Source organism: Arvicanthis niloticus, chromosome 4 (genome assembly GCF_011762505.2).
Source record: "Arvicanthis niloticus isolate mArvNil1 chromosome 4, mArvNil1.pat.X, whole genome shotgun sequence".
NCBI classification, from domain to species: Eukaryota; Metazoa; Chordata; class Mammalia; order Rodentia; family Muridae; genus Arvicanthis; species Arvicanthis niloticus.
The window spans coordinates 19552800-20129515 of record NC_047661.1 but is presented as its reverse complement, the minus strand read 5'-3'; the positions used below and the strand labels follow the sequence as shown (position 1 = coordinate 20129515).

The following is a 576716-nucleotide window of genomic DNA, read 5'->3' as shown; positions in this document are numbered from 1 at the left end:
ATGCTCGAATGAGTGTGAAGAGAAGAGACAAGAGAGAAGGAGAGGAGAGGGGAGGGAGACAGGGAGAAGAAAACAGAGAAGGAAGAGGAAGGAAGCCCAATTGAGTGATTTTAGACAGCTTTAGAATTCAAGTTGATTTGCAGAAATAAGAATCAATCTGCAAGGTGCTGGGACCCACTGTTACCTGACCCATTGTGTTGTGAGGTGTCACAAACAGGGAAGATTCTGAAATCCGGAGGAGTCTGAGGTGCAGCTCAGGGCAGAGCAGCAACCTGACAAGAGATCCAGTGCTCTATCCCCAGGGCTACAGTAAATGAAAATAAATAAACCAAAAACTGACAAAGGGCCAACCAGGATTGATGGCTATGTCTCAACCAAGAATAGAAAGGCAGAATGATAGAAAACATCTCTCCAGAGACCCAAGAAGCCACTGTGATCTGCCACAAGCCGACCCCTCTACAGGATCACAAGATTCAGCCTCTGGGGTGTTTCCTTCAGTAAAGCCCTCTTCAGTATTTCCCCCAGCAAAGCTACAGCTTAAGGCTTGTCTCAAGGGTCACTCTGGGCCTGGTTGGTCTAAGTGCTGATTTTTCTGCTCCGGCCAGACTTTCTCGGTCAGTACACTGAAAGAATCACTGTACCTGGGGTATCCTTTGCACAAACAAACTTACAGACACTTCTCTCAAGATAGAAGAGGATTCTAAGTTTGAGTAAATCTCTCAGCTTTTTGTCCACATGAGTAGAAAGTCCATTCTCTTCCCTACTTAGTTTCCTCTCCAAAGTCTCCCCAGAGACGACCGTGTAGCACAGCATGTAAATTCACTGATACTGCACAGCGGCTGTCTCCTATTTATTCCCAACAGGTGAATGAAGACTGAGAAGGGGCGACGTGAGGCTGGGAGCGTGGCTCCTTGATTTAACTAAGACTTGTAATGCTGTTTGATGCAATTTTCCGTATTTAATTAATTTAACATTCCAGATTTTTAATTTGCATTTAATTTAACATTTCGGGTTTTTAATTTGCCAGATACTGTTTATCAAATATTTATTCCAGCGACTTTCGCTGTGTATACAGTGCGCACCCCCCTTTAATTAGTGTGTGGTAAATTAATTTCTCTATCCTTGCTCCTTCATCAGATATTGGGTTAAGGAAGTTGAAGTGTTTCAACATACCGCAGAAACCCACTCATTAAACCAAGATGGCACATTTCCCATGCATGTGCTGCAAGCTGCCTTCCTGCTTAACCTAATGAAAAGATCTGGTTCAAACCAGATGTCTTGGGCTGGGGATGTAGCTCAGTTGGTAGAGTATTTGCCTAGCATGCACAAGGCCCTGGACCCAATCCCCAGCGCTCCATAAACGGGGTATGCTGCTACATGTCTATAATCACAGAATTTGGGAGAAAGAGGCAGGAAAATCAGAAATTCAGTCATCTTCAGCCACACAATGAGTTCAAGGCCAGTCCGGACTACTTGGGAACCTGTCTCAAAATGAACACAAAACCACAGGTATCTTTTGTTACTTGTGTCTGACCACTTGGTTTGACAATGTGAGGGGTAACCTTTTAAATTCAATTCAATATTAGACGAAGACTTGCTCAGGTCCTCTAGATCTGGAGTTACAGGCAGCTGTGAGTCACAGGACGTAGACATCAGAGATGCTCAGGGCCTCTGCAAGAACACAAGAGCTCTTAAGCAGCAATCCATCATCGCTCCAGCCCCCAGTATCTGTGAAGATTCACAAACATCCTTTTTCTGCTCAGTTATTCACACCATGTGACCAACTTAAACTGGCTGACATGTCTTCCTCACTGTCAGCTTGATTAAATTTGCAGCCACCTAGGAGACACATCTCAGAATATGTCTGTGAAGGTGTCTTTGGATACTTTCCACTGAACAGGGACATCCCACTCTCCGTGTGGGTGGCACCATTTGAGGATGGGGTTCTGAGCTGAGTAAAAAGGAGAGACTAAGCAGCAGGCTTCATCTCTCGTTGCTTCCTCACTGTGAATGGATGCCTCATGACCAGCTGCCTCATGCTCCTACACCGTGTCTTTCCCATTCTTGAGACTGAAGCCTTAACTGAGGACCAGAAGAAACTCTGCCTTCTTTCCAGTGTTCTGTCAGATATTCTGTTAACCTATCTATCATCTATCTATCAATCATCTATCATCTGTTAATCTATCAGCATCTATCAATCTATCATCATTCATCAACCTATCATCATAAGGAAAAGGAATTAAAAATTACACACACTAGCCAGGCATGATGGTACACACCTTTGATCCCAACACTCGGGAGGCAAAGGCAGTCAGATCTCTGTGAATGCAAGGCCACCCTGATCTACCTAGTGAGCTCCACGTGAACCAGGGCTAGAGTGGTATCCTGCATTAAAAACAGAACAAAAGTTGCACACAAGTGCACATTTGAAGTACTTGTAGCTGATGAGGGAGGCTCACTCCTGCCAGCAGGGAATTCCCTCCCTTTCCAAAGATGCTATCCATGCTCATCTCCCTCTCACATTTTTTTAAACATGTATGAGTGTGTGTGAGGCCTGCATGTTTGTATGTGCACTACATGCATGCCTTCTGACCATCAAGGTCAGGAAGAGGGTATTGGAACCCCTTGGAACTGAAATTAAGTTACAAAGAGTTGTGAACCACCATGTGGGTGCTGAGGGCTAAGCCCCAGTCTTCTGTAAGAGCAACAAGCACTCTTAACTACTGGGCCATCTCTGAAGCCCCAACCCATTACTCTTGATAGAACTAGAGTTCCACTATGTACTGCACCCCTGCCTCCCGCAGGGCCCTGCTGAACTCTGTGTGTGTGTGTGTGTGTGTGTGTGTGTGTGTGTGTGTGTGTGTGCGCGTGCGTGTGTGTGTTTAAACAGTGTTTTTCTGTGTAGCCCTGGCTGTACTGGAACTCACTTTGTAGACCAGACTGGCCTTGAACTCACAGAGATTCACATGCTTCTGCCTCCAGAATGCTGGGATTGAATGTGTGTGCCATCACCACCTGGCTGCTGGACCTTCTTTAAGTACATCTTCCACACTGAAGCTAACATACTCTAATAATGACGACAAGTGTCAAGGCAGAGCTGGCATGTTTATAAGTCCTCATTGCTCCCAGGTAAACCCCACCCCCCAGAAGCTGTGTTTTTATAACCCGGGAGCTGACTGTTAGTGAACAATACACATGCTAAGAACCGTTTGTTTTTTTATCATAGAATCTACTCAGTTTAAGTCTGTTAACATTTTTTAAGTATAAGCTTAACAGGTGGCCCCTTGTTCTGAAATTTTTTTGTTGAACTTATCCAGCCAAAGACAGCAGTAGAGACTAGAAATAATATTGTTAGTTTTCTGACACTGTAACAAAGCACCTGAGATGATCTAATTATAAAGAGAAAAGGTTTGATTGGTTTGTGGTTTGGGAGATTCCAATCTGACTGAGTGGCCCCATGACTTTGCGACATAGGCAAGACCATGAGCTACAATGGGGACGCATGGTGGAGAAACTCTTTATAGCAGTGGGTCTCAACCTGTGAATCACGACCTCTCTCAGGGGTTGCCTGAGACATTGGATAACATAGATATTTGCACTACAATCCGTAACAGTAGCAACATTACAGTTATGAAGTGGCAACAAATAATAATGTTATGGTTGGGATCACCACAACAAGAGGAACTGTATTAAATAAAGGGGGGCAGCATTAAGAAGGTTGAGACATTGCCTTACAGCATCAGCAAGGAGCCAAGGGAAAAAGAAGAAAATGGCTCCCATAGGGGAAACACTCCTAATGGTGTAAACACTTCCTCCAAAGACCTTAACTTTTAAGGGTTCCATGACCTGCCAGCAACACGTCCTTTGTGACCAAGACTTTAGCAAATGAAATGTTGGGACACTCATCTAAACCATAGCTTATTGTCTTTGCAAGTGGCTGATAAAGGCTCAAATTTCAGGACAATAATTTTCTTATTGTGTGGTCTTTTCATCTTTTTATTGGAGACTGACACTGGAGTCCCCCACACACGGAACGGAGCAGATTTCATCCACAAAGCTACACCCCAGCCCCCAACTCTCCCCTTTTTTTTTTTTTTTTTTTTTGGTTTTTCGAGACAGGGTTTCTCTGTGTAGCCTCGGCTGTCCTGGAACTCACTCTGTAGACCAGGCTGGCCTCGAACACAGAAATCTGCCTGCCTCTGCCTCCTAAGTGCTGGGATTAAAGGTGTGCGCCACCACTGCCTGGCTCCAAGAAAAAAAAAAAAAAAAAAACCTTTTTATTCAGAGACAAAGTCTCACCGATTTGCCCAGGGTAGCCTAGAACTCACCCTGTAGCTGAAGCAGACCTTGGATTTGTGATCTTCCTGGCTCAACTTCCTGAGTAGCTGAGAGGACAGCTAGCTGTGTCTTGGGAATCCCTCAAAGGGATTGTCTCTCTGCCAGAGCACCAGCAGTTAAGCCTAGAGGAAGGGCACAAGTGCCCAGCACTTCCGGGAGTATATTTTTTGTGCTGTCTTGAAAACTCAGGATACCCTCCACCCTCGAGCAGCCAGTCCACTGTATCAGCCTGACTTACAGCCTGGCTTACATCCACTGAAGTTCTCAGAGGAACGAAGCTAACACAATGGTCTGGAGAGAGGCCCCCTGGTTAAGGGCAGAGTGCTGTTTTCCCAGAGGACCTGAGTTCAGTTCCCAGCAGCTATGTCAGGCAGCTCACAATCACCTGTAACTCCAGCTTCAGGGGCTCCAAGGCTTCTGGCCTCTAAGGACACCTGTACTCAGGAGCATAACTCACGCACAGCCTGGTGCTCACCTGTACAATTAGAAACAATAAAAATAAACTTTTAAAAATTAAAAGTGTTAATATGTACTGCATTAAAGCTGTTAACAAGAAATAAAAATTCATTTCAAAGTTGGAAAGAGGGTAGCCTTATTAGATTGGCTCACACTATTCAGGATGGATAGTCCAACAACAGAGTCTGGATGCAAGAGAATCTGGTCACCTGGTAGTCACTCTGTAAGACCAGGTACCATGGTAGTACCAGTGTGCTCAGGAAGGTATGAAGGATGCTCTGGGGGCCACAGGTATTCAGTCCATGTTGCAAACCTGAAGAAGCTGGGTTTGACAGTGCCAACAACAGACTAGATACCATCACCAGGAGCTGGTGAAGGCGGGCAGGGAAGGAACCTGCATCTCCCTCTTTGTGTCTGGGCTACAGCCGGACGATGCTGCCAATTCTCACACAGGGTCTTCCCCTATTAGTATTCATCCTTTGAGAGAGAGAGAGAGAGAGAGAGAGAGAGAGAGAGAGAGCTTTTAGTTGATCCCAGATCCAATCAACTTGACAACCGAGATTAACCAAGATAACATGCCTGAGCTAAGGAGGGGCCAAAGGCAGAAGTGGCCAACCTGGAAATTCTGCTCCATACAGATTCCCATCCCAAGCCCTGCCTGTTCACATGACCAAACACTGACACCAATCACCCCATTCTGCCAGGAGGTAGTGGAAGGGGTCAGACAGCATGGCCCATGTTGACAGCCAGCAGAAGTATGTCATTGGCTCCCATCCCACCCCACTGCTAAGGATCAAATCCAGGGACTCATCATAAACACTTTGCCACTAAGCTACATCCCAGAATGTTTTCTTAAGACAAGATCTTATTGTATTACTCAGGCTGCCTCAATCTTATGAGTTGCTGGGACTACAGGGGGCAACACCAAGCCCGGCCAGTTTGTCATTTGTTAAGGATGGGATCAGTGAAGGAGGAGTGATGGATGGAATCTCCCAGGCTTCTGTGTGTCAGGGAGGCAGGGAGATACAACACAGGGTCCAGCTCTGTGACCCCTGAACATGGATGGCTCAGTTGGCAGAGTGCACACTTAGCATGAATGAAACCCTGGGCTCAATCCCTGCACTGCATATAGACTTGTAATCCCAGGGGAACAGAAGAAGGAGGAGCAGAAGTTCAAGGTCATCCTTGAGCACATAGTAAGTTCTAGGTTAGCCTGACCTATATGAAACCCTGTGTCAAAAGAAAGAATGCTGCTTCCGAAAAGAATGAGTTCAAATCCCAGGTCTGTCATTCTATAAAATGGTCAGGAGAAGTAAATGAGACACAAGTCTTGTCTCCAGAGGCCTAAGTAGAGTAAGACAAGGCTCACCGTGGACAGCTCCAACTGCAAGGCTGTGCAATAGATAGTCACAAATGGTGTTCTCGGGAGTGTCTCTAAAGCTGTTGGCATCAAGATGTCCATAAGCCTTTGCTGGGGTCTAAGAGTAAAACCAGTCTAAAGGGGTGGACTTTGTGCTGCAGGCAAGGTGAGCCTCTTCAAGAGTCACTAAACCTAAGATGATTATGGGGATGCTGCCCAATGGTGAGGCACTGGCCTAGTGAGAGCTACAACCATGGGCAGACCCTGGACATCTGTAGAAAAACAAAAATGGTGGCACCCACCTCAAATCCCAGCACTCAGGAGACAGAGGCAGGTGAATATCTGTGAGATTGAGGCCAGCCAGAACTACACAGTGAGACCCCCGCCAAGAAACCAAAAAAAAGAAAGAAAGAAAAGAAAAGAAACCAAGGATGAAAAAGGCCCCAAGCTCTCAGCTACCTGTGGCTCACATCCTGCAGTAGCCAAGCCATCTTGCGATCTTGCCATCTTTCGAAGAATACCTAGCTCAACAAAAGGGTTCCTGCTAATAGTGCATAGAGCTAGTCCTGACTGGACTGGGACTGGGACTCAATGGGCGATCACTTGCCTAGCACATGCAAGGTCATGAGTTCAAATCCAGCACTGCAAAAATAAACCTATCCTGGGCCCTAAAAAGGAAGTTCTCTACTACAAACACATATGAAGCAGCTACCATTAGTCATTCCCGATGCCCAGAGTCTACTGATCTCCACTCCTTCTATTCTCTATACAGGAAACTGTCAGCTCCATGCTGAATCTCTGACTGAGAAAACACCTACTGTGTGCCAGGCATGAACTTGGCTAGCACAGTGAGAAGTTCAACCCTGTCAATGAGGCAGTCCTACAACATGTTAAAATCTAGTGGGGATTATAAAGCTAGCACTTTAAACAAACCTTATTATCACCTTGCACAACCCTCCAAGGCCAAGACTAGACCTCCCTGCTCTGTCCAGCCACAGGAGGTGCAGAGAAAACACTCCCTTTAGAAGAGTTCTTAGTGTGAGAGAAAGTGCCACTCACAGCGGGACTCTGCCTGTCCTGTTGCCTAGGGAGTGTGCTACCTTTCACTTCACAAACTTCATAATAACTCCACAAAATGGGAGAAGACAGGAACACACACATAAGGCTGGTTGTGTTGATACACACCTGTCATCTCAGCCCTGGGGAGGTCAGGGTGGGGAACTGGGAGTTAACGGCCAGCTTTGACTGAGCTACAGTGACATACTGTTTCAAAAACAAAAACAAAAGGAAGCTGGGGACACATCTCAGTTGATGGGGTGTTTGTGGAGTATGCACACAGCCCTGTGTTCAGTCCCCAGCACTATGTAAACAAGATGTGATCCCAGGTGTAAACAGGAGAGTCACGAACTCAAGGGCATCCTTGACTACGTGGAGAGTTTAAGAACAGTCTAGGATATAGAAGACTCTACAGGAAAAAAAAAGGAAGCCCCTACACACACACACACCAGCACTGTTGCACACACCTTTAATCCCTGCATTCAGTAAGCAAATGTAATTAAATCTCCGTGAGTTCGTTGTCAGCCTGGTCTACACATCCAGTTCTCAGTCAGCCAAGGCTACAGAATGAGACTCTGTCTCAAATGACTACCAAGGACTAGTGAGGTAACTTAGGACCACCAAGCCTAAGACCTGTTTGATCCCTATGACCCTTAAAGTGAACAGAGAGAACTAACACCCACAATGCACTACACATAAACACACAAAAATAACTTATCAACTAACTAACTGGTTTTTTTAAAGTGCTATTTTTTAAAGGTCAACTTCTACAGTTGCCCTAACATCCACACGTGTTATGTCACCTGATGTACATGTAAACACATACACACACACACAAAGTCATTCGTATACACATGCACACAAATAAAAAATCGTAAATAAACATCTAAAGACATACTCCTTGAACACACAGTTACAGTGCAGAACTCCAGGCAGGCTGTACCTTCCCCCCCCCCCCCCCCCCCACCATGAGCAAGCCTGAAGAGACCTTGGTTACCACAACAAGGTCAAGTGACGGGATCTAGGTGGAGTTACCCACCCTGGCTGCCCGGAACACAGAAGCAGAACTGCCCCTGGGCTTGCCTTGAGACATCTCCGGTGTGACCTGGAATGGACTATGGACTATCCCACCCATCTGGAACCAGGAGGGGTTGTGGGTTGGGTCTTCCCCTTTAAATTGAGAGCTGAACATTAAAGCTTGGGGCCTTGATCAGAGAACTTTGTCTTGGCCTCATCTCTTCTCGCCCTCCTTCCCCTTTCATTCCCAGCCCCCCTTTCAGGTGAATCCAGTTGACTTGTGGCCGCGGGCGGCTACAGCAGGCCTTAGGTGAAACGAGGCACCTACTCTTACAAGCATTTTTGACTCATTATCAGGTCACCAAGCCAAGGCTCGGCGACTCTGAGTCCCAACATAACTGTAGTGACTGTAGCACACTTGAGAAGGTACTCTAACAGCCCACAGCTGGGAGGCCACTGGGATTGAGGCTTAGAATTTCATCTTTAAGCTGAGATGCTAAACATAGCAATGAATGTGGATGCCCTGTTATACCCAGAATTCCCGCTCTGTCTCCGAGTCTTTAGGGAACGCCATATGCCAGGAGTTCCTGGCAGCAGGAAACCGAAATACTAACAGAATAAATTACTTTACATTAGACACGTGCTGTTGACCTGCTCGAGGTATCTAGAATATTAACACAGTCCCTGAACGGGAGCCTTTGCCACCGACTGACTTTCAGCCGCTCAGGACCAACAGCTTCACCACCTCAGGAGAAAAACAGCTCTTTGAGGAGCTTTCTCTAGGACACCTGGGTGAGAGACACTAACCTGGGGACAGTGCCAGAACCCAAAATGCCTGAGACCTGTAGGGCCAGTCCCAGCACGACCCAGACAGTGGAAGAATGTGAGGAAGGCAGAGGAGGGTCGCCTGGGGGAGAGGAAAAGCTCACTTCCTCTCCTCCAGGGCCACCTCCAGCTAAGAAAGGCTGCCAAGACCATGTCAACCTGTCATGCACATCAATGGTGAGAACAACCCAGATTTGTGACTAAAATACAACCTGTAAGAAGGTGCCTCTTCACTGAGAGGGGCTGGGGTTTACTGCCTGCTACTTAGACATATTTTCCTGGAAAAAAAAAAAAATATGATCCTTGCCAGGTATGACACACCTGTAATCCCTGTTCCTGGGGAGAAAGGATTGTGGGTTCAAGGCCAACCAGGACTACATAGAGGAAAATGCTAAAAGAAAGAAAGAAAGAAAGAAAGAAAGAAAGAGAGAGAGAGAGAGAGAGAGAGGGAGGGAGGGAGGGAGGGAGGGAAAGGAAAAAGAAAGAAAAAGAGAGAGGGGGAGGGAGGAAGAAAGAAAGCACTTCAACATTTTTTGTTTTTAAAGTAACACAGTTTGTCGCAGTGACTCACACCTACAATCCTAGCAAACCAGTGGCTGAGGCAGGAAGACCATCTTCTTTCAATGCCAAGCCTGTTGTTATATGGTGAACACAAGGACAGCCTGGGCTATTTAGTGAGATCCTGATGAGTAGAATTCTGAAAACTGTCCTCTAGCCTGGATAAGTACACTGTCACAGAGAGAGAGAGAGAGAGAGAGAGAGAGAGAGAGAGAGAGAGAGAGAGAGAGAGAGAGAGAGAGAGACAGAGACAAAGACAAAAAGAACCAGAGAATAAGGGAGGGGAAAGGGAAGGAGAGAGGAGGGAGGGAGGAGGGAGGGAGAGAAGCAATAGGTTTAGTCCAAAGCAAACTTCCCGGCGAGGGGGAGGGGGAATAGTCTATTCACCTCCACCATCCCCTGAAGGGAGCCACTCATTGCTCCTGCCCACAGTATACTGCATTTATAGATTTAGAGTTTCTTATGTATTCTAGACTTTATGCCCAAATTATTACACGAAGAATAACGTATTAAGCTGTTCTCACCTTTTCTTCACATGGCAAATGTATCATAATCCCTCCCATAGTGGTACAAAGAGTCCTTTGCCTTGCAGCAGCTCTGGTTGGCCTGGAAGTCATTACATAGACCTAGCTGGCCTGGAACCTGAAGTTCTGCCGGCCTCTGAGGTCCTCTTCTGGCCTCCATGGGGACTGCAGTACACGGAACACACACATGGCCTCTGTTTTCTGTTTGTTCTTATTTACAGCTGCATAGTAATCCACTGTAGATGGTATCACTTTGTAGTAAAGCAATTAGCCTTCGCTGTTTCCTGGTGATGAGATCTGAACTGCTAACCTGTATTCTATTCTATACTTTTTAGCGGTATAACTTTCTTTCTCTTAATTTCCTATGTAGATTTTATGATTATTTGTTTGGGGGGGGTACTTTGTTTTTATCTCTGTTTTGTTGTGTTGATACCTGAGAGCTAAGGGAGCTAGAATCACCAAGTTGGTGAACTTGTGTGCTGAAGTGTCTGGTTACTCTCTGGGTCATATTCCATCTCAGATGTAGTATAACATTGTGCACCAGGGGCATCCAGAAAGTATCTGAGAAAAATCAGAGGAGCTAGAGAAGTGGCTCAGAGGTTACCGAGCTCTGCTCTGACTGAGGACCTGGGTTCACTTCCCAGCGGGGGGTGGGAGGGTGAAGGCGGAGGTAGCTCAGTTCAGAAAATCCAATGTCTCCTGTTCTCCATGGGCACTGCACACACACACACACAGAGAGAGAGAGAGAGAGAGACAGAGACAGAGACAGAGACAAAGAGACACACACAGAGACAGAGTGAGACAATGACACACATACATACACACACAAATGACCATAAACTCTACACACACAAAAAAAAAAAAAAAAAATCACGGAGAAAAATTAACCCAGTTAAAGCAGAGCAGAAGAGCGGGTGAGAGGTCAGGGTGGAAGCACTGCGGCAGTCCTAGCACACAGGAGGCAGGCCTAGGGGCTAGAAAGATGGCTCAGAGCTTAAGGAGCCCTGCTCACCCTTCCAGAAGGTCTGAGTTTGAGCCCTAGCACCCAAAAGATAACTCTCAATTGTCTGTAACTCCAGTTCCATGGGGATTTGAGGTCCTCTTCTGGCCTCCACCGGGACTGCAGTACACAGTGCAGACATAATGATGCAAAACACCTAGTCACATAAAAATAAAGAATTTTTTTTAAGTTCAAGGCCAGCCTGGCCTACATGAAACCCTGTCTCAAGAACAAAAAACAACAGCAATATACATACACACACATGCACACAAACGTATATACACAGACACACATACATACACACATACATGCTCATGTTTGCTCACTCTCTCTCCCCACCTCCCACTCCCCTCTCTTCTTCTCTTGAAGGGACCCGTTATTGCAGGTTGCTCCCCTCTGTACCCCAGATTAGGCACAGACAACACCCAAACACCAATTTCCAAGCACAAACCAAATATAAAGAGATCTTTTATTAAGCAAGGCAAAGAGACAAGGTGACTGAATCTGAATAGGGCAGAAACAGCAACAAATAGCTTTGCAAGTGTTAATTTTAAGACCAAAAAGAGGGAGGTCTTTGTTAGAATAAGCTAGGGTGTATAGGTAAGTTCTGATGGGCTATTTTAACTAAGTTAGTAAAAATAATGATTTTTGATTCCTGGACCTTGGTGATTGATCGCTTTCAGAAATAAGTCAGTAGCCAAACAAGGGAATGGACCTTGGTAGTGAACTTTAGGAATGTGATCTCGTGGTTTGGCAGAGAGAAGGGTAAAGGGTAAAAGGCAAAATCTATCAGTGCCATGCTCAGGCCTGCTAAAGCCCCTTCTTCCTTCCCTCCCTCCATGTCTCACTCTCGGGAGCTCTTTTTCATTTTAAATTGAGAGTTTGTGAGGTTTTTGCGCCAGAGTCCAACCCAGAATGGCCTTAAATTTACACTTTCCAACCTCAGCTGGACAAGTGTTAGAAATATAAGTGGTACTGAGAACACGGGTGGTGCTGGGAGCTGCTGGTGGAGATCCACACTTGTAGACTCTGCTTTTCTGAGAATCTGTTCTCAGAAATACTACATTCCAGCCACGCACCAACAACAGCAAACTGAATGGTAAGTGTGGTGGTTTGAATATAAACGTACCCCATAGCGCCCATATTTCAGTACTTGAACTCCAGGTAGTAGTGCTATGGGTGGGAGGTTTAGAAGGTGCAGCCTTGCTGGAGGAAGTATGTTGGGATGGAGTCTGAGAGTCTGAAACATTGTGCCACTTCCAGCTTTTCTCTGCTTCATGCTTGCAGTTGAGCAGGTAGGCTCTCAGCTTCTGCTCTGGCCACCAAGCCTGCCACTGGCTGCCGAGCCTCCCCACCATGGTGCAGTCTTATCCCTCTGGAACTGTAAGCCCAAAGTCCATCTCCCACAAGTTGCTTTTGGTCAGAGTGTTTTATCACAACAACACAAAAGTAGCTAAGACAAGTATTCTCAAACAGCATGGTCTCTGGACCCATTCATACATTTAAGGTCATTTAGTACACTTCAGGGGTGTATTGTGTGTGGGTTGTGTTTATTAACATTTCTATTTTGGGTGCCAGAGAGATGGCAGTTTAGAGCATTTGCTGCTCTTGCATAGAACCTGGGTTCAGTACCCAGCATCCAAAGGCAGCTCACAACCATCTGCAACTCCAGTTCCAGGGGATCTGACACGTCTTCTGACCTCAGCATGCACTCACTAGGCATGCTAATGTTACATATATATATATATATATATATATATATATATATATATATAATGTTACGTAGATATATGCAAGCAAAATATCTATACATGTAAAATAAAAATCTAAATGTGTTTGTATTTTAGAAATTTACACTGGGGTAGGGTGCAGCCTAAGGGCAGAACACTGGCTCTAACGATGCCCTAGGTTTCGTCTCCAGCGTCGGAAAAAATAAGAGAAGAGAAAGTGAATGGGTCAGGGAGGTGAGGAAGGGAGAGAGGGAGGGATGGAGGAAAAGGGGGAAAGAAAAAAAGCAAGAAATTTGAAGTGGAGCCACGCATGGTGGCTTTGTGGCTGTAATCTTAGTACCTGGACACTAGGCAAGAGGACTCACTCTACAAATCACTTCTCACTAAAGGGGAGGAAAGGGAGAAAAGAAGGGAAGGAGTCGGGAAGGAAAAGAGGGGGGAAGAGGGAGGAGGGAAGGGAGGAATGATTGCCTTACAAAGGCAGTCTTTGCAGGCTCCTCCCACGCCATCATGTGACTGCAGGCTCCTCCCATGCCATCATGTGACTGCAGGCTCCTCCCACACCATCATGTGGAGTCTTCGCAGGCTCCTCCCACGCCATCATGTGGAGTACTTACGAGTTGAAAGTCAATGCTGTTATTTGCTAAATAACCCTCAAACAACATGTATCAATTTGTAACAAGAAATAGGGAAAAAATGTTTACAACCTTAAAGACATAGTCCTGGGGATATGACTCAATGGTAGAGGACATGAATACCAGTCACAAGGTCCTAGATTTCGATCCTTTCAAAAGGATCTGCCATTTAAAACAAAAGTTATGACATTGAAATAAATTGAAAATCTCCCCCACCGGGCAGTGGTGGCACACGCCTTTGATCCCAGCACTTGGGAGGCAGAGGCAGGTGAATTTCTGAGTTCGAGGCCAGCCTGGTCTACAGAGTAAGGTCCACGACAACCAAGGCTATACAGAGAAACCCTGTCCCGAAAAAACAAAAACAAAACAAAACAAAAAACAAAGAAAGAAAAGAAAAGAAAAGAAAAGAAAATCCTTCCCAAAATAAAGTAAATAAACAAATAAACAACTGTAAAACTTTCATTTTCTTTCTGAGCTAAACTAATCTCCTTTAGCTGGTCTCCTGAGGGAGGGGGGAGATAACATTGGGCCTCTGCCTCACCTTCTCCTCTCAAGGGGTCTCGGTCAGGTTAACTCCCCAACCACCTAAAGGCTAACCTTACCCAACCACCTGGTGTCACACTGGAGGAACCTGAGCAGCTGCAGTGACTGGCCCAAGGTCACGTAGCATGTGGGTCACAGAACTGGCACAAAGTCACGTCTCTTGGCCTGCACTCCAATTACCCTTTTCACTCCCCGTTTATCCCCACCCCTACCCCCAACAGTCACAGAAGGGCTGTGGGACTGAGCCTGGTTCACACAATAGCAAATCAACAAATCATTTCAGACCAAAGAAGTCTAACAACAACAAAAAAAAGTCAACTCTGTGGAAAACAAAATCATGCCAACTTCTTCCTCATCGCTGTGTAGAAAGAACCTGCAATTACGAGTTATTCCCTCTGCAAGGGCGGGTGCTCGCAGTCTGGGAGGAGAGGACGGAACTGGGACCTTAAAAAGGCATATTAGTAAATAGCTAAGCTGGGAGATAGCCCTGAGTGCTGGCCAGAAACGAGAACTCCTGATGTAGATGGAGCATTCCATTGAGAGTCTCCAGCAATGCTTAGTCAAAATGAAGGCAGACAGTGGAGTCATATCTCTCTCTCTCTCTCTAGTGGTGGTTAAAATAGGGCTTCATGTAACCCAGGCTGGCTTCCCTCTAGTGCTGGGATAAGAGACCTGTGGCACCATAGTTAATGCAGTGTGAGGAAATGAACCAAGGACACTCTGGCAACTGAGTCACACCCCCAGCCTCACTTTGTGCCGTTCCCACACTATGTAGCGTGCTGAATTGCAACACACCAACTCCGAGTTGGGTTTGTGCATGTGCCTTGATGATCTTAACCAACAACAACCGTCTTTTTTTTTTTTTTTTTTTTTTTTTTGTACACTTACCTCTGAGTACACCTAATGCCTCAGTGAGATGAGACAGAAAGAAAAACCAATATTTTACGTTAATGAGGAAAGGCAGGGGGAAGGGGGTGGGGGGCTCAAAGTGCCCCTTGCTGTTCCTGGATCTGAAGAGAGGGGGAGAGCCAGAGTTTCAGTATAAATGATAGCTCCTACACCCTCAGATAAATACATTCTCAAAATTTCTCATCTTTCAGAATTAGATAATCAGATTGGCTTCACATTTTTGCTATTACAAAGACCTTAGAAACACATCTTTGGGTTTTTTGTTTGTTTTGGGGGGGGGGGGCTGTTTTGGTTTTTTTGTCTTTTCAAAACAGGGATTCTCTGTGTAGCCCTGGCTGTCCTGGAACTCACTCTGTAGACCAGGCTGGCCTCGAACTCGGAAATCTGCCTGCCTCTGCCTCCCAAGTGCTGGGATCAAAGGCGTGAGCCACCACTGCTTGGCAGAAACACATCTTTGAACAATAAATCTGCATTTGTAATTGTGACGAATTGTCCTAAAGGTCAACTTGACAGAATAGTCTAGAGTTCCCTGAGAGAGGGGTTCTGGGCATGCTTGTGGAGATTGTTGACTTCATTGTGGAAGAGACCTGGGGCTGTGTGACTGGAATACTATTCTAAGCAGCATGGATTCATTCCTCACTCTGGATGCTTCAAGTTCTTGCTGTCTGGACTGCCATGGTGGAGTGTAATCTGGGGAAATGTGTATTAAATCAACCAGTTCTCCTTTAACTTGCTTTCATTGGAAGGTTTGTCACAGCAACTGGAAGAAAAAATCAAGATACAGATGTTCAATAGCATTGTTCTGTAATAGGCTAACTTTTTTTTTCTTGAGATAGAGTTTTCTCTGTGTAGCCTTGGCTGTCTTAGAACTCATTCCTTAGACCAGGCTGACCTCAAACTCACAGAGATCCACCTGCCTCTGCCTTGAGTACTGGGATTAAAGGCATGAGCCATCATTTCCCAGACAGGCTTGCTAATTTTTTTGACACTCGGGTATGTTTTTATTGTATGTGCCCAGATACCTACATGCATGGAGGTCAGAAGCCAACATGGTTCACCGCCTCTATCATGGCAGTCCCAGGATCCAATGTAGGTCTTCAGTCTTGCTACCAAGCACATTTTGCCCAGTGAGCCATCTCACTGGTCCAGGACTTTTATAGTTCTAATTAATCACCCAAATAACTATATAATGTAAGTAAAAATGACAAGATAGATTACAGAAACATCAAAATATGAACTAGAACCATTACTACCACTATCCCTCTTCTAGAAGAAGTTACAAAGGAAAGAGTGTAGCCAGGCAACCACTCCCCTCGGCTCCTGTACGCGGTGTCTTCAATGACATCACTTTTTCATTCCTTGTACAGTTAACTTGTCTCATTTCTGTCCTGATGAATTCAGCTGAAGTTCTATCTATCATAAAGTTGTGGTTTTGTTTTTAAGTTTTTGGGCTTAGGGGCTTTGGGGCTGGAGAGATGGCTCTGTGGTTAAGAGCACTGGCTGCGCTTCCAGAGGATTGGATTTGATTCCCAACAACAAGGCAGCTCACGAACATCTGTAACTCCAGCTCCAACAGGTGCCACACTCTCTTCTTTCTACTAGCCTCCTTTAACACTGCACTAAAAATACATTTTAAAGGTAAATAAATAAAAACATGCTTCAAATGAAGCACTATTGTGTTCCTTTTTTTCTTTCTTTCTTTCTTTTTTTTTTTCGAGACAGGGTTTCTCTGTGTAGTCCTGGCTGTCCTGGAACTCACTCTGTAGACCAGGCTGGCCTGGAACTCAGAAATCTGCCTGCCTCTGTCTCCCAAGTGCTGGGATTAAAGGCGTGTACCACCACTGCCCCGGCTATTGTGTTCCGATGATATTGTTCATTGTTGGTTTCTATTTGTTGTGATTGTTTTTTTTTCCCCCAGGTTTTTTGAGACAGAGTCTCATTCTTTAGCTCAGGGTAACCTGGAACTCAGTACATAGCCCATGGTGGCCTTTACCTCAAGATCCTCTTGTCTCAGTTTCCCAAGTCACTGGGAAGATGGGTCTCTATTAAGGTAACCTTAAATACCCTGAGCTGTATACTTGTCTTATGTACAAGTGTGTCCTACTGCCAAACCCAGCCCTCTCAATGTGCCCAAGAGCACTGTGGGCTTTAAGCACAATAGCCCTGAAGCAGAAGCTTACTAAAGGCATCCGCATGTAGTAGTCACAAGGAAAGCAAACTTTAGCATAAATCCAAGTACCTGCCACCCTAAAATTTACCACCTATTTCTGCCTACACACACACACACACACACACACACACACACACACACTGCTAAAAGTTAAAGCTAGCATCCACAGCATGCTATACAAGCTTTGGTCCCTGAGCCGAACCCTAACCCACCCTCCAACTATTTAAAAATGAAAAGAATTGGTAGTGTGTGTCTAGCATGTAAAAGACTCTAGGCTCAACCCCTGGTGCTCTGTAAAACTGGCTGTAGTAATCCATACCAGCAATCCTAATGATGGAGTGGCTAGGGCAAAGAGACCTCAAGTTCAAGACCAGCCTGAAATACATAAGACTCTGTTGTGATGGCTACTAATGTCAAGTTGGCAAAACCTGAAGTCACCTGGAAGAGAGGCCTTGGGACATGCATTGTGGAGGTTACTTTGATTAGGAGAACCAAATGTCACCATGGGTGGCATGGATCCCTCAGTGGGGTAGGGACTTAGGAGGAGGAGAAAGGGAAGCAGCAGCTTGTACTGGATGCTCCCTTCCTCTGAAGGAAGCATGTGGAAGTCAGGTGATCAGCCACCCCTCACTCCTGCTCCTGTGGGCATCTCTCTCTGAGTTGCTTCCATAGGGTCTTGTATCACAGCAGCCGATAATAACTAAGACATCTGTCTCAAAACAAATAAATTTTAAAGAAAGAGTGCTTAGGAGTAACAAGAAGCCACAATGTCATTGTCTTGTTCTTCACAACTTTGCAGCTCCCCTGTTTCCCAACAGTGCTTGTATGTGACAGAGAAACTGACCGCGCAGTGTGAGCTGAGGAGCCTGTTCAAAAGGAAGGATAAAAGTATTGGGGTGCCCTAACTTTAAAGTGAGAGGACACAGGCAAAAGGAAGCCGCTCCCTGGGAACTTGGGGCCGCTGAAGCTTCAGTGCTCGAAAAACAGGCAGATAGTCCCTTCTTCTGGCCATTTTTCTTAAAGTGTGTAAGACTTTAAATAAACAGTCATATTATGTTCAAAATACCTCTCAGATAAAAAGGACTGTCAGCCAAGCATTTGCAGAAGATAATGGCAGGAGAAAAGGCAAGCTTGCAGAGTCGAGACATCTGGAATAGAAAATCATGTAACCAACGTTCAAATCTGCTTCTGAAAAAGACGGACTTCTTAAACTGTAGAAAAAGAAACTGACAAGTCTGTTTGTTTGTTTGTTTGTTTGTTTCCTTATGCGTTAGAGGGGAGCTTGGTCCATGACAAAGAAAACTGAGACCTATGAACTGTCCAAGATCAAAATAGGGCAAGCCTCTAGGTCTGGTCTGTCACTCAAGCTGTGCCCAAAATTGCAACAAACAGAACTGTTTCTGAATTTGGCCTAGGGACACTCTCCAGAGCCTTAAAGAAAACACTAGAGGCTTAAAAAACAAACAACAACAAAAGAAGACAGACAGTATGGGGAGGATGGGAGACTTTCCTGCAATTCCAGTACTCAGGAAACAAAGACAGGCAGATCTCTAAGCTAGGATGGTCTACAAACTGAGTTGCAGGACAGCTAGGACCATATAGTTCAAACTCCCAGAAGCACAAAAGTTTAAAAATATCAAATAACAGAAGGAAGCAGAATGTCTCTGAACACAAAACACTTATAATCTCTCTGAGATGTGGATACAACCCAGTTGGTTGAGTGCTTGCCTAAGGGTACAAAGCCTTGGGTTCAATCTCTGGCATGGTGGTACATGTCTGTCATTTTAGTATGTTGAGAGGTGGAGGCAAGAAAATCAGAAACCCAAAGTCATACTTCACTGCATAGTGAGTTCAAGGCCAGCCTCCCTTACAGAAGAGCCTGTCTCAAAAACAGTCAGAAACAGTGGCCACACATTTAGTCCCAGCACAGACAGACTGAGGCAGACATTTCTGGGAGTTTGAGCCTCCCCCCCCCCCCCAAACCATGTCTACATACTGAGTTCCAGAGGTAATATAGGGAGATGCTGTTTCAAACAAATAAAACAAGAAAACACTCAAAGTAAATATAGTCACCTGGTCTACCATGTGAGGAAAGCTGTAAAGGACATTAGGAAAATGACTTGTAAAAGTGGATGCCAGTGCTAGATTGATGTTAAATGTCCTAAGTTTGACAGGTACTGCAGTCATGGAGGGAGGGGGAACCTCCTTGTTCATAGAGAAATTTAAGTATCTAGAGCAGAGTCAAACTTGGTACAACAAAAATAATTCTTTTTATTATTTTCATTAAATTAAATTTATTAATCAATTATTTTGAGACAAAGACTCACACTGTTTAGCTCTGGCCAGCCAAAGATTCTTTATACAGACCAGATTGGCCTTGAACTCAGGCAGATTTCCTGCCTTTGTCTCCCAAATGTTGAGACTAAAGACATGTACCACCACACACAGCTCGTGTGTGTGTGTGTGTCTGTGTGTGTGTGTGTGTGTGTGTGTGTCTGTGTGTGTGTGTGTGTCTGTGTGTGTGTGTGTGTCTGTGTGTGTGTGTGTGTGTGTACAGGTACCTACTGAGGTGAGACATGTCAGATCCCCTGGAGCTGGAATGTTAGGTGGCTGTGAACCACCCAACAAGGATGCTGGGAATTGAACTCTGCCTGGTCCTCTGAAGGAGAAGCGAGTGCCCTTAACCATAGGGCCATCTCTCCAGCCCCGAGACACTGTATTTAAGAAAAACAGCATTGCTTATAATGTAGCTTCTGGAAAGCTAAGGGTAGAGGATTACAAGTTCAAAACCTGCCTGAACTACTTGATAAGCCGACAACTGAGGCACAACCTTGCCCTTGCTTTGTTTTTGGATACAGGGTTGCACTGAAGAGGACTAACCTGGAACTCATGGCAATCCTCCTGCCTCGGCCTCCTAAGTACTGAGATGACAAACTGGTACCATACTGTTAAGAGTAAAAAACACAGAATCTGCAAAATCTCTGGCACACATGGAGACCTGACATACACTCTGCTCAAACAGGGTTGGTTGATCACTAGGTCCAGGGCCCGCCCTAGGAAAGCATGCTCACTTGGCGCAATGCTGAGTTAGGCAGAATATCTAGCTTTTCATCTTGGGGGATTTGGGGATTTTGTTTGTTTTGGTTTTGTCATTGGTCTGGGTCTTCATTGTTGTATTTGTCTTCCAAGACAGGGTTTCTCTGTGCATCCCTGGCTGTCCCGGAACACTGTGAAGACCAGAGATCCACCTGTCTCTGCCTCCTGAGTGCTGGGATTAAAGGCTTAAGCCACTATAGCCCAGCACAGAATATTTAGTTCTTTAATGATATTAAACTTGTACCTTCCCAGAATCCCTGCCTCTAATGCAGCCGCTCACAGGCATATAGGGTTGTAAGTCTGATTGTGACTTTTCCTTTTTTTTTCTATCTTTTAAGAAGGCATCCTAGGGATTAGAAACATGGCTCAGAGGTTAAGAGCACTGGTTGCTCTTTTAGAGGACCTGGCTTCAATTCCTACCACCCACTTGGCAGTTCACAACTGTCTGTAACTCTAGTTCCAGAGAATGTGATGCCCTCTTACAGACATGCAGGCAAAATACCACTTCATATAAAATATAAATAAACTATTTTTTTAAGAATGTAAGGAAGGTAGGAAGGAAGCATCTTAGATCTTAGACACTTTGGGCTCACTCACCACCCCCCCTTTGGCGGCGGAGCTGCTTACCGGTCACGTGCCTGCCCTCCTGGTCAGTTTCAATAGCCTCCCTCCCCTTGTTTTCTAAGCTCTCTTCCATTTCCTTCCTCTGGGCAGTCCCTGGGGTTTACAACCGGCCCATCCGGGTTCTTTTTTTAAACACTAATTGTCCTTGATCTTCCATTTGGGTCCATTCTTAAATTCTTTTATTAATGAGATTGAAAACCACTAAAGGGGGCAGGTTTCCCAAGGATGTCACACCTGGCCTTTGCCTGGCCTGAAGGATAGAAATCTCTACCACACCAAGCACAGCCCCAAGGTAGTCAGCAGGGTCTTGCTTCCAATCATGGTCACCTTGAAACCAGAGGGCCAGGTGATTGAAACCACCCTTTCGGAAGGGGTGGAGCAGACGGACCAAAGCTCCCTGCCTTTCATCTTCCCTTCTAAAGCAGCTGAGGGTGCCGGCTTTGAGTAGCCACAATAAAGATTAAATTGCATGCCACGCCTTTATAGCACTCAGTGGGCTGAGGCAGGAGCATCATGAGTCCTAGGACAGCCTTAGCTACATAACAGGTTTGAGACCAGCTACAATCACAAGAAACCCTGTCTCAACCTCAGTGTCCCGTATGCAACCAAAAAAAAAAAAAAAAAAAAAAAAAAAAAAAAAAAACAAAAAACAAAAAACAAAAAAAAACAGTGCAGTATACAAACTTCTAAGACACACATAAAATGAACTTTATTGCTTATTGAAACTGGGTCTTGTTATGCAGCCCAGGCTGGCCTGGCACAAATAAAATGTAAGATGGAAATTGTGGGTCTGGGGATATGGCTCCGTGGTTAAGAGCCCTTGGCTGTTCTTGCAGAGTACCTGGGTCCTGGTCCAAGCACACACATAGAGGCTCACAACCATTTGTAACTCTAGTTCCAGAGGTCCTGATGCCCTCTTCTGGCTTCTGTTGGCACCAGGCATGCACAAGGTGCACAGACATACAAGCAGGCAAAATATTTATACACGTAAAATAAAGTAAGAAATATCAATGACTGGGGCGTGGTGGTGCCTTTGATCCTGGGATTTAGAAGTCAGAATAGGAGACCTGCAGGGTCTACATACTGAGTTCAAGGTCAGCCAAGGTTAGATGGTGAGACCTTGTTTACTTTAATGGAAATTCTCCAAGGGGGTCTCATCTCAGCTGGAGAGGAGTTCTCCCCCAAGCTCAGTCATGTGGGCGGGGAGCCCAGTGAGAGAGAAGGGAAGAGGAAAGGAGCTACAAAGGGAGTGGCTGTGGGGGGCAGAGGTAAATCCCCAGCAAAGTTTAGTCAGAGGCCAAACTAGCCACTGAGAGTTATCTGAGAATGCAGACCCCTCACCAGGCACTAAAAGCTGGGCGTGGTGGTGTGCCCCGGCAGTCACAGCTCCGGGAAACGGAGGCAAGAAGATCCGGAATTCAGAGTCAGCCTCAGCCCACGTAGTCAGTTTGCGGTCTGTCCCGGTTCCTTGAGCCCCTGTTTCAAAAGAAAAGAGAAAACCCTCAGGCCTGGTGAAGTATCTGGAGTAGGGAAGAAAAGAGCGCGGCAGAACAACTAGCCTCCAGAAGGAGGCGGTGTGGCTAAACAGACGCAGCCTCGGCAAGCCAGATCACAGAAAGGGCCGCGATGCGGCTCCAAGGAAGGGTTCTCCCAAGTCCCTGTGTTCAGTTCAAACCACTGCAAACAAACAAAGTACACAACGGCTTCGGCTTATTTTGTTAGAGGAAACTGTGGTGCTCAGGCAGAAACACCAAAGGTAGTTCCTGCATTTTTGCGCATCCTGGAAAAGGTGGAAAAATAAATTGGGCCCACATACTGGGCACAGCAACCATTCGGAGATCCAGGCACAGAAAATCCCAGGCCTGTAAACACAACTTACTGAGACCCTGTCTTACAACAGCAAGAAACTTACATAATGGTTAGGGAGGCAACTCACTGGGAGTGTTTGCTTAGCATGCTGGAGGCCTTGGGTTCACCCCCAGAACCACAGTTTGTGGCATGGGCTCACCTGGCACTTGGCACACGCTGTCAGTCCAGGACTGGGCTTTTTCAGTCTCCCTTAACCACTTTACCCTCCCAGTCTTGTTCAGTACTGTGTCCAGTAAATATTTATTTGTTGAATGAATTAATGAATGAATGAGTGAAAACAATGTTGGATATGGAAGTTGGAGCAAGGGGATTATCGTGAGTCCGAGGGAGGATGGGCTGCAATAGTGAGCTCAAGTCCAGTAAAGCCCTTAATACAGTAGAGACGATGGGCCACGTTTAATTCCAGTATTGGGTATTAAATAACTGAGGCCACCCTGGTCTACAGATTGAGTTCCAAGACAGGCTGGGATACACAGAGAAACCCTGTCTTGAAAACAACAAACCAGTGGATGGAACTAAGGAAGTATTCTATGAATGATCTTAAACCTGATTATCCTGCCTCTCCCTCCTCCGTGCTGGGATGACAGGGTGCTCTCCTGGCATAAACGGTCATTATTGTCAATAATAGTTCTTGTGGTCAGTTATCTACCTAAATGATCTTAGTTCAATGTATCATTCCCTAGCCAGGTACTGTGGCTCAAACCTGTAATCCCCCACACTGGAGGCAGATTGTTTTGAGTTTGGGACCAGCCAGGTGAGTTCTAGAATAGCCTGAGCTACAGAGAGAACTGTGACTAAATAAATAAATAAACAAAATGTATCCATAGCCTTAAGTAACATCTTTAGCTAGAAGGCTGGCAAAGCATGCCCATGGTTAAGCATGCCTGCCCAGGAGACGGATGACCAGAATTCCATCACCAGAAACCAGGTGGTGGTGGCAAGGAGTCCAGCAAGTTTGTTCTCAGATCTCAAGTGTCCTGGCACACACATGGCCACACACACACACAGAAGTAATTTTAAAGGATTAAAATTTTGAATATATATGTATATGCACTAAAATGTCTAAGAGACAGGCATGGTGGTACACACTTTGAACCCTGGCACTTAGGCGGCAGAAGCAGGCAGATCTCTGAGTTTGAAGTCAGCCTGGTTTACAAAGTGAGTTTTGGACAGGCAGGTCTTGAAAAAAATCTTCCCCTCCACTTAAAAAAATTCACCTTTAGCCCAGTGGCGATGTGCAGCCTCTGATCCCAGCACTTGGGAGGCAGAGGCAGGCAGATTTCTGAGTTGCAGCCCAGCCTGGTCTATAGAACGACTTCTAGGACAGCTATGACTGACTACACAGAGAAACTCTGAGTTAAAACAACCGAAAAACAAAAATCTAAGTCTGTCTGTATTAAAGTGTCCTTCACGAAGACCTTTTCCTCCAAAATTCAGCCCTCTGACTTTCTGGGTGGCGAAACCCTGGTGTGAGGCGGATAATTAGCATAATGAAGCTAGATAAATAACAATGACAATACTTGCCCTTAGCTGTGTCCCCGGACTATGCTAAACAACTTCCTGGGTAACAGCCCAGAGGCAGGTGTCATTTGATTGCCTCCTTCTGGGAAAATAACTTACTCAAGGTCAGACTTCCTTGCTGAAGTCCCGGCTAGGATGAGGTCCGAACCCAGGTTTTCGTTGGTGGAGACAGGCCTGGAGATGAGGCAAACCTTTGCAGGAGAGTTCTGAGCTCACGACCTTGTGAGAGGCAGAGAATCTGAACTGGACCCGGGCAGGAACGTGACACCTCCCCAGGCACCAGGTGACCTTATAGCTGCACACAAGGAAATTACCCGGCTGCCTTTGGCAAGCAGATGATTTATAGAGGAAGACAAAACATGTACGTTTAAACTCAAAATCATGATGATGACACTGGCCTGGAAGCAGAGGCAGAGGGATTGCCATGGACTCCAGGCTAGCTCAAAAGGGGGGAAAAAGCCTTCTCTATGCCAATGTCCCCCCCCCAAAAAAAAAGCATAAAATGAGAGATAGTCTAGTTGTACCTCCTGCCATCCCAATTACTCAAGAAGCTGAGGCAGTTACGTGGTGAGTTTAAGGCCTACCTGGGCTATATGGGTTCAAAGTTACCCCCCCCCCAAACTTACTGAGACCCTCTTTCAGAAGATAAAAAGAGCTGGAGATATAGGTGGAGGAGCAATTGCCTAGCAAATGAGAGGTTCCAGGATCTGTGCCCCCCCCTTCACATATGTATACATACATACATACATACCAACCACAAAAACAAAACAACAACAACAACAACAAAAGAACCGGCAGAAGCTGGCAACTGAAGGTCACCCCTCAGAAACAAACAGATAAGCAAATTGAGGAACCTGCCAGAGGGCCCACCCTACACCCTGAGGCAGCCCCAGGCCACAGCCCTCTTTCCCGGGGTAAATGAATACTAATTGGAGGTGATCACGACTTTTATTGCTTCTCTGATGGAAATCTGCATTCTCTTTCACACTGATTTCCCCCCCCCCCCCCAGGAACTAGAAAACTCTAGTTAAAAGTATTTCCATTGGATTGCCTTAGAATGGTTCTGCTCTCCCCAGCAGGTCCAGGGGCCAGCCCCAGAATGATTTGCACCCAGTCATCCAGCCTGCCCGAGGCTGACACCTCACCTGACACCTCACCTGCAGGCAGGCACCAGGAAAGCTCTTTGTTTGTTTGTTTGTTTGTTTTGAAACAATGTAGTCCAGGCTGGCCTCAAAATCACAGTGATTGGGGGTGGGTAGGGGGGCAAGAGGGTCATTTCAAGGTCATCTTGGACTACAAGTTTAAGGAGCACTTGCATTCAAAAGAGAAAAAAAAATGTAGGTAATAGGAATAACTAATTTCTCCTAAGTGCACCCTCTAAAGATAACAGTTATCTTTGTGGTTCTGTGGCTCCAGGGACTTGGGACTAACTTCACACCCCTGGATAAAGGCTTCCTTATGACTTGTGACTACGTTTTGCATAGATAACTTTCATGCTCACATAAACAAGTAGATGGTATATGTACTCTACACTTTCTCCTGAGATACGGTTCACCATTTGCTTGGCTTTGGGTTGTTGCCTTGAAGAAATAAAGCAGGCTGGGTATGGTGGCACGGGCCTTTAAACCCAGCATTCCAGAGGCTGAGGCAGAGAGCTGCATCTCTGGAAGGTGGAGGTCAGCGTGGTAACACAGTGAAATCCTGGCACACACGAAAAGTTATATTTACTATATTGCTAAAAGAGTAGAGGCCCTAGCAGGAACAGACATTCCACCTGCCATTGCTGTTTCTGGATAAGACTGCATCCCAGGATGGCCTGGATCCTCCTTCCTTTACCTCCCGCCAAGATTATTAGGCATGGCCCACCACACCTGGCTCACTCGTTTTAATATCCTGGAGTATTCTATTGCATACAAACCGTATTTTTTACGGTTGTGGAGGTGGGTTGTGGGCCACAGCCCATGTGTGAGAAGACAACTTGTAGGAATTAGTTCTCTCCCTCCACCATGTGGATTCCCAGGACTGACCTCACGTCTGCAAGCAACTTTACTGCAGAGATATCTCTGCCACAGACTGATTTTTTTGGGGGGGTGGGGAGGGGAAGGGGGAAGGACCTTGATATATAGTTCTCCACTGGCTTAGAAGTCCCCTTGTGTCAGGAATAGTGACACATAACTTTAATCCCAGCATTCCAGTGGCAGAGGCAGGCCTGGCCTACATTGTGAGTTCCGGGATAGCCACAGAGCTACACAGTGAGATTCTCTCCAAAAAAAAAAAAAAAATTTTTTTTATTTAAAAAGAAATCTTTCTGTAAATCAGGCTGTCCTCCAACTTCCAGAGATCTGCTTGCCTCCGCCTCCTGAGTGCATGCTGGAACTAAAGGCATGCACATCACACCTAGCCTTAGACTTAGCTTCTTAATCAAATGCACAGACATCGTTGGTTGCTTCCCTTGAGTTGTTATTTACCTATATATAGATAGGATTGTTCATTTATTGCTATTGCGAAAGGCTCTGCTCTGGTGCAGTTACAGTGACTCACAATTATAATCACAGTACCGAGGAGTCTGAGGGAAAGGAATTGCTTCAGGTATGAAGTTACCCTGGGCTATACAAAATTCCATCTCAAACCTCCCTCTTTTACACTGAAAGGAAGTATGGGGTGATTGCAGGAAACTTTTCTGATTGAAAGACAGCCCAAAGCTAGTGACTCACACACTTCAGTCAAATGTGCAAAGTCCCCCAGGTAATCGACGCTGGCCACTTCTTAGGAACCGTTGGGTCAGGGAAAGAATCAGTCATCGTGCTGGAGCAGTAGTTCAGTGGTTAGAACACTTACTGCTTTTCCAGGGGACCTGGGATTGCTTCTCAGCACCAACATGAGGGTTCAGAGCTGACTGTAACTGGGGGGGGGTGGGGGGGGAGGCAGATGTCCTCTTCTGGCTTCTGCCTACAGCAGGTGCTCCGACGGTGCAGACATATGTGCAGGTATGTATATAATGGTGTGGATTGAATCCCAGCAACCCTCCACTCAGAGGCAGCAGGAAGCCCTGCCTAACAAAAGACTGGTACAGGAAGATGCAGAGCTGATGTAATTGAGGGCAGAAGAACAAGAGTTGGGTGTGGTGTCTCAAGCCTGAAATCCCAGAAATCAAGAAGCTGAGGCAGGAGGATTGTCTCCAGCTTGAGGTCAGCCTGGGGTTAAAAATGACAACTTGTAGAGAATGAGAGAATAAGAGAAAATAATGGGGGCTTAATCTGATCACAGTGCTTTACATAAATGCCTAAAAATGTCGCAGGGAAACCCGTATTTTACATATAACTAACATCAATTAGTTATTTATGTTAAAATTTTTTAAAATTAAATTTAAAAAGATTAAACAAGAAAAATTTAAAAAGAAATTTAAAACAGAAAAAAATAAAATTATATAGAAGGAAATCCATTAAAATTCTAAATGATTTGGTGAGTCGATGAAGGTCTGGGTTGATTTTCAATTATATTCTCTATTTTTAGCTGGATTCTCGAGTTATTGGAATTATTCCATGAAAATATTTAGCAGTACAACCCTGCAAGACTCAGTTTTGCTGTCCAGTCTTTAGGACACTCCACAGAGTCAAATATTTGTTAGTAAGCTGAAGCATACACCAAGTGTCAGATTTGAAAAACGTAAGTTTTCCGGGTTATCAGTGAAAAGTGATAGCTGAGAGTCCCTTAGAAATCACAGGAACTTTTAGCCATTGGCAACCCCAAAATCCATCTTGCTGGGGAGATTGTGGGGTGGAACACAGCAGACAAGTTGAGTGTTCCTTAATATTCTATGAGAATGTGGCTAGCAGGAGTGATTGATGGGGGATACACAATTAATTTCACTTGACAAGCATGAAGGAGAAGTTTCCCCGAGCCTGTGTAACTCGAGCTGAGGCAACCCTGCTTCGACAGGGTGTGTGTTTAGACTGGATCTCACCTTGGTGACTTAGCCATTAGCAGGAATTCGATGTTTGCCTTCAGGATTCTTATCAGTACTTAGACTGTGTTTGCGTGTGATTTTCCCCCGATTGCTCAACAGACTTGGCCATCTATGATTTAGAAATAAGTGAAAACGTTGGCAGATCACATAAAGCTAATCTCAGCTCGATAATCTTCAAACTCCACAGTTTTCCCCTTTCTTTCAGGATGCATTAGCCGTTGTCTCTGGAAGGAGCCTATAAACAAACAGGATATCCCCCTCAGGTGCAATAAAACCAGGTGTTTTTGTTTCCTCTAAGGAGGCCTACCACCATCCCTAAACATTTTGACCAAATGTCTTCTCCATTCCCACAGAGACGCTTCTGTTCTTGGAGTAGGCTACCTGTGACAGCGCTTCTAGAGAAAGTTCCAGAGAGCTCTTCTTTTTTTGGAGGGGGGGGTTGGGGAGGGGGGTAGTGTTTGAGACAGAGTCTTGTCATTTAGCTTTACCTGGTCTCCGACTCACAGAGATCTTCCTGCCTCGGCGCCCCATGTACTGGGCCTAAAAGCTTACCAACCACCATGTTTGATAAGATGCCCTTTGAGAGTTTATAATAAAGGTTGAGGCTATGTGTAGACTGCCTAGCATGCATGAATCCCTGGGTTTCATCCCCAGCAGGAAGCAGGCTTGGTGTCAGACATCTATAATCTCAGCATAAAGGAGATAGAGTCAGGAAGGTCAGAAGTTCAAAGTTATTCTTACAGAGTTTGAAATCTGCCTGAAATACAACCGGTCTCAAAAACAAAGACAAACAAAATACCCATAAATGACGTTTAGGTTGAAATTTTAATCTTGTTTATTGGGTGCACATATGACATGGCGCCTGTATGGGGTCTGTCCTTTCTTTCTACCTTTACCCTTAGGTGGATACACTTGCACCTCCTGTGCTAAGCGGACCCATTTCACCAGGTCCATAAAAAACTTAGGGAGGGCCGGGCGGTGGTGGCGCACGCCTTTAATCCCAGCACTTGGGAGGCAGAGGCAGGCGGATTTCTGAGTTCGAGGCCAGCCTGGTCTACATAGTGAGTTCCAGGACAGCCAGGACTACACAGAGAAACCCTGTCTCGAAAAACCAAAAAAAAAAAAAAAAAAAAAACAAAAACCTTAGGGAGGCTAGAACTGGTCAGCACTAGACAAGGCCTAGGAGCTCTCACTCTGGTTGCTTGTTTTCCTATCCACGTGACTTCAGATAAACTACCCCATATACATATACATATGTATAATGGACCAACTCGAAAGTAATTTATACAGAATCATGATGGGCTAGTAGAACTCCTTCACGAAGGAGCAGAAGTTAAGCAGAGACCTAGTCTGGAGACATTGATCCATATAGACCTTTGCTTGGAAAGCTAAGAGCTAGCATAGCTCTAACACGTTTGAAGTTCTCAGAATCAAAGGTGTGGATGCACCATTGGAGGAGATGCGTTTATCCTCCTGGATGACTGGAACTGCCACTCGGAAGTACTGGGGGGTGGGGTGGGGGTGTCATGTAAACCAGGCCAGAAGCAGCTCTGAGCATCAAAGGGAAGTTTCCAGATGCCTCTAGGCAGCCTCCAGAAGCCTCCAGAGCCCAGTCAGTGTGGCTGTGGTGTCACCAGGTGCCTGGGGCAGCAGCAAGCCTGGTACTGCCTTTGCTTGTCTCTGCCCTCCAGCCCCTGAGCAGCACACCCTGTGTCAGGTCTGTGTGCACCGGGTCAGGCATGGGAGTGGAATGAGAGCAGCTCTTACTGCTCCCCCAGGAGGAGCCCCGGAGATAGCCCACTTCTCTTTGATCTCAGCTGCCAAATCTCCTCTCTAAACACCTTCCCTCAGTGGGTGGCTTCTCCTTCCTCAGCCTTCAAGGACCTACCTGCTAGCCACTTCCACCACTCTGGGTGCCCCAGAGTTGGAAATGGGAAATGCCTGGACCTGCTTATCTGCATGTTTTCTTCATTCTACACATGTGCACATATGCACACACACCACACACATTCCCGAAAACACACATGCAAGCACATCCACACTTCCATCTGCGCACACACGGAGTCCCCTTCCCTCCCTAGCAATGACTAATTTAGTCCCTTAAGAAACATTCCACCATCTCTGATAGAGTGGAGTAAGAGTAACCTTGGCGGACATCGACCTCCTGAGCTCCTCTGTGAAGGACTGCAGTACTACCCTTGTCCACTGAGCGTTTAGTGAATAAATATGCAAAGTGCTCCACAAAGCACCAGGAAGGCGGCCAGCCACAGTACATGATGGGTTAGTTGTTAGCAACAAATGATTACAAGCTAAGGGTTAGGGACAGCTCAGCCCAAGTGGTGACCCTAGCTGACACACCACTTCCCACACAGCTTGGCATGGGCTGCAGCCAATTTTGTGAGTGGGATATTTCCACCATGGTCCCACTGTCACCCCAAAGCATCACTGTGGCCCTGCCACCCTTTGCTTTGCTCCAAAACAGTTTGAACTCTGAGTTAGTGTTAATTGCAAAGTAGGGGTTCTCAAACCAGGGCCTGCAGGCTTGCGATGCACGTCCGATGCCAGTGTTCTGTGGGATGAATAAAGACTATTTCCTCTTCACACACAAGCCTTGTCCTCAGCAACCTTGAAGTTGGACAGCACCAGTTCTCTCCTCTGCAGACTGTCTAGCATTCTTCTTTTGTAACAGTACGGAGGAGGCTGAAGCAGGAGGATTACCATGAGTTTAAGACTAGCCTAGGCTACAAAGTGAATACCAGCCAGAGCTACATAGCAAGAGGCTGCCAGAAAGAAAGAGGGAAAGGGCGGGGGAGGGGGTGGGGGGGTGCAAGGGGGTGGGAGGCAGGGGGACATGCAGGGGGAGGAAGTAGGGAAGAAAGAAAGAAAATTCAGTTTTGGTGACTCATACCTATAATATAAACACTTTGAAGGCTGAGGCAGAAGAATTGCCATGAGTTCTAGGCCAACATGGGCTGCAGAGAAGACATTACCTGCCCCTTCCTCACCACCCCCACCTGCTATACACACATTAGAAATAAAACACAAGAGCCAGGTGTGAAGGCACACACTTTTAATGCCAACTGTCAAGAGAAAGAGGTGGGTAGATCTCTTTCAGTTTGAGTCCACCCTGGTCTACTGCACAATGAAGTTCTGCCTCACAATTAATTATTAATTAACTAATGTTAAAAATTAAATAAAATGCAAAAAGTGACTTCTTTTTGAGGAGCCCACACCCAAACTGCATGTGTGGTGGGGGAGGGGATATCCTTTCTAATCACCTTTTTTTTCTCTTAATCTTCATGCTTAAAGTCCATATGAAAAAATATAATAAAACCCCACTTCTGCTTTTAAGAAACAAAAACAAAGAAAAAGCGCTTACATAAGACTATTTTATTTTAATTTTATGTGTATGGATTTTTTTTTTGCCTGCGTGTAAGTCTGTACGCCATGTGCATGACGTGCCTGAGGGAGGCAAAAGGGATGACAGATACCCTGGTACTGGACTTACAGAAGGTTTTAAGCTGCCATGCAGGTTCTGGGAATCAAACTTGCATCCTCTGAAGAGCAAACAGTGTTCATAACCAATTAGTCATCTCTCCACTTCTTTTTCACATAAAGACTCAGTGGAAAGTACAGGGATTTCCCAAGCACCTCTGCTCCTTGTCTTCCCAGCTGTTATAACTGAGGAATGTGTCTTTCCTTTTCTTCTTCTGTCTGTGATGGCCCATCTCAACACACTGATACCACCTGACAAGAGCTTTCACTGAGGGCCTCTCCTGAACTTGTTCTCTGGGATTGGACATATGTGCAATGGCATGTGCCCAAAGTGATAGCATCACCCAGGGTGGCGATACATACGGTACGGGATAGCCCATGTTCTACCGTCTATCCTTGTCTCCTCTAGCATGCCTTGGCATCTGCTCAATGTCTTTACTTGCTAAGAATGTCGTATGCTTGCAGCCATCTACATGTAACCCTTTCAAGTGGAACTCTATTGGTAGAAAATACATGCTTCTTTTGTCCCATGAGTATGTGTGGGAGGAGGTACTTGTTGGCTTTCTGACATATGCCCTCATCTCTGCCAGCCTTAGCTGTTGTCAATGCTATACATCTGGGCTTTCAAATACATGTATACAACGTTTTATCATTTTGATGTGCAACTCTGGCTGATCACAGCACCTCTTACCATTAATCCCAGCACTTGAGCCATAGAGGGTAGAGAATTAGAAGTTCAAAGCCTGCCAGGGCTATAGAAAGAGAAGTGTTAGAGATATGATGGCTCTATTGGCAAAATGGTTGCCTAGCATGAAGGAAGCCCTGGCCTTAATCCTCAGCGTCCAATAACACCCAAGTGTGTTGAACACATGTGTGACTGCCAAGAATGGAGGAAGAGAATCAGGAGTACACATCCACCCTAAACCAAATTATCAAGGCCTCTCTGGGCCATATAAGACCATGTCTCAAGAAATAAAAAAAAAAAAAAAAAAAAAAAAAACTTTCTATAATTTCCTGAAGGTCTCTGTTGGTGACTATATCATTTTACATACTTCCCTGGGACCCATGTGTCTAGCAAGTGATGGGATCGTAGGTGTATAGCACCATACCTACCCCATCTTTGTAGTTCAGAGGATGGAACTCAGGGCTTTGTGCATGTTAGATGAGCACTTATTAACCGAGGATATCCCTGAGAAGCTGCTGGTCAGCCACAGGAACCAGACAAGTCTTGCTGTTGCATGCAAAATGAAAGTGATATGTAAGGGCTTTCAAGTTGCCTCTGACCCTGTGCATCACTCTGTCTCTTCCATCAGAGGAAGGGCAAGGGGTGAATTTCTCTCAATGAAAACCCTGAGTACACATGGATGCTACAAGTCATGAGCCATGCCGTGGATCTGGCATTGCAGGGACTTTGGATAACAAATTTTAGAGTAGGAATTCAGTGCAAACGTGACTAGTGCATGAATTAAGCAAGGTTGACATCCCCACCAAGCACCACCATGGACCACAAACAACCCAGACTGATAACGGCAAGATTTAGATGAGAAAGTGTATGGAGATTTAAATGAGAAAGTATGTGTGTATATACACACAATTACATATAGGGCAGAACACGGAAAATTTCAGACCCAACACACTTTGCGAACGCAAAGAGAAACAAAAATAGAATTCCCATCAAATAGCCAGATGGCTGCATTTTCTATTTTTAAACAGACCATGAGTTCCGCGGGAGAATGTCATAAGTAGAACCACGAAGCATGACTGAACCTTTAGCATTTCTGATCTTAAAACAGTATGACACACAGTGGTGAGGGAACTACACAATGAAAAGGAAGAGGCGACTGCTTTAGTCTGACAAGCCATCCTTCGGTAACGCACCATGATTCAAAATATGAATCAGGCTTTCTTGATACCTGAAGCTTGAGTTATTTACCAAGACTGTAATATTTCCAAGAAATACCTAAATTAGCAGGCGAAGTTACCTTCCCCCTTCTCACGTTTCCACACTCCTTTTCAAATGTCCTAATATAGCCATGGCGTGTCCCACCGAACGTGACAGAGTAAACACATCTGTGGGTCACTGATGAGCCGAACTTTGCAAAACATCTGAGAAAATGTGTTTGGAAAAGGACTGCCCAGTTTAGAAGAATTTTAGAGTAACTCACGAATCGGCTAACTCAGTCAAAAGATTACTCACTTAAGAATGATATAATTACTTTCAGTTTGCTTAAAGCCAGGAAAAGTTGACACAGTGATTAAAGGGAAAATGAGAGAAAAAAAATAGAGTTACATTCTACGGACTAAATTCAGGCTGTTCCAAGGAGCAGGCCCGAGGCTTATTTGAGGAAAGATTATCTTGACAAATTAGATAAACATTTTCTGCATGACAGCATGCTGATGGAGAGTCGCTCAAGGAGCACACCTGGCGGTGGTTGGCTTCGTGTTTGACCAAGGTGTTCAGTTTGCCCGAGTTCTCCCAGGGGCTTTGTTTACCATTCTACAGGTAGGGGCAGAGCCAGGGGAGGCCTTGGTAACCGTTGTTGGGTTGTTGGGTTGTTGGGCACTGCAGATGTCTTACCCCACCCCAGCCCTACCCCCACATCCCCTTTTGGTCCAAAACAACTCTTGACTAGACTGAGCAATGAAAGCCAACAGCAGACTCAACAAACAGGCCTGCAGTCTAGTGTTCGCAAGGCAAATAAATGCGCCCACACCCCTTTCCCTTGCCCCCTTCCAGTCAGTAGAGATGGAAAGAGCAGCCCACTCAGGGAACTGCTATGGCCCCAATTCTTCCAACACACTGTGTCATCTGGGAGCCGGGAAAGGAACGAGTCTCATGAGTCTATTCTGGGCCGTGCTGCCTAGACCCCAGTGTCTGTGGACATGGGGAGTGTGGTCTCCCCTTTTAGTTTTTTTCAAGTTCTCTGGGCATTACAGATGTCTGCTATTCACGGCATCTGTGAAAAGCAATCACTTCCTGGAGAGACAGGAGGAATGGCTTCCTACCGCTGGGATTTCAGCTTGTTTTGTTCTGGTTGAGACAAGATCTTGCTGTGTAGTCCAGACTGGCCTAGAACTTGCAATCTTTCTGTCTCAGCCTGGCTGATGCTGAGATGACAAGCATTTCCTGGACTCACTCCGATTCCCTCTCCTTCCCTCTTTCCTTTTTCTTTCTTTTTAATTTTTTTTTATTTTAGTTTTTATGTTTTGAGACAGAGTCTCATAGCCTAAAGTGACTTCAAACTCACTTTCTTAGCCCAGGATGGCTTTGAACTTCTGATCCTCCTGATCCCAGCTGCCCATAGCTCAGATTACACACATGTACCATCAAACCTAGTTGTCTGTGTTGTAGGAGACTGAATCCAGAGTGCCATACATGCCGGGCATGGGTGTTCTAACTGAGCTACGTTCCCAGCCTTTCCTTTGTTTTTAAGGACTAATAATGTGTCCATTATAGAAGCTTTTAAAAAGTGCTGAAATAATTAACTTTAGGTCACAGTGGAGTCACACCTTTAACCTCGGCACTTGGGAGGCAGAGACAGGCAGATGTATGAATTCTAGGCCAACCTGGTCTACATAGCAAGTTCTAGGCCATCCAGAGCTACACAGTAAGAGACTGTCTGAAGGAGAGAGAGAGACTGAGACTATAGACTGTATCCTTTTTAGTGGAAACAAGGATCGTGTGTATGGAGTATGTGTGAGGTATGTGTGTATACTCGCGTGTGCACATTTGTGGTGTATTTATGCATGGGGAGCCATAGATGTGTTTTGAGGCAAGATCTCACTACATAGCTCTGGTTGGCCTGGAACTCACTCTATAGATAAAATTGGCCTAAAACTCAAAGAAAGCTTCCTGCCTCTGCCTGTGTGGTGCTGGCATTAAAGGCGTGAGCCACATTGTCAGGTTCTGCTCACGTTTTATAGACACGCAGGAAGGCTCATGCCCTAATGCCCTATGCTGAGTTTGGTTGGGACAAAGAGCAGGCCTGACTTCAGGGACTACTGATTATCTGTCTGTTACTTTGATTCACATAGGCAGAGGACGCTGAGAGCAGGAGAGTTGAGGGGCGGGAACAGAGGGATGAGAGGCAGGGAAAGAGAAAGGTCTAGAGCAGTGTTTCTCAACCTGTGGGTCGAGACCCATTGGGGGGGGTCAAATCTCTTTCACCTTCAGAGGAGTCCCATATCAGATATTTACATTGTGATTCATAACAGTAGCAAAGTTACAGTTATGAAGTAGCAATGAAATAACTCTCTGTGTTGCTGGAAAAGACCTTAACTTTCTTATCCTCCTGCCTCTCTGTCCTGAGTGCTAAGTTCACAAGCTCTTCACACTAACTAGTCATGGCCTGGCTCTCGAGAGTCACTGTTATCAGGTAATCTGAGGCAGCAGGAGGTTCAGGATTCTCCTACCTTTGCCTCCCAGATATCAGACTCATAGGTGTTTGCCATCACCACTGCCAACTGCAGCATTCCCATGAGACAATTTTTCTGTAGCTAAAATCCCAGGGTATGCTGGCTAGTCGTGGCTCCATCTTCTTTCTTAATATCCTTTTGTCCTCCTGTGAAACCTCCGACTTTTCTCCACCCTCGGGTCTCAGCTATACTCTCTGCTGGTGAGTCAGCTTTCTCCTCCCGTTTAGAGCTAGAGCTGTCCAGTGTGGTTGCTACTAGTTTGATGTTATTATGCCAAGATGGTTCAGTGGGTAAAAGTGCTTGCCGCCAAGCATGACAACCCGAGTTCAACATACGGAAAGAGCCAATTCTGCAAGTTTTTCTCTACAAACAAGCTGTGGCTCATTTTCATGGACATGTGCACATATACACACATATACACACATATGCACAATGAGAAAGACAGAGACAGAGAGACAGAGAGGGGTGCATATTTGCCTGCATGTCTGTCTGTGCACCACATGAATGTACTGCCTGAAGAGGCCACAGGAGAGCTTTGAATCCTCTGGAACTGAAGTTACAAATGGTTCTGACTGGTCACATGGGTACTGGATCAATACCCAGGTCCTCTGGAAGAGAATGAAATACTACCTTTTTTTTCCCCCACTGAACCATCTTTCCAGCCTCACCCCCATCTTTCCAAAAAGATTCACAGCTGGACCTGACATTGCATGCCCACAATCCAAACACTCAGCAAGCATAGGGATCAAAAATCCCCAGGTCACTGCTCTGTGTGTGTGGAAATGAATCTGAGGCCAAGATGGCAGCCAAGCAGGAGCTGTTTGGATGAAGGAGAAGAGAAGAGAGGCGTCCTCCATCTTAGCATCTGATCTGGCAAATAAATGAGATATATGGGAGGGCGTGGGAAAAGTGATGAAAGAAAGTCTTCCAGTCTGACCTCTAAAGTTAAAAAAGGGAAAACCTGTAATCTAACATGTACATAGGGGCATTAACCATGGTCCAGTATAAGGTCAGTACAAGAAAGTGATCAGGAAATACTCATCACTTGAACTCCTGATAAGCAATGAAGAAGTTATGCAGAGCGGCTTGTGAGGCTCTGGGACATGGCAGTGGGTGGAGTTGGTCTGACTGCTGTGGAGGTAGAAAAGCTGGGTTATGTGTAACGACCCATCCCTCCTTAGGACAAAGGCTCTGTAATCTGAGTAAAAGGAATCAGTCCCTGACAGACCTGCTTATCATCAGAGCCACTTGGACACTTGCTTATCTCCATCTGAAGTTCCCATAAATTGCCAGGAATAAAGAACCAGGTGCTCTTGAGAGAGGGAGGGTCATGTGCTCTTGAGGGAACTAGAAATAAGAACCAGGTCAAACAGGGCCAGACAGAAGTATGGTCCCAGAGGAGTTTTCAAAAAAAGGACTGATTCACTGGGCAGTGGTGGCACATGCCTTTAATCCCAGCACTTGGGAGGCAGAGACAGGCAGATTTCTGAGTTCGAGGCCAGCCTGGTCTACAGAGTGAGTTCCAGGACAGCCAGGGCTACACAGAGAAACCCTGTCTCCAAAACAAAACAAAAACAACAACAACAAAAAAAGGGACTGATTCAACAGAAAACCTTGTGACTTTGCTGAGTTACAAGGTGGGATGGGATCTTTAAGAAGCAGGAGAAGCTCTGACAGATTGGAATGATCTGGACTATGACATGAATGACTTGGTAAGGTGTTGAAGGACTTGAGATGAGGAGAAGAGGAACAGACTTGTGTCTTAGTCACCCAAATGCAGAGAGATTGTGTTGATCTGGAGTTCCTGGGGAAATGCTGATAGAGAACCAACATCTGTGCCTGTGAGTCTTCAGAAGGTCTGACAACCGAACCAGCAGTTCACCAAAGGAGTAAAGGGAATAAAAGACAGAGAGGTAGAGGCACTTCCCTCGACATCTCCTGTGGAAGAAGAAGGTGACCCGGGGTAGGAGCCACCAACCTGCTTCTTGGACAGAGTAGCCAAGGTCACCTCCAAAAGAGAGCCATACATGATGACCAGAAGCCTCATGTTGAGCTGCAGATTTATTGGTATCCCACTAATGTTCAAAATGGCTGGACTTCAGTGGTATCTGTACTCGGGCTCTCTTCCTTGGGTGAATAGACATCTTCCTAGAAAGAGGCTGTGCATGGGATTTGCACCAGGCCCACAGCATGTCTGTGTTGGGTGACTTCCACTCTGGAAGGCACCAACACACAACAACCCCTCACCTCAGACACTTCTGGAGAGCAACACTGTTCCAGGGAAGAGGAATTTCCCTCACCTGCTCAGACCACTCTGCACAATATGGTCGCCCAAGCTTCCCTCTGGTCAGCAGAAGACGTGCTCCTCAGACTCAACACCTGGCTGCCTGAATCTCGTCTGTATCTCCTACTCAAGGACCTCATACATACTGCTTTTCTGGTTCTCTCTGTCACATGGAGTGACTGTCACTGGGAAACATGCCATAAGCTTTAGAAAGATTTGCCACTTCTGAAATATGTAGGAGGCTGAGACAGGAGGATCACTTCATGTTCAAAGTCAGCCTAGGCTACAGTGCAAACCTGAGCTACATGAGACACTATCGAAAAATAAATAAAAGATTGGAGAGATGGCTCAGTGTTTAAGATTACATACTGGTCTTCTAGAGGATCCAAGATCATTTCCCAGCAACCATGTGGCAGGTCACAACTTTCTGTAACTCCAGTCCATGTTACTGGGTCCCACAGGTGGTGCACATACATATGTACATACATATAATATACATAAAATTATATATACATGTGTATATAAATATATATATATATAAAGAATAAAAGAATATATAAATGTATACTTTGTCTTTTCTACTGCCGTGATAAAGCACCATGACCAAGGCAACTTATAGAAGAAAGAATTTATTGGGGCTTGCAGTTATGAGGGTGAGTTCATGACCATCATGGCGGTGAGCATGGTAGCAGGGAGCTGGAGCAATGACTGAGATCTTATCCACAAGCACGAAAGCAGAGAGACAGAGGGAGAGAGAGAGAGAGAGAGAGAGAGAGAGAGAGAGAGAGAGAGAGAGAAAGAGAAAGCTGAGAATGGAAGAATGGTGGTGTTGTCTTTTGACACCTTAAAGCTCACCCCCAGTGACACCCCTCCTCCAACAAGGCCATACTCATACTCCCCAGCCCTTACCATACAGTTCTACCAACTGTGGAATAAGCCTATGAAGACCATTCTCACTCAAACCACCACAGACTTTTCTCTATTACTCCTAAAAACCTTTGGTGAGATATGTTGACTCATGCCTGTAACCCTCCTCAGGACACAAGAAGCTAAGGCAGGAGTATTGCCTTGAGTTGGAGATCATGCTGAGCTACAGCACAAGACCTTGTTTCAAAGACCATAAGGGCAGGGAAATGTCTCTGCAGTTAAGAGCACTTGTTGCCCTTGCAGAGGACCCAGGTTCAGTTCCTGGCACACACATGGTGACTTACAACCACCAACTGGTTCCATGGGATCTCATGTCCTCCTCTTTCACAGGCACCAGAAATACATAGGAAATTGTCTCCATGTATATACTTTGGTTGATATGTTGGGCCCAAAGGTGACTGGGGTCGTGAGTCCACAGGGTCTTTTCACCCAGGAAAAAAGGGGGTCGAGACAGAAACCACAGAGCCCACAAACACAGCACAACCTACGGACTCTTGCCAAAGAAGCAGGAAAAGGCAACTAACTCAGTAAGACAGGATATTCAGATAACAGCTGCCTCACTCATGCCAAGCAGTACAGGGAAGCTGGCACCACATCAAGAGTGAAGGACAAGGCCACTCTTCTACAGTGGAGGAGACAGGCCAGAGAGGGGAGGATGTCAGATAAAGACCTGATGTTTTCTCCCCTGCTAGCCAGTAACAAGACCCTTCCTCGGGGTCAGCAGATACAGCCGGAAGTCCTAGACTTAGACTGTCTGACAGAAATAAAGCCTTCCTCCTTCCTTCAATTGGGTAAGTCCAGGGAAGGCCTAGGAGACTCAGGATCTTTCCCAGGACCCAGTAGTAAAAGGGCACCTGCTGTAGTGTCTTTGGACGCTGTGAGAGAAGGCAGAGACTCTGTCTAAATCCTGATTTAGATACGGAGTCTCAGAGCAGCCTAAAGGTAACCCGTCACTCTCCATCCCAAGTGAGAGCTTAACATGGATGAACATAGCTGAGCCTGGCAGCTCCTGTGGAGACAGAGGCAGGAGGATTGCTGGGAGTTTAGGGGTTCATATGTCTTCCAGGCCAGCAAGAGAAGAACAGCAAGACCATGTCTCAAAAATGTATATAAATAAACACATAAGCACATTTTAAAAATTGGCAAAGCGTTCAATTCATCTTAGGGTGTGAGCATTATTTTGCTACCAAAAAAGAAAATGAAAAAAGAAAAGAAAACCAGAAACCAGGAATCCTCATGAAAATTCTTACCAAAACAATTATCAAATGATCCAACAAATTGTATTAACACACAGAACTCAATAATATGTATCATACAAAAGACATACAAATACATGAGTAACTGCATCTTTAAGCATGCAAGGCAGATTCAGTATTTGAAAGTTTATTACATAATCTACTACATTAACGGGTTAAACAAAGAAAAAATCAAATAAACTATGAAAAATACAATAGCCATGCATGATTTTTAAAACATCTATAAGCAAGATCCTGTTGCCCAGTTTGGCGGTACATGCCCTTAATCCCAGTTCTCATGAGGTACAGGCATGCAGATCCCTGTGAGTCTGAGAATAGCCTGGTCTACATGGCAATTTCTAGACCATTCAGAGCAACATAGTGACACTTTGTCTCAATAAATAAATTAATTAAATTTAAACTTCCAAGAAGTTCGAGGCCAGCCTGGTCTACAGAGTGAGTTCCAGGACAGCCAGGACTACACAGAGAAACCCTGCCTCAAAAAACAAAACAAAACAACAACAAAAAACTTCCAAGAAATTGATACTGGGATATGGGTGGCTCAAGCTACCAAACCTGATGACTTGATTTTAATCCCTGGGCCCACATGGTGGAAGGTAAAGACTGACTCCCTCAGTTGGGAAGCACTCCAGAGCCAGAGGTAGGTGGATCTCTGTGAGTTTGAGACCAGCCTGGTCTACAGAAGGAGTCCCAGGACAGCCAGGGCTACACAGAGAAGCCTTGTCTCGAAAAACCACAAAAAGAAGAAAAGAAGAGAAGAAGAAGAAGAGGAGGAGGAGGAGGAGGAGGAAGAAGAAGAGGAGGAGGAGGAGAAAGGAAAGGAAAGGAAAGGAAAGGAAAGGAAAGGAAAGGAAAGGAAAGGAAAGGAAAGGAAAGTTAAGTTCACAGGCATAATGTTAACCTCAGCACTCAGAATATCAGTGCTGCTCCTGCCAAGGAATGAGGTTCAGTTCCCAGCACCCAGAGGTGACTCACAACCATCCATATTTCCAGCTCCAGGGAACCCAGCACCCACTTCTGACCTGCATACACACATGTAGGCACATATTCATATATCTAAAATAAATAGAAAAAATATTTTAAAAGAAGTTAGATTTCTCTGTCTTTCAAGTGTCATTTGTTACAGCTTATTTATGTAGATGGGTGTTTTGTCTGCACTGATGTTCGCACACCAGAAGAGGGCATCAGATCCTATTTTAGACAGTTGTGAGTTGACATGTGAATGCCAGGAATTGAACTTAGGACCTCTGAAAGAGCAGCCAATGCCCTTAACCACTGCGCAATCTCTCCAGTTCATATATATATATATATATATATATATATATATATATATATATATATATATATATGTTTTGTTTTTGAGGCAAGGTTTCTTTGTGTAGCCCTGGCTGACCTAAAACTTGTTCTGTAGACCAGGCTAGCCTCAAACTCACAGAAATTCACCTGCCTCTGCCTCCTGAGATTAAAGGTGTATACCACCACCACCTGGCCTATATATTTTTTTTAAGGTGAATAATCTTATTTTTTAAGATGGGGTCTCACTGTGTAGCTCTGGCTGGCTGGGAACTCGAAAGCGTGGACTGCCTCTGACCCCCAACACATACAGCACTACACTACCCTATTTTTTTATGTTTTCATACAGTATATTCCGGTTATACTCTGTCCCCTCCCCCAGTTCCTCCCAGATTCACCCCCACCCAACAGTGACCCAACTTCATAGTCTTTCTCTCTCTTAGAAAGAAAAAACAAAAACAAAGCAGAAACATACAGACAGACAGAAGTAAAACAAAACAAACCTTCCCCACAGCTGACGTAACTTTATATTCTCTCTCTCTTAAAAAGAAAAAAAAAAAAAAAAAAAAAAAGACATTGGGGCAATGGCGATGCCTTTAATCCCAGCACTCAGGGCGCAGAGGCAGGAGGATCTCGATGAGTCTGAGGCCAGCCTGGTCTACAGAGTGAGTTCCAGGACAGCCATGGCTACACAGAGAAACCCTGTTTCATAAAAGAAGAGAGGAGGAGAAGAGGAAGAAGATGAAAAAGAAGAGGAGGAAGAAGAGGAGAAAACACATATACACACCAAGAAAAATAAAAACAAACAAAAAAATGAAACAAACAACCAACCAAAAGCAAATAGGGCACATTGAGTCTGTTCCGTGTTGACCAACTACCCCTGAGCGTGGGGCCTACCCGGGGTGTAACGAATACACCCAGCGTCACTTTATTGAAGAAAACCGATTTTCCCTCTCTCAGCAGCAATTAGCTGCAGATAGCTTCTTGGCTCTGGGTGGGACTTTGTCTCATTTCCCCTTTTTTGAGCTGAGAGTGTCTGGCTTGAACCTGAGCAGGTCTTGTGCAAGCTGCCCTGGTCTCTGCCCTAGTCCTGCGTGAGCGTGTGTGCATCCGGACCGTTGTGTCTGGAAGACTTCGTTTCCTCGGCGTCTTCCAGGTCCTCTGGTCCTCACAGTCTTCGCACCTCCTTCTCTGCATAGGCCTCTGAGCCTTGAGGGGTGGGGTTTAATAAAGACTTAGCATTTAGGGCTGAGTGTTCCAAGTTTCCCACACTGTTGAGATGAGGGTCTCTGTTAGTTACCTTAGTTACCGTACACTGCAAAGTAAAGCTTCTCTAAGGAGATCTCTCAACTTTTATTGGACTATGGCACACAAGAGGTTGCTCATCAGCTGTTCCCCCTAGGCGCCCTCTGCACCCGCGACGTAGAGTTAGAGCCTGTGCCTCCATTGCCCACGAGCTTTCACAGTCTCTGGCTTCTCTGGCTTCATCTGAATAAGGAACAAGGAAGTGCCACCTGTGTGCTGAGATGGATGCCAACAGAGCAGCTTGTCACTAGGCTAAAGTAAGCAAGCCTTCGTGTTGCCACGCCCCTGTGCGTCACAGCCCTGTGACCGTCTGCCCCTAACTCCCCTCCCCCAATTATCCTCACCCCATATCTCCCTTGCAGCTCTGCACCCTATGCCCAGAGCCCCTGCTTTACAGTGGTTTTTATGTTGGTAATTGTTTCTATTTGAGGATCATATAGCTAAAAGGCCCTTTACAAATATATACGTATACAAATATGTATGGAGTTTGTGTGTGTGTGTATACACACACACATACAGATTATTATCGTATTGAGTGTGTGCATGTACATAGCATGATGTTGGTGGGAGGGGTCAGAGGACAATTCTGTAGGGTGGGTCCCCTCCTTCCATCTTTATGTGTGTTCCAGGGATCCAACTCAGTTCACCAGGCTTGGGCAGCAAAGTTCTTTACTCAGTAGAGCAGCAGTTATGAACCTGTGGGCCTCGACTCCCACAGGAGTCACATATCAGATATATACATTACGATGAATAACAATAGCAAAATTACAGTTGTGGAGTAGCAACAGAAGTAATTTTATGGCTGGGGGGCGGGCAGAGAGCTCTTAAGTAGCTGTCAAATGCCTTTCAGGTGCTCTGTGTACCCATGGGACGCTGCAGTGTGTTCCCTCTGCTGTTTGCTGTCTCAGCCATGACCCCTTGGAGGATTAGGTGCAAATGTCACTCTCTCTTCCCTGTCATAGATTATGCAAGTAGAAACTGGATTGTGTAAAGTGCACGTTGGCTCTTTCTGTCAGTACCAACTCAGCAACGGTGTTTAAGAGCGTTGTTTCTCTTCCTCACAGAGGGAAAGAATAAACAAGCAGACACCTAGCTTGCTTTCTTGGCAGGCAGAGATGACAAATCTCTGAGAGTCTGCAGGGAGAGTCCCATAGCCTGGAATTGAAATGCAACTTACCACTCATTGTCCCAACTGGGAGGGGGGGTTAGAAGACCCTTCCAAGGTCCTCCTGGAGGGCAGCTTTGGTGATAAGATCCAAGACTCAAACTAGCACCCAAGGAATGATTTAAGTAGGGATTAATTTAAGACTGGTAAGCCTAATGGAGATACCATTCTCTGAGGCAGCCTGACAGAGCATGTTTGACTTTTTTTGGGGGGTAGGGGTGGGGTGGGGTGGGATGGGGGGAGGGTTCAAGACAGGGTTTCTATGAGCAACCCTGGCTATCCTGGAATTTTGTAGACCAGACTGGCTTCGAACTCAGAGATCTGCTTGGCTCTGCCTCCCGAGCTCTAAGATTAAAGTTCTGCACCACCATATCCAGCTGCATGTCTGATTTGTTTGTTTGTTTGTTTGTTTGTTTGTTTACCAATTGCACCTGTAATTTAAGGTCCCAATTGTCTAGCTTCGTGATGTGGAGCACAGCACTTCAGAGTGTCCTCTCTGGAGATATTCAAACCTACCAGATGCAATGATTCAGCATCTGATGATAAAATTTGGCTTCAGGGCTGGGCTGGGTGCATCCACTAGAGTACTAGCCCAGCAGGCACCAAGCCCCTGGTTTAACCCCAGCCCTGCTTAAACCAGCTGTGGCAACACTCCTCTGTTATCCCAGAACTCCAGAGATAGAGGCAGAAGGATCAAGAGTTCAAGGTCTACAAGAGTAACCGCCTCAAAGAAACCGTCAAAGAATAAACTAGAAGAAAAGTTTCTAGTTTTTCAAATGTTGTGTTTTATTGTTTTAATAAATTATATTCTTAAATATTTTCTTATTTATGGCTACATGTCTGCATATGGGTTTGTGCATATAAACATAGCATTGCCCTGGAGTTGAAACAGTTCCACGTGAGTGCTGGGGGCTAAACTTGGGTCTTCTGCAAGAGCAGGGTGGGCTCTCAACTTCTGAGCCATCCCTCTAGTTCAAATGTACCCCCCCACACATCATACACACACATACACAACGCACACATATATACAGCACACATATATACAACACACACATACACACAACACACACATATACACAACATATACATACATACAACAAACACATACACAATGCACACATATACACAGCACACACACATATATATACACATACACACATATATACAACACACACCGTACACACACATACACAACACATACATACACACACATATACACAACACACACATGAACACATATGCACAACACATACACTCACACACATACACACACATTCACACTTGTAGGGTAATGCATGTACCTATGAGATACAATGTATTCATCACACATGTGTACACTGTCTAATGGTAAAAGCAGACCAGCTAGCATTTCTATCTAAACACTCACTGTTGGCTCCTTTTGGGGATCTCAGGCTCCTCCTGTTGCTTGCTTGTTTGTTTGTTTAGATGTGTGAGTGCTCTATTTGCGTGTACACCTGCGTGCTAGAAGAAGCCATCACTCCATTACAGAGGGTTGTGAGCCCCGGTGTGCTTGCTGGGAATTGAACGAAAGCCAGTGCCCTTAACCTCTGAGCACTCTCCCCAGCCTCGCTCTTCGTGTTCTTGAGATAAAATAGATAAAAAGTGGTTGAAACTACAATCACTGTACCTTATTTTGAATAAGTCATGGTGGGCATGATGGTGTACACTTACAATCCCAGCACTCAGGAGGCCGGCCAGAGGCAGGAAGACAACAGCAAAATTTAAGACCAGCAAAATTCAAAATTCTTTCTGAAAATGACAAGACGACGGGCTATCAAGATGGATCAGTGAGTCAAGGCGCCTGCCAGCAACCCTGTCAGCGGGAGTTCAAATCCCAAGACCCAGATGGTAAAAAGAGAGCCAACTCTTATATATTGTCTATAAGTTTTCACAATCCCTGCACCCCACATACACACATATAACACAAAACACACACACACTCACACATACGCATGTATACACAACACACACATATACACAACATAGACACATATATACACAACACACAAACATACATAACACACAAATACAACGTACACTCACACACACATACACACATATACACAACACATACAGGCAGGCACACAAAAAAAAACATATAAAAAATATTTTTTGAGACAGGATCTCTCTCTGCAGCCCTGACTGGCCTGGAACTCACTTTGTAGGCTGTGCTGATCTCAGATTTACATAGATCCATTTATCGATGTTTACCTCCCACGTGCTGCGTGTGATAGTGACTGCCACCACATCCAACTTTAAAAACTTTTAAACAAAACCAAAACAAATGAGAAACTCAGCCAGATGGGATGTGTTATGCCTATAATACCAACCAGTGGGAAACTGAAGCAGGAGGATTGCCATGAGTTCCTAACCAGCCTGGATTATAGAGTAAGACCTTATCTCAACCAATAGCAACAACAACAATTCATTTTACCTTTATTTTACAAAGAGTGAGAGGTGCATTAATTTTTGTGGGTTTTTTTTTCTAGGTGTTAGGGTGTGGGGGTGCACCATGTGTGCACACATGGGTGCTGGGGACTAAAATCAGGGTTGTCACTGCCAACCAGTTTCTGGACTGCTCTGAGCGGAGCTTTCTTCCCAGCGTTTTGAATTTTATTATTTTATTTCAATTTAGTTTAATTTTAATCTTGGAATGGGTCTCCTCCTGTAGCTGAGGCTGACTTCAAACTTGCTTTGTAGCTGAAGTTAACCTTTAACCCCTGATCTTTGAGCGACAGAGTCCAAAGCCATACCAAGCAATGTAGTTATACGCTGCATTAAAACAAGTTCTGGGCAGGCTGCTCGCTCAGTGGTAGAGTGTTTGCCTGGTATACGTGAGGAGCTGGGTTCAACCCCTGTACAAACAAAATGATCATGTTTTAAAATCTCCTTCAACCCAAACAGCAAATTAATTTGCCTGAGATTTTTTTGTTTTGTTTGTTTTTTGAGACAGGGTTTCTTTGTGTAGCCCTGGCTGTCCTGGAACTCACTCTGTAGACCAGGCTGCCCTGGAACTCAGAAATCTGCCTGCCTCTGCCTCCCAAGTGCTGGGATTAAAGGCGTGCACCGCCGCCACCACCACCCGGCTTGCCTGAGATTTTTAAAGAAATTAGATTCTGTTCCTTGGGTCAAAGTCTATAGATACATGGTATTTCCTGCACATGCCTAAAGGGGAATAATATGAAGGACATATGAAGAACTGCAAAAACTAAGCAAGTATGCACATTACAATAAATATAAAGAGATAAATAAATAACCTCTAATCGCCTAACAAATATATGGGTCGAGGAACTGAACAGAGGACTCTCAGCAGAAGAGATGCAGCATCTAGCACCTTTAGCCAGAAGGGAAATACAAATTAAAGCTGATTACATCTCACCCAATCAGAATGACTGTCATCAGGAAAACAAGTGTTGTCTCTGGAGATGACTCAGCAGGCGCCATAGCCGAGCCTGAAGACCTGAGGGGCATCCCCAGGACACTCCCGGGTGAAGGAAAGAAATGACTCTAATGGTTGTCATCTGAGCTCTACACAGATGCCACAGTACACCTCCCCCAACCCCGTCCCCCACCCCACTCAATGTCTTTTGTCTTTTCGAGACAGGGTTTCTCTGTGTAGCCCTGGCTGTCCTGGAACTCAAGTGCTGGGATCAAAGGCGTGCGCCACCACTGCCCGGCAACACTCAATGTAATTTAAGGAAGAAAGGAGAAGGGAAGAGCCAACAAATGCTGAAAGATATGGAGCTTTTGCCACACATCCACAAAGGAATTTTATTTAGCCATTTAAAAGGTTAAATGATGACATTTGCAGGAAAATGGATGGTAGCGAGGATTATTATGTTAAGTGAAATGAGCCAGACTCAGAAAGGCAAACGCAGTTCTCTGCCATATATGTGACAGAAATATCCGTCATATGTGAGTGAACACGTGTGTGCGTAAATGTCCTTGCATGTATGTAAGCATGTGTGTGTGCATGTGTGTGTGCACTCTGCACTCCTGTGTGTGTGCATCTGCATGTGTGTGTCTGCATGTGTATGTATGTGTGTGCACATGTGTGTGCATCTGCATATGTATGTATATGTGTATTCACACATATGTGAGTGTGTGTGTATTTTCATGTGCATGTGCTTGTGTGTATATGTCTGTGTGTGTTCACGTGTGTGTGTGTGTGTGTGTGTGTGTAAAATGAAGCTAGAATTTATTGTGTGGTTGAGAATGCCCTTGAACTCCTGATCCTTTTGGCCTCCACCTTCTGGGTTCTAGGCTTATAGACAGGTGCCAGCACTGTCTTGTTGATTTGTTTTCCTCAATTTAGTTTGTTGATAATTAGTCTGCTGTTATAGCTTTTATTGCTACTTTTTGGTTGTGTGCTAGGAGTTAAATCCAGGGCCTTGGGTGTGCTAGGTAATTGTCCTACCCAGATCAGTTTACAACATTGTTAAATTCACACACACACACACACAGAGAGAGAGAGAGAATATGACAGGGTCTATCTCTATACCCTAGGCAGGCCTGGAATTCACTATGACTTTGAAATCATGGCAGTCCTCCTGCTTCAGTCTCCTACTTTTGGGAACATCATGGCCACCAAACTCAGATTTCATATCTTTCTATAAAATATTTCATTCTCTTTGAAACCCTGAATTAAAGATTTAGTGTCACAGTGATTCACTTCTGTAATACCTGCTCTTAGTAGCAGTGGCAGAATTATTCAGAGTTCAAGGTCGCCTTCAGCTACACAGCAGGGAATACCAGAGATCCTATCTCAAAAAAAGGAGATGTTTCTTTGACCTCAAGACTCAAGACCACATATGAAATACTGTTTCTGTGCTTACATAGTGAACACAGAGCAGTTTAGTGAGTGAGATTTCCAGTCGTCAGGCACAGCAATGATAACTCACCTTTATAGCAATCAGAAGAGAACAAGTGTCATAGCCTGATCTAGCCCACCCCGACACCAAAGTCTCTCTCTCTGTAGCCCAGGCTGTTCTAGAGTTTACTGGTCATCCTGGATTGCCCTTGAACTTGCAGCAGCTCTGCCTCAATACTGAGAAAATGGGACTGAATCGCAGCATCTAGTTACATGTCATCTCAGATTTGAACACATGGCACATGCATGCTATATGCACGATAAGCAAGTACCAGTGGAGCCACATCTCCAGCCTTTAAATGTCAGGTTTTCACTGCCTACCCTTAGGTGGTATCAGCTAAGGTAACCAACCCTAAGCTACATAGTAAGTTGGAAGCATGGCAATGATACCATAGTAAAAATATGTTTTAGACACGTAAAAATAGCTTGGTCAGGAACCTGGCGGCACCTATGGCGGCACCTGATAACCAGAACCCAGTGACATCACTCACTCAAGAGCACCAGACACAGGTCTAGAACCCCATGACATCCACTTGACAGTATATAACCAGAGACCAAGAGCAATGCATTGCTCTTCACATCTAGAGGACTGTTGAAGACACTGGAGAGGCACCACCTTGACCTTCCTTTCAGCTGGAGAGTCTTCTCTGGGATTGGAACCCTCAAGCCAAAGACTACTGTAAAAGGCTGGACCTGACCTTTGTTTAAGATGGGTCACATGGGTGAGCAGCCTTGGGGAGATAGGCTTAGGACATAGTTAGGAAGTTAGACTGTGAACCTTGTGCCATGAGCCTCAGCATAATAACACATAATGTGGCGGAGGGAGGGGGAGGGGAAGAGCAGACAGTGTTTCTCTGTATAGCCCTGGCTGTCCTAGAACTTGCTCTGTAGACCAGGGTAGCCTCAAAGTCATAGAGATCCACCAGCCTCTTCCAAGCTCTGGGATTAAACCCATGTGCCACCATTGCCAAGCTAAAATAAAAGTTTTGTTATGACAAGGACAGGTGCATACCTTCTTGCTTAGGACAATAGACTATGTGAGACATTGTTTCAAAAAGAGAAGAAAAGAAAGCCAGGCAGTAGTGGCCCATGCCTTTAATTCCAGCACTTGGGAGGCAAGAGGCATGTGGATTTCTGAGTTCGAGACCAGCCTGGTCTAAAGCGTGAGTTCCAGGACAGCCAGGGCTATACAGAGAAACCCTGTCTCAGGAAGAAAGAAAGAAAGAAAGAAAGAAAGAAAGAAAGAAAGAAAGAAAGAAAGAAAGGAAGGAAGGAAGGAAGGAAGGAAGGAAGGAAGGAAGGGAGGGAAGCAACATAATGTCTGTAATAGCAAGGTAACACAATAACAAAAGTATACTTTCATTTATCCCACAGAATTGCAATTCAGAGGTCACATAGCCACCTCCCTTTTTCCTTATCTACGGCTCCTTTTCTGTCAGTTCATTGATCTGTAATCAGCTGGAGACTGTAGATATGTATAGAATAAGATAGAAGGAAGAAGGGATCATACTCACGTAAGTTTTGTTACAATACATTACTTTTTTCTGTGAGTTGTAGGCTTATTGTATCCACTTTGTAAATTACTCTTTATACATATGGTATATTTGACAGTTCCAGGCCTTGTCTGTAGTCTCTGTGCTCCGTGGATAAAAGGGAGTCCCTTGTATGATCATCAGGTGGATGAGTCATTTAGCTTCAGATGTCACACACCTGTTCAAAGTGACACATGTGTTTGCTGGCAAAGAGATGATGGAAAGCCAGGTGAAAGGATTTGAAAATCAGTGAGTATTTTTGTTTCGTTTTTCTCTATGCTGTTTCCTATAAGAATGTTTATGAGTTCTTGTATGTATTCATCAAATTTATTTAGCATTTCAGTTTGATAGGCATTGTGCAATGATTCCCTAAGTAGGTACAAGATGAACTTTGACCTTTCAGGGCTCATAGCATAACTAGGAAGAGAAAGGAGGACAATTTGGCATGCATACATGCATGTGTGCATGTGTGTGAGTGAGCACATGTGTGCGTGTGTGTAGTGAGAATGGATGCCAGAGCACAAGTATAAAGGAGTCAGAGGACTTTTCTAGAGTTGTCTTGTCCCACCTTGTTTTGAAGCAGGGTCTGTTTTTCTTGTTGCTTCTGCAGACTCCAGGCTAGCTGGCCCTTTGGCCAACTTCCACTGTTGGATGAAGGTTTTTATGTAGGTTCATGGGTCAAATTCATGTCAGGCTCTGTAGCAACTGTCCTTAACCACTGAGCCACCTCCCCTGCCCTTGCAATTTGAAATCTCCTGCTTATTGTAATATTCAACAATTTTTACTGACGTTCCTCTCCTATGCAAGCATATGCCAGATGCTCCTATGCTCTCTAACACTGAAGTCCAGCCTCCCTTCCCAAATACATGCCTTGCTCATGCAGGGCCCCAATCCAGACTCAAGGAACCCTTCCCAGAAACCCCTGGGGCTCTGCCCCTCCTTTCTCACTTTCCCCCTCTCTCCATACTTCCCCTTCCCTCTCCTGAGAAAGTTGCAACCAGCTTGTTTGGTTCTTTGGGTTCTCTTTAGATAAGGTCTTTTGTAGCCCAGGCTATCCTGCAACTGCCTAGGTAGCTAAGGGTGACCTTGAATTCCTGAGCCTCTTGCCTCCACTTCCCTGGGGCTGTGATTACAGGCCAGAGCCGCCATAACTAGATAAAAGCAGGTTTTTGCTGTTGTGATTTTTTGGTTTGTTTGCTTGTTTCATTTTGTTTTATTTTTAGAGCTTGTTCCATTTCTCAGGTTGTCCTTGAACCCCGGATTCTTTTTCCTCAGCTCTCAAGTGCTGGATTACAAACATCAGGTTCTTTGGCATCATGGGAAATGGCAGTAGCTAATTCACTGCACAGTCCATGGGATGAAGGCAGAAGGAATCCTGGAGAAAGGCAGAAGTGCAGGAGTCTGAATTGTGAAAGAACACTGCTCAGGCACTGGAAACTTTGGGTTTGGAGTCCAGGAACAAATCCATTGGTCTGAGCATCAAATAGAACCCAGGCTTTGGGACCTAACTCCTGGACTTCTATGTGGTGCTGAAGGCCAGTATTCACCACAGAAGACAAGAAATAGTAAGAGAGCCAAACACAGCATCAGCGCTGACTCCAGCAGAACAATGAGGTCCATCCTTGCGGGAACAGGGATGGGGGGTGGGGAGGTGGGTGGTAAATGGAGACAGAGGCCACGATGCCTGGGATTCAGCCTCTGAAGACCAGCATCAGAGTGCAGATCTAACTTTATTGTTTATTACATGGGCTTCTATGTAGCATTTTAGCCAATTAGGGTATGTTTATATATTCGAGGGTAAATCTGAGTGAAATAGGTGCAGAATCTGACTCACCTGCCCAAGAGCCTGTCCAGGAGCCTGTGGGAGGGGTGGGGGGTCCAATCCCATGTTGACATTTCTCTGAAGACAGAGGAAGCAGCCAGCAGCCACCCCTCTAGGCTTGGATCCTTTGTGTTGTCTCATGAATGTGCTATGGGCATGTTTAAAAAGGGACTAGAATTTCGGTTTTCCATGAAACTGTATATACTGTGTGTGAGTGTGAGCAAGCCTGTGTGAAGGCGAGAAGACAACCCTGAGACTATGGCCTTCTCCTTCTGCTTTGCTGGTTCTGTTATGTTCAGTACTCCTGGCTAGCTGTCGCCCTGTCCTCCAGTTTCCAGGCGCTTCAAACTCAGTCTAGTAACGCTAAGATTACAGATTTGCCACCACGGGCCACCACTACCACCTCAGCACCTCACCTGGCTACTTAAATGTGTGTCAGACTTGTGTGAGTCCCCTGCTGAGCCAGCTCACTGGCTGGAGAATTGGTTTTGTCCTGTAGTCATGAACTCACTCAGTTTGCTTGGGGAAGGCTTCAAGGATGAGGGGACCTTGAGCTGAGTCTAAAAATGGGCAAATAAAAGGCTAAAGGCCAGAGAAGGATACACACAGTTAGGGGTGGACTGTCAAGGTGGGAAGCCCAAGGCCATTTAACCTCTTTCGGATTTCAGGGACATTCCAAGAAAGTGAGGCCTTAGGCATGTGAAGGCCCTCAGTAAACCACACTCTTTTTTTTTTTGCTTCACACTATTGAAAGGAATATTGTCAAAATGAAGTCATGGACTGTGTACACCCTGAAAACAAAATGCATGTTAGAGTGCTCCTTTTTATATAAAAATGAATTATGGCATTGATAAGTGTAATTATATGAATAACAAACCCATATATAGTGTTAAGACTGAATTACTGGCATATCTACTTGTTTCAAATCTCTGAAGAGCTGATATTACAAATTATGTTCTCTTAGTGTGCTAAAAAAAAAAAAGAAAAAGAAAAAAAAAAGAAAGAAAAAAAGAACAAGGAGAGCTTCTCCGAGAAAAGCTACCCTGAAATATCATTCTACCTCACCACGATTCTGTTTTTCTTTTGCATAAGCCTGTGTCTTTCAAATAAATCCGCAAGCAAATAGCTCCATTCTGTCGATGAGAAATTATAAAAGACCATGTAATCATCTGACAATGGGACTGAAAACAAGCCCAGAGGAAACTCATGGCCCTTCGAGAGAAGTCACAATGTGCGGGTCTATTTGCTCCCACTTGCAGAGTCTACTCCTGACATTTCTTGTCTCCTAATTGGACTTTATGAATGAGATCTGAAGGGTGCTAGCTGCTGAATGTAAGAAAAGGATCTGTGGAGGCAACAGAGGTCTGCATACACTGGAAACCAGCCTTTGTGTGGTGACTTTGAAGAAGAAGCAGACCCCAGAAACTCTGAACCCCGAATCTGTAAAACACGAGCTCAGTCTTTAATAGAGGCTTTGGGTAAGACATGGTGACATGTGGTAAGGAAACCTATGGGCAGATTTTAGAGCTGTTCTGCCTCCAGCCTTCCCAGAATCCATCAGTTCCAAAAATATGTGCCAGAAAAGAAGGGCATTCTCTCACCTTCACCTTCAGCTCGCTGCCCCATCCTACTACGAAGCATCTGTGTAAAGCAAGATGACTGCTATGTCCTGGACCGTCTTCTCTTGGTTTTCTACTATACAGGCCTGGCTGGCTTGGAAGTTGCCATGTAAACCATGATGACCTCCCTCCTGCCTTGTTTGTTTGTTTGTTTGTTTGTTTGAGACAGGGTCTCCTTATGATATCTTGGCTGGCCTGGAACTTACTATGTGCCCTAGGCTGGCCTCAAACCTGTATTCTTCATCCCTCAGCCTCGTAAGTGTTTGTACAATCATGTTCCTGCTCTTTGCTCTGCTTCTTTTGTTTGGGTTATACAAAGGCGGTGGATGTGACCAAGGGTAGCCTTGAACTCCTGACCCTCCTGTCTATACTTCCCAAGTGCTAGGCTTAGAGGCCTGTGCCAACGCACCAAGTAGCAGTTGCCGCAGTGCATTCTCCTTGTTCTCCTTCTTCCTTGAGACAGGGTTTGACCTATGTGGCCCAGGCTGGCCTTGAACTCATAGCAATCCACCTGCCTCTGCCATGCAAGTGCTAGGATAGTACCATGCACCCTCATTCCTAGCATCTCTCTTGTCTTTTCTTTTCTATTCAGATGCTCTTCAATTTAGGCAGCAAGAAAATGGAGATGCCTTGAGTGTGTGCAAGGCCAATGCTCAACTACTGACCTTTATTCCCAGCAACTAATTGGACCTTTTAAAAAATATTTTATTATTTTTTAAAATTATATATATCAAAGAGTGTGCCCGTGTGTGGATACATGTGCATAAGTACAGGTGTCTGAGGAGGCCGTAAGAGATGATCAGATCTCTTGAGGCTGAAAGTCACAACAGGCAGTTGTGAACTGCCAGGTGGATGCTGGAACTGAACTCAAGTCCTCTGGAAGAGCATCAAGTCATCTCTCTGAGGCCCCTTACTTAAAAATGTAATCTAGTAGAAAGCTAATCATGAGATACTGAGAAGAGTAATATTGTATTTTGGGTTAAGATATTACACGTAGGCATTAAACACTATCACCTTAAATGAGATATGGTGGTCACTCCTGTCTTTCCAGAACTTAAGAGGTTGAAATAGGAGGATCATGCATTTAAAGCCAACCTGGGCTACAGAATGAGGCCCTATCTCAAAACAAAACAAAACAAACAAACAAGAAAAAAAAATTGTGACACCATAACAAAGAAAGGAAGAAAGGAAAGGAAAACCGAGGTGGGGGAAGAAGGGAATTGAAGATAAGAGAGGAGAGGATAAAAGGTTTTATATCTGCATCAATCTCTCTGCTATTAGGGTTCCTCCCCCAGCTATGGTCTGATGAGTCGATAAGTCCACAGGACCCTACCGTTTATAAAAGGGTCATTCATTCCAGGCTGAGCAAGAAGGTCCTGAGCCACAGTGAGTTATCTGTCCTGTGTGCATACCCTCAAAGTACAGATGGATCCTCAGGGCAGGAATTAGAGCTGAAGGGAGAAGTTCTTCTTACTGGAATACAGTACGTTGATTCACTGAGAGGCTCCAGGGTGGGTCTGTCTCACCGCCTTTTCCAAGAATGCCAAATCTGGCCCCTTGTCCGTCCAGTCATGGTAGATATAACTACTCCCTCAATGTGCCTCTGACTCTCTCCAGATGAGGACTGAATTCTAAGTGAGCTTCCTGATGGCTTGAGAACATTCGAAGCAATTTGGATCTGATGCACTGAGGTCCATCCGGGTGTCCCCTCCCCAGGAGATCCAGGATAGACAGAGCCTTTCACTGGTGAATTCTGGCTGTTGGCTGAGGTCTGCCTGAGGAGAGATGGAAGCAGGAGCCATGCTGGGCGAGCCCAACATCTCCTAACCCTTATTATAGAGGACGTGTGGGCTGATGCCTTGAAGGATGCTGGGCTTGCTGAGTAAACAGGATGGGGTGAGAAAGAATGACGCTTTTATATTCGTGTCTATTATGGATCCACAGAGACTCTTCAGCTGAGATGAAAGGCAGAGGCTGAGTTAAGGCAAGTTGTTTCCAGAACTCATTGTACAGGTCCCTGGTGTCTACTTCCGAATATCCTGGGGGGTGGAGGGGAGCCAGACACAATCTGTGATCACTAAGCAGACCTCATTGCCGACTTTGACTCTATGGCTCTGTTCCATCTCCATCTTCTGAGAATACTTTCCTTACAACTTTCACGCATTTGCTAATATCACTAAAAGTAACTGAGTGCATCTATGACCAGGCACCCGGGGGATGCCTGGGGAACAGCAGTGAACTAGGCTGAGGTGAAAACATACACATGCAAACTAGACCCATACCCTGCAACAGAAGCTGAGCCTGGAGTCGGTCACCCCAGAACAGAGGGGAGGGATTTCTGGAGAAGTGATCCCAGGAACACAAAAGCTTATTGATCAGATCTGAACACTGAATCAGGAGCTGACAGTAGCATGCTCTGTCACTGAGCTGCATGGCCAGCCCTCGTTTTGGTTTTTCATTTTGAGACAGTTTACTGTTAACTGGCCTGAACTCATTCTGTACCTGAGGCTAGGCTTGAACCTGCGATCCTCATACCCCAACCTCCCAAGTACCTAGAATTACAGGCCTGGGCCTTGAGACTCAGCTTCCTTAAGTGATAAGAGGTGATATAGCCACCGGTAAAGCGCTTGCCTAGCCTGTGTGAGGCCCCAGTTGCCAACCTCAGTAACACAAAATTAATGTGTCTTGGAGTGAGAACAGCCTCCACAGACCTCCTCATGTATTTGAATGATTGGGCCACAGTTGGTGGAACTGTTTGGAAAGGATTAGGAAGTACAGCCATGTTTGAGGGGACGTGTCACTCTGGGCAGGCTTTGAGGTTCCAAAAGAATCCTCTCATTCCCAGAATGCTCTCTGCCTCCTGCTTGTAGTTCAAAATGTAGTCTCTCAGCTGCTGCTCCAGCCACCTGCTACCTGCTACCTCCGCTCTGCTTACATGGACTCTAACCCTCTGGAATCATAAGCCCCAAACTTTCTTCTACAAGTTCCCTTGCCCACAGTATCTTATCACAGCTCTGGAACTCATACAATCATCTATTGTGTCAACATCCGCAAAGCCGAAAACTTTATCATTAAAATCTAATCTTAGAGGGTGGGACTGTAGCTCACTGATTGCTCTCCCTGCATAAGGCCCTGAGTTCAATTCCTAGAACCATACACAAGTGCTACAGATGTCATTTAATATTTCCTGTCTTGGTTTATGGTTTTCTGAGACAGAGTGTACCTATGTATCCCTGCCTGGCTTAGAACTCACTATGTAGGCCTCCTACCTCCAGATTGCCTTCTTGCTACCTGCTACCCCCAAAGAACTGTAATTATAGCCATCACCTCTTCAGGCTTAAATTTAACATTATAACTACACATGTTGCAAGCATTGGGTGCTTGGGAAATGTGTCTATAAAGCATTGTATCTTGTTACAACATAGAAAAAAAGACACATGCATAGATCTATGACTAAGTCCTAGCCACAGAAATACAGCCAGTTTTGAAGAAATGAACAGATTTTTTTCATTTATCAATTTTACTTCACACAACATAAAAGAAGTGAGAACCTTGTCAGTTTAAAAAAAAAAATAAAGGGAAAGAAAGAAACCTACTTTTATTGCACGCCATTATTTCTTTTCAGTCTCCTAGCTAAAAACCCACCCATACCTGCTTTTGTTTCCAGACCCTTATTATAGTGTCCATAAAATCATTAGAAATACACTGTTTCCGACAGAGGAGTTGATTCCTCATCTGTCCAAATTGTTAGTTTTCTGATTGACTTCCAAAACCAAAACTTTACTCTCTTGGAGGGAAAATAATCTATTTTCACGGTGAATTCTGATCTGTCAGTCACTCTGATAGACGCTCAGCTCCAACCGTATTATTTTTTGTTTCAACAAACATATTTTAAAATCATTTTTAAAAGCAAAGGCAGCTCAATGTCTTGATTAGTTCCAAAAGTAGTTCTCTCTCTCTCTCTCTCTCTCTCTCTCTCTCTCTCTCTCTCTCTCTCTCTCTCTCTCGGAATTCAGAGTTTTATAGTCGCTGTTGTTCTGCTTAGCTTTGTTTGAGACAGTGTCTCATAGCCCAGGATGGCCTCCACTCATCTATGATGAAGACGGACAAGTTCCTTGTCTTGTCCCTCCAACCTGGCGGCTGTTGCTGCTCCAGATTCTTCTTCATTGTCCTCCTCTTCCCCGTCCCCTTCCTTTTCCCTCGTCCTCCCTCTCCTTTTTTCGTTTTGTCTGTTTGTTTGAGACAGCATCTATCTGAGTAAGACACAATACCTCTGAACTTACAGCAATCCTCCTGTCTCAGTCTCTCAAGCACTTACCATGAATCACCGTGCCCGCCTCAGTTCTCTCGATAACTGGTGACTGCCAAGTTTTCTGACGTAAGACTCTGACGTAAGACGTTCTGACGTAAGACGTTCTCTTCAAGTAGCAAACAACCTTGTGATGGGTCCAGACATGCGAACTGCACCCACACATGATCTCTCGGCAGGAGAGGCTGCAATGCAAAGTCTGTAGCTTGTATATTTTTAGTTTTAAATTGCACAGCAAGTAACTTTAGCTCCCGGACATAAAAATGATTAAAAGAGAAGAAAATAAGTTCAGGAAGTCCTTGCTGCTCATGGTTTTAATCAATGATTCATCTGTGTGGGCCACGGGGACTGTCACAATGGATCTCTATGTGAAGACACCAACTGCAGTTCACTGTCACTTCCTCTGGGGAACTAGAACATTCGATGTCTCCAGCTCAAAGTGCTGATGGAGGTTAGAGAGTTGGGGGATTGTTTTGTTTTGGGTTTTTTTTTTTTTTTTTTTTTTTTTTTTTTAGCAATTATTCTTCAAAGAATACCTTCGTGAAAATTTTGTTTTAGTTGTTGCAGAAACAAGAAGTTGTGGTGCATGCTGAGAGTTTTCCAGAAGCCGGTTATCCAAAAGAGTTCAGCCTACATATTCAGTAAGCAGGTATTCGGAAAGACTAGGTTCTCTGTTTCCACCACATGGGGCCCGGGGATCAAATTCAGGTCATCAGGTTTGCCAGCAAGCACCCTTACACACCGAGCCATCTCACTGGCCCTGGCTAAGCTAATACTCAGAAGGAAGACACCTCACAAAAACATTATACAAGTTGGTGGGATAAAATGAAGGCTCACGCTGTTACCCCCTCCTTCCCTCCGTCTTCTTCTCTGTTTTTTCCCTCGCCTTCCCCACACTTTCCGTTTAAATCTTACTATCTTTAGCCTGGACAAGGCTTGAACCCTGTGTTTTTACAATGCTGTATTAAGAACCAGTCCGCCAGAGCTGCAGCACACCAGTTACTCACCAGCCAGAACCTTCAGGGAAAAAGTGCTTCAGGCGGGAGAATACAGCAGGTCTCGGTGGCTTTAGACTCAGTAGCTTCAACAAGCAGCCGAGAACAAGGACTGTTGTTTAAAAAGTATGGAAGGCTTGCACATGAGCCGTAGATAAATCATAGTGAAGAAACTGCTCCTTTCAGTAGACCAGGCTGACCTTCAACTCCTGACCAGTGCTTTAACCTCCAGAGTGTTGAAAATTGGTTTGTCTAATTTTTTTTATTCTTTAATAATTTTTTTATTTTCTAATTTTTATATTCTTCAGTTTACATTAAGATCAGTAAACTTTTACATTGAAAAGATCTATCTATCTATCTATCTATCTATCTATCTATCTATCTATCTATCTAATGAGGTAGGGTCTCCTGTAGCTCAGGCTAGCCTCGATTGATTGATTGATTGAGGTAGGGTCTCATGTAGCTCAGGCTAGCTTTAATTTGTTGTGTATTCGAAGGTGACCTTGACCCTGGCTTCCAGCTCCTGAATGCTGAGGTTACAGGTAGGGGCCACTTGACCTTGAACTCCTGGGTTCCAGTTACTTTTATTATCAACTGTATGCCGGGCCATAGCCAGTACTCTGGTGGTTTTTTTATTCACACATGTAAGTAATGTATTTTGATTATACTTGCCTAGCCTGTCCTGTTTCCCTTCCTACCCTCACTGGCTCTCTTCCTCTTCCCAGTTAGTCCCCCTTCATTTTTTTGGAGAGTGGAGGGTTTCATTGGTGTTCACACAGGAGCTTGAGTGAGAGGTTATTCACAGGACAATGGGAACATTACCTGTGGTGACAGCGATAAAGCACAATGTCTCAGCCTTCCAATCAGACACTAAGTGCCTATACTTCCCCAGGGAGGGATTTCTCTTCGATGGAGACTTTTGTTTTTTTCAATCTGGTTACTTGATCTTTTCTCAAATGTTCCACCTTAGAATTCACAGCTGAGCCATACTAGTGACTGTTTGTACAAGTCCCTCTGCTAGTCACAGGTTAAAAACTGTGTGCCTAGTAACACTCCAGTGTGGTGTCTTTCAGAAGGGCAGCATGGACATAGCACCTCCAGATCAATTTACAGATACAATTTATCCTGAGGTACATGAATAGAACTTATCTGAAATTGGCCATGATGGTGTACCCTTCTATCCCAGCACTTGGAAGGAGGAGGTTGGAAGATCAGGAGTTCAAGGCCAGCTTGGGTTACATGAGACACTGTCCAAGTGTCATACAGTAAATAGATAGATAGATAGATAGATAGATAGATAGATAGATAGGAGCCGTCTTGGCTGAGTTTTTCATTTCTCCTTCCAGGGACAATCTCCCCTCCCCCTCCTGGAGCTCCCTGGCCTCTGCAGTCCTTTGTCCTCAGCCTTGTGCTCAGTTTGCTGTCACCTTACACTACCTTCTAAGTCCAGTCCGGCTCTCCATGAGGACTTAATGTGCCACCCACATAAGAGGCTCCATGAGGGCCGATGTGGAGCCATGGTGCCCCTGTTTTAGAATGCATGATAACCCCAGACTGGAGCTAACTAAGCAAATACTGTTTTTTCTCACTCTTTGTAAAACATCTTTATGTCAGGGGCTCACTGTGTGTACCCCAAGGCTTTCCAATCACAGTCCTCAGCCCCCCAAATGTTGAGATTAGAGTTATGAAATATCATGGCTGCTTTAAGGGTTAATTGTGCTAACAATGATACACTGTTCTGGGCCACAACTGTGACCCACTGATACTGTAACTCCTAGGAACCCCGGGTCTTCTCATCCAGATACAGAGAGAAAGTGGGGCTCTGAGGTCACTGCACTCATACTCTGTGGAGTTCAGATATTTGTTTGTGCATGTATGTGTAACTAACTATTTGTGGTTTTGGAAATAGGGTCTCCAGTAGCTCTGTAGCCAAGGATAACTCCTAAGCCTCCTGCCTCTACCTCCCAAATATTGAGCTATCTGGTTTAATAAGAGTCTTAAAAGTCATTTTTGAAAAATGTCTATAACATAGTTGTATGAGCTGATTTTGTGTATCAATCAACTTGATGCAAGCTGGAGTTATCACAGAGAAAGGAGCCTCTCTTGAGGAAATGCTTCCATGAGATCCAGCTGTAACGGCATTTTCTCAATTAGTGATCAAGGGTGGGCATTTTCTCAATCAGTGATCAAGGGTGGGAGGGTCCATTGTGGGTGGTGCCATCCCTGGGCTGGTGGAGCAAGCCATGGAAAGCTATCCAGTAAGCAGCACCCCTCCATGGCCTCTGCATCCGCTCCTGCCTCCAGGTTCCTACCCTGCATGAGTTCCAGTCCTGACTTCCTTTGGTGATGAGCAGCAATGTGGAAGCGTAAGCTGAATAAACCCTTTCCTCCCCAACTTGATTCTTGATCATGATTGATGTTTTGTGCAGGAATAGAAACCCTGACTAAGGCAATAGTGCTTAAAACGAACAAACAAAACCAACAAAAGCAGAGCCAGGGGTCAATGTGACTCTGAGGCCAAAGGTGCTTTCTGCCAAGCCTGACAGCTGAGTTCAACTCCCAAGACCCACGTGGTGGAGGAACTGAGTCCTTGAAATTTGTTCTTTCCCTTCCATACATGCTCTGTAGCTTGTGTGTGTGTGTGTGTGTGTGTGTGTGCACGCTCATGCATGTCCAAATAAATTATTATAGTCAAATTTGCTTAAAGGGAAAAAACTGAGAAGCAGAATTTGGGCTGGACATGAAGCTCGGGTTGGTAAAGTTCTTGCTGATCATGCACGAACCTTTGGTTCAGTCCCCAGCACCTCATATAACCGGGTGAGCCCTCATCAGCCTTTCTGAGCTGGGATCCCAGGTGTGGTTTGCCTCAAAACACTACTTTTTGTTTGCTTGGTTAGGTGTGGTTTCCTTCTTTTTATTATGTAAGTTTTTCCTTTATGTTTATTTTATGCATGTGGTGTTTCACCTGCATGTCTGTGTATTAAATGCATTCAGTGCCCTCAGAGGCCTGAAGAGGGTGTCAGATTTCCTGAGGCTGGAATTACTGAGAATTGTGAGCCACCAAGTTGGGGGGGGGGGAGGGGGAGGGGGGCTGGGAACCGAACCCAGCTCCTCTACAAGAAGATCAAGTGCTAGTCAACTGCTGAAACATCTTTCCAGCCTGTGGAAAATAGGCTCTTGAGATAGGATCTTATAAAGCCCAAGCTAGCCTAATACAGCCCAGGCTAGCCTGCGTCAAGGGCTGTGATTATAGGTATGCATTCTCACAGCTGTGTCTAATTTTGCCTTTTTAAATTTCCTTCTGACATGCATGTTTAAGCTAATCTTGTATCTTCAAGGGGATTCTTGGTTCTCTTCTCCTGCCTGTTAAGCTTGGTAGACACCCTCCCCATCCCTGCAAAAGACTGGTTTGTTCTTTGGAGAAAGTGGGTGACCTGAGGTGATCAGGCATATCTAAGGACAATGCTGTGCTGGATCTAAGAGAAAACTCAGTGCTGCGCAGAGACAGTCCTCCAAACACCCACAAACCCAGACCACCTGGACGGATAGGTCTTCCCATACACTGTCCTTCAGCCTAGAGCTAAAATCAGACACGCATTTTCCAACAACCCAAGAGGAAAAGTTCTTTAAAAACCAACAAAAAACAAAAACACTAAGAGAAAGGTTACACAGAGGGTGTCACCCAGAGTCCGCCCTACCCTCTTACAGTAACTAAGACAAATACATTGATCGATGCAGATGGGATGAAGCACAGCTGTTTAACAACAACAACAAAATCAATACTATCGATAAACTATTACAGTTATAGGGCTGGTGATATGGCTTGGCTGGTAGACTCCCTGGTGTGTAGAAGGCTCTCTGGTTTTGAAACCTAACACAGAATTGCTCTGTGGATGGTGGCAAATCTCAGTATTCAGGAGGTAGAGGCAGAATCAAGGATTAAAGGCCAACCTTGGCTACATGGAAAGGTAGGGTCCTGCCCAGATTACATGAGACTCTGTGTCAGAACAGAAAGAAAGAAAAATATATATATTTTTAAAAACACTCCAAAGCTATGAATGGCTATTTATTCATTTGTCCAAAAAATACTTATCAAACAGGTATCTTGAGGCTGAGCATTTTCTATAAGGATGCATGAGGGATTCAGAGACACTCCTGCCATAGAAAAATATACAGCCCAGAGGAAGTGTACTGAGCACAGAGGCTCAGAAAGTGTATTCCCTGTAAGGAAGAGTAAGAAGATTTGGGACTACAGATTAAAATGAGCCACAAAAGACAACTAACAGCATAAACATATTTGAATTTTTTTATATTTAGAATTTGATGTATATGTATTGCAATATTTACATAAACAAAACACAGTTGTAAATATTAGGAATCTAGAGATAATGTTACAGTTCTTCCCTGAAGGGAAGAATGGGGAATGACGCACACAATCCAGCAGTCATCAAGCTGTGGTGAGGCTTCTCAGAAGCAAGGCTGCAGGAGTGTCACACTGACCAAGTGACCTGGTGTCCTTCAAGAAGCAACATCTATCGCAAGTAAAGATGTGTGGACAGAGTGTGTGACACACTACAGCTTCCACGAGATACGAAAGGTCCGGAAGATGAGTGGGTTTGGGGTGCGTGAGGTGAAATTGACAGAGAACCAATAAAAAGTTAAAGGAGGAGGAGGAGGAAGAAGAACATTAGCCTGGGTGCAGAGCTGCATGCCTTTAATCCTAGCGTTCTCAGAAGCAGAGGCAGGAGAATCTACAGAGTGAGTCCTAGGACAGCCAGGGCTGCACAGAGAAACCCTGTGTGTGTGTGTGTGTGTGGGGGGGGAAGCTGGGGTAGAGATTGGAGGAGGAGACTGACATTAAGATATAAGACTGGGCTTTTCTTCTTCCTCCTCCTCTTCTTCCTTCTTCCTCCTTCCTCCTTCCTCCTTCCTCCTCCTCCTCCTCCTCCTCCTCCTTCTTCTTCTTCCTCCTCCTCCTCCTCCTCTTCTTCTTCCTCCTCCTCCTCCTTTTTCCTTCTTCCTTCTTTCTTCTTCTTCTTCTTCTTCTTCTTCTTCTTCTTCTTCTTCTTCTTCTTCTTCTTCTTCTTCTTCTTCTTCTTCTTCTTCCTTCTCCTCCTTCTTCTTCTCCTCCTCCTCCTCCTTCTTCTTTTTGCCTTTTGTGACAAGATATTCTGTGAGTTTTCCTGAGAAGCTGTGAACAAATGTCTATTTCACACCAGATAGCCTACTCACCTGAGGTAAGACTCTGCTCTATTGACACAATTCACAGTATTGCTGGAGGGGATGGACAGTAGGAGGTGGGGTGTAATGGCATTTTTAGGGGGGTTCCATGCCCCCTTTGCTCCCAAATAACTGCAGGGAGAGTCTTTGCCTGCTCTAGCCTGTTTTAGCTCTTGAGTAAATGACACAGATCTTATATTTATTAATAACCTGTGAGCACTATGCTGGGCAGGTTCTGAGGGATTCTAACCCTCTAAGGCTGGCTATTTCCCAGACACAGAGTCTTTTATCTTCCATCTGTCCTCATGGTGACTCTTTCTGGTCCCGCCACATGGACTTTCCACACCTCTTCCTCCCTCTCCAACTTCTGTCTCCCTCTCTGATCTCTTTGGGACTCTCTCATTGGGCTCAGATGTCCTGCCTCCTCTTTCCTCTCCTGCCCAGCCATAGGCTAATTGGCTCTTTATTCATCAATCAGAGACAAAGGAAAACAGTTTTATATAACATTGAGTCAGGAGATGCTTGACCATGCCAATGGCTGGACTGCAAACAGACATCTGCGCATCTGAATATACAGTGCACTTGACCAACCCTCAACAGCTGGGTCCTAATGAGGTGAAGTGGGTGTGTTTTGGGGAGCTATTTTTTGTCCATGGTCTCCTCCTATCCTTCTTTGTTAGTGGTTCTCAACTTTCCTAATCCTGGGACCCTGTTTTAAACAGTGCTTCATGTCGTGGTGACCCCAACCATAAAATTGTCTTGTTGCTACTTCATAACTATAATTTTGCCACTATTATGAATATTAATGCAAATATCTGTTATGTAGGATATCTGATATATAGAATATCTGATATGTAGGATATCTGATATATAGAATATCTGATATGTAGGATATCTGATTTGTAGGATATCTGATATGTAGGATATCTGATATATAGAATATCTGATATGTAGGATATCTGATATATAGAATATCTGATATGTAGGATATCTGATATATAGAATATCTGATATGTAGGATATCTGATTTGTAGGATATCTGATATGTAGGATATCTGATATGCGACCTTCAAAGGGGTCTCAATCCACAGATCCAGGGCTTTGAGTTGGCCACCCCAGCATCTACCCCATCTATGACCGCTGGAGCACATGAAGGACCAGTCCTGAAGATCCAAAGCTGAAGGATCTCCATGACAGGGGCAACAACAGCATATTTGAGAGCAGTCTCAGTGAGGATCCAGTATTAATGCTATAACAGAAGCCAGAGGCCTCAAACCTGACCAAGGACTCATTGCAATGAATATTTGCAAGTAAGGAGGTGTGGACAGAAAGGTACACTGTGGGACACTGTGACACACTACAGCTTCCACAACTAGATTTTTTTTTTCTTTTCTGGGGGAGGTTGCAAAGGTGGAGAGCAGGTACCTGGGGACAGGGAGATGAGTGGAATTGGGGTGCATGATGTAAAATTCACAAAGAATCAATAAAAAGTAAAAAAAAAAAAAAAAAAAAAAAAAAAAAAAAAAGAAAAAAGAAAAAAGAAAAAGCTTTCAGTGTTGGAGTTAGCTCAGCTGTTAAGAGCACTTGCTCTTTGCAGAGGACCTGGGTTCAATTCCAAGCACTCACACAGTTGCCTACAGCCATCGACAGACAGTTCCAGAGGATCAGGGGATCTGAAGCCCACTTCTGACTTCTGTGGTAGCAGACATTCACATTTTCACATGGCACACACACACACATACATGTAGGCATAACATTTATACACATTAAAGAGATAAATAAGCCGGGCAGTGGTGGTGCACGCCTTTAATCCCAGCACTTGGAAGGCAGAGGCAGGTGGATTTCTGAGTTAGAGGCCAGCCTGGTCTACAGAGTGAGTTCCAGGACAGAGGACAGAAGGCTATACAGAGAAACCCTGTCTCGAAAAAAACAAAAACAACAAAACAAAACAAAAAAAATATAAATAAAAATAATTTTCAAAAATAGTTACCCCGTTCCCTTCCAGTCCTATGGAAGAAGCCATCTTGGGGGTTGGACTGGGGGGTTAGGTGAGTTCCATGATTAGGAAAGCTTCAAAAATATCTATGACAAGTATTTTCATAAATTAAAACCACACACTTAAAACACAGGAGTATTTTCAAAATGCCCCCTACAATCTAACAAAATGCTAGGCAAAAAAGAATGAGGCTATGTAACTCAGAAGCTGGGTGGTGTAGTGCATGACCCTCATGCTCTGAAATGAGAATATAGTGCCATACCGAACCCACTAGAACAGCAATGGATTATTGGAGATCAATGGGGATTTGGAGCTGGTGATTTCAAAAGAACTTCTCTTATGCTTATGATGCTAGATTTATTTATTTTTTTCAGCTAAAATACTTGTCTGAGTTAATTCTGTAATTAGATGAAAGGACTTGTTTCCTACAGTAAGAAGGTGGCCTGGGACAGATGACTAATCCCAAGTCCATAAGCTGGAGCTGTCCCGCTTGAGTTTTATGTGTGTGGTGAGCATGCATGAGAACCGGACACATTCTCAGGCACAGTGATGCAGGTTCACTGTTTTGAGGAGAGGTAAGAATGGAGGCAGGGGCTCTAGAGTCCTGCCCACTCCATGCCCAAGCTCCTCCAACATGGCCTCATCTGTCTTCTTTCTTTCTTTCTTTCTTTCTTTCTTTCTTTTTTTCTTTCTTTCTTTCTTTCTTTTTTTTTTTTTTTTTTTGACAATGTCTCTCTATTATGTAGCTCTGGCTCTCCTGGAATTTACTATGTAGGAAGACCTCAAACTCACACAGATCCATCTGCCTCTGTCTCTCAAGTGCTGGGGTCAGGGGCATACATCACCATGTCAGGCTTGTCTTTGCTTTTTAATATCTATTTATTTACTTGTTTGTTATTGTGTATATGTGTAAGTTTGGGCACACACATGTCATTACAGTCATGTGAGGATCAGAGGACAACTCTCCAGGGTTGATTCTTTCCCTTTGTTGCACACTTCAGGGATCAAACTCAGATTATTAGGTGTATGCAGCAAGCCTCTCTCTGCCCTGCACTGAGCCATCTTTGCAGCCCTTGTTTTATTTTTGAGACAGGGCCCCAAGTAGCCCAGGTTGCCCATAAACTCACTGTGTAGTGGAGGATGACCTTGAACGGTCTCTACTTCTCCGGTGCTAGAATTCTGAGAGTTTGCCACAGCAAACAATGAAGTGTCGGGATCAAATCCAGGGCTTCATAAACTCTACCCACAAAGCCACATCCTCATCATATCAAGAAATCAAATGCAGGTGCATGCCTCTAATCTCAGCACTCCGGAGACAGAGGGAGACGGATCTCAGTGAGTCTGAGCCCAGCATGGCCTACATACAGAAGGAGTTCCAGGACAGCCAGGACTTCACTGAAAAACCCTGTCTCGAAAAACCAAACCAACCAAACAAATAAATGAAAAAAGTCCCACTTTGCTGTAAAACTAAAGTCTATGGCGGCTGTATTTGTTAAGCACCTTTAAACGAAGAACAGCGGCAAACACAAACTCTCAGCAGATAGATGATGGGAGACTGACCTTGCCTGTGAACAGTGCTAGGAACTTCTTCAAGCTGTAGTCACGATGTGGCTGGAGTCTCTGAGTGGTGTCCTTGGTTGTTAGGGTTTATTTTTTATTTTTATTTTTTGGTTTTGTTTTATTAAATTGTTTTAGCTAAGACTCGTTCTCTCCCTGTTGCCCAGGATGACTTCGTGTATCCTTCCCACCTCCGACTCCACAGCAGCTGAGACTACTCTCCCACCCACATACCTGACCTCTTTGCATTTTACATAATATATAACACAAGCTTAGGAATGGAGAAAAAAAGATTAAACTCTCAAAGTTGATGCAGGGCAGCCAGAAGTATAGCTCAGCTGGTAGTGTTTGCCTTGTATGCTCAAAGCCCTAGGTGGGTGGGATCCTTAGCACTGGAATAGGTGGGGTGTGGAGCTAGTAAGCTGGCTCAAGAAGCACAGAGACATTTGCTGCCTCAGTCTGAGGACTGAGTTCAATCCCCAGGAACCATGGTAGAAGAGACCATCCTAAATATGTATTTCTGACTGCCACAACACATGTGCACAAAAGTCATATGCCTACACACACAGATAGAAAGTAATAGTAAACACATTTTTTAAAAGGCCTAAAAGTAATGGTACATGTGGGTGACCTCAGTACCAGGAAAGTAGAGGCAGGAGGATCAGAAATTCAACATTATTCTTGGCTATTTGCACCCATTCTGGACTACAAGAAATACTGTCCAAAAAAAAAAAAAAAAAAGGAGCTGATTCAGTCATAACAGTGGGTAACTGTGTGGCGCTATGCTCAGAGCTACTCAAACATCACATCTATGTCGTCTGCAGATCTCCAAGGCAGGTCTTAGCGTCCTCAACTCGCAGAACACAAGACAGTCTTGTTGGGCCTGAGAAACTTGCTCAGGCTTTTGAGACACTTCCAACACCTGACTCCAAGGTCTCGCCCTGGGTTTGCCTGCTGCTCAACCCTGACAGCCTAAGAGAAGCAAACTGAACCCCATCAGCTACAACAGAAGCAGCTTCATCGTGAGGGAAATCCTTCAAACCTTTGGTGATTCTTGTCGTCGAATAAGACACCAAGTCCTAGAAGCCTGGGAAAGTAGCCTCCTCATAAGAGGAGGAGGAAAGGGAGGAGGAGGAGGAGGAGGAGGAAATTTCACCCTACTTATAAATACATTTTAGACTTGGGTTTCTGTTATTGTCATCTCTCCTTACCCATATGCCACCAACAGTGTACAACATACATCCACACTCACGTGGATGTGAGACTCCTCTAGCAGGCTGTGCGAAGCTTCGCCCGAGGAAGCTACTGGTCACAGGCACCTGGCTCAGACTCCCACTGCTCTGGAAAGAGAATTCTCTGCACCATGCAGGTCTGGGCATCATGAAGCATGTATGTAGTGACTATAGATACGACCAAGGGAGAGATTTCATGGCTGGCCATCATTCCTGTGTAAAGTTTTTTTGTTATTATTGTTGTGTGTTATGTGAGTGATCTATGTGGCACAGGCACTCTGCGGTGCACATGTAGAGGTCAGTTCTCTGCTCCCACCTGTAGGTTCAGTTCCAGGAACTGAACTCAGATCACCAGGCTTGTTTAGTAAGTGCCTTTACCCATTTAGCATTCTCAGCAGTTTTTTTTAAAAAGGTTTTTTAATTTATTTTTTTAATTTATTATATGTAAATACACTGTAACTGTCTTCAGAAACCCCATAAAAGGGCATCAGATCTCATTACAGAGGGTTGTGAGACACCGTGTGGTTGCTGCCATTTGAACTCATGACCTCCGGAAGAGCCAGTGCTCTTAACGGCCAAGCAATTAAGTCTCATTAGTCCATCTCAGCGGTTTTTTGTTTTTTTCTTGGGCAGGTTCTTGATCATCCTAACCGCCTAAGGGCTGAGAGGACAGGATATATCACCACACCCAGCTTTCCTATAAAGATTCTGTGTGTGTGAGAAACACTTGTGCATGCATGTCTGTGTGAGAGTGTGTAAATGGGTGTGTACACCTGTGGGAATGAGATGGGGGTCCTGCTCTGCTGCTTTTTGCCTTATTCCCTCAGACAGGGTCTCTCACTGAACCAGGAATGAGACTGGCAGCAGCAAGCCTCAGTCATCATCGGGTCTCCAACCTTCTCCACTCCTCTAGCACTAGGGAGACTGCTCCCAACATGTGTACTGGGACCCAAACTTAGGTCCTCATGTTTGCATAGCACTCTTACCTACTAAGTCATCTTTCCTCCAAAGTGTTTTTTTTTTTTTTAAAGGACATGACAGCTGGGCAGTGGTGGCACACACCTTTAATCCCAGCACTTGGGAGGAAGAGGCAGGTGGATTTCTGAGTTTGAGGCCAGCCTGGTCTATAGAGTGAGTTCCAGGACAGCCAAGGCTACACAGAGAAACCCTGTCTCGGAAAAAAAACAAAAACAAAAAAAAAAAGGGCATGACAATGCAAGCTTGGTTTTCCCAGCACTCGAGGTAAAAGCAGAAGGATTAGGGGTTCAAGGCCATTCTGGGTTATAACAGAGTCAGACTCAAAACAAAACAGCCCAAAAGCAAGCAAACAAACAAAACACAAAACAAGAACAAAAACAATGAAACAGGAACTGGAGAGATGGCTCAGCCATTAAGAACACTGACTGCTTTTCATGAGGTCCTGAGTTCAATTCCCAGCAACCACATAGTGACTCACAACCATCTGTAATGGGATCCGATGCCCTCTACTGGTGTGTCTGAAGATAGCTACAGCGTACTCATATACACAAAATAAATTAATAATTCAAAAAAAAAAAAGAGTACTTACTTCTGTATAACACACAATTAGAAAAAGCGAAAGGAAAGAGAGGACCAGCACAGCCATCATCCAGAGTTTGAAAAACACAGTCTTTGGCAAGATTGGTTGCTTGGGGCAAACTTTCTGGATCACTCAAACCTTATCTTTGAAAAAAGGAGTTGATTTTTATTACTTTATATTATGTGCATGGGAGGGGAGGAACTGAGGCAGCTGCATGTGAATACGCTTGCCCTCAGAGGCCTGAGGGATTAGATCCTCTTGGAGCTGGATTACAAGATTGGATAGCAGGAGAAATTGATTTAAAAGAGAGCCAGCATGGGCGAGCAGACCTGAACTCCCAGTGGTGAAGACACAGAGGCTAGGAATCACCACAAATTTGAGGCCGGCCTGGTCTGTGTAGTGAGTTCCAGCCCAGTCAGGGCTGCACAGCGAGGCCCTTTCTCAAAAGAAAATGTAAAATAACACTAAAATAAGATAAAACAGAAAAAGCCTGCCAGTGTTGGAGAGCAGGGACAGATCACATAGCCCACCACAGGAGGGTCAGCAGGCCTCCTCCGGCCAACCCGGGAGCCTAGAACCCAAGAGGCTTATGGTCAATCCTATTCTTTCTCATATGAAGTTGTTGGTAGCTTTCTGTATTTTTTTTTTTTTTCCCTCTTTAAAGTTGGAAAGATTGTTCCTGAACCAACTGCCAACGGGGAAAATTTGGTTCTGAGGACTCATTAGGGATTTTCTGTAGAAATGGCCCAAGATCATTTGTCGGGAATACACTTGTAGACATCTGTGGGGGCACGGCTGCTGAGTCCTGCAGGTCCTTAATAAAAGACCATTTCTCTTCAGCTAAATCTCGGTTAGAAACACGATTAGACAAGTCTTGGTCAGCTTCTGCTCCAGTCTTTTCTGCAATTTGGACACTTGAGGATTTCATGCAAAATGCACGGTGTACTGAGTCTGGCTTCATGTGACCCTGGGTTTTCTCTTTGATGTAATCACTTAAGTGCATCCATCCTGGTAGAAAAACAGCCGAGTTTGGGCAAACAGTGCTCGCACAGACCCCGGATTCCTTTCAGGCCTGGGGACCCTTCATCTAGCCCAGTTCCCATTCTTGTGCCTCTCCCCGCGGCTTTCCCCAGTGCCATTTTATTAAAGCCCCAGTTCATCCACATCCAGCCGCACGACTTCTTACAGGCTTCAGAATAAATCACCACATCGCTCCGATCTTGGCTTCTCTGCCCTCGGCTTTCAATTAAATTTAGAATTGACTTTAAAGGTTCAACCTCAATGTGCATGGTTGAAAATGACCTTGTTTCCCCTTTCCCACCGCCTGCGACTTCCTGCGAGGGGTTCTTACACTCCAGCTCCCGGTTCAAAAACTAGAAACAGGAATTTGCTTCATGCTCCCGTGGCAAACTGTAAGTCTCAAGCTGTTTAAAGACTTTAAAGTCCTATCCAAAAGGTAAAGTACACTCTGCAGAGAGAAATCTGGAGGCCAGAATCTGTGTCTGCCTGCATTCAGGAAGAGACACTGAAGGAGAGGAAGAAGACAGACAATCCCATCTCTCAGCTGAGCACTTTTAATTAGTTTTGTTTCTGGATTTTCCGCTCATAACATATATTGGCCATTTTAGGTAATGGAGTGAAGTCTTTAAAGATTGGCAATGAGAGGCCACCAAGGGAGACTGAGAATAAAACTAATTTTTGCCTTTTGTTTTATCTCTTGGCTTCCGACTCTTAGCAAGAACTATGGGGTAGGAAGCAGACATATTGGACTTTTTAGAATCCCCTGCTCCGCCCCCCACCCCGGAAAGGGTGGCTGGTTTGGAAACCACGTCTCTCTCCGTGCATGAACCATTAATATTTTAAGACACAGGATGCTCTCTAACCGAGGGCAATTAGGTCCCTCCGGTTTGGAAAAGGAGAAGAAAAGAATGATTTGCTTGTCCAAAGAATCAAAGAAGATTCTGTAGGGAAGTGTCCGTGAACTGCAGGTGGTTTCTTCATTCCATATCAACCAGTGATTGGGTATTTATCACTCAAGTCTCACTTGTCTCCCCTTGAAAATGGGTGTAGAGACCACCTTACGGCGGTGGGAACGAAGCAACAGAGCACACACAAGACAAGACTATCTAAAACTTTGTTTTTATTTTTGGTTTTTAGAGATCCATTTATTTTCACATATATGAGTGTTTGCCTGCACGTTATATATGTGCACCAATGCCCCTGGAAACTGGAGTTACAGACAGTTGTGAGCAACCATGTGGGTCTTACGAAAGGACAGCAAGGGCTCTCAGTGGCTGATGGTTGAGCCATCTCTGCAGTCCATAACTAGGGTTTTGTTTGTTTGTATGTGACCACCCGTGGAAGTAAAAGGACAACTTGTGAAAGTTGGTTCCATGACTCGTGTGTAAGTCACCAGGCTTGGCAACAAGCATCTTTACGGTAGTAAATAGCCCTTTAGACCAGAGATTGGAGCTTTACGTAAATATACACGTTTTCCAAATGTTCCAGAGCTAGAACATAAGAAACAACTGCCCTGAATTTTCTATTGTTTGTTTGGTTTGGTTTGTCCCTCAGTTCTTTTTTTGATTTTTGGCAAATGGGGTCTTGTGTAGTACAGGCTAACCTCAATTTCATTAAATAAGCAAAAGTAACCTTGAACTCCTGGTCCTCCTGCCTCCACCTCCAGATTACGGGTGTGTATGCCTTAGGGTTCCTATTGCTGTGATGAAGCACCCTGACCAAAAACATCCTGGGGAGGAGAAGGGGGTATTTCACTCAGTTCAGCATCAAAAGCAGTGAGGACAGGAACTAAGCAGGGCAGGAACCTGGAGGCAGGAGCTGACGCAGAGGCCATGGAGGGATGCTGCTCCTCATGGCTCACTCAGCCAGGTTTCTAATAAAAAGAACCCAGGACCACCAACTCTGGGATAGCATCATCCCCAATGGGCTGGGCCCTCCCCCATCAATCACTAATTAAGATAATGCCCCACAGCAGAAATTTATGGGGGCATTTTCCAGTTAAAGTTCCTGACTTTTAGATAACTCTAGCTTGTGTCAAGTTGCCATAAAACTAGCTAGCACTACATCTATCTAGTCTGTTGGATTTTAAGCATAAAATCTGAAAAGTTTCAAAGTTCTCAAACCTCAAGTCAAAATGTTTTTCTATTACTTTCCCTTTAGAAAGATTTACTAGGGCTAAGGAAACAGAGACAGGAGGATGACTGCAAGCTCAGGGAAAGTATGTGCTTCGTAGTAAGTTGCAGTAGGTCAGCTAAGCCTACACAGAATGACCCTGTCCCCAAAAAGCACAAGAGAGAAAGATTTAGTAAGTAAATAGTAGTCCCAGTTAATCTCCCCTCCTTCATGCTGAGTGTGTGTGTGTGTGTGCATCTGTTTGACCTGATGAGTTTCATTTAGGTGGAATACATGATCATGGGTGAGAGATTATTTATAGGAACAGAGGCACCTTACCTGTAGTTACACAGTGAAGAAAGTATCTGTCTCCCTCAGTAGCTGTTAGTTACCTATGGATGTTGATGGCCCAGTATTGTGCAGGTCTTCTGCAGATATTCATGGCTGCTGTAAATTCATGAGTGTGATGGCCATGCTGTACCTGAAAGACATCACAACACTCCATCTCTTCCGGCTTGTGCCATCTTTCTGTTCTTCCTTCCAGGATGCTCTCTGAGCCATGGAGGAAGTAAGATAGATGTCCTATTTATGGTTGAGCTTTGAGCCTTCAAGAATCACACTTAGCACTTTGCAGTCACATCTTGTGAAAAGAAGCTTCTCTGACCACAGCTTACAACAGAGACAATTTACAATTGAGAGAGACTTCGTTGTTCAGAAGGCAAGTTTGTTATGGGGGTAACCAACCACTTTCTAATTGGAATCGATGCTACTCCTGAGAGACCAACCCTACTCCATCTTGGGACCAGCCTCCATCTTAAAAGAAAAGGAAAAAAAAAAAAAAAACCTGCAGCAGAACTCAAGCTGCACCCACAGACCAGAAAGGACCTCAGGGCTTCTCCTTGGCCAGAGTTACTCCTTAGCTACTTCCAAGGAACAGTTAATCAAAGATTAGTCTGATTGTTTCAGATGTACTTTCAGACTGTTTGTGATTGTATACAGTCTTGCTTCAGAGCACCCACTTGTCAGCTTATAGTCATTTTATTAGATGCTTGCCAGACTGGACACCGCCTCCCTCACCCACCCCATCACTTGCTCCTATTTTCCTATAAAAATATGTCCTGCTGAGGGTTTGGGGTTGAAGGAAAGCCCAAGCTCGAGTTTGTAATAATGAGACCCCAATGCTGTTACATTGGAGACAGCTCCTTGGTGGTCTTTTGGGTTCACAAACGATTCCTGGGACAACACTCCATGGGAAAGAACTCACATCTGGTACTACAACTGGTTGAAAGCTAATGACTAGAAGATACTAGACTTGCCGAGCAGTGGTGGCACAAGCCTTTAATCCCAGCACTTGGGAGGCAGAGGCAGGTGGATTTCTGAGTTCGAGGCCAGCCTGGTCTACAAAGTAAGTTCCAGGACAGCTATACAGAGAAACCCTGTCTTGAAAAGAAGAACAAGAGGAAGAAGAAGATACTAGACTCTATTGGGGCTAAATGAACATGGCGCTCTAGAGGGGCACCTTGCTTGGCAGTTAAGTACTATAGCATTTTGGTGGTGGGCTTTTGGGGTTTTGTTTGTTTGTTGTTTGAGACAGGGATTCATATGGTCCAGGTTGCCCTAGTCCTCAGTCTGAAACCAAGCTGGCTTTGAACTACTGATCGATCCTCCTGCCTCTGTCTTCCGAGGCTGGCTTTTAGTCACTAATCCTCCAGTCTTCACTTCTCCAGTGCTAGAATTTCAGGCATGTGCCACCATGCTCGACAAGTGTGATAACGTCTCCCTCTGTCTTGCACATAACATTCTACTGTGAATTTCCTTCTTCTCCATTTAAATGCTTCCAGGTAGAACCTTCCTTTTCAGCTCTAAGAGATCAATATTGGCAGGGCTGTTTCTGACGGCTTTGATTTTCTTTTCCTTTCTCTCCAGAACACTTAGGCTTCTCTTGGGAAGAAAACCACACACGTATGGAAGACTGTGAACTCAAGATAGGAAAGGAGGTTGCACCGCGCTGACCCTCTTCTGAAAGGCTACCGCCACCCCCTCGGTTAACTGATTCCCCTTTCCTAATTCTATATTTTACAGCCGTCCAAAAAAGGCAACTCTTAAGTGGATGTATGTGCCCTGCTCTCGGCCTCCCCATCACAAGAAAAATGACAGTCAAACATTAAAGTCAAACCCAGGAACTCAGGAGCAGAAGCTGTTGCTAGGTAGATCCACCACACTTGCTTCTGTTTTGTCTGATGGGGTCTGATTGGGCTTTGGAATTTTGAGAAGGAGCTTCACTTTGTAGCTCAGGTCAAATTAATTGCCCAGCTCTCCTGTCACGGATGCATAGGTGTGTGCCAGCATCAAGAAGCTGGATGGGTAGATCCCAGGCTCCTTCGCATTTTGAGGGTATTGAGGAGATGCCAACTTCCCTAAAATTGTTCTTCCAAGACTGTCACCCTCAGCCCAGTTGGCGCTGCCTCCCCTGTTCCTGAAGGCATGACAGCATTGATACAGTGTACTTGGCCCAGACTTGCTGACTGAACTAAGTCTGTCCATAGAACAAAAGGTCTTGCTTCTTAGGGACAGTTCTTTTTACACTTTTCTCCTTCCTTATTTTCCTTTCTCTGCTTCTTTAATTTCCAGAAATAATTGTTCTTTCCCGAGTGGACGACAGGAAGGCACTACACTGCTCTTTCACTGTTGTGACCCAAACGCTCCTTCTTGCCCTCCAAGACAGTCTGTAAGTTTCAGAATGAAAAAGACTGAAGGGTATAAGTGTCCTCTGGGGTTTGGGGAGCCAATGGGAAGAGGAAGGATACACTCTGTTCTCTTGGGACCTTCTCGTGGAAAATAAATGTGCAAATTACAATGTGTGTCATGATGCTGTCAAGCTTTGGCAGAGTGTCCTGTGGGCAGTCCTTGTCAGTGTGGCTTACAGTTCTAGGGCACTGATAGGTATTTGGCCTTGAAAATATTTTAAATCTATTTTTTTTTTCTAGGAGGTAACTCATGGAATCAGGCAGGGTGAGGCAGGCTGTCGCTCCAGAGTGGGTTGGGATGATGAAACAGGATGATCACATGGTCAAGGCTAGCCTGGGCAAGATAATGAGATCCTGTCTGAAAGAGAAAAAAAAAAAAAAAAAAAAAGACAACTGACAATGTAAATGTAGTCCCTCTGCGGAGTCCTTGCCTGCCCTCATACAGTCCTGGACTCTGCTCTGGCTGCCTTCCTCTTCATCTGTGAATGCTGGTGTTAGACTATCAATAAAGGCCAAGTAATGGAAAACCGGTCAAAAGAGTAGAATCTGATGCTAGGCATGGTGGCACAGGCTTTTGATCCCCAAACTAAGGAAGCAGAGGCAGGAGGGTCTCTGAGTTTGAGGCCAGCCTGGTTTTACATAGTAAGACCCTGTCTCAAAACAAAATAAAAACACAATGGTACGAGGAAAATGGGGGGGTGGGGGTGGGAGGGTGGGGTTGAATCTCTAGCCAAGGTGGCGATCTACAGCTGTACAGTGTCAATCACCTGGTCAAGGACACCCCGAGGAGGCTGGGTCTACCTTAAACCTGGCTGGAGAGACCATTTTCCTGTATTGAGATGCTGTATCTTTCTTTCCCAGAATTCCTGAGCCTGGTGCAGTGCACCTGAGCCAAGCTGAGCAACACAAGGTTTTTCTGAGTACAGCGCCCCCTTCCCTTTATCCTCAGTCTCTCGGTTGCTGGCCTGAACTAAGAATGTTTTCTCTGATATTTTGAGCTTCCCAACTCCTTCCCAGCCTTCCTGCCACGTGGCTGTTTGCCCCTTATGCAGCCCGTAATCCAAAAGGCACAGTGGTTTCCCTTTTTCTCCCTGTCTCCTCCCCGGGCAGATGCTGAGATCTAGAGCTCTCCTAGAGTTTTCCTTTGAAATTCTAATAAAATTATCATGGAGCTTCCATTTGAATATTATTTTATTAAGAACGCCAAAGGGGGCCTTGATCTTCCCAGAGTCCCTGGTGCTGGTACTTCTCTCCTGGGAGCGCCCCGTGATTCTGTGCTCTGGGAAGCCTGCTCTCAGCAGTGCAGGAAGTACTAAAGTCCAGATTTTTCTCCTGAAATACTGCTGTGGAGTCTCGAGAATGACATCACAAAAAAATAAGGCTCCGTGGTTATGTCCCCTCAAACGTCCCCCTGAAGACCACAGCCTACCTTCAAATCCTCCCATGAGGAGCACGCACAGGTGAGGAATCACAATCACGGAAGCCCCATAGGCTGTGCCGTAAGGGGAAGCTGGGCTCAGTCAGAAACTTCAGATCTCTGTGTCTTCCCCATCAGGACTGCATCAAGACCTCGGGGCGCTTGAATTTCCTGTTTGCGCTGCTGGGAACTCAGGTGGTCACTTGGCTTCCTCCTGTTCAAGGACATTCTCGCTAAGGACAGAGTCACTATCTGGTCTGAAGCAGCTAGACCTCTTGCCTTCTGTGGACTCTTCAGCCCCTTGTTTATTTTTGAGGCCACTTCTCACGGGGTAGTCCAGTCTGGATGTGAACTCCCCCGTCATCCCCCAACCCCACCCCGCTACACCCTCCAGGGGTACCTATCTCATCCAGGTCAAACCGAATTTTTTGTTAACACTTTTCTTCCATTTATTTATTTATTTATTTATGGTTTTTTTTTTTGAGACAGGGTTTCTCTGTGTAGTCCTGGCTGTCCTGGAACTCACTCTGTAGACCAGGCTGGCCTCGAACTCAGAAATCTGCCTGCCTCTGCCTCCCAAGTGCTGGGATTAAAGACGTGCGCCACCACTGCCCGGCTCTTCCCCTTATTTTTACTGTTATTATTTTTATTTTTGAGGCAAGGGCTCACTATGCAGCCTTGGCTGTCCTCAAACGCACAGTTCTGGCCCACCTCTTCTTCTCAAGAGCTGGGATTGAAGGTGTGTACCACCACAACCCACTCCTGACAACAGTATAGGAAATGGCCAGTCGTCCACTAGAAGGTAACATCCATAAAGAAGGAATATCAAGGATTTTCTCCAGCTAGGGCCATTGAACGTTTGCTGAATGATGAGACTGTGGTATTAGGTATGAAATGATGGTATTCCTATTTATTTATTTAGCACACGAGCACTCATACCACAGTATGCTTGTGACAGTCAGAAAACAATTTATGGGACTTGGTTCTCTCCACGTGTAGTTTCCAGAGTTTCAGGTTAGGTTGTCAGGCTTAGAGTTAGTGCCTTGGTGGAGCCATAGTTATTTTAAGATTTGGTATTAGGATGTAGGCTCCTCCAGTCAACCTTTTCACTTCTGATTTTTTTTTCTTTTTTTTTATGTTTTAAAAAGATTTTATGCCAGGCAGTGGTGGCGCACACCTTTAATCCCAGCACTTGGGAGGCAGAGGCAGGTGGATTTCTGAGTTTGAGGCCAGCCTGGTCTACAGAGTGAGTTCCAGGACAGCCAGGGCTACACAGAGAAACCCTGTCTCGAAAAAACAAAACAAACAAACAAACAAAAAAGATTTTAGTTTTGATTTGATGTCTATAAGCATTTTTTCCTGCATGTGTGCATGTATGTGCACCACATGCATGCCTGGTGCCTGAGGAGGTGGGACTAAGGTATCAGATTCCCTGGAACTGGAGTTACAGATGGTTGTGAACCTCCATGTGGGTTCTGGCAACTGGACCTGGGTCCTCTGCAAGGGCAGCAACTGCTCTTAACTGCTGAGCCATCTCTCCAGCTCATACTCAGTGCTTTCAATAGCTATTGCCAGCCTTATGCTGGGACCCATAGAATGATTAAAATTAAATGACACATTTAAAGAAAAATAGAACATATTTACCCTTCTCTACAATTGGTAAATTTCACTTAGAAAGAATAATGTCCCTGTCAGGCATGGTGGCCCAGATTTATAATCCCCATACTGAGGCAGGAGGATGGCAGCCAATTCCAGGCAGGCTAGAAGAACTCAAAACAAACAAACAAACAAACAAATAAAACCCAAAAAACCAGCTCCGACCTTGTCTTCCCCTCTACTCCGCAGCTGCCATGGCCCCAGGTTATACTCAAGAGGCTCCACCCAGAAGGCCCTCCAGGTCTCTGGTTTTCCCAGGCCTGGAGTGTCTCCCTTTTGCCTGAGGGTGTTGTAAAACACCCTTTATCATTTTTATCTTCACAATCAACCCTGAAAGAACAGCTGTTCCACCCTTCAGCCTTAACCTTCCCCTCCCAAACCTAGTGACCTCTGGGACATCCTGTAAAGTTGGGGAGAATTTTTGAAATGATTTGTGCCCCAAGGAGAGCTCGGGGTATCTTGACCATACCATTCTTTTGTTTGTTTTTTAGTTTTCATTTCATTGCATTGGTGTTTTTTCCTATCTGTCTGTCTGTCTGTCTGTCTGTCTGTCTGTATGTGTGAGGGTGTCAGAGCATCTGGAACTGGAGTTATAGACAGTTGTGACTATCATGTGGTGCTGGAAATTGAACCCAGGTCCTCTGGAAGAGCAGCCATCTCTCCTGCCCCGACCATACCATTCTTGACATTCGTTTTCAACGTCCCAAGCAGATGAGCCAAACACATACCATGGAGCCAGCAGAATTTTTAGCCATCCCTAGGACCAAAGAGAATCCAAGAGAAGCCCCCAACATAACTCAAATTGTTGAACAGCTCAAAACAACCTTAACTGACAGTTTCCTGGGGTACTTCATGACTGGAGACATATCTCAGTAGAAACTGGGGCTCTCAGGAGCTTCAAATATGAATTGGGTAGGAAGAAAGTTCATTGCTCTGAAAAAAAAATCAAAATTAAGAGCTAAGGACCAGGACTATAGCCCAGTTGATAGAGTGCTCATTTCCAACTCACAAAGCCCTAGGTTCCAATCTTGGCACCGAGTAAAGTGGCATGGGATTCGATTTGTAGTTCAGCACTTGGGAAGTAGAGGCAGGAAGGTGAGAAGTTCAAAGCCATCCTTAGCTGCCTGGGACTCGTGAGACTATATCTGAAAAAAAGAGAGGGGAGAGGGAGGTAGGGAAAGAGAGAAGAAGGAAGGAAGGAAGGAAGGAAGGAAGGAAGGAAGGAAGGAAAGAAGGAAGGAAGGAAGAAAGGAAGGAAGGAAGAGGATACAGAAATCTTGTTTTGTCTAACTTCAGGCATTGCACAATCCTGGACAGCAATGTGGACGCTCTAACTCTGTCCCCAGATCTCTATAGTCACGTCTAAGATTCTTTTTAGTGAGAGGAGACCCTTAACCACAAGTGAGCAGACATGCTGGACTGTAATAAGGTAAAATTCATCTTTCAGGATCTCACAAGAGCCTTATATTTTTATTGCCCAAGCCACTATGGCAGGGAATTTTTCTTGAATTGGGAATGTTAATGCTTATAAACAGAAACTTGCTTACCAGCAAGAAGCCTTCCCTAAATCAACAACAACAAAATGTGGTGTGAGAACCCAGCTGTCTCTGCTTCCTGTTCCTCCATGGTGTGAACAGGTGAGAAGCCCCAGCCACAAACCTCCAAGCTGAATGTGACCTCACTCCCCCACCATCTTGTGCTCAGGGTCGACTTTTCCACATTGTCAGCTACTCCAAGAATCCCCTGCTAGGAAAGGCCCAGAAAGGTGACAGGAGCTGAGATCCCAAAAGCTACTGCCCTGCCTGGAGCAACCTGAAGCAATGCAAGTGTAAATGCCAAAGGGTGAGCTGCGGGCTGTTGCTGCTTGCCCTGTACTCCCCGTGTTCCTTGGATTCAAGTGCAGCTTTGTAAGAGTCCTTAGGAAGAGTGCTCTTTGTGTAGCAGCTCAGAGAGGCCACAGCGGAGCAGGGAGCAGGCTGTGGAGGAGGGACCAAAACTGAGCTCTAGTAAGGAAGTGAAGGAGGCTGCTGCTTCTCCAGCTCCCATCAGTGAGCCTCTGCTTGTTCTGGGTGAGTTTGCTTGTTCTCAGTGAGTTTGGCTTGTTCTGGGCCTGCCATCCTTCCAAAGCAAGCTCATCACAGAGGCTTCATTCCAAGGGCCAGAACTAGTTCCTGAGCTTTGGCTTGAGACCCAAGTTACCTGTTCAAACAACTGAATGCCTCCCTGGTGAGCATGGGGAATTGATTAAAAACAACAAATATACAAAAACAGCTAAGTGGAAGAGACCACCGACGGCTCTCCCACCCCATCCCTACTTCTACTCTATAGTCTTCGGGTACCTTTTACCTGCTCAGCTGCCCCAACAGGAGGCAGCATCTCTGGCTTGGCCTTGGAGAGAAAGGCATAAAGATACGCAGCTTCTCCTCCCCTGGGATCAGCTTGGCTTTTGGTTCTGTTTTTTGTTTTTGTTTTTTTGAGGCAGGAACTCATATATCTCAGGCTAGCCTCAAATTCACTGTGTAGCTGAGGTTAGCCTTAAACCGATCTCTAGCCCACTTCCTAACTGACAAGATAAGAGGCCTGCACCAGCACACCCAATTACAAAAACCGTAAGGAACGAACAAACAGTCTTTCTCAGGATCTAGCCTCATAAGAGTAGTCCTCATTCCTAATCAAGAAAACTTCTCTTTGCAACATACGTAGACCATTACAGAAAACCACAACCAATCAAATTGCAGAATCGTAAAACCCCCTAGTTACACGGTTACATCTATTAATAACCACTACCCCCACCCCTCACCCCCACTTCCACCCCAGCTCACCACACACAGAGAGATTGTAAAAGCCAAAGAATTGGTGTGGTGTGGTGTGGTGTGGTATGGTGTGGTGTGGTGTGGGGTGGGGTGTGTGTGTGTGTGTGTGTGTGTGTGTGTGGTGGGGTGAGGCTATCTTTCCTAGGCGTGTCACTCATGAAGTCTAAACAACGTGACGAATTTAATTAAAAATGAACTGAATAAGGACGATGGGAATGAACACACCAAGATGAATGGGAGAAAGATCACAAGGCTTCACCCCTGTACAAAGATCTGCAGGCACCCAAGGAGCGCCAAGAACCAGCGCAGCAGAAGTAGTCTTCCCAGGGAAACGCACAGGAATTGCTTATCAAATGTCAAAAGTCTGCCCTGAAATCACACATACGAGTAACATTACACAGACTGAGCAGGTTATATTTCGGAATGTATGTGTGTACAAATATACATACATAGACACACACATATGTATGTATGTATATACATAATGACAATGAGGAAAAGAGATGAAATTGAAAGGGCAAGGAGGGGTATATGGAAGTGTTTGGAGAGAGGAACTGGAGGATGTAATTATAACCTCAAAAAATAAGAGAAAGTTGAACATTTCCAAAACAAGACTCTACCAAGCAGGACAAAGGCAGTCCCAGTTCTGACTCTGTGCTCCTGTATCTTGTCAGACAGATGCTGGCATGAGGGTAATACAGGAATATCCTTACTCTCTTCTCTCCCTCATGGGTTCTGTTTTGCTTTGTTTTTTGTTTGTTTGTTTGTTTATATTGATGCTGTAAGTGACATGCCCCTCACACTTCTTTAGCCCTTCCACTTGTGTATGGTTTGAACGCACAACTTGATTTGCCCAACGGAATATGACAGAGAGGGATCTGGCCAGTTCAAGGTTTGAAGCTACACAGACTATACTTTTCTCTTTAATTTAACATGATTCTCCTGTAACAGTGCTGCAGGATGCCAAAAAACACAGGGAGATTTCTTGAGGAGACGCATGGTTTTCTGTTTGACCAGTCAAGTGAGCAAGACTTACCGATAAGCCGCCGACCACTGTCTCCCTGTGCGTGGATGAGAAACCGCTTTGGAAGGTTCAGAACAGGCGGATTCCAGACCACGTGGCCCAGTGATTCCACTGCAACAGAGGGACGCTCAGGTAATTCTGAACCACATCACCATAAGCAATGAAAGAAGAGCTGTTGTTTCAGGCAGTCAGGTTTTTATACTGTTTTATTAAGCAGCAAGGAGCAAATAAAGATTATCAGTCAAAGGATATAATAAGCAACCTTTGCCCTCTAGCCATGAGATTAGACTCCGGTGTCCTACTAGGTACACGAGTGTGTGTAAACTTGAGATATATGACCCATTAGTGTCCTGAAAGCTAAGCTCTGGAGAACACCTAGATCACACGCGAGGACACACACATACCACAAAACAAACAAGAGATGGTGTTTCAGGCCTGTAGTTTCAGGCAGAGGCAGGAGGATTTCCATGAATTCAAAGCTATTCTGGAATACCAAGAGCTTACTAAGCTGTGGTACACAGCAAGACCCGGTCTCAAACAACCAAGCAAACAAAACCAAACCCACAGACTGCTGGGGGCATATTGGTGCCTATAACCGAATAACTCAAGAGGCAGGCAGAGGGAGGCGGATCTGTTTCCAGGCCAGCCAGGGCTACACTGTGAAAGTCTTAAAAGCAAACTGTAGCAAAAGCCCTCACACAAGAATAACAAATAACAGAAAAAATTTGCACTAGAAGATTTTTTTTCATTTCATTTTATTTTAAAACTTTATATACTACTACTATTTATTATTATTATTATTATTATTATTATTATTATTATTATTATTATTATTATTATTGTGTGTGTGTGTATACATGTCATGGATCCCTTGTGGAGGAGATCAGAGAATGACTTTGTGAAGTTGTGTTTCTTCTACCACGTGTGTTCCCAGGATCGGACTCAGGCCCCTAGGCTTTAAGTTCCTATTTATCAAGCTGACCATTCCCAATTCCTCACCCATTTTGGGTTTTAAAAATAACTGGTTTGGGTAGCTTCCCTTACTCCCAACCTTCCAAGCAAAGAAATGTCAAACTCATAACATATGTCTAGCCATAATGATATGATATTTATATCAGTTTTAGAATTGGGGAAAAAATCACTGGGATTTACAGATGCAAAATTGATTCAGATGAAGTTTATGTGACCTTTCTTTCCTCTTCTCATCCCAGTAAATAAGTCCCCAAGGAAAAGTGTGGGCATCATCTCTAACAAAAGTAATCAAATAAAGCCAGAACAACGTAGACCCAAGCCACACAGACGAGACTGATAGAAGTTATTATTTCAAACACACAGCTCTCCAATCTTGTCTCCCTGGAAGAGAAAGCAAAGCCGGGGCACTCATCGATCGCGTCCACCCGTGGCCTCCTGCCCAGGCAGGATCTTTCCCCTTCCTTGAGGAAGATGGGGGGCCGGGGGGGGGGGGGGGACTTGAGGGGAAGGACGGCCTCGTGGTACAAGTGACCATGGCTGCAGAGGAGGAGAAAAGCCCATGAAGCTGAAAAATTTTGCAAAGAGAAAACAATTGTCCCGCAGACCACAGTAAATAAAATAACAGCGGTGGGGCGATTTGCAAGCATGTAACGCGCTTTTGTGCGGGACTGTTCCTGCGGGCCTCGAGGGTTTCTGTGCGCCTTCTCCGCAGGACCTCCGTGACTGGCCTGCAGCACAAAGGCCGAGACTGCGCCCCTCCTCCAGCGGCTCACCCCCAATCTTCCCCATGCTGAGGAGGTCTTACAGCGCACTGAAGACTTTCAGTGGGGTGCAGGGCAGTGCAATTTAGGATTTCTGCAGTACCGGGTGGATTTTCAAGCCTGGCAGACAGGGGCCAGATTTAAAAATAGCCTTTACTCACCCGATTAACCCTTTCCTCGCTGAGCTGCTCTTTGCTATTGCCTGCTCTGAACAGTGCAAGACCCAGCTTCTCGTGGCTTGGAGACCAGCTGAATAAATGTCATGATTCATTGCCAAAATTTAAATTATCGCAGTCTTTTATGACAGGGTTGAAGGTGGAAGGGAAAGGGGGATAGCGAGCAAGGGAGAGGTGATGACCAAAGGAGAGAGGGAGGGAGGGAGGGAGGGAGGGAGGGAGGGAGGGAGGGAAAGAGAGAGAGAGGAGGAGAGAGGAAGAGAGAGGAGGAGGAGGAAGAGAGAGAGAGAGAGAGAGAGAGAGAGAGAGAGAGAGAGAGAGAGAGAGAGATAGATCCTGGTTAAAGGAGAGACTGCCGCATTGCCCTCACATGGGGACTGAGATGAGTCTGTGATTACTTTAATGACCGTGAAACTTGAGTATTCAAAGAAATAAATGAAGCTATGTAATCACCTTCTAAGTCCTATCAAAGGCCAGTGAAAGCACTATGGGAGGGGCCGGTTATATAATAGCATTTATGTCCCACAGGGCTCTGCAGGCCAAAGAAAGCAAGGGCGGATGTGTCAGGGGGAGAGCAAGACTGAATTCGACCCTATGGCGAAAGCCTTATCCAAAGCAAGGAAGGGCAGCCCAGCCCATTGGGGCCATGGTGGGCTTCTCTGAGCATTTTGTCCAGGAGAGTTCTACTATGTTCTGGGTTTCTGAAAGTTTTACAGTGCAAGTCAGCCGGAAGACGGGCAAACACCATCCAGCGTGTGCCTGTATGCTTTAATTTTTAAATAAAAACACATGATCCAACCAAAAGGCAAACTCCTGATTATCTTAATGTGATACTATTTTAATATTTCTATCTTTTGTTTGTTTGTTTGGTAATGTGGCATCATTGGCCTCCCGCTCTCTGGGGCTGAAATCACTGATCCTTTTGCCTCTACCTCCCAAATGCTGGGACTGCAGGTCCCACCACCTACTTGGGCCTGGTTCCACTAGAATTTGGGATCTAACATGGGCATCATGAATGTTGGGCAAGAACCTTATCAACTGAGCCACATGTCAAGCCTCAGACATTTGTGATTTTGGCTAACTTTTGTTTTTTCCCCCGGGCCTGTGTCTCTAGCACATGTCTCAGCTGGCTTCTAGTCCTGCTTCTTCCTCCCACAGCTGCCGGGCTCAGTGTGCCAGGGTCTCTGTTTCCTTATCTGGAGACGGGGTTTCTGGCTCCATCTGCATGCCACATACCTTGTTTTGGGCACACACATTGACAAATAGGTATCATCTGCTGTTTGACTGACATGTTGGAGCCGTAATGCTGTCGTCCTACTCTCAGGTTCCAGCAGGTCACAGAATTCTTAATATTCTTAATTGGTAATCCTCAGGATTTGGGGGAAAATAAAACCTTTAAAAAACAAAATACCACCTCCAGAGTTCTATGAATTTTTTATTGTTGAAATTCTCTAGAAAATGAGAGAGAGAAAAAAACAAAACCAAGAAACAAACTAAACAACAACAAAAACTAGACACACAGTTAAATTTGAATTTGAGATGAATTGACATTTTTCAGTGTAAATATATCTCAGTAAAAAAACAAATTGTTTAAAATTCTAGCTTGGTTGGCCAGCCAATTCCTACATGCCAACCTTGGCCCTTTAAATTTAACTGGGTGTCTGGTTTTTGTTTTTAGGATTTTTGTTGTTGTTGTTCACTCACAACCAAAATAATTTAAAAATAAATGTAAGTAGATTACAAGAAGAAACAAAGAAAGACAGGAATAAAGACTTAAAGGTGGCGCTTTTAGGGTTTTTTTCTTTTAAATATTAAAGGTTTAAAAACTGTTATCTGTCTCCACTGTTCCTTCTTTACTATTGACTCACATGAATTCTCTTAGTTTTCATTTTATCACATGCCAATATATGTATATATACATATATACATACTATATGTGTGTATATACATATATACATATATACTGTGTGTATGAGTGTTTGCTTGCATGTATATATGTGTACCCATGTGAGTTCCTGGTGGCCATGGAGCAGGAAGAGAGCATCAGGTTCCTAAATGAAATGTCAGGTGTTTACAAGCCTCTGTGTGGGTGCTGGAAGCTGAACAGGAGTCCTCTGCAAGAGCAGCCAATGTTCTAACCACTTAGCCACCTTTCCAGCATCTCCTCCTACCTTACAACTTAACACAGCACAACCAAAACAAAAGTGGATGAGGCTGGAGATGACCTTCGGTCAGTGTAACTCCAGTTCCAGAGAATCCACCAACCCCCTTCTGGCTTCCATGGGTACCAGGCTTGCGCACCTTATACAGACACCTGTGCAGGCAAAACACCAACATACATAAAAGTAAAACATTTTTTAAGGAAAAGAATTATGGAAGCAACAAAAAGCCTGAACGCCTGAACACCCTGTTACCATTTGAAGGTCAGAGAAAATTTCAGAGTAATTCAGACCAAACAGTTCCTAGAAAACTCCCCCTCACGACACTTTTCACAGCAGTGTGAATGGACCTCAGCTGCTGTATGTCGGTCTGACAAACCAGGAGAGACAACTGTCACAGGCCTTAGCACGAACGGCCTAGGGCGGATGCAGGTGTGATTCCATGCAAGAACCTGCAAATAGCTCATCACCATGCTCATCACCTGCAAGAACCCCCAAATAGCTGGCTCGCCACTGTCTGCTAGAGGCTCTCCTGACCCTGAGCTCCAACTGGCCACCAGTGCAGTTTTCCACTCCCACTTGGAAGACCTGTGAGGGCTGATGACTGACTGAGTACAGAGTAGATGTCATAATGTCGCACAGCGGCTCTGGTTGTCAAGAGTTTGTGACAGAAGAAACAGCAGTTTTTGGCTTTTTGTTTAGTAGTTGTGAGTAAAGTCAAGTGTGTTCCCTTTTTATGAGGCTTTTTCCTGCTCTGCAATGGAGAGGCAGACTGAGATGTCAATGGTCCTCCCTCCTCAGCAACTGTGCTGTCCTCCCATCACAGGTAAAGCATGCCCACCTTCTGGTTTGGATTAGATGACTAATTAAGAGTGATACTGCAGCCTTTTCCCCGAGATGCTTAATAACACACACATGTGATTTATTCTGCCATGGTAAAGCACCGTGATCAAAATCAACTTGCTGAGCAAAGGCCTTATTTCATCTTACAGCTTTCAATCCAGCAGGAAGGGAAGTAGGCAGGAGGTGAGCGTAAGAACCCAGAGGCAGAAACTGAAGCTGAGGCCATGGAGGAATGCCACTTACTGCTTACTGGCTTGTTCTCCATAGTTTGCATGCTTGCCCCCCCTTACCCCCCACGCCTTTTTAAAATTTTGTTTTATGTGAGTACATTGTTGCTGTCTTCAGACACACCAGGAGAGGGCATCAGATCCCATTACAGATGGTTGTGAGCCACCATGTGGTTGCCGGGAATTGAACTCAGGACCTCTGGAAGAGCATTCGGTGCTCTTAACTAATGAACTATTTCTCCATCCCTGTTTATACAACCCAGATCTACTTGCTTTAAGACTGACAGTGCCCCCAGTGGGCGTGGCCCTGCCACATCAATCACTGATCAAGACAATGTTCTACAGTCTTGCCTGTATGGAAGCATCTTCTCTATTAATATTTCTCTTCCCAGGTGACTCTAGATTGTGTGTGCCAAAGTGACAAAACCTAATTGTTGTATATAACATGAATCTAATTGTTGTATATAACATGAATCTTCCATGTAACAGATGAATCTTCAAGGTTAGCAGCTACACTGTCATATAGACAAGGTCCCAAAAAATCTTCAGAAGGAACCCTGGAGGGGCAGCCTACCCAGCGTGCAACATCAGGTTTTGTCTCCGGAGATAAGATGATGCAGCTATGGGCGAGGGAGATCATATGCAAACCTCGACACCAGCCCAGAAACAAGGTCTTATTTCATTGTGCAGGCTACCCAGCCTCAGACTCCTGAGCCAAAGCATCTGCCAGCTTGGGGAGCGGACAGTTTTAAGTATGGCCCTATGTTAACTAATGGCTTGCTGGGTTCTATTACCTACCCAGTGCATGGCTGCCAGTAATTTACAGATTTTCCTGAGTCTGTTTATTGATAAAATGATCTCGCCACCTGTCTTTGTCACATCGTTTATTTCACATTCAAGGGTAGAATAATAGCAGCTGCTTTGACCGGAAGCAGCCCAAGTGACCATCAGCAGAAGGAAACGTGCTCTGATTCCTATTCACTGAGATGTTACACAGCAGCGAGGACAAACAGTGAAGGGGATGTGAGGACTGGAGAGAGGGCTCAGCAGTCAAAAGCTCATTTTGTCTGGAGGTGAAGGCTCATGTCTTTAATCCTAGATAGCAATCTTTGTGAGTTCAAGGCCAGCCTGGTCTACTGAGTGAGTTCTAGGACAGCCAGGGCAGAGAAACCTTGTTGAAAGATCTTTCTCCTTATACAGAGGATTAGGACTCCAGTCCCAGCACTCATGTGATGCCTTAAAACTGCCAGTAACTCCACGTTGAGGAGCTCTGAGAGTTTCTTCTGACTTTCTCAGCCTTCTATATGTACATGGTATACAAACATACGCTCAGGTGCACACCAAACACACACACACACTCTCTCTCTCCCTAAAAAAGAGAGAGTGAGAGAGGCCTTCCAAAAGATAAAGTGCTTGTTGCTGAACAGGTCTAGTGTGAGTTCCAGCCCTGAAACCCACGTAAGAGCGGAGAGACACAACTGTCTCTGCCAAGCTGTCCTCTGACTTCTATGTATATTCGTATATACATCACATACAATAGTCATAATAATATTTAAATAAAACCTCCCATAGAGTGAAAGCTGGACATTGTGGTCCCTGTCCATAATCCTAGATTTCAGGAGGTGGGAGCAGCAGGGCCATGAGTTCAAGGCCAGTTTTGGCTGTCTGGTGCATTCAAGGCCAATCTGGAATACATGAGACCTTTACAGGCCCATTTTACTTATGTGGCAAAACTTTGAGCATTCAAAGCATGAAGGTTCTATTTTGGGGGGCACGGGGACAGTGTTACAACTAAAAGGGAGATGCCATACATCCAGGCTTCAAAGATATGAATAGTAATAACAACAAAATCCCCAAGTGATGAGAACAACAAGGAATGAAATGGGTCTTCCTGTATCATCAGTCCCATATTAGACAGTCTCCCTGAAATACAGCAAAGTAAGAGCTTGTATGTAATAATGTCTTAGTAAGAGCATGTATGCAATAAAGTCTTGGTAAGAGCATGTATGTAATAAAGTCTTGGTAAGAGCATGTATGTAATAGTCTTAGTAAGAGCATGTATATAATAAAGTCTCTATTGCTTCTCTTGAGACATGGTCTCACTGTGTTCCCCTAGCTGGCCTGGCTTTCTATGTAGCTTAGACCCTGCCTTGATTTCACAGAGATCCACTTGCCTCTGTCTCTAGTATGCTAGAAATAAAGGCATATACCCCACTGCTGCCCCCAGCAACTATTTTATCTCTCTTCTGATCTATCTGTCTATCTATCTATCTATCCATCCAACTTCCAGTCTATCTACCTACCTACTTATCTCTTTATCTGTTTACTTCTCATTTATCTAGTCGTTTATTCACCAATCTTTTGTGCACCTACTGATATCTATCATGTATTAATCAGTCTATATCTAGCATCTACCTATTGATATCCTTAGGTATGTATATTTGTCTAATATATATATATGTACATATATATATTCTACATGTATATACATATCTTTATCATCTATGTCCATTTATCATTATCTGTCTATCTATCTATCTATCTATCTATCTATCTATCTATCTATCTATCATCTATCCATGGTTCAAGCCCTACCTCAATCTTTCTGAGCTACATACCTCTTGGGAATTGATAAGACTCTCTTTCTCTTATTGTTCTGAATGTCACATTGAAGTATGCTTCTTGAAATGTCTGGATTGTTGTCTGTGTCAGAGTCAAGTTTGAGATTATGGTGCTGGGCATTCCTGATGCTGTACGGCTGTCGTGATTACCAAGGAAAGCTTTACAAATGACTGGTCCTTACATAGGTTCTGAGGGCTAAGTAACTGATCTGCTTTGAACTGAGGCCTCCGTATTACTTTGTTGATATCTCTGAGTGTAGGAAATGTGATTTCCCTGTTGTGTTTCTTGTTGTTGTTTTTTTTTTTTTTTTAATGGAACCTACATAACACCTTGTTCTCTGAGTCCTCAAAAGGTTTGTCTAACTGAAAGGAGTCTGTGAGTAAAAACCTCTCAGGGCCCAGCCACAGTGTAAGGCTCTGAGCCAAGCAAGTAGCATTGATTCTAAACATACTTCTGGACCAATCTCACTCACCAATAACTCACTAGTGATCCCTCCTACTTAATCAGCTGTGGACAAGAGTTGTGTTTCCTTCCCAGGGCCTGCAGCTCAACTTCATGATAAGCCCCAGACTTTATTTGAGTTGGTGTTGAAATATATTTCAACACAGTTTTCCTATTTGACTGGACCTCAGGCATTAGCTGTGAGCGAGTTTCTACTGACTTAAGATTTCATGGTAAGAGCTGGGTGTGTTGGTGCACGCCTGTAAGTAGAGCAGTGGGAGTGAGTGACAGAGGGAGGAGGATCAGATGTTCAAACCATCCCCTACCCAGCGCATGTGAGAGACTAGCCTGAACTACAAGAGACTGCAACTCGAAGGAAAAAAAGGAAGAAAGGAAAAGAAAGGAGCAAAAAAGTCATGAAAAGAATCTTTTCCTCCTGTCTTATTCCACATCACCCCAAACCTTTGTATTCATTGGCTAATTTGATGATCATAGGACAGTTCTGAAGCTTCTGAAATGTGTTTATGAGACTTTCACTCTCCGCTCCCTTCTTTCAGTACATTTGTGCCACTCATAGTGGTGAAAGCCCACGATTCCAGCACTTGGGAGTCGGAAACAGAAAGATAACAAGTTCTAAGTTGGTCTTAGATGCATAACAAGTTCAAGGCTAGTCTCGGCAGGAGGCTCTGTCTCAAAAAGCAAAACAAGGCAGCTAGTGAGGAGAGGCTAAAAGGGCCCCATCCCTGTCTGAGGATATTCAGTAGTTAATAGTTGCTGGAAGATGAGGTGTGTGTCCTTGATACTCACAGGACACTGGATGGGTGACTCTGGGATTGGATCCAACGTTCCCAGCCAGGGAGCATACTGTTATACTGAGACAGTACTGGTATATACTCACATGTAAATGCCACATAGCAAAGAGTGTAACAGCCAGAAGATCAGGGAGTTTGCTGTGAGATTGAGTCTCCTAGTAACATCAGAAGCTGCATCTATAAAGGCTCACTGACACGGCCACCCAAGCCTGAGCTGAACAAGAACACCAATGAATATGCCAGACTGCAAGAGGAAGAGCTGATGAGGCCTCAGCCCTACAACAAGGAACTACAGGCACCCAAGGAAAGCAGGGAGCAGGAGAGGTGGCCTTCCCCAGGGAAGAGCACATCGGCTCATTGCCCAATTGCCAAACCGTCAGCCCTGAACACACATATACAAGAATAACTATACAGACTCAACACGCTGTATTTAGGAATATAGATGTATATACATATATACTTGCAAGAACAAATAGTGAGAAAAGATTTGAAAGAGAGAGGAGCGGGACATATGGAAGGTTTGGAAGAAGGAAAGGGGAGGAAAAATGTTGTAATTAAATTATAATCTCAAAAAAGCGCTATATAGCAATTTGATTACTTTCTTTTCAGAGTTGATTTCTAAAACTGACTTAGGAAGATTACAAAGGTATCAGAAGGAAACTGGCAAGATTTGTGACACTACCGACAACTGCTGAGCTTGGTGGTCATCAGGGAGGGTCTTCCTGAGGATTCTCGGACTAGTCATTCACCCAAATGGAAGAGAAGGTTTTGTTGTGCATTCCTGGAACCCAAACTGCTGTGTGTGTGTGTGTGTGTTCACACAAGTAAACAAGTGTGTGTATCTCCTAAATAAAGCAATCTCTCTAACTTTGCTGGACAAGTACTTTATCACTGAGATACACCCTTCATACAGATGTGTGTTTTCCCCTTTTTAAAAGACCACACAGGCCAGTAAAAAAGCAGAAACACAAAGAAAGACAGTATCAGAGTTCAAGGTCAGCTTGGTTAGAGATAGAGCCTGTATCTCAGACAAACAAACAAAATGCCTAAGGATAGGCAGGGTAGAACAAGCCCATGGCTTGGTAGGTGGAGGCAGAAAGATCAGGAGTTCTAAGGTCAGCTGGGCTGTATAAAGTAAGGAGCCAACATGGACTACACAAATTTTGTTTCTATCTGACCCCCAGGGAGATGGCTAAAACTAAAACAAATCAACCATTGGCATCATTTTGTCTGTCTTACGTTTTGTTTTTCTATTTATTTATTTATTTATTTATTTATTTATTTATTTAATGTATATGAGTACACCATTGCTTTTTTCAGACACACCAGAAAAGGGTATTGGATCCCATTACAGATGGTTGTGAGCCACCATGTGGTTGCTGGGAATTGAACTCAGGATCTCTGGAAGAAGAGTGAGTGCTCTTAACCGCTGAGCCACCTCTCCAACCCACGTTTTGTTTTTCTAGACAGGGTTTCTCTGTGTAGCCCTGGCTGTCCTGGAACTCACTCTGTAGACCAAGCTGGCCTCGAATTCAGAGACCTGCTTTCGTCTGCCTCCTAAGTGCTGGGATTAAGGGGTTGTGCATCCACCACCTCACTTGATTTTTATGTTTAGAAAGGGCTAAACTAACACAAGTAAACAAAACCTATGACCTCTGCAGCATTCTGCAAGTACCAGTTCTCTACCTACTCTGTCTATCTATCTATCTATCTATCTATCTATCTATCTATCTATCTATCAAATATCTATCTGATATCTATCTATCTATCAAATATCTATCGATATCTATCTATCTATCTGAAATCTATTGAGACAGGGTCTCACTATGTAGCTCTGACTGTCCTAGAATTGCTCTGTAGACCAGGATGACTCTGAGTTTCTCCTGTGTCCCAAGTGCTTGATTAAAGGCACGTCCCATCACGCAGGACACTGCAGACATTTTAAAAATGAGGAACTAAAACGCCAAGAAGAACAAAAGTAGAAAATAATTTTGTTTCTTTAATCTTGCCAAGATATTAAAAGATAGCAGTCTATAAAAACTAAAGGGCGCAGGGTGAGTTCTAGGACAGCCAGGGCTATACAGAGAAACCCTGTTTCAAAAAAAAAAAAAAAAACAAACAAACAAAAACAAAAACAAAAAAAAAACCCCAAAAAACTAAAGGGCGGGGCATGGCGCAATGGGTAGGATGCTCACTATGTACTTCAAAAATGAAGCTCTGAGCCTTAATCTCCACCCCCCCAACACACACACAGACACACACACACACAGACACACACACACACACACACACACACAAAGAAAGAAAAAAAAAAAAAACTCTAGGTTTGATTTCCAGCACAGAATTAAAGCAGAAGTATGTGAAGCAGAGGCAGAAGTATCAGAAGGAAGCGCCAGGTTAAGCTTGGCTAAATCATGAGTTGTTGATACACAGGAAGTTCTAGGTCATCCTAGGCTACATGAGATCTTGTCCCTAAAAGAGAGAAAACAGAACAAAATCCATCAATGGGCACAGAGGTAAAAATGTTTGTGTAGTATAGTCAAGGCTTGGGTTTGATCAAAATGGGAGGGGAAGTCCATGTAGTCACTTAGTTACACAAAACCGTCTTGAGCTCTCAGTGAGCGTTTTAAAATCTCAAACAGTAGAAAGGGGCAGATTTCTGGGAATTCAAGGCCAGCATGGTCTATCTAGTGAGCTTCAGGTCAGTGAGGGATACATAGTGACAGTGTGTCTCAATCAACCAACCAATCAATCAGTCAATCAATCAAAATATATAAAAAGATATAAAAACTCTGCTACTCTCTAAAGCAAAATGTTGATAGTGAGGAACAGAAAACTCAAAGATTACAAAAAGCCCTTCTTTGTGTGTTACCCTACCCACTTGAATTATATAGTCCATGTTGGTGGCTGGGGCTCAGCTCATAGTGCCTGTTTGGCATGCACAAAGAAGCTCTGGTTCCACCTCTAGTGTGATAGAGAGAAGGTGTGCTGACAAATGTTGGTGTCCCAAAGCTTAAGAAGCAGATGCAAAGGATTGGGAGTCCACGGCCATCCGTAGGGAGTTCAGAGCCAACCAGAACTGCATGAGACCCCATCTAAACATAACAATAAAAATTTTAAAAAATTATCTAAATTGATGCTGTCTTTAAGCAAGATTCATGATGGGGTTTTTCTAATGTCATTTTAGGGTGTCAAAAAAAAAAATTAGGAATCAAATGGTATTTCAGGGCCAGCAAGATGACTCCATAAGGAAAGGTGATTGCTGCTAAGTCTCACAACATAAATTCCAACTCTGGAATTCACACAGTAGAGGGAAACAGTTCCCACAAGTTCTTCTCTAACTTCCTATGTTCCATGGCATGGGCTTGTCCAAACACTTTCATGCTTAATCATGTGTGCACGACCATACCCACACCCACACAAATTCATGCACACATACATGCGTCTTTAATTTATAAATGTAAAAACAGTGAAACTTAAAGTATTCTGTAAGTTATAGCACATTCCATAAAAACAAAACCTTGCTTCCTCCTCCTCTTCCTCCCCCTCCCCTCCCCCTTCTGGAGGCAGGATTCTACTATGTAACTTGGCTATCCTGGAACTCACTGCATAGACCAGACCTGCCTTAAACTCACAGAGATCTGTCTGCCCTCCACCTCAGGAGTGTTGTGATTCAAGAAGGGAACCACCATGCCATCATGCCTGGACTCCATGAAAAAAAAAAAAAAAAAAAAAAAGTAAACATAATTGTATTTAATTGGGAGATTGATCCTGTTCCTATCATTTCACCCCACATCAGAGTACAGGGGCCCCTTGAGCAATCTATCTGTCTACAGATCCACCGCTAAAAGGACATCATCCCTGTGAGCTCTATGCTGTGCTGGGGAACAATGGCATCATGGGGACATGCTTAAGACAAAGAAGTGTGTCGTGAGGGTGAGGAGGAAACAGCAGAGGTACTCTTTATTGAACTCTGAGTCCGACTATTTAAGATTAACCACTGTTCTCCTAGCTAAGCTGTTGTCATGTCTAACTTTTCCTGAGTAGAAAATAATCTACACTTCCAACTAAGTTATTCATGGTCCAGTTTGTTCTCAGAATACTATAATAGGCTTTGTGGAGATACGTTTTATAATAGGGATTTAATGGAGTGAGAAGCCTAGTAAGGCCCAGGCCTTGGAGCAGGAAGTGTGTGTGTAGAGCACCCCCTCCCAGTCTGCACCCCAAAGGATATTGAGCCTCACTTAGAATGTCCACAAAAGAATCAGATGGAAAGGCACGGCAGCTGTTTCCTATGGGGAAGGAACTTGCCATTTGCAGAGCCAGCAAAGGGGGAACAGCAAACAGGGATTGAGGGGGAGCTCAGTGGGGGTCAAGGCAGAGCCCCTTCTGGGCTTCTTTCAGTGAGTGGCCAGGACTGGTGCTCTCCCAGGAAAAATGAAACTGGAGTGATGCATTCTAAAAAAACGAAAGAGTGTGTGTGCGCACATATACACATGTGCACGCAGTAATAGAATCACAGGGTATATAAGTGTGCATGCCCCAGACAGCTTGCACACACAGAATCACAAGCATATATACACCTTAGTTTTATTCTCCAGGCTTGCTAAACTGTTGGCTACTTGTAACTGCGCTCTCTCTCTTTCTCTCTCTCTCTCTCTCTTTCTCTCTCTCTCTCCTTTTTCCTCTTCTTCTTCTTTAGCTATGTGTGATGTTATTTTACTTACTTACACATTTTCTCTACTTTGTATCCAAATGGAGGCTATTAGTCATTTGCTTTACAAAGTAGCAAAGGGAGTGAGGCAGACAACTCCATCATAAATCCCCACTGCCCAGATTTGTCCAGAGAAGGCATTGCTGTCAAAATTCCTCCTTTAAAACATTCCAAAACAGGTCCATACTTTACTACTTAACAATGTTACAAGTTCTTTGTTTACTAGTGAATGTTAATAATTAGCTTTCTTCTCTACTGCAGGATACTTGCCCGTGTTTCCTCTAGTTCCTTGAAGAGTTTTCTATCTTATTTGCATATTTGTAGCAAAATATATAAAAGAGTAACAATGTTTGTTTTATTATTTACATAAAACTGATGTTAGTCAGGTAGGGAATCTGAATCAGATACATGAGCACTTGTAACTTTTGAAAGCAGAGTTCCTTGTTTTGGTCCGTGAGCTTTAATGATTTCTGGGGCTGACAACCCCTCACTTGCCTCTCAAAGTGTTTATACTGTCCCCAATAACATTCAGCAAATGCTGTCGTCTCTGACTAAATCCTTATTTAGGGTGCATGCTATGCCTCTGTGAGACAGGGTCAGGAGGTCAGAATTGATTTTGGAGGCCACCTGGAGAGTCTAGGCCATGAACTGACTCAAAAAATTTCTCTCCAAGCCAGAGTGGAGCACCTCCCACGGTCAGATCTGGCCTGACACTCCAACCACAGGACGGGCACTGCTTGGGCTCAGAGAGAGGGCAGAGTTGTCGACCCCAAGAACTGACCTCTTCAAACTTCAGGAGAATTTTTTTGGCAGTTACCACGGTGACTGGATACTCTAAAGGCTTATCCTTCTTACTGAATGGGGTAGGGGGAAAAATAGGAAAAAATATGTTAAAACCTACCTCACAGAGATGTGTATCACAGTTAATGTTTTCCAAAAGAACAAGAAAGACACCTTTGACTTGTTTATAATTTGGATATTGATAAAGACCTAAAAGATGCTCTTTCAAACTAAAAAGTTTGATGTTTGAAGCAGATAGTGTTTTTATGTTTGCTCCGTGTCATTTTTTTCTCTCTTTCTTCCTATTTTTTGGGTCATATTGTTGACAACATATGAATGAGGCACAAGCAAATCTTTTTACACAACGTGATTGTCTTTGAAATCCTAATATTGTCCTTCTCCTCCCAGAGAATAATCGGCTTTGAAATAAGACCCAGCATAAATTCTACCTATCGGAGGAAATCTCTAAATAAACATTTTTAAATTCAAAAACAGGCTCAGGGGACTTTTTCCCCTTCAGTGAAGAGTCTTCACTGTGCTTCCCTTGAAATAATAAAATTAGGGGGGAAAAACCCAAGACTTGTTATTACATACTTTATCTTGTAAGAAACAACTTCACAAAAATAATATGTACATTAAAGACAACATTCAGGGCTGGAGAGGCGGCTCAGCCAATTAGGACCACTGGCCACTCTTTCAGAGGACCCAGGTACAATTCCCAATAACCACACAGCAGCTTACACCTGTCTGTAACTTAAGTCCCAGGAAATCCAATGCTCTCTTCTGACTTCCATGGGTACCGGGCATGCACATGGTACACAGACATATGTGTAGATAAAATACCTAGACACATAAAAATTAAAATAAAAAAATCTAGAAATACTTTACACATGACAGAAAATACATAGAGGAAAAATGTACTTTATTTTAGAACAATAAATACTGAAACTTTAAAAACCTTCAGATGTTCTTTCATGTTAATGCCAAATACAACCTTGTTATAAAGTTCCAGACTAGAAAACACTCACGCAGTTTCAATTCTTCATAGCAAATTCAGACACATTAGAAAAACTGCCACTTGACTTTTGGTCACAGGTCATAACACAAAGTTCCTTAAAATAGTTCCTGGGTGCAATATAAAATTAAATAAAAATCAATATATATATTTTTTAAGCTTAGAGGGCTAAGAATGACAGTCCCTGGTTTTGAGTCTCGGCCTTCTACACAACATTGGCAATGGCAAACCAAGTAGAGAGGTGAACAATTAATTCTGTGAAATGAAACCACAGATTTTCAATGTTGTGGCTGCACTGATCCACCTTACCTTTCTCATCTACCTCATCTGAGGAATCAGCAAGACCTCTTCCCCCTCCACCTCTTGGGTGCATGATGTGTGCCTGCTCCTTTGTGCTGGTATTTAGGGACATCCTTTGCACACACACAGACACACACACACAGACACACACAGACACAGACACACACACACACACACACACACACACACCATCAAGCAGTGGGAAAGGGAGGGTTACCAGGCATTTAAAGAAGCATCAGCTGTATAATAAAACAATGTCTTTGGTCTCAATATCATTTCTCTGCTGGAAATGACAGCACCTTTGCTCTCAGCTCAAGGCCACCATCCACTGCTATATCAGGAGTTCAAGGCCAGCTTTGAATATAGGAGAGCCTGATTCACAAAGAGGTAAACTTACATCATTTCATATTGATTCTGAGCCTCCCTCAAAAGATAGATTATAGAAATGTAACAACTGCCACACCAAAAGTGACACAGATGTGACAGGTGAGATGATCTTGAAGGTGCTCTCTGCTGTGACTGATTTTCACTGTTTTATAATCACCACTGGCTTCCTGGAACAGAATGCACATAAATCTGCATATTCACTAAGTCGTGTTCTTTGTCTGTCTGTCTGTCTCACCCCCCACCCCCCACCCCCGTGTGTGTGTGTGTGTGTGTGTGTGTGTGTGTGTGTGTGTGTGTGTGTGTTTTAAAAACAGAGTCTGTACTCTGTAGTCTGTACTCTTGAGTGTTCTGGAATTCAATATGTAGACCTGGATACCTTGAACCAGCTGCCGGCATCTACTTTTCAAGTGCTGGGATTAAAGGCATGAACCACCACATCTGGCTAAATCATCTGTTTTTGTTTGTTTTGTTTTTCAAGACAGGGTTTCTCTGTGTAGCCTTGGCTGTCCTGGAACTCACTCTGTAGACTAGGCTGGCCACGAACTCAGAAATCCGCCTGCCTCTGCCTCCCAAGTGCTGGGGTCAAAAGTCACCATCATGCCCAAATGGTTATTTGTTTTCTTTGAAAAAGAGTCTCCAGTGGCCCAGGCTGACCTCAGTCTTGAGATTCTCCTGTCTGATCCTTTCTAGGGCTGGGACTACAGGCATGTATCACTAATTAATTGATCTTAACTTTTAAAGGAAATAAAATATAAATCAGGAATTATTTCTCTCTGTCTCTGTCTGTCTCTGTTCCCCCCCACTCCCCCCACACACTTTGTTCAGAATGGCCACAGAAGGACAGAGCTCCAGCTGACCTTGCTGTGTTACCAAATACATGTTGCCAAGATCGTCCACAGAGAGAATGTGGTTCTCCACTGTGTGAGTCACTAAAACCGTGGTGCCACCCATTGTCTGAGATGAACTCACATGGTCCTTCCAGCGCTGGGGACCTCCTGGCAAGCTTCTTACAGAGCCCAGGGATGACAAAACAGGAGGACCCAGCAAATGGAAAATGAGGTCATTCTTAGTTTCTTAGCAAGAGATGTCTGAACTCTCAGACCAAAGCAACCAGCCAGATTCTCTTAAATGGATCTTGAGGAGAATGTAATTTCTAGGTTTGATCTGAAAAAGAAAAAAAAAAGATAAAAGATAAAAGATAAGTGTCTTATTCCCAAGACCCTCCAATTAGCTTCTTCAGCTGTCAGACCCCTCACTCCCCAGTTTTCAGTTTTCTTCCTCTTTTTTTTCTTTGGTGACCTTGAATTTCAGAATCTCCTGCTGTCACCTCTCAAGTGCTGGTTTATGCTGTGCTGGAGATCTGGCCCAGAGCTTCTTGCACTCTAGAAAAGCATTTTACCAACTGTTTACCTCATGTTTCATTTTGTGCATAAAGATTTATGCAATGATACGGAAATTTTATTTAGCAACTCATTAAGCTGAATGTTCTCTGATGGTGAAGATCTACAAGCGTGTTGTGGTGTGCAGTACACACGAAAACCTACAGATAAATTTACAGTAGCAAAGTCTGAACTCCAGAGGCCCCAATAGCTGGAATCCACTGTTAGATCTAGCTTGGCCTTCCAGGCCTGCTGAGACCCCTTACAGAACAGGGAACATCAACTAGCAATGTCAGCTGGAGTCCTTCAGGTACCAAATGCAAAACAACTTACCTTACTCTTCCTGGAACAACCTGAGCAGAGACTCCATGAACCCAGCTGTAAAGAAACAAACTCCCCAGCCTTAAGAAGCTTCACAAAAATTCCCAGGAAGTGTATTATATGGAATACAGTGAGGTCATGTTGCTGATATTATTTCTCTAATTTCCTTCCTTGACTTGTTATGGCCAATAACACTGACCTATGAATTTTAATTGATGTTAAACAGAAGGGTTGCCAGCCTTCAGTCTATCTCCCCTACCAGTGGCAAGACAGCCCAGATAGCCTGGAGCTATATGACCCAGGATGGCTGACCGTCTGTCCAAACCCGACTTCACAGTGCTGCTTTAATGCTGCTCCATTTGATTCCAGCTTTGCTGTCTGTCTTCAGGACCCAAGAACTTTGAAAAGAGAGTTGAAAGAATCCTCTCCTTCCTACCACTGGCTGCCACCTGTGGCTGCTTTCAGATGTGACACTTCACTCAGTCTCTGCGGAGAGGCCCCATATTTCTCTTACTCATTACTTTTTGGAAGAATTTCTTCTCTCTCTCTCTCTCTCTCTCTCTCTCTCTCTCTCTCTCTCTCGTCTAATTTTTGGTTAGATCATAATTTAATTCTGAAAAATTTCCAGGGGGCCCCCAGAGAAGAAATGGGCTAGGGAAAAGATGACTGACTGTTCCTTATTTCTTTCCCTTCTCCTTCTTCCTCTGCTTTTTCTTTTGCTAGGGTCTGATGTACACCAGGCTGGCCTGGGACTCACTTTGCAGATGAGAATGAACTTTAGTGACTGAGTCTCCTGCCTCTCATCCTCAGTGCTGAGTTTACAGGTGTACACCACTATGCCTGGTGGGGCTGGGGTTGTAGCTGAGTTGCTGGAAGGCTTGCCTAGCTAGCATGTAGTGGTCCGGCTTCAATCCTTTACTGCATAAACTACGCATGGTGACACATGCCTGTATCCCAGTACTCAGGAGGTGAGGGCAGGAGGATCAGAAGGCCAAGGCTATTCTCAGCTATACAGTGAGTTCTAGGCTAACTTGGACTACAAAAGTCCCATCTTAAAATTCAACGGAAACAAGAAGCTGAGTCCAGAGCTGAACAGAGAGAAGAATGTGGGCAAAGCTTGTGGAAGTAAGGAGTGGGAACATCCTTTCTGGCCATGTTCCTGATCAGGGGTGAAGCCAGTGGAGAAAAGAGCTGATGGCCTGACCCACATCCTGTCTTTGGAGATGATCTCTCTGCTCCTCTTGACATATCCATCCATGGCCCCTGATCTTTGACGGGGCTTAGCATGGGCAACTTAACCGGTCTGTTTCAAAACACCAACACTTGCAAAGGCCTCCCTGTGGCCTCCTTCCTAGGCCTTTGGGAAATTGTTAGAGATGGGATGTCTTCTGTTATAATACATTGATACCATCCATCACATACATGCATCACATTAGCTACTGCTCAGACTCCGACCCTATGCCTTCCCACTTACCCCTTCCTGGTGTCCTTCCTCCTTCAGCTAAATAGTTCTTCCTTTTGCTTTCAAGTAATGTAAAACTAGATTCCACACCAGGGAAAACTTGTCAGTTTGTCTTTTTTTTTTTTTTCTCTCTCTCTCTCTCTCTCCCTAGTACCTTTTCAGGTTCGTGTCTAAAAATAGAATTATTGGGCCAACAAGATAGTTCAGTGGAAGAAGGCAACTGCTGCAAAGCCTTACACCTTGAGTTCAATCCCTGCGACCTCCATAGTGTAAGGAGGACATCTCCTGACCTCCATGTTCACACATTCATGTAAATAAACAGAAATCTTGATATTGTAATTAAGACAAGATTTCATATACTCCAGGCTGTTCTCTTAATCACTATGGTGCTGAGGATGGAACCAATGCTCCTCCTGCCTCCACCTTCTGAGTGCTGAGATTATATGTGTGGGCCACCATAGCAGTTTATGATATTCAGGGGTTGGAGCCCGTGGAGTCCTGAAGCTAGGTAGATACTCCACACTTGCATTACATGTAAGCCTTTGACTACTAGTTTGTCTATTGTTTGTTCTGGCACTAGAGATTGAAGCTAGGGTCTCTTACACAGCTGGTGAACACTCTCTAAATGGAACTCTATGGATGTTAAATGTTGATGATTGTCAAACAAGATGGGTGAGGCCAGCAAATGGTCCATCTGTCCAATCTACCTGCTCCCAAGGCACTCTTGGCCACCATATACATCCCCAGTACAAAACGAGGGGCATAGGCAGGTGAGGATAGCAAGACTGGGATCCTGGTTCTGGACACACAATAGTCACCACATCTACAAATAGAGAAGAACCCAAACAAATCAGACCTTAATGATTCTCCCTCCCAGTTTGTTCAAGAACATTGTAGGGAGACACTTTAGTGTCTGAGTCTCCTGCCGCCTTAATCCCCAGTGCTGAGTTTACAGGAGTGCGCCACTATGCTCGGAGGGGCTGGGTTGTAGCCGAGTTGGCGGAAGGCTTGCCTAACATATAAAGGTTCCAGTTCAATCCTTTACTGCATAGATTAGGTATGGTGCACATGCCTGTATCCTAGCACTCAGGGAGGACCTAGAATTACCCAGGTGATGGGCGAGTGGAAGTTAGATATCCCCACCACCCCCGGCCCCTTGCCAAACATGCACACAAAACCACAAGCATAGATATACATACTTAGACACATACATACATCTATACCTCACCACCCAAGCATAGCCCAACCACAGAGCTGATGGGACTGTGAAAGGCTCTGGAGAAAGGAGTGTCACAGGAGGAGCCAGATCGTGAGAACTCACGTGATCTATACGGAGCTATGATGAAATGGCTCGTGTGCTCAGTCTCCTTCAGCTAGCCCCTTACGGTATCTAGTTTTAATCCCAAAATACAAGTGCCAGAGAGTGAGATGTCAAGAAAAGTTACTGCTGGCAATGAATCAGACTGACACATGGCAGGTGATGTGGCCGCAGCAAGCTAGATAGATGGCTTTCAGCGACAAATAAGCAGATCTGAATGATGAGATGGGGCAAGGTGCAGACCCTGGCCCAGGCTGCAGTTTTCCAGTTGTGCTCCTAGCAGCACAGACCATGGGGTACCTGCGAGCTCTCCAGCTGCCCCCACCAGGGCTGCTCTTGGCCCCACCTGCATCTGAGCCTCTGAGCCAACAGGTGCATGTCCTCCGAGTCCTACAATTTTTCTTGCCCCAGGTGTTTTTGTTTGTTTGTTTGAAGTCCTAGGGCCTTGGGAGTCTCTGGACTTCCACTGAGATGAGTGTTTGCCTGTGCCTTCCCATAGAGAAAACAATGCACAAGCTGAAAATGGTATTTTCCTCTATGGCTTCATCAGAAGAATATGTGCACATCAAGTTATTTAAGATTTTAATCCCAGCACTTGGGATTTAATCCCAGCACTCGGGAGGCAGAGGCAGGCGGATTTCTGAGTTCGAGGCTAGCCTGGTCTACAGAGTGAGGTCTAGGACAGCCAGGGCTATACAGAGAAACCCTGTCTCAAAAAGCCAAAAAAAAAAAAAAAAAAAAAAAAAAAAAACTAAATATGAGTTTGAAGATCTTTCGGAGCGATGTGTGTTGAGTGCCTCCATCCTGACCTCCACCCATCCATCTCACGTTGCTAACGGCTGCTCTCATCGTGCCTGTGCTCACAAATCTAGAAGCAACCTTAAACATCTCCAATGACCTCGGATACACTTGGGGTTTCTTACCAAACCAAACCAAAAAAAAAAAAAAAAAAAAAAAAAAAAGATTTATCTTTATTTTCACTTGTGTGTGTGTGTTGTATGTGTGTGTGCACATGAATATTGGTACTCCACTGAGGGCAGAGGTATCAGATTCTCTAGAGGTAAGAGTTCTAGGCAGTTGTAAACTTCCTGACATGGGTAATAGAAACTGAATTTAAGTCCTCTGCAAGAGCAGCAAGTACACTTAACGGCTGAGCCACCTCTCTGCCTCCTTAATATAAGATATGATTTAAGACTGATTGTTGATCATAAGTATTCAAATTAAACAGCCAGTGGCATCTCTCCTCTGGGGGGTTGAGTTAGTTATAAAAGTTCAGGTTCAAAATTGAATTCCCCTTTGCACTTTCTCGGGCTCGAATTTCATTTCCCTCACTTTGATGAAGGCACAGCACTCTGAGTTAAGAATCACCTTGCTAAACTGGACTCTCTTCTCGGTTTTGTGAGCGCTATGAACAACACTGTCATAAAATCAATAGGAAAACCTCAGCTGTCACAGATCCTAAGCAACTCCGAGCCACAGAAATAACATGAACTGGCATTTCCCGAGTTGGAAAATGTGCTGTTTGCAGATGTACCCAACCGGCTTTAAATTTCCTGATCGCTGTGAGTGCAGAGGCCTGCCCCCACCGAGCAACTGAGATGCCGGAATCCGCTTTTCTCCTGGTTAGAGACCAGGTGTTCCCTTTCTTCTCACAGAAACAGCCACAGGAGCCGGCACAGCAAATTGAGATGTGGGACTCAGAGTTATTTCTAAGCTCTTCTAAGTTGGCTTTCGTAGAATTTATAACAGGATTTCAAATTAGGTATTTTTTTTTCTTTCCTGAACCAATGGGGAAAAAAAATTCAGATCTGGATTTAAAAGTAGAATTCAGAAACTAAGCACCAAACAGTTCCAAAGCCAGCCTGCAGGGCCACTGCCAGGGTACTGCAGCATCTAAATCCTGCAACTCCGAAAACAAGGACACACTTTGAATCGCCTTTGTCCCGAATTCCCCATTGCTGGAGACATGCACAGCCTTGATGCAGTTTGCCTCAGGAAGGCTAGCATGCCACTCAGAGGAGAAGAGGAATCCATGACTGGACCAACTCTGTTATCTGTGACACGGTGCTTTCTACTCAACTCGGTGGCCTGATTCGTGGGAGTTCATTTAAAAACCTGTTACTGGATGCACCTACTCTGGGATACATCCTACAGAAAACATGTTAACTCTCCCCAAAACTTTGTAAAGACCGAATATGACAAACTGTTAAGTGGCACACCGCAAATTATTTACACACGATTGGTAAAAATACTCTGAGAATTCTGTCAGAGTCTGTGCAGCAAATAACACAGTTGCCCGTTTCTACATCAAACTATCCATGTAAGTAAATAAACATGCATAAGAAAGCTAGAGGTAACTAGGCAATGGTGGCACACACCTGTAATCCCAGCATTCTGATAGCCCAGGATCTCTATGTGTTTGAGGCCAGCCTGGTCTACAGAGAGAGTTTCAGGACAGCCAGGGATACACAGAGAAATGCTGTTTGGAAAAGCAAAACCAATCAACCAAACAAACAAAAAAAGAAACAAAGTTAGAGGGAGATCGGACACCAGCAGGCCAAGTGACACAGCTTACTGTTTTATAGCTTAGATGTGTGACACTGGTCATTGCTAAACCGCAGCTGTTGGAGTCTGTATTTCCTACATCTACCATCATTAAGATCTCTGATTTGACAATGAAACCAGGTGGATTTTACCCCACCTCTAATTTGCTCAGCTTTCTGGTTGGTATGTTGCACCCACTTAGCTCTGAAAGAAAATAGAACAACCAGAGCTTCTGCAAATGGACAGGATTTCAAATCAGCCTCGTTTTACAGGCTTTCAGAAGCCACCCGACACATTCCAATTAGTCTTTTGAGACAGGGGCTCAGACCCAGGCTAGCTTTGAACTTGTGCCTCCCACGTACTGAGATCGCAGACATGCGCCGTATACACCCAGTTTATGCTGTGCAGGGAATTGAGCCGGATGCTTTGCGCGTGTCCGGCAGGCACTCCGTCAGACTCTTTCTTTGGCAACTTTGCTGGAGGGCTGTGGACACAGCAGAGTTCAACCATGATCATGGTCCACAGGCTTTCCTAGAACAGCAAGGGGAACAGAAGGGACAAAGCCCACGCAGGTACCAAGTCACTATTTCAGAAACAAGTGTTGCCAGTGAAAGTGGGACAGGGGGAGTCAGGATCAGGAACGTCATGCCAGCTGGGATCGGTTAACCTCTGATGTTTATGGAGACAGCTAACTGGACATTTGATCAGTTTGTTAGCCTTTCTTGCCATTATAGGAAATGACTAAATCCCATCCCACTCTGAGGTAAGGTGCTGCTGGGTGGAGGGGACGCTTTCCAAGACTGTCCTATCCTTTCTTCCTAGGTTCGATACAGTGTCCTCCTTGTAGCTAAGGCTGGCCTCAAATATTCAACGTTCGATCTCCTGCCTCCCACCTCCTAAATTTCAAACCAATGGTATAAAGCACTACACTTAATGAAAAGACCATCCTAAACCCTCATAAGGGCCTGGCCACCGGCATGTGCCCTCTATGGGAGTTCCCTAAGCTTTGTCTTAGCTACATTTTGCAGACATATCTGAGTCTCCAGTGATCTGTCTAAATGGCCCACAGTATGTGCCAGGCCACCAATTCTGGTACACTAACCCTTCTAGAATCCCTGTCCTTATCCAAGCAAGGCCCTAGAGAAGGCTAATTTTCAACCCTGAAACATACTATTCATAGTACAAAAATCATTACATCAGCATAACATACATGAAGTTCCAAGCTTAGAGATCTGAAATCCTGTGGTTTTATTCACTAGATGGGGAACCAGGTATGACATTCCCCTGCAGACCCAAGTTCTAGGCCAATGGCATAGAAGAAGGAAAAGTTTCAATGTCCACTTGCGAGAGTCGCTACATTTCTTTTTTCTCTCCCCCTTCCCGTCCCCCCCTCCCCCCCCCCCCCCCCGCCAGGTTTTCTCAGTGTATCCCTGGCTGTCTTGAATTCACATTGTAGATCAAGCTGGTCTCGAGCTCACAAACATCCGCCTGCCTCTGCCTCCCAAGTGCTGGGATTAAAGGAATGCACCAGCACACCAGGCCTGAGTTACTACATTTCTTAAAGACTCCAGAATCTCCACCTCTCTTTGCTTTCTCAATGTCTCTGTCTCTCTCTCTCTCTGTACTCTTTTTGGTCACCGAGAAAATACATCTTAAAAGGAACTCTTCCATATACATCTCACTAAGAACAGACATATCAGGCTATCTCTCCTGGGAAGTGTGAGCACTTGTTGGTCTCGGGGGTTAGGGGAGGAGTTTGGGAAATTCGACCTCTGCCTGCCCTTGCAAGTTGTGGGGTTGTAGATTGGCAGCCGCTCTGTGGAGGCAGGGCCAGGGGTAGCAGGGGTCAGTGAGGTTGAGAAGTATTCAAATGTAAATTTACACCTGAAAAGACAGAATGGAGTCACCCACTTGGGGGGTGATTTGAGTTTCTTGTGAAAACACGCCCTGAGTGCTTCCTCGGGAAAGATGAAAGTTGCAGTGGAGGGGAACAGTCTAGGAGTGATGGAGCCGGAAGAAAGGACGGAGCAGGGCAGCTTTGATGAGCAAAAGAAACGGGTTCAGCCACCGGTTGTAAATCTATTTCCAACTTTCCCTTTTCAGTGCAGTTTTGAGATTCAATAGCATGGTGGTATTTCTGCCTTACTAAATATTTGGAGGTTGTCTATGAAATTAAGAATATACAAATAAAGAAGCAGCCTATTTTTCCCCCTGACATTTGAACGGGTTTCCTCATCGTGTAATAGTTCCTTCTTTCTTTCTTTCTTTTTCTTTCTTTCTTTCTTTAATGATTGCTACCTACCTTGCTTAGTGGAATCCCCAAAGTACCAGTGAGAGGAGAGAGAGAGAGAGAGAGAGAGAGAGAGAGAGAGAGAGAGAGAGAGAGAGAGATCCACATTCCAACACTGCCTTCAACCTCAAATGACAGTAAAAGGTTCATTCAGACCCCAGGACCACACTGAGGCATTAATTAGGCTGATGAAATCCATGGAAATGTATGGATCCAGCATAATCAAGTTTCCACCGCAGACTACCGTTTAGGAATACGTGAGCAGCTGGGAGAATAGAAAGTACTGTTAGAGTTAAGTCATGCATGTAATTGAGTATATTTAACATAACCATTTTAATGACCAGTGATTAAAAGTGCATCTTACTTAAATGGTATATCCTCTGCAATTTCTTCATATCAACTCGATAATGTTCTCAGAAGGAAAAGGGGGGATACAAATTTCTAAACAAGATTTTTTTTTTTTTGAGTTTGGAAGAAAAAGGTCAGAAAATGAAAACGAACTGAGAAGGGAATAAAGAGACTTGTGCAGAACATCCTTATTGGGGTGCTAGAAAGAGCCACTTTTGTGAATCTTGTGCCCTGTCCAAATAAAGCAGTAGTAGGGATATAAAAGCAAATAATACATAATTTTTTTCTTAAAGATGAATACTTGATTACGTCCATCTGTGTGTGCACGCGTGGCTGGCCCTCCGGCTCTCACATGCTAAAATTCTTCTGATGTTGAAGAGATTCCCTAGGAATCCGGGGTGTTCACACTTCTGATTCTTCCAACCTGTAGGGTTGGTTGGTGTGAATAGAACCTGCCTCTAGGAAGAAGAGAGAACACACAAACAGAAACACCCAGATATGATTGCCCATAAGTAAACTGTCCAGAAATCTGGAAGGGGGGGGATGAACTTTTCAAACAAACGAGGGACCTGAACCCTCAGCCTACATATTCTGAATGGCAGAGTCTGCTCTGCTCAGTTCACAGCGACCAGGCCAGATAAGCGGTGGCTTCGTGAGTGGGACCATGCACAAGCCAGCCCAGTTACTTTTGTTATATGTTCTCAGCTTTTGTGCTCAAAAAACAAAAACCCACCAATGATTATGCCCGGGAAAGACAGAGGAGGACCCAGGCGTGCAGCTAAGAGTGTGTAAATAGCACGAAGAGCACACACCCATGCAGGCGCCATTAAAAGTGGGAGTTTGATCAGGCTGCCCAGCTCCCAAAAGTTGCTTCCCAACCATCTTTTTAACCTCTCTTCACTCCCCCTATTTCCACAGAGAGACAGTCTATTCTCCTGTTGAAAAGGAAGGCCACAGAGGGGCACATTGCCGAGAATGCCTGCAAGTTTGGCTGACACTTTTACTAGCTTAAGAGTAGAGCAGCAGTAAGGGAAGGGTGCAAGCACACAAAAGGACGTTGGCGCATCTGGATAAAATATAGTTTTAGGGGAAAATCATTTTGAGTCTCTCTTCCTCCAGGTAAGAGGCCTTCTTTGGTTTGGAGGGACAGGTCTGGGGATGTGTGGTCTCTGAGGCGTATTCTTGTCCTCAATGTGTAGTCTATAAATACAGCACAGGAGTAGTGCCAGGGCAGTCCGAGCTCAAGAATCTGAGCCTTGAAAGCATCTTTTCCTTCTGGCTATGGTGGCACTTAAATGATAATGTGGGCAGTCAAGCTGGGAGATTTATATCTTTTGGAAAGTAGGGCAAGCCAGATGGTAATAGCGTCATTAACACACAAACTTGGGACAGGCGAGTGAAGCTTGAAATCGCGAAGAGCTCAGGAGAACAAAGGGGGCTGCTGTGAAGAGCCCCCTCCGTCCCCCCTGCTGGCCAGAGCTATGAGCCCCTAGGTACTGGGGTCTGTTCCTGTCCAGAACTGGATGATAAACAGTGCATTCCCCATTTTCCTGTGTGACTTAGTACAGAAAAAAACTTTTCCAATAGGCAAACTTAGCAGTCATTCACGGGTAACCCTTCGTGCTCTGAAGTGGCAGGAGTGGACCTTTAATTCAAACGTGTGCCCCTCACACTGGTATGATAAGCCCTGCAACTGTTGACATGATAAAAATCAAAGTTCTGTTTAGTGTATATTTCAGACAAAAGTTCACCTTCCTCCCCTTATGTAAACACTGTGTGCAAACAAGACAAGTCCAAGAGCACGTCTTTTTTTTTTTTTTAAATTCTTTTATTTTGGTGTTGGGGTTTGGTGCCAAGGTGATGAAAGAAGTTGTGGCAACCTATGAGTTTTACTTTGGAAAACTTGGACGTTTGAGTCAAACTCTTACTGAATAGATACAGTTTTAGAAAGAACAGAGAAGATACTAGGGCAGTATTAAAGTAGTAATAATAATAGTGTTTATTCTAACCACCCCAACAGACGGTTCTGAGCAGAAAGTGCAGTTGTAACTGACAAGACAGAAAATTAGTAACTGTGTCATTTCATTAACACAAGGTAATACAATATGTACATACACACATACACAGTGCATTATTAAAAGGGAAAGCAATGTTCTTGACACAGACATTATGCCATACACAGCTTCTGGAAGACAACAAGCAAAGGTGACTGGGATCAAGCGTTGACTGGCTTGAGTGATACCTGCTAGCAACTAAAAGTTGAAGGACTACAAACTAAACCGAACATTTCCCTTTTTCTCCTTCAAAGCAAAACCGAAAACAGCTCCTTCCCTCCCCCCCCCCCCGCACTCTCAAACTAGAGCTCTTTAAAGACCCTGAGGACTTACGCTCAAGGCATTATTCAGAAAAAACACTGAGCCCTGTCGTTCGTCACAGGCAATTGTTAAAGGCTTTCAAAGAGCCGATCAAACGCAGCCAGAGTAATCTACATTGGAGTCCGGATGGTGGAGTTACGGCGTACACCTGCGGGATGTTTGCTGTCCATGCCCCTCGCAGAGCTACAAATCTTGATTAAAGCTCCCTGCCTAAGTTGCTCCCCAGTTTGGAAAGAGTTTCTTGGGACAGTTCACTTTGACCAGAGAGCTGTTTGGACACACCAGCCAGAAAGGGGTGAAGCCACCAAGGTGGGGAGGGACAGGGGCGGTGAACAATTCGGAAGGTCTGCTTCATTCACCCAAGTGTAGACAACAGAGATAGAAGTCCTGATACGGGGCTTTTGAGTTCCCGAGTCTCCAAAACTCCTTCACTGTCTTTGCCACAAGTTTTCGTTGTCCTAGTGTGTGGATGCCAATACCATTTCGTGGCTTTTCTTAATCTATTCCCACAGGTGTCCACGCTAGAGCTGGCCTCCAAACTCGGCCAGCACTCACTCCTTTTCTAGCACAAATTTTATCTTCTCCCCCCGCCCCCCCCATCCCAGAGTCCGTCTCTAGTTTGAAACTTTCGCTTTTGATTCATTTGTTTGAGATTATTTCCCCTCCTTTTCTGGGTTGGCTAGGTTTCCACTGCTTTTACTCTGAGGGGCAAAAGAATGTGAGGTTGTGAGAAAAGACGACGCGAGGGCCGGACAGTTGGAGGCGGGAGAGACGTCAGCGTCTGTCTGTAATCAGCTAGCAAGTCCCCAAACCCTCTGCAAGCTCTGTGCGACCCATTTGGGGGGTGGGGTGGAGAGGAGACTAACCGGCTGCCCGCAATGCCAAGATCAACACTCGGAGCGAATGTTATCAATAGACCAATTTTCTGCTCTTACCCGGGGCTTTTTTGTTTCATTCCTAAGTGGAGAGTGTCTGAGCTGCGCAAGACGCAACCGTGCGGAGGCGCTCGGAAAGAGAGGGCGCTAGAAGCGGGAGACGCAAATATGGAAATTAACTCATTAGGAAGGGGTGTGGTTAGCGCGAAGCCCCCTCCTCCATCCCTTCCTTTCTCCCTCGCTGCCACCGTCCTGGCTTGCTAAATATGAGATTACAAACAAACAAATAAAGCAGAAGCTGACTACGCAGCCCCAGATCAAGCACGCTCCAGATAATTCTCTCCACTCAGCGCCGAGGCCAGTTCTGCCACGCAGCACCCGCCCCTGTCGCCACCGGGGGGCTGCGGCGTTTCCTGCTCCATCTCCCGCCGCCCAGCGCTGCAGCGGGGCCGCCGTCACCTTTCGAAGGCGCAGCACGTGGTCCCAACAGCCGGCGGGGGTGCACGTTTTAAACCCTAAGACGCCAGCTTCAGCCACTGTGGCGCCCTTCCGAGGGCCTCTGCTGACCTCGAGGTTCTTCTGCAAAGGCCCTGGGTGCTGATGTGCTCTGGGGGAGAAAACAATCGAGCTTAGAAAAGAATGTTCCCGAGTCTCTGGCCTGGGTTCCCCCGCCCCCTGCGGTGCCGTACTCCCAGCGCGAGGTAGCAGTGTGCCAGGGCTCGGGTGAGACAAAAATTGGCACCAAGGCGGAGGCCTGCTTAGCGTCAGAGCCGGAGGTTGAGATATTAACAAAAGACGAGGTGCCTAAGAGTGAAGTCTGTGGGGTTGGACCGCCTGGGGTGCAAAATTCCGCGTCTAAATAAAATCGTAAGGGGTGGTGGTGGTGGCAATTAAAATGAAACAAAATGCGAAACTCGTCCTCAGTTGAGTGTTCTCCTTACCCACTATGTCTCATACAGTCCTGTGTCTAGGTCCTCAAAGCCAGGCTTAGTATAATGCCTGAGGCAAAAATGATACTTCTAACGGCTGTCCTTCCGGCGACCGGCCTCCCCGCCCCTGCTCCCATCCTGGTGCTCCCGCAGCTGCGGGCCCCTTGGAGGAAGGCTGCGCAGTCCCCAGCCTCCCGCTGCCTGCAGGCCACCGCGCCTCAATGCGGGCATTGTCCGCCGCGGGAGGGGAGGCCAGACGATCAACACACAGGAATAGCAATGCGCCCTACTCCTGTTAAGAGAAAGTTTCCAAATGTCCTCCTTGTGCTGAAATACCACTTTTTTAAAAAGTGCGAGTGCGTGTTTTTGTGGGCAAAGATTCGTTTTTGAAAGTCCACTCTTAATTCCACAACCCTCTTCACTTCTTTTAAGTTTTCAGAAAAGGAGAAAGTAGGCAGAGAAGTGACTGGATTAGGGGGAAGAGGAGGGGCAAAAACGCGAATATGTTTGGCGGTCAGTGGGACGGTTTTGAAATACCGGCAGTTGTCACCCAGGTCTGGTTCGGGGAAGCGGGGACAGATGCTCGGTTGGCCCGCGGAGTGGGAGGAGGGCCCCGGGGCGCGTGTACTGGGAAGCGTTTCGCACCTCCTGTTTATCTTAGAAAGGCGCGGAGGGGTGGGTGGGAGCGAATTGTTCCTTTTCCCCGTCAGGCAGTATTAGTTGACTAAAATGGAGAGGCGGGCACACACAAAAACAAAACCTCTGCAGGCTGCGAGTCTCTCTCCTCTGACCCGAATTCCAAAGGCTGGGGCTTGCCTCTCAGAAGACCCTAGCGTCCGCGGTCTTCTGACCACGGCAGAAGAAGCGGTGGAGGCCTTTGGGTGATGAGGCTCTTGTTCTAGCAGCGGGGGACGCCTTCCTTCTATGAGTGGTCTTCCTCGTGAGAGGGACTCTGGATACTCTCAGCTTTTCCCAGGCATTTGAGAAATAATGGCTCAAGTCCCTTGCCAAACTGTCTGAGACAAGTATATTCCAAGACCCTGCAATACTGATTCCGTTTAAAACAAACAAACAAACAAAAAACCCCACACCAGAACAAACTAAGACCAAACCAACCAACCAACCAACCAAAACAAAGCAAAACAAAACGCAGACCCCTGCTCCCCATGTCCCAGAGCCAAATTGACCGTAAGGGCGCCCAAAGGCTTGTGGCTATTTGCAAGTCGCGTTGATTTGGTGAGCTGACTGGATGCCTTAATGATAAATCCCCAATGTAGAGAGCCCGATACAAGCTCTAATTGCTGCTGAGAACTTCAGGTGGTTGCTAGGCTCCGTGGACCACAGCCACCCCAGAAAGCCTCCAACCGTGTGTTTGGATGGTGGGTAGAGGGGTGGGGTGGAGTTTCTACAGCTAGCGGTGCCCACATCTGCTGGGACTTCTATATCGAAGCTGTTCATTTACCGGAGCCAACTTATGAAACCTCCACAATTAGATCTTCATTGTCCTTCCCCCATAATACTGTCTAGAAAGAAAAGGTCTTCTCGGTCGGGGCCAATCCAACGAAGCGTTTGACGTTATTAAATAATAAAGCGATTGTGATTTACATTGTTGTTGAGAAAAAAGGCCAATTATCCACTGTTATGTTGCCATAAAGATCATATTAACTCGAATTAGTAATCAAACAATATGCGAGCGCTTTAAAAGTACAGCAGAACTGGGTGACAGCTACCGCGACGTCTTCACTTTCACCAGCAAACCCACCCGCATCGTCAGCCGCAGCAAAAGAGGCCGACACCACAGGCCGGAAAGGAGGGAAGAGAGCTGCGAAGTGGTGATTAACCGTGTCCAGTGTTAATTATTCTCAATTAATCCCAAGCAGTGCAAACCTTTCCTGGTTCTCTGCAAGTTCCCGTGTATTGGGGATGCTTTGAGGATTGCGCCTCTCTGCGAAGGAAGAGGCGCCTCGTGTACCTGCGGGCTGAGCAAAGGGGCTGGGGTGCAGGTGCACTCGAGAATGCTGCGCGTGGCGCGCGCGCGGGAGGCTCTCTGCCATCCCCACAGCTCCAGCTGCAACCCGAGGCAGACTCCAGACGTGGGCTAGGCCCACAAGCTTCCTTCCACCCCCACCCCTCCGTGAATCCTGCGTCTTCTCTACTCAAATCCCTCTCGCGCGCGCCCTCTGTTATTAGGTTTATAACTCTTTGCCCACTTAAATCTGTGCAGCCAACCAAGGAAATCTAAATAGGTTTGAGTTGCCCCTTGGGTACCGAATGGAGGCTTTAATAAGAAAGATTAATTGTGGGTGTGTACCGGCCGGAAGATACGTTAGAGCCTAAGCTGCAGGCGCTGTGGATGGGGGAATCGGGACGCTTCTTCTAGGCCTAGACTTTAAGTAGGCGCCATAGGCATACCCGCCATAAGGCCACCAGTAAGTGAGCTTTGTCTCACTCTCAGACATCTCTTCCTGTGATTCGGGGGTTTAACAGAATTTGGTCTTTACTATCAATGCCTTTAAGAACCATCCGGGAGCACTCGGGCCTCACTTCTTATCCAGAGGCGAGCAGGGGGGTCGCGTCCTTCCTAGTCCCACTGAAGTGTTTAAGTGAATCATAAACAGGTTTTACTGAGAAGGAGTGTTGGAAAGTTGATGTTTTTCTTGGCTAAAGGGATGTGTTTTAACTGTATGTAAACAGTAAGTAATTCTCCTCAGCACAAACGGGAACATCTATTAGTTGGGACCACCTTGGTGTCACCCTCTTATCACAGGCTAGGGTGGTGCTGAGGAAAGTATCTTGTCTTTCCCTAAATCTTCAGATCCAAAACCAAAACCCGGGCCAAACCGGGGGTGGGGGGGGTGGGGGTGGGGAGGGAGGGAAGGGTGTTCAAAGAAGGGCCTGACTGCCAAGTTCCCAGTAGCCTCTCACTCTTAAATAATTCCATTTAAAACTTGCTGCACCCGGGCCCGAGCTCACACCAGTGTGAGAGGAAAACTCTTCTAACGTCTGCTGGTTGCCAGCAAGGGCAGCTAAAGGGTGGTCGCATTGCAGTCCAGAGTTTTAAAACAGTTGCCGCCTTTGCTGACCCCCTTCTCTTCCTCCCCACCCCTCTCCCCAGTAAAACCAATTCAAAAGGGGACAGGACTGTGCTCGGCAAGATTAACGTGCCTTCATTTGTAGGATTAGCCCTCTCATGCCGCATAATAAAATACTAGAGGTCCTTTTACATTTAAACAAATACACGAAATTCATGCCTTCTCTCCTTTCCTGTTTGATCTCACAGGACTTGCAAGACCCAGGCTTGGAACCTAAGTAGTCTCAGAAAAACTTTTAACTTAAGAGTTCTCAGATCCTAGCACATCTGGGCCTCACAAGCATTGATATTGGGGGAGAGCAGAGAGATCCGCTTACTTTTAATATCTACAGCAATAGATTTGAGTTTGGAACTCACGATTAAAAGTCTGTTTGTTCCTCCCAGGGCTCATGGATTTCAATGCTGACCATAGGAACCACAAAATGTTCATTAAAGGAACCTATGCAAGGCTACTGTATGGCCACTTTGTCGGTTCAGAACTGTGGATGGGGGAAAGTATGTACGTGTGAGCCGATGTCACGCTGGCCACCAGTGTGTGGTCTATTGTGGGAAATGCTGCTTTTTGACTGAACAGAGGGCCCCCTCCCCCTTTCCCAGCTCTGCTGCACCTGCAGTGGATGAGGGAGTCCCTGCCATTCAGCCCATCGCAGATTGTTCAAACAGAAGACATCTCTGACAGCACTCAATTCATTACATTTCTTCCTGCTTTTCAAACCAACACACACACACAAAATGAGTATTGCCAGCCAGTGACAGCCAAAAAAAAAAAAAAAATCTTAAAATACTTTATATGCAGCTAATTTAGAAGCTCACACAACTAACCATGAAATATTTTGTGTCCTTAACTCGGAAAGCTTCCTGGGGCTGAGTGGGGGGATGGGAGGATTACCTGATTTTTTTTTTTTCCCTATTGAAACCTACCTCCATAGTTTATATGGAAATAGTAAGTTTGTAGAATGACATTGCTTACAGGGCAGGGAGAACTTTCTACAGGGATCAAAGCAGAAACATTCGAGAGAGAATTGGTCCTGATTAATCTTAGCAGAAGGGCCCACCTGATACATACTCATAATTTATGCTGAGGAACCAGCTTGCTAAGAGAGGTAGGGTACCCAAGTTCCTGGAGTAGGCTGCTGAGGAGCAACAGGGGAAGTACTGGAGCCCGAGGTGTGAGCTAAACATTTAAATCAATTTCCTGACAACCACGCCTTACCTCCAGATGCCCAGGTTTACTTTGCCATCTTGGATTCTGGAATGATTTGCACTATTTCACAAAGCTGCTGAGAGGGCGGTTGGAAAGCTGGTGACAGTGTTAGCCTAGTTTACCAGAAGTTGTAGTAAACACACTGCCAAGAAGACTAGATTTTAAGGCATCTTCCCTGGAAGAGAGGAGACAGGGAAACAAGCAGAAAGGGGACCTTGAGAGACAAGCTTGTTTCAGTCCGACTGGACTGTAGTAACCATATGCAATAGCTCAGATAGAAGTGTTGGCTGATTTTGTCGAATCATTATTTGGTGAGATTCTGGGCCCAAGTCAGATTATAAAGTCCAGTTTCCAGCCCATTCACCTTGGAAGGGAATTCAAAAACTGAAATTGATTTAAGGGTAGAAAATAAATCCTGGGTAGCGCAATTCCAGGAACACCAAAGGATGTCCATCCACCATTGGCTCTGCCCATCTTAAACACACCCCCGCTACCAAATGTTTTCCATCTTTAACTCACCCAGGGGATGTCTATACTCAGTGTTTGACTCTAACGTGTTACTGTTCTTATTTTGACAAGGGTCTAATGTAGCCCTGGCTAAAAGCTGTATAAATCCCAAGGAGTGGAAGGTATGGAGAATGTGGACGTGGTAAGCTAGAAGCAACTGTTAAAACCACCATGACATCAGAAACAGAAGACTTTAGAAGTCTAGCTTCAGGAAGGCTGAAAACAGACAAGCTATGGTGCGTCTAGAAGGACCTCTGGCCTAATTCGATAAGAGTCTGAAGACAAAACAAAACACAGCTGACCAACTTATTCTGATCTCAGAATAAACTCTAGCTAGCAGGTCACTCAACTCTGAAAACACACATAAAGGGAAAGAGCCCTGCTGTAGAGGCATGTGGGCTGCGTGTGAGCAGATCGGGGGGTTATTTATATGAGAGATCAGCCATTTGAATGTTGGGGAGCCAGGGACCTCCAAAACTGGACCTGTTAGTGTGATGGAAGTCAACTTTACTGGCATGACCAGGGACTCTCTGGTGTTTCCTTTCCTGCATAGGCCTCCCAGAGTAGCTGCAGACCCTGACATCACAAGGTGGGGGTAGGGGCCTTACCCTACTCTGGTCTTCGTGATTAGAATGCTAGGGGAGAAGTCACTGGTGCTTCTAATACTATCGCCATTTTATTGCCCCTTGGGGGTTGGAGACAACTCCAGTTATAACCGCCAATATTCTTCCTTTCAGAAAGACAAACGCTGATGGCAGAGTTTCAAAGTGACTTCCCAGGCTAACCCTAAGTCAGAAGGGGGTGATAAAGAGGTGAGAAGAGTGACCCCCAAGACTAACACCACTGCCTAGGACCCTAACAAGAGCCAGCCAGGATCTTTGTATACAGCTTTGAGACTACTTTGGCACGTGCTTCCCTGTCTCTCACCTTCTGCTAGACAAGAGAGTTCATTTCAGGCTCCAATCAAGCCAGTAGTTGTAAGGGTTGTGGGGGTGGTCTTACACAGCCATCTCTACTTCACACCTTAGGAAGTGAAGGGTTGGCTCATCCAGACCTGCTTCCCCCGCCCCTCTAAAAAAATTTTTTTTCTCTCTACCAGTGCTTTCTGGCTCTGGTCTTGGGTGGGAAGAACCCAGTATGGCTTGCCTACAGGCAAAGGACTAGGGTAAGACGTCAAGAAGACAACACCTAGGCCAACAATTCTTGAGGGTCTGAAGCCTATAGCCATCTTTGAGGCCAGGAGGTCAACATACAGAGGGTTCGGGCTCTCACGCAGGAGGTAGGGGACTCTGTAACAGCGGCACAGTACCAGAAACTCATAACTTTCTTAGGTGCAGGGTTGCGGGAGGGCAGAGACACTGGGAAGCCCTCCGCAGCTTTTTGAGGAGTCTCTGGGGATGGGGGGCCTGGCCGCGGTGACGTCAAGTCCTAGCCAGTCCAAGTTAGCTACCAACTCCAGTCGGTACCATGCCACAGTCTCCAGGCTTTGGCCCTGCAGTCCCTTCCCTTCAGGCAGCCTGCAGGAGGCTGGAGAGCTTTTAGCTCAGCTCAGCCCTGCCGAACCTGGGCCTGGAGAAGCAAAAGTGGTTCAAAGCGCCGAAATCTTTATACATCCGTGCCCACTTGACTCGCTATAGACAAGCAGATGGGGTCATAAAACGAATGGCCCCTCCGAGCTTTGAATCACCTGACCTGCCTGCCAACTAGAAAAACTACCTCTAGTCCGAACGCTGGCCCAGAAGCAGCAAAAATAATCTCTGCATCCCTCAACTGAAAAAAGATTACCGCTTGCTTTTGGAGAGGAATTGACACCCGCGCCCAGGAAGTCCCGTTCTACCAAAGTATAAAATACAATCTATCCGGAACCGCACACAGAAAGAGGGCTCTGACTAGAGATATCCCTGCTTACCTGCGTACTCCAGTCTCTCCAAGAGGGGTTTCCTTAGTCAAAACAAGAAAGTCGAGTCGTCCATTATTTTCTAAAGGCCACAGAAGGAAAATATCCTCGCGGAGAATAACAATACTAGAGCTGACCAGCATCCCTAGACGAGAGAAGGCTCCCGGCTGGTGTCACGAACACATTTCCGGGAAAGTTTTTTTTTAATAGAAAATAATTATGAAAGACGTCGACCTAATCCTGCAGTTTGAGCCATTTCCCTGTCTTTGGAAAGCGCTGTTGAGCTTTTTATTTTAAATTTCCAGAGGCTGTGAGCCTTTGGACATTATCCAGACTCTCACAGTGAAAGCCAGAGTTTTCCCCTTCTTTAAGGGATCCATCTCCTAGATAGAGTCCCTAGGGAGAGGCAGTCAGACATCTTTCAAGTCAGGTCAAAAAAGAAAGCGAAGAACATGAAGTCAATCCCCAACTCCAGGCCCAGGTGGAGCCTGAAAAGAAGTCTTAGCTCCAAGAGGAGGAGAAGCAGCCGAAAACAAACAAAAACAAACCAAAGAAAACCCCCCACAGAGATGCAAATTATTTTAAAGTAATAGTAGTGTGGGGTATAGGAGGACTGTGAGTTCCAGTCTTGGCTAAAACACAGTAACAGCCGAAAGAAACTCCGCGAAGAAAAATATGAGTGTCTATTTTTCAAAACTTTCAAAAGCAAAGAATGGGGGGAGGGTGTAGAGAGAGAATAATGCTTTCAATCACAAGATAAACAGACACACAGACAGACAGACACACAGACAGATAAGAGATGCCAACTAGCAGGTGATCAGGCCACAGTCAGACCTCAATTTCAGAGCAGTTAGCTATAAACTGTGAGCAGTGAAAAAGTATAAACCTCGCGCGCACAAAGGCACGATTTAATTTCACTCTTCTAATGGTTCTAAATGAAGACCCCAGCACCACACAGTTTAGTAGTAGTCCTTGCCCCTCCCACCCCCAGGCGCTGATCAGTTCCCTTTTAATGTGAGAAAACTGGCAGCTCAAACCCAGTCAATGGAGCGCCTACAACAAAAGTTCTGAAAAGCTGAATGAATCGGGCTGTAATTACTACCCCCCCAGCTTATCTCTTATTCATTCAATTTATATTATTGTGAAGGAATCTTACTCTCAAAATCATTCGATTACTACTTTACCTAGGGTCATGGAGGAACCTGTGACATGGCAGGAATGTGCCCCCCTTACAGTATTCAGACCAATAGGAGAAGGGGGGACCACCTTGCACCCCAATTTACTCTGCCATTACTAGAACTCAGTATACTAAGCCTGGTGCCTTCCATTTCAATCCTTTGCTTCTATTGCCAAACAGGAATATGTATCCTACCTACGTTCAAAGCCTCACAGGGAGGGGCTATGAAATCCTCTGACTTTGCTATTTAGACAAGGCAGAGGTTATATGAAATGCCACCCAGTTTGCCCCCACACCACAAACTCTAGAAGATCTTGCTAGACATGGTGATAAAATGAACATAACTATATTGTTTTTCCTTTTAAACTAAAAATAGTCGATGAAATGGGGAGGGGGGTAGTATTTCTTCTTTGGCCCTGGAAAACATTTCATTGGAAAAAAAAAAAAAAAGTCAGCTTGGGCATGCCAGGGCTTCACACACCTTTCCATTTGAGATGCTTCTGATGGACAGTCTCGGGAGGTTTCCCCACTGCAAGAATGTGTCGCTTTCCAGAAATAAGTACAGCTATTACATCCAAATCTACTAGCAGTCTAAATAATTAATTGAAGCATTGCTCTTTGACCTTGAAAAGTCCAGTAGGGACACATTTATAGTAATAATACCTCCGAGTGAGTCCTTGTCAAATATTCATTTAGTGGTTAATGTGAGCCATTTTCCCCTGGGATGGTCTGTGATACCAGCTTCCCGGCATTGGCAGAGGAACCTTGTTAATCCAGTCCCGCTCAGCAAAATATGTTAACACTTTTTAAGATATGAAGGGGTGGGTGTGGAAGAAAAGATGTAGCAAGAACAGATTATATGCTCCTCCTGTTACAGATTTCTCGTCTGTGTATAAAGTCAGAGCAACATTTAAAATTCCCCCTCTTGACTGAAAATGAAGCCTCACTGACCAGAATAAAATTCCTAGGAAAGAAGTTGCAGGCAGTGACAGCAGCAAGCCTTCTCTGGGTAGGATGATGACTTTATCTCTTTTCTTAAAAATAAAATTATTCTTAAAAATTACTTGCTTATTAATATTAGCCTAGGTATGCAATTACACATCTTGAGAACTGTTCTTCTTAATGAGATGGGTAAGGCGGCGAGAGAGTGTTCCGCAGCTGCAGTTTATCTGAGCGTCTATCTTTGCAAACAATAGTTCGGCCTCTTCTACTTTTAAACTATTTGGTTTGGAGATATGGTGGGATAAGAGGAAGAACTGGGCTTCTTCTTTTTTTTTTTTTTTTGCATAATGATAATCGTTTAAATGAGTTCAACTCTCAAAAGTGCTCTTCTATCTTGCAAAATATTTGAACCAGAGCATCTCCTCAAAGTGTTTGATTTGGGTCAGATACACTGAGCCCTTTTCTTGTTCCTTTAAGTTGGGAGGCTGAGTCGGGTCAATTATTGTAAACTTTATACATAACTGTAAGATATATTAGTTTTAAAATATTTACATTCTATACTATCCATTGGTTTGAGTTCCGGGAATATCCTCCCCTCTCCCCTAGCACCAACGTTTGCTTCTTTATTCAAAGTTTCTTTTATTCCTATGTGTGAGCAAGAACAGCCGAATGTGCTCATTACCACGTGAATAATCCTATATGCATCACAATGGCTGGCCGAGCCCGGGGAAATTCTTTTAGAGTCTCTGCATTAATTAGAGGGGAAACTGCCTAGCTTGGACTGGGAACTGAATAAATGTCCCTTCCCAGTACATACCCCTAAAACGAAAATGAAGAAGTAAACAATCCACTATATACCCGAAATGAAACGACCGAGAAGAAATATAAACACAGAAAACAAGACCTTCATAATCCTCCACGAAACATTAGTATCTCAAGAAAGAAATTACTTTCTTGCAAAAGAGGCAACACAGGCCTAGAGGCCGAGAGAACTGGCTGCGGCTGGTACCCAGCTGAAGGGCAGAGAGCGCCAAGGAATCCTAACTTCTGCAGGGGTGCAGCGAGAGGACACTCTAGAAATAGAGAAACAAGGCCGAACTCATAAGGACGCTCCATTTCTTGTTCGTGGTGCCTTTGGATAGAAGACCGAAACTAGGAGCCAAAAATAAAATAAAGTAAAATAAAATAAAAATAGCAAAGCGGGCCAGCGGCCTCGGCTACGCCAGAACCCGCGGGTTAAAGACCACGGCGGTTCCCCCAACTTTTCCGCTCCAGCCGAGGACGTCGCCAGCCTCTCTTTACTTTTCCTGGGGCAAAAGAAAACAGCAAATCCAATCTCGTTTCCCCACCCTCTCTCCTCCCCCTCTCTCTACTACTGTAGTAAAACAGTTAACAGATCAAAAGCACAATCATGTCCAAATGTGATCAGAGCGCACAATGCGAAATATCTACCTCGGAGTCGAGAGCTTTCTTCTGTAATATGTCTGTTGCCTGGCTTCTCTTTTGCGTGTAACCAGCTGCAGAGATTATCCGATTTGGGACTACAGGCTTGGACCCGCGCTGCCAAATTAAGAAGTGGAATCCGGAGTGGGGGGTGGGGGAGAAAGGGGGGGGGAAATAAATAAATAAAAAGTCCATGATAATTAAGGGAATTTTGCAAGCCGTTCGCTTTTCCCTCACCCCAAACAGGAAAACGTAGAGGACAAAGTTTATGAAGTCAGGAAACAAAGACAGAAAACCACTTGTTTCCTCACACAATGGCAGGGCCAGAGTCACCCAACCACCTACCCGGCGTGTCTACTTTGTAATTATTCCGATACAAGAAGCATCATTTTCCCCTATAAACCACATTTCAAAGGGCCATTGTGTTGTGAAGAAAATGAAAACCAGCCCAACCAACCTGGTTCTGCTTTGGCTCACTACCCCATCCGCTAAGCTACACGAAAAATTTCAGAATTGACTCGTTCTTGCAACAAGTGCTACAAGAGAGCTTAAGCCCACATCGGGCTTATTCACGCAGCTCAGGAAAGGAGGGGGCGGACTTACAATATATGCCCCTAGTTTCTATTCTAGAAATGTCAGCGCATTTCAGTTTCCCGTTATTAATCATCCAGCCATCATTTTTTTTCCTTCTGCAGTTAACACTAACAGACATTGCTGGCAATATCAAAAACTCGGTTGCTGAACAAGTTAACCAGTTCCCCAAGAAGTTATGTATAAGCAAGCATGCTAGCCAAAGAAATGAAAGACTCAGGCATAATTTCAGTGTCCATATTTCAAAAATTTATTTATCTCAAACTGTGCATAATGGAGTAAAAACTTAAGTTGAAAATGTAGCTGTTATAAGGATGGTATTAGTTCAAATATGTACATGGATTCTCGGCAGCCTGATTCCAGTAACAGCCGAATCTTTTAAAATACAACTACGGAAAATAAAAGGGGGAAAAAAAAACCTTAAAATATCACAATTTACAGAAATATTACAAACCATAAGAAAATATTTCAAACACAGTAACTCCATATTTTTTATGTGAACAAAATGAAAGGGTAGAATTGAACAAAAGCTATTATAAATTACCAACGATATCAACCTGTATGGACATTTTTTTTTTTTTTGCCTTTAACAGTAAGTTAAAAATTTAGTACAATCTAGAACGTTTGTTCTAAACAAGACCACGAAAATGGTCCTGCCAGTACTTGCTCTCATGTTTTCCTTTTGTACAATTTTAAAAGTAAAATGTTCAAATCCGAATAAACTCCTTCCTTGTTTGTAACGGTCCTAAATTTAAGCTGCAGAATCAAAACCCAGCAAGAACCCTTTCCTCGAAAAATATTGGCAAATTCTCAGCTTATAAACAATGGACATTTGATTGCCATGTTTATCTCGATAAATACTGTACAAAAGTTGCTTGCAAATATTAAAACTTTTTTTTTCATCGCCCGGAGTCTAGCTCTAAATATTACTGGTAAAGACTTTTGCGAACTCCCTGCGAAGCGCCTAACGATCCACTAGAACTTAAAAAAAAAAAAAAAGTTTTGCGTAGTTTTTTTCCTCCAGATCTATACATGGTCCGATTCCCCCGCCCTCCCAGCCGCCCTCAGGTTTTCTCTGTACAAAAATAGTCCCCCAAAAAGAAGTCCCAAGATCTCTCATAAAAGTTTTCTAGTCGGCATCACGGTTTTTGCGTTAATTTGGATGGGATTGGTGGTTTTTTCCCGCAGCTGTCATTTTGCTGCGGAAGATTTTTTTTTTTCCTTTTGAGCATATCAGATTTTTCTTACTCTCCTCTTTGCACCCCTCCCAATTCCCTTGTATCTCTTTGAAAATATCTCCCCTTCTCCAGTTCGCGGTCCGGCCCTCACATGTGCGACAGGGGCAGTGTGCCGTTAATGGCCGTGCCGGGCACCGGGCCGCTCTGGTAGTGCTGGGCCATGTGCAGTCTACTGGGCGCAGCGGGCTCCGGCACCTCGGCGCCGGGGAGGTACATGCTGATCATGTCCCGGAGGTCCCCGGCCTGGCAGGGCGCCCTGGAATGGGAGGAAGAGGTAACCACGGGGGGGCTGGAGCTGGCCTCGGACTTGACCACAGAGCCCATGGAGCCCAGCGCCATACCGGGGGTGCCCTGCTGCGAGTAGGACATGCTGTAGGTGGGCGAGCCGTTCATGTAGGTCTGCGAGCTGGTCATGGAGTTGTACTGCAGGGCGCTGACGTCGTAGCGGTGCATCGGCTGCATCTGTGCCGCGCCGTGAGCGTTGAGGCCCGGGTGCTGCGGGTAGCCCAGCTGCTCCTGCATCATGCTGTAGCTGCCGTTGCTCCAGCCGTTCATGTGCGCGTAGCTGTCCATGCGCTGGTTCACGCCCGCACCCAGGCCGGCGCCCACCCCAACCCCGCTCGCCATGCTGTTCCCGCCGGGGGCCAGCAAGCCCCCGGGAAGCGTGTACTTATCCTTCTTCATGAGCGTCTTGGTTTTCCGCCGCGGCCGGTATTTATAATCCGGGTGCTCCTTCATGTGCAGAGCGCGCAGCCGCTTGGCCTCGTCGATGAACGGTCGCTTCTCGGTCTCCGACAAAAGTTTCCACTCTGCGCCCAGGCGCTTGCTGATCTCCGAGTTGTGCATCTTGGGGTTCTCCTGGGCCATCTTACGCCGCTGCCCCCGGGACCACACCATGAAGGCGTTCATGGGCCTCTTGACGCGGTCCGGGCTGTTCTTCTGGTTGCCGCCGGTGGCCGCCGCCGTGGCGTTGCCTCCTCCGCCGCCGCCCCCCGAAGCTTGCTGCGGGCCCGGCGGCTTCAGCTCCGTCTCCATCATGTTATACATGCGGGCGCTGGGCGCGGGCGCGGCCCGCCGGCGGCCGCCAACCCTCGGCCCGGCCGGGACTGCGGGGGCCGCGCGCGGGGGCCGGGATGCAGGGGCCGCGGGCGGGGGCGTCGGCGTGCACGGCCCTGCGCGGAGATCTGGCGGAGAATAGTTGGGGGGAAGCGGAGCTCGAGACGGGCGAAGTGCAATTGGGATGAAAAAACAGGCGCTCTCCTCCTCGGGCCGCCGCGATTGTTGTGATTAGTTTTTGGAAAGGCTTAAGCCCCGGGCTCCAAACTTCTCTCCTTTCTTTCTGTCTCCTCTTCTTTCTCCCAGCCCTAGTCTTAAAGAGGCAGCAAAGTACTTTTCCCTTTTTGCAAACACTCTCTTCTCTGCCTTGACAACTCCTGATACTTTTTTGAACAAGTTAATAGACAACCATCCATGTGATGGGGGCTGTCAGGGAATAAATGGGTTTCCGGCGGCCAATCAGCGAGCGCCGGCTCCTGCGCCGGAGCCCAGCCTCGCCAGAGGGTTTTGCATGAAAGGGGGCGGGGCCTGCCGCGCCGCCGAGCCGAGCCCAGCAGAGCGCTGTGCCCCGAACCGCGCGGGGGAGGCGGGCCCGCTGCCTGTAGCCGGCCGCGGGGGAACCTTTGTATCCCCCCCGTTCTCAGCAACAGGTCACGGCGCACGCCTGTTCGAAGGAAGTGGGTAAACAGCACCAAGACGACAGCTCCTTTCCCCCATGCTACGGAATATTGGCTCTCTCTTGGGTACATAAGGGTGGATGGGGCGCGGGAAGCTGGGGCCAGGGTGGGGCGAGGCCCATGGGTGGTTCAGGGCGACCGTCCAACTAGTATTTCAGGAAGCTGGCAGGGCCGGAGGTGGTGTGCCATTGTTCCTCCGCTCATCCGCGGCAAAGCTCTCTGTCCCAGCCCCTCTTCCAACCTTGTTGCCAACACCCAGTCACCCCCTCTTCTCACAGTACAGAGGAGAAGTTAGACCCAAGCCTCAGGCCTCTGTGCCCTCCTGGCTTCCGCGTCATCGGCTCGGTTCTCAAACACGAGTCCTCTGCCCATGTGGCTGACTGTAGAGCAGAGAGAGCTAGGGCCAGGCCTTGTTCACAGCCTTCTCCTAGGCCGACTCAGGTGAGGCTCAAGGAACCACAGCACGTGTCCTCAACCTTAACTCCCTCCCCCACCAATCTGTCCCATCCAAAGGGTGCAAAGGCAAAGCTTGAACTCTCCTCCCTCTTTTTCTAACCCTCAACCCCGACACTAGAGGATTTCAGTGGTGGCAATTTCAAATGAGAGCTCTGGGGAACGACAAGAATCAACAGAAAGAAGCTCCAGAGTGCAGGGGATGGGGGAGGGTCACGCAACTTCCTGGCATCCCACCGCGAGGCACGGAGGTGGCATTTGGGCTGCGCTAGCAAACTCCCTCCCACGCAGCGTTCCCAGGATGGGGCAGCGCTGCCCGCATTGCCCCTGCTGACTGGCACGGTGGTAGCCGCGAAGGCCCGGCCGAGAGGCGCCGGGGCCTGGGAAGCGCGCGGGGTCCAGATGTACAGGTGTAGGCGGCGAGAGCAGAGAGAAGGCCCGCTGAACCCGAGGGGTCGGGACCGAGCAAGCCCAGGCTGTGGGAGAATGGGCTGGGGGCGGGGGTAGGGGCTCAAGAATCTTGCCCGCCCAGGACCCGAGAGGGTAATTTTAGCCGATCTCCCATTGTCCAGACGTAAAGATTTCAATCGGCAGGCGCTCAAAAAGCTCAGAGCCACAGCACCACGTCCGTTACAAATAGGTAGTTTTGTTTCTCTTGTTGTCGCTACACGGAGTCAAACAAAGCCCCGTCTAAGTTTCCTTCCACTCTCTTGTTGGAACCTTTGTGGCTAAAATGCACTTGGGTACAAAAGAGGGGAGAAGGAAGAAAGTCCCTGATGCCATTTTTTTTTTTTTTTTTAAATAAAGAGCTTAAACCATCAGGGTTACTTATTTTCTTTCTTTCTTTTTTTTTTTTTTTTTCTGCAATACTCTCGCAGCCCCTCCTCCACTCATCTACCCCAACTCTGCCTAAAGAAAACGTTCAGAAGGGTATCTGCCGGCCACGCTCCGCTCATTGTCCTTACAAACTGCCCTGTTTATTCTTCCCTCTGCCAACCACCGCTTCTTCCCCACCCCCACGTCTCCAATCCCTATTCTCCCAGGCTTGGCCGCTATTGTCACACTCAGCTAACTATGCCCACTTTAGACTCAGAAAAGTTGTGGTAAAGAATTTTTGTAAACTTGAAAGAAATAATTTCTTCTCCACTCCACCCTCTCCCTGCTCCAGGTTCTCCTTAAGTTTTGGTTGCTTTAGTTCTTGGGAACCCGGAAAGGACTTATAGAAACGCGTAAATATTTGGAACTCTTCAAATTAAAGCATTGTTTTCTGCTTAATCGGGGTGTTCTATTACGCTCAACACGAATCTCTGGAGACTAGAGCTAAGGTTGAGCTAGGGAAGGCGGCCACCGACTTTTCAGCGCGCCTAGTTTCTGAGATGTGGCTGCTGCGCCCCCTGCTGGTGGACTAGCTTTTCCAAGACTGCTTTTACCTTTGAAAGAAGGTGTGTAAAAATAAAGTTAAAAAAAAAAAAAAAACGAGGAGGATGGAAGATCAAACTAATTACACATAATCTAAACAAAAGAAAAGTTAACATATCATATAAGCCGTGGGACGAAATCATAAGAATCAAATTTAATTTGCTTAACTTAGAAATGTACATAGAACCGCCAGATAAGTGGGAGGTTAAACGAGGGGAAAATAGGTATAAATTATGAGATTCAAAGTATGAATGAATTATGATTGTCCGCGCGCCACGAAGGGCAGGCCGAGCATTCACTTTGTGATTGTGTATGTATCGGTAGGTGCTTAATAGCGTTTTTCTGAAAACTTAGAAAAAGCTTATGGATAATTAAGTTTGAAGAAAAAAACCCAACGAGTCGATGTAGACAACGGTGGCAAATATTTATTAATATAAATACTGATAATGGATGGTGATAAAAGAACATCTCTTTAAATCTTGATAGATATCGTTCTTTTAAGATTAGTAGGAAGCAGATTTTTTTTTCTTCCCCCTCTGGAATATTCTGAACCTCTCAGATATGTGATTGCACCTGAACTCTATAATAATCTACTTAAAAAGGGTAAGGGGTCTGGCTAGGTCTCTTGTTAATTGCTTTATCATATGAATAAACTATGGGAGTGCATTACAGTCGTGTTATCATTTGTAGTATTTATTTGCAGCTTTATTTTAATTAAGTCTACTGTACTTATCAGAGGCAATAAACTAATGGTGGCTGGTGTTTATGCATAATAATGTGCGACGAAAATAAGATTAAAGAAAGTGGTGGTAGTAAAACCCATTTTCTCATTAGAATATTTTTAGAACATATTGAAAAAAAATTAGATCACTGGCCACCCGATTTCAATCCAACACCATCATAGTCTCCTAAGTATAATAATAACTATAACAGCCCCAGCCCATGACAGAGGCAAGCCTCTTTTGGGGTTATAATAGCTGGCTACAGTACCAACAACACAATACACTAGCAGACAATCAAAAAAAGAAAAAAGAAAAAAAAAAAGACTTGGAACAGGGTGCTTCATCCTCTGGGAATGTAAAATGTTGCTACTGGCATAGTTTATGAAAATTGGAAGTGGTTCACCTAATGTAACACTTCTCTTCGTGGGCAGCAAAAAGCTATACACTTCTAGACCAGCGTTAGTGATTAGCATATGCCTGGAGTAATCAGATTTTATTTAGCTCTGCTATTGGCCCAAGCCAGAAGCCTTAACTGCCAAGTATAACCCAATTTTATTTTATTTTTTTAAAATCTTTTACATTTTTCTCTCCTCGAGTATTATATCTGAAGCCAACTGACAATGTTGTGGAGGTGCGGACTGTAGACTTATTTTTTTCTTCTTAGTGGCAAATAGAGGTTTAAGTTGCAGTAATTAGCGAGAACTAGCCAAGCATCTTACTATTATGATGCTTGTTAAAAACGCTTCGCTCCTGCATCTGCATTTGAGTGGGTTCCCCTCCTCTCCTAATCTCCTTATGGAAATGAAGGCGAACGGCAGGGGACCTGCAGAGTCTCGGAGAATGCCCTTGTTAACTGGAATTTCTCAGCATTGCTAATTAGCAGAGTTTGACGACCACCAGTATTGGGGGAAAGCTCTGTTTAACCACTCGCCAACCATTCCGAGGAAGAGCAGACTAATTTTATTTTGTAATTAAAATCTGAAAAGGGCCCTATTTGACAGTTAGGGCTATGAGAGTTTTATCTCCCCGAGAAATAATTACTGCCTTGATAACTCAATTTTCTGAAAAATGTCAACTGTGGGCTCCAAAAGTTTTAATTTCATTACATAAGGAAAAGGAGCAAGAAAAATAGAAGAAAATGTACAGAAAGGCTTTCTAATTCTGGAACTGGTTAAATATATTGGGAACCAGCTTTAACCAAACGAAGTGCCCCCCCTTCCTTTGTTAAGTTCCTCTTTCCTTTAAATGCTAACCTTCTAAGCATCTCTTCTGACCACAGTCATAGCAGGGGATCCTTCTGCAGCGAGGGAAATTACGGCAGAGCCTGGCTTTCAAGAGGCAAATAAATCCAAAAAAACAGAAATGCAGAAACTATAGAAAAGTTCATGATTTTAAAAGCCAAAAATGCAGAGAATATTGACAGACGTAGGGAAAGGCTGATGAATCTGATGAGGTTCTATTTGTCTATCCCCAAATACTACAGGAAACCAGAGAATTATAGAGTAAGGACATTGGAACATGCTACTTGCGTAAAATGCTTCCTTCTGCCCTCTAAGTCACACACAAAAAATGCCTGGGTCAATCCACATGGCAGGTGGAGGTACTGCTGAGCAGAGCATCCAGAAGGACCAGAGCTTTAAGGTTTAAGACACACAGATGAAGATAGAGAAATGCATTTAGAAGATTTGTTTTCCAAATAAATAAGGAAGCATACAAAATCAATACCTTCCAAAAATAATCAACAAGAAATGTGTTAGAAAAATTAGGATATGGAAAGTTAGGGTAGGAATTAGAAATTGAGTCGCATCCCTGTGAAGCTTCCTCTCCTCTGCCCTAAGTTTCCTTCACTGAAAAGTCTATAGGGATACCTTAATTTTCATAGTACGATTTTGAGGATAATAGCTGTTCTTTCATTGGTGCCTTACCCACCCCATTTCCTTCCTATGTTCAATGTTATATTTGGTAAGTATGAGAGATGACTGACAGCGTCCATAATCCATTTTTCAAGATGCTACAAAGAACAGCCACAGACTTTTATCCCTTTTTATTTACCATATGGATACAAGGTACACTGCTAATTTAAAATTGCTTAATCATATTTTTTTCTTCTTGTGTCTCTCCAGGACCTTGCCTTTAATTTTGAGAAGTGGTATTATATGTAACAAATGGACAAGGGGCTGTTGAAGCCCAGACCCAATTTTACCAAATAATTTCCCTCAAGAGCTGCAAGGACCCTTGAAACCTGAGGAATGCAGGGTGGTCCGCCCTGTGGCCATTATGCTCACTTCACTCCATCTCTCACTGATGAAGTAAATACATTTAAAAAAGAGTTTGGCAGTTACAAACTTAATACATTTCCCTCTTGCTTTCAACTGCATTATTATTTTTTAAAATCGCCTTTTCGAATCTCCTGGGCTGTATATAAAAGTCATATGACTGAAGAGCTTCATATATTTTTACATCTTTTAGATATTCCAGATCAATTATTTTTCTTTTTCTGGGCAGAGGATTCATACTTCACTAATTTTCATTTTCATTTCATGACTTATCAACCCTGAGATTCTGCTTCTACCACTGCTGTTGCTGTCCAGGGGAAATGTAGTTCGCCCATTAGATGATCTAATTGCTTTAAAACAGAAATTCCCCTGTTACAGACAAACCGAGGGCATGAAGAGCGGTTACTGCTGGTCTTCAATCGCACTTCTGATTCTAAAAATCAGGGGTCGGGGGATCACCAGAGAGTCCAAACACTCCAGAGAGACTTTAGTCCTTCTGCACCTCCAAATCAATGCTTGAAAGTCTATGTATACACTTATTTGACAGTCAAATATTGGGGCAATTCATCCCACCAAAGGCATGCATATGGCCTCTTTTGTCCAATGGCCATGATTGTTTCCCGCAATTTAAAGAAAAAGATGCTCCTTTAAAAATTTCTAGCTGCAATTACTTTATTTAGTCGTGCCATCTAAAAACAAACCTAAGCCTTCCTTGAGGTTTTTCTGACCCACATTAAGTGACAGCAATGCAGGCCAGTGACATGTGACTGCTGCAGCCAAGTCCAAGTAGCTGGAACGCTTAGCCCGGAGCTCTGTCTTTCCTCGGTGACCTCACATAACTTTCTGCTTTGTGTCACTCAAAAGCTTCCTTTCCGGAAGCTCAGCCCGATGGAATACGAACAACAACAGAAAGTGATAAGCCTCAGAAAGCAAGGGTCTTAGGGAACCCCAAGAGCAAGGATGAAGGAAGGGGAAGGGGGAACTCTGGTTCTCTGGACTGGACGCTTTTTACAGAAAATGGAGGAGAGCCTTCCACCTGTAGCATGACAAGAAGTTAAAGCAAACCTGTGTGGTGAAAGTCACCCCCAATCACCACCAGACCTAAAAGAAGCTAAGTCTACTTGTGGAAGGTTTGCCTGTAGCTCAGACTAAACTGCTGTGAATCTATCCTGGGCCGGCTGGCATCCTTCAGGCCTTCTGTTGACTTCAGGAGGCCGCTTCCAAACTCCTCTAACCTCAAAAGCAATGTCTGAGAAGTCAGCTTTCCCTGAGGCCCACTTCTGCTTCTCCTCAGCATCTCTCTCAGCCCAGGCTCAGAACTGGGCTTCCAAACCCATCCCCGCGGAAGTCTCAGATCGCAGGCCTGATAATCTTTAAAGCCTTCTTCTTAGCTGGGGCTCTGACTTTTATCTCTCCTCCCACCCTTCTTGGCTTTTTGTTGGCGGCCCCCACTCCTTCTTCCTCTCTCACTCCCCCCGCCCTTAATTTGGAGATCACTGACACGTTATGCTGTAATGAGTCCTTCAGAAACTGTTATGATCTATGGTGACAGTCTCTACACCTAATTCACAGATTATTGACAAGCACTGTGGGCTCAATGGTGTCAAGTTGTACTTGTGGTATCTGCACCCTTCAGCAGCCCACGTAGCTGTTGAGCCCTGGTTCTGGAGCCACAGCTTGACAGTTTATTGAGAGATGTTCATCTATCTGTAGCTCTGCTCCTTTCAGCCTGGTCCGGTTCTCTCCCTGGCTCTTTGTCTGGGACTTAAATTCCAGGAACTAAAAGGGTTTCCAGCATTAAAAAAAACGAACAAGAAGCCTAAACTTAATAAACGGAAGCTCATCCTCGAACCTGGATCTTATTAATGAGCCTTGCCCCTGCCCCATCTCCAAATAGCCTGCCCAAGTGCAAACCACACACCCTGCTTCTCAGCGTTTTAAGCTTGGGAGGTAGGGAGGGAGAAAAGAAGGAAGGAAGGGTTGAGGACTTGGCCTGGACTCAGTGGACCTAAGCTAAGTTGGCCCACCCGGCTGGCTGGCTCACAGGATCTCGAAAGACTCACTACTTTACAAAGCAGGGCGCCCAGCCAACCCGCCAGGGCTCAAGCCTGGACTCGGAGACTACAGACCCAAAGCGCCTGCCACGCCCCTAAAGGGTACAGCGCGGCTGGGGAGATCCGGCGGGATGCCAGCCCCAGGAGGCTCTGCCTTCGCGGAGAACTCAGCTCCTGTTTGGCGGCCTTCCTAGTCTCCAAAGGTGGAGGGGTCTCCTCCCCGCTGGCAGTCCTGTGGCGTGGGATTGGGGCCGGGGCTCAGCCACCTGCGGCTGCAGAATCACAATGCAACCGAGCATGGGTGGCGCGCTCAGGCCTGGCTCACCCACTGCCTCACTGTTTCTTGCTCAACCTGACTGTGCATTCTCCTCCGACCTTGCTTAGTCGTGGACTTGGCGGGCTGCACGCCTGTCCCCTCTGACCTTTGCCTAGGTCTTCTGTCCTCATGCTGGAGAGAAGGCTCGTCCACTGTCAATTTTTCTGCACTTCCCAATGGCGGTTGTCTAACCCTTTTGCAGTCCGCTTCCGAGGCAGGGCCTGTTCTTGGCTTCTCTACTCTTCTGCTCCGCGAGACAGATGACCGCAGCGCTGGGACCCAGGACGCCCAAGAAGCGTTCCCCAGGCTCCTCGGTGCGCGTGGGGTCACAAGGCTAGTCCCAGGTTGGGATTTCCCAAACCAGGCCTAACCTCTTCGTGGAGAAAAGGGTGGAGGTGCTGAGGCAACGGTTCCTGAATGCCCATCATTTCGACAGACTGTCCGGCAGATTTCTCAAAAGCTGGATGTGTACCCCCCTCTCCTCCGAGATCCGACCCCGACATCAGATGAGAGGGCATGTCATTGCGCGGAGCAACACCTTTAAAAACCATCTCGGATCCGCTAATCTGGAGGAGGAATAAGCACATCCCCAACAGGAGATTTGCAGAGATACGGCATTAAATGTGCAAAACGCTATCCTGTTAGGAAGTGTTAAGCTAGGTTCCGATGGCAAGCCCTAACCTTGCGGATCAGAGTTAAAACGGCAAGCATGCCCCCCGAAGTAGGAAATGGCCATTTTGTTCATTTGTTGATAGTTTCCTTTTCTTTTTTTATTTTAAACTAAACAAACCAACGTTTTCCGCTTTGTTGGGAATCCAGAGCCTGTGTTCTTTTTGTAGTCTGTCTTTCTAAATCAATCAGGAGACTACAGAAGTTACAGCTCTTTTCTTACACCGACAGGTTTGGAAGTATTAAATAAGACAAATCAAAACTGTTTCCAGGATAACTTGGATTCCTAACCAATAAAATGTATCACCGACCAACCTCCCCTCAAACTTTACATTGATATCAAAGTAAAAAAGACACCTGTTTGTTAGACAATAGCTGGAATTTAACCGATTGCCAGGAAGGGAAAGTTTGATCAAGAGTGATTTGAGGGAAGGTAAACACTTGAAGGAGAGACTGGACTTTTAATTAATTCTGGAATTAATAATAATCAAAATGTAAACGAGTTACTTCATCCACTAGAGAGAGACCCAAGCACTTTATATTTGGGAACCTTGTGTCTGAAACGCAGCTGGCGGTTAAGCGAAGCACTCTTCGTTGTAGTGTTATTTTGTGAAAAGCGGACAAGCCGAAGAAGCATTTTTCTTTCTGTTTCTCTGTGGTGCCATCGCATAGCCTCTAAAAGAAGACCCCAAACCAAGCCAGGATGGGGGAAAACTGGGGTGTAAGGAGGAGTGTCATTTTTTAAAGGAATGGAATTGAAAAAAAAATAATCTCGTTGTCTTTTTGTTGAATTATAGTTATCCTTTCGGGGCATAAAAACTTGTTTCCGCACCCCCACTTTCTTTTCTGAGGGCAATAAAGAGTTTTCTCTAACGCCAGGGCAAGGGCTGAAGCGGGTTCGGGAGGGCGATGTGCATCTCCCACTGCGTCCAATAGGGGGCGCTGTCACGAGACCGCGGAGTCGCTTCTCTTCTGAGCTGTTCCCGGCCCGACCGCGACAGCCGCTGGCGGGGTCGAGAGTAGAGCTTTCGTCTTTGCGGATAAAAAGAGATTAAAGGCTAAATTCTTTTTGGGTGTGTGGGGTGTGCGTGTGTATGAAGAGAGGGTATCAGTTTTAACCAACTACGAAAATGTAGAGCTTTGATGTTCTTATAAAGAAACTCCTATGGGTTGTAAAATTATAAGGTTTCTGAGCCAATACGCAGCTACACTGTGTGTGGAAATTGTTTAATTAAAAAATATTTTTTCCATACATTCATACGATCCTTTAGAAGTACTTTAAAAGCTGAAGCTTATTCTTTTGGCTGGCCTGTTGACCCTGCCACAAGTTTCTAATACTTTTTTATTTTAGCGGTGTTGAAGGCCCTTCTGTTAATTTGAAGGGGGAAAAAGAGACCCAAATATTTAAATCCCTCACTAAACAGTTACAGGTCTGTTTCCTTCCATACTTTCTTTAAATGGGGCAGTTATGTGATGGACACATTTTACTCTGATGGCTCCTCAAAGCCAGGTATAAATGACAAAAAGGAATTCTAACAGGAAAAACTCGGTGTTGGACCACATAACCATCATAGTACAAGGAGAAGTCTAAATAAAATTGTAACCCACCCACCCCCACCCCAACTTAAAAAAAAAAAAACCTACCCTTCACCTGTATTTAAATAGCGTGTCTTTAATTACAGCGGCGGGGGTTGCCTGAGGCTGGAATGAAATTAGCAGTCATTACCGTCCTTTAACTCCGCGGTGCTTTGATCAGCACTAGATTAGTTTTCCAGTTCGAACAAAGGCTCTACAGCAAGCAGTGGGCTGTAAATAAGACCGCGCGACCTGCCCTCAACACCTTTTCTCTTGTCAATCATAGCTTTATCATTCAGCCTAAGATTAACCTTTATCTACCAAAATTTTAAATAAAAAAAAAGAGGAAAAAGAAAGTGGAGGAAGAGGAAAAGAAGAAGAGGAGGAGGAGGACGAAGAGGAGGAGAAAGAAGGAAAGGGAGGCCCCTGGCCGCTGCACGCCTAGGTGACCGAGGTCCTCAGGAGCCTCCTTGAATTGCCATGATGGGCGGGTGTCAGGATGCATGATCCTCAGACTGGTCTTCCCAACCACACTTCTCAGGCTGAGAAGACCCCCTCCCCCACACTGCTCATCCCCACAGGGCCTCGCTCCAGGAACCAAACAGCCATCTATCCTCTCTTTGGCTTGGAGGGAATACGCGCGCCAAAAAATCACCTGTACTAAGTTTCTGGACTGAAAAATACTTATCTCTTCTACTAACTGCAGACCAAAGCAAAACAAAAACAAACCAAATCAACCAACCAACCAAACAAACAAGCAACAACAACAACAAAAAACCCCGCAGCTTCAGCAGCGACAAAACCCTCCTGAGCGTGGGATGGCGAAGGCAATGTCGTTCGATTTGTCATTAGAGGGCGCCAGAGAGTAGCCCACCGCCCTAGCCAGCTTTTCTCAGCCCTCCCAGCTCCCAGCCTCGTCAGACTCTGTATTCCCTCTCAGGTAATATTTCTTGATGATCCTGCCCCCTTGCGTTTCTAACTCCCTCTATTCCAGCTGCATAAAGAATGAGGGTTCGTCATGTCCCCTGCCTCACTTTTTTTTTAAATACAAGCTCTCTCTCACCCCAATTACAACCCCCCCCCCCCCAGTCCCAACGGGGATTGAAATGAACCCTTCAGTATCTGTACCTTTCATTCCAAGTCACTGCGGTCTGCACAAGGCTCTTAGGAGGAGAGCAATACTAGAATTTAACCGTTTTAAGATGGAAACCCGAAAATTTTCATTATTGGATTTACCTATGGGGACTCACGGATGTTTCTTAGTTTTCACTTAAAAAAGAAATACACAAACCCCTTTCAAGCACAATACACCACCTTGATTACTTTCAGACCTTAAAACTATCTGCTCAAAAGAGAATAAAATGTCACTTCAATTCTGCATTTATTAAAGAGATCTTAATTAGCATTTAATTCCCAAACTTAACACCTTCAGCCTTAAATCAGCCTGTGTTAAGTAACTGCCACACAGGGTAGGTATCCAGATCTCTTAAAGGTCACACACACACACACACACACACACACACACACACACACACACAAAGAGACAGAATGAGAGAAGAAAGTGAGTGAGTGTGTGTTGGGGGTGGGGAAGCTAGCCTTGAATGTCAAAGTTGGGTTGCAAGCTACTTACACGACCATGCCAGATCAGGGTGTTGTCTTGTAGCAGTTTGATTGGCAGGTAAAAAAGCACTGAACGTGAAGGCTCCGGAGCCTCTTGTCAGCCCAAGCTGGATCACTCCTCACCGGACAGAACGAGTTGAAGGAGCTCGTACTTCCCCCTCTCTTCCTCCATCCGAGGCACGGAGAATCCATTTCGGCTTTTCTTCGACCAGTCTCTCCCATCAGCGTCCTGCTTACCCGCACCGCCTTACACCAGCCTCCAAGACCTAGCCTAGCTTTGCCTCTGCAATCCCCTGCAACAAGAAAAATCGTTTATGGCTTAAAACCCCAAATGGCTGATTTTTTAAAAGAGAGAGAGAGAGAGGGAGAGGGAGAGAGAGAGGAGAGAGAGAGAGAGAGGGTGAGGGGGAGAGAGGGGAGCGGGAAGAATGCACCCAGAGAACAACAAAAAAGTCAGTTATCCTAACACTGCTCTGTCCCCCACCGTACAGAAGAATAAAAAAAAAAAAAAAAAACAAGCTTTATGTTTTTCAGTGGGTATTCAAAGATAATTTGATGCCATTGTTTCTGCTACAGATGGTTCTTTTAAATACAATAACACGGCTCTTTGTGCAGGCTACTCACAATAAAATCCAAAGCGTTCCCCTGAATAACCATTTTGTTCTCTCTTGTATGGGGCCAACAAAAGATTCCGTGAGGTAATGGGTTCTGTTTATTGAAGCCATAGAATAGGGGTTTGATAAAGATTTTTTTTTTTTTTTAAGCAGAAGACCTTGGAAGGTCGGGCTGATCTCTTCATATTTTTTATTAAAATATTTGCCCAATACATTATTCCTTGGTGCAGCTGCAAGCTTCCTCCTCAATTCTTAATCAGTCCAAACATCTGTCTCTTGAAGGCTTTAAAAATCTGCATGCAATTGTATCAGTAGTGCAGTAACCTTATGAAACCCTAAATCTCAGGCTCAGTACAGACTTGAAGGCAATGCAGTTTTAACTGTGTGTGGGTGAAAGGAGGGTTGGGGGGGGGGGAGGGAAGAGACAGGCAATCCCAGTTCCAATGACTTAAGGAAATGTGGCTTTCCTCTCCCCAGGCTGGGGGACCACGCTACCAGATGAATCAGACACGTGCATATCAACAAGGACTTCTTCCACCCTGAGAAGTGCCTCCTCCCGTGTGTCAGCATCCTCCATGTGCACAGGAGGGGCAGGGGGGCAAGGCACCCCCTCCCACCCCCAGCTGGCCTTCCTTTCTGCTAATCTAAAAATCCTAGTCTGGGAGCCTAGGTTGAGAGGAAGCAGTTAAAGGGCAGTCTCTAACACTCAGTGAATCCTACTCTTAGCTCTCCTTGATTCATTCCTAGCTACTTGTGACTCTGGAGGGTCTCGGGATCAGACTGATGGCCAACCTCCAGTTGCAGTGCCATCTCTCAGGGTGGCTCTTACAGCCCAGCTGCTCCCTTTCTTCCAGTTGCTTCCTCTCACTTAGGAAACCCAACATGAATGAACCCTGAGTAGCGCCCCCACACTGGGACAGGAGACACTGCAGGGAAGTGGTGTGGTGATGTGCGTCTCTTTAGGCCTGCAAGAGTCCAGAGCCACAGTCACCACTCCTAACTTGTGCTGTCCGTGTTATTTGGGGCAAGATAATAGTCTATGAAAATGCCTTTCATCTTAAAAACCAAGTTTTCAGTGAATTTTCCACACCCCCCCTTATTACTCTTTTTCTTCCCAGAAACCTCCCAAATAAAAGACACCTGAACAGATCCTTAATAAACCTGACATTGTCTTCTTTCTTTTCCTCTAGGAAGAAATGCTGTTATCAGTTTCCAAGTAGACATATCACAAGGGATTTGGGGAGGATGGTTACATGAATGTTAGAAACAAAACCTTGGCAGCAAAATCACTGTAGGGCTTATTTCTCAATTATTTAATTTCTAGATTCTTTGAGACAGGGTCTCACAATGCAGCCCCAGTTAGCCTGGAATTCATTATGTAGACCAGGCTGGCCTCATTGCCTCTGCCTCCAGACTGTTGGGTTTAAAGGGGTGCACCACACCTGGCTTAAATTATTTTTTGTATAAATTATTGAGATAAGCAACTTAATACAAGTCTGAAAAGAATAAAAATTGTGGCAGTACTTTAAAAAGTTAATTCCCCTTCTCTCTCTCTTTCTCTTTCTGGTGGTATTTTTGGTACAGGGTTTCTCTGTGGAGTCCTGGCTGTCCTGGAGCAAACTCTGTTGACCAGGCTGACCTCGAACTCAGAGATCTGCCTGTCTCTGCCTCCCCAGTGCTGGGATTAAAGATGAAGTTAAGCGTTTCTTAAGACTGGTTGAAAAAAGTGACGCCTAACTGGTGCTGTGGCTGCTGGATGGTAAAGCCTTCTCTTAGCAAGCATGAGGTCTTAGGCTTAATCCCCAGTGCTGCCAACAAGAAAAGACTCTGAGCCTATGTGAATGTGTGCACAGGGAGGGAGGGATCTTTATGATTGGCTATGAAATGTGTGAGTATTTTCTACTTGTGACACTGTGGGAGTGGGTGGAGTACCATACAGTCAGTAGGAGCACTTCCAGTAACTCTGGGGATAGAGAAGGCAAGTGTGACTTGAATGCTCACGTTGTCATGGCAACTAACACTGGAAAGACCAGTGTGAACCATTGTACCTCTCTCCCTATGTTTCCACTATTTAGATACACAAGGATGTCGTCAAAGCTTCCCCCTGTTTTACATGAACTGAAAAAAGACTCAAGCTGATGACCTCTCTCCACTGAGGAATCTGAGACTAGACCTAAGGCTCCGGCTCAGGGTGAGTCTGTGAGGATCTTAGAAGTTGAGTCTGGACCGTCCCAGCCCTAAGAAGTTTAAAATTAGCTGTGTCTCCCCTACCTCCTGTAAGCAATAAAAAGGTGTACACATGCTTGTCTGTCTGTCTGTCTGTCTGTCTGTCTCTCTCTCTCTCTCTGTGTGTGTGTGTGTGTGTGAGAGAGAGAGAGAGAGAGAGAGAGAGAGAGAGAGAGAATCTAAGTTACCCGAAGTCTCAAAAAGGTTAATGCAAAGGCTTTGCACTCAACTAGAAAGAAGTCCATATAGAGCTAGTTAATGATGGGAGGAAATACTCCAGCAAGTGATGGCTCAAAGGCCTTTGCAGATAAGAAATCTGGAGTCAGCAGAGAGCTACTTGGAAGGAAGGAAGGAGGGAAGGGAGGGAAGGAAAGAAGGGGAAGGTAGAGAGGAAAGAGGGAAGGTAGAAAGGGAGGGATTGGGGAGAGGAGGTAGGGAGGAAAGAGAGGCTTTCTATAGTAAGGGACAAAGCTGGTTAGTCTTCCAGCCCCACCCCTGCCTCCATTTGGAGCCAAGAGCCACCGGAAACCATGCTAGAGGCTTGGGAAGCAGCAGTTGCTCTCTGGGTGTTTAGACGGGCTCTTTGGTACCTAGGCTAAGTTCCACGAATCTTCCATTGGGGAGAATGGGTAAGGTTTCTTCAGAATGGTAGTGGCTAGCCCTCAACAGGAATCGTTCAGGAAGAGGAAGGAAAGAAAGAGGGAAGGAGTAGAGAAAGATCAAGAACCTTATGGTCCAGGAGCAGCACAGAAGGCATCCAGCTTATAGACAGGCAGCCTGTGAAGCTGTCAGCTTCCCTTGGCAGAAGCCCTCAGTCATCCACCCTCTGCGCTCAACACCCATCCACGCTTTCTACAGGGAAAGTAGGGTTCCGGGATCTCTGTATCCCCTGCACAGGACATGGTGATGGTGATACTGCTGGCTACTTGTTCTGGACATGCCCCCACCCCCCACCTGAGGAAGGGCTCCTGGCAAGCCATGAAGGGAAGGGACTAACCACTTCCGGAGGTCAGCATTGTTAAAATGCCAAGGGCCGGACACCACCCAAGTGTTCTCTTGGACCTAAACCCAAACAACGTGGCCTCCTGCTACTCTTCACTCGTAGGTGGCTGGAGGGAGGCTATTGGTGTCCCTGTAAGACACCACCTGGGAGAAGATAGGGCTTAGGATCCAACTGTTCAAAGGCTAAGCGCCCTCCGAGCTGCAAGCCACCACGGATCTTCTAGGCTGTCTTGCCTCTGTTATGGCTGGCCTTATCCAATTTCCCCCAGGTTGGAAAGTGGAGCTTTGGGTGGCCAGGCTGGGTTCCCTTAGCAACCCATCTGGTTTATGGTCCAGTCCTATGCGGCCCCTGAGGGCCTGGCCAAGATCGGAAAGAAGAAGCCTCTCTACCAAGGTGCAGAAGCCATTTGCAGGCTATAGCTTTTCAGGCTGCTGTTTTTCACAATCTTGTGTGGGCCCATGGGCTGCTTCAACGTGTGTGTGTGTGTGTGTGTGTGTGTGTGTGTGTGTGTGTGTGTGTGTGTGTGTGTGTGTATGTGTGCGCGCACGCGCGCGCGTGTGTGTCTGACTACAGGCTCAGACTTTGAAATGACTTTAGAATATTTCTTCCCCTGAGCACAGTGTGGCCAGACTGGTTTGGGGACAGGAGCCCTGGGATTCTCCAGGGAGGACTGGTTAACAGTCACCAGAGGGAAGACCTGTGATGGAAAGTCTTGCTGGAGAGACTGGCTACCTCAGATATGGGGTTAGGTCAGTAAATCTGACTTGGAACGAGGAGTGGACAGCTGTTAAGCCTGTAGGCTCTAAGAAGGCTGTTTGCTCAGTAAGGTACACTGTGGCACTCTCTGAAGTTCTGGTGTCGACAGACAACCTGAATCTAAGAAATCTAACATGGAAGGCTTAGCAAAGACAAGGGCTGTTGGGGGACTGCACTGTGGTCTCCCTCAGGGATACTTTTCATATATGGGCTGAGATTATACAAACAGCCATATGCTTTATCTGTATATTTGAAAATATTCCTTTTAGCCAGGTATAGCGCCTCACGTTTATAATTTCACCACTCAGGAGAGGGAGAGCAAGGCAGGATGCAATGTTGCCTCTCATTCAAGACCATCCTAGTCTATATAGAAAGTTCCAGGCAGGAACAGGGGTAAGGCCGTATTTCAAAGAACAAACAAAATATGACAAAAGGGGCTGCGGCTATAGCTTGTGGTAGAGAGCTTGCCTAGTGTGTGCAAGGCCTTGGGTCCAACCACTAGAATTGTAAATAAAGAAATGAATATAAAATAAAACATGAAAGAATAAAAATAAATTAGTTGGACTCATTCTATACCACAATATGATTACAGTCAAATACACCAATCAACAAATATATTGATCTCTTCCTTATTTTCTGCCATTTTTTGATGTTCTTTTGTTTCCTTAAGGGTTTTTCCTTTATTGCTTCTGTATAGAAGGCGTAGATGCTAAACTGTGCATAGTAGTCCATTTGGGGAACTGAAGTAGTGAGCTTGTCAGATCTGAGGCTAGCCTGGGCTACGGAGGGAGGCCTGTCTCAAAAGAAAAATATGTGTAAAGAATATTAATTAAAACTATTAAACGTTTAAAATGTGACACATTTTATGAGCCCATTAATAAGTTTCTTAATTTACTCATGTATTAATTCATCTGAGTGTTACTCGAGGCCATGGTGGGTTGGAGGGAAAGTTGGGGTTGCAGGATGGGTTACCAGTGTGTCATTGGTACCAACCACGGGAAGGGAAGCCACTGCTGTGCTGTCTAAAGAAACTGAATCTTTCTGTATCAATGCTAGTGTTACTTGATAGACCTCAAGACTCATGCAACTGATGCCATTTCAAAAGACCTGTCTTCTCATTTATTTTAAAACAGAGTCTCATACATTGTTGGCTTGCTCAAAGCAGGTATGTAACAGCCTTACATTTCTGAGCCCCTTTGTGGCTGGAGAGATAGCTCAGCAGCTAAAAGTTCATAGCACCTGGGTTCAATATTCAGCACCCACGTGGCAGGTGGAAATTGAAACTCCAGTTCCCAGAGATCCAATACCTTCTTTTGGCCTCCATGGGTAAGAGGCATGTGTATGTTGTACATACATACATACATACATACATACATACATACATAGATACATACATACATACAGGCAAAACATTCATATACAAAATGAAAAGAAGTAAAATTTTAAAAGAATAATAAGAGCAACAAGACTAACTCTGCTTCTCCTGCCTGAGGAACTGGGGTTCTCCCCATCCCTCAGCAGACTGCATTATGCACTCCTCAAGTTATTAGTTCCATGTACCAAGCTTGAGCTTTCTGAGCCAAAGTGCTTAGAATTCAGCCCCACAATCACCATCACAGACCCAGAGCACAGAAGTTTGGAAAGGACCCGAATGGTGTTCCCTCCCTTTCCAGGCACGAGAGCAGGCAGTTGACTTGGGGAAACTGGTACTTTGTGGTTGTTGCGATACCATCTCACACAGTTGTTGACTAGTACTTTGTGGTTATTGAGATGCCATTTCAGACAGTCAAGGCTAGTTTTGAACTTGCTATAAAGTTGAGAATGACCATAAACTTTAATCTTTCTGTCTTCATCTCCCAAGGGCTAGAATTACAGGTATGCACTACCACACTCAGGCAAGCCAGTGCGAAGGATTAAACTCAGGGTGTTGTGCCTGCAAGGCAAGCATTCTACCAATGCACTCACAACCTCAGCCTCATACATGAACGGTAAATACGTCCTTAAAAAGTATTATTGTGGCAGACTCTGACAGAAAAGAAGCGTGTTCTTGTGGGGTTTGTCTAGGAGGGATTAATGACCCAAAGGAACATTCTGGGGAAAGGTTTCTATCGCTTTCTCCCTACATCCTAACACTCCCTTCCTCTTTGGAGAATAAACAGCATTCTATTTCCTGAGGATGAACAGGAAGGGAACCTTGAGTTGGGACAGCAGCTTCTGTCTCAACTTCTCGAAACAGCCTGTGGAGTTGGCATTACTCTAGTCCCCTATACCCTACAGCATAAAAGGAGATGCTGGGTGAAAGGCCTGTGGCTTCTGAGCTGGGAAACAGCCCTGGCTTTCTCACCTGATTCTGAAACACTGTTTGGTCTTTAGAGTGCGGTGGACTGAGTCCAAACAGACATAAGCAAATGTCCTTGATGCTGGCCTCTGTGAGCGCAGGAGGAAACTGGCTGCACACTTAGGTTCTTGCCTTCCCTTTTCCCCTGCAAGACAGACTTTCCCTTTGTCCCCTCCCCGACCCCTGACCACTTTGTTGTATTTTGGATACATGGTCTCACTATGCAGGCCAGGCTGAGTGGTACTCACGTTGCAGCCCAGGTTGCCCTTCTCAATCTTACTGTGTCTGCCTCTGGGATGTGGGGTTAGAGCTCAGATAGTCCAATAATTCTGCATCTTCTTAGGATCCTTGATATACCAGTGTGTGTATCTTCCTGAACTCCAGAGTTGGGCCTACAGGTTATGTTAATTTTTTTTTTTTTTTTTTTTTTGAGATAGAATCTTAAATATCCCTTCCTGGCCTCAAACTTTTTATTGAGCTGAAGATGCCTTTGAACTTGTGACCTCCCTGCCTCTATTTTTTGTAGGGCTGGGGGTCACAGGCTGGAGTCACCATACCTAGTTTATGGAGTGCTGGGTCTCAGACTTAGGGCTTTCACACGTGCTATCAAGTCTCACGCTTCTCTTAGGCTTCCCTGATCCAGGCCATAGTTCCATGAATTTAGATTATACACTCTGAGAAGCATCAGTCTTAAAGTCCCAGTCTTAGAAGCCAACGGTCTGGGAGGGAAATACAGAAATAACAGGGCATATGATTGCTAACTAACCTCATTAAGGACTACAAACTAGAGAATGTTTGTATTTTCTCAGAAAGGCAACAGAGTGTTTGGCTTTCTATGAACTTACCCCTGCACTCCAAAGGTGATAACTTATATCAAAACTGCCCTTCAAGGTTGGTAGCCCTTATTTTAAGTCAGTGAAATATAGAATAAACATTGTTATTTTAATAGGGACTCTGGAGAGTTTAATTTGTATCTCATATAAAATTAAACATATGGTGAACAAGGTATAATAGATTTTTTTACACTCTACTTGCCAGCGTGGCAACAGTGGCCAGCTCCTCTCACCGGCAGATTTGCCAATGGTGTGTTTACTAGCTTATTTGAATTAAAATAAAGCTTTGAGTCTGCTGACTGCACCGCATTATCTATGAGACCGTAATCCTGCGAGCAAATCCTGTATCTTCTAGAACTGGCTCTTTTGTTTGGGATTACTGAGAGCTTAGTTTATAACAAAGGAGGAGGAGGCATCTTTCTCCTCCTCATAATTAAGTGTAGGGACTAATTCAGAAACAAACCCAGAGAGATGTACTACTTAGAGTTATATTTCTATGCAGAATGGAGAGGAAATGGGGTGGGCCAGACACCTGATTGTTAGCAGAAGGTTTACACTATTAGACAAGTGTACTAAGGATTCCGACCCATTAAAATTAAGAGCAACAGCCAATGAGACACCAATGGCCTCTGCACACGGTAGCGATTCTGCAAGGAGGATCTGAAAGTTTGTCTGCAAAGAGGAAGTGCTTGGTCAGGCTTGACCAGCTGTGCACTGAGCCCGAGTGTCCTCTTCCCTTACTCGAAGAGGCTGCAGAATTAATAGTTGTCCTGAGCAGACTTATTAAATGAGAAATAAGTGGAGCAAAAATACTTTTATTTGTTAGGAAAAAGAATGCAACTTTTCCCTCACTAGAACTGTCAAATGATTTGCTTCCAAGGAGTGTAAGATTTTAGCAAAATTCCTGATTCTTCCCAAGCTTTCACATGTACAGATAACCCAAAGGCATGTTTAAAGAAGAGATTTTACAGAATGATACGTACGGACTGCTTAGTAATCCATGGGCCATCTGATGTTTATGTCTATTTATCAAAGGAGAAGGAAAACAGGTTGACTGATCGACGTCACCAATATTAACTGTCACAGACAGGAATTGGGAGGATATCTGTGAAACTGAAACAGACTCCACCAAAACAGGCCCTCCGACTTTAAAACCATGTAGGCAAAGTGACAGTTCAGAACATCTGCTAGCCTTCTGTTGAGCCTGCACTAGAAGTCATGGGGTGCACAGCTGTAGGCGTTTCAGGCTTTTCTCCCCCAACATCTGTCACAGCAGTATAATAATGTAGGTAATTATCAACACCTTACATAAACTGTTGGCTATTTCACTTTTGAGAAAGAGTAAAATTAGCGTTCCAATGATTGGAAAAAAATTGAGATAAATGCAATTATATTTTTATCTAAAAATGAACAAATGATCTGATCTTTAAAAAAAAAAACACACACATTTAAAATCTTTTCTGCAGCTGATTTGGGTATGTATTATACTAAAAAGCAAATATCATGTATGGGCTTATGTTTGAAAGTAAAGACAGAGCAAGTGAGAGAAGAAAGAAGCAAGCGACCAGTTCTCTGAGCAAATGAAGGTGCCATGGTTTGGGATAAAAAGGTAGTGTTTGCTAAAATGACACAATTCTGGCATTAATTGATTGTGTCTTCATAAGAAATTAAAAATTCATTTAAAATATCACTCTAACAGTCTGCGGTGCTGAATTATTAAAACTTGCATCTGCCCATTTTTCTTGCAGCACTAGAATTCTGCATCGACATGGCAAATAAAGCTGAAATTCATACTGTGCCAGCCCAGTCACTAAAGTCACACACTTTATGTATACCCAAGACTTCTTTACTCTTTAAGTTCAACCTGCCTACAGTTTACCCACCAGAGGCAGGGTTGTACTGTTTCACAGCTGATCCCCTTGGTCTGTTAAGTTATTTTTTGGCCTACATCACCCTGAGGGTCAAGATTGTCTTCCAAAGTACATGTTCTGGTGGAAGATGATGGTCAGTGATGTCTTATTGAAAGACCAGGACTATCCCTAACAAATAGAGGGGTGGTTTAGTCAAGCCTTATCATTTACACATGCAGTGTCATGATTACGCACTTCTTTTGTTTCTGCTACAAAAGGGATGCTACCTTTGTCAGAGGCTGTATGTCTAGTACGTTCAGGCAAATACAAGAGAAAAATTAAAAAAGTGCTATCGATTCTATCCACCGTGAAGAAGAATGGTATGGTCATAATCACCATCCCAAAGGCAGTGTGGCCTAGACCACAGCTGCTAAAGTTTCCACATTGTCACAGAAAGATATAAGAAGGGGTTGGAGAGATGTGTCCTAGTTACATTTCATTGCCACAATAAAACACCACGACTGGAAAAGAAAGTGCTTAATTTTGGGCTCATGGTTCCAGAGAGTTCGAATCCATTACTATCATGGCGGGAATCATGGCAGCAGGCAGGCACGGTGCTGATGCAGTATCTGAAAGCTTACATCTGATCCACAAAGCACAGGGTAGAGAGCCAACTCGGGATGGTGTTGGCTTTCGAACCTCAATGCCCACCTGATAACACACTTTCTCCAGCAAGGCCACACCCCCTAATTCTTCCCAAATAGTTCCACCAATTGGGAACCAAGAATTCACATTTCTGAGCCTATAAAGAACATTCTCATTCAAACCATAAGAGATGGCTCAGCCGTTAAGAGCATCGGCTACTCTTACAGAGGTTTGACTCTCACCACCCACATGATGGCTCACAATGGTCTGTAACTTCAGTTCCAGGGACTTCAACATGCTCTTTTGTCCTTCACAGGCCCTAGGTGTGCAAGTGGTACATGAACATATATACAGCAAAACATCAATACACATAAGATAAAAAATAAAAATAAATATGGAGAGTTCATTAAAAAATGAAGTAAGATATAAGAAAAGGGAACTGTAAAGAATGCCGGGTGAGAATTGTTCTCAAACATAGGCAGTAAAATGAAACAGTTGTTTTAGTCACAATTGTATGTGTTCAATATTATTCTTTCTTAGGAATATCTTGTGGAGGATGGATAGTCTATTAATGGGGTCATGATGGCAAAATACTGTGCCACCAACTCATAATCTAAAGATCTAGAAAGAGTAGGCAGAGGTGAGAGGAGGTATTCGGGGTAGACATGACCATGGTGGTTGTTGTGGCTCATGCCTGTGTTCTCAGCACTTGGAGACTACAGCAAGGATACAGAGAGAGCCCTCTCCTCAAACAACCATCAGAATGAGAAAACCCCAAACCACACAAAACCCAAGAGTGAAGAAGGTAAGTCGAGAAAAAGAACAAGGAGAAAGGAGAAAGGAGAAAGGAAGGAGGTATTGATGGCCAAACAGAAGATTTGGGACCAGCTGAAAGTTTAGGTGCTGTACAGGGGATGTTTCCTACAGATAGACATCAGTCCTGAGAATAAGTCTTGGAAAAATAAATATTTTTAAAATTTGTGGGGAGCTGACAGAAGGCGGCTATCATCCTTGCAGCCATCTTGAGCCATATACCCTGACAAGAGATTTGATTACAATAGCCTACAACAGCTGAGCACACTCTGATAACATCTTGTTTTAGATAACCAGGATCTTCCCTTGGGTAGGTGAGACTTAAAACTGTGATTTAGAGCCGAGACTTAAGGGCATGACTTAGAGATCAGATTTAGAGATAAGACCTAAGGTACAGTACAACTTAGAGTAGGCATTGAGGAGGAAGACACTTGGACTAGAGAACTCAGAAACAAATTATTAGGTATTAGGCACTTAGCACTTGGAAGAAGTAACTTGGAACTTGGAGGCATTAGGGACTAGGAACTAGGGACTAGGAACTCAAGACTTGGGACTTGGACTAGGAAGAGAGACTGAAGAATAAACAGGATTGAATCACACTCTATCTGGTCTCCATTCTTCAAGTCTGTCCTCACTCTCTCTCTTGCTGAACCCCGACCTGCAGACCAGAGCAGCTTGGGACAGTGCAGGCTCTAACAATTTAGCCCCCAAGGCTTTTTGGCAGTGTGGGTTTCCAACATTGACAGAGCGGTCTGAGACATTTTGGCCCCCAAGTGTGGGGCACCTCGGGCTGCAACAAAAATTGTAAGCTCGAAGTTTGGTTTTGAAACCTGTTGAAGCAGGCTTATTTGATACCTTTCAATGTCCCATTTAGGTATATTTTGAAATCCAGAAAAAAGAAAGAGAAGAAAGAAAATCAGTTTCTGAATGGCACGGTGAATGATTTAATGGTGACTTGGACTTTGTGAGGGCATTGATTTTCCTACCTGGTTAAAGCAGAAGGAACATACCAGAAGCTGCAAATATCAGGGTGACTGTGCTAGACCAATGGCTCTCAACCTTCCTACTGCTGTGACCCTTTAATACAGTTCCTCATGTTGTGGTGACCTCAACCATAAAATTATCTCATTGCTAATTTATAACCAGGTTTGCTATTATAAATCATCTAATAAATATCTGGTATGCAGGATATCTGATGTGTGATTCTTGTGAAAGGGTCATTCATCCCCAAAGGGGTCCCACTAGTGACCCACTGTCCTCAACCCCCTGATGCCGGAGCATGTGAGGAAGTGTTCAGTGTGCATTGTGAGCATCAGGCACCCTGCCCACAAATGTCCTCTTCCTGTTTATAGGACTCTGTTCTTGGTGGAATAGGTTCATTCTTTAGGGTTCTGCTTCACAGCTCTTTGGGGTGCCCAGTTTGCAGCTGGCCCACATCCCTTTCCTCTTTTGTGTTATCTTCTGTCCCCACAATGAGCCCACTGCCTTCCTCATCCTTCATGAAGAGTCTGGCTATGGGTCCATCTTTCCCGGGTGTGTCCTAGGCTTGCCCCATTCTTTGGCTTTTTGAAATCTGAAATAAATGGCTCATAAATTGATCTTCCAAAACAAATAGGTGACTGATAATAACATCAAATGTTTACTTCAAAGTTCTGAGTTCTGTGTTATAAGCTCTTTGGGGAAAGGAAACAGACTGGAGCCATGTTTGTATCTTCTGTATCAGTAGTGATACACACCCATGTAGTCCTTAGCTTTTGCAGACACCTGTCTTTCTCTCTATAGGTAGCTATATGTGATAGAGTTATCTCCTACAATTAATTTTTTCCTTTTTTTGGTTCTACTAGCTAGAGAGCAACAGTGATGGAGGACAATTAGAGGGTCTTTTTGTTTTTGTTTCTGAGATAGGGCTTTTCTATGTATCTCTGGTTAGCTTGTGAACTCACTATGTAGACCAGGCTAGCCCTGTACTCACAGAGATGGGCCAGCCTCTGCCTCCCTCATGCTGGAGTTAAAAGTGCATGCAATCACAACTGACTTAAGATTAGAGTTTTAGATATTAACTTTCTGTGTACTGATATTTATTATTATTACACTAAAGAGACAATTCTAAAGGCAGCATGTCTGTTCTACCACATGAGGAAAATTTCCATATAAAATTCTCCATAGATGCTTCTGACTTTTGGCCCACAAATACTTGCTATGTATCAAGTCAGCACATTCTCTCTCTCTCTCTCTCTCTCTCTCTCTCTCTCTCACACACACACACACACACACACACGCACACATAGACACACACAAAATTTTCTTTTCCCTATAGACACACACACACGAATACACACACACACACACACACACACACACACACACACACACAATTTTCTTTTCCCTAGATGAGACAGGGTTTCTCTGCATAGCCCTGGCTATTCTGGAACTTGCTCTTGCTATATGTAGACTAGGCTGCTCTCAAACTCCACTTGCCTCTGCCTCCTGAGACCTGGGATTAAAGGCATGTGCCAGTATACCTAATGAGTCTTTTTTTGTAGAAGAGGAACTTAGTAGCATAGACGCTTAGAGCCATAAAGTAGTCCTAAAGGAAAGAGGCCTGAACCCAGTAGTTTAATAGCAGGCTCCTTGAGTCTATTTGAAAAAACTCCCAGCTTTCAGCTTCTCTATCTTTATCACTAGCATGTCTCAGGACAGAGCTTAGAGGTATAGTCCACTGTTCATAAAACAGGTCCTTAATGTTTTCAGCATCATAGCAGTCTGCTTGTTTTCACCGTGTTGAAGCCTCACTTGAGGAACTCTGCAATGTTCTGTCAATCAAGGATCATGGGGAGTGGTTGTGAGTATAAATGCTTATTAGCGTTACTATGATACAGCTAAAAAGATTTGGAGGCATCTTACAATGTGAGGGGTAGACTTGAACATTTGTTACCAATAAAAAGAAGGATCTGAAGGTTATGACAGGGTACTTTATCAGAAACCTGCCCTCTAGCTGAGTGTAGTGGTACACACCGGTAATCCCAGTACATGGGAGGGAGATGCAGAAGGATCAGGGGTTCAAGGTCTACCTCAGCTACATACCTCTTACTGAGTTCAAGGCCAGACTGGGTAGCATGAAACAAGAGATGGATAGATAAATAGATAGATAGATAGATAGATAGATAGATAGATAGATAGATAAGTATGTAATAGATGATAGATAGGTAGATAGTTGATAGATCTATCCATTGATAGATAGATAGATAAATAGTTAAATATGTAATAGATGATAGATAGGTAGGTAGGTAGTTGATAGACAGACAGACAGATAGATAGAGAAATAGAGAAATAAATTAGTATATGATAGATGATAGGTAGTTGATAGACAGACAGATAAATAGATAAGTATGTGATAGATGGTAAGTAGATATATAGACAGGTAGATAGATAAATAGGTAGGTAGATAGATACTGACCTTTGTACTTTTTCTTTTTTACCTTCCTTTTCAACCCTATTTTGACCTTCCTAGTTAGTTGTCTTCATGTTATATATGCCATATAAATAGTGACTCCCTCACACATTCCAACAAGACAGACAGACAGACACACATCTTGATACCCAGTTGATGGAGGCCGATTCCTTGTAGTGTAAAAATTCAGTCAGTTATCTCTACTCCCAACATTTAAAGAAAGGGGTTTATGTTGTTGTCAGGGCTGGCCTTGAACTCATAATTCTCCAACCTCAGCCTCCCAGAGGGCAGCCTCACAAGGCATGTCACCACTTGACACACCACTTGATATTTAAATGGAAGTCGGAGGCCATTAACCAATATGGACTATTATCAGTGTTAACATGGAAACAGTATTGCATTCCTTTGAAAGATGAGAGTTAAGCGGACCTGTGTAGTTCTGTTCCACAGAAAGCAACTGACACATATGGGGCCAGGAGCCAGGCAATAGACTAGACAGAAACACCCAGAAAATGGAGAGCCGACTTCTGCCGCACTTACATCACCTGTCCTCAGCTGTGTCATTGTGAGTGTGGTTACTTTTCTTCATTCTTACCTGCAGGCTGGCTAATTCTCTGACTCCATAATATCCATAGCAAAGACAGCGCAAGCAGATGTGTTTTTCATGAAAACCATGAAAGGGTGGTGATGCAAGGCTGCATTTATGCTAACATCACTGCCTGTGGTTAGTCACAGATGCCCCGAGGAGAGGTAGCATCTCCAAACACCGCCTGGGCTCCTGTGCTCAGCTTCCACTCATTCTGCCTCCCCAGCCAGCTGGCCTGACAGCACACCACCCTCATCTTATGTCGCGGGCAAAAAGCCAACAAAAATACAATCACATCGAAAAGCCTTTTAAAACAGTGAGCACCTCCCTTTTCCCCATGGTTCCCGCTTTGTCACATTTCTAGTCAGCAGCTTTTAAAGCAGTGTTCCCAACTCTTTTCCTGACTCACTCCAAGGCATGCAGTCCATGCAGCGAAGGTCTGCTCATCAAGAGACTTTTACATTGCGTTTCCTCCACACTTTCTCACTGCCAACTCTTCAGGTATACGGGTTGACTTCCTGTCTGAACTATTGCATCTTGCACATCATTCCAAGTCATTTACGACAGCTGCAGTGTAATGAACACAACTATTTAAGATGAACTTTGCAGCTGTATACGTAGGTTTTTGTTTGCCAAGATGTCTCATTAGGAGCCCAACTTGTGGGCTCATTCAAGATGCATCCAGTTGGGAGTGGAAATGTATAGAGAAAGTCTGGAAGGGATATGGCTCAGTGAGAGAGCACTCCCCTCACATCACGAGGCCCGGGGTTCAGTCCCCAGCACGGCAGAAAGTTTCCCAATAAGCCTTGAAGTAGTAACTGTCAAAATATTGATACCCTGTGTGGTGATTTGCATAGGTTTGGCCCTCATAGGTTCGTGTGTTCAAATGCTTGGCCATAGGGAGTGGCACTATTAGGAGGTGTGGTCTTATTGGAGGAGGTGTGGCTCTGCTGGAGGAAGGGCATCACTATATAGGCAGGCTTTGAAGTTTCCTACGCTCAGGCTCCATCCAGTGTAGACTCACAGTCTCTGTCTGCTGCCTGTGGATCAAGATGTAGAACTCTCAGCTCCTTCTCCAGCACCATGCCTGTCCATACCCTGCCATGCTTCCCGCCGTGATGATAATAGACTGAACCTCTGAGCCTGTGAGCCAGCCCCAATTGAATATTTCCCTTTATAAGAGTTGCCTTGGCCATGGTGTCTCTTCACAGTAATAAAACTCAAACTAAGCCACCCTGTATACTAAAAGTTGATTGAAAATATTTTCCTGTTCTTTTCAAACAAGAAAAAAGGAAAAAATAATAGATATTAGATAGATTCCTAAAATCTAAATCTAGATATTAAAAAACCTGACTGTGGAGAGTAAGTAAGGATCTAAAGGTTTATGTTTACACTTGGTCTTTTATAAGTGTACTGTCTGCTTTTGTGTGTCAACTCGACACAAGCTAGAATCATCAGAGAGAAAGGAGCCTCAGTTGAGGAAACGCCTCCATGAGATCCAGCTGTAAGGCATTTTCTCAATTAGTGATCAATGGAGGAGGGCCAGCTCATTGTGGGTGGTGCCATCTCCAGGCTGGTAGTCCTGGGTTCTATAAGACAGCAGACTGAGCAAGCCTGGGAAGCAAGCCTGTAAACAGCACTCTCCATGACCTCTGTCTGCATCAGCTCTTGCCTTCAGGTTCTGGTCCTGCTTTTAGTTCCTGTCCTGAGTTCCTCCAATGATGGACTATGATCTAGAAGTGTAAGTTGAATAAACCCTTTCCTCTTCAACTTGGTTTTTGATCATGATTTTGTCACAGCAACAAAAATTCTAAGACAGTAAGTGTTTGTTGTTTTCTATGTGCTGAGAGTTGTACAGTAGATATAGAAAATATAAAAAGACGGTGTCCTGGAAGAACCTTCCAAGCTAGCAAGAAGAAAGACGAGAAAATAGCAATGAACTAATGCACTTAGAGAAATAAGGCGACCTATTATTAGAGAAATAGCTGCGACTGAGTGAAAACAGCTTGTTTAGCTCAGAGATGAGCAATTGAGGGTAGAGGCGTCACAGGCGTCTCCATGCTTAAGCGCATTGCTGCTCTTGCAGAGGACCCGCACAATGGCTCACAGCTATCCATAGCACTGATTCTGGGGCATCCAGTGCCCTCTGTGACTTCTGCAGGAACAAGGCTCCCATGTGGTATACATACATGGACTCAGGCAAACACTGATACAAATCCTAGGGGGAAAAAACCTTAAAAGTAAGGTTTTGGAAAAAAAAGATGAACTTGGAGGTAGGAGAGTGATCACATGGGTGATCAAGATCTGAAGTAGAGAAGCATTTCCAGACTGGGTAGACGGCTTGGTTGGTAAACGTTTGCCTTGCAAGCAAAGGGTAGAACCATCCGGGTGTGGTGGCATACCCTTGTGATCCCAGCAATGGGCCAGCCAGACCTACTTAATGAGTTTCAGTTTCTGTCTCAAAACCCACGATGGACAGTGTCTGCCTGGTCAATCTTTTCTTCACATTGAGGAAGTCAGCAGGTTACTGAGCTATCCGTGAAATTCCATCTTTATAACCAAAGTTTCTCTTTTGTCATACACACACACACACACACACACACACACACACGACACACACATATATACATATATATTATACATATATAAAATGCTTTGGGATTTAGGATCTAAGACAAGCTGGTCATTTGGTTCAGCTTCTGAAGCAACTATTCCTCTTTCTTTTTCTTTCTTTCTTTCTTTCTTTCTTTCTTTTTTTAAAGATCAATTATAAAAATACAAGCATTTTTATATGTCCCCGAGGACAAGCAGAGCTGGAGTAGTTCCTGGAATCGAGAGGAAATGGGTAAAGGGAGGACCACTTTGAGGACACGCATGACTCTGGTCAAGGAAACACTTCCCTCTGACCTCCTCTTCCTCTTCCTTTTTAGACTTTGAAGCATTGTTTATTTGCATTAGTGTGGACCAGAAGGGAGGATCAGAAATTCAAGGTCAGCTTTGGCTACATAGAAATTTCAAGGGCAGCCTGGGCTACATGTGATCCTGTCTAGAAAAAGGAAAAAGAGAGGATAGATCTCATATTAAATATGGTGTACACACATAGAGACACACATTTAAATGTATTTTTGAAATGTGTGTGACTATCTTTGAGGATTCTGCTGGGAGCACAAAACATAGGTGCCCCAAAGCCAGTTCAAACCTTCTGGGAGGTTTTGCTGATCTGCTGGCCAGGGTTTGGACTTACCCAGAGCACCCTCCTAACACCCTAACCACACAGTGATCTCTGCAAGCGCACCCGTTAGGGATGGTAGGAGAAAAGCATTGCTTGAAAGTGAAGTCTGCACAGCTGTATCTTCTATCTACTTGACCCCCTTTTATTTTTTACTTGTGTTTGGGTAGGGTCTTCCTGTGCTGATCAAGCTGGCCTGGACCCCCCAGTAGTGCTCTTGTGTCAGCTTCCAAGGTGGCTGGGACTACAGCTGTGGCCCACTACACGTTCCTGAACTTTTTAAAGATTAGAGCTGTATGTTAAAAGGATAAGAAATAGGGTCACAGAGAGATAGCCTTCAAAGTAAGAATATGTCTCTAACCCTGGGACCCACATGGTATAAGGAGAGAAATAACCCCCTCTGTCTCCAGAGGTGCTATGGAACACACACACACACACACACACACACACACACACACACACACACACACGCACACACACATGCACACGCACATACACATGCACACGCACGCACATGCACACATATACACAAATGCTTGCAGACACATGCGTGCATGGATGCAACACACTAAATAAATGAACAGAATTTCACATTTAAAAAGTTATAAGAAAGGAACACAAGTCCTCATTCTTTTGTTTCCATGAGTGAGAAAAGAAGGATAGGAATAAGATTTAAAGTAGAAACACTCTGCCTGTGGTTGGTACCGCACATTGCAAAGACACGCACAGTCCAATGTGACTGCAATATATAGTTCTAACTGGATTTTGTTTTCAATGCTGGGGACTGAGTCCAGGGCTTCACGATCCAGGAGCCAAGCTCTGTGACTATGCTAAGGGCCCAGTCCTTTTGTTGGATATCTGAGGAACAAAATAACATTTATATGATGTCCACAAGCTGGAAATATCTTAAAGAGAACATAGGAAAGATGTGTCTTTCATACACCAGTGTCAACATGCCATGAAACATGGTGGTAACAATGTTGCTGACTTTACAATATGTCACAGACCAAGCAAACAGAATGCTGAGTGCAGGGACTGAGCTTCTGGAGTCATAAATGCTGCCAGCACCTAGTGACAGGACAATGGCTGGAGGTGAAAATGGTCACTACAGCTTTTCTGACCGAGGAGAGCAAAGTGGTTCTTAAATGAAATGAACTCAAAGTAAAAATCGACCCAGCTACATGAAAAATAAGGATTTTTCAATGTAATACAATAGTATTAATAAGCATGCATGAAAATATAATGAGGCCCATTATGTTTAATTAATAAATGGTCATAAAGTCATCAAAAAGAAAATGCTATTTGTAATGTTTAAAGCCAATAAGGGAAAATGTTCAAATTATATAAAACTCTTAGATTGCTAAAATATGGACAACTCCAGAGAGAAAAATTTACAAGGGCAAATAGGTAACTTGCAGAAGAGGTGTAAATAAATTGCAAATATATGAAAATTGTCATTCACTATAAAGGCATGGATGCAAATTAACAAAATATCACCTTCTAAGTATTTGACTGGCAGTGATTAGAAAAGTGAATATTACCAGTATTGGAGATGGTGTGTGGTAGAGGAGACAGCTACATTGTTGTGAATAATCTATAAGCAAGCTGGCAATAGTAAGACACACCAAATACAAAAGAGAATCTCATTCAAGTTTCTCAGAGATCCTGCAGAAGTTTGGTAGGAATACATTTATGGATATATTGACCACTGACAGGAGATAAGATGTGAGCTCCATCTGAGGAGTTCATCAGTAGCTAAGTTAATAAGTTGACTACAGAGGATACATGCTACAGAATACCATGCAGGTGAGCAATAATAAATTAAGAAGCTGTAGAGAAGCCTCACACTCAGTCCTGGGAGAAAATGTAAGGTGACAAGATATGAGTGATCTAAATGGAAAATATACTTCCTTATAAAACAACCATGCACATTTGCAATGTACATTTACATTTAAAAACATGTCTCCAGGTTTGTGGGTACATATTCATAGGAAGAACATGGAGGGAAATAAAAGAAAGAAAGAAAAAAGGAGAGAAGAAAGAGGAGGAAAGGAGAAGAGGGAGAAAAAGAAAGAAGAGGAGGAAGAAGAGGAGGAGGAGCAGGAGGAGGAGGAGAAGGAGAAGAAGGGGAAGGGGAAGAGGAAGGGGAAGAAAAAGAAGAAGAAGAAAGAGGAGGAAGAGGAGAAGGAGGAAGAGGAGGAGAAGGAGGAAAAAGAGGAGAAGGAGAAGGGGAAGGGGAAGAGGAAGGGGAAGAAAAAGAAGAAGAAGGAGGAGGAAGAGGAGAAGGAGGAAAAAGAGGAGAAGGAGAAGGAGGAGGAGGAGGAGGAGGAGGAGGAGGAGGAGGAGGAGGAGGAGGAGGAGGAGGAGAGATGACACATGGACCAAAGATGACAGCAGACTGAGAAACTGCAGCTAAAATTTCATTAGTCTGCTGCCTCTGCAGGTGGGACTCAAAAATATGAAACTCAAAATAAACCACACAAGACTTGAGTCAAGCACTGGAGATTTTCCTTAGTGGTTAAGAGCACAGACTATTCTTGTAGAGGATCTAAGTTTAACTACCAGAACCCACCTAACAACTGTATGTTACACAACCAACTCTAACTCCAGTTCTAGGGTAGCTACATGGTGCACATACATGCATGCAGACAAAACACATACACATTATAAAAAAAATCTTAAGAAAAAAGATGTGCCTTGTTTAGTCTTTTGCTATAGAAAATTATGCTACCATAGATGTCATAGTTATAACACACATTTTTTACACTAGTCATATTCTTTACATTTAAAAAAAGATTTAGTTTTATATATACATATATGTGTATGTGTACCATGTGTGTGCAGGAGTCCTTAGATGGCAGAATAGGGCACCAGACTCACTGGAGCTGGACTTCCAGCCCATCGTGGGCTCCCCAGTGCAGGTTCTGGGAACTAAACTTTGATCCTCTGTAAGCAGGAGCTGTTAATGGCTGAGCTACTTATCCCTTAACTGTTCTTTATTTAAAAAAAAGTTTATTTATGTTTTTAGTGTGTGTGTGTATGTGAGTGTGTGTGAGTTCAGAGGATAACTTGGAAGAGTGTTCTCTCTAGCTACCACGAGGATCCTGGGATTGAACTGAAGTTGTCAGGTGTGGTGGCAAGTACACTATCTACTTTGTTATCTATATTTTTGTTAAAAAATGATAAAACATTAACATTTTTAAATGTATGTATTTGTGTATAGGAGGCTTTGTTGTGTAGGCTGGAGTGGCCTCTCATGCTAGAGATCTGACTGCTTTAGTTCCCAGTGTGTCCACCGAGGTGTGCACACTGTGTCCTGCAAAGTGTTTTCTGCTGTGCATCTTTTGCAGAATCTCCTCTGCTCAGAGTGCTCCCTAAGAGGGACTTGTAGTGTTCTAGAAGTGACATTATGGTTACATGCCTTTGAAAGAGATGAGGTACATCGGGACCTCTGGAGTGCCGGTGATCTGAGACACAAATTCCGTTTCAGCCATCTGCAAACAGCCTCACTTGGGCACCCCTTATCCTCTTAGCATTATACAGTTCAAAGAGGTTTTGTCAGTTGTATAAGAAATCAAGATGGAAAATAATTGAATAGGAAAATGATAGCATTCCTGAACAAAAGAGTGTTATCTCAAAACTGGCTGTTAGTGAGAACCTGGAAGAAAAGTCCTGGATGTGTATACCTCCTTAGCGCTTGGCTTCACAGAGGACAGTGGGCTTTCCCGCTTACTCTCTCATCCAGTCTCTGGTGAGCTGCTCCAATTCAAGTAGTCCTATAGACAGGCTAGCTTTCTAGAAACCACTGTTAGAGAGGTAAGGGGTGCTTTAACAGCCTTTCCAGATGGCCCGGGATGCTCCATCTGGTGCTGCTCAAGGAGCAAGGGATGAGACACTGTCCTGAGGTAACTGGTGACTCTTGCAGGGACTTCTGGAGGTTGGTTTATGTTAAAATCTACAGCATGTCTTGGGTTTTGACTCTTTATTTTTCCCATACCTGGGTTTGTACAGCATAGGTTGTTTGGAAAACATTAGTTCATGGGGCTGTGTCTATCACATCCAGTATTTAAATGTACAATATATGTTGATGACAGTGGGCTGACTAGAGGAGTCTATGTATGTGAGAACTCAGCATGTCAGTAAGTTTCCCAAAATGGTGTGATTTTCATTTGAGAGCTGAAAGTTTATCACGGACACCCTCCCCATTCTATGTGCATGTGCGCGCGCATGTGTGTGTGTGTGTGTGTGTGTGTGTATGTATGTATGTATGTATATATGTATATGTGCATGTGTACACTCCAAATGAGACAGGGTCTAATTAGGTAGCCTAAGCTGGCTTTGAAATTATGCACTCTTGTCTTGGTCTCCTGAGAGGTGAGATTAAGGCAGGTGTCAGTCACCTACCTGGCTGTGGTGTTGTGGTTGTTACACTTGTCACAGAGTCATCTGCTGTGAGAGCTAATGACCATTCCTGTACTCTCACTTGGCCTTATCTTTTTCATGTTCTAGTTGTGAAGAAGAGTCCATTAGCTAGAATGGCTTAATTTCCCCTCCAAAGTGTTCCAAGTAACAGTTTAGGAGGAGGTCCAAGGAGTTATCTAAGAGAAGAAAAAAAAAAAGTGTGAAGAGAGATGGAAACAGAAATGGCATTGGAGGTGGGGTGGGTTTCTTCTCTAGGCTAGGATAACTGCACAGTAGCTTTAGAAACTCCCATAGTAAAACTTAAGGAATTAAATATTCTAGAGTGTTAGAGTAGGAAAGAGCTTTCCAGCAATGATGTCATAAGATATGCAAGAATTATATGTAAAGAATTTTATATATGTAAAAATATATTTAAAAATATAAAAATATATTTTTAAAAAGATACTTCTTAGGTGGGTATGGCACACTTTTGATCCTAGCACTTAGGAGGCAGAAGCAGGAGGATCTCTTGAGTCTGGTCTATAGAGTGGGTTCTAGGACAGCCAGGGCTACACAGAGAAACCCTGCTTGAACAATAAAACAAGACAAACAAAAAAGCAAATTTTCAAAGAGTCAAGGACAAATATCTACGACATATCAAATAAAAGATGAAACTCCTTAGTACTCTGAGAACCAGAAGCCATAGAAGAAATACAGAAGCAAGAAATACATAGTTGAGGTACAAAAGCAAGTGTAAATGGCTCCTTATTGTATCACAAGATGTTCAACACTGCTCTTCCTAAGCACAGAATCACGGCCACAGCCCAACGCAGCTGCCCACTTAGCAGACAGGCTAGTCCCTTCACGTTGGTTCATCCTGGCAATATTCAGGAGGAATGAGAATTCTGCCAACAGGAGTGAAAGCTTGTATACATCATGCTCAGGGCAATTTAGAAGCAGCTTTCAAATTCTGCTTTTTGAGAGTTTTCTTGCAAACGGACTTGTGTTTGAATGTATGTGAAACTGCATGGAAACAAACGGATAATATGTTACATTTGTTTTATCATCAGAAACTCAGAAACGATTAGCTGTCCATTGCATGCGCCAACATATGTGTGGTGTGTACATGTGGAAGGAGTCTGTGATGACAGGGACTCTCACAGGTGTGAGCAGCAGGAAGACTTTCTATACCGATCTCCACACGTTTGAGAATGTTTTGAGTATGTTATTTTTTCCCCTCTTGTGCTAGAGGTGGGAACTGGGGTCTTGTGTACAATAGGCAAGAGCTCTGCCAGTGAGCTGCACCTCCGGTTTGAATAATGGAACATGGACAGGGCTCATGTTTATGACACAAAAGCAAGGAGAGGAAGGGATGTAGCTCAGTGGGTGAGTCTTTGCATGCTCAAGACCTGAGCAGCACCATGCCATACACACTCACATGCACAAGCACACGCATGCCCACACACATGCCCACACATGCACATGCACGCATGCATGCACATGCACACAACACACTTCTTAAGGAAGAGATACTCCATGTGGATGGACATTGGTCTGTATGAGATCTTTATGGTTAAGAATTAAACCCATTGTTTTTGACCAACCATGAATAAACATTCCTATTACACCAAATAAACAATATGCTGGAATTTTTTAAACTAAAACCTTTGTTGCTCATGAGAACAGAAACTGAGCTGAAGAACTTTAACTCTGAGATCTTCCTCCTGATTCACTGCTGCCTGAATGCAAATGTTTCCTTATACCACTGCAATGCCAGGAAATGCCCCGCAAAAGCTGAGAATCCAGCACATCAAAATGTATATTTGGCATGATATAATATGAAATATCCTTAATGCTGACGACCAATAATGGAGTAAGAGGCCATATTATTTTCTTAATTACTCTCTCCTGAGTTGTCATGTTTAACACAAATTATCAAACACTCCTTTTATTGTATGCAGTAATTGTCATTAATCTCCTTAAAAAAAAAAAAAAAAACTATTGGCAACAGAGGTTCACAGTTCCTCGCACAGTGTCAAATATCTGACAGACTGTGAGAAAACAGGGCGACATGTGATTTGGTTTGCAGGATGAAATATTTCACAGCTTTGCCTACATGTTTGCAGGCATGCACATATGGGAACAAGCAATTCATTACCAACTTTTAGAAAGCCTTTATTGGTGAGAAAACCATGTGTTAGTAAAACACGTATTTATAAATGATGTAATTGTGGTCATTTATTTTTAATATACTTTTGATCTGTTTGCATCATTAAATTATCCCTAAGTAAAAAAAAATCACTATCTTATGGATTCTCAATTTTAATAACTAATAAAGTCAAGGTCAAACACTCTTAAATTTCTTCCATACAATAAGATCTAACTACTGGTATTACATCCATCCGTCCATCCATCCATCCATCCATCCATCCATCCATCCATCATTTATCTGTCTGTCTGTCTGTCTGTCTGTCTATCTGAGTTGCTCTCTGTGTATGTGTACTTCAGAGTACACTCTATGGTATACCTGTGGAGGTCAGGGGACAACTTTTGGGAGTCAGTTTTCTCTTTCCACTTTATGGGGTCCTGGGATTAAACTCTGGTGGTCAGAGTTTAATTTCAGATTAAACTTCGTGTCTGGGGCAGCGGAGGTAAGCTTTTGTGCCTAGGAAACTCAGAAGTCCTCTCAGAGAGCCCCCCCAAAAATCCACTTCTGCCTCTGTTAAATTTCACAGACGTTTCTGAGAATGGCTCGGGTCAAACATGGAGGGCTGGGAAGTTCTGGAATATTTGTGGAATGAGAATCTTGTGCAGAGATGGTCACCCACTCAGGCCTCTCGGGAGCAGGAATGTAGCCTGGGAAGAACCCTTGTCAAAGGCCTTTTCATTATCAACAGTACTTGCCTGCCTGCCAGAGAATGTCTCAGTGGCTCGTGAAGCCATCCCCTGGAGTTCATTTGGGGAACGAAGTCAAGCCAGTGCAGTAGAGAGGCCCCAGGTCTCACTGTGCGAAGGCTAGTTATTGACATCGGGTCTTTAGAGTTCTCACTTACGCCGTCGGAGACCTCCAACGAGCAGCCTTAGAACTGCAGGAAGCTCCTGCAAGTTGCTCTCTGAGAAGAACTGGATAGATTCATTGATTTCTAAAATACCGGGTTTAGCAGTTAAGAATACTTGAAGCACTTGCTGCTATTACAGAGGACCCAAGTTCAGTTCCCAGCACTCCCATGGTGACTCACAACCATCCTTAGGTCCACTTCCTCTCTGATGCCCACACCCACCAGCCATGCATATGGTGCACATACATACATGCAGGCAAATCACTCATACACATAAAATAAGATAAATCGAAAATCATATTTTTATTAAAGTTTCTCCTGGAAGTAGTGGTAAGATTTTGTTTTGTTTTTTTCTTTTGAGACAGGATCTCTCTACTTAGCCTTGGCTATTCATGAACTTACTACGTAGACAAGCTGGCTTTGAACTCACAGAGATCTAACCATCTCTGCCTAGTGCTAGATTAAGGCTGTGGGCTACCATTCTCTACCCAGCAAGATTTTCCTTTCCTTCTTTTCTGGTCTTGGGAATCAAAGCCAGGGTTTCATCCATGCCAGGCCAATGCTCTCTCAGCTGAGCGTCTCCGGAGCCCCGAGGGACTCCTTTAATCCAGTTTGATCTCACTTGCTACTGATTGCTCCACCATTCATGATGCCAGTGGTGACATTCAGAATAATTTGTTTGAGATTTCATAGTCCAACTTCCTGTCACTATGATTTATGCGATAAAGGGGCTGCAGAATTTATAAGTTCTGGGCCTGGAGAGATGCCTCAGTGGTTAGAGGCATCCATTCCCAGCAACCCCATGACAACTTACAAGTGCCTGTGACTCCAGTTCCTGGGGATTGGTGACCTCTTCTGACCTCTACAAGACCCTGTGTGCAACTGTTACACAAAAACTCACACAAGCAACATACACATAAAATTATGCATAATTTAAAAAGAATATAAAATATAAGAAAAATCTTAATTCTGTACAGACTATAAATGTTGCAAGGCATGGTGGGCCTGTGACCCCTGTCTTGGCGAGGCTAAGGAAGGAGGGTCTTGACTTCTAGGCTATACTGGGCTAACACATCCAGAGCCTGTATCAACAGGCTGAGAACAAAGCAACATGCAAACACACTGTCCTAAAGCTTTCCTAAACTCTCCCTTTCCAGAAAGAACTTCACCTGCATTTACATATTCATGAACCTCGAACCACTATCATATCCTTAAAATGACCAAAAACAACACTGAGAAGTGATTCCCAGGATAATCTCGACAATCTGTTTTTGCAAAGACTACTTTTCACTGGCACACGCTTAGTGTTAGCATAGGCAGGCGAATCTCTGTGAGTTTGAGGTTAGCCTGGTTGATATTGTGGTCGACATAAAAAGATCCTGAGTCAAAAAATAAAAGACTATGTCTCAAGCCTTTTTTGATGCACTGAACTTTGTTGTATTGGGGCTATCTTTATTTTTAAAATGTAATCAATTGATTTCTCTGTGTATGATATATGTATATGTGTGTGTGAATGCATTCATCCATGTTTATGCATGTGGGGGCTGGAGGAGTACACTGGATGTCTCCTTTTGTCCCTTCCTGTATTATTTTCTGAGTCAGGGTCCCCAGTGAGTCTCAAGCTCCACAGTGCCTAGGTTGGCTGGCCAGTGAGCTCCTGGGGTCTGTCTGTCTCCAGGCCCTGGCTCTGTGGTCACCAGACATGCTGGACTTTTATGTGGGTGCTTGGGATTTGAACTCAGGTCGTCTGGCTTTCATAGAAAGCTCCATTATACAGAAGGGTGTAGCTCCAGATGGGAGGGGAGGTAGGGAGGAACTCAGATGAATGGAGGAGGGAAAACTATAATCAGAATATATTGTATGAAAAAAACCCCTGTTTTCAATAGAAGAAAAATAGAAAAACAAAACCAAAAAACCCAAAGCATCTAACTGTGTAACCTAGGCTGGGCTAGAACTTACAATGTGCCCATCGCAGGCTTCTGAGTGCTGAGTGTGGGTTACCAGGTGTGTACCATGTGTCCTGTCAGATTATTCCATGATGAGAAGTGTGACCAGAGCTGCTAGCTTCCTCTTCTCTGTAGTTTACACGACGTGATCCCCCCTGTGTGAAGATACTATTCTAAGGACATAAAGACTTGCCTGGGTATCTTGGTGAGTTATTTTTGGATGTGCCCGTGATTCCAGTCAGAGTATTTGGCATGCACTGTGGATGTGCCATGTGGGACACCCCAGCTGTGTGTCAATGCGTGAGGTACAGCACTCACGAGCGATCTGCTTGGTATGTGCTCTGTCTCTCAGAGTGTGAGGTCTTGAGAACAGTGAGGCAGGCTGGGATTCTTCATGGATACAGTCAGTGATGTGCAGTTGCTTCAAACTGTAGCTGCCGCTCTGACAGTGGAAGGAAACGGTGGCTGTAAGCAGTTGGGGCGGCGGTCACCTGTCATCCTCACACTGGAAAGTTGGAGGCAGGGGATCAGGAGTTCAAGGCTGACCTGGGCTTTATGAGAGAGAGTCTCAACTAAAAAAAAATAAAAACATAAAAAAAAAATGAGTAAAGAGGGGGACACAAAAAGGAAGCGCCATGATACACAGAACGAGGCCAGCTCCTTTTCTATGTGTTGTTAGAAGGTCTAAAACACATTGAAAAACCTCTCTTTGATTCAGCCCAGGTTTTTCAAATCTATGTTGTTCCTCTACAGGCCTAGTGAGGGGGAAAACTTGTGTGTACCTGCTAAGTGTACTTACTACACAGCAACTGTTTATGAAAATTCTGGAAAGAAAGCTAGAAACGTACTTTATTTATCAACCCTGAGCATGGAGAATAGTCAGGCTAGACAACTCCTTCCCTGCCCTCTGTTTTCCTTCTTGTGGTACTCAGGACTGAATGATGGCATTCTGCCCTCAGCCCTTTTTATACTTTTTTGAGACAGACTATCACTATGCTGCCCAGGTTGGCCTTGAATTCATGGTCTCTGCCCTGGCATCTGAAGTAGCTGGAATTCCGAGTCTCCACTGCAGGGTCAGCTCACTTCTTGAAGGTGTTTTTTTGTGACTGACTGGCTCTTCATCCAAGAATGCTTCAAACTCCTCAGGAAGTAGACCTCCAGCACATCTTCCTGAGAGTCACCAGACGTCTGTGTGGTGACGTCAGCTGTTCCAGCCTCTCCCTAGTCTGCTCCTTCATCTTCAGCCTGGACTCTCATCTCAGCAGAACATCTTGCATCTTGAGCATGACGTCTCTCATGAGCAAAGGAGGCTCTTGACACTGAAGTTGTTCTCAGCGGCTTGCCTCCTCCGTTCTCTACTCCCAATACTTTGAGCCCCCCTCCCCTTTATCCGTCCTCACCAAAGTGCACTGTATAGTTTGGAGAAATGTACAATTGCAGGTCTACACTCAAAGCGGGACAAGCATGCTAACGACGTGCGACAAGGACTTGGGCGGTCATTTTCCCACAAGTGTTAAGCCACATCTACAAAACTTTCTAAAAATAGAGTGCAGGTTATAGGCAGACATCTATCATTTAATCCAACCACTAATTACTGAATCTTGAATCTTGCTGAAGGCTCTCCTGCATTTTTGTCTTCTGGGCTGAGGAAAGCTGTGGCGGGAGAGAAAAATGAGCTGAAGTGGAAGCAGTCCACCCTGGGTCTGCATATCCACATCCCACCGAAACAGAATTTCCTCATGTATGGAGAGAATAAGCAATGTGTGCCCCAGGGCGTTTTCATGTAACACTAAATCATATCCAGCTGGCCCGCTGTTTCCAGTGTTTACTGTTTTACTGAGCTGGAAAGCAGCTATTGAGTGCCACATAGATCGTGCTAAAAAGGCTTTTATTTATTATTAATTTTTTTGGTCATTAATAGCTGAGGTGTCAGAACCATCCAGGAGGTCAGAGATGATGTCTGCTGTAGTAAATACTAAATAAAAAAGAAAAAGAAAAGAGAAGGAACCCAAGATCCTTCTTGATTCTTGATCAGTATCCCCTAAATGCTTAAGAAAATCATTCTTCTCTAATAGTCACCTAATGATGCATATTCTCCTAATTGATCAGATACAGAATGGTGACCCAATGGCATGGCTCCAACTGTGTGACGGGTCAAAAATGGAACTGCTCCCTACACCTGTCTTTTTAAGACAGAGCCTTCCTATGTAGCTTTGGCTATCCTGGAATTTATTCTGTAGAGCTGATCTCGGTCTCAAACTCACTGAGATCAGCCTACCTCTGCCTTCCCAGGACTAAGATTAAAGGTGTGTGCCACCATGCCCAGCTTCTGTTTTACTTTTCAAGATGGAGTCTTTCTGTAGAGATTAGGTGGACTTTGAACTTGTAGCAATCCTCATGCCTTTCTCTTGCGCGCCAACATTGCCTTTCATCTTATATATTACATATATAATCAAAGACTTTCATCATTGATTTGACTTTTTTTTTAAAATGAAATTTGTTACTCTGGTTCCAAAATATTTATAAAAAGATTACGCAGCTTTTGGATCCTAACTATATTTTTTGAGCTTTTAAGTATATTAGTCATTTTGATCTAACTCAGTCTATTTTCTGCTACTCAAAATCCAAATCATATTCAGAGTTTTCCCTCTCCCCCCAACCTTCACACACACACACACACACACACACACACACACACACACACACCTTGTATCACTTCTCATGAGGATGTTAAATTATCTTGTGTGCAGTTTTCTGGATAAGTGGTGGGTGTGTATGTGTGTGTGTGCGCGCGAACACACATGTGGTATTTGGGCTAGAGAGAGAGAAAGCAGGAGCATTAACTGGAAAGATATGGGCTTTTAAAACTTCAGTGACACACTTCCTTCCTGTCACAAGGCCACACCTCCTAATCCTTCCCAAACAGTCCCACCATGCTTTAGACCAAGCATTCAAATATGAGAGCCCATGGAGCACATTCCAATTCAGACCCCCTTAAGTGTCACATTTTTTTTTGACATTGTAGTGCAATGTTGTAACTGTGTTAGTAAAGTAAATCACAAATTCCAATTCTTAAGAAGTACGTTTACAGTTTGTGTTGGGCTACATCTGTAGCTCTCCCAGGCCATAGGAAGCCCATGGATTGTGGGTCAGAGATGCCTGCTGAGACCTCCTTTTTCCTAAGACTGTATACTCTGAGACATCGATCCACCACACTTCACTTAAATGACTTCTTATTAAAGGGCATTTCCATTATCTCTAACACTTTACAATTATGATAATTTGATGAGTGATTTTGGGTGTTTGCTACCTCATGCATGTGAGAGTATATTATTACCTCACTCACAGATTCAGAGTGAAATGTGTGACCTGAATAGATGTTTCCCTAATTCCACAAGAATAAGTTTCAGATTTTTTTTTCTTAAAAATGTCCCTGAAAAACTACTTTATCAACTAAGTATTTATATTCTGTAGGTTATTGGAAAACTAAGTCTTACAGTCCAGAATAGGCAACCATCTCAGCAATGATATAATGAACACTAATATCATACTAGTTAAATACCAGAGTTATCAGCCTGTCATTTGAGGAACTCCCTGGGGTTCGTATATGAGAACCACAGCCAGGTACACCCAGAACTTTACCTCCTCTTGGTTTTAATAACTACTAGTATTTATAGCTTAAAAAATACTTTCACAAATTTTAATTATGTGTATATTTGTGGTGGTGGGATCTGTACACACTAGTGTGCTGCCTATGGAGGCCAGAAGAGGGTATTGGATCCCTAGCAGCTGTGAGCTGCCTGACATAGGTACTGGGAACAAATCCCAGGTCCTTTTAACAAGCAGTATAAGGTCTTAACCACTAAGCTCAGCTATCTTTCAAGCCTTAAGTTTATATCTTAAAAGTTATAAAATACCTCTCTAACGCTTCACTTTTCCATACCTCTAGTATATTGAAAGACCAAGCTGAAATCCCATGACTTTTTTTAAGCGATTTTTAAGCTGTAGAACATTCCAGAAATACAGAATATTTAAATCACGACAGAGAGCAGAGGAGGGAAGAAAAGAGAAACTTAGCCTGTCACAGCTTTTCTCCCTTGTCCTGATGTTCTGTAAATGTTCTAGAGAGCAACTTTCCCAGCCGCCATTTTGTGAGTTGTTTCCTGACTCCTTGTAGAGTTTTAGTCTGAAGAGATGAGATAACTGTCATTCTGAAAAGAAAGCTACTGTGGTCTGTGAGTTCATCCTAAAGAGCCGAGTATAGAGCTGCAGAATTATGCTTTACTTGAAAGTTGAAGACAGACTTAAAATTAGTTTTCTCTGTTCAGGGGACATGGTCATTGGTCAGTGTGGCCATCAAAGGAGTGTTTCCTCTCACATCAAAACATCTCCTAATTATTTCTTTGTCCTTGTGGAAGATTATAATAGTTTGTGGAAATCAGACACTTCAGGATAGAGGGAATATGGCTGGGAGGGAGAGGTGAAGAAAGGAGAGTAGACAGAGAGGAGCTCTGGGGGGAAGCCAGGAAGAATAGGATCATGTGTCTCCTTAGCATCAGTGAGTCCCAGCATCCCCGGGCTAGTGTTAGGGAACTAAACTTAGCAGCTTACTTGTAGGGGCTGCTGGTCATGGGGCAGTTGTGTTGAGTGCATTGAGTTCAGGGTTAGGTACTTTCTTAATATTTCCTAATGGAGTACTCAGAGAACATGATTTCCTATGGCCCAGAGTCTAGTCCTTAGCTGCAAATCATAAACAGCATTACAGAACCTCAAGCACCTATGCAAAACCTAACAGAACAACCTACCCAACAACCGCAACAAAAACCAACCAAACAAGGTTTTGGACAAAGTGACTCTAGCTTTGGCTAGGCTCAAACTTTTCATGATCATCTTAGACTCCTGATGCTCTTGCTTCCACATGCTCGGGTTACAGGCATGTAGCACCATGCTTATGTGGTGCTGGAGATTGAACCAGGGGCTTCATGAATGCTAGGCAAATAGTTACCAGTCCCACTGCAACCATAGCTTCTACTGTTATCTTCTATCACTAAATTCCAGTGCCTTTTCTTAGAAAAAAAAAAGTGCCTAAGAAGAAAAGAGAGAAAGCTTTAGAGATCTGTGATTGTTAGTAAGGCAGCACTACAAGTAATTTCTTATTAGATCAGTAAGCCTGTGTGTTTTCGTGGAACTTTAGGCAGGCATGCCTAAACCATTCACCATGGCTCTTCTGGGGATACTGAGGGAGCCAAGTTATGAGCTGGTGGTGAGAAGAGGACCTGAGGTTAGACCTTGTCCCCATGAACACCAGCTATGGAAATGTGCTTGCTGGATGTCCTTGCCCTTTTGGCAAGGTCTTCACTGTGGTTTCTGTTGTGGTTTTTGGCGTCTCTTTCTACGACACCATCACATGCTCACTTTAGCAAAGTCTGTGGAAGGAAAGTGGGCCTGGGGCTGGGGACAGGGGTCTGAGTTCTACCCCTGTCTATTTCGTCTTAGCTGAGGGCACTTAGACAAATTATTCTGTGTCACCAACTTAGCCTCCTCATTTGTCTTATGGAGGGTGACAGTGATCACGTGTGGTCTTTGTAAGGTAATTGCTGTTAGTCCCCTTGCCATACAAGAACTTCTTCAGGACGCCTCTGGTCTGTTTTGGACACAGTAGAAAGAGGCCTCGAAGGCTTCATTTTTATTTCATGGATTCACAATGAAGATTTAAAACACCCACTTATTCTTTGACAATATTTCATCTGTGTATAAAATATTCTGGTCACATCTTCCCTCTGTCCTCCACCTTCTCTCCCTTCCTATAGCTGAGGCTTTGGTTAAGTCTGGATGTCCTAGGAAGGAGTCAGATATCTGTACCCTTTGACTGGCTCCAGTGTGCCCCGATTTTCCTCCCTGATTCTGAGACATGGTCACATGCATGTCTGTGCCCGTGAGTTTCTGTGTGTAGGTCAGAGGTCAACATCCCATGTTTTCCTCAATTGCTTCCCCCCTTCCTTTGAGATAGGGTCTCTCACTAAACCTGGCACTAGCTGTTTAGACTAGGCTCATGACCTAGGGACCTGCCAGTGCTGGGGTTATGGGAGTGTACTGCCATGCTGAGGACCTGAACTCTCGTCCTCATTTTTGTATGGTTAGCACTTGTACCCACTGTGCCGTCTCTGCAGCCTGATACTTTTCTTTTTAATGGGAGACATTTCAAGGATAACAAGGCTTACTTTTCCATTTTTTTAAAAAATCCCATGTATTCTATGTAACAATCTTTGAGATTCCAATATACCTGAGGACACATTGGAGTTCTGTACACTGTTGTGACGGTACTAAATGTTGTAACTTTGTATATAGTGTTTCACAATGCAAAAAGGAAAGAATAGAAACATATATTGTTCTTGCTTTTAAAAAAAAGATGAATTAGGTTCATGGTTCCAAGCAAATAGCTTAGTCAATGCTTCATAACTGAAAACAGTCAAGCAAAATAAGCAGCTGGAGAGTTTAGATTATGAGGAATGTCTTTGAAAATCCATTTGCTACAAAGATGTTTATTGCAGAATGATTTGTAACTGACAAACTGAAAGCAATCTAAATGGCTAATGTCAGGCACATGAGTGGCAACAATAATAAAGATTTATTAAACATCTGCTATGGGCCAGGCATGTGCACGTTTTCCAAACTACAGCTATGGTATGGGCAAGCCTACACTATTACACTTGCAGGCAGGAGATAGGCACAGAGCTGTGGGTGAACTGCCCATACTTCCACAGCTGGAGAGAGGCAGGGCAGGGTCTCCTCTTAGTCCAGTGGTGTTGGGGCTCAAATCTGTGGTATCTGTGTAATATTGACAACCTTCAAATGGTGCCTAACACACCTTTGCTGACCCATCATGACAGTGATGTAATGAGACACAGACTTCAGAACCAGGGCCACAGAAACAGTATCCTCTGGAGGCTGAAGAGGTTTGGCAAAAAAGCCTGAAACAAAATGTTTCCGATACTTTCCTCTGTTGCTGCATCTGATGACATGCACCTGTAAAGCTAGCAGTAGGCAAGATGAGGCAGAAGGATTGCCTCAAGTTAGAGGCAAATCAGATCTACACAGAATCAGACCAGCCAGGACCGCATAGAAAGACAATGTCTCAAAACAAACAAACAAACAAACAAAAAACCCAAAATAGTAAACTTACATTTAAAATTTAAATTATCATTATGTATGCACATATGAATGGGGTATCTGTGTGCATGCATCATGCCATGTGTGTGGAGGTTAGAGGACAGCTTGTGGGAGTCTGTTCTCTCCTTCTACCATATAGGTAGGTCCCTGGGATTAAACTCAAGTCAACAGGCTTGGCCTTTATTCACCGAGCCATCTTGCCAGCCTGACCTGTGATGGTTTTTGTCTTGAATATATCATATTTGATATCTGTGTTGACTAGCTTTTATGTCAACTTGACACAAGCCAGGAAGAAGGAAATATTTTAATTTTAAACTAACTAATTAATTAATTTTGGAACAGGCTTTTTATGTAGCCCTGGCTGTCCAGGAACTTACTATGTAGACCAGGCTGGCTTTGAACTTACTGAGAGCTGCCTGCCTCTGGCTCCTGAGTGCTGGGATTTAAGGCATGTGCCACCACTACCACTGAGATGAAGGAATCTTAACTGAGAAAATACCTCCACAGTATTGGCCTGCAGGCAAGTCTGTTAAGGCATTTTCTGGATTGATGATTGATGTGGGAGCACCCAGCTCACTATGGGCAAGGACACCCCTGGTGGTCTTGGGTAGCTTGCTGCTTATATCTAAGGAGGGAACCTAGGGCCTTGGAGGTATAGAGAAGTGCTTTATTTCTGAGCTGCATCCCAGGACCTGGGAGCCTCTTGTTCCTGTCAGAAACCACTCTCTATCCCAAGCTCACTCCTCCTGCCCCTCTGGCCTGGATCTTCTTTTTTTTTTTGTTGTTGTTGTTTGTTTTTTTGTTTTTCGAGACAGGGTTTCCTCTGTATAGCCTTGGTTGTCCTGGAACTCACTCTGTAGACCAGGCTGGCCTCGAACTCAGAAATCCGCCTGCCTCTGCCTCCCAAGTGCTGGGATGATAGGCGTTCACCACCACTGCCCGGCTGGCCTGGATCTTCTATGCACTAGTCTTGCTTTTGAGCTGTGGGTGGCCTTTCCATCTTTGTGCCTCTGCTTCCACTGAGCGATGACACCTGCTACCATAAATTGCTCAGCCAGCACCTCCTGAGGAAACTCCCCACATGTGTTGGCCTTGGACTGGCTCTCACCACACAGAAAACATTCTTCTGTAGGATGCACAGAACTTCTCATTACGAACAAGAGCTGCTGATGGCTCAGCTATGGCGTTCCAGGCACGTGATGACATTTGTCATTTTCACTGACTTAGGGAAGTCGCCTTTAGATGACACTCATGCCTACAAGGGGCAGAACCCCTCAACACAAGGGGCTGAATAATTGGTGCAAGGTCTCAGTACTGGTGAATGGCAGTTAGGACCACAGTACAGGTCAAATTCCATCATTAAAGTTCTCTTAGGACGTCTGGGTTGCTGCTCTGCTTAGAAGATGACCTCTTGTCTTGGTGACTCAGGGTGACAGTGATGAGCATGGTTAATGTGCTGTATAGAGCGGTGGCCCCTTCAGAGGCTGAGGGAGATGGAGTTCTCCTGTCTGTCTTCTAATGAGCAACTATGTGCCTCTCCGGCACCTGACACTGCCATGCTTATTAGATGTTCTGAAGTGCAACTTTTGATTTGGAGCAGCAGGTTGAATTCTGTTACCACAGATGTTAATGAATCATGTTTCAGCTGGTTCAGGCAGCCCAGAGGGCAGGCCTAGGGACTTCTCTTCTGTGTTTTGGGAGCCTGTGAATGCTTCTGGGTATCTTGGCTATCTGGGGACTTCATTTGAGCCATGCTCTGCATAGCTGACACGGATTAATAAACAAGACAAGGATTTTGAAGTCCCTTTCCGAGGACAGATAGCTTAGCAGGTGTCATCTCTAAGCACACCACACCAGACATGGACGAGTACAGAAGAGAATTTGTTCACCCATCCTCAGCACCACTCTCTCTGCAACCGCTGGCTGTTAAGGAGTTAGAAGCACAGTATCTGGGGTGTAGTTCAGAGGCCAATGACTTATCCAGAATGTTTGAAGCTCTGGGTTCCTATGCCTATTTCCAAAACCCAGAATAAAACCAAAACAAAGAGCCAGCCAAAGGCTGGAAGTGAGAGATGGAACAGCAAGCACAACTTTCGAGTGGACTTGCAGCAACTGGAGAGTAAGACACTTCCAAGGCCCTGCTGTTCTAGAGGCGCCATGGAGAGTTTTCCTTTCCTTGTTATTTCTGAAAACCTGTTAGGCTATGGGAGGCTTTTCTTTTTCCCCTCTACAGAGATAAGATGGCAAAAAGACTGCTATTTCCCAAGTATTTTCCATTTAAAAGAGATCGTCAGATATCCTATCCCTTGCAGATTTAGCGGACCTTTTAGGGACTCAGAGATAGGTTTAGCAGAATCAGGGCTTTTCGGCAGCATTTGGACTACTTTATCATTTCAACAAGATGTCATGCTGATTTAGTTATTCACTCAGCAAGATCAGGCTGGAATGATGGGGGGGGGGAGAGGGAGAGGAAGGAGAATGGGAGGAAGAGGAAAGAGGAGGGAAGGAAGAAGAGAAGGGGAGGGGATAAGAGAGGAGGGGAGGAGAGGGGAGGAGAGGGGAGGAAAGAGGAGGGGAGGGAGGAGAGGGGAGAGTGCTCCTAACCTTGCCAAATGCAAAAAGAAATTTGGTTTTGAGTCAATGTGAATGGAAAGAGAAGAAATGAGGCCCCTACACAACACTATTATTATACTGTTCAAATAAAAACGTACTTTGAGTGGTTGCAAGATGGCTCAGTAAGTAAAGAAATATGCTGCCAAGCTTACCAGACCTGAGTTTGATCTCTGTGAGCTGCACAGTGGAAGGAGAGACACCCCCACCCCCGCCACCTACCCCTACATACAAATACAACTGTAATAACAAAGTAAAAAAACCTCACTCTTTACCTAGTTCAGATTCAAATTATCTCAAAATCAGTCACGCAATGTACAGTTGTGCAGACGTACTCTAGATCTTTGAAGGCCCCTCTGCTTTGTACAGAACACTGACTGTCAAGGACAGCACGGAAGGCTTGGGTTTCATTCTTCACCCAACATGGAGATGTAAAGACAGGGCTACAAGAATGGACAGTGACTAGAAATTAGTGGCCACGACCTTAAGAAGCCACACATGTCCCAGTAGAATCAGTTCCTGCTGCATGACTGAGATGCACAGATTAGCTGGGTGGAGACATTGTGGGAGGAGCCAACGGCATCGCCCAGAGCATAGGACAGACAGTTCCACTAAGCATTGCCTTCTGGAACATGTTATGTTTTTTGTTTGCTTTGTTGTATAGATGTGAAAGTTAGCTTTGGAGACCCTAAGCAACACTCACAAGGCTGCTAGGCTGGATTTGAACGCCAGCCTCTTTATCCTTGAAGAGGACACTCTCACCACGATACTCTTCTCTCTTCAGAAGGGACTGTCTAAAACCACTAGCTTAAGGACTTCCTCATCCTCTTCTGTGTACAGGGACAGCATCACTCTACTCTGCTCTGCTAGGAAAGGCTCCTGACCTCTAAGAGTGCCAAGATCTCTGGGTTGTTTTGTTTGTTTGTTTGCCTGTTTTATGTATGTGAGTACTTTGTTGTTCTCTTCAGACACACCAGAAGAGGGCCTTGGACACCTTACAGATGGTTGTGAGCCACCATGCTGGGAATTGAACTCAGGACCTCTGGAAGAGCAGCCAGTGCTCTTATCGGTTGAGCCATCTCTCCAGTCCCAAGACCTTCTGGAGAAAATAAAAGAAATGTTTGGTTTTAAGGCAAGTTCTGTTCTCTGTTTAAAATGCTGTGGGAAGAAGCTCAAATTGCATTCTGTTCAGCCAATGGGCATTAACTTAGCATCAGTATATTGTATGCAGTATACACTGTATACAGCTGGCGCCCAGGTTATGTGTGTCATGGACCCAGATTCATGGATCCTTGAATTTTCCAGAGGATTGTCTAGCAAGCTCATTATAACTTTCCAATCCTTGTCCCTAGAGAGTGAAATTTAGCAGGCTGGGATTTCCCAATTGTAAATGTTCACACAGGCAGCTAAGCTGAACGTGGGAGGTGTGTACTTGGGGAAGCCTTGTTCCAGGGCAAGAGTGCAAAAATATTTGAAATCTGTGACCTGGGTCTTGAGGTCAGCAGGCTCCAAAGGGAAGAATCTAATTTTGATTCTTAGCAATGAAGACTTTGAGAGATAGCATTATTTGAATGTGACCGTGATGGAGCTGAGGTTTCTGTAGTAGACTGTCAATCTACGGGAATCTCTGCATGTGTATAAGGAGCACTGAGTCCTACATATGCAACGTGCAGGCACGTAGGTGTATGTGTTGCTGTGTATGGTCTACATCTCACACTGTACTGTAAAATGGTCCTGTTTGTCTTTATTCTCATTGGTTTGGGCTCAACTGTTGCCTGAGAGCACTTGACGAGTGCTTTGGCCATGCAAACTCCTATTCTCTCATTCCTCACAACAAATGTGTGTGCACACATGCACATATTTCCCTTTGAGCACACGCACATGTGCACACACATGCACACACATGCACTCACTAATGCACAAATGTAAGCATACACTTATGCACACACACTAACACACAAATGTATACATACACTCATGCACACACACAAATGTACACATACACTCATGCACACGCGCACTTGTGCACACACGCACTCATGTACAAATGTACACATATACTCATGCACACACTCATGTACACATGCACACACAGGAATTCTTCTGCTCCTTACTACCTTTTTCCACCAAACTTCTATTCCAGTCATGCCAGCATCTGCCTTTGAACTTTGCTGATATTTTCTCTCTTTCTTTTTTGACACAGGGCTTCATGTAACCTAGGCTGGCCTCAAGCTCCTCATTCCCCTGCCTCTGCTACCTGAGTGCTGGTATTACAGGTGTGCAAACCAGGCCTGCTTTATGTGTTGCAGAGGATAAAACCTAAGGGTTTGTGCACTCTACCAACTGAGCTAAACTCCTGGATTACGGAATTACGGATGCCAATTTTAACATGATTCTTCTTCTTCTTCTTCTTCTTCTTCTTCTTCTTCTTCTTCTTCTTCTTCTTCTTCTTTTTTCTTCTTCTTCTTTTTTAAGGAAAGAAACAAAAAACAATGTAGAGAAAAGAAACAGCAACAGTGTGAGCATTCTTGATAGGCTTGTGGTGGGTTGGGGGCTGGGCTCCTTGGTGACTTGGTCTGCAGAGCTATACTCCCCAAAGTGACAAGCGCATATTCCATCCATTGAACTGGCAGGCTCAGCCCACCAGCCCAGGGGGTTCCTGGCATTGCTGAAAAGAACAGGCTTCTAAGGATATTCTTTGGAAAATGCAGACAATAAGGTTACAGTAGCTTGCTCTGTTCATCCTTTCTGTCAAGAAACCTGTAATTTATGTGAACAAACTGAGACTCCGAATGCTTGAAGGCAGAACCCGAAATGCTGGGTAATTAGGCCCTGGAAAGAGATTAGCTTTATTCCGTGTTTTCATTTTAACTGATTATTTATTTATTTAGTCTCGTTACATAGCTCTGGCTGGCTTGGTACTCATTACAATTCTCCTGTCTCAGCCTCCTGAACAGTGTTGGGATCGAACAGGAGTACCACATGGGCAAAAGACCATTCATGAAATCTCAGCCAGTTTACTGAGTTTCCATCACCAAAAGGCAGCTGGCTTCCCAGGTTCTAACTCATAACATCATCCAATGCCTGACATATGGCTACTATTGAGGCATAGCAAGCCTCGGCAAACTACCTTTCCATTGCTGTGATAAGATACCATAACAAGACACTTTATTAAAGAAAGTGCTTTATCTGGGGCTTCCAGAGGGTGAGATGCCATGACCATCATGGTGAGAAGCCTGGCAGTGGGCACGCAGGCGTGGCACTAGATCAGTAGCTGAGAACTTATATCTTGATCCACAAGCACAAGACACAGAGAGCTAACTGGGAATGGCTGAGCATTTGAAACCTCAAAGCCCTCTACCAGTGACGCACCTCCTCCAGCAAGGCCACACCTCCTAATCCTTCCCAAAGAATTCCACCAACTAGGGATTTATGAGCCCATTCTCATTCAACCCCAAATCCTATATTTGTTATGATAAAAAAATATTGTTTTAAATTCCAACATTATTTTATTCTATATTTAGTTTACTCTCAAACATTCACATATATATTATATTCATATATGCATATATATAATATATGAATTATATATGATATGTATTTCACATGCAGGGAGAAAGCAGGGGTAAACTATTAGATATATAATGTATATATTATATGTCAGATAAAGATCTGGAGATAAAGAACACTGTGTGGGTAGGTAGGGGATGTTCTCCAGTCTGCTTCCTCCATGCCTGTGATCTAGGCGCATGTGCTTCAGAGTAGATTGAGAGGTCAGAAGATAAGTTTAGCGGTCACTTCTCTCCTTCTACCTTTTCTTTGGTCCCAGGAATTGAACTTGGGTCATTGTGCTTCCTCAGCAGGCTCTTTACCTGCTGAGCTGTCTCAGCAGCCTGCTGCTTCTTCTTTATATGGGAGCCTATCAACATCTTTCTGTGTCAGTGCACATGGATCCAGGAGCCCCAGCTTAGCAATGTCAACCTGTATGCTATGGGGGCTTCACTTTGCCTGTTTCCAGACCAACCTTCTTTAATATGAATTGAAAGGGTATTTTGGTCCTATGTACCTCAAATCATTTTTCAGAGTATTGAAGGAAATAATTTATGTAAGAAACTGAATAAAAATTAACAGTAGGGCTGAGGACACAGCTCAATGGTAGAGTTTAGTTAGTACCCATGCAGCCCTGGGTTCAACCTCTAGTACGTCATATACACACACAGGTTAAAGCCAGCATGTTCCATCATCATAGCTGCACAGTATTTTAGTCTGTAGAAGTATCACAGACTAAATATTTAATCTTTTAAAATCATTAACTAATATTTAATTACTTCCCTGGTTTCAGGGTCTACTTCCCTCCTTGATATGTGCAAACTGGTGTGTTGAATGTTGTTTCACACACAATGACAGACAATATATGAATGATTCTTTCCGTGGCATAATCTCTCAAAGGGAGGTATCTCTAGAGTACAGCTAGATAAATTTTCACGTAACTGATGGACTCTTTTCGACAAGAAGCTATTTAACTTCTCCACAATGACTTTTTAAAAAAAATTTCTGTTACACTATTACTTGCCAGATCTTAACTTTATGTTATTTTTTTTCCATAAAGTTAAAGCTACTAGTAATTTCCTTTGTAATTTCTTGAGGTGTTTCATGCTAAGATAAAATAAAATTCTGGATTTTTTTCATTTCTTTTTTGTAATTTTTAAGAAGTCACACTTAAGTTGTTAGTCCATTAGAAACGTATTTGTTGGATGGTTTGACATGTAGTCTAATAAGCATTGACATGATCTTTCCTGCTGGCCATGTGGCTTCACACATATGTGTGTTGAAACTTTCTGAAACCGGCTGTCTCCTACCCCTGACCCCAGTCAGTGTTATGTTTTGGAGATGATTTTTAATAGAGCAAAGGGGTTGACTTGTATCTTCCTGTTTCCATATTACCTCTGTGGAATGACTCCTGCAGAGTTCAGTCAATTGTCTGTTGCTGCTGACTTTCCAGGGTTTTCATGACACAAGCACCACTGTGACCTCGGCCTATCTGGCTCTGGTGTGTGCTCTGGTTTCTCAGGAGACATGGAGTGGAACTGTCAGGTCAGTGGGCTGAGCATGGCTTGCAGTTTACAAGACATTGCAAAAACGCCTTCTTGCTTGACTTACTGGTTTTATTTATTTTTAAAGTTAAGTTTCATTGATAAATAAAAAAAACCATAAAGACTATGTATCAGTGGGTAACTCAATGTTTCAATATAGTGTACCTGATTTAAACTTGTACCTCTTCTTAAACATTTATTATTATTGATATTGTTATTAATTGGGCCTTTTAGAGCCAAGGTCTCATGTAGTTCAGGTTGGCTTCAAATTCACTACATAGCTGAGAATGGCCTTTGATTATTCTGCTTCTACTTCTGGGATTATGAGTGTATACCACTATGCTTGGACTTTATTATTTTCTTTTTGTTTCTAGAAACTGTCTGTAGAACTTGCTATGTAAACCAGTTGGCTTTGAACAGTAATTCTCCTGTCTCTATTCTTTGCAGTAAAACTTTTAAAACTCTTTTTGTTTCATTGTGTGAACTGTACCACTCCTTACTGTTGCCTGCAACCACCCTGCTGGATAGAGGCATCCAGGTCTTCTTGCTCCGTCTAGTTTTACATCCACAGCTGCTGTGTTCATGAGAGCATTGTGTTTACTTAAGTCCCCAGAGTGGAGGTCTTGTGAGATGACTCAGAGGTTAAGAGCCCGAGCTGCTCTTGCAAGGGACTGGGGTTCAGTTCCCAGCACTGACGGGAAGGCTCACAATCATCCAGTTCCAGTGGATCTATCGCCCTCTTCTGGCCTCTGTGGGTACTGTCTGCACAGGGCACACAGATAAACATGTAAGCAAAACACCCATACATAGAACATAAAATAAATAAATCTTCATTATATACAAATTTGCAGAGTTTTCTTAGGCAGCTCTATGCTAGCCTGCTTCTTTGGTTAACTGATAGGTGTAATTTAGGAAATTCACAATCTGATCTGGAATGATCTATATCAGAGAAACAGACTGTTTTGTGTAAAACTGTTGTACCTCCTTTTTTTTTTTTTTTTTTTTTTTTTTTTTTTTTTTTTTTTTTTTTTTTTTTTTTTTTTTTTTTTTTTTTTTGGTGCAAGAGTTTCAGCTGTTGGAAGGAAAAATTTGGACCCTGTTTAAAGACACAGCTATTATGACAGATTAATTAACAAGAATCAGGCCTCAACAACCCACGCAGACTAGTCTACCGTAAGTCCTAGTATTCCGTTCCTGGGTGGGAAGTCGGCTTGTGAGAGATAAGCATGGACGTCTGCTGTCCCAGCTCCACTCACAATAGCCAAGACAGGAAACCACATGAGAAGGTGAAGAAAATGATGTTTATGTGCATATGACTACACTGTATGCTATAAAACATAATGTCTTATCCTGCCATAAAGAGTGAAATTACAAGCCAGGCAGTGGTGGTGAATGCCTTTAATCCCAGCACTTGGGAGGCAGAGGCAGGCGGATTTCTGAGTTCCAGGCCAGCCTGGTCTACAGAGTGAGTTCCAGGATAGCCAGGGCTATACAGAGAAACCCTGTCTTGGAAAGAAAAAAAAAAAAGAGTGAAATTACTCTGTCTCTAGGAAAATGAATGATGAAACAGGAGTTCATCCTGGTGAGAAGACTTAGCTAGAGAAGAAAAGGGCCACAACCTAACCCAACACAAAGGACAGACTTCCGTGGAAGAGGCCATTGAGTAGTGGATGGAGGGGAGTCAAGAGCAGGCAGGCTTCAATTAATTATGATCCACGATGAGCACATAGTGAAATGCACCAAGAGAGAAATAGCACAATCACTAAAATCCTTCCTAAAGTGAAAAATCACTAAGCCATGTATGTATGGGATGTAGTGTGTGTATGTGTGTGTGTGTGTGTTGTATGTACATGCATGGAATGTGTGTGCTGTATGTGCATGTATGGAATGTGTGAGTGCTATGTGTTTATGCATGATATGTGTATAGTGAGTATGTGTAGTATGTGTATGTGGTGTGTTTGTATATATATGGTGTATATATATGGCATGTGTGTAGGTGTAGTATACATGTGGTATGTATGTGATATGTGTACATGTATGTGTGTGTGTATAGTGTATTTGTGTCATGTATGTGGTGTGTGTGTATGGATATATATGGTGTGTTGTGATGGCATATGTGTATGTATAAGTGTAGTGTATATGTGGTGTGTTTGTGTGTATAGTGTATATGTTGGCACATGTGTGTGTATGTGTATTATGCATATGTGTTTTTGTGTGTAGTCCAAGTGGTAGACAGTGTCAAGAGGAACAGCCACCTCAGAGATACTTGATTCCTTACTGATCCCCTATGATAGCTTCAGATGCTCTATAAAGACAGAATCCGAACTCTCAGCAGCCTCCACATCACTGTGATGTAAAGCAAGACATGCTGAACACCAAGGGCAACTGTGAGCCTCTGGCCTCGCTACACTTTCTGAGTGCTGGGACTAGAGGTGTCCAAGGCCCTTCTTGGTTTTTGTGTGCCGGGGATCAAATTCAGGGATCTGCACATTCTAGGTAAACATTCTGCTAATTTAACTACACCCTCAACCCAATAGTCTTTGCTTTTTGAAGCAGAATCTTGCAAGATAGCCCAGACTGGCCTCACACAAGTCTCTTGAGTACTAGAATTTTAGGCACATGCCACCACACTGAGCTTGGTAAAGAATACCTTTTAAAAGATGTTATATAGTCAGGTGTGGCACACACCTTTAATTCCAGCATCCAGAAAGCAGGGGCAGGCAGATGTCTGAGATTCCCAACTACTCTGGCCTATACAGAGTTCCAGGCTAGCCTGGTCTCTACAGTGAGAACCAGTCTCCAAAGCCAGCCAGCCAGTCAGCCAGCAAGCCGACAAACAAAAATTCAGTTGAACAAAATAACTCTCCAAAGCCTCTCTTTTTCTTCTCTCTCTTCTTTCTGCTTCCCACCTTGAATTCAAATTGGGGAGTGTTCACCTAATTTCACAAGTCACTCAGGTGTTAGGGGTCCACAGAGGTACAGTCACTCAAGTTGCAGTATTGGGGACTCAGTGCTAGTTCTGTCAAATCTATCAAAGCCAAGAGTCAACATGAAGCACTTCTACTTTGGAACAGTGTCTCACAGCAGCTTCTACAGAGCAGAGAGTGGGGCTGCTGGGACAGATGAACACACGGTACTCCCCAGCAGACCCAAAGCCACTGCATTGATTTATCTGTGAGCCAAACAATGGGGAAGGCTGTCTCTTAAGGCACAGGACACTCAAGGTCACAAACGGTGTTCGAGGCCTCTAGTCCACGACTCTCTATTTGTTGCTTTCCTTATGTGCTGTTTAAGGTCATTTAAAAACCACTTCTATAACATATGACAATGGAATAAAACAGCTTTAAAAATGTCCTGATTTGTTGATTAACTTCGCTTCTAAAATTATATTATAACAGTGTTGTGTTTTTTTTTTTTAATGTTTTAACTGTTTCCAAATGCAATTATCTTGAAATAACCATGAATAGAATATTGGATATAACAGAAAAGACAGGCTTTTGTAATGCATTAAAGTACCTAATTTAGTAAGTTGAATAGCGGGGACCCGTAGAATCCATTTTTGAGTCTGTAATTATAAGTTAAGTCACTATTAAGATGACATGCATACATATTTCCAGTTTAAAATAATTAAAGTTTCACCCCATCCCAATGCTTCTGCTCATAACAGGAGACACTTGTGAACATATGAGCTCATACAGACACAGAAATATTTTATGATATTTACCTACCATACTTGACAAATGGGGTCTGTCTATATTGCTCTGTCCCAACACTACCTACCTTCACCAGCGGGCGTGCATTTTAATCAGGGTAGCTAACTGTGAAATGGCCAGCTAACATTTGAAAGTCAGAAGTGATCGTAAACTGCACAACCCTTAATCATAACCCAGCCTTGGGGTGTTGTATGTTTCCAGGGCAGGTGCCCTTTCTGTTTTATTTACTCATAGTACCATTAATACCAAAGATATACAACCTTTTCTACTTATATGCCACCCTCTCTTCAGGTCTTTAGTAGTGCTTGCTTATCTATTTCAGTCAAATGTATTTCTTATTTAAAAAAAAAAAAAACCTGAGTAAGAGACCTGACAACACAGTGTTATCGAATGTTTTCAGCCGAGACCCACATGTCATTCGGCATTCAGACGTGTGCACGCTTGATTGATGGATGGGTTTGCGACACATAAAACTAGGATCAACAGCTTTGCCCCTTTCCCCCATCAGAGAGCAGAGGAAAGCATAACTCTGCAACAATAGCAGGATTAGAGATGCATTAGCCAGCCATCGACCAGAACCATCCGTCCCCATCAATACCCCGAACGTAATAACCTGAAGCTATGATAAGGAAACAAAAGCAGGGAGAAAGGAGACAGGAGAAAACAAATCAATAGAAGAAGGTGTCGTCTGAAAGCCACACTGACCACACGAAGACCCCTCCCCCCCAGGGGCTCATGCTACCGAGTGTAGAGACGCCTTACCCAGAGTTCACACGGGGAAGAAAATGGACGCCAGTTTGGGATTCGAATTTTGGTCTTAACACATGGTATTTATGTCGTGTGACTGTGTCCCTAAAATTGCTTTTAAAGAAAGAACACCTTGTACCTCAATGGTTCAGACTCTGGGTGATCAGAGAGCTCTCAGAGACACAGTGGACAGAGTGTTAATATTCAAACATCTGTGTAAATATTCCCTTAAATATGGGTTAGCTCAACAAATCCCGATTGACTAGTTCTGTGAGACACACACACAAAGCATAAGTTTATCTCATAACGGAAAAATACCAATAGCCTTTGGCAAAAACTAACACCAAATCCTAGAAGTTTTACTTTTCTACGTAGGCTTTATTCCTTACAAAATCTTTTTACACCAAAATTGATCTTTCCTTTCAAATTGTAGAATATTTTGATGATAATTTCACCATCTTCCCCCACAAACAATGGAGTGTTAAGCTTATTTATTCAGCTTTTTTTTTGTTCTGTTTCTTTGGAGAGCTTTTGATTTTTGTATTACCTGTCCTATTCGTTCTAATTTACAATTTATCCTAATTGGCCATTGAATGAGCCAGTGTGGCTTTCCCCTGGTGAGGAGGACATTAGCGATATTTGTTCTTCTCTGAAGAAGAGGTGAGACAGGAGGAGAACTCATCTCTGATTGTGGAGCCCTGCTCTTGGGAAAGAGGCTTCATCACTGGACTTCAGTCCCATGCTTAGAAGAACATTATGATAATCCATCATTATCATCACTGCCGTCATTATTAATGTTGTCAATACTCTTTATTGACATGGTCTAGTGCTTCATTTCCTAGTGTAAGTTTGCAAAGTGTTGGGGAAGAAAAGTCATTTAAAGCTTGTTTAGTTCTGGGAAGATGAGAAAGGTTTCTCTTTATTGGAGTAAATATAGAAAAGAACGTTGAGGAATTGTACATCCAAACAACACGCAGACAATTCTTAGCACAGGATGTAAGCTTCCAAGGGTGTGGACGGGAGACATAAGAGATTTGAAAGAGCTTCTAGTCTGGATCTGGCGGCACAGGTCAGTGGTCCCAGCTATTTAGGAGAATCACAAGTTCAAGGCTTGCTTAGGCTGCAGGGTGAGACCAAGGCCAGCTTAGGCAACCTAGTGAGACCTTGTCTTGAGATAAAGACAAGTAAAATGAAAAATAATAAAATCTGGGTATGTAATTTAGTGGTATAGCACTCACCTAATTAACTGCCCTGTATGGCAAAGAAAACAGAATTTAGAGTTTCCAGATTAAAACAATTTAGTGTTTTTTTTTTAATGTGTATAAGTGTTTTGGCTACATGCTCAACTGTGCACCACATACACGTGCCCACAGAGCCTAGAAGAGAGAGTTGGGCCTCCTGGAACTGGAATTACAGGTGGTTATGAGACACTATATGGGTTCTGGAATTTGAGCCTGGGTCCTCTGGAAGAGCAGACAGTGCTCTTAACACCCCCTGCCCCCAGCCCTCTCTCCAGCTCCTGGCTTTTTATTTTTGTATTTTGTTTTGAGATAGAATCTTGCAAGGTAGCCCAGGTCATTCTTAAACTTCAGGGACTCCAGCCTCAGACTCCTGGTTGCTATAGACACCATGCAGCCAGTGATGGCTATTATTATATTTGTGAAATCTTATCTTGGGAATCCAAAGACAACTGTTTGTCGTTACATAAGTAATTGCAGATGCACAGACAGATTTGGGCTTGCATTATTGAAGGTTGGGGGCATATTAATCAGGAAACAGAATTACTGTAAACAGACAGAACAATCACATTTCAATTATGATTCTTTGGACTTAAAATGCTTACAATTTTCAAAGCACAAACTTAATATTTTAAGTAGCATTGCATATACACCAGCGAAGTTGATAGTGTTTGAAAGTCTTTGTGCAAGCTGAAAAGCTTTAAGGTGAAGTCCCTAAGGGAACCTGATTTATATTTGCCCCTAAATTAGACCTATTTTATAATGGGTATAATCTAATGGGTATTTGTGTGTGAGTGTGTGTGTGTGTGGTGTGGATGTGTTCCAGTGTGGGGTGTGAATATGTGTATGGGTATATGGTGTGAATGTGTATGTGTAGTGTGTATGTGTGTGTGTGTGTGTGTGAATGTGTGTGTGGTGTGGATGAGTGTGTTGTGGATGTATGTGTAATGTGTATGTGTGTATAGTGTATATGTGTGTGAGTGCGTATGTGTTGTGTATGTGTGTATGATGTGAATGAGTGTGTGTGTGGTATGGATGAGGGTGTTGAGGATGTATATGTAGTGTGGATTGTGTGAATATGTGTGTGTAGAGGTAACAAAAGCATGTACTTGCATTTTAAAATTATTATTAATTATTATTAAGAGTCTCTCTCTCTCTCTCTCTCTCTCTCTCTCTCTCTCTCTCTCTCTCTCTCTCTCTCTGACTGTCCTGGAACTCACTCTGTATACCAGACTGGCCTCGAACTCAGAAATCCACCTGCCTCTGCCTCCCAAGTGCTGGGATTAAAGGTGTACGCCACCACTGCCCAGCAAAAAAGAGTCTCTTACTTAACCTGGACCTTTCCAATTTGGCTAGACTAGCAAGCCAGTGAGCTCCAGGCATCCACCTGAGTCCCTGCACCCAGCCCTGGGAATAATGACATACATACAGCCTTACACCAAGCTTTTCACGTAGGTACTAGGGGTGGAACTCAGGTTTTCATGTCTGTACTGCAAGTGCTTCACTGGCTGACACATCTCTCAGCCCTCTAGTGGTTATTTCTTTCAGATCTTAAAACATTTTAGGGCAGTCTTAGCAAGTGATCTAGTGACCTATGCCTACCTGTGTTGAAGCCAAATGAGCCCAACATCTAACTTGGACTTCTCCAGGAGACTCACCCCCCCCCCATCCCTATTAGAGCTCTCTCGGCAGCACACTCACCAGATTTGAGCAGACCCTGGCCCTGAGTCTGGGTACCTCTATGTCCATAGGAGGAATGTTCAGAATCCAGAGGTCCATCAATGCAGTATTAAAGGATATTGCTAAGCCCCAACTGACATCGATCTAAATGAGGCTATGACCCCTGATACATTTGCAAAATCTAGGTCATGCATGGCCTGATTGATAGCCTTTTTCTAGGGCACAGTTATCATTCTAGTGGTCCATGAAAGCTATTTCAACTGCTCTTATGCCCATGGCTCAGTGCGGAGCCCCTCACTCATTCTGTCCAAGGTAGCATGAGTAAAAACTCTGCCTTCTCTATACTGTTTGTGCACTAGAGGAGAAGGAAGCCATTTCTTCCAATGACTGGGAGTATGCAGCTCTTTGGATGGTATTTGAAGATTGCTCTATGCTGTATGTGTACCTGGTCTTTTGACACTGAGATACAATGACCACATTATTATCTACAAAGTTCACACAAGAACAGTGCAATTGAATTATGGGAAAGAAAGAAAAACGAGATGAGAAGAAAAATAGCAAAAATATTTCACATCCTAAGTAAATTTCCAATATTTGTTGCGCTGTACTCATAGCCATACTTGGCTCCAGGCGGCCTTTAGGCCAAGGAGTAGACAAATCTGCATGACACTGATGCTCTTTGTGCATATTCTAGAGCAGAGGAAGACCCTGGAGACAACACTTGTGTTCTCCAGGGCTGACTGTGCACAGCTTGATACAGACTGTGGAAGGCAACTGGGACTATTACTTACACAGAAGGAGACATATTGTGTTTCATGAGGACAACTATGCATGCATCCTAGAAACAATTTAAGAAGCTCCAAAATGATGGCCAGTGTTTGCTACACTCTCATTCAGTATTCAAGTACAATATTAAGTGCAACCATCTCTCTGTCTCTCTGATTCAGCTGCAAAACAAACTGTGGGCTGATTATCAGGGTCATCCTTGGGAAAACGACTTGAGATGCTTAATTGTAACTATGCAGTTATCATCTGAATGCAAAGATAAGTCATTGAAGTTTAAATGGGAACGAGCCACTAAGACAGGAACACAAACTATATAACATCTATGTCTAAAATTTCCTTTTTCTCTTCTTCGATGTCAAGATCAAAGGTAAGGGTCTGAGGCAGAAGTGGACATTCTGCCCGTTGCCTGGTGCTTCTTTTGTAGATAGAGCTTTGTTGATAACAAACCATGACAATTGGCATATTGCTACATATGCTTTTTCTTTCTCCCTTCCTTCTTCTTTCCCTTTTTACCTCCATTTTTCCTGTTAAAAACATTTTTACTTTATTTTATGTGATTGAGTGTCTGTGCACATGCATGCATCATGAGCATGCCTGGTACCTATGGAGGCCAGAGAGGATGTTGGATCCCCTGCAATTGAATTACAGATGGCTTGGAGCCACCATGTGGATAATGGGAGCTGAACCTGGATCCTCTGCAAGAGCAACAAGTGTTCTTAATCACCGAGCCATCTCTCTAGCTCCTTACTAAGACAGGGACTTAGTGTCTTGCTAAGTAAGTAGCTCTGGCTGGTCCAGAACTCCCCATGTAAATCAGTCTGGCCACAAACTCACAGCAATCTTCCTGCCTCTGCTTCCCAAGTACTGAGATTGCAGGTGTAGTCATTATGTCTGTCTCTGTCTATGTTTTATATGGCTGCTTTTTTACTTCAAGGTCACACAGCTCAGTGGTTAGGACAATATCATATGGTATAAACTGTGCCCTCCCCATCTCAAATTCATATATTAAAGTCCTAGCCCCCTAATATCCTAGAATGAGACCGTTAGTAACAAGACTGTGGAACATGCATTCCTTTAAGATGAGACCACACTCACACTCTGGTATGGAGGCTTTTGAGTCACTCAGATAAGCCTCCTTATCAAGGGTGAATTTTGATGCAGACCAGCATTAGAGGGTAGATGAAGGCAGAGATTGGGGTGACACAGACTAAGAAAGCCAAAGCTCACCACGATACTGTTGGGAAGCTGGGAGAGAGGCATGGACACTGCCTTGTGTTTTCATCACACAACACTGGAATGCCAGACTCTGGTTGTAGAACCCAGGGGTCAGTGATTCCTGCTGTAGCCACTCTCCCCAGCAAACGGATGCACACCTCTCAACTAGCTGAACCAGCTCCGTGCACCTCCTAACGAGTAGTGCCCGCCCTGAGCACCTCCCAACTTGTTGCACCTGTGCTGTGTCCTTCTTGGCTGTTGGAAACTTTGGTGAGTCCTAGTGTAAGGCTCTGGCTTGTGAACTTGGTGGATCAGAGCTCATCTTGGTTGTGTAGTGAGTTGGAGGCCAGTCTGGGTACATGAAGTCTTTCCTCAACCAAACCAAACCAAACCAAACCAAACCAAACCAAACCAAACCAAACCAAACCAAACCGAAACCCAAATCCAAACCAAAACCTAAATAGAAACGATGCCTGTTGCCTTTGCTGAGAGTGTATGTTAAAATATGCTCACAGACTTGACATCTCTGTGCAACCAGAGTTCCTGTGTAGAAGGCCCCGAGAGAACAGTGAGGAAATGGACCAGAGGCTTAAACATTAATTCACTCTGAAGCTATGAAATCGAAAGGTTAATGATGTCATTTTGCCAAATTAACAATTTTCAAATCTGTACAACATCCAACTTGCCTGTTTGGTAGGGTCCAGGTCTGACCTGGGAGAAAACACCCTGATGCTAGAAGCTCCTTACACTCAAATTTCTTAAGAAAAGCTTCAATGGCTTGTGTATCAATGGAGCATCCCAGTCCTGTCTCCTTTGAGATATATAATTAAGTTGGAATTAAAGCCCTGGCTGCATGGGAATGTTCAAGCCAGGCAGGAGGCTGCTTGCTTTTTTTCCCCCTTAAGTTTAGTAAGTAGATGGGGAATATTTTACCTCACTCAGAAATATTTCAATGCTTTATAAACAATGATAAGAAAGGAAAACTTATTTTTTGTCCTAAGGAGAAAATCCTCAGAGCTTGAGAATTAAAAGAATTTCATGTAATGCAAGGTAATCTATGCTGTTCCCTGAGAAGCAGCATTTACTTCTAAATCTTTTTTATAAGTTAAAATATTATCACTTGATAAATTCATACATGTATGCAATGTATTATGATCATATCTACCCACCCCCCCCATGAACCACCTCCAACTTCTCCTAGGAGGAGTTTAAATATTTTTTTTTTGACTTATGACAACATAATCAAAGAAGTTAGGTAAATGGAAAGACCCCTATGGAGTTTTCTCAACCTCAAGAGAGTCATGGTAGCATTTAGGGACAAGGTAGGCTTAAAACCTTTGCTTCTCAATTTAGGGTCTTAAGCCTCCAGTGTCAGCACTGCCTGTCAGACACGTAGGATCTGGCTGGGGAGTTTTGCAAGCATGAGGACCCAAGTTTGAGTCCCAGAACCTATTCCACAAGTGCTTGTAATCCCAGCACTGGGGAGGCAGAGATAGGGGCATCTCTGGGTCTTAGTGGTCAGCCAGCCTAGCTTATTTGGTGAGTCAGTGGGACACTGTCTCAAGCACAAGGTACACACACACACACACACACACACACACACACACACACACAGAGAGAGAGAGAGAGAGAGAGAGAGAGAGAGAGAGAGAGAGAGAGAGAGAGAGAGAGAGCAGGGTGGGGGTTGGGTGGAGAAAGGGAGCTGAGGGGAGTGGAGACTCTAGTCAGACTCCACACCTGATTGTTATCTCTTCAGGGAGACTAAGCACCAGCCTGTTTGGATACTGTTCTGTGGTTGGCATGTGGACTGGAGAGACCGCTGACAGCATGCTGTGTCTGCCAGTCATCTTACTATTGCAGGCTTCGTTCTTTCTCCTCTCTGCCCGCTTTCCCTCATTCTTGACAGCCTCGTTGGAGAATGGAACTCTTGCTAGGTATCAAACAGTTTTCTGAGTGTGTGGTAAAGACCACATTGTTTAAACTTTAAAAAAAAAGTTTTCAAGATAGCAATATTAACCTCCCCCTTTGAGTCACGAGGAAACTGAGGTACATCAGAGTAACTCACCCCAAATCAGCCTGTACAGGATCAGGTCTGGCTCTAGAGTACCCCCGACTTCTCCACCTTCTTGTCCTGTATTCCTGTGTATGTTAGGCAAATTCATGTTAAAGCATATGCTGCAGTCAGAGAGGCATGCTGAGCCACTGTCTTTTGTACTGCACAATTTACCAGGTTTAACCCCCAATGTAGTCTAGTGACAAAGGCAGAGGCTGGGCTGAAACTGGAGAGTCAGCCGCTCACTGCTCCAAGGGAATGCATTCTGACAGATTGGAAGTCTGAACTCATATGCATGTCTGGTTTGGCTACTGTTTTAACAAGGGCCCTGCAAAATGCTGAGCTCTAAATACCTTGATTTGTCTGGGTGCATTTGGATGCCCCGAGGGCACTGCATGGAACGGCACTCAGCTCATTTTGTGGGATGGTTGCTTGCGCCCAGTTCCCACCGTATGCCACACTTGTGAGGCTAAAGAGGCTGGAGTCTTCAACTGGACAGAGTGGAGGCAGGGTCTGTGGTCTGATTGGCTTTCTCCATCCAAGTATTTGCTATCCTCAGTAAAATATCCCATCCTCCAAGTCCCAAATGAGGGGTATGATCTTAATATACATAGGTGGATACCTATAAGCGCTCTCTCTCTCTCTCTCTCTCTCTCTCTCTCTCCCTCTCTCCCTCTCTCTCCTTCCCTCCCTGTACCCCTTCCCCTCCACCTCCCCCCCTCTCTCCCTTCTTCTCTTCCTCCTCTGTCAATGAAGAGAATGGCCGACATAGACAGGCAAGGGTACATGTTTGGGAAAGAGTCAATGAAAATGCATTGAACCCTATGTGACCTTGAGGTGACCTTCTGTTTACACGGGAGGTAGGAAAAGGGGCATAGCTTAAAGCAGGAAAGATCAGGTCTTCCTTTCTCTGAAGAGGATGAACTTCCTGCCTGTTTCCTGAGACCTATTGTTCTTCAGTCTACCTCAGAGGTGAGGAGTCAGCACAGAACGACATCTAGATGGTGAAGGTCTAACACCAGTTCTGTTGCTCCTTGGCAAAGAGCTTGTAAGAGGTGCTTTAACCTGACAGGAAATTGGGGTTCAGGATAAGGCCGAGGGACCAGTGAGACTGAAATGAGTAAGTCATAGCTCACTGCGTATGTCCCTGAGAGTCTCAGAGTATGCTGGCTGCTTCCCCTAGCTGTGAACTGCTATGTTGAGACTTGGGAGTCTCTTTTCAGAGGAACTTACAGTTGGTGGCACATCCCTCTTGTATGTGTGTATGTGAGTCTTTCTCACTCATACATGCATGTGATACATGTATATGATAGCACATATGTGTGTGTATGTACATGCATGTGTGTGCACCCATATGTAGAGGCTAGAAACGACTTTGGGTGTTGTTGCTCAGGATTCTTTTTGTTTTGTTTTTTGTTTTGTTTTTCGAGACAGGGTTTCTCTGTGTAGCCCTGGCTATCCTGGAACTCACTCTGTAGATCAGGCTGGCCTCAAACTCAGAAATCCACCTGCCTCTGCCTCCCAAGTGCTAGGATTAAAGGCGTGAGCCACCACTGTCCTGCTTGCTCAGAATTCTTTGATATATGTTTTTGAGTCAGGGTCTCTCATTGCTCTGGGACTTACCAAGTAGGCTAGGGTATCTGGTGAGAGAGACCCATAGTGAGTACCCATGTGGTCTCTCCAACACTAAGATGCACTACTACAACCGTCCTTTAAATATATGTGTGAGTGTGTGTGTGTGCTTATGTGCACTATAGCCTACAGCACGAGTGTTGATGCCAAAGCAAAACTGGAGTCAGTTTGCTCCTCCCTCCCATCATGTAAATTTTGGGGACTGTTCTCAAATGGTCAGGCCTGGGAAAAAACACTTTTACTGGTTGTATATATCCCAGGACCCATACCAAGCCTTTTTACATGGTTCACAGTTCCAAATTTGGGCCCTCAAACATGCACACACACACACACAAAAAAAAAAAAAAAAAAAAAAAAAAAAGACTACCTTTCTAACAGAGTCATCTCTTAGCCCCACTCTTCTCTCTTCAATGCACAACCTTGAAGTCCTTCCTACCAAGACTTCTTGAGGACCAGCGACTCCTTGCTCAACTCCCATTGTATAATGCTGAAGTCACATCTCAAGGTCGAGGGACTTTTCTATGTAAGTCCTGCACTTAGAAATGCTGGCCAGGAGCTGGAGAGTCAGCAGAAGGCAGAGCGCAGCACCGCCAGGCTGATTGGGAATGTGTGTATTTCAGGGGAACTCCAGGTTATTCCATAACCATTTTATAAAGTCATTATAGTGCATCAGAAAAGTGAGAAGTTACACAGGTCTTTGGTAGCTATGGCAGATAAAATGTTTTCTGTCAACACCATTACAGTTTCTTCTTCTTGGGCCCTTGTAAAGACACCACTTCCTAGTTACTTTCAGACTCAGTGTGGGGGAGGGTAACTTGGGGTTCAAGGTAATCATTGGAGGGGGCAGAGCACTTCACAGGCTCTTTCTAGGACTTGTTTCTTTTTTCTTTTTTGTTTGTTTGTGTTTTTTGAGACAGGGTTTCTCTGTGTAGCCCTGGCTGTCCTGGAACTCACTCTGTAGACCAGGCTGGCCTCAAACTCAGAAATCTGCCTGCTTCTGCCTCCCAAGTGCTGGGATTAAAGGTGTGTGCCACCACTGCCCGCTAGGACTTGTTTCTAACAGGACTCTTCAGATCTTGCTTTCCCTACCAAAGGTGACCTTGGAAGATATGCTACAGATGGCAAAGCAACAGAATAAAGGAAAGCCATTCAGCTCTCACAACAAAATCTAATTCAACATTTTGGATTAGCTGGGTGAGAGAATTGGGTCTTAGAACCAAAAACGTCTTAACACACTCTGCTATGGTTTCTTCCTATTGATATTGGGATAGGGGTTGAATTCAAAACAAAGAGAGCTGGAGAGATGGCTCACAGGTTAAGACCACTGACTGCTCTTCCAGAGGACCTGAGTTCAATTCCCAGCAACCACATGGTGGCTCACAACCATCTGTAATGGGATTTGATGCCCTCTTCTGGTGTGTCTGAGGAGTGTAGCAGTGTACTCACATTAAATTAATTAACTAGTTAATTAATTTAAAAAACCCAAAGAGAGAACAGAAACTATAAAAGAGAATCCTGATTGTGATCCTTCCGAGGAATCTCCCCATAATGACCACAACAATCACACATAGGTGGGCGAGACTTCACTTGGTATTGGTTTGCTGTGTAGATTGCACAAGTCAAACGCCGCATCCCAGCTCAATGCTCAGAGCCACAGGCTTGGTGGCCGTGGTTAGTCCAGAACAGGCTTTAGAGCATGGGAACGGCACTGATCTTTACTGACCAATGCTCCTGGAGGCCCCCCTGAAGTCCCTGCCAGTAGGCTGTGTGTGTCGCTGTGAGTCTTTAATTCCAGTACTCAGGAGGCAGAGGCAGGTGGCTCTCTGTGAGTTGGAGGCCACCCTAATTAACATAGTGAGATCCAACCTTAACAAAAAAACAAAACAAAACAAAACAAAACAAAACAAAGCATTCCTAGTAGGCCTCATGACTGTTGCTGGTGTTACTTGGAATTTTAAGTTGTGATAAATTGCTCTGTTGTAGACAACAATTTTAAAACTCAAACCGTACACACAGTATTATTGGTGGTTCTTTCCTACTGGAAGTCTGTTACGGACCAGGCTTAGGGGTAAGATCCAGCATCCATCACGGCTTTAATTCATAAAAAGAAGTCTCTGGTTTGTTTGTTTATTTATTGTGTGCGCCTGTGCATGCATGTGGGACTGAGAGACACTGTTTCTATTGTTCTTTATCTTGGGTTTTTGAGGCAGGGTCTCTCGCTGAATCAGCTGGAGCTTATGGGCTTGGCTAAAATGACTGGTCAGCAGGTCCCAGGCACAGTCCTTTTGCCTGTCCCCAGCACTGGGTGTACAGATGCCTGCTACCATGTCTTGTTTCTTAAAACTGTGGGTGTTGAGGGTCCACACTCAGGTCCTCATGTTTGCACAGCATCCAATTGACCCCTACGCCATCTTCCCAACCTCACGATGCCTATGCGAGTTATTTTTAATGATTTATTTCACATGCCATGAGTCAATACTTTCACAATGTATATATTTTTAAGAAAACAAAGAATGTTTTTAAACTGAACACAGATACCTCACTGGTTGTAAGATTTAACGCTCTGCTATCAGAGACACCTAAATGTGGGGAAATGCCTTTTAACAGATGTAACCCGGCTTGACAACGATATTGCAGACAAGGGGGTTCCATGAAGTAGGCTGGCAGTTAGGATACAGAGTTGATGCAAAGCTCACATGGAGTGGTTTAGTTGAAGGCCTCAGTGTTCGCCATGAGACATAGCATGTCTCAGTGTGCATTTATATTACATAATGTGGAACTAAATGTCTCCTTGAGGCTGGGAACTCAAATTCCCAAGAGTCGTTCAGGATCTGATCATCCTGTGAGATGGTTTACACTAGCTGATGTGCCAAGAGTCTCTGCTCTGCTCTCTGCCTTGGGCTGCTTCCCCACTGTGCCTTCCAGTGTCTGTTTGCCTCTCTGTCCTGGAGTCAATTCTTATTTTAGCTTATAATGAGAAAGAACATTTTTCCGCCTCGCACAAAGTAAGACCTTTGTTTCCAAGACACTGCTTGGCTGGCTACTTCTTTTGCAAACAGCAGACAGTTTCTTTTAGTTTGAATAGCTCAAGATGTTTCAAGGCAACTGCGTAAGTGAGATTTGAGAGTAAGCACACCAGACCCCACAAAGCATAAGGGAGGCACAAAATAATTTCATAAAAATATTTCTAGCAATTAAGATCCACAGTTTAGAGAAACATAAGGTGCATACATACTTGAGCCAGAGTCCCAAGGCTTTTCCCTCAGCACGGGTGGCAACAGCACTTCTCAGCATCAGGATCCTCTCTCACATGGCAGGGCTTGCCCAGAACCCACCTCCTTCCTGTTCTGAGCTCTGGGAGCCATTGTTTTGTGAGCCTCTCTAGAGACTCAGCACAAATGTTACTGGCTGGCTGGAATAATGGGCCAATATAGGCAGTTAATTTTCTTTCCATATACACCCTTATTAAAACAGGATTTGCCCTATTTCCCTGTTTGTATGTGTGTACAAGTGTGTGTGTCTGTGTGTGTGTGTCTGTGTGTCCGTGTGTGTGTGTCTGTGTGTCTGTGTGTGTGTCTCTGTGTATGTGTGGTGTTTATTTATTTGTGGTGTTTATTTATTTATTGGTGGTCCACTTTATTTGTCATGATTACTTAATATATACTCTTTCTGGCCTGGACCTTGCCAGGTATGGGATTGGTTGAAGACTTAGGAATCTACTTGCTTCCACTTCCTCAGTGTGGGGTTTCAGAGGAACACCACATAGATATGGGGATCAGACTGAGATCTTCATGCTTGCAAGGCAGGCCAGTCATCAGCCCACACGTGCACTTCCACAACCAGCACACACACAAACACATTTCTTTAAAAAGCATATCTTCCTAGGAGCTAAAATAAAAACCATTTCATTCATCAAAATTTTTACATATGAAAATAATTGCACAATTAGACAGCAAACACATTTAGATTAAATATAAGTATAAACATATAGTTACACATTAAACTTGTAAGGAGGGATATTTAGGGCTATTGGAGTCATCCTCATCTCCTGATGATGCTGTAATGTTAACGTGTGGAGCTGCAGGAACAATATGCTATCATTTCTGTAGTGTTGTGTTTATCTTTTTCTCTAGTAAAACAGTGTCAGCCGAGTTCACTCCTGTAATCCCAGTACCCAAAAGACTGAGGCAGGAGGATCAACCACTAGCTACAGGTTAGACTGGACTAGCCTGGGCTATAAACTGAAATTTTGCCTCACCCTCTCCCAATCCAAAGAAGCGAAAACAAAATAAAACAACTGACCAAATATAACTTCTGAGTTATCACTGCTATGAGAGATTGAACTAAAGAGAGCTGAAGAAAGTCAAAGCCAGGTTTAATCACAAGCTAATGTTTTAAGAAACATTTTATTCTTATTTTGTATGTATGAGTGTTTTGTGTTTACGTATGTATGTGAATCATATATGTAACTAGTACCCACAGAGGCCAGAAATGGGTGTTGGATTCCCTGCAACTAGAGTTACAGATGGTTGTGAGCTGCCATGCTGGTGCTTAGAACAGTAAGTGCTCTTAACTGCTGGCCATCTCTCCAGCCCTGAAACTGATGCTTTTCTTTCTTTTTAATAAAGTATTACTACTTCTTTATTATCACTGTATATTAATCCCAGCTAGGTGGACAAATGGATTTTACTTTCAAGATGGCTGAGCAGGGATACTGTGATAAGCCTCAACTGTGACAAACACATGAGGAACAGAGAAACTGTTCCAATGCACACACAGATTGGAGGTCTGGATTCAGTCCAGTTGTTCACACAGCTGGAATGAATGTCTGGGCTGTGCTGGGATTCAATAGACATTTTAGGTCCATTCAGTTCCACTGGTATGAGCCCTTCCTATGTGTTGGGCACCACGGGAGGCTTTTAAACATTTTTTTAAATATGAAATTCCTGCCTAGTAGCTGTGTATATTATAGGCACTCACTTTGAAGATGAGAAACTGCTTAGATAGGTTAGCTATAACTACACAGAGCAATTATAGAGCTAAGGGATCCACTCAGGCTGTCGTGGGTTTCCTTTCCACTGCTACCAGAATGCTACCCAGACACCATCTGCATAGAATGGAGACCCTGACTGGAGTTGAGACAGTTAAATGAAAAAATTAGAGCCTCAGGTGTAACAAAAAAGAAACCATGTGGCTTATACACCCAGACACCTGTAAGTTCTCTGGAGTGAGAAGATACTGAGAGCATGAAACATGTTCCCTCTGGGCCCTGGTGGCAGAGTGTTTCTGTAGGCATGACAGAAGATTGAGGAGACAGCAGGGATCCAGGGAGGAGTCAGAAGCCTGGACTTCAGGCTACAGGCCTGAAGAAGGAAGGAATAGGAAGGCAGGGAGGAGTGATGATTGTGGCTGCCTCATTGAGGGGTTCAGGTCAAAGGCAGAGTCTGTATGTGATTCTCCATGTTAAGGGTCACTGGAAAGTTCCGAGGAGAGGAGGCTTGGGGAGACTCATGAGGATGCAGCATGGAATAGCCAGTTGGTTTGCCACAGGCCAGTTGGCTTCTGCTGAGAGACCACACAGGAGCCACTATCCTTAGTTAAGACGCAGAGTGCTAAGGACTTGCCCAAGGTTTTGGGAACAAACTCAAGAGCAAGTGCTTTAAATGATAGGACTTCAGGTCTGTATAGTAAACTTATGTTATTCAGGTAAGGTATTGACAGCCCTGAGCCCAGTCCCTGAGGGGGTTTAGAAGACCTGCATCCCTCCTCATCAGGATGAGGGAGGGGACCCTGTGTGCACAGAGATTTCAGAATAGCAGCACATTGTACAAGGCCACATTATCTTCATTCTAATGACCTATACAGAAACCACCTAAAAAGCCATTAGGACATTAGGCCATTTCCTCTTATCAAGGTCGGGACTTCATTCAGAAGAGGAGGCCAATGACCTATTAGTCTCCCAGGCAGGCAAATACTGTGTGGCCTCGGGTGCATCATTTAACTGTGAATTTTAGCTTTTTATCAGTGTAACACTTGGCCTGTAGGAACCAAATGAGGTAACAGCTGTGAAGGGATCTTGTATATGAACACCACCTTATTTCAGGAGTGGGGAAAGAGGATAGAAGGAGGAGGAGAAGGGGAAGGAGGAAGAGAAGGTAGAGGAGGAGGAGGAAGAGGAAGGGAAAAGGAGAGGAAGGTGAGAGGGAGAAAGGCAGTATCTCAAGAAGGCTCCAACAACAACCACAAATTAGCAGGGCTTGTTGAAAGTGAACTAATGAGTCAAGCCCATCCCCTCACATGCTAGAGTCGGGAAGCTCATTTTTGGTTACAGGGCATCTGAAAACTGCCTGCAGCAGACAAGGAAATAAGCAGAGTAACCAGGGCCTGTGTGGTCCTGGCCCAAAGCAACACATCTGAGATTTGTAAACACACACACACACACACACACACACACACACACACACACGCACACACGTGTTTTAAAACTCATATAGTAATTAAAAAATGAAAAACAGTCGATTTGATGAAAAATTAGTATAGATTTCTAATCTTGGAGGAGGGTTGGGGATGTCTCCATAATGAACAAATAATGGGACATGTGTTACTGATTTAAGCCACTTACTGAAGAAAATTAAGATACAGTGATAGACTTTAAAACAAGAGTTTCTTTAATCAACCAAGGCCTGAGATGTGGGGAGCTAAGGGGTAGTAGTGGAGGGAAACACTACATGCTGAGGGGATTAAGGGGTGACTTGGGCTCCTGTTCTGTTTGCCTGGTATGCACTGAAGTTCTGGGAGTACTGAGGACGCAAACTATGGTGACAATCTTGCATCAGTCACTTGTCCAGCAGAGAGAGTCACAAGTTATTTAAGAAAGCTTAAATCAGAATAGAATAGCTGTGAACAGGAGAGGGTAGAACATGGGAAGCATTCACTTCTCACTGAGAAAAGCTTTCGGATTAAGGAGTCCGTAGATTCTTAAACTTTGCCTTTTAAAGACTCAAGGACCTGGGTTAAACAATCCCGCTGAGATTGTTTTCTTCCGAAACTTTGGTTGTAATTGTTATGATGCAAAAACAACTGATCACATTTTAACAGTCTCAGGGCAGATACAAAAAGAAACTGTAGAAACCACGGTTTTTTTTTTCCCTCCCAGTGTCATTTAACCACGATAAACTTTGTTTATATAAAGCAAAAAAAAGGAAAAAAAAATCCTCACGAATTCCCATTGGTTTTTATTCCAACAGTCAGTAAATTTATTGAAACATTAGTGTCAATTGACTTTGGTTGATTTTTTTTTTTTTTTTTTGGCTCCATGCTGCCACAAATGTGTGAAGAGAATATGGATGGTCAGGGAATTAGTCAATCCTTAAACTGTGCCTCATAACACTGGAGATCTTAGTGAAGTCCCTAGGCAGGCCAGGGACTAGCACCATGTGGACTAAGCAGCTACTTTGCCACCATGAATAGCGAAACTTTCATTTTGTCAATCATTTAGAAAAATCTAGAAAAAGCTGCCTTTCTGTATGTTATACAGCTTTGGTATCTGCCTTCAAAATCAAGTAGAACATATTGAGAAGGACTCTATTGTTTGAGTCTGCTAATCAGCTATTCTAGTTCAAGAATTAAAGTGTAATAGCAAAGAAATAAAATACAAATAAAAAATATTTATGTAAATAAAAAAATGCATCAAATTTATTTTTATTTCTGAAACTGCCCAAAGCCGAGCAAGACTCTTTGGGAATATTTTAAGAGAAATCAGTAAGTATTAGTCACATTAAGATGTAGAGATGGGAGAAATCTTTCAACTATGTTAATAAACAGAGTGAGCCGGAAAGCTCCCCTGCCCCAACATTATTTTAAGTTACCTCACACATCTGATACATATATGGAGCTTTTGGAGAGGTGTCTCGGAGAGGAGAGAGTAAGCACTGAGGTGGCTGAACTTGTGAAGGACATGTGCCTGTAATTGGCCTTTCTCGTTTCTGTCTTGTTAACAAGTATATAAATAAGAGAAGGCTTCAGTAATTGGCTCAGAGTTACTAATGAATTAATTAACTTCAGTCTATTTTACCTAACCTTTAATAATAAAAGTCTTTTTTCCCTTTTTCCTTTCTTTCTTTCTTTCTTTTTTTTCCGTTTTGCAATAGGTCTGACGGACTGAGGGAAAAAAAAAAAAAAAACAGACGTGCGGCCGAGCTCTTGAAAATTAATGAGAAACGAGGAAAGGATCGATGTACACTCTGCTTGCGGGGAACTGGCACAAAAAAGACACAATAAGCTCGGGACAAACACAGTCAGTTTAAAAAATAGGTTAGAAAAAGTGGGCAAATTCAATTATAGAAGTAATTAGAAGATCCAGGGCAGGCTGCCTTTGGGACTGTGCCAGCAAACATGAATTAATATGAGTGAATAGAGTGCCCGTGTAGTAATTAAGAAGCAATCACCTATAGCAATGAGCACCTGAAAACAGGCCTAAAACCATTAATTCAGTGATCAAAAATATTTTTAGATGATTAATATGGCAAATTTATTTTTTAAAAGACTAATTTCTGGAAAGATATCAAGACAATGGCATACCGTTTGTTCTTCTGGCATTTATATAGCTAATTAAATTTTATAATTTGCAACAACAGTCATTATTATCTGAAAACAGTGAAGGCAATATTTCACCTCTCTCCTCTCTCTCTCTCTCTCTCTCTCTCTCTCTCTCTCTCTCTGTCGTTCTAAAATCAATAATGTAAACTCGGCTCCCACTGGCTTCCTGCAAGTGGCTAAGTCTTGATTATCACATTATTTCAATGTGTATTTTTTCTTAATATGGCCGTGTTTCATGTTAAAATGTTTGAATTAACAGGCATATTCTCAAACGGTTTACATGTCCCTAGACCTGGGCAGGAATTCCACACACTGTTTAATTTCAACACTATCAAATAAAAGCATTTAATATACTATTTTGTGCATCAGAGACGTTCTTACTTGGTCAACAGAGGTCTGTCACTTCAGTGCACACCGTTCCTCCCCTAAGAACACAAAGGCACACAGGGGCTCGGTGGAGAGTCCTTTAGAACACACAGAAGCTAATGGCTTCTGAAATAGGTGATTATCAGAGTCCCGGAGAGCAAGATGAGGGTCTGGCTGGTGGTAAATAACCTCTCAATATGAATTATTCTATTTCCACCGCTTTAAGAAAACGCACGTTTCATTGTAGATCAGAAAAGTCGGAAAAATGCTGTCTTTTTGGGAATAATAGGGAGCGACTAAGGCTGATCCGTTGAGCAGCAGGTGCAGTGGGACACCTGCTAAGGGATGGGGTGCAAAGGGAACCCCTGACCTACAGCCTCATAGTCATTTCTGCCCATGTGAGTTCCCTCTGCCAAACAAAATGCGTCTGTCAGGCTTTAGGGATGGCAGTCGCTCAGGAAACGGTTGGCATCACCTTTGCAAACTGCAAGGAGGTAGCTGATGAATAGATCAGAGGTTCTCAGCCGATGGGCTGCGACCTTTTGGGAGTCGTCTGAGACCATCAGAAACCACAGATATTTACATTATGATTCAGAACAGTAGCAAAACTACAGTTAGGAAGTAACAACAAAATAATATTATGATGGGGGGTGTGTGTGTGTGTCACCACAACGTGAGGAACTGTATTAAAGGGTCGCAGCGTTAGGAAGATTATGTATGAACCACTGGCATAGACAAAAAACAGAAAATGAAAGGCATTCAAGCTACTGACTGAAGCTGATTTCACTGTTGCCGTTGCAGCTCTCTTTTCTAAAGACAGACTGGGTGTTCTGGGAGAGAAAACGGGCTCATACTCATACTGAGTGGGCCTGAGGCTAAGCAGCCAGGCCCAGGTAGAACAGCAGCGAGCAAGGTGGCGCGGTTGGGAGCTAGCGAAGCGAGCAGAGCTTAGAGAGGAGAGTGAGCATGGGGCTGCCAACAGCGCCTCCACTGGTTGGAAAGCGCATCCAGGCTCTTTGCAAGAGTGCAGAGAAGGCACCCTACCTAATAGGAGGAACCGATGGAGGAGATGCGGAGAAGCAGATAACGGTTAGAGTGCGCTGCAGAAACCTGTAACCTAAGCACTCTGGAGGTTAGGCCGGATGATGGGAAGTTCACGGCCAGCCATGGCTACAAAAAAGGGAATTTGAAGAAAGCCTGAACTAGAGGAGACCCTGTCATAAAATAATAAAGTGCAGCAATACAACCAAAGTCAAAAAAAAAAAAAAAAAAAAAAAAAAAAGAAAGAAAGAAACAAAAGAAAAACAGAAAAGTCAATAACTTTTTATTATTCAAGAGTAAAAGTTCTTCTTTCCTTTTCTTCCTGCTTTCACTCACAAAACATTTTCTGGATTCCTTTTACCAAGCACTTAAAGTTAAGAAGGAGGGGTGGAGGGTGGGGGAGGGGTGGTGTTGGTGTTGGGGGAGGTGTCTAGAAATATGCCAGACAGAGACATAGTGGCCCGCTTCTCTTTCTCGTAACAGCAGCAGCAGCAGCAGCAGCAGCAGCAACAGCAACAGCAACAGCAACAACAACAACAACAACAACAACAACAACAACGTCTCTTTTAGCCCAGGCTGGCCTTGAATTCACTTTGTAGATGAGGATGACTGTAAATTCCTGATCCTCCTGCCTCAGCCTCTGGGAGTGCTGGGATTACTGGTGTGCACTATCATGCCTTCGCTGTTCGGTTTTTCTTCTCTTCTTTTGACAACAGGGTCTCACTGTATAGTCTAGACTGGCCTCCAAATCGCCATCTTTTCGCCTCAGCCTCCCTAGCACCAGGTACAACCTACTTTAATACTGCCACTCCAGAAGCAGGGTAGAGCCCAGTAAGACATAAAAGGTGTTGAAAGTTGAAAGAGGAGCAGCAAGCCCTGCTGGCCTTGCACTGGGAGCCACAAGGAGCGTGGCAGAATTCATGCCTCGGTAATCTTAGGCAGAGAGAGGGAGAAAGAGAGAGAGAGAGAGAGAGAGAGAGAGAGAGAGAGAGAGAGAGAGAGAGAGAGAGAGAGAAAGGGAGCGTTCACCTGACAGGAACTAGGGAACTTTCTCTTGTTTTACCACATAAATCTGGGCCCCTCTTAAAATCAGTTACTTCAGGAAACAGCAAGTTTACAAGACAACCAGTGGTGTGTGTGCGTGCATGTGCGTGTGTGTATGTATGTGTATGTGTGTGTGTGAAAATGGTGACCTGGTATACATATGAGGGAGGAAGCTGGGGGCGTGGTTTGCAAAAGACCCTCAAGTGTTGTAAAAGGAAGGCTGGGGACAATGAGAGGGGATCGTTGGAGGTCTGTGGGAGTTGGGAGTGTGAGGGGGCAGCTGGGAAGGGAATTTGAGTAGACAGCTGAAGTTAAATGTGAGTGGACAGCTGGGAAGTTAAGTGGGAGTTTGAGGGAGCCCCGGGGAAGAGGACAGCTCGAGGTGGGGGAGCATAAGCGGAAAGCTTGGGGCTCTTTGAAATTTCTAATATATCTTTTCTGAATCATAAGCTTCTTCTTTCTTCAGTTAGTATTCTCTCTTCCCTGTCTGCCTACTCCGACCCCTTGATTCGCTAAGATAATGTCTCCCTGTGAAGCCCAGAATGGCCTAGTATGTGCTCTGTAGGCTGGCCTAGCTGTGTACTCACAGAGATCCACCTGCCTCTACCTCCCAAAGGCTGGGATTAAAGGTGATACACCAACATGCCCTGCCAGTGCTTGCTCTCAAACACACTTCTGGTTTTAACCAACTTTTGTATGTAGGCTTTAGTTTTTGTCTGTTTGGAGAAGTGAGTTGTCCTGATAGGTTTTATTATTTATTTATTTATTTATTTATTTATTTACTTACTTATTTATTTTTTGTGCGTGCCTGTGCATGCATGTGCGTGTGTGTGATGCTGCGCATGTAGAAATCAGAAGGTAGCTTGTGGGAGTCAGCTCTCTCTTTCTACCATGTGGATCCAGGAGATCAAACTCAGGTCAGCAGGCTTGGTGGTAGGTAGCTCCTTTTAAATCAGGTAACTATTAAGTATGTACTAATTACAGATGTTCTGCCAGCCACCCTTTACTCCTTCCTTAATTTCTAGTTTGGGAATCACTTGAAAGACTCCCTGGAGAGTAGATGTGCTGAGGAGAAGATGCCCTGTGGTGAAGATGCCCCCAGGAGGAGATCACATTACAACAGATCTGTTCTGCAACAGGTGTGGTTAGTGGGAATGTCTATTTAGTGTTTAAGGGTTTTTTTTTCCAAGGAAGGCTACAGAACAACAGCCCAGTTAAAGCAGGTTTATCCATGAGCAGAGAAGAACATGACTAGCTTAGGTCAGACGCTTCCTACATACAAGCCCAGCCTTGTTCACTGGATATACAGAATGAAAAGCTTTATGTCTTCGAGGAGCAGAGAAGTTGCCATCATGTCTGAACAGTAATTCAATGGGTTCCTTTGTAAGTGTTCTGCTGGGGGCCAGGGGATACAGTGATGATTAAAACATGAGAGTCCTCCCTCAAGAAGCAGATGAGGTAGAGAAGTAAATCAGTTATTACCAGTGCAGCTGGGATAAGATTTAGTGGTGATAAGACAAAGCCCCAAGAGCCCAGTGGAGGTGGTACAGTGGGGTGAGGAATGTCAGAACCAGAGATTTTAGGATCGGGAATTTAATTAGCTGAGGATGGGAACAAGGGAGTTAATGCAAAGACTGAAGGTTGAGTCAGGGAAGATGTTTCCTGGCTCTGTAAGGTTGGCTTGGTACACAGAGGCTAAGTAGGCATGTGTCAGCCACCCCTGCAGACCTGCAGAGAAGCCTCCCCTTGATGTTGGCAGTTCCTTGACTCATTTTTTCCCCCCTAATCTCCTTTCTTCTTCAAGGTTTCTGGACAGAACCAAAGAAGTCCAGTTGCTGGCCACTTCCAAACTGGAAACTGTTGGGTTCTAGTACGGCTGTGGATGAGTCAGAGGCACATCCGCCGAGCACCCAGGTGGGCACGCAGTGTGCAGCAGAGAGGGGTCATATCACAGCCTGTGAGTCTCGTGAGGATGTCAGTGTGTATGAGATGATTTCTCCCTCCGTGACAAGGTTTTTCCACACCGGAGGTTATAGTTTGGTACAGGCTACTTGTCATGGAAACTGCAAGGTGTTTCCTTCCCACACTAGCAATGCCAGAAAGGGGGGCCACGGAAGTTCTCAGCAGCATATTCTGCTCGGGGGTCAGCACCCCACACAATTTGATAAGCATTTTTGGTAGAGCCTCCTTTCCCATGAGTCCCCTGCCTATCCTTCTGATGTCAGTTTTAAATGTCCCTCCCCCCCCCCTCCGACATTTTACCTAATCTTTTTTTTTATCAGATCACCTCCCTCCCCCAGGGTTTCTTTAGAACCTAGTACTTTTCCAAAATTGAGCTATATAATTAACAAATTCTCTCTGCTCCTGTTAGTGGTGTATCAGCCTCCTGAGGGCAGAAGCTAGATTTCTAATTGGAATGCCCATAGTGCCTAGCACCATTCTGGCACACAGTAGGTGCTTAATAAATGCCCCATAAATGATTGACTTACATCTTAATTTGATGGTGATTGAAACCCAAATGCAACTAACTGAAAGGGACCTAAGCAGAAACAGACTTGCCATTGCCAGAAGTCTCTCAAAACTCACACTGGCTTTTAGAAGAATTCAAATGAGGGGACTCTGATGTCTACTCTCAAGGCCCTTCTCAGCCTCCTCGAGTGCCAGGCAGCTCAAAACAGATCCAGCCCTTTCCCATTCAGGTACTTTCAGCCCTGTTATCTTGTCAGGGCTGCCTTCATCACTAAGGTGCCAAGTGCTGAGGACTGGGGCTACCTGTGGGAGAGAGGAAGAACTGTCCGCTACACAGCTACCTGGAGAAGGCAGTGCTGTGTCTAGGAGTCACTGTCCTCGATCTGCTTCCCAGCTTAAAGGATCCGTCCCCGATATAATGAATAGCACCTTGGAAAACACAGCTTATTAAAAAAGCTGTCAAGACTCACCTTACCTCTCTTAGCCATGGAGGACATGAAGGCGGGGCAGAGCCACAGGGAGTAAGGCTGTTGTGAGCAAGAGAAGGTGGAGGAGGAGGAACAGGAGGAGGAGGTGGAGGAGGAAGAGGAGGAGGAGGAGGAGGAGGAGGAGGAGGAAGGAGTAGTAGCAAACAGGTGAGAAAGGAGTGAAAGAAAGATTTAGAAGAATGCCTGGGTGACAGACACAGGCAACGGCTGGTGCATGCACAAATGATTGACTGTTTTCTTGGGGTTGGCCTAGAGTTGGTCCCATCTCAGGCTGCTCTTAGGTAGCCAGAAATTTCTCCTTGAGAAGTCTACAACAAATGAGGCAGATGGCTGGAACCATTTTGGGTCAAAGCCAGATCTCAATTATTCCAGGGCTTCGTGGGTCCACTTTGCCTCCTTTTTTTTTTTTTTTTTTATATCCAACTCATTCAGGCTGATTTCCATCTTGAGAAATGTTCTAAGAAGGAGTCGTACCCTACTTTCAAAGTTTTACTGACGCTTGGGCTTAGAGACGCATGTATAGCTGGGAGCTCTTAACTATTCCAACTTTTTTTTTTTTTTATTTCTTTTTTAAATCAAAGAAGCTCCAAAAGTCTCCAATCGGTCACAAGAGCGAGTGTCGATGCCTCAGAAGATGACAAACGGCGTGCTGGTGTCTGCGTAGTAAGGCTCGTCCCTGTGTCTGTGAGTATAATGCCCGCTATGAACACGGACGCAGAACACTGTTAGCATGCTAATTGCATTCTCCACCTAAAGAATGGGAGATTCTTTTGACATGGACAGCTGTCCATGAATAGCTAGGGTGACCCCTGGTCAATTTTCCATCTGTCTTAGGGTAAGAACTCCAGAACGAGGCCACACTGGCCCTGAGATTTCACACAGTTTTCTTCATGGTGGTTCATCTGTAAAATGGGGGTACACCCAGACGAGCCGCTCTTCCATGGTTGGAGTGAGGGTCAGATGAGTACCATGTCAGCAGAGACTGTAATTTAAAACTCTTTTTTTATTTTTTGTCCTTGTCCAAAATACATTAAAGCTCTCATCTACATGTGCATACACTTGGGAGGTTTATGCTGTAATTCGACCACCCATCTGGATGTCGAGAGAGAGGTAGACAGTGGTCTTGCTGGGTAAATTCTGACATGTATGGGACTGAATATGTTCTGAATGTGTATGTGTGTGGACATGTGTGTGGAGACCAGAGGTTGATGCCAAGTGTCTTCCTAGAGTTCTCCACCTTATTATTAACTTGAAAAGTTATTATTGCCTTTGTGTGTGTGTATGATATGTATGTGGGGACACAGGCCATGTGCTGTGCCTGTGGAGCTCAGAGGACAAATGTGAAGGAGCCAGTTTTCTCTTTCCACCATGAGGATTCCAGGGGTTGAACTTGGATTTTTGAATTTGGCAGTGAGTACTTTTACTGAACCACCTGGTCAGCCTCCACCCAGTATATGTATATACTATACATTCATATATATGTATATATACATATATACTATATATTCTCTCTATATAAACTCTCTTTCTCTCTCTACACACACATACACACACACACACACACATATATATCTATATCTATCTATCTATCTATCTATAGAGAGAGAGAGGGTCTGACTCTGGCTGACCTGGAACTTTCTATGTATACCAGGCTGGCCTGCCTCAAACTCACAGATACCTGCTTACTTCTGCCGCTCAAGTACTGGGATTAAAGGCACACACCACCACACCCAGCCCTCTCACTTTATTTTTCAAGACAGAGTCTCACTGAATGCAGAACTCACTGGTTAGGCTAGGCTAGGCTGGCTAGTTCTTAGGTCCCAGGAATCCTCCTGTCTCTGCTTTCCTAGTGCTGGGATTACAGATACACACAAGCTTTTTACATAGATGATGAGGATTGAACCCAGGTCTTCATGTTTGTATACTTTACAGATTGAGCCATCTTCTTCAACTATTTATAATTTCTTTATCTTTAATGAGAATTCTGAAGCTATGGAGAGACTGCTGCGGTTTTTTTTTTTTTTTTTTTTTTTTCCTTTTGCTCATTTAATGTCCAAGGACCAGGGCACAAACACAAGGAGTGAGACTGTCTGGGAAAGTCAGGTTGACAAACTGCAGTGCAGACATGACTCATGCCTATAACCCATGCTCTCTTCCTTTGCCCTGCCTCCTTTCTTTGGACCTGTGGCTCTGTCTACCTTAGACATGCTTGACAGTCACCAGTGGAGTTCACAATATATTGATGAATGGATTTTATCTTCAGACTTCCTGATGTAGTGAGTTTGGCTGTACTCTGAATTTTGGACTTTAAGAACCATTTGTGAGAAAACAATTGCACTTTGAACACTAAAAATTTTAGAAAATAGTCCAAAGTAACATACACCAATTAATCAAACGATGAAAACTTGGCATGATTGTACAGAGATGTTCATCTGGTAACAACCCCGGGGTGTCACATGACTCTTCAGCATCTGCTTTCACTTGTGCACAGTATCAGCACTGTGGCTCCCTGGAGACTCAGGCTGGAAGGACAGCTTCAACCGAGAAAGCACTGTGGAGAGCCAGAGATGGCTTAAGGCACCCCAGCTCACACATCTCAGCAGAGCTCCTGGAAGTCAGGAATCTCTGTGCTTTGTTATCCTTGGCTGCCAGTTTCACTTTTTTTTTTTAAATCATTGTCTTTTTACGCCTATGTCCACTGCCACGGGCTTCATGACAGCATCCCGTCATGATGTTCTCACCATCTTCTCTCTCATGCCCTCTCTCACTGGTTCTTCTACGTTTCTACTTCCTTCTTGCTAAGTGTGCCTCACTTTTGTTTAAAAAAATTTGTTATTATTTCTATTATTATTATTATTATTATTATTTTTGAAATAGGTTCTCAGTGTGTATCTCTGGCTGTCCTGGAACTCACTATGTATGTAGGTCAGGCTGGTCTCCAGCTCACAGAGATTGGGCCGTCTCCTGTCTCCCAAGCACTGGGATTAAAAGCACGCACCATCATGCCTGACTTTGATTTATTTTATGTGTATGAGTGCTTTGTTTGCATATATGTGTGTATGTGTGTGCACTATGTGCCCTTAGAGGCCTGAAGGGGGTCTTTGGTCTCATCCCCTGGAATTGGAGTTACAGATACTATGCAGGTGCTGGGAATCAAGCCTCTGCAAGAACATCAGTTCTCCTAACCACTGGGCCTTCTTTCCAGTCCCAAAGTGTGTGTGTCTGTGTGTGTCTATGTGTCTTTGTGTACTCATTGAATTTCATGAAGATGGTCTTGACTAGCACTGAGCTTGCAGGAAACATGAACTAATCTGATGTTCTCAGTGTTCAGGTGACTGCTAAGGGTCAGTCACAGCAAATTTAAGGTTCATCAAAAACATGATGCTTTTGCTCACTTACCCCCAGTATGTTGTCATGTTGGGAGAATGCATTGGAGTTAAGTCACCCTGGGGGACTTCCACCTGCCATAGGTGTCCCCAAGGAATAAATTTTGAAGTCATATAAAAGTTAAGGAAGTTTCTCTTACAAGATAGTATACCATCAGTGCATACTAATGGGGGGCCCCAGGGAGCTTAAAAAAGGGCCTCCCATGTTCTGTTATTGTGGCACTTTGGTGTGGGAGTAGAAAGGGCCTTACGTTCTTTAACTGGAGAAAGAAGCCAGGGAGTCACATATAATGCTTTATCTGAACTCAAAATGGAAAAAAAAGAGTCCTAAATAATTTCATCAATCTTCCACCACCAAAAATCAGTTTACAAACAAGTCACATGAACATACAAACATTTTGAGATTATAAGGGCCAAACTGTGATGGGTAGCTAGAAAGACAGGCTGGCTTCTCCACATGCTCAAGATCGTTGTGATGTAAGCTGTCATCATCGAGTTAGCCTTTGTGTGACATCACAGGTGTCATTCCATTCCTTTATTTGCTTCCTGAGCTTGTCAGCTGCATGCAAAGAGGGGCTACTGGTAGGGTAGTTCAACCTCAACATTAACCCACACCCCCAAATTCCTGAGCAGACCAGGCTTGAATTTAAGGCTTGGAGAAGAGAATAGAGTTGGAAGATTATAGCCAGCCTTACGCCAATGGCTGTTGGTGGGTGGTTGCCATGGTGACGACAGTGTTGGAAGTTTCCTGACAAATGTTTTCAGAGTCTGTGAAAGAGGGAACAGGCTACTTTCCAACGAATCAAAACAAAAAGGCTGCGATTTTGAATCTTATTTGTCAGATTTTTTTTTTAAAGAAATTTTAAATGTAAAATCAAGAATGAGAGGTTTATAAAAGCCTAGTATTTTTCCATGTTAAAAAAATCACTTGTAATGTGTTCTGTATTTCTGATTTCAATATTCTTTTAATTTCAATATTTTGATTTATTAGTGGGAGGTAGATGCTTAGTGTTTTGAGTTAAGTGAATCAAGATCTTATTTTGTTATTTTGTAGTATAATGCATCTAGCTTGGTAAATGCATATAAGGTATGGATGGGTGTGTATGTGTGTGTGGTGTGTGTGTTATCTATATGTATGTCTGTATATGTGTACATATGAATAAATTCCTCATTGTCATAGAGAGGGAAATAAAAAATCATAGTGTGACCCATGTTTGTTAACATCTGTGATTTAATGCTGTTGGCAGTGATGGATTTCAGAAAAATCAATAGATGCTGCCCCCAGTGTCACTCACTTACCAAAAGAAAACCTGGGACTATAGAGATGGCTCAGTGGGTAAAGCACTTACCACACAAGCATGGGGACCTGAGTTCAAATCTCCAACATCCACATAAATGCCAGGCATGCCAGCGTTCCCTGTAACACTAGTACTAGGTAAGCAGAGACAGGAGGGTCCCAGGGGTGCACTGGCTAGCCAGTCTTGCCTAATCAATGAAGTCCAGGCTCAACTAGAAAACTTGCCTCACAAAGTAAGGTGTAAAGTTATAGAACAAGATGCCCAGTGCCAACCTTTGGCCTCCACAGGTGCATATACCTACATGCCACAAAACATACACAATTAAAAAAAAATGAAGATAAAACCAGGGACGTTTATGGGAGCTTGCAAACCTTTTAGAGCAGCAACTGTGCTGACTCCTAACTATCCCTTACTCTGTGTCCTCCGTCTGCCCCCTCCAGCCTTCCATGTGAGAGTTGTTAAGACTCCATTCTGGGAGAGGAGGGGTGGCCCCTGGCCTTTGCTCTTGGGTCTGTTGCTTTCACTGAGCGTGTATGTCATTAGATCCAGTTTCAGATTCTGGTCAAGTTTCCCATCCTCCAGACTCCTCTAACCTGAACTGGCTCCAGTGTCCCAGAGCTGCAGCAGAGGTTAGTAGTGAAAGCAGCTGCTCTTGTGGACGGTGACGTGGACGGCAGATAACTCCAACTGTCATTACAGGATCATCCAGAGAAGGGGACGGTCAAGTAGGGCTTACAGTCCACTTGAGTTTTTCTGATTGTAAAACCAGCCATTTTTCAATTTAAATAATTTAAGGATCCCAGTGTCCCTATAGTCTCAGGCTCATTTAGCCTCTTATGAGCTACTAGTTTCTCTAGTTCAAGAGGTGGAAGGGAAGACACCGTTAATTCACAACAGCGAGTATCGTAAACAAAAAAAGCAAAAATCAAAAAGACAAAACAAAGCGAAAACCCAAACCATGCAAAGGCAAAGAGAAGACACAATAGGAATCTATACAAATAACCATAATTGATTTTAAAAGTTAATTAAAAGAGTCAAAGGAAGCCAGCACTTTGAGGCCCAGCATGTATCAATAGGTAGATGACACAGGAGAATAGATTAGAAAATTGATCTAAGCTAACTAGATGGAAACAGAGAGAGCTCTTGGTTTTACTTGAAGCACCCCAAAGCCTTTCCTGGCCTTTCCCTCATATTTTCTAACAATGTCCCAGGGATAGAAACCCTGAGATGAAAATGAGGAAATAAGCAAACAAAATAAATTTGCAACATCCAAAAGGGGTAGGATGGTTCAGAGACTCCACTTTGACTACTCGTGACAGCGAAGGCAGACACTACAGTGGACACGGAGACTCTGTGACAGTAAAGGCAGATGCTGCAGTGGACATAGGGACCCTGTGATGGCAAAGGCAGACACTACAGTGGACACAGGGACTCTGTGACAGCTAAGGCAGACGCTACACTGGACACAGGGACTCTGTGACAGCTAAGGCAGACGCTACAGTGGACACAGGGACCTGTGACAGCAAAGGCAGACACTATAGTGGACACAGGGACTCAGTGACAGCAAAGGCAGATGCTATAGTGGACACAGGGACTTCATGACAGCTAAGGCAGACACTACAGTGGACACTGAGACTCTGTGACAGCAAAGGCAGACACTATAGTGGACACAGGAACTCTGTGTCAGCAAAGGCAGACACTATAGTGGACACAGTGGACACTCACTTATGATTACTTTCCCCTCTTGACTTTTGAAATCTCCACAGCTTTTCATGCTTCTGAGCAAAAGCATGACCACAGGAGTAAATAAATATTCTGCCTCTGGGTGAATCTCCAGAGAACAATCCAACAAGAAGGCAGAATTCTGCCATTTTCAGAAGCTTCTCTGGGTACTACCACATTTTCTGTTCTCATGTTCTAGAGACAAGAAGATGGACCAAAGACCATAAGTTAACTGTGCTCATGGTCCGATTGCATCGTGTGCCACTCATGTGACATCACACTGCCACCCTAGTGAAGGTTACAGCTCAAAAGAGATTGTTGGATGACCAGTCAGAGAAAACACCTTCAGTTTAAGATAGGGCCCATGGTACCAACAAGAACTGAATCTGATTGCCGGACACTCTGAGCTATGACAGACAAGTAAGGTATGCAGGCTTCTGACTGAAGAAGGTCTTGTGCCAGCCCCTGAAAGGACTCTTTGTGTCTGAAGGACAACACAGCTAAGGAGTCTGGAAGGGATGAGGTCAGAAAGTGGCCTGTGCCTGCATGCTTCCTCTTCTTCCCCTTCATATCTCCCTTCCAAACAACACATGCACGCATTCCTGCATTACCACGGAAGAGCCTCAGAGGAATCTCCTGGTGCATAAGAGGTCCACCAGGCTGTACCTTCTGCACTGGTGGGTACCCCCAGCCCACCTGCCCTTTTCTCTCAGTTTGGAATCAGGAAAAAAAAATCCAACAAAACAAACAAATAAAAACCCCCAACAAGATCAGCAAAACAAACACAGCTAGATGAAGCTACAAATTCGAAAGATTTCCAGACCTGTTTGAGCTGTTCCCCGACTTTGTATCCACGGGGTCACTCCCTAGCTCTGCGAGCACTGTAGGTGATGGGCCCCGCTTGCCTGCCTAACTGATTCCTGGACTCCCAGCACCTGAGCTCTGTGCTTAACTGTTTGTTGGGGGAGTGAATAAATGGGATTTCCTTTCTATAAGATGAAGATAAAGGATGTGGAAGCACGCACACAGTTGACATAAATAACGTAAAAATTACTTGGTAGGGTTTTTTTGTTTGGGCTGTTCCTTCTCTGCAAAGGTTCAATTCAAGAACTCCCCAAAATGTGTTCAATAAAATATTAGGCTCAAAGAATAAAGGCAGCAAATTTGCACAAAAGCTGAGTCTGCATATGTGAAATGAAACTTGTGAATAACAGAGTTCGGGGTGAAATATATATGAGATATATGTAATATATATTTGTTTATGTATATGTGATATAATTCAGAGTATTCACTCCTGAAACACATACACACACACATTTTCTCTAGTGTTTTTCATCTTTCACTATGGATTGTCAAGATAAAGACATAGCGTGTCCTATATCCCTAAATATATCATGTTATCCTGTCATGTGGCAAAGCTTATGGGAATTGTATTTTATCAAATGCATTTTTGGAAAATTTGTCACTCAACTTTCCTTAATTTATTCTATGTTTCTTACATTTGGATTTAAGTCCTAATTAAAAATTTTCACTTTGGAAAGAAAAAAAAATCCCTCCCAGTTAAGACCAATGAGCCGTGCGCTTTAAAATGCCCATGTTGTTGCCTTTATGTTCTGTGCATTTTAAAAACCACACTCACATCTTAAAAATTACCTCCAACATATTACTTTCTTAGGAAAAAAAAGATGGATTGATACTTTAATAACAACACAAGTATGCACCCAGAAATAATAGTACTGATGAAGCAAGGGGTTGGATTTGGTCCAAGCTCATGTCTTGATTCTGAGCACAGGGCAATTTCTCCCTCAGCGTGTGCTTTTAGTAACAGAATGTCTACACAATGACCCGTGATGTGGGGAAAGTTTACCATAGTCCAAGACTGAGAAAGAAAGTTGACTATGTCACCGTCTCCATGGACAATCCTGGCTATGCTGTGCGTTCCTATGTATAAGGTGGCCCGAGTAATTCTTCATCCTGAGTAATTGCACCTCCCATGTACATTCTCAGCAGTAAACGGCACAGGTTTTCTGAGCTTAGGGACCAAACAGTTATCAGCCTCCTGTTCTTTACAGCCTCAGTGTCCCCAAAAACTTAGTTTGAAATCACAATACTTAATACCCTTTAAGGTTCATCTCAAATTGTACTCTTAGGAAAACAGAAAAGAGTCTGGGGGTCGGGAAGATAAAAGGGGAAAACAGGTGTTGAGGTGGGTAGAGGCCATGGGGCTGAAGGAGACCAATGGGAACATACTCCATTGGAACATGTTACTGTGGTATCTAATACATTATGTGCTGATTTTAAAAATAAAAACACAAAAAAGTTTTGCTCTTGCCTCTTGGAATAAGATTGAAATGACAAAAAAAAATGTGTTTGGACTGAAACTTGTGGGCCCCTGGAATTTTATACAGACCCACGGAGCCTTCAGTTTTTCAGGCACAGAACTGTGTTATACTGCATATGGCCAGCACCTTTGTAATTACAACATATAGCTTAGATTTATTAAAAAAAATTAAGAAAAATATTGCCAGGACACGCTTAGAGAATTCGTGGGCACAGCTGAAGATGGAAAGCTAACAGCCAGTTCAAATTGAATGTAAATAGCATCCTAGAGAAGTTGTCTATTTATATTGTTTTCTGAGACCCTCTTAGTTTTTAATGAGCAAGGTTTAGCTAAAAACAAAAAGTGTTAATTACATAAATATGCTTATTCTCAAAGCATAACACTGTGTTATGATTAATAAACAATGGAGAAATGAATACAGAAGAATTTCAGCAGAAATGCTGTTGCACAAACAGCCTTGGAAATCACTACGTGTTTATTGGGCAAATGCTTTACTTCTGACAGAGCTACAAAAGCAACATTAACCTTCTTGAAATGCAATAGCAAAGTCAGAGATGTAAGGCTCCCCAGCAGGCACAGTAAAGTCAGAGACACGAGGATCGCTAGCAGGCATGGTACCAGCCATTTTCTGAAGAAGGCAAACAGAGTAAAACAAGTACTTAATGCTACAGCAAGACCTGGGTTAATCTTCCTTTACAGGATTCAGGACACACGTGTGTCTTAAGGAATCACCGTGCAGACTGTTCTAAAGACAAGAGTCTTGGAAATGAAGAACCGTGTGTTTTCTGCTTGTCTTAGTTTGGACCCTGCTGGTTCTGCAATTTTGTACCCAGCATCTTCCAATTTGTTCTTACATAGACATATATCTATCTTTTGGAGGTAGGCATTAGTCACATTGAGAGGTTACCAAACTCTTTCATTTTATTTGATAAAAGATTAGGTCATTGTGATTCTGAATCAAAGATCATGCTTGCTTATGCACAAATATATATATATATATATATATATATATATATATCACCCTAAAACATCCACAACTTATCACAAACCAGCACTGCCAACAAGCCCAAGTCTCTAGAATATAAGTTTAAAAAGTGTGCTGAAATAAAGACGGTGCAACCACACTTGCAGCTGAAATGTTTTTCATGAGATGAATTTTGTTGCTATTATTTTACCATAAGGTCTGTTATTTATCTATTCTTATTCTACTTTAAGAGAGTCACACTTGAAAAAAATGTGTCATTGTTTTAACAATCCCAAAATAGTTAATTAAGATGGGTTATGTAGGGTTTTTTTTTTTCTTATTTTAGTTTGAGACATATTAAAAAAAATAAAGGTCAAAAGTCAAAAGGGATGATAGCTGATGGTTTTGATAATGCTAATTATATATTACCAAGAAAAAGATAGAGAGGGAAGCATGACTACAAAAGAAAGATAAACATCCCAATGCTGGATTTAAAAAAATAATGAAAAAACCCCCTTAAAACGTCTTTGTACTTCACTGTCATAACTCAAAGCCATAATGAAGCCTGAATTAAAAACGTCAGCTTCTGTGAGTGTTGATAACTTGGTTCTTTGTTGGGCAAGTCAAAATGTGTCTGTTTGATAGGTAAAAATGACAGTCTAAAAATGGGAGAAGTGGGTTCTAAAAAAAGAAACAGACACACACATGCACAGACACATGTGCCTGCGCACGCGTGCGCACACACACACACACACACACACACACACACACACACACACACTCTTTCAAAAAGGCCCATAATGTACTTGAAGGAAGACCTGTAGGGCAGGAGGTATTATCTTTAGGAAGTCACCAGGCAGCACTAAAAAGCAATGTCCATGTCCAATCAAAACGATTTCTGGGGCTGCTGGGGCTCCTGCATCTCGTCTTCACACTAGACTGGAAACCCTTTGTACTAATTACCAGACTGTACCAGATTTTCTGGTTCAGTTCAATCCTATAATTGACTGACAGTGATGGGCAAGCAAGGGGGGAAATTTAGGCTCGCTGCTGCAAGCAGAGGGTCAGAAATGGCTTTCCACAGCTCATCACAGCCTGGCCCCAAAATGGGGCCGAGTAGCCACCATCAGCGCGCACTTTTAATTCCCATGTTAAAAAAAAGAAGAAAACACAGCAGTCTGTAGCTGCCTGAATCTTACAGAGACTCTTCGAATGCAACTGGTCTATGGAAAATGAACCGAGAGCAGTAATTTTAGCTATCACTGATTTATTTTGCTTTGGGCTAGTATGTATCCGTCTGACTCCAAAATTCAAGGGGGGCATCCGGCAGACATTAAATAGACTTTGATCCTGTTTGCAGAAACTCAGAGAAACAATGTTGCTATTCCATGTTAGAGCTCCAAAAAAAAAAAAAAAAAAAAAAAAAAAAAAAAAAAAAAAAATCAGCCAAGATTGAAGTCTGTCGAGCCTGTGGAAATGTGATGTATCGAGCACTCCAAAGCACTTTACATCAACTTTCTTATACCCTTACTCGCCTGCAATTCACTGATCTAGACTTTGTGTAACCTTAGCAGCAAATGAAATTTGTCTATAGAATCAGAGTTTAAACCGGTACAAGGATAATTTGCATGAATTTAGAGTTAATACATTAAAAACAAAACAAAACAAAACAAAACAACAAAAAACCCTCACAAACCAACTCACTGAGTGAGCACTATTTCCGAGATAGTTCTGGTCTATACCACTAGGATTCACCCTGAGCTCTTACGTACTCACTTTACTTTTGAACGAAAAGAACAACTCAAGCCTTTGCACCGGGGGAGACATTAAAAGCACAGGTGTCAGGACCAGGGTCAAAACAGGAACCCGGGCCTTTCGGGAGGCAAAGGAGAATTATGTGCTATCATGTTGAGGTCAATTGACTTGAAACTTAATCACAGGTTAAGCCCCTTTTCTTTTCAGGCGAAAGGGGAAGCAGCACCTGTGCCAGCAGCCACTCACCCTGCACTTGCACAGCAACCACTTCAATGTTTTAGTTACAAGTCAATTACTTACTGGAATAGAAAGAGTATTTCACTCATTCCATGGATGGCCACTTTTTCTGGAGAAATCTGTCAGGTTTGCTAGAGGAAGAAGAAGGAGGAGAAAGAGGAAGAAGAGGAGGAGGTGAAGGAGAAGAAGAACAGAGAGAGAGAGAGAGAGAGAGAGAGAGAGAGAGAGAGAGAGAGAGAGAGAGAGGTGAAAGTTAAAAATCCATGTTTCTCTACAAAGTTTCCGAGCTAGGCCAGCCCACCCGGGCAGAGAAGCTTCATAATCCCTTACCTTCTCAGTACTGCACAGAGTTCTTGGGGGTGAGGCCTGTCCCAGCTGACAAGTCCTGGGACCTTCCCCATCAGAGGATCAAGGTTGGGTGCAAGGGTGTGGCCGTGCACCTGAGGATGGGAGCCAGCTAAGTGTGGACAGAGAGAGCCAGCAGGAGAGTGTCCCCTGCCACAGTCAGCCCTGAGCAGGGACTTGGAACACACTGGCTGTGGACTTTTGTTCAAAGCTGTCTTTTTTTTTCTTTCCCTTTATTTCTTCTTTCTTTCTTTTTTCTTTTTTCTTCTTCTATTTTTTTTTTTTTTTTAGTGAAGCTAGATTAGTTCATACAAAACTCAACAATGCAGCACTGAAACCCATTGTTGATATTCAACATTTTTCACATAGCGGAACAGAATAGACAATACGGTATCTAAGAAACCATGGGCTGGATTGCTCACTGATGATGCTGTGTCCTTCTGGGGGCCTGTAATCCTTTTTTATTACCTACCACAGTAAAAAACCAAAAAAGAAAAAAAAAAAAAACCACCAAAACAAAACAAAACAAAAAACCCAAACAAAACAAAAAACAAAACCAACCAACCAAACAAAAACCCCAACAAGATGTATTTGGGACTCTTTCAGAATAAATCTATAACATTGCTATTCTTAGAAATAAGAGAAATTGACAGGAAATCACATTCCCAGCACTAAGTCCTAAGGTATCATTCCCTTTCAAGCAAGTTAATGATTTTTTAAAAACTACTGTCATCCTAACTTTTATGTGAACACCCATAGGTTTTAACGACAAAATTATTTGCAGATGTTTGTTTAAACATAATGTTTAAAATTAACTTGATTTTTCCCATGCTTTAGGAAAAATACCTGAAAAGTGTGTTGTTTCAAGGTTCCCAGGACCAGAGCTAAGGATGGCACATTGCTATGAACTTGTTGCTCTAATTAATGAGTTATTATTTATTCCTCTATTAAGAGATCATTAATTTTCAGGGTCCTAGGGGGGCGTCGGTTACCTCTTACCTAGCTCAGTGAACAATTTTATACTATTTAACCTCATGTTTCAATTTTATTTTTCAGCTTGAAAACGCATAATGGTAAAGCCGTTCATTACTGGGCAGTGATGCCCAGTAACCTTTCTGGCGATCTGGCCCAATCCCTTTAAAAAACGCAATCCAGTTCCCACGCTTCTCTCAAGCCTCCCAATGGTCTAGGTAGCCACAGAAGTGATTGTTCCAACTGGGTTCTTTTCATCACTTCTGCAATTGACCAATTGACAACTGATTGATGGTTATCTTTTCACTTCAACAATGAAAGAAATTACCATCACTATAGCTATGTACAGTAAATGCCTCCGGAGTAAATTACATGATTCTAAAATTCTCCTTAGCTCACTTGGTAAAAACATCAACACAAAAAACTTTCTTTTTGTGCCTGCTTTGCAGCATCCCAGATTTGGCCTTTCCTGTCAGCTGCAGAAAGAGAACTTGACAGCTTCTTTAAAAGGGGAGCATAAAGGAGCTGGAATAAAGGGTGTACTGGGCCTGTCTCAAGCCAGTGGCCGTTCTTTGCGTTTGAAAAAAAAAAAAAAAAGTAAGCATGGGTGTAAAGATAAACCCTATAATAAGGCTCCTGTGACCAACCATTCCCTGGGACCTGGATGTTCTCTCTGAACTATTCCTCAACACAGGTTCTGAACACAGAACAGCCAATTTATCCCAAGTAGGTACGAGTTCTCATCTACAGGTTTTCAACCTTCTTGAGAGTTTCGAGGACACACACACACCCCACCCCCCCTCCCGCTCAGCAGGCAAGCTCCAGCAGATGCTGTAGTGAAAAGGACACATTCCTCCAGAGAATGTTCTGAAAGAGAAGAACTCAAAAATCTGCCCCAAATCTAAGCTCACTGTAAACATGGATTACATTCTCACACAAAAGGCCCAGATCTTGTCAAGGATGGTCAGTCAAACATTTTTTTTTTTTTCTTTACACTTATGCAAGTAAAGTCCCCTCTCACCACTGGAGAAGTGAATACACTATAAACTGCTATAGAAGATTGGTATATTCACCCATCTTACCACTCCCCTTTGATTACAACTTTAAAGTGGAGCAAAATAAAAATCAAACCCCAAGCAAACCTCACACATGTGTAGGACAAGACACAGGTCTAATTAGGCATCTAAATGCTTTAGAGTGTCCCACTTAATACTGAAAGACATGAGGATCTAGACTCTTCTCTTTTATGATAACAGGGTCTCAAGTAGCCCAGGCTGCCCTTGAACTCTAGGCCAAGGATGGCCTTGGACTTCTGATTTTCCTACTTCAAGTTTCCTGGGTTGTTGGGATTGGAGGTGTGTGCTCTTTTACATTTTATGCCCCAGTAGAGATCCAACTCAGGGCTTTGTAAGTGCGCTCTCACTGGGCTGTATCCTCACCATGCGTCAGAACTTTATAGACTAGAGTATCTTGGCACTGTTGAACATGGTTGCATGTATAGTACTCATGCATTTCTGGTGGCACCCATGAAATATCATAATTATGTTTTACAGATGATCCCTGAAGACAGCTATGTTAAGGAGCTTGTTTACAAAGTGTTCCTGAGTATGTCTCTACCCAAGAGGCATTGCTGCTGAAATGGCTACCTCCTGCTCTGTTTCACCAGGGTCGAAGGCCTCCGTGTAAAACCTTTCCTCATTGCATTAACCCTAAGCTCCTCTTTTTGGCCCCAGTCCTCTTCAAAATACAGACTGAGCACAGCCTCTCTTACCAGGGTTTCCTCACTTCTCACAGTCCAGTGTGAATTCTAACAATTATTCCTATTATTTATTATTACTTATTATTTATTTATTATTGCCATTATTATTTTTACTATTACTATAGCTCTTACTATTGTTACATGTCTAGTATAAACCGTGCTTTCTATTTTCACATGTGTGTACACATGTATATGGGTGTTTAATGTATGTACTGGATGGCTTTATGTATTAACTTGACACAAAACACAGAGAAAGGAGCCTCAGTTGAGGAAATGCCTCCATGAGATCCTGCTATAAGACATTTTCTCAATTAGTGATCAAGCAGGGAGGGCCCCTTGTGGGTGGTGCCCTCCCCAGGCTGGTAGTCCTGGGCTGTATAAGAAAGCAGGCTGAGCAAGCCAGGGGGAAACAAGCCAGTAACATCCCTCCATGGCCTCTGCATCAGCTCCTGCTTCCTGACCTGCTTGAGTTCCAGTCCTGACTTCCTTTGGTGATGAACAACAATGTGGAAGTGGAAGCTGAATAAACCCTTTCCTCCCCAACTTGCTTCTTGGTCATGATGTTCTGTGCAGGACTAGAAACCCTGACTAAGACAGTGTGCATGCACATATATATACATACATACATATATATATATATATATATATATGTACATATATATATACATGTACATATATATGTACATATATATGTATATATATACACACATATATATATGTATGTATGTATATATATATATGTAGCATGGATGTACGCATGTGTTCTGGGGTGGACCCATGTGCATGTACATACATATGTAGGATGGATGTACACATGGGTTCTGGGGTGTACCCATGAGTGGGAAGCCAGAGAAAGACATTAAGTGTCCTACTGTGTTGCTGTCTACCTCATTCATTGTGACAGGGTCACTCACTGAGCCTAGACCTACGTTGCTAGTAAGCAGTCCCTTCTGAACCATCCCCTACAATAGGGCTTACCATGCTGTGGGTACAACTCTAGGCCCAACTTCTTGCCTAGGGTGCTGGGGACTCAAACTCACGTTCATTTAGGAACTCATGGTCACCTACTCACTGAGCCCTCTCCCCAGCCTTGATTGTCATCCTGTGCGACAGCCCAAATAAACCAGGCCCCTCAGGAAGCTTTCCCTTCAAGAAGAGTTTTCATAGCATCCTACTGTGCCTTCTACTGCTGTGATAAAACGCTGATCAAAAGCAACATGGGGAGGAAAGGGTTTATTCTGCTTACCCTTCCGTGCTACTGTCAGGGCAGGAACTCAAGGCAGGGAGGCAGAGAGTATGTGCTGTCTGGCTTGCCTTCCAAGCAAGGTTTGCTTAGTCTGCTTTCATACATGGCTCAGGACCACCTGTCCAGGAGTGGCACCATCCATAGTGGGCTGGACCTTGCTATGTCAAATAGCAGTCAATCAAGAAAAATGACCACAGGCCGATCTGATGATAGTGGTTTTTATATCAACTTGGCACAAAGTAGGGTCAATGGGAAGAGGGACTCTGAATTGAAAAAATGTTTATGGACAAGTACGTATTGTATGTTCTCAATTAGTGATCGATGGGGGAGAGCCTAGCCTATTGTGGGCTCTGGCTCTATAATAAAGCAGGCTGAAGCTATGAGGAGCGAATCAGCAAGCAGCATCCCTCCATCGTCTCTGCATCAGTTTCTGCCCTGACTTCCCTGGGTGATGGACTGTAAGCTATAAAATGAAATGAAGCTTTCCCCTAAAGTTGCTTCTTGTCATGGTGTTTTATCACATCAATAAAGACCCTGATTGCTGCATAGGGGGCAATTCCTCAATTGAAGGCTGTTCTTCCCAGGAGTGTCAGGCTAACTCTGAAGCTATAACACATAGATCTACCAGTAGTGTTTTTATTAGTGACTTTAATACTCGGTTCAGGTTAAATGTCACCACATTACCAAGATCTCCTTAACCGCTGAGATGCAATGAGTCCCTTTGCCCACCACTCCCTGTGGGTGTGGGTGATCCAAACTCACATTCGGGCTATTATATCTGTGCAGGATGCATTTTACTAACTGAGAAATCTCCCATCCCCACTTTTTATTTTATTTTATTTTATTTTTTCCAGACAGGATTTCTCTACATTGCATTGGCTGTCCTAGAACTTGTTCTGTAGACCAGGTTGGTCTCGAACTCAGAGATCTGTCTTCCTCTGCCTTCTGAGTGCTGGGATCAAAGGCATGCGCCACCACCATCCAGCTTTTATTTTATTTTTGAGACAGGTTCTCATGTAATCCAGACTACTCTTGAACTTCCAATGCTTGGGATTTAGCTTTGCTGAGTGCTGAGATTACAGGTGACCGTAACAGCAAGATTTTGAGTGTTTGCAGATGCTTTATCTTCTCAAAGCCAATCACTTGCGACGTGGAATTCCTGGTAGAAAGAGCCACATTTTCCAGGCCAGTTGCAGACATGCCTGTTTGCTAAATCCTTTATGTAAACTGGTCCATTCGTCCTTGAGATAACCTTGGGAGGCAAACCTCATCACTGCCATTGTCCAGATAAGCATCGAGGACTTGAGCTGTGGAGATGGCTTATCAAAGGCTGCTGAGCCTGGGACAGATGAAGGAGGGAAGAGACTCCAGAGAGTTAGTCTCTGACCTCCCTTGTGTGCCTACTTATTCTCTCTGCTTCTCCTTCCCAAATAAGTAAAGAAATGTAAAAACAATTCCAAAGAGAAGAAGCTGAGACTTCAGAGGTTGGCTCTTAAAGTCACTCACTCAGCAGGCAGCACAGATGGGGTGGACTCTCAGTTCTGTTGGGATCTAAGATTTCTTTGCTTTGTGATGTTCCAAACTCAGGAGGTGTCACTGTACCTACAGTATTGGTTCTCAGGTAAAGGCCAGGAGAGTGAGTCTTAAATATGAAAGAGGAAGGCATTTATCACCACAGAAGCAATCTGAGATGCCTTATTTAGAATGTCTACATCACTCTGATTTTCTTTCTTCATACATACCTCAGTGCCTCAGATACCTTCCTCAATCTTTTCAGTTCCTAGCATCCACTCTATGGACCTCTAGTTAGAGCAAAACTCTCTATGTGCTCCCCTTCCTGCTGAGAACAGCGACTACTTCAGGTTCTAAGGCTTCTCCACGTGGAGAGAGTGAGGGGTCCATGCATTCACACTTCAGGCCTTGAAGCTGGTGTTATCCCCTGAATTTTCAGTGTATAAATACAAGGATGGTGGTGTCAGAGCGGGAGGGAGGCGTAGGAAGATTTGAGACCAGCCAGGCTTGCCTGTGTATCAGCTTCCTCAGAGATTTTTCTCTTGACAGGTTCCATCGGTGGTCTTTGTCTTTTGGAGAGCCTATTGGAGGCTCTGGTTGTCTACGTACTTACATGCTTTTGTATGTTATTTCATAGAAACTTAGATTATAATACTTCATATCAATTTTGCAGGATGTGATGGTTTGTATACACCCAAAGGCCCAGGGAGTGGCACTATTAGAGGGTGTAGCTCTGTTGGAGTAGGTGTGGCCTTGCTGGAGTAAGTGAGTCACTGTGGGTGTGGGCTTTAAGACTCTCATCCTAGCTGCCTGGAAGCCAGTATTCTGCCAGCAGCCTTCAGATGAAGGCATAAAACTCCCAGCTCCTCCTGTACCATGCCTGCCTGAATGCTCCCATGTTCCCACCTTGATGATAATGGACTGAATCTCTGAACTTGTAAGCCAACCCCAAATAAATGTTGTCTTTATAAGACTTGACTTGGTCATAGTGTCTGTTCACAGCGGAAAACCCTAACTAAGACACAGGATCTAGAACTTTCTAGGGAACAAACCCCAGGGCATGTCTATGGGTGATTTTCTGGGATAGGTGGAAGACCCATCCTGAATGGGGTGTCATCCCATGAGCTGGACTGCTGGACATCAGCTCACCGTTCTGTTTTCTGACCTCGGGTACTGTGTGAACAGCCGCCTCTAGCTCCTGCCAAGACGACTTTCCTACTATCATGGACTGACTATCTTCAGTCTGGGAGCCAGAAATAAATCTGTTCTTCTTTAAGCTGTTTTGTTAGGCATTTTGATACAGCAGTGAGAAATGGAATCCACAGTCCTTCAAGGAAGTGAGGGGTGGAGTGTCTGTGCATATGAAAGGAGGAATATCTTTAGCCTTGATTTCCAAGCCTGTGACTCTTAACTAAACTTCTATTACACGTTAGGACTAACTATGAAACCTGTCACTAGATATCCTGATTTAATGTCTGCAATGGGTCCTGAATAGCGGTAATTAAAAAAAAAGTTATTTCAAAGACTGATGAACAGTTAAATGTAGAATTTATTTTTAATCTGGAAGCACCCAAGGGTACAGCTGTTTGAAGCAGAGATGGTAGCGCAAGGCATAGGTTATGCTTGACGGCATTGAATATCTATGTAAAACAGGAATAAAACCATTTACTAGGGTCTTAGGGTTTCCATCGCTGTTGAGAGATACCGTGACCATGACAACTATCATAAAGGCAAACATTAAATGGGGCTGACTTACAGTTTCAGAAGTTTAGTCCATTATCATCATGGTGGGAGGCATGGCAGCATGCAGGCAGACATGGTGCTGGAGGGGCCTAGAGTTCTACATCTGGATCTGAAGCAGCCAAAAGGAGCCCTCCCTTCCCCACAGACAACCAGGAGAGACTCTCTTCCACAACAGGCAGAGTTTGAGCATAGGATCTCAAAACCTATCTCCACAGAGGTACATTTTCTCCAACAAGGTGACACCTCCTAATAGTGCTACCATGGGCCAAACATATTAGAACCACTGTAGGCATTGAAGTCATTCTGGATAGGAGATGATGGCAGTAGCCAGGGATTAACAAGAGGGAAAGGTAGAGTGCAAAGCCATTTGCTTCTCTGCCCTGGGCGCTGGCTACTCCCTCTTCACACATCTGTAATGCTCTCTCCTGCTTGGCTTGGCTGCCAGGAGTTTTGGGGGACTCTTCCAACATGCTCTTGGGTGTGTGTGTGTGTCATGGTTTAGCATCTGTCCTCACTTCTCCCTTTTGTCCCCACGTTCTGAAACACCTGTGGCTTTATCAGTTTGGTTATCAAACTCATAGCAAACCCTGATCTTCCCTTTATGTTTTAGATCAATTTTTTTTTCTCTTTCACTAAATTTTATTTATTTATTTATTTATTTATTTTTAACAAAGAGGTTTCTGGTATTTTAGGCTGACCTTAAACTCTGTATGTATCCAGGAACGACAGTAAGCAGTTCCAGATACTCCTGGTTATACCCCCAGGGTGCTGGGATTACAGGTATGAACCAATACAATCTACGTAGGTGGCACTGGGGATGAAACTCAGGGCTTCGTGAATGCTATACAAACACTCTACTAGCCAGGCTACATTCCAACTCTTAGATGTGCACTGGATCACAATTCAATCACCCACTGGAACTTCATTACCCAAGCTTTACTATGCATCAAACTGTCCATTGCTTCCCTGTAAAGCCACCTGTGTCTGGCATGCTTGGGGTCCTCAGCCGCTTCATCACCAGCACTGTGGTCTCAAAGCAAGAAGCCTTTAATAAAGCCCTCTCATTCACCAGTGCAGGAAACTAGCAATTTTCCATTTTTAAGATCAATTTCACTTCCGGTTGTATTCTTGTTTCCAAGTTTCTTTGTCTCTCATGAGCTCACAGCAATTTTCTCCATTTCTAAGTCCTTTCCCCTTGAGCCATCCTCCACTCTCAGTGACTTCAGTCTAGATGCAGGCCTGCTTCCTCTAATCTCCAGATCCACACCAGCGTTTATCAGGAGCCCCTGGTATCCTAGAGGTGTCCAAAGGTCCCCAAAATCAAACTATAAGTCATACATGAAAAAATTGAGCAGATACTGTCCCAGAACCAGACACAAATGAAGTATGTGTCAGCACAGAGGACTTTATGCAGTCATCAGACAAGTAAGAGAAGAGTCGATGTTGTCTCCTAAGGACGGCAGAGCAGACCCCACGTCATCTGGATGGCTGCATCGGGACTCAGGGCAGAGGCTACATGTAAACTTGCCAAACTGACAGGAACAAAGGATAAACAATCCCTCTTGGCACGCAGTGAAGGTCATCATAAGTAAGAAATGTTAGCCTAATGGTGGGAGGACGTGCATGTAATAGCACCCCCTTTTAACATCTGTGCAATACCGAGGGGTTTTGTGGGGGACTAGTATGTGCTCACAAACTGTAAGGTTCAATATGGAAAAAGTAAAGTGACCTCCAAATGTGTTGAGCAACTGACATCTCCGCCAGGACCAGCTTTGATGCAAGGAATCAGAGGGTGGGACTGTGGAAAGCTGTGTTTGCACTGCACACATGGAAACAATCATGGGTGCCGCTCCTGTGGGGGCTGCTCTAGCACGGGAGTGTTTGGTGACAGGCACGGCAATGGGCTCTGTGTACACACGCAGACATACCACAAAGAGAAATAAAACAGTCATAGGCAAAGACAATGGGAGCAGTGATCTTACAAAAGAGTTTTTTTTTTTTTTGAAAATATATTTGAGGAATGGTCTAATTTGCATAAACAGCCCTTAATAAAAGGCGGCTGCATTTCCAAAGCATTTTGTGCAGATCAGCTGGTGCAGAAGAGTCGACCAGTCTATCGGCACGGTTACTTCTGAGCGCTTGTGAACATTCGGCAACTGCTGCGATTTACCGCGTGGTGTAATTTCATAATTCACTCCTTTTGGGGAAGAGGCAGTTGAGACACCGTCTGAGGTGGCTCTCAAACTCACTGTGGAGATGAGGACACTGAGTTCTGGGTCCTGCAGGCATGGACCGCCACACCTAGAGAGGTTGACTATTCTATGGATGGAAAATGAGCCTCGGTACATGTACAGCTCAGTCCATCTCAGTTGTGCATTAGTTAAGCCAGCTTCCACATCCCCTTTACAATTAGTTATGCCAGCATCCACATCTTTCTGATTATCTTCATCACCCCAAAGAGCCCGATTTGGTAATATTTACAATAACAGGTGAATTTCGAGAAGGGAACTGAGCCATGTTGAGACTGTGCCTAAGCCAGAGTAAATGAGGCTCTAAAGACCCTCAGTCCCACTAGCCCAGGCTATGTTAGAGTCAGTCTCCACAGAGCCCACCTCCCCTTGACTTCTAGCCTTCTCTCTCCCACCATCTATGTCTCTATGACAGAGTTTTGCTCTGGAACCCTGGTTGACCTTCAGCCTGGGATTCTCCATCCTCAGCTCCCTCAGTGCTAGGCACCAAGACTTTTCTTTCACTTTAAGAAGTTAGAAAGCTACGTAGCAAGAGCTTGTCTTAAAACCAAACAAAAGAAACGGTATACTTCCACACGGTCATGCATGCACCCTTGCGTCCCTGTGTGTACATGTATGTGTATGTATGATCGTGGGAATGTGTTTTCCAACCAGTGATTAAAAGTCTGAGCTTTGGATCTGGAGTTCTAACTCAGTGGGTAGAATGCTTACCCAGCATGTCTGTGCAAGGTCCTGAGTTGGATCCCCCAACACCATATAAACTGGGTGTGATACCACATGCTTGTCATCCTACCACTCTGGAGGTAGAGGCAAGAAGATCAGGAGTTCAAAGACACCCTCAGCTCCCCAGCAAATTCGAGGCCAACTTGGGCTGTATGAAGCCCTGCTTTAAAAAAAAAAAAAAAAAAAAAAAGCCGGAGTTTTGGAATTAGACTATGTTTAAATAAAAACCCTGGCACATATTAGCAGTTTGGTGCCAAGACTAGACTGCGGATGAGTTGGTGTTCTCATATGCAAACAGTGGGAGGAGCCGCCTCATTCAAAGTCAGGAAATGAGATAATTATCTGAAACAGCCTGACGTGGCGTGAACTCTAATGTCACATTATTGCCTGCCTTGTCATTACCTACTCCCACTTCAAGAGCCAGCTCTAATAACCACCTCCTTCCTCCAGTGGCCACTGGAGGCTGAGATTTGCATTAGACTTTAGGGGAGAGATGACCCAGACTCCTCCCCCATACAGCGAGAGCATTCAGACTCCTCCCCCATACATCCAGAACATTCGAGGGACAGAGGGATTGAGAGAAAGGCTTGTTTATCAGCTAATCCCTTTCAATCTGATTTGCCACTGATATAACGAGGTTAACAACAACACATAGCTACTATGTAGTTATTATTATTATTATTTTTTACAAAAAGATCAGGAACCACATGATTCCCAACCCCACGCACCTGACACTTAGTAGGGGTGCCATTTTTTTCTGTCAGTCAAGCCCCCTGCATCTCTCTTCTTTTTTTCCTTTGCTTGAAATTTAGCTGAGGTCCTTTCCTCAGCCTATGCCCATGTTCGGTCTCCATGTAAAGTTGGTGCATAGAGATTGCTTACCCCTCATCAAGATGTGCAGCCCCATGAAAACTATGGCTTGGCTTGGTAGCCACACCTGTAATCTCAGCACTGGGAGGCTGAGGCAGGAGAATTATGAGTTCAAGTCTAGCCTGAGCTTTTTAGTGAGAAACGTGTGTCAAAACAAAAGAACACACCATCAATCCATCCCACAAACCCAAATCTAGCAGTGGGAGAAGAAGCTGCTACCCCCCCAGCCTCAGTGCAGCCGCAGTGCAGCTTCAGCGCAGCCACAGTGCAACCCTAAGATTTTCAGTCGAGTTCTGTGGAGATACAGATTGACACCTTAAATGAAATACAATAGATCTAGAAAGACAAGTTCTGCACTGTATTTTCTATCATAGGTGAAATCTAGGTGTTCAAATGGATGCTTGCAAAGCAGAAAGGGAACTAAACGGGGGAGGGGGGAGGGACCCAAGGGAGGGATCTGGGGAATGAGGGTGATAACATGGATGAGAGAATAAAAGACACACATCACACATTTTCTTATGTTTGGACTCTAGATTTAAACACACACGATGTGAAAGCAGAAGTGGAAACCCTCACGTGATTCCCGTTGTTTGTGGGGCTTCGCAGGAAGTAGAGGAAGGACAAGCAAGGGTAATGGGGGTTGCGCAAACTATGTGATAGACACTCATGAAAATGTCAGGATGAGGCCCATTATCTTGCATGTTAATTAAAAAAAATAATAAAAAGATCCCGTAGATGCCCTTAGAAAGGGCTTCATTGGTTTTATTATTTCTTTCCCCAAGCAAGTGCTTGGTCTATCAAAACCAGCCAGAGTTCACCTTTTTCAACAGTTTTATTAAGATTTCATACTCAGGAGTCAGTGGTATGTAATTTTTGGAGTTCGATGCCAATTTTAATTAATTTTCATAGGTTTGCTAATTAACAAATTAAGAAGTGGGGCTTACCCAGTGGAAAATAATTGGAAGATCGCTGGAGCCTTAGCATTGAGGTTTTCCGTGGCATAAAATGCTGGAAATTTGTTTTAAGATTAGCTAGAACTCTGAAAGAAGTAATTACAACATCAAACCGAAAAGGCGGATCTGAGTTTGGCCTTTTTAAGAGCAGGTAATGCCATTTTTTCTGGGACCCCTAGAAGCTTCTTTTTGCCTCTGTGTTTATGACTAGGAAAGGACTAGCATCAGAATACTGTCGTCAGTGCCAGTGTAATGGGTACACAGGGATGCCGTGTAAAAATTAAGAGATGAGAAACAAGACGGGGGCGGGAGAGAGGTTAATGGGGGCGGGGTTGAACAAACTACAGTGAAACCTCAAACTACAGGAGCCGCCTTCCCCCCCCTTCTCCTCTTCCCCCTCCTCCTCCTGCCTCCAAGGAGACAGATTTCCCAACGTGACCAAAACAAGATGCAAAACATGTTTTCTGAGAAGTTAATACAGGACATCCCCAGAAAAGAACATAGTGGTGTCAAAATGAGGGAGGATCTCCAGCCGGGAGCACAGGAGGTCTGAATCTCATCACTAAAGCAGGGAGAACCGCTGTGGAGATTGGGTTAATGTGGTCAGGTCTCTAAGAACAATGCTCACAAACAGGCAGAAAAGCAGTTTTCTCTAGGACAGCCCTCCAGCCTCTGCAGGTTCCTCCAATCGCTGTGGGAGGTCCAAGGGTCAGTGGTACTAAACTTGCTGATTGGTCAGCTTGCTCATTGGTCTGCTTGCTGATTGGACAGGAAATCTATTTTCTTTGATCCTGGCCACTTTATTTTAGGACATTCGTTCTCAACCTTCCTAACACTGCAACCCTTTCTCATGTTGTGGTTCTCCCCCCCCCCCCATAAAATTATGTTGCTGCTACTTCATAACTGTAATTTTGCTACTGTTATGATTCGTAGTGTACATCTCTGTTTTCCAATGGTCTTAGCCGACCCCCGTGAAAGGGTTGGGGGTCATGATCCACATGTTAAGAACCAATGTTTTAAGTGATTTAGCCTAAAAAGATAACAAGCTTTACTATGTTGTGGAAGGTGATGGGTACGAGTCATCCCAGCTCTTGGGAAGTTGAAGAGTTGCGACAGACCATAAGACCGCAGGAGCTCAAGGGCAGCTTGGGTAACAGCAAGAATCTGCCTCAGGAGAAAGTAAACACAGAAAGCCCTCAGAAATAATTTCAGACAAAGGTATTCATGTTATTTATAATAAAAGTTTGAAAAATCTAAGTATCAGAAAATAGAGGAATAAATTAAGCATTATCCAATAGATGATAGTGTTTTTTTTTTTAAAGAACTATTATAGTATAATTAAAGATACTGGCCTGTAATCTTTTGTAATGAATGTTAATTGTATGTAAAATGCCACTGTAAGTGAAATTTGGGGAAATAGTAGCTAGGATATAATTTTAAAATTATTTCAGATTTATTTTTTAAATTATTTCTTTTATTTTTTGAGATTATAATATGATTACATCATTTTTCTCCCTTCTGTAAGCCCTCCCATTTATCCCCCTTTCCCCCTCTCAGATTTATGGTTCTTTTTTTAAATCACTAATCATTGTTGCATACAATACATATATATTCTTAAATATATAAATACAGCCTACTCAGTTGTATATATGTACATACTTATATTAGGGTTGGTTTAGGAGTTGCCCCCAAAACCACACAAACAGTGGTCTCAGTCAAACAGAGATGGTTTATTGAACGCACACCCTAAAACTGATTGATCAGGACTGTAGCTCAGAATTCAGGGGCTGATCCACAGTGATGAACATCTTTCTCTGTCAGCTTTATGAAGTCCAAAACTTCAAAAACCACAGTGAGCTCATACGCAGGTACAGGAAGGGCTGCCTGGTGGTCAGCTCTGACTCAAAGCCATTTTAGACACAACAGTTCATATTGACCTTTAATTTGATGGGTCCTAGGTAAAGCTTTGGGGAATTGGATTAACAAACCTCAGAACACAGAGAACCTAATGGGATATGTGATCAGCATGACCTTGCTCTGAGTCAATTTATTCAATGACTTGCAGGCATGGAACAAAATGGCTAGAGCTATGCTGGGGGGGTGCGGGGGGGGGGGCAGACCTCAACACAGGCATGTTTTCAGGGCTGACCATTTGGTGCTGTATAAGCAATTCCTGTGTTCTTCCCTGGGGAAGGCACTTCCCTCCATTCTCAATGCTCACTAGCTGCCTGTGGTTCTTGGTGTAGAGTTGCTTTATTTTATGTATGAGTGTTTCCCTGCATGTATGAGTACCACATTATGAAGTTCCCACAGAGTCCAGAAGAGGGTGTTGGATCCTCTGGAACTGGAGTTACAGACAGTTGTGGGTAGCCGTGGGTGCTGGGAGTTGAACCAGGGCTCTGCCTAACTGCTGAGCCATCTCTCCAGCCCCTATAGTATGGTTCTGATTATTTAAGGTTTGTCAAGAATGTATCCTTTTAAAAGCACACAAGTAAATTGAGACTATTTCAGAGAATTAAGCAAGGCTTGCAAACTTCTAAAAGGGTTAAGTAGTGAATCCTTTAGACTTTGTGCTGTTCATGGTCTCTGTTCCTACATGATCTGCCTTTGTGGAAAACAGCCACAGGGTGACACCTGCTCTTGGAACATCTCATCATAATATAACAAGTCTATTTGGTGTCTCTGACTTGTTACTTTCCATCTGAGTTAGAAATATGAGTGCATTTATAGCATTCTAATGTTTTCCTGAAGTTTTCTTTCTGTAAGAAAACTTCCCATCATGCCCCTCCACTCCCACTTCGTCCCTCCCCTACTCCTTCACCTCTCTGATGGGATCTTGCTAAGTTGTCCAGGGTGGCCTCAAACTCACAGCCTCCTGAGTAGTTGGGTTTACAGATGTGTGCCTCTTTACTTGGCTGCAAAACTTTCTTTAATCAGACAGTAAAGCATAAAAGCTGTGTGTGTAAAATATCTTTTTGGGGGTTTTGGGTTGGTTCCTGGTACTGTAAAAACAAACAAATAAAAACAATGACAACCAGCACACGCAGCCTCGGATGCACAGGAACAGTATGGCCCTGTAGAGGATGGGCGGAGTGTGCTTATTTAATCTGTGTTATCACCTGCCAGATCTGCAAGTTTGTCCCTTCAGGATCCGCGTGTGGAAGGCCTTGGGAGGCCTTTGGGAAGTAGAAGGGCTCTTTCTTCATGAGGCTTAGTGTCCTAAGCACAGAGGCTCCCTAGAGAGCAGGCTCATGGGACCAGAGAAGCTGTGAACCCTGAAACAGGATCCTCACCAAACTGAATCTGTCATGATTGCAACTTGAGTGTCTACTCTCCAACTAAGGACGAGGCTTTAGATGTTAATGAGATACCCTTCATGGTAATTTGTTACAGCAACCTAAATAGACTAAGAGGTCATAGTGGTCCTGTCAAGTTCTAACAGCCCACGGCACATTTCAACCGTTATTTTTCCTAGCATATAGGGCCAGAGGCCCTGGGATTGGCTGCTGTCTGTGCCTCAGCATCATTTTGGTCATTCTGTCCCAGAGGCCTTGCTCTGACCACAGGTACATGCTGTGATGCTGGCCAGGGCTGACTTAGTGCATGCTGAGGAGTCTTGGCCCTGGTCACACTTGTGTTGACCCAAGGGACTTGGAAATTCCTGCTGAGAAATTGCCCACTTCTCTGAATCCTTAAAAACCAGGTATACATAGATATAAAGTATCTTAACATTTGCCTTGATTTTCTGTATTTGTAATTTTTAACATTTTATTTTATTTTAAATTTTGTTTTCCAGAATCTTTTAAATTTTACAGTCTCTGTTCCTTTGACTTGCTCTGTCTCTGTCTCTCAAACTCTCTCTCTCTCTCTCTCTCTCTCTCTCTCTCTCTCTCTCTCTCTCTCTCTGTGTGTGTGTGTGTGTGTGTGCATGGCACACTATGGAGGATGACTTTTAGCAGTTGGCTGTCTCTTTCATAATGTAGGTTCATAGACTTATACTTGGTTGCCAGGCTTGGCTGTAAGTGCCTTTACCCGCAGAACCATCTCCATGGCATCTGTTTTTTTGTCCTCCCCTACCCCCAGATTTTCAACATAGAAAAGTTCAGCAGCCATCTTGTTGTGGTAACAAAATGCAAACTCAGAAGCAGCAGAAGGGTTTGGATTTGTTTGTTTGTTTTAAAGTTTTAGCAGTAGCACACAGAGTGAAGCATTTGATTGGGGCATCTTTATACATATTTGTCGCTGTGTTGTGTTCTAATTCTTTCCCCTCCCTACTCGCTGTCACTTCTGCCCTCCTGGCCCAGTGTCTTGCTCCACACAAACAGTCACCCTGATGCTCTCATGTCACATGGATCTCATGACCCTGTCTTCCTCCGCTCTCACTGCCCTCTTCCTAGTTTCACACACACCCCTAAACTTTCATGTGGGCTCCCCACATGAAATCAAGCACCCGGCACTTGTCTTTCTGCGTTTGGCTTACTTTGGTTAGCATAATGATTTCTAGCTCCGCCCGCAGAGCTCCATCGTTGTGGTGTATTAACTTATACAACTTATAGTCCTTTGGGTATATGCTGAGGAACAGCAGAGCTGGCTCACATGGAAGCTTTAGCTTTAGCTTTTGAGAAATCTTGACAGTGGCGACTAGTGGTCCAACCAGTCGAGGCTCCCACACCCCCACCAGTACTTGCTGTCATTTGTTTCCATGTTGGCCATTCTAACTGCAGGAGGTGGATTCTCAAAGCACTTTCAATTTGCACCCCCCTGTCCCCGCTATGGCCGAGGTTGTTGCACTTGTCCATTTGTGGTTCTTCCAAGAGCTCTCCATTCAGACTTCACCCACTTCTTGACTGGACAGCCTGTTTTGTGTGCTATGTTTAATTTTTGCAGTTCTTCATGTGCTCTAGATGTCAACTCACCACCCCAAGATGCAATGGCAAAGATTTCTAACCATTCGGTACAAGGCATAGCCAACCTTTAGACACTGCCACGTGATGGTTCATCCTCAAAGTTCAACACTTAAGAATGAGGCATTTGAGTATAAAAAGCCAAAAATATCTTTTTTTCCCCTGCCCATCCCATCTCAAAATGTTTTAAGTAACTTATGATTTTGTGTTTGGCTACATCTTCACTACCCTTAAGCTGGGTGTGACTCAGACCATGGGTCAGACACACCTGCACATGTCACTTTACTTTGGTGATTGTATACTTTGCTGTACAGAAGCTTTTTAATGTCATGTGGTCTCATTTATCAGTAGGATTATTTTCCGTTCTAGTGGAAAGTCCTTGCCAGTACCTCTGTCTTGGAATGTTTCTCCAGTTTTAGGATTTTTCAGAGTTTCAGATCTAACAGTAAGGTCTAGTCTTTAAAACCATTTTGAAATGGTTTTTATGCAGGGCGAGAAATATGGCCATACTTTCTCTCTTCCATATATAGAAATCTAATCTCCGCAGAACTGTTTGTTGAAGAAGTTACGTTTTTTTTCCCACTCTGTTTTTGGGTTAATTTCTGGGTCCTCTATACCATTGGTCTAGGTGACTGTTCTGTCTGTGTCACTATGGCTCTGTGGTATAGTTTAAGTCAGGAGATGTCTCCAGCATTGCTTTTTCTGTTTAGATGGCTTTGGATGTTTGACAGTTTTTTGTTTATTTGTTTTGCTTTGCTTTTGTGTGCATGTGAGTGTGTGTGGGTGCGTGTGTGTGTGTGTGCATGTGTGTATGTGTTTCTTCGTAAACTTTAGGATTGTCTTTTCTACTTATATGAGGAATATCATTGCAATTTTCAATGGTATAACACTGAAGCTGTAGACTGATTTTCACAATGTTTATCCTGCCAATTCTTGAGCATGGGAGCTCTTTACTTTTTTTTAAGTTTCTCTTTTCAGTTTCTTAAAATTTTCACTGTTGAACTCTTTCATACCTTTAGTTAGGATTATTCCTTGGTATTCTATATGTTTATTGAAGTTATTATGAATGAGGTGTTTTTTCCCCTGATGTTTCTTAGTAAGTTTGTTATTAGCATCCAGTCTTGGGTGTTGACTTAGCTGAGAATGTTTACAGGGTCTAAGGGTCTTGCTCTGTCTTTACAGATATGATCACATTTACAAATAGAGACACTTTGACTTCTTTCCTGGCCACATCTCTTCTGTTTCTTTCTCTTGTCTAACCCCCCTATCACTACACTGAATAAGAACAGGAAGAAGAGACCACCTTGGATCACTATGCTCTGTGGGAGCGGGGAGAATGGGTGGCCTTGTCATGTTCTGGTGTCTGAGGAAATGCTCTCAGTACTTTCCCATCTAGAGGAATGTTGGCTGTAAGTTTGTTATACTTTGCTTTTATTGTGAGGTATGTTTCTTCTAATCCTAGTTTCTTCAAGTTTTTTTTTTTTCTGTTTGTTTGTTGGTTTGTTTTTTTTTTCCCATGAAGGGATGTGAACTTTGTCCGAGAGCTTTTCTGCATTAATTGAGCTGGTCATGTGTTCTCAATCCTTAGCCATGGAATGGGTCAGGACTTTTGTATGTTATCTTTACATGTTAGCTTTGTCCTAAGTCTATTATATATGCTGCTGAACCATCACAGATGTGTCCTGATAAGATAAAAGACTGCATACCTCCACAGAGCTAACATAAACACCAGGTAACCTCAAGACATGAACCTCAGGACACGTTCTAAATTTCTAAAGGATAAAATTTTAGAGAGTCAGATTTATTTTCACCCTTTCTTTTGTTTACCATAAGCCACACATCTATTTCTGACCTTGTGTTTACCAACATACAAGATGAATATCAATATATTTACCCAATGTTTTGTCAGTCAGTTAAAATGGGTATTTTTATAGTTTTATTTCTGCTTGATTTCTTAGGAGAGTGATGAAGCACATGTTTTTGGAGACAGAGTCTTTGCTTTGTGGGCTAGGCTGTTTTTGAATTCCCCATCCTCATGTGTCAGCTGCTCAAACACTGGGATTGAAAGTGGGTATCACTAAAACAATTTAAAGTATATATTTTTTACAGTATATATTTAATAAGGTTTATATTTTATAAAGTATAAAGCCATATGTGGGGCTAGGAAGGTGGGTGAGCAAAGTGTTTGTTATTTAGTCATGAAGACCTGAATTTGGATCCCTAGTAACATGTCAAAAGCCAGGCATGATGATGCTCCTGTAATCCTAGCTCTCCAGAGGTGGAGACAAGATGATCCTTGGGGCTTGCCAGATAGCCAAGTTGTGCTGGCTAGTTTTATGTCAACTTGGCACAAGCCAGAGTCATTTGGGAGGAGGGAACCTCAATTAAGGAAATGTCCCCACCAGATTGGCCTATGGGCAAGCCTGTATGGTATTGTCCTGATTGATGATTAATGTGGGTAGGCTGTGATGGTTTGAATGAATATGGTCCCCATAGGCCCATAGGGAGTGGCTCTATTAGAAGGTGTGGCCTAGTTGGAGAAGGTGTGGCCTTGTTGGAGAAGGTGTGGCCTTGTTGGAGGAAGTATGTCACTAGAGATGGGCTCTGAGGTTTCAGAAGCTCAAGCCAGGCCCAATGGCTCACTACCTCTTCTGTTGCCTGTGGATCCAGACATACAACTGTCAGATACATCTCCAGCACCATGTCTGCCTGCATGCCACCATGACAATAATAGACTAAACCTCCAACTGTAAGCCATATCGCATTAAATGTTTTTCTTTATAAGAGTTGCTGTGGTCATGGTATCTCTTCACAGCAACAAAATCCTAACTAAGACAAGAGGGAAGCTGACTGTGGGCAGCGCTGCCCCTGGATTCTATAAGAAAACAGGGTAAACAAGCTAAAAGGAGCACGTCAGTAAGCAACACTCCTCCATGGTTTCTGCATCAGCCATGTGCCTACTCTGATCTCCCTGGTTGATTTACTACAATAATTAAGGTGAAATAAATTATTTTCTCTCCACGTTGGTTTGGTCATGGTGTTTTGTCACAGCAAGAGAAATCCTAACTGAGACACCAGTCTAACTGAATTGGTGAAGGTGAGGTTTAGTGAGAGACCTTGTAAATGAGAAAGACACCCAAAGTTGAGCTCTGGCCTCTACTTGCATCCCCAACTGCACACATTTGTTTCCTGAGTGTGACTGGGCTCATGACCTTCATCTTCTACTGTTTAGTAATCTCTTTAGCGTGTTACTGTAGGAACTTTTGAAAGTTGAAGAGAAATTAGCTTTTGTTTGTTATATGCGCCACAAATAACCTCTACCTAATTCTTAACATTATTTCCCCATTTCTGCTTATTTGGTTTTATAATGCAGAAATTATTAAAAATGTACTGTCCAAATTGATAGCTTTTGTAAGTCTTCTGAACTACACGACATGCATAAAAGACCTTTCCTACCAAACAAACGAATAAAAATTGTGGCCCAGCGTTTTTTTCCCAGTAGTTTTTATAGTTTGTTTTCCTTCTCATAGATCTTTGCTCCACTGAGACTTTAACCCAGGGTGTGAAATGACAGAGGGAAATGTGTGTCTTACATTTGTCTACAGTTTAAGAGGGCAGAACACTGACTGCAGAGCAGTGGTCCTGTTCCCTATGCCCTCGGGGGCTTTAACTCCTAGAACTGCTGGGTGGTCCAACTCTTATATCAGAGTGTTAGTTAGCGTGGGCTAGCACCTTCCAACAAGAGATTTGGATCAATATTTTCTGAATTTTGGTTATCTGAATACCACTTTAATGATTTTTAAGCTTTGCATGTGTGTTATGTATGTGTGCTTGTATGTTCGCTTGTGTATTCATGTGTGTGCACAATTGCGGTTGGCATGTATGTGCATGTGTGTTTAGGGGCCAGAGTTCCAAGTCAGGTGCCTTCCTTGATCACTTTCTCCATAATTTATTAATTTTGAGATAGTTTTTGTTTGTTTTTCGTTTTGTTTTTATTTTAGTAACAGCCGAGGCTGGTTTTGGAACTTGCTTTGTAGACTCAGCTGGTCTTCATCTCATAGAGATCTGCCTGCCTCTGCCTCTGCCTCTAGAGTGCTCGGGTTAAAGGCATGTGCCACCACCCTCTGCTTATCTACTGTATTTTTATGAGACCTTTCACGGATCCTGGGGCTCACCAATGGGCTAGGCTGTCTGGCCAATTGACTTTCACGAGAGCCTGTTTCTACTCCAGCCCCCAGCCTTAGGGTTCCACAATAATATATCAATGTGCTGGCTACTTTTAACTCAGCTTGATTTCACCACAATCCGCACAGCTTAGGGACTGACCTATTTGGGGTGACTGGAAATAAATAAATGACAGAAACACATAAGGAGAAACTGGAGTTGGGGATGAACAAGCAGCACTCCGGAAATTCACCCCAATTTACATACAGCACAAATGAAGATGAAGCCGGTTTGTCGATCTAGGTAGGAGGTCTCTGTAGAGGAGCAGACCTTAGTTATCCAGGACGAGAAAGCTATGGTTGGTACTTCTACATACATTGATGACATCTGCACTCAGACCAGGAAAAGATGTTGCCATTCCTCTGATCCTGACCCAGGGAAGACCTTGTTCTTTTTGTGGGTCTAAAGCACCCGGGTTCGTGACATAGTCCTGCTCATGTCAACAACAGGCATTAAGGCAGGACTTCATCTACTCCCCATGTGAGTCCATTAGGATCACTTGGGAAGGAAGCATCAGTGAAGTGTTATCTAGATAAGGTTGGCCTGTGGGACTGTCTGTGGGAGATTGTGTTATGTTAATTGGTGTAGGAAGGCCCACCCACTGTGGGTGACATTATTCCCTAGGCAGGTGCTTCTACATGATGTTAAGAGAGGAAAAAGTGAACTGACCACTAACATTCATGCTTTACCTTATTGCCCCCTGCTCTTGACTGTGGATATGATCTGCTGCTTCAAGTTGCTGCCTTGACTTCCCTGCAATGACGGGCTGTCACCTGGAACTGTGAGCTAAATTAACCTCTTCTTTTCTTAAGTTGCTTTTGTCAGGTATTGTGTCATAGCAACAGCAAACAGAACTAAGAGAGCCTCCAGGCCTGGTTTTTAAGTGTATGCTGGGGATCTGAAAATAAAGAAGGTGATGTTGCCTCTTCTGACAGAACATTGTCTACAACTCTAGAAACACATGCTGCTAGAGTTTAGGATGAGTGTTGCCATCTTATCAAAATAATAGCTGAGCCAGGCCAGCAGGGTGGCTTGGTGGTAAGAACACTTGCTGCCAAGCCTGACCAGAGCTCAACCTCTGAGAACCACACAGCAAAAGGAGCGAACCCACTTGCATGTGCTCGCCTTTGACCTCATGTGTGCTACGACATGTGTACACCTTCCTGCCCAAATAAATAAAATTTAAGAACCCTGGAATGGAAAGACAGAAGAATGTTGAAGAGTATCTCATCTGCCTAGATTTAGACATGGGTTGCACTGACATACTGCAGGGCTTTGAGGAAAATGGCAGCGCTAATTGAGCCCAACTCTCATGCCCAGTCTTACAGAAGAAAATACCTGCAAAGACAAACTCTTTCCATCATTACTTATAGTCTATGTTTCACTCATACCTAGAAGCAGATGACCTTGCAACCTTGGATATAGACAGCACAGCAGGATACTGGAAATTAGCCAGACCGTCTGCAATGCTGTGCCACATGGATTCCTGGGGCCTGAGGTAGCTACACAAGAAGATACTGGAGAGCATGTGAGCTTCTGTTTAAATGATACAGCCATTGAGTGGGAGAGGAACAGCACTGGGCTGGTCTTGGTAAGCGGGGCACAAGTATAGCCTTTGTTTAATTGAATGACGTCAGCCCACCCATCCATCATAGCATGCACACTCAGAACACAATAGGACATGTGTGTTACTGTCCCTTGATGACAGAACAGCGGTACTGGGTTTAGTAAGCACTGTGCCTTTTAGAGACACTGTCTTCTGTACTCCTCAACATATTACATCTCTCAGCACTGAGATGAGAAAATTAGGACTCAGAGAAGTAAAGAAATGCTGGCTGGCCACCCACCAGGAAAGCAGGAAAACAACAATGTGAAGCCAGCTTTCAGGACAGATAGCTTTCCCTGGGAATTGTGGCATGTCCCTGCGCTACCCACCTCCCCCCCTCCTGCTGCAACTGTCCCTTGACAGAGGAAAATCCCAGTAGAAGAAACACTGGGTACCTCATACCTTACCTGAAACAGGGTTGAACCAGCTTTCATTTGATAATGAGGCCAAGAAACGGCAGGGGCCACATAAAACTGCTATTTCAAACCGGAAGTCATAGGCATTGGCAACAAATCACCTGCCACTCAGATGACCTATTCATCACCGACGGGGGCTTGGAGTTCTGTATGAAATAATTCATGCAGTTCAGGCTGAAAAGAAACAAACAACATTTGCAGGAGTCTGATTCCTAAGCTCCCCTGTGGGGTTTTGATTGGCAGCTCACTGCATTTCTCGGAGCACAGTCCACATCCCTGGGGTGTGCAGAACACTTGCATTAATGGAAACCACAAGAACATCTGACGAGCCGTTTTATGGGGGTTTCGCCACAGCTGTTACCTAAGAATGTCCCCACTGCAGAAATGTTGTCAGAATCCCATAGAATGACACAGAAATCTCCTTCTAATTCGACTTATCAAGGAGGAAAATTTTGTTAGTGTTTTCTGTAAGATGATGTCATATTCTAAAGATGATTCTCAGACCATTTGAAAAGGCATATAACTGGGCATTATATTAGATAAGCCAGCCAAAAGTAGTTAAAACATATATAGAAGCAGGGAAGAGGCCAAGGTAGGCTGATCTGGTTTTAGGGCCTGACAAATGCTGCTGAGACAGAGAGAGAACCTTCTGTCTCAGGAGACCAGGTGGGAAGCAGGGACCACATGCAAAGCACAGAAAGCCCAGGTTCAGGAGACATTCCACAAGTACTACCTCTCCTTTTAATGCACATCCCAAATATTTAAGAAAGACTCATTCTTACTTAGCTTTGCACCGACAAGAGCTACTAGGAAAAATGTGAAGAGAGCAAAATGGCCGGTCATCTTTGTAACAAAGCATTATGGGAAGATTTGATTTGATCCAAAGAAATTTTTTTGGGGGGGGTGGAGGTGGGGTGGGGGTGGGGGTGGAGTGGGGCAGGATCCCTGGTAGCACAGGCTGGCCTCAAATGCTTCATGTGGTTGAGGATGACCTTGAACTTTTGGTCCTTCTACCAGTACCTCTCAAGTGTTGGGATTACATGGATGTTGTTTGACTCATGACAGACCACACCAGGCCAAACAGTTCCATGTGAGGTTTATTCAGGATATAGGGCAAAGGTGATGGCAAGAAGAGGGGGAAGAGAGAGAGAGAGAGAGAGAGGTCAGGGGGCTCTGCCTATGTATATGGATAGTGACATAACCTCTTACAGGTAAAGGTGGGAGGTGAGCCAAGTGGATTCTGGGAATGTATGGTGATTGCCTTGGCAATGATGTGGGGGTTGCCTAGATGTGATACCACTGTGTTCAGAGCGAGTCCTTATACCAGCAGATGTGTTAGCAGGTTTTTGTGCTGCTGGGATCAAATCCAAGCTTTGTCTGTCCACGCTAGGCAACAGTCTTACCAACTGAGCTGTAGGACTCATCCTCAAAACACAAAACACATTTGGGATATCATGTAACACAGTCTGAACAAATAGACCATTTTTAGTAGGCATACCATTGTATTATTTTTAAGGTAGTAATGTAAAAATGATGAGATTTATATACAAAGTCTCGCTTCATTATATTTACAACCTATTTTATCGTCCTAAAAGTATGCCAACCGTTTCTTAACAGCTATCAGACACAACATGTAAGTTGACTGGGGAGTAACAACATCACAATGTTGTTACTAAAAAATATAGCACTTGTCACCTGCCTGCTACTTGGCCTGGGCATTGTAACTGTTTCAACCACATTGAATCTACTCAATAACCAAAGCAGATGATCACATTTTACAGGGGAGAAAATTAAGGCACAGAAAGGTCAATGGCATGTTCCAGAACCAAACTGAAACCATGAGCACAAAGGGGATGGGGAATAGGATAAATTATGTGGTTTTATAAAACTGTAGTATATCTAAATTAAAACATCCTAGGCTATTTAGTATCACATTGGGCTCTTGAGTTGCTCGGGCTGTGGTCCCATGCAGCATCTTCTCTCTGAAATTTTGCATTTATACCTTGTTGCTGTCCTTTCCACAGCATATATAGTGAAGTATAACCACATGAAAAAGAGAAAATGGAACCAAATATGGATTACTCAGCACGAATAGTGGGATATATAAGATAAAAATCCCTAAGCTTTAGGGGTTAAATAATTTGTAAGAGTTATTTTCGTGGCACTCATATTTGCAAGTGAAGTATTTGTATGGGAAAACGAGGAAGCAGTTGGTGCCATGGATGTCACGTTGCATGTGGTACCATGTTTGTCATGTTGCATGTGTTTCTGAAGTTGTATTTGTAGAGGTGAAGGAGATGTGACCCCGTTTTCAATGAATGAGGACCTATAGGAGAGTATCATCGATTTAATTTTCTGAAGTATTCTTCTGGGTCAGTCTAGTTACATCTGTGCTATTTGGGAAATGATCCTTTATAGGTTCCAAGTATTTCTTCGTGGTAACTGTCAGTCAGTGTCAGATAGGGCTTGAACACACTGTAATTTCAATTAAGTGCACACCATTTAAATATGCACATGAATAAATTGCATAGAAAAATTATGGATGGAGAGTAGGCTGATCTAACGATAACGCATGTCAGGCTGTGGTAAACACTGGTCACGGCAGATTTCTCTGGCATTCTTCCTTCTGGTGAAAATATATACAGTCATATTTTCATTAAGGATGCTTAAAACAATAAACTGTGTGTCAGAAACCTGATTAAAATTGGAAGAGGGATGGAGGCAGCTTTGGGGAAGCTTTATCTTGTTTTTCTTTAATGGCGCACTGAGTTCCTAAGGTTACATGTGACTGTGGATTTTGAGTGTCTGGGTCGCATGGGGTAATTGGGTAGCTCACTCTAGTCTGGACATTTGTGTCAACCTTAGGTGAGCCTTCACTAGCCTTGGACAAATCTGCATATGAGATTGTGTCCCCAGCTGAAGTCTGAGGACACAATATCTGGTCCAGCCTACTTTACATTCTGTATCTTCTTAAGCCTAAGTCAAGCATGAAACCATACCCTGACCCTATCTATTCAGGATGAGTGTAGACCCTGCTTTAGCAGGTGCTGATGTGAGATGAACTTCACCTGTCCTTGGCTGCATGCTTGACAAAGCAGGCTCAGAAGGGATAAACCTGGCTCAATTCCTGTTTTGGTCCTGTGCCACCTGCGGACATTGAGTAAAATATCAGGTTCTCAGAACCATAGTTTCTGTATTTGAAACTAGAAAACTTCTCCAGGGTGGATGGGAAGATAAAATTTAACAGACGTAACAGTTAATGGGAGTTATTCTTTTGAAATTAAAAACAAATTTGTTATTTATGCAGCTGTGTGTGTGTGTGTGTGTGTGTGTGTGTGTGCGCGCACAGGTCCACATGGAGGCCAGAAGTGGGCATCAGAGCCCTGGAATTTAAGTGACTGGTGGTAATTGTGGGCACTCTAACATGGGTGCTGGGAACCAAATTCAGGTCCTCTGCAAGAATGGCAATTGCTTGACTGCTGAGCCATCTCTCCAATATCCTTGTCAATTAAAAAAAAATTGCTTGTAGTAGCTGGTGTGCATTAACCCCTGATGATGTTTGTGGTGCTAACAAAAAACTAGATTTTCAGTGTGGTTACAAAGTATCTGAAATCGTGAAGACGAGGTACTGTAGCTCCACAGGGGTCATTTCGTCTTACTCTCATCCTGTGGCTGAACAGCTACACACATGTAACACCTGCAAGTGCTTTCAAGAGACTAAGAAAGCACCTCTGAGTGATGACTGATGTCATTATATAGCACACAGCTTTCTCTGAAGATATGCCATCAGTTTTACATGGAAACAAAAAACACCTTCTTCTTCTAAGTCACCTCACATCCGAGTGGCATGGAAAATGTTTTAGCCTTCCCACTAGGAAGCCAGGCGAGAAACATTTATCTGTAAGAAGTCATTTATTTTTACTACATGAGTTTTGCATGTATATGTATTTTACATGTATATGAATAATTTAAAGAAAACTTCAGGAAAGCCCATGCACGAGACCCTCCCATTCTTAGAGACAGAAACACCTTTGCTTGTCGTATTCTTACTCTCCTTAGGAAAGACGAAGTCTTTATTTCTTCTATATGTGTTTATATTTATAGCACCAACTTAAAAACTGATGAAGAAGGGGAGGGTGGTTTATTTGTTTCTGGATTCTTCTGTAGCACCTAGAATACATCAAATCTAACAGATGGGAAAATAGAGTTCTCTCTTCATCCATACTGTGTGAGCAGGGAACGTCATCTAGCTTTCTCGGGCTCCATTTCTCACCTGGGCAATGGGGGCAAATGTTCTGTTTTGTGAGCAGTATTTTAATCAGCCACTGAATTTACATTTTCAAAGTCACTTCCACAGCTCTGGTGTGACAGATAGAGTGCTCGGATGTTAGGTCCAGTTTTTTGTTTGTTTGTGTTTTGGTCATGGCTCACACATTCTCAGGAAGCTTCAGAGATTCACAGCACATAATGTTAGCCAACAGAGGCAACCAGATCTGGGCTGCCGGTCTCCTGCCATCCAAATATTTCTGTGTGACAGTGAACACTAACATGTCACTTCTACAGTATTCTTCAGAAAAGTGCCTTCTGCAAGGAGCAAGTGATTTGAACCTTCTCACAATGACACCGGCTCTGTGCCCTCCATCTCTGTCTCTCAGTCTCTGTCTCCCCCTCCCCCCTCCCTTCCCCTCTTCCTCCTCTCCTCCTCCCTTTCCCTCCCCCTCCTCTCCTCCTCCCCCCTCTCTCTCCAGGTCTTGAAAGTGAACCTAGGCCTCAGATCTGCTGCTATGCAAGTTCTCTACTTAACTACTTCCCTGCCTTAGTCTTTTTCTCCTTTCCCTCTCTCTGAGTCTGGTCTTACTCTGTAGCCCTGGCTAGCCTGAAACTCATTGTTTGTCCAGGCTGCCCTCATACTCACGGGGATCCACCTGCCTCTGCCTCTTGAATGCTGTCATTCGATAACCAAACTATTTGTACTACTTTTATCCTTGCATCATGCCTTGCATCTTTAAAACTCTCACTGAATAGGGGCATTGAACAGGCACAGCATGGGAACTCATAATAGGAGACATTACCCATGGAGACGGCCAGATGTAGACACTGGTTTTAGACACAGATTCTCTAGCACAGTTTCAATGGCCAAAAGAAAGAAAAAATGTCTTAATATTTAAATTGTCTCTGTGCATGATGCCACCTCTATATCCTTGACCCAAGACTTAAAATTCCATTCTTTGGGCTAAGGTCACCCCCACTGAGTCCGGGAGCCTCTCAATCCAGATCTGTGAGACTTTTAGAGGTCCCCCCACCCCCAGCAGCTGCATATTTCCATTCATTCTCCTGACCCTTTGGATTTCTCTCCTGCCTCCCCTATACCTGATCCTGCTCCCTTCTCCCCTCCCCTTTCCCATCCAGGTTCCTCCATCCTTCTGCCTCCTGTAATTATTTTGTTCCCTCTTCAAAGTGGGATTTAAGGGCTGGAGAGATGGCTCAGCAGCTAAGAGCACTGACTGCTCTTCCAGAGGTCCTGAGTTCAATTCCCAGCACCCACATGGTGGCTCATAACCATCTATAATGGGATCCGATGCCCTCTTCTGATGTGTCTGAAGATAGCAATAGTGTAATCACATATAATAAATAAATCTTTAAAAAAAAATAAAATAACAAAGTGGGATTTAAGTATCCTCACTTGGTCCTTTTTTCTTGTTTAGCTTCTTAGGGTTTATGAGGTGTATCATGGGTATTCTGTACTTTTTGGCTAATATCCACTTATCAGTGAGCGCATACCATGCATGTCCTTTTGGGTCTGGGTTACCTCACTCAGGATGATATTTTCTAGTCCCATCCATTTGAGTGTAAAATTCATGATGTCCTCATTTTTAATAGCCGAATAACATTCCATTATGTAAGTGAGCCACCTTTTAACCTGAAGAGACCACCTTAGTTAGGCAGTGCCCTTAGTGAGAGATGGGGACACCAATCCACTTTCAAAATTTTTGACCCAGAAATGTTCCTGTCTAAAGGAAACACAGGGACAAAAGTAGAGCAGAGACTGAAAGAAAGGTCATCCAGTTGACTGTCCCAACTTGGGATCCATCCCATGTGTTAGCACCAAACCCTTTCACTATTATTGCTGCTATGTACTTGCAGACAGGAGCCTAGCATGGCTGTCCTCTGAGAGGCTATACTAGCAGCTGACTCACACAGATTCAGATACCTACACCCAACCATTGGACTGAAGTCAGGGACCCCTATGGTTGAATTAGGAGAAGGATTGAAGAAGCTCAAGGAGAGGGCAACTCCATGGGAAGACCAACAGTGTCAACTAATCTGAACCTGTGGGAGCTCCTAGAGACTGAGCCACTAACCAAAAAGCCTACATGGCTGGTCCAAGGCCTGGCACATATGTAGCAGAGCCTTGTCTAGCCTCAGTGGTAGAGGATGTACCTAGTTCTGTAGAGACTTAATGCTCCAGGGAAAGGGGATCCCTGGGGGTACCCTTTCAGAGGAGAAGGAGAGGGAAGATGGAGTCAAGAACTCTGGGAGGGGGCCCTGGAGGGGGAAATATTTGGGATGTAAATAAATAAAAGAATTTAAAAAATTCCATTGTTTGTAGAAAGAGACCATAACTCATGTTGATACACAGTAGCCCAGATACTGAATTATTTAGAACTATGGTATCAGGTGTGAGAAACATGACAATGAGCTAACTGCTATTCTCCTTTTGTGGAGACTTTGTCACAGGGACACTGTAGGAGGAGCTAAGGTGGGAGGAGTAAGGAAAGGAAGAGGAGGAGTAGGGGAGGAGGAGGAGAAGAAAGAGGAGGAGCTAAGGGAGAGACTGACAAGAGAGAGGCAAACATAGGTGTAGATGTTCTCATGTCTCCGCCAGTCAAAGGTAGCTGGTATATCTAGGTTGGGTATTGGGTTACACTTCTGATTGTATGGGCATCTTGTTATTGATCATTACCAAATATATAAAGCCTTTGGATAATCTAAGCATTAGAGTTTCATTTTTCTACCGGGCCTGCGTGGTTGGCCAGATGGTTTGGGCAATGTCTTGCAGAGACAGCATGGAAGACTGGCAGATCCATCTCCCACGCTGGCGTCTCATGCGTGGCAGGGCTGGTGTTTCTGGCAGGCCATTTCTAGCTTCGGAGCCCAAGTGGCCTCCGGCCACTGAACATTGCGTTGGATCTAGCCAGAGCCACCCCAGCTTAGCCAGTTGGCTTGACCGGAGGCCCGTTTTTAAATAATTACTGTAACAGGACACTGATCATCTATGGCAATAACCATTCAGTTCTAGATTTTCTTTTTAAAAGCAGAGCAGAGAAACCCATTTGCCATTGTTTGCAGAGGACAAGACCTGTGTGTTAAGGCCCCCAAGACTTCCCCAAGAAAATTAAGCAGGAAAATAGGATTAATACGTGAATTCAGCCAAGTTGTAGGATATAAAACTAACATATACATGCTAGTGCATGTGCAAGACTTCACTAGTGAATTATTTAGAATAGAAACCACTATTTCTATTATATATTCTATTATATATTCTAGAATAGTAGTGAATTATCTAGAATAGAAAGTTAACTCCTAATAGCTACAGAAATCCAACCAACCAATCAACCAACCAACCAATCTAGGAATGAATTCAACCTGAGGTATAAGGGTGCTAAAGATGATAAAACATTAATGAGAGATAATGGAAATGATACAAAAAGTAGAAAGTTATACCATTTTCATGGACTGGAGAAAGCATTACTGTTAAGTAGCTGTACTGCCCATAGCAAGTTAATTTGTTTGTTTGTTTCTTTATGAGAAAAGGTTTCATTATGCAGCCCTGGCAGGCCTGGAACTCACTATGGAGAGCAAGCAAGCTGGCTCTGAACTCTCAGCCATCTCCCAAATGAAGGAAGTAAGAGAAAAAGAAAATGTGGTGAGTGTCCATATGGAATGCTACTCGACCATACAAATGAAGTCCAGTCATTTGTGGTCACGTGGATGGAACTGGAGGTCAGTATTTCAAGTAGCCAGGCACGGAAAGACGACTGATGTGAGTCACTCCTGTGTGGAATCTGAAGAAGATGCTGAGTCATCGATGCTGAACATAACATGGTGGTTATCAGAGGCTGGGCTGGAGGATAGAGGGTGTCTTAGTCACTTGGCTGTTGCCAGATAAGACTCCATGACAAAGGCAGCTTATAGGAAAAAGAGTTTGTTGGGGATTACAGTTTCAGAGGGGGAGTCCATCATCAACACGGCCAGGAGTTTGGCTACAGACAGGAGCAGCTGAGAGCATACATCTTGATCAGCAAATAGTAATCACAGAGAGAGCTGGGGATGGCCTGAGGCTCTGATACCTCAAAGCCCATGCCCAGTGACACACCTTCTCCGGGAAGACCACACCTCCCAATCCTTTCCAAACAGTTCCTTCAACTAGGGACCAATTATTCAAACCAGTGAGCTTATGGAAGACTATTCTCATTTGATCTACCACAGCAGGAGAAGGTTCCTTAACATGTACTGGATTACATAGCCCACACAGTTCTGGTGTGCTAGTCTCGTTGATAAAAAGAATGCACTGTTCATTCAAGAGTTAGAGTACTGGATCCTGGAAGTTTTCATCACAAGGAGATGATAACGTATAACTGATTTAACTTAACGGTTGTGTGCGTGTATCCCAACAGCACGTGGTGCCTACCAATACTTGTAACAGCTATCATTTTGTGTGTCAGCTTGAAATAAGAGTAACAGGCCTGGTGAGATGTGAGATGTCGCGAACTTACTTCTGCAGTTCTGCTGCTCTCCCCACACTCTGTGTGTTCTCCGTGTACCCCCACGTAAGGCACAGTGGAAAACAACGAGATAGAAGAATCATAAAACCAATATATTTGTTCCTCACTTAATTTTCAAAACAGAGTATGGAAACATGTATCTTAGCTTAGTAACAAAGCAAACAGACAACAGCACCCCCCGCCACTCCTGCCCCAGCTACACCGGCAGAATGCAATGAGACCCTGTCACCTCATTGGAGCAGTCCAGTATAGCTCTAGAAGGAAGAAATATAAGAACCAGTAACCCTGCAAACAACTAAAGCTGGCAAGACATCGAGACTTACAGTGTGGCTCTTGTGTAGTATTTGAGGAACCCAGGGAGCTGTTTATAAAAGCACAGTACCAGATAGACTTCTGAGTAAGTGCTCAGTAAGATGGATAGAAAGAAAGTTAAAGGCTTTGGTCTCCTCAGGAAAAGAACAAGATACACGTACACACGTAGGCTCCCTGGCCACGTCCCCTCTTATCCACCCATCTGCCGTCTAAGTGCCCAGCAGAAGCTGATGCACACTGCTAGGGGTTGTTTGTTTCGTCCTGTGGCATAGGCTGTTCCTCCCACTTCTGCCTCCTGACTGCAGGGTAGGCACCATCACATCTTGATCTTTCAGTTCTTGCCAGCAAATCCTTCTGGAAATCAGCAACAAGACTATAGTAATGATGTTAGACAGAGCTCCGCCGGTCTCAGCTTTGTGATATGGAACTGACCTTCCCTGCCATTCAGAGAAAGGAGGACATTCCTTACTTAAATAGAAAAGAAATTGTGTAGCTATGCACTTTATGATGCAGGAAGAACAGGAAAAATACCATAATCCACAAGCCACCAGACACAGCACTTTTAGCACAATTGACTAACCTGCCCGGAGATGGTGGCAAAACCCTTGTGATAAATAATAAAACTTCACTCAGACATTGTTTACTGTCTGCTAATGATGCTCCCGTATTCTCAGGTCAATAATACAAATTACATTAAGATTTCCTGAAGGCCCAAGATTCTATTAAAATGCCACAGGATTAGATCATGAAAAAAAAAAAAAGCAAACCCAACAACAACAAATAGCAGACTGGGAGAAAAGAGCAACATTTAAATAGAACGCCACCAATTTCCCATGAGCTCTAGTAACAGCTTCTATTTTATCATATTTTCACAGTTGCTCTGATAGAAAAGTGAGGCTGGGGCAGGACCCCTATTTCAGAACACAGGGTCACCGGAGGTTGCTGGCTAGCTCCTGGAGGACTGATTACATCATCATCTTGCTGTTCTCACACACATCTTCCTCTCATCCTGAAATGAGACCAATTGCAGCGGATGGAGCCCATAGTTACAGGCAATCCACAGAAGAAATCATTATTCTGGGAAAGGAAGACCAGGCCAGAGTGGCTAAATCCACGAGGGCATGAAGACCGTCACTGGGAACCTCCGTTCTTCAGGCTTTTACTCTCCTAGGCCCCAAGTTCTGTTTTACCCAACCACTTCATTCCCAGAAACCATTACAATAATTCTTGTTTCTGACGAATGTCCAGTTCCACGGCCGTGCCTGGACTTCAGGCACCTGGTGGATCTGCGGAACTCACTTAATTCCTCTAAGTGTGTGGCACATAGCTTGTTTTATAGCTTCTCTCAAGCAAATAAAAAGCCCCAAAGCTACTGGTCAGGAGTAGTCAGCATTTTAGTGTTTTTGGAACAGCTCCTTTAAGGAGTTGCCATGGTGTTGACTTCTCAGAAGTCAGAGTGAGTACCCATCAAGTTATTTGCAAAAATCATTGCCTAGTGAACTTTTGTTTGGCTCTCCCCAGCAATTTATCCTTACTTGAAATGCTTTCTTCAGAGGAGCGCTCTGGTTGTAAGTTGGCAAAGGCTTCAAGACTAAATACACACAAGAAGGGAAAGGCATCCAAGTTTCCATCCTTGTTGAGGAGCTCTCAAAGGCCTGAAGGGGGAAGACCCAAGGGCCTGATAAAATACCATCCTCCCTCGAAGGTCAGTGTGCAGGAAGGTCTTGCTCCCTCATCATGGGGACACAGCTTGGGTGCCCCAAAATCTCAACCCTTTGCTCTACACACCTATCTCCTCTCCTCTGGGAGAAAAATTACTTCAATAAGGCATTTGTTTTTATTTTAAATTCAACTTTATTTCACAAAGTTAAGGATCTGACCTCGGCCCCATGAGTGCCAAGCCAGGCACCCTGGTCTCTGAGTCACACCTCTATCCCCAATATTTCAGTTCCAGTTTTTAATCCAAGTGAAGTTATTTAGCATTATGATATCGAGTGATAAAATTTTGTAAAAAGTCCCCCCACTGAGTCTAACTAGCAGATTGCAAAGGGAAAAAAGAGGGAATTAAACAAAGCAGTGACATTAAAAACTCAGAAACAAAGGTTCATGGATCACAAGGCGTCTGTACAGAAGCTGCCTGCCTTCTTGTCTGAGAACCTTTATGAGCTCATTTGAATACTGCAAAACAAGGACGCAGTCTGTTAGACACTGAGGGTTTATAAAGCCAGAGGATTAAGTCCTTAACCTTTACTCAAAAAAGGATTAGTTAGGATAACTTTTAAATTTTACTTTAGGAGGAAAGCTTCAAAATTAAATAGTACACAATGGCCCACACTAAAGGAATTCTTCTCAGGTTCAAGGAGAACCCATTTCTGTCAGTTACTCATGACAGTTGGCTTCAAAGCCTCATATATTATTTCATTCTTGAATTCCGTATGGAGAAGATCTAGTGTGCACAGTCTGTGTATATTTAATTGCATCATAATATATTCATAATCTATTCAAATGAGGAAATACAAACAACACATCTGAATAGAGTTCTCACTTTGGGAGGCACAGATAAATTAGTAAATTAATGTAGAGGTTGATTAGTAAAAGACACCCTATCGACCTAAATGACTTTACCTGCTGAGCAGTGTGTGTGTACACAGTGACGAATTACAGACTGAGAAAACCTGATTGTTTACTCTCCATTCCTCTTAAGGTATTGCAAAAGGCCTTTCTAGATGGTATAGTAATTTGCAGGCGCAGACAAGGAGCCATGCTAATCCAGGCAGATGACTGAGGGAGAGCTCGCAAGTTCTGTTTACATGGGAAGAATGCAAATGCTGCTTAGCGTTTGTAGCACGAAGGGAATCATGAATTCAGGAGCAAAGTGATGCCCCCCTCTTCCTCCGCCCCCCATCTCAGCCTTCCTATCAGCTTTAGCAACTCTTCTAGAATTGCTTAGGAGATATCTGATTGTCAAAAGGAGGGCGTGATTTTAGGTGATTGTGTGAGAGTGTGCTCTGCAGACCCCTGATGCCTTTTTAGTGGGTCTCTGAAGTCCATCTTATTTGTGTAGCAACAGCAAGATGTCATTTAATCTATACTGGATTGGGATTGGCTGGTGACATAAGGTGGGGCATTACTAAGCAAAGGACGCCAACGGTTCTCACATTGCTTACTTATAGACCACAAATAAAAAGTTAATCTCATTTAATATCACTGATTAAGCAGTGAAAGTCACTGATTTTATTATCTCCCAGAACAAGTCTCTTCCATCATTCTGTAGGACCTAATGGAAGTACCCACAAAGCAGTTGTGTGTGCTGGAGTCAGATGGTGGTCCATGGAAGGGGCTGTTACAGATCTTTGAGCAGTAAGCAGCTTTGGGGATGAGATTCTTGGTGGCTATATATATAATCAAAGTGGTTTGATTATTAAGTATTGCATGATGAAATGTATCAGTGTTAGGGAGATTTGGGGCAAACTGGTATTTTACAAAAGCCAGACACATGACACTTCAGTCACAAGCATGTAAAAGTTGCAAAGAAACCAGTGTGGTTTAATGTGGATGCATGGATAGCTCACCGATAGATACGGTTCCAAATGCCACTTAAGAATTAATCTGTAAACTCACCTGTCAGGTTGGGGTGTAGAATCAGGGGATACCCTGATCTCATGAAAAGATTCCTCTTCCCATGCTCATGTTTGCATTTCCTGCTGAGTTTGGAGACACAACAGCAGCATTGCTGAGGGACAATAGCCCCTTCCAGATGCTCATGCAACTGGGATTTGCAGAAGCTCTGAAGTGTGAGAATCTTCGCTTCCTTTTGTACATTTGAAAATGTCAAATAAAAATCGAAACTCGGAAAAAAAAGATATGGAAACATGCCTCTTGTTTCAGGAAATGTTATTCTTACTAATATTAATATTGGTTATAGCTCTCGTGAATGGTTATTTTGTTACTGAATTAGTTACTTATTATAATTTTTAAGTAGCCAAGTATATTAAAATTTCTCAGTCTTACTTTTTAATAATATGAATATTAATAGAGTGATAAGCCAGAGATCTTTGGTATCATCAACAATTTTTAAAGAATATAAAAGTTTTCTGAAGCTAAAAATGACAACCACTAACCTCAATCTAGACTCTAACCATTAAGACTCGGATTACAATTTTTTTTTTAACTGACAAGATTACATTCATGACACACACCATTCTGCTTTGCTGTATGTTACACTACATGGATGTAGTCACTCACACGCTACGGTTTTGAGTGGGAAAGAACACTTGCGCTGAGTTCTCAGCAGCTCTCAAGGGCTTTGCCGTTTCCTATGGGCACCAAGTTACACAACAGCCGTTGTGGACTCATTCTTCTTGTCTAACTGAAATTTCGTACCATCCTCATTACTTTTGAAACTTGTGTTCCATATGAGCGACTGACTCCATGGAGATCATTTGGAATTATAGCCCCAGCAGACTATGCGACCTTGGCTAGGCTGCTTACCCATCCTTAGCCAAAGCTCCTCACATACAGAATGAGAGGCTAATAAGGTAATAATGGCAACACTACCCAAGTAGGGCTGTGAGGATTAAGTGGGGTAATCCCCCTGAAGACACTAATCACCTGCACAGAATGGATGCTTTTCATGGCCATTTGAGAGAATCCTTCCCGCAATTCACAGTAACAACCTTTGAAGCTTTGAGATGCCTATGCAAGTGTTTTGGAAAACATAGCCCCACATTTTTTTTTTCCCACAGTTGCTTTATGGAATGTAGAAAACATTTTAAAAGGGGTTTTGTGTTGCTCTTTGTAAAAAGTTAGGCAAAAATTATTATTGCTTGTCCTTGGAAGACCGGTGCTTTCTAGCATTGGCCACGTCCAGCCTTCGGTTTGGGATTCTCCTTGCCTTGAGTCCTTTTGAACAAAGAAAGCCAGAGGAAAGAGGTTCTTCACAGTCACATCAGCAAAATGGTTTATATTTCAGTGTAATTGGGAGAAATGTCCTGAACAACCAGCAAATGATCTGATACTAATCAAAGCGAGCACATTGCGTACACTAGAAACAGCTCGGGATGCCAGCAGGGTGGCTGACATTCACGGCAAACCTAAGAGCCAGGTATAACCGGCTCCATTTTATGGCTGGGGAAATCAAATCTCTGTGAACCTTAACAATCCTAGGAAGATGGGGAGAAAAAAGAGTAACAGGAAAATGAAACCTTTTAAACTGAGAGGAGGGACAAATGATTGTTTTGTGCCTGTGTGTCTGTGTATGGGCCTGTGAATGTGTGTGTATGTGCGCACGTGCATGTGTGTGCCTGTATACACATGCCTGTGGCACGTATATGAATGTGTATGTAGAGGCGAGAGGTTGACATCAGATGCTTTCCTTAGTCATTATCCATTTTGTTTTTTGAGACAGGGTCTCTCACTGAACCAACAAGTTGTGGGAAGCAAAGCCTGTAAAATTCTAAAATGATGGGAGGTCAGCATACTGAGACAGGGAGGAGAGCCGTTCACTTGCTGCTGTGCAGATGCAATGGCTACTTGGGTGGACAATGATTGTACCTTCCAGTTTGGGCTTCCCTTGTCCATATTGTCACACCCCAGAAGAATGCCCTAGCAGGGGTGTTAAAGCCACCAAGATCAAAAGGATCAGTGTGAGCCCGACTTTATTACTTTTCTCTCATTCTTTTAAAGAGTGGTTTATGAAAACACATTATTAGAGTGCTGAACCAGGAATGGCTATTTTATTTTACTTCATGCACTTGCGTGTTTTGCCCACATGTATGTTTGTGTACAACATGTGTGCCCGATGCCTGTGGAGGTCAAAGGAGAATGCCAAATCCCCTGGAACTGAAGTTACAGGTGATTGTGAATCACCATGTAGGTGCTGGGAACTAAACCTGGGCCCTCTGCAAGAGCAGCCAGTGCTTTTAACCACCGAGCCATCTCTCTAGCACATAGACTAACTTATTTTTTTTATAATCTTACAATTATTCACTATATCAACTTCAGAAACTTTATTACACACCTCTGATTGATCATAATTCCTAACTCTGAGCCTGTCACAAAAAGCTAGAAACCCCCTTTCACATGAAAGGCATGTCAGAGAGATTTAAATTTGCAGTTTAAGTAATTTAATAGCAAATGTTTAAGACATATCATATTCCTTTCTTTTGTTCCATGTAAAATTTCATTGAAAAAAAAAATCACACCTTTTTAGCAGTAAAAAGAGGAAAAAAAATCAAAAGCACAATGCACTGAGCACAGGTAGATTCTCTGATATGGTTACTTTTTAGTATTCAGACAATTGGAGAACCTTTAAAGATTAAATGAGACTCCATGTCTGGATTCTGGGAAGGAACAGATCAGTTATAAATGCGTGTCTCAGGGTTTCTGTTGCTGGGATAAAACACCGCAGCCAAAAACTGTATGGGAGGAAAGTTTATTTCACCTTACACTTCCAGGTAACAGTCCACCACCGAGGGAAATCAGGACAGGAACTCAAGGCAGGAACCTGGAGGCAGGAGCTAAAACAGGCACTGCTTTCCATAACTTCTTTCTTTTAAGACCCAAGACTGCCAGCTTAAGGGTGGCACCACCCACAGTGTGGGCTGGCACTCCTGAATCAGACATTAATCAAGACAATGCCCCACAGGATTGCCTAAGGCCAATGCTATAGGCATATTCTTAACTAAAGTTCCCTCTGATCAGATGACTATAGCTTGAGTCAAGGTGATATAAATACAAACACAGTATGGAACAGTTTGAGTTAACAAAATTGTGGAAAGGTCTAATGTAGAATTGCATGGCCTTGATCTCTGTATGTAGCCAAGGATCATCCTGAACATCCCAGGCTTGATTTACTATACCCAGCAGAATTTCTTTCTTCTTTTCTTTCTTTCTTTCTTTCTTTCTTTCTTTCTTTCTCTTTCTTTCTTTCTTTCTTTCTCTCTCTCTCTCTTTCTCTTTCTTTCTTTCCTTCTTTTTTTGTAACTTATTAGTTACTTTTGTATTCTCTGAGCTTACCTGTCTCTATTGTTCAACTCCTTTTAAAAAAAAATTCTTTTTTTTTTTTTTTTTACTGGATATTATATTTACATTTCAGATTTTATCCCCTTACCCCATTCCCCGCCCCCCAGGAACCCCCATCCCATCCCTCCTCCTTCTGTTTCTATGAGGATGTGCTCCCACCTAACCCCCCACTCCCACCTCCCCATCCTCAAATCCCCCACCCCCCCCACTCGGTGTTCAGCCTTCACTGGACCAAGGATCTCCTCTCCCACCTATGCCCGACAAGGCCATCCTCCCCTACATATATAGCTGGAGTCATGGGTCCCTCCCTATGTGCTCCCAGGCTGGTGGTTTAGACCCTGGGGAACTCTGGTTGGTTGGTATTGTTGCTCTCCTCATGGGACCACAAACCCTTTCAGCTCCTTCAGTCTTCTCTCTAACTCCTCCATTGGGAACTCCATGATCAGTTCAATGGTTAGCTGTGAGCATCTGCCTCTGAATATGTCAGACTCTGGCAGACCTCTAAGGAGACAGCTATATCAGGCTCTTGTCAGCATGCACTTCCTGACATCCACATCAGCATCAACCTTTGGTGACTACACATGGGATGGATACCCAGGTGGAATGGTCTCCAGACCGCCCCTTCTTCAGTTTATGTCCCATACTTTGTCTCTATATTTGCTCCCTTGCGTATTTTGTTACTCCTAAGAAGGACCGAAGCACCCACACTTTAGTCTTCCTTCTTCATGAGCTTTATGTGGTCTGTTAGTCGAATCTTGGCTATTTTAAGCTTTTGGGCTAATATCCACTTATCAGTGAGTAAATACCATGTGTGTTCTTTTGTGATTGGGTTACCTCACTCAGGATGATATTTTCTAGTTCCATCCATTTACCTAAGAATTTCTCGAATTCATTATTTTAATAGCTGAGTAATACTCCATTGTGTAAATGTACCACATTTTTTTGTATCCATTCCTTTGTTGAAGGACATCTGGGTTCTTTCCAGCTTCTGGCTATTATAAATAAGGCTGCTATGAACATAGTGGAACATATGTCCTTGTTATATGTTGGAGCAGCTTCTGGGTATGTGCCCAGGAGTGGTATAGCTGGGTCCTCAGGTAATGCTATGTCAAATTTTCTGAGGAACCACCAGACTGATTTCCAGAGTGGTTGTACCAGCTTGCAATCCCACCAACAATAGAGTGTTCCTCTTTCTCTACATCCTCGACAGCATCTACTATCACCTGAGTTTTTTATATTAGCCATTTTGACTGGTATGAGGTGGTATTTCAAGGTTGTTTTGATTTGCATTTCCCTGATGACTAAGGATGTTGAGCATTTCTTAAGGTGTTTTTCAGCCATTCGAGTTTTCTCAGTTGAGAATTATTTGTTTAGCTCTGTACCCCATTTTTAATAGGGTTATTTGGTTGTCTGGAGTCTAATTTCTTGAGTTCTTTATATATATTGGATATTAGCCCTCTATCAGATGTAGGATTGGTAATGATCTTTTCCCAATCTGTTGATTGCCGTTTTGTCCTATTGACAGTGTCCTTTGCCTTACAGAAACTTTGCAATTTGATGAGGTCCCATTTGTCAATTCTTGATCTTAGTGCATAAGCCATTGGTGTCCTGTTCAGGAACTTTTCTCCTGTGCCCATGTGTTAAGGCTCTTTCCCACTTTCTTTTCTATTAGTTTCAGTGTGTCCAGTTTTATATGGAGGTCCTTTATCCACTTGGACTTGAGCTTTGTACAAGGAGACAAGAATGGATTGATTTGCATCCTTCTACATGCTGACCTCCAGTTGAACCAGCATCATTTGTTGAAAATGCTGTCCTTTTTCCACTGGATGGTTTTAGCTTCTTTGTCAAAGATCAAGTGATCATAGGTGTGTGAGTTCATTTCTAGATCTTCAATTCTGTTACATTGATCTTCCTGCCTGTCTCTGTACCAATACCATGCAGTTTTTATCACTATTGCTCTGTACTACAGTTTGAGGTCAGGGATGGTGATTCCCCCAGAAGTTCTTTAATTGTTGAGAACAGTTCTCACTATCTTGGGTTTTTTGTTGTTCCAAATGAATTTGCAAATTGTTCTTTCTATCTCTATGAAGAATTGATTTGGAATTTTGATGGGGATTGCATTGAATCTATAGATTGCTTTTGGCAAATTGGCCATTTTTACTAAATTAATTCTGCTAATCCACGAGCATGGGAGATCTTTCCATCTTTTGAGATCTTCTTTGATTTTTTTCTTCAGAGACTTGAAGTTCTTGTAATACAGATCCTTCACTTGCTTGGTTAGATTCACTCCAAGATATTTTATATTATTTATGACTATTGTGAAGGGTGTCATTTCCCTAATTTCTTTCTCAGCCTGTTTATCCTTTGAGTAGAGGAAGGCTACTGATTTGTTTGAGTTGATTTTATATCCAGCCACCTTCCCAGCAGAATTTCTTTTCTTTTCTCTCTTTCTTTCTCTCTTTCTCTCTTTCTCTCTTTCTCTCTTTCTCTTTCTCTCTTTCTCTCTTTCTCTCCCTCTCTCTTTCTTTCTTTCTTTCTTTCTTTCTTTCTTTCTTTCTTTCTTTCTTTCTTTCTGAGACAGGGTCTCATTTTATATCCCTGCCTGTCCTGAAAGTCACTTTGTAGACCAGGCTGGCCTCAAACTCACAGAGATTCCCCCTGCCTCTGCCTCCCCAGTGCTGGGATTAAAGGCATGCCTCACCACACCCAGCTGAATTTTGAAATCTTAAACTCACTTTTCACTGTCCCAATCAGAATTATTTATTTATTTATTTATTTTTTAAATTTTAAGTAGAACTTCCATTTTATTTTTCCAAGGCATTTTTTCCTTCCACCCTTATGAAATCACCTCTTTACATGGGCTTTGGTGGAGGTTGTGGTGCAGTGCCAGCAGGTCTAAATTGTGGTGGTGGTGTTCGGTCCTTCCGGTATCACGAGATCGATTCCTGACGACCTTGCTCTGAATGGCACAACTCACGCAGTAATACAGCGTAGCATAGAGCTTGCGAAGCACGTAAGCATCGAAGACGCTAGCTTCAGATATGTCCCTGACAGGAGCACTTCTACAATGTTCCAAGTGACGAACTTCTTAATGGCCTTATCCTTGGGCACGCACCGGATGCAGTTTGTGCAGCGAATTGGCTGCACAGGGCCCTTTTTGGCACGACCGTTATTCTTTTATTGGTCATCTTGGAGCCAACACTCGAAAGAGCCCTAATCATAATTTTTAATAACTAAAAATAACCTAACGTCACTGCGTTTTTGTGAAGTAGGGTCCTTTAAAGAAAAGCTCTTAGAATCAGAACGATTTCCCAGTACTCAGTGGGCAAGTGCTCTCATCATTCGACCACATCAGCCCTTCCAACCCACATACAGGTGGAAGGATTCCAAAAAGTTGTCCTCTGATTTTCACACATGGGGCATGCTCATCCCTCATCGTAAATGTGTGTGTCCACATGCACACAGCAATAAAAGAAGAGAAAGAGAAAGGCTTTGGGGGTTGAAAGATGCCACGATCTAGGGAATTTGGTTAAGATGTCTGAAAACCAAAGTAAAAGAATGCAGACTCATTCGCACTGGAAGTACCATATCTGTGCTTCCATGGAAGGGAGAGCTGGCATTAAAAATAAAAACCAAAAACCAAAAAAAAAAAAAAAAAAAAAAAAAAAAAAAACCCAAAAACCAAAACCAAATAAACAAAAAAACCAAAAAGAAAAAAAAGAAAGAAAATTAAAAAACAACATCAACAACAAACACAAACAAAAAACCAAAAAAACCAACAACAAAACCTAACATTCTCATGTGGTCACAGAGATGTCTGGTTGCCCTGAAGGGAATCACCAGTGTCATCTGCTTTGGGTACATGTGGCAGTCCACAGCTCACATAGCAACTATCAGTGATAGGACTTCAGGCCTCTCACAAAGCAGCTCAACAGTCAGCTCACTTTATACATCCAAAAATACAGCCAGGATGCCTATGGAACATTTTCTAAGTTACATCCTTTTTTTCCTTTGAGATAGGGTCTCACTGTGCAGTCCCTGATAGCCTGAAACTTACTATGTGGATCGGCCTGGCCTAAACCCACAGGGAACCATCTGCCTTTGCCTCAAGGATGCTGACATTAGGCTGTGGGGCGCAACACCCCACAAATGACATGTTTTTATGATGCTTAATCATTCTTTTGTTGCATTAAACAATCTTTTTATTAGTATATATTAATTATTCATAATAACAGGCTTCATGTGACTTTTTATATATGTACATATGTATCTTGACCACATTCCCCACCCCACCAACCTCTCTTCTGCTAAATCCTTCTCAACCAACCCCCACTTCTGTTTTTCATTTAAAAATTTTTTTCCCTGGTGATTTAATTCATTTAACTAGGGTGCTTCCAGGAGCACAGATGAGGGGCTATTTACAGAAACATGGACACCTTACCAATGGCTACAGCACTGAAGAAAACTTCTCCAACCCTCAGCAAATCTGAACCTCATCAGTGAAGTGTGGGGGCCTTAGGAGCTTCCCCCCACTTCATGATTTTTGTGCGATCGTTAGCTTGCAAATGTCTTTCTGTGAAAAGTGTGAATCTGACTGGAGTTCTCGGGATGTATCCTGTTTCCAGACAGCACATTTTGCTGTTACTACGAAATATATAATGAGCCACTTGGTGCCAGCTTTATATTTACCAATTTAGTCAGCTTGAATGACTATATTAGTCTTTAACAATGAAACTTAATTCATATCAGGTGAACAAGGAGCTGCATCTGGGATCTGTTAAGACTCCATGTTTATGAGTTTATTTCGACAGGGAAAGGAAAAGACATGTTAACCACAGCTCTGATTCGGAATTCTGAATCCAGCCACTCTGTGGCCACTTGGATATGGTCCATGGATCAATTATGACACATCTCCCTCCCATCTTGCTGTCCCAGTTTGAAATAAGTACAATGTGTCTTCTTTTTTTTGTCAGCCCACCTATTAAATCTGCCTGGGCGGTGCCCAGACGTTTTGGTCTGTCTTTTGCACACTGAACATGCACATTTCCCCTCAAACACTGTGTCTTCTTGTGAAGAATTACATTAGAACATGTGGTTGTTAATAGTTAAGTCATTGACTGGCGTCCTGGCCCTGGGAGGACACTAGGCATTCTTACAACCCATCTGGATGGTCTGGCCACTGCACTTCTGGGTCTGGAGGGTTGTGTTGGTCTGTGAGTCATGAATGTGCACTGCTATTCCCAAAGTGTCGCTCAGTCTAACGGTGCCAGTGGTGGCGATAGTGCTGGAGTGTTTTCCAGGAAAATCTTCGCTTTTCTTGTCCAACGCAAAGGGCTAAAGCGTTTGTCCTGGAGCAAGACAAAGACCCTGCATCCCCTGAAGCATTTCTATAACCCCATGTAACATTTCCACTATAATTTCTTTATTCATAGACTGAGCAGACATTTTAGAAAGAAAAACTTGTTTTCTTTTTTTTTTGAGACCAAGTATAACCTTGGCTGTCCTGGAACTCACTCTACAGACTAGGCTGGCCTCCAGCTCAGAGATCTCTGCCTCCTAAGTGCTGGGATCAAAGGGCTGCACCACCACACTCATGCTACATACTCATTTTTTTTAAAATCATTTATTTATTTATTGGTTGATTGATTGATTGATTATTTGTGTGTGTGTTGGGAGGCATGCTCTAGTGTCAGTATGTGTGTGTGTGTGTGTGTTTAAGAAAGAGGGCAATGGAAGTTGGTTCTTTCCTTCCATAGTGTGGATTCTGGGAATTACTCCCATCATCGGGCTTGTCCGCAGGGGCCTTTACCTGCCGAGCTACCCTGTCAGCCGAGAGATGAACATTTTAGAAGCCATAGGACATGTTTTAAAGGATGATATGTGTCAACTTACACACATCCAGAAAATTACAAGTCAAAGATTGAGGTTTACACTCAGTGTCATCCGTTGCCCCTCATATTTAATATATAAAGGCATCACTGGGCTTCACGGAGGAGTACAAACACAAGCCAGACACAGATCTCACCTCACTTCTCACTATTAACATGACTTAAAATACAGTATTTTTATATACATGTGGTGGAGAAACAGGCATGATAACCACAAATGCAGCGAACTGTTAACTGACAGCAGGGGTCTTTGTATTATTCTTTTGAATTTTCAGGATGATAGATACTGTCGTAAATAAAAGGAGTTTGAGGGTTTGCTTTGAAAACAAGTGACTCATATATCTGAGGGCCTGAGGTGGTGTCAGGGTCCCTCCGATGGTGGGGGATGCTGCCTTTGGCCTCTGTACTGCCTCTGAAATCACACTGTGACTTTAGGTTGGCAAATGTGTAAATACAGAGTGCTTACTTTTTCTTTTTCAGGCTGTGTCTCTTCCAGTTAGGGCATATATAGCACACATGAGGGCACAAGCAGGAGATCGGTTGACCACTGAGTTCAGGCCTCACCTCAGCAGCCGGAAGCCTTGGTCCAGCTTGACCTCTTCACCAAACTCACACTTAACTGACTCCTCTGGCTCTCAACCACGAGCAAGTTCAAACTTGGGCTTTCTTCTTCCCCCCCCCCAACTCTTCCCTCTCCTCCTTCCCCTCCTCCTCCAACTCTTTCCTCTCCTCCTCCTCCTCCTTCTCCTCCAACTCTTCCCCCCCTGCTTCTCCTCCTTCCTTCCTCCTCTTCTTCCTCCTTCTTCAGGTCTCCAGGTGCAGTTAGCACTCAGTGCTGCTCACTCACTCACTCAGTAGCTGCGTGATCACACGAGAAAGTCTAGACTCAGATGCTATCTTCAGAATTCTTTAGCTGGTCTCTTTGACTTGTTTTCCCCCATGAAGGTGGCTGTGACCTTCCAGGGCCAAGTTAACCCAGAGTACAAAATGGGACTTGTGTGACACGGTATAAAGGGCTTTCTGCTCAGAGCTGTGATGAACAGACTATGCTTTGGTAATGACACATAGGCAGTACTTTCTGAAGGACAGCTGACCAAAACCAGGGCAGTCTCAGTAGTTGGATGCATACTTAGCCTGTGTCATGAGCCCCATATTATGTATGTATGTTTCTAATGATGTTAGAATAAAGGGGTAAAAGACCACTTTAGAGATGAAGGTACTCCTGCCTCCCGGGAACCTCTCAGCTTTGATAACTCTGTTTCCAACTGTCCAGCTCACACAATTATCCTCAGTGAACACTGTTGGCCTGCTGCTGGATCATATACAAATATTCAGATTTTTGTTTTCCTTCCCATTCTGAAGGTTATCTCTCTGGTTGCTCTGAAAATTAACTGACAACCATTTCCCATGATGCTCTAAGGGCTGTCAAGCTGTCTGTCAAGCTGTCCGCTGACCAATCGTTCCCATGGTTCTTTTAGACTTCCGTATGATAAATTGAAAGGCCCCGTTATCTGTCTGTTGTGAAGGGGAGCTGTCTGGGCTTTGATAAGATATCACTTCTCCCAGGTGAGAGGAGGCTGACAGCATGCCCAAGCCAATCAACAGCTCAGAGCAGAGCCGAGGGCAAGAAGCCAGGGCCACAGTTTATAGACGGCACTGGATACTGTTTGCTACTTCTCTTTGTACAGAAGTTTCGTCCTTCCGAGTTACCAACAGTTATTTCTCCTTTTAGCTTTCAAATAACAACTGCTCCTCTTTTCACCATGGAGAGTGAACCTTAAAGCTGAAAACAAAGTTTGTAAATGTTGGTTCACTTGGCACAGGCTGTCCACCTCCTGTCCACCAGACCCTGTTCCCTAAGGTCACACTCATCCACCTTCCAGAAGAGACACAGGAAAAGGTTCGTGTTACTGCCAAAGAGGTAGACTTTGATACCTAATATAAAGTACCTCTAATTACTTGTGTCTGGGTAGACATTATCAACATGAGGCTTAGGTTTAGCATATATCAGTTTACACTTTACTGTTGATTAGGGAATAAGTGAAATTATGGCATAGATTCAACTTTTACTTTTAAAGCCTTTTATGCTTCTTATGTTGGATGTATATGATGTACGTGCGGGCGAGCCAGAGGACAAGCTTGTGGAGTTGTATTTCTCCGTTAGCTTTTGTGTGAGTTTCAGGGATTGAATTCAGGTCATTGGGCTTCTGTGACAAACAGTTTACCTTGTGAGGAAAAAGAAAAAAAAAAAAAAACACCTTGATGTTTTAATGGTTCTGAATTATACTAGTATAGTATAAGTTGAATTTCCATGTGTAAGATGCATAAAGGAGAGACCAGTCAGGTGAGGGCTTTGAGGAGAAGGCTATCTCAGGGACATCTATCTGGAAATAGATAAATTTCAATTATAAAGTTGCATTTGGAATCAGGACCTGTGGGCTTCCACATTTTGTGGGTAACAGGCCAAGCTAGCAACGTGCTGACTCGGGGCAAGAACTCTTTTGCTCTCTGGGCTTGATCTCCTGCCTGCAATGCCCTCTCTCCCTCCTGCCTCTCTGACACATGCTGACTGGCTGTCATGACAAATGACTGAATGTGCCCTTTGGCAATCACTCAGGGAGACAGTCTGTTGTTGTTTCTTGTGTTCTTAAGCAGGATAAAAGTATGGCAGCTGCTAACATCACCACCTTGTGTACAAACAGATTTTTGCACACGGTCTCCTGTCATTAGTGCCGAGCGATCTCATAGAGCGAGGGAGAATTCCTATGACAGACAACAATCAAGTAACTTTGTAATGTGGAGTCTGAAAAAAAGAGACCATGGCTTGTTTTCTCATTCATGATAATTGGCTATGCATGTAATATTCCTCAAATAAGCATGAAAAGTACAGAGCCCTTGGGGACTGAGACTCTGTCAGGCTTGGGGACAATGACTCAGGAGAAAAGATAAAGGGGTGGAGAGATGGCTCAGCTGGCAGAGGCTCTTGATACCATACCCAAGGGCTGAAGTTCGATCCCCACTACCCACATGGTGGAAGTAGGGAGCCAACTTCCACAGACTAGCTTCTGACCTCCACATACACACTGTGGCATGTGTGCCCTACCTGCTACAAATTAATCAATAAAAATGTAATGACATTTTAAATTCATTCTTCCTTTTTAAAAAGGAAGAAAAGAGACTTGAATCTCACTTGATGCCAGGCAAGGCCCTGACTCAGAGTCACATTCAGTCAGCCCTTTTGACTTGCAAACGAACTAATGCTTGGTACAATTATTTACTTAGAGGTATAATTTTCATCTCCATCCAGTGAGGGGAACCCCTTAAGGTTCCGAATACCAGATGGTTCCTACTGGCTTCTGGCATGTCAGAGCACCCAGGCAAGTGTAAATTCTCCACCAGCCTTGGAAAGCATCTAGGTTGACCACCACATCACTTTCCACAAGGAAATTCTTGATTACTACCTTCCTTTTGGCTAAAATCAAGTGTAAGAAATACCTTATATTCCACTGAAGTAGGTGGTGACTCGGGAAGAAGGAATGGGAATATCCGTGCAGGCCTCAAAGGACTCTCAAAAAAATTCCAGTTCATTTCTAGGGAAAAAAATTAATTTTATATTAGATTTCTCATAGGTTTTCTCTTTTGATAACTAAACTCATTAAATTTTATTAGCTCTCTGGCCTAGGAAGACCTGTCAGGGAGTAAAAATGCTTCCCTTGGATCTAAGTTGGATCCCTAAAGCCCAGATTTAAAAAGCCAGGCCTAGTGGTGTGCACTTGTAATCTGGGCTAGGGAGGTAGACTCAGGTGTGCACTTAGGACTTCCAGGCCACGCCTAATCAGGGTAGCCCAAGCTAATTACAAACATGGTTCAAATAAGGTGACAGCTCCTGAGGTTGCTGTAGGACTCCATACACAGGTGCACACATGTGCACACATACATGCACTCACATATGCGCTTGTAAATAAATATATAAATAATTATTTATTAGCTCACATGGCAGCAAAATAACTGTTATAAGCTGTTGAAAATAAGGTCTTGATTGCTGTGGTAGAAGATCATGAATAAAAGCAATTTGGGAAGAGGTTTACTTTATCTTACTGCTTCCAGGTCAAACTTCATCCCTGGGGGAAGTCATGGCAAGAAATGAAGGTGGGAAGCGAGAGGCAGGAACTGATGCAGAGGCCATGGAGTAGTGCTGCTTACCGGATTGGTCCACATGGCTTGCTCACTATACTTTTCTTATTTTACCTAGAATCAACTGCCTTGGGGTGGGCCTGCCCCCAATGGACTATACACCCACCCATCAATCTCTAATTAATAAACCTTCTGATGGTGTTTCCTTCACTGAGAGTCCCACTTCTCAAATGACTCTAGCTTATGTCAAGGTGACATAAAAGCAGCCAGCACCGTCGGTATCTTGTAGGTGTAGAGTTTTCATATTAAGGATGTTTGATTCTATGCTAAAATCTTTGCTTCGTAGTTTTAAAAGCTAAGAATAGTAATTCCAACCATGATTGAAGGTATCTCTCTCTGTGTGTTTGTTTCCGTCTCTCCCTGAGAAACTTGGCCTAGTGCATGAGCAAGTTTGTTCTAGTCTTGATTCCTCATTATGATCTTCTAATATTAGATTGAAAAAAAATCTTGTGTATAGCCATATCATTCTGTATGATCATGGAAGCTAGGGGAATCAGGTGCACCTTGCATGATACTCTGCTCAGGAATATCAAGTAACTGTAGGCTTAAAAAAATCTTGCAGAAAAAGTAGAGAGTTCTATAGCATCTTTTTTTTTTTTTAATCAGTGTATGTGCACGAGTTTATTATTGCTGGTGTAATTTCATCCTGTTTACTAGATGCAAAGGTGAGTTTCATTTCAGAAGGAGAATCCAAATGAACAGACTGTACAACATGCTGTCTTCTCTCATGAATCAATCAAATGACCAAAATATTTACACAATGAGGTTCTCAATCCATGGGCTTCCCCAGTTCCAGAGTTTCCTAACGATGCAAATGTGGTTATACCTTCTTTTCTACTTTAATGTACTTATTGTCGTGTGCAATGGACTGGAATTAACCAGACTGAATTACATGTATCTGTAGTCTCTTGATTTATGTGGATTTGTGGATGTCGTTAGCCTGACAATTTTTCTGATAAATCAACTTAGGAAAATCCCAAAGGCTTGATTTCAGTCATTGTTACAGAAACTTCCTGTCAACCCTGCAATTCTAGCCTCTGACTAGAGACATGTGGTCTATTGAGTGGATGCAGTTTCTTGGTTTCTTGAGACAGTTTCTGCCAAGTGGGAACATGGGGTCTTTTAAAACTTTGTGTGTGTGTGTGTGTGTGTGTCTGTGTGTGTGTGTGTGTGTCTGCGTGTCTGTGTGTCTGTGTGTGTGCTCTGCTCGGAAGCCAGAGAAAAGAGTTGAATCCCCTGGAACTAGAATTACAGGCAGTTATAAGCCATCTGATGTGTGTGCTCAGAACTGAACTTGTACACCTTACAAGAGTAGCAAATGCTCTTTTTTTTGTTTTGTTTTGTTTCTTTTGAGACAGGGCCTCACTATGTAGCCCTGGCTGTACTGGAATTCACTCTGTAGATCAGGCTGGCCTTAAGCTCACAGACATCCACTTACCTCTGCCTCACAAGTTCTGGGATTAAAGGTGTGCACCACTTCACCCTGCTAATAGCAATCACTCTTAACTGATGATCCATCTCTCGGCCCACAAGGTTTCTTTTGTGTCAATAGTGATGGCAGCGATATCACTATTGGGATGGGATGGCTCAGGAGACCACAGAAGATCAGCAAGATGACAGAGAGGTTGGCCACTGAGCAAAGAAAGAGCTCACTCGACTGATTTCTGGTTCAAAGTCAGTTGTCCGCCCTCACTCTGCCCTGGTCAACAGAGGCCTCTGGCACAGCACCTTAATGAAACAGGAAGAAAGGCTGTTTGCCAGTAGGTTGGTCCCATCTAGTGATAAAGGGCTCTTAACTGGACAGCCAGCCTAGTGCCATGCCGCTAGTCAAACACAGGAAAAACTCAATACTTGCTCCTATGGTCCTAGCTGTGGACTAAACAGTCATCCACTTGTTCTGACAAGACGTTAGCATCCTTACACACACATGTGAGGAACCTGTGGTGCAATGGATTGCCAAGAATACCAAGAATAGTTTCTCATGGCGTTGGTTTAGAAGGCTTCAGGCTTCTGTCCAGGAGCACTTTACTTGATGCTAAGCAATTGTTTCATGCGTTTGATGTTTAAAAAGTCTTGAAGACTTCTTTACAGGGAGAAAGCTAACATGCCAAGTCTGCAAAATACCTGGTGGACTGATGCTGTTTGCATCTCCTCAAGTCAAGTAATGTGTGTGGGCAGGTTGAAGAAAGCTGTAGTGTCAGTGTGGGCTGAACTGGTCTCCTTTGGTCCAAGTGCTTGTCTATCCAAACTGCTGCACTAGACATGAAGGGTAATACTGAAATGTCTTAATAAAAATAACTTTTGAAGGGACGGAGAGGTGGCTTAGCGGTGAAGACTACTAGCTACTCTTCCAGATGACTTAGGTTTAATTTCTAGCTCCCAAACAGTGGCTCACAACTTCTGAAACTCCGGAGAATCTACACAGACAGTGTAGGCACACGTTACATGGACACTTATGCAGGCAAAATACAATGCAAATAAAATAATAAATAAAAAAAAAAAAAACCAACTTGACCCCTGCCAAATACACACAAATAAATAAATTTTTAAAAGGGAAAAAGGGGAAAAAACAATTTTGGAGATTACAAACCTAGATTAAGATAGCATATATTTTTATCACCATCCTTTTTCTGAGACAGTGTCGCATGTAGCCTAGCTTGGCCTCAAATTCAGTATGTGTAGCAAAGTATGTCCTTGAGCTAGTGATCTTTCTACCTCCACTTCCCAACTGCTGGACTGACTTTGCCTTGCGGATCCATTTTATGGGGATCAAACCCAGGCTTCTTGCATGCTACAAAAGCACTGTACCGAGTGAGCTGTATCCAGTCCTAAGATTAAACTTAATTTATACATGAGGATTGACAAGTGCTATTTAATGGAAATTGCTTAGCAATTTCTTACTTTTCTCTAAATATTCAGACAGCATAACACTTCTACAGGACAAACTACACAGCCGATGTTCTCCTTGGCAAATGCCTGAGCTCTCATCTCTGCTTGAGACGCTCGCAAAAGGCCATTTAAATGAAGGCGAAGTTGAATATGCCTGTTACCACTTATAAGAAAGAGACAGGGGTATTCCATGCCAACTTTATTTCCAAAATTCAAAATCATAGCCACGAACCCTTCTACAGAAGCAACTTTGAAACCTGGAAGGAAGGCATCTAATTCTTTTGATGCATCAAGCCAGGGAAACTTTCTTCCCTCTGCAGGTCTCCTCTTTAAAATCTCCTTTCTTATCACGCCATCATCATATCTTCCCGCAGCTTGAATTACCCTCTTTTTCTCAGACTGGTAAGGCAGTGAAAAGATGTTTGTTCTGCTAATTAACTTTATTACCCTGATAACTCCCTGCAGCCTTTGAGGAAAACAATTACCGGTAGCACCCATTTTTTTGCCAGTAGGGGTAAGAAAAAAAAAAACAGAAAAAAAAAAAAAAAAAAAAAGGAAAAAAAAGACTATTAATTAGAACGGAGGCCCAGGTCCCTGCCACGTTCCCAGGCCCTCGAGCAGGATAGCATTACATTGTCAGTAGTAATTTAGCTATCATCTGTCTGCACTAATTATTGTCACATTCATCAAATTCATCAACAAAAGTGCTCTCAGAAGGATTGCATATTTGCTGTTAATACAGCATAAACTGGTGTTACCCATCACCACATTTGTGATTGTGAGAGGGACACAACTTATTCATCCCTAATTAGAGCAAGCTGGGTAATTAATTATGCATTCCGCCTTATTACTTCTGAGTTCCCAGATATTGTTTGTCTAAAAAAAGGGGGGGGGGGGAGAGAAAGCAGGAGAGAGAAGCCTGAAAAAATGCAAAAAAAAAAAAAAAAAAAAAAAAAATAAGAAAAAAAAAGGGGGGAAAGGGTGATGTGTTTTGTCACATGTGGCATGCCATAATTCCCACCTGACAAAATAGCTGATTCAGTGGAAAATTGCGAGTTGTCAGCAGTAGAATAAACTGCCGCAATCTCTGATTAGCGATCAGCACCTGTGACAGGTGCTGTACGGGACTGTAAACTTGGTTTGATTAACAGTCACTGGACGAATAAATATTAGTGACAGTCATCGGAGAGCAAGTTTGCTTGTTTTCTTCCTCGTTAACAAATCGCACGCGTTAAAGTTATTGATATTTCTGTCTGAGACAGTTTTTTTTTTTTTTTTTTTTTTTTTAATCTGCCAACACTGGCAGGGAGTTCTAATGGATTGTATTTCTGTTCTCTTATTTTATTTCAGAGCTAACACTGTATTTTGACAGGATGACCTGTAGGGGTTTAAACCCACCAGGTGTGGGAGGAAAAAAAAAAAAAAAAACCAACAACAACAACAACAACCAAACAGAAACAAGAACAATAAGAAAACAACCCACACTTGGCTTAATTGATGCTCACCTGCTAGTAATGTGTCTGTGTGTGTGTGTGTGTGTGTGTCTGTGTGTGTGTGTAGATATATGTATGTATGCCTACATTCATTACACCCACTTATATACATATACAATAATTACAAAGAAGTTCATTTTTTTTTTTAAAAAGCCACAGGTTAAACTACGTAGACAGTATGATAACCACCTAGTTTTTAAATGTTTAAGTTTGTTCTGGAAACATCAGCAGTGAGAGTCCAGAGTTGAAAGGACCATTCTGCTTCGATAGGTATATAAAGCTTTTGCCAGCCTGTATGTTTTCTGGGAGTAGTCCAGGCTAGACAGGAGGGGCTAACCTGTATCAGTGACTATTGGCCAAGAGTCAAGCTGTACAAGTTGGCAAGCAGAGGGTGAGTGATGGGAGGAACACATTTTGTCTTAAAAGGTGCGTTGTGTGTGTGATATTAGGGTCTCATGTAGCCCAGGCTAGCCTTAAACTCACTACGTAGTAGGGATGACCTTGGCTTCCTGTTTCTCCTGCCTGTGCCTTCCAGGTGCTGGGGTTAGATGCATGTGCCATTTGGCCCAGTTTATGTGGTGTGGGCATGGAGCCTAGATCTGTGTGTATGTGATTAACTGAGCTCTGTCCCCAGTCTTTTTGTTTAGATAGTAGTAATAACAGAAGACACTGGCTTCACTGTGTTAGCTTTGCATATTTGTAATATATCTAGAGAAGTCAAGACTGGGATCCTGAAGACCTCCACGTGAGCCTGGCTACCCTTTTAAATCTGCCAGTGCTTTTGCTTTCTTCTGGGTGAGTGGGGACACTGTCAGCAAACGCCATTTGGAAACAAGACAGTGGGCTACCTTGATGCTACCTGCTACAGGCAGTGCCAAGTAACAACTTAGTCATGTAGTCATTGGACACAATGTTCAGGTTGCCTCAAGTTTCTGTTTCACATGGGGAGTTACCAACCACTTGCCCTTTTTCTTCCTCAGAGTACAGCCAGAGACAAAAATTAAAGCAACATTGTGTCCATTTATCCCTGAATGAAAAAAAATCAAGATGAGAGACCTCACAGTAGTGACACCCCAAGGACCCACTGGGAGGCTTCTGGAGGTACAAAGTTGAACTATGGGGCGCAGTAGAAGCTAGAGAGAACCTCCTGTCTTTCCATCAATCTCCTGAAGAAAAGTTCTGGGTGAATAGTCAAGATCTGCTGAGAGAAATGATTAGGGCCCTCTTATATATGAATGGAATTGAGATAACTACCAAATGACAGCAGCAAAACACAGCAGAAGTAAGGCAAGCTCATCCTGCCCATTTAGCACATATTTAGTATGTACATACATATTAGCCACCTAAGAAACTAAAGTGACCAACCTGCTAAAAGCACACTGTCCAACAGTTTTCACACCAGTGTTAAGAAAACTGCCAGGCTTGATGTCTGGGCCTGCAACCCAGCGACTTGGGAGGCTGAGACAGGAGGATTGCAACAAGGCCAGCCTGAGCAAGGTCTCTTAGTGAGACCTTGTCTGAAAATAAAAGTAGGTTGATAGATAGATAGATAGATAGATAGATAGATAGATAGACAGATGATAGGTAGATTAAATAGATGATAGACAGATAAAGATAGGTAGATAGATATATAATTGATAGACATATAGGTAGGTGGGTGGGTAGATGGATGACTAAATGGATGGATAGATAGATAGATAGATGGATAGATAGATAAATGTAGATAGATGAATGGTGGATGGATGGATAAATAGATAGAAAATAGATAATAGGTAGATGGATGGATGAATAGATAGATGGATGGATAGATAGATGAAATGAGGGAATAAAGATAGCAGTTCAGTCTCAGTAGTACATACATAGCAAGCAGAAAAGCTAACAATCCCTGGGGTTTAGGAAATATGTGTGTGATAACTAGTCTTATGTCAACTTGAAACACAACTAGAGTTATCTGAAAGAAAGGAAACTTAACTAAGAAAATGCCTCCGTAATATCCAGCTGTAAGGCATTTTCTTAATTAGTTGTTATGGGAGAGGGCCCAGCCCATTGTGGGTGGTGCCATCCCTGGGCTGGTCCTGGGTTCTATGAGAAAGCAGGCTGAGCAAACCATGGGAAGCAAGCCAGTAAGAAACATCCCTCCATGGCCTCTGCATCAGCCCCTGCCTCCAGGATCCTTTCCTGTTTTGAGTTCCTGTCCTGACTTCCTTCAATGGTGAACAGTGCTGTGGAACTGTAAGCTGTATAAACCCTTTCCTCCGCCACTTGCTTTTTGGGTCATGGTGTTTCATCTCAGCATTTTATGTTAGAGGACAACACAGAGAACATCAAACCTAGGTGAAGCTGAATGAGCGTGTGAGCTCTGTCAAGTCGGTTGTTTTGGAGAGCAGAATGCAGACTGGTCCTGAGGGTGAACCTTGCACAGAATTGAGGATGCTGATAACCTGCTTGGTTGACACGTGGCAGATTCTGTAAGGTTGTAAAATCATTCTCTTTCTCTGAAAACCTTGAAAGAGTCTTGGATTTTAAAATCACCCAATAATTTCATTATACTTCTAGTGATTAAAGCATTATCTGATATTTTACAATTAGGTTTTTACTAACTAATTAAGAACAACCTAACATTGAGATTGGAATCTTTGGAGCCAGCCATGACCATGCACATTTATGATTGCAGGATCATGAACTGAAAGTCAGCCGAGTCCAGCCTGGGCTATAAAACCCTACCTAAAAAACTCTAAACAAGAGGAAGAAGAGAGTTGAATGTGTTATTAATTTGTCTGGAAGAAGATGACTTGTCTAGAGTACTGTTCAGGCTAAGCCCACTTGAGTCTTTTAATATATTTCTGTTTCTGTATGATGTTTTAAAATCAGAAATCTAAAATGCTGCAGTGGGTGGGAAGGTGGAGTGGGCAAGCACAGAATTAATGCCAAAAGATGCACAAATGCCATGAAAACGCTTGGCCCCGAAATAATAGCTTACCAAAATACACACACAGTTGTTGGACTCCTGAACAGAGACACATAGCTGCCTGTATATGCAAGAGTGTTGCTGGCCAACAAGCCCGGAGGCAGTCCAGCCCCATCCAGATGCTACTGCCAAGGATGAGCCATTTGGCATCCTGTCCCCTGGCTGTCAACCTCCTCTTCTTTTCTCTGGCATGAATTTCTACAGGGGCTGTGCAAATGAATTAAGACTCTGAAGAGTTCTGGATGAGCACGGTGCAATGCTACAGAGCACCACACCATGGGAGCCCTTAGGGTGTCTCTTCTATTCCCTGAATTTCATAGAATTTTTATGGCTATGCAATCCCCACAGAGACATACAATCCTTTAAGAAATTAAGTGTGCTGGAATTTTACTTCTGCAAGAAGCCAGCCCTCTTCAAACCCAGATATGTCTTGGATGTTGTGAGCTCTCTCTCTCTCTCTCTCTCTCTCTCTCTCTCTCTCTCTCTCTGCAGGTGTGTATACACATGTGTGTAGATGTATGTAGGGGTCAGAGGGGACCTTGGGTATCATTCTCCAGGCACAATCTACCTTGTCTTATGAGAGGTCCTTCCACTAGAATGGGAAGTGGGCCTCAGAGATTAGGCTAGAGTGGCTGGCCAGTAAGCCTCAGGGATATGCATGTATCTAGTTCCTCAGTGCCAGGATCTTCAAGTGCTGCATCCCACAGCTAACTTTTCTTTTACATGGGTTCTAGCCCACTCTGAAGTTTCCTGCATTTGTGAAGCCCTTAACAAGAGTACAGTTCTCTGATTTGATCAACAATGGCAGATCCAAGAACAGCACAGGAAGACGCTTCGTGAAAAATCTCATACTTTATTTCGTATAACAAATAGTAGTTTGAAGTTCAAATTAATGTCACAGCAGAACATTAAAGTGCCATGGCATGTAAAAGAAAAGTAGGTGAAATGGGGACAGGCTGCCCTTGCTCTTCTTGAGTCTTAGAGCTAATTCTGAGTAACTGTGATGTTGGAACTGGAGAGAAATTGTTGGCATACTCCATAATGTGTGTCCACCTTGCATATAGCACAGATCCTGGGGTTACCTTGTCAGATCCATTCACAAAGTAAGTGGTCTTCTATACAACAATTAAGCTTTGCCCTGTAAGTCTTTAGGGAGGGCCCCAGGTTACAGATTAGGTAGCAAGGCAACAACTGCTCTCACGTATCTGAGTATCATTGACTTTGACAAACCATCCCCAAGAGACACAGGTCAGATGGACCAAATGCTTATTGCTAAGCTCAGAAAAGATGACTATTCTAACACGAGGATGTTCCATCAGGCACACTGCTGCACTGCTTAAAGCCTTGAGATGAGTCGCACGCCTATGCCCAGGCATAACTTATATGACTGACACATGGAAGACACGGCCTAGTCACAGCCAAGCACGTAGCTGAGTACACAGCAGAAAATACACACATTTAAAATAAAAAATCTACTAAGTCATGACAGCTGTTTAACAATTTGTTTTCCAAGTATATATTAAGATTACAAAAAACCTCTTTTATTGTCTCTTAAAATTTGTCACTAACTACACTGAAGTGCTGTATCCGTAGCTTGAGCCCTTCCTAGCATACAGCGTGCTCTGGCATGAGAGAAGTAATGGCTATAGAAACAGATACATGTGATGTGGGATTGGCTTACACTTCCTTTGTGATCTCTTAACTCACCAGTCTAAATGAAGCCTCTCAGTATGGTCTTCTGGGATTTAGCTGGCCACTAACTGTAGAAGATCAATTTAGTGTTGCCTACATGATTCTCAGTGTTACCTTTTCAAGAATGGGAGTATGAGAGACTGTAAGTACCTTCTTTCTGTCTGAACTAAGGTCCAAGTTACTGTGTTCCTTTTTTTTTTTTTTTTTTTTTTTTTTTTTTTTTTTTTTAACATGGTAAGAGGAACAGCTTCATGGGCCTGCAAGAGGGCTTAGCAGATCAAATTGCGACAACTGACTTCCATCCCCTGAGCTCACATGGAGAACAATGACTCCCTCCAGGGTTGCTCTGTAACCTCTGTGTGCATGCCATGGCATGTGCACCCTCACAAATAAATAGATGTAAAATTTTAAAACAAAAGAGTGGCTTCGACTTGGGTTTCTGTTTCCTAGGCCCTTTGTGTCTGTCTTTGAACACTAGCTTTTGCCTTACCTTTCATGACCCATCTACAAGCCTCAAACACAGAAACATCAGCAGATCCCAGCAGTAGCCACAGAGATGCCTGATCCTTCCTCAGTGAACAACAACTCCAAAATGCCAGGACTGAATACCGTTATCATAGACATGAAGCTTTATGGTAAATGTCACGTCACAGATTGTCCAGTAGTGTTTGTTCACACATTTGATTCATCTGTGGGATGGTTACACTGGCATGTCTGAGCTGATTCTTTAAGCAGCAATTTTGAGGGATGCTGACCGTTTTTTTTTCTTTTTATTCTTTTCCTGGGTGTTTGGCATGTGTTCTACAGGTATTTTTCTATTTATTCTTTTCCTGGGTGTTTAGCATGTGTTCTACAGGTATTTTTCTATTTTCATGAACTATGCACCATATTGGTAAGGTTTGAGCAGTACAGCTACCATTTTATGGATAAAGGAAATAAGGGTCTGTGTAGTGAGGTCACAGGGCAAAGTTGATCTAGGAAGAATCTGAGCCTGGCTTTTGAAAGCCAGAACCTATATTCTCTCTCTCTCTCTCTCTCTCTCTCTCTCTCTCTCTCTCTCTCTCTCTCTCTCTCTGTGTGTGTATGTGTGTCTGTAGGTGTGTAGAGGGGTTGCATATGTATGCTGGTACATGTACAGATCACAGGCTGACTTAGGGTGTCTTTTATCATTCTCCACCTTTTAAAAAAATTTAATGACATTTACTTGTTTGGTGTGTGTGTGTGTGTGTGATGATACACGTGTGGAGGTCAGAAGGCAACTCCCTTCTTCTCTGAGCATGTGGGTCCTCTGAGATTGAACTCAAGTCATCTGGTGGTTTGGCAGCAGCACTACCACCCACTGGGCCATCTTGTCTACTTTCCACCTTACTATTTTGAGACAGAGCATCTCTTTATCTGGAGCTCACCATTTTGACTAGTTCGACTGGTCCTCCTGCCTCTGCTCCCCTGCCCCAGTACTGTCCTGTAGCACCCAGCTTTTCCATGAGTGCTGGGAATTGAACTCAGGTCCGCATTATCACACAGCCCTCAGGACCCACAGTTGTATATAGTATACATCTTATTGCAACTCAGAAAGCTGTCAGATGAAAAACGATCTGAGAGCTATTGACTCTAGGACTTTGGAATTGCACTAAGCTCATAAAGTATACCCCCATATCCATGTGGAAATCAGCCTTCTGAGTTGGAAAAAGATGTATACATTTCCAAGAGTGAATGGTGCCTCATTGGTCCCCTACATAATCGTTCCTTGGAGGACACTCTGGGATCACTGCCTCTGTGTGCATTCTTAGAAGAATTTCTGAGTCAATTATAGTTTATACTGACTCCCTTTAAACTTCTAAACAGATCACTATTGTTTAAAAAATGAGAATCTTGTAAGCTAATAATGACCACTGGGGAGAACCATGACTGAGGAAACAGAAAGCACAACAAATGAACTCTGTATGACTTATACAACAGAAAGGAGCTGGCTGAATGCTGGAATGGCCTGAGTCTCCAGTTCACTATGAGTCTTCCCTCTCTGTTCCACATCAGGAGAACGAGATGAACAATGACATCAGAATATCCAAGTACATAGACTCCTTACCTTTATCTCACTTTCCTCTAAGCCCATTTATAGGAAAGGTAATGAGATTGGAAAAGCGCAAAGTGATAGACCTGAGACTCAGATTTAAGACTTCTAATTTCTACTCTTATATTTTTCAAGATTCCACTCTAGAAAATAGGTTTCCAAGTATATCCTCCAGTCAGATAATATTTGAGTTGATGGTTTAACCCCTTCAGAACCTGTGATTTAAAAAAAACCACTGATTAGACAAGGAACCTGGTTTTAAGGGAATGTTTCTATGTACAGGGCTGCAGACCCAACACCTAGATTCAAATATGCTGGTCCTTAAGTGTACCATGGTTGGTCAAGAGGCTCAACTTCTCACTAAATTACCAAAGAAAAGCTAAGGAATATTTAGTAAATTATACCAGAAAGACATAGCTAACAGTGTGACAGTAGTTTGCCAGTAGATTCACATAGCAGTGGAGCACAACTGAGAGTCCAGAAAGCAGATGGGATATCTACAGCCAGTTGAGTTTTGACAAGTGGCAATGGATAGTTTTAAACCACCAACATCCACAACTTAGAATCACCTGGGTGGAAGGTCTCAACAGAGTCATTGTCCTTACCAGCTATGTATGTGGGAATGTCTGTGAAGGGTTATCTCCATAGTGAAATGATGCAGGAGGGCCAAGATCATTAGAGGGGCTCCATCCCTAAGCAGGTATATAAGAAAGTTAGGTAAGTATAAACCTGCTATCCACTTTAGCTGTGAAGTGAATTCCTTGGTCATAGGTAACACTGTGTGGAGTAGCAATCAGGTCTGCCTTCAAGCTCCTGATTTGACTTCCTGCTTTGATTCCTTTTAGTGATAGACTGTGATCTGGAATTGTAAGCTGAAATAAAACCTTCCACATCCTAGGCTGTTTTTTGGTCAGGGTGTCTGCAACAGCATCAGAAATGAAACTAGAACAAGGATCAAGTTTAGTCAACAGAGAAGTAACAGCCTCTCAGTAAAGGAGGCACATATGTTGCTGTGTGCAAGAGGACGGGCTGGCTCTTCACACTGCACATAAAAGTTAACTGAAAATAACCAACAACTTAAACATAAGAACTAAACTAAGAACTACAAAAGAAAGAGGGTAAAATTCCAAGAAGTTGAGGTTGCAATAGATTCCTGGTTATGACACACAACACAGGAGCAATAAAAGAAAAAAAAAATAGATGAATTAGACTTTTCTTTAAACTTAAGGACTTTTTCTGAATCAAGTGGTTTTACTAAAAAAATAAAAAGACAATATACAGAATGGGAGATATATTTGCCAAATGTGTAGCAGTTGAGCAGAATATACATACAACCCTGACAGATCAACAACCAAAAACAAGCAGCTGGGCTGGGCCAGAGAGACAGCTCAGTGTTAAAAGCTCTTCTTCCAGAGGACCCAAGTCCAATTCCCAGTCTCCACATAGCAGTTCAAAAGTGCCTATAATGCCAGCCTTCTTCTAGCCTTTGCAGGTAACTGAACTCACATGTACATATCCTACCTCCACATACATGAAACTAAAACTAAAAATAAATCTCTGAAAAAGAAATGGGCAAGAAACTTAGAGAGATGTGTCTTCAAGGATGACTTGTGAATGAGCAACAAGCCCAAGATCACAGGAAACGTGAGTGGAAGCATGCACCAAAGAAGAGACCATGGCGTGATAGAGGCACTGGGAAAACTAGTTTGTAGGTTCATCAATAGGCTAAGCACAGAATTCCCATGCAACCCAGCTATCCCACTTCTAATCCCTGTAAATACTGCCAGATGTGTTCTCGTGTGTGAAACTGCACAGCAGCAGAGCTCACAATGGCCAAAGGCTTACAAGTCAAGTGTATCTAATAGATGAACAGATGATCAAAAAGTGGTCCCTGTGGACCAAAACTATCACTCGCTTATGAAGAGGAATAAAGCTCTCCTGTCCATGTTTCATGAAGAAAGCAAGATATGTAAAAACAAATATTGTATGATTCCACATAGACGAAAAATCTGGAATAGACAAATCCACAGGCATATAAAGTAGAACAGAGAAATCACTAGATGCTGGAGAAAGGGAAGTGGGAAGTTACTGTTGAATGATAAGACTTTCTGTTTGACTGCCCTCTAATGCCATCTCTGCCCACCCACAGATAGTGTAGCTCTCTGCCTTCATCAGAGTAGTATGTGGCTAACACAGAAACTCATGAGTGGTGCAAGGAGTGTCCATCCATAATCAGGACATCTGTATCTCACCCTAGTTCCCAGAGCTCACATTGTGAAAGGGGTAGTGGTGGGAAGACTGTAAGTGAGAGCTCAGAGGCAACTGGACTGCAGCCATGTCTTCTGGATGACAGGACCTCTGCATTCATGAACTCACAGTGGCCATCAGAAGACTTGCAGGAAATCAAGTGAGTCCACATTCTAGCAGAGCGAACGAGGGGGTTATAGGCCCCTACCTTTAGCTGTGGAGCTATTGACAATTGACAGCTTCTGAAGGAGAGAAGTCAGTTTTCGTTAAGGGTGTAGCTCCAGGTGGATCATCTGTGTCCAGTGGATGGCCCTACACCCATGAATACAGGGGCTGCATACATTAGAGTTGATGTATTATTAAGAAATAAGAAGGGAGGAAAATGAAAGCAAACAAAAATTATTTAAAAACAGGGGGCTGGAGAGATGGCTCAGCAGTTAAAAGCACTGGCTGCTCTTCCAGAGGACCTGGGTTCAATTCCCAGTACCCATGTGGCAGCTCATAACTGTCTGTAACTCCAGTTCCAGGGGATCTGACACCCTCACACCAATGCATATAAAAAATAAAATATTAAATAAATTATAAGAAAAAGCAAAGGAACAAAAGGGACACAAAGTTGGGGGACATTAAGAAGGGGTGGGTGTTAGAGGAAGGAGTGACAGGCAAATATAATCAAAATATATTGTATGAAATTCTCCAAAAAAAAAAAAAAGTATTTATAAAAGTAATTTCTTTTAAAAATTATTCTAAATGTTTGTTATTATGATTGATTAGGCTTTATTTATCTTCAGAATGTTTCTTTAAAAAGCATTTTATTAATTCATTAAGAATTTTGTGCCAAATGTTCATTCCCCCACAACTCCTCCCAGAGCTACCCTGACTTCCCTACCCGTTTGTGGTGGTTTGAATGAGAATGACCCCCATATATTTGAGTATTTGGTCTTCAGTTGGTGGAACTGGGAAAGATTAGGAGGTGTGGCCTTGTTTGGAGGACTTGTGTCACTGTAGGACTGGGGAGGGATGTGAGGAGGGAGTAAGATTTCTAAGGACCACGTCATTCCCAGTTACATCTCTCTGCCTTGTGCTGGTGGGTCAGATGTAAGCTGTCAGTTACTGCTCCAATGCCATGCCTGTTACCATGCTCCATGTCGTGATGATCATAGATTCACTCTCTGGACCCTTAAGCTCCTGTTTAAATGCTGTCTTTTGTAAGTTGCCTTGGTCATGGTGTTTTGTCCTGGTCATAGAAAAGTAACTAAGACACAAACTATCCAACTTTGTGTCTTCCTCCTCCTCTTCCTCCTCCTCTTCCTCTTCTTCATCCATTAAGTCCAGTTACTCATCTATCCTTGGGATCCCGTGGAGAGTGGTCAACCTGCCCGGGCTCACACCTTTAAAGAAAACTGATTCTTTCTCTTCCATCAGTAGCCAATAGATCCTCAGCTACTGAGTGGGACTTCTTGCCTACTTCCCAATCTACTGGGATTGGTTTTTTTTTTCCTGGCTTGGGCTTGCACAGGTCTTGTGCATGCTTGCTGTCACAACTGCTGTGAGTTCATATATGCGGCTGCCGGGCTGGGTCTGGAAGACATTGTTTAGCCCACAGTATTCAGGGAAAGTGACGGTACAGGTAAGCACTGGAACAATGAGTCTGTGTTTTGGGGATCTTATGACTCAAAGGCCAGGAGAATTTGAATAAAGAATTCTAGTCAAAAGAATGAAACATTGTTATAGACCACAAAAGAATGAAATATTGTTATAGACCTCATAGACATTACCACAATACTATTAGACTCCACCTTCTTAACATAGCTCCAAACATAGCCATGTTCTCTACATCTAAGCAACCTAACCTCCAAGGCGAGCAGGTGTGTTGGGAGATTCTCTGGCAATGTGTGATTGACAGCACAGGCATCCAGTAGTTCCAACTAGGGCTGGACATAAATATTGTTGTATTATTTACAGGTGAGAGGAAGGAGACTGCCTGTGCTAAAGTAAATTGTTACAAAAAAAAGCAAAGCACCACTACAAAACTAAACTAAACCAACTAAACAGAAAACACCACCCACAATCAGCAAGCTCTCTTCAGTCTTTTGGCATCAACACTGAGGAGGACTCTGAAATTTTTGGATAAATACTTCCCACAAGAAAGTCATAACCATCATCATTTTCATGAATTGCATGCTATTAGTTACTTTTTTTTCTCCCCTGTGAGCAGCAAGTGAACGTGAAATGTGATGTGGCCGGTGCCTTCTCTTTCCCTAAGAGAGATGACAAAAGGGAATTTGATCATATGTTCCGTGGAGCAGACTGTCATGTAGGAAATCTGGTTATGGGGAATCTGGGTGCTGGAAGGAAGCATCTTTGGGGCCAGCAATCAGCGATCCAGGCAGCAGCCTACTGCATAGGGGAGCTGGGTCTGCAGGAGGCAGCTGGAGGCTGGGCCAGAGCCCAAGAGCTGCAGGGGGTGGCTGCCAGGGAGCCAGGGGTGATTAGCAAGGCTTATGCTGACATGTTGTCAATCTCTAGGGATCAGCCTGAAATCCTTCTTAAGGAATGAACCGGATTTAAAGAAATGAGCAATAGATAATCAATACTTCCTGCTCAGGGTTGATGACAAATACAGTCATACCTGTAAGTGGGGGCAAAGAGATAGTAGCATGGGCTGAAGGAACATGGTACAAGAAGGAAGAGCCATGGTATTCTTATGGTTGTGGAAACAGCATCTGTGACTGAGGGTTCATCTACCTCGGGGCTCTAGCAGCTTCTGGGAGATTATTTAAAACTCTTTAGTAGAAGCTTCTAGTCATCTAGGGAGTCCCACCAGCAGAGGAAAACAAAGCGTGTGCGTGTGTGTGTGTGTGTGTGTGTGTGTGTGTAGGGTGGGCAAGGGGGTTGTCCTGTGAAGGTCCGTGTTTTCCTGATGTGCTTCTTGCCAGCTTTACCAGCCAAGAGCTGGGTTTGATTTCCCCTGTGCAAGGAAGTGACTAGCCTCTCTAAACACACAGACTTGCTACAGGTCACTTTGGGCTCTGTACTGGCTAAATATTAATCGAATCAGGTTAATCATTTCCAGGGCTGGCCATCTCTCCTGGGCCATGGTTTGCCTTATGTACACGTGTTCTTCCCCTGTTCTGCATTAGTTTCAACCACATCCTTCTTTCAGGAGATTTCATATGTTTCTCAGCTCTTCAAGAGTGGGCAAGTTTACCTGACTTGGTCTCAGAAAATTCAGAAACAGAAGGAGAAACAACACCCCAGAGGCTCTGTTCTAGCTGGGCCCCCAGGAGTGAAGATGGCAGAGACCCAGGAGGGGAGTGCTGGGCGCTAAGTCACAGTAGCTGCATACCTTGGAAGCTGGATTCTCTCTCTCTGCCTACCCACCACCCCACCTTTTAGATATCACATATCCAGACTAGCCTGAAACTCACTTTTTCATTGAGGATGGCCTTGAACTTCTGTTCTCCTGCTTCCATTTCCAGAGTGCTGGGATTATAGGCAAGTGCCACCATTGCTTAATCATTCTCATCTTAATCATTAGTCAGCTTTGCTGACTAATTGTTAAGGAAGTATTCACTGAGTTCTCCCTTCAGGTATAGACCTATGTTCTTCCCTGGGCAGATGGGGAATATGCGTCTCCAAGTTTCTTTCTTTCAGAAGGAGAAAATATAGTTATTTGCCTACGTTTTTCTCTTTAGTATCCTTGCAGGCTTAGGAGGAGAATATAATGGGACTTTTCTAAATTCATGTTTTGAAAGGATTTATTTATTTTATGTATGTGAGCACTGTCACTGTCTTCAGACACACCAGAACAGGGCATCCAATCCCCCCATTGCAGATGGTTGAGAGCCACCATGTGGTTGCTGGGAACTCAGGACCTCCGGAAGTTCAGTCAGTGCTCTTAACCACTGAGCCATCTCTCCAGCCCCTGTAAATTCATTTTTAAGAAAAGGTGTGCAACATCAGAACTCCTCAGTACATGTAACAGAATGAGCACCATGGACATCTTTTCCTAAAAGGTCTGCCACTGAGTTCAACTCCTCTAATGTGTTAGACACAGTCCATCGCTGGGTAGGCACAGGTCCCACCCCAAAGCAGGCTCTAGATTAGTAGAGGAGACACACATACTAGGCGGAGTATGATAAAAGGCATCCTGATATTCATAAAAGGCACTGCTTAAACAGAGGGTAGGAACATAGCTCAGAGAATACAACACTTGCCTCACAAGCTTGAGGACTTGGGTTCAAATCCCCAAAACTTCTGAAAGACTTAGTGGTAGCCTTGGAAATCAAAGTTTGCTGACTGACAAATGTGGTCAACTTGGCCCATTTCTTATATTTTTGGTTGTGAGTCTAGCCTTTAACGGCTGAGCCATCTCTCCAGCCCAACTTGGCCCATTTCTAGATCAACAAGAGACATCTTATCCCTTATCCCAGTCCAACCTGAGGACCAACTCAAGATTGTCCTAGGATTGCAGAACATATCCCTGTATTCATGTTTGTGAACTCATACACACATAAGTGCACGAACACACACACACACACACACACACACACACACACACACACACACACACACATCACTCCATAAAGATAGTGCCTAAAATGGAGTCTTCCATAGCAGGTAAAAAAGTGTTAATAATATTGCAGGAAGAAGAAAATTTTAGTTGCTACTTCACCCAGTAGGTAGCCATTACTTATTTACGTTTAAATTAGTTAAAATTAAATAAAAAGTTCAGTTCCTTAATGGCTGGGATAAAACAGATTACTCCCATCCTAACAGAAAATTCTGTAATGCTTTGTAACAGAGGTACTGAAGAGGAAGTGACATGGAGAAAAGTCAGGGAGAAAGGACAGAATTATTCAGAGCTATTTGAGCCCCCTGACAAAATTCTAGACACAACAACGAATCCATGTGCTTCCTCTTCAAGTCCAAATTGGGAATCCGTGCCCACAGAGGGATCAATGGCTCACAGGCATATTTGGCTCCATTGTCACAGTGAGTTCATACTACAGTCAATAATGAAGACATAAGATTTAGCAGGTCAGTCTAATTTTCTCTTCAGTCTGAGCATGCAGATTGAGGTGGCAGAAAGCCAGGTCCTAGGGCACAACCAACAGTGGGTTCTGCTGCTTCTTCTCACAGGGACCTGTTAGCTGACTGGGTACAAGGTGGGTGACTTGGGTCCCATGGAGTTGAAGAGCCAAAGACCAGGCTCATGATTAAATTGCTGGTGTCTTCGCCTTTAGGAATTGTGGCAGCCACAGTACAGCTTGAAGGGAAGTCAGAATGTGTATCCCAGAAACAAGTTCTGTCACTCGAATATAGATGGCCATGCACGGTCGTGCAACTGGTAGACTGAGGCAGACTTCAGTGTGTTGGTAAAAGCCATTGTCTATGATATCACTAGAGAGGTTTGACTCATCCAGCTAGAGCTGAAGTAATGTTTTTTACTGACCCTGGGCTTCAGATGGCCAAATGTCTACTAAGGCTAGGAAGCCATGCATCAGGTTTTCCTACATGGATATGAATTCTAAATGGGTACCTGTGGCTTAAAGACACCCAGAATTGCCTCTTCTGGGTAAATCAAATCTAGCTTGGAGCCTACTCTTTGGTGGGGATGTCATGGTCTGGGTGCTACTTCTGATAATCTTGGACGCAATCATTGTTTACAATTAGACTACAGTCTGTCAAAACATTATTCTACAAGGACCGACTCTGAGTGTGCATCTGGGATTATTTGAACTCCACTGTTAGGCATTCTTATATATCCCAATAGCACAGGTGTGCTCTTACACACACACACACACACACACACACACACACACACACACAATGCACATACACACCTCTCATATTTTGTTGAAGGCAAGTGGGGAGTTGGATTCTTCCCACTTAGGGGCTGGTAAGAATTGGTTCTCTCAGAATCTTTGCATTTCCACAATGCCACGGCTCCTGGGTCAAAGGCACCACTATGCACACAAACACACAAATGGTTATTTCTGTGTAATGTTAACCAATAAAATGGTTGGAGCAAAAAAAAAAAATGAAGCAAATCAAAAGAAATATAGATTTTAAGTGGTTCAGTATATTAGATTTTTTTTTTTTTTTTTGAGAATACTTTTAGGGAGACAGGGTCTCAGGCCCGTAGTGTTTCTTGACTTGGCTTTTACTTGGGACCACCTCTGCCGTGAGCTCCTGAATTTTCATAGGAGACGGTTTTTTTCCCTACTGAGTACAATCAGATGAAGGCAGAAACAATTAATTTGTCTTATTTCCAGAGGGGTCCTGTGTTCCATGGACACAGTTTGAACACCTGGCATTATTTCTCTGCTTCATGCTATCTCACTAAAGTCACAAACATGATTCATTTCCTCTATTTATTGGGGCAATTACTTCCTTCAGCTTAAAATACTACTGATGGTAAATATCTTTAACCAGATTTTAAGAACAGCCTGCAATCAGGTCATTTCCCCTATTTCATAATTTGGGCTCCCTACACTGTTAGACAAGGTTAGACTCTTTCCTTGACTATGATAGACATTTAGAATTTCCCCGACTCACGAATATAAATCATTGTGCAAAAATAAATTTTATAAAACCAGAGCTGGTAACAAAACATCACCCAGAGATCAGCAACGCTGAAAGAATCTCGTGTTCCATTCTTCCGAATGTCAGATTAAACTAACATGTGCCAGTCAATATTGCTACACTGTGACCCTTGGTGCTTCCCAAGCAAAACTATTAAGTCCAACATTCTCTCCTGTAAGCACTTATCTGTAAGGATGGCTAACATGTCCTCTGAAGCAGATATTGAAACTGATTGGACAATAGGTAGATACAGACAGGGGCCTGGGGGCCGACCTCTCGAAATAGGGGCAGAAAACTCTTAATCTGCAACACAATGGCGTCTCTGGAAACCCTATCATTTGCACTTGCCGTGTGTCTGCTGCCTGACTGTGAATGGATTTGAAAAGGAATGGTTAGTGCTGAAAATTGGATCAGAGCTAACATTCTCTCATTTTTATCAGCAGCTGGCAAAGGTCACCTGACATAATAGCTGATGAATTCAAGCCCAGTGGATTTCATTTGCAATTTTCAATTTACGGAGGCCTCCAAGCCCCACGGTGATAAAAGCTTTCCCCCTATCGTGGCCTGTCACAAACATCAAGAAACGGCACAAACCCCCAAGAAAGAGAAAAGAGAGAGCGGTGCATCATCCCAGTTACAGATAAGAACAGTGAGCAGGGGGCTCCGCCAGGGAAGGTGGAGCCGTGTGTGTGGCTGCCTCCACCGTGAAGAACAATCAAATGACTGCCAGGGAATAACATCATGTTTCTCTGCAGCTTTTGTGTGAAAATTGCCTTTTAATCTGCTACTTGACATGCCCCCAAACAAAAATGTGAGTGTCCATATGCAAATAAAAGAAAAAAAGAGGGAGTAAAGAATCCTTGCTTACTTGGTCATTGGGAAAGATGCTCTCTGGGTCTTCCCAGAGTTTTGCTTTACAAGATGTGTGCGTGCTTGCAGTGCTGAACCATGGCGGTGTCAGCCAGCATTAAGAAGTCATTTGTTTTCTTGCAGAGACATGGGAGATCCCTTGACTGATCTTCCTAGTAGTCCAAAGGACTGATACAACAACAATGCCTAAGTGGGTTGAGATACAGTGCATATGGGAGAGGAATTATCAAGAGGAAGAAAGCCATTTTTTTTTTTCTCTCTCCTTGTCAAGCTTCTGATGGGGACTTTAGGCAGGACCAGGGACTGAATCCTGTTCTCAGCAATTACTGGAACTGAAGAGACCATATTCATGGGCTTTAGGGGAATACCAAGGCTGAAAACGGATCATTTCTGTTTTATTCTCCTGGGCTCACAACAAAGTCAGCGAAAGAGAGAAGGAAAGGATGAGCATTGGAGGGGAACTGCCTAGAGAATTTAATGTCAGGATGGCGTTTCTATCACATAGGCTCTAGAGGGCTTCTGAAATTGGCTGATGTGGGTCAGGAGGTGGGCGTGTCTACCAAGCTGCCTAATGACACAATGTGTTGTGGCACCTGACAAGAAAACCTTCCACCGACTTCAGCAGGACAAGGCTATTAACCTCATTTGTGTGTTAGTGACTTGAGAAAAAGCACAGTTTGGGAAGGAAAACAGAATAATTCTTGGCTAACCCGAAGTAGCTGGCAGATATTGCCAATTCTAAACATAGGGGCTATTAGAATAATTGAATCCTTAGCTCTTTAAAATTCAACTATTAATAACAAAAAAAAAAAAACCCTAAAAACCAACCAAACAAAAAACCCAAAAAACCCCAAAACCCCAAACCTAATTCTTCAAAATCCCCAAATACAAACTGCTTTCCTTCAAGACATGAGTATAGCAGGAATGAACATTTTTCTAAAACATTTTATTTCAAAGCTTCAGAAAACAAGGACCATTTTTATGTTAGACTGTTTTGCTCCATACACAAGATTGCTAGGATGCTGGGTTTTTTTCTTTTAAAGTTGTCTACTTCCTCTCTATCTCTCCCTAAGTTACTATAGAACTAAAAAGAACATTCTCCATGATTTTCAGTTTCTGTAGATTCTCTATGAGACCCTAGGATCAGTAAAAGATTATTTAATGAGTTCTTAATTTAATCAATCTTTCAAAAAAAAAAAAAAAAAAAAAAAAAAAAAAAACCCTTGAGGGTGGTTTTCATTATCTCTGCTCCATGCCAGCGATATGTGCCAACTAATACCGAGTGGCCTGTAGTTACTGAGCAGAAAGGTTAATCTCTTTTATGTTCCTTTCATTAGAAGGCAGATTTGAATCTTTAGGGCAGAGTCCTAAACTGTTCTTGCAGAGTGATTGGTTCCGGAAGACAGTTCCCTCTTTGGCTCTATGCTTAATTACATCCAGCCAGGCTGGTGCTGCCAGCCTTTGGGTCCAGCACAGTGCTTCTCACATAGACAGAGTCTCATATAGTCCAGGTTGACCTTGAACATTCCCTGTACTCAGGAACAAGGGGTTGGCCAGGCGCTCATGCAGCTTAGGCTAGCTATAAACTTCCTATCCACCTCTGGTCTGTCTCTGTCTCCTGAGTGCTGTACTAATACACTGGGTATCTGATGCAGGGTCTCATGAATGCCAGGCAAGTACTCTACCAGATGAGCCATTGCCATAGTCTTCTTTGTCACTTTCCTAGGAGGTTTAATTAGCCCGTGATGCTTACAACGACTCAGTACCTGCCACAAGTCAAAACCAAAACCCTTCAGTGAATGAAGGAGGAACATTTTTGAGGACAACAAAAACAGAGACTCCAAAGAGTGAGATAGGGAAACAGACACCCTTTCAGATGCTTCACTGCAGTTCGAGTTTCTTCTCACCAACAAGTCACACTGGTGAGCCTTCCTTCCAATCTTACAAATTAGGATTGTGCTGGAGTTCCTGTGTTTGTGGACATGCTGAAATACACCACTAGCTAGTGACCTCAGCACATAGCAGTTACGCACTCATGGCCACTGGAGAATCACACATCCCTAATGGACAAGCGGTGCTCACAGAACTTGAATTCATGCATTCAAATTACAAAGGCATGCAGAAGGAGCGGTAGCTGAGCAACTCTGGGTGCCACCTCCTGAAGGCTACTGTCAATCACTGGCCCAAACACAGGCCCTAGTCGGTTTTACATGCTTTGAACTTGAAAATGACTATTTTAGTGGATAATTAAAGGGTGTTACAAGTGATTGGGCTTGTGTGTAGAATCAGGAAAATTGGTAGGATTGGGCATTTGGGTCTCACCACTTCTCCTCTCCTGCTTTCTATCGCAAACTCCTATTTCTTTATTTCTGTCGGTGCCAGGTCTGCACACATGCTTGCCAAGCGTCCTTCCATGGAGCAAGATCCCGAGCTCCCTTCAGATGTTTTACTTTAACATAGTTTCTCACTAAGTTGCCTCCAGGAGGCCCTGAGCTAGCACTGTGTCCGGGTGGGCCGTGAACTTGTTATCTTCTTGCTTCAGCTTCAAATGTCAATGAGTCCACCTGCAAATGATGGTGCAGCCGGAAAACCAAGGCTCACACTGTGGAATCACAATGGGTCACTCAGTTTTAATGTGCAATGTTAGAACAATGCACCAGGACCACTGATGTCTCCTCTGGTCTTTCCATGCACATACATGGGTACCTGCACATGCACACACATGCATATGCCACACGTGCACACACACACATAGACACACACAGTCACATACTCTCTATTTTTCTGTCTCTCACACACATCCACACACTCACTCACATCCACACACACACACTCACATACTCTCTCTCTCTTATACACATACTACAGTTATTTGGAGAGGAGTCAGTCCTTAGTGAGTCTAGTCTTGAGTGAATTTGTAGTGTTGATATGAGCACAGTCATGTTGAAAACCCCAAGACCTTGGACCTATGGGAAACTGTTAAAATTTGGTCCAGTCCCAGAAAGGCAAAGCTTCGTTTCCTCTGGTCCAAGTACATGTACTAATGAATAATGGATCAACGTGTAAAACTTTAGCAACTACAGCTTCTTCCAAGATGTTTGCAGCCCACCACTGCTTGCCTGCAGACATCTCATACCATGAGTAGCTAGCATCTCCCTCCCTCACACTGTACATAATAAGGAGTTCACGGTCATGGTGGCATTGGTTGAGCTCCATCAAAGCACAAACCATACAACCTGTACCCAGCTTTCCCATGTGTGTGTCTGTATGTCTGGCCTTTCTTCATTCCCTCCCTACCTGTAGTTGGGGTTAGCTCTTCCTCTCTGGAGGGGCAGTATGACCTCAGGCCAGTTACATTACAGAGAACATCACAGACATCTGGGTGCACGGTGTTGAATGCTGTATTTGTCATGCACACAGTCCTTTAAGAATCAATGATATAATTCATCTCATTGACCTCTCTGAGTGCTGCTTGTTAATTCTATTACTGTGTATCCTTTTCAAAGGTAATCAATGTTCTGGGTCTAGTCTATGACTAGGCATAACAAGTTGTACAGTGTTGAGTGTTTTAAAAGTCACGAAGTCACCCTGTGCATACCCTCAGCCTCTCTTCCAGCCCATTCCCATTCCTTTGTCAGTGGCCACATGGAGCTGGAACTTAGGTAGGTGAATCACACTGTTATTCCTGTGCACCATTACAATCTCGACATCTCACTCTTAGCTCTGAAGCAAACTGCTTGCAGGTATCTCTCCTCCTACCTCGACTCTATACACTGTAGACTTGAAGTCTTGATACAGCCCTAGGGTCCTCCTAGAGCTTTTATTCCCCCCCTCTCTCATATACATATATATACATATACATATATACATACATATATACACATATATGCATATGTATTCTTATCTCAACTTACTTGCTGGAATGCTTCTTCTCACCCTATTTTCAACTCTCTGGAGACCCCTAATCTTGGTATGGATAGAATTTCCTCAGCTCTTTCCCACAGGTCCTCTCAGCCTTCTCTGCTTTTATAGAAGGGCCTAGATAGAAATTGAACAAACCCTAAGAGAGTACAGATGTCATCCCAGACAAAACTATACCTCACAAAACTATCGATTGCAATACACAGAGGAAGGAAAGATTTCACAGTAAAATCAAATTTAAGGAGTAACTATCTACAAATCCAGTTCTACAGGGGGCAGTAGAAGAAAACTTCAGTTTGAAGAGGCTAACCACACTCAAGAAAACACAAGAAATGGTCTCCGAGTAAGTCAAACGAGAGGGAAGCCCTAACCATAACAACAAAATGGCAGGAGTCAATAAACCACTGCTCACTGATATTAATATTCAATATTGATAGTCTTAATTTCCTGTTAATAAGACACAGACTAACAGACTGTGTTAGAAAATAGGACTCATCTTTGGGCTGCATCCAAGAGTTGCACCAAACCGTCAAGGATAGACATTACTTCAGGGTGAATAGATAAAAAAAAGTTATGCCAAGCAAATGGAACCAAGAAGCAAGCAAGTGTAGTCTTTTTAATATCTGACAAAATAGACTTCAAACCACAACTAATCAGAAGAGATAGGGAAGGACACTATGTATTCGTAGTGATTTGAATAAGTTTGGCCTATATAGAATCATATAATTGAAATTCCTAGTCATCAGAAAGTGACACTCTTTGAGAAGGATTAGAAGGTGTGGACTTCTTGGAGTAGGTGTGACCTTGTTGGAGAAAGTGTGTCATTGTGGGTAGGCTTTGAGGTTTCAAAAGTCCAAGTCAGGCCCAGTGTTACTCTCTCTCTCTCTCTCTCTCTCTCTCTCTCTCTCTCTCTCTCTCTCTCTGTCCCTCTCTCTGTTCATGGATCAGTATGTATCTCTCAACTTCCTTTTCCACACCATGTCTGACTGCATGTCATATTCCTTGCTGTGATGATAATGGACTAAACCTCTGAATTTATAAGCAAGCACCAAATTAAATGCTTTCTCTTATAAGAGTTGCCATGGTCAGCTGGGTGGTAGTGGCCCACCTTTAATCCCAGCACTTGGGAGGCAGAGGCAGAAGGATCTCTGAGTTTGAGGCAAGTCTGCTCTACAGAGCAAGTTCTATGACAGCCAGGACTACACAGAGAAACCCAACTTTAAAAAAAAAAATTGCCAAGGTCATGGTGTTTCTTCACCATGTGAGGACATAGCAGTGACTAAGACTGCTTCATCGGAGTAAGAGTCACTCATCAAAGGAAAAATCTGCCACATAGCAATAAAATAACTCCTAACAACATTCTGTGATAGCCATAGATCCGAGTCTCACTCAGCCATCATAAGAGAAATTCCTGCAATAGATGGAAACTAACACCGAGACCCACAACTGACAATGTGTAGACTGGGAGATTTTGGGGATGCTTCATACTAAATGGGATGTCTTCATCAAACCTCTAGACCCAGGGCTTAGGGAAATAGAAAGTCAGAAAGATTGTACGAAACAGAAAGGAAGGCTGATCCTAAGGAAAACACGTTTTCAGACACGACAAGACTACTCATACTCACATATGAACTCACAGAGACTGTGGTTCTGAACAGACTCAAGCCAGACGGGGTCCCAGTGCTGAGATGGAGAAGTGGACATGAAGTTCCATCCCTAACCAAGAGTGTATTCCCAACTGACAATTGCTTACAAAGGAAAAATTAGTTTTCACCAAGTCTCACTGAGCATGTTACCACGCTGAAGGATAGGCCTGTGACTAGATGACCAATGCAAAACAAACGAAGTGGACTTTTTATAGATTTTTTTGTCTGATCACTTTATTTGGGCATATTTTTGTCTTACCAGTCTTGTTTGTATGGTACAGATTCTTGTTTTGTAGGGTTTTTTTTTTTTGGGGGGGGGGTTGTGTGTATGTGTATGTGGGTTTCTTGACCTTTTTTTAAAAAAAATAATCTAGTTTGTTTGTTTTTTATGTTTGCCTGTTGAGAGAGAGAGAGAGAGAGAGAGAGAGAGAGAGAGAGAGAGAGAGAACATGGAGTTGGGTGGTTGGGAGATGGGAAGGCTCTAGGAGGAGTTGGGGGGAGTAGAAACTGCTATCAAAATACCTTGTATGAAAAATTATTTCCAATAATATACATATCATTACAGCTTGAGCAATACTTCATAACTCTGTCCTAGTTAGTTTTTATTGTGAACTAGACACAACCTAGAGTTATCCAGAAAGAAGAAATCTCAACTAACGGATTGCCTAGATCAGAGCTGCCTGTGGCCATGCCCATGAATGGTTGTCTTGATTGATGGTTGATGTGAAAAGGCCAAGACCACTGTGGGTGGTGTCATCCCTAGGCAGGTAGGCCTAGGATATATAAGAAAGTTAGCAGAGCATGAATCAATGCGAGAGCAATCAGAGAGTAAGCCGGTAGGTAGCATCCTTCTATGGTTTCTGCTTCAAGTTCCTGCCTTGAGTTCCTGCCCTGACTGCTCTCAATAATAGACTTTGACAAATCAATCTTTCCTCCATGGTTGCTTTTCCTGGTGTTTATTACAGTAACATAAAGGAAGCTAGGACAATTGTTTCTGTATTTTCACTTGAATCTGTATTTTATGTGCATTTACATTGACATATATAGATTGAAATCACCTTAATTTCATATTTTACTTTAAAAAATAGGTCATATTTTATTTACCTATTCACTACCATGGAATTTTTCAATTCCTTGGTAATATGAACAATCTGGTAATGAACATTTCTGTCATTTTGTTTTTTTAGTTGCCATACAAGATAGCATGTATAGTAATGACATTTTTGTACACATATAACATTTTGCTTTGCTGTGTTCACTACCTTCTCCCCTCCTACTTCTCTCTGCTCTACCACCACCATGCTTCTGCAAGGAGAGAAAACACATGGGATCCATTTTCCTCACCCCATCTTCTTCTTTTGTCCTCACCTTTTCTCCTCCCCATAGTCCATTTTCTAGTCATGTCGTATGCAAACTTATAATTTAGTCTAGCATTTGAGAAAAAAAAAAAACCACGATGCTTATCTATCTGTATCTAATTTATTTCATAAAAAAAGATGCCTACAGTTCCATGCATTTTTCCTATGGCTGGTATAAGAATATTCCTTGTGGTTGAATCAAATCCCTCCCGGCCTCCACCTCTGTGTGTGTCTGTGTATGTGTTTGCAACCTTGGCCAGTTCTTCTGCTGATGCTTGTCTAGGCTGGTCCCATATCTTGGCAACTGTGAAAACTGCTGCAGCAGAGGAAGATGCACTGGCATCTCTGGGGCAGCAGCAGACATTGTCAACATCTGTTTTGGGGCTCCAGGGTTTCTTGTCTCAATTTTTGGTTGCTTGAATGTCTTTGCACCCAGCACAGGTCAGCTTCAGTGACTTTGAGGTGTTCTGTTTCCTGCTCCCTGCTCCCCCAATAAGAGGGTAATTTCTAGAGGTATGGCAGTTCCTCTTGTGGGGAGTATCTGTAGTCACAGATGGCCTTGGCTTAGCACTGAGCTATTTACACACTAGTCAAATAGCTATGTCCCATCCAATACCACTGTCTTGTCCAGAAGGCTCTGGGGAAGCCTGCTCTCCAGTATAACATTCTTTCTCTTAAGAACTCCTCTCAGCTGTGGAAAGTTCTGCAGTTTGTATGGAACACAGATGATCTAGAAAAGATTTAGCAAAAGTAGCCTATGCATGGTCTTCTTTCCTTCCCTTGTTCTGCCCCTTTCTCTATTCCCCTACCAGGTAAAATTCCTTTCTTCCTTCCCCTGTTTCTTGTTCTGGTTTGAAATGAAAATAGGAAAAACTTAAGTGGTTATTAATTTGTTAGGACTTTCTATTGTTTTATGTAGCAATTTAGTAACTTGCAGGTTTTTGCAAAACTTCTGCTTCATATAAATTTCCAATAAAATTGACCTGGGTTTGTACTGTTATTCTTTTCCTAGCTTCTTGATAGGCTAGCAAATGGATTTTCAAAATTCTAGCTTCAAAATATTTTGATATTTACAGGTGGCATATGCCTTAAAATATTTGGTGTAGAATTTGAAATCTTGCCAAATACTTTTTCCAAAGTATCTTTTGTTACCTTCTAGCTTAATCACAGAAACATGTCACATTTTATCATTGTGTGTGAAGGCTTGCATGTGTCCATGTGTACATAAGTGTGCATGCATGTGCTTGTGTGTGTGTGTGTGTGTGTGTATTGCTGGAGAGCAAAACCACAGCCTCTCCTATGCTAGACAAGTGTTTTTGCACTAAGTTGCATCCTCAGAACTAATTTTTGAAATTTTAGGTTATTTTCCTTTGAGTGTATAGTGGCACACACACCTTGGCAGTAAAAACACCTCTCTAATTGAACTTAAGACTTCCTCAATAAGAGGAAAATCATGCCTGGTATTGGAAACCTAGCCAACTACCCAGAGCTAGTGAACTCTTGAATCTTGGAGAAGAGCCTGCAACCACAACTTTACTAAAGCAGCATAATCCCTGACAACAATCTCTAAACACTTGTTATTATACCCACAGATAGGTGTAGTTTTCACCTCCCTTCCCCGAGGAAATTTCTCTTTGTAACAGACAGAGACCACTACAGGAAATCACAACCAATCAAAATGCAGAACCGTGGAGCACAATCCCAACAGCTACAGCTTTGGTACAACACTTGGACTTAAAGTTCAGGGGTTAACAGAAAAAGAAGAAAATCAAAAAGCTACATGGAGACATGGCAAGATGGTGGCTGCCTGCACAAGAATCTTCACCAGATCCTGATTGTGTCAGAACTCTGAAAATGAATCCAGTTTTTAATGTAATTTCTGGAGTTTTGTTTTGATGGCTCCAGCAGACCAAGACAGCTGAGAAAGACATTGACTAACATTGAATATGATGATTAACTCTGAAGTATTAAAAGATTTGCTGTTAAAATTTGGAATGAAATTTTATTTTCTTTATTAATACTATTTAAATTTGTATTAGGGCCCTTGGGTAGCATGATAGGACAAGAAAAAGGCAGAAAAGAATAAGTAAAATTATTATTACTATGCACAAATGACATTGTAGATGCATAAAATATAATCTATAAATAAGCTCTCTGAATTAATAAATAAAAGTTCAAGGAACGCTATTTATAAAGTCAACATAAAGAAGTCAACTGTATGTTCATGTACCAGCAAAAGCAACTATAAAATGAATTTAAAACATTATATTACATGTAATGAGGTAAAAATCAAGTGCTTTGGAAAATAAATAAGCTTGCTACAAAGAGCATTATCCTGCAAAATTGAAAAAAAAAATTAAAAGACCTCTGTCTCTGTCTCTGTCTCTGTCTCTCTCTCTCTCTCTCTCTCTCTCTCTCTCTCTCTCTCTCTCTCTCTCTCTCTCTCTGTGTGTGTGTGTGTGTATGTATGTAATGTCCCATGTATGCAATGCCTGCAGAGTTCAGAAGATACAGTTAGACTCCTTGGAGCTAGAGACACAGGCAGTTGTGAGTATAGGAAACTAAACTGGACTCTCGTATGTACTCTTAACCACAGAGCCATTTTTCCAGGCCCAATTATTTTTATAGTTAATTTAATGAAAAAATATAGTATGGTTAAAAAGTCAGTTCATAGTTGAAAGACTTAATATTTTAGGTTTAAAAAATCGGTGATAAGATGCTGCTTGTTCTCATCCTGATTCATCGATCAACACAATCTCAACCTCAGGGATAGAGTGGGCAGGTATTGGGGTTAGGAAATACTGTGATCTCATCAAAATCAAGCTCAATTGATCAGCTGAAATGAATCAATTGGCCCAAGTGAGCTGAGCCGAGGAAGAAAGCAGACACCAAAGAGCTAGACATCAACATGGAGGGAAATCCCTGAAGCATTAAGCTGAATGACCTTGAGAAGAGTGTGAAGGGGCCTCTCGTGCCTCCCGGTCGACATCTTCAGAACTTCTTCAGACCTCTCAGACTCCAGAGACAAAGAAATATTTTTTCCAGCGTACCTGTGATGCTCAGGCAGCATTTAAAAGGTCTTTAGGATTTAATATTTCTCCTTTCTTTCCTTCTTTCTTTCTTTCTTTCTTTCTTTCTTTCTTTCTCTTTCTTTCCTTTCTTTCTTTCTTTCTTTCTTTCTTTCTTTCTTTCTTTCTTTCTTTCTCTCCTTCCTTCCTCCCTCCCTCCCTCCCCCCTTGCTTTCCCTTGTTTTTTTGAGACACGGTCTCGTTGTACTCTTGGCTGTCTTGGCGGTGAACAGGCTGGCTAGGAACTCACAGAAATTCTCCTGCCTCTGCTTCCTAAGTGCTAGGATCAAAGGTGCACACCACCACGTCTGGCTAAGATTTGAGATTCTGAAAGCTTTGTTTTGTTTTGGTTTGGTTTTTTGTCATGTCCACTTCCAGGAAAAGATGTTAAAAATTAATGTCTGCGTATGTAAAATGATTTTAGAATTTTAGAAACATGAAAATGTAAAAAGAAAAATCTCCTCAATGATGTGACTCAAAAAGGTATAAAAACATAAGTGTTGTTTATGATGGAGGCAGGGACCCCTCTGGTTGGAGCCGTAGCCTTCTGTGTGCCAGGCAACATTCTCCCATCAAATGGGGCGACTGAATTTTCTTCCCTGTGCTTACAATGCTTCCATCAGAGCAAACTTTTGGTTTTCTATTTAACATTCCACTGTAGCCTTTTCCCCACTGAATAATTCTCCATCCTTATAATTTCATCAGGGATTCCACTTGCAGAAGCAACATGTTGTAGGGTCAAGAGCAGACTCCGAGTTTGCAACATTTTCTGCCATCTAATTGCTGTTGATATTCTGATTGGCTATTTTGCCTCTTTGAGCCTCTATTTTCTTACCTGCAAAAAAAGGGGACACTAATCACACTATCCACGTTATAGGGCTGTGGCAAATATTAAACAAGTTATTAAGTGTGAGTGCTGGAACAGAGCCTGGCACACAACTGTATTACATCAGTGAAAGCCACAGTTGGTATTATGTAAGACTACTTGCTGGATGCCTACTAGATGCCAAGGTCTATGCTAAGCTTTGCCAACAGACAGAAGTGAAGCACATCCTTTTTTGTCTTGTAGTGGCGGAGGCCAGCTGCCAGCAAATGACTAAACAAGAGACCTTTAGGCTTAAAATTTCTATTAAATGTACAGGCATAGGAAGGTAGAGCATTGTGTTGATGGCCTTGAGTAGGATGGTCATGAAAGAATCACTGAGCAACCAATGAGCCTTCTTACCTCCAGAAACATGGATGATATTGGCATGAACATGGGCAACTTACCAGTGCCTACACCACAGAAAAAATGTCTGTCTCCCAGCAACTCCTACCTGCATATAAGTCTTTGTAAAGGGGTGAGACCTTATGAACCGTCTCCACTCATGACAGAAGGTTGACAGGCCCCATTTTGTGAGGGTAATCACGATGGCTGAGAGTTCAAGAGTCTAATAGGCACGCCGTGCCTGAAAGAGCAACCACAAACTCCTCACCATCCCCCAGCTCTTCCAGTCCTTCAGCCTCTTCTTCCATGATGTCCCCTGGGATTTGGAGGAAGTGACGCATGGGTATCTTATTTGTGTGTGTGTCTGCGTGTGTGTGTGTGAGTGTGTCTGTGTGTGTATCTCTGTGTCTGTGTGAGTGTTTCTGTGTGTGTATGTGTCTGTGTGTAAGAGTATCTGTGTATGTGTGTTTCTCTCCCTCTCTCTCTCTCTCTCTCTCTCTCTCTCTCTCTCTCTCTCTCTCTGTGTGTGTGTGTGTGTGTGTGTGTGAGTGTATCTGTGTGTGTGTGTGTGTGTGTGAGTGTATCTGTGTGTGTATGCATGTATTTCTTTGTTTGTATGTGGTGCACTAGCCTGTGCGTGCACACATGGAGACAGAGGTCAGCATTAGCAGCTATTCTCTGGGCAAGTGCCACAGTGTACATGCGGGGACTGGAGGACAACTTGTGGGTGCTGTTTTTCTCTTTTTACCCATGGGTTCCAATGATGACACTCAGGTTGCCGGGCTTAGGGAAAAGCACCTTCCCTTATTGAGCCATCTTGTGCCAGGCCCCAGCTGACTTCTGTTTGAGACAGGGTCTCTTGCTGAGGCTGAAGTTCACTAACTGGGTAGACTATCTGGCCAGTGATCAGCCGGTTCTTTCTGCCTCAGACTTCTCAGTACTGGAGTTACAGGTAGGCATGGCCATGCTAAGGTTACAGGAGAGACAGGGACCCAGCCTCAGGTCCTCATGTTTGTGCACTTTAGAAATACATGCTCTGGCTTACCAGGTCCCTCACTTTCATCATTCACAAGCCTTCAAATCCTTCTCTTCCCTCACTGCCCTTAGGAAAGCTGGACAGGGCAAATCTGTGCAACCCCTGGAGCTTTCCTAAGGCCCTGGCTCTTCCTCTTCTGCTTTCATACAGGATGCAAGCATCCTCAACGTGTTGCCACTGTGACAGATGACAGGACGCTGTCAAATACAAAGTTCACGTTCAAGATAGGCTCGGTCAAATTACAAAAAAAGTCAAATGCAGGGGAATATGCTCAAAGTATATAATAAGCTTGCATGAAAATGGCTTTATGCAACCCCATATAATACATTTTAAAAGTTGCAACAACCACAAAATCATCTCAGAATGTTTTAAGTTTACAGTTTTGTGTGGTGCCATGTATGGCCAGTAGTCTGAAGGTTGGGCATGCCAGTCTGAATGGAATCTCCATATTTCTGTGTTTCAGACAATACTCTATAAAATCTTTAGGTCAGAAACCAGTGTGTGTGTGTGTGTGTGTGTGTGTGTGTGTGTGTGTGTGTGTGTGATATACATTGTATATGTATGTGCTGTATGCACTGTTGTGGTGGTTTAAATGAAAATGGCTCCCACAGTCTCATAGAGAGTGGCATTGTTAGAATAGGGTAAGAGTTTGGGGATTTAGTTCATTGTTATCATGATGAGAAACATGGCGGCATGCAGGCAGGCATGGTGTTTGAGAGGTAGCTGAAAGTTTTATATCTAGATTGCCAGGAAGAAGAAAGAGAGAATGACACTGGGCCTAGCTTGACCTTCAGAAACCTCAAAGCCTGCCCCCTGTGTTACAGTTCCTCTAACAAGAAATTACCCTACTCTATCAAGGCCACACAGCCTTGTGTCTGGCATGCATTTATGTATGTGGTGTATGCACGTGTTTGTGTGTGTGTGTGTGTGTGCATGTGTGGTTTATGCATGTGTTAATGTATGTGTGTATGTTCCTAGGGCTGTGAGAAGTAGATATCAGGCTACCCCTCAGTCACTCTCCGCCTTATTTTTGAGGCAGGATCTCTCACCAAGCCCATCTGTTAGGTGGGCTGTGAGCTCTGGGCATCTTTGTCCCCATGTCCCCAGTGCTGGGTTACAGATGGCCACCAGCACACTGGGGATCTGAACTCAGTCCTTTAAGCCTACAAAGCAAGCCCTTTACCCACTGAGCCATCTCCCCAGCCCAGGAACCTGTCCTTACACTACACTCACACTGAGTTTATTTCTCACACTGAGCTTTTATTCTCAAAGTCTTTCTTAATAAATATTTGCCATTGAATGAAATCAGAACTCTGTACACCGTGACCTTGATTCTGCCAAAGCCAAGCACACACTTGACTTCCAAGTGGATGATGACACAGACTTTGAAACATCGCCTCTCCTGTCTGCTCACACAGAGAGCTGTGCCATCTGAAGCGATGTCTCATCACCAGTCTTTGTGGTGTTTGGATGCACTGCGGAAAGTCGTGTCTGAAGCAAATGCTCTAATTTTAGGCAGTGATGCCTCTGCCATCAAACCCGCTTTTATGTAGACTTCTTATCAGTGCACTGGGTGGAAACGGCACATTCCAAAGGAGGAAGGAATCGACATGCTTTTCTAACAGAAAGAGTCCTCTGAAAACAAATACTCATCCGTGATGCACGGTTGTTTATTTTCAAGCAAAAATTATGGAACATTTTGCTCTGACTCAATAATGATTGTTTCTGCTTGCATGCTCCTCTCTTGGCCCCTCCATATTTGAATTGTTGCATAGAAAATCACAGTGAATTTCCCCAACAATTTAATCAAGCACAGTCGTGCACTGATACTATAGAGGGGCCACACATGCAAACCAGCATATGTAAAGCCATTTCATCAGTGAGATAAGGGTGACTGGTGATTTGTCTCCCCTCTGCCCAGTAAATCTGGTATGTGCTGAATGCTTCTTTTCCCTCATCTAGTTATTTATAGTGATTAACACTCATAGCTTTTCTTTTCTTTGTGGACATAAAAATTTATCTCTAACTATTTGAATTATGCTATAGCATGTTAGTTTTACATGGATACTGGTTTCTTAGCCTTCCAAATACCATGACACCACTGGACTCTGGTAGTGTTGATGTACATGCTTGGGGAGAAGTAGAAGTCAACCTTTTTATCTTTCCACAGTATCTCACACAACAACAAAACCTCACAAGGAGAGTTTAAGAGCAAAGATAACCATTTGTGTGTGTGTGTTAGAAAAAAAAAAATCAGTCTGAGTGGTAAAATGTAGGCAAAATAATAGCATTTGTGGCATTTATGTAAATTCCTGACTCTTCGCCCTGATAAATTTTATCTGACCCTCAGCTCAGCATAGAGTGTGATGGAGAAGCCATAGGGAAATAGGCTTCAGGCTCAGAATGACAAATTACAACCACCCAACTTCTGATAGTCACATTCAGTGGCACAGGGCAACCGGAATGGGCCACTGGGTGTTGAGTAGCGGTGACTGTGACTGTTGGCAAGAGAAAATCCTGAGGTTCTATTGGAGCCAGCCACTTCCCAACTGGGTCACGAAGGATATAAACTCTTGTGTCTTGTTTCCATGTCTGCCGTGTTCTGTACTGCTTGCCTTCAAAAGTGTCTCACTGAGGCTATGAGGTGATTGATAGGTGATGGTACTTACAACTGGGCTAGCCTGCCTTGATTGGTTTGGGAAGGTGTTTCAAGCTGCTGGGAAGGTTGCACATTTATTTAAAATACTCTCTTATTTGAAATTTTGGTTTCAAGTCTACTGATAATTTACAAGTCTTTTTGTTGTTGTCGTCGTTTCTATTTTGGCTTTTTTTCCATTTGTTTGTTTTTAAGTATCATGCATTTTTATTTTATGTGTTTGCCTGCATGTATGTATTCCTGGTGGCCACCGAGTCAGAAGAGGACATCAGATCCTGGACTTATGGGGGATTGTGAGCTTTTGTGTACTTGCTGGTCCGTAGTTTCCAAGGTTAGCTTTGTGTTCTCCTTGCTTACATCAGTACAATCAGGTGTAGCTGAAATGCTCACATAACCTTCATCTCTGCACTTCCCATCAGGCGTGTGCTTGGGGAGACTATTCACACACTGGCCCATTTGCAAACAAGAACTCTGGGACTGCCTATGACTTGTTTGTTCACAGTTACATCCTCAGCGCTATAGAAGCGTTTGGCCCATAAATGTTCACCTATATTGGTTGATTTAAATGAGCTGATGCACATGCGCACACAGCACCTCATTCTAAACACTCAAAGAAACAAGCCATGGCTCCTACTTTTGAAAAGTCCAACTTATAACCAACAGGACAATGGAAGATTTGTTTAGATTTCTCTCATTCAAGTATCTAAGAACTTGTTCTAGGTGGCGCCTTGTTGTATCACCATGCAAAGAGGAAAGGGGAGATGAGCTGAACTGAGCTGGAAATTTTGGCTCCTGAGGACACTACTGAGTAACCTTGAGAAACCAGGGGACAGTTTTAAATGTGGTGAGTTTCCTTCAGCTTACAAACAGCCATGAAGTCGGTGTTCCATCCATTCAGCCTGTTTTTCAGATCTCTATGCATCTATGTATCTGTTAGCAGGGACTGGTAAGGGGTCATATCTGCATGCCCAGAATTTGACATGGCCCAACTTCTATAGGTGTTCCAGTGTTTGAAGGAGGATGGAGCTTATACAAATAGAATTTACTAAGTGCCAACATATTTGTAAATGCAGTTCTCACACTGCTTTCCTATTCTTTTATGTGCTCTTAGAAGCCTAGATTAATATTTTCTAATACATAACTACTTAGAGGCAGCGTCTGGTCATTTCGTAACAACAGAACCAGATGGGCGTTCTCTGCAGCGTGAATAACATGAACAGCATTCTTTGGAGTGACCAGAGCTTCCTGTTGCTGTCAAGTGTACAGTGAAGAGGACAAACAGCCTCTTTCCAGTTCTTCCCCTGTTTGGTGCCAACTGGGCCCTGGTCTTTTTGGTCTCCAATAATCAGCCCGATTACAGCGAGCCCTGGGAGACATGACAGAGAGTCCTCATCTTGCATTAATTGCTCCTATTGAAGCTATGCCACATCTCTCCAAGCTAGATGTTGCTTAGTATCCCTTTGATATGATAATGACATGCTTCTTAGCAGATGAATATGCAAATGAAAAGCAGTAATTTGGTGGCATGCACCTGCTGACACGGCACGGCCATGCTTCTGCGCTCTGCTCCAGCGCTGCAACCCCACAAAAGCAGAGCAGAGGTAAAATTAAATCCTAACGTCGCGTGGATTGAACAGATGCTCCCTTTTTTTCTTTGTACATCTACTTTTACAGATTTTGCCATTGGAATCTCGGGCTCTTCTTCTTGCAATTAATGGACATTGATGAGTCCCGCCCAGAAACACACTCGGTGCTGTTGAAGGGGGCTGATTTTAAAGAGGTGGCTTACATGTGTGCACCCTGGAAGATGAACATTTTCTTCTTCATGGCATAGAGGTTGATGAGTTACTTTTGTGACACAAAGACTTCCATTCATACATGGGATGCATCTCAGAACTGCAAAGCTGAAAAACAAGGTTCTATAGCAGAGAGCTGCATTGAGACATAGGGATAGCTCCAACTTCCTGAGAAGGCTTTTCACAATGACCTGATAGGGTGGCAGAATGCCACATCCATGAAGAAATGCCTCTGCCTTATGTAGCTGGTAGAAATGGTGAGCAAACATGGCTAGAGGTCACTTAGGTGGGGACTGGTAATTAACTCAGAAACCCAAAGGTCTATGCAACATGTCATGTGTACCTGTAAGCTCTGGTGGCATCATGCATATGCCATGAACATAACAGTAGCTAAGTTGTTAGGACTGAACTGTTCAGAGGGACACATTTTGATGGTGTGTTATGCTATTTAATGATTGCATATTCTTATATGAAGTGGATATATTACCATTTAAATATTCCTCCATTGCTGGATAGCCAGATTTCTTCTATTTTTACAGTTACACGCACAGTTTTGTAATGAACATCTTATGCAGCATTTACCTTCCTTTTGATTATTTATCTAGAGTAAGCTTCTAGGGGTGTGATTTCTAGATCAGAAGATAAGGATATTTCTAGGAGGAAGAAGAAGAGGAGGAGGAGGAAAAGGAGGAGGAAGAGGAGGAAGAGGAGGAAGAGGAGGAAGAGGAGGAAGAGGAGGAGGATGAAGAGGAGGAGGAGGAAGAGGAAGAGGAGGAAGAGGAGGAGGAGGAGGAGGAGAAGAAGAAGAAGAAGAAGAAGAAGAAGAAGAAGAAGAAGAAGAAGAAGAAGAAGAAGAAGAAGAAGAAGAGAATGATGAAGGAGATGACAAAGAGGAAGAGGAGTAATTTCAGTGCTGATGATATATTTAAGTGGTGCAGTGTTTGCCTCAGAGTGATGTACTCTTCCCCTGCATGGTCATGTTATAAGTCTGCATTGTCCTGATTCAAACATACTTCTGGGTCAGTGACATGAGTTGGAAAGAACAAGTTCTTGCCACTAAGCCAGATAAATCAGCTCACTCCCCACAAGTTATCCTCTGACCTACACAAGTTGCAGCATTTATGTGTCCCCGTGTACATGCTGATACTAACAAATACCAATTGAAAAACTTTCTGAACATACTTTCTAGGAATCGTCTGGTAATCACTCAGCAGCCGATCAGAACTTTGGTGGGTCACTTCATTTTATAATCTCTGGCCATGTAAAAATCTCTATGATTCCAGTTACTGAAAAGTTTGTAGGACATATAACTTTGTGTATGAATGTTACTATACATACTATGTATATATTCTCTATGCTAAAAGTTACTATATATAATTTTGGTTTTCTTCTTATTCCTTTACTTACTTATCTGCTGTTGGTTTCTTTTGAAACAGGACCTTGCTTTGAAATGAGGCTGGTGCCAACAGTATGATCTTGATTCCTCGGGCTCTACAGTACTGAGACAACAATGGTGACCACCATGTCTAGGTTGGTTCTCTTATTTTGGACAAAAATTCCCATTTACTTACATATTTTTTCACACGATACAAAAAGTGAGTGTATGGATGTCACAGAAGTTTTATGCAAAGACAGAGCACCACCACGATGTAGTGACAGCCAAAACAGTGGAGGGCAAGCACAGCAGAGACAAGATCTTAACCTTCCAATCTCCTGCTATAGCAAGTTTGTATGAAACGCAGGCTAAGAGAGTCAAGGTCATTTTCTAATTGTATAAAAAGTTCTATTACCGTGAAAATTTCTAAAAGTAATGCTACAGCTGTACTTAACTTTTTGCCTCAAGGAATCATATTGGCATGTTTTCAATGGGGAGAGTCCTTGAAAATCACAGCGAGAGAGCGTGCAGCGGGAGGGAGGTCGACACCAAGGCACTTTTCAAACGTTTCATTGTTGTTTATATTGTCCAGGACATGGCTAGGTTTTTGGATTGGTTAGGATCTTTCAGGACTTCAAGGTTTTCATTATAGAACCACCACGTTAACTACCCAAATGTAACTTTCTCAACAGACTGAAGAGCCTTAGCAATGATTTAGGAGAAAGAAAAGCAGGGAACACACCCTCTCCTTCCTCACTCCAGCACTCAAGTACCACCGTGGCTCCCTAACACCATGCTCAGAGCTGAGTGTGTGTCTCAGTTCAGGTTATCTGTCCCTGGAATGTTCCAGCCCCGAGGCCCATGAGAGTCAGGTTCAAATGCAGTGATGACACCTTCAGCTGGGTGACTTGCCAACATCTGAGCTTCATATTTTCACCAGTAAGAGCAATGCTTGTAACAGGCACTTAGGGGGTGAGTGCTGGGTTTTAGGTACTGGTTAAGAGAACAGAGACAGACCAGAACAAAACAGGCCTCTTTCTTCAATTCCAAATTCTGCCGTGTGAGAGAGAAACCATTCTCAGGGGAACACATGAGGTGACTGAAGATTAGACACTATCTTGTTTTTGTTTTTGTTAGGTTTTGATTTTGACAAGTTGTGATTATGTAGTCCAGGGCGTTTCAATCCTATCATCCCCCAGACTCAGTCTCCCAAGTGCTGTGTCCAAGCATGCCTCACCTTAGCTCCTTCATCTTCTCTGTTCATCACCAGCAACACTGGTATTTATTGTCACAATGAAGGGGATAATAACCACAGCTGTCACTACTAGATACTTACTTGAGCCATTCTTTTCAAATTTTTAAGTACTTCATTGAGACAGAGTCTCATGTAGCCCAGGCTGGCCTCTAACTCTCTATGTGGCCATGGATGACCTTGAACTCTACTTCCCTAGTGCTGAGATTACAGGTAAGCTCTACCATGCCCAGTTTATGCAGTGCTGGGATGGAGCCCAGCTCCTTCATATTGCCCTATTTGATTGACTTCAATCAGCCTGCCTGTTTCTCCGAGATTATCTTCCTAACTTAAGGGAGTCTGCTCTGAAGGCTACCTTTGACTGTGGACAGTCCAGACAGCAGGAGACTAGAGTCATCTAATGAAACCAAGACCATGTCACCTCCCTGACCTTTCCAGTGACTTTATTTCCCTCAGAACAAAACATCACTCTTGACCATGATGAAAGGTCTTACACAACCAAGCTCACACCCAACTCCGTACTCGGCTGTTTTTTATTCTACCCAGCTCCTCACACTAGAACTTTCTAGGCACACCCTGGCTCTGGACCTTTGCACCATCTTCTCTCTCTCTGCTGTATTTTTCTTTTATGTGTCAACATGGCTTTCTCCGTCCCCATCTCCAAGGATATGCTCCCATGAGCCCTTCTGGGGGGCATCTCCTGAGTCCATCTCCCTCCACTCTATGCCATCACTCTCATTTCACTCACTTGTAGATACTTTCTACATAGATGGATTTGTCTGCTCAGTGGCCAGTGGGCTCCCAGAGCCCGGAGTACCACGTTATTCTGATGCTATGAAGCCAGGCAGGAGTTTCAGAAGTGCAAGAGGCTGAGAACCACATTCTTATGGTTCCCAGACAGAGTTTGTCCCTGTCATGAAAGAAAGTAACTTTGGTGGGATTATTATAGTTTCCTTGAGAATGAAGGACTTTCAAAAAGCTTTCAGCAAAGTTTCCCTGGACACTTCTTGTCCATCCTGGTTCTGACCAATCACTATGTGTCGGAGGCAGGGCTGAGCTCCAGAGCATGCACTGGCCTACTGAAGGCCTGTGGGCCACTCAGGCAAGGGCACCCTGAGAAAACCAAAGGTCTGGGGTGGGAGCCAGGGGACAGCCTGCAGGGCCCACTGTAGACAAGCACTGATGGAAGCACAGGCTAGAAGGGCCTGAGAATTCCTTGCCTCACATCTCCATCCACTTTGGACCTGAGCAGGAGATAAACCATAAAAAGATCTCATGACTGTTGTCGTCATTTGTGTACCTACTGAGAAGCCCGCCACACTCCAATGGACAGTTCCAAACCGATGGTCACAAGAACAGCCTTGCTTAAAGTCAGTGGTCACAGAAGAAAACACAGAGAATGAACGGAGGTAAAGGGCATGTAGAAGAAAGAAGGAAGGGTTAGGGTGGGAGGAAGGGTTAGGGTGGGAGGAAGGGTCAGGGTGGGAGGAAGGGTCGGGGTGGGAGGAAGGGTCGGGGTGGGAGGAAGGGTCGGGGTGGGAGGAAGGGTCGGGGTGGGAGGAAGGGTCGGGGTGGGAGGAAGGGTTAGGGTGGGAGGAAGAGATATGATAGGAGGTGGTGTGTTACATTAATCAGAATTCATTATGTATGTGAATGAAATTGCCAACAAAAAAATGTGTTAACTCATTGTTTAAAAATCCCATGACTGGAAACAGTTTTATCCTTCAAGGTTTGTTTCTTCTTTTTTTGTTTGGTTTTATATATCTTTATTTTTACATTTTCTTTTTCTTTAACCTAAATTTGATTTTTTTTTCATACACTAGATCATGGTTTCTGCTCCCTCAATTCCTTCCGGATCTTGTTAACTTTTCTATCCACCCAAATCTACTTCTTTAAATATATTTTCATTTCTTAAGTAACCATTACTTGGTTCTTATTTATTTGTTTGTTTTTGCTTATTTTTGTGGGGTAGTTTGTACTTGTTAGTTATGTGTATACATAATATTTGTCTGATGCGTCCTACAAACATCCCCTCCCCATCTATGAATGAAATAACACTTCAGCTATGTGCATGCATTTTTAGTAGTCATCAAACACAAGGCTTAATGTTACGTTTTTAAATATTGGTCATGTAATCTTCAGGTTTTGCCTCAACCCTCTGGATTGTTCACTCTGTTCCACTTATTTATTCTGTATCTTTTATTTATTCTTTGACAGTTTCAGACATGGATACAATATATCTGGATCATTTCTAGCATCACCTTCCTTCAGACATCCTCAACGTGCCCTACTCTCTGCTTCATAAGCTTTCTATTTTAATTTTGCAAGTACTGATTCCAGGCAGTGTTGCCTTCTGGAATGCTGGCTGACTGTGTGGACTTGACCTTGTGTGGGTTGTTCAGTCGACCACAGCTACCGTGAGTCTGCGAGTGAATGGTCAAGTCTGCTCTACTTACTCAGTTTTCTCTACTTGCTTGTTTGTCTGCCCTTTAGTACTGGGCTCATTGATTTCTTAATAAACCCCGATGTTTTAGAATGTTCTAGACAATATTTTATTCCTGTCCTTTTTATAGGCAATCCTCACTCTTACATTAACTCGAGAACTGGCTCTATGTTTTTATTTGACATTACTATTTGACATTACATTGCCAGGCCTGGCAAGTTGTCACCTGACCTCCACACAAGCATGTCTGTCTGTCTGTCTGTCTCTCTCTCTCTCTCTCTGTTTCTCTCTCCCTCCCCCTTTCACTTTCTCTTTCTCTGTGTCTCTATCAGTCTGTCTTTCTCTCTCCTCTCTCTCTCTCACACACACACATGCACACATGCACACACACACACTACAATGTAATTTGCGAACATCCATGGCCCTGTGTATACTGATTCATGAGTTTTATTGGTTTCTTTTTCCCTCCCACTTCCGATACTCATCATCTTGCTCCTGGCACCTTGTTTGCTGTTTTCTTGATGACTTCCTTGATGATTCCTTTTCTGAATGTATTTTAAAAATGCTTTCATCCTGTCCTCAAACCAGAACAGTCCTTTTCTTTTTTTATATTTACATATCTTTCTATTGAAAAGATGGCCTCCAAGTGAAGAATAAGGACCACGAGGAGGTAGCTGTATGGCTATCTGAGGGTAGGACAGTCTGACCGAAGGTTCTGACACACTGGTGTTCTGGAATAGATGCAAGGGAGTTAGTTTATTTAATGTCAGTCATCTTATCAGGCTGCAATCATGACAAGTGAACCTTCCATACCTAACACCTACCATGGCATAAACTTTATGCAACGCTACCTCAGTTCACTCACCTGTTTTAACATCAGTCTTGTGGAATGGCAAGCAGAGCAGAGCATTTGTTTTGCGCTGAGCAAATTGTCTGTGATTCTTACTTGTTTGTAGTTCACTTTGCTTTCTTGCTTTGCTGTTCTTGGCTTGAGTCCTAGGGCTTGCACATTCATGATAAGCTTTCTGCTACAAGCTACAACCTTAGTCCTGCTGAGTATTCGTAAGTGAGCCACTTATTCCTGAACCATAGAACTGACACAATAATTATTTCCTTGTTCCTTAGTCCACAGAGAGTCTATCAAGACAAAAGCCATAAAACAACCACAAAACAACATATATGCTATCATTGTCAACTATCCAGAATAGTTATATCTGATGATTAAGATCAACATGAAAGAAATATATTCAGATTCACAATGCATAAGACATTGTTTAAATAAAACCACAGAATATGTTTCTGATAAATGTGATTATAATTGCTGTCAGAATTGAGTTGGGCCACTTTATTCACAGTGGGTTTTTTGGAAAGATTTTGTAAGGATTCTATAGAGTAGTCTCAAGGTTAAAATGTGATTTGCCCTGTTTTCTAGATTTTTAATTTCCTATCTATCTATCTATCCACCCATCCATGAGACAAGAGCTTGTTTTTTAGCCCAGGCTGGCTCTGGATCCATGACATCTTCTCAAATGCTGAGACTACAGGTGTGCTCTGCCACACCCAGTTTAGCTGAGATTATAGGTGTGTGCCACTATCCAGCTGAGATTACATGTATGTGTCACCACACCCAGTTTAGTGATCTTTTAAATGATTAGGTGCAGATTCCCCTCCCATTTACCCAATTTATATGTCTTTCCCTTTTGAAGTACACCGGCTTTATTTTCTAATTGAATACTCAAAAGAATAAATAAAATCCCTGAAACTCTATGGCCCATACACACACAGGTACATACACATATACAAGACAAATACATCCCCACACATACGTCCCTTACACATGTACATACATACATACATGTACCATACCCACATACATGTATACCATATACATACACCCATGTACCCTATGTACCCACATACATGTATACCATATACACTACACCCATATACCCACAAACATGCACAGACACATATACCACAACCCCCTACCCAACACATGTACACACACACACACACACAACTCCCTTTTGGCACTTCTTGCTAGAGATGGTATTTGTTGCCTATAATTGGTATTTTCTTACTTTTAGCCCAGTGACGAGCATCCTGTGAGTAAAGAAAGAACCAATAACACTGCTCTCATAATCCTTTGTTCGACCTCTTCCTAGGGTACAACACTCCATATAGAAATACACTCTCAGGTCCTGCTCATATCTCCAAAGGACCTACACACATCTTATTCTTCCCCATTCTTCCTACATCCCATTTCTAAGCCGGTCTTCTCTTTAAATGGTACAAAAACCAGTTTGCAGGTACTTCAAATAGTTTATAATTTTGAGAACTATGAAAGTCTTCTCAGGGAGAAATTTTACTAAATACATGTTCCTGGGAGAAAAGCAGTTACTGCCTCATTGACTTAACATCTGGCCACCAAAGTCATTGCCAGGCATTCTCTGTGCCAGCACGTGCAATGTGTTGACAGCGTTTTCTTAAGAACCAAATGGATCATGTATTCAGTTTTCATCATTAAGATTCAGTTGAAAAACCTCATAAAGCCAGTACTGACTAATTGTCAGTTCATGAACTCAAAAGGACACTGTTAAGCAGCCTAACATTAAATGCTGCTCTGACCCTGAAAGTCAGAGGAAGCCAACGCACTGGACATCTTTACAGAGACTCTGCTTCTGTATATCTTGGTTCTGATTCAGACCACCAGCTATGACCCCTGGAAGCCTGAGTCTTTAGAGTCATGTGCTTGAAGAGGGGACCCAGAGGACAGGGCTTGTTTAAGAAAAGCCTGTCTGCTGTCTGTTTTCACTTCTGCATCTTTGACAGAGCCAAAGACACAAGAAATATTTCTGCTTTGATCTCCCTGGTTGACAGAGAGAAAGCAGAGAGGGGGTAGTTTTCTCTCAGCCTCAGGGTGAGCCTGGGTGTGTGTGCCCCAAGCATCACTTTCTGTGCTATTTGGAACCAGTCAGGGCTACTGTGGCGGTGAAGCCTGTGCTTGGGGTTCTTTTAAAACAGAGTTAGAAACCAGGTGTCGTGGCACATGCCTTTAATCCCAGCACTTGGGAAGCAGAGGCAGGCACATCTCTGTGAGTTCAATGCCAGTCTATTCTACATTGTCTATGTAGTGAGTTCCAGGACATCTAGGGCTGTTTAATGAGATCATGTCTCAAAACAACAACAACAACAACCACCCTTTTTCTTTTTGTCAGAATGCAAATCCTCCTATAAATATTTTTCCAAAGGCAAACCCTGAAGGTTGATAGCACACCAGCAGGCAGGTGTGATCTAATCTTCACTGGGCCCAGTGACTCTGAGGCCAGCTGAGATGATCAAGGATCAACCATTCCCCATGATACACCACTTCCTTCTTCCTCATGAGCTGGCACCAGCCCCAAGACTGCATACGGAACCTTGCCAAGGCATCAAGGTCTACTATAGCGACTGTGTAGTCTCTCTGTATCAATGTGAATCTCATGGCTTGTGAGCACAATATGGCCTTCTTCACTTTAAAACTGCTCACATCTTCTGGAGAGAGACTGTCAATGTGGGAAGCAATTTCTTTCCATGGCTATTGATATTAATCACCTCAGGAAAAATCTCTCGTTCACATGTTAAATCCAAACTTCAAATAAACAAGACAAAATGAAATGATAAACTGTCCATTTCATGCAAATGGAAAATCATAGACACCAGTGGGTTGGAAAATAACCAGCGGCAGCAGGCGTTTGGTAACGCTCAGCTGCAAGCCAAGGTTTTAAACCAGGGAATAAAGTCTACGATAGCAGTGTCATCTTTTGATAATATAGTGACCCTCGTCTCAAGGAGGTTCATTGCTTCCCTAATTCTAACTGACTTAGAAGGAGAGCCATGAACCCAGAAGCCACAGGCCACTGCTGTTGGGAACACTGGGTCTCTCGGCTGACAAGAGCTTGTTTGTCCAACATATTGCTTCTGTTTTCCCTCTCGTGCCTCTCTCTTGTCTACCAGCCAGGACTTTGCCTGGCATGTTGCAGCCCTGTCAGTTTTCTGAGTTTGAGTCATTTTTCTTTCATTTCCTTTCAGGGGTATGGTGACCTGGTGGGCAGCCCTCTTCTAGGCTGATCTGGCCCCCCTACCCCATAGAGCCAATGATCCCCACTCCCCAGTGTGTGGCTTCCCCATACCCCAAGCCCCACAGGGCTGCACTTGTACCTGGGGCGTGACCTTCAGCTGAGAATCCCGGCAGCTTGCAACTTGCCTTTGGCAGAGGAACTGCAAGCCTGCCAGCTGCCAGATGTCTTCATTTTTAAAACACCTTCAAACGGCTTCCTGGCACCGTTCCATGAGCAAAATGCACTAAGCTGTAGCTGTTGTTCCCATGCTGTGAGGCAAGGAGAAGGGGGTGAGGGGGCAGGTGTGGGCTTGAAGAAGAGGACTAAATGGCTGAGAGACATGGCTGAGAGCATCCAGTGTGACTACCTTCAGCAAAAAATATCTAGGTGAAAAATGATCTGTGGCCTAGGATGTGTTCCATTTGCATAGAAACAGTCGCCAGAAATAATGCAATAACTTGAATGATCATAGTTTTACATTCTTAATGGATACATAATTGTATATACTTAGCCAAACCAATGTGGAATTTTGATGTCTGTACCCATTGTAGAGAGGATACACAATGCTAAGTAACACATCTATCATATCAGCAACTATTTGTGTGTGTGTGTGTGTGTGTGTGTTGACAGTGTTAGGAATCTGTTCTTTAACTATGAAAACATGTTGCTATTGATGTAATGAAACGGTGCTGTAACTCCTGCATCTCCTTCCACTCCCTACAACTCTGTCAGCATCTCCCCTTCCTCTCTCTCTGTCCCCAGCTCTGCTTACCACCCTCCCATTCCTTATAAAAGAGATATCATACCGGGAACTACAGCTTCTTGAATTCAAATGTACTAATGATACATCTTCCTAAATACGAGAACTTCTGGCTCCTAAGATAACGAATAGTTTTTTTAGTTAGAGAGATCTACTAAAGAAAAAAAAATCAAGAAACTTCTTTTTCCTTTCTTTTTCTTTCTTTCTTTTTTTTCTTCTTCTGAAAAGAGAAATTCTCTTGGCTATAAAAACTCAGGTTCTAAAGGAAGGATGTAAAGGAGGGTTGCCAGGTGCTGGGAACCTTTCAGTTGATTTCTTTCCTGCTCCAACTCTTCCTCAAAAGGTGACTGAATAATGAATATATGTTTCAAAGACAAACCCAGAGAATGAGATGCTTTGCACGCACACAGAGTATTTGTGTTCTGAAAAAATTCGCAGTGGCCAAATGGGAGTAACTGAGAAGGAGGAAGTGGTATCAGCTGACAGAAGTTACTGGGAAGAAAATAGTGATTTTAAACTTGTACCTGGTGATGCTTAATATCAGACATAGATGGTGGGGCTTGGGGGAAAACTAGAATATGGAAGTCCAAGTTCAAGCCATACTAACTCAGGGAGAATTCTTTTAGTGAGTCTCAGAAGGGAAAGCAGTCTGTCCCATGGGAAGTACATGATGGAATTAAAACAGAAAGGCAACAGAACCAGGAGAGAGCAAACATGGGTGAGTGACATGTTCTCTTGTTAGTAAGCTCTGACCAAATAGTGTTACCCGTCTCAGTTTCTCACACACAGACCTGACCATAGGTGGGCAAGGCTACATTTCAGAACACAGAAACCAGAATGATAGGTACCCACCCATAAGAGTGATGAGGAACTGTGTTGGAGATGTAGCTACAGAGTCCAGAAGGAAAAAAAAATACCTTATTTATATCTCCCAAGAAATTCAAGATCTTACAAATAGGCACGGAAGCTCTCAGTCCAGGGGAAGGGACAAGTTTTTAATGTGAAACAATGGTCTTGGGTGCCTGCCATAGACCATTCACTTCCTTTCCTACTTCTGCCTCTACAGCTTGCTGCTGTCTCTCCCCATCCCCATTCCATGATGATGCCTCTCCCTCTCCCAGTTCTGTGGGACATGTGTGCACAGCTATGCTCTCTCTTAGACCCCCATTGTCCTCTATCAGCATTTTCAATGCCTGTCCATTAGCTACAATGCAAGCATGGTCTTCATGGTTTCTTAATCATTCTACACCATTGAGAACGATCTCTTCACTGCCTAATTCCTATGATGTTGCTTCTTGTCTGTTACGTTTGTCCATTTCCTTGTATAGGCTGAATATTGTGTCTTCCTTATTTCTTTTTTGGCTAATTTTCTGCCTTCAGTCAGGCCTGGGATCCCCTGCCCTCTCTTTCCTCTGCAGTGAGTCACAATTCCTTTTATTTGTTATGGCTGACTTCTGAATAGATTTTGGGTTTGTTCTCTTTGTTCTGTTTTATCAACTAAGAGGAGAGGAAATGGTCACTGTAACAGACAATGTGACTTTTAAGCGACCGAAATTGAAGTTTCAAAGAAGCAAAAACGTCACATTAAGCAACACCAGGTGGGTTGGAATAGAAAGATAATATTCTGGGTCTTAAAGTGCTCTCATTCATAATGTGTGATTAATATTCATAGGACTATGTATGAACACATATGGCTGAGTCTCAGAAAATATACTCCTGAGAGTATGGCCTGAGTCCCATGAACCTGGTCAAACCGATAATTCAAAAGAGGCCTGGCATCAGCGGGGACAAAGAAAAACTCCTAGAAATTAAAGTGAAGTTGACTATCATTCTCAGAGATTCTCCTGAGACCCCATTGGTGTTCTACAAAGAAGAAACTCTCTCAATACAACCATAGGAAGACAACTGACATCAGGACACTCGAGCTGGGGAGGAGGGATCTGAAGTCACGCGTGGCATTTTAGTGGTGGAAGAAGTCCGTGGTGTGGTGGGAGTATGTCTTCATGAATGGTTAGTGACTCACTTCCACATAAGCAGCGCCGCTGCTTTAGAATGCACACAACTGACTTGAACATTATTGGCCGAGATTTGTTGTGCACTGTGAGCCTGGGGCATTAGCCACGCAATGCTTGGCATAGAGGCCTCACCAGGCAGTAAACGGAATCAGGGTTTCCACCTTGGCTGTTTAAGCTGGTGTCCCTTCTTGGGTGTGTTCTTCATCTGCAGAACAGAAATGATGACCAAACCTTCAAATGGTTGTTTCACACCACTGTTCTAACAGTCAGCAGCTTACAGAAGATAAAATAATGCTTCTTAAGAGACTTGTGCGGTAGTAATGTCAGCTACCTGTTCACACACTGAACACTTCATATTATTAGTCTGACTTGTTTCCTATTACATTACTGTAAAAAGCATTAGGAAATGGCATCCCTCTGAACTCTCTCTATAAAAGGGGAGAACTACCACCTAAGTACTGTGTAGCAGTGATGTGAGCCATCGGAACTTAGAACACTTTAGCCTTCGCAATGAGAAGTATGAAGTGGCGATGTTCACACTGCACAGCCTGCCACCGGTAAAGTGCTGCGGTATCTCCAGGCTCATGAGGAATAGATCTGAGCCTGGGGCTAACAATTGAGAGCCCTACTGAGTGATTTCGGATGTGGACACAGTTATTATGTGAACACAGGATGGTAGCAGAGAAGAAAGACCCAGAAAGGAAAGAGAAACATTTGAAATAAAAAAGCCCTGTTTCATTAGGAGTCAGATTTTAAAATAGCAAGAAGAACATGACTAAGCTTTCCCATGCACATACTTATGTATGTATGTATGTATGTATGTATGTATTTATGTATTTATTTACATGTTCTTCCTTTCAATACAACTATAGTGGGACAATGGCCACCCCTTCCTCTTTTCTCCATCTTCTTACTCCCCATCCCTCTCTCTTGAGACAGAGACTTTGATCCTCTTGCCTCTACCCATTTCACGGATGCTGGGATGATAAGCATGTGGTACCATGCCTAGTTTATGCCTTAGTGTTCTGTGCATGCTAGACAAACATGCTAGGCAAATACGCTACCAACTGGGCCAAATTCAGGGCATACAGAAGGAGTCAGAGTGGACAGAGGACACCAGGAGACTAAGCCCCTCTGAATCAACTGAGCAAGGCACATGTGAGCTCACAGAGACTGAAGCAGCAAGCACAGGGCCTTCAGAGGTCTGCACCAGGTTCTCTGTGTGTAGTACAACCTTCAAGCTTAGTATTTTTATGGGACACTTCAGTTTGTGAATGATTAGGTTTCTAGTTATTGTGCTTGACCTCGGGGCTCCTTTCTTTCTGCTGGGTTGCCTTGTCCAGCCTCAGTGTGATGGGTTTTGTTTTATCATATATATATATATATATATATATATATATATATATATATATATATATATATATTCATGTTTGATTATTCTCTCTCAGAATTCTGTTCTTTTCTAGTGAGAAACAGAAAGGGAGTGGATCCTATGGGGAGGTGGGGAAGAACTGGGAGGAGCAGAGGGGGCAGAGACTGTAATCAAGATAGATGGTGTGAGAAAACAATCTCTTTTCAATAAAAGGAGGGGAAAAAGAAATAAGCCATGCAGCCATGCATTCAGGTAGCCAGTCACTGAACCACCAAACAGGGAGCATGCATGGGACTGACCTAGGCCCTCCACACATATGTAACAGTTGTATGTCTTGGTCTTCATGTGAAATTTCTAAAAGCTAGAACAGGGGCTGCCTCTAATTCTGTTGCCTGCTTTTGGGACCCTTTTCCCTAACTGGGCTGCCTTGTATAGCCCCAGTAGGAGAAGATAGACCTGGTCTTACTGCACCTTGATATGCCAAGGCTGACTGATATCCATGGGAGGCCTCCCCTTTGCTGAAGAGAAAGAAAGGAGAAGGGTGGGCAGAGGGAGGGTAAGTGTGTGTGTGGGGGATTGGGAGGAAAGGAGGGAGGGTAAACTGCAGTCTGGATGTAAATAGATAAATTAACTAATTAAACAAAGAGTGTGCCAGTCTCACTGTGTGCAAGATTCCATGTCTCACTTTTGTGGAAGCATAGGCCTGCTAGCTCATTAAGTCGTGTAGCCTTGAGACCTGCCCTCTGGTTTACTGTCACCTGTCAGTCACCCTTCTCATCACACCTAGTGTCAGGCTACCTTTAAACTTTCTAATTAGAAACAAAGTTGTTAGGAAGGTCCAAATGATTATAGCAATTTCCTTTTCTGAGGAACGCTCTTAGGTTGAGGTTCTCACAGGGAGTGGGCCTGTGGTGACACAAGCCTTTAATCCCAGCACCTAGAAGGCAGAGGCAGGTGGATCTCTGAGTTCAAGACCAACCTGGTTAACAGAGTGAGTTCCAGGTCAGTCAGGGTTACACAGAGAAACCCTGTTCAGAAAACAAAACAAAACAAAGACAGAAATCCTGGTAGCAAGCTTGCTGGGCCATGGTGTGGCAGCTCATTGGCCTTACAGGTGTCTGTACTCACACGCTTTCCGTTCTCTGCAAACCCACACTCAGGCACTCTTGAGCATTGAGTGTTACAATGAAAACATTACTTCTCAGACAGGAGGCTGGCACTACCTGAACATGCCTTTCGTTTCTGGTTGGGGATGGATGGCCATTGCATATTCTGCAAACCTGTGAATAAGTGTTTCCTTTCGGAGTGACCATTGCCACTTCTGATCAGACCCCAGCAGGAGCATGACCCACTTGACCTCTGGCCTTCTGATTCCCCACTGAGCTATGGTAACAAATAAACATTGGCCTTTGTCCCTAGGTCCTGACACACAACTCCTAAACCTTTGGGTAGTAGGGATGCTAGGACCATCCTTGGTTTGAATTTCCTTGGGACAGAAGTGTGTTTCGTTTAAGGGAGGTGATTTTTGGTGGACTTCTGGTTAGCTTCAAGTTGGGGCTGATGGAAAGACCAAGCCATGCTTAGAAGCTTAACATGTCCAGTTTCACCCTCCCTTGTCCTCTGGGAAGGAAAGAAGGTATGAAAATTAGTTATTGATCAAATATTCCAATATAATAAAGCTCCCATAAAAATTCCTAAAGGGAATTGGAAAGCGCCTGTGACAGTGAACATATCTACATACTAGCAAAGTCCACCCTAAATAACACAGGAACCCGAGTATGCTCAGGACCCGACCGCACCATCCCTTACACTGTATCCTCTGCAGTGCCATTAATTACAACCTAGTAAGTACGGGGAGATGATACTCTGAGTTCTGAGGTGCTATCTTCTCACACCTGGGGAGGAAGAGACAGAACCACCGCCTAATTACAGCTAGGTCAGAAGACTGTGATTGACATCTGAGCTTGTGGCAGGATTGCAGGACTGAGCTGTTCTATTGCACTTCTCCAGGTGATGGTTAAGTCATTAGGCACAGTTCTTTCCAAAGTGATTCTTAGTATCTTCCGCCCCTAGTCCCTCTAGCTGGATCCATCCTGGGGTATGAGACCCACAGAGCTACTCTGACCTACCTGAAAGTAACTTTCTAGAAAAGTATTTAGAGCTTGAATTACCAAAGTATGTTTACCTAGAACCCACTGGAACCTAGGACCACACAACACATCACCATTCAACAGGACTGTACCGAGATGTTTGGGCAAACAGCTCTCTTCTCAGGAACAGGCCCAGGTATTAGTATCTGTATAGTTAACCATGATATGCTTGAACACTAGTGGAAAGTATATTAAGACCCTTGGAAGATTATTCCCAGGGAGTTTTAGAAAACTGTGCTCAGATGTGCACTCTTCCAAATGTGAATTCAGAACAGTTGACCATGCCTCACTTGTGAAGGGTATGCATTTGTTATATATAACATCATATATTGCACATACTTATTTATGTATGCACAGCATGTGTGTACAAATAAACAAAGAGGGAAATGTATACAGGAATGACGGTTATTGTCTAAGGAACTTGGACCGTGCGACATAAAAACATGAGTCCTTTTTATTTTCACTGCGTATTTTCTATGCTTTTGTTTGACTTGCTTACACGTACACATTTGCTTTAATAATTAAAAGTAGACACAACTTGAAAACTAGCGTGAGATGGAAAGTAAGGCAGTGATAATGAGCTGTCCATCTACAGTTCTAGTAGAACAGCTTAACTGGTTGAATTGGTGTCGTTCAAAATTTTTAAATTGCATTTATTTATGTGTGTGTGTGTATGTGAGCGCACGCATGCGTGTGAGCATGGCACACATTGCGAAGGCTAGAGGCCAACTTGCAGGAGTCAGTTCTCTCCTTCCATCAGGTATTGAACTCAGGTCCCCGGGCTTAGAGGCTAGCACCTCTACTCGCCGAGCCATTTCACTAGCCTGAGTTTGTGTCTCTCTAAAGACAAGTAGAAGCTTTCCCACTGGGATGTTTTGAGCTAAATATGGCCTGATAGCCTTCAGCAATCAAAAGCTCTGATTGCCTTCAACAGCACAGGCCAGGTCTTCCATGAAAGCTGGAATGTGGAGATACTCCATCTCTGACCCCACCGGAGCCCTTTACCCTTTGTCAGGTTAGCAATGTCTCCAAAGAGCTCAAGGCTACATGGAAGATCATCAGCTGTAGACTGGATTTGAATATGTGAAAATGTATCGGTGTGTCCATTTCTAGAGGTATTCTGCAGGACAGGATCTGAGCGTACCTATCCACTACACATTAAGATATATAAAACAGATAAATATTTATTGCGATAATACACTGGTGTTTTATTTCATGGTATTACTTTAAAATATACATTCACTCTGAATAAATGGATTTACAAAATTTAACCGCATCCAATCAATTTCTTTACAGCAAGAGTTCTCTAACATGCAGGGGCAGGGATGAGTATCTTGTTGTCCAGGACCTGATGATAGATGGTCTCATATTCCAAGTTAGCAAGGTGACTGCAGGTGGTGGGAACCTCAGCTCAGATTTCCTGAGGCAAGAAAGAGACAGTGGAGGTTCATATGGACACAATGGGACAGAAGGCCATAAAATACAGAGACACTGATCTCACTGTCCTGTTCCTATAGACAAGTTTGTAGGACATTCTCTTGACTAATGATTGGTATAGGATGGCCTGTCCCACTGAGGGAAGTGTCACCCATACCCAGGAGGTCCTATGTGCTATAAGAAAGCAGACTGAGCAAGCCATGAAGAGCAATCCAGTAGGCAACACTCCTCCATGGCCTTTGCATCAGCTCCTGCTCTAGGTTCCCTCCATGATTAGAGCATAATATAGAAGTGTCATAATTTACCCTAATTATGGGAGTGATAATTCCTTTCCTCTACAAGGCATCTTTGGTCATGGTCTTCATCACAGCGATAGAAGGCAAAGTAAGATACATGCTAAGGGGTGGGAAAGATCTTGAAGATGCTGCTTGCTGATTCTGAAATTAGAGGAAAGAACCACAAATGAAGGATGCCTGGAGCCTTGGGGGCTAAGAAGATGAAGGGAGAAGATTCCTCAAGACTGTTCAGAGGGAAAATGTCCTGGCAGGCCTTTCCAGACATCTCTGACTCTGAACTTTAAGATAATATATTTAGGATGGTTTCTTGATTGTGTTTCGCTCGTTTTGAGACAGGTCTCGCTATGCCACTCAGGCTGGCCTCAAATCTCTGCTTTCCAGCGATCCTCCTGTCTCAGCCTCTTCTGGAGTGGGACCACAGGTATACACCACTGTGGCTTAGTTGGGTTTTACTGTGATACTAAATTGCGGGAGTTCATTGAAGTAGTAATAAGAAACCAGTCTAAAGAGGGATAGAATTTTCAAGTAAGTTGCAGTGGTCTGATGAGGACTATACTACTTAACATCCAAGCACTGGGAAACTAAGCGAGCAAGTCAAGGTCAGGATTTGGGAAGATGGCTCAATTGGCAAATGTAGGCATAAGGACTTGAGTTTGATTTGAACCCATGTTTTAAAAAATGAGACAAAACAAAAACCAAACCCAAACAAACAAACAAACAAAACCCTAAGCATTGGGGCCTGTGCTTGTAATCAGCACTCCCCAGCACTGGGGAAGCAGAGACTGGTTGGTTTTGGGGGGCCCTGGCTAGCAGCCCTGCCAGTTGCAAGTCTCAATGAGTCTGTCTCAGCAGCAACAACAACAAAACCCAACAAAAGAAAGGGAGACCGACCCCAAGGAATCCCAGTGTTAGCCTTCCTAGGTATACGGCTTCATCTTGAGAACCTGAACTTAAATCACCTCTGCAGAGTTTCTCTACCACCACAGGTAACCTTTATGAAGTTAAACACCTGCACACACATGTGCACCCACCCAAGCAACCTATACACACCCGAACAAAAGCCAATCAAGCGACAAATGGAGGTAAAACTGCAGTGTTCCACATTGTCTTGAGTCTTAAATACACTTATTAAATATTTTCTAATGCTCTTTTTTTCATATGTAACAACACTTTTGTTGTATGAAATCTTCTTAAATATAAACTGTCACCTGTTATCACTGCCAGACCAAACCTCAGATGACAGAGTATAAAGGAAGATCAAGACAAACATGTCTGAAAAGCTGCTCTCCATGGGGGACGGATTGGCTTTTTAAGTCTGCAGGTCTCAGCTTGGCCAGGTGACTTCAAAGTTTTTATTTGGTGGATTTTTAAGGATACAAACATGTGCTATTGTGAAGATTTCCTTTTGAAGACTGAGTGTTTCGTACACATAGTCTGTGCTGCCCTGTTACCCACTTCCGATGAACAAAAGGATGGTCACCACATCACAAGCACCTGTCATAGTTTGATCTTCTGAGCCTTGACTGGACTGTGCTCTGACCATCTCTGGTTCAGCTTAGAGGAGTTTGCAAACCCAGATTCTAATATGGGTAACTTTTAAGCAATGTTCTCATATATTTTTTAATACTTATTTTTAAGTGTGTGTGTGTGTTCGTGTATACAAGTATTCATGTCCTAAGAGGCATCAGATCCCCAGGAGCTGGTTGGGAGACAGCTGATATGGTTTCTGGGATTGAACTCGAGTCCTCTGGAAGGGCAGCACGTGCAGTTAACTGCTGAGCCAGCTCTTTAGCCCCTATGCTTCCTTATTCTTAAACAAAAATTCTGCTTCAGCTTGATAATTCTTGTTCATCTTTCCTTGGAGTCAATTCAGAACTCCTAAATGAAAAACACCTTGGGAGCTGGTCTAATTACAAGATTTGCTCAATAAATATATCTTGCTTCTTTTCATTGTAGATTATAAATAAAGCTTCGCAAGGAAGATTTGTATTAGAAGACAAATTAAGTTACTAACAATTTGTGAATCCTCAGACAACTTCTTTAGCTTTCTGGAGTTTTATTCAGTTCAAGAGTATATGCCAGGAACTGGAGAGATGGCTCAGTAATTAAGAGCACTTGCTACTCTTGCAGAGGACCTAGGTTTGGTTCTGAGCACCCACATATCAGCTCATAGCAATCTGTAACTTCAGTTCCAGGGAATCTGATGCCCTCTTCTGGCCATATAAGTGCATGGTGCACATATAGACATGGAGGCTCTTAGAGAAAATAAAAACAAATCCTTAAACAACAAAAATGCATGTGCAAGGATATATAATACTTACAGTCTGTAGAAATTCTAATAATTAATGATATCACTATGAGAAATCTATGTGAGCCTGCCAGCAGTTCCAAGGGAAGTAGACCCTCCCTGAAGAACTCAGCATGGAGAGCATAGTCCTACCGGAGCAGTCTCTGGCTTGCCCAAGAAAAAGCCTTTTGCACTCTACACCTGAAGGGTGAGGAACATTTGGCTCAACTTGGTAATCTCGGCACAGAGATTCTCCTTTGTCATATTAAGACACTGAATGGATGAAAGAAACGTTATTATCTCCTCATCTTCCTGCACTATACCTCCAAATGGAACTTGGGATCTATTAACAAGGAGGAGTCAGACAAAGTGTTGGGAACACAGCAGGCTGGTGTACAAGGGGTGGGAAAGAGAAGCTGATATTAGGATACGTGGTAGTAACAACTTTAGCCTACTCTGACTTACTTAAGGCCATGTCTACTTACATAGAAACAGGTGACAATCCCTCTCAACCCGTTTGATTTTATCTAAGTACATTCTTATCTTGGTGCCACAGTTCTGTGATGAAAACTTTAATGCTGGGATGTTGCAGGCTTCAATCACTGATTTACGCAAGCAGTTTGGACAAATAAAGTGAGCTTGGGCTTATGAAGCTTTCTCAACCCCCCATTCCCCACCCAGTACACCCACCTGGAACTTACTGGCTCTGACAGGAACAGCAGGAGTAGTCATGCTTTGCATGGCAACTGGTTTTCATTCGCTTCTGCGGCAAGAGTACCCAAGAGATGAGTTAGCCTGATAAACTTTTCTGTTGTTTAATTGTTAGGTAGATGCTTTTCTTTCTTTTCCAGGTGAATGTTTTCCTCCCTTTCTCTGACAAGGAGATCAAGTTCCATCAGGGTTTGGGGCTCTTATATTGCATTTCTGTATCAAGCAAAGTGCAAAAAGATTATTTCTAGCATTAATCATTGCAGCTAATAAAGATGGAACGCCCAGAGGTAGGCATTGTACTGAGAAGCTTTTCTACAGCATCTCAATGAAGATGCTCAATCGCATGTAACTCCTGTACAATCCACTAATAGAGAAACAGCGTTAATGAAGGATTGCATCATCACCAACGGGCCTGCTGAGTAGCTCTGCTCTGGCCGGCTGCTGCCAAAATGCAGTTCTCATTTCCAACAAACAAAGTCTATCTGAGAGACAGCACAGAGCCCTTCAGAACTGGGAAGTCCTGTGCATAATAATGAATCCCAGCTCTTCTTTTGCCAAAGAGCCTGGGCACTTTCCATGTCATAGGTCAGCCCAATGACTCAGAGGGGGCCTGATCCTTATCTAAGCGTTTGCAGCAAAATTAGAATGTGCTGTAGTCTTATTAAAGAAATGTTTGTCCCTCCGTCAATGAGCTGAAAAGAAAGCAGCTCAATGTACTTTTGCAAATTACAGCAATAAACTGCTTGAATTAACTGTCTTATTACAAATATTTAATTATTTGGAAGGTTAAATATCCAACATTTTAGAAAGACAAAAATTAGCTACCGACTTGGTAACCTAGTTTAAAAAAAAAAAATCTCTCATGGTGGTGTGTATTTGTGTTTTTATTTTTAAAACAGTTCCAACTTTCAGTTGTCTTCCTTGAGAATTTAGCCAGTTTTCTTTCATTTTAAATTAAACAGAAAACACATACAGCTATCACTCTTGAGGTAAGCTGTCAAGAAAATCAAATCTGCAACTCGTGAGCAACACAAAAGGCAGACGCTGCTTCTCTGGAAGCAGGAGCACTTACACTGGAGAAGGACTCCCGAGTCACAGAGGTCGTCATGTACAACCTACTCTAAGGGACACATAAAGTAACATGGCCATTATTTTTAAACAGTTGCTAGTTAATCATTGTTTAAAGTATATGCTCCTTTATGGAAAAGGGCCAGAAATTAAAACTGTATGTTAAAAAGAAAATTTGACAAACGCATACTGAGCAAAAAGCAAGTGTTCTCAGAGAGAAGTTTTTATGCCCCCAAACAGAATTCTGTTCATTAGTCCAAATGTGTTTTTCATTTATTAAATCATATGAGGCAGATGGAAATTATTTTTAAAATAGATTTTTTTTTGGTGTTCTATTCTTTAAAAAAAAAAAAAAAAAGTAGGGAGCATTTTGCCACAAAGCAAAGGAAAACATTACAATATCAGAAAACGGGTCAGGATGTGCCTGCACAGAGGGCATATCAAAGCAGACTGCCGCCCTTTGCATTCGAGGTGCAGATCCACTGTCTATATCAGCAAGTTGACTGCTCAGGGCCAGAAAATCTGCCATGTAGGTCCCGACTCCTCATTGAAGCTCTTAAATGCGTGCTCGGAAACTACAAAGTGCTGAATATATTTTCAGCCTTTTTATGTTACGATTTACAACTCATGACCTTAGGCAGTGTTATGCACGTAAAACAAAATGACTAGACCACCCTGGTTCAGAGCCGAATAAAGGTATAGAATCAAACTGCATTATCATTCAAATTTCATGAGGCAGAACAACAGAAACTCCACAGTATATAGATATATAATTCTACTTTGCAGTTTTACTTTATAAAATGCCCCTCTTCACTTGTATTTTGCTATTAACCAGCTCAGAGCAAGTAGACAATTATCTAAGCTTAATGCTGAAGTAATAACGTACTGCAAACATTAAAAACCCTTGAGGCACGTCAGCTGGGGCCTGTGGGGATAAAGTGGTGGCCGGGTGCTCCTTAGCCTGCCCACCCTGACGTTCAGTAAAATTATCGTTTTGCTTGATTCAGACCCTGACACTGGGAGAGCCTGACATTGGGATGACTGTGCTGGCACTGTGCCTCCTGATACCCACAAGAGCTGTCCCTGCTCTCTGTCCCATGAAAGGAGTCCTTGTTACTTCTCTTTGATAGTTGGCACACTGCCCCTTTCACAGACCCAACGAACCGTCATCTTGGATGTAACAAATTAGTACATTCTCAGAATAATAATAAGCGCAGGCATGAAAACACCGTTGTTTTTACTTGGAAATGAAGTAACTCATTTTAGCTGAGTGACTTTTTTCAGTGTAGCACCCCAGGCCAAAGGGGGAAAAAAAACCCCAAAAAACAAAAAACCTTTTTTTTTTTTCCTTCTGAAAAGAATGGTCAATTTCAAGAGCGATATGACACATGCTTTACTGTAAAAAATCTGAGAAAAGTTAAAATAATTGGGGGTGGGGTGGGGAAGAGCTTTCACCGTAGAATAATTAAAAAGAAAATTAGGGGCTCAAAGGAAATCCACACGTACCTAAGTGATGTGTCATTAGAGAAATAAGATCGGAGATGAGTCACCAGGGGAACTCAGTTTTGATACCAGGTTAAAATGTATCTTGTGATTTTTTTTTTTCTACTTGTAATTGTAAAAAAAAAAAATATTTAACTAGGAGTTAAGAAACGATCGGGTATAATAGACAACTAATTGAATGTCTCGAGTGTTAAAACACTAGAGAGTAACGAGCATGTTTTCATATGTTAATAATCGTGTCAAAATGTACTTCCAGTTCTCAGAAACATTTCTTTACCAGTGAGGGAGCTCTTATGGCCTCAGGATTGCTACTTTCACCACGTTAGCAAGAAAAAGCTCATGTTTACACATTTGCATACAGGAGCAATCTACTTCAAAGGTGACAACCACATGGGAAACACCTTTGCTCTCTCCCTAGCCAGCAAAGTCAGAAAGTCTGGAAAACAATGACCATGAGAACCTCTGTCACTGGATCTTCACAGCGGCTTCAGCTAAGGGCTGGACTAGGCTCTGAATAGCGAGTGTCCTTTTAGAGCAGACGGTAAGTTTGAGATTGGAAGAGCTGCCAAGAAGTCTGAAAAAATAAACTAAATAAACACTTATTTTCATTCTTCTAGATATGGGACAATGTGGATGCTAGCCCCGGAGGATGGCCTAGAAATCCAGACAATCACTAGTCTGTTCTCTCTTCTCTCTAGCTCTTGTCTCCCGAAATAAATGGTCATATTTTAATAAAAAATGTACTATAAATTTATTAAACTTTCTGTTTCAGATGAGTTCAAAATATCTCATTATAAATGGAGACTGTCCTGAAAGGCAGCCAAGCATGACTAAAAAGATCACTCTTTTACACAAAAAAAATAGCCTTCTTACTTTACCCTTTGTTGAAAAGACATTTGGCCAGCCACAGGGGAAAGACATAATCTACTTTTATATTCAAATAATTTATTTGAAAACTCCATGGCTACGATGACCCTAAATAATTCTGGGTTGAATATACATATTACATGGATTTATGTGACCTTAACCACTGACTTGTTTTAATGTGCCAGCAATGATTTCTGCAATTATTTTTTAAGGGAAAAAGACACTTTGATTTTAAAAATTGCCATTAAATAAAATTATAACCAAAGTGGAGTGCACTGAACAATCGCGGGTGCATTTCCGCAAATAAGCACACACACACACACACACACAGAGTCAAGCTTGGGACAGTGCTGCTCTCTTTACAGTCTCTGCTCTGGCTCACATTCCAACACACCATTTATCTACCTGGTGACAACGTGTCAGAAATTGTGCCATCGCTACTTGGCTTTCGTGGAGACGAACAGCAACTGCCCGGCATACAAGGATCTGCAAAGCTTCTCAGCAGATCTGTTCTATTTAGTTCTGGGTATTTCATCTCGGCATCTTGGTGCTAAGGTTGGTTGCATAGGCTCTAGGCAACAGAGAACTTCCCTTAGAAACCCCCTCCCCAACCCTACCCCACCACCGGCCCCAGGAGCCCAAGAAGACGCCAGCAGTGAGTGTTTGCCCATTTGCTTTAAGACACTGTTCCTTTCATTCAGCTGCCCTGCAGCTCCACTGTTACATAACAGCAGAGAATGGCATTCCAGGAAGTGCGGAAGTGTAAAGCAGGTAGGACCCTCCTAAATACTCAGCCCTCCTTATTTAGGGTTTTGAGAAAGCAGACAGTTGTCAAGCAGCTGTACAAAGCATTTAAGAAATGGTTTCTACATTCTTAATTTCTTTCCTGCTTACATGTAGCAAACGAGCCCTAAAAAGACCACTCAAGAGTCTAGAAAGTTTTCTGATTTTGCTTATGTTTTTTTTATTCCAACTTCCCACGGTACACATGAGATTCCCCCCCCCCCCCCATACAGAAAACCAAAATTCGAAATGTGGACTTATGCATTCTGGGTGCCTCCCCAGACTCTGCCCCTCTTCCAGCCAAGCAGAATGAGTATCTGGGCTAACCACACATTTCAGGACAAAGGAGCTAATTCATGGGGGAGGGGAGACCACACACCATTTATAAGGTTTGTTCAGTTTACAAGAAAACCATTGTCAATGCTTTGTTGATTCATTATCAATGACCCTCGTGACAAATAACAAGTGACCACCTCCTGGCTCAGCTCCCCAGCATCTTCCCCATCCAGGGGCAACCCGCCTTTACTGGGCTAATTGCTATTCAAGGAAACTGGAACTGGGGGGCCAGGAGATGGGTCTGATCACAGATGAAGCCTTTAGCTTGAAGATTTGATGGAACTGTGGTTCTGGTACATGGAATGCCATGAACAATAGGGCAGTACTTGCTTTTACTGTACATAACTCTGCTGTGAAAAACCAAATTCCAGTGGAGGGAGAGAAAAAGCCAGGAAAGGACTATAGAGGCTTGTGCTGGCTCTATGCAGGGGCCACCACCAGGATGTTTTAGTTACTACAAATCTTCTTGTATCCCCACCTACAAAATGGGGCTAAAGTATTTTTTTTTAAAAAAAAGGAAAATCACCTTAAAATCCTTTGTTGGAAAAATGTTATACAGAGAACAAGCATTATCTTCCTCATCCATTGAACCTTTGTACTTTTTTCTCTGTCCTGAGGGAAATAATAAATTGACATATTTTCTATCATCAGAGATCCTTTTAAGACCACAATGTGATTGCACTCAGTGCGCCTCACACTTATCCCCATTAAAAACACACAAAGGGGAGAAAGCAGGATGGGACTGGGTGACACAAAGGGCACACCGGATCTGCTGTTGTACAACACGGGTGTTCCTGCCTCACCTGGCCGGCTCCAAGGCAGCAACAAGCAGGCCCTGTATAATTTCCTGCTGAAACTGTGCTCTATGGGAGAAAAAGAACACCGATTGCACTCCCTATGGTCGTTTGACTGCAGACCAGCTCTGTTCCCAACTGCACCGACACCCTCAGCAGCACCTGTGTCTTTCTGACTGGATGGTTTAGTTGAAAACACAGGAAGGAAATCTGTTACTGGGACACCTATATAGCAGCACTGTAGGTTTTTCCTTCTCATCTCCTCCTCCTCTTCCCCTCCTCCTCCTCCTCTTCCTTCTCCTCCTCCTCTTCCTTCTCCTCCTCCTCCTCCTCCTCCTCCTCCCCTCCTCCTCCCCTCCTCCTCCCCTCCTTCTCTTCCTCCTCCTCCTCCTCTTCCTCCTCCTCCTTCTCTTCCTCCTCCTCCTCTTCCTCCTCCTCCTCCTCTTCCTCCTCCTCCTTCTTCTTCTACCCCTGTCCTCTAGCCTCTGGGAACCAGTACATCATGCTCTGCTCCTGTGAATTCACTTTTCTTAGATACAACACATAAATTAGGTCATGCAATATCCAACTTTCTGTGCCTGGCTTCTAGAGCTAAGCTCAGTATGTATGTTGAGAAGACAGCCATGTGCTCATGTTCAAAGTGATGGATGCTCTTCTTAAAAGGCAAGGTAAATCATGAAGATTTACCCTCAGATGAAGGGATATGAATATCATGGCATAATACAAGACACAGTTGTGTCATATTAAGTGAGAAGCCAGGCCTTTGCTAGTTGTCAGTGAGAGTTCAGCAGCATGCAGATGTGTTGGCTTCTTTTAGCCGAGACCTGTACTTCCTCTGTTCATCTTGGTGGCCTTGCCAAACTCCCCTCTTCATCACATCCAGTGTTGGCCCAATGACTTTGTTTCTATGTGGCTCAACTTCTGTACTCATGAAATCAATATATTAATTTTTGCTGATATTGCTTGAGTCTCAATGAATTAATACTTAGAAAGGCTTTTTAAAAGGCTTTCCTGAACTTAAGCATACATAACAGATATTTATTGTTTAATCTTAGCCATATATCTATGTTTATTATAAAAATCTGCATTGCTTGCTAGGCCAACTTATGAATAATTCAGTTTGGACCTTAGAACTTGCAACTTTAGGATTCCTGAGTTCACTTGGGAGTTTAGAATTTGATATATCAGACTGTATGTAAAGTCATGATCACAAACACGTGCTCTGGTGAACTTGTGAAAAATGTTGATCTCCAACCCGAATCAACTGACCCAGAATCCTAAAGACAGGTCCCAGGAAAATGCCTTTTGAAGCAACTCTCCATTTATCATTAAGTACGATCAAGTTTGGTGACTATTCATTACAGCCCAAACCCCAGGTCCACGGATGACAGAATAAGGCCTTAGAAGGTTAAGGAATTCTCTGTAGATGAGTGGGGGAAAGCCCATCTAGTTTATGGGATGAAAGAATTGGTACATCTCACATCACCAGTGAAACACAAACAATTTCAAGGAAGCTTCAGTGACACTGTGGTCCCAGCTTTTGTGTTAGAATAAAAGAAGAACTCGAGCTCAGATGAGGCTTCAAATGCGATTCCAGGTCCGTCGGCAGGAAGATTGATCAAGGTTTGACCTAATTGTGGTCTCTCATTGATGGGCAAAATGCGAATTCCAATGAAGAATTGATCTGCCACTGAACAGAGAACCACTCTACTGTACACAGCCGGCACCGCAGGACAGAGTAGCTTGGTCCTGATGAAGATGTGTCTATTTTGTCTTGTCCATTCAATTTGACATTTGTCTTCTGGCAGAAGATCCATTATTGAGACAAGGGACAGAAATGCTTTTTTATTTCTTTGGAACAGCATGAAGAAATTTTGTTTTATTTTATTTTAGGGGTGAGCGGATATAAGGGTTGGGAAAAATTATACTTCCCGGATAATTACTTCTGAGATAGATGGTTCCAGTTGAGGAAAAGCCACATGAGAAAATGAAGTTCCTTCTTAATAACTGGACTATTCATGTTACAAAAGAACTACTTCTATTTTTAACAATGAACGATGTAGTTGATTCTGAAGTCACACACACAGTTGCAGTAGACAACCACACCCACTGATTATGAGAACAGAGGTCTATTTTAAATAAATGAAATTAGGAGTTTTTTTTTTTTTTAAAGATGATACTATATTTATATGTGAAAGATATATTTCATTAATGAAACAATCAAGACATTTACCTACAATTATTACTTACATACAAGTTTTTAATGTCTACTGGAAGCTATTTTATTGTTGTTTACAGAAGTAATTAAGAAAAAAGTTAATTACTGGAATTCATAGAGTGAGCATAGCCCAGCCCTCTTGGGAGGGCTGTCCTATGCCCTGACTGGGATGGCACAGTGTGTCAGCAGGGTGATTACTTGCGAAGGTTTGGCATGCACCAGTGTGTAGTTTGTTCCTTTAGAAAAGCCTAACTAATAAAGGAAGACTCGCAGGCCGGTTTCTCTGGCTTTTAGGAATAGACATAAGACTATACCATTCTAGGACGAATGGCTCCCATGTGTGACCATCAGTGGTTTGTGGAAATTAACTTTCTTTTAAAGTCGCTATCCCAATCAATGTGATTCTTCTCCCTATGTGATATCCTGCTTCCTTCCTTCCTCTCTCCCTTCCCCTTCTTTCCCCTCCACTTCCCTCCCTTTCCCTCCCCTTTAGGAGGGTGAGCAGTGTTTCACTAGATAGCCTGGGCCAGCTCAAACTTGCCATCCTCCTGCCTCAGCCTGCAGAGTGCTTGGGATTCAGGTGTGTACTAGCATGCACTCAGCAGTTTGCCCAGTTTATCCCGAAGGACATAAAGAAGAGAAACCCTCAAGATCAGCATAGCACTCCTCCTTAGCATGGGATGTGGCTGCTGCCAGGGCATGTGACAGACCTGGTAAAAGTCCTTTTTGGCCTCTGCTGATGCTCAAACCACGTCCACGACAATATGCTAAATGCCAAAAGAAGTTGCATTGGTGGACGCCATCGACTTCACACAATCCCAGACAATCCATTTAATTCTCTGTCACCACATTACCACATGACATATGGGCATATACTGGGAGTATTTAATGCTTCACTTCATGAACACACACTTAATTTGAAAACCTTAGATAAAACATGCAGGAAAATGGAGAGAAAGAAGTGGTTTCCTGGATAATTAATGATGACACATGGGATGCTCATGATAAGCAAAAATTAAAAAATGATTTTTTTCAGTCCTTTGAAATGCTAGCTAATATATAACGGCTGGAGAGGCTTGGCTCTGTCTAAAAAGTCATCAGTACCTGAATCATAAATAAAAAATTTAAAAATAATTTAATTTACTTTCAAATACTAAATAATCTTTGAAGGGGAAAAATCCCTTATGGCATTTTTTTTTTTTTTTTTAATGAAAGGGGGTATTTGTAGTTACTCTAGCATCCACCTTTTTTTCAGTAAAAGGGGAATTAAACTATTACAGGACACCTTGTTAAGTAATTACACAGCAGCATCACAGTGCAATTAAATAGCCATCAGTCCCTGCAGCTGAGAAATTCCAGGTAATTATTCAAAGATAATTTAATAGGAGAATTACTGTATTCAAGCAAGGATTAGCAAGTAATCTACCTCAATTAAAGCATCCAATTAATTTCAGAGCCTCGATAACAGTTGCCTTTGGCAAAATGATCCTTCCCTTCATTTGATCCTGCATAGGCAATATTCCTTAAACATTGTATAAAATTAATTTACTTCTTCTAAAAGTACAGTCTATTAATAGCAGCCTCCTGAGAAATTAAACAGATGCAAGCGTAACAACGGCGTTTTCCCTCCTGCTTGCTTGTGCCTTTTCCCCCAGACTTCTGTACAGAAACAAAACATGGCCAATTCATGCATGCATCACCAAGTGCAGGAAAACCTGCCAGTGATGGAGAGTTCTTGGAGACAAATTTGTTGCTGGACTGATTAACTCAGTGGACAGACCTTCGTCTGTGGGAACTGTGTCCCTGGGAATCTAATGGTCAGGTGGTTAGGATGGCTGGGCAAGTATGGAGACTTTGGTGGGTGAGGTTTCCTCTGTGGAGTTCCTTCCAGATTGCCACAGAAAACCCTCAGCGTTGGGATGCAGAGAAGAGAGGTTCTGATGCTCTGGGAGGATATTGCACCGTCTCAAACTGTCTCTTAACAGCAGCCTTTGAGTTGTGACTCACGGTTCCTCCAGGTAAGTCATCACTCCTCTGAGACATGGCATCGCCAGTGAATTCGGGATGTGTCTAAGGAAACTGTTCCTCCCTGAGGTCACTGAGAGGCAGGACTCACAGGGTTCAGGATCTTGAGCTCAGTGTCTCAAGATCGAATGGAGGTTGCCTAAGGCTTCTGATAATGGGCTCAGATGGTTGGAAATGGTTTACCTCTGGCCATCATTTTCAATGCTTCAGAGACCTGTTTCCCACCTGCAGAGACAGGGTAAGAAAACACTGCAGAGGTGCCCAGGGATGACCCAGAAAATTGTTGCAAATGCGTCTCCTCGTCTCTTTAGCAGCAGCAATGTCTGTCTTTATCTCTTTAGTTTCCTTGGTCACCTCTCTACCTTCTACTTGGAAAAACGACCCTATGTGTATTGCTGTGATTCTGACTACTGTTTTCTTAGGAGCCTGATTCCACCATTTCTCCAAGTGAACAACAAACAGAAACTGTAGGCAACAGGTTTTTAGCCCAGTACAGGCTTCTGGGACTCATCCATCCCTCCTTTAGAGAGCAAAGGCTGTAGGGGGTTATGAGCTAGAAGCAAATTGCTCAGGTGGGGTAAGCAAAACTGGGCTATGCAGATGCCAAGTCCATCCTGTCTGTTTACAATACACATACATACATACATGCATACATACATACATACATACATGTGAGATAGATAGGTACATATAAACAGATGGTAGACAATAGATAGATGACAGGTGGGAGGTGCATGATGCATGGTGATACAGACAGATTAACCTGGGCGCCATGTGTTTATATTCTTGCCACCTGAATAGGTAACTCTGGCTAGTCCACTCCCAGTGTTTAAGTCTCCAAATTTCTACTAGTTCCAAAGCTCAGAGTTTGTCCGACAGAATACAGAACTTAACAGTGTCGTAGGGTCCAAGAATGAGCCACAAATGATACCTGCTCAGCATGCAGCAAATGCTTTCAAGTGTTTATGGACTCAACAGTATTTTCCATTACTTTGTTAGGATCCCTGTCCTCATATTGTCATAGCAATATGAGAAAACATGTATTGATCATGCACATAGATTTCTCTTTTATTACTGCACTTTGACCACAACTTCAAAGTTGTACTTTCAAGGTAAAGACTGAAAATAAATTTCGCACTGCCTGGTGTTGGCTATGGAGAAGGTCTGATGTCACCCAGGGCATTTGACACCCTAAGGTACCTGGTTCTTACTTGGCACAAAGCACACACATATATCATTGAGCCCACTTGCATATTTTCAGAATGACCAAGCTGGACTATTTTTTTTTAAGTTTCTGTGTATGGGGATGGGTACACATGTGCATGTTTTATGAACATGTGTATGAAGGCAGAGGTCCAATGTCGTCCTCAGTCACTATCTACCTTACTTTTTGAGATAAGGTCTATTCACTGAAATTGGAACTCAAAGATTTGCTGACCAGTCAGCTCCAGAGATTTCCCCTCATACGAGGATCAGTGATATGCCCCTAACCCTAGCTTTTTACACAACACTAGAGGGCCTAATTCAAGTCAGAAAGCACTTTTTCGACTGAGTCATCTTCCCACACCTAAGTCCTAGCCTTTGTATCTTAAGTACTCTAATCAGTGTGAAGTTAATTTGTTAATTCACAAAAGTATGTTTACCCCTGGAACAACACTTCACTTTTCCTGATATAGTGGTGTCAACCAGGAGGAAGACTGTAAAAGACGAATGTGGTATTTCCTCCTGCAAAGGATTTTGTTTTGATGGCAGCTGATGAATTCTGAGGAACAGCTTATACACTCTTCAGCTCTGTCTCTTAAGCATCACCACCATGCTCCATCTACGGTAAAACACCCTGGCAGAAGCAGCTTAACGGGAAGTTTATTTTGGCTCATGGTTTCAGAGGGACAAGTCCATTATGCATGGAAGACATGGTGGCAGGAGCAAGAGATGAGCTGATCATATTGCATCTACACTCAGGAAGTGGGGCCAGACACAAAGCTTCAAAGCCTCACCCCAACCCTAGTGGCCCACTTCCTCTCTCTTCCTAGGCTTTACCTGCTAAAGGCTCCACAATCTTCCAAACAGCGCCACCAGCTGGAGAACAAGTGCTCAAACACATGCGTCTCTGAGGGACATTTCACTTGTAAACCCCAACAGTCAATAATGGACAATGTTTCCTGTGTAATGCTGCCTTCCTGCTGACACTCAGCAGCAAAACACACATCTGGTGGTCCCTTCATCACTGTGCACCCTCAGCATGACATCCAAGCAAAGGAAGCAGCTAAGTCTCTCCAAAGTAACAAGAGGCCAGAGGATGTAATCCACTCTCCCAGTACCTCTTGTGACCCAATGACCACTGCTTTAGGAGGTAAGCTACCTGTAATTTTCTTTTAGAATTAAAATGGTAGATTTTGCTTCCTCGCCATGCCAGGTAGCTGTTATTTTCACGTTTTAGGAAGGTTTAATAAAAACACCTGAAAGCCTTATAGATTTTCCACTGTTACCCACTCCCTGCATCCCTTAAATAAAGAAGCCCATAATTGATTAATGAAAAGCTAAGTCATTTTGGTATTAATACAATCCCCTGGGTGGGCCTATAATCACACCTGGCAGGCCAGAAACAGCATCGCCGTGCTACAGGTCCAGGTTAAAAACCTGCAAATCAACACAGCCCACAAGGGGATTTTCAGCATTTCCAATCTGATAATCCATGATAAATGCCTGCCAGAGGTTGGTCAGAGCCCAGGCCCTTCAGGATTTTAAGCCTCTCTGCTTGTTAAAAATGTTTATACCTGTGTATTCAAACTTGTTTCCCATTTACATGAATATGCCTAACATATGAGTGTTGTTGCAAAAGCATAAGTAAAATACCAGGTTATCTCATTTCTACATGAAAACATAGTTGGACATTTTGCAGTGTCCTCCTGGTGGCGTGGCATGGTGCTCGGACACTCCATCTCTGATGCTTAGAGCTATTTCTGTGACTGAACACATCAGTCCATGCAGCATCTGTGTGAGCAGGTGGACCAGGGTGGGAGTCCACTCTCACTCATCCCTAGGACCCAAGGTGATCCAGCCACAGGTGACACAAAAATAGAATATTAATCTCAGGCTGGTAAGAGGGCTCAGTGATTGGTGGCACTTGCTGCCAAGCCTGAGGACCCAAGCTTAATCCCCAGACCTTCACGGTAAAAGAAGAAAGATGACGCTGGCAAGCTGTCCTCTGATACCCCTAAGCACACCACAGCACATACACACGCCAACCCTGAGTAAACAAAATGTACCAAAAATCACCCAATCTTTACTCCAGTTCTTGTTGTTTTTGGAAAACAAGGATGTCGTGGAAGAACAGCAGGCTGCTTAACTCATCTGCTCCTTTCGAAGGGATCTTCCAGAAGGCACAGCTCCGTGTGAGTTCTTACAGTGGTTGATCTTGATTGTCACCCTGAAAGGATTTAGAGTCACCATGGAAACAAATACTGGGCATGTGATGGGGTTTCTAGATTAGGTTAACTGGGCTGGTCTTAATTAGGAGGGTCTTCCACCTACCCTGTATGTGAGTAATACCATCCCGTGGTCTGGATAAGCAAGCCAGGCAACAGCATCCATATCTCTGCTTCCTGAATGGATGCCATGTGACCAGCTGCTTCAAGCTCTTGCAGCTGTGATGGTAGCTTGAACTATGGACCAAAATCAGGCCTTAACTGCCTTTGTCAGGTTGTTTGTCATGGCAGGACAAGTGACTAATACAATTTCCTCTCTTCCACCTTGCCTCCTACTCTGTCTACACCCAGCTCTTTTGTTAATGGTGAGTAGGACTAATTCTTATACATTTCTTACGTGAACTTTGGGATGTTTTTATCATTTCAAATACTGATGCCACCCAATGTATGAAGTGAAGGACAGCAAGAGAAATAGTACAACGCACATGGTTTTAAAAGAGAGAGCACAGGTGCGTGCCTTCCTCACAGGCTGGGTGTGAACAGTCATTGCATGCACCAATCTTAGATTTTACAGATACAGAGGGTGAGAAATAGGCTCTTATGGGATGTTCTTAATCTACTAATCACTAACATATCAATAAAAAGGATTAGCATAGTAAATGAAAACAAACAAAGGGTATGAATAGGAAGTGTCTAAAAAGATGATTTTATGGGATCAAGAATCATAGGAAAAATGCTTGTCTGTGGTAGCCATCAATAGCATACATACTCAGACAATAGCAAGATTCTGTTTTGTGTATACCATCCAGCATGCATGCGCATGCGCGCGCGCACACACACACACACACACACACACACACAGTTTAAGCAAATGTGTTAAAGACCGTTAGGTACAGTATACTATTTGTAAAGTACAGGACAGATGCAGCTAGGCACAGTTGCAAAGGATGGATTTTGCAATGTTACAGCAGGATCTCTGGATGCAGGGTATACCAAATATTTCTGTTCACCAGAGGATGCCTTCTGCATTTCTAAATTGTTTAAACTAGACAGATACTGCTTCTTATAAGATCTGTGATGCAAGGATTGCACCCTTATCCTAAGAGGTTTACGATTCTGTCACAGACCTTCGATAGCTACATGTGGAGGTTAATTTGTCCACACAATGTAGAATGGCTTGAGAAGAGTCTCAGTTGACGGATTGTCTACATCAGGTTGGCCTTTGGCTTGTCTTTGAAGAATTGTCTTGATTGCCTTAATTGCTGTGGAAAGACCCAGCCTGAAAGTGGGTGGTGCCATTCCCTGGTTTGGGGCCCTAGACTGAATAAGAGCAGAGACAGCTACCTGAACACTACGCATGTGTGTATTCATACTGTTCTCTCTGCTCCCTACTGTGTTTGTGATGTGACCAGCTGCTTCTAGTTCTTGTCTTGACATCCCTGATGTGATGGGCTGTAACGAGGAACTGTGAGCTGAGACAAACCCTCCGCACTTGTTACTTTGGTCAGGGTATTTTATCACTGTGACAGAAATGAAAGTAGGAGGTGGTTACAACTTCTTCCTTCTTCTCCTTCTCCTTCTCCTCTCTCCTCTCTCCTCTCTCCTCTCTCCTCTCTCCTCTCTCCTCTCTCCTCTCTCCTCTCTCCTCTCTCCTCTCTCCTCTCCTCTCTCCTCTCTCCCTCTCCCTCTCCCTCTCCCTCTCCCCCTCCCTCTCTCTCCCCTCTCTCCCCACTCTCCCCCTCCCCTCCCCCTCCTTCTTTTTCTTCTTTGTCACCATCTTCCTCTTCTTTCTCTTCTTCCTTCCTCTTCTTCCTCCTCTTCCTCCTTCCTCTTTTTCAAACAGAAAAGCCACATTTGGCCATCTATATCTGTGTCTTGTATTTAGGTAACTGCAGGCCAAAAAAAACCTTTAATTTTTTTTTTTTTTTTTTTTTTTAGAAATATTTCAAAAGTAGTCCTTGGATTTGCCACACCCTAAGTACTATATCAACTCCCCAAGAATGACATTGCATACAGATTCAGTCTGCCAGAACCTCCACCTCCTCCCAAGATAGGGCTCTTGCCTACACTCTGCCATCTTTGAGCAATGCTTTGTTCTGGTGCTTATTTTCCAAACAACACAGTATATAAATTCCATGTACAGTGTTTATGTTGTATTAGTTAATATAAGTCATCTAAAGACATATAAGGGATATAGGGGGCTGTATAGGTTCTATGGAAATACCATGCTGCCCCAAGAAGAACTTGAGAACATGTGGCTTTGATAATCTGGGGAATTCCTAGACCTGTCCTTCACTGGTACCAAGTAATGACAGTACCTAGGAAATGTAAACCTAAATGTGATTTAACTGTTTGAATGTTCATATAGGTTTAATTTAAATAAGCTTACAGATTTTCTTGTGAAAGTTCTTTATTTTTCATTTTTTTTCCTGAAATTGTGATGACTACAACTAGATAGAGTCATTTCTAGCTCACTCATACGGTGGTGACTCAACTCCAGCTGAGAGGTAAGTGTGTGAGTTTCCACTGTCATGGAGCTTTGCAAGGACACAGCGGCCGGGGGCACACTGCGCTGGACCTGAGCCCCGACGGCCAGCTGATACCATCTAGATGTAGGCTGGGCTCTAGGCCTTGTCATCATCCGAGAGCTTTGGAGGCTAATGCCGCCTCCAGTCTCATAGGAGGGGTGCAAGGCCACCGTGTCTCCCTTCTCATCTGCTGATGCTCCATGACTACTACAGCCACTAAATATGGCTCCAGTAACATTACATGTTTCTCTTTGTTTTGCTTTTGTTTTTCAGAGAGGGGGCTTAATAGACCATGATGATGTTGAAAGACCAGGATGACCTTGAACTAAACTTTCCAGGATCCTCCTAGCTCAGCCTCCCTGGTGCGGGGATTGCAAGTGTGAAAAGTAACCAGGCCAAGTACATTGGTTTTCATTTTACCTTTATATTTGCACGTAGCCAAATGGCTTTACCATAGAAAGTCTGGATACAGTTGGGTCAGTCAGCTTTCTGTTATGTAACCCATGAACACTTAATGATCATTTATGAAGAGGACAGGCTGACTCTGGCTTAGCTTCAGAGCTTCTGACTCACTGGTCTCTACATCTTCATCTTGAGGAAAGCATGTGGAATAGAACACTGCTCACCTCATGTCAGGAATCCTGGGAGCCAGGAAAGGCCAAGTAGCAGCATCTCCCAAGGGCCAGTCCCCTGTGGTGGGAGGATTTTCCATTAAGAGTTCCTCCATGTACCTGATAGCACCAAGCTTAACTAAATGGGATTTTAAGGGCCATTTATGCAAACCACAACAATAAAAATAATATAATATTAGTTCCTTAGGGGAGTCATTAACTTTTTGGTATAGTTCTTCTTATCCGATACTTACAATTATTATTTATTCTATGCATATGAGTGCTTTGCCTGCATATGTGTCTGTGTATCATGTGCATGCCTGGTACCTGTAGAGGCCAGAAGATGGTTTTAAGTCCCTTAGAACTAGAGTTACCTGCCATGTGGATGCTCACAATCAAACCTCAGGGCTCTGGAAGAGTAGCCAGGAATCTTAACCACTGAACCATTTCTCTTTCCAGCCCTCTGGTACTTTCACAGAAAACACCACATACACTTATTTAATTGAGATAGCTATGTAGCAACTTCTCATTTAACATTACAACATAATTTTTTCTGTTAAATATTTTGTTATTTAATAGTATCCTTAACTTAATAAATATGCATATATGTGTATGCATGTGCATGTCCTTGTAGGGGGCCATGGAGGCCAGAAAAGGGGGTGGGGCTGAAGTTATAGGCAGTTGTGAGCAACCCAGTATAGGTGCTTGTTAAAAAACAAACAAACAAACAAACAACAAGAAAACAATTCAAGTCTTCTGCAAAATCTACAAATGCTCTTAACTGCTGAACCATTTCTCCACCCCAACATGGATTTCTTGTCTTTTATCCATCACACGTGTTAAAAAAATTTTTTTTTCTATTTCTTTCTGGCACATTATGTAATATAATGTGATATACGTAATATAAAACTGGCAGTCTTTACCACTTTAGAATTATTTTTATCTACTTCAGTTGGTTGTGATGTCCCATGTGTCGGTGGAGAGCAGCATGACCAGCTCATGGATGTCGTGCTCACATTAAAAGAAAGCTCAACCTTAGTGGCAACTCAAGCTATAATTCCAGCACCAGGGGATGGAGGCAAGAAGACAAGGCAAGTTTCAGGCCAGCCTGGGCTATGGGAAAAAAAAAATCCTAACCCAATTAACAAAACCAAGTAAGATTCAATCCAGCTACTTAGCAGATGCAGTACCTCCTTCACCTACCAGCATGACAGGCACCATTGCTAAGTGCCTGAGCTGACGGCGCTAATCACACCGAGCTTTACGGTCTCCACCCATCTTTATCCTAAACAGAAAATCTGACCCATCCAGCAGGTTTTCATCCTCACCTCTTCCCTGATAACCTTTACTCTCCTTCCCCTCTCCGTGACTTGTCTGTTCTACCTGTTTCGTGTGAGTGGAATCATACAGGGTTTCTTCCTTTGTAGTTGGCTTATTTCACTGGGCGAAGTGCTTTCTAAGATCCACCCCTAGAGTACTATGTATTGGAATGCTCTTCTTCTTATGGCTAAAAAATATTCAACTGCCTCTCATGCTGTGCTTATTCGAGCATCGGTTGATGGATACTTGGGTTATGTAGTATTGACTACTGTGGTTTTCACTGCTATCAGTTAAATAAAATCAATCTGTTTAAGCTCTATTTTCAGTTTTTGAGGTGGGGAATGGATAAGTACCAGGACCTTGAGCATGCTAGACAAACACTTCACCACTAAGGTCCAGCCCCAGCCCTTCTGTTTTCAGCTATGTTGCATGCGTGCCTTCGCATGAGATAGCCAGAACATACTAGAAAGGTATGTTTGCTTTGCAGAGCCATGCACTTCTGTTGCCCTTGAGTCTTATGCTGCGCCACTGGCAGCTGCAAACAGGAGCCATCTACTTCCTGAGTTGGGTCAGTAGGTTCCTCCTTCCTCTTGATGGAGAAGCACCCCCAATGAAACGGGAGAGCTTTATGTATTTTGCTAGTGAAATATTCGGGGCACAGATCACAAAGTGTTTGCTGCTCCTCTGGCCTAGAAACAGATTGTGTACCCAGCCTCTCTCTGATCCTAAAGGAGCCTCAGAACTATGACCTATTTATTAATTCAATCAAAGGTTTGTACATGTATGTGCGCCTCTTTATGAATTTTTGGTTAGGTGTGCCTATGTATGTGAAGGTGTATTTGTGTGTACTAGGATTATAAGTTCCTACTACCCTGCCTGGCTTTTTTTTTTTTTTTTAATTAAATGTAGATGTTGGAGAAAGAACTGAGGTGCTCATGTTTACACAGAAAGCTTTTTACTGAAGGAGCTATCTCCTTAGCTTTGAAGTTAGGTCTTAATTGACCATAGAAATGTGTATCTGTTACCTCCCAGTGGTTTTTTTCCTAGTTGCCCTGAAACTTTCAGAAACATTTACAAACCTCTCCACAGGAGGGTCCACCCCTGGGTTTCATGTAACCAGAGCTGACCTCAAACTCACCACATAGCTGAGGATAACCTGAACTTATCCCCTGCTGCCTGAGTGCTGGACTGCAGAGATGCATTACCAAACCTGGCTCATGTACTGGAAGTGGAACTCAGGACTTCCTGCGTGCTAGGCTAACATTCTACCAACTGAGCCACAGAGATTTGTGTCTCTGTCCAAGAAGCTTTGTTCTGAATTATTTTCATAAGTACTTCCTTTTCTCTTCTTCTCCTGTGTGTGTGTGTGTGTGTGTGTGTGTGATGTATGCATGTTCAAATGTGTGTTCTCCTGCAGTGCCTGTGACATGCCATGCCTGATTTGCAGAGTCTTCTTGGAAAATTCTCCATCTTATTTATAGAGACAGGGTTTCGCAGTTGAACCCAGAGCTCACAAATACAACTAGCCAGTTGCTCTTGAACTCCCATTTTCATGTGCCTGGTTCTGAAGCAGCAAGTACGAGGAGAACTCTAAGGATCCAAAGCCAGGTCCTCATGCATGTGTGGCAGGCACAGGTGGCACAGAGCCATATCCCCAGCACTCTCACTCCAGCTGTTTATCCAGTGACCAACGCTGCCTCTGCCTATAGTGCTGCAGTCTTTACTAATAATCCAGAGTCTTCCTAAGAGATCTTTCATTCATCCCAACTCCAAGGAATGAGATTCTTTAAGAACTGGCCTCCTAGCCGGGGGAGTGATAGTGTATATCTTTAATCCCAGCACTCGGGAGACAGACACAGGTGGAGTTCAAGGACAGCCTGGGCTACACAGAGAAACCCTGTCTCAGAAATCAAAGCAAAAACCAAAACAACAACAAACAAAAAGGAAGAAAAAAGAAAGGAAGGAAGGAAGAAAGAGAGTGGGGGGTGGGGGGTGGGAGCTGGTCTCCTCTACCATACCACCTGTCTCTAACCAGTACAGTGTATGTCTACACAGACTGACCTAAACCTATAGAACTATCATTGAGGTGACCAAAACTTCTGCTGTGTCACATGACCTGATGATGGTTTATGGGTACAACCAGAAGTCAGCAGCCTGCATCAAGAACCAGTGTTCAGAGTTATTGTCACTTAGGTTGGACAGTCAGGTGGCTCCTCCGCCAGTGAGAATACAGAAGCAAAAAGTTGACAAGGTTGGCTACAGTTCACCCATTATAGTCTTGCTTTTGTTGTGTCTAAGTTTTCCCTTAAAAACAAACAAACAAACAAACAACAACAAAATGGACCTGGAGCTTGGGAAGCGGAGTGTCACTTATGAATGAGGATGGAACTCTCTGACATCAGCTTTTACTGATGGCATCAGAGTAGACATTCTAGCTCTATTGCTTCACCTCACATGCTCCAAAGTAAGACTGAATGTGCCAGCTGAGCACTGAGAAGTTCAGTTAACTTACCTAACCATGTTAAGAGAATTTGGCAGCTCATTCAGTGATGTGTATCTCCATGTTCATGTGGTCATGTGTGTACAGATGTGTCACGGACCTCTCTATCAATGTTGGAACCCGCACTGCCAAAGGCCTTGGGGGCTAAATTGTTAGAGCCCGCACTGCCCCAAGCTGCTCTGGTCTGCGGGTCGGGGTTCAGCAAGAGAGAGAGTGAGGATGGGCGAGAAGAATGGAGACCAGACAGAGTGTGATTCAATCCTGTTTATTCTTCAGTCTCTCTTCCTAGTCCAAGTCCCAAGTCTTGAGTTCCTAGTCCCTAGTTCCTAGTTCCTAGTGCCTACAAGTTCCAAGTTTCTAGTCTTGAGTGCCTACTACAAGTGCCTAATACTTAATAATAATTTCTTCTGTCTGCCTCTCGCCTTTTATATGTCTCACTTCTAAGCCACGCCTCTAAGTCACACCCTTAAGTCATGCCCTTAGGTCTTATCTCTAAATCATACCTTAAGTCATGCCCTTAAGTCTTGGCTCTAAATCACACACCCAAGGGAAGATCCTGGGTATCTAAAACAAGATGTTATCAGAGTGTGCTCAGCTGTTGTAGGTGTTGTAAACAAGTCTCTTATCAGGGTATATGGCTCAAGATGGCTGCAAGGATGATAGCCGCCTTCTGTCGGCTCCCCACACAGATGAACTTGTGCATGTGAGTAGAAGTCAGGACAACCTCAGTGTCATTTCTCAGGAGCTCGTCACCATTTTTTATTTTATTTTTAAAAAATTAACAATGTCTTACCATCCTAGAATTTACTCCTAGGCCCCAGGGAATACTGCTTCATCTCAGCATCCTTGGGATTACAAGTGTGTACCACTATGCCTGGCTTTTTTTTTTTTTTTTTTCTTTATAAAGATTCTGGAATCAAACTGAAGTCCTCATCCTTGCTTGGCAAGCAGTCTACCAACCGAATTGTCTCTTCCACCCCAATTCAGTGTCCTTATCATTTTAGCAAAACCTACTCAATATATCAGTTGTGGCATTCAGCCTGTGTCTAGATAAAAACTAGTCCAACTTGTTCATGGTAAAGAACAAATGAATAGAGAACACCTAAAGGAAAGAGTCTCCTGAAGATAAAATCTTAATCTGAGTCTGAAGGAGTCATCTGAGCTTGGTAGACAAATAGAGGTGATAAATTTGCATTAAATATTTTTCCTACGTGTGTGTGTGTGTGTGTGTGTGTGTGTTGTATGAGGAACAGTGTAAGTGTCATGACTCAGATTCTTTTCCTTCTACCACATTGGTTCCAGGGGACCAAACTCAGGTCATCCAGCTTGGCAGCAAGCACCTTTTACTTGCTGAGCCGGCTCACCAGCCTGGCTATGTGCATTTTTAATAGATTGTTGTCAGATAAGGATTTAGAATACATCTGTAAAGGTTCCTGGGAGGCCGATGAACTTGGCTCATTCTTAGCTAAGTTATCTAAAATACTTTAAATACTTTAAAATAAAACTAATCCCTGCACTGGTGGGTTGAAAACTTTTCCTATCCCCAGGGCACTAAAATAATACCCTTTCCAACAGCAGGGGAAGTATTTTCGGCGACAGCTCTCTAGTTATAACAGGGCAAGTCAATTTTTAGGAATTAGGGATGCTAATCACGGTGTCTCAAGATGTGCATTGCCGGGGAGTGGAATACAAGACCACAAACCGTCATGATCGCTGTGTGCCTCGCTCTGAGGAGGAGATGGAAACAGGAGGGGAACTCAGCTTCCTGGTCCCTCCACAGCCGGATCTATCATAAAGGTCAAGATAATTGGCCACATACAGCAAAATCAACACCACTCCTCTTCCCTAGCCTAGCAGATAAGCAGAGAAACTCAGCTCCCTGCCGGGCTAAGTGGTGGCTAGCCTAGGTGGAGGAGGAGAAAGGTCCGAAAATATGCATGCAAAAACACAAGGCCCTGTAATGATGCCATCAGATTAGCATTAAATATATTTTACAATCAATTGAGATACTGCAGGCTGCCCCCCAAACATTCTGGAAATTGGTCCAGGATTTCATGCAACTACTCGCTCTTGTGTTATGCCTTTCTAGTGTTTTAGACTTTGAAACTCAATGTTATAAATGTACATATTAACAAATGAAATCACGGTAAATATAAGTTCTAGCTCAATGCTACCATTAAAATATGACCACACGAGAATTCTGCTTTCCATAAAAGTTCAATTGATCTTAATGGCGCAAAGTCAAAGCAATTCTGGCTGAAAAATAAAAAGTGTCACAAAATGCACACAAAGGGGCTGTGGGAGGCTCTGCAGGGATGCTCTGTGGGGATCCTCAGTTGGCAGTGTGCTAGCCTCACAAGCAGGATGACTTGAGCTCAGTGCTCATGTTAAATAGGCCAAGCATACAGGTGCAAATTTATAATCCCAGCACAGGGAAGCAGAGACAGCTGGATCTCTTTGGACAACCAGCCTAGTCTACAGGTGAGTTTCACACTAGTGAGAGACTGTCTCAAAAACAAGGTAGACAGCAGGCATCCAAGGAGCAGCAGGAGCCTTTACACTCACCTCTCCTATACAAGAAAAATCTATAAAGTAATTGGATTACTCAAAGTACTAGATTAATCACATGCTTATCTCATAAAAGCCTATTAAATACATTATCAAAGGCAACCTGGTTGATGAGGTAAGCTGATTCTGTTTGCATTCATGTCAGATGTCTGCTCACAGTGTGGGGGTCCATGCTGTCTCCCAGAACCTGTACCTGATTAATATTGTTCTCTTGTTAGTGTCTTGAGATTCTAACTAATATTTTTATTGTATGTAGCTGGTCCTGTCTAAGTGATTCAACTCCATTGGAGTACTCCTGTTCTAAGCTCCCTGGAGTGCCTCCTCTGAAGAAATAGCTCTGGGCTGGAGAGAAGGCTCAACGGATTAAGAGTTCTTGCTGCTCTTCCAGAGCATTGTTTTTTTTCTGTATCCACATGGTGGCTTACAACTGTATATCTAGCCCAGGGGATGGGACACTTTCTTCTGGCCTCCTCCAGCACTAGGCACATTTGTAATACACTGACATACACGCAGGCAAAATTATCCATACATATACCAAAAGGAAAAAGGAAAAGAAGAAAAATTAAACAGAAATTAAGCATACAACACAAAATAAATATTTAATTTTTAAAATTAGAAAATGGGAAGTATCTCCTTCAAAAGATAAACCACAGGGAACAGAACGCTTTGCTGGAGAGGAAATACATTTGGGTGAAATGGGATGAAAATATAAGACAGAAGAAATTATGGAGTTTGAAGAAAGGACTGAATTCTTGTTCCAGGAAGTTGAGCTGAGATCACAGAACACAGCAGCAATTTGACTGCATCCCAGAAGTCACCCAGGGAACAAATTCCAGGGCTGGGACCAGGGGACATGGAAGGGTAAAGCACTTTTTTGAGGCTCATTGAAAAGAACAAAATGGGCCCCTTTCAGAGAGAATAGTTACGGCTGCTGATATGTGTTCAAGTTGATCCTAATTAGCCCAAAGTAGGGTTGTCCCCGTGTTCTGGGACATGTGGACAAGCACAAAACAGCACCCAGTGCTCATAGGGGTGTAAAACCTGCCATGGGTGGGAGTGGTTTTATTTTAGAAAAATAAAGGGCTAAGTAAGTATGGAGACAATGTTCACAAGAGAAAACATGAGCCCTTTGGAGAATGTAGGGGAGAAAATAACCAAAGACCGTCTGAAAGGCATATGTGCCGCAAGCACTTGGGGGGAGCCACGGAGGATTGACTACGTGTGTCACAATAAGCTTGATATGATTTGTGGCTCATGTAAGGTTTTCATCGGTGTTTGCAGTAGGATTAGCCTCAAGCCTTCTGTTTGTTTGTTTTCAGATGCAAAAATGAACATGTTTACCACATAGCAGCTGACATCATGACTGTAAGCATAAAGGTAGACACTCCAGTAATGTGTGTGGTGTCATATCACTTGACATATGAGACAAGAGACTCAGAAATGAAGGTGGGTTTCCTAAGAAATAAGCCAGGAAGTTGATGGCCATCTTCTTCCTGAACCTGTTTTTCTCACCATTAACCTGGTGGATGGACAGATTACACAGCCGTACAGATGAACAGCATAGTAACAAAAACGTCTTCCCAGCCCTTCCCACACTGTCTTCTGAGCAGATGGTCATGGGTTGTATATGAAAGTAAGCAGGGCAAGCCAGTAAATTTGTCCTTTCTGTTATGTACTTACTAAACAGTTATGAAAGGGTTAAATTAACTTGATAGTTACAACTTTAGTTTTAAAGTTTGATATTTTGAATTTAAACGAGAGCTGTTAATATACAACAAAAGAGGAAGTGGCTCACACAGTCTTGGATTCAGAGAACCAGGGAGGCCTCAACTCAGCAAAACCTGCCTCTGCCTTCCTACTGCCACCACGCTTGGCCCAAATATGTAATCTTAATATGTAATCAGAATAAAATATAATGAGGTATTGTATTTTTTCCTAGCTAAGTCTTTGAAATCAGTCTATATTTTTCATGTATCTTAATAAATAAGCAACTAATTTATTTCAGACACTTAAAAGTTTTCCATTGTATCTAGTTTTGAATGTAAATTAACTTGCTAGGCATTCAGAATCAGCACCTTAGCCAGTTGTGGTGACTCACCTTTAATTCAACGCTCAGGAGGCAGAGGCAGGTGGATCTCAGAATTTGAAGATAGCCTGGTCTTCAGAGTCAGTTCTAGGATAGCTAGGCCTACACACACAAAAGCCCTGTCTCAGACAGACAACAACGGCCAAAACCAAGACCAAGACCAAGGCCAAGAAACAACCCCCCAAAGAATCGTCCTCTTTTCTAGTGATGGCACCTCAGGTTCTCAGTGGCCCAAATTGGCAAAGGCCTCCCCTGCCAGACAGTGTAGTTCTTGGCAATTTCAGGCTGACATTTGCCAGGACCTGCCACTCATCCCTCATAAAACTTAGCTGTAGGTCAGGCTCCTGTGTTGAGGAATTCCATGCTGAGCATGGTGGGACCAGCTGAGATAGTGAGACAGTCAGAACTGGATGTCCACAGTGATGGAAGCTCTGAACATGGTAGTCCACTGTAGCATGCTCCCTTCTGTGCCAGTCTGTGCACTGCCAGTTTACTGGCAGAATGGGCCCATTGACCTGTGCTTAGAATTCTTGGGCAGATGTTGCAAACTACCCCAGCACTTTCCTCAGAAACTGGGTCCTCTGTGTGCTATCACACCTGGCCCTCTATTTATATTTTAAAGAGAAAACAAGGTATAACCTTAAAGTAATTTGCTCTTGAAGAAACACTGGGACTCTGTCCTTCTTCCTTCTCAGGCCCTAGCATTCCAGGGACGAGAAAGGAGTCTCATCCACTACATGTTCTCATCATGTTATGCTTGCTGACACAACAGGGCCAGAGAGCAGTGACTGAGGCCAGAGGCCCAAACAAGTGTTTCTTCTTTAAAATTTACCTGGTATTTGTCACAGTCACAGAAAGCTGATAATCTATTAAATAACTAGCAACACATTTTACACTAATGAATATTTAGTAGATTTCACCTGCATGTTCAAATGTATTCAACACATCCATCCATCAACCCACCCATCCACCCACCCACCCACTGACACACCCATCTACCCATCCATCCATTCACCCATCCATCCATCCATCTACCCACCCATCCATCTACCCATTCACCCAACCAACCAACCATCCATCCATCCACCTACCCACCCATCCACCTACCTATCCATCCATCTACCCACCCACCCACCGACCTATCCATCTACCTTTCCATCCATCAACCATTGTTCAATTATTAGCTGTCAGTATGTACACTATGAAGTAGGGACTAAGAAAAGACTTGTGCCAGGAGAGAACACAGAGATGACAGAAGTTGGGGGTTCTGTGTTCATAATTCAACCTCCTTGTTAACTATGCAAGGATATACCCATAATTTTGTACAACTTTAAAAAATCTATATGTTGGATAAATTGTACTGTTCAAAGTTCATATGTGTGTAACATGGTTATTCAAAAGTACATTTTTGGTATTGAATAGCTATTTTAAAATTGGGATCACAGGGGCTTCAGAACTGGATCTCAGCTGCTACAAAGATGATGTGACTGTTGGACCAAAGTGGGAGGAGCCATGCTGAGGATGGAGAAAAGATGCAAGTGAAGCCCAGCTTCATATCAAGCAAGGCATCCCATCTAATGACGTTATACACTGGGCAGGGCACCAGACAGCTTCAACAATTGTTGGGAATCCTTTGTAATACTTATCTTTGTGTGTTGGACAATGAATGAGGTGGGGGGTGGGGGGAGAGACATCAAACCCATATGAGAAATAAGCCTTAATGACAACAAACAATTTATCAGACATGTTTTTTATTCAGCATCAACACGTGGGGGCCATTGAGAGAATTAAGTGATTTAACCCATCTCATTCATCATCCGAATCAGGGAACAAGTTGTAAAAGTCACGCTTTTCTAGATTACCTGACAGGAGATGTATGAAGCAGGGGAGGGAACAGTGAAGATGACAGGTTGTGTGCCAGTCTTCTAAGCAGCTGGAGGATAGCAACACATATCCTGGCTAATGGTGGAGAACACCATCACTTATTAAAGACTATGTACTTACACCTACAGCTATAAGGGACGACAGCACAAGAAAATAAAACAAATGCCTGAGGTCACTCTCTGTAGCATTCACTCAACAAGCAGTAAATACTTAACTCAGGCCAGAACTATTTAAGGGGTTTAAGGAGTTGAGAGACAGACCCTGTTCAGACCACCAAGCTGGTAAGGAGCAGAACAGGGGCTCCAGCAGAGTTTGTCCTAATTGGAAGAAGCTGGGTTATGCTGTTTCTAAGCACCTAGTGACAAAAAACTTGGTTTCTCATTCCTTTGGCTGCCTCCTTCACAGGGAAGCCTTCTCCAGTCACAGGAGCTGGCTCAGCTGTCTCCCCAAACAGACTTTGAACAAAGGTGATCTGCATCTGAGCCATCAGCCAGTTTTTGAATCCTCAGTCAATATGGGAAAAACACAGGCAAAGGAAGTGAATAAATTGCATTAAGCATTTCAGAGAAGTGGGGATTCTGAGCCTCAAAGCTCAAGGCTTGATTCTACATGCTGAACAAATTCCACATTGCTGCCACATTCCCTTGGTTGCTACTACCCTATTTAAACATCTACTTCTAGATGTAGGAATGCCCAAATCTAGCACATAAGCTCAAGGACTTCGTGTCTTCCTATAGAGGAAAGAAATTCAGGATTTAAGCCGGATAAATTAGATGAAGAATGACGACCAGGCTTTTAGAGTCTGCAACAGTCCCTTTTACAAATATTGTTTAAATTTATCCATTACGAAAACCCTGTGGAGTGACCATGGCTTCATCCTACCACAACGTTGTTGTAAGCTTAATGATTTATTCTAAGTCACCAGCCGGGTGGTGGCAGAGCCGAGGGTAATGCCCAAATCCATTTAGTACCAAGGCTCATTACACAGGGTTCAGCTTTCAGTCTATAATTTGTGTCTAAGTTCCCTGTATCCTCAATTGCTTTGTAGATAGATGTAAACAAGACTCCTTTTCTCTCGACACGCCCTGATCCTCTTTAGAGGCTCCATCACCATGAGCTTGTGCCCAAGTGTCTCTCCAGCTAATACCACTGTAATGATATTTAACTCTTTACACAGGGAAGAATTACCAGGCTCTCCTGCATCTGCCTTTCACATGGGTACAGCTTTTTCCATTTTCTTAGACTGGCTTTTGGCTAAGGAGGTCTATTGAATTCTAACATTTAAAAAATGCTATTGAGAAGACACCTGCTATTAAGAGAACACCAGCGTTCAAAGGATTAGAACATGAGAAAATGTCAGCGTAATATTCACGGTGAGAAACATGTACCTTTCATATCTGTAAGTCAAAACACTGCCACCCTTTGAGCATATCACAATACATCTCCTGGAAGTTTCCCCTAGCCTCTTTGTGGGACTTAAGGCTCTCCCTCTTTTGGCACACATCATATTGCTGTAAGTAGAACTTCATACACGGAGAGCTACATGGCAGCTACACAATTGTTCTCTTGCTCTCAGGGAACTTAAACTCTACCAAGAAGGACAGACCCTGCAACTATACATCTCACATAAAATAAGCCAGTTCTTCTAAGTGCCCAGAAAGAACTGCACTGATGCATTGTGTGGGAAAAACTCACTGTGTAAATGATGGCACAATTTTCCCACTCATACAATTGAAAGCAATGTGCCTCTCTCTGGAAGCTGACACACTTTTCTCACATTTATGAGAAAGAAGCCTTCCTTCCTTCTTAAGGTTCCTATGATCCTGAATCAGTGACTAGGAGATATGTAGGGATGAAGGCTACATCAATGCAGATTTCCTTGAGCCTGTGGAGGCTGCCTGTCTAACCCTCATGCTGTGGAAGAATCCATGGTTTAGGTAAATTATAGTTAGAAAATCTAGTTCGAATAGACACAAGTTGAGAAAATGCTCAGAATTCAATGACTTAGAAGGTCTGTAGTTGTGGCTTTCATTAAGTAGGATGCTGTCTATGGGGAAAGAGGGATGGTTGCCAAGCTTGGATTTTGCTAAGTAGCCATGTAAAGACATCACATAAAACTAACCACCTTCTTACTTGTGATCTCATGAATGAGAAGGCATTTGGGTCAAAGGAGGATGGATGCTGCAGAGCACCAAGGCTGCCATGGCTATGGCTACATAGCAGCACAGACAGTGCCACACTGAAAGGAAAGGACTGTAATGACATGAACAGCTTCTTCCTCCTCCTCACCCCATTCTAGATTCTAAATGCTGAAGTTTAGTCTGTGATCTCAGTTGTCATGGTGATGACTGACTGAAGTCAAGGGCCTGTAGGTGCTGGTTCCGTCCCTGGGATGTGGTCTTAGTGAGTGTTCCTTCTCACCAACCCACTTGGGCTTTGGGAGCACGAGTGAGGGTCATGTGGGGGAGGTTGAGTTCTGTCCATGTTGGTTAAATTCTACTCTGGAATCATAAAAATAGGTAGATGACAAAGATGAGAGTAGGAAAAGTCACCTATGGGAAGAAGAGTGAATGCTTAATTCCTAGGACATTTCTTACACTGCCTTTCCCTCCCTGGATCAATAACACGTGGGAACACAGAGCCAAGGCAGTGTGGAATGATAAATATGGCACCAGAGTGACTTGTTGAGCACCAGGCATCTCAGAACTGGGGGAAGGGCTCTGTATTTTTCTAGATTTTCTCTAAATCCTCTGAATTACCACTGATCAGCTGAGACTATAGAGAGAAAATATCTGTAGAAGGTGGGCAGCTAGAATTCATGTCTGAGGGAAGCACAGAAGCCAGTTAACCACACAGTTGTAGGTGACTAGCAGAGGGAAACTATGTTTCTTAGACTCAGTACCAGTCTTGATTATGTGGTTTTGTGCTTGGTAATTCATGTAAGTCCAGCCACAGTCCTGACTTCCAATTCTATTTCATGGAGAAGGAAGACAAAGCTGAAGATCACAGCCAAGTTCTGGAGAACCAGAGGTCTCTAAAAACAGAATGATTGCTATTGGCCAAGCAAGTACACACTCAGCAAGAAAATAAAAGATGGCTGAGGAGATGGGTCTGCCAGTGCTTGAAGTGAGCACAAGCACTCAAGTTCCACCACCAGCATTCACATAAAAAGCTGGATATGGAAGCTGGGCTTAGTGGTACATGTCTTTAGTCCCAGCATGTGGGAGGCAGAGGCAGGCAGATCTCTGAGTTAGAGGTCTGCAGAGTGAGCTCCAGGTCAGCCAGGGCTACACAGAAAAACCCTGTCTCAAAAGATAAACAAAAGCAGCAACAAAAACAAAACAAAACAAAAATAAAAACAAACCAACCCCCCCCCCCCCAAACGAGCAGAGCATGGGGTATGGTGTTATTAACTTGTAATCTTAGCACAGACAGGTAGATCTCTGGGGCTCACTGGCCAGCTAGCCTGTCCTAAATAGTAAGCCCCAAGTTCCATTGACAGCCTCTTAACAAACAAGGAACACCAGGCCCGAGAAACATCTAACACTGACACGAATACTCATAACCCCATATTCACACAAACACACACATGTACAGCTACACACACACACACACACACACACACACACACACACACACACACAAAGTAAAAATAAAAAACAAGATCCCGGTTAAGTGTGCTTTGCAGTGAATTTTGATGTAGCTAAAAGCAAGTGACAGGCTGTCCTATGGATATATTATGACGTTTTCCTAAGTGCTAGCTTGAATCATATGAAATGGCTATTTTTGTAGGTCAAAAGTGGCAGAATGTGGTGATCAAATACAGTTTGACCCAACATATATCACCAATAAGTTCTACTAACCCACTGTTTTCCAACTCTAAAGACCGTGAGAGCCGATGGCATATGAAAGGCAATGGCTGAAATAGGACTCCCGAGAATGGTTCCAGTGCCCATTGTGGGTCTGGTAAAACCACTCGTTCTTCTTTTAATTGTGATGAAACCCCACATAGCCCAAATTTTACTATCTCAGTCTTTTAGGTGACCAGCTCAGCAGTGTCAAGTGTACTTGCAGGGCGGGGAGACAGACCGCAGACCCTCATTTTTCTGCAATTTGCAGAATGACATCCATCTCATCAAGGTCTCATGAGGGATGTGGGCTGATGTGGTGGTGTCAGAGAAGTCAGTTGGGAACTGAGCACCCTCAGAGACATTCTAAGTTCAATATTAGATCTTATTTGAAAATCAGACTGTTATTGAAATCTAATGCTCATGCCACACACCAGATCACAGGAAGTATGTATCTTAATGATTTTCAGTGTACTCATGGGTGTTGTATGCTATTTCTTCCCCTGTTCTAACCCACATCCATCATCTCCTGAGGAGATCCCTCCCTTTATGCAGTCAACCCTGTGTTTCATTCTTTCCACCACTTGCCCCTTCCACTCTTTTTTCTCTGAATTTCACCACTTAAGGTTTTTTATACTTTAAGCCATTATTGAGTAAATTACACATTTTATTTCATTACACCAAAGCTAAAAACTAAATATGGTTGTTTTTTACTATACAGTCTTGGAAATGAGAAACATAGGCGATACATAGTTACACGGGAAAGCTATCCGCTAATATATGTGTTCAAAAATGTTTATATTAAAATTAGATACTAAAGTGGAAAACTTCCATTATGGAGAATATCCCTACAACTTGCATTATTGGCAGGTGGGTGGCATTATCACCCCCAAAATAGAGGGCTGTAAATACTTGTTTGAATGACTAATGGATGGCACAATGGAAATTCTCCTTAAATAAAAGATGCCCAAGGCCATACAAATATAAAGGGGAAAGAGAGTTGAAGAGAAATTTATCTGCAGAACACTTGGTCTGGGTAGAGAAGGTTCAGGCTAATTTTTTCTAATACTGTAAACAAAGTCACAGTGGCTACATACTATCAGATTACTGTGCTAAAAGGATGTGCTTCCTGGAGAAACACATTTTTTTAATGGGGGGGGGGCTTAATTGTAAGAATAGCATTATTTTAATTTGAATACACTCATGAAAGTTCTATAACAAACAGGATATTTTAAAGTGGGTTACAATATGTGTGGCATATTCTTGGATAGTAAATGGGTAGACCAGTAAGCTGGAGAGGGTGAATGGGAAGAGTACGAGACACTCTTACAGAGCTGGGGCAGGTATATCTCTTACTTCCTCAGATGCTTTAAGTGGGAAAACATTGCACCAGAACCTGTTTTGTTTTTATTTCTCTAAAAGCCTTCTCCATATGCTTTATTCTGTTTTCAGGTCATTCTTTAAGATTACTTAAGCTTTTAAAGAAAATACTCGTGCATCAATAATTTCATATTTATTTATATTTGGAAAGCATACATAGCTAAAGTTTGGCAATGGAAAGCAATCATTGATGGGAAACTATACTAAACTAACTTTTAAATCTACCTTTTGTCACGTGGGATGTTGTTATTAGAGCACTGTCACCCTCTGGGCCAGTGAAGAAGGAGGGTGGAGAGGTGAGACATTTGTGGAAAAGGAACCTATTTCCCTGCAACTGAAGCAGGATTCATGTTCGAACCGAGCATCAGCTTTAAAGGGGAATTGTGCAGTTCCAAAGAAAACGTGTGGCGCAGAACTCATCCTCGAATAGTAAATCAGAAAAGCAGCAGCATACAAGTGTATCTGTGTGTGCATATTCCTGTATGCAGATACTAATAAAACGACTAACAGAAAACTTAAAATGCAATTTTCCTCTTTGTTCCTCTACTTTGTAGATACATTTTTGTTGCCTGTTGCTTTCTTTAACCTGGAAACTCACTTGTGAAACCATCTGTAAACGGACACACCAGGCTGTGGCCTAGTCTTCTTTAGACATTCTGTTTAAGTTGAAATTGGAGGTGAACATGTTACTTTTGAGTATGGTGTGTGTAAATGCAACTGGCCAAATCTGGCTTCAGTGAACATTGACCTGTTGAGATGTGTCAACCATTCAGCTGTCAAACCTTCCTTTTTTGCCCACTTCAAAAATGAAATCCATTCAATGCAGTCTGTCATCTATCAAGTACAAATGACTGAATAACTCATGGATATTAATTTCTGCTTACTCATTATTTTTGACCACCCCAAAATAACATTGCAGAAAAGAAAGTGGAGAATCGCAGAATCCCTGTGCTGGGTGGGACCCTTCAAGATCATCAAACCTTTGTGTTCATCTCACAGAGAAAGAGACAGAGAGCCTCCCTAGACTTGATCTGGTCAGAGTCCCTGGCAAAAACCAAAGCCAGTTCTCTGCTATCACCTGTCTGTGGACGCCTCACTCTCCACCCGATTCTAGATAATGAAGGCCTCTGAAAGAGACTGGCAAGATGACTTTCTGAGTGAAACGATCTTGATTCCTACACCTTGAAACACTGCATAGGAAGCAAAATAAAAAATGTGTGTGTGTGCATTGGGACCGTGGCTAGAAGGATGGTGCCTTCAGCCCAAGCTCACCATGCAAATCCAACAATTGTTCAATTTATCTGCACCTCAGTCTGCAGAATGGGAGTAACATCAATGCCACACAGCTCCGAGGACAGAAGCAGATGTGAGATATAAAAAGCCCCCAGCCGCACCACACAGGCCTGCCCTGGTTTATGCACATACCTGCTCTGGTAGGTGTGTCCTACTTATACTGACAATGAAGGACCTCAAGACACAGGGCCATCAAGCACAACCTAAGAAAAACCAGGGGGAGAAAAGATAAAAAGCAAACTCACTGTGAGGTGCAGAATAAAAGGAAGGAACACACCCTGGCATATTTGAGGCTGGCAAGAAATAATGTCATTTTGAAATTACAGGTGGATGTGTTTCTTCCCCCAGCCCCCACTCTCTTTTCTAGCACGTTTTGGCGAGCTACAGAAAATGAATAGAAGAGACAAAAAAGTACTTTGCCCGGCAGGAATACGGAATTGTGAAAGCACAGACAGCATACAGAGGCACTGCCATTCAGTCACAAAGAATTTTGTACATGTAGATGGCTGATTAATTGCCGGCCTGCCTAGACGAAGCTGCAACAAGCCAGATACTGTCAGCATGCCATCGGTTACCATGGAAATGCACAAGGTTCCTGTTTCTGACAGACCCTTGAATACTGGATAGATTGTGCCATATGTAAATAAGGCAGATTAGTTTTCCTATATCCTCCAGACAAGGTTAGACAAAAAGAAAATATATCTGTTTAAACATACTCTCTAGCTTCTTAGATGCAACGAATGAAATGGGGGCATTTTTCTCAGGAAGCTGAACTCGGATTGTTATAACTGAAAGGCACTCAGAGGAAAAAAAAAATCACCAAAAAGATGCAAAAATGCTTTGCTCATATGCAGGGAGGGTTTCCAACTTGGCCACGCAAAGGCACACTTACCAGACTTTTGTTCTGTAGCCAGAAGTAGGTATCTTGGCTGTTCTTTTTGGGTTACACAACACCAGGCCAGGATTTCTACAGCATTTGGTGAGAAGTTGTTTAAATTTGTCTGTAATTTTTTGTGTATTATACAGGGTAGCTAGTGAGCCTCAAGCCAGCGTAATAAACCACATTCAAACGTTTTAAAATGCTAAACTCTGTGACGTGGGCACTCACTTAGACATTATGTTGGTATTTCTTTTTCTTCTCTTTTTAAAAAATTGGTTTTTGCTAGAACTCTCAAACTCCATAACTTCTCACATTTCAACAATATATAATTTATTAATTAAATCTGATGCTATTTCAAGAAAATCTTCTAACTATCAGTTAGATATTAGAATATCTAAATCATTAAAACATATGGTGATTAAAGTTTTTTACATAATTTATGACACATGACTACTTTTCTGATGTTCATGTGCAAATAACAGTTGTATAATTTTGATCTGTTTATTCACTAATGAAAATGTCCCAAGTGCTAGGGAACATGCCACAAGACAGCACCATTGAACAGGTCTGAAATAGTTCCTAAAATGTGAGTTTCTCAGAATAAAATGTTGTATACATTTGATTATCCTAAGTCTGAGAAGCCATAGTTTTTATGCATTTTAAAGACTTTTCTATGGATAATTCAATGTGAAATTCCCGTATTTAAATCAATACATTCACATGCTATTTGAGTAAATACAACATAGGCATAGTAGTGGTTATTACACTTATCCAAATTATTTAAACTTTTCTAAATTTCCATTAACAGGCTCCTTCTTATCTGGGTAAATGTAACACAGTTTCTTTCTATTTCTCATCAATCTACATATTAGATATTAGAACTGTCATTACAGTATGCTATACCTTATAATGGCCACATCTTATAACTCAGAGGGTACTTGCCAAACATGAATATAGCTTTGCTATTAAATAGTATCCAAAATTTTTGAAAGAAGCACTGTTTATATATTTTATGTAAATAATAGACTATTTAAAACCACCAGCTTTTAGGTGTTTTCCTATTTTTTTTTCCTTACAAAATTCTCTTTGTGTTTTTCAAGATGAACACAATATTAATTCGGTGATTTTAATACCTATTTCTAAGTGAAGTTAGCAAGTATGTTATACTAGTACAATCATAGAGAAGCGATCAAAGAAAGTGGTTCAGACACCTTGGGGCTGGGCCAGTAGAGGATGCGCGATTATTTACTCTTCATGTGGAGTATATACAGAGATACAAATGGGTCTCCTTCCTCAGAACACTTCCTGGCTCATTTTCCACAGCCTACTGATGATACCTCACCTTGCTCCTGTAAAGCTAATTACAAGTAGGCACTGGGATTTTTGGAGGGTCACATATAATTCTAATGTCTGTGCTGCTTCTCAGAAATCTTCTTAAGCTCATTAGCTGTGGGCACGTATGTTTGAAGAATTAGTATTACCTGTATCCTTGATGCCAAATGACACACAAAGGAAATTCATCAAATTTCTTCTTTCTCAAGTGCTGTTATGAAAATGTTCTATGTTCTTAGTTATGAGGCACATGTCTTGTCCATCCCAGAAGTGTTTAGATCTTAGGTTTCTAAAATCCATGATTTGCAAAATGCACATCTTAAATGCCACACAAAAAGGAGAGTATTCTTTACTGCTTAACTATAACAAAATAGGCAGTTTATATGGTTGTATATCCCTGGAATTTTTTTTTTTAACCTTTATTTATTCACTTTACACCCAATATCAGCCCTTCTTGTCCTCCTAGTACCCTCTCATGCAAGTCTTCCTCCCATTGCAGCTTCCCCCTCTCTTTTGAGACTGGGAATCCCCTCTTGGGGTGTCACCCCCTCCACTCTTTGCTTACCCACCCCCAATCAAGTTGCTGCAGGTCTAGATGCAGCCTTTCCCACTGAGGCCAGACAAGGCGGTCCATTTAGGGGTGTGGGATCTATAGGCTGGAAGGCAACAGGCTCAGGGACAGCCCCTGCTCCAGTTGTTGGGGGATCCATACGAGAAGCAAGCTGCTCATCTGCCACATGTGTGCAGGGGGCCTAGGTCCAGCCTGTGCTCACTTTTTGGTTGGTGATTTAGTCTCTGAATTTCGCAGGCAAATAGACGGAACTACAAAATATCATCCCGAGTGAGGTAACCCAGACCCATAAGGACATGCACGGTATGCACTCACTGATGAGTGGATATTAGCCATAAAGTACAGGATAGCTACTCTATAATCAACAGACCCAAAGAAGCCAAATAACAAGGGCCCAAGGGATGATGCTTGAATTTTTCTCAGAAGGGAAACAAAATAGATATCGGAGATTGATGACAGGAGGGAACTGGGTGGAAGAAGGGACAGTGAAGGGAGGGGACCATGTAGGAAGAGCAGGGGAGAAGGGAGATTTGTGGCGGTGGTGAGCAATCTCTAGGACATACCAGGGACCTGGAATTGGGGGAGGCCTCAGAGCATCTATGAGGGCAACTCTAGTTGAGACTCCTAGCAGTTGGGAACATGGATCCTGAAGTGGCCACACCCTGCAGGATTTTCAGTGGAGGGAGGAGAACAGCAACCTACCTACAAAAACTTCGACCCAAAATGTGTTCTGTCTACGAGATGTGCACGGACAAAGAGCAGAGACTGAGGGAATGGGAACCAATGACTGCCCTGGAATGTTTTTAAACAATTAACAATCTGGCAATGAGATATCAGACCTCCCAGTCACTGGCAGGAGAATCTTCCATGGGTGAGGCAGCGCTGTCCTATGGGGAGGGCATTTGTTGGTCATCACACTTACTATGTGCTCCTTACTCTTCGTCAGCATGGGAGAAGCCAGAAGATACCTAAGGTCCCTGCTTTAATGGGGCCAAGGCCTAATTGGGGTAGAGATAAGCTGGGAAAAGAAACAACAGCTGTCCCATTCCCAAGCCTGGGATGCTCCCACCTGGCTCATGGTTACCATGCAAACCTCTTCACTGTTTAGTTATTTCTGCATGATTTTCAACTTTGCTGTCCTATAGATTTTTTTTTTTTTTTTTTTTTTTTTATGAGCTGTGTATATAGTCTGAATCATTCAAGACTTTGGATCTACCATGTTTCACTTTGGCCAACATGTGGTAAGTTTCCTGCTACCATAGTGAGGAATCAAGTTTCTCTGGTCACGTGAATGTAACATTAGGCTAGGTACACAGCTTAGGGATGGCTTGTCTCATATCCTATAGCTGAGAGTACAGAAAAAAAATGTCATCTTTAGGGCTAAGTTTTGTAACTCTATAATATTTCTTAGTGTTAGAGAACAGTAAAAAATAAAAATTACCCATACTATTCTATGGACTTCAAAAATTTTAATCTAGAAAATTTTATTAATTAAAAATTTACCTTTATTTATTTTTCCTTTCCCTTTTTTAAATTTATAATTTGTCCTTTTCTTTCCCTCCCTACAAAGTCTTCCATATACCCCTCCCTACTCTTCTTCAAATTCATGGTGTCTTTCTCCACATTGTTACTGCATACACACACACACACACACACACACACACACACACACACACACACATTTCTAAATATAACCTGTTCAGTCCATGTAATGTATATTTTCAGGGCTGACCATTTAGTACTGAACAACCAATTGGCGCACTTTTCCTGGGAAGGCACTCTCCTGCTCCCGGTTTTCTCAGTTGCCTACAGTTCTTTGTTTAGGGTTGAGGCCTTGTGAACATTTTTTTACTGTCTACTTAGGCATGTCTATCTTCAAAATACACTTTCAAAAAACAAGCAAACAAACAACAAACAAACAAGACGATCTCTAGGTCAGGCGGGGTATAGCTGAGAGAGAGGGTGGAGTTTAGCATGCTTGACAAAGTTTAACCCTCAGCAACAAAAAATAAACATAGTTAAAATCTTCAAAGATTTAAAAAAGGATTAAAGGAAATTATAATGGGAGTAAACTGGCTTTATGGAGTTAGAAAAAAATGAAATTCAGCTTATTGTAAAACAGGTCTCCTTTAAGAAGAATTTGTGTGAAGAGCTGACCAAGAAGGCTGATCTGATGAACATGCAGTAAGTAATCACACACATGAGAAAAAGTGGGGATGAAGAGTCATGGAGGAGTGGTCTCCTCATGCTGATCCATCTGTCCCAAATAGTGAAGAGGTCTGTCAGCATGTTGATCCTGGAAAGAGGAATGTCAGATCCAGGGCCTTCTGATTGACAAATGAGAACACAGAAATACAGAAGAATAAGAAATAAATTTGTCAAGGGACAATATTCTTTATTCATATTAAAAACATAACAGCATGCCAGTGGGGAGGAGCATTTCCCATCTCTTGCTGTCTTTTTGCAAGAGTAATTTAAAGATAAACTTACTTTGTTTTTTTAAATTAAAGTCATAACCATCTGATTTAAGTGTCTGTCTCTGCGTCTCTCTCTGTGTCACACGCATGTACTCACGTACAAACCTCACCTATATATGGACATCAGAGTTTAATGCCGGGTGTCTTCCTCCATCTTCCTCTACCTTGTTTTTTAAAGGCAGGGTCTCTCTCACCTGGTGCTCACAGTGCTGGGATGGCAGGCATGCTTAAGCACAGCCATCTATTTTGCGTGGGTACTGGGTATCTAAACTCTAGTTTTCCTGCTTGCAACACAAGTGCTTTATTGACTAGACTGAGCCATCTTACAGCTGCGGATATTGTCTTAATTGAAGGCATTAGCATTTGCTTGTTTCATGTGCAAAACTGGCAAGAAGACCCCACACAGGAGAAATAGTTTGTGAAGATTCAGTGAGATGAATCAGGTAAGGCAGAAGCAAGAGTCTGAGAAACAAAAGATGGAAATCTCCCTCTCTCTACATCCCCCACACATGGCTGTTTTTTTTTCTTTTTTTTTTCTTTTATTTTATATTTTATTTACATTTAAGATGCCATCCCCTTTCCACATTTCCCCTCCCTAGAACACCCCTGTCCCATGCCCCCCCTTTCCTTTTTACTTTTATACAATTTTTTTAATGTTAATCAAAGGATTTATAAGTTTGGTAATGCTCAATCAGAAGCGTAACCCAATACCCAATCTAGATATAAAAACTATCTTGACTGGTGGAGACAACACATGGCTGTTTGTACCCAAAGCACGTGGATCATTGATGATTTGCAAACAATGAATGGCATACTATTGTATAATGACTCCTTGGCTATTCTGTAATTTAAATATGTAGCAAAAGTATAAATGTTTCAGTCACTAGGGACATCCCAATGTGAACGCAAGCATAAAGCTTTGCTTCTATTTTACCATTATTTATTATTATCTCTCTGAGGGGTGTGTGCATGTATGCACATGAGTATGTATGTGTGTGTGTATGCACGTGTGTCTGTGTGCATGTATGCATGTGTCTGTGTACTTGCCTATGAGGGGTCAGGATCAATATCAAGTGGTTTCCTCCCTGACTCTTTTGGCATAGCTCTTCTCACTGTGCCTGAATTTCACCATTAGGTTGGATGGCCAGTGAGCTCCAGGACTCTCCTGACTTGGCACCCTTTCCGGAGAACTGTGATTACAGGTGTCAGCTTCTATGCCTGGCTTTTAAAGTGGATCCTGAGGGTCCCACTCGTGTCCATAAGCTTGCACAGGAAGTATTTTACATGCAAGCTCTTCCCAGCTCTTTATCAGCCTTTTCAACTTCATATCGCACCACTGTAAATGGTCATTGGTGTCAGCATCTTCCTGAGATGGGGTATAAACTTCGGACATCGTGCTGGGCACCAAAGAGGACAGTATCCACTTTGTAGGCTATCATCTCTGAGATGACATCTAAGTTGAAAACAATCAGAAACATAAGGTCTCACGCAAAATTGTCATCAAGTACAGTAAAATCTTCCTTTGTTTTCTTATCACAGTGATGGCCCTAACTCCCATGTCAATATTTAAAAATAAAATTTCAAATTATTTTTGTTAACATTTATCTAACCTGTATTATCACAGACACAAAAATAAGATTTTAGCACATAGTAGTTACAAATAAGGTTGTTTCTTTCATCTACAGTTGAATGTCGGATTTGAAAGGTTTCCTCAGAAGGCAAAATGATGAACATCCACTGATCTCTCATTTGCTCCAGGCAGATTGAGGAGTGAAGAACATGTTTAGTTAGCTGACTATTGTGGTTTATGTGAGCATAAGCATGTAGCCCCTTGACAGACAGGTTGATGTTGGAGGGACTCGTGCTCATTATTGTCACAAAAACTGAAATAAGATTAATTATTTGATCAGCATAAAAGGGAACAATACACAGCCCAAGCAAAGACCAGGGGTGAGAGAAAAAGAAGAATTTTAGATAAAACAGGCCCTTGTTTTCTCTCATAAAAGAAGACTCATTTGTAAACGCACATGTTGACGACCAATGAAACACTGTATGGTAAGTTTATAAAGCCCAACACACGGCTTCAGGCTGGTCTGCGTGCTGAGACCTAGAACAGACCTGTTCTACCAGTGAAGCTGTTAACTCAAGCTGGAAGCTCCTGATCAGATCACCAAACCTGAAAAGCATTGGACAATGCTGGATTTCTAAATTTGTATTTATGTTAATTGTAAAAAACCGCTGGATACGGTGACTTATATCTTTAATTCCCACACTTGGGAGGCAGAGGCGGGTAGATCTCAGGTTCGGTGCCAGCCTGGTCTACAGAGTTAGTTCCAGGACAGCCAGGGCTATGGAGAGAGACTCTGTCTCTAAACAAACAAACAAACAAACAAACTCACAAAGATTCTTTTTGAATGCACTGCAAACACAGGTCAAAGTGCTTTGCTTTGTTTATTTTCTTCTTCAGAACTAAAGGGAAGCATCCTCCCTTCATGTGCTGCCTTTGAACCACATCCCTGAAGCAGCTGACTGGGAAGGTAGCTTTTCTTCAATAGGTCCTTAAGTGAAACTAGACATTTTCTATACAATTTAATATACTGGGCTGGCTAACGGCAAACAAATCTAGTAACATGTCACCATTGTGAATACTTCTTCAAAGTAGTCAACAGTGGCACTTTTACCATACAAAGTTAATGGCTAGAATAAGCTGGGTTTCTCTCAACTCATGGTCTCTGATGGAGGAGATCTGCCAGAAGGCTGGGTTGGGCCATTCATTCATGAGAAACTTATAATCTATAGAAGGGTCTTCACATTGTCTCAGTTTATATCTCCAAACATCCCCAGGTGATTATATTGTTTCTCCAGCCACTTGAATGTGCGACTTTTACAACTTTCTACTGTATAGAGTTGAGAAGCAAATGCATGTCCCATAGAAACTGCCACACACACATTTCCAGTTATCAATGAGCAGGACACTAGAGATTTCCTTGCAAGAAAAATTATCCTAAACCCAACCCTCCAATCTCATTTTCTATAGTAATATATGTGCTATTTCAATAGCCCTAGTGTAAATATAGTACCACCAATTGTTTATATGATCGCATGGGGTAAAGGTTTAAATGGACGTGTTTTTATTTAACTGAATTTAAAAGGTAATTTTTATTTGCCCATTACCTCACTATTGATACAAATGACAATACTGTTTGATAATAAGTTAATACAGTTGTGGGTTTCAAGGAAATACAATGGAAACTTCATAAGAAGTTTCTAGTGCCCAGAGGCATGCCCAGAGCCCAGGGTCTTGAATACAGATTGCTTTTTATCCTCATGTAGAACCACACCAATGATAGAATCCTTGGGGGCTGCAGACACTGTTCAGACTCCAGGCTTCTCACAGTCTCATAATACTTGCTTGTATTGTTATGCAGTTTCTAAGTGGTCCAATTTTAACCAATATATTGCAAATCTGATGAGAACCCTTAAGTAATAGAGAACGTTTATCCATCTCTACACTGTGTTTGGGATTTTAAAATAAGTTCCTTTCTTCTACTTCCTCATTGCTGACTACTTCTTACTTTTCAGAGACAAGACCTCCAAGAACAGCATTCTTGTCTCACCCAGTTTCCCTTTAGCCTCAATACCTTTGCCTCAAGCGAGCCCCCAGTTCAGATGATACACTACCTTTGTGTGCTATCAGCCATTTTCTCTTCATAACAGAGCACTTAGGTTTTGATGGTAACCCACACTTGCACCCAACGGCACCAGAGTGCTTTGGAGAAACCAGAAGTGACGCCACTGTCCTGTCTTCCAAAATCACAATGGATTTTAGTAATAGACCCACTTTTCCTAACAAGGTAGGCACAGATCTGTGTATATATACAGATGTGAACAAATGTGTGTGAGTTTTGCATATTGGCTGCTTTAGTGTGCAATGCAAAATAGGCTTCCAGGACTCTGGGTAGGAGAAGCACATTTATATTTTCTTCGGAGAAATGGGCAGGATTTGACCTGCGAGGGAGGGCATGCCCTACTCTGTCTTAAGGCACAAATCACAGCACCTGTAGATCTCCTTTTTGTTGAGTTTATGACCACATTGTACACGATACACGCAATCTTCCCTACTTTATTAAAAAACTAATTTTTACTTGATGAGAAAATACTCCATTTAGCCTCTACTCCTGTCAGTTCAAACAGGAAAGTAAGAAAATATACTTTTCTCTCCAGGCTTTAACTAAAGAGTCTATTTTTCCGGCTTTTGCTTATATGCCTCTATGTTCAATATTTTTCTTTGAGGATCTGTGATACACTTGAGTCATTTCAACTTCAGGCCATCCATCAGAATAAGTTAAGAGAGGGAAGGGGTCAGCCTTTTCTGTCTGCCTGTCTAGATAGCTTCCGTCTCTAATGGAATCCTTTCGATAATTATTTCATACTTCGGGCCAATCTTGATGGAGTCCATTCACCCCTTTGCTACCTCGGCAGATCATTCAAAAGCTTCTATTAGGACTCTCAGAGAAATCTCCTTTTGCTTTATGCTCAAAGAAAGGAAGTAGAAAACTAAACTTCAAGAGGGCCAGGCTTTCTGTAATCACTGGCCTGCCTGCTGTACGAGAGGCACTGGGTGTTTTTTCTCTTCTGAAAGCTCTGTGCCCAGATGGAAGGGCTCTAAACTGCACACAGCATGGCATCCTCAGTCCCACCAGTCCCACTCAGAAGCTATGATATATGCCCATGTTCATTTGCATATAATCTCCCCACTCTTAATATTTGGGACAGGTTAGCATTGGCCATATTTGGATGGCAGTGCTTTCCAAGGAGAGAGAAGAAAAAGAATCTCCGACACATCACCATAAAGATTAAAAAAAAAAAAAAAAAGATCGGGCATAATCTAGGACACCTATTTATTTCTGGAATGTACCACAGTCCCTTTCTTCCAAATTGTATTTTTGCTTTGTTACTTTCAAATGTCCACTAAATTCTCTAAGCAGGAACCAGCTGATGGGCAGGTGTGAACTGAGGACTGAGAAATGCATTGGGCTCTGAGCAGAGCAGCTAACAAGAGAGAGTACAACAAACTAGAAGCCTCTGCTGACCATATCCCCAGGAGGCTTGCCTGAATGGGGCTCTTCAGGCTTGCTGGAGGCAAGGGACTTCCTTTAACAAAGCCTAGAACCACCTATCTGTTCTGAAGGAGGAAGACATGCTGCCTATGTGTGCTTGTGCGAGGTGAGGTCGGGGTATAGCATCCTTCACTCCGCCTCTTCTGCAGAGGGATTAAGGTGGCTTTTGAATACATATGTGAGATGAGGGCACAACATTCACCAGAGAAAGCAAGGCAAAGGTGACACACGTATAGACACTCACAACCCTGCTTACCCGAGTCAACTAGGGTACTACATTTCCAAGCCATAAGCATAGCAGGGACATTCATAGTGCAGGTAGGACAAAGGAAAAGTCTCTGTAAGGAAGTCACTGCTAGGTAACAAGCACAGTGAAGGGGAGTGGAAGATGACTAAGTGTTCCTTACTGAGATTCAAACTTAGGAGGCAAGTAAGTGTCTTTTAGAAAACCACCTCCTTGGCCCATGTGCCTTCTCCCTAGATGAAAACAGGTATCTTCATCTCTGGAATATCCAGTGAGTGTATTTTAAATGTATCATGTCATATAGAGCAATTTTTAAAACGAGATTTTAATCTGATGCACATCATGTTTATACTTTGTTTCTTGCTTTTCATTACTAGTAGTTTTACAAGAACCTATAATTTCACATTTTCTTTTCTTATAAGGGCTACATACTCAATGAGCTTTTATTCCCCCCTTTAGTACAAAGATGAACGTTTGAGGGCGTAATGAGCAACTTATAATGTGAATGTTCTTGCTCTTAAAAAAAATCCAACAACAAATAATAAAAGCATAAAATGGAAATAAAAACAAACAAACAAATAAAACAAGACAAAAAAAAATTAAAAGCCAAACCAGACCAAAATGAAACAAAAAGTCCTCTGAACAATATAGCGCTCATCTTGTGATGCTCAACGGCTTGTGAGCAAGGACCCGAGCCTTACGTACTGTGGATATACCCAGTGGCACTCAACTGGAGAAAATTGAATTTCTCTCTCCCAGTATGTGTCAATTGTAAAGAGTGTCATGGTTAGGAGTGGGACCTCATGTCTACTTCTCCCTCTCAGTGCTGGGATTCCGTCTGGCCTGAGTCTATGCAGGCCTTGTGCACACTGCCATAGTCTCTGTGAGTTCATCAGTCCTGCTGTGTTTGGAAGATACTATTTCCTTGGTATCATCCACCACCCCTGGCCTCTAACAAGGAAGGTAGACGAGGCATTCTGGCCAGCCACCATAGTCAGCCTGGGGAGTCCCAGGTCAATGAGAGGTCCTAGGTCTCAAGAAAGAAGATTTAAGCAGAGCCTTAAGAGTTGTCCTCTGGTTTCTACATATGTGTTCACTCATGTACATGCATTATGCACACCTATATACACACCAATACACACATTTACACACACACACACACACACACACACACACACACACACACACACAAGAAGTGTCATATCTGAGCAAGTCCTTTGATTCCAAGATGCAACTGAAAGTGTAGTTAAGAGGCAGGGTGTTGTGGTCCATGTCTTTAATCCCAGCACTTGAGAGGCAGAGGCAGGCAGACCTCTGAAACTTTGAGGCCAGCCTGGTTTACAAAGTGAGTAATGGTCAGAGCTGTTACACAGAAAAACTTTTGTTTATTGTCAAACAAACAATAAAGAGTATGGCTAAGAAACGAAGAAACATTACAGATGTTCTATAGCCAGACACAGAGGCGGGACATCCATGGCAAGTACTGAGAAGTTTTGAATGAAGCCATCCCTTTGGAAACAGACCTATTAGCTCCACACAGGCCACTTTACCAAGGACAGAGGTCTGCCTAGGTAGTGACTAATAGTGTGCCTTAGTCCAGAGGGAAGCTAGGCTACTAAGAGGGATTGAGGGCATTAAGTTCCCTTACAGACTCCCCAGGCCCAGGAAAGAGCTCTTTGTGGTAGCTGTCAAAAAGAAAGAGCATAAACCTTTGAACCAGACATGTGGGAAGCTGCTGGGAAACATAGCATCCTGTCTGTGAATTCCCAGGATGCTCTCAAACATCTGACTGAACTCAGATACGTATGCTGGCTATAAAAACACTCTCTTCCCTTGAGGAGAAACACTCTTTAGAACCTTTGAATTGTTTCCAAAGACACTGAACCGGCTGTCTGTTCCCGTTTGACCAAGCTGCTATTTGCACTGTGACTCCCCAGAACGTTTCTGACAATAAATTGTGCAGTACACAGTTAAGCGGCCGTTCTTCTCTCTTCGCCGGGCTCTTAAAAGCATTCACATGTGGAAGAAAGAAAGAAACAAATTGTGCTCTTCCTGGTCATTTCAGTTTTCTCTGGATAGATGTCCATGCGATCCCTGCCTCTCCTACAATTTCATTGGACCATTAGACAACAGCCTCGTGAGCCTTTGGTACAGTGTAAAAGCGTCTACACGCTCTGTTGTTATAATGCATGGTACATAATAATGTTGGGACACAGTGAAGGGCTTGCTTTACACAAGGACACACTGTGCCGAGGGGATGGCACGGTTGGACATTGGGCATATATTTGCTGTATAAGCATCGAGACCCCAGTAAATACTGTGCTTAGAATGCACGTAAAAGGCTAGAGGTGAAAATGCAGTTTGTAATCCCAACTCTGAGGTTGGCAGAGAAAGGCAGAAGCCTGCACTGGCTGGTCAGCTTAGCCTACTCAGTGAGCTCCAGGCCAACAAGAGCCTTTGTTTCAAAAAAAAAAAAAAAAAAAGGGTGAATAGCACTTGAAGAACAATACCTGAGGTTGGCCTCTGGCCTCCACACACTGGCATCTGGCATACATCTATACATACATGCACATACATGTACCCATACACACATACATCAATACACACATACATACACATGTATCCATGTACACATGTACACTTGCGCACACACACACACATATATATATATATACACATATGAATCCGTACACACATGTCCACACATACACAGATGCACACACATCTATACACACAAGCATACACATGCATTCATACAAACATATACTATACAACACACACATACACATGTATCCATTCACATATACATCTACACACACATACACACATGCACAATCATGCATCCATACACAAAGGCCCAAAAATGCACACCTGCAAACAGTCTGGGGATACAACTGGGAAGAACAAAAGAGTAATGCCACCAGGAAAACTATTGAACCAGGGAGCCCTACCCAATTGAGACAAAAGAGCTTTCAATGGAAAGGGAGTATGAAGCCTTCCCATGCAGCACAGAAGCCATGCTCTTGAGGACTGCATTTAGATGGCTCTATTTCCTCAGATTCAGGGATAGCATCCCCTCTGCTCACATGTTTAAGACGCATGGGTTCCCCACATGTCAAGTGTTTGCAGATGTGCCGGAATCAACCGTCATTTAAGAAACCCGCCATCTTTCAGAATGAAGCTCCCATGTGTCACAGTAAGTTCAATTGAAAAGAAAAGAAAGAGATTTGATGCCGTTTCTTTGCTCTGCCACCCTCCCACCTGTATGTTGCATATTTCAAACTAGCAAGTGCAGGAGGAAATCATGAAGCATATTATTAAAGCCAGCCTACTGCCAAGTGACACAAACATCTAAGAGTTGGAGTGCTTCAAAACTGACTGCTTAATTTTCAATAGTGCGACTGCATTTAATCAATATTTGTGTGCTTTTCTGAGAGATGAAGGAAACATGTTAGGGACTGATTTTATCATTTGTGTATTAGGAGAGCACTATTCAAAAGCAGTATAGTAGTTCCAGCCACAGGCTCAGAGGCAGAAAGATCTGGATTATGAGTCCTTATGAATTAAGGGCAAATTACCAACCTCCAAACTGGAGGGCTTTTTCCCCCCATCATTAAATGGTGACAAAACCACCCCTTGATAGCTCTATGGTTAAGAGCACATACAGCTCTCATCGTGGACAAGAGTTCAGATTTCCACATCTATTTCAGATAACTCAGAACCACAGCTCCATGGAGATATGTCATCTTTGAAATCCATAGTATCAGTACTCACATGCTTATCCACACTTACACACACACACACACACAATTAAAAAAAAATCTAAAACCAAAACTGCCCAAGGACCATACAGTAGGCCACACATATGAACTCTTAAGGCCCGCGATGCTCGGTGAGAGTGCGGGTGCTTTGTTTTCTCTCCTTTGGTGCTGGAGAGGACCAACAGTGATGTCACAGCCATACACTCTAAGCCTAGGGAAACCTAACAGGCAAAGGAAGAGAGAAACATGGACAAGGCTTTCAAAATTTCTTGGCTATAGTAGCAAATGGCAACCATTATACACATCAGTGACGATTACTGTGACCCACACGAAAGCATCAGCCATTTCTACAAGAAATGTTTGGACAATTGCTGAATCTGAAAAAAAAACATCTAGATCCTTTGAAAACGACTCACCTCTCAGTTTTTATATGCTCATGTAATTCATTCAGTGTAATGCCAATTCATTTCTTTGCTTACTTGATGATAGGCCATTTTGGATAGGGTAGTCAGAACAAATGCCACGGTGAACTCAGCGCAAGGACCATCTGGTGGTACTCACTGGACTAGAGACAGAATTTTAAATAAAAAGAATGGAAGTATTTTTAAAAAGACACTTTAAAGTGTGCTGACTTGGGGTTAGGGACTGGCTCTATCAGTAAAGGGCTTAGATGAGGACCCAAGTTCAAGTTTCAGCACCCCTGTAAAAGGCTGGGCACCTGAGCAGATGCCTGCAATGCCAGGTCTGCGGAGGCAGACAAAGGTGGATCCCTGGTACTGGTCAGCCTGCTCAGCCTGCTGAATCAGTGAGCTCCAGGTCCAGGGAGATTTAGCCTCAAAAAAAGTAGAATAGAGAATGTAGACCTCTGGTCACTCCATTCATGCACAAACACCCCCCCCCCCCACATGTGCACATACATGCACATAACACACACACACACATACAACGGTGTGCACATGCGTGCACACACACTGTTTTTGAATGCTGGTGGCAAGCCTGCTCAGTGTATGGAGTCTAGCACTAGCTCTGGTCACCAACATCCGCATCTGACTGGATACCCAGCTTATGCAGAACATTGGAGAACAGCTGTCAATAGTCGGAAACCCCCATCTCTGGTGTTTGAGTCAGTAGGAGTGAAAACTGTTTCTGCTTGAGTCATGATTGTAGGTAAAAGTGAGGTGGGGCATGATGGGAAGAGCCTGAATTCTTATGTCTATAACCTACCAGCTCGGTGAGCAAAGCCTCACTATCTGGATTGCTTAGTCCTTTAAATGAAGGAAAATAACGGCTGAAAGGAAAATAAATAACCCAAGCTTCTTAGTTTGTGTATAACAGAGCTTAACATACACCACACCACCCCAGGCTTTATTTTCTCAGTTTAGGAAGGCAAATAAGGATTGCATCCATCACATTAGCAGAAAGCCACCAACACACCCCTACCACTAACAGAGCCACCAATCCACCTCCACCACTAACATGAGCCACCACCTATCTCACCTAACATGTTGTATACTCATGTAAGCAAGGTGCCACTAACTACACTAAGCATACTATATCATGCACCATGGGAGAGGGAACTAAAATAATCTACATCTTAAGTCTCTTAAGTCTCCTGTCCAGGAGGCAGAGCCTCATGAAACGGTGTTAGGTTATTGGGGATGTACCATTGAAGGGCATATTTGGACCACTGCTGCTCCTTCCTGTCTCTTTCATTTCTGGACCCACTCTTGGCACGACATCCTGTACTGTCATAGGATTAAAGGAACTGGGAGGAGTGATCATGAAATGAAGTTTCTAGTCTCAAAACTCAACCTGTCCTTGGCAGTCATTCCTGGGAGAGAAGCTGACTTACGGCATCGTTTTCTTGTATTGGGAACAAGCCTCTTGCCCTCAGTCTAGCTGGGAATCCTAAGCCTTGTGACCTGCTTCCAGATTCCAGCCCTCCTCTGCCAGAGACCCAGTTCTGTCCCCACTTAGAGGCCCTCTGAATTTGACCTGGTTATAGATTTTTTTTTTTCTCTATGTGACATGGCTCCTAATCCACTCTACTGTCTGGACACAGTTTTGTCTATCTAGAAGTTGAGGAAAACAACACCTATGTGCATGGTAAAAACTCAACATTTGACCCTTGGAGTCATCCCAAGATTTTGTCCCAGCACCATTGGGCACAGTTCAGAGACAGTTCTGTCTATCCAGAGACCTGTTAAGACTCTGCTCAGGGACCCACCAATGCCTCTGGTAACAGTCTGTCTTCTGTAGATGCAGGAAGAACCAGAAGGAGCCTCACACCCTTACTTTACTATTGTTTAATTATGAGGCAGTAACAGTCCACTGCTACTGGCGATCACAGGAGAACCATCATGACCTTCTCAGGAGAAACCGGCTTGTGTCTGTAAAACAGACCTGGGAGCTACGGACCCCTCTCGACACCTGACATCAGCTAGATGCTCTGTCCTTATGTTGCTGGACTGAAGTATCAGAAGGAGCCTTAAGGCTACGAACAGGCAGGATAAGGTTCATGCCTTACAGGATCCTTAGACTGAGAAGGTTTGTTTACTCTTTCAAATGTAAACACAGCAATGAAAACAATCCCCAGGTCATGAAGAGTTATTCCCACAGGAACGAAGAGCATGCTAGGAACTGGCTCTAAAGAGACAGAGATCTACAAAATGCTTGACGAATAATGCTCTCCAACCCGTGGACTGCCTGTGTAGCTAAGGATGACCTTGAACCTCTGATCTCCCTGCCTCTCCATCCTGAGTGCTGGGAGTACAGATGTGAGCCACCAGGCTCAGTTTTATGTGGTGCTGGGGGACCCACTCTTTATCTATGCAAGGCTAAAAGAATTACTTTAAGGAAGCACACATAATTATACAAGGAAAACAGACACACAGATAAATGAGATCAGGAAAATAAAACACAAAAGACCAGAAATTCGACAGAAATAGATACCATAAAGATGTGCCAACACAGGAACCCCACAGTTAGTGAGTATAATGAACAAGAAAAACAATGCAGTAGAGACTATCTACAGCCAACACTATTAAGCAAAATAAACCATCTATGAATTTGAAGACAGTGGATGTGAAAATGTCTGTGAGAAAAGAAAAAAAAAAGCAAGGAAACCTGAATGAGTTCTAACATACTGAAGCACCACCAGTATGCACACACTGGAGGCTCATACTGAAGCTCCACCTTAAGGCTCTCATGTACTTAATGTAAGTAATGTATTTAAGAGCCATCTTTATGCACATACTGAAGCTCAAACTGAAGAACCACCTTAAGGTAGACTACTATGCACACAGTGGAGGTTCCAGAATGAAAAGAGAGAGTGTAAAAAGGCAGAACGCTTGCCTGAAATAGAGACCAAAAACTTGGCACTTCGGGGAGAGTGTGTGTATTTAGAGCTGAGGACCTCAGAGGCATACAACAGGCCAATCCGACGAACATAAGAGCCATATACCTTTGTGCTTGGTAATTATGCTATGGAGAATCAAAGACTAAGATAAATGCTCATCATGACCTTCTCAGGAGAAACTGGCAAGCTAAGAATGTGGAATGAGATTGTCATAAGTACTGAAAGGCAAACTCATGACAAAGTCCTTACTAGCTCCAGGAAGTGATGGAGTGGTAGAGGCTCTCTCAGACCAACAAACTAAAGGTCTTATCACCACCAGATCTGATTTCAGGGAATGCTTAAGGGAGTCATTTCACCAAGGTAAGAGTTTATTTACTTATTTTTTTTAAATTATGTGTATGTATGTATATCTGTGTACGGGCATGTGCATGTGCATGTGAGTGCAATGGTTAAGTGAGGCCACAAGAGGGAGCTGTATTCCCCCTGGAGGCTGAGTTATAAGGTGTGAGCCTGGATCCCCTGCAAGAATAGCAAGTGCTCTTAGCCACTGAGCCATCTCTCCATCCCCAGTTCTTCAAGTTGAAACAAAAGCCTGCTGATCACTGACATGAAAATATACAGCAGTAGAAAACCCCCTATGAGAAGACACTAAAGCCAAGCTCAGAACATTTTAATACTGCAATGGGACTGTTACTTTTAATTCTGGTATGAAAATGAAGAAGTAAAATGACTGGGGATCTAGATAGCTCTGTAGAAGAGTACCTGCTTAGGATGCCCACAAGGCCTGGGCTTTGATTCCTAGCACCACCCGAAAACAAAATCAAATCATTTAAAATGAATACATAATATGAAATGGACATACAGTTTAAAACAGTAATATGTGGATATATAAAGTTTTATATGTCCACCTAAAATATATGGATAACATAAAGTGTGACAGGTGGTGGGGAGTAAAAACATAATAGTTTTATGTAGTTAAAGTCTTTATCAGCTTAAAATAGACTCTTACAACTATATTTTATATGGAAGCAGTATCATAATGAGAAATGCTTCTCAGATGCACAAAAGATAAAGAATCAAAGCCCATCCCATCCCCCACCTCAAAACTCATCCATTCATTAGAGACCAGATTAGAAGAAGAAACAACCATCTGGATCACAATAACAGCTCAACAGAGCAGTTAGTACTGTAGCCAATGCAATTACACAAGCAAAATAAATAAATAAATAAATAAATAAATAAATAAGTAAAGGCATTTAAGTGAGCAGGGTTAAGTAAAATATCTGAATATGGCTGTGTCATGTTTGCATACAGATTTTATAAAAATCTGCAAAAGTTATTAAACAAACCCAGTGAAGTCACACAAACCAAAATCTACATGTAAAAATTCTGTTTGTTTTCATATGAATAGACTGAGCTCTATCTGAAAATAAAATTAAGACAATACTTCCATGTATAGCAGCAACAGGAATAAAGGACTTAGTACCAAACATAACCAAAGAGGAGGAAGATCTGTATGCTGAATTATAAAATGTTTTTGGAAAAACTGAGGGCACAAAAAGATATTCTATATTTACAAATTGGAAGAATATTGTTAAAACTTCATGCTATCCAAAGCCATCTACCAATTCAATGCTTGCCTATCAAGATCCCAGCATCTTTCTCGTGAAGATTAAAAAAAAAATCTTAAAATTCATATGGAACAACCAAAGATGTTGGATGGATAGAGCAGTTGTCAGCAAGAAGAACAAAGGCAGGAATATTCTAATTCCCGATTTTAAAACCATATATAGCTATGGCAATCGTAATAGTCTGGCTATGCCAGGAAAGTAGGTAGGCAGAATGATGGGAACCAGAAGTAAACCATATAGATATGGTCTATTAGTGTTTGACACGGGCACCAAGAACTCACAGCATCGACGGGATGTACAGAGAACAAGGTATCACATGTGGAAGAGTGTAATTGAACCCTTGAAGTGACACAGAAAAGTGAAATCAAAGTGGACAGCAGACCCAAGCATACAAGCAGAGGGAAACGTGTAGAAACCAGCTGGGGATGTCTGCAATCCCAGGCAGCTGACATGACAGGCAGCCGACATGACAGGCAGCACTAAACTGAGATGAGCAGCTGACCATCAATGAAGGAAAGGTGTCAGGCACAGGAAGGGACGTTGCTTGCTTAAGTGGGTGTTTGTAGGGTCAAACTCCAAACTCCAAAAGTAAAAGCCCCTCTACAGTGGCTCGACAGGTCAAAGGCAAAACAAAAACAAAAAACAACAAACAAAACAACCAAAAAACCTCAGAAACTATAGAAAAATGACCAACATCAAAAGTTTTAAGATGAGCAAAGGACCTATGCAAGCATTTCTCTAAAGGACAATACAAATTACTCATAAGTACAGTCACAAGGAAATGCAAATCAATAAAGATTTGTTGAGATATGGACTTAAAGGAACTCTTACCATTGCACCAACGCTGTAGCTGTAAATGGGCACGGCTGTTACGACAAGGAGGTGATACAGCATAGAAAGCTAAAGCAGAACTTCTCCACGGAGCAACTCCACCACTGTGGACAGAGCCAACAGGAGAGAGTAGACAAGAGGGGGTGAGTAGGGCATGCTTGCAGCTCTCAAGTGCCACTTAGACAGCACAAATATAAGTAGCCTGTGCCTATCTGTGAGAGAGCCGGTAAAAAAAAATATGGTATGTGTTTGTGCATACATGTGTATTAAGAGAGATGATAGTGATAGATAATAAATATGTAGACATCACACATGAGATAGATATACAGATAATATAGGTGGATGACAGATATATAGACAGATGGTAGATGGGTGAATGATAAGTAGATAACAGGTAGGTGGTAAATAAATGACAGACAATGGATTGATGAGAAAAATAGTGATCAATAAATAGACACATAGATATGACAGATCAATATGTAGATGGAAATATATAGATGATCGCGATTACATATGAATGACGTAGATGATTAACAGATATATGGATGACATAGATAAATGATAACCAGGTAGATAATAGATAATCCAGTATTGGAATAAGGACAGTCTGCTACTTGATACATCACGAATTAACCTGGAGAACTTGGTGCTAAATGAAATTAGCCAGACAGGGAAAGACAAATACCACTGATCTTGCTTAGATGTGGCTTCTTAGTCAAGTTCATAGATGCTGGGGATGTGATGCTGGCTACTGGGCTAGGAGGTGGGGAGGGGGAGATGTCATCCAAGGACATGTTCACTGAACATGCCAGTGTTCAGACGGTAACCCCCCCCCCCCAGCACTACTGTATACTAATATACACCTGAAATGTGCCGAGTGTTACCATAAACTCCACAGCTGTGTGCAGGGACAGACCTGTGGACAAACTCATTAAACTGTGCATGCATGTATCAAAATACCACGTCCTATACCTTATTTATCTTGTTGTCAAATATATCTAGCAAAGCCAGGAGGAGAGTCCTGATTCCCTTTGCCACTTATGCCTGTCACTACAGAATAATTTTGCCTATTACTGAGCCACGTGACAAAGAAGTTCATGTTGGTTATAAAAGTAAATACACAACAGCCGTGTGATTCTGATCATCTCTGAATGAAAACCTAATACATGTAGGCATCAGGAGCAGGGGAAAGGCTGGGAACACACTTTGCCCTCTGAGCAGGGCTTTGCTGGAGGAAGCATGTAAGCATCATTTTCAAGTAAAAAAAAACGCCCAGAAACTCCCAGTGCAAGATGTTTCAGAGAAGATGCTTTTCCTGCTTAGCCTTGGGAGGAGGTGCTGCCCAGAGCTCCTGCTGGACACTGTTTTGGAGACAGACTTTGTGATACTGGAGAAGCATAGTAAACACCCTCAACCAATCTGGAGTCAGCGTGTGCCACACCAGGCAGTGTTCTGAGTGCTGCAGCCCACCCCCTAAAGTTGGCAATGAGATGCACAGAATAATCTGCCCTGGAAGCTGCAAAGCAAATCTGAATCTAGACACAGCCCTGGAACAACAGGCCTAGTCAGTGAGGAAGATACAGGCAGCAAGGAGATAGGGAGAACTTGTCATGGCTGCAGGGAACTCACAGGGAAGGGGCCTAATCAGGGCACTGTTATCAAGGACAGGTTTTGATGACCAAATGTGGGGAAAGGACACAGAATCACTAATTTTCTAAGTGTGTGAAGAAACAACAACTAGAAGTTTGGGAAGCCCTCCAAACCGCAGGAAGCAGTAAGTCGCTGAGATCTTAGCCTACCTTCTACTGCAGTAGTGTTTGGGGGACCTGCACCTAGGATTTGAAAGTAATTTCTCTGTAGGCCACAAGTCTTCAAGTGTGATACGTTGATACTTGTACATCCATATTCACTGTTGCAGTAGTTACCTTACCAAAAGAATGGGGCCACCCTAGGTGTCCATCAACAGACAAGTGGACAAAATGAATGCAATACATACACACAGTAGAATTTTATTGAGAAACAAAACAAATAAAAAACCAAAACAAACAATGCCAACCCCCTCCCCCCCCCCCAAAAAAAAAAAAGAAAGAAAGAAAAAAAACCCAACCAAACAAAACACCTCAAGAAAATTTGCACAATGGATGGCTTTGGAAAAAATTATATTAAGTGAGGTAACACAGACCCTTAAGAACAAAAGTAACATGTCCTTTCTCTATATGCAGATCCTAGCTTTAAAAGTGTGTGTGTGTGTGTGTGTGTGTGTGTGTGTGTAAAGGTCATGTGGCCAGAAATGGAGAAGAGAAGTGTTGAAGATGAGAGTTAGTAGCTCCCATGTGACATAAAAGTGGACGAGAAAAGACTTGGGGGGCGGGGGGGAGGAATTGGGAACCGTGTGGGAGAAGGATTGTCAGACAAATTAGTCTTGAACTTGCCATAAAAACTATTGCGTTGTATACTAATTAAAATTAAAATGAAGAAAGAAATCAAAATCCTCTTTGAAAATAAATGATACTGGGACAGGTTAAATCTATCCCGGCACAGACCAGCACTGTGGCCATGCAGATGCGGATGCTGTGTGTATAAGCAGATACCAGTACAATCTTTAAGTCACTAAAGCCACCTCTTTAAAAAAAAAAAAAAAAAAAAAAAAAAAAAAAAAAAAAAAAAAGTCTAAAACCCCTGCAAAGCTGACTCATGAATATTGATTAAAGAGGCAGACTGAAGCAGATGGTGGAGCTCCATGATGCCGGGATTCTGATGGAGCAGCCAGGAGGACCAGGGGTCAGCCTCAGGTAGAGGGTCAGACTGAAGGCACATCTGAATTGTCTGTCAAAGTATCATATCTGCACATCCGAATTGTCTGTCAAAGTATCATATCTACGGTCTGCTAACATTTTAAATAAAGAAAGTAGTAAGATCAAATGAAAGGTAGGAGTACAGGAGGAACTGGCACATGGCTTTCTGACATCGTCGTCGTCGCATGGATACATGCATGGCTCCTTTACAATCACTGTAATCTGATCCTTCTCATTTTCATTCCCAATGGCCACGTGAATGGATGCACCTAACCAACCTGACTGAGCCAAGTTCCCAGTGATGGCAATTTGATTTATATCCACCAATGCTCTGGTGCCTATTTTCTATATTAATTATTATGACGGGTTGATCTTCCAGAAATGGAAGATCCATTTTTGCTGGATCAGAGGAAAACTGTATTGTGGGTGCCGAGCAAGGGGTTGAATGGAAGGCTTCATTCACGCTACACTTACATCCCAGCCCTGAGCCACAGCTCCAGCCCCACAGTGCTGGCTGTCCTGCCGCCCTGCCGCCCTGCTGCCCTGCCTCTCCCAAGCCTCACACTGCAAGAGCTGCTGTTCAGCCTCTTCAGCTAACTTGGTAGATACGTGAGCATGTTTAATTTTTACTAACGACTAAGTCTTTACAATTGCAGGTGTTTTCTTCGGTAGATTAGATTATGTGTGTAGTTATATAAAACTCATTATTTACCTCCATCAAAGCAGCAATGCACATTCATTTCTATTTAAAATTTTAATCAGAAAAACACTGGACTCGGTGCTCGTGGCTGCAGGTTTTGTGGCTTGTTTTTTATTTTTTTGAAAGTATCTGTTTTACTTTTACTGAGCACTTGGGGCATTGCCAGCCTGATAATGTTCACTAAGAAACAAGGACAGATGGACAGGTAAATGGTGAGGCTGTTAGCAGCACAGGAATGTGGGGGATGAGCGAAAATAATTCTTAGGGGCTATAGGCGTAGCTCTCTGGTTAGAGACTGCTCAGCACACAAACTCCAGCATGGGTAGTGCCCCATGCCTTTATTCAAAGTATTTGGGAGGTAGAGGCAGAAAAGTCTGATGTTCAGAGTTAGTTTCAGCTACACAGTGAGTTATAGGCTAGCCTTGGCTATGGGAGATTCTGTCTGAGAGGAAGAAAGAAAGAAAGAAAGAAAGAAAGAAAGAAAGAAAGAAAGGAAGGAAGAAAGAAAGAAAAAAGGAAAGAAAGGAAGAAAGAAGGAAGGGAGGGAGGAAAGAAAGTAAAAAAGAAAGAAGGAAGAAAGAAAGAAAGAAAGAAAGAAAGGAAGAAAGAAGGAAGGGAGGGAGGAAAGAAAGTAAAAAGAAAGAAGGAAGAAAGAAGAAAGAGCCAGAGAGAGAGAGAGAGAGAGAGAGAGAGAGAGAGAGAGAGAGAGAACATTTTAAATATAAAGTCCCTGTTTTTGTGGAATACAAAGGCACTACTATAAAAGTCATCTGTGTTAACATTGTAATGGCATTGTTCACTGTTGCTGGTCACCCGAATGCTTGCTTTCTAGTAGACCTGCCTAAATACACATTTTCATTGGCAGGCTGGCCAGGGCTGGCTCAGTTGAGAAGTCCATGATGGCTGGGTTTCTCTCTTTAAGAGGTTCTCCATTCAAAAGAGGCTGGACCAAGCTATCCTTTACAAAGGACCAGTAGAGTTACAGAGCGCAAGCCCTTACATGTAAGCATGTGTCCAGGTTGTTACACTTGAATGGTGCATGCTCATGTTCTAGTGGCCAAGCAAATCACGTGGCCAAGCCCAGCCTCAGTAGTTAAAAGGAGAGTCCAACATTAAGGAATGTGGGAAAAGATGCTTCTCACAGATATAACCTGTGAGGCTACAGGTTTCATCCAGATGGATTATAGCATATCTCCCAGGCTAGATGACTTTTATTATCATTATGATTGATCCATAAGAATGATCCAATGGGTTTCTGCAGTTTGAGAGATATGGAGAGGACCTGTGAGAGGATATTTTGCTTTGATTTCTAGTTTTAGAACGATCACTATAGACAGCCTGTATAATATTAGATAGGAGGTCAACTAGACACAAAAAAGACCATCTTAGCCAAAATACCATAAAGAAAAGAAAATTCATTTGAGAAATACCAGCAATAACAATAGAAAAACTTGTTGAGTGCCAATCACTAGCCTGAGCTGCTACAGTTGCATCCTTATCATGAAAGTTTACATAGGATTGCTCGTCTGTTTTACTTTATTACTTATAAGTTATAAATACATTATCGATAGTTGAATGATTGATTTTGAGGTAGCTTCATGTAATCAAGACTAGTATTGAGCTTGCTATGAGGCCATGACATGATCTTCCTGCCTCCAACTCCCAAATGTTGGGATTATAGGAGACTGACTGCCAAAGTGCCTGGTTCCACTCTGGTTTGCACACAGATTAGGAGCATAAGGTTAAAAGGTCAAGCCTGCGAGAGGGCTGGGCCCCAATTCTTCACCTATTTGAAGCCGAAGTCAGGTGTCTTTGAGAACAATGAGTGCAAGGGGGAGAAACAGGCTGAGCAGAGGTGAACGTGGTGATAATCTAGCGGAGATGCCAGGTTTCCTTTTCCTTGTTCTTGCCTGATTGAGCTTCCAAAAGCATCTCCTGGTTCATGGATACTGGAATACAGAGAGCAAGAGAAAGGTGTGGAAGTGAAGTGGCCCATCTTCAGCAAAACACTACTGACAGTGTCTGATCGCTGGTCCACTGGCAACGAGCCTTGGCATCAGGACTCGTCTTGAGTAGAGATTGCAAGTCCAGAGAGTTGGCTGGACCAAGCAGAAAGGATGAATGATAAAACACAATTTAAATTGTGCATTCCTTGATATCACACTCACACACACACACAATCTCTGTCCTACCCTCATTCCCCCCTTTTAACTGGCTCTTGGTGGGTGGGTTACTCTTCTGAAATGCCTACTTCCTCCCTCTTTTGTTTTACTGTCTTGGTCCCTGGGGAGAGTGGAAATTAGCTATGTGTGATGGGTATGCAGGAGGCAGGCTTTGGTCCTCAGCCAAAAGAGAGCGAATCCCCCACAAGAGTAACTGAAGTATCAGCATCTCAACCTGCCTTCTTAGAGCTGAAAGGGTTTCTTTGTTTCTTCAGCATTCCAAACCAGGAAGTCATGCAGTTCAGAACATCCTTAATGACACCCAAATAAATCTCTCAAATCCATTCAATGATCAATGAATGCATATTAACCTGGAAACAGGGACTCGGATAGGAGACAGTAAGGTAGAATAAAACAAAGAAGTCCCAAGGAGTGTTTGGCTTCTGGGTGAAGGTGGTGCTGGTAATGTGACATAGACTGAAATACTTGCCAAGTGAAGGTCAATGACTGTGGAGAGTCAGGAGAAGGGAAGTGCACAGAAGGGGAGAGCTTTCATGTGTCCCTGAAGGACAAGATGGAAGGACACTCTCTGGGGCAAGTACAGACCCTTAAGTACCAAGGGGATCTAGCTGTTCTGTAGGAGTCAAAATTAACAGATTTTGGGCAACATAAACAAAACAAACCCCAAAACGCTTAGTTTTATATTTTGTTTTTGAATGAGTCTATTTCTTTTTCACATGAACTCCTTTCCAAAACAAGGCCACTCAGTGAAACAGATGCTAAAATATCATGAGCTTAGTCTAGTACAGATCACTGGAGAGTCTTCCAGGAACAATGGCTTATTGACCAACCAAGCCAAAAGATGCTGCATTTTGACAGCTATACTCAGGATCACTAAGACATGGAGACAGGAACATGGCATATTCTCCACTAACTTCTAACACTTCTGTCCAGCGATGGCTTTTCAGTCTGATGGATAAGTCTTATGAAAATACCATAGATCCTGTGTGTGTGGACATAGGGACATTCTTGCTCTTAATTTTGTGTGTACATAGAATTAGCGTGAATTTTCCTTAGCAGAATTCCCTGTTTGGCCTTACACGACTTTGAACCCCTGCATCATCATCACATCTACACAGTCTACCCAATATTTCTTGCCTCTTAGGATATGATAAACGTTTACTCTAAAAACCTTGTTTGGTCATTGAACATCTTGCAGAAAATTTAGCCAGTGTAGACACCTGCCTAGCGCGTGCGCTGACATTCTCTGCCTCACATTCTGACACTTATTAGATGATTGCTTTAAAGCTATTTTTGAAGGGAGGACTTGAAAGAGGGGAAAGGATCAATCACTGTTTAGCCAGCTAGACCCGCTTTGATATACAGTAACCAAAAGTCGGTCTCACCACACCACACAAGGGTTAGGTGAGCGGAGCCTGTGATCTCAGCTGAATTCTTAATACATGATGGGCTGTCTAGCGTCCCCACACAGAGGATGTAATTCAGGCTGTAATAAAAGCCTAGTGCCCCACTGCCGACGCCACACACAGCAGACTTACTATATACCATCTATTGTAGTTTTTTGGATGAAAGGCAAAGTATTAGATTATGTCCTACCTGCTTTTCAGTGCCTACTTAACCAATTCATCATCCTAATTAGCATCTGGGCACACTAATGGGGCAACACTATGGACTTTCCCTAGCCTTCCTCAGGAAGCAGCTTCCATAAGACTATTTATTGTCCCCTGGTGGTGATAAAGTAATTATGCCTATACCATGGTAAACACAAGGCCACCCTCAAAGGCCTTGGGACACGTCTGCCATCTCATTGTATTAGCCATCAACTGGAATCACAGAACACAGTCAAACAAGGTCTCAGATAGCTTTGTGTGTGACATTTGCTGAAGAAATGCTCATTGGCTGAAAGAGTCTGTAGATAACCTACTTTCTCATCCCCCAGCCACTTGAACAATAATGCACTTGCCACCTCAGCACACATATTATATAATCAATACTTAAATGGCCATTATTGCTGTTGGGCATTAAAAAAATGCATTCAAGGGTCAGAAGAATCTCCTGGAGACTCATTCTGTCAACTAGCCTCATCCCTAGGGAGAGCATCCTTCTGAAAGCAGCGGGGACATTGACAGTCTTCTGAGGGTTTGTGTGTAGGTGTCATCCCTCCTCCCCCAGCCTTCAGGTTCAGGGAGCATGCTTGCTGAGGAATCCAGGCAGGATTTAGGGCTTTGAATGACTACTTCTCTTTCAGCTTTGTTTCAGGGCCTTTCTCCAAATCTCAGATGTCATGAAGAGCAGAGATGGAAGCCCTTTATCCCTGGAACCACATGACAAACACTACTAGCTGATTAAAGGAAGCTGGGGAGTATACATATTAAAAGCTGTAATATATATATATATATATATATATATATATATATATATATACACATACAAACATATACATATATATATATATAACAAAACCTCTGATATTGAATATAAATGAGTAGCTTTTTGGGTAAAGATGAACAAAAGTCTTTGGTCATTCAGTAGCTGTGGGGTAAACTGGTGAGAAAGACAGACAAACATATAGACAGACAGATCCTCAGGTAGGTAGGCAGATGGAAAAGAGAAAGAGGGGAGCAGGGAAGCATTTTTCACTCAAATAACAACTTTTGGGCTCGACTGTCAATATTATGTTCTCCGAATCTGATTTTTTTTAATTTTAGAAAGTAGCCCTCTTGTTGACTTTTCCAGAGAGCGTGTTCTTATTGTCTAGTCTGAGTCATCCGTACAAAGCCAGATTTTCTTTTTTTTAGAATATGTTTTCCATGTTCCTCTTTTAAAAACTTCCAAATATCGCTACACTGTAACTCACTCAGGAGGACCACAGCTTGGAGAGTTAGTGTAGTGAGTATCCATATAGTAAATACTGACAAAGGGTCTCTTTACCACTCCCCCAATCTCAAAAAATTCAAGCTTGTGTGATTTGTAATCAGCTGCATCTGGGGTCAGAGATCAAAAATAAATGGTGGGCCACAACATGGAGAGCTTTAAAAAAAATAATGTCACATTCTCTCCTTCTCAGCATAGGAAATGGGCAGCTTGTTCAGGGCAAATCATTGTTTGAACTGAGGATTTTATTATTAATCTCTGAAGACTGCTGAATTTAGGGTCACGGTGAGGGTTGATTAGGTACAAGGTGCACAGAGCTCTGCTCTGTCGATGCTATTGAAAGAAGCAAGTAATTTAGATTCAGAATTGGTCTTGGATTGAAGCTCACTCCATTACGGACCATTTTCAATTTCAGCTATACAATAAACAGCAAGCTTGGCGAGGAAATTAGTACATTTGGTAATGTATTGGAAGAGATGGGTGGGTCTTTGACAAGATGACACTTATCACTAAAGCTTCAGCTAATGAAACCCTTGAGTGGTATCTACGTTTGACATATTTTGACATTTTTTGAAATCACATCCAGTGTTTTTTCCCCCACAATGTTCTTCTTTACGGGGGGTAGGGGGGGGTCCATCTATCTTTAAAATGAAGGCTGAAGTACTACAATATTACTGAAAAAAAAAAAAAATAGCTAAAGGCTGCCAGCCATGGCCAAGGAGAGGGGTAGGGCATTTCCTTAAAGCCAGCAAAAGCAACAGATCCCTAATAGAAATGCTATTCACATGAAGCTGCTGTTTTTCCAGAAGCTTTGGGGTTTCGGGGAAGCCTGTTGTATCATGCTTCCTCTAAAAGTCTCTTCTACTGTAAAATGTGATCTCATTAATGTGAATACAATTCACATTGCTGGGGGAAAAATGTTCAATTTTGGGTAATTATTTCCTGAACAAAATAGTTTTTTCTCTTGGTCCCTTCCACCTTTCCCTTTCTGTCGGGGGTGGGGGTGGGGTGGGGTGGGGGGGAATCTGACTGTGTCTTCATGCAGGTGTGACTTTTAAAAGGGAAAATAATGAAGGTAGAGAAAATGATGGAGACCATGAGCCCCTACCAAAATCAGCGGAGGGAGGAAGAAAAACTGCAGGGATAGGAAGACACGGCATCGGTAGGAGAAGTCCAGATAAAAACAGCCTCACAGAGAAGGGACAGTTTCTGGCCTCAGACTGTTTCTGACTAGATCACAACTGGCATTCTCTCCCCACAGCGTTCATGGCTACGGATAATTAAATGCTGTTTTATTGCCAAGTGGCCTAGAAAATGGAAAACCGAAAGAAAGAAAGAAGGAAAGAAAGGAAGGAAGGAAGGAAGGAAGGAAGGAAGGAAGGAAGGAAGGAAGGAAGGAAGGAAAGAAAGGAAAAATGCTTCCAAACTGACCGAAAATTTAGGTTCACACATTCTGAGGAATGGTTTTTGTTATTTACTTTGGGGTGTGTGTGTGTGTGTGTGTGTGTGTGTGTGTGTGTGTGTGTGTGTGAGTGTGTGCGCGTGCGCGCACGCTCGCGTTTCTTCCTGGGTCTGGGTGGAATTATGCATTCAGATATTTTAAATCTCTCTCGGCTCTATTGTTCCTGTGTGTTTTTCATCCAGGGCTGAGGGAACAATTGTAACAAAAATACAAAGCGTTCTAAATGGGGGGCTTCCTGAACCCCGCGGGACGGGGCCATTGCAGTGGTGGGCCAGCCGGGTGGTCCCTGCCAGTTGTCACTTACCCACCACGAGGAACAGGTCACCTTGAGGTTGAGAAGGGGGAAAAGACGCAAGAAAGAGTGTGAGGGCAAAGCCGAGCAGAGAAGAAAAGCAGCTTTGTACAGGACAGATAGTCTCAGAGAATTCAAAACACACAGGGGACTTTTTTAACCTCTACTCTGTAGGTGATTTCTTTAAACCCTTCATAAGATCCCCACCCTTTATCACTTTCATAATCCAAATTTAAGACCCCTAGATCCTGGAGTTAAGGAAAAGGAGATTAAAAATAAAGTTCTGTATTAGATTTGGGTCTTAACTACCGTCATTATGAACTGCCGTCTTCAACATTTTTCTGAATGTTAACTTTCTTCCCTACTTCTTAAGATAATTTTAAAATAAATTTCCCGTCATGATTAAGTGCAGTGGACACTGTGGTGTTGTGCAGGCGGTCGCTCTTCTCCATGAGGCCATATCCATAGGGCACGGGAGGAAAATCAGTGGAATAAACTGGCTTCAAAGACTGGGCTGTGTCACCTGGTCTCAAGAAAAATGTAATTCAGCTGGATTTTTGATCTAGTTGGTTGGTTTTTGTTTTTGTTTTACTCCAAGTTTAATTTAATTTAATTTTCTTTTTTTTTTTTTTTTTTTTTTTTTGCCAGACATACCAAATGTTGAACTAAAAGCTATGAATTAAAGCTATACATAGCATAGGTAAAAGTAAAGAGTAGTACATTGCCAATTTTAAAAATATAAAATTTTATATTTTTAAAAACTCTGTGCTTTGCAACAGGAATAACAGAGATTCCGTTTCCTTAGAGAAGACAGTAGCAGTGAGTGTGTAACACATAAGATATTCCGGAGCCTGGGTCCATAGCTGAAATCTGAAGCAGAACACATAAGATACAGCAATTGGAAAAGAAATTTATTCTAGGACAAAATGAAGCCAATAAAACTCTTAGAAACCTTGAATCCCCAATCCCTACTTACCCTAATACAAGTAAGGATACCTAAAAGTTCAAGTGTGAGGACTCTAACACTGACCAAAGAATTTCTTCTTTCCTGCACAAAACATTATTCAGCGATAAAACAAACTATCCTTTCCTGGTCCAGTTAGACAAATAGTTTGATAATAAAAGAACTTTGAATACAGCCCAACTGGATTAATTGGGTCACCTATTCAGAAAGTTCCATCATAATTTAGTGTCCTGGTTGTATCTCCGCTAACAAATTATTTAACCCCCAAAGCAGCAGTCATTGGTAGCGACTCTGGTATCAACGTCAAAGGGAAAAGAAAAAGTGGTTTAAAAATGGTGCAAAAGCCATTGTCTGTTGTAGTCCCACACATCACAAGAAGAACGTGTGTGTGTGTGTGTGACTTCATACGTACACACTCCAAAGGGTCTGTCAGTGCAGAAGGTAAATTTATTGCTTTATTAGCAATGGATTTGATTTGAGGGTCTATATTCTCTTGGGCAACACAAAAATAGAGGCGAGGAACAGAATAAATCCAAATCCTAGATTAAAATATTTGGTTTAAATAATATTCCACAATAAATTTCATATGTATGTATGAAAATGCTGTGAAGTATTTTTCTACCTGATACTAAACGTATCCTCCAAATTAAGATATCTAAAATGCATCAGATTAATATTACAAGACCATCTGAACATGCACCTATTTATAGAATTAATCAAATACATAATGTATTTTTCATTTCCTATGAGCCATAAGGAAAAGAGCTGTTGACAACTCTGCTTCACCCCACATTCTCAACCCCCTTTAGCCACAGGTGTGTCTGCGGTGTGTACAAGGAGTGGGTGCATTCACTCCTCATCGATTCATCTCCAAGTTTACTCAGAAGATGAAGGCACAAAAATGTGAAATACGTTCCATATATTCTTTTCTTTCTTTCAAACAATAGCCCACACATGGCACAAGTCGCCTGACATGATAGAGCATGTAAGTATACAGATGTCCTGTCCGGAGCTAAGCACGCACAATCACTTACTCTAGGGACTTTGACTAGTTATGGGTCTCTGCGTTAACTGCTGTCCTCTGCACAGAGAAGTTTCTCTGACCAAGACTGAACGAATTGAGATTCTCCAGATGTTCACAGTCAGGCATTGGAGCTGCCCTAGACTGACCTCTCTCATTCTGCACCACTGGCCCCTAGTACAGCCTTATTACAAATAAAAAGAGACTATTTCCCAAGCACTGTGTTCTTAAGATTGCTGGAAACTCATACACACTAACCTCATCCTGTGTGGTTAAACCTGCTGTCGGCAGAGCCATATCAAGAATAGGAGGTGGGGCTGCTAAGGATATTGAATAATGAATGAATAGATGTACAAACAGCTTACATGGTACAGACCAGTGAGGAAAAACAGGGAAATGATATTACAAGACTCATTTCTCACCCTTCCATGCAATGATATGTTTCCCCAGCTTCCAGGAAGGCGATAGCTTGACTAGGCGTCCACTCACAGTATCAAGCACAGGACTAGGATTTTAGGAGAACTTTAACATCTAGCTCAGAGATTGCTCCCTTGATTGAGAGAGGAAACAAAGTGAAACCTGTACTTGAGTAGAGCATCTTTGAAATCCACTCTGCACATTCTGCCTCTGCAGCAGGCAGGTGAGACACTCAATAGTCAGGCTCTTTCTGCCCTATGATGTCATATCAGTCTGTGGTACCTCTGTCTCCACTCCAGGATATGCCTTGGCCTGCAATGGCCTGCATTTGGCAAGGTCCCTGAGACCTGATATTTCTTCTTCAGTTACCCACTTTTCTGTTTTATTAAGCTGTTAACTGTACAGTTAATGAGGTCAGTGCAGAATCTCCACTGAGACACATGGCAGGCTCTGATCTACCACGCTCTTTTCACCCTTCCCAACTTCTGTGAATCTTTTACTTTTAGCTTGACATTGTGTGTGTGTGTGTGTGTGTGTGTGTGTGTGTGTGTGTGTGTGACTGGGTGTGTGCATCTTGTGTGTGTTGTTGTATGTGTATATGTGTGTGTTGTATGTGCACACATGCTTATGTTGTAGGTGAACACACATGTCCTATTGTGTATGCACGTCTTGCATGTATACATGTGTGTACTAGTGCACATGTCTATGTGAATGTGTGTAGGGGCCAGAGCAGGGCATTCAATGTCCTGCTCTATCAGCCTCTGCCTCGTTCTCTTCAGACAGAGTTCCTCATTGAATCTGGAGCTAGGGTGGCTGCCAGCAAGCCCCAGCAATCCCTTTGTCAGCCTTACCACAGTGCAGGAGTTACAGGCACAGGCAACCAGGCCTGTGTTTTTATGAGGGAGATGGAGATTTGAATTCAGGTCCTCGAAGTAGCTCTACAGGGGTGTGGCTTTTATCTATGCTGTGTGCACAGCACGCTCTCATAGCTGCTCTGTGTATCGTTGTGTATGTTTACAGACATGGTCATTCCCAGGATCTTCATTTTCCTTTGTTTACACTTGATGTTATGCTTCAAAAACCTCTTCTATATGACTCCAATGTACACATGGAGATATCTCCTATTACATAATCAAGAAATGGGTTGCTAGAGAGCTATTTATTTTCAGCTGTGTCAACTAATGTGGGATTGGTTTTAGATGGAAATGGTGCAGTAATGTTTCAGCCAGGATTACTGAAGTGTGCTGCTTGATTCAGGCACTGAGAAGCACTTGGGACTATCAGACTAATCCAGTGGCAAGAGAGTCAGTGTCTTGCTGATTCTCATGTGTGTTTGCAAGCTATCTGCATGCCCCTCCTTGAAATCTCTAGACATCTTTTTGGGTCATTTTTCCACTGAATAATGTGTAACTGCATATTGGTTTTTAGAAGAAGCCATTTTTGCAACCTTGAATCCTCGGCATTTCCAGCTTAGTAACTTAAAAAAAAAAAGTCATATCAATCAACAGGTAAAAGCAGTTTAACACTATTTTATTTAGGAGCTTGGCATATTTCAGTGTGGTTTTTTTACTCCTCTGCTCAAACTTAAAAACTTGATTAAATTAGAGTAAATCAGATTGTGTTAATTTTTAGTATTTTTAGTTAAAGATACTCACTTGGGTTGGTTACAAGTGCCTTAAAAAGAGTGCCGCACTTCTGCCTTTGCAATGTTTGCTAGATGAACAAGAACTTAACACACATGAATCTACCAGTATTTTATTTTGTGGTTCAGACATCTCATAACTTACATAAACCATCCTTACATACACAACAGTCATGAATATGGCATCAGATTTTCTGGTGAGAAGTGGAATGTTTTTCTTTTACTCATAGAATTTATGTATGCGTGTAGTTGAAATATCAATTAAGTTTCATTGTTATCAACTTGAAAGAAATCAATGGTCCACATATTGTGTATTGTACCTCAGCATGTCTGTGTTTTTATATTAAGAGAAAGCACATAAATGTCTACGTTCTAATTGGATAAAAATGCACTTTGCCCGGGTTTGCATGATTTTTCTCCTGGAAATCTTGCCAAATTCTCCTGCTGATCGGAACACTGGCTTCCTTTCAGATGCGTTTTCAGAGTGCCCTGTCACCTATGAGGAGAGCCCGTGGCTTGCTGCATCCTAATCCCCCTTCCTTTTATTGATCTGGCCCCTCCTTTCCCTGCTGGTAGTTTGATGGCAGTTTTGAGCATGGGTATTAATCTCCAGATTCTGATGGTGAAGGGAAGCCTTGGACATTTCACTGTTGACCAGGATGCTCGCTATAGCCTTTTCATTTCTCCTCTGATTCCCAGGTTAAGGACAGCTTTAAATGCTGTCCTCATACCAATATGAATGACAAGGATCTACCATTAAGAAGTTAGCATATTTTGGTGAGATTTTATTGTTATTCCTCTGCAAATATTCTTAATATCAAATCTCTGTCAATTTCAAAATGAGCATCGAGGGCACTGTCCGCTTTCCTAGTCTGCAGAATGTATTTCTGTAAAGATGGATGTTTCTGTTCTCTTTGAGTTTATCAAAGAACTCGAGTCTGTTTCTTTCCACCTGCACTTCAAAGCCATTTGCTGTTGACTTGATTTTTTTGTAGTCACAGGATTGTAGTTTATCAGCCCCTTTGAGTCCATTTGGTCATTTTTTATTTTTTTTTCAGATTTAACTAAATTCTGAAATTTACCAAGATCCAGTTCTGCGTGTTCTGCTCCTGTAAGAGGGTCTGTGTGCATGTGACAGCTCTGTCTTCCTTTAACCCTAAATGTCCTATCTGTGCCTTCATCTTGAGTCTTCTTGACTAGCCTCCTAGATGTATACCTGAATATTCATTTTTCCGTACTTTAACTTTTTATTAGCATATACTAATTACTTAAATAATGGGTTCCATTATAGTTTATACACATATATATTTTAGTATACAATGTGCCTCTATCATATTCAGTACTTCCTCCCAATCTTTTTGCTTTTACTTACATTTATTTACTATTTATCTACTTATTTATTCATTTATTTATTTATTGAGTGTGTGTTGGTGCACACACACATGCACATGAGTATGCATGAACCAGTGTATGTATATGCACAAGAGCATGTGTAAAGGTTACAGGACCCCCACATCCTTCCACCACACAGATCCCAGGGTTCCAACTTAGCTGTTCAGACTTGGTGGCTGGTACCTTTCCCCTGCAACCATCTTGCTCCTGCCCTGCTCCGTATTTTTCCATGACAGACTTTTGGCTTTGTTAGTCATTTGATTTTGTTTTGTCGTTTATCGTTTATGGTCTAGTTTCTGAAATTAATGTAAGACTGTTGGAACAGGCAGGATTCCAAGCAGCAGAGCTGTGGAGGTGATAGTCAGCTGGGCAGCTACACCTAGATGCCAGCAGGGTCTCACCAAAGCAGGGGATATATTTTATTTTACAATCTGGAAATTCTTACCCTTATTTTTCAGACAGCTTGTATTTTTCAGGTACTTTTCTTACTCCTCTTTTAAAATGAGTTTAATAGAGGCATTTATTATAACCCCTATATAGTCCTACAATTCAATATTGAATAATATAGCTTTTCATCCACATAACATTAAAATTTCTAGTGAAAAATGGCAAAATAAATAGATGGCTTAGGGCAGAAAATTGCATATGATTTTCCAAGCTCTAAGAAAAAAAAATTTCCATTCAAAAGCAAAATGCATCTAGATACAGTGGTACGCGTCTGCAATCCCAATACTCTGGTGCTGGAGGCGGGAGGATCAGAAGTTCAAGGATAGCCTGGACTATGTAGCTCAACAATGTCTCAAAATGCATAGCAAAGAACAGAAGGTTTTACTAACTTATATCTGATATAATAAAGCAGATCTGATATTAAGTATGGAGGCTTGGCTGACCCAGCCCTGCACATCATCCTCAGACTCTCCCTGGAGGCAGTCTAGCCTGAAGGTATTAGTCCCTTGAAATCCCAGAAATCAGCCAGAGGAACCCTATCCATCTTCATGAAACCTAAGACAGCCTCACAGCCCACTTTCAGAATTATACAGCTAACTCTGCTCAACAACTCTACCCAGATTAACCATTTAATTGCTTACTCTGAACAAGTTAGACCTTGGAGGCTCTGAGAAGTCATTCAAGAAGTTCTTTAGACAATGATATATATTGTAGCTGAGCCTACTGGACCCCAGAGCTTAAGAACCATCGGAAAAAGCCAACCTCATTATCTCTGAAAGATTAAAACTCTGTCCAAAGATCTCAGCTATACTTGGAACCCGTTTCTGGTCACAGAGAAACCCACCATGCAGGAGGAATAATTTAAGAACACTGTGACTTAGTCCTAAATGGGATGTCTTCATCAAGCCCCTCCCCTCCAGGCTCAAAGATTTATGTGGAAGAGGAAGAGGAAAGAGAAAGAGTGGGAAGGCCAGCAGTGGTGGATGACTCCAAGGAAGGGTGTCTCCCAGACACAAAGGACAAGTAACACATTTGAACTTCGAGCCTGTGAAAACCCACAGAAGACCTGCACAGGTTCAAGCCAGACACAATCCCAGCACTGAGAAGGGGGAATGGGTACAAATTCCCACCCTTAACCAAGACGATGTTTACAATCGATACTTGTTGGAAAATGGAAAATCAGTTTTCTTTAGTGGAGTGTCACGGTGTATTTCAAGCACACTCCAGGGCAGGCTCCATGCCCAGGAGGCCATTACAAAACGGATCTTACCCCACACCCTCTGTGTGTGTGTTGGTGGTGCTTTTTTTTTTTTTTAATTTTGTTTTGATTTTTTTATCTTATTGTATTTGATAGAGAGATAGATCTTAAAATTAAGTTGGTAAGAAAGTGGGGAGGAAGATCTGAGAGGAGTAGGGTGAGGGGAAAACACAATCAAAATATATCAATGAAAAAACTTTAATAAAAACAACTGAACTAATTTGAGTTAATAGTTAATACTATTTTCAGTTTATTTCAATAACAAAAGAAGTATATTTCTAACTTTTGGATGGTTCTAGACAACAGACAGTCGAAAATTCCCAGTTATTTAAAGAAAACCTCAAAAAAAATTCAATTATCTGAAGTCAGCCTCCTGGATAGCAAGACACTCATTCTGAGCCTCTGTCACGCTGGCATAGGATCCCAGAATAGGACAGGAGATTGAGTTCTGCAGTGTTGGCGATGGGGATGAGATCCCAGTCCTCTGGGAAAGCAGCGAACACTCTTAGTTACTGAGCCATCTCTTCAGACCCCAGTTATTTGCTTCACATGGGATAAAGTGGATAAAATTTGGCATTAGATTTATTCTTTATGCTAACATCTACTTTCTTTCTCAATAGGATGGTCTCTAGAATCACCAAAACTATAATTGACTTTTTTGGGAAGTGGGTGGTGTAAATAGCCATTGCTAAATTGATACTCTCTATCTCCCTCTCCCTCTCCTCCCCTCTCTCATTCACTTCTCTCCATGTCACTCTCCATCTCTTTCCCTCCCTTCTCACATATGTAAGAAACGATTATTTTAAAAAGATGTATTTATTGATTATTTTATGTGTCTGACTGTTTTGCCTGCATGTATGTATGTATACCACATGCATACCTAATATCTATGGAGGTCAGAAGAGGATGCTGGATATCCTGGAACTGGAGTTACTGGACAGTTGTGGGTTGGCATGTGGGTGCTAAGAACTGAACTTGGGTCTTCTGGAAGCAGCTAGTACTCTTCACTGCTGAGCCATCTCTCCAGCCCACCAATTGATTACTCTTTATAACCTAAAGCCAACAATATCCAATTTTATTTGGTCATAAATCCATTAAGAACATCAGTAAATGAAAAGTGAGGTCATTTATTATGTTCTTCATTTAAATAATGATCCCATATTTTATACCAACTAGTAATTTATTATTTACTAATAAACATTCAATACTGCTAATATTGGTGAGGATTTAAGAACCGAATATAGAGTATGCTCTTGTTGAGGAAAAAAGGCAAGAAAAATGTGCAAAGTCTGTATATAATCAAGAAATAAAGTCTAAGAATACACAGGATACAACAAAGAACCAATATCATCTATTCTTTGAAATAATAGAACAATTTCAAAATCTAGATAAAGAAATGGTCATCTAAATCCAAAAGCCATTTAGACCCTCAAATAGACATGAACAGAGAAGAACTTTCTCTGGCATATTATATGCAAGACATCAAAATATAAAGCAAAGAAAAAATGTCAGAAGCTTTAAGGGGAAAATGCTAACTCACCTACAAAGGCAAAAACATTAAAATAATATCAGGTCTCTCTCATGAGCAATCTAAAAGCTACAAAGGCAGGCAACACTCTATTTCAAGCCCTGAACACAAATAACTGCCAACCAAGATTGCAATACCCATCAAAGCTATCTTGTGAAATTGGCAGGGAAATAAGAACATTTAAAGATAAATACAAACTAAGTTATGCCCACCAAGCCAGGATACTTAAAGGCTCACTTTCCAGAGACGAGAGAAAGACTGCCAATCACGAGGAACATAGAGAAGAATAAATCTCTTGAGAGGCATAGTGATACAAAGGAGAGCAAAGCAGGAATCCACCATGCCCAACTCGGTAAACCAGCAAACCTCAAACACTGAGAAGAGGGGAAGAAAATGTTAATAAAAGTAGAAAACAACAAGCAAAATCAGGTATTAAAAGGCTCTTCAGGAATGAGCTCAGTGTAAATGGTCTCATCTCATAGTAAAGAGACACAGACTGACTGGATGAATAGATTAAAAAACCAGAATCAACTGCCTGTTGTCTCCTGCAAACACACCTCACTGATAAAGACAGCTGCAGACTAAGAGTTAAAGCACAGAAGTCAATCAATAAAGTGGCCAGAGGCCAAAAACTAATTGGCATAGCTAATTGGTCTTTGTTTTGAGTTGCTGGGATGAATCACAGGTCTTTGCACATGCTCGGCAAGTGCTATGACTGAACTATACCCTCAACCATCTTTTTGTTTTTCCTTAGACTAGGCTTTCCTGTGCCTCTTAGGCTGTTGATTTAACTCAGGAATGTGGCCCATGCTATGGCGTGTGGCTGTATACCAGTGCTCACTGGTGTACAATGCATGGATTTTAAGGGGGGTGGGGGGGAAGAACTAACTAGACTTATGGATTATTAGAGGGGGAAAGGACAGGAACTTGGAGGTTTGGAAGAATTTGAAGGTGAAGTGGTAAATAGGATCAAAATAATTATATATTACATGAAAAATTCCCAAAGAATAAATAAAATAAAGAAATTTAAAAGAAATATGACTATAGTAAATCTATAGGCAAGGATCATTGGGTTCCTAATTTCATGAGATAAGCATATCCGGGTATAAGTCATACAGGTTGTGGTACAATAATAGTGTGTAGTGGGAAATTTTCTCCACAAGTTGGGAGGAGCTAAGGTGGGAGGAGTAAGGAGAGGAAGAAGAGGAGTAAAGAGAGGAAGAGGAGAAGAAGAGGAGGAGCAAAGGGGCAGAGATGTAGGAGCAATAGAGAACCACGCATGGATTGGGAGCAGTCCTGGGTAACAGGAAACACCTCCAATTGTGTGAGAATCTTGTTAATTTGAACATTACCGAACTTATAAAGCCTTTGGTTAGTCTTTAAGCATTAGAGTCTCATTTCTACCGGGTACTGCGTGGATGGCAGGTTGGTCTGGGCTCAGCCCAGCCTTGTGGAGACAGTGTGGAAGACTGGCAGAGCCATCTCCCATGCTGGCGTTTTATGGGTGGCAGGGCCAGTGTCTCTGGCCACCTATGCTTGTGGCCACAGGCCTTGTCTAGTTAAAAAGATGGCGGCTGATTAAGAACAAGCCAGATTGGATGCCACTGATTTTAAAATATTACTGCAACAATAGTGGGTGATTTTTAATGTCCATTTTAATTTTTAGATAGGTCACACAAATTAAAAATCAAGAGACTTCAGACTTAACCTAATAGATTTAGTAAAAATAGAGTTAACAATTATCTACAGAATTTTCCAACCAACAAATACAGAATACACATTATTCTCTTCAGCCCCCATATGAAACTTTCTCTAAAATAGAACATATATTAGAAACAAATCAAACACACACACACACACACACACACACACACTCACACTCTCAACAAATACAACAGAGGGCAAATAATTTCTTGTATCTTCTCAGATCACAATGGAATAAAATAGAAAACAATAGCCAGAGTGATCGCTAAATATAACAGTAATTGGATAGCGAATAGTCCATTTTGAATGAACAGTGAAGTCACTGAAGGGATTGGAAAGTATCTAGAATAAATTGACATTTAAGTGTAAGCTACCAGAACTCTTAGGACACCAAGGGCAGCTTCAAGATGAGTGTTTATAGTGACGAGTGCTCACCCTGGGCTGGAGTGACAGGTAAGAGCATAGCTGTCCTTTCACATGACCCAGGGCTAATACTCATCCCCCACAGAGCAACTCACAACCACCTGTAACTCCAGTCCCAGGGCATCTGAACCCTCCTCTGGCTTCCATGGCATTGTATCCACATGGTACATAGAGATATGCAGACAAAACATTCATATAAAATAAAAAAAATTAAAATTGAGCTATCTCAAGTAAATAACTTAGTAATGCACCTCAAGATCTTAGAGAAAAACTAGTAACAAGGCAAACTCTGAAGTAGTGGGTAGCAAGAAAAATAAACATTAGGGTAGAAATGAATGAAATGGCAACCAAAAGATCAATACAAGTCAGGGAGTAGGTTCATTGAAAAGACAAACAAGAGTCACAGTCCCCTAGAGAAACTAACTAGAAAACGAGAATGAAGACAGAAACTAATAGAATCAAAGGTGGAGGAAAGGGCTTTACAACTGATTCCAGTGAAACTTGGAGGATCACTAGGTAATACTTCGAAAAGTAAGATTGCAAAAAGTTTAGGCGTGAGACAAGGGTTTCTGCTCTCAGTGTTCTTACTCAATACAGTCCTCAACGTCTTAGCTAGAGCTAAGCTGTTAAACAAGTCTAGAGGTTTTCTCTGAAAGACCAGAAACCTCTTAGACCTGACAAACACTTCCAGTGAATTGGCAAGAGATAAATTGAATGCACCGGAGCCCAGGCAGCCACTGTGGAAATCAGCATGAAGGATTCTCAGAAACTAAAAATAGAATTACCATAGAACCTTGCTGTATCACTCTTAGGAACCCAAGGACTCTAAACCAGCACACCAGAGACTTACCCACAGGTGTTTATTGCTGTTATATTCACAAGAGCTAAGAAACAGAGTCAGCCTACAGGTCCACCAACAGAGGGACAAATAAAGAAGATGTATGAAAACCCATTCATATACACAATGACATTCTTTTCAGCCATAACGAGAAGTGAAATGAGATTTCCAGTGAAATGGGTGGATCTGGAGTTGACGTGAGCCCTGTACTTTGTTACTCTTATTCAGTTTCACTGACATACAGGGATAACTGGGCCCCAACAGGCAGAACACTGTGGGGGCCAGGTGCTTGGAGGACAGATCTAGATGCAGGCATAGGCCGAACAGGCTAGTAGAGAAAGTGTTTCTGGAGCATAGTGTTAAGTGGTGATGTCAGTGAGTCAACAACATGGAGCCTTGGAGCATATCCTGTAGAATCACTTGCTGAACCAAGCCTGTGGGAAACTGTTCGGCATCAGAAGGCAACAGACTGAGTAGGTTACCAAGAGCTTGGCTCAAGCACAGAGATCAGGAACAGTTTGAGTCTGGGGAGATGGCTCATTTAGCAGCAGGCCCTTATTGTGCATGTGTGAGGGCATGAGTGTGAGCCTCAGAACCCATGTGAGATGCTGGCGGGTGGCAGTACACACTTGTATTCCCAGCACTGGAGGGAGCTATGAGACCCTCTGGAGCTGATGGCCAGCCAGCATAGCATAGTAAATGACAGGTCTGCTGAGAGACCCTGTCTCAATAAATAAGGCAACAACTCATAGGGAAGGCATGGAACATTGACCTCTGGATTCCACATCTGTAGGCACATACATATGTACATACACACGTGCACACCACCATCACCATCACCACCATCACCACCATCACCACCATCACCACCACCACCACGAACATATATACATATTCGAACCTAGAAGGTTTCAAGTTAAATATGATTCTCACTGATGCAGTGCAACATAATGTGTCTCAAGCAACACGTTGGTGATGCACTGGCCAGGATCTTTAGCACTTGGTCCCTGTGACATAGATCAAAAGGGCTAGCAGCATGGCTGCTCTGGGAAAGAGGCCAGCCATAATCTTCAATGGCCTCCAGGTATGAAGCTTATTAGAATGTAAGGACCTCATAGCCATGACTGGGCCTTGAGCTGGGAGGGAGGGCATTAAGGTGAAAGAGAAGCTTCTCATTAAAGCCTGGAGGAATGAGGGGTGGAGGCTGGAGAAGCATTTTTAGATTGTCATCTTCAAAACAGCCCCCTTAAGCAAACTCCCTCAAGGAGGCTCCTGAGCAAGCCCTAGAACAAAGGAAAGAGCTGGCTTTTTAGAACCTTTTAGGGTTGGCAGCGAGTTTCACATCACATGATTCCCTTCAACACAGTGTAGGTGACAATGACCATAAGGAGTTCAATACTGGGTAGGGCCAGGAATGAAGAGCTGAGGCTGAGCTCCATCTAAGACAGCTCCTTAACTGTCCCAGAGAGAGCTACAGGGAGGTGTGGTCTGATTCAGGTTATGAGAATCTAGCCTAAAGAAACAGACCCATATGACACCTCAGCCACCTTCTGGAGAACTGCTCAATGCCATGAAGGGGAGGAAGAAATGGGGTGGACTACACACCTGTCCTAAGCTTTCGTTCCATTGCTAAAGTTCATCGGCCTTAGAGCTCGAGGAATCAAATCTTCTAGAAGGTGCTTGTAAGAACTGTAACCCAAAATGTTACCCTAAGACAGGAAGCTGAGAGTGGTGTGCTCGTGTATAGCAAATTTGATAATCAAAAAACATGTCATAATAGATTCTGAATGTGTTTCAAGCTGAAATGCATTCTCTTAAGACAGAGAAACATTCTTTCTTTCTTTCTTTCTTTCTTTCTTTCTTTCTTCTTTCCTTCCTTTCTTCCTTCCTTCCTTCCTTCCTTCCTTCCTTCCTTCCTTCCTTCCTTCCTTCCTTCCTTTCTTTTCTGGTTTCTTTTGTTCCTTTCTTGTTAGGATTTCACTATATAGCTCTGTTTGTCCTAGAGCTGACTATGTAGGTCAGGCTGGTCTTGAACCCACAGAGCTCCACCTGACTCTTACTCCCCAGTGCTGGGATTATTTTATCTATATTTTTTTGGCAGTCATATACTGTGTACAAATATATTCTAAAAGCCTCAGACCCAGTGGAGAGTCTCAGACCCAGTGGAGGGCATCACCCCAGCAGTCACTAGCTATAATCAACATATGTTATGGAACCAGGAGACTGTGTTCCTGGCCTAGGGGTTCTGGTCCTACAGTTCCAAAGATACCCACCATGCGTTAAAATCCTAACACGGGGGTCCTTTTCACAAACACACGGACTGGCTGGAAACCTGCCCACTCCTCCCTTGCTTCTGCCTCTATCTCCGCCTCTTGGTGTGTCTGTTTGTCTGTCTGTCTTGTCTATGTTTCTCTTTCTCATCTCACCCTCTCTCTGTATGCATGCATGTGTGTATGTGTGCGTGTGCTTGTGCGTGTGTGTGTGTGTGAGAGTGTGTGTGTGTGTGTGTGTGTACCTCCCTTCTCTCCTTTCTAAGTCACTGCCCTACCTTTCTTGCTTGAGTTTCTCCACCCATCGATACTTTACATCAACAGCCATTCTGTTTTAAAATGCTTGTGTGTATATATTATATAGTACTGTGTGAAGCAGGGTATTTCTATACAAGTGTGTCCTGTTGGTTGTTCATATTCCTCCTCTTTTCTCCTCTTCTTCCTATTGGTCCTCTTTGTTTCCTAACCTGTTTCAGGCGTGCTATCCTATAAACACACATGATTTGCATGTGCATTCTTCCCCCCTTTCCTTTCTGCTCTCACTCGAATCTCACCCAGAATTTGATTCTCCACAGAGCACAGTGCATACCTCAGGAGATGCTGTATCTCAAGAGATGCCACAGCAACTGCTTTCAATGCCACTGCCTGCACGTGCACTCATATGGCCCACACAAGAAATACAGTAGCAGAATACTCAGAGTGGATATCCAAATAACCTCCACATGTTGTGTGCACATAAGACACACACACACACACACGCACACACACATGCACATGCACGTACACACTGTTCAAACTTCTAAGTCACAAACTCACTCTAGATATACTTCTTTTCCTTTTGATCTGCTCTCCCCAGATTAGCTCAGCCATGACCCGTGAAACCAGTTTGAGTAGGGCAGCTGGGTAATTCATCAAGATCTCATCTCTGTCCCTTGGAGGAAACCAGAGCGTGCATGTGAGAAGGCCAGAGGGCCAGGCTGGGCTAAGGATTCACAGCAGCAGTGCCTCCCAAGGAGGTATGAGGTGATAATGCTTCCTCAATTTTTTTTTATTCTTTTGTAAATTGCCTTTTGGATCTGTCAAAGGAGCCACTGAGATGAGCCCTGTCATCCCAGTGGCTCACAATAGAAGGGAAGGGGCCATAATCACCCCAGGTTAAAGGAGGTAGGAGCCAGCAGGAGTGGATAAGCAGAAGTGCACCTTTGTGCTTAGCGGTCTTACTGGGCTATGGGCCACACAGCACCACCACAGTGTCCTCCTTGTTCTAACTCCTGAGTGATAAATGTCTCCAAGTCCAAATTTCTGAGGCAATAAGGCAGCAAGCAGTGCTGACAGCAGCCAGGACGACTGAATGGAAGCCGGTGAACACAAACTATAAATTGTATATCTGAAGACAGTGAAGTGTGTATCTCTGCAAAAGTGGGCACAGTTTGCTGGGGGCCTCGCAGAGTATGGATGTGGAGGTGGCAGTGAAGCAGGCCTAGATGTCACCCTTCTCAAACTGAATCACCTGAAGCAGGTACACTGGCCATCTTCAAGTTTCCATTTCCTCATTTAGAGCAAACAGGGGGAGAATGTGTGTTTTGTGTAGTTGTCAGGAATCTGAAGTGAGGTGTCACTAATGAAGGCACCCGATGTCCTATAGAACCAGAATGATCACCCCTCCCTGTCCCCCTCTGTACACACTACCTTCCTTCAACTTTGACTATAGGGCATGTGGGGAAGTGGGGTGTATCCTTGTGCCAAGGTATTAGTGAGGATTAAAGAGACAATATAAGCATGAGACTTGGAACTAGGGACTCAACCGATACGTGTTCTGAACAAACTTGGCCAAGTTCACTGCAGAAATACGACCAAGGTCTTATTTTTTTTTTTTTTTTAAATTTAACCCTTTTTTCATGTAATATATTCTGACCATGTATTTCTCATCCCTGACTTCTCCCAGATCTTTCCTACCTCCTCATATGACCACCCATCAAACTGAAAGAGAGAGAGAGAGAGAGAGAGAGAGAGAGAGAGAGAGAGAGAGAGAGAGAGAGAGAGAATATGCCACCATACTGAAGACACCTAGAAGCATATCAGTCACTATGTGGTGGGTGACACTACATGAGCAATTGTGTGGTAGAGAGTTGGGAGAGAAAGAGAAGCAGAATGGTTTGCACCCCATGAAGAGAGAAGGAACTGGAGAAGAGAAGGTGGTGACGATTGGCCTGATGTGAGTAGCCTGTACTGCTACCTGAAGCCATGCTGAGGTCCTAGCCCATGCAGCTACAGATGGCCATGTCTGGGTCCATGGTCCTGAACAGAGGGGTTTGTGTTGATGTCTGTGGCCTATGTTACTACTGAAGGCCATGCAGATGTTCTTGGTTTGGGCTGCCTCCTGGGGTCATCTTGATGCCCTTTGGAGAGCTCACACCATAAGGATATGCAAATGAAGGAGCTGGCCCTGCCCCTTGCTAGCTAAGGCACTTGGGAGAATGGGCCCTGCATTTCTCCTGAGCAGCACAGTAAAAGCTGGCCCTTGTGGTGTGGGCATAGGTGAGCTGCCCTGATGTTGTGAGCTCAGGAGAACCAGTCCTGCCCCTTGCCAGTTGCCACAAGCAGGAGAGCTATCCCACCCCTTGCCTGGGCAAAATGGCAAAGGCACAGGAGAGCTGGCAGGCTGACCAATTCAGCTTCTACCCAGGTCCTGATCCAGGGTTCTGAGTTGGCTACCCCAACATCCACCCCATCTGTGAACTACTGGAGCATGTGAAGGAGCTGGATCAAGTCCTACAGTATCTCCATGATACAGAGCAACAACAGGATATCTGAGGGGAGTCCCAGTGAAGATTTAATATTGATAGTGTAGCAAGAGCCAGAGGCTTCAAACCACACCCATGACTCACTGCAATGAACATTTACAAGTAAAGCTATTTGAGCAAAAGGATACACGGTGTGACACACTGTGACACACCACAGCTTCCAGGGCAAACATGTAAATAAAAATTGTATTTATTTTTGTTGTGCTTAATTTTTATCTTTTGTTTTCTTTTGTGGGGAGGTTGCCAGGGCAGAGGGTAAATATGGAGAAATGGGGAGATGAGTGGGATTGGGGAACAAGATGTGAAATTCACAAAGAATCAATAAAAGTTTAAAAAACGCACAAAAATGAAAATCAAAACAAAAATGTCAATAAGAGAAAAGAAATGCCAAAATAAAACAACAACAACAAATAAACCTACCCCAAACCCTTGAGTAGGTTTGTGTTGACCAGTTACTCCTAAGCCTTACTGGAGTGTGGTTAATGTACGTAGTGAAACTCCACTGGAGAAAACAGACTTTTCCTTCATCAAAGGCTATCAACAGCAGACAGCGTGGATTGACGGGGAGCCCATGTTCATTTCCCCCTTTCAGTTCTGGGGCTCTGTCTGGTTTGTGCCCGTGCAGGCCCTGTGCATGCTGCCACAGTCCCCATGAGTTCGTGTGCACATCAGTCCTGCTGTGTCTGGAAGACACTGCTTCCTTGGAGGCATCTGTCACCTCTGACTCTTACAATTTTTCTGCCTCCTCTTCCATATAGATCTCTGAGCCTTGAGGGTTTTGGATTTTTTTGTTTGTTTGTTTGTTTGTTTTGTTTTGTTTTTCAAGACAGGGTTTCTCTGTGTAGCCCTGGCTGTCCTGGAACTCACTCTGTAGACCAGGATGGCCTCGGACTCAAAAATCCGCCTGCCTCTGACTTCCAAGTACTAGGATTAAAGGTGTGCACCACCACTGCCTGGTACCTTGAGGGTTTTTTTTTTTTTTTTTTTAAAAAATGTATTTATTGTTTGTGCATGTGTGCACACATGTATGCACATATGTGTGCTCATTCAGGAGAACTGGCAGGCTGACCAATTCAGCTTCTACCCAGGTCCTGATCCAGGGCTCTGAGTTGGTTACCCCAACATCCACCCCATCTGTGAACTACTGGAGCACGTAGACATGCCATGGTAGACACATGTGAAGGTCAGAGAACAACTTGTGGGAGTCATTTCTGTCCTTCTACCATGTGGGTTCAGGGACTGTACCCCATGGTGGCAGATGTCTTACCCTGAAACACATCGTTGGCCCACTATAAGGATTTTGGAGTTTACTGAATGCTCGGGTTCTCCTGAGATATGGCATGTTCTCCATCACCTCTCATCTGACTCACGATCATACAGTGTTAATACCGCTCAAAGTCCTGACCCACACGACCTGTGACAGTCTTATTGCTCCTCCAAGTACTTTCCATAAAGGATGCTTTGGTTACCTCTCACACTGCTGTGACAAATGCCTGACAAGGAGAAACCTGAGGGAGGTGTGTGTGTGGGGGTGTGGGTGCTGTCTCAGTTTAAGAAGAGAGAGTTCATAAGGGCAGAGCAGGCAGTAGGAACACGGTGGCTGATCACATCCCATATTCAAGCAGCAAGCAAGGAAGCAGACAGGAAGAAGTAGGGCTAGGCTTCAACCTCAGAATCTGCCCTTGTAACCCTCTCCTCAGGTCAGGGTACTCCCATGAGGGTGCTCCACTCAAAGGCTCCACAGCTTTCCAAAACTTCTCAGTTTATAGTTGAGAGAGAGGAGATAATTCTGGAATACAGTGGAAAGGAAAGACAGCAATGTTCCTGTGTGTGGATGGAGAGGAAGTAAAGTTCTAGATCAAAACGTTCAGGATGTACAAAGGAGAGGCCAGGAAGGCAGCAGTGCAAAACGACCTCCACAGAAACAAGAACAAAGTGAAGAGCCCAGCTGCCGACTGTAGACATTCTCCTTCCTCCAGATACTCTCTCCTCATCCCCGAGCCCTCAGCTCTGGAGAGTGTCCTCCAAGAGACCCATGGGACTTCTCAGTCTCAGTTGGGTCTTCTTACCACTGTCTCAGGCAGGATTCAATATTTCCCCTTCATGTCTTTTATCAACACTCACACAAAGTTTGAGCTTCTCTGTGGACATACTTGCTTTGTCTCCGTATCAGGCTGTGACCTACATGGAGGGAGGGACTTGTGGGGTGCCTCCTCCTGTAAATCTCCCCCACCACTCCTGTTCCCAGCACACAGCATGTGCTCCGTACATATCTGCTGCCTGAACAAATGAGCAGGCACTTGGAAAGAACAGGCTCTAAGATGATCACCATGCACTGGCTTAGAATTTGAAATGAGCTTTCTCTGGAGTCACCATTGCTGTCCCTGTAGAGGGTAGTAACCATAGCTTTGGATTAGTGCATTCCCTAGGCACAGGGGCAGCAATGGTAGATTTAGTTCAAACATACAGATAAATCAAGCTGAATGTCCTTCAACACTGAGCTTGCAGACTTGAAGCAACTGAATCTAGAAAATAAAGTATTGCTGTGCCTTCCAGAGAATGACGGCTCACTCTGTCAAGGGAGAACTCCTTAACACAGACTCATCAACCCCAGAATTCATTTTTTGATCTCTGAAAGGCTGGGGCGATGGTTCAGTTGTTAAAGTGCTTGCTCTGGAATCACAGGGACTTGAACTCAGCCCTGTCCCCCCTCCAGACTCACATTTTAAAAATGTAGACATGGAAGCATGTGCTTGCGATCTCAGTAATCCACCTATCTCCCCTGCCCCTGAGCTGAACGACTGCTGATAACTCATATTCAAGCACTTGTTGTGTTTAGAAAGGTGGAGTGTACCATCAGATACAGAGACACCTCAGACAGGAGACACCATTGGATATGGAGATACCAGATACCAAGACATCATCAGGTAAGAGACACCACTGGATATGGTACATGAAGCAATTAAATGATTTGTCTAAAATCATACATAAATGCATCCTAGTACAGACAGATGAATACAACTAAAGCCACATAGCACCTAAGGGCAAAGTGACAAAATTGGAACACCAGACCCCTTCATGCAAATCACAGAGTCCATTTACATAAGCAGAAAGGGGTGGGTCAAACACTTACCAGGTTTCTTGATACATGGGGGCCATGAGAGGTGTAAGACTACTCTGCCTAACACACGCTATTTTTCATTAAACTTTTCCTTCACACGTAGAAAGACTACAACATTCTGAAATAATGATAAAAATACAGTATAGTATATACATGAACTAGGAACACAGTCATTTATCAATCAGTATCAAGCATTATGCACTGCACATAATTATACATGCTTGACTTCTCTGTGACTAGATTCTTGGTATATCTGTTTATACTGTCATCACAAACAAGCGAGCAGCGTATTGTGCTGCATGCTACACAGCTCGAGCATTATGGGATATGAGTTGCTTTGCACATCTATTCCAAGGTGGACCAACTTTCTCCCACCCTTCTCCTGCCTTCCACCCCAGAGGCTCAGCAGGCACTCCACTCCTCTGGGTTGCTCTTCTCAGTGGACAGTATCAGGTGCACTCAAATCTACAGCCTATGTTTTGCTTCTTCACAGCCTGATCCAGGCTCTCTTCATTTCCCCCAGAATTGTTAGATACCCTTAAGCAGTCTTTTCTGTAGTCTCCTCACCAGACAAGCCCAGTATGTGGCTCTAAACCCAAAGCCCACTCATGTCACCTAGGCTCATAGTTTTTCCATTTCTACATCCAGAAATCTTCTCCTGCTTCTCTCACTGGGGCAGTAGTTATTTACTCAAACTATACATTAGTCAACTGGGGGTGGGGTGGAAATTAAAACCCCAACACCAGACTCTCTATGTTTATGATGTCAAATCTCTGAGCATGAGAGCAAAGAGATATGAGTAATATAACACACTTCATCCGAACCCCAGTGAAATGGATCAAGGAAAGCAGAGTCTGTGTATTACATAAGAGTAGACTCTGTCATTAGTCTGTAATAACTGCCCCACAAGCACCTTGGATTCAGAGAGTCAAAAACTGGCATCCATCCATGGCTTCATGCTACTGGAAGTATGGATTGCAAAACTGCAGCCTCATCTGGTGGTTAGTAACACAGTGGCCCTGGCTCCACCTTGAGATGCCCTGATGAGGTGCATGCCTATTTGAGGTGCTTTTCTCTAGCCAAGATTCTAGGGTTCCTACAGGAATTAAAAATAAGACAAAAGCTTTGAAGTTAGTCCACTTACTAAAACCATAGACAAAGCATCTTTTCTCTCTCTAATGTCTTTATTTATATCAAGAGTGAATGTTGTTCATCTACAGAAGATTGTTTTAAATGCATGCATGCTTAGGAGAGGGGGCAAGATGGGTGATATAGTGGGCTCTCATGGAACAGATATTCAAACTCTAGTTTAATCCAGTTTCCCAGCTATGTAAATGGGTAGCTACTTCATCTATTCCATTGGCACTGGTAATAACACTACAGCTCTTTGTAACTGCTATTGGTCTCACAGAGGATGGAGTCTATGCCTGTGAAATGATGTGAAGGGAAAGACTTCAGACTGTCCATAGACTCCAAAACATTGGCTGCTTATCTATCCAGCCACTGCTATAGCCCACTCCTAAAGTAAAAAGTACTCTATTCAGAGAACACTATTGTTTCCATGGAAATAGAACCCTGGCATAGAGGTTTTCTTGGTTTATCAGAGACTACCAATGACCGAAGGCTTATAGAGTGTTCAAGGAGAACTGACAACAGGCTCAGAGAACTCGTCCAAACCCTGGTGAGAGCCCAAAAAAGCTGTTCACACAGGGGACACTGGGTAGAAGTGCTTTTCATTAATTATTCCAAAATTTCTAGACTCTACACTTGATTTGTTTTTCATCATCAGAACATTTTACAATTTCTTACCTTCCTGCTTCTATACTCCACCACCACAAGTGGATCAAACAACCTACCCCAACATGTGCACACATCTACCCTATCTCGACATGTGGACTCAAACAGCCCACCCCAACATGTTCACTGAATTCATATTGATGCCTCATGGTCAGGACTGATTAAGGTGATCCATGTTAAAGAAAATCTTTATCTTTCTGTAAGATGTATCTATTTTATTTTACCAGATAATAATAGTTATGTGTATATCTCTATATCTCCTATATATTATATCCTTGTTTGATATAATAGTTTAAAAATGGGGAAAGGAATAAGTAAGAAAAAAGAAAGGTATTGTTATTATTAATTACTACTACTACTATTTCTATTATTGGTTTTTTTTTTTTTTGAGACAGTTTTTCTATGTAGCCCTGGCTGTCCTAGAACTCACTCTATAGACCAGGCTGGCCTCAGACTCAAGAGATCTGCCTGCCTCTGCCTCCTGAGGGCTGGGACTAAAGGTGATTGCCACCATTGCTCATCAAGATTTTTTAAAAATATATTATTTACTTTGTCCTTCTTACTTCACATGGTTTATTTATTTCTATAAAATTATATTAGTGGAAATAAAAATGACTGAACTAGTGGTATTGGATTATATGATTTAAACCATTATTCTGAAAGTTAATAACATCCACTTAAACTTGATGTGGATTTTTCTGTAATTAAATAACATGCAGTAGCCAGGCGGTGGTGGCGCACGCCTTTAATCCCAGCACTTGGGAGGCAGAGGCAGGTGGATTTCTGAGTTCGAGGCCAGCCTGGTCTACAGAGTGAGTTCCAGGACAGCCTGGGCTACACAGAGAAACCCTGTCTTGAAAAACCAAAAAATAAATAAATAAAATAAAATAAAATAAAATAAAATAAAAATAACATGCAGTAAAGCATTTTAAGTGAAGAAGATGGGTTTACTTTGTTAAATAATATTATCGCCTAACAATAATGATTGAAAGAGCATGTGATAGAGTATATAATAGCTCAATGGGACTCAAGGAACAGTTGAGTATATTTAAGATTTAGGGTGCAGGTGGGGCACAATACCTAAATAATTTCATAAGCAAAGTGCTCTATCAATGGTACTAGAGCCAGCAATGTAAAAGAAGAAAGAAATGTAAAATCCAATCCCTACCTCATACCACATACAAAAGCAAATTCCAGATGTGTTAAGGACTCAAACGTTGAATAGGATAGGAGTCCAGTACTGTAAAATGCAGGTACATTTTTATGTAACCCTATGTTGTTCAAAGATGCTTTTAATGATGATATCAGTGTGTGTGTGGGGGGGCGGAATTAAAGAGAAATATTCGCATGCTTTACATGTTAGCATTAAAGACTCTATGTGAGTAAAGGCGCAATGACATAATTGAAGGATGTTTTAAACTAAGATAAACGTGGACACAAAGGCAAGTGATTACTGATTCATACACTATTGCTTAGAAAAAAAAAAGATGAACCAGGAACAGAGAGGAAAGAGCCATATAAAATAGTCAATAAACAAAGTCCAAATCCTTTATCAGCCATACAAAATGGACAATAAACAAAATCTAAAATCTTCATCACATTTGCAATTAGAGAAACAGATGTATATGTATATGCACACACACACACATATATAATTTAAAATAAGTCTTTTACATTATGGTTGAGAATTTGGAAAAAAATATAGGGCTGGCTCGATGGCTCAGTGGGTGAAGTGCTCACCCTGTAAGCCTCATAAATTGAGTGGGTCCCAGAATCCTTTGCTCCTGGCAAAGGTGGAGCACAGAGCTGTTCTCTGACTTCCACACTCACAGCATCCACACACACAATAATAATAAATACATTTTCACCAACATGGAATAAAGTGAAAAAGTTGTTGGATGACCTTATGCCAAAATCCTACTCGTAAGCCTAGAATTCCAACCTCCTTTGGCAGTTTGCATAACTTACATGTTCCCTGAAAATAGTGTCTTCATTAAAGTTTTACTTTTGATTAATATAGAATTATATACCATATAATTTTAATTTATATATTTTTTTTACAATTATCATCTCTTTTACCTCTGTTATATCTGTTCATGGTTTATCATTTATTTTTCCCAATCCACACAGACTAAAGTTTGTTTAATTTATTGGCCTATTGAAAAGACAGACTCCAAGATTTAAATACCATCATTTTCTGCTTTTAATTTCAATAGTTCCTGCTTTGTTGTTCATTAATATCTTTGTCTATTTCATGCTTGTTTGGATGTTTTTAGCCATTTAATGAGATGGAAATGCTAATTACCCCGATTGGATTCACACAGTGAATACACATATCAAATTACCACAGTGCACCCAATAAACATGTACAATAACAATGTTTTGAATAAAAATAAAATTCTTCATGCAAATGTTTAGTTTATTACTTCTTCCATCCTTAAAAATAACATTACCTAAATTTATGAATTTTTCTGGGTAAATTAATAACTATAACCTGTACATTTTGGTGCACATTGATTTAAATAATGACTTAGGCTTTCAAGTTCTTTGACAACCATTTTTCAACAATGCTTCATCATGCGATTTATTATATTTTAAATTTCTAGCTCCATTGCACCATTGTCAAAGAATAACAGAGATGCCTTTTTGGCTTTAAGCTTTCTTATAACCTTGGATATGAGGTACTTTCATAGGTTTCCTTTTTTATGTGTATCCATGAGTATACATTCATGTTCACATACATGTGGAGGTGTGTGTGTGTGAGTGTGTATGTGTGTGTGTGTGTGTGTATGTGTGTGTGTTGACACTGAGTAGTTAGGGCTCCTCATCAATCTGATTGCATTACTTCCCAAGACAGGTTGTCTCTCCAGCCAGCTTCCTCTGGTCTCCACTGTGCAGGCATTTGGACGGTAAGCAGGCTGCCATGCCAGGCCAGATTTTTACATGAGTTCTGAAGATGAAAGCTCTGGCCCTTGAGCTAGCTTGGCAAGTGCTCTACCCACTGAGATGCATCTGCAGCCTGCTAGTTTCCCTTGAATACCAGCTCTGAAGGTGGGTGTGGTCCCCCACATCCTTCATCTAGGCCGTCATTCACGATGCTCTGTGCCTCTGTGGTTCTGGTTCATCAAAGTCTTAATGGTATACAAAACCTACCATGCACAGTTTTACATTTTGTATATTTTTATTTCCCCATCCCATTACACTTATTCTTCCTGCACTGCTCCATGTTAGGTGCATGTCTTATTAATAGTCTGTAACTTGATTGTATTTTGAGGCTCAGATTGATTATAATAAGTATTAACATTTGCACTAGATTTTCGCCACATTTGACTCATATTCCTTGAATATGAGTCATAGTCCGTTTCAGATATTAACAAGATGAACTCTGCATTTTGAGGACTGTTATTTTACAAATTGTTGACTCTGTCAAGTTTAGAGTCACACTATCAATACTGAAAACACCCATTCTCCTACTCATTAAGCCTCAGTCTATCTCACAGGTAGAGTAGGGGTGAGATCTGCGCTAAGTAAGCAAACAAACAATGGGGGACTGTCTTGGCCCCTGGTCAGGACTCAGGGCCCACTTTGCATTGTGAGATAAAAGTAAGGCTCTTTGATGGGAAAAGCTGGTCATTTGGTGACCAGTAGTGGCCTTCCTTACATAGGAGTGTCAGAATACCCTCCTGGTGCAGTACAAGGGTACTGAAGTGAGAAACTCAAAAGAAGTTGGAGAACCATGTGTGCTGGAACAATGCATGCAGGTCAGTGCTCAGTGCATCTTCTGCCTGCAGGGGCAAGTAGTATGGATGCAGCTTCACTTCTGGTTCTGTTTGCAGTGATCTGTGGGGTTTCTGATGCTGTCTTCTCAGTTGTAGAATTAATGCGGTGTGTTCCCGAGCCCATCCACTCTGGACTTTGAAAGTATGTTGACTACCAACTACTTGATCAAACTCAAAATACCCAATTGGAGCTTGAAATTTCTATCAAGTATTATAACATTTGCCAAAAGGAAGAGCTATGGTTTTGTTTGGTTGGTTGGTTGGTTAGTTTTTATGATTGTTTGTATTTTGGCATCTCCTAATTTGTTACTTGGTAAAAATTTTTCCTTGTTAAATTTTCCTCAGTGAAAGATATGGTCATGTCTCAGTGAATGCCACCTTTCATGAAGAAAAGAGGTAGGAGGTAGCAAATGCCTACGAGTCCATTTGGGTGTCATGAAAGCTCACGTGGAGAGTAATTACCTCGTTTTTCACCACACTCCTAAAGCTCTGGTAAAAGAACTGCGTGCAATTTTTGGCTATTTCTATATTGAAAAGATTGCCAATTTGGAGAGAATCCAGAGAGCAACACTAATGACATGCAGCTAAAGAGAGCCCAAGAGAAGGGGACAAAAACTGCTGAGAGATCAGAGAGCCGTGGAGACAGAGAAGACTACAAACCACAGGGAGAGAAAGCTTTTCAAATGAGGCTTGTTTTCTTCTGGGTCCAGACACATATATTTGTGGCTTAGAAAGAACTTGGATGTGAGCCTTACTTAATGTGTTATGCTGAAGGGTTGTGCATTCAATCTGAGAGTGTCGCAGAATTGGGCAAAAATGGTTGACACCACTGGAGGATCCAAGATGCCGCCATGGTCCTTTTAAATACCTCAGGCAATGGTGTCTTAAGGTTACAAAAAATCTTAACAGAAATGAGCAGGCATTGGCAATACACGAATTGACACAAATGGGTAGACTTTCAAACAATTGTTTTAAGGATTTTATAGCATAGCACACCCCTGCCATACCAGGCATGTAGGAGGCTGGGTAGGAATACCCTAAGTTAAAGGCTGGCCTGCAGAGTGAGTTCAAGGCTATCTAGAACATCATAAAGAGCCTGTGTTTCATAATATATAAAGTATAAAGAAGAACACTGAACACATAGACCAGTGTCAAAGTTCTTGACCTTTGCATGCAGGCTGTGGGCTTCAATCCATGATGTCAAAACAACAACCAAAGCAACAACAGTAAGAGAACCACCTTCATGGTCATCCTTCTTTCTCTACATGTAAGAGGCTGGAAGAATGAGCTCTTATCCCAAGAGAGAGCATGGCTGTAGAGGAGACAGCATGCATACCCAATATGGGCTGAAGAGGCTGGGGCAAGACAGATAGCTTATACACCAGAGCACTGTCTCAAGTCCTGAATTTGACTCAGAGTGGAGTCCTGCTTTGAATTTTACCTTAGGGATCTGACTGGGCCAAAGATCAGGCTAGTTAAAACAGAGACTCTAAACCCTAGTGCAGTAAACAGCAGTGATAGAAACATATCCATTCTGTGCCTATGTCAACTCTATAAAACTGTGAAGATAAGTACTCTGTCTCGACCTGGAGTCAGACTCTCTTCTAAAATGGGTGTCTAACTGCTTATGTCAAGACAACCCAGACTCATCTGCCCAGCCCCCTAGGCATTGCACGGCAGGCCTTCAAGTTTCCTTCTGGCGCTGTTCTCCCTTTATCCCAACGGTTTATGATTTCACCTTCAACTTCCATGCAATCTCCCAGGGGGTGTTCACTCTCTTAACATACCTCTGTGCCCTTGTACGCCCATACCCATGGCCTCTCTGCCCTCGGGTCCTCATGTCCCTCTCATCCTTCTGCCTATGTCTTGCCTCTTCTATGAGATCTCCCCTCCCCTCTCTTCAATAGTTTTTTCTGTATAAGTCAGGCCTGGGCATCATGTTTATTTATATTTCCTACCTTCTAGTTTATAAATTCACAAAAGCCATCATTGGATTTTTAGATACTCGTATTTCTCACCCCGCCCAAGGAGCACCACAGATAAATCAGCCAGCCTGTTGTTGTAGTTTCCTTCCTGTTGCTATGGTAAACATCATGACCAAAAGCAAAAGGGGAAGAAAGGGTTTGTGTTCCAGCTCACATTTCTACCGGGAATTCATGGCAGGAACTCAAACAGAAACTGGAGCAGAAACCATGAATGGGTACTGCTTACTGGCTTGTTCACTTTTCTCGAACAACCAGGCCCACCAGCCTAGAGATGAGGCCTCCCACAGTAGGCTGAGCCCTCCTGCCCTCCCCCATGAGTCATTGAGTAAGACAGTTTCTCATAGGCAAGTCCCACAGGCCGATCTGATATGGACAAAGCTTCAATGAGGTTCCCTCTTGTCAAGTTGTGTCAAGTTGACAATAAAAACTTACCAGGACAGCCATGAAAGTCAGAGGAGAAAGCAGCTGTCAATTAAGAAATGGCAACATTGAGTAAAGTTGCCAGTTAAGAAAACGTTACTGGTATAAGTCCTTGTTTGTGTTGCTTGAAGAAAACTATGAAAATGGAATGATGTCCGATTTAGAACATTAGAGAGAGAGAGAGAGAGAGAGAATAGTAAGAGGTGACACTGTCATTAGTGCATGCTTTTGTTTGTAAAGCGCCTCCTGGTTATCCTCCCGACCCTTGTAAGAGGTCCCTGCATAGCCGTTATAATGATCCAGTTACTGCGTGTTTTCTCCCATGGTTACCTCTCAAACATTTTCAGTTATTGTATTTAATCCTGTCATGAGTCACATTTTATTTCCTACACACTTCAGTCACTCTTCATTGTTTCCTAATTAAAATTATTTAGCACTTAATGCCTCTAAATAACATCTTAATATACACCTTAAAAAAAAACAAAACAAAACAGTATTTAAGATTCCCTTTGCAGTAAGTAACCTAGTTTTGTCTCCAACTGAGTCCTAATATTTCTGCTTTCTCCAGCTCTGTGGGAATTCTTCCTATCTAGTAGGATATTAATTATGTTCGTGGGTTTTTATCTTGTCCAGGTCATGTGCTAGAATGCATCCCTTGGCTGATGGAGACATCCTAACAGATGCTCTTTAGTGAAGCTGGACACACTTCATTCTCTTCAGTTATTAGCTATCAGTTGACATGCTTTGGGGGAAGACTTTTAAATGCTAGAGTCTTATACCCACCCAATCCCTTGGTTATGGAGAAATAGTTCTGGTGACTTTACAGAAAAAAAAAAAAAAATATATATATATATATATATATATATATATATATATATATATATAAAAAATCTTGATCTTTTAAATCAGTCACCTACATTAAATACCATCTTATTTCTTACAAAAAAAAAGCCAGCTATTATCACTTTACACATGTGAAATAGGAGGTGCTGAGAAGCCAACAGCAAACTGTGGTGGTCCCCACATCACTGCAACAGTGTGGAAGACAGAAAGCACCAGAAACGCTGTAGGACACTAGCTTGCTTTCTCCTGGGGCTGGAATCACAGAGCAGTAAAGCCACACGGCTGCCCTAATCCTACAGCTCAGACAGAATCCAATGCCTTGGCCTTCCTGGATGGGCCCTTCCCTGCCCGAGTCATTGTTCAGCATCTTCTAAGCCAGAGATGGTCATCTGAGTCAGAGATGGTCATCTGAGTCTTTCTGGCATTTTCCACCTTGGTCTCTGGCCCTTGACCACTTCCTTCCTTTTCAGGGCTCTTGGTGGCTGCACTCAGCTTGCCAAGACAATCTAAGATAAACTCTAGGTCTTAATTTCCTTTACCTAGTCATATCTGGCAAGTACATGCTGCACAAAGTAACACGTTTCCAGGTTTCTGGAATCATGTCCTTCTGCCTCGCATGGCTGTCCACCTTGGGAGTAGGAGTTGGGTGAAGTAGGTAAAGGGTGCTATGTGACCTTAGACAATGTGACTCGAGAACCTTGGTATTTAATGACCATAAAGCTATGATCCATTCACCTACTTGGAAAATTCTCCTCATGGGAGTGTACATTCATGACACAAATGTAGGTTTCACTTGCCATTTATTAATTTATTTGCCCAAACTGAAATTTACATTTATTCAATTTGGAGAACTCCACTCCCTATTGTATGGTACTCTGAAACTGCTGTGTCTCTAAATATACCCAATAAAGGATTTTACGGAATTAAATCCTAATTGTAAAAACATGCTTACTGCTCACACTTTGGTGTGGAGTAATTAGTGTAATTAGTCTTGTGTATAGAACCACTGCCCCGAGCGTCCTGACAGCTGAAAAGCTACCACCTTGCAATGCCTTGTGGACCACTTTGCACAGACAGCCAGGCATCTGGTGAGCTACCTGTCTGCATGGTTGTCAGGGAAATAAAACGAAGCTTTGTATTTTATATTATGAAAATAAAGACAGATTATAATACTGTAATATATTCTTCTATAATAACTTGCCTCTCTTCTGTGACCTTGCTTTCCTGCATGTTTGACTAAATATGGGGTTATATTCAATATAAACAGAAGGCAGTGTGGCTAGAATCAATGGGAATCCTTACAGAGCTTGATGGACACCAGGGAGGACCCCCGAAGTGGAGGACTGACCAATCTCACTTTGAAGTTGCCAACCATCTACTTTACAGTTTGGGAGGAAGCCAGAAATGTGCTTGCAGGAGAGAGGCCTACTTACAAAGAGAATCTCTCATGTCGCATCTACTAGCTGAAATGCTGTAATATACCATCTTCAACCAAGAACCCTTTCTTATCTGAGCCCCTGCATCTTTTCCTTTAACAAATGGCATCTATACCTAACTTCAGATTCACATAATCGTTGTTAATTTTATGGAGCCAAGACCTTAACAAATGGCACAATCACAAGGAATAGAGCATTGGAAATTTTCATTTCGTAAGAATTTGTGAAGTAATTTTTCCTCTGACCCAATGAATCGAGAGAAGCCTGTTTTAAACAATTGACTAGAAAGTGAAGATAGGTTTAATTAATGGAACATCAGAGAATTATTATAAAGTGCACACACACCTAATACATGTATATACTTATACAGAAGCTTACAAAATAGACAGCAGAACCGGCTGCAGAGACGTGAACACACTGTGATATTTGGAACAGGTGGACCTTTCAAAAAAAAAAAAAAAAAAAAGGTCCCTAATTATTCCCACGCTGTTGAAATTATTTTAATTCTGCATCTCAGCAGATACGTTTCTATGGTGGAAACAGGTGTTCATCAAACGACAGTGATAAGAGACATCACAGTCGGGCTTGGAGCCTAGCCCACATCGTGTTGATGACAGATAAATTAGGAAAAAAAAAAAAGTCCCGTGAAACATCCCACACTTCAGGAGGAGATTACACCTTTTTAAAAGGCAAACATCAAGTTCAATTGCTCATTGTCTGGTGTGTGGTTCTGCAGAGCAACGGATCCTAAGCATCAATAGAACTAAACTGCCAGCAGATGGGCTGGGGAGAGGCCACTCCTGAACAATCCACCTGCACAGAAAGCAACTGGGGGGGGGGGACTGGAGATGCACCCCCACCAGGCCCAATTGGTTGTTTTATATTAAATAGCCAATGTAATATCACGAGGTTTTAGGGGGGTGGTCGGGAGAAGCAAAGAACTTTTCAGTGAAACGTATCTTTTAAGAGTTCCAGCAGGGTTTTGGTTTTCTGAGGGTTTCTGTGTGTCTTGCATGGGTTCTGGGTTTTGTGGGTTATAACAGGATGGCCAGGTCTTGGGAAGAGGGATGTTCTACATGCAGGCACAGGACTCTGGAGATGACATGCTGTATGGCCTGGGGCAAATCAGAGAATTTCTTTTGCCCATTTCCTTCAAATGCAAGCTTCCAGATGTGACTGATTTTGGTTTGGCTACAATCTGTATATAATCCTCACCTCAGCCATAACTCACATACAAAGTAAATGCCGCAGGGGTGACTCAGTGGGGACCAGCATCTGGCTATAAAGCATTTCTACATTCAGACATGACTAGGGTTCCCCAACAGTTCTTTAGTTATCTGGGACAATGGCACAGAGTGAGCAAGATGAGCCAGTGAATGGTAGTAAGTCTAAGAGAAGACAATGAGGGAGGAGACAGCATCCTAACCAAGTACATTGTATTAGCTTCATACAGATTCCCCCAGAACCTTGGGGCTTGGCATTACCAAAACATGTAGAGAAATAAGTAAGTGCCCACAGTGTCTGCTAAGCCCATCTCATGCTAAGCCCTTCTAGAGGACATCTGAGAAAAGGAGAGGAAAGGGGTGCAGAGGGGATCTTTTTGTATTGTGTCCTTCCAAACACGACAGCCTCCTCCACTCTGGTGCTCTGAGCTGCGGTAAGAGCCTTCTGAAGCTTTGTAAGACTTGATTTTCTAACAGCTCTGAGAGCTAGTGGGCATTATTGTCTCTACCTCAGAAATGAGGAAACTGCCATTCGGAGAGATGAGGTAACTTTTCCAAAGTTGGACAAAAACTGCCAAAGCTGAAAACCATTCTGTGAGGTCACAGGGTAAGTGGCCATCAACTATAGGCTGTGACCAGCAAGCTATCTGAGGTGTAGGGTGATGCTGTGTGAAACCGGTATACATACAGTCCAAATCACAACGTTTCAAATTCATGATGATGCAAGACATGTTCAGTTCTGATGTCTAGTGCTGGGCGTGGGGTGGTCCCATCAGCCACTCTGTCCCTAGGGTGTAGCAGACCCCCAGGGTGCCCTGTTGCTAGGTGAGGAGGGCCAGAGTGTTGGGTGTATCAGATGCACTATAATGTAAGATATTTCCAGTTGCTTAGAACAGAACTTCTGTGAAGTCAAGAAGCATGGATGTCATGTGATGCTCACAGTGGGACAATGGCAATGTATTTAGGGCATTAGGATAGCTTTTGCTATAAGTGAAAAGCCTTCAATTCACGTGTGTTTCTTTGGCTTTTTGTTTAGTGACTTATTTTCATGCCATTGTTTGTGCACAGTGGGTTTTACTGTAAACAGCTTCTCTGTCCCACCGGGTGCTGCTTATTTTAAATTTTAATTTTAAACACTGATACTGTTGTCCTGAATTATTTTTAATCTAGTCTCATATCTGTTGATGTATTTTATTATCCTTGAGTGTAGCTTCTAAATGGAAAAAATACTTATCCGAAGGCTTGGGTTTTTTTTTTTTGTTTCAAACTTTGCATTTGATATAAAAATTAGAAATTTAAAATTTTAGTTTTCCTCTTTTCTTTTAAATTGAACATAAGAAATTCATAATCTTTATTTATAAAATTATGTTTATTTAGTTTTCAAATTGTTTCTCAGGGTTTTTGGCAGTGTCTGATCCCACTTACATATGCCCAAGCACGTTCAGATATTTAAAGATACATTTATACCTTAAGCATTTTAAAGTATTTCAACTGAGTTAACTAGCAAAACTGAAAAAGTAAAAAAAAAAATAACAATGTCTATACAATTTGTTTTGGTTGCCAATACAAACTTTAGTAAGGATTCACCTTAAAATTTTCAACCTAATTTAATATATTTATTAAAGTACTCAATTTAACAAATCAAGTCAATCATTTTATACATTTACATTGAAATTACAAGGCTATAATAGATCAATATTGATTTTTAGATAAACGGACTTAGACCTAGTTAAGCTCAACAGGTTAGACAGTAGATTCACAAAGATAGATCCTTTTTACAAAAATATTTCCATACTGGGGTTTGACTCTCATAGCCTTTCCATTTTCAATGTAAAATTTTCTTGGGGTAGAAACATGTATATTCACTAAGGATACCAGTTGCCATGGCAATTAACTGTAAGTCTTTCAAGACCTATGGCTTTGAGGCTTAGCCCAAGGTGAGAGACATCTCACTGCCTACACAAGACTGCCCCCAGCAGCAGCCATCCTGTGGCCACCATTTACCAAACCCCTAAATAATGATATATTTATTCTTGAACATGTAGCCTCCACCATGAATTCAAGTTTGGAATATGACGCGTTTTACATTACAGATTGTTTAAACGGCCTCTAATTTTTTCCCCAGTAACAAGAAAAACATGCTACTTTTGACCTGTATGGACATTTGAGACCTTTTACATCCTCAACACTGTTGGAGGCCCCTGGTTTAGCAGAGAAACTGTGTGTACTGCTTTCTCATCTTCTTTGTCTCTTCATCCACTACCCAGCTTTTCTGTTCACTTGAGTCTGTTCCCTTTGGGTCTGACAGTGGCAGGAGCAGAGAGCGTCATAGTGTTTGTATCTTTTTGGTGACTCACTGTAAAACTGGAAAAAGAATGTCAGGTGTATGTTTTCTCTGAGCATCCTGAAGCTCTTAATGTATAATGTTAAATGGCTTCCACTAAGGCTTGGTCAGCGCCTCCCCAGCCGCTCTCACCCTGTTTCCAGAATGGACTACTATGTTTTGAGGTCTTACCTATTCAAGAGATGCTAGTGGGATGTGATTTTCAGTTCATTGTTTATCTGGAGAGAAAAACAAGTTATCAGGAGTGGAGGGTTCCAGTGCCCTGACCCAGATGAGGATACAGTTGGTGAGGAAGCAGCTCTTGTAAAATGAATAACTTTGGTATCTAACCTGTAAAATGTTAATAATGAATCATTCCCTCAGTGGTTATTTTAGAACTGATTCTATCGGGTACATCTGTGGCCATGTAGAACCCAGGGTGTGAGGGGAAGCACAATTAGGATTGTGTTTTAAAACCAAGAATCCATGTCCTCATACTTAGTCATGGAACACTGCTATTTTGCTATATGAACTCTCACAAGGTAAATAAATTAATCAGTCAGTCCACGTTAATAGGAAATTACAGTCACAATAACTGATTTGTAAGACCTGAGGTAATGCAAACACCGTGATAAGATATATTGGCCTGATGGTGTTTTGCAAATAGGGTCTGATTTGCAAAACTAACCAACACAATAGCAATCGTTCCACACAAAATATTCATATCAGAAATGTTGACTGAAGTGATGGAAAGTCATTCATTTAAAACTAATAAATAAACACGCTTGACTCCCGTATAATCCCGCCTCGTCACACCCAATTTAACAGTGTTCCTTCCCATTATTCTTGCTCATCAGCAGAAATGGCTGAGGATGGAACTCGGCTCCCAATTTCCTTGACAGATAAGGAGAGATGTATATGTATTTCCACATGAACAGTCAAGATAGGAATAGCATTTCAAACAGAAGGAACAGCATGGACAAACATGAATGCTATGAAGACCAGGAAGCTGGCCACTATCCACTTGCTCTAGTGAGGCATATGAGAGGCCCATTAGCAAAGCCAGGCATTCTAACTTTAAATAAGGGTCAGATAAGAATCCTAGAGAGACAGATCTCATGTAAATTTCTCAAGAAACATGTAAACTGGTTTAATGAAGGTGTCAACATATTAAGCAGATACAAGTTGCACATAATTTAAATCAAGCAAAGTGCAATTTGGGTCATGTTTTGTCCTATGGTACACATGCTCATGATCGATTTTGGTTTTTTTTTGTTGTTTGTTTGTTTTTGGATCTAGGTTGTCTCATGTTACCTTTTTCAGAGACATAAATTTAACTGATATGTGGCCAAGAGGCAGGAGACAGGCACAGTTTACCCACTTGCTGCTTGATGCCAGAGCCCGTGATTTTTCCAATGATTCTAAAGATCAGAATAATGTGGTAATTCGGGGACATGACTAATGTGTTTTATCCTGATATAATGCCACTCTTGTCTAAACCCTGATTTGTCATCTTTATGGAGCAGAATATCAACGTAGCTGTTAACTGAAAGACGTGAGTCACAGTGGAGTCAGTTAACACACTTGGTCCAGCGTCACGGCCATGATAATGAACATGGACTCTTACAACCCCTTCTGCTGATGGCCACAAGTTGTGATGTCTAAAATGCAGAAGTAGGAAGAACATTTTTATTCTAACACAAATACCTATAATAATGTCAAAAGAAAAGCAGGAAATTATGGTAGGGTAAATTGGTTTTAAAAAATATAAATATTATTTCCTTCTAAGGTCTGATCATTAGAAAATCCCACCTTTCAAATCTCTAAAGTCCCTGCACCCTCTTTAATTGTGCCCCAGTTTTTCCCCCTCCTGCTTCCTTCAGAGTCAAAGTTACAGAATAGCCAACACTAACCCCCTTCTGAACAACATTATCATTTCTGGTTTTCAAGAATAAAGCAAGCAACCTCAAATTCAGACTGTCAGTGATAAGGGAACCCACGGAGGCGTTGTCTGTGAGAGGCAGGTGTGAGGGACAGCATTAAAGGACCAGGACTGTACCTGGCAGACGGAGGCAGCTTCCCTCATACCATCACGGGCTCTTAAACTCTGAGGACAGACGGCACGTTGGCCAGGAAAGGACAGTCTATTCACATGGAACAAAAATGGAGGGATTTTTAATCATTTGAAAATAATCTTATATCTGATAATTTTAAAAATTCGAGTTAAAAAAATAATAAGACAACATCTGACTTTCCTGTCAGAGAAACAAACACTTATGGTCTTACATTGGATTTAGGGTACAGCTCAGCAGAATTTCTCATCACTCACAGTGAAAGGCCTAGGGCCTAGTAATTTACCTCTAGGAGGATTAAGGCAGGTGCATTTGCTCCCTTGACCCAGAGATGACAACGGACATGCCATTTACAGGAACAGATCCCAGGAGTGCTCGAACACCCTTTAGTTCATAGTGGGCACTAAAATCTCTCAGAGGTTGCCAACAAGCCAGAGTTGGGAGTGAAAACAGCAAATTATTTCACTCTGATATTTTTGGGCTTTTGGGGGGGTGTGTTTACAAAGAATGTTTATGAAACAAGTTGGCTAAAGTCAAATTTTATTTTAAATTAAAATGCTTTTGGAGTTTCGGGGGGGGAGAAAAACCAAGAGAAGCAGGCATGTAATTTTCCATTTCCTTCCCAGAGCGGCAGTTTCAAGGACTTTGAGGGTACAGAGACAAATACACTTAGGATCCTGAGCTGGGTTTGTTGAACTCGCTCTTGTGTGATGCCAACCTTAAAGAGAAGAAACCAGGCCATCTGTCCCCAGCAGTACACGAGGTTCTAGAGCAGTGGTCCTCAGCCTCCCAAACGCTGCTGCCCTTGAATACAGTTCCTCAATGTTGGGATGACCCCAACCACAAAATCATTTTCGTTTCTACTTCATAACTGTAATTTGGCTACCTGTTACGAGTAGTGATGTAAATATCTGATATGTGACCCCTGAAAAAAGGTCATTGAACCCCCAAAAGGGTCACGAACCATAGGTCAAGAACTGCTGCAAGTGGTCACTCAATAATAATGCTTCAGGTCATCGTGCAGCAAGCAGAAGCCTTAGCATTTGGCTGCCTGTGTCCTGAGTGATCAAGAATATTTTTTGTTTTCAATACACTAACCTTTCAAAAACCTCGGTGAAAGCCACTGTTGTAAGGCCCTGACAGCCAGGACACGGCACCCTTATTGCCATTCCTGGGCAGCACAGAGCGTGTGGTCTTATAAATTCATCATGCTTGCCAAACACATGACCTTCGAGATCATAGTGTTAATTTGGAAAGGGAAACAGTTTTATGGCATCTAAAGGAATGAAAAAAAAATTACCTCTAATCCTTTTGGGAATCAAAGGGGTAATAAAGTGAAACAGTGCAGAAAGACTCACACTGTAAATCCATTTACTACCCAGCCTTGTTTACACAAGATTGATTCACGTAGCTCACTAGCCCCCGAAGCTTACTAGCACGACTTCACCAGAATCCCATTTAAAGAAGTGTCTGATATTTTTTCCCCCTGCAAATAGTGTTCAGCTGATTAAAGCCTAATTACACACATCGAATTAAAGGTGTGAGTGCGTAATAAAATGTTCCAGCTAAAAGGAATCTGTGCTGGGGTCTGATTTCCAGCCAGTAATTTGGCTGGAATAAAATAGAAACAAGAAAGCAGAATTGTTTAAAAGGTGCGACGTAATGACAACACACATTCTGGGCTGCAGAAAGAAGTAGACAAATACACTGTGCATTTTTAAGTGGGATATGCTGTAATCAAAAACAGTCTTTTCTCCTGCCAACATTTATAATAATAATACAAACCACACTCAATGGAAGCCAACAGCCAAGGGGGGAAAACATATTTCCATTTTAACGCCTTTCGATGATCAAAGCGTCAGCTTAATACAATCAGCTGAAATCCATTTACCCGTGAGCTCGCCACCGTGCCCAGGGACTGCAATCCCTTCCAGCCCTATCTATTCTGAAACAGGTGCTACAGTCGTAAATTAATTAGTCTGTGAGAAGCACCTTGTTCCCCATCTCCCCAGGCCTCTTGTGGGTCAGGGCCTGGAGGACTTCACCATCTGGGCAGAGTTTCTCCCAGAGAAGCAATCAAAGCCTGCAGACTGCAGCCCACAGAGGCAGGTTCAAATGACAATTAACCTTATTAGGGCCTCATTTTTTTACAGTTTATACTGTGTCAACACGTTGGCTCCATAAATAATCTGTCACATCAGACAGGTGAAGAAAAATGTTTCTCCCCTTGTTGAAAGTTTTAAAGCCCTCACGAGAATGAAAGATTTAAGTGGTGGCGGCGGTAACAGATACACAGATGCCAGGGTTGTTATGTAAGATGCCAGATAGATAAGCTCTAGAGCCCAAATTACGGCTTATCCAAGCCGGCTCACAAATTTCTAGATGTAAGTTTGTGGTTGGGGAAAGTCTTGGGCTTCTTTTCTAGGCTTTCCAGTTTTTTCCTTCAGACTCACTATGTCTCATGGATGTGGTCTTTTCCCATCTTGCTAACTTGGGAAATACATGTTTCTTTATGAAAATTATGCTTTTGCTCCTTCCTTTACTACAGTGAGGCACGTAAGACCCTGTTGTCCTGGGAATAGAAAATAAAACCAATCAAGACAATTAACATCCACAGCTTGCCACAAAATCAACAGATATTTAAGCTACATTTTTAATCAGACTGAGCTTAATTAAACACTTCACAGATGACTCTGAAGCCTGCCACACACACACACACACACACACACACACACACACACAAAGCCCACTTAAAAGAAAATCTTTAAGCATAATGTGAAATCGAGTTTACTAACAGACTGCCACAAGGATTCTTGCAAGGAGTCTCTGAGGGTCCTTATTTATACTCTGTTTGCTCATTGTAGTTGAGGTCTACTGGGACCCACTTTTCCATCATTCTGAGCTCAGGATTTTACACTTGGGAAAAGATGTGCCCTCTGTGCTCGCCTCTCCTGTTTTGCAGTGTCCTAGGAAACCTGCTGTGGTCTTTATTTGGTTTGCACTCGGAAAATCCCTGACCATGGGGACAGCTTTGCCTTCATGTGTACCCCCCGTGTTGACTGGCATGTATTCTGAAGACATCTACAAACTCAAATTGTTTGACACTAGAACTCAGGGAATCATTTACTTCTGCATGAAGATAGTCCAGGGAACTGAAAAAGATTAAAAAAAGAGGAACGTTGTATGAAGCAGCTTTCGTAGCATTCAGAACTAGTATTTAGTTCTGAACTAGTAACTAGTTGTCGAGATGACGCAGTCTGTGAGGTGATGGTCCCATGCCAACATGAGAGCACGTGTTCAGATCCCAAACACCCACACAAAAGGCCAGGCACAGCACTGTGCACCTGTGATCCCAGGGCAGAAAACAAGAAGACCAGAGAGTCTTGGGAGCCAGTCTAGACCCATTGGTTCTGGCTTCTCCGTTCTGGGTTCAATGAGAGATTCTGCCTCAAAAATTAGGTAGTGTACTTAAAGGAAGACACTCGACATCCATCAAGTTCTGGTTTCCACTCCTGCAAACAGACATGCACAGACATGCGCACATGCACACGCACATGCACACGCACATGCACACCAAGCAGGATGTATACCAGTTCCACTTTCAAAACAAATTTCCACTACGTTCCCTTTGGACTTGGGATAGAATACGTTCAGCCTGTAACTTCCGCAGTTACATTTTAAGGCTTTTGTTTTGAAAGTGCACATACGAGACTTTTAAGACTTAATGAAAACTTTATTTCTTCCCATTCTGGTTATCAGAAAATAGAGAAAAAGGAAGCGTGGAGGAATTACCCTGACACATCTGGGAGCTATCCTTTAGGATTTGCTTTTCACTCTCAAATTCGTATTTGTTATCTGGAGTGATGTGTCTTAACTTACATCTAATGTTGGTACAGTTGTCCTTTGGTCAAAGTTTCCTATAAATATTATATATTAGCGGTATTCATTAAGAGCTTGAAGCTGGGAGTGGATGATGAAGCTCAGGCATCTATCTTGAAAAAACTGCTGAAGAGCCTGTTGCGAGACAGTGCCCCCTGGTGGACGTCCTGGCACCCAGCGACAGTTGTTGTCTTGTAGGGTGTAGGACTGGGCAGAGACAGAGACATGGTGTCTTGTGATACTTTGGGTAATCCCAAAGACAGGAAGGGCTTGCTTCATTCACACATAAGTGTTTGTTCTGAGCCTATCAGGTGCCAGCCAGGTGTTATTCATGTATGAATACAAAGATGAGCAGAACAGAATCTGTCCTCCAAGCAGCGCATGGTCAAACACAACCACATTTGAGGAAGAAAGATGGAAGGAGAAGTAAGAACATGAGGCATTTCCCGAAGAATGCTAAGACCAACCAACTAGCTGAGCACTGAAGCAGCAGTTGAATGCTTATGAAAAGTCCAAAAGCAAACTGTCTGAACCAGCAGAGACAAACCCAGTAAAATTCTGCTTCCCAAATCTAAGGCCTTTCTGCATGGCTGCCATTCAGAGAAATCTTGATGAAAACCAAAACAAAACAAAAACGGCCAGGGTTTCTGCTGCCCACAATGCAGAAGGAAAAGATGAATTATTTCCTCTTTGTTCTGAGACACCCTCCCATGAGGCTATTCCAAAGACTTCCTGCAAGTATCCTGTAAGAGCTGTGATGAGCAGGCACAGGAGGTTAACTTCAAAGATAACGTGTATTCACAATTGGACTCTCTTAAGCGTGGCTGGCTAGATTCTATTCTACTTGCCTTAAGCTCTGTAAATCGCCCTTCCTCAGTGCAGACTCGACCATGTAAATGATACTGGATACCAGGGCATCTCAAAGTTGATGGTGTTAAAGGAAACCAAAGGCACTGTCACTTGGTGAACCATCCAAGAGAATAGTTTCAAGAGAACTGGCAAGAAAACAAGGGGCTCTCCATGCCTCACTGCTAATCATCTCCATCTGATGTGACGTCATTCAGCCTTGCACATATTCCCATTACCATATCTGCTACAGTATGATGCACACTCTCTACACACCAGTTACTTGCTTGTTAGACAAACTTCTCGAACCTCCTTGAATCCAGAAGCCATGCCATTTGACTTTGGATTCTTATGTGCCCCATATTCTCAAAAAACACTGAGTATAAAAATAGTCACATGGTTAACATATACTATTTGAATTACCGCTTCAAGTATCTACTGTGTTGCAAAGAAAAGACTGTGTGATTGCTCAGACTCCATGGAATAAGTAGTATCATCTATAAACTACTTGCTGGTTGAACAAAGGCACTATAAAAAATGTGCTACTTGTATGTTCTATAAGAACTTATAGAACATTTAAAAACAAAAATACAAAAGCTGAGTGATGTCAGGGATCTGTAGGACCTGACACATGTAAAGTTGTGTACTGTCCTGAAGCAGGTTAGACCACTGATGTGCAGACTGTGAGCCTAGGAGGGCTATCAAAGGAGATTCCGTCATAATAAAGTACTTCAAAGGGATAAAAAAGTAAACACAACATAGTCTCAATACCTTTCAGTATTTGTGAGAAAGAGAAACAACTAAAGGGTTTGGGAAGGATGGAAGAGAGAAAAAAAAGGGAATTTTTTTAAAAGGAGAGAGAGAGGAAGAAAGCAAGGAAGGGATGAAGAATGAGAAGAAGGACTAAGGAGACATTTGAGGAACAAGGTGACTTTCACAGTCTATTAAAGTAAATGAATATATGGAGTGATGTTTGAAGCACATCTCTATGAATAGACATATAAACACATTTGTAAATTAATGCTTGCCTGGGTATGCATGGGTTAGGGACTGTCCAATCGTGGTCATCCTGTGGACAAGCCTGCCTGGCAGGTCATTTTACAGTGTTTCATGCCTTAAATGTATATTAATGTTTCCCTTAAAAAGCAAAGTAGCCATCAAGCACTATAAAATACCATCTACATAGCAAAATTTTTTTAGTGATATAAACACATGGAACATAATGCCCATTATAAAATTCTATCCAGTAGAGGTAATAATTGTCAAACCAGCTTTTAGCCTGGCTGAAGTCTGAGTCAAAGGCAAGAGGGAACATAGGGTGACCATCTCTAAAGATGAATCTGTAGAATAAAATGTTCTCCTGTATAAAAATTCACATTGGGGGGCAGGTGTTAAAAGAAGTTGTCCTTCGTTTCTGAAAGTCTTCCGGTCTCTACTAACAGAAGGCCCAAACTGTCTCCATTAACCTCTGATCATAGCATGAGGTGAGGCGAATCATGCAAACTGGGAATATTTAAATATTCTCTCTGCATAAAAGCTGTTTAGCTGCTGGAATCATTTCCTTGCGCTGTCCCTGAGCTGAGGAAGTGGATGGATCAGCAGGGGAGGCGCACAGATGCAGCTGGAGAGGAAGAGAGCTCAGGGGGATCACGTTTGAGCAGCCATGGGGGACGGGACATGACAGAGGAGAGTTCACAGAAGCAGCTGGCCGGACGGAGCCACACACGGAAGGTGCTCAGCACGGCGAAAGCAAGAGACAAGACTTACTTAGAGAAGCCCACAGCTTGCAGCCCACCTAAATGTCCCCAAGGGGAACTTAAGTCTCTTCCTCTTCTCTATTACAGCCCTCAGAAAAATCAGAAGGTACCTTTCAGTCACCCACTCACCCATCCTGACAGTCAGGAGCACTGTGCTTAGGTCAACCCAAGGTACACACCCCTGCCAGCTCTCTCACCATGCTATAGCCTTCTCCCCAAAGGTAAAAGCATGCCCAGAGGCGTGTAAGTGGTACCCAGGATGCCTCCTGAGTGTCAGGACTTGCTCTCCTTATACTCCACACCTCACAGGTGAGTGCTGCCTCTGTCTTCCTGCCATCTAAGGTCACTCCAGGACAGATGACTCCTAGCCAACTTGGATGTTGTGCATAAGAATTAACAGTAACTCAACATTCCTGGAGGCCTTTGTGTGAGAGAGCCAAATATGCTGAACTTTTACAAACCACTGTTTATAAAAACAAAGTTTCTTCATTATCAGTGTTGCAGTTAAAGGAAGAACAAAAGCAAACCTAAGGAGTTGCACTTTACCCAGAGATGAACCTGAAAATCCAGATAGCAATACTCCCCTGCATCCAGGGTAGCTACGCAGTCTATGAGCCATTAATGGGTATTTCATATTTATCTCTTCTTTAATTTTAATAATGTATTTTAGGGAGTGTTGTCTTTTTTAATTATTATTTATAAATTCCACTCTAAGACATGAAGCATAGAGTTCAGGACAGTCATTAACTGTGTGTGAGTATACACTGAAATGATTGGTTATGGATAGTCTTGGTCTGTCCTTTCAGCACCTGGGACAGAGATTCACTTTGCCCATCCTGTGTTTGAAAGGATTAAAGGGAGCATGGGAGGGGAGGGTGTTGAAACTCCAGCTCCACACAGTGCAGGGGAACTTGAAATGCCAGCCTCCAAGGCACAGGCACAAGTTAAAAACTTCACCTATAGAAAAATTTAAGTAGCAAACAGTTGTGATACCGAATTCATTTTAATAATCTTTTTACATTTATTTATTTATGTGCGTGGGGAAGGATGCATCCCATGACACAGAATGTGTGTGAAGGTCAGAGGACAGCTTGCTGAAGTCAGTTTTTCCCTTTCTACCTTTACATGGTATATGGGGAATCGAACTCAGGTCATCAGCCTTGCCAGCAAGCACCTTTACTCACTTTTTCACTGGTCCCATACCTATTTACCATAATGTAGGAATTTTTGCTGACCTCAAATTAAGTAACACAAACAAGAAGATCACATGCACGCGAATGAATACAATAAATAATAGTAATTATGGAAGTTTATGTCCAAGTAATTTTCAATGAAGATGCCGTTATTTTCTACTCTCTTTCATGTGGCCCAAAGTTAAGAATATCATTCCCTTTATAGATAGTAAATAAGCAAGAAAGTGAATGGGATGAAGGGCAGAAACCGGATATGGGAATTTATCATTGCTGTGCATATAAGATGTTCTGATGACACATTATATCTATCTTGGTCTTTAGTGACCCTGAGAACAAGCTGTTCCTGTCTAGATAGAAACTGAAGCTCTGGGCCCTCATGTGCCCGAATGCAGAGGTCCAGGGAGTTCAAGAGCTTTGGTCACTAGGACTTGGATTCATAAGTCTATTTGCACATTTATGTGGTATTAGACCAGTCTCTGTCTGTGATTTCATGGCCAGACATATAGGGGAACACAGACCACAATATGAATTAAAATAGGAATTCTGGACATTGTGCAGCCACATGCAATGTCATCTGGATGGCAGGGATTAACTACATCACAGAGACAAAGAAGGAGCCAGATTCGAAAACTAAGACGTCAAGAAAGCAATCTGTAGAAGAAGCTGTTAAAACAGAACACTCCTGCTGTCTGCCAGGTAAGACGCTTGACATCTAAGTCTAACATTCCCCATGCTAAACATTCCCCATCTTCTCCAAGAAGCACTTCACTTTCTCTTTGAAAGACTTCAGAACTTCCATGTGATATAACATGGCAGCCTCTCCTAGAAATTCTGAGTACAGAGTAAAACACACACACACACACACACACAGTGCACTCTCTCTCATGTGCACACACATGCACACATAGTGTACTCTCTCACACACAGAACACACATGCACACACAGTACACTCTCTCACACACAGAACACACATGCATACACAGTGCACTCTCTCACACATAGAACACACACACATACACACACACTGGACTCTTTCTCACATGTACACATGCACACACAGCACACACACACAGAGCACACTCACAAGTGCATCCAGAAGTGGCTAGTTGTGCATTTTCCTCAGATGGTACACTTTCACATCCTCCCTGTTTCCACAAAATCGTGGACACAGGAACAATGCAGAACAGCTCTGCGCCCCAAATTCTGAAGTGACCAAATTCTTTCCAGTAGCCCAGGACTTGGACATAATAAATGCCTGACCAGTAAGTGAAAAGAGAGCATCTCGTGGGGGGTGGGTTTAGATGAAGACGCAATTCCCCTGCTCTGCTCTGTGACCTATGAGAGTTGAGTGAGCGCTAATGGCTCTTTTGGCACCGAGTCAGCCATGCTGAATGAGCGAGCTTCGAGTCTTCTGTGTAGATTGTGGCCCGAGCTCACACACTTTCTGGCTTTGGGGCTTTGACCAAGCCTACACATTTCTAAGCCTTAGTATCTTTACTCTGTGGGGTTTATAATAACATTGGGAACTATATAAGCAGCCTGACATAGTTTGGTAATAAGAAGATGTGTTGTGAGTATTTGACGTGATGTGGCACCCACCCCATTGAGCGTGGACAGACTCAGTTGCTCTCAGTCATATCTGGGACGTAAGTCTATTAATATGGGGCTAGGACAAAGTCTCTGTTCATGCTTTACCTGCTACGCACCTAGAATGGCCCAGCACAGAAACGGGCATAGGATGACTTCTCTCCCACACAAATAAAAACAAAAAATGAAAACCTGAAGCCTCATGTAAAATCTAGGGGGCTTGTAGCTGAGAACTTGCTTTTTAGTGCTAGGTTTCTCCTCAGTAGCTCCTTCAGTGCTCTGGAGGCCATTCTGGCCAATGGCATCTGTCCCACTGAAGTATCTAACACAGATGAGAGCCTGAGACACACTCAGGGAGGGGTCCCTCAGCATGCTTCATTCCCAGGGGCTTGGACACATCAGAAGTTTCAAGTGGCTTCCTCGGAAAACACCAAGTCTTTAGCCCATTGGGCTTTCTAATGTTTTTACTGTTGATTGCATATCTCCTCTAATTGTTCTATAAGCTTTTAATTCTGAGATACATGTCAACTGTGCTACTGATACATATAAAAATAAATAGATAGTGCAAATAATTAAACAACTTATCATTGGCTATCATAATGAGAGATTAATGCACCAGAAAACCTGTGTGCCGAATTCTATGTTTTATGAAGTAGTTCTGGCAGAGTCTGGTAGTTCAGGACTATAGTCACATCTGTACATACTTATGTGCACACAGCGGAAATGCACACATGGATACAAACCCATATTAATAATGCATGCCTTCTACCAACAAGGGAAGAAGCCTGTTTATAAAAATAAGCTTAAAGGCAGAGGCATATATGCAGAAGCACTCTTGCAAGCCTCAGACGGCCTCGGCTGCATTGCAGCTGACAGGACCTGCCTGGCACAGCCAGCTGCGACACTTTTCATCACAGGCCTCTCTTCGCTGAGCCTTGGCTGGTGCACCAGGCCTTGCTGCAGTGGGATAATAACTGACAGCAGGCTGACACGCAGCCCAAAGAGAGTTCCATCAGGAGGTCTCCTGGGCCCGGGGATCAGTGGGCTTAAAATATTAGGACGTGATAGAGTTAACACTTGCCCTTGAGCAGATGGTTTCGAACATTCTGTCAACACTGCGAGTGATTACTGCAAACAGATTCTCCGTCCCTCTGGGACGGGGAGTGAAGTGCTTTCGAGCTCTGAGCCTCGGCTGAGAGGTGTAAAATGTGTCATTTCCAGGGTTTCCTCTCAGCTGTGAGAAGTGCAGACGCTTGTTCCCCACATGGGGCAGCCAGAGCCACCATTGAATGAAGAGCCTCTGCCAACGCGTGAGGACACAACACAGACCTGGCTGAACTGAAGCTTGGTCTGAGCCTCCCTAGTCTGTGGTGTTGAGATGCTATGCTTTGTGGGTTTCTTTGTATAATGTGCATATTAGCAGTAAGGTCTCCAGTGCCTATCATCGGAGTGAGAGGAGAGAAGAGACCGAAAATAAGACAGCTAAAATTTTACAGACCAGAACCTTACACACTGCAGATTTTTTCACTTGATATTTAGAGTTGTCCTGTTAGCTCTGTGTTAGATTTAAAACAGTGGTGTTCAACTCTTGGACTCAAGCTATCTTGCCAGGTTAGACACAGATATCATCACCATTATGTCTGGCTCAGTGTTCATCTCAATCTGGTAAGTTTATCTCGACAGGGTGGGGAGAGGGTGTCTCTTCAAACACCAACTATCACCCACTCCTGTTGAATGAGCAGGCTTATAAGAATGAAGAAACAAAGTTATCAGTGATGGGAGGTCCTGGGAAACAACAGGCAAGTCTCATTTCATAGCTAAAAGAACCAGAGAAGCCCAGAATAGAGGCACCAGTCAGCACCGTCTCAGCTAATATGTTCTGTCTGAAACACAGGGTGCTTCGTGGAATGCTATCAGCTAAGAAAACTGACCTTCGCTGGGACATAAGAGAATTCACAGAGCTAAAGACAAGCATGCACTTTAGGATAGCACAGTAGAAGGAACAGGTGCAGGACCACCTCCCTATCTCAACCACATCTAATCTATTGGAAGATGAGATGCTAGCCAGAATAGCGCACACCTGTCTTCTAAACACTTGGGATAAGGAGTAACAAGATGTGGGGTTCAGGGCCAATCTCAAAACAGCCAATGTAAGGCTGGCCTGGACTACATGAGAACCCGACTAAAGAGAAAACAAAACAGAAGGCCCTCAAATTAATATTAATGAATTGGTGGGTTCACAAGGACCCTCTCCAAGCACATCCTGTGTAGAAGGTCACGACGCCAGGTGCCAACTCCCCGCCCCTGCAGCTGATCTACCGACTCTGATGGCAAATACCTCACAGGACAGCCAAGCCTGCCAGAGCCCGTGTGTATAGAGGGTTTTCTTTTCCACCCAAAGATAGGAAGAGAGAGGCAGGAGACAGGAAATGCTTCAAGGCATGTAAATCCAACCCCAGTTCCCATGCCCAAGGCTGCACTAACCTCGCCTTCCTTCCTTTGCCTCAGAAACACCTGCACTCCCAAGTCTTTTTCTTGGATTTCTTTTTTAATAAGAAAAAAAATTAACAAAGTACAATTTGTTGACAGTGTTCACAGCCGCACAGTGGGTGTTCCACCTATGCGCTGTCGTGCATTTCTTGCTGTTTTCTGCAGGTGCTAAATACTCGCTGACAGCAACATATGTTACCAATTGAGAACAGTGTTTAAAAAAAAAAAAAAACCCTCGTAATTAAGGAGTGCTCTCAGCTTGAAAAAAAAAATACAGGTGAAAGCTGCCTCTGCCTGAAGATTTGTTCTGATTTTAGTTTCCTCTGCCACTGAGGGCGTTCTGAACATACACAGGAAGGGACGTTCTTCTGATTATTATCTGTGTGTGCAGCCGTAATAACGCAGAGTTGTCACCAAAAGACTTGGGCTGACATCTCCTCCAGAAAAACCTATTTATTCCTTGATTTTTGTTATGTTATGTTGTGTTTTGGTTTGGTTGTTTTCGTGATTCTTTTAAAGTTTCTCATGCTCCTTTTAATAACATACTTAGGTTTTTCTGGGAAACCAGGCAGACACACCCAAAAGACTTTATTATGCTATGTAAACTTCAAAGTTGTCTATAAACAGAGTGCAATTCTTCAATCTTTTTGTTACTTTCTAGCTGTGTACAAGATGCCTTGTGCACAATTAGAAGGAAGTCCCCGTGATTTCACCCCTGTGAGTTTCAGAGATGGTTTATTACCATTAGGGGTCTTGATAGCCACTTCCACCTTCTTCCTTTAGGAGAATGATGGGGCAGGTCGTTGGTGATGTTTCCAAAATGGTTTGATTCAATGCTGTGACTGTTGGCTAGCATCCCTCTCTTTCATCCTGCTTACCTGAAGAGCTTCACATCCCATTCCCGTGACCTGCTCAGAACAAGCTGAGACCAGGGTGGCTAGTTGAGTCCAGGATGGCTAGATGAGACCAGGGTGGCTACTATTTTGAAAACCATCTGTCTCGTTTGTGCTTTTCCGCTTCTGTGACTTGAGACAGGGCCTCACTCTGTAGCCTCGGTTTTTTTGCAACCCGCTCTGCAGTCTGCATTGACCTGTGATTTGTAGCGATCCTCTTGTCTCAGCTCTGAAATGAAAGTGTCATCGCTCCACCAGGCTTTGGGACCCCGCTCATCAGCTCGTCAGCCCCTCCTGTTTTACTCCAGAACTCAGATGCTTGGCTCCGCTTTGTGTACTTAGAGACAATTGTGAGCACATTAAAACAAAAGCAAAAATAAAACATATATTTCTCTGGCTAAAATGTTAAGTATCATGAAATCAAGGACACGTGTGTGTGTGTGTGTGTGTGTGTGTGTTGCATACATGTATGTATGCACCTTCACATATGTGTGAGTACAAGTAGAGGTGCTTGTGGAGGCCAGAGGTTGACATCAGGTCTCCCTCAATTATACTCCACTTTATTTACCAAGGTGGGGTCTCTTGATAAACGCAGAACTCACCAACTCAGCTAGACTGACTCTCCAGCTTTCCCTGGGGATCCTTCGTCTCAGCCCCACCCAGAACTAGGATAACAAGTGGGCTGCCACACCAGCCTGTGCTATGGATGCTATAGATTTGAACTCCAGTCCTCATGCTTGCATAACAAATGCCTTACCCACTGAACCACCTCCCCTGGCACTTCATTCCCATGCTGCCTAGAGCTTGACTCAAGTGTGATTCCGTAACTATTAATTGACCAGGTTAACACATAGTTTAAGAAAGTGACAGACTGTTGAAGCTTTTGAATCAGTTGATCCCAGGTGAAGCTAAAAGACCTCAGCCAACCCCTCAGGCTATTTGGGCTCCATCTGGGCTGCTCTGTATGACCCCTGGGCACGAAAGGGGTCTTCAGGGAATTAAGATCTTCAGGTTCCGCCCAGTCCTACTGAGTCAAAAGAGCTGCCTGCAAGATCTTGGAAAATTCTTTACCAATTAAAGTCCATGACTCCCTGCCTACGCTTTCCAACCAAGGGTCTCAAGCCAGCAAGGCACACAAGTGGACATCACTAGAAGGGCCCTAACAGTGGCTCTCTTCAAGCCTCGGGAGGAGGAAGTGGGGCTTTTTGACTAATATCTCAGCTCAGTTTGCCAGACCTGCAGTTCTTGAAGTGGGGTCTCTAAGCTTGAAGCCTGGGAATAAAAGGCCACTTCTGACATTCTGAACTACAAACTCCGAGCCCAACGACCTCTCTTGGAAACCTGCTTGCCACTCTCCTTATCAAACAGCGTGCCTATCTCTCAGAAAAATCCTAGGAACTCCAAAGTGCAACCTGTGTCTCAGAAACTTCTGGGAGTGGCACTCAGGTTCAATACACCTCAAAGTTCTAGGTGCATCCAACCTTTGGGTTTTGTGATAGGATATCATCTACAGGGTTCACACACCAGTGTCAAACTCATCTTCTAATTCTTGTAAAACTTAAAATAAGTTCACTATTTTGTGTTGGGCCACATCCCTTAACTGTCCTGGGCACAGCCATCATGGGTTAAATGTGCCTATAGGATCTCTCTCCACTCCATTCTATCGGCAGTCATGGCTAGAAGCCACTGATCTATCTAGTCCATGGTCAAATCTGCATGACAGCTAAGCAATAGTGCATGCACACACACACACACACACACACACACACGTACACAAAATAGAGTCACTGTGGCACGGGCTGTTTTCAGTAGGCAATGTCCTCATCGTGCCAGTGCCAGGATGTGCTCACACTATTTGGAGGCAGTGGTCAGTCACTCAAGACCAAGAGACATAACAACAGAAATGAATGAAGCTGCTGGAAGCATAACTCAATATGCTGCTTAATAATCAACTTTCTTTTTAATTATGTGTGTATGTTCTTCTGAGTGGGTGCCCGAGCGTGTATGTGTATGCATGCCATGGTATGTTTGTATAGATATCGAAGGAACAATCTCAGTGTTGGTCCTTGCCTTCCACCTTGTTTGAGAAAGGGTTGTTCATTGCAAGCAGGATCTTCTGTCCCTCATCTTCTACAGGAGTGCTGGGACTGCAGATCCATACACTAACATGTTGGCTTCTTTGTGGGTTCTGATGATTCAAACCCAGATCTTCGAGCTTGCACACTGAGTGCCTAATCCACTGGGCCACCTCCCAGCCCAACTTTCTTTTTCATACATAGAAGGGATTCACGATGAACTAAGAGTGAAACATATGGTTGACACAGAAACCAGCAACGTAGACACCCATTGTTAGCAAGTCCAACATCCTCTGTGACTCTATGTGCTCTACAGTGCTTCTCTGAAAGCGTGCAGGTCTGTGTACTCCAACATCAGCTAGAATGTGTGAGCAATGCATTGTATCAGGATGCTAATGTATTGACTATGTCAGACAAGGGAAGGACTCTCCAGCTCCATTATACCCCATGCCCTGAGCTCCTTGATATTTCACAGTCCCTGCTCTCTGGTGGCAGCTTGGGAATACTGGACCCTGATTCCTAATGGCCTATATCAGTAGTTCTCAACCTGTGGGTAACAGCTCCTTTAAGGTCAAAAGACCTTTCACAGGGGTCATATATCAGATATCCTGCATATCAGATATTTATATTAAGAGTCATAATGGTAGCAAAATTACAGTTATGAAGTAGCAACACAAATAACTTTATGGTTGAGGGCCCTCACAACATGAAGAATTATATTAAAAGCCCACAGCATTAAGAAGGTTGAGAGCCACTGGCCAGGATGATGGTCTACCCTAACACCCAACACCTCAAGTAGGTTTTCCTCATCCACCCATGCTTGCACTTCCATAGCACACAGGTTTGTAGTCGTGTATCAAGGCTCACTCACATACTGCCTGCATAGATTGCACACCTCACAGGCTTTCTGACTTGGCTCTGGGACTTCTAAATGAAGGTCTCCCAGTGTGGCTTGGCTATTAAAGCTAGTGGTCAGTCACAAAGAGCCACATGAGGCCAAGAAGCCCAATGATCTTTCAGTCGTGAAAACTGACCTCTCCAAAACATTGCCGTGGGGCGTCAGAAAGGATAGATACCATCCGGAAATGAAGCAGGTAACTGAGCCTCAGTTGATCTTGGGTTCAAATCAAAGCTCTGTTTCTGTCTTCTTCCAGCCCAAATAAGACTAGTAGGAGTCAAATTTTCTTTGATTCTAATCTCTGCCCAGCCTGTGTACCATAGAGGGGACTAGCCACTCCCTTCTGTACATGTCAGTCATGTCCTTCCTAGTGATATACTGCTGCGCCTGAGGGCTAGTGGACAGAACACATATGTGATGCTATATAAAGGACATAGAACACGCGAAAGGGCTTCTAAACCTTAGCCTTTGTGCCACTTAGATCTCTGGCTCACCCACAAAACATACACTTCATCCTGTCTCCAAACATTAGGTTGTAATCCTTTACTTTCTGGCCCCTTGTTTATTCATGTTTTGTCCATATATATCTAATTATGGCTCTACCACGTCACAAGTATATGATAAAATAAGCATTTTATACGCACACCACATTTGATATTTGAAACAAATCTCTCCCTCTCCCCTTCCTTCCCTGTCACCCTACCCCCTCTCCTTCTGACCCCAGCCCCAAGTGTGTGTGTGTACTCACACTCGAAGTGTAGAGGTCATTCACCAGAGTATTGTTCTCCTCCTCCTCTCCTTCTTCTTCCTCCTCCTCTCCTTCTTCCCCCTCTCCCCTTTCTCCTCCTCTTCCTCCTCTCCCTCTCCCTCTTCCACCTCTTCTTCTTGAGACATGGTCTCTCAAATTGGCCTGGATTTATTCAGTAGATTAGACTGGCTGGTCATCAAGTCCTAAGGATCTGCCTGCCTCTGCCTCCCCAGTTCCAGTATTGCAAGCACCTGCCACCACACCCATTTCCCCTGCTGTGGATTCTGGCCATGAACTCAGGTCCTCATAGAGCATAGCAAGCACTTTGAAAACTGAGCCACCTCCTCCACCTTGTTAGTGTATTATCAAAATGCCGCTGAATCAGTTTAGGCTCAGGGACACATAGTACCCTTGGTAATTGGTATTTAAACCCAAATAGATTCCATTCTCTGGCTTAGAATATAGTTGATGACCAAACTGATGGCTTCTATGTAGGTTCTTCCTCTGCCTGCTCCTAGGTCATAGAAGCTGCAGCTCTCTCTGTGTTTTCAAGCTACAGTCTGAATCTTTCCCCCCTCTCACTTTCCCATACTTTCACTTTTCTCTTCTGCAAGCAAGGACTATAAAACCCCTCTCTCCTCCACTCTAAACCTTGATTTCCCACTGAACATCATTACATGGACCAGGCCTGGAATTTAAGTGTGGTATTACCTCCCCACCACACACATTTTCCTTGTTTAATTTTTGTTAATAGCTTTGCCATCTTCCTTTGCGGTGGGATCATAACCATAGAAGTAATTGTTTAACGGAGCTTTGACTTAGCAACTGCTTCTCCAAACTCACTCTTTCACATAAATTCCTCTCTTAAAAGACTTTATGATCCTCTCAATAGCAAGTGACCACCATTAGGACTCCTGTTTTCCCAGGAATTAAGTGACACATTAGCCAGAATCTTTCTGAATCTTTCAGAATCTTTCTTGGAGTTAGGACTTTGGATGCTCTGTATTCTATTTTTTTTTTCCCCTGAGCTTGGACTGGAGTCTTACTATGTAGTCCAAGTTGGTTTTGAACTCTCTATCCATCTGCTTTGTGTTCTAATTAACAGGTATGCACCACCCACACCCAACTCCTGTGCTCTAGGTGCCATAGAAAGAGCAACGTTCCCATTCAGGAAGGAGTCTTTCAGAAACAGCCACTCGCCATCAAATGTACAATGTGAGTTGTTGCTGATGTCAAGCTCCAAGAGGTGCTGGATGACTGTAGCAATTGGGATTGAGCTGGTGATGCAGGATGCTGTTACTGAGTGAGGAGGGCCATATGTCACACTCACCTGCCCATTGCTTCCTTAATATGATCTTTGCTAAACAGTTCCAAGTTTTCAGGCGAGTTGACTCAGTGGTGGTGAATTAAAAGCTCTGAGGTCTGAGAACATCAGGAGATGGCTTCAAATTGTTCATGTTTGAATAACAAGTGGTTTTAATTGTCTGGGCTAATTAATGACAGCCATTTTCAACTCTCCAAGCCAGCCCAAAATTAGAGCCCAGGGTTCAACATCTCTTCCCTTAACTTCTACTAAAAGTCTGAGTTCTCTAGACAAACTATTTACTGTGTCAACATGTGAATCTCTCCAATTATTTGGCAAGATTCATAACACACCATCAGGGAGCGAAGTCAGAGAGAGAGAGAGAGAGAGAGAGAGAGAGAGAGAGAGAGAGAGAGAGAGAGAAAAGAGAGCAATTTTTCAAAGCTCACCCATCCTAAATCCAGCATCTGAAACCAGTAGCCCCTAATCATCAACAGCATCCTCTTGTCCTGGGGGCAACCCCTGGGCTGGAGAGGCCAGCCACATGGTGAGACTTGCTCTACTGACCAGCAATGTCCAGAGCAGGAACAGCAGTGTCCAGAGCAGTCACAGCTTGGGGAGTGAGTGAAATTCACCAATGACACGGAACAGGTTTTTAGGAGTCCAAACTAATTCACCTGGAATTTTGCCAAACTCAAAAAGGGGGGGTGGGGGGGGGAAGCCATAACAATTTCCTTTCTGCTAAGAATAATTATGTGAAATGTCCCCAGTGGGGTTGCCACCTTATTAAGTACCCAATTGTGATCACGGCTGCAAGGGCCTAGCTAACGACATGATGGATGCTTTGTACGAGATCTATAGGAAGGACGGGCAAAGTTAAAGGGTTTGTTATTTGGAAACATGAATGCAGCTGAAGTTCAGGGGTTCCTTAGGAGAGCACGTCTTTAACTGTAATTATTGGGCATTATCACGTCTCAACAATGAACAGACTGGCCAGCGCTCTCCGATTTCATTCTCTGTAAATTTCAGCCTACGTTTACTCCAGAAGTCAGCATCCAGGAAAGACACTACAAATCTAATTATTTGAGCATTGTTTAGAGAGCCGAATTCAGATCACAGCCGACCCCTTGACAAAGCACCCACTCTCCCCATCCCCCAACTTAATTTGATCCTTGTCATTCTGTAAGAATCAGCTAGCGTTCTAGTCACCACAAAGGGTTAAATACGAATGCTGTGAACGAGACGCATAATCCTCAAGGCCTCGGAGCATTAAGACATGTCTGCTCCTTAGGGTCCATCTTTGTCCATAATCAATTTCTTCCCTTGGAGAACATTAATTGTCTGTAATGATAGCTTTCCGTCAATACATCCTTGATCTTAAAAGGCCTGTACAGCTTTTTCCTTTATTCAATCAAATCATCTCTACAATTGCCCCCCTTTAGTAAGATAATACCTTTTAAGCCTTGTATTTTAATATAAAAAATGAGAGGTAGCTGCAAAGTCTAATGGGAGTGCTACCGTTTGAGGACAGGGATGATGGCTTCCATTATCCTAAATAATGTTTGAAGATTACAGAAAGCACTGTGTTTCAAAAGGTGGAAACTAATCCACCACTTTCAAATTATTCCTTGCATAAAAATCTGTTCTGACATTAGGACTTTTTTTTTTTTTTTTTTGCCCCAGTGACAGCACGGTATATTTAAATATTTGAATATGAAAGATAATTTTTTCTGTTCTGAAAAAGGCAAATAATTGCTATTTATAAGGACAAAATGCTGAATAATTCGTGGAATTGACGATTTGAAACACCAAAGCCCTTTATTTTGTTATTCTCCTGATAAGCCATTCCCACACACTTCACTCAAACCATCATCATCCTAATCAGTAGACACTAAAATTATTTAATTGAGAGAGAGTGAGAGAGAGAGAGAGAGAGAGATCTCCATGACCTCCGATGGGCTGCCTTCGCCACTGTCTGTCTTCTTGAACCTGTTTTTTCTAAAGGCATGGATCCTTTTTCTACCTTGTCATTTCCGTTGACAATTTCTGTTCAGATAAACCCTGCTTCTACATCGTGTTAGCTGGTTCTGCATTGCAGAGACTACCCCAATATTTACAATAGGTGAGGAGGCTTGAGGAGACACACCAGAAGGACAAAGGCTGTCATTTCTACAGAATCCTTTCTTTGGGTAATTTCTATATTCAGTAGGAACCTAGGAACATTTCCATACTGCATATAAAATATCATTCTTATCACTAAAGATTAGGGAGCTCTCTGAGCCACAGTCCAAGACTAGGTTATCCTCCTCCCCCACTTACACACACACACACACACACACACACACACACACACACACACACATCTGCCAGCCTTTTAGGAACAACATAAAGAGGCCCTATGGAATGAAATTAACTGCAAAGCCCAGGTGATCTAAAAACCTATTAAAAGAAAATACACTTACCATAGACAAAACGGCTAAGAACTAAGGAGGGGCACAGAAACATTGCTTACTAATTTCAGGGTTTTCCAGCAGTGTATGCAGCTCTAACTACTACATTTATGTCCTAAAATGTCCTAAACTAAAATACAAGCACTATTCCATAACTATTATGTCTGCAATAAGAATGGCAAAAGAAAGAGTCCTGGGCAGGGAGAAAAGGTGTCTTCTGCAATCAATGATCACGCACTAACAAATGCCCAACCTAACAAAACACATACAAGACCAGTTAACAACCAGGACAAGGGATGGGGCTTGCTGAGGAAGCCCATCAGCTTTATCCAGTGCTCTGGTTAGCACCTATCTGCCCTTCCCCGTTATGCTTCCTTAGTATTTATAAATTATCGTTTAATTAGGCAGGCAAGTGGTAATTGTCAAATAAAGCTCAGATAGGCAGAAACCCTCGGGCTTCACATAACAGAAAAATATCTGTGAAAGCTGGATCGATCCACATGCTTACAAAGTAATTTCCTTTCTTCTTTTTATCCTTGCCAACAAATCATATGAACCGGCACTTTGTGGCTTGTACGCATTTTGAAGTCTATGCAGATTACAGAAAAGAAAAATTAGTTGCTTCAATATCTACCATTCCCAAATTATTCTGCTGGTTTAGGAAACCACGTGCAGGGAGAACAAAAGAGCCAAAGATCAAGAAATATCTAAAGCTTCCCCTTCTCAGAGTTGGTGCTTGGGGTCATTTTTCAATTGAGGAAATCAAGATTTGGCAAATTCTTTTACGTATTTATAATGGATTTTTACATAAAATAGGAATCCGAACATGACATTCATCCCATCTAGGAGAGACACAGAAATGTCTATAGAAATTCCTTACTGAGGTTTAATTAGTACCCATCCACCCCACCTCTTTCCCATCAAGTAGTGTTAAAAAAAAAAAAAAAGATTATCAATTTTTTTTTTTTTTACATCTAGCTGCAGTACTTCAGCCATGGACAATAAACACAAATAGAGGATTACAGTCCCAGAAAAGATAAGTTGAGCATCAAGAGGCTATTTAATTTCCATCTAATATTTAGACAATGTTACCTTCATGTCCAGCCACTTCTAAGGGGCTTTTATTTGCAAGGCTGAACAGAGAAACAGAGACAATATTGTTCTCTCACCCTCTTGCAAGCAAGAGATGGATGTGGAAAAGCAAAGCTATACATACATGCATGTGCAGGAGTGCACACAGGCTCACGTGTACACACATGCACGTGCACTCGCATACACACACACACACAGACACACACACTGCCTGAACAAGATCAGGGTTCGACTGTAGACAAGGTTATGACCTTTCTCTTTTGCAGTTCTGTTCTCCTTTCTTTCCTCAGACACCTACCAGTTCTGTGGTACCCTGCAGAGGTACCACATGCCCTCCTGTCTCAGGCTGCACATGCTGGGCACTGCTAAGAATGTGATTTAACAATTCCTACCAGTCTTCCCATGCAGCTTCAATCCCTCCATCTACCTAAGGGCTCGTCATTCTGCAGACCCCAGTTTGAGTACTCTTTTTCTGGGAAAGCTCTCTCCCATACCCACACCCCGGTCCAGGTGTGGTTACTTGTTATTGTCACAGCAAGCACATAGCTTTTATGGTGTGTCACATGACTCTACGTTCTGACCAAAGCTACACAGCAGCTGGTATAGGAGAATGCTCAGTACGTGAACATTAAATGACTTGCCCAAGAATCCACAACCAAGACTTGAACCTGTGGTTGAAGTGTACACTCTTAACCCCTACTTCTCTCTGTCAAATTTACACACACTATCCACTAAGTAGCTTTCCCCCAACCCTTGCATTTGCAAACACCACGAGGAGGCCTCAGATCACATCTTTTTCTCTCAGGCTTGATCTGTAAAAGGAAGTCAATAAGTAATTATTGAATCAATGACTGAACATTAGCTCAGAATAAACACATGGGTTGGGAGCTCAGGACTCATATGTATCTCTGACTTGTGTGAGCCACTGACGGTTTAGAGCCTGGCAGTGCCTTGGTCTGAGGATGTGGGTTAGCCTGGCCGACAGAATCCCATATGCTTTGATGACGTGAGCCTGCCAGTTTGCTTTTGCCTTTGTTTTGTTGTCCATATTGTTTGATGGTTTTAATTCCTTTCATCCGAAAGCCTTTCACTAGAAACCAAAATGTCTTAAGTGCCATTGATACTTTAAAACACCTAAGCTCCAGAAACCAATCCCCTCTCTCCAGTGTTTCTTTTTAAGGCGACACAGGGACTCGGTCAGTAGCATATATTTTAAGTGTAGATGTAAAAACACATCCTACTCTGAATGTGTATGAAAAAAAAAAAAGGTACATTTGGCATATTTTCCAGCCCAAATGCAGGGTGCTCCCTAGGTACAATCTGTGTATTATTAATACTTATTCACAGCGAACAGGAATGTTAACAATGTTTTGTCAAAATGCATAACTCATATTTGAATATGCAGTCTAGCCTTGAATAATTCAATTCCCAGCACTCATTTGAAAACTTAGCCATTTTCCTGTTTGAGCTTTGTTTGTTCATACTTTTAGAGCATTTTAGTCCACGATGTGAGCTATTCAGCAACCGATGCAAATTTTCTTCTTTTTTTTTTTTAAAAAAGGAAATAAAATGCTTTTTAGTAATCAAAATATAAAAACACATCCAGAGTGGTACTTGGGAAACGGAACATAACTTAACCTCCATTCAGGCAGCCCTTTTTAAGTAAGAGATGTGCCTACTCAGGCTATTAATTGGGACTTGCAAGGCTAAGATGCATTCATGTCTTGTATTCATGAATACTTCCTGGGTACTCAGGAATGGTTTTAGCTACTCATTCTTTTCCACGGGCACTGTGCTACTGCAGTCAGGAACCCTCCTCAGAGGAGCCTGGCCTTCAGAGAATGCCCTGGCTTCTGGGCCACATTGTTTCAACTATTTACAGTCTAGTCTGTACACCACAACACTGAAGCACTGGCCATTATAATTAGAAATTTAGCTTTTAAGAAAATAAAGTATTTGCTTCTTATTCACATAAGAATAAAATACATTGGGGCTGGTGGCATGTGCCTATAATCATAGCTAACATGGGAGGGTCAGGAGTTCAAGACCATCCTTGACTACATATAGAGCTTGAGGTCAGCCTGGGCTACTTAAGACCATGACTCCAAAAAGCAAGCCAATAAAAAATTTAAAATGAAATATACTCCTATCTAATTAACAGAATTAAACATTTAAAATATGTTCCTATTTGGGACTGGAAGAGATCACTGAATAGAAAGTCAAATGCTTTGCTCAAAAAAGTAAAAGTTACTGGGCAATTATAAGTCATTTTGATTTAAAAAAAAATTGCAGAAGCTTCTCTGACCATGCTGTGCACACTGTGCTCTGTCCACTCCAGGTCTTAATGTGGCTTCTCTGTAAGGCTGTGCAAACTTAGTACCAGTGAGGCCGTTGACACACAGTGAAAGTCTAGTATTTATAAAGTGCAAATAATCCCTCCCCTTTATGTGGATAGCAGATGGTACTTTGAATGACCCTAAGGCCATCTTCTGATTCTTCAAAGAAAAGAATTAGGCTTGTGGATGCTGTAGTGTGCGGATTAAGCCTTGTGATTCTATTCTGGGACTCTCATCCCGACCACCCACTTGTGGATATACACTCATTCTTTTCCATTAACCAAGGGGTTCTGGGAACTTCTAACTGAAATTTCGGACTGCTTTGTAAATGAGCAGAGGACTTAGTGGGTTGTAAATCACTAACTGAGACGTTGTGGAGATAACACAAGAGAACAGCCTGATGCTTAAAAGACAGCAAACTTGCCAACGCTCTGGTCTAGTTTTCTAAGCAATATTGGGGATGCATAGAGATGCTATCAAGAGACGAAGGGGATTGCTCAGTCGATAAGGTCTTTTGCAAGCGAGAAGATCAATATTGGTTCAACACAGAGAGCATACACTTCTTTAAAAAAGTACATTGGTGAACGCTGTAATTCTAGCACTGGGAAAGGGGAGACTGGTGGATTCCTGGGGCTTGCTGTCCAACCAGAGTAGCCTGCTGGCAAGTTCCAGGTGAGTAAGTGGCCCTGTCTCAAAAAGAAAGGTGGATAGCACCTGAGAGATAAAATCTCTCCTATGGCCTCTTACACATGAATATGCATATACACAAATACACATACATACACAGAGAAATTATGACGCCGTAAAATCACCCACATGATACTATTTAAATGCTACTCCTCAAAGAACACAAAAGATGCAAAGCCTTCCCTGTCTGAGAGCTAATTAAATGACTTTTGTCTGATGGTTAAGCAAGAAAAATATCCCACTGCCACACAATAGGAAGGTAGTACAGGCCACACACTTGACTCTGAATGTTTCAGGGACCGCATTTAGAAAGCAAACAGAAAGGTGGGATCAATTCAGATAGTATATTTTACTTAATCAATATAGTCAAAGAATTATCATGTCAGCACCAGGCAAATGTAACAAAGTATTAATGAGATAAATAGCATTCTTTTTTTTTAATTATTATTAAGTGTTCAAAGCCAGTGTGAGGCCACATTGGAGGCATGCCTCAGCATGCACTGGCTGTCTCTGCACGAGCTCCATGTGACCGTCACTAGCCGACCCACCATGCTTCATTCACTGAGTATTTGTTCTCACTCTTCCCATACACTCCAAATTAATAATGTTTTAGAGCAGCGGTTCTCAATCTTCCTAATGCTGTCACCCTTTAATACAGTTCCTCATGTGGTGGTGATACCCTCAACCATAAAGTTATTTCATCGCAACTTTATAACTGCAATTTTGCTACTGTTATGAATCATAATGTAAATATCTCCTATGCAGGGTATCTGATAGGTGACCTCTGTGAAAGGGTTGTTCAGTCTTCATAGGATGCGAGACACACAGATTGACAACCACTGTTTCACAGCAACTGGTGCTGGGAAGATGGCTCAGTTGGCAAAGTCCTTATCTTGTAAGCATGAACATTTGAGCTTGGTCCTCACAACTCATATACAAGCTGAGAGTGGTGGCATGTGCTTGTAAGCCCTGGGTCTGTTTGGCTAGCATAGGCTACTCAGGGAAGTCCTACACCAATGAGATAACCTGTGCTCATGAAAGAAGAGAGATAAGCATGTAAGAAATGGCAGTCTAAGTTGTCCTCTGTACTCTACACACATGTGCATACACATGCAAGTATTTCAACTTCACAGGTGCACACATGCATGTACACACATAAATAAATAAATAAGAATGAAATAAAATATAAGCTGTATTTTAAAAGTAAAAATTAAAAATCTGTTGAAAAAGTGCTGTCCATATGTGCACTTTAAAGACAGCCTGTCTCTCTGACCGCCATGATGGAGGTAGTGACTGGTGTGGCTGTGTTCATTGTTATCTTCAGCAAGTCTGCCCAGCCGTGAGCACTCCCACAGTACTGCCTCTCAAATCCCCAGAAACTTCTGCAGCCAGACTTAGGTTAAGATCCACATGGAGAATTTCAGAATAAACATGTGTGGGAAACCATGCAACCAAGACCCGGACTATAAGAAGCTTGTCTGTTCATGAAAACGACTTTGGGCTAGGACAGGGAGGTAGGCTCAGATATTTTGGTCATCCTGAGAAGCTTTTAGAAACAGTGATCATGGGAGTGTTCACAGAACTTTGTCTATTGCCTTGTTTGTTCCTTGGCTATTCACATCTATTGTATTGCTAGTTCCTCAACCTAGAACTGACCTTAATACTTGCATGTAAATAAAATGGTATAAAAGCAAAAAGGATTGGAGGTGGGTGGGATAGGGGGTTTCTAGGGTAGGAAAATGGAGAAAGGGGATGACATCTGAAATGCAAATAAATAAAATATCCAAAAAAAAAAAAAAAAAGAAGAAGCTTGTCTGTTAACTAATAGCCTATCTGTTTTTTCTGTATTATTTCGATTCATGAAACAAACTGCCATGGAGATCTTTTCAAACACCCTTTCACTGTTCAGCTCACACGCCACTTCCTAAGTCTCTTCTAGGTCTCATCAAGAAAGTAAATGCTTTATAAGGGTCTTCAAATATTCCAAATACTAAGCTGTATGTTAGAGATATAAACAACATTTTTTTTTTTTTAAAAAAATTACCATTAGTGATACAACAGGAGAAAACCCTGTAGTTGAGGTAGTTAATTCTCAAGGCCCTGCTGAAGGGCCAGCAGAAGTGTTCTGCCTGTGTGAACAGAGCAGGAGCTGTCTTAGATAGGGGCTAGTGCCTGAGTAGATCTTAGAGGACTGACTAATTTTCCAGGTAAAGAACAAAGGGACAAGGTTCTCAGTGGTGGACTGATTCTTTTAAGTGCAGAGTCGCGGGCACACGAGTCACTTAAGAGTGGAGGGGCTTAGCCACTACAACACAGCAAGAGGGGAGAGTACCATTAGTAAGGCCTGAACTGGCCAACCACACAGGGAGGAAGTCTTAACTTACCCATACTAGCTGGGTGTCACTCTGTAAACAAAGTCAGGTGTGCGTGAGGAGCTGCAGGAGTCACAGTCAGACTCATGGCTGAGATAATGGCTTGAGGTTATTCTAGAGATAGGGTAAATTGTGAAAAGTCTCAGTTAAGTAAAACAACATTATCAGTTATGTTGTAGGGACCCAGCCAAGCAACTCTGCAGAGAATGGGTTACAAGGAAAAGAACCAGAAGGCTGACATAGTGCTTAGATGATTACAGTAGACCAGGAGGGACATGGTATGGAGGTGGGCTGAACCCATGGCCCTGGAAACAGAGAAAAGACCAAATTCAAGGTACAATTAGAGAGAAAATCTGTAAAGCTGGTGACTAATTGCACGTGAGGGAAAGGGGACTGATGGTGGTTGAAGGATGCATGGAGGTGTGCTGTCAGGAAATCCTCACACAGAGACATCACCAAACCAATGAATGGAAGGGAAACCAACAGCATCAATGCCCTGTGCTGAGGCTGTGCATAGAATCAAAGGGCAGAAGCAGGTCTTGTTTATCTTTGGCAATCTTTAAACTGAGAGTTTTAGTACCTAACACGTGCACGCACACATACACACACACACACACACACACACACACACACACACGAATGCATGCATGCACATATGCATGCATGCATGTACACAAGTGAACTTATGATCCTCCAGCCTTCACCTCCTAAATGCCGTTATTACAGGCACACACTGCCATGCCCATTTTGCATGTGCTGGGGTCAGAGTCCAGAACTCCATGCATGTTAGCTGGATACTCTACCAACTGAGTTCCATCTTCAACTCTTTGTTTTGCTTTCCTTGAGAGTCCTTCCACAAAAACCCTTTGCTCAAGCAAAGAACCAGGCACATACTCTGGCTCCAATGGAAGTCAATATGGAAGTCCTAGGTCTATTACAGAATGCACTTTTACCCTTAGATGCCTGTGACTATCTATACCTGGTGTGACACAGGCAATGAAAACATGAAAATGTTTTATTGTGTACTGATATATTTGTGTGAGTGTTCTTCTAGTCTTTTGTGAAAAAATGTTACTCTGTTATGCTTGTAGACAGGAACCTAGCATAACTGTCCTCTGAGAGGCTCACCCAGCAGCCAATAAAAACAAATGCAGACACCTACAGCCAAACAAGGTGGAGCTTGGGGTGTCTGCTGGAAGAGTTGGGGGGAAGGATTGAGGGTTCCAGAGGAGATAGGGACTCTACAAGAAGACCAACAGAGTCAACTAACCTGGACCCTTAGGGGCTCCCAGAGACTGAACCACCAACCAAAGAGCAAGCATGGGCTGGACCCACCCCCACATATATGTATCAGATGTGCAGCTTGATCTCCACAACACCTGGAACAGGAGTGGTCCCTGAATCTGTTTTCTGCATGTGGATCCTGTTCTAACTGGACTGCCTTGTCTGGCCTCAGTGGGAGAGGGTGTGCCTAGTCCTGCAGTGACTTGATGTGCCAGCAGGGGTTAATACAGGGGGTGGGGGAGGTTCCCCTTTCTCAGAGGAAAAGGGAATGGAGGACGGGAAGGGGCTGTGTGAGAGGGGACAACAAGTGGGGGCTGCGATCAAATGTAAAATGAATAAATAAATAAAGTAATAAAAAGAGAAAATGTTTCTACTGAGATATTATTGTACAGATTAGGTAAAAAAAAAAAAAAAAAAGAACCAATAATACAAGCACTACATTATCTAGCTCCAGCTTAGGAAATAAAATGTTACTATTGAAACTGACTGTCCAATAACTTCCTCAACACCACTATCCAACTCCACCTCCAAGGCCAAGGTCAGAATGAGCTCGGCTTTTATTTACAATGTAATAACCACTTGTGTATTTTATTTTGAAGTAGTGTTTTGAAATAGTTCCTTCAGAATTTATATTGTACCTATCCTCAAATGATTTGAGATCTTACAAAAAGTCTTAAGTTTCTCTCTCTTTCTTTCTCTCTCCCTCTCTGTCTCTGTCTCTCTCTCTCTCTGTGGGTGTGTGTGCACGAGCCTATGTGCATGTATGTGTGTGTGCATGTGTACTGATATATATATATATATATATATATATATATATATATATTAATTTGTGTGGGTGGTGCATGTGTGTGTGTATGAGCATGTGTGTGCATGTGTGTGTGTGCTGGTGTATATGCATTTGTGTGGGTGGTGCATGTGTGTGTGTATGAGCATGTGTGTGCATGTGTGTGCATGTGTGTGTGTGCTGGTGTATATGCATTTGTGTGTCTGGATGTAGCACTCCAGAATGTATTTGTCTAAGCCAGAGGTGGGCATTGAGTGTCTTCCTCAATCACTTTCTCTTGTAAATTTGAGACAGGGACCTTCAACAAACCCAGAGATCACTGTTGACTAGACTGGCTCGTCATTGGGTAAGATCTGTTTACGTGTCCAAGCAATGTGATTATTGAGCTACACTGCCATGATAGGCATTTTACATCCATACACTGAATTCCAGCTGTTTACATACTGAAGATCCAAGCTCAGGTCCTCACTCTATTGTGTCAAGTGCTTTATCTACCAGATAACTTTGTCAGCCCCTTTCATTCTTACTTTAGTTAAATTAAACATAGGCAGCGCACGGGGGCCCCCAACACAGCATCGATGACGCTTAAAGGATTGCATTGAGATGGAAGATGTAGAAGATGGAGAAACTTGGTCTGAGCTGCAGTTCTGCTAATGTAGAATGAAAGACACTAACAGTGTAACTACACTTGTTAACTTCAGCTTAGGATGCTCGGGTGAGTTCCTAACTGGTTAATTCCAGGGATATTATTGTGGGGAAGTGAGACGGCACCTAAAGTTCTGTCCTAATCTATAAGGAGTCTACCTACAGCATCCTACTCTATAGGGAGTCCACCTGCAGGTCTGTCCTAGCCTATAAGGAGTCCACCTGCAGGTCTGGGTCCTAGTCGACCTGAAGTTATTGGTGTGGTAGATAAGGGATATGTGTACAGGTCCTTGCCTCAGTTTATAAGTTATGGCTGCTGTTATTATTATCAAGAATCAGCATGCTTTATCACCAAACCTGAGAAGCCCACACAGTGGGGATTGCTTCCTGAGATGCATGCTTGCACACTACAAACATACCTGATACAAGTCTTCACCTAAATAAACTTCACAAAACCTTCATGGGCTCATCTTAGTTTACTTTCTAAAGGAGAACCTTGATTTCCTTGGGGATTGAACAAGTGATCACATGTCAGCAAGAAGCTAGTGGGAGGTCTAAAGTCCATGCCCCTAACTCCAGGAGATGTTGCACCCCCCGCCCCCCCAATTTGGACATAGCATATGGTCTCAGTTTCAAGATCTGTGTACTCTCTGAGGGCTGTGGTAATGCAAGCCCTCCTCCTTCTCAAGCAAGCAGCACGAGTTCATTTCCTGACATTTTTAGTAAGGTACACAGGCTCACAATGAAGCATTTTAAAATAAAATGCCATCTCCTTTACTCTCTGGATTTTAGATGTGTGCCTTCACATCTGGCTGCCTGCCATCAAATGTTGTTTGCTCAGTGTCCTGTATGGAAGAGATAAATACCTGGGAACATGCAGGTGTCTTCTAGTTCTTTCTTTCTCTCAAATGGTTGTACGTCCTAGATTTTGGTTTCAGTATTGTCTAGTACCATTCCCATTATCCTCAACCCAGCATCCAAAGTTCACCTTGTTATAAACATGCAGATGAGTCTTGATGAGGCAGAGTAGCGGCCCTGAAAATCTCCCAGTTGGCATCAAATATATGACGAGAATGATCTGTTAGTCTCTTCCTTCCTGGTTGAGTGCCCCTTCTGAGAAAGCTGCATTGCCTTCTGACAGGTATAATAATCAACTCTCACACTCATGGATGACATCACTCTGATTTTGTGTTTGTGTTTTCACGTCTTCCGCATGGTGAATCAATCTTGAGGATCTGGAGTCACCAGCATTTGTGAGATACCTGACATAGGTGCAGGGAACAGAACTTGGGTCTACTGGAAGAGCAGCTCAAACTCTTAACTGCTGAGTCTTATCTTAATCCGGAGGTCAGTCTTAGAAAAAAAAAAAATAAGGATTGAACAAGAGAGCAACTAAGCTCTTATTGTACTGCACATCCTTTTTTATTTTCTTTTTTCTTTTTTTTTTTTTTTAAGGTTTTTTGAGACAGGGTTTCTCTGTGTAGCCCTGGCTGTCCTGGAACTCACTCTGTAGACCAGGCTGGCCTTGAACTCAGAAATCTGCCTGCCTCTGCCTCCCAAGTGCTGGGATTAAAGACGTGCGCCACCACCACCCGCATCCTTTTTTTATTTTAACTTTTTCTTAGATAGGGTCTCTTGTTATCCTAGGCTAGTTACAAACTATGTAGTCAAGGATAAACTTGACCTTCTGAGCTTCCTGTATCCATCTCCAGAGTGCCTATGCTACCATGTCAGATTTTTATGGGATGCTGGGGATCGAACCTGGGGATTTTGGCATGTTAGGCAAAACACTCCATCACTTGAGCTATATCCCCGGCCATCTGATTCAGCTTTTCATAGCAAACACTTAGGCACATTTAATGCATGGAAAGCAGAAAAGAGATGCAGGCAGGTGAGATCTTCCTTGCTGTGGCTTCATCCAGCTCACTGATTTCTGTGCCTCCTCTTTGCTGACTACAGTCTTTCTGGGCTCTTTGTGGGGGTTACTGGGAACACATAGGCATCTATGAGGTCCTCACCTAACACAGGCATCTACGGAGTCCTCATCCCATCCCATGAGCAGTGATAGGAAAGTCAGATGCAAAAATAGCATCTCTACATGGAAAGAAGACAAATGCCAAGTATACCAGAAGCTGAGAGGAGAGCAACTGGTCCAGTCTCCAAGTTTTCCCCTTCACCCTTCATCTAAAAAGATGTATTAGACTCAGCCAGACCAGACGGATTGAAGGCATTCCAGCCCAGGGACGACCCACAGTATCAAGGGATGGAAGGAAGTTTGCGATTACAAAGCACTAGGCATGTGTCAGTGGTTCCCCAAGACCAGGCTTAGAGAATGAGAGGACATCATTATGGGTAGCTGAGATAACTAAAATAAGTCAGACTGTGAAAGACAAATATCATGTATGCTTTCTCTAATACATTCTAGATTTAATGTAGAGACATAAAAGTGTGGGGGTGTGTGTGTGTGTATGTGTGTGTGTGTACCCACATGAGGATCCATTAAGGAACATGTAGAAATAATTTCTTCCTTATAAAAGGCATTGATATTAATTTAAACTTATAAATTAATTAATTTAGCCCTATAGATTATTATTGAGGTAGCTGTATTCTGAGGCACTCCCTTGATGGGGAAAGGCAAGATGGTTGTGGGTCATAAGAGGCAGCAGCAACTGTGGTACCTGCCTGTGACTATCTATCTTGCAAACAGAGGATCAAATTTGGAACTTTGTTCTGTATTACCCTTTCAGAAGCTCAGTCTTATTCCAGAGCCCAGGAGGCCTTCACTCTACCCAAAAGCAATCTTGTGGCAACCTTGATCAGGCTTGCTGGGGTCCTTAGGTTTTCCAAGACTGAACTGGGGGTGTGGGTGGGGGTGGAGGTAGGGTCCAAGACAGCTGTCTCCATGGCAATCTGCTAATGCCCAGAAACTAAGATTTTTTTCCTAATGAAACATTTCTGTGATCTTGCATAATAAATTCCCTGTAACTGTTCAAAATATAGACCTGATCACCAACAGCCAGTAATGTGAAGCTGAAGAGAATGTCATCCTCATGGCACTTGATGAGCAATTACACAAGTCCCCATTGGGAAGTCCTTCTTAGAGTGAACTTCAGCATTTTCGAAGGCCTAATATAAAACCCATGAGTAGTTCTACCTCAAGACGAGGTATGAAAAAAAAAAAAATAAACAAGTTCTGGCAAATTCTATGAAAGTGCAGAATTAGGTAAGATTAAATAAACAAGAAATCGCCCAAATTTCCACAGTAATAATTAATATGACAAAGGATAGAAAAAAATCAAGAATCATAATCTTCTACCCTGATTCTATGGCCCACTCTATTCTAACAACAACAACAACAACAACAAAATCAGATTAGAAAGCCAGACTTGACTAACCTCAAAATGCATACATTTTAAGTGTGTTCAACTAGATAGAAAATACGTTTCTAAAGACAAGAATGCCTCAGCTCATATTATGTAAAGCTAGGGACAGCAAACAGGGATATCTTAGCCAAGCTAGCCACTGTGAGGACCCAGGGAGCAAGGCAGAGAATTGCTAAGGTAACCAGACAGCCGAATGTAATTACACGAATTGGAATTCAGCCAGCCTGTGCAGGCAATGCCCACACTCTTTAGAAAATGTCATAGACTCTTTTAATAACTATGACAATTTTCTTCCATAAACATGTATTAGTAGGACATATCAGAACAAGAATAAAATATTCTTGTTTTCTACACCCATGAGTGGATACAGAGCCAGAGCAAAGAGGACAGAATTTAAATCCCAGAATCACGATTGTGAACTTGCTTAGCTACAATAGTCACTCTTGTTTCTAAATGTAATTAAAAATATATCTATAGGCAGAGAGGCCCTCTGCCACATCCACAGAATGCAAACAGAGTTTAACAGAAAATAGTCCAAAGAGAAACCTTACAGGGCTGGTGCAGGGTTTACATTACAGGGTTTCTTTACATTGCTGCCTTGGTGTGATCATGGAGCTACACTGGCTTTACTGAATTGTTCAACAGTGGACGTGGACAGAGTAGCTTAGCCTGCTCCAGAAACAAAGGAACCACCAAAAGGAAAAGGGAAAAGTAAACAAGCAATGGCTTCCAATTTTTAAATTGTAATATAATGTATGGGTATTTGGAAATAAATTCCCGATTTTCTTCTGCTGCTCATTTTGGTTGAGTTATTAAATTAAGCAATCCCACCCAACAACTCCTAAATGAATGCTTACAGCAGCAGTCTCTATTCCTGCAGGCTGCAGGCTGTGAACATGAGAAAGGAAACCAGCAGCCTTTCCAGATGTGAGAAGAGCCTTGCCACAGGATGCTTGGAGTGGAGAAGTGAGTGACCAGTGTACAGAACACCCAGATGCTGTCTTGGCCCTGCTGGTACTCAGCATGTACTCTTAGGATCAACTCCTGGCTCATTTTCTCAGAAATATTTCCCCCCACACTTTCTCAAGCCCCCAGGAAGCACTCTTGAATCCAAAGAACAATATCAGTTATTATCAATAATCATCTGCATTGGAGCAGAGCGAATACATTTCTATCAGGGAAGAGAAAACCACCCATTCCATCATTAAGCTCAACATCGTTTTATTGTATTTATTATTTATTATTGGGAGGTGGGCTGTGCACGCCACAGTGCAGAGGTGGGAGCTAGCGGTTTCCCCTGCGTAGCTGGTTCTCTCCTTCCACCTTTATGTGGATTCTAGGGGTCTAACTCAGGCTGTCAGGTTTGCATAGAAAATACATTTAACAGCTAAGCCATTGCTGGCCAAAAGGTTAGCATCCTTAAAGCCTACATAAAAGAAGTGACGGAAGTCCTCATTTCTGCCATATATGCAAAAGCTATCCACTTCCTTAGAGACTCGTGGCCAGAACAGGTGAAAACAATTCTGACTTGATTATTCTAATCCTGGTTATTGGTAAAACCGACACTCTCAGTGTTTTGGCAATATTAGCTCAAATAAACACGGGTCTTTATTGGCACGTACAGAAGCAGATTCCCAGGGGGAAACATGGGCTCTGACTCCTAAACCAACAGACAAGAAAGTGTATGAAACCAAACTTGAAAAGCTGGGTGATATCTAAGATTATAAGACCATTAAATAATACTGGTAAGCAAAGAGAGATTAAAAAAACAGTATGGAAAGTTGGATCAAGGCTGACCTCATGAAGCCTGCCTTCTGTGGAGACAGCCCCTCAGTTTGGTTCTGAAGTGAAAAAAAAAAAAAAAAAAGACAAAGCTTAATTTAATCTGGCCATGATCTAAGTAGGTGGCCTTTCTCCTGGCATCTGTGGATACAAGCAGATCCAAGAACTTGCTCTGACTGCCCAGTCACAGAAGTTCACTTATGTTCTCCCATGTTCAGCTCTAGGGTTCAAGGTGACAGATCTGATATACTCCAATACTTTAGTGCATAAACAAGATTGTGCTTAATAATCAATAACCTTATACAACCAACAGGCCTTTCCAATAGAATGCTGTGTAAAGGTTGTGAGCGTCTGTGGGTTGATAGAGTTCTGGTTTCGGTTCCAGGTCTTATTGGCAAGATGACTCCCTAGGCTCCTGAGCGGATGAGAGAGATAGCTTGAAGTCCAACACCAGAATGCAGCCTATGGTAAGTCGGCTGCACTATAGCCGTGCATAACTGTTCTGTTTTAAAACCTTGCCAGGCACTGTCCAGAACATTCATGGTTAACTATGCATTCATGAGAAACAATTTTTTTTTTAGACTGTAAGTAAAACAGTTGCTTTCCTCACTACTTCCTACTTAGACAATGGTTTCCTTCTTCTATGGTTTCAAGAAGACGGTCACACAGACAATGTGAGTCCTTCAGAGTGAGGTGTGTACCTGCTGCTCAGCCAGTGGCAAGGAGAGGAACCCAGTGCTGCGTTCACTTACAAATGACACAGACTTGAAGTCTGGCAATATCTAAATAGATATAGACTAGATAGACGTAAGGATAGACTAGATATATGGACACAGACATAGGTCTATTGTGGTTCTCAATTATCAAAGTTTCTATCTGGCTCCTTTAGAAAGTATTTTGTTAGAAATACTTTCCTATGTAAATGGCAATAAATATTTTCTTCACAAAGGAAACCACAAAAAACCACACCCTAGGCCGACAAAGGCTAGATGGAGTATCCTGGGCTTGGGAAGCAGGCTTGTCTTGTCAGTGTTGGCATCCTACCCAAGGACAAAGAGCCAAGATGGCGTAGAAATGCAGCAGCATTAGTAAATCTGATTCTTCCCCAGAGGTCTCAAATTATACAACTGAATTTTGTGGATACGGCTTCTTTTGCATTATTTTATTTGGTGTTCTTGAGGCAGTTTCTTGCTGTAGCCCAAGCTGGCCTCAAACTTACAGCAATTCCCCTGCCTCTGCCTCACACATGCTGGCATTGTAGTTTTAAGTCACTGTGGTGGTTTGAATGAGAATGGCCTCAATAGGCTCATATGTTTGAGTACATAGTCACCAGTTAGTGGAACTATTTTGAGAAGGTTTAAGGGGTGTGGCCTTGCTAGAGTAGGTGTGGCCTTTTGGAGGAGTTGTGTCACTGAGGGTAGGCTTTGAGATTCTAATAGCCCCATGCCAGGTCCAGTCTCTCTCTCTCTCTCTCTCTCTCTCTCTCTCTCTCTCTCTCTCTCTCTCTCTCAGGTATACATTGTAAAGCCCTCAGCTCCTTATCTGCTTCCCACCATGATGATCATGGACAAACTCTCTAAAACTGTAAGCAAGCCCAATTAAATGCTTTACTTTTTTCAAGAGTTGTCTTGGCCATAATGCCTCTTCAGAGCAATAGAACAGTAACTAAGACAGACAGTCATGTCTGGCTTACTTCTATGAAATGATGTCAAGCTTTTCCTCTTTCTGCCTTTGAAGACGGTTGGCAAGTGAATGTTCAGGGTAACAAGTGAAAACCATGTAGCTTATGGAACGAGATGGGATGCAGCCAGCTTAGAAATTCCTTAATACTTCTTCCAAGAACTGGTGCTTACACCACAAGATACAATGTTTCCATAAATTGATTCTTAATATTCTGGAGCTGAAGCATGAGCTAAAGTGGAACCGAATTTTAGAAGTTGTTCTGACTTATCTTCCTGATGATGCTGTAGACACCATCAGCTCAAAAAGAGGCCCTTGGCTTTCTGATGTTTTAGATGTTCATCATTAATTAATTTTATACAAAATTAATATTACATATTAATCTCTCCCAGATGAAATTCCTAAACCACAGAACAGAAGCATTGGCTCCTGAGTACAGGGTTTTTCTTTCTACTTAAACTCTACTCAGAATTTCACTGTATTTGTGTTGCTAGAATAATACATTGGTGTTATAAAGGGTCTGCTAATCATGTTTAGGCATTGAAGTCCCATAAGGTAGAATTTAGCTAAGGTGACAGTCCAGGTTCTCTGATCAGGAAGAGCATAATTCTTGGTTAACAACTACCTTGGTGGAAAGCAACCCCGGTCTGCTTCAAGGAACCTATGACAATAGTTTACATGATAAATCTCCACATTTGTTTAAACAATCAGTCCTTGGAATTTCTGCCTCTGTTTAACATGTTTCTTGATCAAAGTGTAACCTGGAGTGTTAAAACTGTGTAAGCTGATGGGATCTCTATTCAGTGCTGGCTCCATTTTTACATTAGCCACAACCAAGCCGTGAACCATCAGTAAAGAGTCTTTGTTTATTGATCTCTAAGTGGAGGGGTAATGTCTCATTGGAAGGCACATTAGTTCTATAACAGTATGTGCACATACGTGGACAGATGTGTGCATTCGTGTGAAGATCAGAGGCTGATATCTAGTATCTTCCTCAATTACTTCTTTACCTTACTTTTGGAGCCAGTACTCACAAAATCCAGGGCTCCCATGACAAATCACCATTGACAGGGTGCCTTAAGCAACTAAAACTTCTTTCCCTACAATTTTAGGGGTTAGATGTTCAAGATCAAGGTGTCAGAAAGATTGATTCCTTCTGTTGTCCTCTTCTTGGCTTGACCAGAGAGCCACCATCCTAGTGTGTTTCTACAGCTATAACAAAACACCACCATCAAAATAGTATATACAAACAAAAAATGTATTGCTCACAATTATAGAATCTAATAGTCCAAGATCAAGATGTGAGCAGATAAAATGTCTGCAGAGGTCTTTTCCCTCACAAATGGCTCCATCTGTTATGCTCAGTGGTAGAGAACAAAGCTCCAAGACAGAAGAAAGTCTTGTATCTTCACTTGATAGAAAGCAAGAGTGCAAAGGGGACACCTTTGCACTTCATCTCTTAATCCTATGACACTGGTCATTAAGTTTGAACTTGTAAATTTGGAGTGACTCAAACCATAGCAACTGCCCTGTCCCTGAATCCTTACATGGCTATCCTTCTGTACATGGATCTAATTCTCTTCTTCTTTTATTGTGTGTGTCTCTCTGTGCTGGGTACACGTTCATGTGGATGCACGTGTGTGTGCAGGTGTACATGCACATGGAGGCCAGAGGTCAACCTTGACTTATTCTTCAACACAGGGTGCCTCACTGAACACAGAGCTCAACAAGGAGAGAGGGGCTAGCTGGACAGCCAACCTCAGGGATCCTTCTGGCTCCACCTCCTCAGGGCTGGGATTAAAGTCTGCAGTACCATATCCAGCTTTTTCACATAGTTTGGGAAATTTGGACTCAGGACATTTTACTGACTGAGACATCTTCCCAGGCCCAAATCTCCTCTTCTTATGAGATCAAACCTTACTTAACTTAAGTGTACCGATAAAGACCCCATTTCTCAATATATACTTATTCTTAGAAACTAGACAGTAAGAATTCAACATATGTTTAGGGGTTAGTTAATAGTATGGCCCAAACAAAGTTTCTGAAGTCAAAGAGGCTAGAGACAACCAGTTCTATCCTAGTTTCTAATGCCTCCGTCGTCATCTCCCCCACCCCCAATTCCTCTACCAAGTCACTCCTTAGGAACTTTCTAGAATCAGTAGCTGCTGAGGCAAACTGCTCAGCAGCTGATTTGTCTCCCACACATTAGTAGATAAACACACTGTGTCCACACAATGTGTGAAGTGGCTAGGAAAGAAAAAAAGCAAGAACCGTGATCACATAGCTTCTGCCAAACATTGCCAGGTGTTATGTGCGTGGCAGGTAAGAAATCGAAACACACCAGACCTCTCTTTACCTCCCTGAAAAATGCAGCAGGGGCTGTGGAGTCAACAGGAATCCAGACATCAGCCTCACTTCCTTTGCCTGCCTGACAGGGAGTGTGAGACTCAAGGACATAATGAAGTTTGCGGATCCCTAGAGGCTGAAAAGCACCAAGCTGTTATCCTAAGTCACTGTCATCCTTTCTGCCTCTAACCTGCTGATTGCCTGCATTACCACAAGTCACCGCTCAATCACTTTTGAAGACTTGGTGGCTGTAGACTAATGCTATGGATTATTATGTGTTTAATCATTTGGGGATTGATTTAATCATTTGAGGGTTTAAGATAATTTTTCTCTTTCCCAAAGTACTGCCGCCCTCCCCCACACCCTGCCTTTGCCACATTTGGAAATTTTAAATTCTAATCCTAGAATGGACAGTTTTCCTTTCAATACACTCCATGACCTGGGGCTTTATAACCTGTTGCCTCTATCCTGGGTAGCAAGGTCACCCTGACTGAGTCATGTTCTTAAAGCTTAACCCCTCACCTCGACCTCTCCTTGGAGGCCTTGGGTTCTCCAGCCTTAGAGACTCCAAGCTGCAAAGAACTAACTCATTGGCTTCTTCCAGGCCACCTACAGATGGCTGCCTCTCAGTCTCCAGCTGTTCCTCCCTCTTCCCTCATAACCCTGCTTTCAGTGGCTGCTGCCCTTCCCTCCCCGTGTACTGCCATGTGTCTGGGAAAACGTCATCCTCTTCTCAGCTTGGAGATCGGCATGTGAAGGACAGGACAGGTGCTGTGTGGGAGGAGCCCTTGAGTCAGACTCGTCCCCTGCAGTGGAGTTCAAAGTCCTGTGTGGGAGGCAAGTGTGGAACACATCATGCAACGTAAAGTGGACAGAAATAGTGCTGCACTCAGGCTGACAGTAAAGTCCTTTCCCATCGGAGAACCGTGACGGCCTTTGGGCAGATGAGCATTCAAGCTGATACTTTTAAAATGTCAAAAGAGGGCTCAAAGGGGAGGGGTAACAAAAGTCAGGGTTCAGGGCAAGCCTATGAGCTGGTATCCTAGAGGCCAAACCTGTACAGCTTATGGGAGCCGAGCAGCCCTGGGTAATGCTGGGAAGAAGCTGAATCCAGAAGGATTTGAATGCCAAGGGGCTTTCCTAGTGACAAGGCTACTGTGTGGCTTAGCCGGTCAGTAATCCTAGCCATGTGACCATAGTCACACCAGGACCCATGAAGAACAACCCAAATGGAGTCTCTTGTAATCCTCGCCTTGAGAGGAGAGCCATCAGTGAGTTATCAGTCATCCTCTTAAAAGGGAAGGTAGCCTGTCTATAGCTCCAGCCCATGTGAATTCCGGACCAAAGCATCCATGTAAAGTGGATATCCCTATAGGATGATTAAATTTTAATTCCCTTCTTTAATTAGCTTCAAATTCATAGATTAATCAAACTGGAAAGCAGTTTTGTGAGAGAAGTATAATATAGGCTTGACCCCAAGTCCCTAGTCTCCCTTTGTTTATCATTCCTACCAAGTACCCAAACTATCTCCCAGATCTGCTGCCATCAGCAGGCTTCCTTCCCCCCACCACCCACCTCAGCTCAAGTTTTCCCATCACTGCCTTTGCATCTGTCCAGGGCTGATCCCTACGTAGCCGTGGATTCTTGTGCCGTTCACTATACCCACTTCATATCCTTCTCCTGGAGTTCAGCTTCTCTGTCCTTTCCTTTTCAGGGTGTCAGCTGTCTAAAATCTCAAAAGTACTCCAAGTCTATCTCATCTCTGGTATCTTATCAAACTAAAAGCCTGGTCAGTATTCATCTCAACCTCCATTGGGCCCTTTATTCAGTGTTTGAGCCTGGGTCCCCGGAGCAGCTTTCTTGTGGTTTTTCCTGACTCGAATCCAACATGAACCTGGCTGCCAACCTAATCTCCTTTAATATATCACTTTCCTCATGCTGACTCCCAGCTCAATAGTCTTAGATAGTTCTCTATTCCAGATAAAACCCAAATAGACTGAATGCTCGCTAGGATGTTTCGCAGATGCTCTCTTCCCTGAGTGGTACATGTCATTATCCCAGTTGCACGGATGCAGACAGCTGAGGTGCCAAAGTTAACATGCCAGAGTCTGATAATGAGTAGACCAGGATTACAACTCTGCTCTGTGGGTCCTGCTCTCATGCTTTGCCTCAATAGGAGTGTGTAACTCTTGAGCTTAGATTTTAATCTCCGTAATCTCGGCTTGCCTCATTTAACCAATTATATTTTTTTCTAGCCACCCAGCATAGCCTTCCCCTGGGGTCCAGTCAATGGTATTCATCTCATCCCTCTCCTCCATGGCTTTCCTTGGTCATGTTCCAGATCCTGCACCACTCCCATAGCCCAGCCTATGAGGCTAAATGCCTTTAGCCTTATCATAGGTTTCTGATGGTTATGTTCCAGACTTGTGGCTCACAGGTTAAAGCTCACAAACCCAATGGCACAGTGATGGTAGGTTATATGGAGTCCTATGTGTATAGGCACACACTGACCTATATACCACTCACATATGCTTGCTATTACCGTCTAAAATTAAATAGATAATATTGTATCATAAAAATATCAACTTAAAATAATCCATGCTTGTCTTTTGCCACCATGTGTTTTCCTACTAACCACAATCATTAAACATGTATCAGGCTCAGGGGATAAAGGGCCTGCCACAAAAGCCTGAGGACTCAAGTAGTCCCCAGTATCCATATTAAAAGCTGGGTGTGGTGGCTGGTCTAATCTCAGCATTGCAGAGACAGAAACAGAACATTCTTTGGGGCTCAGCTTAACTGGGGAGTAACTGACCAGTGAGAGAATGTCTCAAAAAGCAAGATGAATGGTACCTAAGGCATGACTGTCAAGATTGACCACTGCCTTCCATATGAACACACACACACACACACACACACACACACACACACACACACACATACCACAGAAAAGATAAATAAAATCAACCTACAGTAGCTATTGCTACTGTATTGTTGCTGGTGAAGCATCTGACATTAAAAATGAATCTTTTATCTCAAAGGAAGGAAAACAATGGCGCAAACACTAAAGTGTAAGCAATCTTGCTGATATGTCATTATATGTGTCATTTGATCTGGAGCTTTTAAAGAGTTTCTTGAAATATACAGAAGAACCTGAGTTCAATTTTGCATCCTAGAGCATCTCACCCTGAACACATGGTGGTAAGCATGCGGATTGATTTTTTTTTCCCTCCACTTGTCACAAGCTATAGTCATCTCGGAAGAAGGAATCTCAGTTGAGAAAATGCCTCCATCAAATTGGCCCATGGATCAGTCTGTGGGGGTGTTTTTTTTTTTTTTGTTTTGTTTTTTTTATTGACATCATGATGTAGGAGGGTTCAGACCACTGTAGGTGGTGTCACCCCTGGGCAAGAAATTCTGAGTGCTATAGAAAGCAGGCTGAACAAGCCATGGGGAGCAAGCCAGTAAGCAGCATCCCTCCATGGCCTCTGCATCAGTTCTTGTCTCGAGTTTCTACCCTGACTTCCTTTTTCACCATGGATTGTGGTTTGGACCAATAAGAAAAAAAAAGCAAACAAGCAAACAAACAAGCAAATATAGAGAGCAATCAAGCAAACAAACAAAACCCTTTCATCCTCAAGTTGGTCACATGGTGTTTATCACAGTAATAGAAATCAAACTGTAATAGTCTGCAACAAATATTGCTTACAAGCCCTCCCAGTAGTGAATGCAATGATGTGCTCAAGCAAATACAGGCTCATTTGCTAAACAATAGCTGAGAAAAAAAAAAAAAGGCGCGCCTACTGCAGGATACCACAGCTCTCAACAAGTCAAGACACCAGACTGCAGTCACCGTCAGTCTGCAAGGATGTTGGTGACACTGCGGCTTAGAACTTTCTTTGAAAAAGACGAGAATGAGAATGTTACTAGAAGGATCTGGGTCCAGAGCTATGTCTAACTGATCTCCATGTGCACAAATCTCTCACTTCTGTTTGTGAAGCAGACATGGCTTTCAGAGTGCTCACTCCAATCCCCAAGCCTGCACAGCATCAGAATCAAAGGGTGTTCTTTGTACACTGGACACAGATGTCTAATATGGTAGAGGGCTGAAGGAGGGGGTTGAGAGACTGGTCCAGTCGGAATGGTTCTAATGGCAGAATTACAATCCACTGCCTAGCATCATTAATGAATCTAGGTTTTCACAAAATAGATTTATCAAAAGTTACTAACATTTGATTATTGAGTTTCCAAATATTTTATACTAGAAATATGTCTGTATGATGTGTTTTGACTTCTATCAAACATTTTATATTGAAAATAACCTTTCCTTATGCTCATGCTATTAATGATTACTTCATACAATACAGTTATGAAACATAGGTTGTTTTTTTCATAATGCTCTGTACATTAAATAGGCCCAAACAGTAGATACCAGGAAGATTATAGAATTTAAAAAATTCACCCCAAAACAATGTAACGTACTTAAAAGGTGTTAAGTATAGTTTTTATATAAACTCCTCATCCCAGGCCTTTTAGAGTTCTCTTTTACATAGCCATAATATAACAACTCAAATCAATAAATTGCATTGGCATCAAACTGTTAACTGAATGTCAAACCCCATTCAAATGTCACCAGTTTTTCTATTCATAGCCTTTCTTTGTTTTGACCTAATACAGAACCCTAAAATTGGTCTCATCTGTTTCCTTAGTCTCCCCGATGAGTGACAGATCTTACTCTGCCCTGTCTGTCATGACCCCGTTACTCTTGGCGAGTTACTGGTCAGTTACTTTGTAGACTTCCCTTTTATTTCCCTGTCTTTTCTAATGATTCTATTGAGGTGATAGATGCTAGACCCTATCTCTGGTTCATCTTACCAGGGGGTACATGATATGAAAAATCTTATCTCCGGAAGGTTCAGCCTGGTCATAGGGGAGATGGCACGGGCTGGGGCAGCCCATTGTTAACCGATTTCCCACTGTAGTTACCAAATTTCTCTGATTTCCTCTTACTTCAGAGTGAGGTGTCAGCATCAGGCCCCGTTAGCACGTCTGGCAGCCTGCTTTTCTGATCTATTACAGGCTCAAAAATCAGGAAGAGGTAGTTTGACAGGATTCTAAATCTTTTTAGAAATTGTGCTCCGAACAAGAGTTTATCACAAACTTGTGAAGTTGTCTTTTTTAATGCTTAGGCTGTTTTGTAGTTTCACGGATTTCTCAGTCTGGGGTGCTTTCATCTGGAATCTACATCATCATTTGTAAGCTTTAATAAGTAGCCTTCCAAGTGGAGCACTCCCTTGAAGGGATTTACACATCAGGTGTACAGCCCTTAAGACAAAAACAGGGTTGAGCTTTGTCCAGCTCAGAAATTAGGGTTATTTTCCACTTCCCTGTCACAGTGGCCATGACAGAACATAAAAGCAGGAGCGTGGAAGCCATCAATTTCATAAGTACCCACTGTATCAGCCGTAAGAGGACAGTCTACTATAATACCCATAAACCAAATGCTACCTCCTGTTGACACATGTGAAGTAGTCTTTCTAAGTCCTTAAACCTTATACTCCCAGATCCAAATCAATAGGATGCAGGGCCAGTGGACATTCCATCTTCATGATGCTACCCACATCACGAAAGGATACTTCTGGAATGGTCTTTTCCCCACAGTGCTATCAAACCCACACTTCCTCTTGTTTGTAGGATTTCACTGAAACTATAATTTCTAAATGTTTAAGAGAATAGTCTTTTCTTGGTGCCTCACACAGCTCCCCTTCATTTAAAAGTTCTATGTGAATTATATACATTTCTGCCCAGAAAGCTAGATTTCATGTATAGTTAGCATTTATCATGTGCTTAAGGTGTTTTTGTTTATACTCTTTTTATTTGATGAGGTTAGACCTGACCCATTCCTCCTGGTTTGTACAGACCCAGTAAGAACCCAAACATTCTCAAACAGCATGTCTTTAAACATGTGCATAGTAGTTATCTGTCTCCCTGGTGCACAGTTCATAAAGATGATCGAGCTGGCTGATGTTCTGTTGTTTAATCTGATAATTAGGCAATCACTAAATCTTACACTTTCTTACAGAAAATGTTAACACACATTGAGAAAACCGAAAGCAGAGAGCTGTAATCTTGGACGATAAAATGCATTACTCTGTTTAAAAGGATTGTTTCATAGGCACAATTAACAATCATCGACCACAGTGTAGACGGTGTTTTGATGCCATCTGTTGGAATAAGCCTTCTCACTTCTCTGGAGTGAAGCTATAATTTTCCGTTTACAGTTTCATTAGGCAACACACAAGAGTAACAGCTCCCCAAAGCAGAGAAATCCAGACACTTCCACTGTTACAGCCTCCTATAAACAGCTAGTAAGCTACTGAAATTTCCTGGAAGGCGATTAGAGAGTTAGCTGTGAGACCACAGGCTTCTATCTTGGTTACAGCCTTAAAACACGAACAGTTCAAATGCCAGCGACTTTTTTACTATTAGTTTCAATGCTGAAGATATGATGGCCACTCTTCTTGCTTATTTCTGATATTTACTAACTTCTAAAAATAGTTTGCCTAGGCCTAAATACCCTATGCCAACATCAGTGAACAAAGTCAACAACCTGCCCAATGCAATGCATTGCTGTTTATTGTTATTAGACTATTAAATGCCAGATCAAAATCTCAGGGGCTTCTAATACACTAGGGGGTGCTAGCTCTCTATGTGTATACAGTTAGAAGGCAAAAGTTTTACCATGATTAGTTTTGGGGAATTACAAAAGTTGATCTTACCCCCACCCCCAAAAAAGAAATTTAAATCCCAAATAAGACGGAATCAGCAGGGGAATGGGAAGAGCATCTGCCACCAGAAAGATAATATCATTATTAATGCTGGTATCAATATGGTCTTTCTCCGTGCCTGGGTCGTTTGCTGCTGTATCCAAGGAACCTGAGTAAAGTCCACAGCTCATCAGACACAGAAGTGTGGACTGTGAGCTTCCAGGCTATCTCTCATGTTGACTGTTCTACAAGGGCAAGCCACCAGGCAGAAGAGGCTTCTTACTATAGACTTTGGCCTCTGCTCTCAAAGAGAACATGTGTGTTGTGCCTCAAAATGAACTCAGGACACTGCCCTTTTAGAGGCATATGTAAAGAGTTGATGTATCTGCAGAATGGCTAGTTCTATGAGGCAGAATTTCCATAACAACGACAATGATGTTTATATTTTAACATAAATTAAGCAACTTATTTGAGAGTTTCATCCATGGATAGACTATTCAGACAGTCTCAAATGGCAAGATGTCACTGTAAAGATCTGAACTTATGTTATACAATTGACTGGTTAGTCACTTACTAAGTAACTAATGACGTTTTGCAGGTCTTGGCATAGCTGCAGAGTTAAAGTGTACATGCACAGACACACACGAATATAAGCGCGCACACAGCATAAAGAGACAGAAATGGATTTATGTTTCATATCTCTAAAAAGAGAATCAATGTAACAGGAACATTATCACAGATTCTCTCACACGTGTCTGTGGGGTATATGTGTTTTTTTTTTTTTCTTCTTTGGGTTTAGTTTTCTCTCTTGAAAAGACTAGGCAACAGTACTCCAGATAGACTCAAGCCCAGGGAAGGTGTGGATGATCACCTGCAACTTTCTGCCCTCAGAGCTGGGCTGGATTTCAAACCATCCAAAGAGGGTCTTTGGAATTTCTTTCTCAAGGTCTAGTTCAACATCATTTTGCTTTTTCCTCTTTTTACTCCAGGAATCAAAATACATTCACCTGGTCTCTCTAGTCTTTTATGGAAGAATCCTCCAAAGATGCTTTTAAATTGCTGAATTTCCCCATGCTCCCACAGGTCAAGCAGTATTGGGAGGTTCTGTGTACCTTTGCCCAACCCAGCAGGAGCTTTCCCAGAGCCTTTTAACACTCTGGTAAGGAACATCTAAAAAGTGCCTGAGTGAAGGCTGTGTCCCATCACCTCCTGCCTTTATCAATTCTGCTTAGCAGAAACAAAGCCATGGACTTCCTAGAACACAAGCACAAAACCCAGCACTATTTGTGCTTGTATGGGCTAACCAAACACATGAGCCATTAGTCAAGACTCTTCAAACCTAAGACTACCAAAGACAGCCCAACGATCACAGATCACGGTAAAATAGAAACACAGGTGTCATTTTTATGATTCTGTATCTAAAATGGCTATTCTTCGTTGTCAACTTGACACCTGGAGTGAACCTAAAGCTGAAGCTGCTAGGAACACTAGGTGTACCTAGGAAGGACTTTCCTTGATTGGATCATTCGAGGTAGGAAGGCTTACCCTAAATCCATATCTTTTGAGGTGGGAAGACACACCTCAAATCTGGACCACCACTTTTGATGACACCCTAAATAAGGGGCATGGAAGAAGGAAGCTCTCTTTATTTGGTTGTTTTCTCTCAATCACCTTGGCAAGTTGATTTCTTTTACTGGTATTCAAGCCCGATTCTTCAGGATTCTGGCATATACTGAAGATGAGCTGAGACATCGAGCCTCAGAGGCTGAACAACTATTGGATTCTTAAGTTTTCTATAGGGAGACAGCCATTGTTTGACTAGCTGGACCACAGTCTGTAAGACACACCAATAGATAAATCCCACAAATATATATATATATATGTTTGTGTATATATCATACATAACTGTATATACATGCACACACAGACACAGACACACACACACACACACACAATTCTACCAGTTCTGTTTCTCTAGATAACCCTGACTGATACAGTGTAAAGTGTCCTGCCAGAATTCTACCTTGCAGAAGTGCTCTCTCTGCAAATACATAAAATTTAAAGCACACACTTAAAAGGACAGCATCCTAGGCTCATTTTGAGTCATAACAGAAATTTGTCATGGATCAAGTTTGCATCCTTTCTTTGAGAGCAGGGGCAAAATATGCCATTATAAACCGTGAAAGGTGAGCTGAAGGCAAGAGAATGCCTTTCAGATGGTCACAGCCATCAGAGGCATCAACTCTGATGACCTGTGCCACTCTGCTTTGGGGAATCAGGATCTTTTGCTGTGTTCTTCCCATCTCCCCGGGGACAAGCCAGCTTATGGCCTATATTGGACTTGTTCTTGAGTCTGGAGTGCTGGGACTCATTTCTAATTCTGCCCCATGTTAGACTCATCACCATACGTAATCTACTTAGTCTGTGCCTCCATGTTAATTTAAAACTTGCCATTTTTCATTTTCTGCATGACTAATGCTCCCTGTCCCCATCACCATCATTTTAAAAGTCTCCCAGTGGGCTTCCAGCCTCAAAAATATGTTCCCAATGTGGCTTCCACCAAGCTCATTTTAAATTCAATAAAATTAAAATTCATGTAATGACTTTACATTAAACTCAAGTTCAAGTCCTTATAACAGCTTAAGTGGTCCACATGCTGCTCTGCCTGTTGGCCTCTGAGACCATCTCCTCCCCTCCTTATCTGGTTTGAAGCATTCAACATCAGATCTTCCAGGCCTTGCATTTGAGCCTTTGCCATAGTGGTCCAGTTAGACCTTCCCTTCAGTACCTGCCCTCTGGTGGGCCTTCTAGCTTTCTTTCTCATGAGGTAACTCTTTCTGTCTAATAAGCACACACTCCTCCTCATCTCTGCCACTCCCCAGTGCTCCTGGGGACCCTGCTTCCCCTATTGTTCTTTTCATGGTCCTATTTCAAAGTCCTGTCTCACTTCTCAGTAAGTATGAGATGTATTAGTTAGTTTAATATTGTTTACCATCTTTCTTCTCTAGGTTCATAAGGCAGGGACTTTCTCTCTTTCGTTCATAGCATATTGCTTACAGTTGCCATTTTAAAACATTCCAGTAGGATGCTCAGTAAGAGACTGGTGTCTATTAGTGACTTTGTTGGCCTGCTATGAAAAAACTCAATTTTCTTCTGCCCCCCCCCGTCCCCGTCACACACACACACACACACACACACACACACACACACATACACACACACACTCACACAGTGCTAGGTTGCCATATGTATTTTTGTTTTGTTTTTTGAGACAGGATTTTTCTATGTATTCCTGGCTACATCTAAACTTAATGTAGACCAGGCTGACAAGTACCACTACTACCTGGCATGGCTTTTTTTGTCTTGTTTTGTTATTTTTGTTATTGTTGTTGTTTTAATGTTTTTGGTGTTATTTTAAAATCCCAGTACCAAGATGGCATTACTTCTTTGGAAGTTTTTGCCCAGTGAGGTTCTGTAAACCCTCAAACCTCACTGGATTTACCTTTGCCATTGATCTTGGTTACCTTCTAGAACTTGATGATGGTAAGCTGTTCTTACTGAAGACACCACGTTCTTGAGTCCTAGAACATGATGAAATCAGTCTGGTATGGACCTGGAGGCCTCAACCCTAATGATTGATAGCACATTCATAATGCTAAGGGGTGCTCTGCCAGGTACTAGAGGGATATGCAGTCATCAACCATACCCAGCTATGAACTCTGCAAGCTACAAAAATCACTGGCCTAGAAGGACACACTCACTGGTGCACTAGGTGATGTAAGCATCATAGGAGTAAAGAACTACTTTCTGACTGAGTTAATTCCCACTCTATAAAACAGAACTAATACCAGGCACTGTTACCCAGCTAAGAACCTATGACAAGATAGGACATGCACCCCAGGACAGGATCATTGAGCTACTGATTATTAGTTGAGCTGCTAGCATTACTTATAATGACCTACCATTATACTCATTGATCAATGCCTCTATTAACCACCATCTGAGGAGCTTCTGTTTGCACCAGACGGTGACTAACCTAGAGACCCACAACTGGCCAAGATGCAGAGTATAAAACACTAGAGAATGTCCAACCTAAAGAGAACCTAGATAGTACATCCGTCTTCCAAAGCTCGGGGCCATTGCAGAATTGGGACATAAAGAATATAGGATCCAGAGGCCATGGATGACTACAAAGAAACTATCTTCTGGACACAGCAGGTCACTTGCACATATGAACTCACAGCAGTTGTGACAGTATGTACAAATTTTGTGCAAGCCCAAGATAGACTAAATACCAGCACGGAGAGAGGAAGTTGGGCAAGTGATCCAACTTAACCAAGCTATTGACAACTGTTCACTGCTTTAAAAGGAAGACTCAACTTTTTTTTCTGACAGTCCAGTCCCTGGTAAGTCTACTACTCTCCAGTGGAAGACAATACATTTCAGAATATTTAAGCAGCACAAACTGGTTATTATAGGTTTTTTTAAAAAATAGGGCACAAAGATGGGTGAGTAGGAAAGGGGTAGATCTGGAAAGAGTTGAAGGAAGGCAAAAATGATCAAAACGCACTGTTTCAGAACTCTCAAAGAACTAATAAAAATTATTTTTAAAAGTGGTCCAGTGAGTGAGGAAATTTTGAATGAAAAGTTAATACATATGCATCACTTACAAATTCCTCAAACAAAGATTTTGTTATTGTTACTGCTACCACTTCTATTACTGCTCCTGGCATTAATGTTGGTGGCACCCGTAATACTGGCTAAACTTACACTGAAAGCTCATACTGACTTCCTAAGTTGTAGTTAGGGAATACCTCAGACCTTCAGCGCAGCTCCAAATCCCTGGATTATTCTGACCCAAGCTAACGCTATAGGGAGATCTTCGTGTTGGAGCTGGTCCCCCTCAAAATGAGAGTGGTTTCTTTCTATCCTAAAGGAATCTCCTCTAATTCTTAAGGAATAATGTCTAGCTCTCTGGCTCTGTCCTTGTTCTCCATTCTGGAAGAGCACTGAGCCCCTGGCTACTTACCTGGTACCTGTCCCTCTTCAAATAAGATCCCCTGAAGCACTTTTCAGAGTTATGAGGGAATAGACTGTCCTGAAACAGTCCTGATCAGAGGCCCCCAACCACTCTGAGTGTTGACAACACGAGTAGCTTTGGCAAGGAAGGGCAATGCATAACTTTCCAGAGGGTAGAAGCCACTTTAATTCCTTCACCTCACTGATATTAGCAAGGGAACTGCTTCTCTGTCAGAAATGATGATGTAATGACATAATCACAGGAAACAGAGCATGATCTAATGTCAGAATAGAAATTCTTCACTTTACTCCAAAATCTGTCAGGTCCTGAATGGAGCCTTCACAATTTTAGGAACTGCCCTTCTAGACCAGTGTTTCTGGAACTCCACTATGTACATGAGGCACCTAGCATCTAACTGGATGGTTCTTCATATTGTGCAGGTCTGGGGGTAGCCTGGGACTTAGTGATTCTAACAAACTCCCAGGTGGCATGCAGTTGCTAGAACAATTGTACTTAGAATAACAAAAAATCTAGACTCCCTGAGCTTCTCAGGTGAGTACTGAAGTTACTGTAAAGATGATATTTGTACACAGAATGAGAAACTTCAAACATGTTTTACCAACCTGCAGTATTTAGTTCCCCACGAACTGTGAGATAAAAACCCTCATTCATGTTTTGGGAATGATGTGCTCATAGTTGATGAAAGGCTTTCTAGTAGTTTCTAGAGTTCAGACTCTGTTACACGACACAGTGTAATATATTGGCCAGCGAGCTTGAGCAAGAGACTTCATTCGGAGGGTGGGTGCTATCTTTAAGTTGTGCCTCCTGTTGGTAGTTTCTGAATTAGAGAAAATTTCACCCTGAACATCTGTGGGATTGCAGATCCCACAGATCTGTGAGGGCTTGTATATGCTAGGCCCAGGGAGTGGCACTATTAGAAGGTGTAGCCCTGATGGAATAGGTATGGCCTTGTTGGAGTAGGTATGTCACTGTGGGTGTGGGCTTTAAGATTCTCATCCTAGCTTCTTGGAAGCCAGTACTCTGCTAGCAGCCTTCAGATGAAGATGTAGAACTCTCGGCTCTGCCTGAACCATGCCTGCCTAAATGCTGCCATGCTCCTGCCTTGATGATAATGGACTGAACCTCTGAACCTGTAAGCCAGCCCCAATTAAATGTCCTTTAGAAGACTTGCCTTGGTCATGGTGTCTGCTCACAGCAGTAAAACCCTAACTAAGACACAGCTTAAACAACCTACATGGCCATCTCACCAGCTAGGACTTCAATGAACTGCATGGTAGACTAGACAGACATGGGAAGAAGAGATATGAGAATATGGTCTGTCTTGAAACACATGCCTGAGTGGCTATAAAAGGGACACATATGGTATAAATGTGAGATGTTCAACAAAGTAACTGAATTATTGACCACTCACATGGACATAGGGCTTCTGAATTTTATCCTGAATTAACTCTATCAGTGCTGAACAGATAGTCTTGAAGAAATAATTACAAAAATATGACCAAAAATTTGAATTAATATTATGGTTATTTGAATTTTTAAAATTAAATATGCAGCAGAAAATACCAGTTTTAAAAAGCTGAACATTTTACATGAGGCCTTGTAAACAGCTTAAGTTCATTCTACATGCTGCTGAGAAAAGTCTATTTCTGTCTGCAGACACAGAAGATGACAGGTCCTGTAGTCACAGGGAGTGGTACTGTCAGTCTTCTGTGCTGATCCTTCACAGGTGGGATTGTTCCTCTGTCCTATGTTTCTTGGGATAAGTAGGATTTTAAAAATTGCTATTGATGCCCTTACTCAGCAGAAGTTTCAACTAGGCCAAAAGCTACCAATTGGTGTTGGGGTACATTGTGTGATGGTGTGTCTCTATGTATTCAATTGTTAATTCTGTATTGGCAGAGAGCTAAATGCTGGCGGGATCTTGGTATTGTTATTTCCATAACCCATCACCGGCCTCATATTTTGTAAACATTCATCCCTCCTCATTAGCCTAGAGGCAATCTAGAAGTGTATATGACTGGCTGTAATAAAGATCTGATAACCAGTAGCTAAGCAGGAAGCGGAGGGTGGAACTTTTGAAAGAGAAAGGAATGCTGGGAGAAGAAATGAGAGGCAGGAGATTCAGCCAGCAGACATAGAGGTGATGGGACCAGAGTGACAGAAAGAGATAGAGCTAGCCACTTGGCCAGATGTAGTACCAGGAGTAGCTGGGTTAAGTTTAGAGCAGCTAAGAGACTGCTCTAGCTAAAATACCTAAGGGAAAGAAATTATATAAATTGCTGGCAGGTCTGCCGAAGTCCTGCTACAGATCAGTTTGGTGAAACATCCAGCAGTTGAGAGCAGCCTGTCCTATGTGGCGATGTTTTCAACATTCTTTTAAATCATAAAAGAATATGGTCACCAGAGAGAGACATTAGCAACACAGCTCATGGAAGAAAGGAAGACCTGGAGGGAAATGGAGAGTCCCCAAAGAAAGGGAAATCAACAGGGAAGAGAAATGCCATTTGGAACAAGGCTTGGTTGACATTAGGACCCTAGCAATCAGGGTTAGGTCTCGGGGAGAACTGTAGAGAATAAACTTGGTTCAATATTAAGCAGATATGTAAAGCTAGTGCAGACCAAATATAACATTGGTTGGCCTTAGCAAGTCATACGTTTTATATCTCTGGTAAACTTTAATCACTAACCAGGTGACTGGATGATTAATTTTACATTAGTTATATCTGGTAAAATGCATTCTAGTAAAGATTACATTTTTACCTAGTAATGAATATTGCTAGATAACCACCTGTATTGGCTTGCTAGGGCTACCAAGAATTTCCATACACTGGCTGACTTAGATAACAGATTTGTTTTTTATTCTAAAGGCTAAGTATTTTAAGGTATCAAGAGGGCCAGACTCTCCTGAGGTCTCTGCTCTTGGTATGCAGACAACCACATGTCCTCACATGGTCTTTCAACAGGGCACATACATCATTGATACCCTTGGGGTTCTAAATCCCCTTTTCTTATAAGGACACCAGTCGTATTAGGTGAGGACCCACCGTAGTAGCCTCACTGAAGCATGGCAGTACCTGTCAAGACTGCCTCCAATGATGAGGCAGCTCATGGTATCCAGCTCCACAGCCACCATTGCACCCAACAAAAACCCATTATAGATCAAAACACATTCACAGACAACAACATCGAGAATGGGCATACACAATGTCATTCTTGTAATTATTTATTCCACAACAGTGTGATAGAGCCAGTATTTCCCAAGCATTTACTCTATACATATTAGGAATAATCTATAGGTGCTTTAGCAATTCCATAGGGGGCATATGTAACTTCTGTACAAACAAAACAACCACGTATCATTTTATCTAAGGTAAATGAGCACCTTCACACTCCATGGGAATTCTAAGGCCAATCCCAGACAGTATCAGGGGACAACTGCAGACATGCTCTGAGCTACTGACCTGGAGTAAGATCTTCAGTGATACATTTTGATAGGATACAACTCAGCCCATTAACACAATCATCCTTTTCAAAAAGAAAAGGAGACCACTAGAGCAGAGGCTGAAGAGCAAACTGTACCAGACAGTACAAGACCCTCCCTTTCAGTTTCCAGTTCTAAAATTCAAAGGACATAAACACTAAGTAAAATCCTGTTGCCTCCGCATCTTGTTCTCCAGAACACTGTTCAGCAGATGACTTCCCAATGCTAAGCGTGCACACCAGCTCACCCACCAGCAGCAGCAGCTAAACGCCAATTTAAGTTGCTATCTCTGCTGTACGAATATATTAATGAAAAAGTTCAGTGGCGGTATTTAAAAAATTATTTATTGCCCAAATCACCACACTATTCAATTTAAAATGAAAGACAAGCATTTGTCCAAAATTGGTTACGTACAGCAGGGGAAACTTCACTTTGTATTCTCTTCTGGTATGCAAACGTGTGTATAATCAACACACCTGAAGTCACCATGGCCAGAACCACGTGTTATTTATTTAAAAATCAGGACAACATGCAGGGACAAGCCTCTGAGATAAAACTCAGCATATGGATTAGATCCCACTTACTCTGCCGTGCCTCTATACAATGTTTGTAATTGTAAGGTTGAAACACAAGTCTGTCTTTAATGTGTAAACAGATATTCTGCTTTTTGGGAAAATTCACTTGGAATATATGTTTTAAGGATTGGAATAACTAAAAAAAAAAATTGACTTTTGGAGCTTTTTGTGCATTTTGAAACATCCCAAGGACACTTTGCCCCGTACCAATATTCCAGTCACTAACTTAACTACAGCTGGATCCCTGCAGAGCAGTGTTTTTCCATTCACTTTTGATCATTAAGTGTTGGGATTATATAATTAACTGTTGGGATCACATGTGTGTGCCACAAGCCTGGTACCTATAATTTGCAACCACATCAATTTTAAATGTTTACTAGGGAAGTAAAGATATTATAAACTTTGAAGGACCCATCCAACATTGGTGGCTTTTGAAAACTCTCTCACCAAAAATGTGCTATGTACAACCACTCATGGCTTACGCAGAAAGTATCACCATAGTCAACAAAGGTACTGCGAGTCTTAAAGACGAGTGAGATGTACAGCATGGACATCCTTTTTTTCTCCTACATCAGCTCCAGGTGAGTATCCTTCTCTTAGCACTACACCGTGTGTTACTGTCACGCGTGTTCATATAGATCAACCACAACCACTGTGCTAAGCAAACTAGAGTCTTATTGTGATTAGTCATGCACATCAATTTTCTAAATGAAAGCTTCTTCTGGACATGTGCACAGGATGCTGCGTCAGTAGCACCATCTCTTTCCCAGATCCCAAACTTTGTGAGTCTCATTAAATTTCTATGCAGTTAGATGACCATTCTGAAGCCAGAAAGCTTCAATTAGGGTTTCATACATTCACTATCAACTATATTTTTATAGACTTATCCAATGCAAAAAGAAAACCGTGACAAAATCGAAACTAGGAAAAAAAGTAGCTTTTTATCCTCTTTCATGGCCCAAATGTCCTTTCACTTGAACACTGTTTATCCCTGTCACTCAACATTACCCTCCTGAGATCTTTCAATGTATGTATGTGTGTATGTGTGTGTATATATATCTGTATATATATGTATATATATACATATGTGTATATATATACATACACATACACACATACAAACATATACACATGTCCTTTTCTTTTTTCTTATTATCTAAAATGTTTAGATGCATTGTTTAAATTTCCAAAAAAAAAACCCACATTATTAAACTAAGACCATGTAGCTGTTCATCTTAAAGAATTTGCATATGCAAACTCTTATCTATAAAGAAAGAGGGCTGGAGAAAACAGAACAGCAAAGCAGAAGGCAGAGATGGGCATATTCTTCTCTGAGCAGAGAGCTGGGTTTTGAGTTTAAACTGTAGCCTGCTCTATCAACAGCCCAGCCAGTATAATGTGCCCACTGCAGCTCTGAGCACTGGGGCTGGAGCTGACCTTATTGCAAGTCTACTGGCTTCAAAGCTTGAACCAACTGGATGCCGTTCTGAGACTCAGTAGATGTAAGATGCAATAGTCTGCAGAAACAATCCAAAGATAGGTTCATGGAAACTGAACCCTGTTTTGTTGTTGTTTGTTTGCTTGATTTATTTCTTTTGTCTTTATCCCATGCTGCCTCTGCCTCTCACGGAGAGGAAAGCCAGAAGTAATAGTCTCTGAAGTTTGTGACGGCTTAGTACCTCGTGTTACTTGATGCTCTGAGGAAACCAATAACTGAAGACACAATGTTCTATGATGCCAGTGAGAAGCTGAGGGCAGTTGGTGATGGCACCAGGTTCCTTTCACCACACACTTCTAGAGGCTGAGTGTACCCAGGGGACAGGGGGAATGAGAGGAGGGAGCTCAAGGATGGGGCAGAAGTCTCAAATCAGATAGGGGACAGCAAGTGTCTCCACCTTTGACAAACACTGCTCAAAGGGGAGAGAACAAAGGTAGCGTACAGAGGAAAGATTATGCGTGAGTACTGTCAAAGGAAATCTATTCCTAAATTTCTACAGAGTCCACAGGAGGCTTAGTATGTGCGCCATTAGGAATAATGACCAAGGGATGTTTTCAGATACTTCCCAAAGGAGAAGCAGGAAGGTATAGTCTTCCTGTGGCTCTCTAGTGCTCTGGATGCCCTCAGCAGCACTGAGCCCCAAGGACTATGTGTCTACATGGAATTCATCTCTGAACGCTCTTGACATTAAGTATGGTTAATTTTATACTTGAAGGAAGAGGATGGCCAAAATGACACCCCTCCATCACAAACCAAGACGTGAGCATGACAGCAAAGCCACACAGCAGAGGATGAGGGTCCTACAGAGTGGATGGATGGAGTCCACTGATGTTGTACCAGGATCCAGGCATCTTCTAAGTGCCACCATGAAGAGCAGATGAGGAGACAACATGACATAGTCTCTGCCTATAGACCAAAGAGAACTCCAGGATTAGACTCTAAGACTACACATCCCTGCTGCTTGCAACCTCTGCAGCCTTGGGCATGTCACCTAACCTCTCAGGCCTGGTCTCCATCTGCAAAAGAAGTCTACAGGGCTGTTCTGAGGACCAGAAGACATGAAGATTATGTGTGAGGCTCACAGGAAAATTCCAAGCAGCCAGAAAATGATGAGTAAGATAGTGGTTACTGTTTTATTATCATTGAGCTTAAATCTTAGTTTAAGAACAGAATAGGATTAATAATATATGACAAGTATATATGATATCCTCCCCCTGTCTTTCTATCTGTGTGAATATATATACATATACATAAGTAGTTTACATACAAAATGCACATGTGTATATGTATATACCTCCACACATATGATAAATGAAAAATACAATAAACAGCATAATCCAGGGGTGCACTGGGTAGAATTTCACAGCTATTTTAGGAAACTATTTTGCAATCTGTATTAAATTGGTTTAAATTTCAGCAGGTTTTGTATAGAAGCCACAAATACTATAAGCTCAAAGGCAAAATAAACAGTTTTGGTTTAGAATTAATTAGATGCACAATACATCAATATTCTATAGCTGCTTATTTAGTAAAAACAGAATCACTTTCTCAAAGGATTCCAGGAATGTTGTTGATTATAAGAGATTGGATAACACAGGAAAACATAAATATCATAGTTGAAAATGTGCAATAGCTAGTCTAATTAGCCTCTTCCTGTTGAACAGGATTTCTGTGTTTTGCAGACTCTGTGTCTTTAGATTTATTTATTTATTTTTTACAAATTAAATAACCTGTTATAAATAGATAGCAATCACCAGCTTCCTTGTGTTATGCATTCACCATAATCAACACGTGGTAAGTCTCCCAGATTTTCACTAGTGTGACAGAAAAGAAACTGAAAAGACTGAAAAGCACCAGGCTTACAGCACTTGGTATGAACTCCCTGCAACCGAGCAGACCTGACTGAAGTCCTATTAGACAGCTATGGTTAACTCCAAGATAAAGGTACCAGGGTTGCATCGCTAGGGATATCTTGCATTTCTGGACATAACTGTAGTTAAAAGATGTTAAGGCATGGTAGGACTATTGACTATTGCTCTCCCTTGGGTGTTTGCATAGCTCCCTAGCTCCCTCCAGTATTGAAAGCACCAGTCCTTGGGAAGAAGGCTTTCAGGTCAGATGCAGCTCAACCCCTTCAAGTCCTATGTTTGAAATGCATGGCTAGCTTTAGGAATAGGAACTTACCTTCAACCTCTGAGAGAAAACCAAGGACAATTGTGATGGTCAATATTGTTTTGGGGTCATCTCTTGGCCTCCCTTGGCTAACAACCCAAAAGGAGGTTTCTCTAGCATGGAGGATTTTGCGACATAGGCTATATTCTTGGTGGGGCATTATTACCACTAGTGGTATAAATTCATTTAAATTATGTAAACATATATATATATATATACATTTACACATATATAAAATATATAAATATTATATGTCATATATATTAAATATTATATGAGTATATATTATAGTATAGTACATATATAATGTATATATATAATGTATATATAATATATAATCTATCTATATATAATGTGTAATTTTAGTAAACATAAAATAGTATGATTTTCTGTGGCTTTCCAAACATCCTCAGTGATATTTATCCCTCCTTCCTCCCAAGTCTCTCGATACTGTTCCCTCCCCTCCCTAGTTAAGGCCTATTTTTGTCCATTTCCCTTTATAATCCCTGAGACCTGCTGTTGCCCCTCTAGAGCCTTCCCCATATCTTCTTACCTCCCTGCCTTCTGCATTTGCTTCAGGCTATGCACTCACATGTAACACCTCTGAGCTAGGAACCACAAACAAGATAGAACATAACATGTTTGTCTTTCTTGGCCTGGATTATCTCACTCAGTACATTTTCTGGTTCTGGTCAAACATCAGTGACTAGTGAGATCACAGAGCCTAGAAGAGAACCCACTGCTACCTCCATAAGCCAGCGTATCTTCTAACTGCCTTCTAAATACACTTAGCCTTCCACCTGCAGATGAGTGTGGCTTTTACCCACTTCTATCAAAGAAGCTTATGTTTGAAGCAGATGGCGAGCATTAGAAAAATCCAAAGTTGTTGGAAAGACAGAGAGCAACTTACTCTGGAGCCCCCAGCCCCAGATGATACATCTAAAACACAACTGCTACAACTAAGGCTCATTGCAGAACAGAAGACAGACTGTTTCTAAGAGCCAGAAGGCCAGGGTGTCTACTGAGAGACTCTGTCTTCTATATAGGACAGGAAGATGCACTCATGAGATCACAACAGTACGGCTGCCTAAACAAGATCTGAACAATTGCAATACCAGCTTATAAGGTTCATCTCTAGTAAAGTGCTACAATCAATTAATGGCTAATGAGAGAGGAAGGGTCAGACTTCATTATGAATGAACCCCCTAGGTGATTATTCAATACCAAGAGGTCAGCTTTAAAAGAATACACACACACACACGCACACACACACACACACAGAGAGAGAGAGAGAGAGAGAGAGAGAGAGAGGTATATACATATATATCAGTAAATTTTCCCAATAGGTCACATAAATATATTTATGTATATGCATGTTTGTAATGATAATAATTAAATAAAGCAATAGCAATAATCATGAAACCAGAAGGGAGGCATGGAGGGAGAGGACGGGGAGCAGTGGGAGGGAGGAGCAGGACATGGTAATGTGGGGTTGGAGGAGGAGCAGGAACATGTGGAGAAAGAAGGAGAGAGGGAGAAAGGGATCAGGGAAAGAAGAGAGTCAGAGAGAAAAGGAGCAGAGAGAGTAAGAAAGAGGAGGGGCAAAACATCCCCTTTTATAGGAAACCAGGCCTACCTGGCTGTTGCCAGGTAACTGTTGGGCAGAGCCTAGAAGGAATGCTAACATTAACTAATTTGAGGTACTAGCAACTCTTCCTCTGTTGTTACAGACACCAACAGCATAAAAAGATTAACTGAAGATTAATATCAAAGAGTCTGATGCTTGAGAGATGACTTTGTTGGACTTTGGGTGTAAGGCCCATATGTATGTGTTCATGTGTGTGTACATATATGCGCATGCTTGTGGAAGCTAGGGTCTATGCCAGGTGTCTTTAATGCTTTCCACCTTAGATTTTGAGACAGGGCCTCTCACAGAACCTGGAGTTCACCCATTAGACTGGCTGGTCACTATAGTCCCTCCTCAGCACAGGGATCATAAGCATACACTACTGCGTCCAGGTTTATATGTGGGCCCTGGGGATCTGAACTTGGGTTCTCATCCTTTTGCAGCAAGCATTTCACCAACTGAATCAATATCTTTAACCTCTATGTTTGATTTAGACAAAAGCTAATATATATGTATTATATATATATTGTTACATATATTTATGTAAGTACAAATAATATATAAAATACAATATATGTAATATATAATATACAATATATTTGTTTATATAAGTTAATAATGCATATATATTATATATGTACACACACAGCTTTGCAGAAGATATGCTTTGGGGCTGCCTTAAGTGGTTGCTGCATTGTGGCATCTGGCTATTGGCTTTTCTCTCAGACTCAAGTGACAAGAGATTTCCCCTTGGGGACAGGGATCTCAAAGCTGTTTTGCTGATGGTGGCTGTGTCTGTCAATATTTATCTTCTTAGATATTATGATTGGAAAATCAACTATAAATTTATAAAATAAGAGAATGTTGACTCTAGTTCTGTTTAGGAAATACTATCACATGTTCCCTGATATCCTGGTTCTTTTGAATATACTTCCTGGAGGGGAATGATGGGGTCAAATGTTACCTCTGTTGTAGCTAATATAATCTGGGTTTTTTTTGTTTTTAGGACAATCTACATTGTTTCCTCTAGAAGCTGTGTCAACTTCTCATAACAAAATACAAGTATTTTCCTCACATTTGAGCCACCACTTCTGTTTCTTTTTAAAAATTAATTTTTATTTATTTCTAACTATGACATGCATGTGAGTTTGCATGCAAGTGTACTCATGTAAATGCAGTTATTATTATTCAGTATCGTAAAACCCTACTTGGAAGACAGTAGGGTCAGATCCCCTGATATGAGTGTTAGGATCTGAACTCTGATCCTCTGAAAATCAGCATGTGCTTTTAACCACTGAGCCATCTCTCCAGCCTTGGCATTTTCCCATGTGTCTTTCTTGTTATTGATAAAAGACATCTGTGTGTGTGCATGCACATGTGCGTGTGTGTGTGTTGTGTGTGCACTACTGAACTATATATAGTTCTTTATATATATTAGATAACAACGCTCTACCAAAGTATCAGTCAGCTCTCTGTCATTGTGACAAAACATCTGAGATAAGCAACTGGTAAGTTTTAAGGGCTTCTTTTAGCTCATGATTCAAAGGACCAGTCCATGGTTATCTGTGTTGCTTTGAGCCATGGTAGCCCAATGCATCATGGGGGAAGTGAAGAGTAGAGGAGGATGTTCACATCACACAGACTAGAAAGCTAAGATATAGCAAGTGTAAAGTTTTTAGTTGTGTCTACAGTTTAATGTAGATAGCCAAGTTGTCACTGTACTCAGTAAGTAGATGACACACTGTCAGATGATCTCAAAATACCTGTGTCTGATGCTGAGTCTGATAACTGATGAATTACTGCACAGCTCCTACCACAGCCAGGCTACTTATGGAAAGCGGCAAGCCATGGAAGTTGTTCATTCATTCCTGTTTCACCACTAGAATAGTCACAGAAACAGAGAATTTCTTTTTTATTGTAAGAGAAGCATGTGAGGCCTTGTGATACCAAATAATAACCGGTCCTCATCTTTAGAGTCGACAGCTCACAGCCATTGGCAGCAACCATGGCAACCACACAGACCCATCATTCCCTTGGGCAGCCTGCCAGCCTCAGCTTGTACCCATGCTGGAATGGGGGCACATGTTCAGATCCTCCATTTCTCCAACTTGTTCTTATCCTGGTGTGAGTCACACAGCATCCATGATGGTATAGCGATGGGATTGCTCACAGTTATGGGCAGTCAATGATTTCCAAACCACTGCCCCTGGAACTTAAAAATCCTAGAGATAGCCTGGAGCATCCACAACTTCAGCGTGCATGGTTCCTCAAAACCGTGCACTGCTTACAACCCCTGTACTCAGCTGTGCATTCACATCTTCAGCTCAGAACTCAAGGCCAATCCCTGTTTAATTCAGAAGCGCAGGAACATGAAGGTGCCTGGCCCCACTGTTTCAGGCAATGTGGCTTGGGCTGAGGTGAGCTAACCTGTCCTATAGACATGAGTCCCCAGTCCTTTTTCTAAAGGACTGAATTGTTTGTAATGCAAGGAGATATTACTCTGGGGCTAATTCAGACAACACTCTGCTGTATTTTAGCAAGGTTAGACTAGGTGCCTGTTGCTGTGCATCTTGCTTATAAAGATCATTAAAACAAGATGCAAAGAAGCTTGAAGAAGCTGCTCCCACGAGGAACAGACTAATTGCGGTTGGAGAAAGTGCTTTGGCAAAGCACTTGGGAGGAGATTCTTAACCCTCAGGACAAAGCTGCAGGACTCTGTGTGACTGTCAGACAACTCTTGGTCAGATCGAGGCTGTTCTAAGCAATGGCAGAGAGGCTGGCCCCACCATTGGTGGGTTAACAGGTGTGTCAGGGTGACTGGCAGTTTCTCTGATTTGCACCAACACATCTTGGACCTATTCCTGGTCAGCAAAGCTAAGAAATTCAAGGATTTTACATTTCAGGGCTCATATAGTGGGCCATGGGTAGATATTTAGCAATTGGATCTGTGGTGGCAGGCAGAGGAGTGGGCTCTAATTTGTATAGTTTAAATATGATCAGTGTGTCTGATTTCAAGCCAGCAACATGACGTCAGTGAACACGGACATGGAAAGTTGTACACACATGACCCTCACAACATGAATGTCTAGAGAGGACACTACAAAGTTCAAAGGGCAGGCTGTTTTATGTTTTAAAATGTAGGCTTCCTGGTATGACACAGGGAAGTGCCCAAAGTTAACAGAGGAGGAGCTGAGCAGGCACAGGTTTGACTTTTAGATGAAATCTCATTAATTCCTACATAGATCTAGATTTACTTACTTTTCCCTGTTTTCAAATTTATTAAACAATGTGTACACCTGAGTGTCTTCACATATATAAAGCAGTGTTATCATCAAAAGAGGTCAGATAAAGGGGTACTATCATAATGTAAGATTTTCTTCCTGATTGACTAACCTTGGGCAATAGCAGCCTTCCACAGGTTTCTTCTCTGGCCCTCCCGGCCTCCTGAGGTCTTTGATGTTTTATTAACTCCTGTCCCTCTCACCTGCTGGTTTATCCAGTTCTGTCAAAGTTTAGGTAGATGCTGTTTCTTGAATCCTTTGGCATCTCAAATCCCAATCCAGCACGACACAGGAAATGTGTCATATATATGCTTTATTTTTTATACTGAATTCAGGGAATTATACTCATCAAAATAGAAATATGATTTATGTAAGTTCTCTAGCAGGGTTGTTTGATTGATTGATTCCTGGTCTGTTTGACCAGGAATGAGAAATAAGTTACACACAAAAATCAAGAGATTTTAAAATCACACGCAAATGAAAACTCAGACAGACATGGGAATTTTAGTCCCGGCCCAGGGATATTAGTTAATAAATATGCAATACTAATAATGTCATTGTTAACAACAGCTCTAGGGTCCCACTGCTTCTCTCCTTTGCTAAACATGTGTAAGTGGTTCATAGTGAGCACACATTGTACAACACTAGCAGTAACAAAATTGTGCCTCTGGCTACTGTCATGGCAGAATTCTAGAAGGGCTGAGACCGTCACTGGCAGAACCTGACTCATGCCTGGGTCTGTCTGTCTGGGGCTGTCTTAAGTCTTTATGCAAAGTTAAGATTAAGGCCTGGTTTTCCTCTCCCTTCAATGTATCAGTCAAAACAACTTGCCAAATTCTACTCTAAATACTAGGCTTACTGTAGACCACTACTCTATTTCAAATAATATCCCAGGAAATGCAGCATAATGTCAAAGAGACATTGTTTTAAGGGGATTGTTAATTCTAAAAGGGCCCCATACCCTGGCTCCTGCTAACAGGACCATCAGCATTGCACCTCAACTGGAGCCATTGAGGGAGTTCGGTGAGCTGTCTTTCTACGGCCAGACACTAGAGGAAACATGAGTCAGATTTCTAGAAAAGGTTTATTTATACCTCATGGGCGAGGCTGTAAGGCTCTGTGGATAGACGGACAGCTTCATCCAAGTATTGCAGCCTGGGGCAGAGCCACTCAGTAGAGAAGACCTCGGGCGCCCGCAGGAGAGCTCTGCAGAAAAGTGATCCCCTTACATCATCTGTCACCACCGTCCCTTAGATCTGTGCCATAACACACAACACACACACACACACACACACACACACACACACACACACACACACACTGGAGACACTGAGCAACTTCATAGAGAGGCTGCAGACCTCTCATTTTCTTCACATGGAAACAGCAGACACAAGCCCTGTTCCTCTGACTGCCATCAACAGCTATCAGCCGACACAGTATTTCTTTATTAAATTACTCCCAACATCTTCAAATCATATTTCTAAGTCTGAACTCTACAAGGCTGAGCATCTGTATCAGGTAAACATAAAATTTTAAGGCTTTGTACTTCTGAGCATCCTGGATGCAGTAACTATTTACTAGGAAATAAACAATTTAGGAGAAATATTCTTAAGTGTGGTGTTACTAAAATTCTATGTAATGCCAACTTCTCCAGGTGGATTTTAATTTTTGTTTTAACTTCAGTACATTTCTTGGTGTGTAGCTATTATCTTCTGAGTAGATTTTATAATAAATATGATAATTCTATTTCTCTTCAGGCATCATAGAAGACTATACAATTCATTTTCAGGTGGTTAAAATTCATTTTAAGACTTAAAAATCTTTTATAAAAAAATAATCTTTGTAAAATCCCAAAACATGTTCCCTCTGCCTTTGGCAAACATTTGGCTTTTGTTATTTTTTTTATAGTCTGTATATTGAATTTCCTAGGCTGTGTTTCTGAGCAGCAATCTACCGAAAAGAGTGCAATTATTTTTTTTCACTCAAACATGCATTTGAGAGAATGAGTAGATCAGATAAAGAGAGCCGAGATGCTATTCAACGCAACCTTGAGTCACTCTCTGTCTCTTTAAAAAAAAAAAAAAAGGGTGGTGAAATCAATACAAACCAATAATAACTTCACATTTGTGGAAGCAACATGAATGGCTCTCCAAAATATTGAGACACATCCAAGTACATTTTCGTGGAGCTGATATTTATCAGAAGTCATTTGCCCTAGAGCAGATGCTCCGGTTCATTGTGTTCCTGTCACAAGTGACTAAGATTTATGACAGACAATTACTGCATCTGCAGTTAGCTGCCTTATAATCAACGCCATTATTTAACGATTGGTGCAATAAACGGACTCCTGTTACTGTTTATCAGATATCAGTCAGTCCTGGCCATTTTCTTCAGCTTCCAAATCACAGTATGGTGCAAGCGCTGCCTTTTAATGGCTCGGCAGAAGCAGGGGCATTTTCACAGACTGCTGGGGGAGAGGAGAGAGCGGCCAATTACATGTATGTACATTGCCCTCGAGTTTGAGAAGCATGCATGTGACGGCTCCAGACAGTTCCAAACTGGGGGAAATGTTTACTTAGGTAAGGGCTTTTTATATTTAGTATAACAACAAACAAACAAAACCCCCCAAAACCTTTCTGTCTTAATCAGGTGTCTTTTCTGAATACAAATGCTACCCTACTGCCCCAGCATTTTCTCTTCTCTGTAGGTCTTCTGCTAGTTTTGTGTACCTAGGAAGACAGCCATTGTCTCTGGGAAGTAGTTATTACAGAACAGAATGTTCTCCCCAACCCTGTAGGCTTTCCTCAGAAGGAAGTGCTTACAACACAAGAGAATCGAGTTCTTTACCAGCTGAACAGCCTGTGCACAGAGGTCCTGTGTATGCACTTACTATTCTTCAATGCTACCCTGCCAGCAGACAAACGGGCTCTATTTAAAGTCTTTCCACGTGGGCTGGTAAGATGGCTCAGCGAATAAAAACCTGAGCTCAATCCCTGGGATCCATGTGGTGGAAGGAGAGAGCTGACTCCAACAAGTCATCCTCTGACCACCACTGTGTGTGGCACAGCACACCACACACACACACACACACACACACACATGTGCACACACATGCACACAAACACATCACATACATGGACACAGACATATAATCACACACATGAACACAGACATATAATCATACATGTAGACACACATAAAGAATCTCACACACACACATGCATATACATGAAGTAAATGTAATTAAATCCTTCCACAAGAAATACTCATTTATGTCACACAAAGAGAACAAGTCACAGTAGAGAAGCTATCTGGGAGACAGGACAGCAGTACAGCCAGAGAGTTGCCACAAAGATTCAAATCAACAATCAACAGTAACTATGTGTGAGTTTTTTAATTGTCAACTGCTGGCCTAATAATCTAAAGGAAAGAATCACACCATGCCAGGGCTTTCTGCCTTTTGTCTTTGTTACTCTGTTCTATAACCAAGCAAGCTAAGTTTTTCATCCATATCAATGCATCTCACTACAAATCACTCATCATATATACTTGATAACTATGTGCCCATGTAGAAGGATTGATGAGGATGTCTCTGCTCTGAAAGAATGGTCTCATTCTCAGAGTTCTAGGTTGCTTTCTACAGGGGCATGATACAGGCTGGCTGATGTGTCCTTTTAGTGAAAACAAATGGAGACACTCTGTAGGGATCATGCTCTGCTTCCTGGGTGAGGTAACTGCACCGGGCTTCATGTGGTTACCTCAGAATTTGGCCATCTTTTTGGTTGAGCATATAAAAAAATATGTTCTAAATTGAAATAGAACTATATGACTTTCTCTCTCCCTTCCCCCTCAAGTCCCTCTCATGATCCCCACTTTCAAGTTGATAGCCTCTTTTCCTTCGACTGTTATTGTTTTGTAGGTTGAAGCATTTACAAAGCCCTCGAATGCCTTAGTAGAACAAGCCTCTGATGTTGGCATGAATGTTTGACAGAATAGCAGGGACAAGCCTGGCTGACTTCCAGCCAAGGAAGCTGTTGTGTGTCACCCAAGGAAGCTGATGTGTGTCACCCAAGGAAGCTGATGTGTGTCACTCAAGGAAGCTGATGTGTGTCACTCAAGGAAGCTGTTGTGTGTCACCCAAGGAAACTGTTGTGTGTCACCCAAGGAAGCTGATGTGTGTCACTCAAGGAAGCTGTTGTGTGTCACCCAAGGAAACTGTTGTGTGTCACCCAAGGAAGCTGATGTGTGTCACTCATTACCACCATCTCATCTGAGAGCAGATGAGAGGGCGTCAGGGTGGTAAATGGCTTTCACCAGGGCATGACACTGGCAGAACTCAGCTTATCAGTCTCTCCCTGCAATGTCTGTACCAGGGACCTTTGCTGCTCTCTTTAGGCTTGATGGGGCCTGTTTTGGGTGTGCTGATCCCAGACTTCCTTCCATGCTCTGTGCTCTAAGAAAACAAAGTTACTCTTGATGCGCAAGGTGACTCTTGGTATATCCCTCACCACTTACTAATCCAATAAAGAAAACTCCTACTATGTGGATCATGCCAGTCTTGAACTTGTGGCAATTCCTTTCCCTCTGCCCCTCAAGAAATGGAGTTATAAACATGTGCCACCATGCCCAGCTTATATCTCTGATATGGTAACAAATTCGGAAACCTGATTGATTTTTGTTAGCTTACATAGATGATTCCAAAAGCGTAAAAGAATAGACTTATTATTCCAATTTGGTAGCACCATGCAATCTACAACTGTGGAAGGAACAAAAAGAAAGGTAGCATACATAGCTCTCTGGCTCCATTTTAGTAAGACTGGGCAAGCACTTTGAACGCATCAAGGAAATTGTTACATTTCTTTCCTATATCCTGCCCTTTTCTGCTAGGTTAGAAGAAAAAATTACACAACTCACTGCAAGGCAATGCCTTTGGGGGCCAGTGACAAAGCTACCGCTCTGCAGGCTGCTAGTGGGTGTTCCCAGGATCTGTTTCTCTATTAAAACACATGCTGGTGGCTCATCAGAAATGCACCTTAACACCAAGACCTAGAACCTATGCAGTAGTAACAGTAGCTCCCCAACAGATCTGGCTACTTCCTAGCAAGAATAAAACAGTAACATGGAGGAAACTGCCCTTCAGAAAACTTCTGTGAGGCTCTTGGGGACAGAAAATGGGGAGTTACCACCCAAGAAAAGCAACAAATTGATATTGTACAATACTTCATGGTTGGTGGCCAAGAGGAGCACGGAAGTATCCAGGCTCTGGTGTCCTCCAGATCTGGTGGTGAGCATGGCTTGGACTGGGTGAGGCTCTGCTGGGTTTGCTCATCTTCTAGGTAGGGACGAGAGCGAGATGATGCCTTTGGAGATAGGTACCATCCAGACACAGGGACAGCTATATAGTAATCATGCTGTTTAGAGCAATTCCAAATTGAATTCTTGGTACTTAATACATGTAGTGTGTGTGTGTGTGTGTGTGTGTGTGTGTGTGTGTGTGTGTAAGCCACAGGTAAATCTAAGCTGTCATTCCTTATGTGCTGCCAACCTTCTTCTCTGAGACAAGGTCTCTCATTGGCCTGGAGCTAGTCAAGTAGATTAAGAAGACTAAACAGTGAGAGTCCCAGGGTTCCTCCTATCTCTGACTCCTCAGTGGTAGGATTAAAAGTGCACACTGCCATGATCATCTTTTTATGAAAAAAATCAATCAATCTGCCACCTATCTATCTATCTACCTACCTATCTATCTAAAGTGCATACTGCCATGGTCAGCTTTTTATGAAAAGAAATCTATCTATCTATCTATCTATCTATCTATCTATCTGTCTATCTATTGTGCATTTGTGGGCATCTACAAATATGTATATGTACTGCATGCATACCTGCTGAACATAAAGGTTAGAAATGGGCACCAGACCCCACCCCCAAAGTTACAAGTGGTTCTAAGCTGCCTGATATGGATGATAACTGAACTCAGATCTTCTGCAAAAGCAGCAAATGCTCTTAATCACTGAGCCATCTCTCCAGGCCAATGCTTAGTGAAAAAAAAAAGTTTTGTGGCTAAAAACTCAGCTGTCTTCCCAACTTAATACTAAATTAGTTTAGAAATAGAAATTTGAATACTACGGTCAAGTTCAACAAATAATTTAGGCTTTGTTTGGAAAGCATTTTCCCATGCGTTCTAGTAAAAGCCTTGATACCTCATCAATCAATTTTTATGTAAAGCTCTCGCGTGGGTCTAGTTACTAGCTGATCCAGGATGTTTCCATGAATGGTAGACCGCATATGTGACAAATGACAGTGGCACTGAAGAATTCCTACTGTGGTGCCTTAGTCATGTGCCCTTCATAATGCAGATTATACAAGCCTGGGTGCTAGACAGACACAGAGAGCTTCACACATGGTTCTGCACAGTAAAGCAGTGTTTGGTACCAACACTAAGCAGCTGTGCTATTGGTTGTTTATTTTCCATACATTTTATTATTGTTTTATAGTCTCTGTATCTATACATCCAAAATGTCACCTGGAAGCCAGCAACACCTCACACATCTCTAACTTACTGCATCTCTAAAGAGGCCATTTAGAGTGAATGGCTGGTGAGCACCATGATTTGTGAGCATGTTCCACGCTACACTACCTAACGGTACAGTTCTTAGAACTCTCCTGAGTTGTTACGCTACCCAGGTTTGCCCCTGTACACACATAACTGCAATTTTTATTGTGTCTTACTAAATTTGGTTTGGGTCCAGTATATACAAACTCATTGATAGAATGTAGAGAAAATACAAAATATACAGTAACAATAGGCTGGTTCTCTGGCAAATCCCCCTCTCCTAAAAAAGGGTAGCATAAACCTCTTCTCCTTCCTCCCAATTTTTCACAGCCATCTCTCCATTAAAAATAGAGTTGATAAGCTGTCTACAAAGTCACTGTGTCCCAGCAGATTGACAGTGCACCTCATGGTTTTGGGGGCAAGTACAGAAAAAGCTATCAGGAAATAGATGAGTTCATTGAAAAATGAGTTTGGTCTTAGTGAAATGGAAAACCTCCTTAAGCTCTCTGTGAAGAGACTATACTATGTTTCTGTGTGCAGTCCTGCCTTGCAGGACTGGCTTTCCATGGACCTGTTTCTTCCACAGTTACCACTCTGAGCCTCAGCTCACCACTAGACTCTGAGCTCCATGGGAGACCTTCTCGTGCTTGTCCTTTATCAGAACCTTGTATCTAGTGTATACCAAGTACCCAAAAAATGTCTAATACCTGACCCCCAAAATCATTGAAAGTAGAAAAAGATAACTGCTTCTCAATAATCAGATGACTTTCTTTAAAAGATTTTGTTTTTACTCTATTACGTGTGTGTGTGTGTGTGTGTGTGTGTGTGTGTGTGTGTGTGTTTGTGTGTGTGTTTGTGAGTGGATGTGCACATAAGTATGGGTTCCTGAGGAGGCCAGAAGTGGGCATCATATCTCCTGGATCTGAACAGACAGGAGGTTGTGGCCAGTCCAGGATGGGTGCTGGAGCCACCAAACTCGAGTCCAGTGTTCGTAACCTCTGTATCATCCCTCCAGCTTCAGGTCTTGACCTATGAGCTCTGAGTGGCAAACTGAGGCAGATGACAGAGACAAGGAAGCCAGGGGTACACTCTTAGCCCCTCTTGTGAGGAAGGTCCTTATCATTTTATGAGAGTCTAGAGAGAAATGTTTTGAACAAGCCTGGGCTAGGCCTACTCTTACTAGCTGTGTGACTTTGCACACATTGGTCATTTTTTCTGAGCCCCAGCCTTCCTGTACACAGTAACCAGACAATAGTGACACCTAATTGCTGTTCTAAAGAAGCAGATGGTCCAGCATAAATGACTAGCATAGCACTGTCATGTTACACACACTTACTCACTGTTCCCTTTCATCTACACCATATGACCAGCTTTGCTGTTACCAAAGTTGTGAGCCAGGGTCAAGGGTCTGATCATTCTGTGTTGTCACACTGCTGAAAAGTATCTTTAATAGCACAAAATTAAACATAGGGAACTTTCAGAAGTTATGTTCAAATTTATAATTTCTTTCTTTATAAAAGGTGATGTCATTTTTTGAAAAAAAAAAAAAAGAACAAGCAAATCAGTCCCACTCGTCTGTTCTGTTGCAGCTGCTTGCCTGACTTCTGCCTTCAAAGTCCCTGGGATTCAAAGGTACCAAATTTCCCGTCTATTACTCAGCTAAATACGCAGTGAGACCTTCATGGAAAGCCATGTGGATCTCCTGTCTGCTCTTCATTGTTCAGCACTGCATCATTTTAGGAACCCTCCCAAGGGCTAACTTCCCATATGTAACTCTGGTTATAAAGTGTAAGAGGGGACTCTTGTAAAACAGAGGCCACAAATAGAGCATGTGATCGTCATTCACTGCATAGTTCAGGATCTTTAGGCCATGTGGGAAGATGGTACACAGTATGGGTCAACAATATAGGCTTGATAAGAATTTAAGCCATCTCCATACCTTTAACAAGCACACGACAAAAGTGCTGAAGAGCAAACACCATGACACTTCACATCATACATATTGCAATTGAGTCTTCTAGTATCCCAGTGGGGTAGGCAGAGGAAGGGCTCCTTCATCCACACCGATGAGGAGTGATCTGGAAAGCCTTGGGTCCCATAGCTGCAGTGAGCCAGGACCCAAATCATCCTCCAGAGCCTTTCACTATGTGCACACTGCATATGGCTTGGCCATGCTAAGAAGACTTTGGGGGAAAAAAATCCTGAGTTTTGAGCATAGCTATGACCTTTGCAACTAGTACCATGATACCAAATACAGATTTATGGTTAGGGCATCAGACCTGGAGAAAAATTCCCAACCTCTCCTTCCAGCTGCTTGACTACAGAGGGCCGCTTTGCCTTTAAGACCACTGCTTCTGGGTTCAAACAAATAGGAAAAACTCCAACTTCGTTACATCAAGGGGTCAGTACAGAGCTAAGTACCAGAGTGTTCCTGCCAAGGGCCTAGTACAACGTTTAGTACCAAGGTACTCCTGTAAAGAGCTAAGTACACTGCTTAGGGTACCCTGTAAAGAGTTAAGTATACACTTAGAGTGTGCCTGTAAAAGGCTAAGCAAAATGCTTAGGGTGCTTCTTAAAAAGGTTAAGTACACTGTTCAGGGTACTCCTGTAAAGAGCTAAGTATACTGTTTAGGGTGCTGTAAAGATCTAAGTATTCAATAATTTCTTTTCTAGGACTGTGAGAACAGGGGCTTGGGAGGAACTTCAACCAGGATGCAAATAAATAAACAAATTCATGGAAAAAGAAACTATATAAAGAAATATGTCTTATTGTTGTCAATAAAGGTGGAGGGAGCTAGCTCTTTTGATTATCTGCGTCTGCTGCTGAGTTCTGAGCTGCTTTCCCTTCCTGCCTCCCTGACCTGAGGATCCGTGAGCATGGCAGTCTCTGGAACTATATGGGCCAGGCACAGATCAAGAAATGGCAAGTCAGTAAGAATAAAGGTAGAATAGAAACCTGGAGATGCCACTCATAACAGCCTTAGGCTGCTGTGGTCCCTGGGGCATCTCAGCCTGTGCAGGAAGACCCTCGACTGTGAGCCACACTAATAGGAACAAGCTGGAAACACTAGCTCTGCCGCCTGGCAATGCCCCTACTCTCGTCGTTGTCTAATTTCAAGCCCATCTCTTCAAGTTTTGCTGTGACTTGTTCTGTCTTCTAATATTAATTTTCAGACTTTTACATGAGAGAAAATTACTCCTAGGAAATTCTTTTTTGAGACTAGGGCAGTGATGGGTTGTTTTGTGAGTTCCCAGCAGATCTCAAAATGGAGATGAGCATGGGGCCGTGCTCAGAGCCAGAGACTCTTCACAAGGATCACTTTCTAGGGAAGGGTCCTAAGAGACTTTTAGTAATGCATAGTGGTGTGGTTTTAATGAGAACTATTTCCCCAAGGGCTCATATGTTTAGACATTTGGTCCGAAGTAGGGGGATCTGTTTTGGATGGTTGTAGGACCTTCATGAGGTGGTGTCTACCTGGAGTAAGTGGGTTACTGGGATCCAGGCTTGAGGTTTTACAGCCTGGATCTATTTCCTATTGGCTCTCTGTAAACATAAGTATGAGTTGGCCTTCGGAGGTGCCATGTCTTCCCTTCAATAAAGAACTGGTTTTCTCCAAACTGTGAGCCAAGAAAAAAAAAAAAAAAAGCGCTCCTCCCAGTAAGTCAGTTCTTGTCAAATATTTGGTAACTGCAACAATTAAAGTCACTAATAACCACTAGGTATGAAGGCAAACACTGAGACCTGGTATTTAGTATTTACTTTAAATAGTAATGTTCATTCCATCTTGAATTTGCACATATTCTTAATGAAGGGTAGAGGAAAGGTGAGGTATAAGGCTAAGTCAGCTCTGGCTCTTCCAGGATTCCCTGGGGAACCCAGGGGTACACTTCCATGTGGGAAGACAAATGTAGCTGACAAGAGCAACCAGCATGCAAGATGGCATTTGAAGGCAGCAAGGTGATGGCAGGGCCATGACAGTTGGCTTGGTTAGTGAGTTAGTGTGGCGGGCTATTTTGAACTCTTTGTATTTGCTTTCATTAACTCAGGTCAATAGTTCCTGACAGACACTTCTGAGGTGGGAAGCTGTTCACTTAGTCTCAGAGGTCAACTTAGCTAAGGGGTAGGAGCAAGGAGTCTTTGAAACACCTGGAGATGCTCTACAGCCAGGTCTAAGAGTTGGGGATAATTTCAGTCTTGCTCAGGCTTGCTTTCAGGTTTCTAGTCTATAAACAGGATAATTATGACACCTCGGGATTGTTAAGTGAACTAGTTAAAATGAATCATACAGAGTCCGTATCACAGAACCAGATCCTGAAAGTCCAATAAATGTAAGGTGTTTTGACCCTCAGATGAGCTCTGTCTTCTCTCTCGACCTCTCTGGTTTCCTGAAGTCTGTTTATAGCATGTTTTCTTTTAAATAACTGTAACAAGTCCTTCTTACCAAACTTAGGAAATAAGTCACAAAGAATTAATTTTTTTTTTTAAGGTGGCTAAAATACTGCAGATACTTCTGAGACTCCTTCCTTGTAGCAGGCTTGAGTGTCTGCCTGCCCAGACTGTCCCCACCTCCAGTGCCATCAAGTCCTGTCTTCTTCCTTCCTCTGATCCTCTCTCAGTCCTGTTTAACTGGAGGGAAATACATTAAGGCCCATTCTTCTCTCAGGTTTTTAACTAGCTTTTTATCATTCTACTTTATTATTATTAATACTGAGATTCACACTGATCATCCGGCTAACAGCTTTAATTCTATATGGAGCATGAAGTTCTTATTAGATTAATCCTGTAGCTTTGTTTAGTGACATGAAAGCCCTGCTGTCTACTATCTACAGATGAGACTATTGAGACCAAAGAAGCTGCTAAGTTGAGTAATTTGAAATGGTTGGGAATGAGTTGTATTGCCTTGTAGATACTGGTTATTTAAAATAAAACAGAACATAAATACGTTACTGTGCATGGTGGCACATGCCTGTGATCCTAGCACTTGAGCTGCTAAGGCCAAAGGACACAGAGTCCAAGGCCAGCCTAAGAAAATAGAACAAAACAGTAGCAACACATACAAACCAAAGTGAAAAAGGAGCACAGCAGAGGCATTTGGGAGCAGTAGCTGCAACTCTCAAAGGATCAGACTTGGGAAATGATGGACAGAAAACCAAAATTTGAAAGAGAACATCTTAAGCTGCTATAAGAGTAGACCCGAGATTCTTATGCAGAAAGTACTGCCCCGTGGTTAGCACCATATGGCTATCAGGCACATCGTGTCCAGGTTCCTGTTGTCAAACAAAAGAGTAGACCAGAATTCCCTTACACTCTCTACTGAGCCATTCAAGTGAACTCTGGGAGAGTCTACTAGGCATCTTGTCACAAGCATGGTATGAACACTTGCTTGCTGATGCTCACCATCACAGGTGAGCATCAGGGTTCCTTACCAAAATGCAGTTTAAAATTAAGAAATACTTGTTTAGCATCCTCTTTCCTCACACAAGAGAAAGAAAAGTAAACCAGATGGGTGAGTTGGTATTCTGAGAAAAGTATCTGTGGGGTGTGTGTGTGTGTGTGTGTGTGTGTGTGTGTGTGTGTGTGTGCATAAACCTATTTCTTAAATACTTTACTATATATCTATTTTCTATATCGAGTTTAAAAATAATTCTGCAATCCTCAAAATTGAAAGATATATCTGAATGGAAAAAGGAAGAAGCAAGAAAGCTCAGGCACTGCCTTCGAGGGCAAGCAGCACTCCCCATCCAGTTAATAAGCAATGATGCCTCAACTAACGCCCAAGGAGAAAGCCATCCAAAGCCTTCACTACATTTGCCCTTCTCTTCCTAACCTCAAGTCACCTGAGAAGCAGAATAAGAAGAATGTAGACAGATTCTACAGATTAACTTCCCAAGCATATAGAGGAAGAGTTGGGTAGAAGGCAGGTTAGACTCAGAGAAAGGTAAGCCCAGGCTGGCTCCAGGTATTCTGGGATGAACTCGGGGTAAGATCTGCCATACTCCACAAAGATGTAGCAGAAATAAGTTTGCCGTTTGGTCAGTAAATTCCTTTAAGTTCTTCACAGAATCCTGTCATTTACCTTGCTGTACTAGGAATAGGACTGTCAGAACACTTTGTGCTGGTGGATATAGCAATTTTACTCACTGCAGGCGCTAAGTAATTTGGATCTTAAATGCACTTTGCAAGAAGTTCAAAAAATATAGAGAAAGTTTCAGCATAGAATCTGAATATCTCTTGTCTAGAATAACTGCCCTTGTCATTTATGGAGCACACGGAAGTGCTGGTTCCTCTCAGGTATGGCTGTGGATGCCCTCTTATAACAACCCGAGGCAGGGACAGCGAGGCTAACTTGCTCACAGTGATGGCAGCAAAGTCAGGGGCAAATCTCCCCTTTTCATTGTGCCTACATCAAGATTCTCTCTTCCCAGAGACAACTCTTCAGCTTCTACCCTCTTGTCAAGCTCTATGGAAGAAACCCTGCACTCAATACTTGCCTCTCTGCCAAGGATTCATTCATTCCACAAACCTCATGCAATGTGGCTCCTTGCCCCTTCTGCCAGGGGTCCATTTCCCAGGGACAATCCATCTCTAGGTCTTGATGCCTCTGTGGACCTGCTCCTCCTATAATTCTGGTTTCCTGGTTTCTCATGGCCCTCTTGTGTTTATATTTGTTTCTTACTCTAGATCATTCCTCGGTCACGTTTCCTCTCTCCCCTTTCTCTCCATTTTCACTTCTCATTCATCCCGCCCTTCCCCCTGTTCTCCTTTTCTTTCTCCTTTCTCATATTTATTCTAGCTGCTGGAATCTAGTTGACCCTAGAACAGCAGTTCTCAACCTGTGGGTCACAATCCCTTTGGGGGGTCAAATGATCCTTTCACAAGGCCACCTAAGACCACCAGAAAACACAGATATTTACATCATAATTCATAACAGTAGCAAAGTTATAGTTATGAAGTAGAAATGAAAATAATTTTCCTCACCACAACCTGAGGAACTGCATTAAAGGGTTGCAGCATTAGGAAGGTTGAGAAGCACTGCCCTACAACCTAGCTTATCAGTACTAGAGAGCAGAGCGCTATCTTTGGGGGCTGATGTCCCAGTAACCAATTGCATGAGACTGACTTGCGGGGTATAGAGCATTCATAACAAAATGTCAGCCAACAAAACACCAGTGTTCACAGCACTCCACAGTGAGCTAAATTGACATCAGGGTGTCCCTCTAGATCAAGAATAAATAAAGAACAAAATTCTCTGGTAAGTGTACTTTCCCCCATTGACACTCTGTAAAACAGGCTATACACAGAATCCTAAAATAAGAGGAAGAGAAGATGCCCCTGCAGCCGCAGCCTGAGGGCACATGTATGTGTATGTACAGGTGTTCCTGGCTCTACAACAGGGCAGCACCGCTGGGTGGAGAGTGGGCTGTGTGGCAGTGGGCAGTCTCTGGGTCAAGCACTATCTTCCCAAATGAATAAATGAGTGATTGAGAACAAACATCTTTTGAGTGCTCATGGTTTTCCATCCTATTTTGGTGGTCTGCAGAAAGCTTGATCCTTTTGCTTAATGCTTTGGGTTGCAAGGAAACATACGTATTGCCCGCTGTATGTTTCCCATCTGGTGTATGTACCGCTTGACACTCGTCGGATAGAAGGAAGGGACTGTTTATTAGAATTAATTAGTCATCTGGATATTCACATACTTAAGTAAAACACATCCCATGGTCACCTTCCTAAGAGTTCCCCAGAACAAGCTGTTACTGTATGCTGTACCTCACCTTCCATAGCATCTTAGTTAACCCAGAATGATCTGCTTCTCAAAGTTTGCATTTCACATGCGTTTCTAAGAATTAGGAGACAGTGGTCCAGACACTTCATTTCACTTGAGCTCTCTCACTCTCCAGCACCTATTCTCTACCTCGTGATTCAGCCCACCCTCTATCCTGGATGTGTTCCTGGGGAGGTGTAGGGAAGAGCAGCACATTCCTTGTGCCTGTGTGGGCTAAGCCCAGGCACTCACGGGGTTAAAAGCACTGCAGTGATATTAAGCACATGTTTGCAGCCTGCAGGGTGCCAGGCTGAGGCGTTCTCCAAGCCTAATTTGATAGATATTATGCCTACATTGGTGCAAGTAGCGATGGAGAAAGTAAAAATTTTATGGATGAGCAAAATAGGAGCTCTTCTGGATGGAGTGTTTTTAAATCAGGTGTATAATTTACCCAGTGTCAGACCGCATGTAGAGTGCATTACTCAATTGAACTTACACGCAGATAGGAAAGCCGTTTCTTTTAATAAGCACTTCTTCAACTTATTGGCTCTACAATTACTTGCACCAAATTATCAGCAGCTGCTGCCTGCTTGGCGCTGCAGCCCAGACGAGGAGCCGCAGTAGTTTCTAATCAACAAGCCACTCGAGGGCTCTTTATCACTTTTAGCTTAATTCCACTTTTATTTGGAATTTATTAATTGGAATATCCAATATTTTCACGACAGAATTTTGCTTTGCTTCCATTAGCAAGAAGCCTACCCAATGGCTGAGGTGATTAGACAAGGGGAAGAGGGGTGCCCAGCCTTATCTCTGACATTCCCAGTATTATATGAATAATGCTGGGCTTGTGTTCTCTCAGAGGCCAGGTTTAGACCCTTTTATGAAATTCTGCTACTAAACTTAGCTCTTTGGGTGTTTCGAGTCCAAGAGTTGTTGCGGGTGTCTGAATGGCATATCTTCACAACCCGTTTGCCCGAGTTTATGCCAGGCTTCTGAACCTCCGCGTGAAGGATATTCTGGGGTGACTGCGCTCAGGGTGTCCTGGGCATTGGAAGTTGTTTACAAATATTCCTGGCCTCTGACCATAGGACGCTGGATGCTCATCTCTAGTCTCCAATGATAGACACTGAAAACTGTCAGCAATATCACAGAAGCACAGAGGTGTATGTAAGACTGCAGCAGACTGCACCCAAGGAGCCTTGAGGAGCAGTTCTAAGAGGAAAGTACAGTTTTTAACTATCTTATTGGGATAGTTAAAGCATCAGTTCCAGATTCTTTGCCCTGTGAGCAGCAGTGAATGAAATCATGGAGCTTTGATGGCATAAAATCAACCACATTTTAACGCTACTATTACAGCCAAAAGCAAACGAGTTTTAAAAATACAAGCAAGAACTACTTATATTCAAACAAAATAAATATCTGGATAACCACTCTTCATGGAGACGAACTTGGAGACTAATTTATAGAAAGATGGTAAAATTGTTTTACATCTGCAGAACCAAGAATACCTAACTTGAGACACATTTTACTTCTTTGGAATTTCTTTGTATGCTATTGCCAGCTCCAAATTACAAAACAGGTACAAGGAGCTAAATGCTATGACTTCATTGAAATGTTAAGTCAAGCTTAAACTTTTCTCTTTTTAAATCCACGTTAGTCTTTTAAACATAAAGGATCAAGTGTTCAAAGTAAATTAGATACTTGTATAAACATATATATGTACATATACATATATAAATATATATACATGTTTATGTGTGTATATATACATGCATATAAATATATACAGTATACACACACTAGGGTCAAGATGCTGGAAGCCGTGGCTCATATCTATAATCCTAGCAGTTAGGAGACTGACAGTGGTTCTGCAGAGAAGACAGAGGAGTACTACAGTGAGTTCAAGGCCAGCCTGGATCACAGTGAGACCCTGTCTCAAAAGGCAATAAAAAAATCTCTATCTAAACAACTAGGATCCGACTGGAATACAGCTCTGTGGAAAGGGCACCTGCTTAGTATGCACTGGGCCCTAAACATTGGCAGTACAAAACCCCACTACCAACAACCATTCACTGGAGAACCAAAAAAGAGAGGAGAGACTCCTTTGGAAAGAATCTGCCATCTTCTAAGCCTTCCATCTACACTGGAAGTGGCTTGGACATCTAGCCCTGTGGTGCAGAACATGAGAGTTCATTTAGAACAGCAGGGCCTCCCCATGTCTTCATCCTTACTAGGTCTTTACCCAGTGAGCTTCTCGTGCACATGAGACACTTTGTTTTAAGCTGAAAGAAGAGTCTTAATGTTTCTACTATAATGAAATAACAAATGTTAAAAAAATGAAATAAAATAAGTTAGTGGACTCCAGTTTTAAAAGATAGAAAAAGCTATATTACCCAAATCTGAACACTGTGAAATGCATACCTGCATTAACACACGTTTCTGATACATAGTTACAATTTTATGTCAACTAAAAATTTAAGGAAAAAAATCTGGAAAAAAATATAGCTTTTAAAGCACCAAAATCTTTTATACTGTGTTCAACTCTGCCTTGCTCAGATGCATTAATTAATAAATTATTAACTAATGAATTATTGATTTTATTTTGTATCATTTAAAATATTAAGAGAAATGCCAACATGTTTTCACCGAATTATTCTGACAGGAAATACTTGAAACAAACAGTCAGGGAAACCACTTACTTTTGAAGCTGATTAATACAGTGTGTAGTAATATAATTTAAGAAAGCAGGGGCTTAGGCCAGAGCTCAGTGACAGAGAACTGAAGATGCACAGAGCAATGGGTTCAATCCCCAGTACACACAAATGAATAAGCTTAATCTAAACCACTCAATCTTATATAAACCATTCAAGGAGAGACACTCTCCAGAGGTTCAGCAAGCCTCTAGCAGATACAGCAGCCTGCATGGAACACCCAGCCTTGCCTCGGGGTTCTTAGACAACTCTGGTATATTTGAACCATGCTGTCAGGAACCTGTCAATAGGCTGTGGTTTTTATAAATAAGAGAGAGATTGTTCTCAGAGCACTGGATTCATTGTTGGTCTCTGAGCCAAGAACTCTTTCCTCCTACCCTCTGGAGACTCAGAAAGCTCTGGGGTCCCAGCACCCCAAGATGTACAAGGCAGAAGCAAGAACTCAGCGCTGACCTTTGCTGTATGACTTCAGCTCAGCCTGTTGTACGGGTTATCAAATGGCAGAGAGAGTTAAAAGTCACGAGTTTCAAATGAGTTAAAACCCAAGTTTAAAAGGTGATTTCATCATGTTGATTTGGGGACAGGCAGAGGGTGTTTTTTCTATTATTGTAAGACAGAGTCTTTTGTAGTCCAGGCTGTCTCAAATTTATTATGTAGCAGAGGCTAACCTAGAACTCCTGGTCCTCCTTATGATTGTCCAAATAGTTAAAAATGTTTAGCAACAGACAAACTTTGACTTCGGATAATCACAACGAATGCCTTGGTCCATGGGGATAAGACTGTCCAGAACCATGTTCCAACTACAGCCTAATCTTGAACAACATGAAGACAGACATCTCCATGGATCAGCATGAGACCAGAGATAATTTTTTTTCATGAGCAAAAAGAGCAAGAGAAGCCTTTACTCAGCTTAGTTTTTCCAAAGTGACAATTTTTGACAAATCATTCATGACTCCAACCCCACTTAACATATTCATAATCCTCCAAAAGTCCCAATTCTGCTCATTCTGAAAGCTTCAAGTTGAAGCTGAGCAAACGAGGTAAACAGAGGCCTGGAAACCTTGCTGTTCTGTACAAGAAGACCAGCTTTGTACAAGGTCTCATATTTTATAATAAATACCATGAGAGTAAGTGACTGGCTCTGGGCAGAGAAACACATCCTACAAGCCACCATTGTTTTTAGTCCCTAGGGGTATCTGCTGAATTTTCTGATAACATAAAAAGGTAAACATCTTGAAATTGGTTTGCTCTATAAGTCCAGTGCAGATGCTGTGGGAATGCTGTGTGTGGGCACAATCAATCACACCTTTAAAAAAAAGTACAATCAAGAAACTTGAGAAACTTCAAGCAACAGAGAAAAGGTGACTAACCGTTGGGTTTGGGAGGCTCAGGGGGCTCAGGATGCTGCAGTTTAGGACTTATTGAAATGGCATCTTTGTCTTGGAAAGGCCAATGCAGTGTGGGAAACTTGATTTAGTGTAGGCAAGTATAAATGACATGCTTATTAGTTCCCAGGTTTGTTCTTCATCAGAGTGGTGGAGAAACTAGTTTAGGACACAGAAAGGGCAGTGTGGACTGAGAGAACACAGATTCACCTGTCTGTTTTCCTCCATCCAGCTACTTGTACTAAACCACCTCTCAAAAGAGTTAGCTCAGGAAAATAAACACTTCAGGCAGGAATTTATACTTCTATTCAGGGCCCAGCACTGGGCAAGGGATGTATGATGATTATCAAAGATCCTGCACTGTGACGTTTAAGTCAGTAGTGACTGAGTAACGGGTCTGAACAATCACATGTGTAAGGTTACAACTCACATCAAAGCTAATGACTAAAAGCACACGGTGAAATGCCAGTGTTCCACAGTGGGTTCTGAGCTAATGTGAGAGAAGGTCATCATTTAGAAGTTTTCTAATATCTTAAAGGTGGACAGAGTTGGAATTAACTGGCTAAAAAGGGAGAAACAACAATTAGAGAGACAAAACTCACAGGGAATTCTGCAGCCTCTAGGTCCCCCAGCATGCACCCTTTCATGAGAAACCTGAGGTACCATGAGGTATTTGAAAAGCAAAATACTTCAAATCAATGTTTTACTGACGCTGAAAGTGGGCCCACAAACAAAAGTTCCTAGAGCTATACTATCGCAGAACAAATCACTGCCTTACATGGAACTCTCAAGTAGAAAAGTCATTATGAAAGATGAAGCATCATCCACTCCTGTGGAAAGTGAGAAACACGTACTATATTCAACTATAGTTACAGAAGAGAAATTTGTAGAATTTGCTCTATATGTTGCTTGGTGGTAAGTTACCAACCTTGCTGTCTGAGCTGGAAAATCACATTCTCATCTTCGCATCCCCAGCAGAAGCATGAGGCCATGTTCGGAACAAGCCATCAATAAATGTTTGTTGACTTAAAAGACAATGGTGAAGGCTTTAATTTGTCTAACACCAGACATGGATGGATGGTCATTATCTACTTGGCTTGTGTTGATGACACTGTCATTTAAGGATGCTCTGTTGGTACATACACCAGGGCCCTCCCAAACAGGAACCCAGCCCTGCTCTTGGCTTGACAGGCCTGTCTTTACCATCTGATGCTCTCAACCCCAGGGAACACTCCTTCCTGCCAAACACAGTTATTACATACGAGAGCACATTTTCAGACAAAATGTTGACTTTGAACTTGACCAAAATAGATTTTGGTTTATATTTTCTTTTTTTAAAATACCACTCATCAGAAAATGTTTACTCAGATTGACTCCTGCTGTCTTGATCTCCAGTCCACCCTATATACTACATCTCAGAGATGGGAGCTAGGGTTTTACTACTTATTCTATGGAGCATGCAGTTGCACATTTGCAATTTCTTTTATTTATTTCTTATTATTGGGGAGCATGATGTTTAGGGGCGTGTGTGGCATGATGCCTGTGTAGAGGCCACAGGACAATTAGTCAGTTCTTTCTTTTCCTATACATGGGCTCCAGGATCAAACCCAGGTCACCGGGCTTGTGAGGTAAGCACCTTTATCTGCTGAGCCATCCTGCTGATCCCTGGGAAATTCTTTAAGTAACTTCCTCATATGCAGTTTATCAGATTAACCAATACTTTCCCATCTCACTTAAAACAAACAAACAAATGAAAACACTGTCACCAATGCTCAACTACTTGGCACAAAACCCTACCAAACCAAGCACCACCAGCTCCCTCTTGCACTGTAAGCTTCCAAACTAGCAAGTACTGTTGAGATAAAGAGTTCCGGGAGGACATTAGTCAGCTACCGCAAGTCATTAGTCTCAGGGAACGTAATTGATGAGATACATGTGGGAAAGTTGATTCAAAAAATAGGGGAAAGAGACAAAGCAAACAAAAGGCCACAGCAGACCATGATTCTGGCAAGGTGAGAGACTCTGGAGACCTTGGAGAAGAAGGCCGTGGGAGAATGATGGTGTGAACCCCACTTGGCACAGTTCATGAAGGGATGTGGAATGAAGACGCTCCAAGAAAATAAAGCCCAGGCTGGAGCAATGTCTCCACTGGCACAAACAGGGAGCTCTGAATTTGATCCCAGAACCCATGTTAAAAAAAATTCCAGACATAGTATCCCATAGGATACATGTTCCTCATAGTACATGTGTTCCTCATTTCAAATAGTGTCAGGCAAGCTCATTCCATAGGTAGAGTTGATGAAGTTGATAAAGACATAGGACTCCAGGAAGGTTTGAATTTTATATAATATTCTTTGCTCATCTGAAATGCAAATTTAACAAGGTATCTGGATTTTACCTGTTGTAATACTGTGACAGATAATTGTTTCATTTGAAATGACTTCATTTCTCAACTCTAGACTGTCATATCTGAGAGCACTCACCCAAGAGAGGGGCAAATAGAAGGTGACAGCCCTAGGTTAATTAACAAATAATTGTTGGTCAACTTGTCATAAATCAATACCTCTATTTCCACTGCAACCATCAATAAAATCAATATAGAATTTTTTTTAAAGGAAACAGTTTTAAACAAGTGGGATTGTGTGTGAGAGAGAGTGTGTGTGTGTGTGTGTGTGTGTGTGTGTGTGTGTGTTTCTCTACTCTTAATAACACTGTGGTCCTTGCTTCACTTTCCATGAAACATCTTCCTTAATGAATACTCTAAAACTTGATGTTGGCTTAAAATTATAAAACAAGCTTTATTAAAATGAGCATAAAAGACATGCCAGTGTATTTTTGATCATGTATAATGTTATTTGGATATTTTAAATGTAATGAAGACTGAATTTATCATATTGCCTCTCAAAGCCATTTCTCTCTGGTGTTTCTTCTCTCCCAGAATAATGTCTTACCTGATGGTCAAGTGAGAAATATTAATTACTATTGATTCCTTTTCGTATAACTCACATACTTAAAAACATGAAGTTCGTGTTTCATATAATTAGCAATACCATCAGATGAAGTATCTGTGGTTTTAAACATTCTTTCTCTTGTCTGTTACAACCCAATGAACTACTAGTACACACATTAGCCAGCCAGTGTTCTTCAAACAACAAAAACCAATGTACATCTGTATCTATCTAGACAGATTATTGTGAGAGCTGGCTCATGTGATAGAAGACTGGGAAATCTCACAATTTCCACCCTTGAGGTGAATGGCCAGGAAAGCTGGTGATGTAATTCAGTCTGAGTCGAGTCGAGGGAGCTGACAGGAAAAGTCTGTTTCGATCCAAAGGTCAGGAACCTGAGTTGTGATGTCAGGGGACAGTAAAAGAAGGTGAAATTCAATTAGAGGAACTGTCTCCTTCTCCCTTTCACGATGTTTGGGCCTCAACAGACGAGATGCAGCCCACTGTGCTGGTGAGGATGATGAAATTCTCTTACCCTGGGCTGTAGATTCAGAAACACACTATCATGGAAACACTCTCCCAGCCCCTCCCAGACATGGTGTCTCACCTTCTCTGGGTAGGCAGAAACCTAGTGAAGCCGACACATTGCTGATGACAAACCTGAGGCACAGAGAAGATGAGAAGATTCTTCAAGTTCACACCACTGAGCACTAAAGAGCCAGGACTAAAATCTAGAGTGTAACTACCATTACTGTCTGTGAATTGGATCCTCCTTGATTCTTCTTCAGAACTATCTTTCATACTCTTTCCCTTCGTCCCGTTCACCACTCTATTGCAAACCCTGGTGTCTGACAACTGGTATCTAGTCTCTTGGACTCTTTAGTAGTGTCTCCTATGTCCACATCCTGAGCTACAAACCAGTGCCTTAGAAATCAGAGGAGAATTGTATCACAATTCTGAGAGGCCAAAGATCTGACATGGACACTGTGCTGGGACTGGTTCACCCCAAGGACTGTTTGGGAGAGGATCTGCTGAGAGTGGCCAACGGCCATCTTCCCTCGTCTCTTTCTGTCTATTTCATGCTCCTTGTCCATGTCTATGGTTGCCTTAGAAATTCTATGTATGAGAACACCAATCATTTGGTAACAGGGCCGATTGTGCTCCAGCATGACCTTGTTATAAGGAGTTATATCTGTAAAGACTCTGCTTCCAAACTAGGTCCCATTCTGAGATACTGAGGGTTAGAAATCCAACTATCCTTCAGCAAAGGTAGGAAGATAGAATTCAGGCCCTGAGCCCTGCCTTCTAGCCTGTTCTCCACCAGCCATGAAAGTGCCCTTGCTAAAATTCTAATTCTCTCACTTCTTTGCTTCTAGATGTGTTTTAAGGACAAGTTTACAGCTTCCACAATAAAAGGCTAAGTGGGAGGTGTAGTGTAAGGCCTTCTAGTGCCTTCCAGTATGTTCTGGTGTACTGCTGCACCTTTACTTCTAACCTCTTTCCACTTTTCTCCATCAGACCCTGAACTTTAAATTTCTAGACATGAAATTAATTTGGCCTACTCCCCTCCCACTCCAGACCTTTGCATGAACTTTCATGCAAAGATAGATCAGAACTATCCATTAGATCCTAGGGGACTCATTAGTGGATATCCAACAAAGTCAATGACTGACCCTGCCCCAGAATTCATCAGTAACCAATCGTTCTCATGGACACCTTCTCAACCTATGACTGGCAGTTGACAGGTTCAGTTTTGCACAGACCTAATAAGGGCAACTGTATTTGCCTTTGCCATGTGATCATGATGATAATGTGTCATACCGAGAAGACAGCGCATCTTTCTATCTTCTGGCATCTCTCTCTCTCTCTCTCTGTGTGTGTGTGTGTGTGTGTGTGTGTGTGTGTGTGTGTGTATGTGTGTGTGTGTGTTATTATATGTGAGATACATATACCTCATATACACACATATGCACATATACACATATACACATACATACACGTATACACACATATATGTACACACATATATGTACACACATATATGATATATACATATACATATATATCACTCTTCTATGATGTTCCCCGGGGCTCATATTTTGAATTCTTGGTCCCCCATGAGTGATAATATTTAGAAGACCACAGAGTCTTCAAAAAGTAGAGCCAAGTTGTTGGAAACAGGTCTCTGGCTGCAGGCTTTGAAGATGATGCCCACCCCTGATTCTTACCTATGTTCTTTGCTTCCTGGTTTGTTATGGCATGAGTATATGCATTCTCTCGTCATCTTACCACACACAGCTCCATCCTGCTGCTTCTTTATCACAGTGATAGACAGAACCCCTCTGAAACAGTGAGGGAGAGGGGTTGTGCTTGGTGTGGGGCCAGTCACATTAAATGCATTGTCTCTGATCTTCCTAGTGACCCGATGTGTTGCTTTGTGCTACCCCATCTTATTCTGACAGTTTAACTTGTTCAGATCATCTAGCACAGGAGTTACACTCTAGATCTCAAAGCCAAGCCTATCCATCTTTCTTCCTTACTGGAATGTTCTTTCCCAATGCCCCCCACCCCCAAAAACTCCTCCTCATCCTTCCGGATCCTCTAGTACTACTTCCTTGCAAAACCCCTCTTGGCCAACCACTTACCACTCATCCCCTTCCTTCAGCACTGAAGCATGAATAACTTTGCCTAGTCTATAGTATTTGGTGTCTCATTCTTGTGCCCTCTTAGCTCAGACTGGCCTTGACCTCATGCCTTAGTTTCTCAAAGCATTGGAAATACAGGTGTGTGCCACCATACATGGCACTCTTTCTCTCTCTCACAGTGAAAAATACATTGATTATAAGTTTACATATGAGACATCTTTCCTAAACAGGTATCTCCCTTACATATATATATATATATATATATATATATATATATATATATATGTGTGTGTGTGTGTGTGTGTGTGTGTGTGTGTATGTGTGTGTGTGTGTGTGTGTGTGTGTGTATAAAATTTCATACTCATGTGTGTGAATTGTCCCACTGAAAGTCAGAACCACTGAAATATCCCAAAAATGTTGATTGACAAGTGCAGGGTGTCATAGAATCACACTGACAAAGCACAGAAGGTCCAGAGCATCTTGAGGGAGGACCACCACTCTACTGGGAATGTAGACACCATCCAAGCCCACAATCCTTCTTTGTCAGCAAAATAATCACAGGCCCTTCTCTGGGAACACATCATGATGTTAAAGCTTGAGATATTTTTGACTATGCTTGTGCTTACACAAAGGTCACCACCACTGGGAATGACGAGGGCTTTCTTTTTTCAATAAAAACATATTTCTTTTTTAAAAATTGTATCATGGTATTTTTGAGTCCTCTAAAACTAACTTGTCAAAAGTTTTGGTGAGAGTGATGGTTTTCCACTTCTGGGCCCAAAGCAGAGGCATCTCCATCCACCATACCCCGTGCCTATGTATTTTCCTCATCAGGGAAACCACACTAATTATAGAACTATTTGATTAGCAGGAACTTGACTTTTAGAGGTAACATTCACGTAAGAAAGGGAGCTTTGATATACTGCTGAATTTTTATTTTAAAAACTGATTTGAGGGACACAGCATGAGCACCCTGTAAAACGGGTAGAATGTCACGATCATGCCCACTCAAAACCACCCCCACTGTAATCCGTATTTGGGGAGTTCAGCTAATTAACAGCCGGGTATTATTATAAGGATGCTATTGCTGTGTTATTTGAAGTGGTTTTTTAGTCGCTAAGCACCGAGTACTCAGCTTATTAGCGGTTTGCTCTTTCTTGGGTGAAGAAAAGCACATAATTGTTCTGAGACTGAAAATGGGACAAAATACATACATATTAAAGAATCACAGCATTAGGAAGGTTGAGAACCGCCATCTTAGATCAGCACATGAAAGCGGCTCAATGTTTTTAGCCAGAAACCAACTCTGGACTTAGTCATGGTTTTAAACAAAGGCAAGTATTCTCCACACTATCAAAGACATATATGAAGAGTAACAGAGTACAGCTGTGCAAAACAGACCTCTGCTCCCCAGAACCCCAACATGTGAGATACTTAGCATAGAACCCGCAACTCAGTGTTGTCATGTGAGCCGCACTCCAATGATCGCATCTACCTGAAACGCCCAATGGGACAGCCTTCACAGAGTATGACTCTGAGATCAGGAGGTGACACAGGAGATATCAGATGGTTGTGTCATTTTGGGTTGGCCATTTGCTTTCAGCTGTGTCTCCACACACTCTCCCCTCTGCATCGCTGAGGGCTGGCCACTACAGATACAGCCCTGGCCACCTGTGGTAACTGGTCCACATGGAAGTGAAGAGGATTCAAGCACAAGCAGAAAGCAGACTAGAGGATCCACCTCTCTTTCTGATTTGTCTTTGGTGGGAACTCTCTGTATCCTGTGGTCCAAGAACCCACAAGACAGTTCACAAACCTTTATCTTTCTTCCCACCAACACCCTCCTCCTGATTTTCTGGGCCCCCTGATTGGTCTTTAAACACTTCGGGGACTATGCTGATAAACTCCTGATCCATCTCAGATCCTGTGTACGATACAACCAGTGAATGAATTCATGAGTGGAATCCAGGCTCCTGGGGACAGAATAAAACTGTCTTCTTGTTGTTGATGCATGACTGACCAGAAAAAAATGTGGATCAAGTAGATCCCCTGTAATCCTGCTACAGAACCCCTAAATTCAAGTATAAGATGACTGGCTTTGTTCTCTAAATTTGTTTTGAAAGGTTAATTTCCTGAGGGAGTATTGAGACTCCCCAACTCTGTTTCAGCAGGCACCAGATGGGAATGGTAAATCCAGACAGAAGGAAAGCATAGTCTTAGCAGAAGCTGTACTACATTGTGCAGGGCATGGGCCCCTTGGCTTTCTCATGTTCCTGTTGTTATTGATCATTCATAAAGGTCTCACTCTGAAAGAATCATGGAAGTGTGAGATTCTTAGCTTGTGAATGAACGTGATATGAAAGGCAGAGAACAACAGCTGAGGCAGGAAGAGGTGTTTCTAGGGCTCAGGACTGAGATGAATTGGTCTGAAGACTGAGAGCTGAGATGAAAGCTAAGTGTCAGGGGATGGAATGAACTGAGTACACAGTACCCAGAGATGGCCCTATGACTCAGCAAGAAAATGTTGAATGAGTGGGTGGAGACCTCAAAGGAGATCTTGACTAGTTGGCATTGACCCTCTTTTCTCATCTGAAGAGTGATTTCAACTGGTTAGATTTTGATTGATTGATCATCATGGGAAACACCAGGATCTTGTCTCCAAGCCTGGATTCTTGAACGCCTCTGGATATAATGGCTTGTTATTTGGCTTCATGAAAATGGCGTTGGAGACCAGTCCACAGATTGCCCACTGTATCTAACACTTACTGAAAACTCAAGTGTCAGAGGGTTCTTGTTTTATTTTGTCTTCTATAAACAAGGTGAAGAAATGTCTTTCCTTCTTCCTCTTTTTTCAGGGATCAGGGAAGACAGATAGAGGGGACAAATGAATAAAGACGGAATTCACCCCTGATTTTCAATGAAATGATCATTCTACAAATTAACACTACTCCACAACTTAAAGTCACACCCATATTTGTCCTTGATGTACAATACCTGACATAGTATCTCATATTTGCTAATGTTTAATTACTGCTGAGGAAGGAAGAGAGGCAGGGAGGCAGGGGAGCTGAAAGAGAAAGGGGAAAGGGAGGGAGGGAGGGAGGGAGGGAGGGAGGGAGGGAGGAAGGGAGGGAAGCTGAAAGAGAAAGGGGAAAGGGAGGGAGGGAGGGAGGGAGGGAGGGAGGGAGGAAATAGCAACACAAAAACTAAAAAGGTTAACAAGGAGTTCCCAATTCTATCTGCCCATTTTCTGGGAAGTATAGAAAGCAACTTTAACTTCCCTCCTCCAGTCCTTCCCTTCCTTCAGGATAAATAGATGCATGAAAGTGAGCGCATAGATAAAAAAAGATCTCTGTTCAGGTAACATCCTCATAGGAGTGTGTTTACCTAGATTCACATTAAAATTTTATGGCAAGTCTCCTATCAAAATCTGACTTCACTTCCTTCCTCCCTATCATTTTCAGTCTTTTGACACTATGCAAATTTGCTTCTGGTTTGTCTGTGAGTCATTGATGGAACATCGCAAATACTACCTCCAATCACACAGATGGACTCATCAAGTCGTTGTTTCAAGACATCCCAAAGATCAGATGCTTCTGGAAATGATGTCATGTGTGTGCTAATGTGTGTGCATGCATGCCTGTGCTCCTATATAAACTACCACGAATAATTAATTGTCTAGCTATGCACATGGAGATCAGAACAGCCCACTCATTTCCATATGGTCCTCATTTAGGATGCTGTGGTCCCAAGCTGAGCACTGACATCAGCCAGGAACTGAAAAGGAACACAGTGAGGTGGGAACATGCTGGTAGAAGTTCCAGAGGATGACTCAACTGTGGAGGATGGATGGCGTCTGAGACACACCCAGAAAGCCATTTTGGAAAACTGTGGAGCAAACAAATAATGGGGTATGGTGTCATTTCCTCATACTTTTATTCAATGTGACTTAATTCTTTCCAGTATTCATTCTGTAGGCTGTATATACAGGTGATTGGCAGGCTCAGAGAAAGCAGAAGAAAAAAAAAAAAAAAACCACAATGGGGCAAAGTCAAAAGAAAGTTCAGCATTTTCCCCATTAAACTACAACTACTGTAACTCTGTCAATCTGATTTTGGTTTTTGGTTTGTTGTTGTTGTTGTTGTTGTTGTTATTGTTGTCATTTTCCAGTGAGGTTTAAGATCTCCTACCATAGACACAGGCCTCAAAGAACCACACAGGTCCAGCATTTCCACATCTCTGTCACTTATGCTTCAGTCCAAGTGTCCCAAGAGAATGGTGACTCCCAACTCTTACCACAAAGAAACCCGAAGTTATTGCCTTTGCCCTTCTGCTCAGTCCAGCTCTGAGCACACAGGTCCCTTCATCATCACTCCTCTGAGAGAGCCTGCTGCTTGCTACACACCCCTTTGTTCTCCAACAGGCAGGCTGTGACTGCAGCATCAGCTCCAAACACCACCCAAAGGACCCGGGTAGAGGGACCTGAGCTGTGCCCAGCACATTCATCCTCTGCAGTCTAGACAGCTTCAGCTTGCCATCCGCCCATCCCTTAGCCTTTCTCTTCAGTGATGTTCCAAGCACCTCAGCCTGCCTGGTACACTGCAGGAGACACCTGAGTCACTATGAGCTCAAGCAACAGGAGAAACACCTTATTGTTCCAAAAGAAAGTCCCTTTTCTACTGTCAAAGGAGTAAGATACAAGGCAGAGTTCAAATCCATTCAAAAAATGTAAGTCTTAAGCGTACTGTAGTTCCATTTTTCTTTGTGTATGTATCATTGAATATTTAAATTTTAATATAACAGAACTTTTTATTATTTCTTTGACAATTTTACGTATGCATAAAAATATTTTATCATAGCAATTCTTCCCTGCTAAGTCGACCACCCGCCATCTCCCCTGACACCACTTCTTACTTTATTTTTTTAAGCCCATTGAGTTTAATTTGTACTGTTCATAGACACGTGGGTATGAGACAATCCACTGGAGTATGGTTGACCTATATGGTAAAGAAATGTAAGAAACTGATCCCCCCCTTCCCCCAGTGACCAGCAACTGTCAATAGCTCCTCAGCCCCGAGATCGGTTCCTGAGCCACTCTCTGTTCCACGTTGGGATGTTGATTGCCTGATCATGTTCAGGCAACCACAGTTGCTGTGCGTACGTGAGCATTTTTCACTGCAGAGAGAAGCCTCTCTAATGAGGACTGAGAGTTGCCATAGTCCACAGGTACAAAAATATATATTTAGAGGCCAGTTTGATACTCTATCAATCTAGCAAAATCATGGTATTGATCAAGCATAGACGGCTAGCGTGCTAATAGGTGCTGGGTGTGATATTTTCTTGTGATTTCAGATTATATTTTATGTATTTTATTGTTTGAGAATTTTACACATGCATATAATGTGTTTTAATTATTTCCAGCCCTCCCCCTTCCTCTAACTACTCCCCCACTCTTCCCACTTCTAGTCTCTCCAACTTTTATGTGCTCCTCTTTGTTTTAACCCTCTGAGTCCATGTGATAATGCCAGTATGTGCTGGAAGCCAGGGCAATGCACTGACTCATGGGTAGTCTTTTGGGATTCACATCCCTGAAGAAAACTGACTCTCCTCTTAGCAGCCATACATTGCCAATATCTTCCAACCTAGGGGTGGGAATGATTAACTGCCTCCCCCATGCATGCTGGAATTTTGGCATGCTTGAGATTGTGATGCTCTTTTGCATATGGTCATAGCCACTGTGAGCTCATGTGTCTAACAACCCTATTGTATTCATAAAAACACTCACGACAGTCATCTACGATCCAATCTCTGGATATTAAAAATTGTTCTATCCCCTTGTCCACAATAGTCTCAGAGCACTGAAAGGTGGAAATAGGATATAATCATCCATTTAAGGGCTGAACATTTCCTGGTTTCTCGTTCTCTGCATCTTAGCCAGTTTTGGATCTCTGTGTTAATAACCATCTTCTGCAAGAAGAAGTTTCTATGAGACTTTGTTCCCCCAGCTGATGGGAGCAGATGCAAAGACCCACAGGTAAACATTAGGCAGGAGAGAGAGAGAGGGAGAGAGAGAGAGAGAGAGAGAGAGAGAGAGAGAGAGAGAGAGAGAGCCCAAATTGGAGATCTCCATCAGGTTCCTCCCCTCAGAGCTAGTGGAACCCCATGGGAGAGAGGGAGGTAGAATTTAGAACCTACAGGGGCCAAGGACTCCAGTATAACATGGCCCACAGAATCAACTAAGCAGGCTACATAGGGGCTCCTGGAGATTGAAGTGGCAATCATGGAGCCTTCATGGGTCCAAGCTAGGCCTTCTGTATATATGTTACGGTTGTTAGCTTGGTGTTTTTGTGGAACTCCAAGTAGTAGGAGTAGGGCTGTTTCTGACTCTTTCACCTGGGACTCTTGGCTTACCCAGCCTTAATATGAAGGTTTGTTCCTAGTCTTACTGAATGTTGTTGTGTTATGCTTGGTTGATATCCCTGGGAAAGCTGCTCTTTTCTGAAGTGAAATGGAGGCGTGGATCTAGGAGAGAAGGGAGGTGATAATAGAGGAGTGGAAGAAGAAAAAAAAAACTGCTGTTGGGATGTATTGTATGAGAGGAGAATAAATTAAAAAAAGAAAAATTAACAAAGCAGCTCTTATGATAAGGGCTAGAGGTGTAGCAATTAATCTTTAAATATAAAGGTAAGAATTTAGGAAGCACTTTAGTACCATATCTATTTAGAAAACAGCAGTAGTAGGTGCTCCTCTAGGACCTAATACCTACACAGCTACAGGCTCTTGGCTTTGCTAATGGTGCCAGGCATGAGTTCCATCTTAAGGATCAGGTTTTAACTTCATTAAGAATGTAGGTGCTTATGTTCATAAAAGTAATGCCACATTGCATCTAGAGACATATCTTCTCAGGCTAATCAATCTTGTAGGTCACTGGGTCTATACGTAGAAGAGAGTATTTATTACTTTACTCTCCTGCTAGTATGCACACACCTTGTACTGGCTTCCAAGTTAATATCCACTTGATCCCTTCATAATCCATGACTTAAGTTTGTCGTATCTTAAGCAATAGGGTCTTGCCATCAAGTTTTGGAGGGTTACCAGGAGCAGTGACAACTACTGTAATGTTTGGGAGGACCATAGGACTCCACTAATGAATAACTCAAAAATAATACTCAATCCTCAGAACCCATATTTAAAATCTAGGTGTAGTGATATACACCTATAACTCCAGGCTGGACAGAAGAGATGGGTGGATGCCTGGGCCATGTTGGCCAACCAGCTTAGCCAAACCAGCAAGCTCTGGGCCAGTGAGACCCCATCTCAACCGTGTGTGTGTGTGTGTGTGTGTGTGTGTGTGTGTATAAGAATTTTCGACAGTAGTGGTTTTCCATGTGGATTTTTCTGATGTCTGTAATGTTAGATTCCCCTCCCCCATAGTGTTAGATTCCTCTACCCTGTCTTTCCATTCTCCACTTTACTTAATTCTACATGCTATAGCAGTTTTTTTAATATAAGAGAAAAGCATGTTTTAATAGACTACAAAGTCACATGTAAACTAAATATTAAAATATACAAGGCAGTGCTCAATTTACAATGCTTCCACTTGACAATTTTACAGTACCATGAAGGTGGGGGCCACTGGAATAGCCAAAACTTTCCTGCAGAGCTGGAACACTGGTAGCTCTCAGACCTAACGATCTGCAACACTTGGCAGTCTCACCATCTTACCCTCAGCAAACATCTGCATCTCTCAGTCAGGCACACAATCACACCATCAGTACACTACACAGTATGCTGTTTCTGAACTATGAGATTAGGCAGAGAACGCCTACATTTGACTTAGAATGTATTCATCTTTGGATGACTTTTATTGATTAGTTATTGATTAGTGGGGTCCTATAGTCCTACCAAATATTACAGGTTGCTGTCATTGCTCCTGGTAACCCTCCAATCCTTGAGGACTTTTTAATGAAACTGTAGGCCTGGGCGGACTTGTATTTGGAAAAAAAGAAGGACGAAATGCTGGCTACAGTTATTAGTGTAGTAAACTGTGATTCTTTCTCCATGGTCTGTATGTTTTACAGAATTTCTAGCATGGGTGTAAAGTAGTTCCACCACAGTTTTCTTTTCAAAAGTAAGTGTGATCTTTACATGAACTCCTAGATCCATTTTGATGATTTCTAATATGACCTGTATGCACTGTTTTTAATGTGCAATGTCATGTTCTGTGTGTGCTCCAAATGCTTGAATATGACCATTCCATGAGAAACATTAAGTCCCAACCCTGGGTGATGGGAATGGGTCCAGAGAGTAATTAAAGCCAGCAGCCTCCACCCTGTGGTGAGAGAGAGCCTAGAGGCTTTCTGAGAGACTTAGTTTATGGTAAAGACAGAAGAAAGCCAGGGAAAAAGAGAAAAGACAATTAGTGAGACACACGTGTTAGTGCTGGGGAGACGTCTAGGATAAAGACCTGAGTTCAATCCTCAGAATCCATATTTAAAAACTAGGTGTGCCGATATATGCCTGTAACTCCAGGGCTGGACAGTAGAAATGAGTAGATGCCTGGAGCATGCTGGCCAACCAGAAGAGCCAAATCATCAAGTCCCAGGCCTATGAGACCCCATCTCAACCAAAACAATGGAAGGAAACTGAGCAAAGACACCCAAGGTTGACTGCTGGCATACAAATGTTCACATGTATCTACATCCACACATCCACAGAAAATAAAAACAATTACAGAAGCATGCCAAGTAAGTGGAAATTTATATCCAGGGATTCCATAAAGCAGACTCTTGATTTCTTATACTCCTAAAAAGGAGTTTATCAGACTCCTCTTCCGGTTTCAAAAGCACCAGTGGCTTTCTGTCAGGTGCCACTTCCCTATGCCGTTTCATTTTTCTTTTATTCAGGATAACCTCTAAGAAGCCACTCATGTGCCAATAGGAGGAGACTTTCTAAAATCCTTGTTAAAATCCCATTTATGTTACAAACTGTATGGCCTCAGGCAAAGGACCTCACACTCAGCCTAGCAACTCCACCCCTGAAGACGCAGACAGAGCAATCACATCTATCCACACTGTTCGGCTACACACAGTGTAGGTTATCCCTGTCAAGCAGTGAGAACTGTCCCAAGTACACAGTAACCAGAGGATACACTTGGTGATATTTTCATGCTTTATCTTTTCATGCAAGAAATCTGAGGCTGAGAACAATACCAGAGTAAAGGGAAGTCTGAGTCCAAATGGACTATAAACGCTGAATCCCATTAGCGTCTCTGGAGTCACGGGTCAAATGTCCTGTTAAAAGCCCCAAGCTGTAAAGTCTCTTGTGTGTTGCCACCTGCACTGAGGATTTCTTAGTTCTTTTTGCTTCTTTTGCTATTTCCACTGGATTTTCCTTACAAATGCACTAGGCTGCGGTATCCTGCAATGTTGGCTCTCTCTTACTCTCTTGTTTGCAGCAGAGACTAATTTTGTTGCAAATCTTGCCTTGGATGTATAGATAGGTACTCAGCTCTGCTCAATGTTTACAATACTGGCAAACACCACTCTAAACATAGCTAGTCATTCTATAGGACAGCAGTGGAACACTAGAAACAGGGGAAAGCTGGTTCTATAGAAGAGCTCACAAAATGCAAAACAAAATAATGCATGATTTCCCAATGCCAGTTCTGCTGTTCTCTTAGGATTTTTATTTCATTATTTTTATTTGTGTGTCCATGTCTATGTGTGTGTATGCACGTACACACACACACACACACACACGCATGCATACACACACGCATGCATACATAGATGTCCATGTCTTGTCTATGTGTATTATGGAGGTCAGTAGAGGACATACAATTCCCTGGAGCTGGGCTTACAGGCAACTGTGAGCCACCCAACATGGGTGCTGGGAACTGAACCTTCCAGGTTCTCTGGAAGGACAAGTACTCCTAACCACTGAGCTCTCCTGTCCCTTGCCATTCTCCTAACTAGAGGCTGTGTTTTGTTGCTGGTGAGGGGAAAGCTTTAGGACTTGGGTAGAGTCAAGCTCAGCACTCAGCTCCTACTGCAGGCTCAGTACCTCAGTACCTCAGTACCCCAGTACCTCAGTACCTCAGTACCCCAGTACCTCAGTACCTCAGTACCCCAGTACCCCAATACCTCAGTACCCCAGTACCCCAGTACCCCAGTACCCCAGTACCTCAGTACCTCAGTACCAGTGCCCTGAGCTCTGAGTGTGAGTCTGTGTTCTTGGAATGAAAGACTGTTTCACCTCACAGGACAGAGGAGCAATGTGAATACGTGGGTAAGATGGAGGTATAGAGTCAGGGCTTAGCAAACTCTGGAAGTATTACCAAAAAATAAGATAAAATAAATTAAAAATCCATATTTTCAGAAACCAAAAATCAACCTTATTTTAGGCAACATGTTCTCAGGCCAGAAGTGAGTCAGGAGATGGGGTTCTATTTTGGGCTCAAGAACTTTAGTCACAGGAACTAGCAATTTCCCTGAGACTCTGTGCCATGATTATAAAAGAGAGTTCTTTTCTGTTTGTCTGCATGTGTATATAGGGTATAACCTTTGTAAGTAAGAATAAACCACATTAAAAAATACTTTCAGTAATATTGTCCAAACCACTTTCTATGTGTCCACTTTCCTTAAATTCTGTCACCTGTGTAGTTGCCAACAGCTCTGCCTAGTGAGTAGATCCTAACCAGACACAGCTATGGACACCCCACCTTGTTTCCTAGAATTACCAGGAAACCTGAAGTCCTGGAGTGCTTCCTTACCAAGTCTCTCTGGGTCTGTGTCTTTTTCCTGTGCTTTCGTGGTGTACATACTGAAAGGAACAGAGAGACAGAATGGTTTCCTGGATTTCCTTGTTAAACCATGCTTGGAAATAGTTTTGCTGGGGCCTGGTGACATATTCTCTGCATGTGAAAAGACATGAATTCAATTCTACCTCAAACACTGCAGCATCCTCTCAAGGTAAGCAATAATGTTACTTCTTACTGCCATGCTTTCGCCCCTCTGTCCCTGACTACAGCTGAGTGCTTGCTGGGAGCTTTCGAAGACCTTCCTTCCTGGTGGGGCTTTAGTTTGGTTACAAAGTTGGTACAGAAACCCTAATAGTCAGAAACTATTAAGACCTTTGGAAGCAATTCCTCAAAAGCTAACGAAATCATGTACTGTCTTCATTTAGATTTTACAAGATTTCAGGACTCTCTGCTGCCGAATGAGAATCATCCATCCCCACACAGAGTTCTGCCTGTCCCTCTGCTGTCTCTGTCCATTCAGCTGAGTGGTGTCTCCCAACAGGGCATGCAGCCAGAGAAACAGAAATAGTGCAAAGACTCCAATGTCACAAGCCACAGGAATAAAAGAGACTTGAGAAGTCTGCACAGAAGCCAGCTCTGTGCTGGAGAAGCCTTCACACAGCTGTGGCAACTCTGTCATTTTTTTTTTTATTTGCCTACAGTGACACCTGCTGGAAATAAAAATAAATCTAAGTTTTAAGATACAAAAGCAAGCTTTGAGAACCATCAGCCATATATCATATGCATATTCATCCTGGTCATCATCATCATCATTGTTGTCATCATCATTGTTTCAACTAGAACTACATCCCTTAAACATCAATTTGACTCAAGGTTTTGCTTTTAAAGTTCCTTTTTGTACAAGCTGAGAAGCTAAAGGTGCTTTCGGCTCAATGACGTCATCATTTTCCCTGGCATGAAGAAGCTGGGATTCACACCCTTATGATGCCTGCCGCTTCTAGGAGGAAGCCTTTATAAGCGTTTTGGTTGTGTTACATTTCCTTCTGAAATGGTGCTTTAAAACTTGGCATATTGACTACAGTGGGTGGGAAGGGATTTTGGAACTCTGGCTTAGGATAATACCAAGATAGCTCTCAGTGGTTGAAATATTTAACAGGAACATATTCATAAACAGTACAGTTGTACAAAACCATCTCGCAGGTGGGGCTTAGCTTTCATGTTTAAAGCCTCTTCACAGTGCCCACCACTCTGAATATTGAACAACCAACTGGAGCACCTACAGATTACCATTGAATTCAACATTAACTTAGCACACTCAGGATTCCAGCAATCAGGTGACACAAAGGGGGATTTGAACACTTAAGATCCATTGTCATTGACAGAGTTAATCCATGAAAATTCTCATCTACGAAAAAAGCACAGACATCTACATGGTACTGCCTTTCACTGAGCATTCTTACCCCATGATTCAGCATTTACAGTTGTTATTAACACAGAACATTTACAGAACAAGATCCAGATATCATCTTTGAAGTGGAAACCTTAAGGGTTCTTTGGAAAGTCGGTTGTGTTGGATGTTTTGCTGGGGCAAACATGTGAAGGAGCTTTTCATTAGAGTGGACACAGGTGTGAAAGGCTGAGGCCAACTCATGAAGGAACATTTCACTGAAGCAGACACAGGAGAGAGGATGTTCTAAAGCAAGCATGTGTAAAAGAACACGTGATGAAGGATTCTTTGCTAACGACATGAATGTACTGGTCTGCCTTACATTGCATAATTGAACTGCATTTGTCAGGACATCACAGAGAGAAACGTACCGAAAACTTCTGGTGGTGTGCTACAGTTTCCTGCCGCCTCTGCAGACTTGGGATGATTGACAGAGTGATGTCAGTTGAGACAGGCTGACATGCTGAGACAAAACATGTGAAGGACAAGGACACATGCTAGAGAGCTAGCTGTGCAACGATTGTGGGTCTCGGGTCTTTGCTGATTTTCCTTCCCTGAGAGAGACACAGCCAAGAACTTCTCCTGGTGGTCTTCCTGGTCCCTCCTGCTGACTTGTGCTGAGGCTGAGGCCTGGCTGGTTTTGGTAGGTAGTTTCGCCATTGTTGCTAACCCAACTCTACCAACTCTACTGGACTGCTGGTTTATCCGTGAAGTGTTTGCGAGTGGACTGAGTTGCTGCTGCTGACCTGTGAACTGAACTGTTGCTTTCCAGGCAACACACATGGGAGTTTCTCCAAAGAACCTTTCTAAACAGGTCCACTAACCCCATATCCTTTCTTTTCCACTACCTCTGGTGGGTGTTGGGCTCAAGTGTTTAAGAACCTTCATTAAAAACAGGTTTTTTTTTAAAAAAATTTAAGTTCTACATCTGAGTCTGTTCCCTTTGGTGGTTTCATTGTGATTTGTATGTATTGCTGGCAATTTCTTCCATTATTTTTTTTCTAACTGTAAGACATGTCATTGAAGTCCAACTTTTGCCTGATGCAACTATGCAGAGTCTTTTTAAAGCAAATGTTATACAGTCTGGCCTGGTCACTGTGACCTTACCTCCATTAAGAATGCCCATCAGCACTGGGCACAGTACTACTTGGTACATCATCTCCAGGCAGTTGTTCCAATCCCTGGCACCCTGAGATGAAACACGGGTTCCAGCAGCTCCACCCTACATCAGCTCGTCCATCCTTCAGACCTCAGCACATCAGCTCTTGTGGGGTTGTCTTTGCTTAGAAGATAAACCTTACAGAGACATAGTTTTTCCTATATATTATGTCTGTGCCCACCTATTCGCTCATTCCTTCCGCTCTAAAGACAGTATGTTTATAAATCAGTGAGTATAGGAGATGACAGTGTAGCTACTACTTCTTCATAAGACACTTGAACAGTGACTGTGGTCCAGTCCACGGCAGTGCTGAGCATAAAACCTCCACAGCTGAGCACAGTGCTCTTTTAGCTCTGTACTAGTCCGTCAGAACTGTGATGGCTTGCCCATCGGTGCTCTGCTGAAATCAACTGCAGTTATTGGACTATTTGCCTGGGTGATAAGGTTAGAGCCTTTATAACGCTAACCCTAACCCTCATTAGTGATGGGTTACTGGCCTCATACAGAATCAAGGGAGCACCATGGCCTCTATCGTGTGAAAACAGAGATGGAAGCCACCATCCTAGAAGCAGGAAACTGGCCCTCTCTAGACACTAAATCTCCTAATGTCCTTGATCTTGAACATCGTGAGAAAGAAACTCTTGCTGCTTCTAAGTCATCTAGTCTGATATTTTATCACAGCACTCAGGAGTAACCTAAGGTGATAAGATCTAACTAACTTTAAAATGTAGCATTTCCATCCACACAAGCTTTGTGTCCCCTTGATTTCACAATGGCTGTGTGTCTGTCCCTTCCTTCCTGACTCCTGGGATTAGGCTTTTTGGGAGGTAGATTTTTCTGGGTGTTTCACAGTACAGGAAAAAGAGTTTAACACAACAAACAGATTCCACCACCCCCACCACCACCACCCGGCCCCAGACCCAAGCATCACCAGAGGCCTCAGGTAGGCCCGGAGCTTCTCGCATAGAACCTAGAGGCCAGAAGTCTGTCTGTATACCTCTAAAGGGAAGCTAATTCAATCTGTGCTCTTGAGAGCATGAGGCCGAACTTGGTGTCCATGTTTCCATTTGTACTTGATTAATTTTACATTTATATTTACATCCATAAATTGTATGGTGGATATCAGAGAAACGGTGATTTGATATGCAATTTATTGGCACATTAAAAAAAAAACCTGAAATTGTTAGCAAACCATATTAAAGAAAGCACTTATCTCATTCCTAAGCATTCTTGCAGGGCTACCCTCTGTAAGCACCTCTGCTGATTTAGGGGCATCTGAGTCTGTAGTCTGGGGGTATTTTTAGTGTTCAGTTATCATTCTCTTTGAAGTGACATCTTAGGAGAGGGCTGTCCCATCATCTCGAAGACTGTATGTCCAATCCCCCTGCAGACCCATCTTCTAGCCGTGACTGACTATTATATCCTGGAAGGTAGACTTTGGATATTGTTACTGTTATTTTTATTGTGGCCTTGCTTGAGCTACATTAGTTTGTTCTCTGTCCATGACTCAAGAGCTGACTGCCTAATACATCTGCAACACCTCACCATGTACTAGACATCCATGTATGAAACTTGCAGTGTGCCCAGCATACCATAGCTTGTACTAGACACCTAGAAACCCATAGAACAGTGGGCATAACACAGCACATACAAGGTATCAGTGTACACCGCAGTATACCCAGCACACCATAGCTTGTACTAGATGCTGATGTAGAAACTTACACCACAGCAGGCAATTCTGTATTCAAACTGGTAAGTTGCCATTACATTCCAAAAAGAAAAAAAAAAAATAATGTCCTATATTAATGGTATCTATATAAATTGTATTAGGTTTATAGTTTATTTGTACTTAATAAGTATACTTGCTTCTGTTTCATAGTTTTATTTTCTTTAAGCCTGCGAGCACAAGGAATTTACCTAACTTCTTTCTTGTGTTGGAGTAACCTAATAAACACCACTTAAGTCAATGCTCAAGTGTGCGTTGTTGCTGTCTTCCTTTGAGGGAACCTGGCCCGTAGTCAAGAGCTGGAACACTTTGTGACGAGCCTCAGAGAGGTGAAGTTCTGTCACTGCCAGAGGGGATGGCACTCCTGTGCGTCAGATGGAGGTGACTTCATGAGGCCTTCAGTGGGATATGCTCCAAAGACAACAAGCAAAGTATGGCATGCCTGTGAATGGGGCATTAATTGTGGCACTAACTTTAGTCAGATAGGCCAAAGAGATGTGCGGCTGAGCACACAGGTCTGCCTGGGAGCTGTGGGAATCACAGCTCTGCATCCTGGATGACACTGGCAAGGATTGGGGACAACAGTGATACTGGTGGGGGGAGAAGTCACATATAAAGGGGAATGCTAATGTAAATATACTTTTGTTTGTATTTGTAAGAGACTGAAAAACTAGAAAAAAAAAAAAAAAAAAAAAAAACCTTGTCTCTGGGGTAAGAAAAGGAAAAAGTGAAGGATCTAGAGAGATGAAAACACTCCAATTCATGAAGTGTCAAATTAATGTAGTTTTGAAATTGGAATCAAATGAATGGCAATATTCTGCATAATTAAAAATAAATTAAAAGGGGGAACTAGCTCATAAAAATCAAAGCAAATAAAAACAGGTGGCCTAAACTGAACATTAATATGGTGGTGGCCTAACCCCGGAGCACATAGACACTGGACATAAATTCCTTTAATGGGGCAGGAGAGATGGCTCAGCAGTTAAGAGCACTTGTTACTCTGACAGAGGACTCAGGATCAATTCCCAACACCCACATGGTGGCTCACTATCATCTATAACTCCAGTTTCAATGGATCTGATAACCTCTCCTGGCCCCCAAGGGACACTGTACACATGTGGTACACAGATACACACATAGGCAAAAACACCCATACACATAAAATAAAATATATATCTCAAAACAAAATGGCTTTAGCTGTGTATCATTCGCATATCATCAAGACAAGCAGAACTCTGGAGACAGGAACTGTCCATCAGTGCTGGGTGAGCTCAGTGTGCCCAGTACTTGGTAAAGATGTTTTACTGCAGGGTCATTGTCGTATGAGACAACTCCTAATTATTATCGACTCTGTTATTATCAGGAACTGAGAGCTTTAGCATGGAAGGAAAATCTAAAGTATAAAATGGAAAAGTTCCAAGAAAAAAGTTCCATTTTCCATTTTAACTGTAATATCTGTGTGAGTTTCTCTTCCAGAGTCCTCAGATTACTTTCTTTGTGTTCTCTTTCCCAATACAAGAACCAGAGAATATTGGGAAATAACTGACTTTGGGTAGAGAAAGAGTTGTATAAAAATGAGCCTTCGACCCCCATTTTGCAAAAAGCTAGGTTTACTAAGAACACAGGAGCCAAGATGGCACCTGCACCTTCAAGACTGGAGTTCAGTTCTCAGAAATCCACATGACCACTCACAACCACCTGCAACTATGGCACCAAGGGCAGCTGTCTTGTCTTCTAGATGCCAAGTACACCTGTACTCCCACACACATTCCCTGTCCCCTCCCCCTCCTCTTTCCCTCCCCCCTCTACATCTCCCTCTCCCTCGCCCCTGTCTCACCAACACATAATTAAAAATTTAAAATAGATCTTTTTTTAAAGGACACAGGAGCTAATCTGATGAACTCTCATTGGCCTTAAAAGGAGTAGTGATTGTCCCTTATTTATATACTATGTGTATTGATAATGATGTTGAGACAATGGTTTCACTGCCCACTACCACTGGAGGCTGGGAAGGTACCAACTCAGTACTCTAAAGCTGGCAAGCAAAAAAAACAATGCCTCCATATTTCCCTACTTCTACAAGCTGTGTTTCAGGATAATTGGGAGTTGCTGTTTAGACATCTTTAAAGAGGAATCTAAGCTAATGCAAAAAGAATGATAAAAATCACAAAATCATTGTAACTGTCTTTTCAGTACTAAATACCAAACCTGGGGCTTCATGCATGCTAGGCAAGCGCCCACCACCTAGGAGAACCCACATGTTGTGACTGAGACAAAGAAAGTGCTCCCTGAAGAAACAGCAGGTCAGCTTGTGCTGTGATCTGTGACAGAAAACACGGGAAAATGAATTTTTTTTGAAACCCAGTTTAACCTGGAATTTAATGAACTTTCTAACTCTAAGCATGAGACTAGAATCTCCACCATATATTTAGGAACAATATCAATATTAAGAACATAAACAATGCTATTAAAGTGCAATTAGCCAAATGCAGAAAGTGCGAGAGGCAGGATGTGGACCTTACTATTTTTAGAATAAACGCATCCTTCTGTAGTTAGATATATCACACTTCATAAGGCTGACAGTAGTTTTTATACTAATGCCCAGCTGATACTCAGACTTTCTTGATGGTGTTAAATGTAGTTTCAAACTCAGAATCCAGGGTCTATGCCTGCACTGATCAATTTTATTTCATGTAGTTATTTTAAAATAGTTTTCATGCTTTACTCTCTTTATTTTCCATGTCTCTGAATTTTGGAAGACTAAGGATTAGAGAGGTTAACTGTATTATTTTTTTTTTGAAGCCTTATGGACAGTTAGGATGGGTTGGGGTGTAAGCTGTTACTTCAGGGAGCATGTTTTATGTCTCAGTCAGGCTGACCTCCTCAAGGTCCCAGAACTTCTCTAACAGCAGCACAGACTGGGGACCAAGTATTCAAATGCATGAGTTCATCAAGGCCATTTCTCATTCCAACAACCGTGGTCCACTTCCTAGCTACCTCATGGTGCAAAATGGGTTTAGTCCAACTCTAGAAGCCGCCATAGTCCTTAACAGTCTCAACATTGTTCAAAAGTCCAAACTTTCTTCTAAAACCCAAGACAAGCTCTTAACTGTGAACCACTGTGCAATTTAAAGACATACTACATACTTTCAACATACAATGCCATGGAATATACATTTCTGTTGCAAAATGAAGGAAGCAGGGCACAGTGAGATAAGACTGGACCAAAGCAAGAAAAAAAAAAAAAAAAAAAAAAAAAAACCCAACAGAGCAAACTCCAATCCTACACCTCCAAGTCCAAATGTTTGAGACTTTAGTTTCAAAGGGCTTAGATGGTTCTGCTCCTCCTTCAACATATCTCTCTCTCTCTAGGGCTGGTTCTATGCTTCGTATGTAGCTTTCCTTGGCAGACGCCTTATGGCCCCAGCACTTCCAAAATTTTAGGGTGTTTACTACAACCCAACCTTCATCATCACAACTTCACTCAATGGCATCTCAGGATCTCTGCTCATGGGCTTGAGTACTGTCACACATTACCTGGCCTCAGTCCCTCTCTGAAGCCAAGGGGAGGGACAAGACCCTCCTCAATCTCACATCTTTTTTTTTCTCTCTCTAAAACCAGCATAATGTGGGCAATACTGCCAAGCAAGGCTGCCAACTTGAGCACATACAGCTCTTGGACCACAGCCGGCTACAGCAACTCCTTATGCAGCTGGTTCCTAGAAGCAATAAATAGCCTTGGCTTAATGGGACTTTGCCTCAGGGCACCTTGCTTCTCCTTAGTGACAGTAATCTCTTTGACAGTTATAACCTCCTTTTCAGCACATGATGGCCACAACTGCAAAGTTCCCGGTACCCTTTCCTTTCTTAGCTGTACTGTCTTTAATCTCTCTGCACCACCTGCTGCTCTTTTTCATTTCAGGCCTGCACTAAGATTAATCAGCTCTAACCACACCATAGATGCTGTGCTATGTTGCCTTGAAAACTCTTCTGCCTCGTGCAAATTCTCAGGACATGGGCAAAATATAGCCAGATTCTTTGCCAAAATATCCAAGAATGCCCTGTGTCTCCGTTGCTGATAGAGCTCTTGAATTCCTCTAAAGCACCTGAAGCTTTCCCGTGAGATCTGCTGTCTGCATTACTCTTAGCATGAGCCTCATCCAGATTCATATAAGAATGACCCATTGAGCTCTGTTCACAATACCCAACAGCTTCTCCGATCTAAAGTTTTAGCATCTTATACATTACTGCACAAAACAACATGGTCAGGTTCTCTGCAGCCACAGCCCACTTTCCTGTTAACAGTCTCTGTATTAGTTCTGGTGCCGTAATAAAACAGCATAACCAAAAGCAAGTCAGGGAAGAAAGAAATGAGGTTTTGGCTTACAATTCCAAAGGAAAAGAGCCCATCGTGGTAGGGAAGCAATGACATGACATGGGCAGGAAGGAGAAGCTGGCTGGTCACATTTTTATACACTCAAAGGAAGTAGAGAGAACAACAGGAAGTGGGGCTATAAACCCTTAGTGCCTACCCCTACTGATGTACTTCCTCTAGCAAGGCTGTACCTTTTAAAGACTCCCTAATTTCCCCCAGACAGTACCACCAACTAACCAGGCACTAATTGTTCAAATAAATGACCCATTGGGAACACTGGAAGGAAGGGAGGAGAATTGCCAGGATTCAAAGGGAGACAGATCAGATTTAGAGCTGCAGAAGAGAAAGCCAACCAGCCATGTAAGAATTCTGGTAGGTGGCCACTGGCCACTTCCTCAACTGGGCCTGAGGTAGCAGGGGGTGGGGGTTAGGAGTCTCAGGAGTGCCGGAGGGGAACATTTGCTAGCTGGGCAAGGTTTACAAGTGCCCAGTCTTTGAGCCAGTTGTAGCATGTCAACAATTAACTGGTATATGTGTGTGTGCACGCACGCGTGTGTGCAAGCGTGCGCACGTGTGCGTGTGCGTGTACATGTGCATGTGTGTGTGTGTGTTTCATTTGTGAATCCAGACTGCTCCTGGACGGGTGCACAGTGTACCGACTAACCGCTAGTCTGGCCTTTTTCCAGAACAACTTCAAATTTCTGCTTATATTGACTTAAAATTAAAAGCTAGAAATAGCAACGCTGTCTGTCTGCGAGTCTCACTTTCTCCATGCTTACTTTCTGCACGCACTGAGTAACAAGGTCATCCCTCCCTCCTTGTCCCTAGAGATATTCCTTAAAGCATCACTGGAGAATGAAAGCAGAACACTGAGCCAGTTTGTGCCTGGCAGCACCACACACAGCACCAGCCTGGGAGCTGACCCACTCATCAGCATCATACCTGTGCTCTTTGAAGCCATCGTGAAATGAAATGAGCATTTTACTGTAACAGAAACACCGAGAGATACTGGGAATGGCTGGCAGCTTTAACGGCTACAGGTGATGGACAGGATGGTAGTGTACCTAAGAGATATGCTGAGCAGCTGCAGATTGACATTACAGAGAACGAAGAACAGTAGATTGCTTTATAAAATTAGAAACAGCACCTAAATTAGAGCCTTTCGATTGCTTATCTCCAGAATTATTCAGCTTGATATTTTATGATCACGGTTGATGCAGAAACTGAAACCACACAGGATTAAAAACCACAAATAACGAAAGATCATTGTATGTTTTGCTTCCTCCAGGAAAGCCAACCTATTCCAGCACAGTGTATATCATAGCACAAGCAACCGTTCTTTTGTAATGAAGCATTCTTTGGCCAATACACAGCTTTCTGAAGTTGCCATTACAGGCCTTCCAGGGTAATGCAGCTTTATTATTTTATCTTAGGACTCTGATTTAAACCCTAAGCATTTGAAGGAGATTGACAGGTCATTACGGCCACTGACCAACTGCATACCTGGATTAGAATCAGAACTGTATCTACAGACCTGTGACAGAATGTGGCCAAGAGCCATCATAAAGCCCAGCTATCCAGAAAACACAGCCCATGCACTGGGCTGTCGTGGATCACAATCTGAGACGCATACATGCCCTCTCTCATTCAGAAAGGATCCATTTTCTCACTAAATCCCTCAATTGTGGGAACGGCTCTTGCCACCCTAACTCCTCTGTGAGCAATACAGATGTCATACGTGGACCCAAACCCAAATCATAACCACTGGGCTTCCCTGCCCTCTGACAGTTAACAGCACTGCACACACACACACACAGTTTGTTCATTCAGACTGAGATTCCAGTGCAGGTTTTGTCTCTGGAATTAGAAGAGCCATTGTTATCAGACCAAACCACACCGTACATTTGCTCTCTACTTCTGGCCTCAGATCTGCTTCTCCTGCCTTCCCACACACCTCTGCTCTTGCCATGTGGAACTGACCGTCTCCCTTCCCAGAGAGACCTAGAGAAGTCTAAGAGTGGCAGTCATTTCTCCATCCTCATTTCCGACTAGGGAACAGATATTTCCTAAAAGCCCAGAGCACTGAGGACCTGTGGTGGCCAAAAGCCCCTCCCTAAGTAGTGGTTTCTTACTACATTCTCTCTCTGTCACTCTGATTACTCATGAAATAGATATGAACAGAAGCAAAAATACCATCATTTCAGACCCCTGAATAAGAGCATGAGACAAAGGTATAAAACCTGGATTGTTTTGCATTTTTAATGTCAGGCTGAGATGTTTAGTTTTTCCTCATATTCATTTAATTATAGTTAACTAGACAGGGATGGCTCAGTTAATTGTATTTTTTTTTTATTTTTTTAAAAGTTGAATGTCCATGAGCCATGTACTCTAACCTCTGTTTAACCAGAAACAAATCCCAGATAAAATGAGGTACAGGAAAAATGCATAGTGTTCTTCTAATTAAACTTCATGCCAGCCCACTTTGAAAAATGCCTAAATATTAAGGGTATAAAATCAACCAACCCTAGAAATGTAAGAAACGCAGATTTAATAACAGTTAATTACTACCAGGTGTATCAGCGCCGCTATGAAACACTCCTTTATCTCCCGTTCAAACTCCACGGCAAGCATGAAAGCAATAAGTAGCGTGGATAATGAAATACAGGAATTAATTCTTGATTTCACAGAAGTCCTGGACCAAGGTGTCCTCACTAACAAGAAGAGACGATTACTAGTGAACAACCTGGAATTCTCTCAAGACAACCTGACACATCCACGTAAAGAAAACAAAAACAGTAAAAAGGACTATAATCGTTACACCCAGTCTGTGGCTGTAGGAGAGGAATGTCCTCCTGGGGTTCTTAGGATCACTGAAGGGCAACTTGACTGCCAACAAGAGGTGCCAGGAGGTCCCTGAGTCACCTCACTCATGGCTGACTTGTCGCATTCTGGCCACAGAGAAAGGAGGCTGTCTTTACAGTCGACACCACTTCAATACAGAGTGTTAGATAAAGGGGCTAGAGAGGCATATTGCTTCCATGCAACAGCGATCACATCCATACCACAATGCAGGCACCTAATCTGGATTATAAGGAAAACAGCTCACACTCTTCACCATCTTGTAAAATTCAAGAACTAAATTGGGTCCAAAATGAAATCCTTTTTAAGTACAAAGGCGATATCACCTAGCAAGAGAAGCCTCCCTCGATTTGGGAAATAAAAGTGACAAAGAGTAAAATTTCCCAGGGGAGGACTTGAGAAAAAGTCTGTTCATAAGACTTTTGGGGTTATGTGGGGTGAGGCGATGGCTCCAGTGTGAGAGACAGGAACTCTGCATGCTTCCTGTGAGGACAGGAGGCAGAGATTGTCCAATGACCCCCACATACTTTGAACATCTTTGTACTTTTTAAACCAGAAAACAGCCTTTGAGCTTCAACCCTGAGCACCCACACCTTCACTTGAGAGAAGTCTACCCTCAAGCCTAAACCCACCATTTAATGTTAATGCTAAGTACAAACCCAGGGCAGGGTGTGCATCTGCACTTCATTTTTCTCTTGTTCTGTGTCAGTTACTAAAGACACCATCCTGCAGGAAGACAGTAAGTAGAGTCCTTTTTGGAGCTTGGCACCTTAGGATGTGAAGACACAGCAGCTCCCTCTCTATGTGGTCCTATATCCAATCGTTCCAGCTCCATTGGCAATTTCCAAGATTTGCCACTTGTGGGGTGAGGGGAGGGGCTCACACAGCTTCTCTGGACATCATCAGCTGTGTCCAGACCCACTCACTGTTCTGCACCCCACCAGCTTCTCTCATGACCTGCCTGTCTTCCTCCATCCTGGAAGCTGGAGCAGGAGGAACTCCGGCCAGGTCAGGAGGAAGGGCTATTTGTCTTGGTACCTTCGCACTGGATGATTGCAGGTGATAAACACATAGTATCACATTGCGCCCAGGTGACTCTGTGCTGCCCATCATTCTAGTAGCTCTGGTCATGGCGACTGGATTTGACTCAAAGATTCTCAAAATGCATTTCATAGGAATCAGACCCATTAGGTTGTTCCATGAAAAGAAGACTACACAGTCAAATAACTTCCAGAAGCATAATGTGTCTCCTTATCAGTGTCTAACATCCTCAACCTTACAGAAAACTGTAGAGGAAAAGAGAGAGGAGAAACTGCAGAACTCATTTAGTTCCTACTTCCCAAGTCTAACATCAGCACACCCTTCTCTCCATGATTCCATGTGGCGTTAGAACTCTACAAAATTCTCTTGTGCGCTTCTGAGCCTGGATCACTCAGGCAGGCAGACTATAATCGAGCTGTAATTGAAGCCACACTTGGAATTTAGGAGTAACAATGGGACTCAAATCAGGAAGAAAGGGATATGTGTGTGTGTGTGTGTGTGTGTGTGTGTGTGTGTGTGTGTATGAAAAGTGAATTATTAAAATGGATTTCAGGGTATTTTTTAAGCAAAGGAGTGTAGTATTCTACAAAAAATTATTTTAAGAGTCCAGATGTAAACCACAAACATATACACTGACACATGTGCACGTGCGCGCGCACAGAGAGAGAGAGAGAAATTGAAACTAGGAACATGGCTTGCAGGGATGCTGTTTAGACTTCCATTCCTGTCAGGAGAATAACCTAAAGGAACACTGCTCAGAACCCCCTTCTCAACCCCAGAACCATTTGCAACGAATAACCTGAGCTCCGAACATAACTCTCTCTGTCTATGTGTATAACTGAGGGCATTTTCAGGCTATTAGATGGTGAAATTGATGAATAATGGTGGCTTGGTTTGAATTTTTACCCCTCTGGGACATTTTCAGAGTAGCATAAAGTCTTTAATATGAGGGTATGTCTTTTTTTTTTAATTATAGGAGCCAAAAGTCTGTTCATTCTTCCAAGTATTCAATGACACCATCCACACACATCTAGGCCATCCCTGCTGCCATTAATCATCCCTGTCTTCTGTCAAAGGCCCCAAATCTCCAGGATTAGAGCCAACCATTGCCCCACAGCAATTTTAGAGTTGTCTCTCAAGCAGAGCACCACAAAGCCAAACCAATGTTTTCTGACAGGAAAGGCAGCAAATTGTGTCCTTGAAGGTGCTGTATAAATGTAATCAAGGTCACCTGACATGGAAGGGGAGACCTTCAGCACTCTTGGGAAAATAGCTCAAGCCATGCAGCAAAGGTGATCACATGGCTGAACACTGGCTCAGGGAAGTGGGGAAAGAATGGTATCCAATACTAAGTGTACGACTGTGTATGTCATGCTCTGGAATGGTCCTGGCCAGAACCCTCTAATGTCATCCCATGTTTCTTAGAGATTATTCTGTTCACCTTGACTGTTTGCTGACAGTGAAACATTTGAAAGAAATCTAGAGGTAATTATTCTCTGGAAATGTGAGCAGAGGATACATCTCACCTCAACTCTACCTAAGAGTATGGAGCAGGGGCTCTGTGGCTCCACTGTCTTGCACAGGGAATCCCTTAGCTTTCTAACCATGAAGAAATAGATCCTTGACAGCCCCATGCCACAAAACATACCAAAGCCACATTTCATGGACTTCCCTGGGGAAGATGCATCCAGAACCAACAGGGGTAAGTGACAGAGTATGTCTTCTTCCAACAGAGAGATTCTGCACAGAGCACCAAGCTTCTGACATCCCTGGACAACAGCTTGTGTGTGGTACTGGGTTCATGCTCGGGCTTTTACTCACACCTGTACCACAGAAGCAAGGAGAGATGAGAACTCATAGGTATGGACACCCAAACTGGAAGATGAGCAGGAAGCCAGGTCATCTGATACCTGCAGGCATCCATTTGCTGAAGTCAGCACCAGATTCCACATCCAAGTCAGAATATCCCACGAGGGAAAGCTTTGTCTCCTAAGCCTAACTCCAGAAACTATTCCCTGTCCAGTTCATTCCTTATCAGAACATTGTCCTACCAGGACAAGGGACTGGAAGGGCTTTCCTGGAATCATACCTAAGGCCACAGAAAGAAGTTTCTACTGCCACTGACCGCCCCATCAATCTTTTACAGCCAGTCTCTTCTAGGATCCTCCCAACCCCAAGATCACTTGGACAACTCATTTTAACTTCTCCTGTTTGGTAAATAGCTTTCTCTACAGTTTATAAGTCACTATTTTACTCATGATTCCCCACAAAAGAGAAGTAACTTACTCATGAGTAGATTGACACTTTTTAACACAGCCACTCCCCAAACTTCATGTAGGGAAAGGGAACCTTAGATACCCTAGATATACCATCAATATTGGCTTTCACTGGCCTCATGAACACAACTAGCCCTGGGTCTGTGAGAATATCCAAAGCAGCACATACCCTAAGCCTCTGTGCCAGACCCCCAGCAGCTCCCAGCTCCTAGCTCCCAGCCTCAGCCCACTGGTGTTCTAACTCTGTATATGTGACTCTGTTGTTTGGGAAGGAGTCTAGCTCATGTCACCTGCTTTACTCCTGTTTTGTAGCACACCTTGACTCTCCCATCTGTGACTACATCTGTGAATAAAGTAAATACACTTTACTTTCACCATACTTGTGTAGGGGTAGTGTTTAAAAAACTGCGCCTGGTCCAGCTTGTTCCTAGGCAGCCACCATGTTCTTAATGCTTCTTGGCTCTGACCAGAGCTCCAGCTAGCTAGACACGCAGGCCCTGGCACCCATGAGACACCAGCATGGGGGATGGCTCTGCCAATCCACCACACTGCATCCACAAAGCTTGGCTGAGCCCCAGACAATATCTGCTATCCTTGCAGTACCCAGTAGAAATAAGACTCTTAAAGCTTAATGATGATCTAAAGGATTTATATATTTAGAAATGCTCAATCAACAAGATGTTCACACAATCAGAATTGTTACCCAATAGCTAACCTTCTGATAGAAGTTGCTACTCAGGACAGCTTTTGACCCATTCATGGTTCTCCATGACTGATCGATTCCTTCTTCCCCTCCCCTTCCTCTTTTTCTCCCCTTCCCTTCCTCTTCTTCTCTCCCAGCTCCACCTCTTCTTTTACTGCCTAATCACTGAGCTCCACTGTGAATACAATGTAGCAGAATAAGTATCCTGCTACATATTTGTGACTATTGTTTTAAGGACAGACGCTCCCTCAGACAACCTGGTTCTGTAGTATCTTACCTGTTCACAAGATCCATTGACAACCTGATTGTCTGCACCTACACTTCCTCTCCTTTCCAACTGTGCAGAAGACCTGGGAATTGTCCACTGCTTAAATTCCAACTCCTTTTGAAAGTAATCACACTCAGAAGTGGAGATAGTTCTATAGCAGAAACACCAATGTCAAGACTTCCTGACTCTGTTCTCATGACCTCCAGAGGGTGGCAGACCACCTCAACCTTGCATACTAATCTATAGTCAACATTTTGGACAGTGAACTTGACTGGCTATTTACCTGCCCACCCCACCCCCACTCCTCTGTATTCTTCCCTGTTGGCTTCTAACATTCAAACATCATACTTCACTAATTCTGCACCTATGTGGTACCCACACCAGCCCAGGTTCCCATTCTCTGTGGCTGTCATCTCTCACCTCTCACATGACTTAAGTCTCCTGGTCAACCTTTGTTTTCTAGCCCCACCCTTGCTCTTTCTAACTGTGGTAATCTTTCTAAAATGCAAATACATCTATGTCCCTCTTCCATTCAGAATACACCAGGCCTCTGTTCCCTTTAGGATCAAGGTCTCATTCTTCCTGAGGACACCCTGCCATGCTTTAGGCTTTTTGTCAATGTCATTGGTTCTCGTTTTCCTCTCACTAAAGACTCTGTGTTAAGTGTGCCATATTCTGTCACCTCTGGGACTTCACATGTGCCCTTCCCAACTCAGAATATTCTCTGTCCTCACTTAGCCATCGTGTGTATCAACGTGAGCACCACTTTTTCCAAGGAGCCTCCCCTGAGCCCTCCTCATAAACTTCCTGGCCTGAGTGGCTGTCCTCTCCCTATGTCCCTCCTTAATAGGAGCTTAAAAACCCTGTAGAACTTAACCCTCTGTGGTGGAACATTCCATAAAGTCAAGACTGGGTACTGCCTGTATCTCCAACACCCTTTACCCCCCAGCAGACTAAAGATGTTCACTCACTAGCTTATCTTCAGTTTATGGCATGAAATAATGCTCAATAAAAAAAGTTTGGTGGGTTAATAGGGGGTTAGAGCCTCCCAGAGTATCCTGTAATGATCACTGTAGCCTTGAGGGCCAGGGTGGTTAGGTTCCATCTAAGCTCAGTGTCTTTCCACAGACAGTCTGATGGATGAGTGATTTCTCATCATGTCTTTTGATAAATCATCTTTGGGACTACCATATATCGAAGGTAGACACTGTGCTAAGGTTGCATGTTCTAGAGAATGTTGCCAGTTGCAAAATCTTGGTAAAGTATTAAATGAATTATACATCTTGACTTTGCTAGTTATCCATAATTCGGGGGTTTGGGGTTGCAATATTTTTTTTTTCTACTCTAAAGTATACCCAACTTGAAAATTCCCTGGAGAACACTGAGTCTCGAAGCAACCCTGGTCAGTGAGAGGCATTCTCACTGGACTCTGCTGTCCACATAAGGAGGCTAGGTCAGTGAAGTGCTTGCTGTGCAAACGTGAAGAATTGAGTTCAAATCCCCTTGCACCCACTTGAAAAGCCAGACACAGTATGCATCTATAATCCTAGCCTTGGGGTGGCAGAGATAGGAGGAACCCTGGGCCTTGGTGTCCAACCAGGCTAGCCAAATCAGTAGGCTCCAGGTTCCCTGAGAGTCTGTCTCAAAACACAAGGTGGAGAATGACTGAGAAAGGTACCTAGCCTCCACCTTTAGCCTTTACACACATGTTCACACAAGTACATGTGAGCCTGAACACACATGTAGACACACACCACCCTTAAAAGGGTCATTTAATGATACAACAGGAACAATTCCCCTAAACTGCTGCAGGGCACAGATTTGCCCTGATTTTTTTAGCTGTACTTGGTACAATTCAACACCTCGGTAAGGCTGAAGAGCAGTAACTGAATTGTGTAAAGTACTTATCAAGTAATTATGCTATTAAAATGACACCCGTCAGTCAGTACACACATTGTCTTTGTCTCCGAATTCTTTGTCTTCTCTGTTTTATTAGTCAAAACACTATTTTCAGCACCATCCTTACGAACGAAGAAATCTATATTTAAATAATGTTATTAGGCGGTAAGACAAGCCTGCAAGGGGGAGTCAGAGGAACCTGGGGGTGCACCCTGGCATCTGACAAGGGGCAGAGCGACAGGCTTTTGTGACAAAGATCCAAGCTTCATGCTTCTAACCCACTCTCCCCATCACCAAAGCTTGGTCCTCCTTGCTGCTCCCAATTCAAACCTGTCAAGAGCAAACATGGGCAGGAAAGCACCGGCTATGCAGGTGGAGCCAAATCACTAATATAATTGTTTAATTAACTGGAAGTTTGAAGGTAACTTATATTCTTTCCAAATTTAATTTAGAAATATTAAAAGTTCTCATTTCCAGCCAAATGTGAATTTGGGGAGGTTCTAAGTATGTTTACAAGAAATAAAATAACTAAGAAAAATATTTAATTGTACTTTTATATTGCTCAACCACACGGCTAAGTTAGAGTCAAGGAGATTCTGGAGGAAACATGGCTGACAATACTAAAACATCATTTCTCCAGGGAAGAGAACATGGCTATTGTGGTAGTTTGAATATGCTTGGCCCCTGGGAAGTGGAACTATTAGGAGGTGTGGCCTTGTAGGAGTGGGTGTGGCTCTGTTGGAGGAAATGTGCTCAAATTCCATCCACTGTGGAAGAGAGCCTCCTTTTGACAGTGTCCTCTCTGCCTTCAGATCAAGCTGCAGAACTCTCAGCTCCTTCTCTAGCACCAACTCTGCCTATATAATGCCATGCTTCCCACCATGATGACAATGGACTGAACCTCTGAAACTGTAAGCTAGCCCCAATTAAATTTTTGCTCTTATAGGAGTTGCCTTGGTGCTGGGCAGTGGTGGAGCACGCCTTTAATCCCAGCACTTGGGAGGCAGAGGCAGGCAGATTTCTGATTTTGAGGCCAGCCTGGTCTACAGAGTGAGTTCCAGGACAAGCAGAGCTACACAGAGAAACCCTGTCTCGAAAACAAACAAACAAACAAAACACACACACACACACACACACACACACACACACGCAAAAGAGTTGCCTTGGTCATAGTGCCTCTTCACAGCAATGAAACCCTAACTGAGGCAGCTACGTTCAGCAATCATATACTGAGCATTCACAACCATCTGAAATGTTGGCACTTCTACAAGGACAGCTATCAGAAACGTAACACGCAGAAGACTAAGATGAGGACCCAGTCAGTAAGTACTGACAACAGAAGTACTAGACTTCAGATCCCTATCACCCACATAAGAAGCCAGGTACCCATAATCGCATTGCTGGAGAGGCTGTGACAGGTGGAGTCACTGTCAGCCTGTCTGCCAGATCAGCGACCCTCAGGCTCTGTGAGCCTGTCTCAAAACACGTAGGTAGGAAGCAACTGAGGATAACTTCATAGGTATGCACACACATGTGGACATGCACACAAACATGTTCATAATCCTAGACTATATACACACCAAAATATGCAAAAGAGCAAGAACTAAGATTAAAAATGAAGGGAGAATTTTAGGGAAAAGTAACAAGAAAAGGAAAAAAGTTTAGTCAGCCCTGAGTTTCAGACAAAAGAACAATATATATATTGGTTTATATATATATATATATATATATATATATATATTATATATACCTATTCTAAGCAAGCAAAATGATTCATAAAACATCTATAAGTTGTACACCAAAGCCAATATGCACTAACCTATCCAGAAGACATTTTGTAAGTTTCTTAAAAGAAAAACTTCTACCTTGCTTCAGAAGTGCAGGTTATAATTATCAGGACAGATAAGGACCTCAGATGAAAGCCCATCCAGTTTGCCCAAAAGGAAGCCATTAGAACCTCAGGGTCAGCAGGAATTGAGTGCAGAGTGCAAGAAGAAATTACTCAGCAGTCAAGGAGGAAGGTGGAGGTAAGGACCTGATGGGGCTGGGACAGATGGACAAGAAGGTCTTTTGTTGAAGAATAGGAAAACGTTAATAGATTTGGGAGAAGTAAAAAAAGAAGGGAGAATTTTGGAGTAAAGTAACAAGGAAAAAGGAAGAAGTTGATTCAGCCCTGAGTTATAGAAGAGAGAATACTGAAAATGGGGCAGGACAAATGAGGCAGGGTGGATTAGTAAGGCAAAAGAAGTAGTGAGAAATAAAGAGAACCTGAAAAGCTGGGAATATGGCCCAGATGTGCAGTGCTTCTTAGCACGTATGTGTGTCTGTGCCAGCTTCAGTCCAAAAAGAGATTGTGGGGGCGCATGCTGGAGAATCTGGACAATAATATCTTAAGCATTGGGGAAGGAAATAAAAACAAAATCTGCAACGTTTCAAAAGTAGAGGATGCTATGGTTGGTTGTGGGCTAACAGAAGGCAAGAGAAAACAGACTAGAGTTGAATTATTGCTCAGCATTGCAAGGAGGTGCGCCTCCCTGGGAGCAGACTGGAGGGCACAGGAGGAGGCTGTGCTGGAGACTCCAGGATAGAGCCAGGAAGAACACATGAGGCAGACAAGGTGAGCTAATTCCAACATGAAAAGGGTTCATTGGTTGTAAACAGGGAAGGGATGGGGGTGTGAGACATTCCTGGAGTGAGGAACAAGGATTAAATTGTCCTTAAACACACAGTTGTTGGATTTAATTTACCCTGGGGAAAGTCATTTTAAAACAAGGGGAAATTTAATATGACTTCTCAAGGGTTTGCTCTCTGACACAATCTGCCCACATGAGCACTACACCCCCACAATGGTATGTAATTTCATCTGGCACTCCTAAGTGCCCCCAACATTTCTCCAGCATGAGGGGTTCCACACACACTACTCCCTTCCCACTTCTCTGACTTTATCTGTCTTTCAACCTTCAGAAATTCAAGCTGTGACAGGATCCAGCCCCCTGAGGATGCCCAATCTTGCTTTATTATAAACTTCTGACAGCCTGCTGCTTTCTTTTCCTTTTATTTTATTTCATTTTTGCTTCTCTTGTGTGTGCCTTGTTTAAGTTCATGTTCACATGTATGTATATTTGCCAATGCACATATATGCACATATATGTAGAAGCCAGAGGCAGACTGTGGTGAATTGAATAAGAATGGCCCCCAGAGGCTCATATAGTTGAATGCTTAGCCATCAGGGAGTGGCAGTATTTGAAAGGATTAGAAGGATTAGGAGGTGTGTTGGTATTGGAAGAAGTATGTCACTGAGGGTGGGGTTTGAGGGTTTAAAAGTCCATGCCACACCCAGAGTCTCCCTCTGCCTACAAATCACAATATAGCTCTCAGCTGCTGCTCCAGCATCTGTCTGCATTCTGCCATGCTCCCTGCCATGATTAAACCTCAGAAACTGTAAGCAAGCACTCAATTAAATGCTTTCTTTTAAAAGAGTTACCTTGGTCATGGTGTCTCTTCACAGCAATAGAACAGTGACTAAGACATTGACATTAGATATCTTTTTCAATCACTGTCCATCTATATATTTTTTTAAGACTGGCTGTCTCACTAAATCTTGACCTTACAGATTGGCTAGATAGCTAGCCAGTGAGTCCCAGAATCCTTCTTTCTCTACATCTTCAGCACTGAGATTACAAATGTGCTGCTGAACCAAACATCTTTACATGGGTGCTAGAGACGGGATTCAGAGCCTCACACTCGTGGACAAGTGCCTTACTAGCAGTTACCTCTCCAACCCTGGCCTCCAGCTCACTGTAGCTGAGAATTAGTACAAACATCCATTGCTCTTTGCTTCTTGACTTTGTGTAGACCATGATGAGATGCTCCAAGTCCTGCCATTTGACTTCCTCAGCAGGGTGGACTGACTATACCTTGAACTGTGAGCCAAAAGGAAGCCCTTCTCTCTTATGATGCTTTTTCCGGGGTGGTTGTTTTTTTTGTTTTTTTTTTTATCACAGGATGGTGTATGTTCATTAGCCCCTGTACACCTCTTTAGTGGTCCTTACACATGTACAAGCAGATGATCTTTATAAGAACCACTGTAGAGTGAAAAACTATAAAGATCATTTTATAAAATATATACAGGCTTTTTCTTTACCCCTAGACCTGAGCAAAAGAATGCAGGTTCCAGAAATCGGAACTGAATATAAGATTTCAGACCTTCACTGCTCCAGGATACATTCCAGGAAGAGTTACATTATCCCTGAGCCAGAGGACACTTGCTAGACTAACATTCCTCAAGCCTCAGGGAAGAAAACCCACCTGTGGGTGGGGAAGGCCCAAAGCAGGAAGACACACTCCTGACCACAAAGAAAAAGGCAAGTCATCTAGGTGGGGCTGGGAAGCTAGCAGCCACGATGACAGGCAAAGTGACAGGGCAACAACTGAGAAATAGTTGAACAAGTGACATGGCAAGATCACATTTTTGTGAGGAATGGGTGTGCAGAGTGCTTTCCACATGATCCTGAATCATTTAGGTTTGGGCTCCTCTGGAATGTTCCACTATTTTTATGTTATGTATCCTTGACAACCCCTTACCCCGCTTCCCACTCCCCTGGTTTGTGGTTTCCCCTTTTTAAAAAGCCCCTCAGCTTGCTGGTCTTTTGTCAAACTCTTGCGTGAGTGTGCAGTTTGACCACTGGCTGCCGACTCTCCTCCCTAATAAACCTCTGCTGATTGCATCCAGGTACGGCATCTTTCGAGTTTGTGGGTAGCCGTGACTTCCCGAGACTTGAGTAAAGGTCTCCTGAGTTTGGGGGTCTTCACCACTAGGGAGCTTGCTATTTTATAGATAAGTTTAGGCACTTTTCATTCTTTCCTGAACACAAACTCACTTGAGGCTTTAAAATATTCAAAATATTCAAATAATATTTAAACATACACAGTAACAAACACAACTCTTCTCACCTAACTCTCCACATACCTTTGCCAGCTGTGATGGTTTGCATATGCGTGGCCCAGGGAGTGGCACAATTTGGGGATGTGGCCTTGTTGGAGTAGGTGTGGTATTGTTGGAGTGAGTGTGTCACTGTGGGTGTGGGCTTTAATACCCTAGTCCTAGCTTCCTGGAAGTCAGTATTCTGCTAGCAGCCTTCAGATGAAGATGTAGAACTCTCAGCTTTGCCTGCACCATGCCTGCCTGGATACTACCATGCTACCTTGATGATAATGGATACTACCTTGATGATAATGGACTGAACCTCTGAACATGTAAGCCAGCTCCAATTAAATATTGTCCTTATAATGTTGCCTTGGTCGTGGTGTCTGTTCACAGCAGCAAAACCCTAACTAAGACACCAGCCCACCATGACAAGCTTAGGCCTATTCTGACCACAGCCTTTCTTCTGGCTCTCTGGGCCTTCTCATACACCCCTCAGTCACTCAGTCACTGGATGGATGGAACCGTAGGCTCTGGCCTGATAAGTCCTTAAGTTGACACCTCCAGTGATACCCACCTTGGGAAACATTGGTCAATTCCTTAAACAGTGCTGCCTCACATTGCAACATAGCTCCTGCCTGCTCCAAAATCTACTGATCAGGAACTAATTCTTTGTTTTTGTTTGTTTGTCTTGATTGGTTTTGTTTGGTTTGTGTGTGATATGTATGAGTGAGTGTGTGTGTATGTTTCTGTATCTGTGTATATAATGTGGATGTTCATGTGAGTATGTGTGTGAATATGCATGTGTATCCATGAGCCCATGCATGTGCTTCTGGAGTGGAGGCTATGAGTCACTTGTACCTCTAGAAACATAGCCCTGTGCTGGATTCTTTCTGCCCATCACCTCATTAAAGTTTGACAGAAACGTTACAATGCAGACCAAACATGCCCTCTCCAGTCCTTGCTTTCTGATGCCTCAGGTCTCTTAGGTGCCTCCTTCCTCTACACATTCAGCCATACACGGAAGCCTGCTCAGCTCTCCCAGACTTTCTAGCACTTCAAATTGGTGTCTTTGACCACCTTTCCCAGCAGCAGTGAAAAAGCAAGTCTGCTCACGCCTTATCACCTAGCAGCAGGCTGGTGTCTTTGATTTTGACCAAATTCTTAGCTGCTAAAATTCGTGACATTATCTAGGTCTTTGTTCTATTTGACAACAAGTAACAATCTAAGTACCAATTCACAATCTAAACACAAAGTAACACTCTAAGCCTGCACAAGGTAAGACAAAGTCGTTCTTGGCTAGGTAAGAGCCTGTCCTGATGGCTATCTTATTTGTCTTTTTAGTCCACCCTCAGCTCCTCAGCCTTTCCCAACCCTTTCTTTTGCCTTTAGATTTTCTACTTAGGGCCAGCAAAATGGTTCTGTGAACAAAAACACTTGCCATACGAGTCTGACAACCTGAGTCCCAACAGCAACAGCAGAACACACAATAAAAGGGAGAAACCTGACCACACACACACCATGTGCGCATGCACACGAACATGTACACATGCACACACACACATACATACCCATAATACAACACATGCTTAGGCATACACACACACACACACACACACTCTTCCACACTCACATACAGATTGACACACTCACACACAATCATAAACACAATGATGACAAATTATGTTTAATGTTATATCCTTCTCCCTCTACAGCTTCACCTTTTAACACTGTGACATCAGCTATGCATCTGATAGTAATCTAATGAACTCGGTCTATTCTAGATTGCTCATGCTTTTTACAGACCATGAACTAAAAGGTATATCCACATCCCAAATTCAATCAAGTGCAAAACCAAAGCATGCATGTGAGTCTTTCTCTTGACTTCCCATGTGGAGTGATACTGTCATTTTTGCTGAAACTTAGAGTACAATTATCCTTTTTTTTTAAAGACACATACACACACACACACACACACACACACACACACACACACACAAACCCTAATGTTTATTTAGCTTTAAACATATGCCAACCATCTTGTATAATTATTTAATACTTATTATCATCATCTCAGTTATATCATTGCTTTCCAGAAGAAGAAATGAAAGCCTGAAGAGTCCATTTCACTTGTTTAAGGCCCCTGTGAGCCAAGCTACAACACCTATATTTATTTGTTTACTTCTTTGCTTTTAACTAATTTTTTAAAACCTCCTACATGACTACTGTATTTATATCAACCCCACCCTTTAGTTTTCCCCTCCAGCTCTTTCATTGGCCTTCGATTTCAAATTTATGAATTGCTCATCTTAATTACTGTTGAGCATGCACACACACACACAGAGACACACACACAGAGACACAGACAGACACACACACAAGCTACTAAGTTCATTCAGATTTGTTCAAGAGTATAATCATTTTTTAGCTCTTCTTCTCTGCTACCTTGCCCCCAGTGACTGAGATCTATTTACATTTGAAAGTGTTTCTTCTATCTCCTTGTCCTTAACTCCACGCTTCTTCATCAGTATCCGGTCCACAGCAGTTACAATTGTCTCATGTCAGTGAAGACTCCTGCAGACACCTCTAACATTGTCTGTGTTGCAAAACCTCAGACCCTTTCAGGTCCCTCTTTAAGCTACTTCTTTAGTAATATGTAAATATCTATCTATCTATTATCAATCATCTATCTATCTGTTCTCCATATGTATGCCTTCCTGTGTGATCTCCCTTCTCAGGTATATCTGAGGCAAGATAAAAAGACAGAAAATGATGGGACCAGGAAGAGAAAGGAGCCCTCGCCTGGGGTCTGCTGTGGCCTTTTGCCAGCTGTGAAGCATCAATCATCAAGTGCCTCTGGCCTTTCTCCCTTCCCAGCTGGAAGCCTGTCATTTTCTAGGAATCTCACCAGAAAACTAATTTACAGAGAAAGTACACATCCTAACCCTCTTGTGCAACCCTGGTGGCTCTCCTGGTTTCAGCTTATCAGTTTCAAGGCATATCAGAGCATCCTCTTCTCCTACTTCTGAAAATGAAAATGAAAGGGAGAAAAAGGTTTCTTAGCAACCTTACAAGATGCAACCTGAGAGCCACCAAAATTATATATACAGCTAGTGCTAAGTCAGTTTGTCACCAGAGTCTCTTGAAGAGCCTGTCCAGGCAGTTAGGTATGTCTGACTTTCTGGGACTCTCTTACAGAAGTCCACAGCTGTACTCTTGGGTGTGGATGTGTCTTTCTTCATGAATGCCTCTCTTTCTCTTAACCTTCATGCTTAAAACCTACATTTAACTTATCTTTAAGGAAATCTCCAACACTGCTTTCTACTGGCTAGTCTTGAAACTCATTTCTGTCAAAGCCACAAATTGAAGTTTGGCCTGAGTTTGAGGTCCCCAAAAGATTAGAAGAAGCCTTCAGGCTGCTGGGAGAGACAATATGGAGCTGGTGTCTGTCCTTTTACCTCTGATACCTTCCTCTATTCAGGAGCTTATCACATACTTGGCTGGGAGCTCCTTGAGATTAGAGGCCCTATGTTTGGTTATGACATAACAAACACTAAATAAGTCTCTGCCGTATTGGTGAGGTGGCCTCCATCTTTCTCCCAGTACCACCACTTTAATGGGCCTCTAAGTCTTTTCCACTGACCTGTTTCTTGTTGCCCAGAAGTGCACTTAACTTCCTGTCTCCTCCACAAAGTTCCAGGTTGGGTTGCTAAATTCCTTTTCCTAACACAGATCTCTGACTCATACTTCTCTTGTTCACAAACCTCCCAATTGCTTGTGGATTTAAAACAGGGCTAGAAGATGCTGGCACAGTTAAGAGCTCCTGTTGCCCTTGCAGTGGACCCAAGTTGGGTTGCCAGAAGCCATGCCATCTGGCTCACAGAAGCTCCAGGGGACTTGACATCATCTCTGACCTCTGTGGGAAAGCACACATGTGTGCCATCTACACATAAATACACATTCTTGCACAAAATTAAAAATCAAATAAATATTTTTTAAAGCAAAAATAAGTCTAGTGAGGTGATTTAGTGTAAGGGCTATTAACTTGTTGGTCATGACCCCTTTGACAGTCAAATGACCCCTTCACTAGGGTTGTATATCAAATATCCCACACATCAGATATTCACATTACAATTAATAACAATAGCAAAATCATAGTTATGAAGTAGCAATGAAAATAATTTTATGGTTGAGGCTCACCACAACCTGAGGTACGGTCTTAAAGTGTTGCAGCATTGACAAGGTTGAGAACCACTGACTCACTGGATAAAAGCACTTGAGCTGGAGCCAGATGACCTGAGTTCAAGCCATAGAGCCCAGGTCCTGGGAGAACCAACTCTTTCTCCCTTGCTCTACCTTCTGATCCACACAGGAGTACCATGGCATACATGTTGCCAAAATAAATAAATTAATTTAATTTAATTGATAAATATCAAGTAAATAAGTTTTTAACCCTGAAATTTAAGTCCCCACAGTAAAACACGTCCAACATCTCCTTTCAGATCTTTTTCTTCACAGTTGCCTAATAACCCAGCATCCAACATGGCACCGTATAGCCAACCACATCCTGCTCAACTCTGCTGTCTCATGAGTTCCTTTCATTTGAGAAAATTTTATCCATGACATCATTCCTGACCTAGCATGGACAAGTAACCCAATATTTTCTCCTCATACTTCTGCTCATGCTACTTTGATGAACTGAATCATTTCTAGCTTGCTAACATTAGAGACAACCTCACTGAATTCCCAAGATCTAACCCAAAACTACAGGTTATCTCACATTCCACCTCATAACACATTTTAATTTTAAAATTTTATACTTTCCCAGTGCCTCAATACACCCATATATAGGCGAGAAGTTCCCAGTCTTGATGGCTTTGCTTTGAGTTGACTTTCCCAATGAAAGCCAAATACATCAACTAAGTTCTCTCTCACTTATGCACCTGATCCTGAATTTTTCTCTCTTAGTTCTCTACTTAGGGTGTAAGTAGGCTCCCTTGGACACACACACAGCCATGCGTGCATGTGCACAGGTGTGCGTGTGCACACACACACACACACACACACACACAACCCACACACACACACATGCACACATGCGCGCACGTGAATTAGAATTTTGTTAGAGTACCTAACTGAAGTTGACTTGGTTTTCATGTGCCTCTTCTAGGTTTCCTCTTGTAGCTACCCCTGACTGACTGTCTCACGAGAGAACATAAAATAATTGCCTCATGTATTAAAACACCTTGTCTATGTCAGCTAACAAAAGCCGACTCATGAAACTAAAAGCCTTCTGTACAACAAAGGAGGCAGTTAATCAAGTGGCTACAGCCTGCAGAATGGGAGGAAATCCTAGCACCACCGGACAGAGGATTGATATCTAAAATATACAGAGAATTTAAATAACTAAATAAGAAAGCAAACACCCCAACGAATAAATGAGCTAGTGAAAGGAATAGACAGTTCTCAAAAGACAAAGTGTAAATGGTCAGTACACACATGAAAAGTGCTCAGTCTCACCAACCTTCTGAGAAGTGTGTCTCAAATCTGTCTTGAGGCTTTCTTACCCCAGTTAGAATGGCAATCATCAATCAAACAAACAAACAAACAAACAAAAACTCCAAATGCTGTATAAGGACAACATAAACCCCATTTGTCTCCATTTAAGGACCAGGCTTAATTTTGAAAACAGGTGTAAGGCACCAGTTCCAGGAACAGAGACATAAGACAGCAGCTCTAGGGACAGACCAAAAATCCAGAACAAGATCATAAAACCCCCTCCCGAAGAACAGCCTGGGGATAACCACAAAAATGTGGGAATACCTTATCTCAGGATGGGCCATCTGTGCTGGGCAGCCCTGTTTCATCACATGGTTAAACATTCGTGACATAGAAATGCAGAACACTGACCACCTGTGAGCCCCTAGTGTGGGGCCGCGAGAGGATGGCTTGCTTTCTGGTAGAGCACTGGCTTAGAAATGGCCTGAGGCCCTGCAAGGGACAGAATACATTTCACCATGCTTCCAGATTCCAGGCTTTTGACACGTGGCAAAGATCTCCATTGATCCACACCTTCCAGTCACATAGAGCAATGCCCCTACCAGCCCCTCCACAGGTAGAGGGCATGACTACAGGTCTCAGGGCCTTGAGAGATTTCCATATTAATGAGATACCTAAAGGCCAGAGGGTGTAGCCAATTAAGTATTCTTTCTCAGACCCTCCTCCTTACAAACGGTATTTAACCAAAGGCCTGCCCTGAGGGTGCAGGGGTGCATCCAGACCCATCTACCATCCGTCATGAAAATAAAGCCTGTAAAAACTATGGACTTTCTTGTGTCTTTGGGGCCACCATGGGGAACCGTGGAGAAGGTCTCAACTATCGAGCAGGCATCTAATCTCCCACGAAGACCTTTCAAGCAAGCTAGCCGGGTTGCCCATGAGGACCTTTCTGCGTTCCAGCCAAGGAGACTGCCTATTCAAGCAAGCTAGCCAGGTCTCCGAGTCTGCCAAAAGAGTACAGAAACCAAAGAATCTCTTTCCAGCGGGGCGTGGTTGGGGCTTCCCTCCCTCGCCATCATTTCTCTCAGCTGCAGACCAGTCGTGCCTACACGCCCACTGTCTCTGTTCGTCTGTGGCCCCTCAACAGCATCTGAAAACCCTGAATGGAGACTACTGGCCTCTGGGTCCACTCAAGAGCCCCAACCACCACCACCACCACCACCCCCCATGGAACTTCAGACTGAGTTCTCTCTCTGCTCCGGTGTGCTCCAGTGGCTTCTCACAGCCCAGTGCCCACCCGGCACCAAGTAGAAGGGGCTCAGTCAAAATCCCACATGCACCTCTGCCACTCTGAGCCACAGTTTCAGCTGACTGAGCCATGACAGACACACGCAGAGACAACTCCATCCAACAGGAACCCACGCCCATGTGCCCAGGTGCAAGCTAATCATCCCTGTACCCTAGCACCCACCAATAAAATTTTAGATTACCTAATCCTTCTAACGAGTTCCCCCAGTTCTCTATAAGAAGGCCTGTATGCCTTTGTCTGAGGTTGCCATTTCAAAGAATGGTTGACCTCTGCATGCTGGTTGTTTCTGCAGAATAAACACTCCTTGGTTTTGCATACAACTGAGTCTGGGGTCTTCCTTCAGTGATTTTCAGGCTCTTACATTAGGAGGATAAATGTGGACATAGGGGACATTATACTCTGCTAGAGGAAATATAAACCATGAAAATCAGCATAAAGGTTCAAAATTCTCAAGCTAACTCTTCTAAAGACCCAGCTATACAGCTCTTGAGTATTTACCCACAAGGCTCCAGGTCAGCGTATTACAGAGATCTATGTACATCAATGTTTACTGCAGGACTATTTGTAACAGCTAAATCATGGAACCAATGTAGGTGCCCAACACCAGATATGGGTAAGGAAACTGTGGTGTGCATATACAATGGAATTTTTTCAACCAAAAATAAGGATGAATCCATGTTATTTGTCGGAGAATGAATGAAACTAGAGACAGTTGTATTTAAGTGAATTTAGTGGCAGGCAAATATTGTATGTTTTCTCTCATATGTAGTTCCTAGATTCTATCATATGTAGTCCCTAGATTCTACATAGATACATAAAATTATGTAAGTATATTTCACATGAAAGTAAAACAAAACTTCTAGAAGAACAAAGTAGGCCAACATGAGGGAGTAGGGAGGGGCTAACAGGAGGGAGTGGGGAGGGGCTAGCAGGAGGGAGTGGGGAGGGGCTAGCAGGAGGGAGTGGGGAGGGGATAACAGGAGGGAGTGGGGAGGAACTAACAGGAGGGAGTGGGGAAGGGCTAACAGGAAGGAGTAGAGAGGGGCTAGCAGGAGTGAGTGGGGAGGGGATAACAGGAGGGAGTGGGGAGGGGCTAACAGGCAGGAGTGGGCGGGGATAACAGGAGGGAGTGGGGAGGAGTTAACAGGAGGGAGTGGGGAGGGGCTAACAGGAGGAAGTGGGGAAGGGCTAACAAGAGGGAGTGGGGAGGGGCTAACAGGAGGAAGTGGGGAAGGGCTAACAGGAGGGAGTGGGGAGGGGCTAACAGGGGGGAGTGGGGAAGGGCTAACAGGAGGGAGTGGGGAGGGGCTAACAGGAGGGAGTGGGGAGGGGCTAACAGGAGGGAGTGGGGAAGGGCTAACAGGAGGGAGTGGGGAGGGGCTAACAGGAGGGAGTGGGGAGGGGCTAACAGGAGGGAGTGGGAGGAAAAGGATAAAGCAAGCTAAAGGAATACAATCATATATAGAATACATGTTTTATGAAAATGGCCTTATGTAGTATAGTATCGTGTATGATTAATGAAAATGCACAATAAAATACAGAAAATGAACTAAAAGTATAAATAGGGTTCCCTTCATCCAATTCTATCTCATTTTTAAAGCTCTCCCTTGATTTCTCAGTTCTACTCTGGCTCTGAGTTTTTCTCCTTTTTCCCAGCAAAGTTCCACAAAACGATCATTAGGAAGACTGTCCTCTGTCCCCTCTCCTCAGCCTCCCACACTGAGGGGAAAAACGGTTTTTGCCTATTTTAACCTACATGCAATCCATCTTCGGGCTCCCAAAATCCTTTTTAAATGAGTGTATACAATCTCATCACTTTCCTAATACCAAATGTATCTTAGCAAAGATGCCTACGCCTCTCTGGGCCTTCTGTGTGGTGAGGATGACTGACCCAGAAAGCAATCCAAGATGAGCGTGTAGAAGTCCTCGCTTACAACGTCTCAGTCATTAAAACAATGGCATTGTTGCACTCTTTTTTTCAAAATGCACAATTATGTTACTATAGTAAATATATCCACAGACTTTTGAAATTATAAATAGAAACCTGCTGATCCCCACAGCCAGGGCAAGTGGCTCTCCCTCATGGGAATAATCAAGGGCGCGATCACCAAAGCAATGTGCCTCTCTAAAACTGTGTGACTTCAGGTTATAAAGACTTTCTGTCCTCTAAAAGCACAGACTGGATACAAAACACATACACACACACACACACACACACACACACAAAACAAAAAGACTTTTAACAAGATGGAGAAAAGCCTCAAAATGAGTGAATTATTTTAAACTGTTCTTTATGTGTACAGCTTTCTCTTTCTCTCCCCTTTCCTCCCTCTGTACCTATGACCCTTGGCTCATATCACCTCACTGCACAGATGGTGGCCCTACAGACAGACGAAGGTTGGTTTTTTTTTTGTTTGTTTTTTTTTTGGTTGTTTGTTTTTAGAAACCATAAATGTTATTCATCCAGAGTCTAAGGTATAACTCAGTGTTTGTCATAAATGAAACCCTGGGGTTCAACCCTCTGTACTGCATAAACCAGGCATAGTGTGAATAATTGGAAAGCTGGAAAAAGGAGGCTGAGGAGTACAGGGCCATCCTCAACTACATAGCAAGTTTGAGGCTAACCTGAGCTACATGGGAGCCTCTACCCAACAAAAAAAAAAAAAAAAAAAAAAAAAAAAAAGTGACAGGCAGGAAAGAAAGTTTGGTGGTTAAGATTATTGTTCCTGCAAAGGACATGGGTTTGATTCCAGCACCTCATGTAGTGGCTCACACCACCTAATTTTAGGTTCAGATGACCCGATTCTCTCTTCTGGCCTCTGTGGGCAGCCAGTTGTGTGCATGCTGCACAGAAAAACAAGCAGGTGAAACAGCCATATGCAGAAAACTAAAAATTAATTCATTTTAGAAAGTTAAAAGGCAGTGATTTTTTTTTCCAATTCTTATATTTTCTATAAGGATATAAAAGTGATTCTCTCTTTGGCCACACCTGACAACCCCCAAAAAAGAGGGCAATGAAATTGTGTTATAGATGCTATTCATAAAACGTAGATGGCCAAGCACTTGCTATGTGTCCAAGGAAGTTTATATCTATACAGATGCTACTTCCCTAGGAGGTAAGAGGGACTTGTGATCCATTCTGGACCTGTGTCTGGGTTTTCAGCACCTCAAAGCTCTGCTTAGATCTTCATCTAAGGGTGTCCTGTGGGCTCCCACCTTAAAGCTGTTAGGATAGAGGACTAACTTAGCCTTCCCTCAGTTGATAACAATAACAACCGAGAGTCTGCAAGTCACTAAGCATTTATTCATGATTCTAGGCCTCCTGTAGCCCAACATGTATACTCATTACCAACTCTGTCTGCAACTATCTTACGGGCAGGAAAAATACCACCATCTCTGACATGGCTCAGAGCACTGTGGAAGGAAGTCTGTCATCAACAATGGGCATTGAGTTTTCAATGAGCCTTCAGTATGACAATACAAGCAATTTCATATTGTGGATGTTCTTGACATCATCTATAAGACCCACAGTGGTTGACAATCATGTTCAAGGCTCTATGAGCCACATAACACCAAGTATTTAAACCAAAGGCAGAAGCAAAGAACTGGGTGACTTAAAAGAAAATCTATGCAGAAAACACTGTTCTGTGCAACCACTACCTCAGAGCAGACCATCACAAGCCTAAACCACCCTGTGTTGACCTTGAAGATGCAGCTGCCATCTTTCAAGATCTCCCAGCAAGATCTCCATTAGCTCGTCTTTGCTTGTTTAGTGTGCAAACTTAAAGTATCATTTCTCATGGCCACCCAGATGAAATTTGTAAGATATGCCCAGACATGTAAGACTCAGTCACAGCAGGGTGCTACTTGGCAAGTTGTTTTTCCTTTTTTTCCTCTCATGTTCTAACTGGACTTGCTCCTCTACCCTGAGCTTTCTGTTCAAATCTAGTCTTTAAGAACTTGGTCTTGGCCCCATGCAAATTAACGCTTCTATGAATTGTTTGGTTTGGTTTCAGTTTGGGGGTGATTCAGTCACAGCAACTAGAAACAATGAAACCTCTGAGCACTGCTGTTGGAGAGATAGTCCCAGTGTCCTGTTTAAAGTTCTGCTGAAGAATACGCTCTCAGGCCAGTGTCCAAAAGACCCATGTGCTTCTCCTTTAAGGAAAATGTGTGGTGGGTGTTAGTATTCTGTCTAAACTCCATCTCCACAGTTACCTGGCAAACAGCCAGGTATGCTCCTCCCCACAGTTACCTGGCAACAGCCAGGTAGGCCTGGCCCTCCTCACTCTCTTAATCTCTTACTCTCTTGCTCTTTTGCCTCTAGCTCCTCTCTGTCCCCTTAACCCCTCTCCCTTCACTTTTCCCTCTCTCCACGGTGGTCATGGCCAGCCTCTACTTCTCTGCTCCTCTACTTCTCTACTCTCTCTCTCCTCTACTACCCTCCTGGCTTCCCTCCCCATGTCCTTATGCCCCGAATAAACTATTCTATGTTATACAGGTGTGTGACTGGTCCCTCAGGGGGAAGAGATGCCTCTGCATGGGCCCGCTGAGACATCCCCTTCCCCCATATCTCTGCACACACCCACAGAACATACTCTCTTTAACTCTTTATCTTTTTATAAACACTTCACTGGGCTTGTTTGTATCCACACAGGATGCCCGTTCCTACTAAACAGGATCAAAACTGTTTCCATACAGGATTTAGGGGTTAAACTGAGCTTGGCACTGGTCTGAGACTGTTCAGTTCTGAGTGCTGGGGCAAACCTGGACTAGTCTCATGTGTTACAACATGAATGGGTTAAAGATGAAGACAGAAGAGGGGGGGTTCCAGAAGCAGAGCCCAACACACCAGAAGCAGAGCCGGACACATGGGAGGGCCAAGTAGAACATAAAGAAAGGGTTAAAAAGAAGACTTCTGGTTCTAAGTAAGTGCTCTGAACACCAGGCTTGCTCAAGAAAGTTTGATAAGATGTGCAAAGTCAATCCTCCCCTCCCCATAGGAACATGTGTGCTCTCTCATCCATGAAACCAGATTAGTTTCTACAAATTCAGAGAAGAATTGAGTCTACAGCTCTGGACTGTCTTCGGACAAAACTAGAAAGAGGGTGTAGTTTCTAGTGTATGTGGTCAACTTGAATGGATCTGGAATCAACTTAGAACCAGCCCCTTGACTACACTGATAGAGGTATGGAGACCCATCTACTGTGACTGACAGCATTCCCCCGATGGGGTCCTGGACTGTATGGAGAAAGAGAGCTTGGGAGTAGCCTGTGCTGACCCTTCTCAGCATTCCAGCACTGCACACAGTTTGACCAGCTGCCTCAAGCTCCTGCTGCCATGATTTCCCTGCCCATGGGGAGCCAAAATAAGCCCTTTCTCCCTTATCACAGTACCAGAAAATGAACTAAGACAGAAGACATACATATACTAGACAGAACAGGAGCCCTAGAAATCTGTGTTACCCCTCAAAAAGCACCAGGCATCTGTGTTATCCCCCCAGAAGCCCCAGACATCTGTGTTGTCCCAAAGGCATGAGAAGAGCATAGGCCTTTGTTCAGTTAGTCCACTCTTATGATGCCCGCATGACCAAACATCAGAACTTACTCCCTCTGACCTTGCTTTCCCCTCTGTGAGACAGTGGCTTTAGATCTGTGACGATGAGTAACTCTGTGGATGACATTCTAACCATGTGGGATGGTGGGGTTTTCCACTTTTGTTTCTGCTGCAGTAAATATTGTGTCAAAAGAACCTCGGCTCAAAAAAATTGGTATGTGACCTTTTTATATATGTGGCTCCTCTGTCCCTAGTCTTAGACCTAATTATTTACAGCTGCCATGTCAAAACCCACGCAGAAGGTGGGGCTACAAGAAAATGTATGTTCTGTATTGATCCACCCAGCTTCCCACTACAGTTTTAGTTCATGGTGGCAGTTGTACGTTTCCCTCCTGGGTCATGGCATCTCTGGACCAATCTCAGTGTTGATCAAAACTCAGGTGTGCTTTGTTCTTACTGCCATCAGAGTCTGCCTGCCCCTGGATTTGCAGTGATGTCAGTGTCTAAGGAATCTCATTGCTCATCACCACATAAGGTGACTGTACCAATAATCATATTTACAAGGTGAGGTCACCTCCCACGTCTTCCCAGAGGCATCCCATCTGACACCTAAAGAGAGTGAGATTCTACCAGCATTGACAGTGAACAGCCCAGAACAGCACCCACAGAGCCTAGAGTTAAGACCAGCCAGCCCCTCTTCTGTACCCTGGAAAAAGAAAGCAAGCACTCCACCAGTAGGGCGGCCTAGGGACCATCAGAACCTCAGAGCACAGGCCCTTACGAGCCTGGGAAGGTAAAGTCCAGCTTGAACCTCTTCCTCCTCCTTCTCCTCCTCTTCTTCCTCCTCTTCTTCCTCCCCCCTCCTCCTCTTCCTTTTCCTCCTCCTTCTCTTTCTCTTTCTCCTCCTCTTCCTCTTCCTCCTCTTCTTCCTCCTCCTTCTCCTCCTCCCCCTCCTCTTCCTCTTCTTCCTCCTTCTCCTCCTCCTCCTTTTCTTCCTCCTCCTCCCCCTCTTCCTTATCCTCCTCCTCTTCTTCCTCCTCCTCCCCCTCTTCCTTATCCTCCTCTTCTTCTTCCTCCTCCTCCTCTTCCTTCTCCTCCTCTTCTTCCTCCTCCTTCTCCTCCTCCTCCTCCTCTTCTTCTTCCTCCTCCCCCTCTTCCTTATCCTCCTCCTCTTCTTCCTCCTCCTCTTCCTTATCCTCCTCTTCTTCTTCCTCTTCCTCCTCTTCTTCCTCCTCCTTCTCCTCCTCCTCCTCCTTTTCTTCTTCCTCCTCCTCCTTTTCTTCCTCCTCCTCCCCCTCTTCCTTATCTTCCTCTTCCTCCTCCTCCTCCTTCTCCTCTTCTTCCTCTCAGGTCCTATAAGCCCATCCAGAACATTGGAAGTTTGGTGGCATTTCTATGGCTCTTCACAAAAGGCTCCAAGCAGCCCTAACAAGCAGGCAGGACAGCAAAACCTTCAAACAAGTCTCGGACTCATCAGCGCCTCTCAGAAATGCCACGCTTGCCCTCTACTCCTGTAATTTTTGAGGATACCATACAGATCTTAGGTTCCTAAGATCCAAGGGATTAGCTGATTGGTGATTGCTTTGGCTTTACAAAGAATAAAATATGTAGTGTATCAATTGTTATGTCAAAGAATCAGAGGCTTGCAAGCCAGAAAGCCAGCTATCCTGTTGACCCAGTCACTACTCCGGGATTAACCAGCTCTCCAGGTTCCCAGCACACAAACACCAGTCTTACAGAACCAGTCTTACAGAATTTCTTCTTCCCTGTTTAAACCACAGGGAAGAAGAAATTCTCATTGCTTTACTAACAAGAGCCATTTAAAAATCTCAAAAAAGTTAAGCAGGCAGCTAACCATCCATAGGATGAACAGTTAAGCCCCATGGGCTTTCTGGCCTGATGACTCATTTCTAATACCTTCTCTGCAGAGACACTTCACATAACATAAACTATGTCCATCTCAGCAGAAGCACTCACAGATAAGCTTCAAGAAACCTTATTAAAAAATATTGATTGTACATGAGACCAGCAAACAGCACACATTACCGCTGCCGAGAGTCAGCAGTGATGGGGTCAACAGTGTATAGAATCACTCCCAGATACTGATGTGGGTCATCACATAGAGTACCACACCACCTCACTGAGAAAGTTACCACACACACTGACTGACTTGCTCCTCCTCCTGCTCCCAGCCTTGTCCCTCAGGTTTCAGCCTATTATCTAGAAACTGTTATAAATCAGAGTTAAAGCCCCTTGCAACTGCAATACCAGCACAAACCAGTACCCCAGTGCTACCCTCATGGCAGCTTGCCAGGCATGCTGTTTTAAAGTCAGGCATTAGGAGGCAGCAATAGCTCAAAACCACAAGGCAGAGATGTGGCTTCAGGAAGTTGGGGAAAAAAGAAACACCAGAAGTATGGAAACCAGACCTGTCTGAGACAAACTTCTGGGAATTCAGATTCCATGTGATGGAGGGACAGGACTTGTCCCTCATCAAGACTCGTGTGAGACCACCTGGGTCCTGTACTCTGCATTTCACCATCTCTATTAGACAACAACAACAACAACAACATTGTAACAAACCACCAGCCAAGAGTCTAAAGGGTTAAACAATCCTTAAAGCCCCTGACCTCTCTGGGTTGTTTTGCTCTTGGCTCTGGAAGCAGGAAGGCTGCCTCTGTGGGGTTCTACCCCACCTTAGAAATGTGGTCTTCAATAGAAACACTTTGCATGCCACCCTGAGACACCAGAACTGCCGGGTGTTCATTTGCTGCGTTCTGGCTAAGCTACATCTCAAATTTAAAATAACACTGTGGCTCCTTACAGCTGCCAGTGTTCTCTTTGCCTTTTAAAGATTACCTGTGGCATGTGCTCTAATCCAAAGTATAATGTGTCAGGTAACAGATCTGTCTGACTTTCAGGAAGTTAAAACACACGCGCGCGCGCGCGCACACACACACACACACACACACACACACTTCACTTTCTCAAACAAGAAACTACCTTTGTTATTTTAATTATGGTTCATTGAAATATTTAAACGACAAGACATTTTGCTTAAGTCACCTTTAAAATGGTTTGGCTTTTAGGTAGCAAAACAACTCTTGCCTCTCTCAGGATGTTTATTGTGAGAAAATATGCTCACATAATTCGTACCGCAATTTTACCTCCTGCACAAATGGAGAGAAATCATGATGCCTGTAAATGAAAGCTGCAGTGTACGAGGGGTGCTTAGCACACAGAAGCGCCCCTGAGCTAGCGCCTGTGATGCTCCTACATTGTATCTTAAACTGCCACGCTAGCATGCGTATGCTCCATGCCGCACTGCATCACACAGAACACAAGAGGAAGCACCAGTGAGAACATTGACTGTCACCAATAAAGAACAGCTAAGTCAACCAGAATCCACATCAAACGACGCGAACATGGCAGGAAACCCCCTTCCCTTCAAGGCGTGCACCCTTATTCCAAACTCCTCCAGCAAGCAAACCTCAGCTCTGTTGCAACGAGCCCTGAATAGGGATGAAAGAAAACAGCACAGGTTACTTACTGTTCTTAAGAAGGCTATCCACATCCTTCCGGTTCCGACGGGTGAAAAAGGGATAGTGCGAAGAAATCTAGCAGGCAAAAAGAAGAGGAAAGCAAGTGTTAGTCCATGGGAAACTCACATCTCCGGGTTCTCTTGATCCCACAAGATCCCAGCACACGTAGAGAAAAGAAAAAGTTGGAAGAATCATCACACCCTCGTTCTTTACAATCACGCGGAGCTCCAAACTTTCCCAGCTCAGACTGCTCAGTCTCCTGGACAGCAAGACGTCCAACTTCAGCCCCACTGGAGACGACCGAGTCCACAGAACCACGGTAACTTCAACACCCGGTCGTCAGCTCCCGCTTCTCTCCCATTCTCCATTCACTTTTCCCCTTCCTAGGGAAAGCTCATAGGTCTGTTCTCCGTGCCCCCCTAGTCAGGCCTGGCTTTGAAATGCATTTCAATCTCTCCACACAGACTGCTTTCATTGCATTTAGAGTCCCACTAAGGCCCAGCTTTAAAAGCTACCGATTCTTTTTTTCTTTAGCCTTCCTCACAAAGGAAGGGTATTTTGTAAATTACCAGCTCGTTCAGATCAACAAAAGGTACTTTCATAGAAAGCCCCATTTCATTTTGCTCAAATTTGATTACAAGGATGGAGAAAAGGGAAGGAAGTCAAAAAGAAAACCCCAGATGGCTTTTCCATTCATCGCCGTGAATGAGCTTTATCTGTGCCTTTTGAAACCGCAGCCGTGGAAAAGCATTTCTGTTGGCTTAAAAAACTTGACAAAAATTATTGGTTTGCCATTTCTCATGCAACAGCCATTGGGAACTGGATGAAAAGACTTTTTCATGGGATCGCCTGCTTGGATCAAAATAATGGAGATTAGGTATTTCATTATAAATTACAGTGGGAGATAGAGCGCCTGTCATATTAATAGCTACCTGCTCGTGGCCTTCAATGTAGCTGTTCTCCTAGACAAAGGACCAAGAAGGTTGTCTATTGAGCTCGTACTTTAGGCCTGATCAATTTTCTATCATCAAGGCAAAAGGTGAGATGACTAACAAAGGAATTCACACATGACTGACCTCATAAGCCTATAGATAAAACAGCTTAAAGAGGCAAAATACATCCTGAAATTATAGATGATAAACTACATAAAGATGGAGAAGAAGACAGAGTGGAAAGGACAGGAGAGGAGAGCAGTCTCTATAATTCTCCCTCTTTTGGCCAAATGGACACATTAAAAGCATCTTGTTCTCAGCTGCAGATAATTGCAGCCTGTGGTTTGCAGTGGTCGGCTAGAAATCCTTCCGCCTACTCCTTCCCCCCCCCCCCACCGGCTCAGTCATTTCATTCGCTATTAACAGCAGCATTGTGTTCATGATAAAGCTTCTACCGAGTTGCACTTAAAACCGAAAAATGAAAAAAAAAAAAAAAAAAAAAAAAAAAGCCACAAACAGCACAAGCTTCCAGTGCTGCACTGTGGAAGACGGGTGTTTATTCTCTGCTCCGGTTCCTGACCAGCATGGCAATTCCGCCAGGAACCTAAAGCAGCTTAGACTCTAAGCTGCACCCGGAATTAAAACTTGGAACTTTAGTGAGGTTCAGTGAAGACGCTCTCAGATAGCAGTGAAAACAAGCTCCTTCAGCAGAGACCCAGAGAGGGATGGGTGCTTCGGGATCATCCCATCACGGGGGATGCTATACATTTCTAATCAAAGTCACCCAAATGACTGCAGATACAATTGAAGTCCTTTACCTTCTGATATTGCAACAGAATTGCCATAGAATTGCCCTCAGCTTTCCTAAATAAGAAACAGGGCTGGACTTTCTAGCTACTAGTTCACTGCTTTTATTGAATTCAGGGTGATAAAGAAAGTATCTTCCAGGGATAAAAACCAGGGTTCAGTTGTCTTCATTGCCTGGAAATACAGCCTAACATTGCACATATAATGCGTATACCTAATACTAGAAAAAAACCTACGTGAGTAGGAGAAATTTTCTGTGCTATTTTAAACCACAGAGCAATATAAGATTATTAATATAAAAGGGCTTTTAACTGCCTAAAAGCTTGAGAAATACTACAAATATTGGCCATGGCAGCAATTGTCAAAATGAGGCCACATTTGGATGGGCACCTATGACCGGACTTAATGGCTTCCAGATCTTGGGCATGAGTGGCTTTAGTGTACTTACAAACACAATGATAGCACTATGATAACATAAAGGTCATTTATGTATGGATCAAGAAACAAGAATAAGATGTGATCTTTGCTGTATGCAATGGTTCCACATTGTCCCGGACTGCACTGCCGTCATTTGTTTATCAGAGAGCTCTGGAGCCTTAGACTGTCTTCATCATTCCAAGATAGAAAATTTAAGGTTATTAACTGGTAGATGCCAGTGAGCAGATGGGCTCTTCCAAGCTTGGTATAAACTTGGCTTGGCACGAACCTCACAGACAGTTATAGAACACATCTTAGGAGTCAACAATTTTATGTAGCCCTTGACCAAGTTATTCTGCCTCTAGGAATTGACCCAGTAAAACCTACCAGAAAATGAAGATAAAGATTACCAGCCCTTCCCTCAAAAGATATTTACTGCCCTTTTTCTTTCTTTTGCTGTGATAAACACCACACACAAAAGGGCCTTGGAAAGGAAAGGCTCCATTTGGCTTCTGTGTCACTATTGCAGTCCATTGCAGGAAGTCAGACAGAAACAGAAGCAGAAACCATGGGGGAATACTGCTTACTGGCTCGCTCTCCATGGCTTGCTCAACTTGTTTTTTTATACAACTCAGAACCACTTGCCAGGGGATGGCACCGCCCACAGTGGGCTGGGCCATCTCACATCAATCATTAACCAAGGGAATCTCCACAGATTTGTCTACAGTTCAATCTGGTGGGAACATTTTCTGAAGCAGGGTTCCCTCTTCCCAGGTGATACTAGCTTGTGTCAAATAACACGAATCTAGCCAGCACACCTACCAAAAATGGATCAGAGACTTGGTTAGGGATACAAATTCAGGAAGCAGACTTGCTGAGGCCCAGTGACAATAAGTTGGTGACTTTGGTCTTCTATGCTTTGGGTCTCTCACCTGTAAGTCAGACCCAGACTTTTAATCCTAGACCTTGGAAGGCTGAAGCAGAAAGAGGAGTTCTAGGCCACTGCAGCCTCTGTAGTAGCTCTAGTCTAGCCTGAGGTACCTATCAAGACCCTGTCTCAAAAAGGGGTTGGAGGGGTCATGGACCAGGTGTGGTGATGCATACCTTTAATCCTAGTACTCAGAAGGCAACAGCAAGGGAGCTCTCTGGATTCAAGGCCAGTTTTGTCTACATAGTGAGACCTTATATAAGAAAGAAGGAAAGGAAGCAAGAAAGAAAGAAAGAAAGAAAGAAAGAAAGAAAGAAAGAAAGAAAGAAAGAAAGAAAGAGAGAGAAAGAGAGAAAGAGAGAGAGAGTGGGAGGCTCTCCAAACTGTTGTGATATACTAAAAGAAATAAACAGCAGAAAAGAGACTTTACCAAAGAAAGGAAATACTTGTAAGTGTATATCTGAAAAGGGTTTGGCATCTAGAATATGTCAGGAAAAAAAAAAAAACTAAAGAGCAACCTATAACCAGTAGCAATTGGCAACAGACTGGAACAGAGACTGAACAAAAGAAGGTGTACAAATGGCTGACAGCTGTCTAACCCCATGACTGAAAACCCTGCAAGCTGCTGACTGGACAGCTCAGTGAATAAAGGCACCTGCCACTGAGCCCGAGGACCTTAGTTCACTCCTCAAAACCCACAAGAAGACAGCTGACTCCCAAAAGATGTCCTCTGACTGTCACATGCGTGCCTTGGCAGGTGCGTACACATGCACTCCCACTCCTCGCCTCCATGAATGCAAAACAAAAGCCCACAATGAGCTATAATCCCAACACATGAAAAAAATGGTTATTATTAAAAAGACTAAAAGCAGTAAATGCTAGAAAGAATATGAGAAAGAGAACCCCTACGACTATTGGTTCAACTATGTATGAAGGTTTCTCAAAACCCTTAAAAACAGAATTATTAGGGACTGGAAGAAAGCTTATCAGCACTGACCACTCTTCCAGGGGACCAGGGTTCAATTCCTAGTATCCACATGGTAGGTATCTGTAACTCCAGTCCTAGAGGTCTGTGCATGTACATAGTGAACACACATACATGTAGTCAAAATGCCTATACACATAAAAAATTTCACATGAACAAAACCCAGAAATACCACATGGCCTGTTAATTTCCCTGCTAGTGTACAACCCAAGAAAATGAAATCTGTATTCTTTCAGCAATAATACTCAAAACAAGGAAGCCTGGGTGGAAGAAAACAGAAGAGGTGGAGAGCCCAGGCTAGATTAGCACTGGACTAGTCTTTAGTAACAAAAACAACTAGAAAGGTGTAGATTCTCTGAGACAACCTTGTCTTAGGAGCCACCATCTTACTGCATCTGAGTTGGTCTTGGACTCACAACCCTCCACCTTGGGTCTCTTAGGAGCTGGGTTACAGGTGTGTACCTCTCTACACCTGGCTTCCCAAAACATTGATAACGTCCAGAAACATGGCAAAATGGGGTTGAAGTTGTAAAACTTGGAATGAATTCTTATATTTTTACTTCATACATTTCTGAAAGAAAAATACATCAAATTGAAAACCAAGACTTTTTGAGAAACTTCTTTAGTAGAGAGCAAGCTTCAAGAACTTGAAAACACCACAGGAGCTGGCCTCTGTACTCATGGCTACGTGCAAGGTCTCAACAGCCATCTCTACACACGGATGCAAAGTGGTGTTATCGTCAGTATCAGTGAAAAGAGGCATTCCACGAGGGCGAGTAAAGATGAATGAAGACAGAATAGTACATCCACAGACAACAAACTGTTAGCATTGCAGAGGAAGAAGCTCCAACATCCCAAGTAAAATATGTCAGTCACAAAAAGACAACTAAGTACGAGAGGCTGGGCAGATGGGTCAGTCAGTAAAGCGCTTGCGATGTAAGCTTGATGCCCTGAACTCAATTTCCAGCATCCATGTAAACAGTGGACCTGGGACATATACCTATAATCTCACCAATGGGGATACAGAGACAGGAGGGTTCCTGAGGTGCACTGGCCATCCAGTCCAACTGTATCATTGGGCTTCAGTCACAGTGGAAGATCCTGCTTCAAAACCTGAGGTAGAAAGCAGTAGAGATAGACACCAGCATTGACCTCCGGCCTCTACATATATGCATGTGTACATATGCCTTCATACACAGTGCACACACACTAGAATGGGTACAGTATACCTTCTCATTCATGAAAGTCCTAAACAGGAAGATATGTAGTTAATGGGGAAGGAAATGGAATTGAATGATAGGTACATAATTGTAGTTTTGCAAAATGAAAGCTCTCTGGGCATGGGGGTGGGGGGGACTGGCTACAAAACAATGTCAATGTAACACCAGGCACTGCACAGTTGAAACTGGTTAAAACAGTAAACTGTGTTTTATGCATTTATCATCATCGTTTTAAACCTATGACGATGTTGCTTCCTGACTGGCAGTTTCAGTCTCATAAGCATCTAGCATAACCTGGAAGAAGAATGAGAAAGGGGACAGCAAAGAGAAGAGCTTCTGTGTGAGGTTAGCTGTATGGCTCAGACACTTCACTCAGCTGTCCACAGAGAATTCAGTCAGGAGCTCTGCTGACCAGGGTGGGCCCAGAACTGAGCTTCACCAACTGGGAAGGAGACATGGGGACTGCGCATGCTCTGGTACATCCTGTGCCAACAGTCAAACCTTGGAAGAGGGCCAGACTGGCCAGATTAAGAATGAAGATCTTCCTGCCTGTCTCTGTACCAGTACCATGCAGGTTTGGTTTTGTTTTTTTTTTTTTTTTTTTTTTTTTTTTTTTTGTTTTTTTTTTTATCACTATTGCTCTGCAGTACAGCTTGAGGTCAGAGACGGTGATTCCCCCAGAAGTTCTTTTATTGTTGAGAATAGTTCTCGCTATCCTGAGTTTTTTGTTATTCCAAATGAATTTGCAAATTGCTCTTTCTATCTCTATGAAGAATTGATTTGGAATTTTGATGGGGATTGCACTGAATCTGTAGATTGCTTTTGGCAAGATGGCCATTTTTACTATATTAATCCTGCCAATCCACGAGCATGGGAGATCTTTCCACTTTCTGAGGGAGGGACCCATGGCCCCAGCTGTATATGTAGGGGAGGATGACATTGTCAGGCATAGGTGGGTGAGGAAGTCCTTGGTCCAGTGAAGGCTGGATGCCCCGGTGTGGGGGAAATCATGGGTGGGGAGGTGGGAGTGGGAGGGTGGGTGGGGGCATATCCTTATAGAAGCAGGAGGATGGGGGATGGGATGGGGGGTTCTGGGGGGGAGGGATGGGGAAAGGGGATTACATCTGAAATGTAAATAAAATATCCAATAAAGACATTTTAAACTTAAAAAAAGAAAAGCTAAAAAAATAAGTCTTTAAAAAATAAAAAAAAAATAGCTGGGCAGTGGTGGCGCACGCCTTTAATCCCAGCACTTGGGAGGCAGAGGCAGGCGGATTTCTGAGTTCGAGGCCAGTCTGGTCTACCAAGTGAGTTCCAGGACAGCCAGGGCTACACAGAGAAACCCTGTCTCAAAAAACCAAAAATAAAATAATAATAATAATAATAATAATAATAATAATAATAATAATAATAATAATAATAAATAAATAAAAATAAAAACTTTTTTGATTAATCTAAAATAATAATAATAAACAATGAAGATTTAGACCAGACTGGATGGTAGAGTTGGTCACCCGCTCTTTGAGAATAGCACAGAATGGTCTCCAGTTTTCTAGGAAAATCCTTCCTTAAGAACATTATCCTTACAAAACTGGGGGTGGCCTTGACACACCTATCTTCAACATCTGCCTCCCAGGGGCTGGGATGACATGCACATGCCCCGGTTTCAAGTAAAGCATTCTCTTTTTTACAAACTTTCTCCTGTAGTTTATCCACCCAGCACTATAGCAGAAAATGACGTGTGTGCACATAGAGCCCAGCAAACAAGGGATGGAGCCCTGCCATTCTAGGTGGTAAGCAACTAGAACAACATGTGAAGAGTTGAACCTTTCTAAATGGAACTGAGATTGTTAAAACTGAGTTCCAGACACCCCATTCCCATGACTGCCTCTCCGTGGATGATATAGTTATCATTCTGCACAAACCATGCCAGATCTTAGTACTGCCAACGTTTCTACTTGTCTCTAAGACCAAACCTTCAAAGCACCTCAAGTGACAATCTCTTTTCTATCCCATAATGAAGAGAACAAGAGGAAAAACAACTTCATTTCTCTAATTCTATTCACTTATTGCCCTAAAGGTTCCAGACCCCAAATCAACAATATAGTTGAGTCTCTCCATCCCTTTGTGCCTCACAATAAATTAACGTGCTACCATTTTTCCCTGTACAATACCCAACTTTCAAATGCCACAGTCATGCACAGTCCTGATAACACTGGTAATGAGCAGTTTCTCCTGGTTCTGTGACGGATTCCCCTGCTTCCCCTGTGTAGAAGCAGAACAATGCCTTCCTTTGTCTTATTCACCCTGTGATCTCATCATGGTCCAGTTCAGCCTTCTGGAAACTCTGTTCACGGTCTTGGTCTCTAGTTCCTGGTTTGTCCAGTCATCCAAGTCAAAACTCCCAGTTTGATGAGAAACTTTCTCATGCCACGAGACTCTCTGGTCCCCTGTTCTCCACACAGTCCGTGGCTACCACTCCCTGTTCATGGTGATGATAGCGAAACTCCTGACTCCAAAGTCTACACCTCCAGCATTGAACCAAAAGCAACTTCCACCTCAGTGTATTAAAACTAACCTGTGTTATTCATATCTGCAGCTAGCATGAGAGCACTTGAGGAAGAAACAGGGAAATGGATCAAGAGACTCAAATCTTAGTTCCTTCATCTCCAATTTGGTAATAAGCAACGTACACTGTCCCGGGCAACAAATCTCAGGCCCACCACTGGTTGATCTGTCACACCGTCACGTTCACTTAGTCTTTCTTGTGTATGTACATGCTGTGATGCACATGCAAAAGCCATAGGACAACTTACAGAAGTTGTTCTATCCTTCTACCATGTGGGTCCCAGGTATTGAACTCAGTTGTCAGAGTCTGGTAGCGAGTTCCTTTACCTACTGAGCCACCTGCTATATTCCTGTCTCTCTTTATAATATGTGCACGTTGTATGCATAAGGAAGTGGAGGAGTTTTTCCTCCTGCGCCATCTGCCTTGCTTGGTGGGTTTTGTTTGTTTTGTTTTGTCTTGTTGTTTTTGAGACAGGTTCTCTCACTGGGACCTGGGACTTATGAAGGAAGCTAGGCTGGCTGGCCAGTGAACCCCAGGGATCTGCCTCCCTCCCTCCCCAGTGCGGGCATTACAAGCACATGTCATGGTGACCCCCCCTTTTCACATGTGTTCTGGGGTTCAACTCACATCCTCATATTGCAACCTCCCTAGCCTCATGGATCTTACCTTTCTCTACTGCATGTCCTGGCTATCTTATTTAATGACCTGTGTGGTCTCAGGAGAAGCGCCATACCTCAACCACGTCCTGCAGTGTTGGTGTGAGTCTAGCTACCTCTGACACCGCCAAAGGCACTGAGGAAAAAACTATGACTGTAGCTGGGAAACCGTAAATTTTTTTTTAATGTGTTGGAACAACCTACTAGAAATTCCACTTTCTTATTTTAACTTAGAATCAAAAACAGGATGGGCCACTTTCTTCTGCCACAGTCTCCTTATTTGCTTTGCTCTGTAATTCACACCATGTTACATGTTTATTACTTTGTATCTGCTTCCCCTATGAGAAGTCGATCCATGCCAAGACAGAAATAATAGGAGAGATGGATTATCATCTCGGTCTTTGCATCCTTCAGTCTGGACTTGCACTGGACTACTGCAGAATTAAGAGTCTTTCCTCATGGGAGTCAGAAAAGGAAGTATAGGATTGGTCAATCCTAAAAAGCCTTTGTTATAGAAACCTTAAGCCTTTAGATACCATGAGAGAGAGAGTATCTTCCATGGGGAAAAAAAATACAAGGTATGGCACTTCACCCAGGAACCACACAGATCATTAAATATGATAGCCAGGACATGACCTAGACAAAGGTAAGATCCATGAGGCTAGGGAGGTTGTTAAAGGTAACACTGAGTTCCATGGTTGGAAGAGAATTAATTTCTATAACATAGTGTTGTTTCCCATTTACCTGTGAGCTTTCAAGAACTGTGAAGTGTTTACTGGCAAAATAAAAAGTTAGCTTGACACTATTTCATAGATAGTAAATAACAAATGCTACTTAAGATAAGCACACAGAACATGAGCAAGCTCACCTGTGCTTTGCAACGCTGTCCCTACCTAACCCTGCAGTGAGGCTAAGTAACACCAGAATCGTTCAACACTTTCAATGACGCTAAGTTTGTTGTGAAAGTTTAAGCTCAGCGTTAGTGTTCTATTGACAACAGGAGAGACTGGAAATAAAGTAGTATCTATACTATCTCTTTAAGAGAGAAATTTTGCCAAGGAAATAATGCAAGTAAAACCTAAATGGATGTGTTTAATCTACTAGCAAACTAAATGGTAATAATTATGAAAACACTAAACTTCAAATATTTGCCATGCTCCTTAAACTATTTTATCAGACTTTATGGTAAGTCCTGTGAAGATCGCTTAATCTGTTTCTTAATCTAGAGCAGTGGTTCTCAACCTTCCTAATACTGTGACCCTTTAATACAGTTCCTCATGTCATAGTGACTCCAAATCATAATATTATTTCATTGTCACTTCATAACTGTAATTTTGCAACTGATATGAATTATAATGTAAATATCTGACATGCAGGGCATCTGATATGCAACCCTTGTGAAGAGGTTGTTCAACCTCCACAGGGGTCATGACCTACAAGTTAAGAACCACTGATCTAGTGTGAGATGCATTTTGAACCTCAGTGTCATGGATTGACTTCCTTGAAGATGTTACAAAATGTTTGGACCATTTAAGTGGATGTATGATCTGGCCGAATTAGCCAAGTTTATCTGTACTAACCAAAATTTAAAACTGGCCATATATATTTACACATGCCTATTAACAAAGCTGACCAAGCTCACTGTAACGTGCTTAAGCAATAAAACAATTTTAGCATGATGCAATTGATTGGAAACACAAGTGGTATTTGGTGTATTGACTCATAGGGTCAAAGTAAAAACATTGTAAGGAAGCTGGGGTGGGGGGGGGCTGGGGAGATGGTTTATAAGCATAAAGACCTGAGTTCAGATTCCAATGACCATATAAAGAACTATGTATGGTCTCATACCAGCACCCTGAGACTGGAGACAGGAGCATCACAGTTTACTGGCTGCCATTGTAGCTTCAGGTTCAGAGAGAAACCTATCTCAAAGGAACAGAGTAGAGGATAATAGAGCAAGACACTCAACATCCTCCTCTGGCCTCTGCACACACATGTACAGGCATAGACATGTATGTACATACACATGAACCATACTTACATACATACATACACAATAAAGAGAACGATAGCTGTCCTTTGTAATTAATCTAAATCCTGAAATAATCCCTAATTCATCCTTCAGTAACCTTTGACAACTTCGCCTCACAAATGCATAGCTGCTATGTGAACTTTCTATGCTCCTGCAGGTCTGGTCAAATCTCATTATGTGGACAGGTGCAATTACAGCCAACTGGTCTTTCTCATTCTATTTCTCCCTCTGACAAGTTTTCTCGGCAATTCACGGCCATCCAATAACTCACAAGACACCGAACTTGATGCAATCAGCAAGAGGTATATTTCAATCAGCATGCTGAAGTCAAAACCTGTAACCCACAGCAGGGGCAGTGGGGTCTGACCCCGGGCTTTGGAGGCAGAAAAAATTTAAAGGCAAAAACCAAAAGGGAAAAAACACAACCCAGGGGGAGTGAAGGGGGGTTATTGGAAAGAACCTGTGGAAAGTCCCAGTCCATTATTCAGTTTGTGACAGGGTCCAAGGAACAGTCATGGGGGACATTTTGTATAGGCTATTCTCTAAGAGTCTATTCAAACTCAGCCATCTATCTTGTGGTCAGCCAAGTTCCTGAAACACAGAGCTCACGACCAAGCTGACCTACACTCTTGGTTCTGCTGAGCCTGCCAGGAGTTTTTGAAAATTTTTAACCCTTTCAGTACATGTGACAGTATCACATGATCAGAAAAGATCTCTTGGTGCTTCAGTTTATTCGGAGGGAATGCATTCAGTCACATGCCTCAGTTTACCCAGAGGGAAAGTATTCATTCATTCACATGTCCAACCATTCTAAAGAAGTTTCATGGAAAACTGGATTCCCAACTGTGGATCTCTTATGGGTCTAACACAGTCATGTGGCCTTTGGGAGGAGGGAGTTTGAGATGACCTCAAACCTGTACTGTGGGCTGAGCAGCAGTTTGAGCTAACAGACAGCTTTGATGTTACCTTGTACTCAGCATGGAGCAAACAGATAAATGGAAATCCCAGCTTTCTACTTCCACCTAGGAAGGGGAGACTCCATAGTTGTCTAATGTCCAATGTCTTTAAAACTGCTGTGACCATAGTAATTGTCAACTTGACAGAAATGAGAATCACCTGGAAGTGAGCTTCTGCACATACCTGTGGATGGTTACTTTGATTATGCTAATTGATTATGCCGAATGAGGTGGAATGACTCATCTTCAGTGAGGGATTACCTTTCCCTGACTGCAAGCCTGCACCAAGGGCTGAGCAGCAGCATGCACCGGTGCCTTTCTGTTTGCAATACAACCTAGTCTCTCAAACTCCTGCTGCTGTAACCTCCCCTCTATGATGGATTGTGGCATAGAACTGTGAGCTAAAATACACATTTCCTCCCTTAAGTTACTTCTCAGGGTATTTTCTTTAAGATACTTCTGTTAGGGTATTTTATCACAACAGGAAAAGAAACAAGATACTGACACAAGGAACTAGCACCTGTGTTTCCAGTCTTTAGCATCAATAGGCCAGCCCAACCCAGTGTTGATGGCAGCCTAGACTGGCATACATAATAGCTTTCCCACCAGCTCAGAACAGAATAGACCACGGCTAGACCTGAATCCCCAGCCAGGTTAAGAGTTAGTGAAGGCCACCAGAATCTCTGGCCAGACTCCTGTACCAGCTCAATCCAAAACTATGGAGAAAGATGTCTGCTTTACATAATGGGTGTCTTCAACACAGAATTAGGAAAAGGCATTAATTAAAGATGCTAAAAAAAAAACAGCAAAGATAACAAACTGTGGTGGTTTGAATTAGAATGGCCTTCGTAGGCTAATTATTTTAATTCTTGGTCTCCAGTTTGTGGAACTGTTTGGGAAGAATTAGAAGGTGTGGCCCTATTGGACAAGATGTATGCTTGTGTCAACTTGTCACAAGCTAAAGTCACTTGAATGGAGGAAACCCCAAGTGTGAAATTGTCTCCATAAAATTGGATACAGGCAAGCCTGTAGGATGTTTTTAGTGAGTGATGTGCTAGGGCCCAGCCCATTATGAATGGTGTCACCCTGGGCTGATAGTCCTGAGTCCTGTGAGAAGGCAGGATGAACAAGTCATGAGGAGCAAACCAGGAAACAGGACTGTCCCATGGCTTCATCAGCACCACCTAGCTCCATATTCCTATCCAGGTTAATTCCCGCCTTAGCTTCCCTCGATGGACTGTAATTCTGGATGTGTAAGCCAAATAAATACTTTGCTCCAAAAGTTGATTTTCATCATGGTATTTCATCACAGCAATCGTAACTCTTAAGAAGACAAGTCATGTCACTGGAAGTGGGCTGTGAGGTTTCAAACTCCCGTCATTCTCAGTGTGTGCTTCTCTTTATCTCTTTGCCTACTGCTTGTGGATCACCACTTGTGAATTCTGGACTTCGTCCCCCTCTGCAGACACAGCTTAGCTTTTTCCCTCTGACTCTCCGAATGGTCCTTTCTAGTCCATCTCCATTACTTTGTGACACCTACCAGTCTGAAGAAACACTTTCTGCCAGGGACCCAGAGTGGGCTTGGAATCGAGTAGGTGATGCTAATTATCTTTCCTGTCCTATATAACAGAATCTCCAAAATTTCTCTTAGTCTTATAGCAGCCTGTTGTGGGAGCCCCTCCTCTAACCCCATCTCCATTCCCTGGCACTTCACCTCTTGATGTGGTTCCTCTAGCTCTTTCCTGAGGCCCCTCTCTCAGCCTTCCCTCTTAGCTCAACTCAATTCCTTTCTGTAACCAATGACCTAAAGAAGCTTTCTCTACCAAGGACCCCATAGCTACCATAACTTCCTAGGATCCAAAGAGTGCAAGAACAATCAAAGAATAGAATACCTACCCAACAAAGACAAGACCAGACATTGACACCATATCAAGCACCATAACTCCAAACACCTAGTCTCCAGCACAAGAATAAAAACAATGAAGAGCAAAT

At 43.1% G+C, this 576716-nt stretch overlaps 1 protein-coding gene, 3 long non-coding RNA genes and 1 pseudogene across 7 annotated transcripts; all 5 read right to left on the bottom strand.

The window, feature by feature from the left end:
* Positions 1-77682: 77682 nt before the first annotated feature.
* LOC143441961 (uncharacterized) lies at positions 77683-85985 on the bottom strand. The gene is made up of 4 exons (XR_013109766.1): positions 85754-85985; positions 83872-83970; positions 80847-80955; positions 77683-78580 (listed from the first exon to the last, which is right to left on the bottom strand). It is a non-coding gene; the product is annotated as an uncharacterized LOC143441961 (long non-coding RNA).
* A 13282-nt stretch (positions 85986-99267) lies between these two features.
* Positions 99268-563443, bottom strand: LOC117707754 (uncharacterized). 4 transcript variants are annotated; one of them, XR_013109764.1, is made up of 4 exons: positions 563423-563443; positions 563231-563297; positions 138847-139129; positions 99268-101232 (listed from the first exon to the last, which is right to left on the bottom strand). It is a non-coding gene; the product is annotated as an uncharacterized LOC117707754 (long non-coding RNA). The 4 variants fall into 4 exon arrangements; XR_013109763.1 differs by lacking the exons at positions 563231-563297; positions 563423-563443 and adding exons at positions 220296-220363; positions 220563-220743; XR_013109765.1 differs by lacking the exons at positions 563231-563297; positions 563423-563443 and adding an exon at positions 269259-269276.
* Sox2 (SRY-box transcription factor 2) lies at positions 124988-127285 on the bottom strand. The gene has a single exon (XM_034501276.2). It carries the CDS (start codon positions 127044-127046, stop codon positions 126087-126089), a length of 960 nt encoding a protein of 319 aa, XP_034357167.1. The 5' UTR covers positions 127047-127285; the 3' UTR covers positions 124988-126086.
* Positions 262535-263311, bottom strand: LOC117706818 (small ribosomal subunit protein eS26 pseudogene; annotated as a pseudogene).
* Positions 324110-331704, bottom strand: LOC143441960 (uncharacterized). Its single transcript, XR_013109762.1, has 3 exons — positions 331508-331704; positions 327655-327877; positions 324110-324353 (listed from the first exon to the last, which is right to left on the bottom strand). It is a non-coding gene; the product is annotated as an uncharacterized LOC143441960 (long non-coding RNA).
* Positions 563444-576716: the final 13273 nt, after the last annotated feature.

Excerpts from the sequence above, each read along its gene's own strand:
- Sox2 (XM_034501276.2), bottom strand. The coding sequence starts at position 127,046 with ATGTATAACATGATGGAGACGGAGCTGAAGCCGCCGGGCCCGCAGCAA.